This window comes from Oryzias latipes, chromosome 18 (genome assembly GCF_053564925.1).
Source record: "Oryzias latipes strain Hd-rR chromosome 18, Olatipes_Hd-rR_3.1".
NCBI lineage: Eukaryota > Metazoa > Chordata > Actinopteri > Beloniformes > Adrianichthyidae > Oryzias > Oryzias latipes.
Window position 1 is genome coordinate 20,396,738 of NC_136254.1, and position 563,611 is coordinate 20,960,348.

General features: G+C 40.9%; 32 protein-coding genes and 2 long non-coding RNA genes across 71 annotated transcripts; 15 read left to right on the forward strand and 19 right to left on the reverse strand.

Annotated features, from left to right (window-relative positions):
• Positions 1-451: 451 nt before the first annotated feature.
• On the reverse strand, positions 452-22,675 carry si:dkey-33c9.6 (active breakpoint cluster region-related protein). Of its 2 annotated transcripts, none has more exons than XM_011487528.4 (22): positions 22,502-22,675; positions 22,294-22,400; positions 21,073-21,174; positions 17,863-18,084; positions 16,083-16,190; positions 15,952-16,006; positions 15,820-15,872; positions 15,597-15,734; positions 15,354-15,475; positions 15,116-15,272; positions 14,915-15,034; positions 14,252-14,327; positions 12,326-12,421; positions 12,169-12,243; positions 11,996-12,093; positions 11,752-11,853; positions 7,510-7,673; positions 7,156-7,295; positions 6,014-6,148; positions 2,550-2,655; positions 2,299-2,434; positions 452-634 (listed from the first exon to the last, which is right to left on the reverse strand). In XM_011487528.4, the coding sequence occupies exons 1-22, from the start codon at positions 22,551-22,553 to the stop codon at positions 530-532; spliced, it is 2,469 nt and encodes an 822-aa protein (XP_011485830.1). In that variant the 5' UTR covers positions 22,554-22,675; the 3' UTR covers positions 452-529. The 2 variants fall into 2 exon arrangements, with proteins under 2 accessions (XP_011485830.1, XP_011485831.1); XM_011487529.4 differs by having other exon boundaries at positions 22,294-22,397; positions 22,502-22,674.
• A 13,443-nt stretch (positions 22,676-36,118) lies between these two features.
• ponzr1 (plac8 onzin related protein 1) lies at positions 36,119-42,229 on the reverse strand. Its single transcript, XM_023966198.2, has 4 exons — positions 42,086-42,229; positions 40,221-40,288; positions 38,380-38,525; positions 36,119-36,723 (listed from the first exon to the last, which is right to left on the reverse strand). Exons 1-4 carry the CDS (start codon positions 42,175-42,177, stop codon positions 36,580-36,582), a joined length of 450 nt encoding a protein of 149 aa, XP_023821966.1. The 5' UTR covers positions 42,178-42,229; the 3' UTR covers positions 36,119-36,579.
• A 6,145-nt stretch (positions 42,230-48,374) lies between these two features.
• Positions 48,375-54,275, forward strand: LOC101164007 (uncharacterized). Of its 2 annotated transcripts, XM_020711658.3 has the most exons (3): positions 48,375-49,449; positions 50,296-50,348; positions 52,269-52,434. In XM_020711658.3, exons 1-3 carry the CDS (start codon positions 48,518-48,520, stop codon positions 52,280-52,282), a joined length of 999 nt encoding a protein of 332 aa, XP_020567317.1. In that variant the 5' UTR covers positions 48,375-48,517; the 3' UTR covers positions 52,283-52,434. The 2 variants fall into 2 exon arrangements, with proteins under 2 accessions (XP_020567317.1, XP_004079934.1); XM_004079886.4 differs by lacking the exon at positions 50,296-50,348 and having other exon boundaries at positions 52,269-54,275.
• Positions 54,276-55,839: 1,564 nt separating this feature from the next.
• acadvl (acyl-CoA dehydrogenase very long chain) lies at positions 55,840-70,420 on the reverse strand. The gene is made up of 21 exons (XM_004079816.5): positions 70,283-70,420; positions 69,989-70,077; positions 69,796-69,859; positions 68,676-68,747; positions 67,534-67,606; positions 67,381-67,445; positions 67,155-67,289; positions 65,313-65,457; positions 65,060-65,189; positions 64,822-64,947; positions 64,539-64,737; positions 61,854-61,958; positions 60,733-60,819; positions 60,489-60,551; positions 58,651-58,752; positions 58,454-58,551; positions 58,071-58,143; positions 57,914-57,986; positions 57,737-57,809; positions 57,583-57,658; positions 55,840-56,799 (listed from the first exon to the last, which is right to left on the reverse strand). The coding sequence occupies exons 2-21, from the start codon at positions 70,060-70,062 to the stop codon at positions 56,662-56,664; spliced, it is 1,971 nt and encodes a 656-aa protein (XP_004079864.1). The 5' UTR covers positions 70,063-70,077; positions 70,283-70,420; the 3' UTR covers positions 55,840-56,661.
• Positions 70,421-71,089: 669 nt separating this feature from the next.
• Positions 71,090-103,838, reverse strand: dvl2 (dishevelled segment polarity protein 2). Its single transcript, XM_023966242.2, has 15 exons — positions 103,336-103,838; positions 93,854-93,923; positions 86,467-86,621; positions 80,389-80,498; positions 80,068-80,197; positions 79,411-79,501; positions 79,234-79,303; positions 78,991-79,130; positions 77,214-77,290; positions 77,067-77,134; positions 76,849-76,983; positions 76,352-76,483; positions 74,553-74,729; positions 74,118-74,342; positions 71,090-72,499 (listed from the first exon to the last, which is right to left on the reverse strand). The coding sequence occupies exons 1-15, from the start codon at positions 103,494-103,496 to the stop codon at positions 71,928-71,930; spliced, it is 2,313 nt and encodes a 770-aa protein (XP_023822010.1). The 5' UTR covers positions 103,497-103,838; the 3' UTR covers positions 71,090-71,927.
• Positions 103,839-105,208: 1,370 nt separating this feature from the next.
• On the reverse strand, positions 105,209-109,975 carry LOC105356442 (uncharacterized). The gene is made up of 2 exons (XM_023949034.2): positions 109,782-109,975; positions 105,209-107,198 (listed from the first exon to the last, which is right to left on the reverse strand). Exon 2 carries the CDS (start codon positions 107,133-107,135, stop codon positions 106,536-106,538), a length of 600 nt encoding a protein of 199 aa, XP_023804802.1. The 5' UTR covers positions 107,136-107,198; positions 109,782-109,975; the 3' UTR covers positions 105,209-106,535.
• LOC144987255 (uncharacterized) lies at positions 106,586-110,234 on the forward strand. Its single transcript, XR_013651129.1, has 3 exons — positions 106,586-106,722; positions 109,653-109,753; positions 109,867-110,234. It is a non-coding gene; the product is annotated as an uncharacterized LOC144987255 (long non-coding RNA).
• Positions 110,235-114,076: 3,842 nt separating this feature from the next.
• si:ch73-335l21.4 (uncharacterized) lies at positions 114,077-115,559 on the forward strand. Its single transcript, XM_004079884.5, has 2 exons — positions 114,077-115,041; positions 115,226-115,559. Exons 1-2 carry the CDS (start codon positions 114,612-114,614, stop codon positions 115,282-115,284), a joined length of 489 nt encoding a protein of 162 aa, XP_004079932.2. The 5' UTR covers positions 114,077-114,611; the 3' UTR covers positions 115,285-115,559.
• Positions 115,560-115,760: 201 nt separating this feature from the next.
• Positions 115,761-119,794, forward strand: LOC101163278 (uncharacterized). 2 transcript variants are annotated; one of them, XM_004079883.5, is made up of 3 exons: positions 115,761-115,963; positions 116,085-116,152; positions 117,231-119,794. In XM_004079883.5, the coding sequence occupies exons 1-3, from the start codon at positions 115,926-115,928 to the stop codon at positions 119,660-119,662; spliced, it is 2,538 nt and encodes an 845-aa protein (XP_004079931.1). In that variant the 5' UTR covers positions 115,761-115,925; the 3' UTR covers positions 119,663-119,794. The 2 variants fall into 2 exon arrangements, with proteins under 2 accessions (XP_004079931.1, XP_011485828.1); XM_011487526.4 differs by having other exon boundaries at positions 117,234-119,794.
• An 11,844-nt stretch (positions 119,795-131,638) lies between these two features.
• Positions 131,639-191,218, reverse strand: si:ch73-335l21.1 (insulin receptor substrate 1-B). Of its 2 annotated transcripts, XM_078936439.1 has the most exons (5): positions 190,354-191,218; positions 178,923-179,224; positions 178,190-178,736; positions 175,568-178,114; positions 131,639-134,028 (listed from the first exon to the last, which is right to left on the reverse strand). In XM_078936439.1, the coding sequence occupies exons 1-5, from the start codon at positions 190,700-190,702 to the stop codon at positions 134,021-134,023; spliced, it is 3,753 nt and encodes a 1,250-aa protein (XP_078792565.1). In that variant the 5' UTR covers positions 190,703-191,218; the 3' UTR covers positions 131,639-134,020. The 2 variants fall into 2 exon arrangements, with proteins under 2 accessions (XP_078792565.1, XP_023804704.1); XM_023948936.2 differs by having other exon boundaries at positions 175,568-178,736; positions 190,354-191,210.
• Positions 191,219-192,608: 1,390 nt separating this feature from the next.
• Positions 192,609-204,606, reverse strand: agfg2 (ArfGAP with FG repeats 2). 7 transcript variants are annotated; one of them, XM_078936443.1, is made up of 16 exons: positions 204,168-204,307; positions 203,928-203,976; positions 203,458-203,551; positions 202,699-202,902; positions 202,507-202,622; positions 201,171-201,315; positions 200,812-200,932; positions 200,632-200,730; positions 200,491-200,523; positions 197,955-198,185; positions 197,190-197,262; positions 197,026-197,069; positions 196,751-196,837; positions 195,043-195,126; positions 193,551-193,621; positions 192,609-193,433 (listed from the first exon to the last, which is right to left on the reverse strand). In XM_078936443.1, the coding sequence occupies exons 3-16, from the start codon at positions 203,509-203,511 to the stop codon at positions 193,386-193,388; spliced, it is 1,410 nt and encodes a 469-aa protein (XP_078792569.1). In that variant the 5' UTR covers positions 203,512-203,551; positions 203,928-203,976; positions 204,168-204,307; the 3' UTR covers positions 192,609-193,385. The 7 variants fall into 7 exon arrangements, with proteins under 7 accessions (XP_078792569.1, XP_078792567.1, XP_023822015.1 ...); XM_078936441.1 differs by lacking the exon at positions 203,928-203,976 and having other exon boundaries at positions 204,168-204,541; XM_023966247.2 differs by lacking the exon at positions 202,699-202,902.
• A 7,356-nt stretch (positions 204,607-211,962) lies between these two features.
• acap1 (ArfGAP with coiled-coil, ankyrin repeat and PH domains 1) lies at positions 211,963-236,481 on the forward strand. Its single transcript, XM_004079815.5, has 23 exons — positions 211,963-212,606; positions 216,355-216,412; positions 219,094-219,213; positions 220,058-220,111; positions 220,301-220,359; positions 221,263-221,446; positions 221,562-221,606; positions 221,683-221,778; positions 223,806-223,880; positions 224,968-225,080; positions 225,169-225,220; positions 225,306-225,406; positions 225,578-225,689; positions 225,791-226,002; positions 228,258-228,327; positions 228,494-228,588; positions 230,374-230,546; positions 230,766-230,813; positions 230,902-231,071; positions 231,305-231,414; positions 232,423-232,533; positions 232,604-232,665; positions 235,830-236,481. The coding sequence occupies exons 1-23, from the start codon at positions 212,554-212,556 to the stop codon at positions 235,925-235,927; spliced, it is 2,271 nt and encodes a 756-aa protein (XP_004079863.1). The 5' UTR covers positions 211,963-212,553; the 3' UTR covers positions 235,928-236,481.
• On the reverse strand, positions 236,475-247,640 carry slc16a13 (solute carrier family 16 member 13). Its single transcript, XM_004079814.5, has 7 exons — positions 247,502-247,640; positions 244,564-244,618; positions 244,249-244,490; positions 243,663-243,806; positions 241,834-242,090; positions 239,209-239,737; positions 236,475-237,655 (listed from the first exon to the last, which is right to left on the reverse strand). Exons 3-7 carry the CDS (start codon positions 244,475-244,477, stop codon positions 237,432-237,434), a joined length of 1,383 nt encoding a protein of 460 aa, XP_004079862.1. The 5' UTR covers positions 244,478-244,490; positions 244,564-244,618; positions 247,502-247,640; the 3' UTR covers positions 236,475-237,431.
• Positions 247,641-252,670: 5,030 nt separating this feature from the next.
• Positions 252,671-257,083, reverse strand: bcl6b (BCL6B transcription repressor). Of its 3 annotated transcripts, none has more exons than XM_011487517.4 (12): positions 256,952-257,083; positions 256,758-256,835; positions 256,455-256,663; positions 256,126-256,374; positions 255,923-256,051; positions 255,600-255,765; positions 255,281-255,489; positions 255,106-255,200; positions 254,873-255,016; positions 254,669-254,799; positions 253,657-253,794; positions 252,671-253,546 (listed from the first exon to the last, which is right to left on the reverse strand). In XM_011487517.4, the coding sequence occupies exons 3-12, from the start codon at positions 256,652-256,654 to the stop codon at positions 253,406-253,408; spliced, it is 1,602 nt and encodes a 533-aa protein (XP_011485819.1). In that variant the 5' UTR covers positions 256,655-256,663; positions 256,758-256,835; positions 256,952-257,083; the 3' UTR covers positions 252,671-253,405. The 3 variants fall into 3 exon arrangements, with proteins under 3 accessions (XP_011485819.1, XP_011485818.1, XP_023804629.1); XM_011487516.4 differs by having other exon boundaries at positions 255,576-255,765; XM_023948861.2 differs by having other exon boundaries at positions 255,576-255,765; positions 256,455-256,687.
• Positions 257,084-264,078: 6,995 nt separating this feature from the next.
• Positions 264,079-275,757, forward strand: trip6 (thyroid hormone receptor interactor 6). 4 transcript variants are annotated; one of them, XM_011487512.4, is made up of 11 exons: positions 264,079-264,310; positions 264,781-264,821; positions 268,479-268,696; positions 270,932-271,041; positions 271,140-271,253; positions 271,328-271,906; positions 272,036-272,132; positions 272,214-272,383; positions 272,475-272,653; positions 274,019-274,139; positions 274,339-275,757. In XM_011487512.4, exons 3-11 carry the CDS (start codon positions 268,495-268,497, stop codon positions 274,468-274,470), a joined length of 1,704 nt encoding a protein of 567 aa, XP_011485814.1. In that variant the 5' UTR covers positions 264,079-264,310; positions 264,781-264,821; positions 268,479-268,494; the 3' UTR covers positions 274,471-275,757. The 4 variants fall into 4 exon arrangements, with proteins under 4 accessions (XP_011485814.1, XP_011485816.1, XP_078792528.1 ...); XM_011487514.4 differs by having other exon boundaries at positions 264,081-264,310; positions 272,039-272,132; XM_078936402.1 differs by having other exon boundaries at positions 264,231-264,391; positions 272,039-272,132.
• Positions 275,758-277,147: 1,390 nt separating this feature from the next.
• sst5 (somatostatin 5) lies at positions 277,148-277,813 on the reverse strand. Its single transcript, XM_020711676.3, has 2 exons — positions 277,546-277,813; positions 277,148-277,473 (listed from the first exon to the last, which is right to left on the reverse strand). Exons 1-2 carry the CDS (start codon positions 277,672-277,674, stop codon positions 277,279-277,281), a joined length of 324 nt encoding a protein of 107 aa, XP_020567335.1. The 5' UTR covers positions 277,675-277,813; the 3' UTR covers positions 277,148-277,278.
• Positions 277,814-281,016: 3,203 nt separating this feature from the next.
• On the forward strand, positions 281,017-288,183 carry LOC101162077 (uncharacterized). 8 transcript variants are annotated; one of them, XR_013651028.1, is made up of 17 exons: positions 281,017-281,126; positions 281,213-281,271; positions 283,037-283,126; positions 283,242-283,366; positions 283,450-283,593; positions 283,869-283,913; positions 283,996-284,169; positions 284,262-284,358; positions 284,451-284,668; positions 284,750-284,903; positions 285,088-285,305; positions 285,380-285,497; positions 286,824-287,041; positions 287,365-287,482; positions 287,548-287,717; positions 287,787-287,887; positions 287,963-288,183. XR_013651028.1 is itself a non-coding variant. In XM_011487511.4 (17 exons), exons 1-17 carry the CDS (start codon positions 281,095-281,097, stop codon positions 288,072-288,074), a joined length of 2,190 nt encoding a protein of 729 aa, XP_011485813.1. In that variant the 5' UTR covers positions 281,017-281,094; the 3' UTR covers positions 288,075-288,183. The 8 variants fall into 8 exon arrangements, 4 of the variants coding, with proteins under 4 accessions (XP_011485813.1, XP_020567329.1, XP_004079926.1 ...); XR_013651030.1 differs by having other exon boundaries at positions 287,380-287,482; XR_013651029.1 differs by having other exon boundaries at positions 286,827-287,041.
• Positions 288,184-289,254: 1,071 nt separating this feature from the next.
• LOC101161837 (uncharacterized) lies at positions 289,255-293,341 on the forward strand. The gene is made up of 18 exons (XM_011487510.4): positions 289,255-289,631; positions 289,707-289,762; positions 289,833-289,922; positions 290,028-290,155; positions 290,245-290,379; positions 290,450-290,515; positions 290,578-290,748; positions 290,808-290,904; positions 291,137-291,342; positions 291,408-291,767; positions 291,834-291,948; positions 292,020-292,225; positions 292,299-292,416; positions 292,485-292,657; positions 292,723-292,805; positions 292,889-293,007; positions 293,076-293,189; positions 293,260-293,341. Exons 1-18 carry the CDS (start codon positions 289,609-289,611, stop codon positions 293,295-293,297), a joined length of 2,298 nt encoding a protein of 765 aa, XP_011485812.1. The 5' UTR covers positions 289,255-289,608; the 3' UTR covers positions 293,298-293,341.
• A 6,272-nt stretch (positions 293,342-299,613) lies between these two features.
• LOC101164099 (uncharacterized) lies at positions 299,614-303,690 on the forward strand. Of its 4 annotated transcripts, none has more exons than XM_004079812.4 (18): positions 299,614-299,800; positions 299,890-299,945; positions 300,008-300,106; positions 300,222-300,349; positions 300,425-300,559; positions 300,640-300,702; positions 300,782-300,955; positions 301,054-301,150; positions 301,253-301,458; positions 301,715-302,065; positions 302,132-302,246; positions 302,318-302,523; positions 302,597-302,714; positions 302,788-302,960; positions 303,032-303,105; positions 303,174-303,292; positions 303,360-303,515; positions 303,591-303,690. In XM_004079812.4, exons 1-18 carry the CDS (start codon positions 299,778-299,780, stop codon positions 303,632-303,634), a joined length of 2,337 nt encoding a protein of 778 aa, XP_004079860.2. In that variant the 5' UTR covers positions 299,614-299,777; the 3' UTR covers positions 303,635-303,690. The 4 variants fall into 4 exon arrangements, with proteins under 4 accessions (XP_004079860.2, XP_023804617.1, XP_078792330.1 ...); XM_023948849.2 differs by having other exon boundaries at positions 300,017-300,106; XM_078936204.1 differs by having other exon boundaries at positions 299,663-299,788.
• Positions 303,691-305,385: 1,695 nt separating this feature from the next.
• On the forward strand, positions 305,386-307,117 carry LOC105356412 (uncharacterized). The gene is made up of 3 exons (XM_023966276.2): positions 305,386-305,599; positions 305,851-305,939; positions 306,433-307,117. Exons 1-3 carry the CDS (start codon positions 305,530-305,532, stop codon positions 306,970-306,972), a joined length of 699 nt encoding a protein of 232 aa, XP_023822044.1. The 5' UTR covers positions 305,386-305,529; the 3' UTR covers positions 306,973-307,117.
• On the reverse strand, positions 307,090-329,322 carry arhgef15b (Rho guanine nucleotide exchange factor 15b). The gene is made up of 16 exons (XM_023966275.2): positions 329,020-329,322; positions 323,288-323,777; positions 318,839-319,654; positions 318,728-318,761; positions 318,538-318,605; positions 316,766-317,010; positions 316,436-316,596; positions 315,991-316,143; positions 312,693-312,822; positions 311,550-311,624; positions 311,359-311,451; positions 311,115-311,269; positions 309,824-309,991; positions 307,887-307,972; positions 307,694-307,798; positions 307,090-307,507 (listed from the first exon to the last, which is right to left on the reverse strand). The coding sequence occupies exons 2-16, from the start codon at positions 323,688-323,690 to the stop codon at positions 307,341-307,343; spliced, it is 2,859 nt and encodes a 952-aa protein (XP_023822043.1). The 5' UTR covers positions 323,691-323,777; positions 329,020-329,322; the 3' UTR covers positions 307,090-307,340.
• A 2,161-nt stretch (positions 329,323-331,483) lies between these two features.
• Positions 331,484-355,534, forward strand: hdlbpb (high density lipoprotein binding protein b). 2 transcript variants are annotated; one of them, XM_011487507.4, is made up of 28 exons: positions 331,484-331,620; positions 334,450-334,530; positions 336,553-336,654; positions 336,768-336,919; positions 337,193-337,408; positions 339,086-339,292; positions 342,201-342,416; positions 342,607-342,813; positions 343,060-343,167; positions 344,415-344,519; positions 344,707-344,785; positions 344,928-345,067; positions 345,158-345,262; positions 345,357-345,470; positions 345,548-345,634; positions 345,711-345,842; positions 348,173-348,391; positions 348,481-348,702; positions 348,780-348,998; positions 350,120-350,261; positions 351,441-351,568; positions 351,663-351,767; positions 351,938-352,072; positions 352,494-352,637; positions 352,769-352,948; positions 353,030-353,146; positions 353,217-353,372; positions 354,454-355,534. In XM_011487507.4, the coding sequence occupies exons 3-28, from the start codon at positions 336,579-336,581 to the stop codon at positions 354,544-354,546; spliced, it is 3,804 nt and encodes a 1,267-aa protein (XP_011485809.1). In that variant the 5' UTR covers positions 331,484-331,620; positions 334,450-334,530; positions 336,553-336,578; the 3' UTR covers positions 354,547-355,534. The 2 variants fall into 2 exon arrangements, with proteins under 2 accessions (XP_011485809.1, XP_011485808.1); XM_011487506.4 differs by having other exon boundaries at positions 336,556-336,654.
• Positions 355,535-357,407: 1,873 nt separating this feature from the next.
• On the reverse strand, positions 357,408-374,807 carry neurl4 (neuralized E3 ubiquitin protein ligase 4). 3 transcript variants are annotated; one of them, XM_020711649.3, is made up of 29 exons: positions 374,493-374,807; positions 371,432-371,945; positions 371,290-371,355; positions 370,754-371,217; positions 370,042-370,153; positions 369,875-369,963; positions 369,725-369,797; positions 368,591-368,864; positions 368,318-368,499; positions 368,158-368,243; positions 367,924-368,086; positions 367,644-367,851; positions 367,347-367,423; positions 367,167-367,245; positions 365,686-365,855; positions 365,464-365,592; positions 365,224-365,363; positions 363,401-363,619; positions 363,043-363,141; positions 362,821-362,973; positions 361,578-361,745; positions 361,329-361,487; positions 360,983-361,162; positions 360,797-360,890; positions 360,618-360,725; positions 360,390-360,534; positions 359,591-359,703; positions 359,349-359,508; positions 357,408-359,270 (listed from the first exon to the last, which is right to left on the reverse strand). In XM_020711649.3, exons 1-29 carry the CDS (start codon positions 374,655-374,657, stop codon positions 359,066-359,068), a joined length of 4,794 nt encoding a protein of 1,597 aa, XP_020567308.1. In that variant the 5' UTR covers positions 374,658-374,807; the 3' UTR covers positions 357,408-359,065. The 3 variants fall into 3 exon arrangements, with proteins under 3 accessions (XP_020567308.1, XP_011485806.1, XP_011485805.1); XM_011487504.4 differs by having other exon boundaries at positions 365,224-365,366; XM_011487503.4 differs by having other exon boundaries at positions 365,224-365,369.
• A 3,664-nt stretch (positions 374,808-378,471) lies between these two features.
• On the reverse strand, positions 378,472-385,322 carry shbg (sex hormone-binding globulin). Its single transcript, XM_004079810.4, has 8 exons — positions 385,000-385,322; positions 383,385-383,482; positions 383,047-383,236; positions 382,014-382,175; positions 381,666-381,822; positions 379,322-379,458; positions 379,017-379,206; positions 378,472-378,808 (listed from the first exon to the last, which is right to left on the reverse strand). Exons 1-8 carry the CDS (start codon positions 385,093-385,095, stop codon positions 378,681-378,683), a joined length of 1,158 nt encoding a protein of 385 aa, XP_004079858.3. The 5' UTR covers positions 385,096-385,322; the 3' UTR covers positions 378,472-378,680.
• A 2,147-nt stretch (positions 385,323-387,469) lies between these two features.
• On the reverse strand, positions 387,470-415,158 carry zbtb4 (zinc finger and BTB domain containing 4). 6 transcript variants are annotated; one of them, XM_078936212.1, is made up of 2 exons: positions 415,013-415,158; positions 387,470-395,652 (listed from the first exon to the last, which is right to left on the reverse strand). In XM_078936212.1, exon 2 carries the CDS (start codon positions 395,634-395,636, stop codon positions 390,276-390,278), a length of 5,361 nt encoding a protein of 1,786 aa, XP_078792338.1. In that variant the 5' UTR covers positions 395,637-395,652; positions 415,013-415,158; the 3' UTR covers positions 387,470-390,275. The 6 variants fall into 6 exon arrangements, with proteins under 6 accessions (XP_078792338.1, XP_078792339.1, XP_078792337.1 ...); XM_078936213.1 differs by lacking the exon at positions 415,013-415,158 and adding an exon at positions 414,654-414,797; XM_078936211.1 differs by lacking the exon at positions 415,013-415,158 and adding an exon at positions 411,516-411,902.
• A 7,738-nt stretch (positions 415,159-422,896) lies between these two features.
• Positions 422,897-437,193, forward strand: polr2a (RNA polymerase II subunit A). Its single transcript, XM_023965809.2, has 29 exons — positions 422,897-423,237; positions 423,870-424,002; positions 424,097-424,233; positions 424,357-424,530; positions 424,621-424,902; positions 424,991-425,152; positions 425,232-425,452; positions 425,529-425,661; positions 425,750-425,874; positions 426,506-426,716; positions 426,797-427,006; positions 427,095-427,263; positions 427,358-427,452; positions 428,052-428,255; positions 428,342-428,564; positions 428,642-428,825; positions 428,907-429,078; positions 429,971-430,076; positions 430,284-430,489; positions 430,565-430,828; positions 430,927-431,134; positions 431,205-431,305; positions 432,130-432,234; positions 432,324-432,506; positions 432,590-432,793; positions 432,877-433,063; positions 433,137-433,250; positions 433,335-433,484; positions 434,488-437,193. The coding sequence occupies exons 1-29, from the start codon at positions 423,151-423,153 to the stop codon at positions 435,636-435,638; spliced, it is 5,901 nt and encodes a 1,966-aa protein (XP_023821577.1). The 5' UTR covers positions 422,897-423,150; the 3' UTR covers positions 435,639-437,193.
• Positions 437,194-442,833: 5,640 nt separating this feature from the next.
• capgb (capping protein (actin filament), gelsolin-like b) lies at positions 442,834-455,811 on the forward strand. Its single transcript, XM_004079809.5, has 9 exons — positions 442,834-443,056; positions 448,346-448,539; positions 452,479-452,633; positions 453,090-453,248; positions 453,578-453,727; positions 453,812-453,898; positions 453,970-454,102; positions 455,329-455,420; positions 455,507-455,811. Exons 2-9 carry the CDS (start codon positions 448,347-448,349, stop codon positions 455,570-455,572), a joined length of 1,035 nt encoding a protein of 344 aa, XP_004079857.1. The 5' UTR covers positions 442,834-443,056; position 448,346; the 3' UTR covers positions 455,573-455,811.
• Positions 455,812-460,369: 4,558 nt separating this feature from the next.
• LOC101160595 (uncharacterized) lies at positions 460,370-467,209 on the forward strand. Its single transcript, XM_011487500.3, has 10 exons — positions 460,370-460,526; positions 460,826-460,879; positions 460,996-461,150; positions 461,236-461,319; positions 463,019-463,150; positions 463,252-463,377; positions 464,273-464,401; positions 465,279-465,357; positions 466,066-466,092; positions 466,173-467,209. The coding sequence occupies exons 1-10, from the start codon at positions 460,415-460,417 to the stop codon at positions 466,703-466,705; spliced, it is 1,431 nt and encodes a 476-aa protein (XP_011485802.2). The 5' UTR covers positions 460,370-460,414; the 3' UTR covers positions 466,706-467,209.
• Positions 467,210-475,911: 8,702 nt separating this feature from the next.
• Positions 475,912-477,606, reverse strand: LOC105356407 (uncharacterized). The gene is made up of 4 exons (XR_013651286.1): positions 477,357-477,606; positions 476,980-477,243; positions 476,538-476,635; positions 475,912-476,418 (listed from the first exon to the last, which is right to left on the reverse strand). It is a non-coding gene; the product is annotated as an uncharacterized LOC105356407 (long non-coding RNA).
• A 16,738-nt stretch (positions 477,607-494,344) lies between these two features.
• Positions 494,345-506,099, reverse strand: LOC105356441 (receptor-type tyrosine-protein phosphatase eta). Its single transcript, XM_023948952.2, has 11 exons — positions 505,921-506,099; positions 505,618-505,706; positions 501,586-502,078; positions 499,941-500,195; positions 498,461-498,709; positions 498,220-498,343; positions 497,564-497,703; positions 497,213-497,467; positions 496,820-497,083; positions 494,774-494,871; positions 494,345-494,692 (listed from the first exon to the last, which is right to left on the reverse strand). The coding sequence occupies exons 1-11, from the start codon at positions 505,964-505,966 to the stop codon at positions 494,624-494,626; spliced, it is 2,082 nt and encodes a 693-aa protein (XP_023804720.1). The 5' UTR covers positions 505,967-506,099; the 3' UTR covers positions 494,345-494,623.
• A 2,858-nt stretch (positions 506,100-508,957) lies between these two features.
• On the reverse strand, positions 508,958-528,933 carry LOC105356406 (receptor-type tyrosine-protein phosphatase eta-like). Of its 2 annotated transcripts, XM_011487488.4 has the most exons (11): positions 528,754-528,933; positions 525,136-525,224; positions 518,743-521,383; positions 516,704-516,952; positions 514,835-515,083; positions 513,796-513,919; positions 512,161-512,297; positions 511,820-512,071; positions 511,469-511,732; positions 509,768-509,859; positions 508,958-509,667 (listed from the first exon to the last, which is right to left on the reverse strand). In XM_011487488.4, exons 1-11 carry the CDS (start codon positions 528,797-528,799, stop codon positions 509,599-509,601), a joined length of 4,212 nt encoding a protein of 1,403 aa, XP_011485790.3. In that variant the 5' UTR covers positions 528,800-528,933; the 3' UTR covers positions 508,958-509,598. The 2 variants fall into 2 exon arrangements, with proteins under 2 accessions (XP_011485790.3, XP_023804682.1); XM_023948914.2 differs by lacking the exons at positions 513,796-513,919; positions 514,835-515,083; positions 516,704-516,952; ... (1 more) ...; positions 525,136-525,224; positions 528,754-528,933 and having other exon boundaries at positions 509,457-509,667; positions 512,161-512,313.
• A 686-nt stretch (positions 528,934-529,619) lies between these two features.
• tp53 (tumor protein p53) lies at positions 529,620-538,428 on the reverse strand. Of its 2 annotated transcripts, none has more exons than XM_023965765.2 (11): positions 538,259-538,428; positions 537,350-537,421; positions 537,182-537,266; positions 536,396-536,575; positions 535,348-535,522; positions 535,118-535,230; positions 534,943-535,049; positions 534,036-534,145; positions 533,872-533,960; positions 533,733-533,803; positions 529,620-530,187 (listed from the first exon to the last, which is right to left on the reverse strand). In XM_023965765.2, the coding sequence occupies exons 2-11, from the start codon at positions 537,409-537,411 to the stop codon at positions 530,124-530,126; spliced, it is 1,056 nt and encodes a 351-aa protein (XP_023821533.1). In that variant the 5' UTR covers positions 537,412-537,421; positions 538,259-538,428; the 3' UTR covers positions 529,620-530,123.
• Positions 535,947-557,024, forward strand: LOC101158976 (solute carrier family 2, facilitated glucose transporter member 1). 3 transcript variants are annotated; one of them, XM_078936216.1, is made up of 11 exons: positions 535,947-536,062; positions 544,724-544,819; positions 547,576-547,736; positions 550,973-551,097; positions 551,206-551,321; positions 551,494-551,656; positions 553,111-553,298; positions 553,405-553,509; positions 555,404-555,505; positions 555,585-555,788; positions 555,876-557,024. In XM_078936216.1, the coding sequence occupies exons 3-11, from the start codon at positions 547,690-547,692 to the stop codon at positions 556,086-556,088; spliced, it is 1,263 nt and encodes a 420-aa protein (XP_078792342.1). In that variant the 5' UTR covers positions 535,947-536,062; positions 544,724-544,819; positions 547,576-547,689; the 3' UTR covers positions 556,089-557,024. The 3 variants fall into 3 exon arrangements, with proteins under 3 accessions (XP_078792342.1, XP_078792343.1, XP_004079844.1); XM_004079796.5 differs by lacking the exon at positions 535,947-536,062 and adding an exon at positions 543,043-543,342; XM_078936217.1 differs by lacking the exon at positions 544,724-544,819 and having other exon boundaries at positions 535,955-536,062.
• An 80-nt stretch (positions 557,025-557,104) lies between these two features.
• On the reverse strand, positions 557,105-561,626 carry LOC100049372 (uncharacterized). The gene is given in 16 exon segments (XM_004079797.5): positions 557,105-557,595; positions 557,597-557,623; positions 557,625-557,673; positions 558,010-558,053; positions 558,055-558,073; positions 558,143-558,237; positions 558,239-558,274; positions 559,039-559,182; positions 559,185-559,249; positions 559,341-559,423; positions 560,309-560,337; positions 560,339-560,566; positions 560,637-560,726; positions 560,792-560,825; positions 560,907-560,970; positions 561,451-561,626. Coding segments are annotated over 16 exon segments (1,182 nt in total). The 5' UTR covers positions 561,530-561,626; the 3' UTR covers positions 557,105-557,499.
• Positions 561,627-563,611: the final 1,985 nt, after the last annotated feature.

Here is a 563,611-nt window from a genome sequence, read left to right on the forward strand (position 1 = left end):
AAAAGGCCGCTGGGTGAGGCCAGCAGTTCTCGTGCCTCATGTTAGGGGGCGCTGGTGAGCCCTGAGATTATGACGCTAAAAAACAAAAGAATAAGTGATAGCAAGCGGCAAGTCATTTTCTTCAGAAGGAGCGGCGTATGGACTTTACAAGTAAAGGTAAGATGATAATAAGGTTTGTGCTTTTTTCTGCTGCAGTTTGTATATGAAAAAAACATGTTGAAATGATATTTTAAACAAAACACGTTAACTGTTGTCAATTAAATGGTGAATAAGTTACTCAGTATGGTTCATATGTTTGTAAATCTGACTGATGACGTCAGTGCCTCACCAGCCATTAACCTCACCACACGTCACTGTGCCCTACAGTGAAGAAAACACTATTTTTGCCTAATCTTCTATAAATACAAAAACAGCATATTGTTTTGTACAAAAAAAAAAGAGTCAAAAAGCCTTCTACTGTTCTGAATAAATACTTTATTGTCCACACACTGCTTGGATCTCCTGTCCAGCCCCCACGCAGATGGTGGCCTCACATGTGGGTGGTCTCGTCTTCGTCGTCCGCGTCGTCGTGCGGCAGAGACGTCTGGGCCTCGGGGAGGTTGTTGCACTGAAGGTAGCAGAGAACCACCTGGACCTGAGCGCACACAAACACACAGAGCGTGCTCACGCGGGAAGCAGAGGACGCTTCTGGCAACTGTTCTTTCAACTTTTTTTTTATAGAAAACATTTCATTTCTGAGCTGCCTGTTGTGTAAAAAGCAAAGGTGGAACGATTTCTCTGAAACCAAAACCAAGACGTTCCACTTCCTGTTTGAAACAGCCAAAAAGGGAGTAGTTTTCTGGATGCATGAACATTAAAAAAGTAAGTGGTGTGTTCACATTAGCAACATCATCGCAACTGATCTAAAGCAAAGCCTTATCAAAGAGTAGTGTACTAAAAAAAGTGTGCTACAATTATTCTTACTCTACTCAAAAGTGAGGCGGTATACTTGAAGTTTAGTTTTTGAATGCTGCTATATATACATTTAAAATGTTTCAATTTAGTTTAATGAAGTAGTAAGTTAATATACTTCCTACACTACACATACACAGTCTGTAGTATACTTGCTTTACTTATACGGAAGTATACTCAATAAAATAAACTTCAAGTGTACTACTTTTACCAAAGGGGAAATCCAAAGTGGAATAAAGAAAAATCATTGAGCTTTATTATGAAAGGCTGAACAGTGTAAATCTAACACAAAATAAATCCTCACGTATTCATTATTTCTCTTTCATATTTTTTTTTGTTTTGTTTTTATTTAAAGATAAAAGCATTTTGTCATTTCTGTAACAATATCTATTGGTTTGTTTGTTTTTGTCACTGACAAAAACATGCAGAGCTGTTCTGGAAGCAAAATTTAGTTTTTTTATTTTTAAATAAAGTTATCTGATGATGTAGTATAATGACAGCAAATAAAATAAAAATTAAAAAAAGCAGTTTTTTTTTCATTTTAAAAAGTAAGCAGAACTAAAAAGACTTGTTTTTGTCCTATAGGTTTTATCTTAAAGGAATGAAAAACTACAAAAGAGAATTTGGGTCACCATTAAAAAATTAATATGTGTGCATATATGACAATCCATTTTCATAATTTTGCTATATAATTGTATGACTTTTAAAAAAATTACAACTTTATATTGTTAAAATTTCAATTTTTTCTCAATTTTACTGCTTCATTGTGGTTAAACTTTTGACTGTTTTCTCGCAATTTTATGACTTTATTCTGTTAAAATTAAAAAAATGTTCTCATAATTTTACTGCTTTATATTGGTAAAATATTTGAAGTTTTTCACATAATTTTACGACTTTATTCTGGTAAAATGTCAACTTTTATCTCATAATTTTATAACTTTATTATAGTAAGATTTCCTTTCTTTTCTCATAACCTTATCCTTTATTCTGGTCAAATTTAAACATAAGTTTACTACTTTATTCTATCAAATTTGTAACTTTTTTCTCATAAATCTACTACTTTATTCTGTTAAAATTTAAACTTTTTTACTCACAATTTTACTGCTTTATTCTTGTAAAATATTTGACGTTTTTCCCATCATTTTACAACCTTATTCTGGTAAAATATTCAACTTTTTTCCTAATATTTTTACTGGTTTATTCTGGTAAAATGTAAGCAGAACTACACGACTTTATTCTTGTAAAGGTGTAACTGTTATCTCATAATTTCATGCTATTTGCTTGTTTTATTTTTTGTTAACTGCTGTACCGTAAAGAACAGACTGGGTTTGGTGTGTTTTGGCTGACCTGGACGACCACCTCGTGGGAAATGTCCAGAGAGGCCCCGTTCAGTCCAGCCACTGGGGGGCGTAACAGACTTGGACCAAAAACTGTAGCCAAGTTCATCAAAGTCATTTTGTTGAAGTCTTGCATTTCTGCAACTCTGAGAAAAAAAAAGTGTTAAAAAAGATCAAGCAAGAGCTGTAGAGGAGTGGAACCAGTAACCACCATGACACTTGTTAACCAAACTAGTCAATGAAAGAAGAAGCGCAACAAACCGTTGCAAGTGATGCATGAGGTACAGGAAGGTGTGCTGGTTGGCGTGGGGACAGGACCGCAGCAGCGACAGCATGGAGGCCTGCCGAGAGTTCTCATCCTGGATCTCTTATGAAGGATCCACAAACACAAGGTGTCAAACTCTACATATACACAACTCAAACAGACAATTTGTGTTGCAGTCAGTGAAGCTTCACTGTTTCAGAAATACGTTTGGATCATTTCTGTTTTTCCAACTTTACCTTCAAGGACAAATCAGAGGTGAGAACCCAATAGGTTCTCTATGCTTTAAATTGGCTCTATGCTCTATTGGCTCTATGCTCTAATTTGTCTCTTTTCACCAAAAACCCACTTTTACTATCTGCAAGGCTGGATTCAGATGTCTAGAAACGTTTAAGTGAAGACAACGAGTGCCAGAACTTTCCCTTTTGTTCAAATGTGATCTCACCAACAATGACAAGGTTTTAGCCCAGAGAGGATTCTGCATCCCTTAACACTTCTAGAGTCCTTCAGGTCGATTTCTCACTGATCACAACCCAAAAGGAGCCACAAAAGTCTGACTTCAACCTTTAGAAAAATGAGACACTGATTTGTGTTATTGTAACTTTTAGAATACCTTTAAATGAACTACTCTTTTTGGTATAAATAACACGTGAATTTAAAGACAAAATATCCTTTTTTTATTTGAATTTTAAAAAGTTTACAGCTTTTGAAAGAGTTTTAGATGACTCCCTTTCAAAATTTTGATTTGATTTTGATTGTGTATATATAGACACGATCAAAATGTTTTAGCACAACTTGTGAGTTGTTTTGGGCTTAAGTTAGTTTACTCTTTTAAGATTACTACGTACTTACATTTTAAAATACAAATATTTTATTTGTTTTAAACCGCCACATGGAGGGGTCGAAGAGCCACATGTGGCCGCAGAGCTGCAGGTTGTAGACCTGCTGCTGCTGTTTCTACGGAGCCCGTGTCCTGACATTAAAAAACTAAAATTAATCTCAGTCCCACAAATTAATATCTTGTTCGCACGAAATAATATTCAGTTCCCACAAGATATTATTCCGTTCCCTCGGAATACTATTTCATTCCCACATAGTTAGCATGTAGCCGACTAGCCTTCAATTGTAAAGCGACTGCTAAAGAGTATGTTAATAAAAGACAAGTCCTGAATATTATTATTCCTATTCGACCCTAAACTACAATATCAGCTGGCTGTCTGTCTACCGGCCAGTCAGCTACCCGAATGCCGGCATGACAAGCAAAAGAGCTCCGCGGCGGAACTAGTAGGAGCTATGTCCGGGAAATTGTGTGGCAAAGCAGCAACCCTAGGTATCATAAATCTTATGATGTTTTTCTTATATTCATTGAGACAATAATAAATTGATCATTCTTGTTTTTCTTTTTCCTTTCTTGCACGACTGCGGGTCACAGAGACACGGAAGTTACTGCTGAAAGTGGTTTTTGCGGCCGGACGGAGAGCATATCCGGGTTTTTTGAATGACTTATGACGTGAATAATTTTTCTGTTCGCACAAATTCATTATTTCGAGGGAACGAAATAGTGTTTCGAGGGAACAGAATATTATCTTGTGGGAACGGAATATTATGTTGTGCGAACAAGATATTGATTTGTGGGAAGAAGATATTAATCTGTGGGAACGAGATATATTTTAGTTTTTTAATGTCTGGACACGGGCTCCGTAGTTGTCTGCTGCTTGTGGAGGAGCAGCCACGTCCTAAGGGGAGCGCAGGTGTGTCTATCAGTTAAAGGCTTGTAGAGCCACCTTCGTCTTGAAAATGGAACGTACCATTGTGCTTGTGGGAAAAAGTATTGTGAACTATTTGTGAGGTTAGAAGCCGGACTCATGACGTGCTGTCGTACGGTGTCCTTCACGCCACACACTAGTTGTTGGTAAGATTTCTCCTAACTGATCACGAGCAAATGCTGCATGATGTGAAGGTGAAATGTAAGTGCACATAGGACACCTGAAGGATGTCCACACAAGCGACACTCTGTCTAATTTCTTCATTTATAACAATCACTTATCAATTGAACAGCACCTGCGGGCCGCTTGCACACTGTGATGAAAAAAGGAAAGATCTGCGTCTCACCTACTTCACTCTTAATTGCGCTTTTGTGTTGTTTAAGTGTTCAGTGCGACTTGTCGCCTGGAGCATGCCCATAGAAAAAATGGACATTCACTATAGGCTAGTCACTATAGTCAACTCCACAGACCAACAAGTTATATGTTAAAGGTGTTTCCAAACCTTTTTAGACCTTTTGACAAGGGGTTTATTCAGACATACCTCTGGTATGAAGATTAATAACCCCTATTGTTAAAGTAAAATATGTCCAACACAAGAGGCTGTCAGCTCTCATCTGTCTGCCCAGCTGTTGGACAGGACAAGTTAAAAAAATAAAAAATAAAAAATAAAAAAAATAAAGGTCTTTCCAAACGTTTTTAGACCTTTTGACAGGTGTGTATGCGGCAAATCTGTCCTGATAAATCTTTTTCGTGGCCCATGGTGCACGTAAGTCCCAAAAAAAAAAATCTATTTCTGGTTGTTTGGCTCTGAGGTCAATAAAACCTTGTTTTCATTGAGAGGTCCGGTCCGGTATTTTGAGTGTTGCCATTATAAAATGGACCCATTAAGCCGTAGCAAACCGTACCGCTTTTGGGCCCCCGTTGATTAGAAAAATGGCTACGAAGTACCAAAAGCAAAGCGGGAAAACAATGAGCTGTTGGATGATCTCCTTGTTTGAACTTAGCTTTTGCTGTAGTTGCACTACTATGATGCAATCGGTCTAAACCGCACCGGACCAGACCGCTCAGTGGAAATAAGGCTTTAGAAGAGTCCCGTCAGTGCTGACCCCCATTCCTTATAGTACACTAAAGAGGCATTGATATTGGGCTGAGGTCAATTTACACTCCTCTCTAGCTCTCCTTGTGGAATACCACTATTGGATTGGATTAGAACAGGGCTCTCAGAATCCAGGCGTTGAGGGCCGGTGTCCAGCATGTTTTCCATCCAACCTGTCATTGAAGCTCCTTATTGGCTGAACACACTTGATCCAGCTAATTAACAGCATTTCGGGCAAGATATTTGGAAAAGCAGCAGGAGGCAGGCCCTCGAGGCCTGGTTTTGGACACTCCTGGGCTAGACTGATTAGAATTAGAATAGTTCAGTTTGCTTTTACCCTTCACTGTCTAAAATGGACCCGACCGCTTGGAAACATCTGCTTGTTTGAGCATGATTTAGATCTGACCATCATATAGATTTTCTTCCAAAAATTATCCAACTTTGAAATATGTTTTCTCCCTAAAATCCGCACCTCTCCCACCCACTCTGACTGGCTCCCGCTCTTTCATCTTTTTGATCCGTATGTGGTTCATTCGTTTAGGCGGTTCGTTTCACTGCTCCTGTGTGTGGACTGTTTTGTGGTGGGTTCTGTTGTTCTTACTCAGGCTTTCTGCCAGACTCTGAAACAGCTCTGCGGGGATGAGCGGCTCAGGCAGTTCTCTGAGGTACAACTTGAGGACCCCGGAGACGGAGTTCACTTCTGCATTTCTCAGTCTGCTAACGGCTTCCCGCAGATCTGCCCACAACCAACAGGGAAGTCGATTTTATTCAAAACCGACAAAAAAGACAATCTTTAAAATGTCAGCAAACAACAAGTCAATCGAAATTACTAGATGATTTACAAAAACAAAATGTAAAGACCCATTCTGATTTTGTGTTTGTATGTTCTTGTGGCCTTTTTCTGATGATCATTGTGAATCAGGAGCAGACAAAAAAATGCTGTTTGAAAAAAATTGTGTTTGTGACGTAAACAATGCACTGGGCGCGCCACAAGCTCACGACAAGACGACTAAATCCATGTACATCTTTGTTTTCCTCGTCCGGGCTGGTATCTTACTCAAAACTGTACGGCTGGATGCTTCCAACGTTGCTAGCGATTTTTGTTGCACCGGTAGCTTGGGGGTGTAAGGGAGAGGGAAGCAGAAAGGAAGGAAGGAGAGCGTGTAAACAGAGAGCTCTCAACGATGGGGAGGGAAAGGGGGGCGGGTTTGCTTCACGCCAACAGTCCCGCCCACAACTCAGAAGTAAATTTGTAATGAACTCCTGCCGCTCTGCAGAAACTATGTCCTAGAAAACGACACTTTGATTGTTGATTTTGGCCAAAAATAATTAAAACTGGGAACGCTTTAAAAATAGATCAAAGGATGATCGGGGTGGGAATTTAAAAGACGTGGGAAGCTCCCCAGATCTCCACCCCTTTTCAAGGCCGTCACACAGCCACTACATACATTTTGCGCATTTTCCACGTATGAATTTTTGTTTTTTTTGTGATACATGTGTGATATACAGTATGTATGTAATTTATACGTTTTTACGCTAAGTTGCATCATTGACGCACACATTTTGGCCACGATTTGCATTTTACGCTGATTTACGTGTTATTCTGTGGTTTTAACTTGGTTCATTCATGGGAAAGTTTCACTTTTTCTCTGTATATTCACACATCACCAATTTCCATATGTGCAATATGTACCAATTTGTCTGTGGGACACGGTCTCTAGATGACAGTGCGTGTTTCCTTACTGCTGTTGAAAGCTGCTTTGAGAAAGTTGACATCACTGCTGGTTCCCGAGATTCTGTAGATTCCCACCTCTTGCATGCCTCTCCTCTCCACTTCCTCCACGCAGCATCGCACCACATGAGGAACAAGCACTCCCTCCTGTCTGACAGAGGATCCAACCCGTTCAAAATACTCTCTCCACCCATTTGATCAAACAGTTTCCGATTTTCTCTGCTTCCTGTCACACCACTCTTCTGACCCCGGTTTTTAAAAAAAAAACCTTATAAACATCTTTTGGTTTCAGGGGTTTGGGGCTTTTCAGAAGAAAAATGCATGTTTTTTGAAGAATGTGAAAGAAAAACATGCTGGGGACTCACTGTGCGACTTTTTCAATGGGTACACCGAAAAGGGGCAGCTGTTGGACAGAGGAGCTGGGCGGTTCCAGCGGGTGGGGATTGTACTTCAAGGAAATGGTCAAATCCACCTGACCCAGTCGCAGCGTCTGCCTCCTCCATCGCTCGCTCAGGGTTTTAGACTCCAACTGATGTGGGAAAAAGGGGTCACAACCTGTTTGCATAATGCATATATTACATAACACATACTGTATATGGGAACTGGACAAAGTGACCCCTCCCCCCTGGCATTCCAAACAGAAAGTACCCACTGGTACCAGGAAGCCAAACTCCCATAGACTTTTATTGATAAATAAGCAGTTATTACTCATTATATTTGTAAGAAAAGCCATTCTTGCTATGATACTTTTTTTAAATATGGCCTTGGTAATCCTAATTTCTATTTCATTATATTTGTCTCTGGTGTGTAAATTAATCAAGATGTAAACTGACCAATCAGATGCCTCAATAACAGGATGGGGTCTCACGTTAAACGTTCATTGACAGATTCTCCTGCTTTCAAGTGGTAGGGGTGTGGCTTTCCAACAAGCTCACTCCTGACTGGCAAGAGTGGTTGCCATACAAACATTGACTTAGACTGTTCTAGACAAATCACTGCTTACGGATGACATCAGTCAAAACGGCGAATGAAAGTAATACCTTGGTCACAAGCAACCGTACAAGGGTTGACCCGCTATGACAATGGAACCTACGATTGTGTGGTAAATGTATTCCTGGGGATAATGTAAAGGCTGTGTCACACAGCCACTACGTACATTTTTCACGTGTGAAATTTTGGTCTTCGGTGATAATTGCGTGACACATAATTCATAGGTGTTTCTTGGATTCGTCATTCATCGATGTCCACAGATGTCCGTCGATGGTTTCAGCCGACGAGTCTTTACGTAAATTTGGTTTTGAGCCGTTCAAATTTTTTTTTCGGTTGAGAATTACGCAGTTTATGCAGTTTTATGTCGTTTATACGTAATAAATTACGTAAATCTTTCACAATTGTTTGTGGTTTTTTTGCTAGATGCCTTTGCAGATCTATAGCTTTTCATGACTATTCCACGTGTGTCTACCACACTTATCACACATTTATGACTGATGTATAACTTTTATATCGTGTATATAGCACACATATCAAGATCAAATGACCTAATTGACGCACAAATCACTAATGAATTGCATATTAACAGCCCAATAATCACGCACAGTTCATGCTCCATGTTGATCTACGTGTTTGTGGTGTGGTTTATTCGTGATACATATGTGCAAATTTCACGTAAAGACCACAACTTTTCTCACTTTTTTCTACCTATATTCATGTATGACCAATTTCTATCTGGGCAAAATGCATAAATTGTATGTAGTGGCTGTGTGACGCTGACTTTAGTTACACACAATGGTGATGTACAGGTGATATAGGGGTACAGTTCCCGTACATCACACTCTGGTCATTAGTAAGGTGCGCGTACTGGCTCCTTACGGAATCCTGCACCCACAGGGTATGACGCCCACACAGACTACACTCCACAGCCAGGCTGTGTGCAAGGGACAAACAAATAAACGCACCGCTATCGTTAGCCACACTAACAGGCTCATTGTGCAATGCATAAACTTCGGGGGTTTGAAAAACAATCAAACATTTGCACGACACACCTGCGTCTCACCTACTTCCCGCTTACCGGTACTCACCCTTGCGTGTTGTATAAGTGTTCACTACGACTTGTCGTGTACAGCATGCCCAAAGATATAAAATGCATGACTATTTTTGCTCTACAGGATCATTGAGTGGTCCACAACTTTGATCATTCTTGCAGCCCACCTGTGTGTTCTGTGCAGATTTGCCCATTTTTCGCCCGGAGACCACACATAGGCACAATCCATTTTCTATGGGTGACATCCCACTCACTCGGTCCAGTTCTCATATACAGTCAATGGTGTAATCCCTCATGTGCTTTTGATAATCAAATCATTGGATCTCAGAGTAAGCACTTTTTCCCCATTTATTCTGAGTTTCATCTCATGAAAACTTTATAGCTGTTGTTCTCAGTGCAGCACATTTGGACCACGCCGCTCTGCCTTGATCACGCTTTCAAATAAGCATTTTATAGAAAGTGTTATTAACGTTTTACAGCGGCTCCGTCGCGTCATTTCTAATTTAACTGCAAATGTCAGGGTTGATTCATAACTAAACCAGAGCACTCGTGGCTTCGGCTTTTTTTTTGTTTTGTTTGCAGCTTATATACAGAGCTGCTTGTTGTTCGTGGTAAACCATCTGAAAGCTCACGTTTCAGTCCCTACAAAGTGCACCAATTTTTGAGGATTTTGTTGCTTGTTTGAAGTGAAATTTTTCAATGACTTTTTCTTTGTGTTGGATGACAATTTGCATTTCTTTTTATGAACTGAGTATGAGCCCTATTTACTGCATGCTTCAATGCAAATCCTATGCAGAGCTGCATCCCATTTGCAAACCTGGAGAGATTTTAGCGTGAGATTGAACAGTGGCGTGCAAAGGTCCGTTTGATGAGCCCTTTTGCTGCTGTGGTTAAATGTGACAGGTGACAGCTTAAACAAGTACCTAGTAACACAATAGGGAAATGGTCTAAACAAGAGCCCTGGCACTCCGAAAGTATCACATCTTCAACCTAGCAGGGCCTTTGGTTCTCTTTTCACAAGCTATTTATAGAGGTTTAAGGTGGAACTTCCTCAAAAAAAAGTCCCCATTTTGGCTTAAACAACCATTGGAGAAGTTTTCTCTCCCCATAAACCCTACTGTGTTCTCTTCATAAAATTGCTGAGGGAGTTTTGAATTTGCAATCTTCTTTAGGTTTTTCTGTCAAACAATCGGGACCGCTTTCGGGTATGGCTGCTTGTCAGAAAGGATTCAGTTACAGTTACTGTCAATTGTTTTCTGTTAATCCTCTGGAGACTTTTTTCAGTTGAGAGCGCGGCTCACTGTATAAAACGTTTGGTATTACTGTCATACAAAAAGTGAAATATAGCTTTGATTGGATTTACTCATGTTAGTACTCAGTAGGACCCTTTGCACTCAGAAGTGCTTCTATTCTTCATTGCGTGAAGTATTGGCAGCATTCCTGGGGGGTTTTGGTCCAAATGTATTTGTTTACATCCTGCAGTTGTGCCAGATTTGATGTTTTTCTGGTGATTGTGGATCCCATTGAAATATAACAAGCACATACCCTCTGGAAACCGGTTTGTACTGGATGATATGGTGTGGAAGTGTCCATTAGAACATGGTTTCACTGTACATACAGGGAGTCAGTAACAGCATAAGGTAGAGTGTGATGTTTATATTTTGTTCAATTGGAACCAAATAGCCAACAAATTATATTATGATTATATGTCTCCCATACCACTATACTACCTCCACCAGCCTAAACTGTTAATTTAAGACCAGAAAGATAGATAGATCCAGGCGTTTTTAAGATCTACAGTATAATTTGCAGCTAAATCACAAACTCATCAGACTTCTGCTGTCTGCTTTTATTGAAGCTTTTTCATTTGAGTCTGTTTTTTACAAGTCTGGACTTTGTAAATCTGCATTTTGTTGGCAAGTATTTTATGAGTCTGGATTTTGTTAGGATGGGTGTTTTGGATGGGTGCAGTGGTAGGGCGGTTGTCGTAAGGCTGTGGGTTCGATGCCCGCCTTGCACGCCCATGTGTCAAAGTGTCCTTGGGCAAGACACTGAACCCCACCTTGCCTCTGGTGGAAGGTTGCCGCCAGTGTTTAAGGGCGCTTTGGGCCTTCGAGGAAGGTAGAAAAGCGCTATATAAGTATGCGCCATTTACGATATGATTTTGTAGTGTTTGATTTTTGGTTGCATGGTTTTTGTAAAACCAAATTTTGGCTTTTGTGGTATTTTAGTCTGGATTTTGTACGTTTTTTCGTCACTGTTAATCATTTAAAATTCTCTGTCTATTTCCTTCCAACATCCTAGAAGAAACTTCATTCACACAATTGGCACTGACCAGATATTTTGCTTTTTGGACTATCATGGTGAGACTTCATGGGTGAATATCCCACAAAATTGTATTAATTATTGATGCGTCTGCCTTGCACCCACATGTTCATTGTCTGTCTCTCCTTTTGATTGGTTGACTCACTAATTATGTTTGTCAGCAATAGTCAATTATTTCACACCATTAGTCTTATTTCTCAGGATTTTATGAAAAATAACGGTGCTTTAACCGCAGTTTTACCTCGACGGTAGTTTTTCCCAGAACAGTATCATCCTGTTCATTCATCTGACTCACGCACACCAGCCTCATGCTCTGTGCCCCATCCACCTGGAAGGACAACTCCTGTTTGAAATGAAGCAAAGTCACGTCATTAAAGCCCCCATCTCAACACTTCTCATCCGTTTCTATCCTTGGATTTTGTTGAATCCTAGACTCTTCATTGGAAGTGGCCTCTTGGGCAGCGTAAACGCAGCTTAACGCTCACCTGGTCCCAGTGTGGGTTGAGGCTGTGGACTGACGAGTGAGTCTGGGCTTGTCTGTCATAAAACTCAAAGCCGTCCACTTCCACGCATACATACACACCTGAGGTGGAGAAATATGCACAAGATTAGGTCTCTTTAGACAGTCATTTCAGGAGTAGACCTTTAGAGTAGATACCAGCAGGCTGCTGCAGGCCTGAAGCTGAATGAATGGCCACCGTTAAAGTCCCACATAACGAGTCCCTGTCGTGCCCTGAGGACGCACAGAGACAAAGGTTTGACTCCACTGGGAAGAGGAGAGCCCAGAGGAGGACAGACAGAGATGAAGGTTGTACCGCTTTTCAAGCTGTGGAACGGGGGCAGCTGGGTCATTCTCAGTTTGACACAGGCGCCGGTGAGAGTGAGGAGGTCTGGAGGGACGGTTTCGATGGCTGATGAACAACATGAAGCACCAACATGAATCCTCTGATCGAAAAGATGGTTTCATGGTTCAGTCATCAAAGTTGCTGCACACTGAAGAGCTGACATTGGCTTGTATGATTAAAAAAAAAACTGTTGCTAAGGCATCAAACGTAAACATAACTGATCTTTTTTTAGCTTACGCAGAAAGCACACCAAAAGTATTTACAGTTGCATCAACAGTCAACACACATTCATTTCAGCTCAGCGCTCTGTGTGTGCTTAAATAAGACATGCGTGGCGGTTTCTATCTTTGGTCAATCATATCATTTTGCTGTTTGAGAGCTCGTTTTGATAAAAAAATAAAGAAATAAGCAAACCGGTGCTGTTTTTAACTCCCTCTCCAGTCATCTCTTGAACTGTCTTAAAAGTGTTTTTTTAATTATGATTATGTCAGTTTTTGCCAAAATCCAAAATCTGTGAAATTCTTAAGGATATAGTTTCTGTAGAGCAGCAGGAGTTCATTCGAAATTCACCTCTGAGTTGTGGGCTGAGAGCTCTCTGTTTACATGCTCTCCCACGAGCTTACAGCACACCCATTGTATTTTCTCAGCACAAACACGGTCTTTAACCCACTGCATTTTTTCATCTGTTCCTGATTCACAACAATTACAAATGTAATTTTAAGCCAAATTTTCTATATACAGTATATTCTAGATACATTATTAAGACTCAGTTGCAGGTTTGAATGATTAGAAAAAAGAAAATGTTTCATGTTTTTAATCATGATGGGTTTACTTTCCTGCAAAAGTTTATTTTTTTTATTTCTGTTCTTTTTTATTTATTTCTGGGGGTAATAAATAAAAAAAACATATTTTACAAAAGTCAGAACACGATTTTATATAATTTATAAGGAATATCAAATAAACCAGTATATCAACAAAGAGCTCATTTACTCATTCGTCATCATCATCTAGTTCTCTATTTACATTTTTAAAAAAATTACAATTTTGAAAGTTTTTTTTCTCTCCAATTTTATTTTCCTAATATTCCTCCTGGTATTTTTGAATGAATTTCTTTTTTGTTAAAAGCAAGTCAGGTATTTAAGGTGATTCCAAACCAAAAACATCGATTTTTTTAGATGCAGCAAGAAAATAAAAAGATATTTGCACCTTTTTTTTGGTAATAATGCATATATTTTTTCTCTTTCTCACTTCCGTCCTCGCTCCTAGCACGGTTGTTGTAAACCCAAATGTTGGCTTTCGTGGTCTTCTGGTCTTGATTTTGTAAGTAATAATTCTCTGCATAACCTGGGTTATCTAATCATCTAAAACGATCTGTCTATTTCCTTGCAATATCTAAGAAGAAACTTCATTCACACAATTGGCACTGACCAGATATGTTGCAGATATTTTCCTTTTTGGACCATCATTGTGATATTTCATGGGTGAGTATCCCACAAAATAGTAGCATTCATAGATGTGTCTGCTTTGCACCCACAACCATGTCATGTTCAGTGTCTGTCTCTCCTTTTGTTGACTCACTAATTGTGTTTGTCAGCAATAGTCAATTATTTTACACCATTAGTCTCATTTTCATTAATTTATGAAAAATAATGGTGCTTTAACGACGCTGTCCTCTCTTCCTTTCTCGCCCCCAGCATTGACATTACAATTGACCACCAATTAAGGAGCCATAACTTAAAAATAAACATAGTTGCACGAGGCCTCTCACCAAGAAGATCAGTCAAAGGCTCAAATCTCTACACTGATTATGTTTAAGAAAACAAAATCACTTAATTTATTTTTCTTCATGAAAACACAGACTGGAGCAGAGCAGAGGCATACATTTGGAAGACTTACTTCCTGAGGTTAGTTTGTAGATGTTCTCTCTCCATTCTTCCAGCTCATACAGTGACGAAAAGAGGAGAGTGTGACTCTACAGGGAGACAAAACAAACTTTTCAGGACTTTGGACTTAAATCGCTAAAGAACAGCAACATGAAACTGAAAGCGTGAATGATCCGTGTACAGGCACACCACACATGATGCATGTTCAAGAACGTGCTAAATGCTGTATTTTTAGCCCATGATGTTCACACTGGACTAGCAGAGAGGGGCTTCTTCTTTTTTTCCTACTGTTTACCTGCGCTGGTTGGCCACCGACAGTTGGAAGAGGCTTGGTGAGAAATGTCAAAGTGGTGCAAATCTTGCAGATGTTGCTCCAGGCTTTTACTCTATGATTCCATCCGGGTACGAACCACAGTTATTAATTTCTCCTCTGTAGTCAATTTTTAAATGGTTGAGACCAAATAAAACGTAACAACCAGATCTGAACCCCTGATTGGTGATAGTTTGACCTGAATTGACTTTCAACGCACGCATGGTTTGGATAGACCAAAAACGGTCGTAGAAACTTGCTACATGTAAGCGCATTTTTAGACTTTTCGTTGGAAGTGGTCACTTGATTGGTTGGTTGGTTGCTGAGGGCGGCGTGAACATAGTTTTAGGTGCTGCAGATCGGTACCTTGCCACTTGAGCTGAACAGCTCCAATCTGTACAGAGGAGAGTATGTGAATAGCATGAGCTCCAATTCTTCCATTTTCTTCTTGTTGCGAGCCGTGAAAACCAGCCCCCTGGAAGCTCTCTGCACACACAAACCGTTGTAGTTACCTTTTTGATTGAAATGTTTGAAAAGACTGCTTCTCTGTGCTTGTGGAACACTCACTGAATGCTGTTTCAGCTGCTGCCGTAGGAGGTGCATCTTGGTTCTGATGCTGTGTAAGCGGACGTTCACGTCGGGCGCTCGCTCCTGCTCCGCGGCCCAACAGAGTTTGAGGCCAGCGAGGGGCAGGTACCACGAGAACCTGTACTGGTCCTGCTTCCTAAAAGAAACCTACACTTGAAGAGTTGATCAGAATCAAAGCAGATTTTGGACCGTATCTGATTGAGATCCAAAAGCATACCCTCTGGTTGCGTGTTTGAATCTGGTGCACAGCAGGAGGTCAGTGTAAAGGAAAAGGTGTCGCACGCTGCGGTGGCCTTCGCTGCCGTCCACCACAAAACCGTCGCGCATCAGTTGACGCCTCTGACAGAACAACCATGCAAACGGCGAACAGTCTTATCAAAGAATTCTAGGCCACCAAAGAAAAACAGAAGCTGCTATGCTTCTTCAAGCGTGTGATGGGTTTAACCAGCCCGGCCCTTACCATGTCGTGACTCAGCATGACGTCCCGTTTGCTTTGTGAACTCTCATTGACGCCAGAGAGGAAGCTGCGAGACAGTCTCAGGGCTTCCTGCAAGGCTGCATAGTCTCGGTGCTCCGCTGGCGTCGTCTTCAGCAGGTCCTATAAAACCACATCAAGCGTTACTCTGCTGCAGGTGTGAATCCAGAAGTATTTCATTACTTAGTAGATGAAGATTCTTCCTTACACCCAGGACTAATGTGGTCTTGGTTACCCTGTCCAAAGGCTTGTAGAGTAGAGCTGTGAGTCACGGAAAACAGTTCTATGAAATATAAGCAGCTAAAACCGTGAAAATGTGCATCTGAAATGCGGTACGTACCTTCAAACGTGTATTTGGTTCGAGCTTTGTCTGTGCCATTGGTAGACATCATGCTCTGGAATGGAAACATGTCAAAGAAGACTCAGATACAACAAAAACTTGTGGTTGCAAAAAGTAAGGCTTTGCAGTACCTCTGCAAGGGTTCGAAAGCGAGGATCTGAGTTTGTGCACTTTCTGACGACTTCCACGGCTTTCTCATAGTTTTCAATGAAGCCCCCATAAAGACAAATGTGGTTAACCTGCAAAAGAGACACAGGAACTTTGACACTTAAGCAACAGTTTGTCTTTTAGGTGTTTTAACAAGTTTTTGTAGCATTTTTATGATGATGTAGGACATATCTTATGAAAACGAAGCACCAAAATTACATTTCTGAGTGTTTCAGAAAAGAAACACACATTTCAAATCCATTCAAACACAAATGCGCTACGGTTGTTTTCCAGACCCTCAAAAAACGACATTCCGACCTTTGGTAATTTAGTAAACTTACAGCGTGTATTTTCTATAAATGTGTGTAACTGGACAAATAATGTGTTGTCACCCAGTGGATTCTTCACAGCTATAGTGAAGCCTGAAATGGGAGGGGTACAGTGACCAGAGATTGTTCCGCCCACTTCAATAGTAAACTGCAATTGTCCAGAACTAAGTAAAATCTGGAACTCCACCAATTGGTCCACCTACCAACCCATTTAACCCCCCTCCCCAGATTTGCACTAATTTGTCCTCTAAAAAATGTTAAGACAACGGATTTGCTTATCAAAGATGCAACGAAAAAAATATAGCATTAAATAACAAAGACATCATTACAGCCAGAATTCAAATTTGGTCCAAAGTCATAATTTTTTGGCAAATCTCTCCTTTTTGCAACCTGCCTCAAGTGGTCGTTGGTGGAACAGCATTATTTGTTACTCCTTGGTTTGAATCAAATTGGGAAACAGAAGGCGGGGCTTGGTTTGTACATACAATATTACGCTACATTCACACTGGGCATTGGAAACATACATTCAAGCATATGCTTCTAATGAAAAGCCTATACAAACGTGCATAAATTGGCATTTTAGGCTTCAACGTTCAAAAGTCTCACATGCACGCGTCACTACGCAACTTCTTAAAATCCATTTTTGGGCTCTAAGTACAAAACACGCAGCAATTGAACCAGAGGAACTTTGACCAATCAGGCACTCAGATTTAGTTGTGATGTATGGGTAGCGCTCTTTTCAAAACACTCAAGTGTCAACTGTTTGAAAATTAATTATGAAGGAGAAATAAGAAATCGCGTTTTGTGCCTGGTTCAAATTTTATGACCAAGTCTTTCACTTATCACAATAAAGCTGTGAAAGAAAAAGCCTGAAGCAAGATTCCTGAGATTTGCACCGCTTTGACATTTTTGCACCAATCCTCTTCCAACTGTGAAGACATGCGCTAGTATCGAATAGCGACAGACCTGGGTAAACACCGTATACATAAAAACCCACAATCAGCGCCTTCTTTTACCACACATGCCCAGTGTCAACGTAGTATTGGAAGCATCCATTCTTCTTCTATGGCCTTCTATGGCCAAAGTATTTTTGTAGTTACTGCCCCCTTTAGTTTGAGGTCGGAATTGTTTCCATTTGAGACTGATTCTCATTTAGATAAAAATGGTTGGAAGCAGGTATATTTTGTTATTTATCTATTAGGGTACTGGGGGAGCGGGGATCGAGCTGCTGACCCTTCGATCATTGGCGGACCTGCTCAATCTCCAGAGCCACTTCCGCCCAAAATATGTTGATTAAAGAAATTAATTTGTTCTACAGAAACTAACAAGTCCCTTGATCACTGAAAATGTCATGTTTTTACAAAGCTAATGTTTATTTATTCATAACTATTCAACAGTACAAACCTGAAACTGGATAAAACAACAGCTTACTTACCAGTTTCAGAAAAAGGTCCCCCACTTCCAACTCAAAGTTTCTCGTCCCTAATTCTTCGGCGAGCTTGTTCTGGCAGTGAGTGTCCACACGGGTCTTCAGATCTGAGTAAAAGCTTCTGTGAACATCTCTGAGCTCAGGTACCTGGTAGAAAACAGTCTGGATCTGTTGGTTTGACAACACTGGCTGAGAGGTTCCAGCTGAGGCCCGCAGAGCCTTCATGGGCTGAAGAGGAAGAGATCAGAAAAAACACCAGGATTAATCTGCTTGAAATGAGAAAAATCTCATTTTTAAAACATGACATGAGAATCGCTGTCAGTAGCTGCGCAAAACCTGATAACTCTCTGACCCGTGTTCACAAATAGATGCCGTGCAGCTTTGCAAATTCTCTCTCATTTAACCAAACATCCTGCAAACCATCACAGCCACAAGTGCTGTACACACTGAACATTACTTTCTTTACCTAACATCCCCACTGTATTTGCTTATGTCAGCATCTCCATTAGTTATCAATAGGACAAAGACTACTTTTTCAAGTAGTACTTTTTTTTTCTGTCTGAAAGAACAGGTGGAAGTAATAGAAAAAACATAAACCAATACCAGTGTTTGTTATGGCAGCACCATTTCCTATTCTGAAGGGGAAATTTCATACTTATTTAAGCGCTGTGCACTTTTCTTCTTCTCGAATTACCGGGAAGGGTTGCGTCAAGATCGAAGGACTCGAGTCAAATTTGAGGTTATCAATGGATGTTGGTTTTAAGTTCCCATCACAGCAATGACTATAGTAGTTTTCTATGATGATAGAGTCAACAAAATGAGCTCAAACGTAAACGTAGAACACTCAATAGCTGTGATTATTACAGATGGATAGCTTAACACTTCAGTTCAACAAACAATTTTGAATGTGAGTCAAAAGCAAAAAAAGCTTGACACTGGCAAAGGAAATTCTGCTGTTTACTTCTGTGTGTTCCTCAAATCTTTAACTTTTGAATTATTTGTAAACAAACAAACAAAAAAGAAGCTTGTATTGACGATTTCTTAATCTTTGTCAATAATGATACTAGTATTAACTGCTCCCCTGTGGCTCTGCCCCTGGATTAACCACAGGTTAATCACTTGCTGTAAAACCAAGTGGGAAGCAGCTTGCTTGTAAGATTTTCCCATTCTTTGTTTTGTCTACAGTCACTGTATCGTCTGCGAAAGGTCTAACACAAATAAAGGACAACAACAGGAAAACCTTTAGAAGCTAACAAATAAAACACCTGCTTCATTTTTCATGCTAACATGTAAATCTCTCTTTAGAATCTACTTTTAAAACGATAATAATATTATCAAATAACAAAATTTAAAGCAATATAAGTTCCAAAACTGTCGAGTTCCCTTTTTTGCTGGCTAAATTAAAGATGGGAAATTATGAGGCCCTAACTACCATTCTGTTTGTTGTTTCGCATGACTTTTTAGCTCACTTTTTAAGGAAGCCACTCTAAAGTTTAAGAGTGTCCCTTTTTCAAACACATAATCCCAAAATAAATAAGAAACGGAGAAACTAATGGTGGAAAAGTCAAGCATCCAATAAATCACAGGGTGATGCAACTCATTTCCACATAAATATATTCATTTATAAAAGCTTAGATTATTTATAACATTTTTTTTAAACCAACAGTTGTACTTTAAGAGGAATAACTTGAGTTTACAGCCAAAAGCCTTAGCTAAGCTAACTAGCGTTTAGTGAGTAGCTGTTTGGCGTTATCGTGAGTTATCGTTTTCTTCTTTATTTGCTAAAAGGCTAGAGAAGATTTTTCTTCTCCACCACCTTCTTTTTCATTTGAGTTTGTTTCTGTAGAAGCACAAGACGAACAGATGTAGTTTATCATGGAGTAGTTATGTAGGGTGTTGGTAAAAGGAGAAGCTTTTGTTATGTTTTTCAACCACCCATCGACCTCTTTATATGGCAAAAACTGAACAATGAAACAATAGTTAGCCATATGTAGACTCTTGGTTTAAAAAATGTTAGAAAAGAAAAGATTGTGAATCGCCATTTCTCTCCTATTTTTTCAAACTTATGTTTGTTTGAACAAATCTACACCTCACTTGCAAAGTATATTTGCTAATCAGACCCCACCATGTCTAATCAAATCTCTAACTTATTTTTTATTATTGTATGGAGTGGACACAATGGAGCTGCAGAAGATCATTGTCAACGGTCTGGTGGGAAAACAGGAAGCTCACTTGCAATTTGAATTTGTCCTCTGAGCTGATAAAAGAGCAAAAGCTGAAACACAAATGTGAACCCTGAATAAAATCAAATAGAAAAAAACAAAAATGCGTGTTCACAAGGAATCCTAAGTGTCCACTTAACAAGAGATGACTTCTGCTATGTTTCGTAAGTGTCTTTAAAAGGAAACTAAATTAAAGTAAGAACGTTTTTGGGAATGTGGACTGTTCAACAAGAAGAGGGAAGTTGCAGAGCAATAAAGGTTTTTTCTACTATTAAAAAGCAGTTTAGATTAGTAGAAAATGTTAACAAGGTCTTAACTCTTAGAAACTAAATGGGAAATGCTTACCAACTCAGTGCCCTTGTGGTAGAGTGTCCACCCTGAGATTGGAAGGTAATGAGTTCAATGCCAGGCCGAGTCATACCAAAGACCCTATCATTGAGACCCATTGCCTCCCTGCTTGACACTCAGCTGTAAGGGGTTAGATTGGGGGGTTAAACCACCAAATTGGTCTAGCGGATGGGTCAATTACCGGGAACAAATTTCACACATCCAGGCGTATGACAACTATGAGGACATTGACTCCGTTAAGTAGGGGTGTAACAAGTCATTTTAACTTCAATTCGTATCATAATTTGTGTCTGACTAACTTGTTCGTAGTCGATGTTGGTTCATTTAAACGATTGATCATTTTTTGCTGCCATCACATGTGTGGTGTCCACTGTGACGGCACTTGGTCGCTGTTGCATTATAATAAAATAAAACTACAGTGCGTCAATCCAAATGGTATTTTCCAACACTGATATAATCAATTTGTTTAATTTGAAAACAATTTCATAATGGTATAGGTTGATTCGATTGAAACTTGTCAGACAGATCGATCCGGTTGGATCATAGCAATGAATTAATCGGTTACGTCAATCAATCGTTACACCCTTTTATAGAGCGATTGAGTATAATAAATGAAATTAATTGAGGATTGCGTGTATATGTTTACCATAAGCAGCGTGTCCAGTTCGGCTAGATAAAGCTCCTCGCTCTCCAGGATTCCTTTGAGGACCACAAGCCTTTTCTCCAACATTTCCTCTGGACTGAACAACTGGATCAGAAAACATGCAGCGAAATCAGTCCATCTCTACTTCAGGCAGTTATTTTCCCACTGAATACTGTTAACAATAGGCCGCAGCCACCAAAAATATTAGATGCTCAGATAAACTAGAAAGCTTATTATGCTAACAGATCTCACTCCCGGCTTTTTCTTTCATGGATTTATTCCGATAGATCAAAGAATTGGTGTCTTATAATTCCAGCAGGACACAAACCACTATTATTACTTTCTGCTTCATGATCAATTTTCAAACGTCTGGCACTTCTGTGAATTAACAAGGAACGCCATCCATACATAACTACCGAATCAGAGTCCCTGAGACTTGCATAGCGACGCATGAGAATTTAAAATGATAAAGCACAAAATGTATGCGCATTTACATAGACATTGAGTTACATACAAACCGGTCGCGTAAACCTGGGTTCAAGCATCCACTTTCAATGAAAAGTCTATTCCAGGGCGCGATCAATGATCGCCCGATTTCTATGCAGAGCTCGCTACTGGACTTAAAAACATGCGTTGACGTGTGGACGCCACAGTTCTCAATACAGAAGCCCAAAACGCAGGTTTACACACGTTTACATAGACTTTTCATTGGAAGCGGTGGGTTAAATCGCAGGGTGAACGTAGCTTTACAGGTATCATTCACAATTCCTTTCCTACTTAATCTTTTTGTTTTTTCCGTGGTTAATAAGGTTTAACTTGTGCAAGAGTAGGCAAAACACAGCTTAAATTTAAATAAGCCAAACCCCTTTTTGGAATTAAGTGATTTAGTCTAGTATACAAAAGAGAAATGAGCTTTTTAAAAAAATACCTCAGCAGAATTCTGACGTAACCTAAAGCCCTCTGAGCTTGTTACACACTGTTGACATTAACTTTAAAGCATTGCTGTTAAAAATGTGCAGTGTTGAAGCAACTGGCTGAGCTGTTTTGGGGTTTTTGCGCGAGCTTTGACCTCGTTAGCTGTGGATCCTTCTCATTTCCCTCCTGGTGTTTGATGGAAATTAAACAACTGAAAGACTGAATTCCCGAAAGAGAAAATTGGGAAGTTTAGAGCTTGTGCTGAGTGATAAGAAACATTTGGGATGTGTTTAAATTGGGGGAACTCACTGGGGTGTCGGGAAGGTCTATGCTCTCAATGTTCATGGTTGAGAGAAAGCTGGAAACCACCTCCTCCTGAAAGACATCCTCCTCTGTGATGTCTGTTTCAGCCTCTGCTGCAACAAAGAACAGCAACAAGCAAACAGATTAGGAAGAACAAAAGGTAAACACACCATCTGCACCTAGAAAAGGTGTTAACCACAGGTTGTCTTCTCACCTGAAACATGTTGGGACTCCAGATAATCCACAGCTTCTCTGTAGACATCCATGACTGAGAAGACTCCACTCCTCTCAGATCAGGCAGAGAACTGGACATGCGGCGTTTGAGAGCGCTCATCAAGCAGACAGAAAATACTTCCTCTTTCCGTTCATGTTTAACACAAAAGAGGAAAATACAGCTTCCTCGTCTAAGTGAAACCTGGTAAAAGTTAATGAGAACTGGCAACTGATGGTTTATCCGCTCCTTCTGTTGCGTAAACTTCCTTTAATGTCAACGTTTTGGACCCCCAGTTAGCTGTCACATCAAAAACTGTAACTCTGTTACAATGCATGCTCCAAACTACCAGTTCATATTACCATATAATAGAATGTCTTCCACCAAAGCTGTAGTATTTCTCAAACCTAATTACAAACAAGAAACATTTATGCAAAAAGAAGACGAGGGACGAAGGGATTGCCATTTCTGGTCCGGATAAACTGAAGTTTTCTGTCTGAAAGTTGTGGAAAAAACAGACATGATGACAGTTGGAAAGCCTGCAGGGCTTGTGTTTCTGCGGAAGTGTCTGAAGAAAGTGATGGAGAAGTTTATGAAAACCTATGCTGCCCTCTGCTGGATTGCTTCCCATAAGACTTATGGAGCTGCTAGAACCATGACTGCAATGCTATTTACAGCTGTTCTTCGGTGATGAAGATCATAAGTTGTACATTTTGGAACATTTTATAGTCTTTGTTTCTAAATTACAGGTGTAGTAGTAACACTATAGTTATTTCCACCACGTTTCCCCTATTTGCTCCTGTGACCTAATTGAATGGGGCCGCATGGTGGAGTAGTGGTTAGCACTCTCACCTCACAGTGAAAAGGCAAGTTTATTTATATACAGTAGCACAGTTCATGTCCAAAGATAATTCAAAGCGCTTTAGATTAAACATTAAAAGAAACAAAATAAAGAGGGATCATTAAAATAAGACTTAAAGAAAGTCCAAAAGAACTGAATTTAAATTAAACATAAAGTGTCAGGAGCCGGAGCCAGGGCGGGTTTGGTGGGTGTTTTCTCACTTCCGGTTTTGGGCTTTTATTTTGTTACTTCCTTTCAGGGCTCATTGTTTCACTAGGTAACTTCACCAGTCATCACCGGCACCTGTCTGCTCACCTGTTTGTCATTCCCATTTGTGTATTTAAACCCTGGTCTGTTTGTTTCTTGTCACTGGGTCGTTTTGTAAGTTCGCTTCAGTCATTTCAAGTACAATTGTGATTAAACCTTGTTTGCTTTTGAAGCTCTTTTCGCTGTCCTGCATTTGTGTCCCGTCTCAACCCTGACATAAAGAGTGCAGATGTAAACTTTTGAACACAAACTACTCAAATGCAGCTGAGAACAGGTGTGTCTTCAACCTGGATTTAAATAAACGGAGTGTTTCAGCTGATTGAAGGCTTTCTGTTCCAGATCTGTGGAGCATAGAAGCTGAATGCAACTTCTCCATGTTTAGTTTGTTCTGTAGGACCCAACACTCGATCCAGATGTCTGGCTGGCCGGTTCATAGTGGGTCATTAGGTCAACCATGCATTTTTGTGCTAAACCATTCAAAGCTTTATAAACCAGGAGACAGCCAGTGGAAAAACGTTAGAACTGGAATGGTGAACTTTTTCTGTCCTTGTGAGAACCCGAGCGCATGAGTTCAAATAGCTTAAATGAAATTCTATGCCCATCAGTTGAAGCCAAAGTCATTATGAAAGTAGTGGGGGGTTAAATACTTAAATGCCTGTTCGGTTACTGAGGACGTTTTGTTGTCATACCAATTTACAGCTTTCATGCAAAAGATGCATGTATGTCATTTAAATGTGGTAAAACCCCACTCCAATGAAAATCTTGTTTTTAACTTGTACTTGTAGTATTTTTTCTGATGATGGAAGACATGTAGAAAGAAAATGAAGATTAAAATGGCATTTCTGAGTATGTCTTTTTTCAAATTATTATGAATCTGGGGCAAAGGAAAAAATGCTGTTTAAAAAAGATCGTGAAGTAGAAAATACACGGGGCGGGGCACAAGCTCCCTGCTCTTCTTCTTCTGACGCACTTGTAGACAACTAGATCCATGTACGTCTTCGTCTTTCTCATCCAAGCTGGCATCTGGCTTAAAACTGTACGGCTGGTTGACTTCAATGTTGCTCGCCATTTTTGTTGAAGTAATATTGTTAGCTTGGGGTGTGAGGGGGTGTTAGCTAGTGGGAGAGAGAGTAAACGGACAGCTCTCAGTTTAGAGTAATGGGAAGATACAACACAGGTTGTTTTATTTTGGCTAAAAATGGCATAATCATAATTAAACTACCACTGGGAACGCTTTTAGAATAGATCAAAAGATGATCGGTGTGGGACTTTGATGCTGGAAAGGCCTGACATGGAAATTGACTGTGGTTGTGAGTGATGATGGAGCTTGAGGGAGGAATCCAGATCCACATTCCAGAAGGTTTTGGAGATCCCTCCATCTGTTGGTTTCAAGGGGGGGGGGGGGGGGACATCTCGGTTCTGAATGGACTTAGGGGGGTCAATAATGTCAGGAAACTGAATTTATTCCCTGGTTTGCCTTGAGAACTGATTTGAAAAACCTGAAGTCTTTTGACACATTCACGTCTGACATGTCTGCTGTTGCTATGTCTAATAACTGTTTTTTCTAATGCACTAATCCATCTGCTGCCTTTCAGCGTTCATCATGGCATTGTCTGTGCTGGCATTAATACAGGTAACAGAGGTGGACAGAGGATCCTCTTACAAAAGAAGTTACAGGTCCAGAGCCAGAAATCTTGCTTGTTTGTAGGTGACCAAATTACTTATTTTCCACCATAATTCTTTAAAAAAAAAATCAGAAAATTGTATTTTCAGTTTTTGTTTTTTTCTAATTTTGTCTCTTAATTGATTGATTTGATTTTTTAATAGTTCTTAATAGTTGAGGTATACCTATGCTGAAAGTGACCGGCCTCTCTCATCTGTTTAAATGGGAGAACTTGCACAATTGGCGGCTGACTAAATACTTTTTGCCCCACTGTAGATATCTGATGGCGAGGAATTATCCACATCCTGAAACATACATACTTCACAGATTTTCAGGATTGAGTTTATTTTTCATCAGTTCATGAAATCGAAGTCATCCATTTTTCTATGGGCCTACAACCAACAGGAGCCCAAAGAGAGTAGGGTTTGGTTTAGTTTAATGGGTCTATTTTATAATAGAAACCCCCAGAGCACGTTTGTGACAATGGCGCCAAATCATAAACACCAGGAGCAATGTGGGGTTCGGTGTCTTGCCCAAAGGCACTTCAACAAATGGACAGGCAGGCCTGAGACCAACCTGTGATTCTCTGATCATAACTCCTTGGTCATCATCATCACACGTACAGAAGCAACCAGAGGGGAAAGAAAGCCTTGGGCCAGCCTTTTCCAAAAATGACCATAAAAAAACTCATTGTTACTGATGTGTTGTCACGTGTCAAATAAAACCTCCTCATTGTGTAATATCCATGGGCTGGGGGTGTCACATGCGGTTGCTTCACCTGACTGATTGCCCTTGTTGAGCATCTATATCTAGAAACGGTCCGTATTCAGTTTTGCAGTAGACAAAAAGGTTTTCTGACTGGAAGTGACTTATTTTTACAGGTAAAAGTTGTCCTCAAACATGACACACTAAATAATTAGTACACAGACAAACATAAATTCATCAGTGAGAAATTTGTCAGAGATTTAGTAAAGGCTTGACTCAAAAAAGAAAAAAAGAAACCTAAATACAGAAAGACAGCAAAGAGAAAGCAAACTTTTTCCCATGAAGCAGTTCCAGCTGCACCCATACGGTTATCGTGTGACAGTAATATCGGGAGCAATGTTTGGCCAACAAAAGAGGAAAACGGCTTTGCAGCAAGACATAGTGGTCAGTGACTCATTTAAGCTTTGCAGAGATTTGTAACTGTCACTGAACGTAAAAAGATGCCCAAAAAAAAACAAATTTGTTTAATCTGTTGACCTGATTATTTTATAGTATTTACTAATCCTGTCATGTTGTGTTTGATAGTGTACAGACCTTCTAAATATTAATCATCTTTTATCTCTGATTTTTCTGAGCTTCTTTCTTTATTATACATAGATTTTAGAAAAATAATGGCTCTAGGTGATTTTAACTTACACGTTGATGATCCTTCAGAAATGTATGTCCATGATTTTAGGGACACTTTAACAGCTATGGATTTTTTTCAGCATGTGAACGTGCCCACCCACAACAGAGGTCATACTCTGGATCTCATCAATACTCACTGCCTGAAGGCCTCAGTGACCTCTGTTGTGGATGTGGGCATTTCTGATCATTCCTGTGTGTTTTTTAAAGTTCATGACTGCACAATTGAGAAGTTCCCTGAGAGAACCATTAGAAGGCGCTGTCTACACTCTGAAGTGGCTGCAAACTTTATCTCACACTTGGAAAATCAGCAACTAACGACTTCACATCCATCTATGGACATATCAATTCAGCCTTTCAGTAATAAACTCACCACAATTCTGAACAAAGTTGCCTCATTAAAACTACAAACTGTTAAAGAGAAAGCTCCACCTTCTTGGAGAACGGAGGATATTAGGAAACTTAAAAGAATGACAAGAAGGGAAGAACAACATTGGCAGAAAACAAAACTCACAATACATCCCCAAATTTTTAGAAACACACTAAAACATTGCAATAACTCCATTAAAAAAGGCAAGACTATTTCTCTAAGTTCATTGCAGAAAAATCACTCAAAGCCAAAAATCCTCTTTGCCACAATTAACAAAATAATAAACCCAAACTGGCCCGCCCTCCACCTTTAGCAGTAAAACCTGTGAGGAGTTTGCAGTCCACTTTACCACTAAGATAGATGACATTAGATCATCTATCTTACAAGCGATGGATTAGCATCCCGCCGTTCACCTTTTCCACTGTACGTCCTCTTATCAGTAGGAGAACGCTCCATAGTTTTGTTTTGATTGATGCTGCAGCACTTCCACAAGTGATGTCCCAAATGAATACCAAAACTTGTTCTCTTGATCCCATCCCCACCTCACTTTTGAAGTCAGTTTTCACATCATGTGAGGAAGCGTTACTAAACCTCTTGAACTGCTCTCTTCAGACTGGAGTCTTCCCTGCATCCCTAAAGACTGCTATAGTGAGACCCAGTCTGAAGAAGAGTGGCTTAGATGTGTCCAATTAAAACGACTACCGACCAGAATCCAAACTGTCATTTTTGAAGTTAAGTTCAAAATCTTTTTATTTGACTTTTCTTGGATATAAAGACATACATAGTGCAAAGTCACAATGGCAGCAGCAGGACATGACAGAAATAAAAATAATAAAAATAAGAATAAAAAATTAAAATACAGCAAACAGCACAGCACCAAAAAAACAAACAAACATTGGAAACCGATCAGGGCCTGGAGATTTGCCAGACTGCATAGAAGATAGAGCTGACGTGATTTAAGAATTACATATGGGCTCCTCTAGTGCCTTTCTAAGATCTGGTGGCAGCGTTGGAAGGTCGAGTGTGTTTAGAAAGTTAGCAGATGTGTCATGATCAACCTGGGCCTCAAAAGTAAAGTTGGGAGTAAAAGTCCCTGAATGCTGTGTTTATTTAAATAATAGTAATAATACATTTTATTTATATGGCGCCTTTCTGGGCACTCAAGGTTGCCTCACAGTACAAAGTATGTAGAAACATAAACATACAACAATAAAATTCCAGAACACAAAATAAGTTAACAGTTAAAAACAGCAAGTAAAATATTATGAGCTAAAAGCATGACGGAAAAGGTGAGTTTTGAGGTGTTTGGAAAACTGAGAAAGTGAGTCCATTTCAGCCACCTACGTGGTCTTCCTATTCCTGCTCTTACAGATGCAGAACTGTTCCTCCTTATCGGTTCTGACCAGCCTCACCTCATCACCCTAATTGAGCCAGTCAGACTCGGCCCCCCCGGCAGCCCAGCAACAGTTCACACAAGACTAGGGTGGACCCTCCAAGGCCCAGTTCACCTGATGGGGCGGCCTACCAATGCAGTGCAGTGCCTGTTTACCTCATCCCCACCAAAGGTTGAAGAGCTTTACAAGCATGTGGAGAGACCTCAAGATCCCAGATCTGAGAGCCTGGACCTGTGGCTCACACAAGATAAGACACATCCACAAGAATCCACCCTTGGCCTCAGTTGGAACTGGGAGTCAGACACCCTGGGCTCCAAACATAGGTCCGTGACCAATGAGAAACCAACTCTCAGGAACATCTACGAAGTCCTAGCATCACAGTATGATCCCTTGGGTTATCTGTTGCCCTACTCCACCCGATCAAATTTCATCATTCGGCAGTTATGGGACAAGAAACATGGCTGGAACGACTCCAACCTGTCCTCAGAACTAATTCAAGCCTGGACCAGTTGTGAAGCGGAGCTTCAGTTTCTACCTCTGCTGTCTCTCCCACAGCCTTATATGCCTGTAAGTACCACCTCAGGAGATATCACGCACCAAGTCCACATTTTTTGCTGACGCATCTGAGCAAGCCTACTGAGCAGTGGCCTACCTGCAAACTCAAGACAGCAACGTGCAAGAATGAAGGACAGGTCTGTCCTTCATTCTTGCACGTTGACGAGTGGCTCCTAAGCGCGTCCAGTCGATTCCCCGTTTGGAACTCTGTGCTGGAGACTCTGTGCTCATGTCCTGGAGAAAGAACTAACCCTGACAGTGAGTCAGATGGTGTTATGGTCCGATTCCACAACAGTTTTAACCTGGCTGCAATCCCAATCCTGTCGCTACAAGGTCTTTGTCGGACGAAGAGTGGCCGAGATCCAAGAGCACACAAAGAATGGTACCTGGCGCTTTGTGGATTCAGTCAACAATCCGGCGGATGACCTGACCAGAGGGAAACCCCTGAGAGCCCTCACAGAGCCTAATAGGTGGTCACAAGGACCTCCTTTTCTTCTCCAAGACCCAGACACTTGGCCAGAGAGACCTAGCACAGAGCCACAGGAAGACTCTACAGAGCTTCGGAAAACAGCCTTCTGTGGTTTGGCAGTTACTTTGCCAAGCAGCCAAAGTGCTACTGTTTAAGACCCGGCAGGAGTGCATAGAGGCCAAGGTCGTTGCCCTCCATGCATGGAGCCCTTCAAATTCTCCTCAGATCGCCGAAGAGTATTGCCAAGCAGAGAAATTTGTCCTACAGCAGGCACAATAAGAGTCTTTCCCAGAGGACTGCAAACTGTTAGCAGCAGGAAAGTCAGTCTCATCTAGCAGCCGCTTACTCACCCTCTCTCCTGAACTGGACCAGTTGTCAGGCCTAATAAGAGTAGGTGGTCGGCTGCATCAGTTAGAGGGCCTTAGTGACTCAACGTTGCACCCCATCATCCTAGACCCGACACATTCAGTCACGCTGCTGCTGATTAAAAGGAATGACCAAGACCTCCAACATCCAGGTCCTTTGTTTGACATGCTTTTTTCATTTCATTTGTGCAGGCATTTTTCTCGGCCGCTAGGTGTCACTGTTGTCACCGTTTCTATGAGGTTTTAAAGCAGATTTGATTATATTTTACCTATTCTGGAGGTTGCCAATTTGCCTATCATTTGCCTATTTGGAGTTTATTATCATAATGAGATGTCAGTTTTTGTTGTTTTATGTAATTTTTTTTTTTCACACCAGGCTTATTTGTGTTATTTATGTAGTGATGAGAGGATTTTTGTTGTTTGCAGACTAAATTGGAATATTCAGCGAAGGAATAAATTCAGAACATCTGAGAAGTGGTGTCACCTCTATTTTTTCCTCCTCCCTGTGTTCTGACCGACACCCCAACATGTTTACGGTTAAACTCCTAACCCGAATCAGCAATACAGTCCTCCATCCTCACAGTCCTCCCTAACAGTTGCTTTACTTTAGTTTCTATTTGATGTTCCTTGCTTTCATTTGTTTGTGTATGTTAATTTAACAAAGGATGGACATTCATTTTGTTTGTTTGTTTTCAGTACCCTCTTGTGTGTCTAGTTCAGGGGGTCACCAACCCTGTGCCCGCGGGAGCACTGGCGCCCGCGAGCACCCCTTGTGGCGCCCACAGGGAATGCACCCAAAAAAAAAATCTTTTTTTTTTTTTTTTTTTAATTGAAGCAAATTTTCAACAAACAACCATGGCATGTCTATCAATGACAACAATATCAATTCTGAGATAAAGGTATAAAAAAAACAAATATGAAAACAAATATAACTTAAAAAATAATAAAGTAAGGGTCTATTACAAAAGTTTAAATAGATTAGGTTTCCCTAATTTCAGGGTTAACGCACTCAGATTTTACACTTAACCTCCTTTCTGAAACAGGCCCCTGGTGGGATCAGGAAGAAAGCACACAAACAGAAAAAATAAACAGAACCTGAATAATACATTTGATTAACAAAAAAACAATACAAAATAAATCAAAAGAGGTGCCAATCATTACAAAAATACAAAATTTTACATGGTTAAATCTATTTTTGAAAAACCACAGTAATACCAATTTAGCTAATATAATTCGAAACCGTCATAATAAAAATATTGGGCTAATCCATTTAAAAAGCTTTGACTTTCTAACAATAAACAACTATGGTTGATATAATTCTGCCTCTGACTTTTGAATTGAAGCTTGTTTGAAAGTGAAAGTACGTTGAGATGCTAGCAGTTCACCAAGTTACTCATGGAGATCTAGTCCCCGCTTTCCTTTCTGGTTTGGATGCAATCCCAAATGTACAAAATACTGCAGTTCCTCAAATCACAACTAAAGGCTACTGAAGGCTTAAAAGTAAAATGGCTTAACAACCTGGTTTCAAATACTTTTCAATGTTTTCTTGCGTTGATAATCTTTTTCTTTAACTAGTTAATTTGGTTAAATTAGAGCTTAATTTACGTCATTGTCGTGGTTATGTTTTTTATTTGGTACGTGGGTGGAACCATAGGTGGTAACACTTGCATGTAACTTTGCGCCACCCAATCAGCCATCTTTGCTCATTGTTGAGCACAGTGAACACAAAGATTAATTTTCCAGTGTAGAAATATATATGACGGAAACAAATAAGTCACATGACCAAAACTTGTCCATTTATGTAATAGACACTTGGATGTAGCCCAACTCAACACCATAACTCAGAAGTAAAACAAAAAAATGTGTATATCGTATTTTCACGACCATAAGGGGCACCTAAAAGTCGTAAATTTTCAATAAAACAAAGGGGGCGCCCTATGAGGCGGTCCGCCTAATGTATTGTGGGACTTTGGCAAAAGACGTAGAAGAAGTCAGCATGGGAACAGAAGAGAACACAGCATGAAAATGGGGGAAGGAAGTGTGGCTGAGTGAGGTTTACTTGAAGAGAACAGATGTTTTTTTTTAAATGTGTCACCGTCTCTGTTAATCTGTGACTCCATGCGTGCACATCTCACAGACGCTGTGAAAAAACAAGTGAAGCAAATGAAGTCAGAGCTTGCAGTCACTGTGGGAGTCTTGACGACGGAACTCCAACCGCTGGACATCGGTGTAAACAGGGTGTTCAAAGAAAGGTTGCGATGGATGACGGATGGCAAACACACTTTCACTAAGACTGGGAGGCAGCACAGGGCGAGTTGCCATACTTTGTGAATGGATTGGAGATACTTGGGCTATCGTGTCTGCTTACACTGTTCTTCGAGCTTTCCCAAAAGTCGGCATCGTTAATGAAGAGCTGCACAGCAACGAGACGGACAATGACAAAAGGGAACCTGGCGTGTTTGACAAAAAATTAGTCCAGCTGTTCATTTCAGATACAGATGATGAGGACTTTGATGGATTCCTGGATGCTGTTTTCTGACTGGAAAAATAACAAATAAATCACAACCAACTCAGTTTTGCTCCCGCTCACTTTTTTTAAATACACACTTGCATGCATGTTTTACCAGTATGTGTTAAAGTGCCCGTGTCAAATACTGAAAAATCACCCATAACTGAGACTGCGCCCTATAGCCCAGTGCCAGTGGTCGTGAAAATACGGTAACTATTTTTGCAAAGATATTATTATGATTTTTACATTGAGTTAGGCCTTCGTCACAACTGTCTTTATGGGTAGATAAGGGCAAAAAATGGACAAATCTGTGCAGGACACAGAGGTGCCCCAAACAATATATAATGGTCATTGGTGAAATGTATGAGATTTTTCTATGGGCATGCTGCGGGCAACAGGTCATAATGAACACCTAGACTGAATCAGAATACTTCCACTACCCCTACGGCTTCTCCCTACACCTACATTTAGTCCCCAAAGTTGTGTCTACAAGTTTAGACCTTACTGCCACTGGATGACGTCATCAATAATCTTGGGTCAGCTGCATTACCACTCAGCTGCTAGCACCCGGAAATGCAAAATAACAGAATTTTTTGAACTTTAAATAGGTCATGCTAAAAAAAAAAAATCCTTACTTACATTTACATGTAAACTTCTGTGCATCAGATCACACAGCAACCTTCAATGTGTAGGTCGACAGAGTTCAAAAAACAGTCTTAAAAACTGCAGTTAGAATGATAATTGAGAAAATAAAGTATACACATTCAACAGGTGTACAGAGAGGAACTGTGGTAAAGATTAGGACAAAAAAGCTGTTTATTGATAGTGTTAAAAAAGGTTTGGAAGCCCATTTGTTTGATTTACAATTTATTATTCTTTATTGATTAGTGGCTTGCAGGATCTCTGCAGCCTGTTGATGAAGCCATCGGTATCCGTGCAGCTGTCCACTTTTATCCTTTAGTCCTCCACCAAAGACAAGATCTCCTCCAAGTCTGTGTGATGCTTCCATCTAAAGAGGCACACTTTTTGGCATTTTCAACGTTCCTATCCAATTGTTACAGACTATTTTCTATTCCTCTGTGTCATTTTATGTTGAAACGAAACGTTTAATTTGGAGGAGGAGGTGTACGTAACACTGTTTTCCTTCTGCTCATGACAGGTTCATGACGTAATGACACAAATGAACTTCAGGGTGTGTGAATGAAAAGGAAAATAAAGTAGCGGTCCTCTTCACCCAAACTTGTCTCTGAGCTCCTTATTTTATATATGAAACTCCGCTTTACCGACACCAAACCCCGGAATAATTACTCAATTCTGGGGGTCCATTTTTAGGAAATATGATGTTTCCTTCCACTGCTATGCCGACGACATCCAGATCTATGTTCCCTTAAAGTCTGGAGGAGCTGAGGGTCTGGGCAATTTACAGAAGTGCTTGGCAGAAATCAAATCCTGGGTGGAGCTGAACTTCCTCTGTCTGAACAAAAACAAGACAGAGGTGTTCGTTTTTGGAAAGACTGACTTGCTGACAGGCTGCTGTAGTGCTGTTGGCCCCCTGGACCCCTCAGATGCTCCTTTTAGGAATCTTGGGGTAAATCTTGACAGGCATTTTAAATTTGACAGGCAGGTCAGTGCAGTAGTCCAGTCCAGTTTTTTTCACTTGAGGCTAATAAGCAAAGTTAAGCCATATCTCCCTCCTCATGCTCTGGAACAAGTGATTCATGCTTTAATCATCTCCAGACTGGACTACTGTAACTTTCTCTACAGTGGTATTGACCAGTCTCTGCTCCGCCGTCTCCAGCTGGTTCAGAATTCAGTGGTCCGCCTGTTAACGGGGACCAGACGGTGTGAGCATATATCTCCACTTTTACGCTCTCTTCACTGGCTGCCTGTGTCTTTTAGGATCACTTTTAGGATTTTACTTTTGGTTTTTAAACGTTTGAATGGTCTGGCACCTCTGTATCTCTCTGAGCTGTTATATGTTTATCGTCCATGTGGAGTCCTAAGATCTGAAGATCAAATGCTTTTAATGGTTCCCAGGACTCTGCTTGTGACTCGGGGAGACGGAGCCTTTTCAGTTAAAGGTCCTGAACTCTGGAGTGCTCTCCACTTCTCTGTGAGGTCTGCCAGAACTGTTAGTGATTTTAAGTCACTTTTAAAAACTCATCTTTTTAGCCAGGCTTTTAACTCCAGTGAGCGGATTTAGTGGGTCAGCTTGTCAATTTTATTCTTTTACTGTTTTATTGTTTTTATTGATTCTTTATTCATTGTATCATATTCTCTCCGATTTTATGTGATTTTATGTTAAACACTTTGGTTGCTTCTGCTTAAAAAGTGCTATAAAAATAATAAATTGATTGATTGATTGATTTTGAGTCATCAAAAGATTTTAGAATTTGTTTGTTATTGAAACCTATCCAGAAATATAGCTTCTCTTAATGCTCCACATCTTTCATCTTCAAGCACAGCTCTGACAAACAGACATTTTTGATGCTTTTTCTAATAAATTTATGAATTTTTTCTTGTATATTTACTACTGTTTCTTCCTAAATTTATCATTTTTTTATCTTGTACACATTTTAAAATCGTAAACTTAGTAGAAAAAGCTCATACGTTTAGCCAACAACTTTTGCAGTCGTAAATACACTACTTTTGTCTCGTAAATTTACAACTTTAAAGTCTCAATTTAAAAAAAAAAACATTTTTGTTTGTTAACTCTCACTAATTCTTTGTCATACTAAAGTGCTACAAGTCTGACATTAAATACGTCCTCAAACAGACACTATTTGAAAACAGTTGTTTCAGCAAGAAAAATCACTTGGACTAAAAGTTTCTCTATAAATTAAACAATTTCAGTACATTATAGTTGTATAAATTGTAAATTTAAAGCTTTTATTTCCATATCTTTATAAACAGATCTTTAGATTTCTTTAAGAAGTTGACGCATCTTTAACCCTTGTGCTATCCTAGATGACCCCCCCCTTCCATTGAGGTGTTCTCCCTACCATGACAAAGGTGGATAAAGGTAGAAAGATTTCATGTAATCCATGGACACCAGTGAAGATCACAAATCATTGAAGAAAAAAGGTTCAGAGCACTGTCTAGTGGGTCTAGATGACCCCACTCCCAATGGTAAAGTGCCTAGGATAGCACAAGGGTTAAAAAAAATGTGCTTTATATCTAAAAAGACTGAATTAATTCATATTTCAACCTTAAGAACCCGAGCCAATCACACACATACCTACAAACTTGTATAAAAGGATATGAAGATTCAAATAAAACAATGTTAATGTGCAGCAGGAACTTTTGACTCTAGAGTTAAAATGTCTGAAATGTCTGCTGTCTGGTCTGTTATTAATGACGTTCAGTCATTTTTTATTTATGTTTCGTGGTTGAAAAGTTGTCAATCATCGTTGACTTTCATTTGTGCTCCAACAAAAACGTTAGATAGAAAAAAAGAGAACAAACTGTTACCTTCACTTTCGTGGGAAGAATCTTCAAACTGTTTCTGCCGCCATCAACGCTAAAAGAGAGTGGTAACGGAAAAATTGATTGAAAGGGGCTGTTTGATGGGTCGACTTTAAGTTTGAGTCTCTGAACTCGGTTGGCAGAGACAGTTTGATGGGGGATCTTGTTTAAAACAAGAGCTTTTGGCCAAAGTCGCAGTGATTGGACACAAATTTTTCTGTCAATAAAAGTGTAGGATCGCAACCCTGCGAAATCCCAGAGCGTCTCTTTTATACATGAAACTACCTTTAAAAGCACTTTAATTCTTTGAACGTTTTGCATTTCGTTGGAAACTTGTTAGATTCATAACCTTTTATTTGAATAAAAAAGAAAATCTGAAAAGGGAAAATGCTTTTTCAAAGAGTTCTATGTTAGGAAATATTTTTCCAAAAGGTTTTCAATGTACATGAAAGTGTCAAAACAGACTCATTTTCAACGGTTTCCAGATACAATAAGAGCATATTTTTCTAACTAAACAGTAGCGTGCATGCTACATTGACAAAAAAAAATTTAAACATGTTTTCAAATGAAATTCTTCTTCTGTATGCAAGAAAAAACATTCATTAAGTCAAACCAAAGACTATTTTAATAACATTTTCCAGTATCAGAAATCTTTAACAAACCTGGAAGGAATAAAACAAAACAAAAACCTTTCATCTACTAACTAAAGCAGTAACCATTAAAATTAAAATTTAAAAAATTCCTTTAAGGTATTTCCTTAAACATGTGAAATAGCCTGCTAGCTCCTGACTAGCTTAACTCCTGATGACCTGAGTAGTGACCACAGTGTGGCAGACGGCGCTGCCAGCATTGGATCGCACCTTGACCTCTCGGTGCATCTGGCACCAGACGCACGGATAGCAGAACATGCACTTGCAGCAGTCGTCGATGCACGACCCCTGCAGACAGGAAGGAGGAGGAGGAAACCATGAACGCAGACGGAAATCGATGGGAGGGGGTTTTTTTTCACAAAACATTGCTTATTGTTATTTTAAGGCTCAAAAATCTGCAGGAACTATTTCTACAAGCTGAATCTTCCCAATTTTATCAACATACCAACATACAGATGACACTGTTTTCATGTTAAATAAATCAAATCAAATCAAATCAACCTTTATTTATGTAGCACTTTTTCAATAACATCTGTCACTCAAAGTGCTGTGCATAAAATGCAATAAAATTTAAAAACAAGATGACAAGACAAACAGTGCGACAACCCCCCCCCCCCCCCCCCACCCCCCGCAAAAACACACACATACGCACACCACGATAAAAAAAAAAAAGTGATAAAATAATAGAATATAAAAACCTGGCTTTGTCCTGAAGTGGGGAAACAATATAAATATAACCTGTTCTGTCATGAACTACTTTGCATGAATAAAAAAAATGCACGCATAACTGTATTTTGCATGCACAGCTGCAGCTAAACAGAAACTGAGGAAGTGCAACGCCTGAAACGGCTGCTGTCTGGCAAACGCTTGAGCAGTTCTCGACCATCACTGCTTCTTGCAGTTGATGGAAGAAAGAACAGTTTGTGGGGAAAAAAATGTTTTCTTTTAATGAATGATGAAAGATTGGGAAAATCTGGGAGTGAATTAATTAAACACCGGAGACGTTGCAGACGACTCCCCAATAACACACGCGCTCTGACATACCGTAAAGGCCCGTACACACCGGGACGAATATTTGCCAGGCGTTATTCGCCAGCGTTTTTCGACACGTTTTTTGTGTTCACACCCAGGCGATTTTCGCTGACGGTGAGCCGAGCGAACATGCAATTTCATTCCCTGACGTTAGATGGCGCTTAATGTAAACAGAAATACTCCTGTACACAAGGTGGCGCTGCGCAACTTTACGATTCTTAAAGTCGCTTTTCACTCAGAAGAAGAGAGCAAGTATTTACGCGCTTGTCAGAATAATACAAAGAAAACATGAATATTTCAAGCACCAGTAGCTCCAACTGGTGCTTGGTTCGGGGATATTTAAGAATGTCCGTCATTATTTCTTCGCGGCAGTGTAGACGCTACTTGACGTCTATCTTCTTCGCTGGTATGTGTGCTCAGCAAGGCAGTTTTGTGTTTGAGCGCCCCCAAGTTGTGTTTTACTGTAACTTCAGAAGCTCCAGGCACGTGTGCAAAAGCGCCATTCTCATTGGTCGAAGAGATTTCGACGCCACGCGTCGAAAAAAAAAACGAACCCGAGGCGTTTTTTTTTTTGGCGCGTGGCGTTTTTTCGCGTCGGTGTGCACACTCTCATTGGTGCCCTTTGTTTAGTCACGAGGCGTTAAACGTCGGCGAAAATCGCCGGCGAAATTCGTCCCGGTGTGTACGGGCCTTAACTCTACGACTGTTGACGCGATCATAGGAATTCCAGCAGATTCTCTGGCATTTGTATATCAGCGCAAAGCCACTTATCTCCAATTACAAATTCACTGGAATTACACTGATTGAATATTTATTTGGAGTTTTTCCAAAGTATTGGCTAAATTTGGATGCAAAAACTTGTGCAGAAATGTGCTTTTGCACACACACATCCCTCCTCCCCTCCCGACTTACAGGGATGTGGTGGCGCTCTCTGATAGAAGAACGGAGAAGGCAGGTCACCACGCCACAGATATCCAGGAGTGGCATAGCGCAGCACCAGCCGTGCTTCTGGGCCGTCTGACACTGCATGCAGGGGAAGCACCACATGGCACAGCAGCCTACAGATGGCGGAGGGGGGGGGGGGGGGGGGGTTAGTGCATTCAATGTTCTGCAAATGCAGCTCCACATTCTCAATGACTGTATCTGAGAACTGGGCCGAGCCAGTGTGATGTCACCAATGGAAAATGACTTCTGAGTCTAACCAAATGAAGTGAACTCAGTTGCCGTTGTCACCACTCCATCTGTATCGCACACCCCATCGATCCAAGCACACATGAAACTTTCACTTTCTCTTGTCGCCAACATTGCAACAGTTAAGGCATTTTAATTTGCTCCTGGTAACATTACCCAACAAGACTAAAATAATACATGTGCACTCTGAGACTCTCAGACAAGTTAGGCTTTGCAAATGCGCAGATCTGTATGGTCCTACTCTGCAAATGCGCAGATCTTTGCAAAATGAAAATGTGTTCCGGTACAATATCGCGATATGTATCGTATCGTGAGACGAGTATCAGGATATATTTTGTTTTGCCAGACTCTTGCCAATACACAACCCTATCAAGAACATGTTTAAAAATCAAAGCAAGAATGGTTATTTTGAGAAATAGAATGACTGAGGGCTAGCTGTTTTTCTGTAGAGGTCTACGGGATTTTGGCTTCTTGGATACAGGAACTACTTCCTGTTTGGAATGAGAGGGGGGAGGAGTCACTTAGTCCAATTCTTATATACAGTAAATGCGGTCAACTAATAATTAAACTGCAACATCTGAAAGGAGGGGGGTTTCCATCAAAACCAATGGAAACTAATCTGCAAGTTTGAACCCAACGGATGTTCTTAATGCTTATCGCTTTGGATTTCTCCCAGCTACTTCACACCAACTGACAGGCGTTGGCAGGGAACCGCGGGCTTACAGGAGAGTACCGTGAGCCAGGAGACGCCCTGGAATTCCACCAATCAGTAGAACGCCAGCAGACGCAGGTTTCAACCAGCCCACAGCCATCGTTGAGAATTCAAAGTTTTGTTTCTTTTTTGTAAATCAGAAATCTGGCCTGTGACAAAATTGGAAAATAATCCCAGCATGAAGCGTTTTAAGTCTGATAAAGAAACCTCCTGCATTCAAATGAACTGTTTTTTTTTTTTTTTACTCAAAGCTTGGAGGAAAAATTTTCCTATTTTTTTCTTTTTTTTTTGAGACAAAAAAGGAGACCAACAAATGCTAAAATATCTTGTCCCTTGAGTCCGAGGAGGAGCGGCTGGTTGTTCAGGACCTGAATTAGTTTTGTTTCTGTTCCTCTCACGGTTTACTTTGTTCCTTTTTCTCTGTGAAGTTTGACCTGAAGCTGAATCTGAGGCCGAATCAACAAAAGGAAAAACGAAAACTAAATGTTTCTCAGCATCAACTTCAAATCTATTTGTTCATGTTTAAGTCAAATATTTTTGGAGCGAAACCAAAAGAATCAAGTTCACAATTGTGTCACAAGGACTTTTTTCCCAATAGAGAGCAGATTTTGAATGAATGTCTGAGACTTATCCTTCATTTTAAACACACTTTGAATTCTTTTAGCAAAAGAAAAGCTGATTCCACTTCTTGTTCTGCTTTCACAAGTCCTCAATCATCAAGTAAGTTGTTTATTAAATTCAACAACAATGATGCAATTAAATGTTAGACCTTCTGGGGTTTTTTTGGCACACATTCTAAAAAGAAAAAAAGAAAAAAAAACCTTTATATTTCAGTGCTAAATGGACTTACACGTGCCAACATCAGCGCAACATTCGCACATCCCAGTGCTCCAGGTCCCCACGGCTGTCATGCTGGATCTGAAAGGGAAAAGATTCTTTCTAAGATTAGACAGTTTAAATTTATGTTTACCACAAACCCTTCCTGCACAAACGGCCAAAAATAATAATAATAATTCTGCGTGAATGTTTTATTTCTCAAAACAAGGATTGGTTCTAGAAGCCGGTTATGTCCTTTATGGTTTATTGGGTCTATTTCTTAAGTGAAGGAGAAGAAAATGTGGCAGCAAAGAGAAATGAACTAAAGGCAAAAGATTTTACTTTCTGATCATCTTTTGAGCAATTTTCAAAGCTTTTCCAGTGGCCTTTTTAATTAAGATCATGCCGTTTTTAGCCAAAATCTAAAAACCTGTGTCGTTTTTTTGGACATAATTTCTGCAGAGCAGCAGGAGTTCATTAGAAATGTTCATCTAAGTTGTGGGCGGGGCTTATGGAATGGAATTTTAAGCTTAGTTTTTCTTAACATAAGTCCTCCATTGTCAGAAAATGCCACAAGAACATGTTAAAAACGCCAAAAACACTGTTTTCATCAGAGTGGGTCTTTAACACCAAAAGCTGTGTCTATATTAATAAATACCGCAAGATCACAAGGTCAGAAGTCTGAATCCATTTCTTTTTTTTTAAATGCTCAAATATTCTGATAATCACTTTTATAAATAGCAAGAAGTAGGATTCAGGGGGCAGAGGATCACTTCTGATTGTTAAAGCACATGTGCAACCTTTAATGTACATAGAACTAAATCAGGTTTAAGGGATAAAACGTTTTTCAAAAGTTAAAAAGAGAAATGGGAATTTTTTGCATCCTTTCTAGAGACTATTTTTGTGACATTTCTCCTTTGTTTGATTCTTTATATTTACTTTAAAACCTCTGCGACTTTTCTTTACTAGATCTATAAGAAATGAAGAAAGGCCGAAGAGTCGCTTCACCTCTCTTTAATGCTCCAACCTGCTCTTCATCCTCAACTCCCCCATAACAACCTGTTATTTCGTGAGGATTTGTTTGTAAAAGAATTTCTGTTGTCCTCCTTTGACACCAGTCTCCAAATCTCATCCAGGTCGCAGTGTGGTGGTGGAAAACTGTTTGTTGCATAGATATGCCGATTTCTTTTATCTGTCTTTTACAAGGCAAAAGGAGTTTTTTTTTTAAATAAGTGCCCTCTACTGGTCACATTGTGCTATTGCACAATCAGGCCTTAAGTTTTTTTTTTTTTTTATTAAAGTTAAAAAAGTCAATTTTGTTTAAAAGGACGTCAACAAGGCCAGCAAATTTGCACAAATATAAAGACTTGGGGTTTTTATATATATAAAAACGACTTGCATTTTAGTTCAATAAAAATGTAATTATACAACACTTTCTCTTTTTTTAAATGCAAAACATGTTTTTTAAATACGGTTGCATTCACCGATTAATCAAATACAATTTTTAAGCTAGGAAATAGCATTTAAAAACTGCCTCCAAACTGTACAGAAGCACTAAAACTTATTTTTAAACAACACAATAACTAGTTAAATCAATAGCCGCGTGCCTGTTGTGAGAAATGCGCACGTGGCGGCTTCAGCAATTAAGCGACACGTGTGACATGGTGAAAAATGCATTAAAAAAATGTAGAATGATTTTTTAAAATCATTTTTGGTTGTTTTATTTTTTGGTTTTTATATTTGGACATAACACTGAGATATTGTGTCTTTTTTAATGTTTTCTTTTTTTTGGGGGGGGGGAGGGGGGTTTGAATAACAATAATAATGAAGAAAAATAAGAGCTTATTCATATATTTTTTTATATGTAATTACATTTGAAGACGGAAAAGTTTCTCTTACCTTGTTAATGCTGCAGAGCAGAACAGAGCAGAACAGAGCAGAACTGAGCGCGCGCTGGTATCTGATAGAGAATAAAGTTTCAGTTCTTTCATAAATGAAAGGACCCAACCGGAAGACTGGGTGGTGGCATTTTGTGTGTGTGTGTGTGTGTGTGTGTGTGGGTGGGTGGGTGTGTTTCTGAAAAATGTCCTTGCAAACCAAAGTAACCTGTATGTGTGTGCGTGGGTGTGTGTGTGTGTGTGTGTGTGTGTGTGAGAGAGAGAGAGAGAGAGAGAGAAAGAAAGACTTCAAAGACAAGATTTTACAGTTAAAAGTTTAATTTGTTTATAACCGAGCATTCATGCAGACAAATATTGAAATAAAAAGCTCTAAGGGATTCAGGAAAGTGTGGTTGCCTACTCTGCCACCTCATCAGAACACTAACCTCCTGCACCACCCCTATGTAAATTGTTCACTTTACATTTTTGATGGTTTCTTTCAAACATTACATAAACACACTTTTGTTTGGTTTAAATGAGAAATGTATTGACACATTTCGGTTTACTTTAGTTCGCTTTCATTAATTTAATGCTACGTTTTTGAGTTACCAAAAAGAAAGTTCTGCCTCACAGCAAGAAGGCCCCCGGTTCAAGTCCCGGCTGGGGGACCAGAAACAGAACATAGATGGGGGACCCTTCTGTGTGGAGTTTGCATGTTTTTCCCGTGCATGCCTGTGTTTTCTCCGGGGACTCCGGCTTCCTCCCGCCATCCACAAACATGCTTCATAGGTTCATTGGTTACTCTAAATTGTCCAGGTGTGAATGTGAGTGTGTGTGATTGTGGCCCTGCGACAGACTGGCGACCTGTCCAGGATGTCCCCTGTCTTCGTCCGCAAGTGGTTTAGTTTCTATTTGATGTTCCTTACTTTCATTTGTTTGTTTGTGTGTGTTAATTTAACAAAGGATGGACATTAGTTTAGTTTGTTTGTTGTACTGTTTCTTTGTCTTAGTCTTTTTCAGCTCCCCCTTGTGTGTCTAGTTGTCAGTTGTGATATGTTCTTTTGTGTGTTTTCAATTGGTTAGGTCAGTTTAAGTAAGGTGGGTTGTCCTCCTCCTACTCCTCTGTTAAATTTAAAGCTTCAGTTATTTTTGTTACTTTGACCTCTTTTTAGGTCCCAGTTTTATCCCATTTTGTTTCTAAAATAAATGTAAATACTTCTGACGTAATTTTTTGCCTCCTTGCTTTGTACTGCTCGGTCCATCACAATGATCCATAGGATAAAATACTGATAGGGAACGTGTCCATAATCAAATGTTAAATTCTCTTTCGATAATACAAAAAAAAATTTGGGGAAACAAAAAGTGGTCCCAGCTAAAAGCGGCACATTAGACACGTACAAACTAAACTTTCAAAAAGTAATTCAACTCTAGAACATTAAAGCTGCGGGCGGGTACCTGCCCCCACCCTCGTCTCCTCCTTTTGACCCGCCCTCGCTGGCTGTGGTGGCTACGCCCCTCTAACTCTCCCCTCTGCCCCTGCCAGTTTGATCTCCATAGCAACCTTTTTTTTTTTTTTTGTCGCCTGGGTTGACAAACCGGTCTTCATGATTTTTGGAAGAGTCTGCAAAAGTAGGATCTCCTTGGCAACTGAGATTATTGTGTTAACCACGCCCACATTCCTAATATGGTCATATCATGCATCATATCGTTTAGTTCAGCTTGAGCCAAGGATTCATGGATTGTATGTGTGGAAAAGAATGACATGGAATCGAATTATGGACGACAAAATAAGCTGGAAGCCACAAATAAAGCCAGTCAGAACTAAACTAAAAGCAAAGCAGTGTTGGGGAAAACACGTCATACACTCACTCACAAAGCACGTTTGTTAATATATTCATCGATAATACTGCCATATTTACAAGACATAGTAGTTGTTTGGGGAAATACTACAAATCTACAGTCTTTGTACATCTCATAAAAAAGCTATTTGAATAGGTCATGGTGAGGATTTTGGGAAAACACACACAGGGAGCCGCACACACTCCTAAAGGACTACTTCATCATCCAGGGAAACATGTTTTTGGACAGTGGGAGAAAAACCCAATCATGGAAGTTTCACACATAAAAAATAAAAGACCAACCGAGACTTTCAGCTGTGAGGTGACACCACACCGCTGTGCAGCCAGAGTTTTCGGTCAAAACCATCAACATAATCCAGGAAGTGTGAAGAGCTGCCTTGCATCATTGTGTGGTTGTGTCTGCGAGAGTTTTGTAATGATTATATTTCAATAAAAAAAAAAAAACACAAACCAGAAAGTGACTTGAGAAGTGAGGCAGGATGGATGTTTTTGTCTCCTCCTGTGGAGGACTCAGTACTGAAGCATCCACAGGAGGAGACAAGAACATCCACCCTGTCCTCACAGAGTCCAGCAGAGGGAGACAAACTGCTAAACATGGTTAACTTTTTCAGCAAACGTCCATCAGACCAAGAGAAGTGAGGAATATTAACATGAGGACAGTCCAACCTTAGCAGTGGGCTCTCGCTAAAACTCCCCATATTCTGGAAAAACATTTTTGATGCATTTTCTGCACACGTGGGACAAAACTATGAGACCCCAAACATTAAAAGTCTGTTGGATGTTATTGGATGTGGGGCTCTCAGGCAATTCAAATCATATTGTCTGCATGGAAATGAGGAAGACATTCATCAGGCAAGATTTGGACCGTCTAAGTGTCTGTGTGCATGCCCTCTCAGCTCAGTTTGGTGCTATTTTCTCTGAGTTTCCTCATTTTAAGGCTTCTTCTTCCTCGTCTTCTTCTTTTACAGCTTTCAAATCTGTTTGTTTCCGTTTCCTTCTCGTTTTCTGTCTCAGTCCAGCATGTGATTGATCATTTTAAGGTCGTCAGATTTTGCTGACTTGAGGTTCTGCTGTTCCGCTTTCTCTGTCCTTGTTTACGAGTGGGGTGTTAGGTGGGGGGGGGGGGGGGGGTACGAGGGGGATTATGTAGGGGGGGGGGGGGGGGGGGAATCATAAAGCATAATAAAGTAACAAATTGCTTTATGTTTATAATCACTACGGTCAGGTTCAGATAAATATTTTCTATGGAAATACTGCAAGCAATGTGTTGTAGCAAACACTTAAGCAACACGTAAGTGTGCTATAAGTGAGACACAAGCCTGTTATACAGATTTTTCTACTTTTTTACCACCCTAAACCCTGCATCTGTGTAAGGGGCCCATTAGTGTTGTTCAAGTGATAAGTGTACTTTCCTTGCATGCAGTCTGATTGTTACAAATGAGGAAATTACACAATCAGTTGTGTTACAGACAGTTGCGTATCACGTGCACGTCTCTTGTGTGCAGCATTTGCATTTGCCGCTCTGGAAAGGGTCGGTATTCACACCTTAGCGGCTGGGTGGCTCGGTTGGTAAGGTGAAAGGCTACCATGCAGGATCCAGGGTTGAATTCCCGGAGGTGAATGAACAATGATAATGGTGCAATTACCATATCAATGGCAAGGAATTAACATCACCCAGTGGGGGCCCTTGGGCAAGACCCTTAACGCTACTGCCTCCAGAGTGCGGTTCGGCTGCAGCTCACCGCTCCCCCAGCAGATGGGTCAAATGCGGAGAAGAATTTCCCCATTGTTGGGATCAATAAAGTATCAATTATTATTACTAAGGACTACAGTGTGGCGTAAGAGCAGCACACGACTGCATCACTCATACTTCATAAGTGTGCGTAACTTACTTTGTCCTTATAAATACTTCACGATCAAAGGCACGACAATGGTACGTTCCAATTTATGACGTCTCTAAAGGTGGCAACACAAGCCTCACTACAAAACACACCTGCTCTCCTCTTATAAGGCAGTCGCACCAATCAATGACCCTCCACACAATCCGAAGCACCCGTACAGCTCAACCCCCCATGTGGGTGCATGTGACTAAGGAAAGTGGTAAATGGCGTATACTTATATAACGCTTTTCTAGCTTCTTCAAAGGCCCAAAGCGCTTTACAGTCACAGACCCATTCACCCAGTCACAAACACATTCACACACTGATGGCGGCTCCGCTGCCAAACACTGGCGCCAGCCTTCCACCAGAGGCAAGGTGGGGTTCAGTGTCTTGCCCAAGGACACTTCGACGCAAGGCGGGAATCGAGCCGGCAATCTCACGATTGGAGGTCGATCCCCCCTTTACGTCTCAACTAAGGTTTTATGTCTCTCCCATTGACAGTGAATGAGAACTGGACTGAGCAAACCCTCCCCCTTCACGTTTCAAACAGGAAGTACCAGATGGTCCGAAATAGCTGAAATCCCATAGACTTGTGTGGAGAACTAAACAGCTGTTACTCAGATCATTATGTTCGTGGAATAGCCATTCTTCCTGTACTACCTTTTATTAATGTGTTCTTACTAATCCTGCTTTTTTTATGATGTTATTGCGCAAGTTAATCAAGTTATAAACTGACCAATCAGATGCCTCAATAACAGTAGGTGGCCTAAGGGCGAGCGTTCAAAGCGTTTTATTAACAGATTTTCCCAAGCCTACCTCCTTCTCACAAGCTCACTCCTGATTGGAGACAGTGGTTGCCATAGAAATGGAGACTCAGACCGACTCTGGGCCAGTTGGGGCTTACTGAGGTCATCTGATTTCAACATGGCGATGGACATATTGCAGAAAAATGACGACAGTATTGACTTAATTTGGTTGGAAACAGAAGCAAGACATTTTCTTTGGGTGACATCACTCTCACTCAGTCCAGTTATATTATACAGTCAATGGTCTCTCTGGACTCCATGTTGACACACAGTAGATTTTGTTTAACCCTTGTGCTATCCTAGGCACTTTAACGTTGGGAATTGGGTCATCTAGACCCACTAGACAGTGCTCTGAACCTTTTTTCTTCAATGATTTGTGATCTTCACTGGTGTCCATGGATTACATGAAATCTTTCCACCTTTATCCACCTTTGTCATGGTAGGGAGAACACGTCAATGTAAGGGTGGGGTCGTCTAAGATAGCACAAGGGTTAAGACTTTAAAAAGTGTCTTAAGTCAGAGAGAAATGGGTCTAAAAGGCTGTTTATGTTTATAAAGTTATTCAGCTGAATTTAAACATTTTCAATATTTTTCAAAATACAACAGATGTGGTTGGTAAATGTCAAACATGGAAGGGTCATTCTTACTTTTCTTTATAAGCAGTTTTTGGTAAAAAAAAATTATGTTGGAAGAAGTTGTCAGCAGTTTTCCTATCATTGTTTTTAATACAGCAGAAGGCTTTTCTTTTATTGTTTGCACAAACATCAGTTTAATATGTGTTTGTCAACCGAGCATTACCCTGCTGATTAGAACTATTCCCTCCAATGACTCAACATCACTTTCAGCCAATGTTGACATTTGATCACCTGGGGATCTTGTTTGTCAGTCACAAATGTTTTCCTCCTTCCTGGTGTTTTTTCCGTGCCGTAAAGTTCTCGTAATTTAAAATATATTTTTGCCCTGTTCATAGTAAAAAAAAAAACATTAGAATTATAGATTTCGCTGCTGAAAATATGAACAAAAACGTGTTTAGCTTGTAAATCCAAAATTCTTTTTTAAAACCCTTTGATGAATAGAAAAGTTATTATTAATTAAAAATATAAATTCTTTAAATTCAGCAGGTAGTCATTTAAAAAAATTAATAACAATAAATGAGTTATTCTTACCATAAATATTTTAAAAAAACCTAGTAACTCTTTTCCCACCAAAAGTGTTTTTTGAGATTTCAAATGATTTGAAATAAGCAAAATAAAAGCCCCTTTGCTGCCACAAGTGGGATGATGGTAGAAATAAGGGTAGAAAAAATGGATCAACGTTATATACAGCAAAATGTTTTTTTAAGGAAAGTTTTGATCATGCCAATGAGATTGGAGTCTCAGAAATTCGTATTTTAAAAATGATACCAAGGTTATAGGATTTACTCAGAGTTGTGCGGTGGTGAAGTGCTTTTATTTTAAACCTCACCTTCATCAATAAAGCTGTTTTGTGCCACATGTCTGATGTGAATAACATTAAATGGAAACATGTGTTTCTGTCTCAAACTTCCATCTTGTTTTCCTGTCTTCTCAGGCACAATAGAGGGATGGCGTTTTTTTCTCTTTAACTTTAGTTTTTTTGTCTTTAAATGAAGTGAATCAAACGATCTAATTAAATGTCAACGTTTTCACACTGAAAGAAGGAGCAGAGGGTTTGTTGGTTGTGGTGAGGCTATGAAAACATCAGCAGAAGTGAAAGAATGGTGAAGTTGTGGGGGTGTGCCACGAGGGAGACGCACAGCAGAGGATGTCTGAGTCAGTCTTCTGTCGGATCGCAGACGGAGAGGACCATGCTGCAGGCGGGCCTCCTTCCCCACCAGCTCCACAGCCTCCTCCATCCATCTCCGGACCCAACTGACCCCAGCTGAGGAACGATGACCTCCAATGGGACCACCAACTCAACAGAGGAATACTCCGTCGTGCGCTTTTACGTCTCCACCGTCTCATTCTCGCTGCTCCTCTTCTTCAACCTCATCATCAACTGGACCATCGTGCGCGCCGGGAGTTTGCGCGGCCAGGCGCGCTTCGTGCTGATCTTTCACCTGCTGGTGTCCGCGCTGGTCTACATGGGCACCAACAGCGTCTTCTACTACCAGATCCACGTGAGCGCGCGGCCCAGCCGCCCCGCGTGCCAGGCGATGATCACCCTGTTGATCAGCAGCGCCTCCAACATCTTGCTGACGCTCACTGTCATGGCTCTGGACCGCTTCTGCGCCGTGTGCCACCCACTGCGCTACACTGCCTCCTTCACGGCGGGCCGCTGGCCCTGGCTGCTGGGCCTGCTCACCTGGACTGTGGCGCTGCTGATCCCGCTCAGTCTGCCGGCGCAGCCAAGGGACGACGCCGTTGGCGGGACGTGCGGGAAGGAGCAGCTGACAGGGGGCAAACGCGAGAAGATGGTCTTCATAAGCGCGTGCACGCTGGTGATTCTGTACACGTACGTGCGGATTCTGCGGGAGGGGAGGCGACTGGGGGTGCTGAACCGACGCAACCGGGCTGGGTGCAGAACCATCGCGCTGCACGGCACCCAGCTGGCTCTGTGCATCCTCCCCAACTTTGTGAACTTCGTGCTGGGAACTCTGAGACAACACAGACTCATCCAACAGAACACCAAGGAGCTGTCCGCCGTGGTCGTCTTCGCTTTCTTCAGCTTGGCGCAGTGCATTGCGGCGGTTGTTTACGGCTTGCGCAAAGAGGAACTTCTAGAGCAGCTCGATCACAGGTTCCCCTGCTGTTCCCGCTATCTAAAGGCCGTCCTGGGATGGACCGTGCGCGCCAACTGGCCACAAACGCAACACAGAACAAGGTGGGTGCGTGTTCCCACCGTGCGTAATTACGCACGAGTGTCTCAAAAAATGCCAGGAAAATCTGAACCAAACAGGTGCATAAATTAGTTACTTATATTCTGATAATATTACTGTGATGTATTATAAAGTTTAGACTAAAAGTCTGAAATGGTATTGCAAGAAATCTGGAGATGGTCCGGAAAGAAAAAAAGGTTTTTCGTGATAGCTGTTGTTTTGTAAAATAAAAATACTTCCGGCTGTCTTGCAACAAGTTCACTTTATTTCTGAAATGATTCAAGGGAAACCCACACAGAAAATGTGTTAAAAATCAATTCTACGGACACACACACACACACACAAGAAAATGCATTGTTGAATTTATTAAATACTTTAAAACTTTGGGGGCAAAATGTGTCAAACGTTTTATAAGAAGCACAAACAAGTGATTTGCAAATTTCATCCATGTATTCAACTGAAAAACTATTGCAATTGTGTATATAAATCTATATAACTTTAAACATAGGGAGACTAACATTGTTAAACCCTTGTGCTATCCTAGGCACTTTACCGTTGGGAGTGGGGTCATCTAGACCCACTAGACAGTGCTCTGAACCTTTTTTCTTCAATGATTTGTGATCTTCACTGGTGTCCATGGATTACATGAAATCTTTCCACCTTTATCCACCTTTGTCATTGTAGGGAGAACACGTCAATGTAAGGGTGGGGTCGTCTAGGATAGCACAAGGGTTAAACATTTTACACTTTCGTCTGGTACTCTTTGTGTCTTCCACACATGAACACGTCCATTCTTTATGCGTTTTTATTCACAACTCTTCACATCTTCTATGATTACATGAAACATAAAGCAACTGGGACCAAAGCTGCCTTCCCTTACTGGCTGAGAGGCTACTACCCACCCGTAAGTCTCCCCCTCTGCATGGGACAAAATCATTTAAAAATAAAAACTGTTTCAAAATGGTGGCTTTTCTGTTGGTTTAACTCCATAGCTACCATTTTATTTTCTGGTCACCTGGGGATGACAAACAGGTCTACGTAATTCTTAGAAGAATTAGCAAAAGTAATCTTTTGGATTTCCTTAGCAACTGGAGTTTTCTGTTAACCACACCCACATTCCTGATATATTCATTTAGTATGTCATATCGTTTCGATCAGCTTGAGCCAGGGGTTAACATGTTAAAATTTGACAATATCCTGGGTTAAAATGTGCGAGCAACAGTGTGAGCTCACCACACTAAAGCCATTTAAAATCAACAAACTTTATTTCCAACATCTTTTTCCCCAAGTAGCTTCACAGTGATGCTCAGGGAGTTCAGAGGGAATAGATCGAAATCCCTAGGAGTTTAAATTTGGAGCTGGTACTGAAGATGATTTGCTCAAGGTGGCAGCCTCCCTGAGGTCAAAGATCAACAAACCTTTGGTTGTGGTTGTAGACTTAACCAGGTGGCGTGAATGTAAAATTATCTGAAGAACTGGAGACAAGTAACTGAAGAACTGAAGAACAAATGTTTGCTGTTCCCTTCTTGTTAGGCAATGTAAAAATCGACAAATTTCACACTTTGCCAAAGGTCGTGTTCCCGTAGATCATGTTGCAATCTCATAATGGTTTCAAAACTTCCTGTGGTTATCCCAGACACGTGTGTTTTGTTTTCATTAGTGGATTTTGACATGTTTTTGAAGCCCCAGAAGAGATTTTGGACCCCCTACATTTCTTAAATGGTTTCTCCCGCTGTGATGTCATCCTTTTTTATTAACTATGTTTAAAAAAATAACTTTCACCAGGTACTGGGTGTGTGCAATGTTTTTTTTTTTTTTGCACTTTGAGTTTGTGGGCGGTTTGTGGTGTGAGTTTGCTCAAAAAGAGAGAAAAATTGCGAAAACAATACGGTTCTTGAGGGCCAGGGCTGCTGCAGGCCGTCACTGTGAGCAACGACTGCTACCAAACAAATATTTGCAGGGGGGCTGTTAGTATTTTTGAGGGCACTGGGCAAAAATTCCCAAAAGGGCCCCCTTCAACCACCATTCATCAATCTTACAAAATGAATCTAACTGCATAACTTAAACACATATAAATATGATACATGTTACATCACAATGTAAGTTTAGTAAACCGACCTGTTTTTAATCACGTGTTTACATAAAAACCGCAATGGCTTACCGCTGTGATTGCAAAGCGTCCACATTGTGATGGGTGTGGCGGTGAAAAGTAGGTCAGCGTTTGCCTGCCAGGTAGTTCATCTGCACACAGTGATCTCCATCGGGATGATATCATAAAGGCAGAGCTTATAAACACATTTTCAGTCTTTTATTTTGAAATATTTAACGTCCAGATGTCTCTTCATGGTTTGATGTCCTGTCCTATTTCCAAACTAATTTATTTATTTTTTAACTATCAGCTATTCTGGATAATCAAATGAACACAAATAAAATAACAAAAAAGTCAACTTTTTTAGACAGGGGTTTCCAGGACCTTTGAATGCTTTTTGTGGCTTGGTGACAATCAAGCAGAAAACCTCAGATTGCTAAAAAAAAAAAATGAAACTGCTGCACTTTGTAAATTTGAAACCACCACATCAGTTGCTGCCAGGGTACAGAGAACCCCCAGCACCACCTTCACCGCACTCTTTGTTCCGTATAGATCATGCCTTCGACCTCTCATACAAGTTGAGTTTGATAATTACAGGTGTCACTGGTAATGTACTCCATAAAAATTGATAAAATGATGTAGGAGTGAGTCAAACATGACACTAAACCAAAGTGTGAAACCAGTTGATTTGCTGGTTGAATGTTTGATAGAACCTTTCTGTGTTTTTCCCCCCAGGGAGCGAACACTGACAACTCTGACCATCGTCTCCGAGGAGGTCACACAAGTTCCAGACAGAGACGAGGAAGAGGAGGAGCAGGAGGTGGAAACAGTGGTAGCCAGCCACCAGTCCCTCACATGACTCCCTTTTCATGCTGAGGAGCCTCATGGGAAAACATTGAAACCACAGCCGTCAGTGGAATATCTGGACGTGCTCCAGAGGTTTTTACTTTGGTGTTGAAAGGAACTAGAAGTTCAAAGCGAGAACAGTTTTCCTCCTTGGATTAAAGAGACTGGATTAAAAAGATTCCACTTCTCTAGTGCTATGTTCACGCGTGCTCTTGAACGCACGTTTAGTCCATGGTGTTCCGACTGGACTACCCAATACAGGTGCATGTCCGCCACTTACAGTTGGAGAAGGTGTGGTGCGAAATGACGAAGCGGTGCAAATCTCATGAATCTGTTTTTTAATAGCTTTATTTCCGATACATGAAAGACTTGGGCTGAATCTGAGTTGCTTCCTCACCCCTACAGCTTCTCCTCATCCCTACATTTATCCTTCCAAGTGGAGAGACATCGAAAACATTGTGTACTTCAAATTTGGGCATTACTACTGCTTGATGACACCGTGAATAGTGGGGGGTCATCTACGATAGTGTGTAGCTGCCAGCGCTCGGAAAATACACAACATCGGTTTTATAAATTAATCTATAATAACACAATACATGTAAATATAAGCTTCTGTGCTTCAGAGCCGTGTGCAGAAATGCTTTAATCCTCCACGTCAAAAGCGCAACACGGATTACCCTACCGGCAGCAGGACAGCCAGCCCAAGGTCGCTATGGCTCCTCCTTAAAAAAACACTACAGCTTCAAATTCCCCTACAATTGGACCAATAGGGAGGAGCCCAGAGGGGTTGGGAACCATTTGGATTTGGCCATGGAGTCGTAATTATGAATTTTTCCTCCGGGATCAATTCTCAAACAGTTGGCTCTTCTGTGAAGTAAAAAGGACGCCATCCATACGTCACTACCAAGTCGGAGTCCCTGATTGGTCAAAGTTCAACCCGGTCTAACTTTCAATGTGCGTTGAGAGGCTGCACGTTTAGTACGTAGAGCACAAAGACTGTTGTAGAAATTTGGGTAGCTACACGTGAACATGAGAGCTTTGAACGCGGAAGTTCAAACCGCACGTTTACCTCCGCTTCTCATTGGCAGAGGTTGCTGAGGGTGGTGTGAATGTAGCGTTACATAGCAGATACTGCAGTGTGAACAGGTCATGGAACCCTTGTGCTATCCTAGGCACTTTAACATTGGGAGTTGGGTCATCTAGACCCACTAGACAGTGCGCTGAACCTTTTTTCTTCAATAGATTTGTGATCTTCACTGGTGTCCATGGATTACATGAAATCTTTCCACCTTTATCCACCTTTGTCATGGTAGGGAGAACACATCAATGTAAGGGGGGGGGTCATCTAAGATAGCACAAGTGTTAAACACAATAACATGACACTCACACGGCCTTTTAAATGGGTTTTTGTAGGGACAGGGAGGGGTAGGGATTCAGCCCAAATGACCGAGAATGTTCTAAAAAAAAATTACTGTGAAGCTCGTTGAGCATTGAAGTCATTCAGGCAATGTTTTTATTTTGTTGTATTTTTTTTTTCATTTGCAAATATTTTTTCTTCTTTCAGACACACAGCAAAGAAAAGCACCAAAGTTTAGGCTTCTGTGTTTCTTGCAAAGTTCTGGAAACTCCAAAACCACGACTACCTAAATTCTAAGTTTCTATTTCTGCATTTCTTTTTTAGGCAGCTATACTTAACAGTGCATATTTAATTCAATCCTGCGTCTTTTGCAGACGGCTATTTAAGCTGCATGTAATATATAACCTGCTATAAAAATAAATTATTGCCTTTTGCATAAAGAAGACAAAACTTTAAAAAGTTTTCCAAGGAAGATTTTACAACAAACATGTTTGTCTCTAAAACCAGTAAAACATGAAATAAAACATTTTTATGTTGAATTTTTCTGCTTTCGTTTTATTGGTTGGGCTTACACTAAATAAATTTTTATGCATGCATATTTTTTTTCTTAGAACGGAACATTTTTATGTGGATTTCCCCACTGTGTGAGCAAATTTTAGTCCAAAAACTGCAAACCTGGTTTAGCGTACAAAAATCAAAGGAGGCTAAAAAGGAAACATGTAATCTAAATAAACGTTGTCCAAGTCAGTACAAATAAGAAATGTTCCGTTTGGCTCAAGTTTGAAAAATGTTCGTCTATGTACAAAAAAAATTAAAAAGCATAAACGACATTTACTGAATGTAAATGAAAGAGGATTATGAGTAAAAACTCAAAGGTTGCTCAGTCTCTATAGTCACGTCTTGATTTACTGTAGTAATACTCACTTTTACCCTTAATTAAAGTAGTCTATTTAAATGTACCATAAGTATACTTAGTTTATACCAGAAGAGAGGCGGTATGCTTGAAGTTTAGCTTCATATATTTATATATTTTAAACTTAAAACCGAGTCTGAAGATGTATTCAGTTATACTATACCTACATGGTCTTTAGTATAGTGTACCAATACACAAGTAAAGCTACTAAAATAAACTTTTAATGTACAACTTTTTGCTAAAGTTGTTCCAATTTTCCAACCACTCTTAAACATAATAATATACTGTTTTGGACTTAGTTTATTTAGACATTGCAGCTCCAAACAAATCATTAATTTGTTCAAACCTTTTGAGCTATTATTAAAATCTGTGAAATGTAAATGAGATTGCAACAGCTCAAATTATTATCCTCTTCCTTTTGCCAACTTTCTACTTGAGTCAGGATCGACATCGATACACTGAATCACATGAAGTGAGATGGACAAATGTACAATTAAGAGGTCATTTAAGCCCTAATCAGAATGAAAATGACAGTTTCGTCTGTTTGCTAAATCTTCTTTATTCTAAATGTGACACAGAATGACCCCCCCCCCTCGACAAAGACAGCAGGTTGAGGACAGCGGTTCTGAAAACGGCCGTTTCTGCTTTCGCCTGAGCAAATAACCGGTAACGGCCGCCTTACCCTCCAGTGTCAAAAAAACAAATGTTAAAGATCCTTAACCAGCTGTTTGGACCCCTCCCCTCCACATACGGCAGCTTTTTAGCTCTAAGCTCATCACTGTGGTTCATTTCTGGAATCAACCAGTTTTGTTTAGTCAAATGTCATTTTCCTGTTTGCTCAACATCCTCATCCAGATTCACTCTCTTTCTCACAGTCAGGTTGAGGTGAAAGGTTCTTTCACACGCAAAGGGGAAATTCTCAGCGTCTTCAGGGCCCCAGCACTCATCTCAGTCTCGCACCATTGAAGGCCTTCCTTCAGCTGTCGAACACGGCGAGGGCGAGAGAGAGAGAGAGAGTGCAAAAACCTTCACCACAATGCAGCAGCACATCCAGCAGCCCCGGACTGTTACCGCCATCTCTGCAGAGCGTTTTACTTTGGAAGAGTTCAAAAGAGCAGAAGTAGGAGCAAAACTTTAGGTAGCTGTAAAAACAGAAGCAGGAAGTGAGGTCACGCACACTCAACAGCAGCTTTCCCGATACCTCGATCAAGTTTATTGAATTATTGGATCGACTCCAAATACATGAACTTACAAACTGACAGACTCTGCTTTGTTTGACAGCAGAATTATCATGTGACCTCCTAAAAGCAACACGTTTTCAGCCATTTCAAATATATACACAGATGATGGTAAGTGCTTTATTTTCTTCAACTTACTAGATAAATGGTCATTTTGGAGATAGATTAGTGAGATTTGTGAAACGTTAGCACCTCACGTGTTATGGTTTCATTCGGCCCGGTGGCCAACTGCAATCACAGCAGCTTCACGCCGTTTTTACTGGTTACCGTGAGCTTAAAGGCATTTATGTACATACAGCAAACATACAATCCGTCCTCCTGCTTTTAATCCTCAACTGGCTTCTTGTTTCAGAGTTGCATTGATTGTGTTGTGCGAGTTAAATAAAAAAAAAGAATAAAGGCATCATAACAGGCTTTAAAATCCAGAATTATTACAGAAATTTGTAGCTACAGTCAGTAGAAGGCCCGTTTACGAGCTCACATTCGGCTCGGTTTCAGACGAAGGAAAATCCTTTTGAACCAGCGTCTAGTTTGGCAGATTTAAATAAACGAACGACAAAAAAAATGTGTTGACAGCTGAAACACAACAGGAAACAGGAGTTCATAGCTTCCGTGTTCGAAAACGGCATTATTTTCGTCGCTTCGCCTTGTTTCATGAAAGCTGAAGCAGCGGGGTGAGGAGCTCTGATGCTCCAGTCTGACCAGACGGAAGGGTTCTGAAGGGAGGCGGGACAAAGAAACACAACCTGGGTGTGATACACCAGAGAGGGGCATTTAAAAACCCAAAGGGTGAGGAGAGACCACACCCCCATTCTCCACCATGGCAGCAGAGATGGCCCGCATGTTCTTGAAGGTCTGCTTGGACTGACCGGACCGCAGGAACTTGATGTCGTGCAGGATTCTGTCGTAAGCCTGGAGGAGGTGGAAGAGGTGGAGGTTAGCAGCTGGACCCGAGAAGGGGTTTATACAAATATACACCTCCTGTGTCCAAAGATAAAGAGGGTTTATACAAATATACACCTCCTGTGTCCAAAGATAGAAGAGGGTTTATACAAATATACACCTCCTGTGTCCAAAGATAGAAGAGGGTTTATACAAATATACACCTCCTGTGTCCAAAGATTCATTAGCTGCTATTTTAACAGTAATATCTGTTCAAATCAAGAGGTCTTCAGTTCTTTTCTGTTCTCTCAGTTGCTGGACAGGTAAAAAAAAAAAAAAATAGTCTCAAAGATAGAAGAGGTTTATACAAGTATATACCCCCTCGTCAACAAAGATTCATAACCCCCTCATTGCAACGGTAAAATCTGTCCAACACAAGAGGCCTTCAACTGCTGGATTAAGGTTTTTAAAAAAAGAAGAAAAACGTTCACTTTAATTATCAAAGGGGGTTTATACAAATATACAGTTGAGTCCAAAGATTCATCAACCCCTTATTGTAATACAGTAAATCTGTCCAACACAAGAGGCCTTGGTTTTTTTGAATTGTGCTCTTTAGGAGGAGCAAACCTCCTCCACCCCCCCTGGTCTCAGTCAAAGGCATCATAGAGCACAGGTGGAGTCACGAGTCTGAAAGTCGGATGATGGAGCCGATTGTTTTGCGCGATGGCGTTCAAATGGCCGTCTTCCTCACTTCCATGACAACACCCCGTGAGAAACCGTAAGAGTGCACGGTTAGAAAGCAGCTTGTCTTACCTCCAGGCACCAGGTCTCACACAGCATCTTTTCGTGCTGCGCCGACGCCGCGCCCTGACTTAGAGAGCGGGAAGCCCTGTGGAGCAAAAACAAGCTGAGTTCAGCGCCGGCAGAACGGAGCAGACAGGTGGGAGTCTGTGCCGTCGTCCCATACCTGGACAGTACCACCACCATGGCGTACAGGTCTATGGCACAGTCTGCTACCCTCTTCAGAACGAACTGCTCATCTGCAAAAGGGAAGGGTTCAGATTTCATGTGAGATAACTTCTCTGCTCCTTTGAAGCGGGTTCTACAATAATAATTGTGGAAAAACTCCAAAGTCCAGAACTACCGATGATCTTCTTGCCGTGCTTCACCAGCAGCTCCTCGATGACCGCTCCGAACTCCTCGATGGCTTTGACCGTCTGAAAAAAAAGGCGAAATGGTGTTCTTGGTCTGCTCCTTCACCCCCCACCCCCAGATAATGAAAGAAAAAAGAAAAGTCCTACCAGATCGCCGCTCTGAGCCAGCTCCGGATGCACACTTCCCTGCAGCGTCAGCCCCGAGCTGAAACCCGCCTTTCTGAAACGCCACACAGAACCACCTTCAGTCATTTCCACACAGCAAAGCAGCTTTCAAACGGAAAACATTTAACGCCTCAAAGAACAGAAACGGGTTTGAAGTGAGGAACATCTGGCGCTGGAGGGAACCCTCAGTCTGAGGTAAAAAACGTGACAAGTGGAGGCACTGCAGAGCGTGACATTGAACACTACAGGAAGTGTTCTATGAGCAGATAGGAAGTAGTGAGGTTCACTTTGACACACTTGTGTGCGGAAGCTTTGTTTTGTCACCAGAGAGGCTTTTTCGTGAGGTTAAAGAGAAAAAAAAAAACCTTTTGGCTCTCTTTGTGATCTCTCCTGCAAGGAGGCCGGCGTTCCCGATGGGATTCTTCAGGGCTTTCTGCAAACTCTTTAAGTGGTTGCCAGCATTCTGAAAGGGGGCGGGGATAAAATAAATAAATAAAAAGAGTTTTTAATAAAACATATATGCCGTGAGGCCGAAAAGAAAACAAAAAACAAAAGATGTTACCTGGAAGCCGTTCAGAGCCACGAAAAGCCGGAGGATGTCGTTGGTGCCCTCGAAGATTCGGAAGATTCTCAGATCCCTCATCACCCGCTCCACGCCGGAGTCCTACAGGAGCACACAGACGAGCACCGCCCAATCCATCAGGTCTCTGCACATTTGAACAGAGTGAGGCGGATCGAGCTGTTTGGGGGCATTTCCATCTGCAGCAGCAGCGACCCGTTTTCAGGTGGGATCTGCTCTGCATTCAGGACACGGACGCCACCGCGGTGGAGTTTGTGGGTGTTGTTCCACCCGTGACCACAGATGCGTGCCGCCTGTTTTATTTTAAGTAGAGCATCCGTCGGAACAGAACTACACCTCCGTGTTTTCGCTCCTGTGAACTGAGCCCCAAACAAAACAAAGCTGATGTTTCTATGTTTCTCTGTGTGTGTGTGTGTGTGTGTGTGTGCATTCGTGGGAGTGTGTTGCACGCTGCAAGAGAGCAACCCCCTAACCACAGACGGCGCTCAGCTGCCTTGCTGGTCCTTCACCCTGACTTCTGCTCAGAAACCGAGCGGGCGGGTGCAAAGACGGCAGGAGAGGTGCCGCCGCTGCAGCAGGAAGCGCTCCCCTCCATCCTGTCGTTCGAGTCGAGTCGGCAGAAGTCCCCTTCTCCGTTTGACTTTCAGCCACGCCTCTTTTCGGGCAGCGGCGCCAATGTTTGCAGACGGCGGACGAGAAGGCAGCGGAGCTGTTCCGGGAAGACGAGCGGAGCGGGCCATCTGGTTGTTCGTCTGTTCTAGTCCGGTTCTTTCCCAGCACTTCTTTTCATGTTTTCATTTCCAGGAGCTAAAGGTTTGACTCTGATATCTAAAAGAGCAGGAAACCTCAGCAGGGGATCAGTTGGAGCGGAAATGCATTTTTAATCGATTTCACATTTCTGTGCGCTGGCCTCGCCCTCCCCCTCAGTGAAAATGGCGGTTTTTCTGTTAGTTGTATCTCCATAGCAACCATTTGAGTTTGTGGTCGCCTGGGGATGATGAACACGTCTATATCCTTTTTAGAAGCATCAGCAAGAATAAATTCTTGGGATTTTGTTTTGCCAACAAGGGTTTTTTGTTAACCCCGCCCACATTCCCAATATAGTCGTCGTGTCCCATCGTTCCGCTCAGCTCGAGCCAACGAGTCGGATTTAATTTTCACAATATTTTGGTTAAAAAAAAATGCATACACACGAGCGACAGGGGAACAGCGCCATTGTGTGTTCGTCACTCCAACGCCGTCAAAATCTACAAACTTTAAAATCAACATTTGTTCAGGAGTAGTTTTCCAGTGATGCTCTAGGAGGCGGGAGGCGATAGATGCAAATCTGTAGGAGGAGTTTAAACTTGTAGAAGCGCTAAAAGTATTACCGAGGTCAAAGGTCAACCAAACCTCATGAAGCTTCCCCCAACTAAAGTTTTTCTTCTCCCATATTGTGCGAAAATGCAAAAATTGCCTAACTTCACGCTTTGCCACAAAATGGTTTCCAAGCTGTTCTGTGGCCATCCCATAATAATTTCAAAACTTCCTGTGGACGCAACCTGTCCTTTGGTTTTGTTAGATGTTTATTTGGAGGCCCGCAAATTTAGGACCCATTTCTTTTTTGACGGTTTCACCAGCTATGATGTTCGTCTTTTTGTGTATCTTTGTGTGTGTCTTTGTGTGTGTTTCTTACATTAGGAATTAGTGACATACGGGTTTAAGGGAACAAATCCAAGAATTTCCCCCCAAAATCAAAAAAGTCGGTTTGTTTTGTGTTGGTTTTTAGCCTCTGCATGCGGTTACGCTGGTGAAAGTGTTTGCAGCAGCAACACACCTACCTTCATGAAACCCATGCCGCCCATAACCTGGATGCTCTCGTCTGTCACAGTCCACGCCGCTTCCTGTTGACACACAAGTGACAGGCGGTGAAGCCAAAACCACCCTCAGCACCAACCGCCCCCACTCCCTGCCCCTCCGCTCCGGGGGCGTTGGGAAAGAGCGGCGGAAATGACCACAGAAGGGAAATATTTCTACAGAGCTTTCAAAAAGACGAGCGTCAAGGGCGCAAACGCCGCTCCTTACAGAGGCGAAGATCTTGCTGATGGCCGCTTCGATCTGGAACTCTGCGGCGCCGCTGTCCATGTTCCCGCTGATCATGTAGGCCATGGACTGCAAACACAGAATCGTTTCATGATCAGAGACTCGGTGGGAGAACACGCCTGCCACAGATGAAGGCACGGAGGAATTATGACGGCAAACGCTAAAGGATTGGGTGTTAAACCACTCTGTGTTTCACACATAAACCTCCACATTTTCCCTCTGCTTCTTTGCCCCGCCCATCACATGATGACATCACAGCAGAAATGTCAATATTTTCAGATCTTTTTTTTGGTTGAAAATATTTTCCATACAGAACTTAATGGGGAAGCAGTTTCTCTCCAGAACAAACCGATTTTGCCTTAAAAAAAAGTTATTTCGATTTTAAAAGTTGAGGTTTGAAGGCAGGGGTTAGCCCAACCCCTCTTCCCATAATCCATCTGTTTACAATCTCTTGCTAGCTGACAGCCCTTCACACCTCAAACTTAACATTAGATTAGCGGTTCAACAAAAACAGTGAGGAGAATTGGAGCTTTCCAGCCGCACAGTCCTGATCCAGATTCCACCTCAGACGAGGAAAACAGAGAGGAACATTTGTCTGCAAGAGGAAGCATCAGAATGGAGCAGAGCAGGACGCCCACCGTCTTTACAACAGCTGCATTTTTATAGATTTCAAAAACAGATATTAAAATATAAAACAACACAAAGAGGTGCTTTGAACAGGTTCAACAAGATTAAAATCATTTAAAGAAAACTCAATACGGATCAGTCAAATCCACATTTGCCGAACTATTATGGTTAGTATGGAGAAATCCCCGTCACCATGGCAACTCTTCTGACCTAAAAGGCCATCCCGCTCTGGTTTATCACAGACCCGCTCTGTTGAAAATCCTATTTTTGGTGTTTTAACTTTAACTTTTTCTGATTATGCTTTCAGACAGTAGAGCTTTCACTGCCGCCTTCCCGTCAGATTTCCTCCAAACTCAAATAAAACTGAGCATCTGACAATATGAAAGGACCCCGAGTCAGAGGGCCGCTGCTGGTGCTGATTGGCATCACAGCCTCGGTTCAGATTAGATCCACATCAGCGGAGGAGCCGGCCTGACCTCAGTGACATAGTGCAGCATCGCCATGCGCGCCACCTTCTCCTGGATGGCGCCGTAGGTGTGGATCTTGTTGCCAAACTGGGTCCTGTTCGCCGCGTGATCCACCTGAGGAATAAAGCAGACCACAAAAATGAGACCACATAAACAAACCTGGGCTCTGCTGGCCTCCTAAATGACTCTGCTGTCTCGCTGATCGACAGAAAGCAGAAGTTTGGCCAGGCAACCGACAACCACCAACGCCGCCAAACCGTGCTGAGCAAGGAGCTTCACACGCACTGTGGTGAACAGCTGCAGGGATGAAAATGCCAAATTAAGATTCTCCTTATTAGAATGCGGTATTGCAAGTCATTGAATTGCTGATTGCAAAATGTAATAATGTATTCCAAGCTTTTATTTTGAAAAGCAGTTTGAAAAAGAAGGAGGATCGTCTCGATTTTGCTTCAGTATCTAAACCACAATCAGAGCTTCTCAGTCACAACAAGATGATTAATCATCTGTCTTTTTTGTTCAATAAATAATCAGGAAACAACAGATATAGCTGCTCACATTTAGTGATAAAGTTCCTGTTAGAGAAATTCTTTATTTTAAATCATCTAAATTAAAACTATTCAGTCAAATCACAGCTAAGATTTGCTTTGCATGGAACTTTTTAGTCCATGTTTGACTGAAATTTTTAAATAATAGTTTAAAAAAATAAATGATTGATACATTTGTGGACAAAAATCCTCTTTATTGTTTGGGAAATAAACTTCTTCCAGAGATTAATCTATAGGATTGATTAATAAGCCAGTTTTAACAGCAGCACTGATGCACAATCATTTGCATTTATGCAAAGTATTTGTCTGCAGGCAAAAACTTCAACCCTAAATTCAAGTTTACTTCAGTTCTCATCTCAAATTATCCCAACAAATCCCTTCAGATGCTGTTTAACACTGAACATATGATTATCGTCACTGCAGGAAAGATTCAACGTAAATGTTTGGTTTTCTCTCAATAAAAAAAGTTGCTCCCTTCTTATAACCAGAAGTTTGCAGCGGCGCCGACTTTAGACGGCAGTTTTTGCCGAGTCGTGAGCTGCAAACAGTCATGTTCACCGTGAACGAGAGACGCTCTGCTGCAGAGGAACAGAGGACAAACCAACGAGTGTGAACGCACTAAACCGGGTCAACCAGAGACCAGAGCATTTTAGGGATTGTATTTGTATGTGTGTGACCTTGTGTGTTTGAGTGTGCGTATGTATTTGTGTGTGTTTGAGTGTGCGTATGTATTTGTGTGTGTTTGAGTGTGCGTATGTATTTGTGTGTGTTTGTGTGCACATGATTGCGTGTGTTTGTGTGCACATGATTGCGTGTGGGTGCGTGCACATGAATGCGTGTGGGTGCGTGCACATGATTGTGCGTGCACATGATTGTGCGTGCACATGATTGTGCGTGCACATGATTGTGCGTGCACATGATTGTGCGTCTTTGTGCGTGCACATGATTGTGCGTCTTTGTGCGTGCACATGATTGTGCGTCTTTGTGCGTGCACATGATTGTGCGTGTTTGTATGCATATGATTTTGTGTTTGTGTGCATATGATTGCGTGTTTGGTGTGTTTGTGTGCATCTGATTTTGTGTGTTTGTGTGCATCTGATTTTGTGTGTTTGTGTGCATCTGATTTTGTGTGTTTGTGTGCATCTGATTTTGTGTGTTTGTGTGCATCTGATTTTGTGTGTTTGTGTGCATATGATTGTGTGTTTGTGTGCATATGATTGCGTGTTTGTGTAGGTGTGTCTTTGTGTGCATATGATTGCGTGTTTGTGTGCACATGATTGTGTGTGTTTGTGTACACATGATTGTGTGTGTTTGTGTGCACATGATTGTGCGTGTTTGTGTGCACATGATTGTGCGTGTTTGTGTGCACATGATTGTGCGTGTTTGTGTGCACATGATTGTGCGTGTTTGTGTGCACATGATTGTGCGTGTTTGTGTGCACATGATTGTGCGTGTTTGTGTGCACATGATTGTGCGTGTTTGTGTGCACATGATTGTGCGTGTTTGTGTGCACATGATTGTGCGTGTTTGTGTGCACATGATTGTGCGTGTTTGTGTGCACATGATTGTGCGTGTTTGGTGTGTTTGTGTGCATATGATTTTGTGTGTTTGTGTGCGCATGATTGGGTGTGTGTGTTTTCTGTATTTGTGTGGCCGGCGTGTACGTATCTATTGGTGTGTGCATATGATTGTGTGTTTGTGTGTGTAGTGCTGTACTTCTGCATTTCCTTGCATGGTTTCCTCTGTGACTCGAGCTTTGCTTTTAGCCGCAATGAGAAAAAACAGCTGAATGTGCAGCAGCTCGACATCATCATTTTAAACCTGAAGATCGGGTTTAAAATGATGAAACTTTTCCAGAATGCCAACTTAGAATGTAGAAAATGTAAATAATTCTTTAAAATGTTGTCAAACTTTGTAGATAAACTGCAAAACTGAGCTGCTTCATTGCATTTTGGTGTTTTTGATTTGGCAAAAGAACAAACACAAACATCATTCCTTTTGGTTTTGACCAGTAAACAACATAAACAACACAAATAGCGGCGTTTCTCTGACTTCCTGCTGAGAACTGAGCGGCTGCAGCCTCAGCAGAAAAACAGAAGCTTTCAAATGAAGGGACTTTCCCCCCGAGCGGACCCTCCCCCACACTCACAGCTTTGGAAATCACGCCTTTCATGGTGCCGGAGAGGGCGGCGGCCATGCCGAAGCGCCCGTTGTTCAGGATGTTCATGGCCACCTTGAAGCCCCCGCCCACTTCGCCCAGCACGCAGTCGGCCGGCACGCGGACGTTGTCGAAGTAGACTTCGGCGGTGTTGGACGCCTTAATGCCCATCTTCTTCTCTGGAGGACCACTGGGAGAAATTTTCAACGGATGTTTGAGTCAAAATAAGAGTTTGCAGTGTAGACATAGAAAGAAATGAAAGACAAAAACTCACTGTGACACTCCGCCAAAGCTCCTCTCCACAATAAAAGCAGTGATCTTGTCTTTCACCTCCCCCGTTTGCGGATCCTTCACCGGCGTCTTTGCAAACACCGTGAAGATTTCTGCCAAACCTCCGTTGCTAAAAAGACAAAACCATTTTATAGAGGTATTTGAACATTCTCAAAAAATTTATTAAAATGTGCTATGCTGCCCCCTTGTGGTCAACCCTGGTTTTGCACACAGGCCCTCACCTGATCCAGATCTTGCTCCCGGTCATGGTGTAGTACTGTCCACAGGGAGACAGAACGGCCGTGGTCTTGATGGAGGCGGCGTCCGAGCCGCTGGCTGGTTCCGTCAGGCAGAAGGCGGCGATATTCTCACCTGGAAGCACACAGAGAGACGCCATTCTGGAGCTTCTTCATGAACTCGTTCTGATTTATAGAGGTTTCTGGAGCAAAATTCAGAAGTTGTGTCCCCCACCCCTGCCATGTCTCCTCTTCTTACCTGTGGCGAGTTTGGGGAGGTACTTCTCCTTCTGGGCTTTGTTCCCGAAAAGCAGGATTCCCTTAAAGCCGATTGACTGGTGGGCCCCCAAAGTGATGCCGACGCCCAAATCATGGCTGCCAACGATCTCCACCAGCCTGGCGTACTGCAGGAGAAACAGACGAGAGGCATGAGGCCGGAAGCCGACGTCCACCAAAGGGCTACTGTGCCACAAAATGCACATGTTAAACAATGCATGTTAACAACTGTGCCATCAAAAACCATAACCACAACTCTAATACTAAGAAGTACAAAAACATTAGCATTTTGTCTGAGATGTTATTTCATTCAACACACACATTTGTGTTGAATGAAATAACATCTCATTTGTCATACCTACAGCAATAGGATTGGATACAACAGAACAAAATACCATCAGTATTTCTAAGAACGTCACAACCGGTAACATGAAATTAAAATAAGCGTATTTTGCACGTATAATTAAATGTTTTTACTATTTCCTCACTTTGCTAATTATAGTAGTACACATCTTCCACAATAGAACAGCATCGTTATTTATTGTTTTCACGCTCAGTAAATAAAGTGGCGATGAGCTGTAGTATTCATGTTACAATATGTTCACATTTCATTAATCATCACATTTCATCACCGCAGTAACGCCAAAATCATGACCAATAAAAAACAACAGCTGTGCGGTCATTAACGTGCAGCAGCTCGCTTTTCTGACGTACCCGCTAACGTTGCTCCGCCCCTCATCTCACCAGCAACAGTCCCAAAACACAGGGGCATTATTACAACGATTTGATGTCAGTATTTGTATAGGTGGGCGGGGTCATAGGAACAGCGCTGCGTGAATGGATTATTTGCTTATGGGGGAAAAAAAAGAGCTCATTGTGAGAAGAGATTGTCACTCAAACCAGATTTTAAGGGGGTCAACCAGGGGTCAGCCCCAGGTTGCTCACCCCTGGTTTAGGGTCGAGCATCTTCATACCGGACTTGACTCGTGCCTCAAATTTGGACGATGAGCATCAAATTTGCTGCTGGACGCTTGTCCAAAAAAACAAAAACACGTGTGCATAAACTTGACGCTCCAGACACGTGTGGGAGGAGCTACTTTCCAAAGTTCATAGCCTCGTTGCTACATGGAAGCATTGACGGCATGTCTCTGCGTCTTTCAGCGCCGCTTCTGTGTCTCTGTGACCCAATGTGACGACTTATACGAGGAAAGAAAAAAATTAAAATTAGAGGATCTTTTTATTATTGTCTTCATACAGATAATTGTCATTAAAGTCAGGAGTAGAACCATCAGCTTCTCCTCCATGTTGGTTTTGGACTCCACCTGCTGATTACATCACCAAAGTGGAGTCCCTGATTGGTTAATGGAACAGGAATTCTTCGCCAAAGTTACGTTTAAGTTCGGTGTTGTTTGACCGACGCTGCTGCCCTCTGGTCGCGCCTGTAAGGAAAATCCAGTGGTCCCTCTCTACATCACAGTTCCTAGATTTTTATCAGTACATTTTTGCACAATTGCACCCTTTTACAGCATATTGTGTTCTACGTCTTGATTGGCTGTTGGCCTCCCCTTTCATGTCATGTTATCTAAATGAGATTTTTCTTTTCATTTTATAAAACTGGAAGGTTTGAACTTTCAGAGTCTAAACGAGGGACAAAACTGGGAAAATGTTCATGTCTGTCTAAAAAGTGTGTAGTGAGGAGTTTTACAGCCTTAGAACATCTAATTGTTGTCATAGAGACAGACAATGTCACAGATTTCACCCATTGCTGGATATGTTTAACGTACGGACCGCCGGCTCGGCCTGAGGGGTCACGCCCGATTCGTACCTGAGTGTTTGACAGGCCGAGGCCGCCCAGGTCGCCCGGCACCTGCAGGCCAAAAGCCCCCATCTCCTTCAGGCCCTCCATGGTGTGGTCCTCCACTTTCTCCAGGGCGTCGTTCTTGGCAGGGTCGTTCACTTCCTGCAGATACCAAACCCCCCCGAAAGAAAAAAAGAACATTTGTATAAATGTGAATAGAGCGGAGCAGAACGGAGCGGGTGGTTCAAAGTACCTCAAAGAATTTGCAGACGGGCCCGACGAGCTCCCGCAGGAACTGCTCCTGCTCCTCGTTGAGAGCTGCCACACAAACGCATTTCCCATCAGACCTTTCTTCCATTTTGCTGGAGTCATGAATACCAGCTGCTGGCAACATTTCCAAACATACCTTTAGGGAAGGGAAAGACCTGCGACGTGGCGATCTGCCCCTTAAACATGTTGACGGCAAAGGATTTGGATTCCTGTGAGGAGAAAAACAAGAAAAAACGGTTTAATGTCCCCCAAAAAATCCATTTGTGTGACGCTAATGCTTTGCTGAACGGCTGTCCAATGAACTGTTCAGTGATGTGACGTTTCATCTCTGCTTAGCAAATACTTTTATACACTTTTCACTTTATTTGATGGTCTTTGTTGACAAGAAGCTCTACTTTTACGGTACGCCCAGCTGCAGTTCCTCTGACAGCAGACAGAGCAGCAGTCTGGTAAAATGATAAATGTGCCGCCAACATCTCTGCAGAGCGCGATGGCCTGATTTCCCGCCTCTGCACTGGAAGTTTCCGAGCAGCTGATGAGAACTCTTCTATGAATAGGACAGAGTTCTGCACGTGCAGACACGGAAACTATGTAGAGTGATTTACAGCGGCGGACCCCCCCCCCGACCCATTTTACGCCACGGACCTGCTCAATGTCAGACGATGTATTCACAGGCCGTACTTTAATGTCTGGTGGGAACAAAAATAAAGGCTTGAATGTTTTCTAAAGTGGTTTGCTCAAAATATAACAATCAAATCCACCATGAATAAACTTTATTAGCAGTGTTCTTGTAACATTGGAGCAGAGTGGGTTTGGTGTGTTGAATCAGAATAAATCCAAATTTGGAGTAAAGACACCAAACACAGATTTCTTTTATTTTGAAGTCGAAGGCTCTTCCTTCCCCTCAAATATCCAAAGAGCTTGGAGCTTTTAATTTGGAAGTCAGAGCAGCTGCTTTAAGAAGGTAATAAATGCATTTAAGACACGAGACCGAGGAGAACAACTTGACAAAGATGAATCCAAAATAAAGACAGGTGTGGAAAAAGGGGACATCACTGTTTCAAAATAAAACATTCAGAATCAGAAATGATGTAAGCTCTGTTTTCGTTCTGTGCCACCCTGTTCCAAGTGACCCACAGATCGGTGACGTGTTGTTGACCTCTGATTAACACAAACCCACGTTTTCTGCTGTAAACTACATGCCGACGAAAACTCTACAAGAGAGGTTTGCTGCTCTCTGAGCTCATTAGAAACGACTAGAAGAAGAGAAAAACGTACGGCAGTGACAGACTTCTTTTCCACTTTGGTGGCAGCATCACTGCTGACAGCAGAAGGCTTTTCCAGAACCGCCTGAGGAGAAGCACATTTAGAAAAAGGAATTAAAACACTTCAGAAGCGGAAATAACTGGAACTTTCTCATCTTCCTCGAGCAGGAAGTCCTTCGGACAATCTCCTCCAGGCCTTCATAACTTTTTGGTTCTCTTCTTTAGTGTCTTTATATTTGATTGCTTAAAAAAATGACCAAATCCCAGTTCCAATACCTCAGTAAAAAATACAGACAGCCGCTGAAAACAAAAATAAGCAGAAAGGCTATTGTTTGTTGAATCAAATCAAATAAAAAAAATGTAGAAATTGATTTCCATTTTACACTCATCCATTCAGATTGGTGATACTCCAGAGGCTGCATTTATGACACAAATGATGAAAAGTTTCAGCTAATTTATGAGTCATCTGCTAAACACAATTATGCACAAAATGCCACCGCTTTGTTATAATAAAATCCTCATCCCTTTCTATAACCCATTTATCCAGAATAAGGACAATAAAATTGCACTAGCATAGGGGCCAAAAAGAAAAGACTCCAATATGCCTAAACAAAAATATAAATTTATTTTTAAAAACAGCAAAAAATATTTTTTATATTATTGCAATGAATTATAAAAACAGGTAATAAAGCAGTATAATAAGAAACAAACAACAGGTAATCTAGCTAAGGAGCAGATTTGTCAATGATGCTGACAAATAAAGTTAAATATTTTTGAATGATTTGCCAACAAAAAAAAATGCTATTTAAATAGTCACTAGTTCCTGCGTTTGTTTGTATGCTGTTCTCGAATATGTGCATTTATTATAATAAATTAAGCTACATAAGATGAAGGTGAAGCTAAAGGAGACGGGTTTGATGTGAACTTTAGCCTAAAACAACTGCTACGTCACCTTTAATGACCGAGTCACGTGACCACTAAACTTTCCCCCACTTCCATCCGCGCACGCGCGCGAAAGGGGAGTGTGTTATGTCATCTGTATTTCACCGGCAAAACACGGCAAACTGAAACCAAATTACTAAACTAAACTAAATTAAAACGTCAAAAGATGAATTCGTTTGAAAATGTCGCACCTGAGCCGCCTGGCTGGCGTAAAGACGAGGGCTTGACACGGACACCACAGCTTGAGGCTGACCTCTGCGGGCCACACACACACAGCAGTTGATGTTAACAACAATATTTTCAGAATATCAATAAACAATAACAATTTTAAGGCGTTTAATAAGATCTAGGGCGAACATTTACTAAAACATTGGCGGTACTCACCGTGCTAGCACGGGTTGAATCCTGAGAATGTTGCCGCAAAGGGCGGAGGACTGGCTCACCTTACGAAGAAGCATTATTTTTGTTTTGTTCTGAGGCAAAACAACAACAAAAACACGTTATAAACAATAAATGATCGACGAAAAATTCCAACGTAAAGCACTGACGTGGCAAAAAAACAGATTCTAGCAAACGACTGACGACCGTCGTTTCGTAACTTCACTGAATGACTTTAGAGTTAAGAGCGTCAAACCCTGAATAAGAAAAAGAATACACCGGGGAATTATAGTAACACACCTGCACAGTGTGTGAAATTTGTTCAAGTAAAGGTAATAAGAGTTACGGGCGCCGCCGAAGCTCAGGTATGTCCTGTTGTCTGTGGTCAGTTATGCTACTATTCTTCTTCTCATGAACGTCCACGACTTTTAAACAAGGATTCCATTGCATTAGCGCCCTCTGCTGTCCACAAGATGTAACGCCTCTGCACGGTGCGCGGTGCTCATGGGATATGTGGTACAAACTTAAAAGCAAAAGAACTTAAGAAAAAAAGAAAAGCGGTAAAACGTATTAAAACCTCAAAAACGATTATATCACAATGCAAAATGAAAATTATATCTGTATGTATATGACAACCACAAAAGGCCTTTTTCTGATGATTGGGGACATACATGAAGACAACTAAGCTTAAAGTGGCAAGTGAAATAGACAAAAAACCTAAAGTGAATCAAGATGAGAAGGCAGAAATAAACAGATGAGTTTTGATTAGAAAGTTTGTAAAGAGTTTATGTTACGGAGGTCAGGTTCCCATGGGAACAAGTCGGGTGGGAGTGGCGAGTTTTCTTTATTCACATCATTGTGAATCAGGACGACAAAAAAACAAATAAACTACGAATTTGTGACGTAGAAGATATGCATGGCTAGCCACAAGCTCTCTGCGCTGCTACATTCTGATACAAGTTTTTAGATTTAGGCTAAAAACTCCATAATAATAGTTAAAAGGCCACTGGGAACGCTTTGAAAATGGATCAAAAGATGATCGGAGAGGGTTTTTAAAGGCTGGCGTCTCCTGGAGAAAAGGCTAGAATGATCAAGTCAGAGCAGAAATGTTTGTAACACATTTATTCTCAAATACACGAGCAAAGGTGTCAAAATGAAATCAAACAATGTGACATTTCCAAGGCTAATCTTTTATTCTGAAAAGCTGTCTCTTCATTTAGCACCTTAATAACTGGATTACACATGATGTATATAATCACTCATATAAAAAGTGAAACGTGGTGAATAATGTAAGTCAGTCACATAAAACAAGCATGGAGATCCGAGGACATATCCATCACAGTTAGGAAACAAACTACAGGTTATGAGAAAGTACCACTTTCAGTCAAGGTTTGTACTTTTTTTTTCTTCCTAAGTACCACAGGTACTATCAAAACCTTTCAGTCACATTTAAACAAAAACAAAAAAAAGAAAGAATGAGAGGTCGATTCATTACACGTTCCCCCTGAAATGTTTGGACCTTGTTTGCCTTCACAATGATGGAGCTTGGTCTTTACAATGGACTTGTGGGTAAAAAAAAGAGGTTCTCTGAAGCAGAGCTAATTTTTGATGTACCCCAAGAGTAAAAAACAAAACAAAAACGAGGAGTGTGAAAACTGTGCGGTCAAAAATTCATGCAGGATTGAATCCTTTTCAAGTTCAACGTGTACCTGGCGCCCTCTAGTTTTTACATGTGGTACCAGGGCGTTTTGAATAAAATAAACAGGTTTTCGTCAAAAGCTGCTCCGTCCTGGATTTTATATCAATAAAGTTTAAACTCTAGTGTCATTTTCTTTGCCGTTTGAAACCCTGTATCACCAAATTTGTACCAAGTGCCCCTCCCCCCAATCCAAGAGGTACACGTGAAATCAAGATTCCAGCAGGTCCTCGAGCAGGAACGCTAACTTCACATGACGTCCACGAAGAATTCGCTCGGGTTACCCATGGCCAGGTGGAAAGACTGGCGGGATGCAGTTAACTCAGGGGGGACTGAACCCAGGTCGCGCGTGGGTGGAGCTCCTGGAGGCCCCCCTGGCGTGGAGGAGGGAGGCGGTGGCAGCGCGGGGTGCATTGGGGCAGGCGGTAGCTGCTGCGTGTGCGGGAGGCCGTGGGCGGCCGCCAAGGCGGGGTGGTGTGGGTGCTGAGGCACCATCATCACCATCATGGGGTTGTACGGCAGGATCCCGGGAGGGTACGGGGACATGTGAGGCGGCTGGGGCAGGCGGTGGTGGTGGTGGTGGTGCGAGCGCGAGGAGGCGTGGCTGTGCTCGCTGGGCGCGGCCGAGCCGTGCCCGCGCCTCAGGCTGCTGCGGGTGGAGTATTCCGACTCGCTGCCACTGCCCGAGCGCGAGTCTCCCCCGCCGCCGTCCCCACCTCCGCCCGTGGGAGACTTCTCACCTCCTCCCACAACACTGCCAGGACCTTTACTGCCGCGGTGGCGCTCGCCCTCGCTTCTTGTTGAACCGCTGCTTCGGCTCCCTGAAGGCAGAGGAAAGGACAACGTTAAAAACGTTCACGTTGGCCTCTGCGACACGCCTTCAACGACCGATCAAGTCTATGTAAACACGACATAAACGTATGTTTCGGGCTTCCGCGTTCAAAACTCTCACACTCGTGCGTTTTTTTTTGCAAGATATTAAGTCTGTTTCTGGGCTCTACGCCATTGATTGGCCTTGACAGTTGAACCAGTTCAACTTTGACCAGTCCTGGAGCAAGATTCCTGAGATTGACTGCTGTGCTAGTTTTAGCTAGCGCCAGTCCAGTGTGAACACTGTGTGCTAATGAGCGTTCAAGAACCAGCGTTCAGCGCCATCTTGAATGCGCATGACATGCCTGTATGTAGTCTAAGATATGAAGTTTGGGTTTATTTAACGCTCTAAAGGTGCATTTAGACTCGGTGCTAGGATCCCTGGTAGTTGTCTGCTTGTTTGTGTGTGTATGTGCTCTTGCTCCTGTAGAAGTCTGCTCCTGCACAGCTGCTGACTCCGCCCCCTCTGCAGAGCTGATTGAGGCTGCTACCAATCGCCTGGCTTGGAGGGAAGCTTTAAAAGCTCCCAGGATCCTTTGCTCCAGTGGCGGCTGCATTCCTGGGTGGGAATTCGTTCTTCAGCTTGCCCCTGCTGTCTGCCTGGCCTTTGCCTTTGAAAGCCTCTAGTTTCCCTCTTAGTTTGAATCTGGTTTTGTCCTTCTGTTACATTTACTACTGTGGCCTTTTGTTTGCATTATGAGTCATTTGGAGTTTTGTATTTCTGTCTTTGGTGTCTTGCTATAAAGCCTGAGAATTTTATTTATACCATTATTTATCCCCCCTTTGGTGTTTTTTTGGTTATTTTCCTTTAGTTCCCTTTGATTTTTATGTGTCACCAAATAAACGGCTGTGTGGCCAACCTTGACCCCGCCCAGTTATCATAATTTTCTTTATGTTACCTATTTTCTCCCTCCTCCCTAAAGAGGGAGGAAAGAAATGTTGAATATTAGCACTTCTTTTGTTCCTACTTTTTTTTCCTTTTACCTCACTTACCGGTCATTTTTCCCCACAGTTGCCACAGCGCTCACGTCACCTCTTCTTTTTGCTTCCCGTCTGGAGTCTCATTCGTGTTCACACTGTAGTGAACTGCCCCGGGTTACACTTGCCTGCCGACCCGAACTCTGTTTTGCAGAGTTCAGAAGAGCTTTTGCGGAACGAAGCAAACAGTTCTGGTGTAAATTTGCTCAACAGACCTGCTCCTTACAATAAACCGCAAGTTTTAACCTGGCGGTCTCTGAACTTTTTCAGGTCACAGATCGGTTCCACGTCAGGCAAAATGGGGGTCTGATTTTTCTATTTTTAGTTTCCCGTAACTTTTATTTTGAGCAAAAGACTCCAGGTTTTTGTCTGTTAAATGCAGCTTTTATTTTGAAGTCTAAGGCTTTCAAAATACGTTTATTTGTTACCTTTTCCAGCTTGAGTCAGTGGCTTTAAGCGGATGGATTGTCAACCGAGCACCTTGACATGCGTCGAGAATGAGTTGGATGTGGCTTTCCAAAATAACTCTTTCAAATACTGAATCAGCAGGTATTTGAGCGCTGTGAGAAAATATGGCGAGTCTGCGCTCACCCTCGCTGTGCTGGCTGCCGGTGCTGCCGGGGGCGTAGCTGTAGCTGGTGAGTTCGTGGTACGGAGGAGGCTGGCTGGAGTAGGGGTGGGTGGGGTAGGCCTGGTAGGGAAAGGTGTGCATCATGGGCCACGGAGTGGCGCCCGGGAGGGGCAGGGGGGCCAGGGTGTCCTGGTCGGAGGCGCCGCTGGAGCCGTCGTTGTCGTTCAGGGACAGATTAGCCATGTCTGTGGAAGACAGGAACTGTAAACCACTTATGCTTCGTCTGCAATAGGGTTCATTCTGTGTGTCGCGTCATTTTTAAAAGGGCTTCATCGTGACGATGCTTTTCTACTCGTCATTAAAGAAACCCCTCCAAAATCTATTTAATTTAACCGTGTGGAGTCCACAAGAAAGCAGGTTGTTCCTTTGATGTGTCGAGTTCTCCGGCGACTCACAGTTCTCGCAGTCGCTCAGGTCTCCGAACACGTAGTAGCACTGCTCCGAGAAGGTGATCTTGTTGACGGTGTGGCGAATGAAGCCGGCCTTCAGGAGGTTGCTGGCGTACTTCCGGGCTTCCCGGCGGTCCTGAAATCCTTCAATGTGGTGGAAGAGCCACTCCACTACGTCAGAGCCTGAAGACACGGAGAGAAAAGGGAAAAAAAAGTTCCCTTTCATTACGTTCATTCATGCCAAACATCTTCTTTCTGGTCGAGATGCTTCAATGAGATGGATAGTTGCAGAAGTGACTGCTGGAAGAGGAACAAACACGTTCTGAACAGAAAGACTAATCTGATGACAGAGCCTGTCTGAAATAACCCTTACCAGGTTCCAGGAGACATCTAGAACCGTAGCCATGCACCCGTATGGGGGTTGGCGTGTGCGGGTGCTGCGGGGGTCTGGGCTCGTGAAGGGCCTTAGACCAGAGCGCATCTTAAGGGGGGCGCAAACCCAACTAGTGTGTCCAGTTTGAATGTTAAGTCACTGAACAGAAGCCAACAGACGTCTGACACACATTTTGAGCATCAGGCGCAAAGCAGCAATCTACCAGCAGCAGCAGCAGCGTGTTTCGAGTGTCGCCATGTTTCAAAATCTAAACATTGGTAAAGAATTTGTGTCCATCAACCAATCAGAGACTCAGCTGTGGCCCGTGACGCGTTATTGATTTGATCAGTGGGTCCAAAACCAGCATGGAGAATTTGACAATTCTACTCATGAAGTTTATTTTTCTCATTTGTATGGGACAGTAAATTTGTTTCTTATTTTTATTTTATTCTTAATTTAAAGTTTTTCCCCTCCTCTGACTAATGCGGGACAGATCAAACAGTAAGGGCAGTTGTGACTAAACCATAAACCAGCTTTATAGTAATGTTCTCTACATTATTATTCTATAATGTAATTAACTTTGTGTTTTTAAATTGTAAACGACCTGCATCAATCTTTCCGAATAACTTTTTGTTAAGACTTTAAATTGAATTTTTGGGGTTTTTACTACACAAACGTGTCATTTCATCTGTTTTTTGTCACCATTTGGCTTTCAGATATCCCAACAGTAATCCACAGGTGTTAATAGATCTGACAGTGATAAAGTAAATACGCCCGTGGAAGTCTAAAGTCTGCAGCCAAAACTGGCCCCCCCTCATCTTTCCGACCTACTGCAGATCAAAACGCCCTCTCGTTCTTTTCGGTTCTCCTCCTCTGTCCAGCTCTCTGTTCCTCCGGCTCGACTTGTTACCATGGGAACCTGAGCCTTCAGCTGCTCAGCTCCCTCCTGACCTCCCGACCTCCGTAACATAGACTCTTTACAAACTTTCTAATCAAAACTCATCTGTTTATTTCTGCCTTCTCATCTTGATTCACTTTAGATTTTTTGACTATTTCTATTTATTGTGCTTTTAATGATTATTTTAACCTTTGTTTTATACAGGTTGGGTTTCTTGAAAGGCGCTTCTAAATAAAATGGATTATTATTAAAACATTATTAAAGCTTTTAAATAAAACAACAAAAAGTAGAGCAGAAGTAAAAAAAAAAGAAAGAAAAAGAAAAACTTGGACAGACTTCTGAATACTGCTTGTGATTCAGATGCAGATGATCTCAATTAAACAGATGTTATCTGGACCACCCCCCCACCCCACCCCCAATCCCCCTGTCACACAAGTCACAGGGTTTTAATCCAGTGAGTATAATGGAAACCCTGTAAAGTCCTGGAAGCCCGGAGAGTTCACTGAACTGTGGTCTTTTTTTCCATCTTCTTACCGAGGAAGGCGTTGGGGATGGTGATTTTCAGCCACATGCGGTCCCTGACCTCCAAACCGGACTCCGGTGACGCCATGGCTTTGGCCACAGACGCCATATCGGAGTGCAGGGATAAGTTAAAGTCGTCGAAACCTGCAGGGAGTCGCAAAGTGACCAAGAGAGAAAGAGAAAAAAAAAAGTGGTTAGATCTCAGCAGGAATGCGAGCGGAGTGCCTTTTCTAGAGATCAAAGGCAGGAAAGCAGAGGGTCTCGCTTATCACGTCGCACAACAGCAGCAACAAAAGCAGGGGTGCAGATGGGAAATGCAAACCCTGGGATAATGTCTTCAGGAAAACAAAGATTGACGGGAGCTGCAGCGGGATAAGGAGCATCATTCGGGTCTTGAGTATCAACAGTCTGGACAGAAACTCAGACTGGAGGCGACTGTGAGGAAGACAGGAGTGAAGCTCGGTTACAGCTCGCTGTGAGGGGAGGCGGAGGCGGCGGAGAGGACGCACGTTCGGTTTCGGTCACAGAGGAGGAGGAGGTGATGGTGCTGAGTGAAGAGCTGCCTGGGAAGGGGGGGTAGCCGCCGCTCACCGCCACAGAGTGGCTGACCCACGCCGCAGGGTCGATGGGTCGGATTGGCTCATCTGTACAAACAGAGAAAAACGGTCCTTCAGATACACAAGAGCTGCAGACGGAGGAAGAGGAGGAGGAGGAGAGTTGGGCTCACTGCGAGGAAGGGTGAAGTATCCCTGAGGAGAAGGGTCCCAGCACTTTGCCACGGTGAGGATGATGGGCCTGCAGAGAGACAGTAATCATTTTACCAGGAACTAAACGCTCCAAATAAAAACGTTTAAAAAAAGAGGCATGAACTCACCCCGGCTTGTGCACGATCTCTCTGAGAACCCGAACGGCATCGTCGTTACTCATGTTCTCAAAGTTGATGTCGTTCACCTTTCATGTGTGAGGAAGCACAAAAAAAATAATAAAAACATGATGAATTTTGCTGGAGTAATTTATCCAAAAAAACCCCGCCCTTTCCAGGAAGAGTCTGCGCTGCCAGCACCGCCCCCAGGCTAACAAACACGCCCAACCTTTATGCATGGAGGTATATATAAGCACAATATGCACATCCATTTTTTCAAAAGTTGGACTTTTATTCGTTTTCGTGGGTGAAACGTTGACGGATCGACTCTAGGATGACGTCATGAATCGGCCGGACCCACAAGGAGCAAAAACCGGTGCCTCAGAGATTTGGTCGTCTTACTGCCGAGTATGACAAGAGTTCACAAAAATAACTTATTTTCCTTAAAAAAAAGTCATTCTTTATTGTGTTAAAGGTAATGCTCCCTGAAAATATAGTCTAACTTTAAACTGGTCTCTGATTACATGCAGTTGACACACAGAACAGCTGGTTAGCATAGCATGATAGCATAGCAGCATTTGTGTTAATGACGGCGTGTTTTATTAAACATACTGTTCCCGCTGTAAGTCTGACAGCTTTATCCTCCAGTTCTTTCGGGATGATCACCTAAAACTAAAGCTACAGGGAGGTAACTAGCAGAAGTTACGCTTTTCACGGCGCCTCCGCTGGTGTTTTTTTCTCTCAGCCGCGCAGAAGCAGCTCCTCTTTGCCTGCTGCTGGTTTCACATCTGCACTTTGCGAGAGACCGGCGAACTGACTTCACTCCAAACAACGGAATCACAAGAGCGCAGAGAGCTGGGAAAATAAATTCTGGATTTTCCCAAAATAATGCGTCTAAAGCGACAAATCAGCCATGGTCAAAGGTAATATAGTATTATATATATATGGATACAGTTTTTTTCTGAAAGGCTTAAGAAAAGCAGGATATAAGCTCCGTAATAAATGCAACTTTTTTACAGAGAACCAAAAAGTCCCTTTCTGTTCCTGTTTCATTTAAGTGCAACTTTGGAAAAATAAAAATATTAATCTTTGAAACTTCTAGTTTTAGTTTAGTTACAGACTGTAGTTTTAGAAATTTTACACAAAAAACAAACAAAAAATGAGCTGCAACACACTGTATTTGTGGACCATTCCGCTTACCAAAAGTCCTGCAATTTCCTCTACAACCACCAGTTCATCTTATGTATGAATTCTGGTCACGTTTACTGACCTTGAACCAATTTTCTGGTCAAGGTCAAAAGTTGTCCAAACATTTTAGTACGACTTTGATAAACTACAAAGATGCAGCGCCTGTTGGATTGTTGAAGCATTCTGGGTACTGTAGTCAGGAGCTTGGTACTGTGCTTCAACAGAATGACGCAGTTCACTAGAAAAACTTCCCATCAACCCCTCTGACTAATCACATGTCCCTTAGCCCCTCTAGGCATTCTGGGTAGTGTAGTCATATCATGTTATAGCACCGTTTTGTTTCACTTCAGATAAACTACTCAGAAGTGAATTTCTAATAAACTACTGCTGCTCTGCAGAAATTATGTTCTAGAAAATATGGATTTGATTGATTTTGGCTAAAAACGACATAATCATAGTTAAAAGACCATTGGGAATGCTTTAAAAATAGATTGAAAGATCATTGGAGTTGGACTTTAAGGTAAAAGAAAAGAAAGTAAATCTAAAGCGAAATGAGACTTGTAACATTAAAGCGATCACAGCGCGGCTGACGCCTCCACACCTGCAGCAGCATATCCCCAGGCTCAATGCGTCCGTCTGCAGCCACAGCTCCTCCCTTCATGATGGAGCCGATGTAGATGCCTCCGTCTCCTCGCTCATTGCTTTGGCCCACGATGCTGATGCCCAAGAAGTTGTACTTCTCTGTGACAAAAGTGGGTAAATTTTTAAAAATAAAAAGAGGAAATATCTGCATTTGCTAACTTTTCTGAAACAGAGTAAAGAGAAATCAATAAGACGTGCAGACCCATGTTGAGGGTGACGGTGATGATGTTTAGGGACATCGTAGAATCTGTGACGCTGCTGAAGGAGGAAGCCTGAGGTCACAAACAGTAAAAGGCCATACAGGCGAATTAGTACCGCACAAAAGAAAGAAATTAAAAGCCAAAAAAGAATAAAAGCTTTAAATGGCAACTGCTCATACCCTCTCCAACCGCGGGGGGCGCTGTTTCCTCCTCCTCCGATGCCGTTTCAGAAGCCTGGAGGCTGTGCTCTGTTCTGTTGCACTACTGAACCTACAGCAATAAACAAAAACATTAAAAGATGTTCTTTATGATGAAATGAGCACACGTTCTTCCCTTAAATAATATTTATAGTTTAATAAAATAATTTAAAAGCAGCTTTTGCCCCAAAACAGAAAAAAATGTTGGTTAAATGTAAAATAAACAGGAATCCTTTCCCAAAAAACAAATGCAGCAGGTTATTCTTTAATGAACCATGCAGACTAGTACAACAACCTTTAAAAATGATTCAATATTCTTATTATCAACCATATTTCTAATGCAATAAAAGATATGACATCTCATCTATTGTGACTATAATTAGATGCACTGAAAGTGATTGCAGTGAGTTGCTGTTCAAAAATGGATGAAATTGCTCACAAAATGCAGTCAAATCAGTTTTAGTTCCCTTTTTTGGAGCATTTACATTTAGTAACTGACTGGAAGAAAAGGTTTAAAGCCTTTCTTGAGGAAATTTTAGAACCTTTTTTTTGTAAATCAGTTTTTACAGAAGCCACATGTGGTTCTATAAAGATAAAGGGTTAATGGGTTAAAAGACTCCGCCCCCTTTAGTTTCCTACCTGCTCATGGTGTCGTCATCCTCAGAGTCGCAGAAACTGGTGGTTTCCAGCTCGCTGCTCATCACCGTGCTGGAGCTCTCGTACCCCGCCAGGTGGCGCTCCAACCGGCTCTGACCGTTCATGCGAGAACCTTAAACAGGAGATCAGAAGAAAAGAACCATCATGTTTGCTCCCTTTAGTCTTTACAGATATTTCGTCATGTCATTTAGGTTAAGTTTCTCATCCCAAACTGGATGAAACGCAAATAAACAAGCAGCGCAGCGTCAAATCTGGACAGGACAGCGGCGGGAAGGCCTGTTGGGATGCGGCGCCGGCGCTCACCGTGTGGATCCAGGCTCTCCCGGTGGCGAGGCCTCTCCCTCCTGAAGGAAACAACAGACTCCGTTTCCGTCTGCTCATCCAAAGTCTCTACGCTGCCCGTAGCATTGGGGCTGAAGAAGAAAGAAAAAGACAAAACGTATTTACCAACAGGAAAAAATATCCTTTGCATCTCAAAATAAAATGAATTAGTCCCAATTAGGCGATGAAATAGTCTTCCGCCTTTATTGTGTAACTTCTGCTCAGTTTTTGTCACAGGCAGAGATCCGGTTTCTTCTCACTTCAATGAAAAGTTTTTCAGTTAAAAACCCAAAGACTCGATATCCTTTTACTAAACGATCCTTCTTCCAGAAACCGCGTGAAAGCGAGACGTTCGGGAGTCTCTGGAGAGTGTCCAATAACTCCACTGGCGGCTGAATTTTAGGGAACGTTTCACACACGAGGTGACCAGGAAAACAAAAGCTGCAGGCAGTCTGAAACTCTGTTTGGCTTAAAATGATTGGATGCCTCCATAAACTGTAATGAATGAAACCTTTAAAACATGAGAGCTTCTCATCTATCAAACCCCGCAGCAGAAACACTCTAGATTTCAACTTCAAAAAAAAAGAATGATGTAAAAAACAAACCCAAAACCCATGACTTATCTGCCCTCAATTGAACTATGAGTTACTGCAAGAAACAAAATATTTTTTTCCAGTTTGCGTAAAATAAGCAACTTAGTGCGAAGCTTTTGGGAAAACAGAGATTGCTCCACGTTCATCGAGTCAGGAGTTTTTAAGGTGACTCGTGAGAGAAAAATACACAAAGCCTGAAGTCAAATAATGAAGCTGAAACGTTTCCAGATGAAGCGGGGGGGGGGGGGGGGGGGTGAGTCAGAGCACAGCCTCCAAAAGTTGCCTTAAGAAACTAAAACAGTTCTTTAAGATGGAGAAGAGAACAGGAATCATCCTGATGATGGAGCGTAAAAACACATTTTATTGTTCCTTACCCATTTTTTAGTGCTGTCTGAATCAACAATTCCAAAATCCAGTGCCCTAGAAACGTCCCAGAAGTCTCTGTGAAAAGCCAGTGTGCATTGATGCTCACTAGATTGGCAATTATAGACCACAATGCCTTTTTTGCAAAGAATAATGTATTTTAATGATTTTTTTAACCAAGTTTTTATCATCAAAACACTGTCATGTGATGTTTATGTCAAAGGGCCTATACCATGCTATTCTTAAGCCTTTTATAGTAAAACATATCCATATTTATAATCACCTTTGGCCCACAAAAGAACACATTTTTTCTTAAATATTAGTTATTTTCCTGAGTTCTGCTCCAACCCAGAACTAAAACGACTCAATCTCTGAGGCACCGCATTTCGCTCCTTGTGGGTGCCGCCCGTTTCATGGCATCACTGTAAAGTTGGCCCCTGCAGCGTGTCTGCGTCTCACCCACAAAAACAAACAACATCTGAACTTTTGCAAAGGTGGATGTGCATAATGATCTTATAAAAGGACAGTCTGTGCAGCTGTGCATCATGGCTTCCTAAGTCCGGTAACATTTCCCAGTGAAGGTTCAAATGCATGACACACAACAGAGGTATGCAATGCACAACAAGCCGCGTTTGCATCTACAGTGGTGGACAAAATTGTTGGGACCCCTCAGTTAAAGAAAGAAAGAAAGTCCACAATGCTCACTGACATGACTTGAAACGTTCAAAAGAAACAATAAATTAAAATTTATTGAAAATTAAATAATCACAATAAGCTTTTACTTTTAAGTTGTTGATTAACAGAATTATTTAAAAAAAATAGGGCTGCACAAAGATGATGGTATCTCCATAACTTAATATTTTGTTGCATAACCTTTTGAGGCAATCACTGCAATTAAACAGTTTCTGTAATTGCCAATGAGCCTTCTGCACCTGTCTACAGGGATTTTGGCCCACTCCTCATGAGCAAACTGCTCCAGTTGTCTCAGGTTTGACGGGTGTCTTCTCCAAATGGCATGTTTCAGCTCCTTCCACAAAGGTTCAATGGGATTTAGATCTGGGCTCATAGAAGGCCACTTCAGAATAGTCCAATGCTTTTCTCTTAGCCATTCTTGGGGGTTTTTGGCTGTGTGTTTTGGATCGTTGTCCTGTTGGAAGACCCATGACCTGTGACTGAGACCAAGCTTTCTGACACTAGGCAGCACATTTCTACCCAGAATGCCTTGATGATCTTGAGATTTCCTTTTACCTTGCACAACTCCAAGACACCCTGTGCAGATGCAGCAAAGCAGCCCCAAAACATAACTGAGCCTCCTCCATGTTTCTTAGTAGGGACAGTGTTCTTTTCGTTCTATGCTTCATTTTTGAGTTTACGAACATAGAACTGATGTGCCGTACCAAAAAGCTCCAGTTTTGTCTCATCTGTCCAACATTTTCCCAGAAGCTTTGTGGCTTGTCAACATGCATTTCTGCAAATTCCAGTCTCCCTTTTTTGATCTAGGAGATCCCCTTTAAAGTCTTTGGAGGTTTTCTGGGCTCTTTGGATCCAGTTCATACTATCCGTCTCCTCAATTTGTCATCAATTTTCCTCTTCCGGCCACGTCCAGGGAGGTTGGCTACTGTCCCGTGGGTCTTAAACTTCTGAATAATATGTGCCACTGTCGTCACAGGAACTTCAAGCTGCTTAGAGATGGTTTTCTGGCCTTCCCCTTTACAATGTTTGTCTATAATTTTGTTTCTAATGTCCTGGGACAATTCTCTCCTTGGCTTTCTGTTGTCCATGTTCAGTGTGGTTCACACCTTTTTACCAAACAGCAACGTGACTATTTGTCTCCCTTTGAATAGGCAGACTGACTGATTATGGGTTTGAAAACAGCTGTGATGTCAATTAAAGGACACACCTGAGTTCATCATGACCCCCTGGGCAATTAGTTCTCAGTCTTTTACGGAGGTACCATCATTTTTGTCCAGCCATATTTCATTAGTTTGTTTTTTTAAATACTTCTGTTAATCAATAACTCAAATGTAATGGCCGATTTTGATTATTTAATTTTCAATAAATTTTAATTTATTGTTACTTTTGAACGTTTCAAGTAATTTTAGTGAGCATTGTGGACTTTCTTTCTTTCTTTAACTGAGGGGTACCAACAATTTTGTCCACCACTGTGAGCCAAGTTCTTTAACCCTACAAAGACACGCTCCAATCATCTTTTGATCCATTTTTAAAATCTTTCCTGTGTTTTTTTAATTATGATCATGCATTTTCTAAGACAGTTTCTGAAGAGCGGCAGTAGTTCTTTAGGAATTTGCCTCTATCGGGGACCGTTAGCGGGGAGCATCCACGCCCCCTTTCCCCTCCCCATTGCGGAGACCTCGAGCAAGGAGATTGTGGCCCGCCCAACATATTTTCTGTGCAACAAAAAAAAGCTTTTTTTTTTTCAAACGGCACTTTTTTGCAATCTGGAGCTTAACTTTCCCAATATATGTCCTCCATCTTCAGGAAAATTCCACAAGAACATGTTAAAAACATGATTTTTATCAAAATGGCTCTTTACATTGACGTTGTCGCCGGCGAACACATGCTCTTTGATCTGCTGTTAATCTTGGACCATTTACACAATTAACATCATTCCAACGGATTCTGTGATGGAGAAAAGTGGCTTTTCATGTCAGCTTTGCACCAATATGATATAAAGTTCTGCATAATCACACAAAACCACTTTTCTCTGCAACAGAATCCAGGGGGATTTGAAGATTTATGGTCGTTGAAAAATGTCAACACTGGAGCAAAAGCTTTGGCATTAAGGGGTTAAACATGTCAACAAATCATAAAATGGCACCCTATTATAAACACATGCATCATGGCTTTTTCTTCTTTTAAGTTTCACGTGTATGGCTGACAATAAACACCCTAAAGAGGATCGGGTTTGAATCCAGAACTGTGTCAGTGCTGGGGTTCTTTAAAGTCAACATTACAAAAACGCATCGTCAAGTTGAGAGACAGTTGCTGGGTAGAAAATCCAGAAAAGTGTTTGGGTTCAAATGTAAAAAAAAAAAGATACATTGGAAAGTGCTAAATGATTTCTTCACATAGTTTTAGGTGGGTTTGGCAAGACCAACCCCACACCATAATCCTCCCACCACCAAAGTTCACACTTGGCCCAATGCAGTAAGATGGATTGGTGGATGGAAAAGTGTAGTTCCTCTCTCCAGAGGACATGTCTCCACTGCTACAGTCCAAATGACGATTTTCTTCCTAGCATTGCATCACACGGTCATGTTTAACTTAATAAATCCTAAAAGCTGTTTTATGACATTCTTGAGTTCATCTGAAGGCCACATGAAGCTTGGAGCTCCGTAGTGATGGACTGCAATAACTGACAAATCCAATGGTACAGTTTTACCAGGTTAGATGAATTACAACTTCATTGCTGAGTTGACTTTATTCCCACATTTGTCATCAATAAAATAGAAATGTCACAACTGGACTTGTTGGCGATCACAGAACCATTTCTTCATTCACAATTGTAGTAAAAGCCGATTCTTTCATACAACTGTGACATGGAAGAGACTCAAACACATGAAATCAGTTGTTTGGAAGGATGATTTCTGGCTTTTCAAATGCAGTATTTGAAGTTTCTGTTTAGGCGGTACTGATGATGTGGACGGGCTCCAACGCGATCGCTGTTTTGTTTGCAAACAGTCGTGATTTCTGACTTAACAGCCATTTTGTGCTGACATCAACAACCAAAGTGTTGTTGAATGAGTGGAAACTAGCACGCCGGTCATCAGAAAATAGTACGACGTTGCAACTTGCTTGTGCTTGCGGAGTAAATGCTGGAGATTAGGCGCTCCATTCACACACACATTGTCTCATTCTGATCTCTGGGGGGCTTGTTTACAAGGCGGCTGGCTCCAAAAAATATAAAGAAAACCCCCTAGGAAGTCCAGAGCTAAAGCTGCAGACATCTGCATTCCCACATGCACCACTGCTAGTCCATCTAAGCTGCAACGGCCAGGGTGGCAGCAAAAGTTAGTCAATTAATTCGGGAAACTGATAATTACTTCCATATTTAAGATGGAAAAGTATTACTAAACATGGTAAAGATCTAAAAGTCAGCCTTCTTTAAACCCCTTTATATCAATCTATAATGACTTTCAAATATGGCAGATTTTAGTGCATTATTCACTTTTGATAGTTTAACAAGAAGGTTAACTGCTGAGAGTGACAACACATTACAGGAAATAACAGCAGGAGATTGGTGAAAGATTGATGAGACGTATGGTCTCTTATCCCTGTTGATCAAGTCATGACATTATGATCAAGCATTTCATTTTTTAAGATATTGTTTTTGAGGGACTTATTCCAATTCTGAAGCAGCATTAAATCTGAAGCTCCTCCAGTTTATATTAAAGGACTTTCCTGGAGCGGTTGATAAAAAAGGGCGACCCAGAACAGATCATTTACAAAGACTCCTGCGTTTTGTTCTTCCTGCAGGAACTTGATACAGGCAGACAGTCGGGATATGATGCAACTTTCCATACAATTAGAAGCATTATTGTGTTTTAAAAACAACCAAAACAAGTTGGGTTTTTTTTTTTTTTCAAACAAGCTCAGGTGATGGTGCCATACGATGTCTTTACACCGCACTGTAGTCATACGTAAGGTGAGTACTGGCTCCCTACTGACCGCTCGCAAATACTGCAAGTACAGGGTGTGCAGGTGATACGCAAGTGCTCACAGAATGCCCAAAATACTCTGCTCTGATTGCCTAATTTCCTCAATTTTAACAGTTAGGCAGCGCACAATTATCATGTGAACATTACTAACGAACCTCTTGCACAGTCTGCAGGATTCAGGGAGGGGGGTTAAAAAACAACCCCCATGCGTCTCAACTACTTCCCCCCTACGAACCCCTCACACCTTGCTTAAGTGTTTGCTACAACCTGTCACCCACAGCATGACAAAACACGAGCATGAGAAGTTTCGCTCCACGTGCTAGGCGGGCCATCTACGACCCAATGTTTGGAGGTTTTCCGTGCAGGTTTGCCCATTTTCGCACGTATCTAGCCGTAAGGGCAGTTGTGACCAAGACATGACTTACTGGAAGGAGGGCGGTCTGGAGTCCCCGATGCCCCCAGTCCTCTCTGCAGGTGGGGGTGGTAAGGGTGGTGGGGGTGGCGAAGGTTGGGTGGCTGTTTCTACAGGGGGGACCACTGCCACTGGAGGCTCTGCAGCTGGAGTGTCTGAAGACACCAACTATGAAAATAATGAAAACAAAGTTTCAAAAAAAATTAAAAAAATACACATCACATAACGTTTACAGCAAATGAGAGAAGCAGAGAGAGGAAAAGAACAGAGCTGGCAGAGAAAGCTGAGGAAAAAGGAATACAAGGAGTGGGAAGGAATCAGGGGGTAGCATGTCAACTGCTTTGACACACAAACACTGTAGTGTTTTCAGACAGACGTCTCCAGGGCAAACGGAAACACTATCTCGCACTTAGCCGTCTCTCGTTATTATACAAGAGACCTGCACAAACACACACATACAATGCAACAATCGTGAGGAATACTATACTACAGTAACAAAAGCATAAAAATCAGTCAAAAGGAACGGGAAATAGTGAGTTTAAAGACCTGTTTTGATCATTTTTTGAGCTATTGTAAAAGCTTCGCCAGTGTTCTTTAAATTATGATTAAGCCATTTTTAGCCAAAAGCAAAAACCTGTTGTGTTTTGCAGGACAGTTTCTGCAGAACAGCAGTAATTCATTAAAAATTTACCCCACTTGGGTGTGGAGTAAGCCGCCGCCCCTACTTCCCGCCATCCATCTGTTTACAGCCCCTTACAACCCCAACCTAACGTTAGCAGTGCAACAATGGCGAGCGATGTTGGAGCTACCTAAACCTACAGTTTTAAACCAGATGCCAGCTCGGTCGATAAAAACAAAGACATACATGGATCTAGTCGTCTATAACTAGATGCATAGTAATGGGGCGTAAAGGGAGCTAGTGGCCTGCCCATTCTGGCTTCTTTAGTCACACCTACAAGCTTTTTCCAACTGCATTTTTTCATCTGCTCCCGATTCACAGTGGTTTGACTTAAGAAATACTCAGAAATGCAATTTCAATCTTGATTTTCTTGATCTTTATTCTCCATCATGAGAAAATGCCAAAAGAACATGTTAAAAAGACAAAAAACACTCTTACTATATGAGTGGGTCTTTAAGGCCTCTGAAAGAAAATCCTGTCTCACTGATATAAAGGCCAAGTGGATAAAAATATAGCTTTTTTTTTGGAAATGAGGTGTGTTCAACAAATCCACATCACTCCAATCTAACATCTGTCAAACTACTTATGAACAAAAGCTCTTTGAGCTTCAAACCTCAATGCGATGATGAAACATCTTCTGGGAGCCGTCCATCATCCTTGGTTTACAGCTCAGTTGCTTTGCCCCCCTTTCTTCCTTTCATTCATTCATTCTTTTTTTTAATGGACTCAACAGATGCTATGGTCCCACCTCCGCCGGATTATCAAGGCCAATGTTTGGTCTCTTTCTGCATGAAACCTGCTAACAGCTGGACCTTAAATCAAAGTATTAGAGCTGTATCTGGCAAACGACTGTTTCTCCAACTGATGACGGACTTTGACGAAGAGCTGAAGAATGAAAGACTTTTCGTCTCCACATACCCACTGAAAACAACCCTGCTGCTGTGTTTTGTCGGATAGTCAAATATGCTCAGAGTAATAGCTGGTCTACATTTAATGACTTGCTAAACACATGATCACGCGGTCCAGATGTGCCTGGGAGTGAAAACACAGAAACCCATGTTCCCTTTAATAAGGTACAGTAGTGGTAAAATACAACTGTTCTAATCTGCTTTAGGTCTCCTATAAAATTTTTTGGGGTTTAGCTTGTTTTAAACTGCATAAACAAGCAGACTGACAATCACAGTGCACAAAAGCTGCTGATGACTGTGCTGTTAAGTTGTTGCATCCTCCTTGACCTTTCAGTGGTATTTAAAGAGGTTGGGTTTAAGGTCTCCTCTCCTTTTAAAGATAGGGAAGTTGCATGGGAGAGCTTGATTTGAGGAAACCACTCATGCTGATGGAGTTAACGGCTTCTGTTCTTATTTTAGTGTTTATTCACAGAGAACAGCTTAAATTGAACATATGTTTTTCTTTTAATTTGAAGTTCATCCGTCGTCTTCCGTTTGTCCAGTGCTAAGTCTAAGCAGAGGCGCCTACACGTCTCTCCCCACAAAACTTCCTTCAGTTCTGCCAGGGGGAAGACCCCCCAAGGAGCTCCCAGGGCTAGCCCATTGACAGTAAATAGGAAATGGACAGACAAATGGGAAGTGAACAAGCTTACTTATGATTGCCGATAGTAGGTGCATAGAAACCTGACTCAGACCAATCACTGTCGACTGGCTCCAAATGGCGCTGGCTGTAATGCAGAAAAACGGAATTGGCTTTTATTTCCCTGGGGGTGGAGTTAAGGCATTTCTATGGGTGACGTCACACCCAGCTGTGTCTATCTCTACGTAAGGTCTATTGGTCAGGCAAGAGTCCCTTCAGCAGCTCCAGGATCTTTCCAGGGACCTCCTCTCAGTGGGGAAAGTTGTCCAGGGGCCAACCAAGAGGTCCCATGGGCTCTTTAACTGGATTTTCTAGATGTGGAGGAGCAGCAGCTCCACTCTGAGCTCCTCTACATCTATATCTAAGGGAGGAGAAAGCCACCTCGAAGAGAAAACTCCTCGTTTAACGCTACTCTAACAGCATTAACAGATCTACTATTTAATGTAAAATGTTACATAACGATACAAAGCCACTTTTCTCCATAACAGAACCAGCTGATTTACACTGATTGTGTAAACATAATCAGTGTTGTCAGCACAAGACTGCTTTTTTCTGCTTAATAATCCGCTGGAATGACGTTACACTTGAAGAGTTAACGTAGTCGAAACAAGAATGTGAACACTGGAGCTGAAGCTTCGTTGTTAAGTCTTGTCGTTTTGGTCATGACTCAAATCTCATGACCAATGGTAAGACATGGAACATGACTCAATGAAGAGTTTTGCCTCTTGGTTCAGCTTCTTCTTTACTGCAATGGATTGATGGAACAGCATCATTTGTGAACAAGACCTTAAAATACAACCAGAACCATGGCCTCCAACTCCAGAGTCCAGTAACCCTTGTGCTATCCTAGGTACTTGGAGTTGGGTCATCTAGACCCACTACTAGACAGTGCTCTGAACTTTTTTCTTCAATGATTTGTGATCTTCACTGGTGTCCATTGATTACATGAAATCTTTCCACCTTTATCCACCTTTGTCAATGTAAGGGTGGGGTCATCAAAGATAGCACAAGGGTTAAAGGTCCTGGTTTGATGAAGAAAACAGAAGAACGAAATATGCAAAAAGCAGAGATGAAATTCTCTGTTCCCTTAAATAGTCTCCCTCCAGCCCCCAGCTCTGTCTAGAAATTCTGTTCATACAAATGCGGAGCAGAGCTGGTGATAAAGGCCATTTCTGGCAGAGTCCAACTTGAACTGTAAAAAGATTCAATTGACTGCAAAGCAAAGAAACCAAACTCCTGCTCTGGTTTACAGAGACTAGAGGGAACTCAGACCTCAAATTCCCAGATCTTTTCTACAAACACTTTCTCCAAATCCACAACACACACATGTGGTTCTGGATGGACAAACTCCCATGAATCCTTAAGCTCTGTGTAAGGTATAAATCTGATCCTCTGACCCACAACAAAACCTTTGATGTTCCCTCTGAACCAGAGGTTCCACTATCTCAGAGTCTAAAAGAATTAAAAATAACTGTAAAAAAAAGAAAAAAAAAAAGATCTGAACTATAGCTTCAACTCAGTTATATAATTTAAAAGTTGAATTAAAAAAAATATTTGTAAACATATTCTTTGCTCGCTTTTTAGATAAAATGCAGTTTGGAAACGATAAGCTCAAGACCCACTTATTGCCACTTATGTCACCCACTTATTGCTTTGCAATAAGTGGGTGACATTTCTTTCCAAAATGAAAAGTTAAAGTTTAAAATTTGCCTTATAAGAAACTTTGTTCAAGATTTATCTCATTAGCATCACTCTGGCACCTCTTAATCAAGATTTTTAATCACAATAGAAAAAAACCGTTCTATCTTCTTCCTAACATTATACATATGTCAGAAATAGCGACATCTAAGCAAAAAACAAAACTAAATTCAAAACATTTACCCCCACCGTGGGCAATAAAAAAAACATTGCATTTATATATATACTATGTAGCCACAAGGGGTCTGCACAGAGTTGTGTCAGGAAGAGAATCCAGCCTGTGGGAATCAGTGGAAGCTGAACTGCAGTAGGTGCCCCCTGACAGGAAAGGTGGACAACACGTTGTTAGCTGATTTGACGACGATTTAAGCGCTTTCAAAATGGTGAAAATCTTATAATCTAAGTTTTTCCAGACAGCTTACTTCCTCGTTCACCAAAGTAACAGATGTGACCACTGTTAGACTGCAATGGTACATTAAAAAAATTAGATTTCACTTCATTTTGCACAGCTAGAGCTGTGAAGTGTGGGATTTTTGATTACCGCGGTGATGAACCAGCAGGGGGCGCGGTGTCGCGGTTAACCGCACGCCCCCACTGCCAACACAAAATCTCCCAGTGGCCGTGTCGCAAATGAACACAATTACAACGCAGTATTCTTTATTAAGAAATAACAGTAACAACTAACTATTTAACTAATGAGCTAATCATATAGCTGTTGTAGAATGACTATGTGTATTTGTGTCTGCGCGCTGCGTGTGTAGAAGGAAAGAGCTGATTCTGATTAAACCACTCTGGAGTAGAGCTGTGACGGTCTGGGATTTTGCTCACTCAAGAACCCACGCAGCTTGCAATGGAAATGAATACAACGGAAATCAATAATTAGAACACAGTAAATTTGTCGTATTTCCTCGGCAGACGGAAACTTTTGATGTAGAATGAGAATGTGTATGTGCTGCTGAAACCGCGCGTGTGTGTGTGTAAAAAGAGGGAGCGTGTGCAGCGCAAGAGGGTGCGAGAGCGCGTGCAGAGAGTGAAGGAGAACAGTAATAAAAGGTTTCCCCCAGAAACCCTTGGAGTCTGAACACAGGACTAGCAGAAAAAGGTCAGTCTAAGATTCATAATATTACGACCGGACACAAAAAGAATTATTAATGTCTCCTCGTTGATCAACTTTACGTAGGGACACGTGATGACGGGCGTTCTGGGTGCAAAATTCTGGTCTGTGCCATTGACTGTAGGCTGGGGAAGAGCCAGTGCACACCAGAGATGGCTGCAACACTTACATAGAGCATCTTTAACGTGTTTCTAAAAGGAATGAGACCTCTGTCAATGTTTGGAGAGGATGGATTTAAAGATTAGGATGCTGCACACTGGCTACCACCCAAGGCACTTTTGTAAACTAATGAAGAAAAAAATACTGTAGAATATTTTAATGTTCACTAATTGCAATACAGTAAAACTTATGTTCATAAAAATATGTTTTGCTTGCTAGAATTATGGGAGGTTTAGACAATGATTTAGTTCAGGGATCAGGAACCCTACAGCTTGTGAGACAATGATGTATTTTTTTGTACTAGCATATAGGTTACCTGGAACCTTAAACTTTTTATCTTTTATAAAGGAGAAATTGAAATTCATGAACTAAACATGTAAAATTTCCATTTTGTGAAAACGTGAACCTCCATTGACTGATTACCAGCATTATCACCTTTTGTTAAAAAAACAACAACTGCCCATCACTTTACGTAAACAATAATCCTTGACTAATCAACTACTGTATTAATCGTTATTGACAGCCTAATTCTAATGCATTGCAAAATCTCATTTTTGTATCGACTACTAGGTTATTTCAAGGTTTACAGGATAAGATAAGAAGTCTGAGATATAAAGAAAAACGAACCTGCCTGCCTACTAAACAGATGTTTGTATGGAAACATGTTGAAGTAGGGTTGGGCGACGTCCCTTAAATTGGCAGTTGACGATGTTTGGAGTAAACCATCGGGATGGACGATAATATCGTCGGAGGGTAATTTTTCGTTATTATAATTATTATATAATTATTATTCGTTATTTTACTTTATATATTTTATTTCCCAACTAATGACTCATCCGCGATGATACAGTATAAACTGAGGGAAGTGACTTTAACAAAAAAAAAAAAAAAAAAAATAGAAAAGAAGTAGTTTGCTCCCGTACTGAATTAGTCAAATGGACCGGTGGAGCGCGGACTTACAGCTTTGTGTTTGAGGGGAAGGGAGGACGCTTTGTTACGTGTGCGCTATGTGTGGGAAAGTTAGGACTGCGATCCGTCTCACAGCTCTAGGGGAACGAGCTAGGAGAACCGGGTCTAAAAGTGTGTGTCCGAGCAGAGCTTGGACCGCCAGCACACACAGCAGCTTTGGGGTGGTGTAAGCTTCAAAGCAGAAATGTATCTCAGTCCTTAGAAACCGTTCAAACAATCTCATGGATTTGTGTTTTCAGTCGTGTCCAGACAAAATGAAGGCTGATATTATTCCCACATATTTAAGTGCAGCCAAGTTGCAGATTGCAGAATTTCCCGCATGGATTTTATGTTCCTCCAAAGCTAATGTTGTTAGCCTGTGTTAGCATACTGCTAATCCTGGCTTCGTTTCCGGCTCCGTTCTTCAACAGAAAAAGCACTGGCCACACGGATTAAAATTAAAATGATGAGCCAACAGGCGCTTCATAATAACCGTCACATTAATGTGCGAATGATTTATTCCGACCAAAAGTGTGACCCCATGTGAACGTTTGTTAAATTCTGAAAACATTTTTCTGGGCCCATTTACACGGGTGAATTCTAATCCGACCATTGATCCGATCAAGATATTTTGCACATGTAATCGCGTGTTATGGTGTCGACTCGCAGCGTGGCGGGGGCGTGGCATCACGATGGTGTCTCTCCATCGTGAAGTCAGTCACCCATCACGATGGACGATGGTATCGGCACAACCCTATGCTGAAGTATGGGCGGCAGTGGCTCAGGCGGATGAGCGAGTCGTCCAATGATCGAAGGGTCGGCGGTTCGATCCCAACTCCCCCCCAGCCAACTGTCGTTGTGTCCATGGGCAAGACACTTCACCCTCCTTGCCTCCAGTGTGGCTCCAGTGGTGTGTGAATATGTTTGAATGTCCCGGTGATGGTCAGAGGGGCCGTAGGCGCGAACTGGCAGCCACGCCTCTGTCAGTCTACCCCAGGGCAGCTACATCAGTAGTTACCATCACCAAGTATGAATGAAGAGTGAATGAATAATGGACACATTGTAAAAGCTTTGAGTGACTTGAAAAGCGCAGATAAATCCAATCCATTATTATTATTATTATTATTATTAACAACTAAAAGATACAAGAGAAATTAACGCAGATTCTAGCACTGATTTCCAATTTTAAAAATGACTCGTTTTATTCTTACTTACCCACGACACCACTCTGCCGTTAAAACAAGGCAATTTGGCGCTATCGTCCGATATCTCCTCCTTCACCACTCTGGGAAAAAGAAAGAAAAAGTTCTCATGAGACGTTCAGTCTTAACAAAAATATTGTATTATTGTATTTGGTACGGTATTGTTGAATTGTTTAAGCTTTATTACTAAAACAAAAACAGAACAAGACACAGATGTAGATACTTAAACTGTTTTTAAAACGCAAATGGAATTTAAAACACAATGCAGCTTCAACCTTTTTCTCTGAACTCACAATAAAAGTCAGCATTAGTCATGTTTCCAAAGCTGATGTGACACAGATAAAGTGAATTCCTTTTTAGTTTCCTACATTGGAATGACTTTGCAAACAAAGTAAGTGATGCCTCTTGAGGAACTCCAACACCGCCAATCCTTGAGCACAGAGCTTTAAGGGTTCGTTCGTCTGCATTTCAGATCTGAAAATGCTTTGTTGTGGTTTCCGTTGAAGCTCTAGGATACCGGTGGAGAAGGGGGGGGGGCAGCTTTCTTTACCTCTGACAGTGTTCTGACATGATGGTGCCACTCCAAACAAAGTATGTAATTACAGCTCTGCAGCAGCAGCCTCAGAGCGTCCCATCAAGTGTATCAGCAGGCAGCTAAAAACCCATTCTTTTGAGCAGTGAAGTTACAGTCGCCTCAGGACCCCTGGGCCACAGACCAGTTCCAGCCTGTGAGTCTTTTGTTTCTTACTTTACCTTTATTTAACCAGGATAAAAACTCATTGAGATTTAAAATCTCTTTTGCAATAGCGTCCTGGCCAAGAGGCAGCAGTACAACAATAACACACATTTCTCATTTACACTCACTTCATAAACATAAAATATACAGTCTTAAATAAAGCATTTGCCTTTTGGTAGCTTTGTTTTTGACAGTCGTTTGATAGTTTGATAGTCTTTTGAAACCAGGACACAGAGAAAATCGTACAAAACTAAAATTATTGCCGTTTACTTATTTAATTTTAGAGAAAGCTTTATTTTAAAAAACTACCGGCTTGTCCTCTACATGCATCTATGACTCACTTGACGCATGGCGAGTTGTTCTTCTCCGTCACGTGTCATAAAAACATTTGCTACCTTTTTAAAGCGGCTGTTAAAGCCAGTACGGTAAATTGAAACTCCAAACTAGTGAGGTTCTGAAAACACAAAATGTCTTTAGAAAGTTTATTTGCACAGAAAAGAGTCGAGAAGAAACAGAATAGCCTGCAATGGATAAAAAAGGTAAATCTGCAATAAAAAGGCAAAAACCCTCTTTACTCAAAGTACTGATTTATCACAATGACACCAAGCCCACTCTGCATCATATGCAGCGACCAACTCTTTAATGTGATAAGGACGCTGCTTAAAAAGTTTCAAGCATGGTGGATTCATGTTCGTTATAACTTTAAGAAAATACCAGATTTTGTATAGTTACGTAAGCAATATTGCCCAACGAGGTGTCCATTATCAGCAATGTATGGATGACGTGGAAGAGTTAACCATCCAATGCTAAGTGGAGGACGGTAACTTCTACAAAGTCTATCGTTTTCTGATAATGTACACATCAAAGGGCATTATTCCGCTCATACCAAGGTCACTTACGAAAGAAAGAAATATTAAATCAAATATTAGTAATGCTGTTATTTTTACGTCTGAGTTGTTTTTCCACAAGAAGCAGGTCATTTGATACGCGGTGTGGCGTGATGCCATGGTAACAGCTACTGCGCTTGTAGCGATCCATCTCTGCCACAGCGGAGGCTAAACGTCACATTGAGTGATACAAAGCAGCATTTCAGAGGGACAGCGGTCCTCTTAACGCTTGTTTTTTTTCAGATGATGAAGCAAACATTTGTTTCAAAGCAACAAAGTCCACAGGCAGTTTCCTAAATTGCTTTTATTGTAAGAAATATTTAGTACTAACTCTGATCATGAAATATGTATCAACTAAAAATCAATGTCTTTCATCATTTTATAATAAAATTATTTATAAACACATCATCACTCTGTATCATGCAGCAAGACAGACAAAACACTCTTTAAAATTTATTGCAATGTTGCCATTGATAATAACCTTTGATAGATTTACCAGCATGTCCATCATAGAGCCATTTAAGCGACAGAGACCTTTGTTTCTGTTGTCCCGGTTACCAACTGGTGTTTAGGCCAGCTCAATAATATAGGACATTCAAGCTATGTGACAGAAGCTTCATTTTTAGGTGTCAACTACTTGCATTTTAAAGGACACCACCCTGCAGCCAATTGGAATTCAGCATTCACCCAGATCATTGCTGTTTATCCGCTGCACCTTAACTTTAAAGAGAAACCATGAGCAAAAAATGAATAAAGAAGTACAATTATAATTTTATTCTAAAACTGTTGCCACCGTTAGCTTTGTTCAGGCCGGTCTGTGAAAATATTCTCTGATATTAAACCGGTCTGTAGCCTGAAAAAGATTGGAGACTATCATTTACAGCATAATGTAATAAACTGCTTTTGTTCCTGGTTATTCATCAAGACGTTTTATAATTTCATTTGCTTGTAGAAAAAAAATATGAATCAAAGGAAGTTAATGTCAGAATCTTTTACTTCTCTCCTCTTAACTTGTGTTCCCTGCTTTTCCTCAGCTTTGCGTTGCATTTATGGACGGTGCGTCACGTGAATGTTAACAGATTTTCTTTCAAACGCTGGTTAGTTTTCCAGCCCTGTCAGCTTGTCTGGGTCCTTCTTGTGTGAGAGATTAGGCCCGGCTCCACTGGGCTTCTGTGAGCAGCTGTTGAGCGCTGGGTTTGTGGGCGAGTGTTAGCATGCAGATCGTTTAGCGCACTCGTGGGGATCTGAAGCAGGATGTCTGAGCTTTCTGGGAGTTTTCGTCTGTGTGGTCGCCGACTGTTGGTGAACAAACAAATAATCTAGTTGCGCTTCATTTATTCAGCGTTTTCCCTCCTCGCATAAACGACGTCTAGACAGCATGAGGAGCAGATGCATCAACAACCACCAGAGTTGTCTTCATTCCACAGCCCTCTAAACCAGTGCTTCTCAAATAGTGGGGCGCGCCCCCAGGGGGGGGCACGAAGCGATGCCAGGGGGGGCGCGCGGTGGTGGCGGTTTTAGGCACAGGTTTGTCCGGTGCGCAAATTTAACGTGGGGGCAGCGGTGACAGCGGCTCAGTGCTTGGAAAATAATCTGGTCCACTATTCGGTTCCTATTGTCTGTTCTGTCTGTCCGCGGCTGCGCGAGTGAGAACGAAAGGGGAGGGGTGGTGTGGGCCCTGTCTGCCAGGGGAATCGGGGCACGCGGACCACTGCTACCGCTGCCTGTTGCCCAAGATCACCGCTGCCCTTAGATTCCTAAGCTCATGCTAACAATGTCATTCTTTATGAACTATTGTAGACATTTTGATGACGTGTCTTTATTTTCCATCCATGTTTTCTTTGTCTGCCTGTGGTTTAGTTGGTTTCAGACAGACAGAAAGACAGCAGGTAATGCAGGAAAACAGCTGCACTTTTATGAGATCAGAAATAAACAATCCGTCATTTAGAAAAAAAAAAATCAGCACGTTTTTACCTATTTCTTCAGACTAAAAACGTTAAATATATTGGTGCTGCTGTGTTAATGTTTCAGATCAATTTAGATTTAATATTATTTATTGATTGAATTATTTTTTTCAGCATCAAATGGTTCAGTTGGTCAAAATGTTTCTAGTTTAAATAAGGAATGACAGATTTTTTTTTATTTCAGGTACTTTCAGCTTCTTTTCTGTTTTAGACTAGAACAGGGTTTCTGTGGCTAAATAAAGTTAATATTTGTTGAAAGTGGATTTATTTTGCTTTTTTCTTTTGTTAGTGTTAAAAGATACAATTTTAGGTATACAAATTTTATAGATACTGACCTGATGTATTGTCACCGCGCGAGTGTGTCTGTGTGTGTGTGTGTGTGGGGGGGGGGGGGTTATGGGGGGGGGGGGGTCAGGGGGGGCGCGAAACATTTTCTTTTCCTAGGGGGGGCCTGGCAAAAAATAATTGAGAAGCACTGCTCTAAACAAACTCCGGGGCAGTCAGCTCACACACGCTCCAAAATGCCAGCAAAAATGCACAAACAAGCCTGAAAATATGCTGAGCCCAGTTTGCAGTCAGTAAAACCTTAAGCTCCTCCCAACCCTCCTCCATTCTTCTATTCCCCTGTTACCACTAAATGCCCAGCATTCAACACGGCATTAGCTTCCCAATAATTAATCTCGCTGAAACAGGCCCCAAGCCTCTGAAAGCACATTCACATAGAGGAATATCCAGTAGCTCCAACCCAACACCGCCCTGTTCGGTCCCCGTCTTTCTGCTCTCTGCGGACACAACGAGACCCCCACCAAATGGCCTCCGTCCAGCCCCAGGTTCCCCACACAAACCCCGGCTCCGCCACACATGCAGCGTCAGTCAACAGCTGGCCTCGACCATGGCAAAGGAAAACACACAACGTTAGAGGACTCCCTTTTTAGGGCTGGAGTGGGGGGGGGGGGGGGGGGGGGGTACCGGCTATGACTGGACAGCTGACCCTTTGAAATTTGGTGAAATGATTTAGACATTCAAAGAGGGGGATGCTACCACATATTCTAAGAAAATGTTGCTGTTTTTGTTTATCTTGGGCATTCACAGTCCTAGAAATAAGAGTAGACATCAATTGATGACCCACTCTGATGGATTTTTGGTGTTTTTAATGCGTTCTTGTGGCATTTCTGAGTATTTCTTTATTCAAATCGTTGTGCATCAAGAGCAGATGACAAAAATGCAGTTCTGTAAAAAATAAGCTGGGCGGGTCATGAGCTCCCCGCTCTGAAGACAAACTATGTCCTAGAACACACCACAAGATTTTTTTTATTTTGGCTAAAAACAGTATCATCATAATTAAAAGTCCATCAAAATGATGATGATTGGAGTGGGACTTTGACATCTGAAAACACAGATGTTTGTGGAGTTGTTGCCTATTTACAATAAACAATAAATAGTTATTCTTTTGTTATGGTAAAACTCCCAAGCTTCTCGCATTAAAGCCTTTTGTGTTTGTTGTGACACTGAAGCCTGTTGAGCAGGTTTAGCTAAACTCTCCATTAGCATCTGATGCTAATCCTAGTAAACCGACCGGTTTGGTCTGGGAGAAGATATCTGACTTTTTGTGGTTCATTAATATTAATAATACCTGTGGAAATTTTAATAAACTTTTATGTTTATAAAGTCAATCCACAAAAAAAAAACCTAAACCGTTAGATAAACCCCTTTTTATTGTCAATTGTTCTAAATTCATTAATAATCACTCTCTTCATTAAACTCTGTTGGTTTGGAAAGAATTTGGTCGTTTTAAGAAGTCTGATCTTCGTGTTTTCCTGTTTGTTAAGACAGCATCACAGCTAATGTAATAAAAAAATTAAAGATCTTCGCGCTTAAGATGAACGCAAATCAAAATCTCTCATTTTAATTCAAATCATTATTGACTGTATACATTTAGATAATCACAAATTGAGTCAAAATGATTTCTAATTAAGATAAATACTTATCACTTTCACTCTAGTGATAATAAACATACGGTAATTTGCATGCTTGCTTTCTAATTTACTTCTCTTTAGCACACTCATTTATCAGCTGTACTTAAAGCAGGGCTTTATAAATAGTGGCCTACAGATCAAACGTGACCCAGAAGCAGCTTCTAAGGGATCAGGACCACATATACTAAAAAAAAAGAATTTAAAAAAATTTTGTTTATTCTACCAATGCAGCACATCGGGTAATCTAGCAGAAGTCATCTAGAACCCAGTGAGGTGTTTTTATGCCTGTGTTCTGCATGCCTGCAAAGGTTTGCATGCCTTAAGCAGGAGAACACGGTTCTGCAGAACCCACCACAAACAACAAGATTGAAATTAAAATGTATTAGTCTATAGTGAAAATATTCAGATGCAGTTTTTTTTAGTGCGCTAAACTAAGGCATCCAATATAACAATGTTGTTTAAAAAAAAGACAGTTGCATAGAACAAACAAAAATGCAATTTATATCTAAATTTTATTTTTGTTCAATTAGCTCCCAACGTTTACGAGAACAGATGGACATTGTTTTGTTTATTTATCCCTTGTGCTATCTTCTGGGGTCAAAATGACCCCACCCTTACATTGACGTGTTCTCCCTACCATGACAAAGGTGGATAAAGGTGGAGAGGATTTCATGTAATCCATGGACACCAGTGAAGATCACAAATCATGGTAGAAAAAACGGTTCATGGTCTTGTTGGGCCAAAATGATCAATAAAATCTGCCGTTCTTGCATTGTTTATCCACAAAACAAGTCAGCGTTGTAACTCCAGCTTGTTGGATTAGTGCCAAAAACTCTCAAGGAACCTGTTTTTTAAGGAAAATCCTACACCTGCGTCATATGTCAGGTTAGTTGCATGGGATGAAGCTGAAGTTGGGTTTCTGCGTAACTCTTGATCTATCTTAGATGACCCCACCTTACATTGACGTGTTCTCCCTGCCATGACAAAGGTGGATACAGGTGGAAAGATTTCATGTAATCCATGGACACCAGTGAAGATCACAAATCATTGAAGAAAAAAGGTTCAGGGCACTGTCTAGTGGGTCTAGATGACCCAACTCCCAATGTTAAAGTGCCTAGGGTAGCACAAGGGTCAATAATGGGCCTTGAGTCACCGAAACTTTGAAAGCTTCTTCCAAGATAACCATGTAGATGAGGATCTACAAATGACCATATTTCCATGGATTAATTTGTATATATCTGCTAATTCAGTTATTCTGCATTTGCAGGCATGTAGACAGCCTCAGTTTGTTTATTGTAACATTGACTGTAACAGTTTTGGTCAGAAAAAGAATAAAATTAACCAGGAATAACTGTCTTCCTTGGAAACATAGGGGCTATTTGTGAACTTCTGAGTTTTTTGCCCATTACAACATTGTATTGTCTGTAGCGTCTCATCTTTTAGAAAGCGTTGACATTTTTCAGTGTAAAGAGTGTTTGCACAAACGTGTCATTGCCAACATCCAAGATAAAAGGGTTAAAAAAACTTTAGCTCTGGGTTTGATTGATTCTTTATTCTTTAACCTACGTTTGTCAATACTTGACCATTCTGGTTTAATAAAGGTTTAATTTGAACAACGTCACACTGCATTCTGAGTAGGCCTGCACACAATATACCGCAAATTTATCGTTATCGCGATATCAAGCTGTGCAATATGCATATCGCAAAAGTCATCACAAATCGCAATAAATGGTTACCTTAAATATGCTAAAACAATCTTATGGCAGCTTGAAGCATTTAATGAATCAAATAAATCCCTTTATGCATTTGACCAATCGGATGGACCCTTTTATGTTAGATGTTTGCATCCTACCTCGCCGAGGTTCATTTGGACTATACATTTTAAACTGTTGCAGTGAAATGGGAATGATGCTTTTGGTTGTTTTGCTATTTGTTTATTTACCGCAAATGATATCGTTATCGCAATATTGATCACTCATATCGCATATCGCAAGTTTTCTTCATATCGTTCAGCCCCAATTCTGAGCCAATAAAAAATGAGAGCTACAACAAGTGCAGCATCATTTATGAGAATTTGGAAACAATAATTCTACTGAAAAGTGAGCATATATAAACGAGCCACTTGGATCAAAAATAACGTGTTAAACCAAAAAGGATATTCAATATGTTTGTCTGATTTTAGAAGGTGGAATCAAGAGCCCCTCTCCATGATGGGTTATTTTCTGGAGGGTCTAAAACCAAAAAGATTTGTTGGACCATAAGGCAGATTGAGCAATACAACAGTCATTTCATGTGATATAACTACAATAGCCAGAATGCACAAAGTTGGCCTAATGCATAGAATTGGTCAAGAGGGGGTTGATGGAACCTTTTTCTAGTGAACTGAGTTCTTCTCTCCTACCTGCAATAATCAGACTCTGCAGATAAGTCAAACTTTATTGACAGTAACTCTCAACGTTGTTCAGTTGTAACACAAAATACAGAACACTTTTTCAATCCATTATGTTGAAACACAATACGTATCACTTCACTAGGTAAAATGGACCCATTAACCGTACCATTTTTGGGCCCCTGTTGGTTGTAGGTCCATAGAAAAATGGAACAGATCGGTTTGGGCGGAGCTACTGTTGAAACCTGTCGATTGGCTAAAGGTCGTTACAACAAAAGAAAGCGGCTGTGTTCTGCTCTGCCGACCACAATCTTCTCTCAAACGTCCCACATGCGCCGGTCCAACTTTGAGTGGAAACGCTCACCTGAATCGCTTTCTAAACCGGACCGGATCGCTGAGTGGAAACAAGGCTTTAATGCTCCAGGTGCAGCTTTGTAGTTTACCAAAGTCTCTCTGAAGTATTTGGACAGATTTTTGAGCGCCATTTACCAAAGAAAATCGGTTCCACATCAATTAACACAACCAGAATTCATACATACAATGCACTGTTGATTTTAGGAGCGTCTTATGGTCCCAAAAAAAACAAAAGGTCCTTGTGACTAAAACCCAGGAGTGAAATTGGCTACTAGAAGCTATAGAGGAATGCATACTTCTCTACTACAGAAACATCTTTAATAAGAACTGCCTAACCTGTGATAAATCCATGTTGATTTCAATTCAAAATATCTTAATTAGAGTTTATAAGGCACAATACAATATAAAACAAATTATATATTTTTTTAAATCAAGGTTCTGGTTGAGAGAATAAATATCCTGATGGTCCAACCAAAAGACAAGTACACACATAATAATAATAGAAACCGACTTAAACTAACCATCGTCCATTCCTCTACTACAGACCATGACATGGAAGAGGAAAGACAGTTTTCCTGTCTTCTACCTGAAGGAGAAGCTACATAGAATAGGAGTTGGGGATTGAAAGGATGGAAAGCGGGCTGAAGTGTGAAGGAGAAAGGACAAAACTCTGGCTGCAGTCCCGCAAGAAAGAAAAGAGGAGTTCACTTGAAGGAGAGGGGGGAGAGGAAGAGGAGGAGGATTATTAGGGCTAAGAAAAGCTGCAGGGCCGAGGAATGCCTCTCATTGTAATGGGAGTCTTTTATTCTGAAAATATTCCACAGAATCCAAAGTATTTAAAGAACCGCTATGATCTTCATCACTGCGTGGTTTCTCGTTAGAGGAGAAAAAACAACTCAGTGAGTCGTTTATTCCAACAGTTTTGTAAGGAACAAACTAAATAGACAAAAAAATACACATTTAATGTCATTTAAAACGGTTTTTCCTGCTATTTTGGAGCGTTTTTTTCAGCTACTGACGCACTGAAAACTAGTAGGAAAAAATAAATGTGTATATTATTTTTGCCACACAATTTGAATTATATGAGCCTCTGAATGAACGTTTGGTCGCTTAAATTTTAGTTCCTTTACTTTTAGCGTAATCAATCCTTTCATGTTCAGCGCAGGAAGAAGAAATCTCAGCAGCTCACCCAAAGTCTTGGTCCATAGACTTGAAGAAGAACTTGTAGTTTGGCTTGTTCAACACTTGTTTAAAATCCAACAAAGTGATGTTTTCGGCAGCTATCGGTATCTTCACCAAGTACGGCGTCTCCTCCTCGTCGATGTGATAAATTATCTTGGTTTCCGCCATCTCTGCGGGTTTTTGTTAATTTTTTTTCCTTCCCCACAAACCCGCTAACTTCCGACGGGACACACAGCGGTGAGTGTGAGGCGAGGTAGCGTCAACTTTGGGAGCTAGCAAGGAAGCTAACGAGACGTTGGAGCCCGAAAAGGTTACGTTTTCACATAAAGATCTGGAAGGTTCTGCTCCTCGGCTCTTTCTCCGACTTGAAGGAACGAAACGGCGGGCATTCCCCTCTGCTAGTACCGAGGGCCGAAAAGCGGCGGAGGCGCTGCATTCACACGAGCAAAACTCCCAACAACTTTTCCCTCAACAAAAACATACAGGGGAGGAGGAGGGGTGGGAGGGGGCGGGGGGTCCAACAACTTTTTACCACTTGTTGCGTGTGACGTAAGGACGCACCCCCCTTTCTGCTTTACGTACGGGAGGCCCCTCTACTAAGTCCATTGCCCATTACTTTAATTAAAGACATTTAAATAAAAAAAAATCATAAACCCATTGCAACTAAAACCGAACATTGATTAAAAATTATATTAAAAATTAATAGCGTCATAAACCTTACACACATGTAATTATCTGTTTTAGTTTTGATGGTAAAAAAAGGAAAATATTGTTAAATTATTATTTTTTTCTACTAAATTTTATATACACAAATCCAAAGATGTCCCCAATTTTTGTTGAATTTTTTAAAATTGATTTGATTAACTTTCCAATACTAAATTAAAGTTTGTATCTATCTTAAAGCGTTCCGAGTGTCTTTTAATTGAGGCAGTTTTCACACAAAATCTGAAAACCCACTAGCTTCCAGCCCCTCACACCCTCAACCTAACATTACCGTGTAACAAAAATGCCGAGCACCATAGGTTGGGGGTTTCCATGAAAAACAAAAAAGAAAAACACATTTTTGAATGCAAAAGTAATTTCCAGAAATCAAAATGAAATGTTAGTAAAAAGAAACGATGATGAGACACTGGAAAAGGTTTTGGGACATCGCTGATGGACGATGACGTTTGTCCATCATTTCAGCTGAAAGTTATTTGACATGAAGCGATACTGGATATTATCATCCAGTCACCTTTTTCAATTTCTCATCGTGTTTCGTTTTTTAACATTCCATTTTGTTTTCCAAAAATGTAATATCGATTTTTATATATCCGTATTTTGCTTTTTAATTAACGTTGTGATCTCTAGTATGTTTTTGCATTGAGTGATAAGACGGCAGGACTGTACCAAGAGACAATTTAGAGACTCCAATTATCCTATGAAGCATGTTTATGAACTGGGGAGAACATGTAAACAGAAAAGTCCCAGCTGAGATTTGAACCAAGACCTTTTCACTGCAAGGCATGAGTGCTACCCACTACATCACAGTCCAACCGTATTTTTTCCTCTATTTTTCAGTGCTGACATTTGGACTTCGAGTCCATCATAAAATGTACTAAAAATATCAAAATAAACATTGTGGTCATCTGAGTTGTGATAAAAGGTTTCTACTGATGAGTTGTTTTGCTGAGATGTTTTGGGACTGATGGGATTAGGAAGTGAGAATGCTAAATGAAGCAGATAAACAGCATAAAAAGCAAAAAGGCAAATCCATTCACACACAATGTGATTTAAAGAAGGTTTCATAAAAAAAGAGTCCTAAAAATACACTATAATTGAGAAATTTACTGAAATAAACATTGATATCACAAATATACAGTGAACTTACACAAACAGTGTTTTGTCATGTTCCATTATTCATTTTTTAAATGGCATTTATTTGGGTTCTCCTGTTATAACATATTTCTCAAAAAAGATCACAAAGTTTTTTGTAAAGGAGTCAAGAACAGATTAGATCAACACAAAAAAAAGAACTAAACACACAACAAACATCATTACATCAGTGCAAACAATAATAAACTCAAAATACTCAAACCTCATTGTACGGGGGGTGGGGGGGATTAAAATGGTCATAAAATCATAATATGCTGATATCTGTGCCAATGTTATGGTTTTAAGTGAGACCTTTGGGCAGAAACTGAAAGACTTTAAGATTGGGTTGTGAAATTTCTAAACACGCACAGAAATAGTAGTGATGCATGAAAATTCAGTCTGAAAACAGTAAAAGAATTTGTTATTTTGGCTGTAATTGATCATGTGGAACTGGACTTTAAAAAAAATGGTGCATATTGTGGCACAAGCACCAAATACAGCATAATTACTTCAGGATAAATGTCGTTGCCACAAAAAAACACCAAGATTTTAAAATATATATAATACATATATCATATAGATATGTTGCTTTTTTTGCAATTTGTTTTTTGTATTTGCAAACAGGTACAAAATCTGGAAGAAAAAAACAGTTTTTATGGTGACAATAAACCACTATATGAGACAAATCTTAGACAAAAAGATTAAAGGCTACAACAAAAACAGCACAAGTCTATATAAAAATGCACAATACAACATGAACCAACAAAACAAAACAACCAATTAATAGAATAAAAATAGATATTTTTTGCAAAAACGGAGACCATGACTGACCGCCCCGCCCTCCTCCCCTTCACACAGATAAATTACTCTGTGACAGGCTTTGTGGAATTCTTCAAGTGAATCTTTTAGTGTAAGTATGGAGGACTTGAAAACTCCCATCTAAGCAAAATTAGGCAAAAGAAATAGGAGAGGACCTTGAGGAGGAAGACGGTACAGATGGCGGAGGTGCACCAAAGATAACTGTCAAAGGACTGGGTTCTATAATTTTTATAATTCATGATCTGGGATAATAATCTAAAAATGTCCTTCCAGAAAGAGTGTAGAGCTGGACAAGACCAGAACATGTGGGTGTGATTTGCTGGTAAATCTCTCTAGTTACAAGGGTTTTGTGTATTAACAGCCCATGTTGTTGAGACTGGGGCAAATAGGTGTTGAATGTGTTTGTGTCAATTGAGTGTGTGGCATTTGTGCATTTCTTCATTGGCCACTAGAGGGAGCTCATGATCTGCAATTGATGAAAAGAAACATTCATGAAGTGAGACAAAATAAAGAGATAACGATTCCTTTTTTCTTTTAAAATCTCCTCTGCACGACGCCAAACACGCAGGTGATCACAAACAGCACCCAGAAGACGACCGCCAGGACCTGCACACAACCCAGCGTTCTCTTGCTCTGCTGGATGACCCCTTCCTCACCCACCAGACCCGGCGCTGCCCCGCAGGGCCTTTCCGGATGCATCTGCTGCACTCGCAGGCTGACGGTGGGTACTATGATAAAACCAGGGTCCCTGCTGTCGCCCTCCAGGGAGAACACCACTCCCTGGGGGACACTGGACAGACGGTTGGTCTTTCTTTCAGACATGTGAGGGGCAGCTGGGGGCAGCCGGGAGAGGATGCGAGAGTTGCAGGGCAAAGAGAGGGCGCCTCCAGTGTCCAGCAAGGTCAAATGACGACACAGGGGGCAGGCAATCGATTTCGGGCTGTTGGCGTCGGAGGGATTGCTCGGTCTGATTTGGATCAGTTGGAGGCACTCTGCACAAAAAACATGGAGGCACTCCAGCATCTGAGGACATTTGTTGTATTGGTTGTATTCCTGGTAGCAGATGGGGCATTCCACATCCACAGGTTCCTCCAAGTTCCCCTGCTGGGGTGCTGGGACAGCCTCCCCCGTCATGATGTAAGGGCCCTGGGGCTCAACTGCACCTATGTAGGCAAGTCTTAAGCAGAACCTGGAAGACTTGGAAAGAGACAGAAGATTGAAGATAAGCTCAAGACTGGAATTAGGGATTACAGAGGTCTAACCCTATCAGATTTCCTCTAAAAATGTTTCGTAACATTCTTCATCTTTGAAATTATCCAGCCATTGCCTCATCATCACAGGACCATGCAGTGTGCCGGATTGCATGCAAAACGTGAGGAAAGGCAAAACAAAGGAGACGGACAGGAAACAAAAAAACCAAAAAAAAAACAGAAGAGCCATACAAAGGAAGTCATAAGTCACTGGAGCTCCTCTCCATTTACACGCGTGTGCGTGCAAGAGCACGTTCAGTGACTCATTGAGTTTGCAAAAAATGATTACGTCAGAGAGTCAACAGGCTTTGCTTGTAAGAAAATGTTTGTTTTACCAAATGGATGGCTCAGAGTTTGAAAGGTTATACTACGAATTTGTGTTTTGGGACACTACACACCTTACAGACACAACGTCCAAGAACTGATGGTTTTTTGACGTTTGTGTTTTTTTGTGTGTGTCTGGGCTTCGTATTATCAATTGGTTCAATAATAATAAAATATGTTGCTCACCTTTTGGTACATCCCTTCAGGGGTCGCCAAAGAGAATTGGCTTTCACTGATTTGCACATTTAGTAGGGCAGAGATTTTGACATTGGATGCCCTTCCTGACACCACCCATTATATGAGGACCGGTACAGGGGGACCCAGACTGGGGGCCCCTTGTGGCTACATAGTCAGCCAGTAGGGTGAAGGGTCTTGCCCAATGTCCCACACTAGATGAAGCTCATTGCATCCCTGGGAATCAAACCCTGACTTCCCGTGTACATGTGCGTCACCAACTGAGCCATCCAGCCACCCTGAATAATAATAAAGTATATTCTTCTGTTTTTTTCTATTTATATCCTAGATTGTCTGTTATTGGTTCTATTGTAGTTTTTTTTTCTTCACTTTTTGCATTTTACATATTTTTCAGTTGCTGCTCAATGTTAGCTTGGTTTTTAGCTAGTTCTTGTTTAATTAAATTAATCTTTAAGAAAGCCTTTCTTAAATATTTCTAAAAAAACACAATAGGCTGTTATTGTACTTAAGCTCATTAGTTGTAATGAATGGACAGTCTGTAACTTCCTGTTTGAAGCTCATTTACTAAAGACATTTCAGATCCATATATATTCACTCCAATTAACGTAAAAAAGACCAAATCAGAAATAAGCAGATTTTAGGTTTGGTTCTGAAACGTTTTGCCATCTTTTTGCATAGATTTAGCATTCATGATGCAAGGAGTGAACGTTGACAAACCAAAGTTTTGTATTTTACATTTGACATTGTAATAAAAGAATGGGGTGGGGTCTTTCGATTGACAAGCTCCATCCTAACTTTTAGAACTGCTTCATTGTTTTTTATCCAGTTTTCAGTCGTGTTTGCTCTTCACCATCAGTCAATTTGTAGAAAGTCTGGGGATCATTGATGACCAATCCTTGCATACTTTCATTTGATGCAGGACAGGAAGGATCAATTGTTGCACTTTCTCTAAAGACCACTGAAGGCTGGCTTCAAAAGGGAACCATTTCCAATTGATTTCCCCTAAAACAATATACTTGGTGGCAAGAAAGTTTTGAAGGTTTATTGCTTTGGTTTCATGGGAACTCTGAAGGTTTGTGTTTTTTTCTTGATTTGATTTTGAAATGCGCACATTTAGAGGTGAGGTTTTCCTTCACCTTCATTTGTTGCTTTGGCAGTAAAAAGATGGTGCCAGCAGAGTTTTAATGTTTACTTTGTCCTGTCCAATTTCTGTCTACACAAAATGGGTTGGGCGGAAGGTGGTGGAAGAGTGGTAAGCACTCACAGCAAGAAGGCCCAGGTTCAAATCCTGACTTGGTCCTTTCTATGTGCTTCATAGGTTATCTGGTGTATCTAAGTTATCCCTAGGTGTAAATGTGTGTGTGGTTATGCACCTGTCCAGGGTGCACTTGCCTCCACCCAACAGTGGTTAGGATAGGCTCCAGCAACCCTATGACCTTGAAGGGGATTCAGTGGAAAATGGATGTATGGAGTTCCATTTGCTGATCTGAAAGGCTGGCTTCACATGGGCCCACTGCAAACCCATCTATCTACCAGTGGTTGTAATAATCAATTAAAATAGATTAATTTAAAATTAACCAACTTGTGGCTCCTTATCACAGATTAAAGAAGATTTGAAAAGTCAATGGCACGTCTTAGCAGTGAATTAAAAGCATCAAACCAACAATAACTGACTTTTTTTGTTGTGTCTCTCCCCCTTTTTTCACATGAGACACTAACAAAACAAACTACACACATGGGGGTACTGTTGCTAAGCAGCCAATGTCTCTCAAGTATTGGTCCATACAAACACACAGCCCAACAGTATTTTACACTTTAAATCAGATTACAATGAGATTTTGTATGAGACATCGATTAACTACAATGAACCCATTCTTTACAGAGTCAGGCCTCACACAGATGTGCAAAAAACCTGCCCGGATGAGGAGCCGTAGCCGAGTTCACTGTAAATGCTGACAAGCGGGCGAGGCTCCGACCTGACAGGTTAAGACAGATAAGGAGTACTTTTTACCTTCTGCACACCTGTTGGATCAGGGCCCACTCTGGTTCAGCCGTGGTGGCTCCCCTCACCCACTTATCTTCTCATGTTGCTGCAGATCTGGCATTGGGTGTGTCCTCCGGCTGCTGCTGAAGTGTCTGCTTCGCTGCCGCCACACCTGATTCTCCTCTTCACCCTCTTGAATCCCCCTATGAATCGTCTCAGGTGTAATTATACCCCCGGAAAGGGTAAAGGTAACCAAGACACAGAGGGCAGAAAAATGACAGCCACCCTCTTGTTGGTGACTCACCTCCATCTGCTGGTGTATCGTGTCATTATGGTGGTTTACAACAGCCAATGTGAATCAAGTTTACAGACTTCCTCAGGTTCTTGGTTCAAAGAGATGTAAAGACATTAATATGAGAACATTTCAATGTCTTTGAAGTTTTTACAGCTTTTTTTTTAATAAAGGGTAATTAAATCAAATTCGAAAAGTCATATTTCAGGCTTCAAAAGTGCAACTTCACATCCTTATAATTGGAACTGGTTCAAACATGTTTAACTTGTTGAATTTTATTGCCAGAAGGCAGTTTCGTCTGTAGAAAAAAAAAAACACAAGTTACACATGGAAAGCTGTGCCCAGAAAACAATATTCTTCCCACAAAGTCACATGAAACTGCCAACCCAAAGCAGAAAAGCATCACTGGGATCTCCCCAACTCAACAGCGGAGGACAATAACAGAAGGCTGATTGCTTAAGCTTGGATATTGTAGTTAGTGAACAACATCCACACCAGAATATTCCAAGCTGGGATGCCAAGCATTGATAGAACCAGAAGATAAAATGACCTTCAGTGTATTTAAAGAAATAACATCTTAAATACAACAGAAAACACCTGCAACCTGCAAAGTATTTTTTTTACGGCAAGTAGATTCAATTTAAACAAAAGTAAATAAGTAAAAAAATACACACCAAAGAAACAACCGTTCAGGAGCAAAACCAACTGAGAACAACAACTGCAACAATAAGTAATATGAATAAATGAGTGAATGAAAAACACCCGTGGGTCCGTCGTGTGTCACTGTAACACGGTGTTGTACAGTCTGATGGCTGTGGGGAGGAAGGACCTGCGGTAGTCCTCCTTCTTGCACTGTGCGTTTGTTTGAAAGACCGTGCTGTGTGTACTTTATGTGTAAAGAAATGTTGTGTGCCGCACATCAAGTATCAGGAGGCATTTCGAGACTAGACACAGGAAGATATTTAAAGACAAAGCGGATAAGACCGAGTCAAGAAAACTTGCTGTGTCGAAGTATGTGAACCAGGCAAGTACCCCCAAACCTTTTACCACCTCTAAAAATAAGCAAGTTATGGCATTGCACATTGCATTGCAAAACATGGAAACCTTTTCACTGATAAAGAATTCATTAAGGGAGCTTAATGAATTGAGACATTGAATGTCCTTGTGACATTCAGGAAAAAAAATCAAGGATTTAATGGCGGGGCAAAGGTTTGTATGCGTACGTGACGATCAGACACGCGTTTTTGGACCCAACCAAAACACTTCATCATCCATTGGACGGTCTCTCCTTGTATGTGAAGGTGAAGTCAAGTGAGAATCCAGGAAAGCATGTCTTGTGCTTAGAAAAATTTCTCCATCAAGGATTAAACCCTTCACGTGAGTGGATGTAGCTTTAAATTAGGGTCGGGAAAATAAGTTACAGGACAAGAGGGGGGTGATGGGAGATTTTTGGCACGTTATGTTCTATTTATAGGTAATCTGGTCAGAGATGTGAAAACAACAGGCTCCATGCTCTGTTCTCTGAGCGATGAACGAAGCCTCATCAAATTCTTTATGCCTCGAGACACTTTGTGTGAGTAAACATGTCAGGAAAGCAATATTCACTTGGATTCATCCTCTCCAAACTTCACTGGATTCCTTAATGTTTGTCCCGTTCATCGTTTCCAGGATGTTCTACAAGCAAAACAAACATCCACAGTTCTTGGAATTTTGCTGGAAGCTAAAACAAGATTTGGAGACTCTTAGCCAGAGGCTTATTTCAAAAGTTTAAAAAAAGTTTTTATTCCTCTTCCTATTTCCTTAGGGAGCTTACTGCGTACAGGAAAGTGCTTTAGGAAGTCATTCTGCTGCCAGTAAATGGGCTGTAGCATCCTTTTACTGTAAGTGTTTGCACCATCAGACAGCATTCAAAAACTTACATAAACACTTTCAAAAATAAAGGTTTGCACAGACAGAAAGTCAGAAGAAAAGCATCCCGGCTTCCAGGTTTTCCTCCATGTCACAGTCTCTTCTGGTGTATCTCTATTAAATAGTAAGTCCTCAGTCTATTTGCAGCTACAGGCTTACAGTTATAGTATAGGTCATCTGTTATCAGACTTTTGTTTTTCCTTCTGTCATCATATCTACCTTTTAATTGACATTTAGTTCTAAAGTAAGTCCAATTTTCTGCGTGTTGGGTCCTGCATCGTTATCCACAACTCTTCTTTTTCCTTTGTAATTTAACCTAAAGTGTCATTCCACAAGTTCATAAATGCTTCTCCAATACAGTTTAGTGATTTTGATGACTTTAGACTTTCTTCTCTTATTGCTGATGTTTCTTATCTGTTTCCTGTAACCCTATTTTGTTTCCTTTCTCAAAAGGGCTTGTCTTTCACCAGGCCACAATTGAAAATAAGAATGTTGTTCTTAATCTGTCTTGCCTGGATAAATAAAGGTTAAATTGAAAAAAAATATATATAGAAAAGCTTTAAATCTTTATTTGTTTTTTATATGAAAAATCCTGCCCTTTGAATGCAAATGAGAGCTTCTCAGAGTAGAAAGTAGACCCATATTTATACCAGTCTGAGGAATAATAATCAACCAATACAGGATTACAAGAAATACACACGAACACACAACAAACACCCGTAATAGTGCAGCTTCAGAAGAACACACAACAAATAGTAATTATAAAACTACTTCTTGTCAAATCCCATCAGGCCGGCGCTTCAGAACTATGTGCGCCAAAGCCATTCGCCACAAGGTCAGCTTCTTCCCTCGAGACGTCCATCTGATAAACTAAAACATAGACATAAAACTGTTACATCGGAACAACTGTTGGATTTATCTTGATCTTTTTCTTCATGTTTTTTGTTTTGTTTTATTGGATGGATGGATGGATGGATGGATGGATGGATGGATGGATGGATGGATGGATGGATGGATGGATGGATGGATGGATGGATGGATGGATGGATGGATTTTATTTGATTGATGGAACATGAGACCATAAGACACCAAAGCCACCGGCAAATAAAGCTGATTCTGAAAACAAAACACAATATGTGTATCCAAGACGTTTTTTTGGACAAGCTTAAAATGTTTTATTTTAAACAATTAACTGATCGAATGACTTCCTGGGAGTATTTTTCTTTCACAAATAAATAAATTCCATTTTGTATTTCTTTACAAACTACTTACATGTGCAAGTCTCAGGAAAATCCACAAAAAATGCAGTTTTATCACTTCAAAGATATTATTTAGTAAGGAACAAATAAAAGGGGCTCCATGATAGAGCCCAGGGGTACACCCATGTTGAAACCAAGAAAGATAGAATTTTTTTATCTAAAAACTATCACTTTAGATTAAGATCTAGAACCAATTTTCTCTTAAAACTTGTGTGTGTGTGGGTGGGTGGGGGTGGGGGGGTTCTGCCTTAACCCTTGTGCTATCCTAGGCACTTTAACATTGGGAGTTGGGTCATCTAGACCCACTAGACAGTGCCCTGAACCTTTTTTCTTCAATGATTTGTGATCTTCACTGATGTCCATGGATTACATGAAATCTTTCCACCTTTATCCACCTTTGTCATGGTAGGGAGAACACGTCAATGTAAGGGTGGGGTCATATAAGATAGCACAAGGGTTACGCAGACAACCTAACTTCAGCTTTATCCCATGCAACTAACCTGACATATGACGCAGGTGTAGGATTTTCCTTAAAAAACAGGTTCCTTGAGAGTTTTTGGCACCAATCCAACAAGCTGGAGTTACAACGCTGACTTGTTTTGTGGATAAACAATGCAAGAACGGCAGATTTTATTGATCCAGGAAACTACAATACCTAAGCTCAACAACTTACAGCAGAGACATTTAAGACTTTATTGCCAACATAAAGTGTTATCACCATTTTCCTTTGTTAATTAAAGGTTCCTGCGATATATATGACACAAACTTAAGGGTAGAGAGTCACAATTTGCCCTTAAAGGCCTCAGTCTGTTTTAACATCTGACTTTTTTACTTCCTGGACCCTTTGCTTTGCGTCATTTCTTTCTTTTTCGTCACTCAAAACAGTTTTTCCTGGTATTCCCCTTGGTCTGTGAGTAATCAGACACACTTACAGTCAGTTCAAAGAGGGTGGTATCAACGGAAAGCCAAAAAAGGGGGGGAAACGATCCAAAAAAAACAACAACCAAACAATAGTTTGTGATTTTTGGCCCAATGACAACGGAAATCACCATGAAAGGAGTTTGTAGATGGGAGGAGGGATGTTTGGTTTAAGCCAATCATTCACACACTAGGAGAAGAAGAGAATTATAACTAAAAGACTAAATAAGCAATATATTGGTGAAAGTTTTGCACAGATTGCTGTATTTTTCAGGGCTTGTAATGGATAAAAGTTGGCGTAAATAATAAGCCTGTAGATCTCAACCTCTCCAGTTTCATTGCATCACCTGGGTGACTCATTTCAGTCGTGGGACTGGGAGCGCTGCTGGCAGCAGACCAGAGTCCCTCCCTTTCCCTGGGGTTTAAAGGGAGGACACGCGCCACGCAGCTCATTCTGGATTTGGAGCTGATCGAGGCGGGATGCTGTCAGAGATCGAGTGCGGGGTCTGTTACCGGAGCTTTAACGCGGCCCGCTGCTGTCCGCGGGAGCTGCACTGCAAGCACAGCTTCTGCGAGAGCTGCCTGCGGAGGCTGGGCCGGGGGCTGGCGGGGAGGACGGTCATCGACTGTCCGCTCTGCCGGCACCCCACCGTCCTGACCGGGGAGCCGGGGGAGGCCGCCGTCCGAGCCCAGCTGAGGGTGGACGAGTGCGCTCTGGAGCGGCTGGTGGCAGCGGGGGTCCTGGACCAGGACCAGGAGGAAGACGAGGAGGAGGAGACGGAGGAAGTGAAAGAAAGCGCAGTGGAGCAGAGTGACGTCACCAGCGGGGTTGAGCGTGGGATGCTGCGGCGGTCCTGGAAGAAAGTGTGGCGAGCCATAAGCGGCAAGAGGAGCGAGCAAAGAGTGGATGGTGAGCAGGAAGTCATTTAGATCTTCATTTTTAAAATTAAGCAAACAGAATACTAAAATGCTCCTTTTAAGAAAAGGGGGGCACCAAAATCGTTCCCTGAGGAACACCGTTTTAGTTTTCCTGCCATATTGTGTGCCTGTTTTCCATGTCAGTAATAACTGAAATGGTTGTTTTCTTTTTGCAGACTGCATGACTTCAGATGAGCTCAGGAACCTGGCTTTGATGTCCTGCTACATGTTCTGAGGAGCATCCCTTATCTTATTTTTTTCTCCCAGCAAAAATGTGACACTTGTTTGTTTGTTTATGATTATGAAACTTTGCCTACCTGTGAGCTATTAATATTTGTGACTGTTGCACTTAAAAGTACCAAAAACTGACAAATATGCACAATTTACCACTAATTATGCACCAGTATTTCCTATTTATTGTGTTTTTTATTATTATTATTGTTGTTGTAAATCAATGTGTTTTTTTTTAATTTTGTATTTAAAGATGAATAAATTAACGTTTTGACTAAACTTGTGAGTTTCTGAGTGTACTATAAAAACATTTCAAAATAAAATCCTTGAATGAACTTAGAATAAAATAGCAAAAATAAATTAAAAGCAGCAAATTTATTTTAATATTTACTCAAAAGTAAAAGAGTGAAAATAAAAAAAAAATGTAAATTTAATCTGAAAGGTTTGGCCTTAAAACTTGACAGAGGGTTTTCAGGAAGTAGGTGACCCTCTGCCAGGTGAACAGTATTGCCTCCAATCAGCAGCAGAGTAGCAGCAGAGCTAGAAAGTGGAGCTTCCAGGCAGCAGTGAGGAGTCAAGGCTGATGATTTTACTGCACCTAACTCCCAGCTCTGTTTGGAGGGTCATCAATAAAAAAGGTGCAGCATGTCCGTCATGTTAAGCAGTTCAGCTCTGCTTTCAAGGTAAATACTTTCCAGCCTTTTCAGATGCATAGTAGTACATTTTTAAACAAATTTTGAATATTGTACTTTGAAACATTCTCTAATTCCACATGGGTTGTTTGTTTGTTTCCCCCCACTGCAGACTCTTTGTCTCGGTGCTGATCCATGCAGCTGCCATGTCGTTTATCACAACCTCACAGGCTGCACGAGGTGAGCCCCAGCAGGTCATGTGAAACAACTTCATGCACTTTTCTGAGCAAATTCAGAAAGTTATATTAAAAAAAGTCTCAGTAACTGTTTGTAGAAAACTAGATTTTAGCTGCTTTTTTTTCCAATGCATCCATTGCCATAAAAAATTAAGAGCTTTTAGAATAAGGATTTAAATGGCGAGAGGACTTGTTGGTCATATACATAATTTTTGAAACCAGATTAGTGAGCACAATTTGGAAGCGAGCAGATGTTTCAAATGTTTCAGGTGGGAGGCCTGAACTGTAGGCGGCCATTTCCTTGTTTTGCATGATGAATCAGGCAAAGCAAGGAAAACTTTATCAATGATGTAGGAAAAATGTAGATGTGAGTCTTTGCTCTTTACAAGCATAATTTTAGTTTGTTGAACAGTAATATTGGTGAACAAGAGCAAAAATGTGAGATGATGCACAAAGCCTACAAGATGTAAGTCAACTTCTTTGCAGATGACATCCAGTTGCTCTTTCAAGAAGCTTAACTTGTTCTCCGAGACAGTTTATGTGCAAGATTTTCTATTCCATTCAGAGTTTGAATAGTTTATGCAATTTTTGTTTTTTAATTTGACCTAGAAAAGACACAATTTTGATTTATAGGTAGTGGTTGCTAATATCAGTGCATTTTGCTCATTTTAACATAAAATGTCAAATATTAGATCTATAATATCTGTATATTGTCAAGTTACAATGATCCAATTTAGTCTGAAGTAGTTTTCCTTTGGTATACTTTATACACTGCATGTACATGGTCTGTAGTACTTGCTGTACTTGAGCTCAAGTATTAATAAAATGATCTTTAGGTGTACTATTTATTACTTAAATTGCTCAGCAAAATACTTTTATTTTAACATTTTAGCCCATTTATTTTGTAGTTTAACTTGAATTCCTAAGATTTTCTGTCACTGCACTGTACATTTTTTTTCCCTTAAATCAGTTACACTTTGGGCTTCTATTCTGAAAATTCAGCATGATCTCATTTTTAACCAGAGTTCAAACATTAATTTTCTTGTCTTGTTGCTCCTTTTTTCTTTACGTCGTTTCACCAGCAGCTAGTTCCACTCAACTCTTAAGCCATGATGAAGTGGAGCACAGTGTGGCGAGGCATTTGAACCGCCCCAACGGCCTTTATCGTTTCCTGCCGACTGGTCTGCCGTCCCCAAAAAATGGAATTCAGGCTGGAAGTAGGAGTGAAACTGGCGCCGAAGGGACTCACGCAGACAAGCTGTTGACCTTCAAGCATCAGCCACATCTAGTCCAGTATGCTCAGTCCAGTGGCTACGGTCCTTACAGCAAAAATGTCAGGGATAAAGGACAGCAAGAAGTCAGGACGACCCAAACGAGGACAAGTGGAATGAGGTCCGCAAGCAGCGGTTTCACTAGTCGCTCTCTGCTCGGAGGACAAAGCTTTGAGAGGGCAAAAGAGGAGGATCAAATGCTTCCTCCTGCAAAAACCCACACTAGAAACCCCAACAGTTCATACTTTGTGGTCAAAAGAGTGTCCCTTCTCAACAAAACTCTAAGTTTTCCTCAAACTGGGAAATACAAACCAAGCAAAGACGGAGGCCTCAAAAGTGACACTTCAAATGTGAATGAGGGTCCTTCCTTTCACCCTCTTCTTTCCCCACCTCCCACTCATGAGGCCAGGAGGGCTCTGCCGTTACCCACTAGAATGCAATACAAAGGCTACAAGGACACCAATGAGCTTCCTATGGGTGAAGCGCCAGGCTTCCTTAATCCTGGCGCCCCTTTGCCCAGAAATCCCCTGGAGATTAGACAAAGGCCAAGCCCAGAAAAACCATCGTCCGTCCCAAATTTCTCAAAGACGCTTGACCCGATGGGTAGCAGACGGATAAAAGGACACAAGAAAATCATCTTGTATCCTTCTAAGGATTCCCGACTGAAAGAAGGAGAGGGTGGACAGATCAATGCGCCAAACCAAAGGTCTTTTGCTGCACCTTGGTACGGCAGGCTAAACCCCAACCTCGAACATCCAGACAGGATGGATCTGTCCAACCGACAAAGTTCTACAGAACATTACACCCCCTTCAATGTCCCTGCACAGTCTCCTTCCCAAACCTCTTGGGCGCAAAACTTTGTCCCTCTGCGCCACATAGGCACCCAAACTAATCATCCTACAGCGCCCCGGTTGAACTCAACAGAGTCAACCCAAGACTACAAACCAGGACCTAAACGCTTCCCACGCATCCAAGGATTTGGAAATCCTCTGAGGCAACCTGGGAAAGAGCCAGCGGGTCCCACAAGAAGAAACTCTCAGATGTTCAGCCTCCCTGCTTTCAAAACTAAACCCTTACTGCTGCAGAAGTACAGCTTTGGACCGCCCCCCATAACGCCATCAAAACCAGAGCAAGTGGCTGGCTCCTCGCTTTCACCAGGTGAGCTCAGTGTCACAAATCTCACTTCAGGGTCAATTGCAGCAGGCTTTAAGAACTGGCCCTCAAAAAGTAAAGCAAGTTTGGACAGAAATCCAAACCAAGTCAGACTCTACAAGGGGAAATTTGGTCTAGAAGGGTTTGGTACTCGGCCACTAGAGGGAGACAAAGCTCTGCTTAAATCACCAGAGATGATCGCTCCTTACAGATCAGGTTTGGAAGGTTTGAAACTCAGGAGTTTGGACTTCTGGCAGCCAAACATCATCAAAATAATTGGACGGTACAACCAAACAAGCAGCAGCAGCAAGAAGAACCAGAATAATAAAGTGAGGGGGGATGACTTCACTTGGTCTCATGAGACTGAAGGAAGCAACGGATCACTCATCAGTACAAACGATGGGAAGGACATCAGGCCTGCGAAAGCCTTCAACAGAACACACAAGAGGCTCGGGATTCCGTTCTCTCAAATCGCTTCCTCAGCCCACTTGAGGTCCGAGGAGCGCCTCAAAACACCAGGAGCGGATGACGGAAACAGGCCGCTTAGAACCTTCACCAGCAGCACAGCGAGGGGCAGACCTGTCCGGACGAGGCACAACAAAAAAATCAACGGCTCGACTTTTATAAAGATCCACAAGAACTCCCCCATTTACAGGCTGCCAAAACCTCCCCAGAAGGTCAAAGCTGTCACATACACTGACATTCCTGGGAGTGCTTCGTTCAGCAGCATCAGAGCGACCGGTGTGACCGTCCCAAGTCTGAACAACACGCAACTTAGCAACGCAACAGAGCAAACGGTGCTGACTGGCGAGAGCAGGGATGGACGCCTTGAAGCAAAAGCTGAAAACAAGACGAAGGATTTGCAAGTGGTCGCAGAAACAAACTTTGATGACGAAGCCGATGACCTAAAGATGCCAGAGTTATTTCTGCGCAGCGACGGAAACAAAGTGTTTAACGTGTCTGAGGTTTTGTCTGCTGTGGAACGACATCAGAACGCGCGGGAAAACTTGCTGGAATTAGATTACCTCCGGACATCCACTGGGAACATCTTCTTCAAATCCCTGAAACAACCCAGTCTGGGTAAGCAGTGAAGATACTGAGTGCAATAAAAGCTGGAAAAGTTGGAGCGTAGCGGTTTTTGCTTCTTGTCCTGAAAATTTCTTCAAAATAAGACACAGATCTAGATTTTTTTTTTTTAATTAAAAAAAGCCAAAATTTGTCGATACGTGCCTGTTTTTTAAAATAAATTGTTCAGAGATAAGAGTGTTGGGGCCTTTAACTTTTCTAAATGAGAGAACTTTGCTGATTTAGTGAAGTTTGAGCTTCTGGAAGGTTTTGAAATTTGTATTCTGCTAATTGGTGACCATTTACTGAACTAAAATGGTCAGTCATCTTGAATTATGAAATTATTATTCCAACATTGAATTAAATAATGGCCCAATAACAGATTTTTGATATCAAAAAATGTTGAGCAAAATTTTTGCATGATTTAAATTTCAAGAACTACTATTTCATAGGAATCCATTAGATGGTGCCATTTCATTCATAAGAATAAGAATCAGGTTTTATTTTAAGATGCTTTGGTTGTCAGAATGAAATATGTGAATTTTTGCAAACAGTCTTTGAAATATTTATGCTTCAAAAAGATTTTAAAGTAGATTAACATGTTGAAAAATACATGATTTGTTTCTGGTTTAAAGTTAATTTTAAAACTGCAAAGAAAATGATATACAAATATTTATACATAGATATATATATATATACAATTTGCATAAATATAGATGTTTTTCATGTTCATACAAATTCATTCTACAAGCGTGATGGAAGAATGGTTGAAGAACTTACAAGATGTGATGAGTGAGAAAAATGGCTTTAAAGTTTCCGACACGACTGTTACACAAGATCTTGGAGGACGCCTGAAGAATGGAGGAAAAGGGTTCTGGTTCCATTTTTGAACAGAAGGTAGAGGTGAGGAGTTGTGGAAATTCCAGAGTAATGAAGCTGATGAGTCACACAAGGAAGTTGTGGGAAAGGGTAGTGGATGCTCGGCTGAGGTCAGAAATGAACATTTGGGAACAACAATTTGGCTTTGCGCCAAGAAAGAAAACTACAGATGTAATATTTGCTTTGAGGATGCTTCTGGAGAAAAACAGGTCAGCAGGAGCTGTGCTGTCTCTTTGAAAATCTAGAGAAAGTCTAAAGTGAGTTGCAGTTTGTGTGAGGAAGTTTGAAGTGGTAGAGAAAAACAGAGTAACTCGGGACATGTATGAGAACTGGAAGACAGAGGTGAGATGTTCTGTAGGTGAAGCGGAGGAGGTGGAGGTGGAGGTGGGGCTGCACCAAGGATCACCTTTGACCTCCTAGTTGAGTTTAGTGATGGACAGACTGGCAGATGAGGTTAGACAGGAATCTCTGTGGACCATCATGTTTGCAGATGATGCTGTGATGTTTAGTGAGAGCAGGGAGCAGGTGGAGGAACATCTAGAGAGGTGGAGGTTTTTCAATTCAATTCAATTCAATTCAATTTTATTTTATTTGTATAGCCCAAAATCACAACAACAGTCGTCTCGATGGGCTTCGAAGTAAAACATGAAATCAAAAGGATCACGAATACAAAGAGTTCAATAGAAAAATACTAAAATGAACTAACAAACTGACTAAGCTATACTGGCATCCCTGCCCTTAGACCCCCCTTCGCGGTAAGGAAAAACTCCCAAAAAAAACGGATTCCGGAAAAAACGAAGAAACCTCAGGGGTGCCCAGATGAAGGAGGGATCCTCCCCCAGGACGGGCAGGCGATTTACCAGAAATCTTAGAGAAGAATTAACTTATCTAAATCTACAACTACATATATAAAAGTCCAGCAGACGAGCTTCATCCAGCCGTGGTTGTGGGGACAGATAAAAGGCGCGAGTCGAGCCGGAGACAGGAACCACAGCCAGGTGTAGGAGCAGGAGCAGAGACGAGGTACTCGGTCAGGTACAGAGCAAAGACGAGCCAGAGATGAGCCAGAGGCAGGATCCACAGCCAGGTGTAGGAGCAGGAGCAAAGGCGAGGTAAACGGTCAGGAACTGGAGCACGGATGAGCCAACTGGAGTCTGGAAGCACTCCCACTCCCCAGGAGGGGAGAGGAAAAGAGGGACAATACATGAATCGCACTGCACCAAACAGAGGCATGGAGAACTAAATAATAAATTATGATCAAGAATAGAGGAGAGGAAGGGTAGAAGTAAAAAAGGAGAGAGGACAGAACCCCAGTGCACCATAGTTACCCCAGCTTCAACTTCTAGCAGCCTTTTAAAAGAAATAGTTATTATTAAGTTTAATTTAAACAAACTAACATTAAGTTAAATAATCTCTGAATACTAGCCAGTCTGACAATAAGTCTGTCCAAAGAGGAACGTTTTCAGTCTAGCTTTGAATGTAGAAACTGTGTCGGCCTCTCTTACATGAGCTGGGAGTTTATTCCATAAGACAGGGGCTTGGTGGCTAAACGCTCTACCTCCAACCGTACTTTTACTAATTCTAGGAACCACAAGCAGTCCTGCATTTTGCGAGCGAAGTGTTCTGATTGGTTGGTAAGGGACTATGAGGTCCTTAATATAGGACGGGGCCATTCCATGTAAGGCCTTATAGGTTAACAGGAGGATCTTGAACTTAATTCTGGAATCAACTGGGAGCCAATGGAGCGAAACTAACACAGGAGTGATGTGATCTCTTCTGCTGGTTCCAGCTAACAATCTAGCAGCTGCGTTCTGAACAAGCTGGAGACTTCTTAAGGAACTCTTAGGACACGCTGCTAACAAGGAGTTACAGTAATCCAGCCTCGACGTAACAAATGCATGGATGAGTTTTTCAGCATCACTCTTAGAAAGTATATTTCTGATCTTAGCAATATTCCGCAGGTGAAAAAAGGCAGTTCTACATGCCTGAGATATGTGAGCCTTAAATGATAAATCCTGGTCAAGTAAAACCCCAAGGTTTCTAACTGTGGAATTGGGGGCTATACTTATACCATCCAGGGAGACTATCTGAGCAGACAGAGCATCTCTGAGGTTTTTAGGACCAAGTATAATGACCTCAGTTTTTTCTGGGTTCAAGTGGAGGTAATTAATTGTCATCCAGGTCTTGATGTCACTGATGCAGGCGTTCAGTTTCAGGTTTGACAAATAGAGAATCTGTGAGGAAATGAGAAGAACCCGAGTGGAAATGTTAAGTTACAGGGAGCAGAGGTGGAGAAAGGTGAAGCCCTTTTTAGGACTTTAGGTCAACAGAGAAAGAGGTGAAGCAGGTTGGAAGGGACGTTTAAAGTTGAGGTTCTCTTTAGAAGTGATGAGAATCAAGAATCCATCAGAGGAACAGATCATGTTAGATGTTGTGGAGATAAATACAGGGAAGCAGATTGAGATGATTTAGACATGTTGAGAGGAGGAACAGTGATGCTGAGGTTGGAGCCATCAGCAAAAAGGCCTAGAGGAAGACCGAAGAGGTTCATGGGTGTAGTCAAAGGGGACTTGAGGGTGGAGGGTGAGAAAAAGGAGAATGCAGAGGATATGGTTGGAAGGGAGCAGATCAGGTTGGAGAGGCAACCACTAGAGGGGGCAACCAAAAGGCACAGAAAGAGTTCTTGTTTACTAATGAACTCATCACAGGTCCTAACTGGGCAAGAATCTTTGTATTTCTGTAAAAAACAAAACAAAAGCCCAGTAAGGACAGCATTACTGATATTTTACAATAACATTTCAGGAAGAAGATATTTTAAAGATATGGCTCAATACAATTGGAAACAAATAGACCTTTGCAGCACCTATGGACCCCATGCAGTGACATCACATGTCAGGAAGGGTGACAGAGAATCCAGCAGACTCTGTAGTGAACATTTGGAGTGGTTACACACTTTTATTGTCTCAAACGTGACACATATTCAGGGGATGGGATACCGTTTGGGTTTTATTTGGAACTTTTGAAAGGTTTTATTTTCTGTTTTTAATGGTGATCGAAAAATGACAAAAAACAAACACCCAAACAGTAGCCAAAAACATGCAAAAAAAATATGAGGAAGCAGCATCACAGGCTCCTGCAGAGCCGAAATGTGCCAGACCTGTTTCTTTCTCTCTGTCAGTTTACATCTTTTGTCTTGGACCAAATAAATGGCCGCTGAATGCAGTTTAACATCAACAAAAGCATCACTTCAACTGTTTCCTTATATCAATAGAAACACACCAGAAAGTAGAGAAAAAGGTTTGCTTGTTGCTGGTAGATCCTCAGTCGTCCTGTAGTTGGAATATCAGTTAAAAATGGCCTCAAACAGTAGATTACTGGAAATCTGGCAATTATTTCAGAACAATAGGCTGTAAAATCCTGTCTGGAGGGGAATTGCTGTGATTTTACTGAACCTTTTTTACTGAAGAAAATGAGCTGATGAACTTCTGCTTCATGCAAACCATAAGTCTGGGGAATTTATTAGCATAAAAAAAATGCAGCATCCTGGAGGCTTTTTATAAATTGACTTTCTTCCGACCGACTATGTCCTCATTCCCGCTCCCTGTGGTGACGCAGAGTGCTGACACACTTTTCTCCTTTTAAGTCCTGCTAATCCTCTCAATACTTCATTTGTGCTCTTCTAAGTTGAGCTCTTTCTATTCAAAGAAAATTTGATCAAACTAACTTTTTCCTTTTCTTCTTTCAATAAAAAAAGACTCTACAGTCTGGATTTCGGCCTTGGCTGGATCCTATCCCGGCCTCACCTCTGTGCTGGAGAATAAAACAAAGGCTCCAGGAAACGCAAACAGGAAGATTTATCCACAGAAGCTGCTCTTCTGTAGAGTCCTTTAGTTTACCACAGATGAGAGTTTAGTGATTAAAAAAAAAAATCTAAAATGTATTTTTATAACACTGAAAACCCTTATTTTCTTATTTTTTTTAAAGTTGCTGTTAAAAAGTCAAAAGGGAAAACATGCCATGAAAACAATGAAGCAAAACTGTTGAACACGTTTTTTCTTTTCTTTTTGTGCTGAAAATGATCCTAAATAAACCAGTAAAAAACTCAAAATGAAACATTTTTTAGACCCATCCTAATGAGGAAAGCCATGTTCTTGTGGCATTTTTCTGATTACGGAGGACATGTATAGAGAAAATTAGGTCTAAAACGGCATTTCTGAGTATTTCTTTATTCAAATTGCTGTGAATCAGGAGCAGATGAAAATCAAATGTTTAGAAAAGAGTTTATTTGCTACGTAGAAAATGTGCTGAGCTGTCTCCTGACAAAGATTTGTGTACTCTTTATGTGTAGTTTTTTAGTACATGAATAAAGTATTTTAAACTCAAAATACGACATAAATTTTCAACTTTTGAATTATACATAAACGTAGTAGTCTTGACTAGACACAAATTACTGCATAATTCTGACTTTAATCTCAGAATTCTCATTTTTTTCCATCTAAATTCAGACTTTAATCTAAGAATTCGGACTTTAATCCCAGAATTTTGACTTTATTGTCAGAATTCTGACTGATCTCAGAATTCTGGATTTAATCTCAGAATTCTGATTTAAATCTCAGAAATATAAACTACGGAGGCCTGTGAGCTGCTTCCTTCAGTTAGCTTTAGCAGCACTGTGGAGTCACACAGGCTGAATGGAACCACCGAAAATGTTCTCTTTAAGTTTCCTGTTGCGTGCTTGAAGTTTGCCAGAAGAGGCCACTGTGTTAACAGAAAAACAGAAGGTGAGTAAAAAGATTTATCTACTTGGAGTTTGTCAATAAAAGGGCTACAGACTATTTTAGCATTTCATAACTGTTTCCAGACGGAAAACGTCTTTTAAAAATGTAAGTGTTGTGTGCCCAGTTTTGTTTGTATGCAGCCTGATTACATTGATCATCTCATTTCTGGAGATTTAAAGACGTCTTCTGAAAATATTACTGGACGTCTTTTCTAACTATGGGTGACTGTGAATAACTGCCGCCGATCTTAATTTAGACTTTATTACAATATTTAGCTCTCAGGCTTCTTGTCACGTCATACATTAATTCCTGTTGCCATCTTATTGGCAAACATACAGCATAGGACGGCGCCCCGTTAAAGAATGAACATTTAACACCAGACCACACAGATGTGCTTCCTTTACATTTGCGTGAAACTCAAATTGCGGAAGTCACATGACACGTCGGAGTAGTGTTGCGTATCCAAGGCAACCGCCATCTCTTCCTCGGACAATGTGTTGATTATCTTGAACACCTTCATCAGCGCTGCTACAATGTTTACAGAGAATATGCTTTTATGTTTTGACAGGTGTAGGTTTGAGAGATAGGGATCAAATGTTCATGATGTTAAAGGTTTGCACATGGAATCTCCATGTTGCCGAAAGTTCTCATTTATCCAAGGGTTATCTTGAAAATGAGTCTCGGCATCTGAATTTCGAATCTATCTTAAAGAAAGACAGAAGTCCAGATACCAAGACTCAACTTTAGGACAAAGAAGATACAGTTATTTTCTTATAGTTTTACTGTGACATCATATAAAACTAGTATATTTTAAATTTTGTGCAGATTGACAGTGATGTCATCGCTTTGGAGGAGGATGCAGCTCTGGGACAAAGACAAACAACACACACAGTCACCGTTCACATCAATTTAGATAAATTAACTGTACAACGACAGCTTTTTTCTGAGATTTAAGACAAAAAATTCTGAGAAAAAGTCTGTTTTTTTTCTTTCTCCATGACCCTAATCACACAGAAAGGACAGAAAATACTGTTTGTATTATTATTATAACAGAGGTACTAGTTCCTAATGCTTAAAGAAGCTCGTATTGATGACTTCATCTTTGTCAATAATGATTCAAATGCCCCCCCCCCCCCCCCCCCCCTGGTCCCCTGTAGCTCCGCCCCTGCTGGGTAGCCTCATGAAAGCATAAGCAGGTCATTTTGTTGCCCCAAAATCAAGTGCAAAGATGCTCCACTAGATGGCGCAGCTCCTGTATTTTTGGATCTGCATGCACACATTGCTATTCCAAAAGTGTGAGGTCTTGTTGACCTCCTTCAAGTCAGGATGGCAGGATCAAACGATATAAAAATCCCAGTTTTTTTCTTCCATTGTTTGCTACAAATGATGTCTTTTTTTCCAGGAAGTTGGATTTCTTAGGTCCCGGCGGGGTCACTCACTGACCCCCTCACCTCTCTACCACCTAAATTCCTCATTCCACAAACCAGAAGGGGCCCCAAGGCTACCAAGATGGGGGGGATGGGGGGGGGGGGTTGTCTACCATTCAAATTGTTCACCGGATTAAGACCCCCCCTCAAAAAAAAGAAAATACCCGTGGAAAGTAGGGCCTTCCACTTTCCCACTGATCTGCGAGGCGTTGAGGTGATTCCCGTGTGCAGGCATGTCGAGGCGCGGTCGGCCTGCCGACTCCATCAAAGCTCCTCTCCGTGTTGCTGAGCGTTTGGTCAGATTCACACAGTCCGTGTTCTGCCCGTGGGTGAGCAGTGATCTCTGTTTTTCAAAACCACCACCTCTCCCACTGCGAGGAGGAATTCTGTACCATGTGTCTGCGGTTTGTATGGAACTCTCAAGCAAAATAAAGGCCCGAACCCTCCCCATCCCTCCATCTTCCTCTCATTTTCCATCAAACGCTCTGTGTGGCAGGTTTTTTTTTTCTTTCTATAATCACGGCCAACTCTCTCACGAAGCTGCAGAGAGAGTGTGACGAGACGGTGGTGGGAAGGAGGAAGAGGAGGGAGGGACGCAGAAAGAAAAGCTTTTTGTTTGGCCAAGTACATTATGTGAAAGAGAGGGGGTGGCGAGGGGGAAAAAGGAAGCTGGAAGTAAAAATGGTTGCAGCGTTTGTGGCTCTATCAGATCTGCTCAATTTGACCAGGAGCGCCGTAACTCACTGCGGCAAGACGAAGGCCCTTCGTTCGACCGACATGATGGAGAGGAAGCAATTTAGGAGTAGCGCTGACATAATGTGACCACATTAGCTGCAAGAACAAAGGCTGCATCCATGTCCGACATCCAGAGAGCTTCCTCTGGCCTCCACCAAGGAGGAAGTCATAAAGACAGGAAGACTTCCTGAAGTGTTGCCAACAGTCTGCAGTACAGACTGTACACCATCGCCTGGTGTAAAACCATAAAAGTGTACTCTCCGCCCCTTCGTAGCAGCCGAGCACACATCTTTAATGACTTTTGGGTGTATTTGCAGCACTCAACAGAGGTGTACATGCTGCTTTTTTTTCTAGAAACGGTCTCGTCAGAACACATTTACCAGGATTTATCTGTACTGGACTTCATGAACCGTCCTGGTTCTCCTAGGATCCTCTTTCATGTTCATGACGCCTGTTTCCCTACACTCTTCAGGGATGCTTGAACGCATCAGCCTTCCATGCTAAAAAAACACTCCACTGTTCATCGGTTTGAGGGAAACATTTCCAAATGTATGAATCAAACTGCATTCAGTCCATTTCTAATTAGGTCTTTGGAATGTTCTAGACTTATGTTGTGCATTAAAAACAGGTAATCAAGCGAATTTGTAGGAAGAGACATTATAAACTGATATAGAATTAGAAATTTTAATTAAACGGAAACAAATTGAACTATAACTCTTGTGTTATCTTAGTTGACCACACCCTTACATTGACGTGTTCTCCCTACCATGACAAAGGTGGATAAAGGTGGAAAGATTTCATGTAATCCATGGACACCAGTGAAGATCACAAATCATTGAAGAAAAAGGGTTCAGCGCACTGTCTAGTGGGTCTAGATGACCCAACTCCCAATGTTAAAGTGCCTAGGATAGCACCAGGGTTAAGATAAAGCATTTTCAAAAATGTAACCAGGTCAGTTCACTAAATAACCACTAGGGGGTTTGTTGGATGAGTCAGTTCTCATTTTATTCGATGAGATAAGATAACCCTTCATCGATCTATCCATCTTCATAACCCGATGTTTCCCTTTCGGGGTTACGAGGCTGCTGGAGCCTAACCTGGCTAGTGTTGAGTGAAAGCGGGGTGAACTCCTGGACAGGTCGCCGGCCTGTTACAGGGCCAATAAAACCTCGTTTTCACTGAGCGGTACAGTCCAGTCCGGCCCACTATTTTGAGCGTTTCCATTATAAAATAGACCGTACCATTTTTGGTTAGTTGTAGGTCCATAGGAAAATGCAGTGGACCCGTTTGGGCGGAGCTACTATTGATACCAGTTGATGGGCCAAAGGTCATCACGACTAAAGGAACCTCCAAGAAAGCAGCTGCATTCCTCTTCACCGTCTGTAAAATGGGGAATTTTTTTACAGCCAAGAAAAAGGGGAACGTGTACACAACTGCATAATAAATTTGTTTAAAACAAAATGCTATACCAACAACTTTGATCTTTATTTTATATTTGGCAAACTATCAGTAACCTGTACCTGTTTGCAAAGTGACATTTGTTCAAAAAGTTTTAGGCGACAAGCACAAAAAAAACAAACCAAAACCTGTTGAATAAAAGCAGAACATTAGCCGGTTTTGTGAACAACCTGTTAATTCTCTCCATATGATGTAAAATGAAACACGTTAGTTGACCCCTGTGAACATAAGTGCTGAACTTTAGAGCTTCTCATCTCATCTTTTAAAGCCGACAGCTCTGGGAACGGCAGGATGAAGTGAAAATGATCAAACGCTGTAGAGGAGATCCCACGTATGTCTGCTGGTCATTATGGCGGATTAATCCATACAAGCTCTGAATATAGGCGAGTGTGCAGGTTTAACCAGTACATGTCTTTACAAAAGTGTCAGTTTTACAAAGCATCAGGTGATACTCTGCACATAACAGACGACGGGTCCACCTATTGGCTCCAGGCCAGCCTGCATCCCTGTGGCTGCACTTGGTGTCCCCTTGCCTTGGCTCCCACCCAGCAGCCCTTCAACGCTTCACTTCACTCGTCTTTCTAGACTGAAGATAAAAGCACATTCAAGGTCTTCACAACATCAGCACCTACACTTGTCCCACAGCAACTCCCTGTTATTTAGATCTAAAGAATTTGTGGGGAAATAGTTCTTTTTTTAGATGACAACACGGAGAGAGTTTCCTTTTTTTTTTCTTTTAAAATACACATCATTATTTGTTGAATCGGTTTTGAATTCTCCAAGGATCAGAGCAAGTGAAAAATGGAAGAAAACTAAACAGCTCAGATTAAATTTCCCTCCATGCCCAACAACGATGCAAGAATCCAAAACATGAAAACAAGAATCGAGAGGAGCACAGATTTTCCAGATCGAAAAAAAAAAAGAAAAAAAGTCAGATTTAATTAAACCAAGTGCTGAGAGAAGGTGGGGTGAAACGAGAGCATGAAGGAGCTCTTTGAGCTCACTTTACCAACAGCGTGTTGGTCAAATTCCCGGTAAGTTGAGCGGCAAGCGGCTGTGCTTGAGTGCAAGCGATCTTATCAATGGGAGGGGTAAAAGTGAGCAAAAGACTTCTGTGGACAGTCATCAGGCCATGGTCTTTTGCCCGACACAGGGTAACATTGTGGTGTGTGTACAAGCTTGAGGCCCCACATTGTTGTACTTGCCTCACATTAACTACACTGCAAAAACCCAATTTTAACCCTTGTGCGATCAAAGGCCCTTTTACGTTGGGAGTTGGGTCATCTAGACCCACTAGACAGTGGCTAAACCTTTTTCCTTCAATGATTTGTGATCTTCACTGATGTCCATGGATTACATGAAATCTTTCCACCTTTATCATGGTAGGAATAACACTTCAATGTAAGGGTGGGGTCATTTTGACCCCACAAGATAGCACAAGGGTTAAGAAAGTAAAAAGGCCCTTGTTTCAAGACAAATCGTCCCATTTTCTGTTTTTCAAGAAAAATAATCTTATCAAGAAAGTTGTACAAAAGCAAAATAATCTTAGATTAGAGAATACAAAACACGATTTTTGTGGGAAATTTGCGTTGGATGACTTTGACCCTTAAAACTATAGAAGGCATTGAGTAGACATCTCATTTACAATACATGGAAAACATGGATTATGTTGACAGATCATGTTGATTTCTTCTGAAGAGTTCCACAAAAGCTTCGGTGATCACGTCTCCATGTCTGGGTTCATGACATCATTCAGAGACTCTCCCAGAACGATAAAGTTCGCCATCAACTGCAGGAGCTGCGTCTAAATGATGGTCGCTTTCGGCGCAGCTTCCATCTCTCTGTGACCTAGTTCAACGACTTGCTGCCCCGCATCCGAGTAGGGAAAAAATAAAAATAAACAGTTTTTTTTATTATTATATTGTTGTTTCGATGGAAAAGAGAAAACTATTATGAGGTTCAGGAGGAGGACGTTCAGATTCTTCTCCATGTTGGTTTTGGAACTCCACCCACTGATCACATCATCAACACGTCACGGGCCAAAGCTAAGTCCCTGAATAGTTGACGCGTCTTTTTTGCTAAAGCTCAGATTTTTTGGCCATCAATTTGTCACCCAAATAGCAGTGCATGATCTCTGATCGCATCTGTACGATGACTTTAACATTGAAACTCGAAGGCTCCCTGATTCGGTGTGAACGCAACATTAATGAATAGAATTTTTTTTTCCTCAAAACATGAATTCTTGGTAAGATCATTTTTAGTTGTAAATATTTTTAAAAACCCAGGTTAATTCTGCTCGTGTTTACCGACATCGCAGCAAATTTGAGAGGAACATGGCGCTCTTTCAAAATGTCGGTAAGTTTTTTGTTGTTTTTTTTACGAGTTCCAAACAAGTTGGGCTGTCACTGTTAATATGCTAATGTGGCTAACATGCAGCCCGATTGGACTTTTTTTTTACCATGTGTTGCTAACAAGATTGGGAGTTACAGCACTGTAAAAATGCTAACGTGGCTAACATGTAGCGTGTTACAAACAAGTTCCAGAACGACTAGAACACAGTTAATAAAGTCTGACTGACAGATTTATCTCCGACTCTTTTGTTTGCCCTAATGTGCCTTATACTTCGGTGTGCCTTTTATACAGTATGATATAATTTAAAAAAAGGCAAATTTTACCAACTGCTTCCAATTCAGCAGCTTGTTTTAGAAAAAAAGAAACAAGTCTCTTTGTTGTTGTTGGTTTTTTTTGGACAAATTTGTTTTTCTAAAGCAACAGAAGTAAAACCCTCTACATCAATGACAAATCTCCAAAAAAAGAGAGGGTCCAATCCCTCAAAGGAATAGATAAATCAATAAAAAAAGAAAGAAAAGAAGAACAGCAGCAGTACCATTTTGCAACACGAGCATATTTAAATTAGCCAACAATGAATGAAAACATACAGACATCTGAATGGCTGAACTCAACTCTCCCCTCTGCTTCACCTTTCCCTGAGCTCTCCCATGATTTCTAGCACGAGGCTGTGACCATCGAGAGGCAGCCACGTACGAAATTTTCCGGGCTGCAGGCAATTTTAAAGTGTTCATAGAGAGCTCAGGGCATAGCGGGGGGCTCCACACGGCATAACCATTAAGTTTGCTCGTCACGAACAGATAGCCGGCTTTTGTTTGCTTCCTCTAGAGACTACAAGTACCTTTAAGCATTTGGCTGACATGAGAACATCTCCAAAATATATATATATATATATATATAAAAAAAACAATTGTAGGTGTTTATCTGCTGGTCACAAATCTTAAATTAATGTGTCTACGAATCACTTGACTGAAAGGTTTCTTCTGAACAAAGAAGCGCGATGAAGCTCTGAGAGTCAGAAGAGATAGAGAAACACAAGAGTACAGTATAAAGCTACACACAAGTCCACGTTGTTGTTTTTCATGATGGCTTTTCTCTTTCATCATGCACGATTAAGCCTCTGGCAAAAACTAGTTTAATGGTAAAGCATCTGCAAGTCTTTACACTTTCTTCCCAGAGAATCAGATATGTCACAGTTCGCGCTCCTCGCTGTCAAGAGTTCTTCAGGAGATTGCAACACACACACACACAAAAATTAAAATAATGCATTCTGATGTGAGAACCAATTGGTGTTTGGCTGCTACAAAAAAACAAAACACAAAAAAAAATATCCTTAGATTAGGACCATCGTGGCAAGTTAAACCCTAAAACACACAAAGATTTGATTCACGAGAACTGTACAGCCCAAAAATTAAACTTGATATAAGCTCTTAGAAAAACGGTATTACTTATGGCTAGTTGTTAAAACGGTCTAGACAGACAGGAAAAGACAGGCACTTAAGTGCTAATGCATAGCAAAGATTGACCTAAGCTACAGACAGAAAGCATAGGGTTTACATTTGATCAAATATAACACAAATCTTCTGAGTTGTGTAACATAACTGCAGCAAATTGTTGAGTTTGTTTGTTTCCAAGCGCTGAAACGTAGTGTGCTGACTGCGATAAAGCTAGCATTAGCATAGCTAATGATCGGTTGTCTGTCCTCAGCTGTTTGTACCTCATGTTATTTATTTAGCACCCTGAGATGAAACGGATTAAATGAGTGTCTGAAGGTAATATCACTAATAGGATTGCTTGGCTCTATATCAGGGGGCCTAACCCTGAGCTGGGGTCAGCAGGACAGTGAATTTACGTCCTGACACGATGCTAATATGTTAATCTGATCTTGCTGGCTTAGAGCTAGCAAGCAGACAGATGCATTCCCTGCTACGAGCGCCATTTTGTTTCAAGCCTGTCTTTAATTAATACTTTCATTTATGGCTCATTAAAAGGTCAAAAAGAAAGAGGCTTTTATGCAAACAATGCTAAGAAAGAATGCTAACAGCTACCATGCTAATATTTCTCATAGTAGAAAACTGCTAGCAAATTGCTGGTACCATTTTAATGTTAGATTTTGGCGCTCGCTTCTGCAAATTAAAATATGCATTCTTTTAAAGTTTGTCTAAAGATATTTTCTAGCTAGCATGAACGCGGTATCCGCTAACGGACATTTCTAAGCACTATTTGATTTTGAAATATATCAAATCAAACATGAAAAAATATAATTAAATGCTTTAGTCTGATTAATTTTGAAAATGATCATTACATGAAAAATTAGGCACTTTGACATATATTTCCATTTAGGATCTATTTTCACACAGAATTTAGACAGATTATTCTCTTTGCCATTCAAGGTTTTTTAATTAGGTAAAAACAAAAATAAAACGAAAAGCACTTTTGTCTGTTTTTGTACCCTCCTGTCATTGGCTTTTAGTACAAGAATGGGAGCAGCAAATACTTTTTTTTTTTTTTTGTAATTCTTTTCTTTTAAAGAATGTCATTTGGCACACATCCCTGTTGGTTTGCTCCACCAGACAGATGAAAGTGAAGAGATTAAAAAAAATAGTTTTTTTTTTTTTCATCGGCGTCTGTCAAAGTGCTTCAGGGTAACATCGGGTCCAGCTGTCCTCTCCGTGTGATTGGCTGTCACAAAAGAAACGGGAGTGTTGAAGCGCTTTGAGCGGTACCAGGTCGTGTCCTCAAAGGCGAGCCCCTGACATCAGCTCTCTGGAGGAACAAGAACATAGAAGAGGGCGCAGAAGTTAATAAACAATATCAAAGATATGAAGGAAAAAAATAAATATTATGACATGATTATATGATGCCTTCTTCCTTATCAACTTCATTTTAAAATATTGTGTAATGTATCAGCGTCTGCTTATCCGTTCTGGCTCACTGTAACCCTGAAACGGACAACAGCAACATAAAATAGTGTCCAGAAAAAGACTCCAATTCACACAGGAAGATAACAAATAAAGGGACCAGCAGGAAGGAGAAAAGTGAGGGTATCCACTGCTATAGGCTTACACACAAATATGGGTTTTAGAGTGTGTGCCAACATAGCACACGCTTAACGTGTGGTCACATGTCCAGCATTTGAACACACAGGTACGTTTAACAACAAACCGCTGCGGCAAATATTCCCTCTAAACGGTCTGTGCTGGCAATTCCTGCACAGTTGATGGGGATTAATGGGGATTGGGAGCCGATGATAATTCATCCTGCGCTGGTGTGGAGGCAGGAGTCCCAAATCACATGGTATCGTGCAGCCATCTGTCCTTCTGCAGCTGTGCACTTCTACTTAAATCACTGGTTGTCAGTGTGAAACGGTAAAATTATAGATGCAGACCTCTTTGTTACAAGTCCTAACAGGTTTTAAACACTCAATCTGTAGGTTTATTATTAACAAAAGGCTTAAAACCCTCTTAAAAAGGATTAAAGCCTCTACAAATTGCGCATTTCTGGGCAAAAACCTTTCTTCATTGATGGTTCTGATGTTTGAACTTTCGGTGTTTTTTTTTGTCAGTATCATTGCAAATGTTTGTTTTTATAACGTTTTCGATTTGATATAAAAAAATTGTTTTGACTGAAGTCTATGACACCCTGAGATGACCTCTTTTAGAGTCTATGAGATAACTGCCGCCCATAAACATATGTTTATATCGCTTTGGTCTTATCTTTATCCACACAAAAGACTTTATAATGTAACGAAAACACTACGTACCCAACAGGATCAAAGTAATGATTGTTTATGGATTTAACCTCAAATCTGTGCACTAGTCAGTGATGAAACTGTTAGATGGGTGCACACAATGACTGCTATTCAGATTTCAACATCACCAGCGCAACAAGAGTAGGCGGGACTTCCTGTTAAGTTTTGTTTTTCTTGACTGGGAGTAACAATGGACTACATATGACACCTGGACTGAGTGACCCCTTTACCCCTGGAGTTTCAAATAGGAAGTACTTGCTGTTTCCACAAAAAAACCCCAGAAATCCTATAGACTTGTATAGAGAAATAAACAGCCGTCACTCAGTCATTAAGTTCGTCAGAATAACCATTCTTGCTCTGCTACCTTTTCTTAACGTGTTCATGCAAACACGGGTTTTGCTGTAGTTCAAGTTATTCAAGTTATAAACGGACCAATCAAATGCCTCAGTAAAAGTAGATGGCCTTGCATCAAACGTTCAAAGCATTGATTGACAAATTCTCCAGAGCCCGCTTTTAAGTGGTAGGGGTGTGGCCTTCTAAAAAGCTCACTCCTGATTGGCGAGAGTGGTTGTCATAGAAATGTAGACACAGACCAACTCGGACCAATCGCTGTTTACTGATGTCGTCTAGCTCCAACATGTCCATATCACTATACAATGGCAACTAAATTGACTTTAGTTAGAGCCAGAAGTAAGCCATTTTCTGTGGATGACACTTACTCTCACTCAGTCCAGTTCTCACATACAGTCAACGGGAGAAACACAAATTGGTTGCGAGAGAAACAGTTGGAGAGAAATGCATTTTTATCAGTTTGTAGGAATCTGCTCAAGGCAAGGTAAACTTGCTTTTCCAATATCAATGTCAATCTTTAATGAGACCCATTAAACTACTTAAAAACTAGTCATTTAAACATTTTTTTTAAATACTTTTTTGTTGCTCCAGGATATTAAAGACTTTTATAAATTATTTCACTTTTAACCAAATCTGGATATCAGCAGGGCTGGAAATCACTGCCAAAATACTTATAACCTCTTCAACTTCATGAAACAACACCACGGTTGAATGTACTCTAAACATACATCATTGTTGTGCAGGTTGTGAGACACACAGATCAACTGTGTTCGCAGAGTCCTTATGTAGGGATGCAGCAACAACATTTCAACCAACACAACACCACAAACTGAAAAAAAAACCCAACAAACCTAACACACAACTCCAACAACTAAAACCTCAACAAACAGTCAAAACTGGAGCAAAACCACAGAAAATGTCATCTCCCATAATGCACCTGACTTGATGTTTTGGGGCTTGCCTTGCAGTGAGCAGAGGCATTACGATAATAAAAGTAAAAGTCAAATGTTTGCACTCACACATGCAGATCTCATCTACTGTATCTTCTTGTTTTAAGGTTGATTTTGGAAGCTACTGCAAACGGTTTTGATGCCAACAAACTGGGTTGAACAGAGCCACTGGATTTAGGACTAGTTACAATAAAAACAGGTTGGACAATAAAGCTATGCCAAATATATTCAAGGGTATTCCTCCAATGTAATACTTTTTAGCATTGACTATATAAGAACTGGACTGAGTCAATTTGACTTCACCCATAAAAAATGTTTTACTTCCGGCTCTAACTGAATGACGTCGATTTTAGTCGCCAAACTGAATAAAAGGAGAACCTTCACAAATGAAATTAGAAACATGTACATTAAAAAATAGTAAAGCCGTTTCTTTGCAAGAAAATAAACAAAAAAAATTAAAGAAAAAGTTAGCTTTATTTAACAGTTGTGTCACTGTAATTATGCTAAAACCCTTTTTGATGTATCATTAGGACTCTCAATTATTTTCTATTTACTAAACCCATCACATGTCTAGTTTTAGGTATTAATAAGTTATAAGCAGCTTTTTTAAAGGGAGAAACTTTAAAAGCAGCACTTTGTTTTTGTTTTTTGTATTAAAATTTGTTCAGTAAGTTTATAACTTTAACAGCAAAAACATTAAAAAAACTGATATATAAAAGTTTTTTAATACAGTGATTCAATATTCTCCAACTCTAATTCAAACCAACAATTACTTGTTTTTCTATAAAAATAAAGTTCAGTCCGTGCATACTAACATTAACCTGTTTCACCTTTTTCGAGGACATCTCTTGGTCTAATTGCTCTGACCGGAACTCATTTTAAACTTCCCTGCATGTTCCGCTTTCAATTAAAAGGGTTAAGGCTTAATGCTCCTGCCAGGTTTCCTATTGCACTGATGCTTAGGACAGAAGTGCCAACTTCCTAGTCGTAAACACTTCAGTCGCCTCGCGGCTTTTGCCTGCAGCCACCCTCAGACCTGAAATCGTGAACTGGAACTATTTGTTGTTTAGTAACATTTTATTGGATACAGAAGACAAGTTTAAGGACACATAAACAGCTAAATGAATGAAAAATAGAACTCTGGTGGACAAATTGACCAAAGCTTTTCTGTAATTTTGTAAATTAAAGTTTCTTTGAAGATGTTGACATCAAAGTTCACATATCTTGCATAGGCAGAACAGGCTGTAAGTGCTCATTGTGGTTTAACCTGTACAGAAACTGAGTGAAAACATTAGAATTAATATAAGAAAAATAGTCAATTGAAAAGAATTACAATCTTTACAAACCCCACTACCTAGGAGACCATGGAAGTCTGACCAAAAAATTACACAGGATCATTTTAAATCAATTTATGCTTTCTGTTCTCTCAGCAATGCATGATGGGAAAGGGGGCGGGGTTGCTCCGTGCCAACGTTTCTGTCCACAAAATTTCTAATGAACTCCTGCAGCTCTACAAAAACTAGGTCCTGGAAAACAACACAGGTTTTTGATTTTGACTAAAAACAACATCATGATAATTGAAGGACCGCTGGGAACGCTTTGAAAATGGATCAAAAAGATGATCGGAGTGGGACTTTAACAGTAACTCCAACAATTTGAGCTGAAAACAGGAGTTTAAAAGCTGTGAAACAAAAACTTGGTTGCCCTCTGTCAAAATTTGATGACTAACAACAAAGGATCTCTTCGTACTTCAAGCAAAACGAACACAAAACAACCCTTCTAAACAGAGCAGGCCTAGCATAAGTTCCCCGCCCCTGAGCATGAAATTTCCCAGCAAACGCTCAACTCTGTAATTGTGCGTGGGGTACTCTATATTTATGCGCCTCCCATTCTCTCTAGCTTGTCTTCGTCCTGGTGCAGGGAGCTATATTTAGTCCTCCCCGGGCACAGGCGATGGCCGCCAGCCGGCAGAAGGAAGCTCAGCTTCAGCCGCTCAAAAACATCAAGTCATCCAAGCGGAGCATCCAGAGGAGACGGTCAGGAGAACGTCGCCGTAGAAACACAAAGCAGCAGAAGGGAGAAATGCTTTAACCATGGCAATCCCCTCAAAACTGCTTTTTCCCCACTACAGACAGAGAAAATAACGCAGAAGCTATAATAGTGCTCCAATCTAATGTTCTGAGTTAGATGTTACGATTAAATCTTTCCACTTTTGGCTCGTCTAATCTGATTTTAGTTTCTTTCTTTCCCAAAGTGACTCAGACCATTGGGTCTGGACCCTCGCTGGGCGCCTGTCCTCCTTCTAGAACTCATTCATTTCCGCACATCGTTTCTCCATCTGTGAACAAATCGATGGAACAATGACCGGACAGGCGGCTGTCAGCGTGTGTTCCTTCTTTTCCCCGTTGGCGATCACACAGCCATTACAACCACGAAGGATCTGCTTCTGCTGCTTCCCGTCTATTCGCGTAGTGTTTCTCTGGAGTGTGTTCATGCGTGTCCTATGAGGAGAGTTCACACGGCATCTCAGTCGCAATGGGCCTAAAACTGAAAGCCACCCTGTTCTGCGCTCATAAATCGAGTGTGTCAGTCTGTCATTTTATACCGCCGAAGCTCCCACAAGACAGAGTCACTGAGTCCACCGGTCAGTTGGGTTTGGAGTTAAATAGTATTTCATAGGACAGATCTGGAGTAGATGCTCCATAAAAATGATACAAGAGAGGATAAAAACAAGCAGTGGAACAGTAGAAGATGATGGAAAATGTAAGACTTTTAATTTGAAATACAAGTCACAAGTTTTGGGTCATTTATTTAATTTAAAATTAATTATTTATTGGAACAATCCGAAAAAAAAAAAAGTTTAGACTTTAATTTGGCAAATAAATGTTTCTTAAGTTCAAGTTTGGCCAAATCTTGGATAATAAACAAAAGCATCCAATTGGTTAATGACTGCGTGGACCCTTATATTCCAGCATCAACAAGTTATTCAACCATAACGGATGTAGTGATCAGAATCACATTTCTGAAACAAACGGGATGAAAAACATCCTTTTCAGAAGGTCAAGTTTTGACGCATGATTTAAGCAAAGAAACATCTATGCGGATTGCTAAAATTGAATTAGGACTCGTCCAACACTTAATCCCAAATTCGATAAGTGATGCAGAATTATTATCTCCTAGAACAAAATGTGGTCTGAAAATAAATCTAGAGTGAAGATTGTGATCACTTACCATTTGGTAAAATCCAATCCCCAAGAAAAGGAAAAAACAAAATAGAAAGTAAGAACATTTTTCAAATGCATAATACAAAAAACCTGAAGGAAAAACAAAGAAAAAAAAAACTTAATTTATAGTGAGGCTGATCAATAAATGTTGATGCCAACAGCTATAGTAAAGCTGTATTTCAGGGAGCATAACCATTCACCAAAAAAAACCTACACCATTTCCTAATTGAGGAAAGTTTTGAGTGTCCTACAGAAAGTTTAGTGGTGCTTCCAACTCTATCAAACAAAGTGAAGGTGAAAAATAATGTAAATAAATGGGAAAGGACGCTTACGGCCCAAAGCGCTTTCCAGTCACAGTTCCATTCACACACACATTCATACTGATGGCGACTCTGCTGCCGAACACTGGCACCAACTTACTGTTTAACCACCAGGAGCACAAAATGTTGCAGAAACTCATTTATAAAAGAATGGACGGTTAAGCTTTTCTTTAGTCATCAAAGTCACTAGTTATATCACGATTCACCTTTTGTGGTCTTGCTGTTTTGTAGATTTTTTTCATTTCAAATTTTTATTTTTTAAACAACGCACTGTGTTCTGCATCCTGACTGGCCAATGACCTCGTCAATCTCCTTCTCCGTTCCATGTCTCCTGTACAGAATGCGTTGAGTTTGCCAAATCTATATACTGTAGATCTTCAGTCACAATCTGCTTTTTTGTTTACATTTTATATTAATAACTTTTTTTTCTATGGTTTGAACTTTGAGACTTTAAAAAAAAGAGAGAAAAGCAAAAATGTTATGTCTGTCTGTGAAAAGTTCATAAAGAGTGTAGTGAGGGGGTTTATTAGCAAAGTAAAAGTCCATAAAGCTAAATCATGATCAGGCAGGCAGGCAGGGGTCAATAACAACCATGACAGCATCAGAGAAACACTGAGAATAGTCAGGATCCAGATGAGAGTCGGGGCAGGCAGAGTCAGAGACCAAACAGGGTCAGGAAATCAGAAGCTCAGGTCCGGCTAGACCATAGTGGCACAAAAAATACTTCGCACTGAGTGAGGCTCAGTGCAGTGCTCAAGTATACTGTGAGTGATTGCAAATGAAAGTCGGGTGTTTGGCATCTAGAGCCTGTGTGCTGGGGTTGCTAGGAGATGAAGTGCAAACTCTGGAGACAGTTCCCACTGCTGACCAGAGGGGGAGACAGAGCTCTGACTTCTGACAAATCCTAAAATTGACCATAGTAGAGGAACTTAAAAAAAAAAAAAAAGAGGACGGAAAAAATTTACATGCTTCACCTGCAGTTTTGCAAATTTATCTTATAAATCAGCCTGTCAGGGTGTGAAAGGGATTTAGGAGACAATAAATTAGCAAAAGCCACATAGAAACATGATTAAAATACTGTCACAATTTGAAAACCTTAGAAGAAAAAGACAAAACTATATCAGAAATTTGCCAAAAAATATGAAATATCTTAATAGATTTTCAAAAACCAGAAAGGCAGTTTTCAAACCCTAATACAAAAGGCTAGAGAAGAAATTGGTTAAGATTGGTAATTTTTAGATATCCATTATTATATTGATCCTATACATAAATATTATGCCTACCAGTCAACCACAATTTTCCAGGGAGTAAAGAAAAAGTCATGAAGCTACAGGAAAATATTTTTATTATCTTTCCTAACAGCAAGTTTTCAGGCCAGTTTTTGAAATCCTCCAGCATTTTTACATGAGTTGAATCCACTAAATCATCTCTCTTGCAAGCAGGCATGTGGGTAAGAGGTACAACAGCGCAACATGAGCCGAGGTCCAGCAACAAGACAGCTGGAGAAAGAAAACTGGCTCCTGTGTCACCTCATTTAATTTCTTCCAGTGACGCCGGACAGTCTGTCAGTTATTAAGATATGTTTTCCCCTGGGAGCACAGACTCCACTTCACCGCACTAGTGAGGTCATTAAAACACCTCTTTAGATATGGTTAACACGACGCGCCTTTAAATGATCGGAGTGTCCAACACTTTAAAAGTGGGTGTAAAGATTTGGAAATGAACCCCTTAGCAGAGTTTCACAACGGCTGCAGTTCCTGGCAATGCCATTATCTGAATCCCCACAGCACATCATCTTTTAGTTTTGCTGACATTTATGCAGCCTTTATTTGTCTGTTTTGGTCTGTCTTATTTCGAAATCATAAATGATTGCATCAGGAGTAAACACTTGAACAAGCACAGGCCAAGCACTGAATTCTTAAGAAATTGGCATTTGTACCTTCTAAGTCAAAGCAAAGAATTAAAAAGAGGCAAAAAACAAACAAACAAACACGTTTCATACTATAAGGTGCATTTAAAGCCTTAAATAATTCTGATTGTGGTTACTGATGGCAAAATGATTTCGAGAGGTACACGGTGCTTTGAGAAAATGTCTGTCTGTCTGTATGTGGCCCTGTTAGCTGAAATGATTGTAAATGTCCAAATGGTGTCAGACTATAGGATGCACAATATCCTGTTTTCAAGCTAACTTGATGGGGTATCGCACATGCAAAATGATGCATACTGGACCAAAAAGTCCAGTGTGAAAGTGTCCTATTTGGTAGCAAAACAATTAAAAACACTGTGTTTAATTTGGGCGAATAACAAGTTTACAAAGACGAAACAGTGAAATGCCTTTTTTATGTGCGCAACTATCAATTTTTTGCATTTGAGCAAATATTTTTCCAAACACACAAAGTGAGAGCTGACAAAATGTATTCTGGTTCGTAGAATAAAAGTAAAACCAAAGTTCACTTTTATAGACGTTTTCTACTAAAGCCAGCAATAAATGTTATGGAAATTCCTTGATCAAAACTCAAATTATAAGACGAGTTCTTAAAATGATAAGAACGAGCACCCTTCAGTAGAGATGTGCGACTCTTTTCAGGACATGTGTGGTTCAGCCGAGAGTTCAAAGTTGTGTGAAATTGCCTACTTAGTTAGATAACAAATTCAGATAACCCAGTCAAATGAGTTGCAACAGTATGAGATAACAGACACTGGCGGAAAAAAACTGCAACTGTTTTTCTAAACAAACAAACCACTGGACATTGGTCTCATCACAACATATGGAAGGCGGTTTAAACCAATGACAGAGCTGGTTACATTTAGGGAGAATGTCCCTTTATTTCCCGGATTAAAGCTCCACGAACAAAAAGGTGGGCTTCGAAACTACAGGAGGGGGAGGGGGGACAAATGTATATCAAAAAATCGAGACACTGTTTTAGACCTATAAAGTAAAACTATTTCTTAAGTTTGAAAGTTTTTTTTTTAATTTTTTAACCCCGTAAAGACCACTACATCAAATAAATGATCTAATATTACAATTTTTAGGGGGAATTAAGATGTTTTTTTAAACTCTTTGATAAAATCCGCAAAAACTATATAAGATACAATTGGTATCAATTATGGTAACTTGGATGAGTTTTGCTCACAACAATGTTAGTTTAAAACATATATATGAGTGTTCAGGATAAAAACTACTTATTTACCCATATATATGGGTCTATGAACACTCATATAAATGTTTTAAACTAACACATATATATATATACATACAAAAGTTTTCACACATCTGTGGAAAGCAGTGTATAGCTGCTGTAAATATGCATAGACCTGAGTCTTTGCATAGGACATTGTTTGATGTTGGAAAAGGTGTCATATATACTTTTTTTCTTTTTTTCACACCCACAGTCAATCATGCTTTCGGCAGCTACAATAGCGTTGCGGCCAGGCATCTATTCAGGAAGGAATGTGCGATAGAAGTTCATATGTGGTATGAAGTCTGTAGGGTTTGAGCATCAAAAAGTACATGAAGAACTCGTAAAAAAAGAAAAAAAAGAAAGATTTAAGGGTCTGACTATTTCCACTGTTTCAATAACAGATGTAACTATGGAGTGGATGGTGTTTGAAGGTATAACATGGTTGTTGCCATGTGTGGACAGAGAAACGGGTGCCTGTCAGGGTGTGATACATTCACAGAGGAATGTGTGGGGACAGAAAGAGGCAGAGCAGCATTGTAAAGTCAGATGGAAAAGAACAAAATCAAAAGTTTTTTTAACGCCCTCAGATCAAAGAGCAGCTTCACATCAGAGTATTTTTAGATCAGCCAGTCTGCGAAAGCACATTCTTTAAATAAGAACATATTTTTCCTGATATGACAGGGAAATATTGTACTCCTCTGCATTTAAACCTTTGTCTTTTTGAGAAAACATTATTATCTACATTATTATTTCTCCTTAAAATATTCAGTTCTTGCATTTACAAATGTCCTAAATGTTTTCAAACTAATTACATGTTAAGTATTACCAAAAAAATAGTTAAAGGTAATATTACCATCATCTACATGCCAGAAAGCTTACAGTCAAACTATATTCTGAATTAGGAGCAATTTCCCGATAAAGCAATCTTCCTGATTACATCTTTAAATGATTTGCAGAAAACAAAATATTCTTGTTCCTCAGGTTTCCTAGAATGCCATATTTTTCGGACACTAAGTCGCAGCAGCCAAAAAAAGTATCATAAAGGGGAAATCAACATATACCGTAGCCTACTGTATTTTTGGGACAATAAATTGCAATGGAGCATATTTGGGAGAAATGAGTACTAGTACAGAGTCCTAAAATAAGAGTTCCGATAATGGAATATTCCAGAAAGAAATAGGCATAGCCCAAATCTGAACAATAGGCCACCTATGAGTTTATTCCAGTAATGCTAATCTAACATTTTTAGGTTGTTCACATGAAGGTGTTTTATATAGGGAGCCGGTTTAGCTCGTGCTGGTTTGCGGCGCCTTCCGTCCGTGAACCCAGGGTTCGACTCCGGGCTGCTCCCTGTTCCCTTCTCTACTTCTGTGCTGGTCCCAAGCCCGGTTGCTTTGAGAGGGTTGCGTCAGGAAGGGCATCCGGCGTAAAACATTGCCAAGTTTACCATGCGACTTGTTCGCTGTGGCGACCCCTGATGGGAAAAGCCGAAAGGGAAACTACAACAACATGAAGGTGTTTTATATAGGATTTAAGCTTCTTACACATAGAAGTTGGGCTTGATGCTTTAAAAATGTTTCGGACACAAATGTATTGTGTTTACATGAAGATTCATGTGAATTATACTTTTTTCCCCTCCTTTTTAAAAGTAACTATTTACTTTATCGGTCTACAATATGAATGATAAGGGAGTTTTGCAAACAAAGCCATCAGTTGTATCCTAAAGAAGATTTCTTTGTGAGCGTAATTTGTCTTTTAAAGTTAAACTTTCTGACTCACACAACGTCCAAGTGGAATGCAGCTTTACTTCTGAATAAAACTGGTAAAAAAACAAAACTACCTCTGATCTTCTGTCCACACAGCAAATGTTTCAAAATGCTTTTTCTTCAAGCAGGCTGAGGTTTAAAGAGCCAAATTCACATCCAGGAAGAATATATGTGTTAAGGTAGAGATAAGCTTCTTGCGGGCAACTTTGTGCAACACATGCAAGCAACTTTGATGAAAGCTGACATAGGACATCCTGTCCCAGAACAAAACACACACAAAGCTCGAGCCAACGAGACTCTATGGGTTTTTTTTGGGAACGTTATCTCATTCATGTCCCTCCCACACGCCCTCAGATGCTACCAATGTTTGCCAATTCAAATCCGTGATTTTTCTAGACTTCACGTGGTGTCGCATTTACCAGTTCGGCTGCTTCCCGCCAGCACAGCGCACACCAACACATGCACGGAGGTGGCATTTTGAGTGTGGTGATGTATGCGGTGATAAGATAAGCAGGTGGGGGGTATTGACTTCTGTGTAAATGGCTTTCCCAGAAGGCCAGTCTGCTCCAGCTTCAACGCTCCGACGGGTGAGGCGTAACACAAGAAGCCGTTTCCCCATCGGAAAAGGAGACAGCTGAGTGGCATAGCTGTTGTTGAAACATTTGCCTTTTTTTCTTTGCCTCACTGCAGCAGAATGACAACATTCAGCCAGAAGCAGAATTCCTTTGTTTTGCTAACTACTAGTGCCAGAGATCTTTTCAGGCTAGTAGAAACTTGTGATCCAAAGAGGAAAGTTCTGAAAAATGTTTACTTTTGTCAATAAACTTTTTGCACGAATTAATAAAAAAAACGTACATGATGATCGTGACGGATAATATGTTTTTATGGCAGTGGTCTCCAACCTTTTTCAGGCCACGGACCGGTTTTATGTAATAGTTTAACGACTAACCTGTACAAGAATTTGGTTTTTTTTAGCCTCTAGCTTTCCGTAACTTTTGAGGGTAAAGTTCATCATCATCCTCCTCTGTGGAATATCTGCAGCTGGTTCAAATGTGTTGCAGGTTTTACTGTAAACCATGACTGTCAAAGTAGAAGCTAAGTACATCAGCACCAACTTAAGCCTCGTCCGACTTTTAGGGTGCGACGGATAAATACAAAAAAAAGAAAAATTATAATTGGTATTTTCTAAATATAAATATGAATTCACCATTTAAGTAACTATGTTAGCAGCATCCTTGTAGCATTCGACAGTCGTCTGCAGAATGTTATGCATTATTACAATGGTCTGTGGTTCAAGTTCAAGTCTGGAGTAAAGATTTCTGGGTTTTTGTCTTAACTGCATCTTTATTTTATCTTAATGTCATAGGCTCTTCTGTTTCCTCACTGGTTCTGTGAAAAGAAACTTAAGAAAGCAGCAGATGGATTTTAACACGTGACTGAGCGACTTGACATGCGTCAAGAATGAGTCGGATGTGTTGGGGAGAATTCAGGAGTTTTCCAAAAAATAAAAATGTCCTTCGATATTTGATTAGAAGTTATAAATAATTGGAACGACGGAATGAGACGGGTCCACGGCCCAGGGGTTTGGGACCCATAGCTTATTGTCCATGGATGTAGTTTGGAAGCTGCTCTTTTTTTTTGCACTTCCTATATGTGTATATCTGTTTACACTCACACTGTAGTAAACAAACCATACCAGGGTTCTCTTGAAAGTAAAACGAAGACCCCTGCTTGATGTTAGGTGCATCAAAATTGACGTTTAAGTCTGCGCTAGAGTTTAAATTAGCTTGTTCATTCGGCCAAAAGAAGACTATTCACCAAAAAACAACAACAAAAAAACACTTTGAACTAAATAGGTGAAAGGTCATGTCAAATTAAAAGCACACAAAATACGAGAACTGTCAAATCACAACTAAGCATTTTTGACAAAAAAAAGACATTTCATTTTCGAAATTTGGTTTTACTCTCAAACTTTTTCTACCTATAAAAAACACATTAAATCCTTTCATGCTAATGCTAACTATAGCTGCATTTCATATAACTTTTTACCTTGTTTTTTTTTTAAAATCCAGCCAAGATTTTTTATTGCCTTTGCGAATATTGCTCGATAATTACGGTTAACAAAAATATGTACATTTGTTTTCAAAAGTTAGCATGTTGAATGTTTGCTCAAATGCGTTAGCCCTAAGCTAATTTTGGGTTTAGGTTGGAAATGCAGTCTTTTATTCATGTTAAATAGGCTTTTGATACAACTAAAGCCAAAGAGTGAGGCTATTTCATTGGAAAATAACAAATAAAGCAAATACAAATAAGCATTCCCCCATTTGCCCCTTTAAGGAGGCCAAACAGGCAACTTTTGGTTCTCCAAAATGTCAGGTGGGGCTGACGGTGGGGAATCTGGATAGCATTTACAGATCCTGTCACGTGTATTTAGAAAACCAAACCGATGTGTGTTTCACAGAGCCTCAGTGTGCATTCACATGACAGCGCCCGGGCTCTGCTCTGGTCTGATGATAAATTGTGCAATTATTAATAGAAATACTTCTCCCGCCCATTGCTGCTGTGGTTTCGACTGGTTTTGATGCAATTCAACTCTGTTTTATTTTTATAGCGTCAAATTATAGCACACGTTTTCAACACTGTTTACAACATCCAATTCTAACTGAAATATTCTAGAAAGAAAGCCAATAATTTACCCAAAAGCAGCACTTGGCTCCAGTCAGGGGGAAAACTCTTTGAACTTGTAGTTTTGTGAAGTGTGGAACCACTTCTTGTTCGAGAGGAATAACCTGGAGTGCGCTTGGACGTGGGTTTGTGCACAGACAGACAACCAGTGACAGTGTGGAGGGTCCGTTTGTGTGGGCAGGTCGTTTCGCGTCTGGCTGAGGCCAGACTGTACACTCTGCCCATGTGCACAGCAAATATTTATCCCAAATCTCTGTGCAGACCTGGCGCTGAATGTCTTCTCATATTTTTCCAGTAAACCTCCATGCAGAAGATTTCTTCTAGTCCTTCACACAAAATGATAGTTCGTCTCAAAGGTTTCTGACAATCCTAGACAAAGTCCAGATCACCATAAAAGCCCAGACCGTTGAATGTGAATGGAGAAGGACAAATAGAAAAGTCACATGACCTATTACTTTTTATTGACCTCAGGTAGAAGTTTTTACCTCAATAGTTGAACAAACAAGACAAAAGTTGAAACTTGCCTGGTTATATCATACCCACCTATTTTCTACTTCTACTTCTAACTTCTATTGAGAAATAAAGAGTTATTATTTTGTCATTCTATTTGTCAGAAGAACCATTCTTACTGGGATACCTTTTTTTTACATGTTCATTATAATCTTGTTTTTTTTCCTCCGAAATATTATTTCTGTAGCGCAAGTTATTCAAGTTGAAAACTGACCAATCGGATGCCTCAATAACAGGATGTGATCTCAAGTTGAACGGTTGATTGACAGTCTCTCCAGAGCCAACTTTCAAGTGGTAGGGGCGTGGCCTTCTAACGAGCTCACTCCTGTTTGTCAAGAGTGGTTGCCATAGAAATATTGACTCGAACAAATTACTGACGATTTCTGCTTCCAAACTGGCTGCTGCCGCATCGGGTTAAAACAAAAAAAACAAAAAAAACGTCTGAATTGACGTCATTTGGTTGGAACTGGAAGTAACTTTTTTTCTAAGGGAACTCGGTCCAGTTCTCATCTACAGTCAATGGTGTAACCCTTGTGCTATCCTAGGCACTTTAACGTTGGGAGTTGGGTCATCTAGACCCACTAAACAGTGCTCTGAACCTTTTTTCTTCAATGATTTATGATCTTCACTGGTGTCCATGGATAACATGAAATCTTTCCACCTTTATCCACCTTTGTCATGGTAGGGAGAACGCGTCAATGTAAGGGTGGGGTCATCTAAGATAGCACAAGGGTTAAGTGAGTGGGATTGAGCTGCTTTTACAACACGCCCCCTCTTGGTAGTTAAATGAAACTGCACCCGGCTCCATTACTGATTTAAACAAGAGCTTGAATCTAGAAGCTAATTCCACTTTTCGATTTACAAAAACAAAAAGGCAATCAAAACAAAACTTTTTTACTTTGAACTTTACTTTCCGCCTATCTGGTCTTTAAAATGGTTGTTGTAGAACAGAGCAAGCTTTTATTAACAACAGTTTTGTTTTTAAGCGTAAGAGGATATGTTCGAGCTGTAAAACACCAAAAATAAAAACATAGTTTTAAGTATTTCAGTTTCTCACATTTTATCAGCTCCTAATCTTCAGTTACCGACACTAGATGATTAAAATGATAAACATTAGTTCGAAAGAAGGTAAATCTGACCTTAATCCATTACTAATGTTGCTAGTAGACACATGCAACAAACAGAAAATAGGTTTGCCGACTCTACAGGCAATAAGAAAAAGCTTTATCAGGTCACACAGGATATCAAAACATGCTTTAAGTTTTTGTTTCTAAAAGAAAATGCTGCATAGATATGATCAAAACAGGCATTTACAGGGTATTTAAAGCTGGAACTAGAAGCGTCTGAGACTTAAAGACCCACTGTAATCACCTTTCGATTTATTTTAAAGCGTTTCCAGTGGCTTTTTAACTAATAGCATAATATCATAGGTGCAACAGAAAATGAGCAATATTATAGCCATGGTGCTGTGTCAGGCGTCGGGGTCGTCCCCGCACACCTGCGTGATGATCCGGTCTCGCACACCTGTTCAACATCCAATCAGGGACCCTATTTAGTCCATCTGGCCCTCCAGCCATTGTCGGTTCGTCTGCCCTAATGAAGGACTCGCCGATCCAAGCCAAAGCCAAACTAAAGCCTACGCCAAAGCCCTCGCCAAGGCCAAAGCCGAAGTCTACGCTAAAACCTACGCCGAAACCCAAGCCAAATCCAAAGCCAAGCCAAGTCAAGCCAAAGCTAACGCCCACAGTCCACACCAAGCCAAGCCGACGCCCAAGCCAACACCAAAGCCAACGTCCACTCCAAAGCCACCAGAACCGAAGCCACAAGAACCCAAGCCTCCAGATCAAAATTTCGCAAGAAACTCTGAATCCTCCTCCAAAGAACAAAAACCCAAAAGAACCAAGACCAACACCAAAAATCCAACGCCCAACATCATCTGTTTCATCCTACAATAAAACTCACTAAATCAAACCAAGTCCTCGTCTGCCTTTTTGGGTCCAGCAACTCCAAACCTAACATGCTGTACAGTTTTGATCCCGATACCTGCTCAGACGAGGAAAATAAAGACATACTCGTATTTTCTACGTCGCAAATACGCTTTTTTTCCCCAAACTGCATTTTTCCTCTGCCCCGATTCCCATTGATTTGAATAAAGAAATGCAATTTTAAGGTTGATTTTTTTTCAATACATGTCCATCATGAGAAAAAGCCACAAAAACCCGTAAAAAAAAACCAAAACATTTTCATCGGAGTTGGTTTATAAAGGCTGCTGGGTTTTGCCAATGAATAAACACTGACTTGGTGAAAGCATTATTTTAATGTACCTGTTATGCTTCATAGAAGTTTTCCTGCAACCATAACTTATTATTTTTGTCACGTGTCTCCATCTAACCACCTTTTCCCATCAGACACTGAGCCAGCGTTAAAGCCATGGCGTCACCTGCTACGTGTGTTGTTTTGTACTAAATGTGATGATCCATATTCAGATCCTGCAAACGGAGTCCCAAAGCAGCTCCAGCTCCGTCCACTTCTTCTCATTAAAGACAGCCTCACCAACAAGAAGAACTCGTCCCTCTTCCACCCCCAGAACAACAACCGCTCATGAATACGAACCGTTTTATTAGGAACAGAAACAGCAAACGTGCACACATGAACACACGTGCCTCCTTTGCTGAACCCCCTGCTTTCCTTCCTTTGCCCCCCCCTAAACCGTCTATTTCTTCAGTGTCCATCTCCACTTGTTTGTTCCCGAACCTGGAGGGACTAATGAGTAAACAAGAAAGTTAAGCGCATTTCATTTCCTCCCCACTGCCAATTTGAGGCTTTTAAAGCCCTGCTTGAGTGCCTGCTTGCATGCACTGCAGAAGAACATTGTGTTGACGGCTGTTGAGAGGTGTTTGCGTGCTGAGGGGGGATGCTTGTAGATTCTACAAATGGTTTAGCGCTTTAAGCAATGGAAAAAAAAAAAGGCTCAAACCCTAAAGTTGTGAAGAGGATACGATAAGAAGCTGTTAAATGCGTGCTAGTCGGCAGGTCTGTTGGGTTTTGGGTTTCTCCACATACCGACGTTTAGGTTTTCAGTGACATCTGTGCCCTACAAGGTTCAAGAATGCTGTTTTAAGCCTTTCTAGGTGGTAAACCCTGCTTTAAAAAGGATTCAGTGGCTCACTCAGCAGCTGTAAAACCATAACCATCTAACACAGGACGTCTTCGTCCTATAAGTGCTGACAGGGAGCTCACAAGGAACGTCTGCAGGTTCCGGGACATTAGCACAGGATGCTGTGGGCCCAGGAACGCTACAGGGTGGGGTTCTCCATAGAATGGGGTCACTTCCCATAGATGCCATCATATTCCATCAGCTTTGGAGAGTCTGGAGGGAGAGTGAACGCCCAAGACTCTTTGTTGTTATTTAGGCCCATGCTAAGTACTTTTGCAGAGTCCACTGTTTTCCTACTGTTGAATTCTTTTGAAGAAAGGCACTGAATCCACAATAAAACAAAGGTTTCCAAACAATATAAGCATTGATAAACACTTAACTCTTGCCAGATTTGAGGATGATCACTATTTTAAGTATTTGATAATTCAGAAATTGATCAAGTTTAGCAATACCACCAACCATGGTGCCGCTGTGGCTCTTTGAATGCAAGACGAAATTGTGTTTATGAGAAACGTCTTGCAACTTCTGCATTATATTACAAAAATTGTTCATTGGTTTGTCACTAATGCCTTAGACAAAACTGCCCTTACGGGTCGATACGGCCGTCTGTGGGTGAAAAATGGACAAGTCCGTACGGGGCATGCAGGAGGCCCGCATGAAATATCAAGGTTGGAGACGGCTTGGTAAAGCCTGTAGGGGGAAAATGTTGATGCGCGTTTTTCTACGGACATGCTGTGGGCGACAGGTGTTGGCCAACACTTAAACACTACATAAGGTTAGGTAAGGTAGACGCTGACTGTTAGAAATATGGAAATGTGTCCCAAGTGCACTTTTATATCAGGTGTACGAGTTAACGGGTGCATGTGACTAAGGCTCTAGCCGAGACGAGACAAGACTGCATATGAATCAGAACCTGAACACGTTTGTGTGAGATATTCAGTAAAAGAAAGCACAGTTTATCTTATCTTGACAAATGATTTCCCTTAATGGCTTTACAAAAACAGATTAACCAAACCTTGAGGCCAATAAAATGTAGTTTATTCAAAATAAATAATCACAAAGCAGAATTTAGAAGTATCTTAACATTTTGTAAGGTATGTGCCTTAAATTGTGCACAATTTTTTCAAAACATGTAAATATTTTTTTTTGTATCTATTCAATGCTTTTCTGATCAATACATTAGATTTTTTTCCTAAATACAAGCACGATAGTGAATTCTTGATGGAATGACCTGCAGGTAGGAATGTGTTTATGGTGGACATTTTATCCAGTCCTGTAAGTCATTTAAACTTCTCCAGCTTGCAGTGGATGAATGTGCTCAGCGTTTGGCTGTCAGGAGCATAGATGGAATCTGAAAAGTTCACGGCAGAGTCGCTGCATACTAACAACTCGGAGCTTGCAGGAATACAATAAGTTGTCTGAACACACCCAGCCGTGGCATCAGCTTAACATTCCCTGAAACTACAACCCTCAACAAAGCCTGTTTGTCATCTCAAAAACATCATTTTGACACAAATTAGCAATCTGCTCTTATTAGTACCAACTTTAGCTGAGTCAAAAATCCATTTAACAATCAGGACTGATTGAAAAGTGAAGAAATTCAAATGAGGCTTTGTTCAAAGCGGTGAGTAGAACCCCCACAGGCTTCTTCTCCCTACAATTTGATTTAGAATAAATAGGAAATAAATAGGTGACACAGTGCGGCCAAAAGCCGCCTGCGAACATGATGTGGTGCTGACGTAGAGGTGAGGCCGTGCTCTAAAGGTTAATGATGGTTCTTAAGCCAGTAATGGCAGCAATAAGCAAACATCTTTGCTTCTTCAGCCTGATGAGTTATATAAGGCTGCTGGAAGTACCTCTTGTTCCCCATCTCTGTTCCCTCAGCAAAACCTCAGGCAGACGAACAAATATAGATTTTTATTCATTTAGGCTAACGTATAGTGTTAGTTTTATTTGAGTCTCCTGACCTTTTTCCTCTCCTGATCACACAGAGAGCTGCAAAGCACTTTACCCTCCGATTATGCAATGGAAATGCAGACGTTTGCATTTCGCCTATAGTTTCCCTGCACAGGGTTGCAGTTGAGCAATCCGGATGAAGAGGAAAAGACGGCCCCAGCGCTCGTGTGATGTTCGAGTTTCCTTTCCCCGTAGAAAGTCTAAACCTTTGAGGCTGCATGCAGCTGCAGCACTCGCATTTTCATTTCCTAACCTCAATTTTTTGTGAAACGGTTAGGAGTTGTCATAAAAAATAAATATATAAAAAAGCGTCGAGTCTTTTTCCGAAATGACTCAATAAAAGAAGCTCCAGTGAGTTTATCAGCACCAAAGTCCACTTGGAGCTCATGTGATGCTTTTTCGTGTGTATTTTCTCTGTGTTACGGTGTCATCCTGCAGCTCACCTTTCTAGTGCAGGAAGAGGGTAGGGCCTCTGGAACTTAAAAAGAAGCGCACACATGGTTGTTCTAAGCATCGAAATGCTTTTTATACAAGAAACAGTACGTTATAAGTGGAAACGAATGCAAACATATACGTCGTATTGCAGCATCTATGGAGATTTGAAGCTTGATTTGGTCAAGACGACCATCTGATGGTTAAAGCAAGACGTAGAATAGAGAAGAAAGGTGATTTTGAATGTTACAGGTGGCAGGTGGAGACCTATGACAGCTGAATTTAAGGTTTATCAAAAACTACAAAGCTTTTATTACGCCAAAAAAAAAGGCATTTCCGAGTGTTTATTCAAGTCACTGTGAAACAGGATCAGACGAAAAAAAACGCTATATGATGTTAGGTTGGGGGTGTGAGGGGTGTGTAAACAGAGAGCTTTCAGCAATGAGGAGGGGGGCTGCTCCACGTCAACGGTCCCGCCCACAACTCACAGGTGCATTACTAATGAACTCCTGCCGCTCCGCAGATTCTATGTCCTTGAAAATGACGCAGGTTTTTTAAGATTTTGTCTAGAAACAGCATAATCATTAAAAGACTACCTATTGAAATAGATCAATAGATGATCGGAGTGGGTTTTTCAAAAGAATTTTAATTAAGTCCATCCATCCAGATCCAGTCTACAACTTTTTCTAGATGTGCGTTTGTTTAATTCCATCTTGGAGTCCAACTATTTTCAGTTATTTCCTATTCGGGCTGCACGGCGGCACAGTGGTTAGTGTCCTGCCTCACAGCGCTCTCGCCTCGTTCAAATCTCAGCTGGGAGTTTGGAGGCTTTTCTTGAACATTTCGATTACTTCCCACAGTTCAAAGAATTCTAAATTATGGGGTGTCGTCTGTTAAGCTGCAGAGTCGAATATTTTTGGTTTATTTAGCCAGTTCTAGGAGAAAATAAAACGCAAATGCAAATTTTCACCTTTTAATTAGTTAAATGTATTTATAAATGTTAAATTCACTACCTAAATATGTAGTTAGATAACTAAACATTTAGTTAATTATTTTTTGATAATTATAGATTTAAATTACAAACTAAAGTTTAGTTTGCAAATTAAGTATTTAGATCTGACCTAAATATTTAGTTTACAAACTGAACATTTAAGCTTCACAACTGAATATTTATTTGTTAAATAAATATTGAGCCCAAATAAATTAAACTAAATATTTAGTCTGTAAACTAAATATTTAGATCTAAATATTTAATTTGCAAACTAAATGTTTAGTTTTATAACATCAAATATTTAGTTTTATGAAATCAAATATTTAGTTTACAAACTAGGGCTGCACGATATGAGGAAAACTTGCGATATGCGATATTAGTGATCAATATTGCGATAACGATAAATTTGCGGTAAATAAACAAATAGAAAAATAAACAAAAACATCATTCCCATTTCATTGCAACAGTTTAAAAATTATACTCCAAATGACCCTCATCGACATGGGGGACAAACGTCAGGGTGGCTAACCCTGGTCCTCAAGAGCCTCAACCCTGTCTGTTTTCCAATTCTCCCTAGACTGCTCGATAATGATAACCAAAATCAGGTGTGTTCAGTCAATCAGGATGTGAAATCACTCGAGTCAGCCAATCAACAGCAAGCTGGTTAAGGAGAGCTGGAAAACAGGCAGGGTTGAGGCTCTTCAGGACCAGGGTTAACATAATAGGCCTCCATCTGATTGGTCAACAATGGGAAGGCGTCCATCTGATTGGTCAAAGCATAAAGGGATTTATTTGATTCGTTAAATGCTTCAAGCTGCTAGAAGATTGTTTTAACACATTTTGGGTTTGCGATTTATTGCGATATTCGCCGTCTTTTGCGATATGCATATTGCAGAGCTGGATATTGCGATAACGATAAATTTGCGGTATATTGTGCAGGCCTATTACAAACTAAAATTTAGTTTGTAAATTAAATATATAATTATAAAAAAGTATTTAACTTGAAATTAAATATTTAGCTTTCTAACTAAATTTTTAGCTAACGTGCAAATGAACCTGCCGATAAGTGGAAACAGACTACTAAAATAAAAGCTGGATTTTGCTCCGCCTCTGAACTAATTCTTGCCAGACTTGTCGTCCTTTTTATTAGAAATATTATAAGACAAGTTGTAGCTCGATGCGGATGATTATCCGCCAAAGATAAATGCATCCTAAGGACACAAAGAAAGGTCTAAAACACAAAGCATCTTCCTGTGGCTCTGGAAAAGTAGGTGGCGTGTCAACACAATGTCAAGGTACTAAAGAAACAGTTTGTGCAGCTCATGAATCCCTTCCAAAACAATATGGACATAAAAGCGTTTTACATTTAGAAAGATAAATCATTAGAAAAAGCATTGGGAACTGACAAACTTTCTTAGGAAAGGATTTAGAGACGGTGTCACCAGCAGGTAAACCTTTATCAAAAGTCAAGATGATGACATGCAACATGCAAGATGAAATACATCAGAATGGTTTCAAAGTAGAGTCCCAATGATCAATTGTCTAATGTTGACTTTTTTTCTTCCTGTTAGCAAGGATGTATTTGAATAGGCTCTCTACGTTTTGCCCTTTGTAAACTGTCTGTTTAAATAAAGTTGTACATTGCATGAAGTGACACAGACAATGAGGTGATTGACATGCGGACACACCTTTTAAAAAAACCAAACACGCGGTTATAAGTTGAGATGGTGGTAGGGCCTCTGAAAGTTAACAATAGGTGCACGTTAAAAAAAAGGACTTTAAGGAGAGTGTTCTTGTTCAAATAGGCGGCTAACAGCAAATTCAGCAACTGTTTCAGGTGTAAATGGAAACAAGTTAAGGAGCGCTGATAGCCTGTAGCGGTAGATTTTAAGTGTTGATAGTGGATACAATGTTGACAGAGCATTGTTGCCGTCAGTTGGTGGTCCATCCGTTTTCTGAACCAGTTTTATACCCGTTTGGGGTCACGGGGTTGCTAGAGGCTAGTTCACCAGTCCATCACAGAATGGCGAGCAGTATGGGAGCTATCAGCCGTACAGTTTTGAGCCAGATGTCAGCTCAGACAAAGAAAACAAAGAGGTTCATGGATCTATTTGTCAACAAGTGGATTTATCCAAACGCAGCGAAGTAAGGAGCTCGCAGCCCGCCGAAAGGATTTTCTATGACACGATTATGATCATTTTCCAACTGCATTTTTTTGTTTGCTTCTGATTTGAATGAAGAAATACTCAGAAATGCAATTAAAGGCTTTATTTTCTTTTATTTTCTCCATTATGAGAAACCACAAGAACATGTTATAAACACCAAAAACACCTTTCTCATTGGAGTAGGTCTTTACAGACTTTAACCTATGAAGCATGTTTTGGGACAGTGGGAGAAAACGCTCACATACATGAGGAGAACATGCAAACTCCACACAGAAAGGTCCAAGCTGGGATTTGAACCACCACATTTTTGTTTGGCTCTTGGTAATCAGCCTCCAAACGTTCGGCTGGAGGGTTTTATTGAAGTCTTAAGTGATGGTATTAAATAGATGAGCAGGAGTTTCCTCATCCATGTGAAAAGGGCTTAATTGGACTTCATTCAAACGGGGTTGGTTTTCCATGCAAAGCTCAAGCGTGTGTGGGGAGGAAATGAGGGATTTCGAGGCAGATCTCCGGAGAGATGCTCTTTTTTCTTCATGCTGTTTTCGTCGGCTCTTCAGTTAGCCCTATGATCACCTCTGACCTTCACTCATCACCCGAGCGTCACCCCCCCCTCTGATCTGCCCAGCCCCCAAGTGGCGAACGGGATACACGCAACCTCCCACAGGAACAGCGTTACGGCCAGACGAGTCTCTGCACCAGAACCCGGACTCCATGTGAGAGGTGGCTCGTTAGTCGACAGTAATCAGCTTAGTGCTCTCCGGTGGCCACAGGCACTAAGCTCTTTACAGACAAACTCGGTTAAAGAAGTGGCGGCTGAGCGATGCCACACAGATCACGGTGGAGACGCGGCGAGAAGCTGCCGTCAAGACCAGCACCTGAGGCGAACTACAGACGAGTGAGCGGGTTTGGAAAAAAAAAAAGAGATGGCAGATGGGGGGGAAAGAAAAGGGGGAAAGCCACACAAAGACTTGAAGCAAAGCTTTCCTGGGAGAGTGTACGAGAAAAGGGGGGAGACAAATAAGAATGAGAATGTGTAAGAGGAGAAAAGTTTGCCCTCCTCCTCCTCCTCCTTGTATGCACTCAGTAACCCCAGTTTGTTGGTGGGTGGCTACGTCGTTCTTTTAGGCAGCGCTAGACCACTCTGAGCCCAGCATACATCCCATACCACGACGCACAATAACCGCTCTGTAGCCAGGATCACCCTCGGACATGGCGCTGGCCCGCTGCCCAGCAAACGCATACAACCCCCCCCCCAAAAAAACCCTCACACACATGGCACAAGGCCCAACACTGCAGGGGGAGTTTTGTGGAAAGCAGTTCTTCTTGTTCAAAACATATCAATCCCATAAAAGTTGATGTTTTTTTCCTTAAACTGCTTTGTTTTGTCAAAAAAAAACTAAGATGTTTCAAGACCAATGGTGTTTTTGACATCTTTTAAGGCATTTTTCATGTAATGGAGGACATATTTAGAGAGAAAATTAATCTTAAAATTGTATTTCTTTATTCAAATTGTGAATCAGGAGCAGACGCAAAAATGCCGATGAAATAAAGCTTGTAAGTGTGACGTCCAAGTTACCACAGCACGCTACGAGCTCCCTGCAGTCTTCCTTTTCCTCCTCTGAGCTGGTATCTGACTCTAAACTGCACGGCTGGATAGCTCCAACATTGTTCGCCATTTTTGTTGGGCAGTTAATGTGAGGTTGGGGGTGTGAGGGGCTGTAAGCTAGCGGAAGATCACATAAACAGATGGGTGGCGGGAAGGGGGCGGGGTTACTCCGCGCCACAGCTCAGAGGCTAATTCCGAATGAACTCCTGGGTCTCTGCAGAAAACAACACAGGTTTTTTTAAATTGTGACTGATTATTTTCAAATGTAGAAAGTCTTTATTACACCTGAGAAGATTACGTGTTAAAAATCCACACAACTGTCATGTTTCGGACCTAAGCTAGTCAAACATTAGCCAACGATCAAATCCAAATCCCAAACGTGGAAAAGAAATGAATGAAAAGTGTTGACTGTAAATGAACTCCTCAATCTCTGCTGGATGACGTCAATACGCAGCCACTCAACATGTGCCGCTTTCACTCATTTCTTCAAAGGCGCCGCTCGCACGGCGGAAGGAGCGAAAGTCTGGTGGGGAATAAAAGAAGCGAGCAAACAAAAAGACCTCTGGGGAAAAAGTCAAGACAGGAAGAGACGGGGGAAAAGAAATTAAAAAAAAGTGGGAGGGGTGACAGAGGTGCTTCACTCAGAGCAGAATGTGCAAAAAGAGGATGGAAAAAGAGAATGTAGATTGAGTGGTGTAGTATGCTGCCACTTGGTGAAGGTTTCTCTGGCTGAGAGCTCAGCTATTTTTTTTTTCTAGAATAAATCCCTCTTTCTAAAAGGCGATTGGACTGTCTGGGCTTTTACTATAGGCAGTCAAGAGTCCTGTGAGCCCTTTGATTTATGTGGACAAAATGGTTTTTTTGGAAGAACTGAACAGCTTTGAAGTGTGTGCACAGGTGTGGTGACCTAAAACTGCTGTCAAGTCTAGTGACAAGTTCAGGAATGAAAGCTACACACACACACACACACACACAAACACAGACACACACAGTCTGTCCAATGGCGCCTCTTTGACTGACCAAGCTGCCAGTACAACTCACTCCCCTGCCTCTGTTTTGAATGCGAGCGGGCCAAATGCATGTGAATAGACAGCTAAGTCAAAACTAAACTAGGGTGCTGAACCATTACTTAAGGGTTTTTTTTAAACAAATATTCACCATTTACCTCACTGGACAATTAATGAGTGACACAAAAACAAAAGGACTGTGGCAGAAATCCCAACAAGTCAAGTGTTCTAACTTTTAGTCTGGTTATCTGTCCATGAACGACACATGAAGTCTATTTATATGGTGGCCCAGAAGGGTCACCACAAACAACAAAATTAACTTACAACACGAAAAAAACTGACTCACAACACAAAACAATTAGCTCACAACATGAAAAAATGAAATCGCAACACAATAAAATCAACTCACAACAACTCAAAGCAACTCACAGCACAACACTTTACCTCAAAACGGAAGTATACCTGCAACGGAAGTTGCACTGCTTTTATTCTGAAATTTCCACTGGATTAAGCGGCTAACAGAATTTTACGTCACAGTTAAAATCAGTAGTTAATAAACATTATTTTCCATTATTGTTGTACTTCTAAAGATTTTAACAACCCTCACTGCTGCTTGCTTCTCGTGTAGAAATGTGTTGCCGCCAAAGCTCATTAACTGTGACTATTAACTGTTTCGTGTTGTGAGTTAACTGTTTGGTGTGAGTTAACTGTTTTGCGTTGTGAGTTAACTGTTTCGTGTTGTGAGTTAATTGTTTCGTGTTGTGAGTTAATTTTTTCATGTTGTGAGTTAACTGTTTGGTGTGAGTTAACTGTTTTGCGTTGTGAGTTAACTGTTTGGTGTTGTGAGTTAACTGTTTGGTGTTGTGAGTTAACTGTTTCATGTTGTGAGTTAATTGTTTGGTGTTGTGAGTTAACTGTTTGGTGTTGTGAGTTAATAGTTACGTGTTGTGAGTTAACTGTTTTGTGTTGTGAGTTAATAGTTACGTGTTGTGAGTTAACTGTTTTGTGTTGTGAGTTAATAGTTACGTGTTGTGAGTTAACTGTTTTGTGTTGTGAGTTAATAGTTACGTGTTGTGAGTTAACTGTTTCGTGTTGTGAGTTAACCGTTTCGTGTTGTGAGTTAATAGTTACGTGTTGTGAGTTAATTGTTTCGTGCAGTAAGTTAATTTTTTTAGTGTTATGTTGAATTGTAGTGTGTTATTTTGCAAATATAAAGTGTTGTGTTGTGACCAGACAAAGCAGAGCAGGGCGCTTGTGGTTTGCCGTAGTGGTTTCTACGTCACTGCTACAAGCTTTTTCCACGGCGTCTGCTCCTACATAACAACGATTTGGATAAAGGGAAACTCAGGAATACAATTTTAGTCTCAGTTTTTTTTATATAGGTCCTCCATCATGAGAAAAATGCCACAAGAATACGTTAAAAACACCAAAAAACAAAATTTACACCAGAGTGCGTCTTTAAGCAAAACAAAACAGGTATGTTATGAGATAGAACTCCACTACTCAGAATCCCTAGACAGGCTAAAAAGCAAGGTGATTGGTAAGAGGTGTTGATGGAAAGTTTTTTCAAGCAAATATGTTGGTATTCACGTACGTCTCTTTTACCTGCTGCTGGTTTTAAAGATGTGACTACAGATAAGATAAGGATAGAAGTGTAGTCATGAGGAAGAGATGAAACCAGGAGGAAAACTACTAGAGAAATATTTAGAAACTATTTCAACTCATAATTTTTTATAAAATTAGTGACCAAGTCTTCACCCAATCAAACTCTACAAATAAAAAAAGTTCTACTAAGCTCTTATTTTTCCATTCATTATTCAATCACACTCAGCCCATCAAACCATTCTGGTTTGACGACGAGAAGTCTTTAAAAACAGAGGGAAGTTTAAGAAACAACAGCATTGGTTTGATCCCGCGGATTTAAAATACAAAGAAATAGCAGTGTGTTATCACTGTTTGGTCTGTGATGCGCACATAATGCTCGTCAGACACCGGAGATGGGAACTTGGACTTGAGTTGCTAGAGATTTGACCTTAAAAACTTGAGTTTTGGGACTTGTGAACAATAATTGTTCATGTTTTTTTTTTTTATGAAAAACCTTCAAAAACTTAAACTTATGAGAAGGAACTTGTGGCCATCTCGGCTTCTCACATCCTTTCCTCTCCAGAACCGTTTAGTTTTCTTCTCAAACAAGATTTTGTGGTTTGTTCTTCTTGTTTGTTTCCAATTGAGAGCTGACATGCAAGTATACGATTCTAGCAATTTAAAGCACATGCTAGCCTTTTTTGTTTTTCTGGCACGACAGACACCATGTTGGAGAGAGAAAGACAACCCCCTTTGGTAATTCACTAAGACCAAACACATCTGCCCCACATCAGTGTGTGCTTACATGCAGAGTCCCAAACCTAACCCAGTGATGACAACGGTATTACTGAAAAGTCCTGACTTGAACTTAGAGACAGGATTTAAAGGTTCATCGGTCCCAAACAAAAACTAAGACTCTCATTTTAAGGAAAATTTGAAATCTTGCTTGATAATAGCTCTAATTTACATTTTTCCATTCAAAGTCATGCTCCTGCCATGCCTCAGCTCTTGTTTCCCTGAAACTCTACTTAGTCAGCGGAATCAACCTCATCATCTTCACCCATGTCCCTCTGCATATAAAAAAGACTGCATATAAAAACTTCCCACAGATCCATCTGTGCCAGGTTTGCTACTTGTTCCAGTGCCAAGTTGCATCGTAAACTCTAGTTTGTCTCCTGAGTGTGAATCGTTCCGCCGGTATCCTGACCCTTCCCTGTTCTACGACAAATTGCCTTTCTTTCATAACGACAACAAGCCATGTCATCGTCCTGTTGGCATGTCGACCCCTGACAATCGTCTGTTCCCGACTTCAAGATGCACATCATGAATCCTCTACTTTCTGTCAAATGCTACTTAATATTATTTATACTTATGGATACACTAAATTATCGCCTTTTGGACTGATAATACATAAATAACTCTAAATAAGTTCCACATTATGGTAACTGTGTAAAACAGTTAAATACACATTATGGATGGGCTTATATAAGTTCACTTTTTCTCAAGGAACCAAACTATCAGTTATTATATTTAATGGATTCAATGCATCATGTACTATATGTATAGGTGCAAATATGTCCATTTATAATTCCTTTGTCTTCTTTTATTTTTCCATCAGTTTACAACTAAATACCTCAATTATGTTTGATATAGGCATATTTTTTTTTCCTTGATTGCAAGAAATGAACCAAACCACAAATATCCAGGTGCCCCTATCTGCTAATTCATATCCGGAGTACAAGTCCCTCCTCACCTTGGAAGTCATACGGGCTGAGCAGCGTCTCACATGCAAACAATTAACACAAGTCCTCCAACAGAACAGAATTGTATCAAACGTCCCATGAATCAAATCCTGTAGAACAGGGGTGTCAAACAAACGGCCCGCGGGCCGGGGTTTAATCTGGCCCAGTCATGAAGAGCAAAAATTGGTAACACTTTATAATAAGATTCCTTAACAAGCTTTGTTAACGCATTAATAAGCATTATAATAGAACGTGCCAAAAGCGAAACTTAACAGCTCTGTGTCTGAGTATGATGTAGTTTGGTTCCGCGCTAGCCCCACCACTGTTGCATAGCAAGAAGAATGATCAGTAGTGACACCCTAATGACCAAAATGTTGTGAAAATAAAAAAAGGTTGAAGTGGAGTGTAGAGCTTTCCAGGAAAAATGGAAGGAGTTTTATTTGTTCACGGAGCTGAATGCAAAACCTGCATGCTTGGTATGTCATTAACAGGTCCTCAAAGAATACAACATTCAGCACCACTATGAGACTGACCATAAAGAAAAGTTTAACCATTTGCAGTTAAGGAAAGACAAGATTTACCAACTATTAGCTGGACTGAAAAACAACCGTCTGCATTTTTTGCAGCCGTGACGTCAGTGATGGAGCAGTGATAGACACCTTATTGCAAACAAGTTGGAGCAAACATCCAAACCGTTTTCAGATGCTGAACTTATGAAAAAATGCTGAAGGCTGCAGAAGTCTTGTGCCCCAAAAAGCAGTCGACCTTTTCCAACATGAGTCTGTCAAAGATTACGATTGCAGATACAACATCTCTGAGGAGACTTGGGCGCCAAATGAAGGAATCCAGTCATTTATTGCATTTTTGGTCACTATTGATGAAAGCACAGATACAGATATTGCACAACTGTGTATATTTATTAGAGGTGTTAAAGAAACGTCACAGCGGAGTTGCTTGAGTTGATGGACACAACAAAAGCTTATGACATAGTCAGCTCTCTAGTTACTTTGTTGGACAATGTTGGAGGGAACTGGTCACGTGATGTCAGCTCCTCTGATGTTAAAGGTCAGGAAGAAGGCAGGTGTTGCCACAAAATTTAGGCAGCAAATCAGAAAAAGATTATTGAACATTTCATTGTGTTTTCCACACTTGAATGACAATAAATGTATTTCTGCACAGGATCTGAATCCTGATATTGATGGCTCGGTGAAGTTTCAGGAGAGAAAGGAGGTTAACTCCAAATTCTTATGTTCACAAATGTTTGCAAGTTTAATTTAGTTAAATTTTTCATTGATTTGCACATTTACATTTTAGGTAGGTGTTTCATTTTTTTCTGTAGCCACTCTAGAGTTTATTATCTGGATTGCTTCAGTGTCAGTTGTAAAATATTCAGTATGTGTAAAATGAATTAACCCAATTTTTTTCAAAGTGAAATGCATTTTATTGGAGATTCATTGGCCTCTGTGAATGAATGTGTAATAATAAGTGATTAAGCAACCATGTTGGTTGAGGCATTTTTTCCAACAGAGTAAAAAAACAAAAACAAAGCTGTTTTTTGCTTTTATGTTACTGGGCCGGCCCACTTGGGATCAGATGCCTTGATGTGGCCCCCGAACCTAAATGAGTTTGACACCCCTGCTGTAGAATCAATTTTCTCTGGTGGTCGTTCTGTCCAGTCCATCTGGTTCATTACATTTACACAATAGCATTTTAGGGAGAGAAAAAAAACATCTAGTATGTTTTAAGTTGCTGTATCCAATGAGCTCCCACATCACCACTAGTGTACGAGTGACACTTGAGACACTGGCTCTAATGTGATGTTTTGTCTGTCATCAGTGTGATAACATCAAGCAGGAAGGCTCAAGGAAGTAGTAAGCAGTGCATTGATAAGCAGCCATGTGATATGTGGGGATGTAAGAGACACCCCGTCAGTGCAGACACGGATGAGTGAGTCTCTACTGTCAAATTAGGGCCAGGAAATGTGATATCCCTCTGAGCACCAAAACAAAACTACACACCACTTCAAAACACTAAATTAGCAGCTCTGTCTTTCTTATCATTCATGAGACAAATGATGGAATGAGGCCTCAAAGGCTTTAAGTTATATACTTTTATAACCTACAAAATGACCAATGACAGCAGGATGTTTTGTATGTGTACTCTTAAAACTGGCTGTTAGGTTAACTTGTTTTGGAGGAAGTGAGGTCACGAGACATTCCCATCATAAATCTAAAGAAATGTATTAATTTTTTTATAAACTTCCTTCTTAAAAGCCCTTGCTTCTAAAAAAATCCTTGAAAGGAATCTATTCTCCATGCTTGCCTGGGTTTCAAGCTTCGAGTGTCACCATAGCTGAATGAAAAGGCTTTTGATGTGCCTCAAAATTGAGGCAAATACTAATCCACAGCAAATATTGCCCTGCACCATCTTCAAACCGAGAAAAGTTTCCACCCGAGGGGAGAAGACGGAAACATCTACCGTGGAGCTGGACCCATGAAACGGTTTATTTAGGAGACAGCCAAGCCCAGGTTCAACAAGTGCGTGAAGACCGCCCATGGCAACCTACAGCAAAACACAAAGTCTGACACACAGACACGGCGCTGAACTTAATCCTACAGCCTCCACCTGAGCCCCACACTCAGCTGAAGATGAACAACTCACACATGTTCACCACTAAAGCCATTCATTGAACACGGACATGCAGTATTCCAACCTGTAACTTGAATCCCTGCAAACGTTTTAGGTCAATTTTTGCAGAGTCCTCACTACTATAGCCACATGATCCAAAGGGTGTATTCTTTTAGGAAATGCAACTGCTGATCAAATGACTGGATCCTAGAAGGATATATTCAAACAGAGTATTGGGCAAGCCTCTCTTTGAAACATGCATACGCAGCAAAATCTGGACCTCATCTTTTCCTCAAAGCTGGTTGCAAAATACTCCCTGTGAATTAAGCTACCTACACACCAGGCATGTTTGGCACGTTCAAGAACGCGCTGAATGCGGGTTCTTGAACGTGCTTTTAGCATATTGTGTTCACACAGGTCTGTCGCTACCCCATACTAACGCATGTTGGAAGAGGCTTGGCGTGAAAAGTTGAAGTGGTGGAAATATTGCATATATTGCTCCAGGTTTTTTTCTTTCACAGCTCTATTCCAATATCTGAAAGTCTTGGTGTTGTATAATTCTGTTCAGGCAGAAACCCCAATTAGTCATTTCTCCCTCATGATCAATTTTCATATGGTTGGCACTTCTGTGTATTGAGGACGTCATCCATACGTCACTACCAAAGCCAAGTCCCTGACTGGACTGGTCAAAGGTAAACTTTCAGTGGGTGTTCAATTGCTGCAGGTTATGAATGTAGAACCAGCGAACAGACCTAAAAACTTGCCAACGCAAACATTTAGAATATGGAAGCCCGTTTTCAAGCCAGGTGTGAACATGGCATTACACTTATGCTGGTGAGGGGTCCTTAAAGTCAGAATTTTGAGATCCACCAGCCTGCCTGACTCACTGCTGATTATAAGAATCTAGAGGATTCACAGATTCCTGGATCTGATTGATTGAACACCACTAAAGTGGAGTATTGTGGACCACAGTTGGATAGCCAAGATATATAAATGGTTTGAGTCCAGTTTCTTCAGGGGATTTTTTTTAGAAAAAATAACAAAACTTTTATATCAGTGTCCTCGAGGACTGTTCAAGCCCATTACATCTATCTATTAGATCCATTTAGGAATTTTGATTAGTTTTAATAAATCAAAGTCACCAAACTGAGAAGGGAGATTTAATAAAGAAAATTTCATTTCCCCTTCTGCTATATGTGCGTACGATTTTAGCCACAAAACCACATTAATCGCTGATATCTTAGGGTCAACACGAGTCGGATGCACAACAGCATGTACTGCATCCTACCTGTGTAAAGAGATGGATAAAATGCGATCCTTTGTTTTGTATCCGGTTATTTGAAAGCCTTCTGCTTCTTAGTCCTCACCACCTTGGCTGGACAATGAGCTAACAAGTGAGATAAACTAATCTGATCCTTGTTGGTATATGGTCAGTAAGCTGTTGTCGAGCTAAATGGTCACCTGTCAAACAAAAGGCAGCGCCTTAGTTTGAGCAACACTTGGGTGTTAACTATAACATGTTAAATTCAAGGGGTTCCTCTGGATCTCTTTACGTATTGTGCATAGGGCTGTGACGATAACCGCATCACCGCACGGTTTTTTTTTTTAAGTTTTGCATATGGCGCGTGAATGGAGCTATAATAAACACACTAAACACATTCATCTTTCCTGATAATTGACTTTTTCGGTTAGTCCTATGTTCAGACTTTCCTTCTTTCTTTCAGACTGTTTTCTCCTTCTCTTCCACTGCTCTCTCTCATAGGCGCGTGCTCTCAGTGCTTCCGCGCTGCACGTGCCACGCGGCTCCCTTTACACACTGGAGCTCGCTTTCAGAAGCACACAAACTCATTCTACAACAGAAGTTTTCGTCTCGCGAGAAATTTATGACAAATTTACTGCGTTCTAATTGTTAATTTACATTGTATTCATTTCCGTTTCAAGCTGCGTGCGTTCTTAAGGGCACGCGACACGGCCGCCCGCCGGAGGATTTTGTGTGTGTAGGGAGGGGGGGGGTTATTAGGGTTCACCTTCACTCCAAACATGAACGCGCACTGTTAGATTTCCATGAATATCACTACATGTTTTGTTTGGGAACTATTTTTTGCAGCGTAACGTTACGTGTCTGTATAAACAAAGGCGGAGCCTCGTGCCCCGTGTTCTTCATGGCTACCGGAAAAGTGACAAAGTGTCTGCAGTCTGTTTATTACTGGGCAATATTTAATATTCTGAGAAAATGTGTGTGCCAAAGAGCACAGGTGAAGGCTCGCGTGCAGCTAGAGAACGGTCCGCTGCAGAGGGATCAACACGCACCCCCAACACACATGTGCGCACCTTCCTCCTACGTACATGCAGCGCTGACCCACACAGTCACAGTCAATCCACAACACCTATATGGGCTTTATATAAAGTTAGTTCATTAGTTAGGTAGTAGTTAGTTGTTACTGTTATTTTATAATAAAGAATACTACGTTGTAATTGTATTTATTTCTGATGCGGCCGCCGGGGGATTTTTTTTTGGGGGGGGGGGGGGGGGGGGGCTGCGGTTAACCCCCTGGTGGTTCATCACCGCGGTGATGAAAAATCCGACACCGTCACAGCTCTAATTGTGCATCTTGTAAGGTCTTTAAAAAATACTGAAAATCTTCCAGACCCAAAGAATGACTTCAAACATGTTTGATTTCATTGACAGTTTGGGTCAAATCTCTGATATTAAAGCAAAAAGGGTGAACGTCTCATGCGCTCCTTGCCGTTGGGGTGTAATCGCTTTGGGAGCAAAAGAACCTGTGATTCCTACTTATGTTCCTGCACTTCTGAGTCTGCAACAACGTCTGAAAAAGTTATTTAACCAGTGGCTGACAGACATTTTGCCAAACATTTAAAACTCCATAAACACAGCGACAGAGTTGACGTGGGCACGATCCGGTTGTGTGACCAGCTCTCCTACGCGCACGTGTGTGCTGGAACCCACAACCTTCAGCACACGACAAAAACCCAAACAGAGGAGAGTTATTGCTCTGCGCGGTGTGAGTGCGTCACCTCCCTGAACAGACCACCCAAACAAAACAAAGTGGACTTCAGAGAAGGCCACGTCCTTGAATCAACGACAACAAAATGCCCCCCTCTTCATCCTTGGTGAGTGGTTCTGTGGATTTACCCAAAGACGTCAATGAGCACACTGAGGTGAAACCAACCGACAGTTTATCTCAACTTTCTACAAGATACAAGCATATAACTGCCAGGAAATGCAGACTGTTATTCACACACAGCTTAACCTTTTACCTCCCACATGTTTAGTCCTGCCATTTCTGCTGCACATCTGCGTGCACTTATGCTCTTGCGTCTTGAAGAGCGTGGCAATGAGTCAGTGCGGCGAGGAACAAAACGAAGGGGCTCGGTCTCCCGTACGTCACAAAACATATAAGCAGATAAACAACGCGCCCCCCTCCCCACACTAACTGTACACAGTCTGTGCCCTGAGCCTAACCCACCTCGGGGGTCATTTTCATCTCACGTGGTCGCGCTTTACGTAACCCTACTAGAGCTGTCAGCCTGAACTAACGTTGCCTTGGATTACACACACACAGCCAGACAAGCTTGTGGCGTTCACGGAAGCCGCTTTGGTGGAGTTGAATGAATGCATTTGACAAAAATCAGCTTTATTTAATTGCAGGATGTGCAGAATTCTGTACTTCCTGTCAGAGTACTTGAAGAATTTAGCATGGTTTTTTTTCCATCTCTAATGTTTTATCATTAGTCTGTGGCTGTTGTGAGACCATACTATATTTGCAGACGTGGAAAACTCTGCTTTGAGTGCAATAATCACGTTGACGCTCTTATAAACAAAAATATGCGTATTATATAAGCAGCACAATTAAAGAAAAACAAAGATATGTCATATCATAGTTGATGTTAAGAGAATAGCAAACTGTAAAGTATTGACAAATGCTTGGCTGTATGAGGTCAAAACCCTTTTTTCCTTTTAATTTCTTTGTTGCAACTACATTTAATTTGTTTAGGACAAATCTGCATTTAAAAAAATGCAGTTTAGAGAGGGTTTTTAGTTGTTAGCGCATTAATGCTGCGTGGAAGCTGAACAATTTGGGAGAAAGGGTTCAAATCTATTTTGCTGCTAAACTCTTGGGATACTTTTCGTTTAAAGGCATGTCAAATGACCAAACTTGAATGAGACACTGCTTTGCTGCTTTCCTGAACACCCCCGAGTCAGACTAACCCTTTAGAATCGGAGCCTTTAGCTCCAGTGTTGGCATTCTTTCAACTACCATAACTCTTCAACCGTTTACGCAATTAACGGAATTCCAATTCTGAAGCGCAGAAAAGAAGCTTTATGCAGATGTGCAACATTTGACAGTAGTAACGTGCTTACACGATCAACGTAAACCAGATAACTATGTCACGAAGAAAAGCAGCTTTGCATTTTTACTAAAGTGTAATGCTGCTTTTCTTCATGTCAGAATCAGCTAATTAATTATTCAATTGCGTTAACAGTTGAAGAGTTACGGTAGGTCAGAGCGCGCGTTATTAGATGTCGCTATCTCCGGTGTTAAGGCCTGTGGTAGTATTCTAGAAAGCACGATGAGGTTTTAAGATTCTAGCATTTAAATTAGCACATTGGAGGAATTTCAATATCAATACTGTATTTTATGAGGATTTTATGCCACTTTTGAAAAAGTTTGCTGGAAAAAAAACGTTTGCGAAATTCCTGTTAGCGTTTGACCAATCGACCTGGACGTACATCTGCAGATCAAAAAATGTAAATATCTCAAAAGCGTTTTTTTTGTCATTTGTTCAAAAAATGAAACTAAAATTTAAATTGCCCATGTGCGCTTATTGATGCAAACATGCATCAAACCACTTTGGCCCCTAAATTATCCCAGTTAAGCATCTACATGAAAGCCAAACCATAAGTGAAGGGGTTGAAGGGTTAAGAATCATGACACACAAACAGATACCTCCCAACTTTCTGTTTTCATATTTTTGGACTTTCTGACCCAGAGACAAAAATGAAAATAATACTCTGGCTTAAATACTTTAGTCAAAATTTATCAAATTCGCCATCTTTTCCAGACATACTAGTGGAACACAGTTGCTGCGCCCTGCAATAGTAATAAAGTATTTTTTTGATTATTCATTAAAGGTTTCCAGCATCGGGTTCCATAAATGGTTGGTATATGTTGGTTGTACTGTTTTCCTGAACCAACTTGATGGGTTTCTAATCTCGAGACTCTGCTGATAAAGTCTTTACTTGAGACTTTATCTTGATGTAGGACAAACCCCTGAGCAACTTAGACACATGCCAGAAGGAAAGGCGTGGCTCTGCTGAATGCTATGGTGCCTCTTATGAAAGACAAGTCATTGACCCTGGTTCTGCAAATCAGTCCTCTACTTCCTCTTCCATGTTTGACTGTTTATTTCACAAACTGTGGAGCTATCCCTTAACTTTTGTTGACTGTGTAAGACAGGGATGTCCAAATTCCTACTGATTTTACAGAAATCCTGCCTTATCTGCTGCTGATTACCTTGATCAGGTGAGTTTAACCAATAAGGAGCTTCAATGGCCAGTTGATTGAAAAACATGTAGAACACCGGCCCTATTGTCCCTAATGCAAAAAGATTTAGTGTGACAAATGTGAGATTTTAGATTTTGATATGTTGGTTTCTAAACACCTTCTTCCAGTCTTCAGCCGTCCAGAGGAGTTTGCTAGCCCAAAAAGGCTCATTATCTTACTCTAACTTCCTAGTAATTGCTTTCTTGCTTGAGCTCTTCACAGTTTAAACTGAGAATTGCTTTTTTCAGCTTTTTTTTTAAAAAGTACTACTGGTGTACTGTCTTCTAAATTGAGTTATTGGGTCAGATCTCTTCTTTCTCAGTTCTAAAGGACCTTTTGATTGAGAGTCTTGGATGCACCCCTTCATTGACTTTCTTTGCACCTCCACTGAAACGGTTACGCTTTTTTATTTTATAGAAACCTTTCTCGTTTATAGTTATTTACACACTACTTACAGTAGCAAAATACAGTTTATCTGAAGCTACAGGTTTTGGTATCGTAGTATGTACCAGCACTGCTTTCATGTAGACAAACAAGGTTGAAAGAAGCCAAGTAAAGTTGTTACACCTCAAGGAATCAACCTCTACTGTACATAAATAGCTTTAGCCAGCTGATCTCATCACTCATGTCCTTAATTGTGTTTGCTTTTGTCTGGCCCAGACGACCCACCAACAAGGTCAAGAGACCAAAAATGTAACAGAACCAGAACGTTTGTTTTCTTTAGCCCTTTCCTTCTTTACATGGCTATAAACTACTAAAATCTCAAAACCGCAACCCTACACTGGCTGATGTAAACAAAAGTGTTTATTCTGTAATCCTCTCAATGTCGTAGAATAAGTTAGAAGCCCAAGATAAGATCAGACACAGTAAGAAGGTTAAACCCACAGCTCTTACTTCTCCAGACTGATTTCACTACACTAAAGTGGGACGGGTCACAGAGGACAAATGAAATAACATTGGCGCCACGTTCATTGATAAAAATCTGTAATTGACATGAACAAAATGTTTTATCGGCACACTGATCCAATTAGTCAGGGAGTCATACATTTTTCCCATTAATGCAAACCTGGTTCGGTTGATCTGAATAAATTCAAGATTATGTTCTTTTGAGGAACTATTGAGTATTTTGCAGCTGCATGAATCCTACAGAAAGTAAATAAATTCACATTTCGTTCTGTAAAAAAATCTTTTAAACCCCCCCACCCTTCCCCCAAGTTGACTTTATGTGAGGTGAAAAGCTCCATCGTGTGCTTTTCCTTATAATCCAAATCAGAAGGCTATTTCTGCACACCACCCATTACATAACCACTGTCCGACGGGATTGCTCCTGGCATGCGTCCCACTACTGATGCTCAGTTTTAGCCTTTGGCCGACAGTGCAAAAGAGCACACACTTGGGACGCACACACACACACTTTTTTCCTATACAAGATGGAGCCTGTTAAGAAGAAGACCAGAGAAAAGCCCTGTAATTACAGAGCATTATAAAAAAAAAACCACACACATGCAGACAACATTGTTTTCTGTAACCTGTATTTTGCTGTAGCAGATTAGTTGTTTTCATTTTGTTTCTGCTTGTGGTGCTACAGAAAAAGGGCGACGACTGGAATTTCGATGCAACTGTTGCTGTGGATCGTCACATGTGGGAGAACTGCTGAATGAAACGAGGGGGTTCTTCGTGTTTCCCTGACAAGACGGAAGAAAAGAAAATTTGAAAAAGGAGAAAACGGCAGAACGGATCCTGTCTGGATGACAGCCCTGTGCAGAACGAGTAAAAGGAAAATCTAGACGATGCAAATTATAGCCTGCTGGGGAGAAAAGTCTCAGGAGAGCAACACCAGTTTTGAGGTTTGTTCCTTCTGAGGCCTGCCAGCCCACGGCGGCAAACATGCTCAAACAAAAGGATCGTTTATTGAAAGAGGAAAAGTTGAGGGGGGCCGATGAAAGGAAGGGGAACACTGTACGGAGGCATTTGAGTGCTATGCGAGTGAAACACTGGCCCCATCTCAACATTCACAGCCAATGTGCAACATCCCACACATACACACGCACCCAAACACGCACACACACACACATTGTCCCGCTGATGTTCTAACAGCCCATATGGTCTCAGTGTGGAAGCCTGGGAGATTTCCTATTTTAAAATACAGCACCAGGAAGCCCACCAATCCAAGCAAAAAAACAACATGGCACGACACAAAAGCATGCGGCAGTTCACTACCAAATGTAAAAATCACAAAAAAGGCCCTCCAAAACTGTTATAAAGCCCTCACTGTAAGACGCCAGGACGTTTATATGCTGAAGCCTAAAAATTCTTCATTAAAATCCAACTCAACAATGAGGCGTTTGCCACAGAAACCCAGAGGGTTTAGCTCCAAAAAGAAATACACTACAAACCATGTGGAAGCAAGCAGGGTTAAGATAAACAACAAGGCTTGGCAGGAGGCATTCATCACAAAAGCTCCACTGTGCATGGTGATCAACTCTCAAACTGATGCATATAATAGACCCACTTCAGAGCTTAAATAATATTTTATCTTCAAAGACTGTGTGAGCCTCTGTTTCTTCAAGGGACAATCTCGGTTCACAGGTCATGTCTTTCTTAAAATCACACCAACTCAATGCAAAAACAGTTATTTTCATTTTTGTCTTTGGGTCAGAAAGTCCAAAAATATGAAAACTTAATAAGTTGGGAGGTATCTGTTTTTGTGTCATGATTCTTAACCCCTCAACCCCTTCACTTATGGTTTGGCTTTTATGTAGATGCTTAATTGGGATTATTTAGGGGCCAAAGTGGTTTGCTGCATGTTTGCATAGATCACAACGGCAATCAAAAAAGGGAAACATATAATTTTTAAAAAATACATTTCAGAAATCAAAACATTTAAAAAAAGTAATTAACAAAATAAAAATGAAACATTTCAATTAAAATTAAAAGTTGAAAAAAAGAAAACAATACAAAACCAGTGAAGGTAGCTACTATGAGGCATCGCCGATTGGATGATGATGTTTAATTTTTGGCATTTAGGTTTTTTCGAATGTCCGCAAACCTATAACAGTTTTATAATTAGTGTGGAGCATATTCAGTATCACTTAATGCCTTTAACTTTTGGTTAAAATGACAGACGCACTTCATCAATCTACCAGCGATGTCCCTTAGTACCTGCCTTTTTTGGTTTCCGTAAAGAAAGAAAGTAAACCTTTATGGAAACTTATTTTTCATTCATTTTTATTTAACCTAAATATTGGGGAATTTTGTTTTGATTTATGAAATTTTCTTTTGATTTTTAAAATGCAAAGTTTAATTTTCTTTAATATGTTTTTGGGTTGAGAGATTTGTTCCATCATCAGACTCACTCAATTCCACAAAAGGCACCATCCCAACAAGTTGTCAATGAAGAGTCACATGTACAAAACACACATTTTAGCTCCTAGCTGCTCACGTTCTTCTGACTTCTGGGAGTTCTCAGGCTAAAAACAACAAAACCTGAAATGCCAAGGGGTCATTAGGACAGGTTAGTGGCAACCAGGGTCAACAAAATTGAACTTGAAACACAACGCTTCAATTGCAAGACTGAATGCTTTCGTTTGTGACCACATACTCTTCAGTTGAACATGTGCGACAGCTCTCCTCTTTAAGGAACAATGGCTCCACCAGAGCAGAATGATACTGACCCTTGTCATACGTGTAGACAAACGGTCCTGATAAAACACACCCACATAAATGAGGTTATACACACCTCAAAGAATTTTAAGGCCATCTAGACTTTGGCACATGGGAAAAAACAGGTACTGTTTATGTCCCAGACACAAAAATCCATGTGTGTCTTTCTGCAGGAGCCAATCTTTAACTTAAATTGTCAAAGACAGCCACACAAATCAGACAGTCGTCTACGCCAGTGTTTTTCAACCAGTGTGCCGCGGCACACTGGTGTGCCGTGGGAGATGGTCAAGTGCGCCGTGGGAAATTGCCCTCATTCACTGATCTAAAAACATTTTCCATCTCCAAGAAATCAGCTCTCTGTGTATCCCAACAAGCCCTGATAAAACACTGAGTAGTAAGGAATATAAAAGATCTTAAAATTACTTTTTCTTTGTGTTTATTTAATTCTATTAAAGACATTTTGATAAGAATCACGGTGCCGCGATTTAGCTGCAGCTATAACTGTGTAAGGAAAAGTCCCGCCCCTTTAACTGTCTCCGCCAATCATTCTTGAAGGCTTAATCACATGTCATCAGTCAGACCAATCAGAAGTGGTGAAAGTCTTCACTTCCTTGTTCTTAATTCTGCTGATAAAGTCGCTCAGTTCTAACAAAAATACCAGCTAAAGCTCGTCATTAGCTGGTGGTTCATCTCTTAGAAAAAACAGCGGCAATTTCCTGCTTTTTCTGCCACATTTATCACAAAAATCCACGTGAGATTGCGGGGGGGGGGGGGGGGGGGGTTGCTGTCGATCAATACAGACCATGAATATCTGCTTTTTTTTTTTTTTTGGGATGCTGGTGTGCCGCGGGATTTTTGTCAGGGTTAAAGTGTGCCGTGGCTAAAAAAGGTTGAAAAACACTGGTCTACGCCAACTAAGGTGCCAATTAAGGCATATTGGTTAAATATGGAACATTTTAAACATCAGTTTCAAGAGCTGAAAGGTAGACTGTGAAATTAGAGATGACAGATAGGGTTAATAGGTTTGGCAGGTATAAGACTTAAAATGTAAAAAATGTAAAAATGCACCTGTTCCCTCCTTGTTTCCGTTTTGATGTGTCCGAAGCTCTTCTGATTTGTAGAAGTCAATGCTGGCATACGTGTTGAGGCTGGAGTTGTTGTTTCCACCAACCGCTGAACCCACTCCTCCGACCACAGATCCCCCGCCCACAACAGAGAAGAGCCGAGATGAGGGCTGACTTCCTGAAGCCCCGTCCAGGTCTGTGTGCGGACTCTCTTTATTGACCAAGTCCAAGTCTATGTAGTTGAGGCCGCGTTCAGGGGGCGTAGCCGGATTGTTTGCAGGAAGTGACTGCTGTCCTGGGAGGGGGCATGGCATGGGGGCATCAGTCATGGCACCATTTCCCCAGAGCATGCTCTCAAAACCCAGGCGGCGGGCCACCGCTTGTGCATGTTCTGGAAATAGTGATGCGGTTGACGAGGAAGTTGAGGTAGAGGGAAGGGATGGTGAGGCCACGAAAGTTTCAGAGCAGTGCCGCCTGCGCCCTTGGGGGTCAGCGCGGATCACTTTAGCCCCTTGGTCTGGGTTGGTTCCTGATTTCCCCAGTGAAAAGTCTAGACCCCTTGAGAGCACTGAAACCGAAGAATCGATTAGGGTGGGGGACGTGACTTTAGGGGAGACGCTCGATGATGACAGAGGGACGGTGTTGTTATTCAAGCTGAAGGCCATCTCAGTGTAGTCTGCGCAGGATGTAGGAGACTCAGAGTCAGTTGCTGAAAGGACACCGACTCTGCTTTTCCTAAGGGGTGCTTCAGCCAATTGAGCTCCCTTGTCACGTGGATTAATAGCACCTTCATTACAAATTTTAGGAACATGAACAAGAGTTGGGGGTGTGGGAGGGGTGTGGAAAGATGGGAAAACTAATGGAGTAGCAGACAAAGGTGAGGGGGATGGAGAAGGGCCCAGGTCCATGTTAACATACTCGGACGCAGTTGGAGGAGAAATGGGAGTAGTTGGACTACGAGAATCCGGGTTGATGTTTCCTACAGAAGAAGTTGGCCTGCTTCGAGAATGTTGACTACTTGAGCCATGGGGTGATGACGATCCATATCTGAGACCTCTGCCTCGTCCTGCTGTCCCCCCTGGGTAGTTGCACTTCTCTCCTTTGAATTCAATGCTGACATACTCCCCAGGGCTTTTAGGTTCTGGAGGTAATGGGTTCTCACGAACCCGGGGGAGAGTGTTAGCCTTAGACACATCAACGAAAAGACTCACCGGTCTGCTTCTAGCATGGCTACCCTGCTTGGACAAACCACCACAACCCCTTTTTTCTGTGAGCTTGCTCCTATCCTTTAACTGGGATCCACTCAGCAGATTACTCAGTGCCTGACTAGTCCGATCATCGGTTTCCCCAAGGCTTTCACTGCTGGCTGAGCTGGAGGAATAGGAGGAGGAGGACAGTGACAAGTGGCGTCCAACCCCTGAACCACTAGCTGCTGGCTGTTCTTGGCACCTTCCATTAGTTCTACCATCACCTGTTCCCTTACTGCAACTGCCGTTAGATTTTCGACCTCGTCCAGGGCCGCTGTCAAAATGTACAGATGAGGGGTTATGTTTGTATGACCGTGGAAGGGAATAGTAGGAATACACCATTTTAGGGGCTTGTTGCAAACTTGCTTCCAAGTGGCTGGTGTTGTCAGGAGGTGGGGAGCTACCGTTAACCGAGCGTGTACTAATTGGAGACATGTTCATATAATCACTGCCAGCTCTGCTGTCTGCACTACCGCTGCCTTGCCAAGTCCCTCCAGAGAGACCTCCGCGCTGGTCTGGGGAGCAGCTACTATTGGGGGACATTATCATGTAGCCATCAGAAGCTGGTGGAGGATGAATCTGCTGTGGGGGAGACACGCTGTTGTTGGGGGTCATGGCCATGTAGTCATCAGTAGGTTTGAAGTCTGTGTCAGGGAAAGAGACGGCCAGTGACTGGGACAGGGATACAGGCGGATGTGTGACCCCAGGTAGCATGGACATGTACCCATTGTCTATGCCCAAATCTGCACCACTGCGTGCCCCAGCACCTCCATCACTTTTGAGCTCTCCCGCCACCTCCAAGTACCCACCTCCACCTGTGCCAGCACCACCTGCCTGTTCCCCTTGAGTCGAAGAACAGGAAGAGGCAAAGAGTTCTCGGCTTGTGCTTCTTGACATAATGGCATAATCTGCTGAATCTTCATCTCCAGGCTGCTCAGCTCTGCGCTGACGTGGAGCCAGTCTTTCCAGAGCCATGGGCGGCAGGGAGGCGCGTTTGCTCAGCAGTCTACGTTCTGCTTCACATTCACGGCTAGAGGAGCGGCGCAGCACTCTTCTCGTCACAGCCTGGGAGCCAAAGGCTAATGTTCCCGGTGGAGGTTGGGAGCTGGACATCAAGTTTCTTTGATTATTGTTGCCATCACCACCACTGTGACCCATCAGAATATAGTTAGTACCATCATCCCCAAGAGACTGGCTGCTGATGCTACCAGCAGAGTCTCCAGTGAGAGTCGGAGAGGGAAGATGAGCATGATCTCCAGGACTGGAACCATATTCATCTGAAGAGCCATAGTCACTGGGAGAACCTGAAACAGAGGTCTGATGAGAGAGGACACGACTGTAAGCACTGGTTCCTTGAACAGTGGCTGTAGGAGCTACACCTCCAAATTCAGAGCCATGACCCGAGCTTGATGATAAACTCGGGGCTGGTGAGGGTGCCGGGGTAGAGATAGAGCGCATCAACCCAAGGGGAGTTTTAGCACCCGAGTTGGGGGCTGAGCGAGCCGACTTGGACCTGAGGATCGGGGTGGTTGAGCAGGACCCATTTGCTGATGCTCTGGAATTCCCAATCTGAAGAGGAGTTGACCCTGCCACTCCATCCTCGCTTTTGCCTCCATCGCTCGCTGTGCGAGACCTAGGGAAGTTGGGCCTTGGGGTTGGAGAAGCACTGCCACTGTTGACCGCCGATCCACAGTTGGCTCCCCCTGGCGGCTCGGTTCGCGGCCTTCGGAGGAAGCCAACCTGACTGGGAGGAGGGTTTGGATGGTGGCGGCGTGAGGGAACACTGATGGGGTTCGAAGCAGTAGCACCGCCTCCTGGACCAGAGTTTGATTGGGACTTGCTGCGTTGGCGAAACTCCTCACTTAAGGCTTTCATCGCCTCTAACAGGGTTTCATGCATATTCTGGGCCACCACCGAATCATCCACCTAGAACACAACAGAAAAAGTTGAAATAAATCACATTTCTAGAAAGGTTTTTCTGAGAAACAACTTATAATAGTAAATTTTTGTAAATATAGAATAATAATCAATCACTCTCTATTTGAAACCTAGCATTTGATTATTAACTTTTTAGCCAATTTGTTGGAATGCAAGGTGAAAGAAACAGCTTACCTGCATCCAGAACTCGCCTGGGCCTGTCACAGCAGATCGTCCCACCTCAATGAAAAAGAAGTTTTCCGAATGGCCGCAGCGCCTCACATTCATCAGCTGTAGCACCACAGCAGCAGCGTCAGAGTTTAACTTCACAAAGTTGACAGTCTTGTCGGTGAGGCAAAGGCGAAATATGCCGACCAGGTTCTTGGCCTGACCCAGGCCTTTGGGCCACACCTTCACCTGCCAAACCTCTTTGAACGCAGGCCCGGGATTAGGGACCCCGTAGTCGCCCGTAGCTCCACTGTCGCTGGGGTTTTTACCTGCAAATACAAAACCGAAACATTATTCATTCATTGATTCATAAAACACCTTCCACCACGGGCAAGGAGGCCGAAATGGCTGTACACAGGATGAGCAAATACAGAACATTATGCAATCATAAAACATAAAAGAATAAAAAGCATAAAACCAATTTAAAACAGAGACTAAAACTAGCATAATATCAGGACCTGATGCTAAAGCGCTGAAATGGAGGAACAATTCTCTTTTTATAAAACTCTCTAAGAGCGTGACCTCTCTAATTGCCAGAGGCAGCTGATTCCATAGTTTAAATGCCAACGCACGGTCCCCCCAAAACTTACGTTTGATTCTGAGAACCACTAACACAAAGTGGTCGGCGGAGCGTAAGGACTTTGGGGGGGAATATTTTAAAAGCAGACTGCAGAGGTAAGAAGGTGCAGTAGCTGCCAAGGACTTAAATGTAAGGACCAGAATTTGAATAAAAACCAAGTATTGCAATATCAGCCAAGAGACCAAGATTGGTATTATGTGGTCAAACTTCTTTGCCCTACACATAAATCTGGCTGCTGCAGCCTGGCTATTGAAGCCTTGGGTGACCCAGCGTACAAAGAGCTGCAATAATTTAGTCTGGCATGGGGGACAATTTCAACGTTCGTTTTTGGTCCCTAAAAGACTTTATCCTAGATAAACATTGCATCTGTAAAAAGCAGGAGCTGGTCACAGTGTTTATTTGGAGGTCTAGCTTCAGAGCTACATTAAGTTTAAAACCCAGGTTTGTGACCACAGAATGTTCAAAAGGGGCGAGGGACAGGAAAACAAGACAATGATCTTTTCCACCACTAGGGGTAAACACAATTTCCTCAGTTTTCCTTTTGTTCAGGCCAAGAAAGTTTGCCAACATCCACGACCTAACTTCAGTAAGGCAGTCTACTATTGTATTAATCGTGCAGTACCTCGCATATAGGGACATAAATTTGGCAGTCGTGGGCATAAAGGTGGAAGTTCACCTTATGCTTCCAAACAGCATTCCCAGTGCCAGCAAGTAAATAGAAAATAACAATTGGCCCAGAACCAAGCCCTGAGGGATCCCCCTTTTCAGGGAGTAACACTTCGATTAGTGAGGGCCCGTTCTAACACAGAAAAGACCTGTCTGTAAGGTAAGACTGCATCTACTGTACGACTTCCCCCAAAAGCCCTGCCTTTTGTTCCAGCCGAGGACTCAAGATCTTGTGATCAACTGTGTCAAAAGCTGCCGATAGATCCAATAATAAAAGAATGACCAGTTCACCAGCAACAGTTGCCATCAGAACATCATTCAAAAAGTTCCGTCTCTGTAAAGGTTCCTAGAAGGTTCAAATTTTTTTTTTTTCTTTTCTTTTAAAGTAAATTTTACGTTGATTATTTCTATGATGTATTGTGATTTTAATGCATTTTTCTGTTTTGTGAAGCACCTTGAATTACTTTGTGTACGAATTGTGCTATACAAATAAACTTGCCTTGCCTTGCCTTGCCTAGACTAGTGTTAAAAATAGTTCAAGCGCTGGTCCTAACACTGCATAACTTTCTGAAAAAACATCACTAGAGGACCCAGCTGGCTTTAGCCTTGAAAACACATTTTTCTAACAGGAGATTAACAAAGTTTTATGCGCCAAGATAGTAAAAAAAAAAAAAGAAAAACGGCTGCAGGGGTGAACAAATTTGTCCTTCATGCACTTGTGAGGCAGCAGCAGGTGAAGCCACCACTATTTACCTGTTAGTAATAGACAAGGTGCCTTTATTGTGCTTTATATGTACAAGTGCTGAGCTCTACAATGATTTTCCAGATATATGTATAGTTTTATCTCAAACCAGCCGGTGAGGATGCCAGGCTGATCTTTCAGGCTGCACATCTGACGTCTCTCACAACACTTAGACTCGACCGCACACGCAAAAACACAGACACTAGCAAGACAAGTGTGGAAAACTCAAGCTGCTGACAAATGAAGTGCTACTCAAGAACGATGACTATGAGAGGAAAGTGGCAGCTATAGAAACCAACTAGGAAAAATCTTCTAAAGGGTTTTTGTTTTCCCAAAACAAAGGACAGAAAGAAATGAAACGCTGCAAAAAAAAAAAAAGCCCAGCAATTTCTCTACAGTCGTATGACAACGGTTGAACAATTTGATTTTTGTTCCCACATTCACAATTGGATTCAAAATACCTGCAAGTAATCATATGTTTTTTAAATACATCTTCAACCATTTGCGCCATTAACCTGAATCAGCTGATTTACGTAGATTGATAAGTGCCTCAATACTGTAAAATGTTGCATATCAGCACAAGGCTGCTCTTCTCTGCTTTAGTTGGGTCAAATGGTTGAAGAGTTATGATGGTCACAAGAATGTAAACATTGGAGATACAGTTCTGGTGTTAAAAGGTAAATTGGTACAATGGATGTAACAATGTTATTTTTGATAGGGATACATAATGGTACTAATAGATCCCTGGCAATGGGGAGCTTAGGGTTTACAGTTATCTCCAATATTCAATAAATGGTCTGAAGGCTTACAGACATATTTACATGAAAGTTTGAAGTGATACTTGTTCCTATGAGATCTTTTGCTGTATGTTAAAAAGGTCAAGTACAACGTAATTGTATCGGTATCTGCAAATATCGGCCATCGGCCACAGTTGCAGGGGAAATATCGGTTATAATATCGGTCTGAAAAAAAATCCCTAAGCCATACCATGTTATATGACCGTTTCAAGTGCTTATTGTGCTCTATAATCCAGAATTGCCAAAAACAACGACACAGTAATCTTTGCAAGTTGGAAGTTTTAACCTCTCTGCTGCAACCAAGCTCCACTGCCACCACGTGATGATGACGAAGTAGAGAAAAAAAAGGATTCTCTCTGCCTGCTTGCTTTATGTTTTGCCACAAAGTTGTTCAAACGCAAGTCCAGACGTGTTGACGATCGTCCAATCTCTGACACCACGAAACCCCTTCACAGCACCAGGTGATGCAGTCCCCTTCAAAACAACGATCTTTTACTTTCAAGTTTTACGTCTTACCTTTTCAAAAGACCAGAGACCTTTTGAATGGAGATGATTCGAGAAAAGCCATTAAGTGACTCATGCTTGGTGGTTTTTCCCGTTCTTCATGAAAAAACGCATCACGACGTTCTTCTTTTAACTTGACCCCCATCCTCCTGTTTCTGTCGGGCTTAGATATGTCTGAGCATGATATCTATCTGCAACACCGGATAAATTAATGTCCGGACTGCAGAAAGACGCCCCCACAAAAGGCGTCCCTGCGTCTTTCATGGGAACAGGATGTTCTTTGTGCCCTAATGCTGAACTTGAGCACCTGCTTTATTACTTGACAACATCTGGCATATTGGGGGGAAAAAAGTGTTTTTTATGACAGTGAGTTGAGTGAAGAACCATATTTATAAATAAATTGATAAGTATATGCCTTTTGTATCTGCCTGCATTCATCATCTGTGCCAAAATCCCACTGTGACCCACCAACCCGTCCATCCAAGACGACCAGACACTTCAACATTTTCCCTCCTCGATTCCATCAAAACGCAAAGTTTGAATGAATTGTGCAACTGGAACAACTTGAAAAGCACCCAGAATGGATGTTTTGTTGAAAGCTGGCGGTGCTGTGGCTTAGCGGCTGTGTGCCGAGCCCCCCCCCCCCCCCCTCACACACACACACACACACACTAAATGACTCACCGCAAGCTGTGCGTGGCTGTCTGACGTTCCCCTCTGTTCAAGCAAGAAGCTCCGCTCGCTTCCTAGATTTAGATTTACAACAGGAAGATGTGGTTTGGGGACTTTACAGTGGGGACCGAAGGAATGAGGGCGGGTTGCTACAGATTGTAGAGATGGGAAATTGGCTTCCAAAAGTAAAACAGTCCAAATTAACAATTCGTTTTTTCATTAAATATATTTTTGGGAGTGTTTTTAACACGTTCTTGTAGCATTTTTCTGATAATGGACGAGATATATGAAGAAAATTCAGATTAAAATTGCATTTCTAAACATTTCTTGTTTCAAATCCTTGTGAATCAGCAGCATGTCATTTGAAAAAGATCGTATTTGTGACGTAGAAAACACACCGGGGGGGGGGGCTTCCTACTCCAATCCATGTACGTCTTTGTTTTCCTCGTCCAATTTGCCATCCGGCTCAAAATTGTATGGCAGGATAACTCTAATATTGCTCGCCGGTTTTGTTGTACTGGTTCTGTTAGGTTAGGGTAGGGAGGGGTTGTCACTACTGGGAGTGTAAACAGAGAGCTCTCAGCAACAATGAGGGGAAGGGGGGGGGCAGGGTGATCAAAAGATAATCGCAGGAATGGCTTAATGAGCATCTTTTTCCTGTTCCAGAGTCCTTTTCTTGCATCTGCACAGCCTCTTTTTTTCTGTTTTGCAGCCAAAGACCTCAGCAGCACTTTCACACACAGAAGCCCTTGATGTGAAGGCCGCCTGCACGCTGCTTAAATCCCAGAAACAATCTCAAAGTGATGGAGGAGAGCAACACCACAGAAACAACCTTGGTTACATAAGGCACAGGTTTCTGGATTCCTCCTGGTTGTCCTCCTTTGGGGCAGTATGCTGGGTGAGTACAGAAAGAGTTTAAAAAAAAAACATGCAGCGATGACCTGAAAGATTGAATCTGCACGTGTGTGCAAACTAAACATGCTGGTTGCATAAGGGTGGATTTTTGGACTCGCTTCTCCTTTTCTTCTACACACCTGGAGCCGTGAATAGATCTCCTCGGGTGGCTCCAGAAAAGCATCCCACCCAGGCGACACTGGCGTCTATTCATGCAGATTTTGCCCCCCACCCCAGAGATCGCAGGCTGCATATAAAGAGGCCGCCATGCCTGCCCGCCTGGCTTTTTATAAATGAGAAGTTACTGTTTGTTTGTCCGGGAAGATGGAAAATCTTCATGAGCAGATGTGGAGAGCGGGGAATTGGTGCAGATCTGGATCACTGAGAAGTAGGGCATCGGCCTCGGAGCAGGACGGGCTCTTTCTGCCACCTTGGAAGGTGGGTGTGTGTAATGTGGCGGGGGGTAACAGGGGGGTGCCATATTTTCCCCCTGAGGCTGTCAGATGCCTACTGAGATACTAACATCCTCCTGAGTGACGGGCTAATTACAGTTCTCACGCAAATCCAGAAGAAGTGGGTCTCTGCGGTGGCACGGTTCCAGTTGCAACATTACATGCCATATTTCAAAATGTCTCCAGACTACCTTGAGGCTGTACTTATGTAACGACGTTTAGTTAGTCCACAAGAAAGGATCTCTTAGGCAAATCAATCAGCTTTATAGTCAGACTGGTTCTTAGTTAAGTCTGTAAATCAGGAAAAACGACTCTGGCAATGAACCGGCTGACTCTCTCCGGGCTCCGTTTCATGTTTCTGACCTCACTGCCCTATCATGCAGCGCCGCGCCACAAGGCCGCTAAAGACCATGCCGAAAAAGCTACGAGCCAACCACCACCCCCAACCCAGCTACTGTGCCCTCTGTAACCCACTCTGCGGCCAGATCCCCACCAAATAAAACACAAGCGAAAAGTCAGCCAATCAGCAGGGATAACAGCTGGCTCCCATCTCTGGCAGACATGTGCGCCCGTTTTCCTCTTAGTCAGCTCCGCCACTTTAAGGCTCGTCATCCACCTCTGGGGTCTGTAATGCCCCCCAGATCAGACGCACAAGCAGTTGAAATGATTGGTGACGCAACTGAGGTTTGGAAGTCTGAAAGACCACAACAAACTGCAGAGTAACCACGGAGAACACAGCTTTGCCCCAAAATGAGTTTAGTGACTAAATCTGAGTGTTAGGCAGACTTCTTATCTGCACTTTAGTGGAACAGCATCAAACTGTTGTCAGGAACAACATCCTGACAAAAGTGAGCGCTTTGTTCCTGCGCCACCTCTGCAGACGGTACAAGGGCCTGGCCTTCCAAACAAAGCGCAAACTTTCATGAGAAAGTGCAGCGATGACCTACATGGGGGGGGGGTTCCAGCGGCCCGGCGGGGCCTAAAAAGAGGTCAAGAGCCAACGGTGCCTTGTAAACAGCAGCCAGGGGTAACAGTAAATCAACTAATCGCTCGGCAGATTATACGCCAATTTAAGCATTAATTTAGCAGCAGCTCAGGATTTAAAGCCGAGCTGGGGAGCGCTTGCAAAACGGAAATACAGTATGGCTATTGTAATAGAAGCAGAACAATCAAGGCTGTTTTGTGGACAATAGTTTTTAGCAAAACAGTTAGATCTCATTTATGTCTTTATACATGTTCACCAACAGACCCATAAACAGGCAAATTTGCAGATTAAAAATCCTTAAAATCGCAGAACTTTCTTATAAACATCCCAAAAGAATGTCTAATAAGAACGGTAAATATAATAAATATTTTAAATTTTCAAGACAATTAATAATTAATTAACTAATCACGATTAAAACAATAGTATGAAACTGGATTATTATAAACATTCACTGAGATTTTTTAAAACATGAAGATATTTTATGTTTGAAAGGATTTTTATTTTCCATCTATTTTGAAAGAAGCGCAGCGCCACATTTTTATTAGCAAATGCATCAAAAATATTGAAAACATTAAAGTTCCGATGTTGTTTGTCCTCGTCGGACACATGCAGACACACCGCCGAGGCCGGCTCTACGGTGATGTCATAAAATGGGCGGCACCCACAAGGAGAGAAAGGCGGAGCCTCAGAGATTGAGCGGTCTTACTTCTGGTGCAAAAACAAAAAAATCATTCTTTAGGTGTGTCAAAATACATCATCATCTATATGCATGTAGTTTACTCAGAAAGGCTTAAGAATAGCATGATAGGGGCCCTTTATAGGAAAAACAAACACTCCAAACCAAAATAAACAAACTTCTTCTTTAAAAGCTTTAACGCACACCTTAAAAAGTACCAGAAGAAACCAAAAAAAAATCTATCACGATTGCAGAATTCTGCCCTGCAACAGACAGCCGACCCCGATTCAGGATGTACCTGTCGTCACCCATCGGTGGCTGGGATAGGCTCCAGCAACCCTGTGACAACAAATGGGATAAGTCGGGTTTAGAAGATGGATAGATGTAGAATAGTGTTGGTTTGTGTTCATTTCGAAACCCGTCTTTACAAAATGCACAGCAAGTCTACACCGGCAGATCCTTCCTAGTCTGGATGGAAACAGATGTTTGCATACAGAAGATCTGCACTGCCAGGATAATCATGACTCATCAGAAAATAATCATGACCCCCTGACCCTTTTTTCTTACAGACCGCAAAACTTTCTGCCCTTTGGAGTCAAACGCTTGTTTTTATTTCTTCTGATCAAATGTAAGCAGTGGCTGCTAAGAAACAATGTGGAGAACTTCAACATTTATGGGCCGGTGGGATCTGACAGCGATCGATTCAAACGCTGTAAAGGTTACAACGCACCCAGAGCCCCTCGCCACTTAGCTGCTCAGCACATTGCCACTTCCTCACTTAATGGATTATACTGCCACAGGCTCTGTTTTGGCGTCGATCAAACCAGAGCGCTTCGTCGGCTGGCTCGGACGCCACAGGCTGCTGCCTCCCAACCGTCCCGCCGAAGGTGCGGTCGGTTCTTCATCTCCCCGCTGCAGCACATGACACACTTCCACTTTCTGACCTCGTTAGCCTGCACCGCATCGCCAAACGTCGACCCTCGAGACAATAATTAAAGCCCAATTAGAAGGATGAGCGCTCCTTAAGCACGGCTCAATGTTTAATCTGCCGGCTCAGGGAGATCCACGGCTCACGGGGAGAGCAATGAGAGATGTCAGGTAAAAAACTAAACCTAAAAACTAAACCGCAGCACACATCATTGAGTGAAAGTCATCGGGGTTGTTTTCTGCCCTATTGGAGTTGTTAAAAACACAGTTTTCATAAGATTAAGCCTTTCCAGAAGGCAGATTTAAAAAAATGGACTCTTCTCGAGTTTCCTTAAAAACTTTTTCTTTAAGTCTAGAAACCCCAAGATTCTTTGTGGACGAATACAGAAACAAACGATTGACCAGAAACTAAAATGATCTTTATTTCCCCCCTAAAACAGGAATCAGCACCAGTGAGTAGAGGAGGGGGCTTCCGAATAATACTCTGGTCTGTGCAGGGGTTGTCATGGTGAATTAGCAATCCCCTCATCTTCTCTGGATTCTGTCCGTTCACACCGACTCACTTCAAGTCCGGTCTGACCTCATTTCTTTTCATTTAACCTTTATTTAACCAGGAATGTCCTATTGAGATTAAAAACCTCTTTTCCTAGGGAGTCCTGGAAAAGAGGACTCATCCTCCTTTCATGGATGCACTTACCATCCCGCCTTTATTTTTGCCCTAAATGGGTTATCACACATCGGCAAGTGGTCTGAAGAAACCCAAAGGATGCCTGATAAAAGGGAAATGTGTTGACGTTTCTTTACCTAAATAACAGAATAATTATCTAAAATGTTTGCAGATTCTCAGAAGTCGTCTCTAATGTATCTGTTGTTGCTGGGGGGGGGGGGTTTGGAGATACGGCTTCGTTATAGTTTACAGCCGCTGGCTCCAAAGTGGGACTGTATCGCATTCTTTCAGTGAGGTTGTGGCCTGAGCTGGGCGAGGACGGCCAACGTGTGCAACGGACAACCGTTTCGCCGAGGTTAAACCTCACCTGCGCTCTAACAGGCGGGGAGATCACCGCCGAAATCTACCCCAGCGACTGCATTAAGGTGATCTGAGACGCTCAGCAGGTTGTCCGATTGAGGGAGGGGGTGATCCTCTAAAAGACCCTGTGACACAATTTGGCGTGGAGGTGGGGGGGGGGGGGGGGGCTGATCGATATGAGGAAAGCTGATCGATATGAGGAAAACCCACGGTATTAGTGATCATTATTGCAATGATAATATAGCTTGAATACATGAAAAAAAGCAAAACAACTAAATAAATCATTTCCATTTCATTGAATGAAAACTTTATTAATCCCAACAAGGGGAAACTCAGTTCCAGTACATCTCGATGAATCTCGAGAGGTTACTGAGGTCAATGCAGCCGAGCGCCTTAGATGACCTGCGCCGCCGCACCTTTGCAACATTTTATTTTCAATAACAGTCAACATAACTTAAATTACACTCCAAATGACCCTCGTCTGCATAGGAGGGGCTCCATCTGATTGGTCAAATACATAAAGGGATTTATTTGACTAATTAAACACTTCAAGCTGCCATTAGATTGTTTTAGCACGTTTAAGGTTTTGCAATTTTTGCTCAACTTTTACCATATGCATATTGCACAGCTCGATATCGCGATGACGATAAATTTGGGATTGTGCCGGTCTAGTGTGTGTGCGTGTGTGTGTGTGTGGGGGGGGGGTATCTTTTTGGCGGCTCAGCTTCACCTAAGCACTAAATTCCTCTGTCTAACCAACGGCAGACAGATTCAGCAATGTCCGTGCAAGAAAAAAGGATTTGGCGCATTGGTTACTGCACGCAAAAACAGCATTCTTCTTCATTGCCCCCCCCCCCATTTTGGGTGGTTTCCTGTTTGCAAGCTAACACTTCAGCACCAATGATTGACTGTATATAAGAACTGGACTAGGTGACTCCTCCCCCCTGGTTTTGATGAAAAGTCTATGCCAGAGGTGGGCACTGAGGGCCGCAGTCCTGCATGTTTTCCAGCATACCCTGCTCTGGCATTTTCTGATTGGCTGGACACACCTGAACCAGGTAATCAGCCATGAGTAGGGCAAGAGTATCTGGAAATCATGCAGACACACCGGCCCTCGAGGCCTGGAATTGCCCACCCCTGGTCTATGCGCATTTTGGACTTCCACCTGACCTGACTTGCACCAACCCTCTTCCACCTGTAGGCGGCAGACACGCGCTGGTAAACAGTGGCCCCTCCCTGCTTGTCAGGTGTGAACACTTACATTTTGATTTGATTTGATTAGAAATGGTTTACTTCAAGCAATCAAATAGGAATAATACACAACAACAATGCAATCGTCAGTTATCCATTCATACAATGAAGCATCAAATGTAGGATAATTAGACATATTAATAAATATTGCTTGAAAAGGAGTGGAAGGAAGCAAATTTATATAATCCCACCCCGTTATAACGTAACCATTTTAGTACATGATTTATCAATATCCGGTTCCTAGATTTTATCAGACAGAATTAAGAATCCTGAAATATCAATAAGATGAATTACTGAAATTATGTGAAAAAAATTTACTTTTAGAAATCAACATGGCAAATGCAGATCATTTATCCAAAATATATGCAGATTATGTTACTTCTAAAAGTCATTTATATGATTAAGAAAAATACTGCTATATCAGTAAAATGCGTCATGTGTGTACGTAACTTTAGAAAGTCAACAGGGGAGAAGCCATTGCAGCAATGCACCCTGGGAAGTTCCCAGCGGTGCACGCTCCCTGCAGCGCTGCAGTTTTTTACACACTCGCTTTCTTTTCCCTTTTTTTTTTTGGTACAGACGTCTCCAAAAAAAATCAATAAAATCCAATGTATGCTTGTGGTCCCCCCCCCCCCCCCACCCCAACTTTGATTCAGAGGAGGAAAAACACCCCCCCCCCCCTTCAACCATCCTCTACAAACAGGCGTTATCTGTGTCTTTATGTAACAGAGCAGCAGGTCATGTGAACTGCAAGCACCTTGAACTCCTATCTTGAATTGCGTCATGTGTCCCCTTGCAGCCCATCTGGTCTTTGGCATGGAGGTGTGTGTGCGCGCGCGCTTTTTTTTTTGGGGGGGGGGGGGGGGGGGGGCAGGTGATGTGATGTGCTGAATGCAACTGCTGCAACAGCTGTGTTTACATTGGGCTGACAGACAACGTTTCAGACAGATCCCGACTTTATGAGAGGAATCGTGGAGCAGTGAGGTGTGTGTCTGGAGGGGGAGGGGGTCCACTGCACGTGGGGTGGGGGTTAATACCAAAATTATGCAAATTAGTAAACAAGCTGCAAACATCTGCAGCCACAATGATAAGAGTCCCCCCACCACCACCACCACCTTAAGAGAAGATTACTTCAAGTGGTAAACAAGAGTTTTTGCAGCAGCTCTGCCACGTCCCCCCCCCCCACCCCACGTCCCTCCGCGAGCGCACATGTTCGATTCCTTACTTCTGCACTGCAGCTCCACCATGGCCTGGTACCACTCGTCCTGGTCCGCCTCGCTCTCCGCGGCCACGGCGAAGCTCTCCGCGCGCGTGTACAGCACGATCATGTGCTTGTTCTTGGCGTCGGCGCGCTTGTTGATGTTGAAGCAGGTCTCCAGCGCGAGCGCCTTCTTCGGGACGGGGGCCTTGCCGCGGAACTTCTTCTCGCTCTCGTAGTACTCCAGGCGGGCCGGGCCGCGCTCCGAGGCGGCGCGGAGCACGAAGTACCGCCGGTGCATAGACTTCTGCTTGCGGAGGTAGCCGCTCCTCCGCACGTCCTCGCCGCTGCCCTGCTCCCCGGTTTGGTTCTCCATTTTTTTTTTTTTGTAATGTAAAAATAAAGCAAAAACTTCTATTTAAGTTGAGTTTTAGCAAGTTTGGAGAATCAAACACTCCTTAAGTCCACTCCCCCCCCTTCTCTCCCACATCAACATCAACCCCTCCGCCGGTTTGCAGCTACTTCACCCCCAAAGGGGAAGCCTGAACGCGGGCTCCCTGGAGCTGCAGCTACCGTTGGTCTCTTGTCAGTTTTTCGGGGGTGCTAGTTCCTCCTCCGCCGCGGACGGAGCGGGCACGCGGGAGCACATGCGCCGCAGTGCTGTTGGGTCGGGCTCTCCCTCCTCTCTACTATCACTACTCCTGCCGCCTGAGCGCTTTAATCCCATTTATAGCACCGGCCCCCTCCCCACCCTGACACGCTGCCTGTCAGGCTGCCCCCCACCCCCCTGGAGAAAAAAAACCCTGTCCCGTTCGGCTCTTTCGCGGCTTTGGAGCGGAGCGGAGCAGCTACCGTGGAGCCGGACCGTCACCCGCCGCTGGACTAGTACCCCGGAGCGCGGTGCGTTCACGGAACCTCAAAGTTACTCCGACAGTGAAGTTTCCTCTCTTGTACACGTTTCTTATTCAAATCACAGTTAAAAAATAAAAATGAATTTTCTAAGGTAGAAAATAAAAACTTTTACAAAAATAGTACATTCAAACACCAAAAACAAATCCTGGAATAGTAGAAAAATTAGAAGTGACTTTTTAAACTCTGCATGACCTTAAAACACAATTATATTTATAATTACTTGATTTTTTTTTTATTTGTGTATTTTTTGTGTAGCAAACCAGCTTTTATAAATAAAATAAAAATAAATGACACAATTAAAATTTGTGCTTTAGAACTTCTATAACTAGCTAATTTGAATATTATTATTTACTTAATTATTTACTTGGATTTCACTTTGAAGTAACAATTATTAGATTTGGGGAAAATTATAGAATACTAGGTCTACAATTAAGTCACTGGAATAATATTTATGTTTGTAAAGTGTCACTAATATACACATTTTCTTCTTAAAGTACTACAATAGTTGTTTTAAAATAATATTTGTTTGTTGTTTAATTGAAATTAGTTTTAGTCTTCTGTTTACGTTTTGCACCAATTAATATAAAGATATTTGGGGGTTAAAAGATATTCAAGCCACTGTATGTTTCAATAAACTTTGTGGCCATTTTTCCCCAACAAAATGATTAGTTTAGTCTTTTTTGGCGCATTGGTTTTAGGAGAAACTGTTCAAAAACTGTCACAGTAACATTTCCTCTTTTATACGACGTTACAAACTTTAGAATTCCATTCCACGTTTAGCAAGATGACCCGATCAATAGCATTTCCCACGGCACGTGAAGGCAACTCTTCCAGTGAGTGGAGCATGATTTCACTCTTGGCGCGTCCGCGGGTCCATCCTGTTCCATTTATCGTAGAAATCCCCCTCTGCTGTGTTGTAATGCTGATATTATGACACATTTGCTGCAGTTTGCAGATTCTACAGCTCTTTCGAAGAAACCTTGATCAGCAAACACTTAAAAAAAATAAAATAAAAGGATCACTTTAAGTCAAATCTGGATTTTTGCTTTTTGAATAAACAGCAGATTAAGGCTCTTTTTAGAGAAATTAGGATTTTTTTGGATGTCTACTTTGTACTTCCTGTAATTAACAGAAAAATGCCTCCATCACTGCAATAAATATTTAAAAAAGAAGAAGCATGAAAGCCTGCGTCCTGTCTCTAAAAGGTCTCCATCTTCGTGCTTTAGCCTTATGCAGTATGCATGTTGTTATGCAATATGCATCCCAAAGCAGCACGCGCTTCAAAGTGACAGCTGATAGCCACGCGCCCTCTGCTGTCTAAAAGGGAAACTGCATGGACTTCTTTTTTAAAGAAAACGGAAGAGTCATAAGAAGAAGCAATAAACTGATTTTATGAACATGAATACTTATTGTTACAAAGGTGTTAATAAATGAACGTCTGCTCTTTTGAGAATAATAGAAATAAACTTCACCTCTATGTCAACAGAAAACAAACATTTTGGTCTTGTGCATGAATCCATAAACATTTTTTGTGCATGTTTTTTTGTTTTTCTAATAAATTTGCATTTACATTCAGTAGCATCTTCTTTAGCCCTCTAAGCACATGCAGCCTGAGAGTGGAAAGCTCCCCCTTTTAGAGGAAACCTGACCCAAAATATTAAATAAAATAAAAAAAACATAAAACAAAAAGAGTGACAGAGACCAACATGCATCATTTAAGGCTGTTAAAACCAAATGTTAAACATTTCCAGAGACTCGATGGTTTTAAAGCACGTCTTCACCGTTGGGCTGCTGTTGGGCAGCACGCCACAACAGGTGTGTCATAGAACGTGTGGCGGGCGGACGACGGAGGTGTTTACATGTGACTCCCACTGAGCCCTGAGGTGGAGAATACTTGCACACAAACACCCTATGGACAAAACAAAAACACCACAGTTTCACAGCCTAACTCGCAGCTTCTTCTGAACATTCATACTGTTTTTGTTCTTTTCTTTCTCCTCCTGCACAAACACGTAAACACAGAAACACAGAGGACCCTCCTCACTGACGGGGTGGAAATAGTCCAGAGGATTTGAAATGGCAACAGCTCCTCAAGTTCACTTGTCCCTGTGAGGAGGAGGAGGAGGAGGAGGAAGGGGGCAGTGGGGTCAGATGAAAGGATTTCTGGACGTCCCCCGACTGGAGTAAACATTCCCCTGTGAGAAAAAGGGAGGCGACGTGAGAAACGGCAGCTAACTGCACCTCCGAAAGTAAATCAAAAAAAGGGCTTGCTGTTATTATTTATTCCCGCTGGGCTCAGGGCGGGAACTCACCGTGAACGGGTTCACGGACACGTGCCGAGGGACTTCCGGCTGAGAGTTGGGTGCGGGGAAGGAGGCGAAGCCTGCAAACACAAACCGGGACAGTTTGGTACGCTGGCTCGCATTTGCTTCCGAGCTGCTGTTGCTAAAAACCAAAACAGTTCCTCAAATGTCCACTAGAGGCCGATGTCAAACGGAGGCCGTTTCCTTTGACTTCTATGCTAAAAAGTCAGATTTTACAAAAATACTTTTGCTGGAGTTCAAATGTTAGCCTTTTTAGAGGCTTTTTTTTAAATGACACATGGGTGGAACTGGACTAAGTGGCCCCTCCCTCCCCACGATCCAGCAGGATCGCGAGGGGAGATCATGTTTGGAACCAACCAACTGTTGTTTCCAATAAGCCAAAATCCCACAAACTTCAATAGAGAAATACAAAGCTGTCACTCAGTTATTCTATTTGTAGGAATAATCATTTATGCTCTGATACCTTCTTTTTAACATGTTGCTAATTGTTTTCATATTTTTTCTGTAGCGCACGTTATTCAAGCTACATGCTTCACTGAAAGTACAGATTCTCCAGAGCCTGCTGTCAAGTGTCGGGGTGTAGACGACGAGCTCCCTACTGATTGGAGAGAGTGGTTGCCATAGAAATGTTGACCGGTTTAGACCAATCACTGCCTACTGACAATGTCTGGCTGCAAATGCATCACAAAAAAATGGACTTCATTTGGTGGGAGCCAAAAAAAAAAAAAATCCCTTTACTATGGGTGACGTCACACTCGCTCCGTCCAGTTCTCTTATACAGAACAGAACCTTTAAACTTTACAGATGCCTTTTTTGGCACATTTATTGGAGTAAACTCCAAAGAATGTGCCCCTCCCACTTTTAGTTTCATTTCACCTGGAGTCCTCTGGTCACTCTGTGATGCTTCCACAGCCCTAAAACATGTTTTATTGGCTAATTATAGACTCTATATTGCCCTGTGTGTGTGTGTGTGTGTGTGTGTGTGTGTGTGTGTGTGTGGGTGTGGGTGTGTGTGTGTGTGTGTGTGTGTTCCTGCCTCTTACAGCAGACCTTGTCCTGACCCTTCATCAGGAACGAGACGGGTATCAATAACAGATCATTTAACCATAACTGTATGATTGTAACACTGTCATCCTGATAACAGTTTTATTCTGAATGGAACTTGAACAGTAATTACTGATGTTTTTATTGATATTTATTGACTTTTTTTGGACTGATTTATTGATTTATTAATATATGTATACTGTTGAATCTGTGAAACTGAAAAAGAATCCTAAAAAATTTCATCATCTGCCATCAGTAATAAAAATAAATAAATAAATAGCGCATTTAAAGAAAAACTTCTTTTGTTTGACATTTTAAATGTACACAACATGAATTCAAGTTCATTATCTTTGTTTTTATTATTGTGACTTTTTCATTCAAATCTTTTTTTTTTTTTTTAATTCTAACTTCACCAAACGAGGAAATAAAATCTCACCGTTGGCTTCTTGGTTGGAGGTTGAGTCGTGGGGAGATGCATTGTGGGTAGTGGCTGCTGGGAAGGCAGCCGTCGGAGAAAACACTGAGATAGGAAACAAGGGAACGGAGTCACGGATCACAAAGGCAGAAACCCACAGATTACTGACATTTCAACATTTTTTTCCTCTTTTCTATTTTGTATCGACCTGCTGGAGCAGCCGTCACATTCTTTATCGGCTTTATTGCAAAGTTTAAGGATTTTCTTTTCCTTCTTGGTCTATTTGTTTTTCCGATATCTGCTGCTTGTTCAGGTCAAAGAGCATGAGGTCAGGGTAAGGACACCTCATCCTGCTCTTCCTATCAAAGGTTCACATCTCTTAAGCGTGTCCAGGTCTGCTGCAGCGCCTCCTCCTGGCTGGACACGTCTGTAGCGCTTCACTATGAAGGCATCCGTGTGCATTTTTTAGCCACATGTCCAGACCTTCCTCTGGACATGGAGGAAGAAACCCTTAGTGGAAAAAGTTCCTGTCTGCTTCCTATTATCTTAACACTTTATTTATAATCCCTTTCTTTAGATTTGGAAATCCAGATGAATTAAGAGCGCCGTGTTTTGACTCCATTTTCTCGTCACTCTGACGCTTTCCCTCCCTTCTGAACAGAGCGCCATCACGCCAGGAAGCCCTTCCTAACGTTCTTCCATCTGAGACGGTGATCCTCAAAGCAGCTGCTTCCAAGCTACAAACCGCTCCAGTGAGGGCAGACGTTCATGGCCTGAGGAAGCCAAAAGGATAATCCGCGAAGAAAAAGAAAAACAGACAGGATTCTGAAGCTCCCAAAACAAAATCTCTCCATGGTTTGGCTGCAGGGAGAAATTTTCTCCATCAATTATGAGCAGAGAAACTTTAGCAGTTTAATGTCTTTCATAAACCTTTTTGGTTTCTCTGCATAATCTTATTTGGGTCGGGTGTTTAGCCAGACTACATTATGTCAAAATCACAAATGTTTTCAATGTTGTATGTTCCAAAATCACAAAATTTACCTCCTTTTTCCCGCCAAAATAAGAGAACCTAAAAAAAATCCGAATGTGCAAGCGAGGTCTAGTTTTGATGTCCTAAAGTGTAAAAATGAAACAAGATAGAATCATAAATGAATCTCACTACATATGCCAATAATTAAAATGAAATCAACATATTAACCTTTACTTTGAAACAAACCCTTTTTGGACATTTCTTTAGATTTAAATGATGCATTTTTTAGATAAATAAAAAAAGTTAAAAAAAACAACCCTTTTTGTTCTTAATATATCACAGTATCACCTGCATACTAAAGAAAACATAAAAAACTTTTTATATGCCAAAAACCAGAAGTCCAAGTAAAGAGCCCTGTGGGATCCCAGAAAGTAAACGCTTAGCATAGGCAGCTAAATGCTTACTTTGATAAGTTGCATTTGGTAAATTAGATTGGAAGAACTTTGCTAGACAAGTTTGATAAAAACGTTTTCTCAGGTTACAAACAGCCTGAAAAGTTAAGAAGTTTGAATTTTTCATAATATGCATTTCTGTAAAAACCAAACTGCATTGGATTTAAAAAAAAATAAATGAAATCAAGTCATTTAATGAAGAAATATTCAAAATCCAGTATCCAGTATGAAAAAGTACTACTGATCCACAGGAACACTTGAATCAGCAGCGGGAAGAAATCCAAAGTGTGAAATTCCCTGAACTCACCTCCTGAAGCGCTGCTGAAGGGGTTACTGGGGGAGAGGGCAACCGGCGGCTGGGAGGCCGAGCTGGAGCTGAACGGGTTCGGGAAATCTGTCAGACACAAGAGGAGAGACACACAAAAAAAAAAAAAACGAAAAGAGAAATATTTCAGGCTGGAAGGGGAAGAGAGCACATTCCTGTTGGTTTGGACCCAAACAGCTTTGAGGCTCGGACTCAAGTAGAACAGCTATTAGGAAACTAAATCAAAGCTGTTTAGCTCAGGAGTCAGAGCAACTTACTTGAAAAAGACTGGGAGCTGGACACGGCGTCGACACCGGGGGAGCTGAGGATCACAACAACAACCACATCAGCAAGACTTTGACCTTTCGGCATTCAAGACTTCTAAAAAAAAGACAAACAAAAGCAATAAGTTGCTCCAAAATGACAGTTTTTCTTCTCTTACCTGGCAGGAGTGGAGCTGGATGACAGCCTACTGCCAAACACAGCGCTATACTGTGGAGGGCCAGCAGGGGGAGCTGCAACCAACAGACAGAAACATGGAACACCAGGCTTTTAATACTAAGCTTGAATTTTCAAATTAAGTGCTAATTGAACTAAAAAAAAAAGTTTAATAAATTTATTTGAAGATAAAATATAAAACAAAATAAAAACTGCTAACCAAATAAAGCATCATTTTTGAGGAATTAAGGTGAAATGGATTTTAAAAAACAGCTGCCGCTCCTAATTCTAGGGCTGTTTTTGAACTTTGAACTTTGTGCTTCATGTAGAGAAAAAAGCCGTCTTGGTATTTTAACAGAGTTAATCACTTTAAAAGGAGTCAACAGGGTCCTTGGAATGAGACTTTGCAAGCACAATGCGCAGAATTCAGCTGCTACAAACCTTGGCATTAGCAGAGAGCGGGTTATGCAAGCCGCCTGAGCTGGATCACAGCAGAGTCTTTATTTAAACCGAAGGAAACACGAAAATACTGAGAGACGTCACAGCCAGATGCACTCCATCGAAGTTTGTATGGTTTCTTTCTGATCAGATATTAGATGAGGACCAAGAAACTGAAAGTTGATTCAATTTTGTGGTGTCAGTTCAGGGTTAAGATCTTTGCGCACAAAAGATCAGGAATCCTTCAGCTGAATAAACAGCAGTGTTTTGGGGGCTTTTTTCTCTGCAGCTGTTATAAAAAATAATAAGAGAGTGCGTTGGGTTTTCGCACCAGCAGTTAAGGGGGTCTCTGAGAAAGCGGTGTCCAGCTGCAACACAGCGGCGTACTTGTCCTGGCCGCTGGAGCTGCTGACCGGCGTGGTGGTCTGGCAGGCGGGCTGCTGAGGCTGGGACAGGGACTGGGTCAAGGACTTGGGGTGGGTCAGGCCTCCGAAGTCCACGCTGAGGGACTTGGGGAAGGCTCTAAAGGGCCCCGGGCCCCCTGAAGCAGACACCGAACGACCTGTAGAAGACCAAACAAAAAAACAGCCTCGAACCTCTTTCTTTCTGTACTACAGTCCCACTCTGATCCTCTTTTGATCTATTTTCAAAGCGTTTCCAGTGGTCTTTTCGTTAGGATTGAGCCGTTTTTAGTCAAAATTGTGTGTACTGACAAGAGTCTGGCGATACGTATGGCGATCCATCTCAAGTATCACTCGTTCTTATCTGGAGCCCGCTACAAAGCAGCTCAATCCGCTTCTTTCAATGGTACTGGCGGCAACGTGGCACAGAGTTTCGGTGCGATACCCATCCTAAGCAAAAACTAAGTAGTTCATGTCTCATAATAACAAAAAAACTGTGAGGCTGACTGAACATTTAGCATTTAACCCTTGTGCTATCTTAGATGACCCCACCATTACATTGACGTGTTCTCCCTACCATGACAAAGGTGGGAAAAGGTGGAAAGATTTCATGTAATCCATGGACACCAGTGAAGATCACAAATCATTGAAGAAAAAAGGTTCAGAGTACTGTCTAGTGGGTCTAGATGACCCAACTCCCAACGTTAAAGTGCCTAGGATAGCACAAGGGTTACCACAAGCTGATTCTCACGAGATCTTGTTGTTTGGTGCGGTGTGGAGCTGCTCAAAGAGGATCTGCGGTCGGAGGTTGAAGTGGAAACAAGAGTCAGACGCTGGAGGACGTTCAGAAATAATTAAACAAATCTTGTCTCGACAGCATCTTGAATCGATACAACGATCCGCTAATGAAATATTGCATCGTATCACTGAAGCATTTTTTCCCAACACCCCTAGTTTCTGCAGAGCGGCAGGAGTTCATTGGAATCCCAACCCCCCCTTTACCCTCCCCGTTGCTGAGACTTCTCTGTTTACAGGCTCTCCCGCTAGCTTACAGCCCCTCACAACCACAACCCAACATTACCAGTGCGACAAACGCTCAGCTCAAACGAGGAAAACGAAGACGAACGTGGATCTGTTTTTCACAACAATTTGAATTTTAAAAAAAACAGAAATGCGATTTTAAGCTTATTTGTCTTTCTACATGAGCTCCATTGTCAGAGAAATGCCACAAGAACGTGTTAAAAACACAAAAAACACCATTTTCATCGGAGTGGGACTTTAAAGAATTGCTTCATATTTGCTCTGCTAACTTCATAAGTTTTGGTATGAAAGAATATTTCTATATAACTGCAAATAATTAGAGGAATGTTTCAGCCAACACTTTCATACACATCTTCATGCTGAAAAGCTCGTCGGCGTGGACAAACGTCACACTTTTGTTGCCTTTAAGCACAAAAATCTATGTATTATGCAGTAGCTTCAGCAACACTGCTTTGTTCGGACCATTGACTGTATGTGAGACCTGGACCGAGTGAGAGTGACATCACCCACAGTAAACAGCTTACCCCCGGCTACAATGAAATAACTTATTCAGTCACCTTTGGTTTGCGATAAGGACGCTGCCATGTTGGAGCTAGATGACGTCAGTAAGCAGGGATTGGTCCAAATTGATCTGAGTAAAGACTTCCATGGCAACCACTCTCGCCAATCAGGAGTCAGCTTTTTGGAAAGACACACCCCTACAACTTGAAAGCGGGCTGGGAAGAATCTGTCAGTTCAACGTTTTGAAGATTTGGCGTGAGACCACCTACTTTTACTGAGGCATCTGATCAGTCAGTTTATAACTTGAATAACTTGCGCTAAAGAAAAAAAAACATGAAAAAACAAGGATTAGCAAGAACTTGTTAAAAAGCTAGGGGTTATTCTGACAAACGGCTACTTCCTGTTTGGAACGCTAGGGGTGACAGGGGATGACTCAGTCCAGTTCAGTTTACAGTCAGCGGCTCAGACAAATGCAACAACTAACATGTAGCGAGCAAGCAGTAGCCACAGTCAAGCTGGTGTCAGTCAGCCGGCTTTCAGTCGGGTTCTCTGTCCATCTTCCTAAAGGAAAGGCTAAAGGAAAGACTCCAGACTTGACCTCATTTTGGAAATCTGCAGACGTAATGCGAGCTGCACTACGTCTGCGCAGCCACATCATCCATCTGTGTCTGGGATGTTAACCTGGGATTTAACCGATTTTTAACTGCAGCGAGGGCAGCGTTAGCTAAAACAACTGCCCCCTCTTCCAGAAACATCAGATGGATACTTTGATGAAGAAAAATACGGAGCTGCAGGAAGCAACTCGACCAGGTGGGCATGCATGTGAGGCTCGGCCAGCAGCTCCAGCCATCCATTATAGATCACAGAGCGCAGAGCTTATTGATTTCAGCCATTCGGCGCACACTCAGCGGCGTCAGGTCTTACCTAACGTGAAGTGGTTTTTGAACGAGCTACTGGCTACAGAGATGAGAAGAGACAGAAGAGAGCGTCACTTATGTCCCTGTCCAAACTCTGGGTCAAACACAGGATTCCTCACTCCCACCGCTGTAAATAACAAAAAGACACCTGAGGGACGAGGAAGGGCCGGGAACGAGGGGGCGTGGCCTCCCAGCGTGGACGACAGGGAGCCTGGTCGCTGCCTCTCTATTCCACACAGGCTGGGGTCTAAGAGAGGGAGGAGCAGGAGAGTTTAAAGGTGAAGGTGTGCCGTAGCCAGACGCCTCCTGTCCAGATCAACCGCCCCACCTTTCAGGGGGGGGTCTCTGAAGCTCTGCGAGCGCGACGGCCGGGCGGTGAAGACATCCGTTCTCATGTCAGCGGGCGAGATGGCGGGAGCTCGATCCCACGACGGCAACTGAGACTGGGACTGAAGCACAGGGAGTGGAGGGAAAAAGAGAAAAAGAATCTTTGAATATTTCACAGCAGAGGCTTTAATGTTGAGGTTCTCCGACCCCGACCAGACTAGAACACACTTTTTATTATTTTTATACTTTTTCAGCCCATTTTTCTTTTGCTACAGATTTCTCTGACTTCTCCTTTCACTTTTACTTCCAGACTCGCACGTCTTCCTCCACGCTTTACCCACAACACACTGCGTTCCTCACCAGCGGCCTTGAAGTTCTGGCATTGGAGGCCGTGTTATGGGACACGTTCTGGCTTCCTAAGGGACCATGGGACAGGGGTACAGCCTGGATCCCTGGACTCCAAGGACCCTCCATGTCTCTCCGATTTTTACTTTTGGAAAAATGCCTGAAAAGAAAAAAGTTAAAAAGAAACTGGAGGAAATTTGGCATCAAATACAAGAAAATGCACAGAATTGACATTATGATACGGAGGTCCAATGGTGACAGAAAGAGAAAATCGATAGTATAATATTTTTATTCCATTCTGACAAGACATTTCATTATTATAAATATGTAACTATATTGTAATAAAGGTTAGAAAAACAAAGACAGATTGGAACCAACAGGACTGCTAAGCAAACATTTCTCTTCTGCTTTATTTTGTCTTTAGAGTTCTTAATTATTATTTTTTTTAATTATTTTTAGTTTGTTTTCCTTTTGGGTCCTCCCTGAGGGCATGTTTACACAAATGTAACATAGTTTTATCAAAAGAAAAACAAAAAACAACACACGAAAACAAAAAAATTTATTAACAAATTCAAACAATGTTTACAAGGAGTTACGTCGTGAATAAAACCAATTTTAAAAAAAAAACAAGAAAAACTAACTCACTAAAAAGATTTTGACCTTAATGGCTTACCATACATTATGTGCATTTTTAGAGGAACTTTGCTGAAACAAACTTAAGCAAAAAGAACAAAATTTTTAATGTTTTTCAGAAGAATATTTGACTTGCCGGTTCGTCCACAACATCGTCAACAGTTAATGTTAGAAGAACCAAATAAATATTGACATTTGCAAACAGAAACGCTGCCTGTCCAAAGTCTCAAAAAAGCCACATCAGAAAGGGTGACGAGATCGCTTTAAAACCAGATTACAGCAGGAAAAACCTTTTAGATTCAAGATCGTCAAAATCAAATACATCACAGCATCGCTGCACAGCAGACGCTTGACATTGAAACACGGCGGCGGTACTATCATAGATTTAAGTTTTTTGGCTGCATCTGGGCTAAGATAACAGAATTTTAAATTTACCTGAAAAAAAAAAAATCTAAAACATCTTCCTGAGAACTGGTCATTCAGACAACAAGCAGACTGTTCAATAAATCGCAAATGTTTCTATTTTATTCTGTTTAATATGACGTCTTTATTCAATTAAAAGAGCTTTGCTAAAAACTTTTAAACACCTTTTAAAATAGAATAAATAAATAAAAAAGAGTTTTTTTTTAAAAAATGATTAGATGATTGAATTTCAAAGACACATACTCTTCCTGAATGAGAAAATAATACAAACATTGTTGAAAGCACTATCACTCACCACTTCTTCTTCTCATATTTATCCTGTAGAAACTCTTTGAACTTCTGAGGATCCTTCATGTCGGGCAGCCGGTTGGTTTTGGGGTCGAACACGCACAGCCAAGTTCTCCTCCCGACCTGAACACAGATCCAGCAGCTGCAGCCTGACTGAACACACGTTTCCCATGAGCGCGTGCAGTCCGAGCTGCGCCACCTGCGAGTCATGATGACCGGCGGCATCGCTCCGGACGCCATGGCGAAAGGCGGAAACCTCCATGCAGAACGCACATCTGCCCCCACTGCACATGACACCGGGTCCATCAACGAGCTCATTAAAAGCCGCAGAGCACTCAGTGTGATGGGCCGAAGCGTTTGAACAGATTATTTGTGCGCCGGAAGCTTCTGGAATGACAGGATGCTGCTAATCTATATTATACGGCGTACAAAACAGCAGTTTCCAGAATAAAAAATATTAAAAATAGAGGAACCAATTTGCTACTAACTGATGTAAAATTAAAGAAAAGGAACCTCCCTCTAAATATTGAAGACAGCAGGCGGGTTTCTGGTTGCCATAGCAACGTTCCTCCGAAGTTGGATGGATTTGACAGTTTTCATAATGTGAGGATGCATGGCCCACTCTGATGAAAATGGCGTTTTTAACACGTAACATTTTACTCATGATGGGGGACACGTACGAATTTCCTGCTCTGAAATATAATGACTGTACATCATACAATGGGCTAAGAATCTGTTTTCTTTTATCTAAAACATGAACAGGTGGTCTGCAAAAGTGCTGTGGTTTTAGCAGGACAGGAAGAACTGCACCTTAACTTTTCACAATAAGATTTCACCAGCTTCTCCACCTTCAAAATAAACCACAAAGGACGGTTTCAGTTCAGCTTTCACAACTAAAATAAAACACACACAAAATAACGTTTCCTGAAGGAACCACACCTTCAATGATGCGCCTCACCTCGTTACCATGGTTTTGAAGAAATTCCACTTCCTGTTGGGAGAAAGTTGTCATGGAGATAGACTTGACTCTGTGGGGAGGGTTGAGGCCTCTCCTGAGACACACAGGGAGGAAGGGGTGAGAGTGGGTTTTAGTGCTGTGAAGAAGATGTGCACACATGTTCAGGACAGACGGGGTGGAGGTGGTGGTGGTGATGGAGAAGAAGAAGGTGGTAACACGTGACGGTAGATCAAGAGGGCAGATCTGTTGTGGTGAGGGAAAAGGTGTGTCACGCATGTGTCTGCAGGAACCAAAACCTCCTACTTTCTCCATGCTAGGAGGTGTGTGTGGGGGGGGGGCGTACAAAGTGGGGCACTGCTGTGCGAGATTGCGCAACACCTAGGGACCCGTCTTCCTGGGGAGGGTTAGGCTGAACATGCAGAACAATTTGTGACAACACGCCCCCACCGTGCAAAGAGAGGGTTTCAAACCTGCACCATGACGAAACGAAACGCAACTAGCGGTCTGTCGCCTCTGAAGCTGCACGTGAGAGACAGACAGAGAGGCAGACGCTGCGTAAATGAGCGCGCGCGCACTTAACAGCGGGAAATAACAAGAGAAATAAGGCCTCGCGCTCCCGCTTCCCGTCACGCGTCAGCCTCACGGATGCTACAGTCAATAAATAACCCCCCTCCCCGCCCACCCTGCGGGAGTAACGGGTTTGTACTCACAGCATTCCGGAGCACGACGTGCAGACGAAGCTGCCCACCGTGATGTCTGTGTACGTCACCCCGGGCTGGTTGCACTCGAAGCAGTGTTTGTTTACGCCGGACTGGGCCAGCTCGCGAACCTTACGGGCGCAAATCTCCTGGTTGTCCCGGTGCTTTCGGTTCGACATATTTTTTTTCTACTCTCCCCCCTCTTCTGTCGTGGGCGCCGGACGGACAGGCTTTGGAGACGAGCCCGAGAAGACCTCCACTGTCCTCCCACCGGATCCACGCTGCTTACTACGCGGAGCTCTTCACGCCCACATTGTAAAGGGGACGGTTTTATGCGGCTTCACCCCAACAAGGCTACGCAGAGGAGGCGCGTGTCAATTCAGACCGAAACGGGCGCGAGCGCACCGGAAACATGACAAGTTTACTTCAAAGTAAAAGCAAAATAAGCTGCAAAAATTTCAACTGGTGAAACTTTTGAGCAGCAAAACCTTTTAGTGCACATTATATATGAGATAGAATAGAAAAGAATACAATCTTCCAAGTGAGAACAGTACTAAAAACCCCAGTGGAATTAAAAATACAAGTAAAACAAATTAAAAAAATATGGGGTTTCTTTTAAGGATTATTTTTGAAAATTTGTGCTTTAGGAGTAGTTTCACGTGCATTTATTTCACTCAAAAAGAGTAATGGTTAAAAAACACAATGCTCTGAGATATTGGGTCATATTCTTTCAATTAATTGCAAAAATATATGTAAAATGTATTCTAATCACCAATAAAATGCCTCATTGTTAAAAAAATTTTTACATTTTAGAAAAATAAAACGTAGTTCTATTTCAACATTAAAATGTTTATTATTGTGTCAGACAGATTTGAAATATTTATGAGCTAGGTAGAACAGTAACAATCTGGAATATTTTTATTTCTCCCTTGGTTTGATGTTTTTTTTAAATGAGAGTTTTTCATTTGTCTATTAGAGTTTTATAACTTAACTACATCCATTTAAATACATTTAGACAGTACATTTAATTCAAATTTGTCTTTATTTCAGCAGCTGCTTTAGTTTAAAAAAAGATGATTTTTTTATTCCTATTTAACAATATTAATTTGAATCAAAAATACTTATGCTACAATTTTCTTTTTTGCCATAACATATGGTACGCTGTCTGAATTCTACATACTTTACTTTCTGTTTTTTTTACTAAATATATTGAGATTATGACCCAACTTTTTATTTTGAGGTCTTTCATTTTGAGAGCTCACTTTAACAAATTCTCCAAGGAAAAATGACAGTACACACAAATATCCTTATTAATGTTACAAAGTAAAGATTTTTTTATTTAAGCCGTAAACCATAAGTGGCTGATTTACCACAGTCAAAACACATATGTAGGCCCTTAAGGTTTAAAAACATAATATTTCCTCAACTACAAGCTGTTATTACAGTGCTGCTATTCATTGTTTGTAGTGCCTTTATTGTGAAAATCTACCAGCTGTCAGACATAACACTGCGGCTTGCTTGGAACGTGAACAGGCGCGCGCAGGGATCTCCTGTCAAGAGACACACAAGAACCTGTCGAGTAGCCAAGTTTAACTTCTCGGAGTAAACTCTTTATCTGTGGTCAAGCAGACCCTGTGTCTGCGCTGAGCGACTGAACTGTGCTATCATCTGTTTGCGACTTTTGCGCATGCGTCCGATTGGCGCCCACAGCTGTGCACTTCTGACAGTCCCGCGTGCGCACTCTTGGAAGGTGGAGAGCTGACATCTCAGCAGCCCGTGGGGAAATGAAACAACCCGAAAAGAATTCATTGTTGGGTTGAGCAGAAAGTTGTGACACACTCAAACTTTTGTTTTTACCTCAGGCAAACGTGACAGCCGTTAGTTGAGGCATTCCTGCACTGCAAACTTGCAATTATCCCACAAACACAGCGGGATGACGGCACTGCGTGCTGCGCTCACAGGTGGGTCTAAAAACAAAACCCAAGGCTGTCATTTTTGTCACATGAGATAATCAGGCTCCGCAAGTCTGCAGTAACCGCCCTTCGCCAGCAGAGGGAGCCCTGCTGCTCGAGATGAAACGGGTGCTATTTAAGTAAAGTTACAGAAAATAAAGTAAAACAAAAACTGTATTTGTGACATCCAGTATTGTAGAGTCAATTTTATTTAGATCTGAATTTCTACCATATTTTTGTTGTTGTTTTTGTTGCTCAACAGCATTCTGAGTGTTAACCGCAGCAGTTGCATGCAACTTCCTCCAGCTCACTCAGTCACTAAATGAGTCCTCTGAGACTTAGAGCATTATTTCATGTCTTGGTTATAAGGCTTTCTGAACTCCATTATCTTTAACTTGAGCTAGTTTTGGTGTACTGCCTTGTCTTTTGAGTAGCTGTTTCAAATGTATTTTTTCATATTTTCATATTTTCCTTTAAAAAAAAACTTAGATGAGAAACTTTAGTGACTTAATTTTGCTTACTAAAAGTCGTCAAACCCTTTTCTTATGAAAATATGAAAGATTGGAGATGGTGACAAAAGTTTGTGGTCATTTTTGCCACTTCTTGAGTATTTGATACTTTTGCACTTTCCTGCACACCTTGGAACAATTACTATTAGCATATTAGTATAGTACCAATTAAATGTCACATTGTTTTGTTTACTAAGGTTCTTCATGGATTAAAATATAATATTGAGCACTGAGACATCATAGACCACAAGAGACTTGGACTCAGTTAACCCTTAAACACCGAAGACATCGCCGACGACACTTAAATTAAACTCACTTTCTGACATAAGGTAAATCTTCAACCATTTATGCGATCGATGTGAATCAACGTGTTTCTGATATAGAGAAACGTGTCTTTTTCTATTGGCTTTGCACCAATATGCAACATTTTATGTTAGTAAAGAGTAACAGAGCAAATCTGCTTTTTGTCGCAAAAAAATCAGCTGATTTATGTTGATTGCATAAGCACTTAACTGATTTGTAATTATGCCGCCAAACACTAGGTGTCAGTATTGAGTATTTTGCTGTAGCTAGAGCTTATGTAGCATTAAAGAGGTAAATGTAACACTAGAGCGAATACAGGATTCCCCTTTTGGTCTTATTGTCTGCCATCTTGCCAAGGGAAGTATTACTTCTGAACTTTGAGTATTTTGAATTGTTCCAGTAAGTTTACAAAATTAAGCTACTAACATTTTGAATTTTGAGCAAATATGAACATTTGGAATGTCTGAGCCAATACTATAAAACGTTTGCAGCTTAAAAATGCTCATATGACAAATATTAACATAGCCAAAATGTTTCTTTATTGATCATGATGTCTTTAGCTGAAGACATTTGGCTGTGTGGCTTTTCTAAAATCTAGTTAGCAATTCTTTTAAAACACATATAAAAAATGATTCAAATAAAATGACTGTGATGAAGATTTGTGAAACTTCTGTCTTTTATGTATTGGTGTGAAAATAAAGTGGATTGTTTGTACAATATTTGTAGTGCTAAGTAAGGCTAAATGGTTAGCATGCTGGATTTAGGGTTGAGTGGCTCATGCTTTCTTTTTAAAGCTGTCTAATAACTGAACAAGGTATCTAACATTTATGAAATATGCTATGTAAATGAATTTATTGTAACTCTTTAACTCAGTGAACAACAACTTGCCTTATAAGTTGCAATAGTAGTAATACTGAAACCAGTAAATGAGGCCTTCAACACAGAACAACAGCAATGTTTTTAGTTACAGCTATGACGTTAAAGCTATTTGTTTTAAGGTGATGTACAAGTCAGACTTAAGGTTATTGTAGACATAAAAGGAATGCATTCATAGCTTTGACTCACTGAAAGTAGCTGCTAAAAACAAAAGTGCATGACAAATACTTCTACATGAAGTCAGAACGACTGACCTTATATCATGACTTTACAAATTGAGTGAAAACATTAAAACGCAAGAATTCTGTTTTTGAACCAATCAAGTGTTTTTTTTCTCCTTTCTGAAGATGTAATAAATTAATAAACTAAACTTTTGAACCTTTAAATGAGCATAATTAATTGCACACAGTAAGGATTGAGTGTTTTATTGTCCAGTTGTAATTCACATAATGTAAATCTTGGGCTCTGTCAGAATCCCTTCCCTAATCCCTAACTACTAAAAACAATATAGTGCAGGACTATCCAGTATCCTGGGTTTTAAAAGAAATTTGGAAAACATTTTTAACGGCAAATATGACATCACAGATGTGACAAAGTAAAAACCTGATAAATACAAACATTTTATAACAATTATTAATGAATCCACTGTGTTTTGATGATGAAAACATTGATGGTTTATTAAAAAGACACATTTAAACACTTTTTTTTAATCAAAAGTTGTTTCAACGCAATGCATTGTGGTCTATATTTGCCAATCTTGTGAGCATCAATGCATACAAGTTTTTCGTAGAAGCTTCTGGGAAATTTCTAGGGCGTTGAATTTTGGAATTGTAGATTTGGACAGTACTACAAAATGGCGAGCGTACTATAGGGGGGATATATCGGTGCCAGTGTTGGACGATGTTTCATAATTTGAGTTCAATTATTATCGGTATCGGTCAGATATTAAAAATCTGTATCCTTCTGACTGTTTTGAAATCTATACTTGTTCCTAATAGATTGGGCAGCTTCTGTTTACAGTCATAGTCAGTAATGGACTGTTTTCCGATAAATATTTATTTTTGATAGGGATACATGTTGTTCCTAATAGATACCTGGCAATGGGGACCTTTTAGAATACAGTTATGTCTAATATTCATTAAATGGTCTGAATACTTTCAGACATATTTGCATGAAAGTTTTAAAGTGATACTTGTTCCAATGAGATCCTTTGCTGTATGTTAAAAAGGTCAAGTAGAATGTAATTGTCCAGGAAAAGAAAAGTTGTACATTTCTAATATAGAAACAAAAAGGAAATCTAAAGTTTGTGTTACTGTAGACACTTATGTATTGGTATTTGCAAAAATCGTCTATCGGCCACAGTTGCAGGAGAGATTTCAGTTATCTGTATTTGCCAGGAAAGATTATACTACTATATAGTGCACCAGTGAGTACTGAAGGAACTTGGACACAGTCTTATTGCCTTGTGTTAAGATGAAATCTTTTGCTTGAATACAAAGTTCAGAAACTGATCAGCACCCACTGATGTTGATTCTTCAAGGATGCCACTCAGATAAAAAGCTTTCTGTCCAACACGTTTCTCTCACGCTCTAACGTGATCAAGTTGCAGATGAAAGCCAAGACAATAGTTCTGGTTTAATCTTAAAAGATGACCTTTGCTTCAACGTAAAAAGACAAAAGGCAGCAATTGGGATATCTCCATCAGTGACTCTGTCACACTCAAGAGGCCACAATCTGTTTTTGGTTGGTTTTAAAGAGCAGCATCATGTATTCTACCTCAGGCCTTGAGCTGTGGATCACAACCATTTTGTAACAATGTGAAATATTAGTCTCATCATCTAAACCCACACAAAGCAACTTCTTTTGTAAGAGACCTTCAATACCCAAAGATACTTCAAAGTACAAAGAGAAAAAATGTTGTGCATCATTAAAACAACAATAACAAAGTAAAAATGTGTTTAATATTCCAAAAACTTAAATAAAATAAAAGCACAAAGATTGTGAAAAAACTTGAATAGGACTGTGTTGTTTTCCATGTTGACCTCTTCATATCTTCCACAATAATAAAAAAATGTTGGAATATCTCCTTATGGGAGGTGTGGGTGAAGGTGTAGTTTGACTTTTTAGAAAGAAAATACTGTATGTATAAAATAATGAAACTTAATTAGGTTTCAGTTTAAACATCAGTTATTTAACAGCAGGCACATCCTTAGGAGAATCAATATCAAGTCATCAAATCATTTAAAATTAATTTTAGGGCAAAAAATGATTAGAGTTTGTTTTTAATGTAAAAAAAAAAAAATCAAAATTTATCAATAAAAATTGAATCTTTTTTTTATTTCAATTGCAAATTATGCTCAAACTGTGTTTCTAAATCATACATTTTGGGTTTAAACAGAACTAGAAAAATAAAAATTTAAATTGTGAATTTATTTATGGCCATAGTGTTTTTTTATTACCTTTTTGTCTCTGTTTTAATAAAATGTTTATGTAATTTTTATCTGTTTATTTTTTGTTTTTGTATATTCATTCTTATTCTTGTGGGGGGAAAAGCCAATCTAAGGAACAAATGCTGCAACTTCTGCTGCTTCTCCTAAAAGCCTTGTTATATAGGATTGGGGCTGCTGTTTTGTATGGCTATGTTTTTGTATCTGTCCCTGTTCAATTATTAAATTAATTTCTGTATGTGGCCAACCTCTCCTGGGTGTATACCCCACCTTTGCTCAACATTTGCTAGGATTGGCTCCAGCAACCTAATAGGGGATTCAGTGGATTCAAGAAAAGAATGAAATTGATGAAAGTGGATGGATGGATGGATGGATGGATGGATGGATGGATGGATGGATTCCATACGTTGGCCATGAGACACAAACAGATGTATAAAAGAGCCTATATCATGCAAAGATCAACTTTTTGAGCTCTTAAGTGTATTATAATGGTCATCATAATGTTCATTATAATACACTCACTTTGTGATGTAGATAAGTGAGGAACAGCCTCTTCCAGGAAGAGTCTGCCCTGCCAGCTCCGCCCCCAGGCTAACACACCCTTTCCTTTTATAAGCACAATATGCACATCCATCTTTGCAAAAGATTGGATGTTGTTTGTTTTTGTGGGCAAAACGCAGACACGCTGACGAGGCAGACGCCAGGATGACATCATGAAATGGGCGGCACCCACAAGGAGAGAAAGACGGAGCCTCAGAGATTGAGTCGTCTTACTCCCGGCAAGAAAATGAGCTGCGAAAATAACTTATATTTCAATAACCATTCATTCTTTAGTGCATCAAGTTATCATATATATGGTTATACTTTACTCTGAAAGGCTATAGAAAAGCATGATGTAGGCCCTTTAACAAACGGTAATTGTGTCTTTTGCAACAAAAATTACAGAAATTCTAACTTTTGATTGAAGGATAACCCTCAGATATTTAAAAAAAAATGTAAAATTTCTACATGTAAAATTAAACTCATTTAAATAAAAATAACAATAATAAAAAATAACAATAATTACAATTATTATGATACATATTTTATTCTAAATTCGTTTTGTCCCTTTTGGGGTCGTGAGGCTGCTGGAGCCTATCCCGGCCACTCATGGACGAAGGAAGGGACATCGTGGAGAGGTCGCCAGTCTGTCGCAGGGCAACAAATCACACACTTGGACGGTGGGGGGAAGCTGGAGTCCCCGGGGAAAACCCCAAAAACCCACACATGCACGGGAAGAACATGCAAGCTCCACGCAGAAAGGTCCCCCGTTGATGTCCTGTTTCAGGTCCCCCAGCCAGGACTTGAACCAGGGCCTTTGAGGCAAGGGCGCTGACCACTGCGCCACAGTGCAGCCCAATATATATGTTGTAAAAAGAAATAGATGAATAAACAAAACGTACCTGAAAACTCGTGTTAGGAAAAAATAAAGAAAATTAATAAATGATGTTTTAAATTTACTTTTTGAATTTTGTGCTAAATAGTTTCTAAAAGTCTTGGTTTTTTTTTTTTCTTAGCATGAGTTTCAGGTACTTTTACGGGTGGCTCACCCCTACAGACAATATTTGGCAGCAACAAACCTTCCGGCAGACTTCTCAACAAAAACACAACAGACCAGTTTGTCAAGTGATCACACTCACACCCAGTCAGCCAGTTTCCTTCCAGCAGAGTCCTGAAAAGCAAACAGGAAGAGTCATGGAGTAACTGAAGGGTCAAACATATATGTCCTCCTGAGTGAATTTAGGACGTCAGAAAAGTAGTGATGCTTCACAGAGAAGCAGAGTCTGTGAACACTGCTGTCTAGCTGTGCGCATTTTCATGACTCAAAACTGTTTTTGTGTGGCTGGAAACCCGGAAATGAAGTGAAGTCTGAAGGCAAGGGGGGGGGGCAAGCTCACAGAGAGGCAGAGAGACTCGAACCACTGACAGTCCGCTACACACACACGCTGGTCTGAGCTCAGCAGACAACGCAGGAACTTTTTTCCCTTTCCACTCCGGACTACAACCTTTCGGATACGATGCTAGCAACGCTCCGATCCGCCTCCGCGCGCGTCCATCATCAGTGCTGACACACAGGACACGCGGACCGAGCCGAGGGCGCGCGGAAGGAGCCGAACTTTTGGAGAGAATTCGACAGCGACGATGCGCCAACCTGCGAGAATGAAGTGCTAAAAAAGCAAGACAAGGGGTTTTGCTCGAAGAGTTCCTTGCCAGACCGCAGCTCACCTCCGGAGGAGCGAGACGCACCGTTTTTACGCAAAGACACGCCAGGATGACCGTGAAGCTGGACTTTGAGGAGTGTTTGAAAGACTCTCCACGTTTCAGGTTGTCGTTTTTTTCCTCATCCCTGTTGTATTTCTTCGACAACAACAAAAAGTCCTTAGAAAATAAATCAAATGGTGTGACCAGTAAGAATTTGGGTAGAAAATGCGCAATAACGCATTATTTGGGTGAACCCTTAAGGTCAAAGGATGTGCTGAGAGGGTTAGGGGTCAAGACTCAGTGCAGGAAGATCTGAGACATGATTCCTGGCGCCTTCCTGGTATTCTGCAGAAAGATAACCCATAAGGAATTCATGCAATCCTCCCAACACTTTTCATAGAACGTTTTCAAGATCTTCAAAAAAAATTTTTTTTTATCAACGTTGTTTCTCCTTCTGCAGGAAGACTTCTTTTTCCGAGCAAACAATCTAATTGCTTTTCCTCCTACATCATTTGGTGTAATCAAAGGGGAAGTGTCACTAAGCAGGTTTAGCAAGTGGTTTAAGGGAGAGCAGGGGTGTGCTCTCTCAGTTCTCTGGCTGGAGGCCTGCTCCACGCCAGCTGATTGAAGTCAGCCCCCTGTTGCCAGGTTTGAAGTAAGTCATGAGGCTCGCACCGTGGTGGAAACTCTGAGCTGGCGAGGGCTCGTGTCAGCCAGAGAGGCGAGGAAGGAAAGGGGAAAGGGAAGGGAAGGATCACGCCACATGTCAGGTTGATAGGTCATGGGGAAAAGTGAGATGGAGCAGAAGGCAGAAAAATGTGCAGATGACACTTTGGGCAAGCATGTAAGACTTGCTACCTCTTGTTGCTAGGTAACGGTGAGGTGGGAGGGCAGCAGGAAGTGGGGTGAGATGTGCTAAGATGATCAACAGGAGACAGGAAGTGTTTTTTTTTTCTTCTGCGGGGAGAACCAGAAACTCAACTTTAGCTCTTAATTTGCTTTCCTGCTCTGTGCCTCACTTGCAGAGAGAAGCAAAAAAAAAAAAGAAAGGCATTAATCGGGGTCGCCCATCCTTCTCTGTGGCCTCCACTTTTACCCCCCTCTCCTACTATGTTTACATATTAATTGGTCTCATTTTTTACGGAGGACGTGAGCACCAACTCCTCGAACAAACAAACAATCAAGCTAGTGTCTGCCGAGGCCTCTTCTCGTCGCTCAGACTCATCTCTTTTTTTCCTGTCCCTCGGTGGAAGGCAGCGGAAACCACATGGTTGAACTGCTGGTATGAGTAGAGGCGGCAGCAGAAAGCGATCAGGTCAAAAGTGTGAGCCACGCACAGGACCTTTTTGAAAGCTCTCTCCTGCAGATGTGCCTGTTTGAGTAAACACAAAACGTCTGTCAACACGTTTCCATAAGCAGGGAGCTCCATTCTCTCTGTTTGATGGCTCAAATGTCGTACCGTCATTGCATTGCATGACAACGGTCATCACTGTGGATTGTCGAGAACAGCAAAAAATTTGACACTCTCGTCAGTAGGAAATGCATGACCTGACAGGTTTCCAATATAGGTGGGACGACATTTAAAAATATGGCAAAGGTGTTTAAAGTGTGAGTTCTGGGGAAGAACGTCAAACATGATGGTGGTTTGAAGAAAAGTAACACAACCCAGAAGTGAAGCACACATATGAACAAGCAAACAAGCTGAATTTTCTTTTAAATCTGATATTTCAAAGACCCAATATGATGAAAATGGTGTTTTTAACATGTTCTTGTGGCATTTTTCTCACAATGGAGGACATATTTTAAGAAAAATAAGCTTAAAACTGCAGATCTGAGGATTTCTTTATTTAAATCGTTGAAGCTGGCAGGATAAAGTGTAAACAGAGGGATGACGGGAAGCGGCGAAGGGCTTACACCACACCAACAGACCTGCCTACAACTCAGAGCTGCTGCCGCTCTGCAGAAACTATGTCCTAGAATATGACACAGGTGTTTTTTTTTTTTTTGGCTAAAACCGGCATGTTCATAATTAAACGACAACTGGGAACGCTTTGAAAATAGATCAGAAGATGATCAGAGTGGGACTTTAAGAAAAACTGGAACCTTTTCTGAACCAAGGCAGCAGGTCTGCCCAGAAGTAACTGCAGCCACAATAATTGTAATATGTAATATGTCTAGTGTGGAAACCAGGGATTTAAAGGAAAGGAATGCGTATTGGAAAAATTAATCGGGCACTCGACATAACAGCTGTATCGGTTGAAAACCACAGATATGAACAGCATTTTGGCTAGATTATGCTAATTATGTTGGCTGGATTCACTGTATGCAAATGATTGAGACGCATGCTCCTCTGTCCCCCTCCCCCTGCTTGGACGCTCTGATCACAGCCTGGTGCGTGAAGACCCAATTATTAATAATACTATCATTTTTTAATCTATTTACTTTTATTTTGTTTGGTCTAATATAAAGTTAATTTCAAATCAATTCAAAAGGTATAAAAGCAATCAGGAAGTTCATTTCTGTCAGTTGGCCTTCCTGTTGAGTCTCTACATGTCTGTGTAGATGTGATGCAAAGAAAAAGACGTCCAATCAGAAGCTTGCTCCTACCAAGTCGGGTTAATTCCAGTTGGATGAACCACAGTGAAGAATGTGTGTTGTGTGCACAAACTACCCCTGAATAAATTATTATGAAACACTTTTATTGAGCCACAACGAGCAAAACAGTCTAAAAGACACAAAATGGAGGGTATTAATGTCAAAGACATTTTGTGTTTGTTGCTTAAAATAAAATAAAAATATATATATAGTTTATCTGTTAAAAGACATTTTCATTTATAGTTTTAAACCTTAAATAAATATTAAATATCTAGAGTACATTCATTTAGGTAAGATAACTGGACTGCATCCTATTGCCGAAAAGTCAGTTGAATCTTTTATTCATCGATTCGTGGAGCATGTATGGAGATGCGTTTGGAATTATGTGATAGGGATCCACATCTCCAGTGAAAAACGTTTGATGTGTCTCTGGATCCAAGTCTAGATTTTTGTGTGAGCGAGCTGAAGTTATCTGTAATCCTCGTCCATTTCTTCCATCTTTCTTTTACCTTGCGCATTTAAAAAAAAGAAAGAAAAAAGGATGGTAATAAAAGTGCCAACAACGCAGCAAAAAGATGTACCTTTATTTTGAAAAAAAAAAAGAACAAAATAAAAGGCGTGCTTTGGATTTATTCTTGATTTAAAAAAAAACAAAATAGTATACAAAAAGAGATAATTTGAGGGTTTTGCCAACTAAATTAAACCTTATTTAAATAAATGATACAATGATGATGCTACACTGAAAAAACATGCCATGTCTTGAACTTTTTTAAACTTTAAAACTTTGATTTGAAAATCTTTTAATTTGAAATACTTTTTAAGCAACCCATTACTCTTTTACTTGAATTAATTTGTGTAATTCAAGTAAATTAATTGCTGGTTGACTTTTATATTCATGTTTTAAATTTGACCTTCTTCATTAGTATTTGTAACTGCCATAAGATTGTTTTAACACATTTAAGGTAATCTTTTATCACAACTTTTGCCGTCTTTTTGCGATATGCATATATCGCGATAACGATATCGATTTATTGTGCAGGCCTAAATGACAGTAATAAAAGTTTTTCCTTTTTCAAAGATAAAGAAAAACTATTGGTTGTTTTATTTGTACCATATGCTACTTCAGATCAGTAAAAATGGATCATGTTAGACTAAATACTTGTGAAAATATGTTTTAACTTTAAATTCTTGAAGTATTTTTTTACGCAGCCACCCATTGGTAAGTTCAGAGCAGCCTTTGTGTGTGTGTGACTGTGAGTTTGTGTTTCCCCTTCAGAGCTGCCATCGAAGACGTCCAAACCGACGTGAGTGAACTCGAGACTCGACTAGACAAGGTAAGACGCAAAAGCGCACACCTACGCACCGCTCTGCTCCACACAGACGCACAAACGTACAGCAACACAAACTGCTGGGGCTCGTGTGCAGCAGGAGGTGGGAGTCAAAATTCACATGAAAGAAGCAGAGGGAAGCACCCGCAGGTCCTGCTTCCCCATCGTATTACTGCAGACAGAACTACGCTTTGTTCCACTTTGGTCAGATAACCCATATTGCTTTTTATACGGGTAACAGTTTCAGCTTCAACACACAGACGTCAGTCACATGCTGGTTTCTGTTCCCCACAATAACGAATGAGAAGAATTTCAGTCACCTGTGTCAGAAAAACTTGGCCTGAGTGGATTAAAAGAAAATGCTTCCTTTAACAGCTGCAGCTGTTTTCTCACTTTCTGCACAGCCGTGATTTCACCAAGAAAGACAAGAAACACAAGTAGAGACACCAAATTGTATGAGAGAAGATGGGATTAAAATATGGCTATCGCTGTGTTCATGGTATTGCATTCTGTATGGAAGTTTTTTTTCCCCACTAGAACTAGAAACGGTCTTCATTGCAGTAAAACTGTCATTCAAATATGACAGCTGATGGGATAAGTACTACAAAACATAAACTCATGATTTTGTGTTTAATCTAGAAAAATATATATATATATATATATATTAGAAATCTGTATGAGTATTGCTTTCTGCTGTATGTGAAGGACAGAGAGAATTTCACTCTTTGATTTCAAACATTATTGCATGTATTTAGTTGCATTCCTTTGCTGGCCTTATAAAGAACGATCCTGTCAGGTTGTCAGTACCTTGAGTCTGTGGAGTTAGTGCTGCTTATTTCCCGTGCCATGCAGGCTATTGTAGAAGCATCAGCAGTGGTTTTCTGCACAAATGCAGTGAGAAGTACAAACCAAAGTGGGAGTAAAGTGTTAAAAAAAAGGGATGCTGAAGACAACCACATAAGTTCTTGACAGAAGATGTTGCTGCAGCATGAGTGAATTTCACTTACCGTATTTCTCAGACTTTAAGTTGTGTGTTTTTATTGCATAGTTTGGCTGGGGGGATGCAACTTATATGTGATTTAAAACAAAAAAAGAACAGCAACAATAATATCTAGAATGCACTGTAGGTGTTTGTATCAGTATTTGCCACTGACAGCAACGCAGAAAAAGAAACGTCGCTCAGTCTTACGCCAGGCTTGACAGATCTGGTAGACCTTAATATAATTTTACTGTAAGTATAAAGTTTTTTTCTATCGAATGTTGCAGAAATCTTCATAGTATGAGTTAAATTGTTTTGGTTATTGCCCATTCTGCTGCACAATTTCTATGAAGACCAGCATTCTTAATTGTGGAATACCTCAGGGTTCCATGTTGAGACCTAATTTCTTCCTTTTGAGCATCTCTTGTATTTTCTAATTAAAATGTCCCATATTTGGGTGTCATGACAACCAAATATATCTGTGTGTGCATTTTATTTAAGCTTGTTGAAGCTTGAAAGTGCAAAATTTAAAATATTCAACGTCCAGACAGGATTTTTCTGGAGTGTATCATTCATTTTCCCTGCAGCTGTTTTGACTTTTCACAGCAGGAAAAGCTAATTTGTGAAAATGTCCCTCTGAACCACTGGTGCCAGCGTAAATCCTGCCAGAATTCTAATGGAGCTCCAAGTCTTCTGCCATCAGTTATTTAGGCTTGTGATCTACCAACTGCATCATGTCTTTTTGAATCAATTTGTCTTCTGAATACTCAAATACATGTTACCAAACCAAAGGTTTGAGCTATGTGTTGCATTTTTTTTCCCACATTTTTGTTAAATATTTTCACAAGAAGGTTCTCCCCTGCGTGATCATGGAAATTGAGGAAAAAGTTCAACAAAAAGCGCAAATTTGAGCTCTATTTACATTTTCTGAAAGGGGTTGTGTGGGTAAAAAAGATTTCCAAAATCACACAAAAGTATTTACACCATAAACACAAAACACATTACATGTAATGCGTAATACAGAATGGAAAGGATGCCACCTTTATTATAGGTCAATATTTCATCACGCAGGAGTTGGCAGATATTTCTTTGGAAATAGTTTGTGGTCAGGTAAATAATGATCCTAATGTGAGAAACAGGTGAAGAGGACAAAACATGTCTGTGGTCAACATTCAAGTCATCAGTGATGTTTAGTCTGTGTCGCAATGTGAATCTGATCGGGTGTATTATACACCTTTGCTGTGAGTGATTCCCCATGAGCTGATGGTAGACTTTACTTTGTTAGTAGGTTGTTAGTCTATCCAGCTATCTATCCAACCGTTTGACATTTTTTCCTTTTAATGGGGGGATTCTCACCGTTTTTCTTTAGTTACGTTGATGATTCTTTCGAATGTTTGTCCTTCAATGTATTATCAACACATGGTTACTGCAGTACAAGAGTATCTGTGTGCAAATTTGAAAAGTGTTTATTTCAACAAGTCCTTTCTTAATTACTGTACATGAGTTATAATAATTGGTAAAAAAAATACTTGTAATTAAAGTATTTTTGCGGTTTGGGTAGAACTCATTACACTAGAGCAGCTTCTCTGAATGTAGCATGTATGAAGTCCAGGGATGACTTTTAGCTTACTTGAATTATTCAAACTGATAACATTTGCTGCCGCAGGTAACTTTTGTTGTTCTAACTTTCCGTCTTTGTGGTTTCTAGCTTGTGAAACAATGCCAGGCAATGTTGGATGCGGGCCGGGCTTATTGTCAGCACAGCAAGAGCTTTTTCAATGGCCTGCGGGAACTGGGACACCAGTGTTCCAGGGACAAGATGATGGAGGTGAGATGTACTCGTTCAAACAGTCGTCCGCAGTTATGTATGTAAATGTGGAAATGTGAGGATAATGTGTGTTATACTGCTAGCCTGGGAGTCAATTTATGGAATTTCTTTGAGGAGACTAAAGCGAGGTTCAGACCACCCTTGGCAGCGTGCATTCAGCGACCACTTACAATGAAAAGTCAGTGTAAACACCCGTGAAAGCAGGTTTTGGGCTTCCATGTTCAAAACTCACATGTCGCTACACAAGTCTTTAGACGTTTAACTCACAGAAGTGCCAATAATTGAAACAATTGATTATATAATGCAAAGTTTTTCATACATTGAAATAGAGTTCAACATTTACAAGATTTGCCCCACATCGACATTTTGGACCAATCCTCTTCCAACTGGAGGGGGTAGACATGTACTAGGACAGTGTTTCCCAACCCTGGTCCTCTGGGAACACTGTCCTGCACGTTTCCATCTTTCACTGCTTATGCACACCTTATTCAGCTCATCATCAGGCTTTTCAGAAGCCTGACACTGACAATTATCAAAGGCAGGTGTGTTTGAGAAGGGTAGGATCGAAAAAAGCAGGAAAGTGTTCCCCGAGGACCAGGGTTGGGAAACACTGTACTAGGAAACAATCAATCAAAAAGAAGAAGAAGAAGAAGAAGTCCCTCCATGCTAAACCGGGCTTTTGCCCGATGTGAACGTAGCTTTATACTTTATTCTATCAATTTAACAGACACAGTGGACCATTAGCATGAGACATAGTGTAAAGGTCTCAGAAGGCGTAAGGAATTGCATGAACCAAAAATGTGTAATTTAGTGCAAAGTCTAAACTGAGACGTCTGCCCCACAGGAATGCCTGGGCACATTTTCCACAAAGTTGTCAGTCATCCTGGAGGCTCAGGGGGTGAGTCTGTCTGCCTGTCTGCTTCAGTTGGTGTAACTTCTTCATTCCAGTCATGACAATTATCAGCTGCACTAGTTGATCAAGCAAAGCCTCTGGCAATTCGAAGCTAGCTGCTTTTGAGTAAACTGGATTTAATGCAAACTGTGTTCTATTCATTTTTTCCATTTATCTTGGGTTCTTTTCATTTAGGAAATGATCGAGACCACCCAGAAGTCGGTGAAGACAAAGCTGCAGAACTTTGTGAAGGAGTAAGTTTGCTGCTTTGGCAACCCTCTTTGTTTGTTTGTTTTAATCCTTCTGGGTTTGGTGCATGTTGCCCAACAAATGTGGTTTAGATTCATTTACTTACAGATGGAATCACCCTCTTGAGCCTTGCTATATTTTGCTTCAATCACTTGGCATATTTAGACGTCATAGTTTAAAGTTAGTTATAGTTATCTTTGGTAGTTTAACAGATTCCTTTTTAATGGAAAACAAAGAAAGCTAGTTTATTAAAGCAAACAGTTCAAAAGAAAGTCAAAAGGGAAGATTTAACATAATTTTCTCAGTGCTGTAACCATTAAATGTATATTAAAATTTGACTGAACAACCCCTCCCCCCTCACATTTCTAACAGGAAGTACCTGCTGGCTCCAAGAAGCCAAAATCCTATTGACTTCTATTGAGAAATTAACAGCCATTACTCCGCCATGCTACATTTTTTGCTAATCCTAAATTTTTTTCATGATAAATTTTCTGTAGTGCAAGGTATTCAAGTTATAAACTGACCAAGCAGATACCTAAATAAAACATGTGGTCTGCCATCAAACATTCAAAAAGTTTGATTGGTAGGGGTGTGGCCTTCCAACAAGCTCACTCCTGATTGAAGACAGGGTGGGTGCCATGAAAATGTTAACTCTGTCCGACTCGTAACAATCACTGCTTATTGATGTTGTCTCGCTATAACTTGACAGCATCTGTAACTCAAAGAAATGTCAACTGAATTGACTTAATTTAGTCAGAGCTGGAGGTAAACCATGGGCCAAGGGCGACGGCACTCTTGCTCAGTCCATTTCTCAAATATAGTCATTAACTTATTGTCAACAAAGGAAGTTTGTTGTCCACTTTGTTGACATTTGTCCATTTGTCACCTTCCTAAATGTGTGTCCTCAGAGATGTTCGTCGTTTCACGGACGTGCGCAAAAAGTTTGAGCGCAGCAGTGAGATCCTGGAGGGGGCGCTGGCGAGGAACGCTCAGGCTCCACGGGGGAAGCAGCACGAGGTGGAGGAGGCGAGTAACGCTCTGTTAAATGCCCGGAGGAGCTTCCGATGCGAGGCTTTGGACTACGTTCTCCAGGTGAGATGAGGATAGGTCTAAATCTGGGATTTTCTACACTCTTGTCTTAGCTTTTCAACCACTGGGATTTTGGCTAAAAGACAGACTTATTACGCCTGCTTTCTCTTTCTCTTAGATAAACGTCATTGAAGCCAAGAAGAAAACCGACATTGTGATGGCTGTAAGTTTTCACGTTACGTGCTTTCCTCACTGTGGATGTTTCTCCAGACTAAATGTAGTCCTGTGTTTCTGGTCAGATGCTGGTGCTGATGGACGCCCAAGCCCAGTTTTTCCAACAAAGCCACGAGTCTCTTTCCGAGCTCGATGAATATCGACAGAAACTGTCTGAAGAGGTAAACTATCTTGGCCTATCAACATGGCGACTCCCACCGATTTGTTCAGATTCAAGACCCAAACAGAAGCAAAGCATTAACAGAGATCTAAACTAAACCAGATATGGACACACATTCTAATAAAGACTAAACCAAACCAAGAAAAACAAAAAATCCCAGATTCATGGAACAAAGTTCCAGGAGGGTCAAACTCCTTCACGATGACCGTGCTCCTTGTTTTTTTTTTTTTTAGCTATCTCCCTCCTACTCGGTCCAGTACTTTCATTCTCAGTCAACTACAGTACGTGGTGTTCACCAGAGCTCTGTCCTGGGTCCCTTACCATTTATTTTCTTCCACGAGGCACTATGTCTTTGTAACAAAAAGTTTCACTCCACTTCTTCACAAATGACAACCAGTTTTATCTGGCAACCGATCGCAACTAAACAAATTTCGATCCATCTCTATCTACTCTCCCATACTTTGAAATCACTCTAAAGTTCTCTCCTCCCCACTCCACCTGCCTCTGGAGCTCTATCACATGTCCTCCCCACCTCCATATGTGTCTAAAACAGTTAAGATTAAACAAAAATGTATTTTAATTACTTCTTGTTAGAAGTGTTCTGCCAATAAGAAGCCAAGGCACAAGTGGTTTGGAAGAGACAGGACAGTGGCCCTTGATGGCTAGGATTGACATCTCTGGGCTATAATATTAACAATTGAGCAGTGGCATTTCCATTTAATCTATTTAATTCTTTGTACATCTTTTTGAAATGTGTATTTCATCTTTGATTATAGGAGAAGAAAACTGTAAAACATTTTTTACTTAACTGCTTAGTCAAATAGTGCAGATTGGATCTGTCAGTTCTTTACAGACTGAAAAACCTCTTATTGCTTTTCATATGCAAACCAGGAAGCTGTGGGCATAGCCTGATGCTAATGTGCACAGATTTGAACTATTATGGTTCTACCCTAAGCTATCTGGCCTATTTTTCTAAATCAATAACCTTTCTAAAGAGCTTCTCTGAACATTATCTTGGTCTTCTACAAGACTTAAGAGCAAGAGATTTGGTAATTTATTTGGCATTTGGCATCAACAGCAACAGGAAACGTGTCATATGTCTGAACGGGTTCAAGTCATTTCCAGATCTTCATCTCAGAAAGCAGGAAAACAAAAAAAGAACTATTAAATTTCATGTACTTGTTCGCTGTGTCCGCTGCACCGTTTGCCTTGAATAAAAAGACCTTGACATTATGAGAAAATTAAAAAAAAGAGAAACAAAACTGAAAATTGTTACTGTCCTTATGAACCCACAGCAAAGCTCTTCCTGTTTCATCAGGAAATGATAACATAAAGAAAAGTGGAAATGAAGAAACACAAAGTACCTTCACGTGTTGTGTCTAAATTTGGTGCCAGAAAAATGAAAAATGTAATTTGCATTTTTTGGAAAAGTATCATTTTTGATTTATTAAAAAAAGAAACTGATAAAAAGATAAATAAAAAGAATGTTTTTGTCCTTGCAGCTGAAAGAAAGTAATCAAATGGAACATTAAAATGCTAAAAAGCATATTGTAAAAGAAACTATTAAGCAGGATCTATTAAAAACTATTAATCTTCAATTAAAGGCATTTATGCAAGGAATCATGGAAAACATGCAAATTGGTGAATCCTGAGGACTGGGGTTGAAAAAAGGTTTTGACACATTCACTCGTTCATTTAAATGTAGAAGCATGACCAAACTTTTTACTGGATGTGTATTTTACTAGGAAAGTAGAAAAAGTGTTTAATTCAATCTTTACTGAATGTTTATAACATTGAATTGACATTTCCCACCTGTTTTTTATGCTACTTCTCTGCATAAAAGTATGCTAATAAATCAGATTTTAGCAGTTTGATATTATAGCTCAGCAAAAGCAAAATAAATTAAACTAAATTCTTAATAAACTCTTAGACAAATAAAATCTGTTGATTCTGTAGCTTTGTGAAAAATGTGATCAAAAAAGATTTGTTTCTGAAAAAAAAATGCTGTTTTTTTTGTTTTGTTTCCAGCACACCCAGTTTGTCCTAGACTCTGCCAGGGAAAAGAGAGACATGGAGCAAAAACATGCAGCAGTCAAGACGAAAGTAAGGAGACTACATGCTACCAAAAATTCATTCATTTTTGTCATATGAGGCTGCTTGGACTGTTGTAAAACAAACGTCGTGAGAGCACTCAGGACAGAGGGAGAACCTTTTCAGGCCCGATCTCTATAGAATCATTCAGAGGGAGGTCTGGGACGCCACTGAGAAACGCTAAATGTGGGTTCTTGAATGCACCTTTAGCCCGCGGTACGGTAGCCCTGAAGTGCCAATCACATCAAGAAATCACACCACGCAAAAACATTTTAAAGATCACAACGACATTTTTAAAAAGCAAAACAAATATTTAAAAAAACATTACATTTTAAAATGACTTCTATTGACCTGAAACTGTAAGGCATATGGTAAGGCATAGACGTCTGATTAAAGGTTATGAACTGGATAATTCAAATTAATTTTATTTATATAGCACCTTTCATGACGATAAGACAGCTCAAGGTGCTGTACATAAAAACAAAAACAAATGCAATAAAATACAATAAAATACATTCAATTAGCCCCGCGCAATAAAATACACAAAGACAAACACCCGTGGAAAATAAATAAATAAATAAATAAAATAAAGAGAAACCAGAATAAAGAAACAGAGGATAATGATAAATCATGTAATAATGGTTACAGTAGAACAGGGTTTGGCCTTCAAGCAATCTTTAATTTAATGTCTAATTATTCTAAGTTTGATATGTCTTTGTATAAATGTATAACTGCTGATTGTATTGTTTTGTGCATTATTCTTGCCTTGATTGCTTGACATAAACCATTTCAAATCAAGTCAAATCAAAAACAAAACAAAGTTTAAGAAATAAAAACGTAAAAACAAAAAAACATTGCAGAAAACAAAAGTAATTTACAGAAAACATATTGAAACCCAAACTGAAATTTTGTTTTCTAAAATATAATTTTTTTATGTAATTATTTTGCTTTTTTAAATCTTCGTTGTGATCTTTAAAATAATGATTGCAGCAACAGCAATTTCATGACAACATTTAAATAAACTCTAAAACCAACCATAGAATTCAGCTTTTAACTTTACAAATGAAACTTTTTTTTTAAATATATTCATCATTTTAAGGATGTGTCCTATGATGACTCCATAATGGACTTTAATGCTGACTCAGCTAATGGGATTGCAATGGAGGGCTACTTGTACAAGAGAGCCAGCAATGCCTTTAAGACCTGGAGCAGGTAAAGTTTGGTCAGCACTTTTACTATACTTGAGTAAATGAAAAACTTGATGATTCCAGGTTGTATTTTTTTTCTTGTGTATTTCCAGACGTTGGTTTTCGATTCAGAAAAACCAGCTGGTGTATCAGAAGAAATTTAAGGTACAGTTTAGAAAGGTGTGAAAGCCCGTTTTGGGAAGTGTGTCAACGCGTCGCTTAAGCAGAACAATGTCCATGTGTCTTGCAGGAACAGCCCACGGTTGTGGTGGAGGACCTGCGTCTTTGCACAGTCAAGACCAGCTCTGAAAACGAGCGACGGTTCTGCTTTGAAGTGGTGTCCCCTTCAAAGTGAGTTTTGCATGCATGCACCATTTCTTGTCTTTGCGCGCAAACGCTCGAGCTGTGGTGATGCAGCTTTGTGCACATCGGCAGGTGCCGCAAAACAAGCATATGGTGGGATGGTTTAATGTTCTAACTTGCATGGTCACTTTGCGTGTCTGCGTGCTCGATGGTGCAAAGATGCTGCTTGCTGCAGGCGGACTCAGAAAGGCAGCAGCAAGGATGGATCAGCGCCGTCCAGAACAGCATCGCCTCAGCTTTCCAAGAGCGGCGGGAGGATACACAAAGCCCGGTGAGGGTCCCACGCACATTTATCTGAACGCTTTCCGAATCCTATGAGTAAATGTGAGTCTGCTGAGTTTGTGTTGGTGATTTCTGCATTTGTTTTATCAGAGACAGCGCTGCAGCTCCATGTCGCAGAGCATAATGCGCTCCGGAGGAAGCGGAGGATGCGTGGATCAGGAGAACAACGACTGCCAGGCGCTGGAGGACATCCAGGCGATCCCGGGGAACAGGCAGTGCTGTGACTGCGGGGAGCCCAGCCCTGATTGGGCCTCCATCAACCTGGGCATCACGCTGTGCATTGTTTGCTCTGGAATACACAGGTAGATCATTTGTGTGCTTTGAGAAGACTGACAGGCTTTCCTTATTCTGTAATCCCAACCAATCAGTGTATAGGAGGTGGACACAGGTGAGGTCAGGACACCTGTTTCTTTATATTGGGTAAATAAGAGTTCAGTTTTAGGCCTCGGGGTTTACGCTGTTTCCAGGTGAACAATTACACGGAGCCCTCTTCTGCGGTTGTATTAATCCTTCATTCAAAAAAATCTAAAGCCCTAAGAAGAGGTTTAATCTGAGGGACGCAGGTGTGTCTTGAGACTTGTACGGCCACCTAAAAGGACGTCATGAGAATGGAATGTACCATTGTCATGCCTGTGGCTAGTGTATTAGGAAGTATTTGTAAGAGTAATGGAAGTTGCATGCACTTCTGGCATACAGGTCATGCTGTCATATGGTGTCCTTATGCAACTCTAGTCTGTAGCAATGCTGCACGCAGAGGGTGTGAGGTAATGCAGAAGTGCATTTAGGACGCCTGTAGGATGTTCACACACACTACACTCTGTCTAATTTCTATGTTTCTTAAAGTCCGGCTGTGTGCAAGGAGCACACGCTTTTCACTTGATCAGCATTAACAGCCCTTAGAATAGTGTTCAGGGTTTGGGAGGGGTTAAAAAAAAAGAAAAATCTTTTTGAGGTACCTGCAGCCCACCTACTTACCCTTATGTGCTGCATAAGCGTTCACTGCAACCCATTGCTCGCAGCATGCCCGTAGAAAAAACGTGCATGAACATTTTCAGTCCACAGGACTTGATATTTCTGATGGGCCCACCTGCAGGCCTGGACAGGTTTGCCCATTTTTTGCCCGCAGACATCCCATATCCACCGTGAGGGTGGTTGTGACGTCAAGAATCCAAATATTTTGATAAGCATCTAAAAACTGAAATCACATTTAACTACTAAAGAAATGTATTATTAATACATACATTATTTTTACTTGGAAAAAACCTTGAAATTACTAATTAGTAGTTACCCACTCACTTTCTAGGAACAAAAAAAAATTACAATCTTCTTAAGTTTGTAAGGTTTTACTAAAGAATGCAAAAATAAGAGAAGTATTTAAATGATGGAATAAAACAGTACACTCTGAAATGGCTTCAATTGAAAAACAAATAAAAAATATTCTCAAAAATACCTTTTTTTTTGCACCTCCCTTTGCCTCTCCTCTCCTTTCTCTCCCTTTTACAGTCTTGACTTTCTTTATCTTTGTATTTCAGATCCTGGGAATGTAGATACACATTTCTGGCTTTCTGTTCGGCTTTTTTCATAGCCGCCCTGATAACTAGGCTTTATTTACTGATTTAAAAAAAAAAAAAAACTTTTTGAAGAGTCTGTTAATTAACTTGCTGTTGCTGCTGCTGGAATAGTCCATTGCTGCAGGATGATGGGGGAGGACAAAACACTTTGGGATGAGCAGTCTAATGTCATTTCTGTAGCTTCCTATGCAATTGTCTACCTTTACCCTAATAGTAACTCTGTTCCTTGTGTGTTTGCTGGATAATTATGTAGCAGTTAATTTATTTATTAATCTTTTGTGGTTATGAAATGATTTTCAAATATCTAACTACATTTTGTGGAAACAAAGTTTGGGAAATAGGAAGAAAAAAAAACGCATAATATTATTTAACTTTTTTGTGCAACACCAATCTGTCCTTACAGGAAAAAGTTTTTCCATTGTTAAGGAAATGTGAGTGTGGGCAAAATTGGTTTGCAGCTTTTATCTGCTTTTCAGGTGGATTTTTATGCCTGATGCCCTTCCTGACACAACCCTGTATTTTAGCCGGGCAAGGGACCGGCACAGGAACTGTAGTGATGTTATAGTAATTATAAAAATTACATTTATCTGATCATTTGAAAAAAGCTTATGTCAGGATATAAACACACTTTGCTATCCATGTTCACCAAATGCCTGTGGAGTTAATAAAAACCGACTTGCTTTTTAACTTCTTTACAGTGAATGCACCGTGAACTGACGTGACCTGATTAGGCTACAGCTACCTTTATTTTTTTTAGGCTGACGTTCAGAGGGTTACTCTTTGGTTGCAACCTCAATTATTAATTTTTACCAAAGATTTATCTTACACTATTTAGTCAGAAATTCCTCATTGTCATAAAGTTCCTGTTTTGTAGTTTAGAAACATAAAGCAGTCCCCACCGGGATAGATAAACGTGTACACGCGTCCACACAGAGACTTGGCTTGAATCATTAGCTTCAACCTCTAATGGTTTCTTTTACTAACAGGAGCCTGGGAGTTCATTTTTCCAAAGTGCGCTCACTCACACTTGACTCCTGGGAGCCAGAGCTCATTAAGGTAATTTAACCACTTATCATTGCAAGCAGCTCCACAAATGTTCCTACAGACCAAACAAAATGGCTCTGTTTCTGATTCAAAAAGTTGTACAGAAGTTTTTTTTCTTCAATAACCGCTAAAAGAAATTCACTTTGCCTAATTTTTCTAACTATATTTATTCCTGAAGTTAATGTGCGAGTTGGGAAACAACGTGATCAACCGAATCTATGAGGCACGGATTGACGAGATCACCATCAAGAAGCCCAACCCCGCAAGTCCAAGGTACTGAAATGTTTTTATCTGTTGACGTTCAAAGAAAATCTATCGGGGAGTCTACGCTCTCAAATGCTTCCCAACAGCTGAGATTTGCAGCTGAACACACAAACGAGAAATTACCACAAGTGTGTGGCTTGAAATAATTCGTACTGCACCTAACCTAACCTTTTTTTTTTTTTGGTTAGTGTTCAGCTTTTGAAGGTGTATTTCTGAGTCATCATACTCCAAAGTCTCTACTTCAGTAAAAAAAAATGTGCAAAGAACCATCATTTTATTACATGATGTGCAGCAGAAAAACAAAAAGCCGCACAACCAGGGACCTTGAATATTTTTGAAATCTTTGGCAGGCGCTTGATCAGTGCAAACATTCTGCGTCCGTGCAGTTCAGAATTGACCCACACTGTGTTGGGCAGAATTAGGTATTGCAAAGATGGAGAAATGCAGTAATTTAGGAAAGCAAACAGAAACACAATGACATACAGAGTGTGTGGGTGTGGCAAAAGCGTAGAAAATGTTTTTATTCTGGAGTGCTCACTGTCAGGTATGAGGCTGGAACCCAGAAAACAACACAATTATTAGAAAATAAGTCATCTGGAGTCTGCTTTGGATGGCTGATTAGACATTTGCAAAAAAAAAAAAAACAACACTTTTTTTGAAATTAAGGAATATTATTGCAAACATATTTGATTTGGGGGTTTGAATGATTCTGGTTTAGCTTACAGTCCCAGTCCGATCATCTTTTGATCTATTTTAAAAGAATTCCCAGTTGTCTTTTAATTATGGTGTTGATTTGTAGGTCGCTAAACATTAGAAATGTGCCTCTGAGTTGTTGGTGTGAAGCAAGCCCGCCCCCCCTTCCCCTCCTCACTGTTGCTGAGAGCTCGGAGGAGGGAGCTTGTGGCCCGCCCAGCATTTTTTTTTATGTTACAAACAGGATTTTTTTAGTCTGATCCTGATTCACTTGAATAAAAAAACAACACAAGAACATTAAAAATTTTTTTTTTTTTTTTTTAATATTTTTATTATAGTTGGTCTTTAATAACTCTGCTAAGATTTATGTAAATGTAGGTTATGTAATAAAACAGTAAAATGTCCTTTAGAAAAAGATTAAACAAACATTTTTTTTATTATAATGTATTTGGAAATTTTATAAATTGCTGGAACTGAAAAACTTATGTAGTTCAAACAGGAAGTAGATACTGTTAAAAATGAACCACAAGCGTCAGGACGCTCTGATGGTTTGCTTGATACCTGCAGAAGTAAAAAGAATGGACCACAACCTGATTTAGAAAACCCAGTTAAGACAGAGCAGGACTAACTGCTGGGCAGAATTTAGCCAACATGTTTGAATTCAGTTTTTTGCGCTTCGTCTCCTGAAAAGCCTGTGAAGAGATCGCGTCTTCTTTTCTCTCCGACTTCCTCGTCTTTGTTCGGCGATGTCATGCAGCAGACAGGAAATGCCGCTCGTACGTGATACAGATGCTCAATGCTGTTGTGCCTGGAAACTTTTTTGCATGGCGGCGTGTTTTGTGGCCCCCACATTTTTAGGCCACAAACTGATAAGTCAGTGTTTGACAACGTCAGATTTTCTGCACTAGACGTGCTTGCACACATCAAGAACGTGACTCTGACTCCCAAGTAGATATGGTACTAGTTTTACATCTTCATAAGACAACTTTGTAACCAAATTTGTTGCTTCCTATCTAATATTTTACTAAAGAGTGCAGGGTTTTAGAAGATGCAGTTTGTGGTAAATCTGTCATATATTTGTTTTGTTTTTCTGCAACTTAGGGGGGACAAGGAGTCATGGATTCGATCAAAATATGTTGAAAAGAAGTTTATTCAAAAACTGCCGGAGACTGGCAGGAACCCTCAGCTGACCCGGTCAAACAGAGCGGCCACGCTGACGCAAAAACCGCCTCTCAAGCCCAAACCGAGCCGAACACTCCTGCCTCGCAAATCAGGTACGTCCCAGGACATAAAACGCCAGTCCAGGTCTTAAAACCTTAAATAGCTTCAGGGTGGACAGTCCTTCGACTACTGTAACTCTTAGGCTGTTGACACAATTAACGTAATTCTATCACGTCAACAACATGAATCAAAAGCAGTCACAGGTCTTGTTGATCCAGAAAAAGTAGATAATACCCATAGCAGTTATCATAATCCCATTCCTCCGTTTGTAGGAGGGAGCCCCAGTGATAACCAAAAGAGCAGTTCAGACTTCAACAAAGGTACGATTAAACTCACGTCTAAACACCCAAAAACATCCGAAAGATTGTCTTAAGTGAAATTAAATGAAATGCCGTCCTCCCATTACAGAAGAGGAAGAGGAGGACCTCAGCGGGCTTCATCCCGGAGCGTTGCTGTACCGCTCGGCCGCTCTGCAGAACTTCCCCCTCATGGCCGACGCCCTGGCCCACGGAGCTGACGTCAACTGGGTCAATCCGTCCGAGGAGTCCAGCACGCCGATGATACAAGCCGTGTTGGTGGTGAGTTCAGCCGTTTTCCTCTCCAACACTGCCCTCTGGTTCAAAACCAGGGGTTGTGTCAGGGAGGACCTCCCAAGAAGAACAAACACTTCAGGGACATGCAGAGTTTTTTTGCCCAGACTGAACTCTGTTTTACACACAAAACAACCAAGAGTCCCCATTTCCAAATGTTTGTTATTTTTTTAAAACCAGTCTGGTAAATTTAACACAGCAATGCCATCTGTTTGGATCAGAACGCCCTTGCAGCCTGCGAGTTCCTGCTGCAGAACGGAGCCAACGTCAATCAGGCTGACAGCAATGGGAGGGGCCCACTGCACCACGCCACCATCCTGGGTCACACAGGGTACTGCGCACACACACACTATCACCATAGTAATGAAAGCTATAATCATCTGATCAGGGGCATGATGGAGTTTCAAGTGATAATATCATCATTCTGTTGCAGCTGCACAATCAGAACAGTATAAACTCTGTTTTGTTGCTAAGGAAACCTGCAAGCCTTCGTGTGTTTTCATGTTGTTTTAGTGGAGTTATAGCTGAAGCAACAGGCCTTCCAAAACCAGTTAGTCCTTTTTCAAACAGATATTGCAAGATCAAAACTGAAACTGCAGAAAGATGTGTCATAGTGTCTGTTTCATTTGTTCACTTCAAATTCCAAATTATTTTTAGACTTTACAGATGCTGGAAAAATGAAATATGGTTCAGCATAAGGGCGGAACGAGATGCCGGTTGTGATTGAGGAAGAATAGATGGTAAAAAAGTGTAAAAACACAGCAGGACTGTTTCACACATAAGATATGGCAAGAATCAGGAATTACACAGAATGAAGTGATCTGATCTGGTTGATTGGCAGTGCTTCCCATCGGGTTCTTTTGGTAGTCTTCCATGGTCTTAAGTCATGTGATCAGGTTCTTTTAGATGTGTTCCCCATTAGGCTTTTTGGGAATGTCCCCCTGCTCCTGACTCATGTCATCAGGTTGTTTTGGAAGTATACCTCCTTCCTAAATCTTGTGATCAGGTTTTTCTAAGTTTGTTCCCCCTCTTTAGTGATCTGATCCAGTTGTATTGGGAGTGTTCCATCAGGTGTAAGACTTTCCCTCACCAGGTTCTCTAGGTAGTGTCCCCTTCTTTTAAGACATGTGATCAGGTTTTTTTTTTGTTCTAGAGTCTAAAAGGCTGCAGAGACATTTAGATTCAGAAACATTTTATAGAAGATCCTTCAAAAACCTTTAGAGTAGACGGTGTTTCATTTAGTGCTTTTCTAAAAACCTTAGTAAACCACATTTTGGACCAGGTTGCTGTAATTCTCCATTTCACACTGTTACGCCATCTGGTTTGTTTCCTTTCCCAGGCTGGTTTGTCTCTTCTTGAAGCGCGGCGCCGACTACAACGCCCGGGATAAGAACCAAAAAGACCCCTTAAGCATCGCCGTGGACAACGCAAACGCCGACATCGTCACTCTGTAAGTGTTGGCGTGCAGGAAATCCTTTTGGAAAGCGCCGACTCTTCTGACCCGGTCTCCTCTCCCTCAGGCTGCGGATCACCAAAATGAACAAGGAGATGCGGGAGATGGACGGAGCGTTCGGCCAATCAGGTCATTGCGAGGGGCAGGGATCGGGGGACACACTGGGCAGGAGGGGGCGTTCACTGATTCACACCCAAAACGGCTTCCAGGCTTTAAAGAAGCAAATAAGTAGCTGGAAACTGGGAGGGTCACAGGACTAAAAGGGCTAAAGTGACTGGCTAAAACGCAAACAAACACAAGGAAAGACGTAAATCTCATGACTGTAAATACAGAAAATGGTAGGAAACAAGGTACTACAACAAGGAAGCAAATTGGAGCTTAATTTATTCAACTTTAAGCACTTTGCATTATATATATATATATATATATATATATATATATATATATATATATATATATATATATATATATATATACATACATACAAGGTACTACAACAAGGAAGCAAATTGGAGCTTAATTTATTCAACTTTAAGCACTTTGCATTATATATATATATATATTCATCCTCCAGCACTTTGAAAACCAAAAAGCATGTAAAGATAATCAATGTGCTGTCATTGCATTGCTGCTGTCTGATATAAAGCAGGCCTATCTCTACTAATGTTTTGGATATTTTATATCCAGTATGTCTCGACACTCAGATGGACTGGACTGGACCTTCATCCAGTCCTGCAAGTCAAACTCAGCTTTGATTTTTGTTTTGTTCCTAAGAACAATTTCCTGCCTCTATTCTGTGAATAGTGACTCACTTTGAGCTGTTTATGCAGATCGATGTGACTCCCACTAAGGAGAATTTGATGCTGTCTGTCAGCTGGAGCCCTTCGGTCTGTGCTGTCTTGGTCTTATTACAGCAGGGTTTTTTTTTCTTTTCTTTACATTTAGTTGTTTATGGAGAGAAAATAACCTCACTGGTTTTGTGTGAGTGCGTAATTCTTGATTTGGAAATTGTCTGCCTGTTTGTGTGTAACTTTAGATTTGCGTATGCATAGTTCCTTATTTGTAACTCATTTAACATATTTTGTGTGTACCTTTGTGTACTTGCAATTGTCTATTCACATGCACACTCAAATATCAAGAATTTACACATTTACAATTTACGCAACTTGAAATTACAGCTTAAAACTAACAACCAATTCAAAACGACTCATACGCACACAAATCTGTAAAAAGTTCACACCGATCGCCTGATATACACACTCACACAATCACATTAACGCACAGATCAGATTCACATCTACAGAAATGTGTGCAAATGATGCGTTTAAATGCTGCTAGAATGCTGGGTCATCAGCCGCTTTGAACTTATGTTGTGAATAATGTCTAGTAAGATTGTGACTTTTTGTCCTACTTTCTTAAACAGATATTTCCCTGATAGTTTAGATTTTTTTAAACGTGTCTTTAGAGGTTTTTATTATTTTTATATCGGGGCAGATTTGTTTTAGAAAAAAGGTCAAGTTTTTACTAAATATTATTCCCAATCCAAGTTAAAACCGGCTGATATGAAAACTCAGATGACCCAGCATTCTAGCAGCATTGAAACGCATCATCTACACACAAATGTGACAACGTGAAGAGTCTCACAACTCCTCGTGCACCTGTAACTCTGATCTGTGCGTAAAGGCGGTTTTGTGTATGTGTGTATTAGGCGATTGGTGTGTACTTTGTACAGGTTTGTGTGTGCACGAGCCGTTTTGAATTCGTAGTTAGTTGTTAGCTGCTGTAATTTCAAGTTGTGCGTGCGGAAACTGTAGATCGGATTTGTAAGTTCTTGATATTTGAGTGTACGTGTGAATAGACAATTGCAAGTACACACAGTTACGCACAAAAAGCTACAAATCTAGAATTTCGCACATACACACACACACATCTGGTGAGACTACTTTCTCTCCACGTCATTCGGCTCTTTTTGGAGCTTGAAAGTGCGCTCTCGGTGCTGGACGATGGGGGTTTCAGTTGTGAAGGAAGACAAATGTGTGACGTGTTTGTCTGCTTGAATTGGCCCCCGGTCAGTACTTCCCATGACGTGCGTTTTCGTTGTGTGTCTTTTTTTTGTTTGTTTTTTTTCTTTGTTGGCTCTCATGTGTCTTTGCCATCTGCCCGCTGAGATGTCCATCTGGTCTCAAATGCTTGTGCAGTGTGCCACCTGCAGCAAATTAAGAGGTAAAATGCATGTGCATGCTGTTATGTGTTTGTTTGTTTGTTTGTTTGTTTGCATGCTTCGTCCTGTACGGCTACAACTCTTTTGGTGCATCACCTCCAGTGACGTGCGGTGAGGTTTCTGGCTGGTGAGGCTTGGACTCTTTCAGAGTCAGTTTTCCAAATCTGTACCTCCATTATGTTTGCCAACTGCGGATTATGCCTTTTATCTCAATCCGCTGTATTTTCATGCACACAGCAGAGACATATTGGGCAAAAGAAGAATGTGAAATGCATGGAGGCTACACACCATGGCCGATGCTTTATCGCTATAACACACACACAGAAAGGACACACTGTTCTTATTTTTACTGTAAATTAAGCCCATACACCTCTTTTTTATTTTTTTAACAAAAATCTTTGGGACTTTGCCGTTAAGGTTCTTCTCCTTTGAGCAACAATTCTTAGGATTCTCCAAGCATTCTTAAACTTTTTAAAAAAAATTTAACTTTGGAGCCCTTAAGGGTCAGCTTTGGTCATCACGTTTCATCAGAAAGCAAGGTGTCCGAATTGTTTTTAAAATCCAGGGCTCTACATAGTCCCGCACTATATCGTTTTTTAGTAGTTAGGGGTAAGGGGTGGAACTCAGACATAACCTTAATCTGCTCCCGATTTCCAACAATTTAAATAAAGAAATGCTCAGAAATGCAGTTTTGAGCTTCATCATCAGAAGAATGTCACAAGAACATGTTAAAAACCCAATTTTCATCGGAGTGGGTCTTTAAATGTTGTCAGTGCTGCTTCATGTGTCCGATCCTAACATTGAATAAGTCATATACATATGAAATTCATTAACTGTTTAATAGAATGTGAGAACATGCAATAAAAATTGCATTTACAGTTCAGATTAGTGGATAAAAATGTCTGTATTTATCATTGGTATACTGCCTCACATGCCTCCCCTGCCTCACCTGCCTGCACGTCCCCGATTCACTCAAAAGGTTTAGTAGCTTAAATGGAGACGATGTGTCAGCCCTCAGCCTTTCCAGAAAGCTCCGAAGCTTCATGGCTTTTTCTCTGATCTTTTTATCCAGGTGATGAAACCTATCAGGACATTTTCAGAGACTTTTCACACATGGCCTCAAACAATCCCGAGAAGCTCAGGCGCCGCAGCATGGACCCCAAATCCTAACCAGCAAAAAAAAAGGCCTTCCTCTCGCCCCACCCTGCCTGTCGCATCTCGACTCCACATGTTTTTACGCTGGAACAGAAGCGTTTCAGCTCTCAGGCATGCAGACACGCGCTCCTTCTGGCTCCCTGCCATTCGTTCGGTCACAGCTCAGCTGGTGCTGGCTTGAGAGGGTCCGAGTGCCCCCACACAGGGAATTCTTTGTGTGAGCGTTGTGTCAAATGGAACCAGCTTCACGAGGCCAGTGTGAGGTGTGCTTACGTTGCCGCTCAGACGGCAACACTGCTGTGCCAAAAGTTGCAAATAAAACCTGTAAATCTTTTTTTTTTTATTCAAAAAGAGATATTTTTATGACATTTTGCTTTCTAAACTGATTTTATAAAGACATTTTCTGATCAAAATCCACACAGTAAAAGTTGTCAAAACTAAAAATGTTTTCCTTTACCGTGAATTGTTTGAAAACATTCCAGCCAATGTTTGTCAGTTCTGTTCACATTTATGTAAGGTACTTAAAATCTGTGTTGTGAACAAATAAACCACAGTAGAAAAATTTCTAATCATTGTGTTCAATTCTTTGTTTTTTCTGTGGATTGAAGCTGTTTCAGAGGATTTGTTCAATTTCTTACAATGTCCAGCAGAGGGCGACACAGCTGTTTGGTTGGTCTCTGGTTTTTACACTAGTTTTGTGAAAAGAGAGGTAAAGTAGGGGTAAAAACAACATAGTTTGGTTGGCTGGTACAAAGAGGTAACAATTTTGTATAATGAAAACTAAAAAGGGTTTTTCTTTTAGGTAGTTGCCTAGCAACACTTAATTATTGACTTCCATTAATGGAGCAACTCTGGGTGAGTGTGCCTTTAACCAGCAGTTCACTGTGACCCCATTTTAACCATTAAAAACCTTCATTCATTGTCCTCAAAGACAGAATTTTCCTGTTTGAAAGGGTTTATGGTTTACTAAAGTTCAGGGTGCAAATGCAAAAGGCACGTATTGAACAGACGGAAAGCACGGTTCCTGCAGGACAACTTTTCCAACACTGTCAAAGTTTTGCAGCTGGTAACGATGTCTGTGATAACAAAGGGAGGAGCTGAAAGAAATCAGCCAGAGAAGACTTTTGTAGCACTTTGTCAATAAAAAGCTGTGGCTTCAGGTGAAAGTCCAGGTCTACAAAACCTAAACTACAGGAAATGCACCTTAATAACAAGGTAATGTTGACATATGCTGATAAAATGTTGAAAGATAATGTGCAAATCAAATTTATACCTGAAGAAAATAATACATTTGAGTACAGAGGTAATTAGTATCTGTTTACAGTCCCTTCAAAGACATAGAGGGAAAGTTAGTTATTTCAGCTGAAGTAGCTGAAAGTGCAAACCTGACATCAAAAGTGTTTTGAGCCTCGTCTTCACTTTTGGATTTGAGCGTCCGCGACAGCGTGAGGATGCTCCATCCACCTTCGCAGCAGCGTTCCCGTCTTCAGAAAGGAGCCGTACTCTGTCAGGAGTATTTTTACCTCTCTGGTTCGTCTGTCTGATTGTTAGCGTCTGTAGACAAGCTGCTCATCTGCTGCAGCTCTGGGGGCAAACTGTCGCTCTTGTCAGTGACAGGAAGTGGAGGATCCGTGCAGGAGAAGAAGTGAGGCAGCGTGGCCAGGGTGAAGGAACCCAGGAGGAGGAAGGAACCGGCAACCAAGAAGGAGGCGACATAGTTTCCGGTGATGTCCTTGAGGAACCCTTCAAACAGAGAAAGTGATTTACTAAAAAAAAAAAAAAGATTCATGACCACATGATGCTGGTAAGAAACCATCGCTGCAGACTCAACACAGCACTCTAAATCTAAATTATGTGGTTTGTGTGTTAGAGTATGTTAATAATGAAGATTAAGATTACTGTGATAAAAATGGTGGTTTAACAAGTTTTTGTGGCATGTTTCTGATGATGGAAGACATATATTAAGAATATTTAGCTCAAAATTGAATTTCTGAGTATTTCTTTATTCAAATCAGAATGAAACAGGTGCAGATGAAAAAATGCTGATTAAAAACTATCATGATTACGATGTAAAAAAAATACGCAGGCTGTCCACACACCCCCTGCTCTGCAGAAACTGTCCTAGAAAACGACAAGTTTCGTCGGTATCATCATAATTAAAAGACCACCGGGAAGGCTTTGAAAATAGATCAAAAGATCTACTGAATGGGTAAAAATTTACAGGCTGCTTCAGAAATATTAACATCCACAGTTCAACTTGCATTTATATATATATCTTGGATGTTGAATGTCTCAAGCAATGGAGAGCAGAGGATACAGTGCTGGAGGAAAGATCCTCATGGGAGGACAAACCCCAGAATGGGATGTACCACCGGACCATAACTGATGTGGCTGATATCAAGAAGTCCTACCAATGGCTAGAAAGGGCTGGCTTACAGGACAGCACCAGAGCAATAGAGGCTCAGATCTACCACACCAGACAAGACCCAAGGTATAGGCTGTGCAAAGAGGTGCCTGAAACAATCCAGCACATAACTGCAGGGTGTAAGATGCTGGCAGGTAAGGCATACATGGAGCGCCACAATCAAGTGGCTGGAATAATATACAGGAACATGTGTGCAGAATATGAACTGGAAACCCCAAGGTAAAAATGGGAAACACCTCTGAAGGTGGTAGAGAATGAGAGGGCAAAGATCCTGTGGGACTTCCAGATCCAGACTGATAGGATGGTAATGGAGAACCAACCAGACATTGTAGTGGATAAAGAACAGAGGAAAGCCGTTGTGGTGGACATGTGACTATAGTCAAAATGAGCTGATCAGATGTAGATGTTTTCTCATTCTTTCCATCAAAGTCCTGTAGGAGGCTGGTGATTCTTCTGTCGTAACATTCTTGGTTCTTCACAGTTTTGGTCAAACGGGAAAACTGAAACACACTGACAGCCGAGTGCACGGCAACAATTGACCATTTATCTTTAAAGCTGAGTTCTGGAGTCGTCGTCGAGCGTTAATGTTTTGATATCACCAACATGGCCAACTCCTGGAATGATGACATCACGTTTAACCCTTTGACACTGCAGATGTTACGTTAATTGTGTTGCAGAGTTATGGTAGTCAAAAGAAAATCAACACTGGAGCTAATGTTGAAAGGTTGAAGCTGAGTTCTGGAGGCGTTGTCAAGCAATCCAATTTTTTAATGTCGCCAACATGTCCGACTTCCGGAATAGTGACATGACATATAAACACCCTTAAAACAAGCCTCTAGGACTCCAGTGGGCCTCTTTGTCGTGCTCCTACCTGACAGAGGGGTTCCCAGCAGTCCTGCACTGCTCTCGATGAGCTGCAGCAGCCCAAGGGCGCCCATCGTCCTCTGCACCCCGACGATCTTTGGCACCACCGCAAACACCAGCGAGGTCAACGCTCCCGAGCAGAACCCGTACAGGAGGCTGATCACCACCAAAGCGGCGTAAGAGCCGGTCAGGGAGCTCACGGGCAGTAGCATGATGAACAGTCCCACCAGCAGTGTCCAAAAGCTCAGCAAGTGGATGAGCCGGAAGTGGCCCAGGTCGGAGAACCACCCCGACACCACTCGGCCGCAAATGTCCGTGGCTCCCGCGGCTGACACCACGAAAGCCGCCTGGTACTGGGAGAAGCCGGCCTGGCGGCTGTGGGCCACCAGGTGGAAATACGGAACAAAATAGCCGACGTTGAAAAGACTGACGCCCAAGGTGTAGGTGATGTAAGGCCTCTCTAGGAGCAGAGACAGCTCCAGGTATGAGGAGAATCGACGCAGAACATCAGAACAAGACAGCGTACTCTTTGATTCCTGCAGAGAAAAGACAACAAGCCTAATTTAGTGGAGAGCTGAAGTTTGTGACTGATATATGTGGTTGATATTTCAGACAAATCATGTATTTTATGGTGTGACCGCTAAATTTGATGTACCTGATACTGAAAACGTTGTACCTTAGGATCCCTTCTTCCAGAAAAACGCCCATTAGCCATGAGAAAATCTAATATTTTAAAATATATAATGAACATATGTATTCTGTAGGTACCCCACATGTTTAAAGACTGCATTTTGTGCTTGAACAGTGCCATTTTGTAGAGACTTGGGCAAATAGACATTGAATATTTTTGCAGCATTTATGTCAATGGCCGGCAGTGGCGGTTCTACACTGACTTACTCCCTGGGCGAGTAACCCCACCAGCGCCCCCCCCCCCCCCCCCCCGCACATATACAAAATTTGACAACAACATCCTGTTGTGTTCCCTATCTTCTATTTAACCATTTTACACAAAAAATGCATGACTTTTTTAGACTCCTATTACAGCGGGGGTCAAACTCAGTCACACAGGGGGCCTAAGTTAAAAACACGCTTAAGGTTTTGGGCCGAAGAAGATAAACATTTAATGAACACACTAAAGCTAAACTTTTAAACCTTTTAAACTGAACTTTTTGAACATAAATATGAATAAAAACAGGAACACAAGTTAAACCTTAAATAACTTGTAATATTTTGCTCTCCATAGAAATTTATTCTGTCAAAATTATACAAATATGAACATGCTGCAGGACAAAACAAAGAAAGCCTGGAAATATTAACAAGAAATTACAAATCAAATAATTCCGTTTTTTTTGTGCTGTTTTATCATTTTTTAGAGCATTTTTTTTAGAGCTAGACTCCTGCTTCACTTTTAGCAATAATTTCTTAATGCGTGACGTCCTGTGTGTGTCTTTGTGAAACATATCAGAGGGATTAGGTCTAAAAAAAAAACTTATTGTGATTAATGTTTAGGTCTTATAAAACATTAAAGACAAAATCATAGAACTCATCAGTGGGATTACTCCAAAAATATTTGGCATTTCCCTAAATTTGTGCAACACCAACTCAATCCATAAAAAATGGTCTGCCCCCACCACCCCTCCCCTTCCCTCTGACACACGCGGCTCCGTCTCTCTGACGGGAGGCGCAGCTGCGGCCCAGATTTGATTGTCAGATAGAAAAAGACTCCCAATCACCTGTTAGTGTGATTCAGCCAGCCACCGGCGAGTTGCGCCTCCCTCTCGAGTTTTTTGACTTATGTTCCAAAGACTACCGCAAAGAGGTGTGGCCGCAAGCGTCTTGCAGCAGAGGGCGGTGGTCACGTGCGTGTCGGGTCTGCCGTGTCAGAGCAAGGAATTGTGGGAAATAATCCCCATTGCCTGCTTTTGTCGAAATTGGGTTGAGCACGGGTGATTGTTCTGCCCAATTCCTTTTCATGTGCCTGTTTAACGTTGTTTCACTCTGAGTTATTTCATCTTTTTTTTTTTTTTTTGCACCATAAGTGTGAAGAGCAAATAGGATGAAGACATTCTTAAGAGTCTGATGTATCAAAATAAAAGTGATAAGTGTCAGCAGCTGAAGCAATTTCAAATTAAAAGCTACAAGCTTCCTCTGTGAATATCGTAGATATCTATCGTCGTAATATCGTCGTAGTACCACAGCATAATATGTGCGTAACGCACGCATCGGCCACGGCAAATGCCGCCCCCTATGAAGTGCCGCCCTGGGTGACCGCCCACATCGCCCATATCAAAAACCGCCACTGATGGCCGCCATCTTTACAAATGGCCGCCGTTTTGGATTTTTCTCGTGGCCAACATACTTTTCTCAGGTTTTGTGTCTTTCTAAACATTTAAGGGATACAATTAACTACTCATTTTAATTGAAACTGAACAAGAATATAAAAACTCAATGTAAACCACAGAAATGCTGAAGTATAAGTATAGCATAAAAGCAAAAACCGGAGAATAAGAGACATACAAGTACATTTCTAATGAGAAAATGAATTACTGAGGTGAACTGAGGGCATACGTCACAAGTTTAAAGTTCTAATCCAACAGGTTCCACTGTTGAGATGTTCTCCATCGGCCTCTACCTTTTGGAGAGCTTTGGGGCGGGGCTGTGGGCGAATCAGAGCTCCACAGGGTACTATGTTGAGGCTTAGGCCACCCAAAATGAGAAGGGCACCTCTCCAGGCGTACGTCTCCACCAGCAGTTGGAAAAGGGGGTTAAAGGCAAAAGAAGAGAGGCCAATGCTGGAAAAGCCCAGTCCTAAAGCCAGGGTCCGCCGGTGAGAGAAGTTAGCGATGACTGTAGCTACCATGGGAGTAAAGATCAACCCCCACCCCAAACCTGGAGGAACAGCAAAGGAAACATACATCAGTCTATGCGGCTGCAGGTCACTACTGCAAGCAGTGGATGACATTTATACTAGAGTTTGAATTTAGAAGTGTGTTTTTTGAGGTACACATCTTGCCATATTGTGATATATTCTAAGAAACCCTCTAAACATGTTTCTTTCCGAAGATCTTCTGTATCTTTGATGGCCAGGAAGCCAGAAAGATCACAAGCTGCGTTTTTCTAACAGAAGAAAATCTAAAGTGTCTCCACTACACTGCGTAGAGGAAGTTACTCACTTGGATTTGTCATGCTCCATAGGTGTGCCTTTTTACCATTACAGATGGTAACGGTTTTTCTCGTTCTTTACAATGGTTACAATAAGCAGCAGTGGATGCAGTTTATTATTATTGTTTTGCAAAAATGTAGTTGTGGAAACACAACCATGAAATCAATATTCTGAAAGAGTCATTTTTACAAAGGTAGGGAGTTGATCCTGACTCAGAAAGTGTTTTACTCAACCAGGAGTCTGCTAAAACATGTTATAAGTTTGTAACAAACGGTGTTAGCATAGTTTGTGCACTGTCAGACATTAGTGTGTTTACTTTCTGAGCTGTTCCCTGTTTACTTTAGTCTAGAGATAAGCACGAATCACTGTGTAGGGACGTGTAGCTGGAGCCAGAGCTAAACAGTAAAGGCCATGTCTCAAATTTTTGGTCTTTCATGATACATGCGTGATATACATATTTCATAAGTGTTTCTTGCATTCGTCGATGTACGCAGATGTCCGCTGAAAGTTTCGTCTGATGGGTCTTTACGTGAATTTGGTTTTGAGCTGTTCCAAATGTTTTGGTCGGTTGAGAATTACAGAGTTTTTGAGAATTTTATGTAGCTTATACGCAATTATTACATAAATCTTGAGCAATTCTATGTGATTTTTGCAGAATCAATACGCAAATTTGTGGCCTTCTACGATTATTCCACATGCAAACTTTTCACATATAAATGGCCCAATAATGACGTACAGGTTAGGTTATGTTTTACTTTGATTTATGTTTTTCTTGGCGTGGTTTATTCGTATTTCTTCCGTGGTTTTAAGGTGGTTCATTCGTGATGCATCTGTGAGAATGTCAGAATACAAACGATAACTTTTCTTACTTTTTCCACTTAAATTCTACGTTGTGGCTGTAAGACACGGTCTTTACCGCCTCATTCTTTTTGTTTACAAATCAACCACCTGTCATCCTGTGCATGAAATGGTGAGCAGATCAGAACAGGACATTGAAAAGCTTTTGTTGCTAGTAATACTGTCAGTTACTAAACATAGGGAAACACTAGAGGAGCAAACCGGATCAATGAACAACAAATGTAAAAATTGTATATCATTGAAGTGAAGTGAAGTGCAGTGAATCAAATCAAATCGCTACCTCAGTGATCTACAGCCCTAATCTCTAGTGTTAAATGAATAAAAAGCCTTGACAGCAGAATGTCCGGTCTCCTCAAACAAAGGGAAATGTCTCAATAAAGCATTTTTACAATTGTTTGTGAGATGTTTTTCCACTGAAAGACAAAGCAACCTTTTTGTACCTGAAATTAGGCCCATAGTGAGGTAAAGGTGAACAAGGCAGGTGGCCTGAGAAGCAAGTATCAGGCCAAGTCCAGCCAAGAAGCCTCCAGTCATGACCACCGCCCTGGCGTTGAACGCGTTACACAGCGCAGCACTCAATGGACCTGAAACGACAAGTTTGGAAACTCTTTGTTTTAAATGCATGTCAAACTTTGCATAAATTTACTAATTCATTTAAGGAAAAGAATAAAACGATTTTCCAGAAACGAATGGATTTGTTCCGTATTTGATTACTTGATCTGTTTACCTTTTAAAGACCTTAAGCAACAACAAAAAGTTCTCATTGAACCCTTTAACACCAGAGTTTTAGCTCCAGTTTATACCTTCTTTAGACTACCGAAACTCTTCAAGCGTTTACGCAATTGACAAAATTCCAGCGGATTCTGAAGTGAAGAAAAGAGGCTTCAACACTTTACTAAGTTCGATGAGTTACAGCATGTCAAAGGGCGTGCGTTATTTAGGCGTCACCGGCGATATATCCGGTGTTAAAGGGTTAAAATTAGAACAAAAAGGTCAACATGTTTTTTATATGCTGGCGCGACTCACTGAAGAACTGCTGCGCTGCCAGACCAATGGATGAGATCCAGGAGATGGCCTGAGCACTTTCCTCAAAGTACTGAACGAACTCCATAAAGAAGATCCCCAAGCTGCGCATCAGGCCGAACACCAGGCTCATGCTGACGAACATGGCAACAACCAGCACCCAGCCCCATCCTCCGTCCGGGCTGTCCTCCCCGTCGCTCTTGCCCTCTGCTTTCTGCTTTAAATTACTCATCTCTGGGAAAGACCTTTAGAGAAAAAGTCACTTATTGACACTAAGCAGAAAGCAAAAAGAAAGGAATTTTCTTTTTGTGGACATACCAGGAGTCAGTAAAACAGAAGTGCAGGACAAGTCTCACATCCTCTTCTAGGATCTCTAAAAATTTAAGGAAGTTAAATTTACAAAAGAAATTCCCATCATGTTCAGGGGACACACACTCAAAAAATGTACGAACGACAAAAGGATAATCATTCAGAGTGTCCCGCTCCGATCATCTTCTGATCTATTTTCAAATCGTTCCCAGTGGTCTTTTTATTAGGATTCTGCCATTTTTAGCCTAAATTTTAAAAAAAAACGTGGCATGTTCTAGGACAGGGGTCGGGAACCTATGGCTCGCGAGCCATATATGGCTCTTTTGATGGTCACATGTGGCTCGCAGACAAATCTTTAATTATACTTTTTTTTTTTTTTTTCATTAGACCAGACCTTGTCTGGCGCGATGCGATGCCAGAGGCGCACAGTAGTAGCGGTGCTTGGAGAACAAAATCTACACCAGCATTATCACTTTACTATTATCTATTATTTCACAGAGTTTGTACCAGCCGGAAACCTGTGAATTGCCGTGCCTAAAACTGCGCGCTCCCGTCTCTGAGAAAGAGCGCACAGTTGCGGGGACGGGATGTTAGAGGATGAAAGCAGAGGGGGTGGGGGGCTCGGTCAGTAAGGTGAACCGCGCAGGGATTGTAATAACGTAAAACCCGCTGCCCGTCACTCACTGCAGCGTGTGAGAGTGTGTTTGTCTCCATGTCTGTCTCACATCTACAGAACATTCAGACCTACGATCACGTTTAAAGTCTCAACGCCTGCATGAAGCAGAAACTCACCACGTATCAACCAGACTAGACAATCAGCAAAACTACCACGAGAAATACTCATCATTTATTAGCAACAGCATAACAATGTTATTAAAAAGAATCCACAGACTTATTGTACTTTAAAAGTGTTGAATTTACATCAAATACACACATTCATTTGTATATTTAGTTTTAAACATATTGTCGCGTACTGAGTTTAACTTGGCTGTTGGGCCGCGTTAAAAGTTCTGGAGTTCCTTAAACGCATCAAGCAGAGATCTGATTGGCTCTCAGTTCTGTCGCTCAGCCTGTTGTTAGGTAGTTTGGACCAATGGGGTTCAGCTATGGGCCGAATAAGGGAAATGGGAGGGCTGGAGCGGCAGGAGCGAATATAAAGTTGGGAGAAGCGCTCTCTCTCGTCTCTGTGGGAGAGATTGAGGAGTTGCTGAATTAATTGTATGGCGTTTGTTGTGGTCTGCAGTAACCAGAATAGAGAACCCTAAAAGAGGTTAAGTCTCCGTGCCTCAGTGTGGGAAAGGGACACTACATTATTGTATGGCTCTTTTGAAATTACATTTAAAAATATGTGGCGTTTATGGCTCTCTTGGCCAAAAAGGTTCCCGACCCCTGTTCTAGGACATCGTTTCTGCAGAGCGGTAGGAGTTTATTAGAAATTCACTTCTGAGTTGTGACCAAGACTGTTACCGTGGACCATGCCCTTCACCCATTTGTTTATATGCTCTTCCGCTAGCTTACAGCCCCTCACAACCCCAACCTACCATTATGGAGGCAATTAAAATGGTGAGCAATATTTAAGCCATTCAGTCGTACTGTTTGGAGCCAGATGCAGCTCAGAAAGGGAAAAAAAAAGCTGACATGGATTTAGTTGTCTACAAGCTGGTCCATCAGAATGAAGCAGAGCAGGAAGCTTTTGGCTTGGCCATCTAGTTTCTACGCCCCAAAAAAGTTCTTCCATCTGCATTTTTTCGTCTGCTCCTGATTCAGAAAGATTTGAATAAAGAAATGTTCAATTTTTAACTTAATTTTCTTTCTATATGTAGTCCATCATCAAAAAAAATGCAACAAGAACATGTTAAAAATACCAAAAACATGATTTTCATTCCTTCGTTCATCTTCTAAACCCATTTTGTCCCTTTCGGGGTCACAGGGCTGCTGAAGCCTATCCCAGCCACTCCAGGGCGAAGGCAGGGGACACCCTGGACAGGTCGCCAGTCTGTCGCAGGGCCACAAATCACACACCCATGCATACTCACATTCACACATTTACTTTAGAATAACCAATGAACCTATGAAGCATGTTTTTGGACGGTGGGAGAATGAAAACCCTACAAACATTCATTACTTCAGATATGCACACAAGCCAGCAGTTGAGAAATGATTTACGACGAGTTCGTGACATTACGAATTCAGGTTTGTTGTTTGTTTGGTGTCAAAATGATTACAGTTCTATAAAATACAAATCCTCACAATTCAATATAATATGACACATTTTACGGCAAGATTTTTTTCCAATAAACTTTTCCAGGATTTTTGACCTTCCCTGCTTTCTGTACATGTCAAAAAACGATAATGATTAACTTCAACATAAGTCTCCTGTATGTGTCTGGACCTTAAGTGGGTGAAAGGTGAGTCCCAGTAGTGGGTCGTGTGACAAGCATTTATTGATTACTTTCTATTTAGACGCACAACAGAGTTTTAGAATTAGATAAAAGCACCCAGACACTTTGACAGGGACCCCCCACCTGGGCTGAACATCTGTAACCTTTGGTGACTGAGCAGGTTTCGTGTCTAAATAGAACATATGTCCCACATTTATTACACCTCACTACCGGCATGATAATATGAAACGGAGGGCATATCAGTCACAAACAGATGCACCATCTCCAACACGGAGATTTCGAGCTTTACTCCTACCAAACTAACGCTATCGTACTTTCTTTTTAAAGCTAACAGGTTGAATAATGTGGGTTATTGTTTTTATTTATTACATTGTCCCTTTTCCGACTTTTAAGAACAATTACACTCGTTTCATAACTTGTAAAAATAAAATTCTGCTCCTGGCTGAATGAATAAGCGCGTGCTCCGGACGCTTCCTTAAACCGTATTTTGTGTCTCGTAAGTCGATTTTTATTTATATATATTTATATATTTATGCTGAACTCACCCGTTGGTTTATCATGTCTCTTCAGATCGGCTCATGGTCCAAACTCTATTGCTTTAGTGCAGGGGTTTAAAAGAACCTCCCGGCTTCTGGTCTATCAACGTGAACAACTAGGCTAAACTCATCTATGGCAAGCCATTGAAGCCAAAAATATCTCCACACACGCAGACTCAGAGCTGCCTCAATAATAGAACGGAAATTAAAATGAGCCTTTTTTTTTACACTACCTAGTTTACCAATAGACTTAACTAAAAACTTTTAGGCTGAGTGTGAATTGCTTCCCTACCCCTCTAGCGACTCCCTATTGCTCCAAGTGTGGTGGCAATTAAAGCTGTAGTGGTGTCCGAAAGTTGTTTTTTTTTTAAGGAGGAGCTGTAGAGACTTAGGGCCTGCCATCTCCAGCCACACTTGATGGAAAAACACATTTATTCACATGGGTGTGCTCTGAAGCACAGACGTTTACACTTAAATGTAAATACAGATTTTTTTTGTTCCTGCATGTCTTTTTAAAGTTATAAAACCTATGTTGTTGTATATTTTCCGAGTGCTGGCAGCTATGCACTAATGTAGATGACCGGTGACTATAAATGGTGTCATCGAGCGATACAAACATCTGACTTTGAAGAGAGTAGTTTTTCCTAATTTCTCTAGTTATCCCTCCATACGGAAGGGTAGGGAAGCAATTAAGATTTGTCTTTATGCATTAGTTATTATGGCAAACCACAAGAACCAGTAGTTGCTCCATAAATAAAAAGGTAATAAATTGCTCACTGTTGTTGTACCTTTGACAAAGACAATACAACATTGGTTTGTTCGCCCATCTCTTTGTCCGTCCAGCGCATTGACTGTATATGAGCACTGGACCAAGTGGGTGTGAGATCATCCATAAAAAATGACTTGCTTCCAGTCCCAAATTAAATGAAGTCAATTCAGTTGCCTTTTTTTTCCAATACGGATGCTGCCATTTTGGAACCAGACAACGTCAGTAAGTAGTGGTTGGTCCAAGTTGATCTGAGTCAACATTTCTCTGGCAACCACTCTCCCCAATCAGAAGTGAGCTTGCTGGAAATCCACACCCCTTTCCACTGAAAGCTGGCTCGGGAGAATCTGTCAATCAAACGTTTCGAATGCTCGACGTCAGACCACCTACCTTTATTGAAACAACTGATTGATACGTTTTAAACTTGAAGGACTTGCACTACAGAAAAAATAGTTTGAAGAAATTTTTTTTTAACAAGAATATTAAAAAAGGTACTAGAGCAAGAATGGTTATTCTGACAAATAAAATAGTAGAGTAATAACAGTTTGATTTTTAATCAAAGTCTATGGGATTTCAGATTCTTGGAGCCGGTGGGTACCGGTGTATTTGGAACGCCAGGAGGAGGAGTCACTCAGCCCAGTTCTGTAGTCAGTGGTCTAATAGGCTGTATTTTGCATGACTAGACTTCCCAAGTGTTTAAAAGGCTTTTGAGCTCATTAGGGGCAACCTCTCTGGAAAGAATATTAGTTCCATGTATACAGCACAGAGCTACTTTTAGCTTGGACTGGCATTACAGTGGATATTTGTCGCAGAACAGGCGCATGAAAAAGCTTGTAAATATCAACTGTTTGTGAGAACTGGACTGAATGACCCTTACCCCCTCATGTTCCAAACAAGATGTACCCGCTGGTTCCAGGAGGCCAAAATCTCATTGACTTCTATAGAAACAAAAAAAAAGCTATTACTCATTATTAACGCTAGTCATTCTATTTGTCTGAATAACCATTCTTGCTCTTCTACATTTTTAACATGTTCTTGCTAATCCTATTTTTATTTTTTGCGATTTTTTTCCTTATTTGAAGTTATCCAAGTTAGAAACTGGCCAATTAAATGCCTCAATAAAGTCTGTTGTCTCATGTTCAAGAAAACGTTTGATTGACAGATTTTGTGTAGCCCCTTTCAAGTGGCAGGGGTGTGGCCTTCCAAAGAGCTTCCTCCCGATTGGCGAGAGTTGTTACCATAAAAATGACGACCAACTTGAACCAATCACACCTTACTGACAAAATTTGGTTCGAACATGGTGATGTCCATATCATGCAAAACATGGCAACTGAATTGATTTTTGTTCCTTGGAGCCAGGAGCAAGTCATTTTCTAAGGGTGACGTCTCACACACACTCAGTCCAGTTACTATATACAGTCAATGTTGATAAGTAAAACACTGGAATGGTAATATGGGTTGATCCAATAGCAAGATTCAACCTCGTCAGTCAAAGCCTCAAACACAACTTTAACAAGTCCAGGTTAAAAAAAATCAACGTTATTGACAAGAGAAGTTGAACAATACAAGACCACACGTTGAGGAGCCCGCAGGAAAGCAGAACCTTGTTAAAAACACATTACAAAGCACACGAACTGGTGTGCTTTAAGGAAACACGCCTGTCAGAGGAACCACAAACATGGTGCAAACAACCCAGAAAAGGACTAAATCAAAACTCAGCTGACTGCTACGCACTTAAAGTAAAACAGAATAGTCTTTATAAAAGTCTTTCCTCACTTGCTCCATCAGTGAAATCCCCCCCCCCTACACATGGCTCTGAGCTTATGGCACCATCCAACTCTCTGGCATTTAGCTATGCCAGACAACAGAGATAGCATGGAATTCCACCATTAAAGTCACAAAGGGTACCCCCCAGAGAAACAGTGACCAGCTTACTCGCTAGTCCATCCCTGAACTATCTACAACAGGCAGCTGACCTTTTGCAGGTTCATTGCTCTCTTGAAGGATCACAAGCTTCAACCTTCAAAGAAATTAAATCTACAGAGCCCGTTTCGTGGGAACAAATACATTATTTCGTGGGAACGAATTCACTTTTTTTTGTACCTGTGTCACGTCACGGGCTCCCTGGAAATCAGGTCCAACAAGTAGCACGTGTGTCTGATCGACACAGCTGCTCAGTCTGCTCTTATTGCATGCTTATAGGACAATCCATCAGGTAGAAAAATGATCTAGTGAAAACAACTCATATTTTCATTAAAAAATGCATTCTTTAGTGTGCCAAAGGTAATTTATATGGATGCAGTTTACTCTGAAAGGTTTAAGAAAAGCATGAAATATAGGCTTTTGAAGTTCGATGAATCAAATATAACGTTGGACACACAAAGTTGAGTTCAGAGAACAGACACTAGATGGAGACATCTGCAAAGTTCCACTAACAGAATTAGTTTTTTGCTCGAGCTTAACCCTTGTGCTATCCTAAGCACTTTAACATTGGGAGTTGGGTCATCTAGACCCACTAGACAGTGCGCTGAACCTTTTTTCTTCAATGATTTTTGAACCTCACTGGTGTCCATGGATTACGTGAATTCTTTTCACCTTTTTCCACCTTTGTCATGGTAGGGAGAACACATCAATGTAAGGGTGGGGTCATCTAAGATAGCACAAGGGATAAAGTGACTTTCAAGTGCATTTGCTTTAGCAAGCCCCTTTCAGATAATGTCAAAAAAGTCCACTTTCAATGTTTGTTTTCAGAGTATGATGAACATTAGTTACATATTCATCCAGTTTTCTAAGCAAAGTTCTCACTTGATCCTGAGCTGCATGAAAAGTTCATCAGCAAGATGCTGAAGAAGGAAAAACCGTGCATGGACATTTGCAAATTATGTAAGGACATTATACAAGGCAAACACTAAAAGCCAACATATTTTCTGTGTTGCCCGAGAGAAATGTGTGTAATCTATTCTGGCTTCTCAACTTTCATTATCCCCTAAACTAACCTGTTTTTCCCCACACAAATGTCCGTTTTGTTTTCAAAGACTGACAACATACAGTTATCCTTCATCTCACTTATTGAAGAAATCTGTCCTAAAACTTGTTTTTTTTTTCAGACAATTTAACCAGGTAGGAAGTGGTCGATAAAATCAATCAACTGGACTTTTATCTTATCTCGTTTATCTTTTATTATTGAAAAGACCTTTTCTACAAGAGGTCTTTTCATTTCCGAAAATGGTTGGGGTGACTACAAGATAACAAAGGTAAAAACTTCAACTCATGAGCACTATTTATTTATTTATTCTAAAGCAGAATCTTGGAAAGTCCCGTCAAACTTCCAGCGTTTGTTGGCCGAGGGCAGACAATAAGTTAAACAAGCCAAAACTCATCAGGGATCAGGAAGCGGGAATGACAGAGGGTGAGAGAGTTCAGTGGCAGTCTGCAGCCCCCACAGTGACACCTCTCGCATTCAGGAAGCACCCGCGGGCCCTCACACGTGTTGTCGGCTGGTGGTGTGACTGTAAAGGACGAGGACCCTGGAGGAAACAGGTGTCCTTGCCCTCATTGTCTCAACTCCAAGAAAAAACACATCATAACCCCCTCTTGAAAAAAACGGTGGAACGAGTTCGACGTAAGAGAAAATCTGATTCATTTACTTTAACTAAAAGAAAAAGGAAGGAAATCCAAGGAGGAGAGAAGCTGAAGGGTTTGAGTGTTTCATTCTGACATATCAGAAAGTTGAAACTGATTAAAGATAAACTCTTTTGAGATTTGTGTTTTTATTGTCTTTAACATGTTCTTGTGGAATTTTTCTGATGATGAAGGGCATACATAGAGGATATTAGGCTTAAAACTGCATTTCTGTGTTTTTCTTTATTCAAATCGTTGTGAATGAGGAGCAGATGAAAAAAAATTTGTTTGAAAAAGTTGTGACGTAGAAAATACACTGGGTGGGGCACAAGCTCCCTGCTCTGCTTCACTCTGATGCATCCACTTGTAGACGACTAGATCCATGGATGTCTTGGTTTCCCTCAAAACCATGCCGCGTGATAGTTCCGATATTGCTCAGCATTTTCGTTGCATCGGAAATGTTAGGTTTGGGAGTATGAGGGGCTGTAAACTATCGGGAAAGAGTGTAAACACAGAACACTCATCAACGCAATAATCATAATCATTGTAATTAGGATTAACCTCTTAAGAACCGAGCTCTTGTTTGATATTTTGTAGTCGCGGGGCCATATGTAATCAGAATTTACTACAGTGGTAATAGGACCCACAATGTGATGTTCCCACAATGTGACGTGGGCACCAGGTCTCAAGAGGTTAAAAGACTACTGGGAACTTTTCTACAGTACATTGAAGGATGATTGGAGTAGGTTTCTAAATTCTGTCAGCTGTAGAAACTCTTCAAAAAAACACGGTTTCAAATGGTATCAAACTCCTTTAATTCAAATTTGCCCTGCAAATAAACTTACTAAGTACAAATTTAAAATTATTATTAACTATTCAATCACTTTCAATTTATTTTGATGTTATGAATACTTTTCTACACAATGAATTCAAAACAAGTGAACTAAGTCCCTGACCTGCCTGGACTGTGTCCATAGATGACATGGATGCAAAAATATCTCATAATAAACAGTTAAAGGGCCCCAGGCCGCACATTTTACATAATTATGCGTTAAATATATATTTTTTAAAAAGTAAAAACTTTTGAAGTGCTTTGTACGATATAAAACAACTCACATTAAATCCTTAATTTACTCTAAATATAAAGAGTTACAAAACCTTCACTTAACTTGCTTTATCTTTCTTATCTACTACACACACATTCTCCTCATTCCCTAGCTTATCTTTTAATGGACTCTTCCCTTCTTTTCAACTCTTCACAGACCCTAAAAAAAAGACGTACACAAATCCGTCTCTAAAATGTCTGGCAAAATGTACCCAACATTTCAAACTAGCAGTCAGTAATCAAGACTTTCTTCCTTTCCTCTCTATACACATTATCCAACATTTTCCAAGAATAGGAAGACCTGTCATTTTACCATTTCCAGTCTAAGACTGAAAATGTTTTTGTTGTCAAATTTCCTGGTATAAATCATTTGATGTAAGGTTTGGTGTGGTAGGCTTCTTCTTTGACTGAGGGTTGATCTTCAGCAGGCTTGCAGAAGCGACTGGAATGGTTCGGTCAGCACCTTGTAGCGGATCTTGGTGTTGGTGATGGCCCCGTGTTTCTGACGCAGGTGCAGACGCAGCTGGCTCTTGTGTCGGAAGTGGAGGTCACATTTCTCACACTGGAAAACAAACAAGCACCTGCAGGTTAGACCTCAGAAGCCCGACCGAATGGAGACAGACGTGCTGTTTGCTGCCTGTGCTTGGCAGGTTGTGTTTGCTCCTGACTCACGGAGTAGGGCTTTTCTCCAGTGTGGATGCGCAGGTGGCTCTTTAGCGTCTGCAGATGGCGGAAGCGTGTACCGCAGGTGTGGCATGGGTAGGGCTTTTCCCCCGTGTGAATCAAAACATGAGCCCTGAGGTGGGCAACCTAAATTAAAATAGAGAGAACCTTCAAAAATAAAACACTCAAAACAAATATTCAAACAAAGGATAATAAGGAAATACTTACCGTTTATTCCGCACTAAAAGACGTTCTTAAAATATTTTATTTTCTTCAAAAAAACAACAGTGCTTCAGATAAACCTTGTAAACCGCTCTGTCAAAATGTCAGTACATTTTTTTTGTCTAGACACAAGGTAGGGAGTTATTGTAAATTAGCTCATGTGTAGCAGTGTTACTAACAGGTTGCATGTTAGTGTAGTCATAGTAACATTTGTTTTAGCAGTATCAGTCTGTTTTTTTACATGTGGAAAAGGAGGGTGGGAGTTACAGGTGTAGTCAATACGCTAAAGCGGCTAACGTGTTGCATGTCGAACTGTGTTCTTTTCATGTGTTACTAACAAGGTTGGGAGTTAGCATAGGCACAGTAACGTTTGTTTAAGCAGGTTCAGTCTGTTTTTTATGTGTTGCAAAAAAGGTCAGGAGTCACGGGAATTGTGAATATGCTAACGCTTCTAACATGGTTAACGTGTTGTAGCGTGTCACAAATAGGTTCTAGAATTATTATGAATGCAGTTAAAAAAGTCCGACTTATAGTTTGGTGCGCCTTATATATGACATAAGTTCGAAAATAGACCAATCATTGACTATGCGCCGGTGTGCCCTATTGTGCAAAAAATACAGTAATAGTAAATTGTTTATTTAACTGTCAATCACTGATAATATCTTTTAAGTTTATGTTTAACCAAATATTTGGCATTTTTTGTCATCCCTTGTCGATATTTAAAAAAAGTTGTATAATGTCCCATTTTTTCCCTCACTGTAAAAGAAGGGATGGTCAGATTGATTGGCGTGACCCTCACCTGAACAAACCGAGCGCCACAGGTGTCGCAGCGATACGGCTTCTCTCCTGAATGGATGCGGGAGTGAGTTTTCAGGTTAGCTGGTCGGTTGAACTGAGCTCCACACACGTTACAGTGGTACGGCTTTTCTCCTGTCAAGGAAAAATGTCACTCTTGCATCTGCAAATATTTGTCTGATAGGAGAGTAACTGGCCAAAGCTTTACCTGATGAGATGGATCTGGTTCCTGGGGTGGTGCTAGAATAGAAATAGGGCACACGGTTGCTTTTGTGTTCCATGGCAAGTTGGTTCTTTTCTGGATCAGATGGAGGCAATTTGGGGAAAAGGCTGCCAGGTGAGACTGGAGAAACTACGACAACAAGAAAAACCTTTATTTTAAAGAAAACAGGTTTTTGGTTTTTAGCTTTGGCTCTGAGCACAATGGATCCTTGTGTGTACCTAGTTCATGTTTATGAGTTGACTGATTCTCAGAGGGAGGTGGCCCGAGGGGAGGGGCTCGGCCAGAACCCTCGTAGCAGGAGGCCTGCCCCTGTCTGACAAATAAAAATGTCAACATTTTACAAAATCTTTCTGTTTTTTAATGTGTTATTGTTTTGGGTCCTTTTTTGCTTACCTATCAATCTGGCTAGGCACTTCTCCAGGGCACGCCTCTGTTGGTGTTTTTGGTGTCCAATTCATCCTGTTGGCATCCGATGAAGCTTGACATTGAAGCTCCTCCGTCTCCTCTTTCACCTTAGTGGGTGAGCAGAGACGATTCAGGACTATGTACTTGTACTTTTTCCAGTTGCAAGCCTTTGGGTCTGGAGTGGGTGTGGAATCACTCTGAAACAAAATGAACAAAATCTACTACTATCCCAGAATGCACAAAGATCTAGATCTTACAGTTTAGCTTAAATCGGCACCAGTACTTGGTCTGATTTGGCAGGACACACCACAAGGTTCTTGCTGCAGGTGCTGGACTCGGCAGGAGAGTTCGGATGGCAGCTGGAGCAAGCAGGGCTCTTTGGAGATGACTCATGGTCTTCTTTCAGCTCTTCTGAGTTGGGCTGGCAGGTCAGGAAAGCCCCTGGCTGGAAAGAGCTCTGGACAACAGGGAGCCTATAGACAAAAACACAGGAAGTGGTGTAATGGTCTAAATTGGCAGACGGACAAAACCATGCAGCAGCATCCCTTTCAGCTACCTTGAAAGAATTGCAATAAAACAATGAAATGTAATTCATTGGAAAAAAGTTTCATTGCAAACGCTTTTACTTACCTGAAGTTCTCAACTACTGAACGCTGGAGTCCTAGACTGGGCAGATCCCCTCTTTTGGGTGTTACTGAGGGAAAACACACCCTGGAGTCCAGCTCCAATTGAAGGGATTTAGCAGTCGTAGTCTCTGTGCTGTAAAATAATCATTTGATTTAAAGCCAAATGTGTCCTATCTGACTCCTATCAGATGTGTAGTGGAGGCTCACCAGTGAAGCTGCATGAACTCCCTGCAGGTGTCGGCCACGTGGTCCATCTGCAGGTAGGCAGCCACGGCCAGCACTCCAGAGACCATGCTTGGTGTCAGAGGGAGACGTGAAGTGTACATGAAGTCAAGCAGCAGGGAGACACAAGATGGATCCAAGGTGTTTGGGAGAGACACGGTGATGAGCTGCTCCACACTGCCACCACGCCCCTGACGCAGCAAATACCGCGAGTACAGGGAGTAGAAGAACCCGCTGCAAAGAAAAAGATGAATTTAAAAAAAAAAAAATAACAAAAGATTTCAAGAGTCCAAAAGCTGGATCTGTCCACCAACCTGCAAGCTACCAGCACAGCGCAGTGAGCACGCAGCTGGACGCTGCCAACCACCAGGGTGGTGTCAGTCAGGATGCTTCTGTGGCGGAGCTCATTGAGGTTCAGCAGCACGTCGTTGGAATGCCGCGTGAACTCCTTCACATACCCATCAGCCCTCACCATGTGGTCTCCATCCCCCCGGTACCCCTGCCCTGCGTCCATTTGACCTGTCTGTGCAGAAACCACAAACACGACCTGTGTGTGACCATTAGTATGACCAGTGAAACTAATAATAAATTAAATAATTTATCACAGATTTACCAACCTGTACGGAATTTAAATAATAAATATACTGAAGTGTACCAGACACATGTGTTAGGTGAGACCAGCTCCCTACTCGTACCTGCATGGGAAAAACGTGTTACTTGCTTTTTTGATAGTAAATAACTAAAAGTATATATCAATTAACTAATGAAGTTACTTTTAGCCCGGATTCTCATAAAACAAAAGGTTTCTTACCCCGACCAGCAGGGACGAGAACCAACGTCTACCTCGTGGCTGACAAACCCTTGACTCACTGTTGAGTCAGCAATCAGAGACGAGGAGCACCCACTGTGTCAGAACAAAACTGTGAGGGGAGGCGGATTCCTGAGACCCCTTTATAACCATTTGCAGGAAACTCCCTTACAACCAGAGCCGCTTGTTTCCTTTTTCCTCAATGGCCCACGCGCCCAGTGGAAGCGGCACAGGAAAAGGCCAGACTCCAGGCTCCAGGTATTTTTAGTGGGCTATTAGTTTTTCTAAACCCCCATGGATCTGAAAGAACTAATAGCAGGAAAGCTTGGAGTGTTTTTGAGCCATGTTGAAAAAATATATACCGGGACCCCTGGGGGAGATGTGGTACGTGCCTGGCCTGTCAAGGGGTGAGCCGGGGAACATCCCCCTCCCTGACCACCCGAAAGCTCTCCTGCCCTTCAGGCCTCTCCAGGACAGAGGAAGCTGCTCAACAGGAAGCTGGAACTCTGACTTATTGTTGGGCAAAGTTCTCGTTGTTACAATTTGATTCTGTTAGCTACACTTTGATTGCGTGTGACCTCCTACTGTTTTGTGATCAATCCAAACTATCATAAATTTGATTAGGACACCAAATTATAAAGAAATGTATTATTTTTGGAATAAAAATGTAAAGATATGGCCCATATTTGAAGTAATCATGTTTAAATATTCTGAAAACCCCCCAAAAAAAGAACAAAACAAAGTCATTGTCCTCTTGCGGAGGTAATAAGTGCTCCAAACACTATCCGGAAGCTTCTGGCTTGTTGCCTCGGAGCAGAGGCGACGTGCCATGAGGACCAAGAGGAAGGAAGCTGGACAAAACTTGATCTTTGTAGATGGAGACACCTTCTCCTGACGCTGAAAAACAACCTTTACTCCACCACGAGTGAGAGAAATGCGGCCGACAGATGTGCAGGAACTTCCCCACACGCCCACCTCACAAACATTCACACACACACACACACACACACACACACACACGGGGACATGTGAACACATCCTGCGAAGGTGCTCAGAGACATGGATGAAAACGCTGGAGCAGGACATCCGTCAATAAAGTGGGGAGGAGAAAAGGTAGGAGTAACACGGGCTGTGAAGGGGGGGGGGGGGTAATGCAGTTAGAGCACACAGGTCATGAAAGAAAAATATGGTTAAGTCAAATCAAACAATCTAAATCACTTTTAAAAAAATCAACACAGTGTTATTAATGTGCAACAAACAGTGTAGGAAATTGTGCAGAGTCAGAACGTGTTTGTTAATTTAGTTGAACTGTTTTATTTTGAAAGAGTTAGCTATTTTAGATCCTTTTTTGCAAAAAGAAAAAGAAAATTCTCTTTTTTTTTATCCCAAAGAGTATTAAAAATGACCCAAAAAAGTGTAGATGATCTGCACTTTTCTTATTTTGGCGAATGAATTTCACTAATTATGGATACCTCATGATAAATCCACTGTTTGCGTTTTTTAATTGTGTATTCTTTTGGTAAACTGAAGACACACAGACATGAATATTTAACGTGAGCACAGTGGCCCAACCAATTTACAATCTTCTTTCTCTTTCGGCTTTTCCCATCAGGGGTCGCCACAGCGAATCATCCTTTTCCACCTCACTCTATCATGAACATCTTCTACCCTAACGTTAGCCAACTTCATGTCCTCTGTCAAGACATCCATATATCTCCTCTTTGGCCGTCCTCTTGTCCTCCTGCCAGGCAGCTCCATCTCCAACATCCTTCTACCAATATATCCACTATCCCTCCTCTGAACATGTCCAAACCATCTCAGTCTGGCTTCTCTGACTTTGTCGCTAACACAGGCAACATGAGCCGTCCCTCTGATGTACTCGTTCCTTATCCTGTCTAACCTGGTCACTCCTAAGGAGAACCTCAACATCTTCATCTCCGCTACCTCCATCTCAGCCTCTTGTCTCTGTCTCACTGCTACCGTCTCTAACCCATAGAGAAGAGCTGGTCTCACCACTGTCTTGTACACCTTTCCTTTGAGTCTTGCTGACACTCTTCTGTCACACAACACTCCTGACACTTTCCTCCACCCGCTCCAACCTGCCTGCACTCGCCTCTTCACCTCTTTTCCACACTCCCCATCACACTGAACTGTTGACCCCAAGTACTTAAACTCCTGCACCTTCTTCACCTCAGCCCCCTGTAACCTAACGCTTCTACCTTGATCCCTCTCGTTCAGACACATGTATTCTGTCTTACTATGACTGACCTTCATACCTCTTCTTTCCAGAGCAAACCTCCACCTCTCTAGCTGTTCCTCCACCTGCTCTCTACTCTCACTGCAGATTACAATGTCATCCGCAAACATCATTGTCCAGGGAGATTCCTGTCTTACCTCGTCTGTCAGCCTGTCCATCAGCATAGCAAACAAAAAAGGACTCAAAGCTGATCCTTGGTGTAGTCCCACCTCCACCTTGAACTCCTCTGTCTGACCTACAGCACATCTCACCACCGTCATACTTCTCTCATACATGTCCTGAACTACTCTGACATACTTCTCTGCCACTCCAGACGACCTCATACAGTTTACAATTACAATTTACAATCTAAAATATAAAAAGCATACGTTTCAAGTTAAAGCTATAATGCATCCATATCAGTACTTTTTGTAAATTTCAGGCCGTTTTCTGACTGATTAATAAAAAAGGTAACGGTTTATTTTACTGTATGGTACTTACAGGGTAATAAAATTGTAATTGCATGGTACTTTTGTAGTACCTACTGTGGCACATATGTGGTACTCACTGTGTATTTATGTGGTACTATTTGGTTTACACCTACGTGGTACCTACTGTGTTGTGTCCACATTCCAAAAAAAATGGAACCTACTGTGTATTTACATGTGTTTCTTGTGGTACTCACCATATGTAAGTACCACATAGAGTAAGCTCATATGAAGAACCTTGAATTTAATTGTTCACTTATAGAATGTTTCATGGTGTAACAAGAAAATTGGTAAACAGAAAATACCAGAAATACTGTGAAGAAATCAGAATTTATTTACTCTGAATGTTTATGTGTATTTCATTGCACTCAGCATAAGAGGATATGTATATAAATAGTACTTATGTGGTCATTTGTTTTTGTTTTTTTATTGTATTTAGTATTAATGAGATGAGAGTGAGTACACAGAAAGTACCACTATTGTACATGACATTTTTATGTAAAGTTATGCAGTGATGGGCAACTCCAGGCATCAAGGGCCCGATGTGTCTGCAGGATTTCCAGATATCCAAGCCCCATTCATGACTGATTACCTGGTTCAGGTGTGTCCAGCCAATTAGAACATGCCAAAGCATGGCATGTTGGAAAACATGCAGGAACACAGCCCTTAAGACCTGGAGTTTATCATACTGCAAAACAAAGCCAAAATCTTGTTGAACCTTTTAAATACTTGCTGTACCCTCAGAAAAAAATGTAAAAAAATAAAAAAAAACTTTAAAACTTTTTCATAATTTTTTATCTTGTTATTACAATGTCTGCATGGGACCTTAAAGTAAATGCATTAAATACAAACTGCTTTATGAAACTCAGAGGTAAAATGTGAGCATAAGGATTGCATATAAATGTGTTTATGTGTTTTGACAGATACTAAATCGCTTGTCTCCTTTGTGAAAAAAAAAAGAAAGAAAAGAACAACAACAGAAAAACAAAGGAAAAAGAGGGGGGAAATCATAAAGGGAAATAAAATGAAGAAAACAGAGTGGGAGATGTAGGTCTCAGCTACTTCCAGGCATTGTGAGAAGAACGGAAGAAGAGGGGGGCGGCTGAGGAAAAGTGAGAACATTACCGTATGGGTTCACCAATGGCCGGAAGCCATTGAGTTGGCCTCCTTGGCAAATGTGGGCAACCCTCACAGTGACTTCCTGCGACTTACCCCATCTGTCATTGCCCATCGGTGACCCGGTGGCCTTATTTGTGATTAAACGCCACAACGCAGACTTGTTATCATCAAACAGAAAACCTTGTCTGATCCTACTCCCTTCACCTTGTGGTTTCCTGGTTGCCTGGACAGAGCTCCGTCGTTCATTTGATGGCCTACAGACCGAGGCTATGTTTTGAATTCAAAACATCTAACTGGTGCCAAAGTGTTGATGGCCCCTGCAACAATAACAGAGATCTGAGTAAAACTGCCTCTTCCTGTCACTGCAAAGCACTCTGGACATATAAGGGCAAAGACTGGAGGAGGAAGTGTAGGGAGATCCCAAAGAGCTGTTTTGCTGTGTGTCCATGCTTTGGCAGAGGTGCATCAGGCATGAGAAATGATTGGTTATTATGACACCAATTCCTGAAGGAAGTCCCCCAAGGAAAGCCTGAGGCCCACAAAATTATTTTTTAGCAGGAAGGGGAAAAAATGGGAAGAAGGCAGTGTGAGAAAGCGCAAACCGGATCTCATGAAGCACAAAATCATGAAGGAAGCACTTGATTTCCCAAATGAAGTTCCGTGTGTGTGGGGGTGGCAACCAACTGGTGCACACAGACAGGTCAGGAGCCACACCCTTGTCGTTACAGAGTTAAGGTTTAAGGGGTTTGTTGCCATTTGAACATGTAAGACAAGTACATTGGAATTTTTCTTCGGCAGCTCTCAGGTCAGGGTAATTACAGAGGGACAACAAAATAAAATAAATGTATGTAATGTATGTAAATGTAAAATAAATGTTCATAAATGTATTTTTATTTTATAAAAAATATAAAATAAAAAAATAAAATAAAAAAAACAGAAGTATAAAAAATATAAAATATTGCAGCGTCCCAACCTTTTCTATTATTGCGCTTTTGTCATGTGTTTGACATATTGTGGTAGTTAATTGTTCTTTGCACTTAGTGTGTCCCAGATTGTTGTGTGGTTCAGGTCAGTTTAGTTCAGTCCAGTCTTCCCTCTCTTCTGTCCTGTGCTAGCATTCTGATTGCAGCTGGAAAGAAGCTGTTGTGGAAGCGTGTGGTGTTTGCGTGGACGCTTACAGGCCTGCGGCGTCTGAGATTGTGGCCCGAGTGCAAACACTAGATCAGTGCGTGGGGGGGGGGGGTCTGTCCCGATGACGGTCTCGATGGATGGAAGGTTGCAGCCAATGAGCTGTGTTGATGACCCTTTGCAGCATCTTCTTCTCTTTCATGGAGGTGTTTCCAAACCAAGCTGTTAGTCCGCTGGTGAGGATGCTTTCTACAAGCCCCCTGAAGGCTTGGGCGAGGCTCCAACATTCTTCAGCAGCCTGATGAAGTACAGCCTCCGCTGGGCTTTCTTAGCACAAATTGGTACAAATATGTACATGTTTATATCATAAAAAACACAGATATCCAACATTCCTATGTAATTGAGCAAAGGCTGGACGATATCAATGATATTTACTCACCTCTAAACCTGACTGATATAGTTTGGTTTTGAGGAATTCTGCAACAGACTTGCTAGGAATTATTTATGAGGTAGCATTGATGCATGATGGGTAAATTGATAATATATGTGTCAAGAATTAAAATGTAACTCTAAAAAAAGGACAAGGTATGATGTTTTATTTCTAATATTGGAAAACAAATGTAAAAGACCCACTCAGATGAAAAATGTGTTTTGGGTGTTTTTTAAAAATGTTCTTGAGGGATTTTTCAGATGGTGGAGGACATTTATGAAGAAAATTGTGCTGACATTTGCATCTCTAAGTATTTCTTTATTCATATTATTGTGGATCAGGAGCAGAAAAACAAAACTGTCATTTGAAAAAGATCACATTTGTGATGTAGACAATACGCTGGGCAGATCATAAGCTCCCTGCTCCACTCCAGTCCGACACATCAACTTTTAGACAACTAGATCCATGTAAGTCAGGCATGTCCAAAGTCTGGCCCATGGGCCAAATGTGGCACGCGTCCAAATTACCAACAGCCGGTAGGCGCCTGTCATAAAATCAATAATCTGCAGCCCATAGCACTTCCTAAACAATTTGTGTATGATTTCTTGGTTGCAATTGGCTAAATTATGTTTTCATATTCACTATGAAGAAGCACTACCAGACAAGACATGCTATCTATGACAAGCTAACTGGGAATGAACAGTGTTAAAAATGGACAAATTGACTGTGATTTTGGTAAAAGTTTGTTTAGATGTATTTGTTCTAAAAAAAGAAATGAAAAAGATGCCATTGCAATAAAAAGGTTCCTGAAGTAGTTCTTTCAAAAATTGTATTAAAATAGTGTCAGGTGGAATGTTGTCCTTAAAAACGAAAATGTTTTTTTCTTTGCCTAAATACAGAATAAAATAATAATTTGTACTCAATTCATTGTAATTGTACTTATTTAAATCTGAAAAGAAAACAGAATTACAGTTGGTCAATTTCTGGTGGTTTTTTTTTTTGATTAATTAAATATGTTTCACTGTTTTATGTTTTACTAATTAATAGTGTTTTACTGGCGGCTGGGTAGCTCGGTTGGTAAGGTGAGAGGCTACCACGCAGGAATCCATGGTTCGGAGGGTAATGAATAATGGTAATAATGGAATTATTACATTATTACAATGGAATAATAACCATATCAATGGCAAGCAATTAACATCCCCAGTGAGGGCCCTTCGGCAAGTCCCTTAACGCCACTGAGCGCCGTTCGGCTGTAGCTCACCACTCCCCCAGGGGATGGGATGAAGAGAAGAATTTCCCCATTGTGGGATAAATAAAGTATCAATTATTATTATTAATTATTATTGTGTTACTACATACCGGTAATTTTTTTTTTTTACTCTAGAGTACTTAGGTTATTGTTTTGGTGGTATTGAAAAAGATTAAGGGCAGGAAGAAAAAAATGTGGTAAGAACATTTACATTTATTGAATTAAGAATTAATTTAAGAACTCTGAAATAAAACTCAGAATGTATTTTTTTCTCAGAATTCTTTTTCCATCATTTACAATTCTCAGTAATCTCAGTAAACATTCTGATTTCATTCTCAGGAAAAAAAAGTCAGAAATGGAGTTTATTCTCATGGTTCCATGATGTCAACTTTAATCTCACAACTCTGTTTTCTCTTTCTTTAGATTCTGGTTTATTTATTTTTTTTAAAAAAAATTATTTTTGAATTCTGAGTTTACGTCAGAATTCGAAGGGAAAACGACTGAATTATATGGAGAAAAGCTATTTTCGCCGGGTTTTTTTCCCTATTCTCGTTCCTTATCCTTTTCCGTAGAATTGCCACTTTGCCTTCAGTTCAATTATTTTGAAAGCAGGCACGCGCCATTGCGGGCACGCGCATGCAGTAACGTGACGTCACACGTTGGGAATGTAGCGAGGAGCTGCTAAACTAAAGGCCTGTGGATCCGCGACAAAGTGGGTTTTATGCGCTTCCGCAGAAATAAACTTTTTGGAGATGCTTTTCACACACCTCGGAACGCCTAAACTCAGCTGCAGGTCGTCTGTTTTTACGACGTTTCGGTTTATAGGCGACATTTTTTGCGTTGTTCCCTGTTGGGTCGGGCTGGAAAGTTAGCCAGGAGCCTACCTAGCGAAATGTCGAGTTCATAACGGTTCTTTTTTTTTCTTTTTCTAAGCAAAGCTAGTCGTTTTTCTATCGAAGATAGGCAGTTAATTTTTGCTCTTATTGTTTTTTAATTTGTTTTTACTTTTTATTTTTTGCGTGTTTGTTATGGTAGTGTGTGACGCACTGACACTGACAGATTTAGACAGCTGCAGATTTCTTAGCAGCACCTAAAAACATCGCTGTAAAATTTGTTTTATTTTTAAAGTAGTTCGTGTATTGCTTCCATGTCGTTTTACTAATTTATTTGATGTTTTCGTAGATGAGACCGAAGAAAAGAAGACAATAGCTTCACCGTAACAGGTAAGAAATCTCGAATATTTTTTATTTTTTATAAATATGTGTGTTTACCCCCCCCCTTTTTTTTATTTAATGTAATATATTTACGGCGGTTACATATTTTAATGCTTTATTTTTAATGCGACTGACTCAAAAACCCACAAATCAAAATTGTGTCTGACCACTTTTCAGTGCTTTCAAAATAAAAGCCTCCATTTCTACTTCTACCGAACATATTCCAGATAGTTTTTTTTCCTTAAGAATATCTTAGAACATTATGAATAGGTTTTTCTATTCTTTTATTAGTTCTAACGTGCCAACGTTTAGGCTATTTTAGGTGTTTGGTTTTTCTTTTATTTGAATTACCGGAAGTTCATTTTTATTTATAAAGCCCCATATTACAACACGGTTGTCTCAACGGATTTTACTAGTTGTACAAATCAGTTATAAAAATACATCAGTAGATTTCTTGTTGTTGCCTGTGTTCTCCTTTCATTCATTTTTGAGAGTTTCTGTGCCTCTTTAAATAAAATAATGAATGAGTCCGACCTCATCAGATGATTTGTTATGCAAGTCTCAGAGACAGAACAACTGGCTTTAATCCGCAGACTGATGAAACTCCTGGGATTAATTTTCCAGCCTGGGATTTGAGTGTGTGTTCATACAGAGTCAGACAGACTTAAATCAGGTTCTTCAAGGCTGGTTGTTATCTGGCACATGTGCAAGGATGGAGCAGACGGTCAATATGGCTGTGGTGTGACCATCAGAATACTAAAAGAAATAAAAATAATCATCATAATAACGATAAACAAAAGGCTGAACGATTTTCTGTGGAGCATTGTGTTAAAGTGTGGCTTCATCATCCCCTCATCTGTCATTATAATCCTCTTAGCTGCAAAGATGGACCCACAGCCTATTTACAATCACTCTGAGAGCTTTATTTATTTTTCCACATCAACAATACTTTGGCTTGATGTGAGGGTCCTGATTGCAGCGGTACCAACATTACAAAATAAGTGACGGCATGTTTTGAGAGCATATTGGGCAACCCGCATGAAGTAAGATAAAGATTTATTAAGAAATATATTCAATTTGAAGGATTTGTGTTCAGGTCATCTTGAAAGTAGATGTAATACTTGCTTAGTACCTGTAATAGTAAAAAAAAAGACTTTTTAAAGGTTAAAGAGGCTATATTATGCTCTTTTTAATGTCCTACAATGTGATTTACTTTCGCACCAGCATTAGTTTTCAGGTTAGTTATTAGACAAACTTTTTAAAATAAACTTTATTAACAAATATTGCACATACAGAATATCAAATATTGACACTCCACACTGTGTGCAAATGACAAAATGTTCACATTTGCCAGTAAAATAAACCAAAAAAAAATGTCAAAAAGCCATAATAATAACCAGATAAAACAGGTAAAAAAACATAAATAATAAAGGTAAAGGATTCTGCTAAAGTCTTAAATGTGACCATGTTTCAACTGTGTTAACAGCTTTTTTGTTAGTGCAGGATTCAATACAATTTACATACAGAATTATTTCTTTTTGAAAAATATAATATACTGTTTTTTTTGTGAGCATATTTAAACTTGTGAATTAAATATTTAGCCAAAATTATAAGTAAGTATAAGACAGACATTTTGAATGTAACCCAATTCCTTTGTCCTTTAGTTTCTTCCTCTGTCTGTTCCAAGCTGTTTGGCCCTTTTCCACTGTTAAACTGGGTCTTTTCTGATTGGTTACCTCCTTTGTGTCACATGGTTGCGTACTAATGTGACCCATTTACACGCATATCGGTGCTTTATTTAGAAAGAAACCGTAAAACTGTTTATTTGCTTACAAAAATTGGATACATAGAAGTGAAGTGATCCTCAGAAAATCCTGTTCTACATATTTTAGTCCAAAACTTTATTTATTTCAGTGAACACATGTAAATAATGACATCATTTTTGCCAATTTTATGTTGCTTTGATACATTTTTCCAGTTTTTTTCTGTTGTTATAATAAACAGCTCATAAGAAAGCTAATATTTGTGTAAAATAGAGAATCTGATGCTTCTGTCTGTTCTACTCAACGAGGAGGAAACAGGAGTCCATCTTTGGTCCAACATCCTAATTAAACGACTTTAGTTTCCAGTGTTTTTTTAAACGCGGACACAGATGTAAAACTATGAATTTGGTCAAACATGCAGCGAAACATCTGCTTTTTGGAAGAAAAATACATTTATTTTTTACTGCCATCACCTGCTCTGTAAACTGTTCATAAAAAAAAAGTTTGTTTATATTTACATTTAATGTAAAGCTAAGACAGTATTTAAATGAGGGACACAATCTTCCCATATTATCTTTTTTAAGAACTACACTTAAACCGTCTCCTGAAAACTGTTTATGTTTTAGTTTTATATTTAATTAAAAAAAATTTCTAGGTTTTTATAGCTGTCCATGATTTAAGGATCTGGCTTTATAGAGTTCATATAGAAGACATCCAACACAGTAGTTTAAACAATCCTTCTGTTGCTATATTTCTGTTTGTACAAAAAAATAATAAAATAAACTGCATCCACTGCTGCCTGATATGAAACACTCCAGGAAGAAAACGGTCAGCCTTTGTAACTTTGGAACATCTTGATGAATTCAGTCATGATGTAACTTTTGCAAAGCAGTGAAATGGAAACAGGTTTATTTTTCTTATTGTGTGATTGCTGAGAAATCTGTGGCCTTCTTTGCTTATCACAAAGATTTCCTGCCGTAAGAGTTTGAGATGTGCGAGCTTTGAAACGAGGTCTTTTAAAGGGAGGGAATCAACAAAACTGGTGTGAGGAATGTGGCAAAGTCAGATTTTAACTTTTAAAATCCATTTAATATAAACACAAGACATTAAGGTTACTTTATAGTTGTATAAAGTAATACTATAGCAAGTTCTTTGGATCAAAACACAACTTTTAAAAAAATATAATTTAAATTAAACTTTGATAAAACAATTTTGTAATCCTAAATAGATTATGTTGTGGTGCGATTCTCTGCTTAAGAAAAACGTCTTTTTTCTTTGTTCCGATATTCCTAACATTTTAAATCGATGCTCTGAAATGGAGCGCGTTTTAAAGACTTTGTACCGTCGGTGTCCTGAAAACCATCAGGTGTTAGTCGGGGCTTTTGACAGCCCAGCTTTGAGGCTCTGACGCCTTTATCCCACCAAAAGTACCGGTAAATGACACATTGTTGTGATGCAGGTGTTCGCAAATGAATATTATTACACAACATTTCCTGACTCCGGTTTTGTCTCGGTTTCGAATGGAAATTCATGATAGTGGAGTGTAAATAGCCAAACACAATAACTATTGTGATGGATAACACAGATTTGCACCTGCTGGTGTGCTTGTGTGTGTATGTGTGTGTGTGTGTGTGAGTGAGCTGGAGATTGTTTGTGTCTCTGCGTTGAGTAAGGCCTGCTGGAAACCTCTGAGCGTTAAATTTACCCATCAACATAAACTGCATTGTTTGCTCCGTCTCCCGTTGCCATAGGAAACAAAGGCGGAAGCTTCCTGCGGTTTCCATTGGTTACCTGATATTTACAAACACATCTCAGCCAGAGCTGCATCTAAGTATAGTGGATTAAAGCTGAAAATTCTTAGCAAAGGGACTCATTCATTACTTCGCACTTCCTGTGTTGTCAGAGCACTGAGGTCTGCCATGTCTGGTCCCACCTGGCTGCCCCCAAGGAACCTGGACAGCCCCGAACGTGCCATCCCCCAGATGTCCCACTCCTCCGGGGCAGCGATCTACCGCGCCCCAAACAAAAAGGCCATGTCAGACTTCAGAGCAAAATATGGTCCGTATGACCAGAATGGAGTGGGCGGGGTCACCAACAGGTACATGGCGACAGGAGCCACAGGTAGGAAACCCTCAACATCTGGAGTCAAATCTGGGTATAGGCTACGTTCACACTGCAGGGCTTCATGCTCAATTCCAATTTTTTGAAAAAAATTGTTTTTTTTGCAAGGCCATTCACATTTCCAATTAAATGCGAACTTTTGTGATGTCCTATGTGACCGTGAAATGACCCAGAAGTGACCCGCATGCGCAGAAGAGTACTCAACGGTGACCGACGTCACTCGTTGTTTGCAGAAGTAGCTAACGTTAACAATGGATGTCAACAACAGTGTTGTCAACAGCTAAGCTCCTTTTGCATTATTGAATTCATTTTCACAAAGGAGCCAGCGCAATAACAATCTTCTCATTTTAATAAGGCATTTGAGCTAGGATCGTCTGTACCCACTGTTGTGGAATGGAGATGTGAATGTGCTGGGGCCGCGAGGGCGTGTGTAAGAGAAGTAAGAGAGCGCGTGCAGCGCAAGAGTAGGTGAGGGGGGGTGCAGTGGGGGCGTGTATTCGTATTGTGTCTTACGGAGGAAAGAGAACGATAATAAAAGAAGGTTTTCCCAGAATAAATGCTAATGAGTCTTTATTAACCCGCTCTGGAGAATCTGAGGGTCCAAACGGGGAAGTGAACCCCGAAGGAGGATCCTTCGGCCGTGGAGAAGGTCTCCCTCGCGCTTCTGTCCACGGACGGAAAGGATAAAAAGTCTTTGCGGGAAAGGTTCAACACCACGCTCCGCCATTTCGCTGGAAAATCTTTCAATAACCGGCTGGTTGCGATAAGAGCCCTTGAGTTTGGCCTGAATAGAGCTGTCACCCCAAATATGAATCCAACCGGTGACCTCGCTTCCCTTCCACTGACTGGTCTCAGCAGCATCGTACGCCATGGTTGATGTTTATGTTCTCGTTCCCGCCTACTTCAACGCAGAATTATGACTTTTGTAGCATATCGATGACGTACGGATCGGATTCATGTGGCCTGGCCGTTCAGACGGAAGTCGCATTTGAAAAGATCGGATCTGTGTCGTTCAGACTGTCATGAAAGATCAGATACAGGTCGCATAGGGACAAAAAAATCGGAATTGGGTCGTTTCAGCCTGCAGTGTAAACGTTGCCTTAGATCCACTGGAAACATTTTTGTGTTTTAGTTTGTAACTTCAAACTTGCTTAGTTGTGTTTTTGAAACATTTTGAAAGAGGAAATGATAAAGTAGTTCTGTTTACCCAGAACGGGAAGTCTTCCAAGATTCCTGAAACTCTTTTCTTATAAACATCCATCAAAACAAAAACAAAAAAAAGTTTATCATTTGCTGATTTAGTGTAAAACCTTTTCTTAGCTTTTTATTTTTTTTATTTTTACGTTTTAGCTGCACATCAATATTTCAATTTTATTCTGAAAGAGCTCATCTTAAATTAGACAACACCATGTAAATGAGCAGTTTTGATCAGACTTGTAGAAAAAAAGGTCTGGCTGCTAAGAGACAAAAAGTGCAAATAATAATAATTAATCACTGAAAAACAACCATAAATCATAAATTGTTCTATTGATATGAGCGAGTCGTAAATACGCATCATTATATTTATTTTACAACAACTTTAGAAGAAAGTCATCATTGGTTTTCAAAAAAAAAATTCCTTATGGAGATCTGAATCACATCTGTTTAAAAAGGTTCAATAGTTGTGAAAATGCTAAAGTTAAGTCACCAAACTATCTCACATGACTATCAATCATCCATTTGTACTAGTTGATAGTTTACTATTTTTACTTGACTGTTCAAGCTCCTGCTCTGTTCAGGGGGCTAAATGATAACAGAAGCTAATAGAGTCAAAACAGGGACCAACCTGGGTCTGTTTACTACATTCATTTTATTTGAATGGTTCAGATTGGTACTCTGTATCAGCAGATGGTCAAAATTAAATGAATTGGATTGAGGAAAAAAAAAACTGATGAGGACATTCCTGGTTTTTTAAACTCGTCTATTCAAACTGTTCTGTGGATTTAAACAAACGTCAAAAGCCAACAAGTGTCTTTTATTTTCTTTTTCTTTCAGATGAATTCAATAGTCTCACTGCTTGACTTCCCAAAAAACTAAAAGAATATTTTAACAAAATAAAAGCATGCTGTAGTCCTCCATTTAAACTACAAAGCTTTAAAGGTTGAAGTAATATTAGACATTCAAAGGCGTCTTTTACTTTTAAAAGGACCGTTGTCATGCAAGTCTTGTTGACAGCAGCTGTTCTTCAAATCAAAGGTGCTCCGAGTCATCATCCAGCAAACGATCGCTACTATTCTCCTCCGCCTCCTCCTGGTCCCAAAGAGGACCGCAGCTGGAGTCCTCGTGTGGACAGCTACGATCTGATGGTGGGGGGACATTAAAACATCAAATGCTGATTTGAAAAGCTGTTGTCGATATTTTTGTTTATTTAATTTGACGACTAAAAAGCTGTTGTCGGTTTTAGCAACTTCCTCCTGAAAAGCCGGGCAGCTATCACTCCAAGATCGATGCGGACATTGACTCCCTGACGGGGATGCTGGCGGATCTGGACAGCCACCCGCAGGACTCCAGCTCCCAGGTTGGCATGGAAACGCAGAATGGAGCAGACGATTGATCGTCAGGGTGAAAGTCTAACACTCCGCCTGTCCACAGCTCTACGACAATGTGCCTTACAACAAGTATGTATCAGGGGAACACTACAAGCCTCAACACCAGAGACCAGCCCCTCCTCAGGGTCAGCCGTCCATGGGCTACGCCTCCCACCCTCAGAACCAGTACCACTCGGCTCCCCCGTATCCCAGCAAGCACCAGGCCCCTCCGTATTCCCACCAGCAGGACTACTACCCGTCCTCCTCCCCTAAGCCCTACCCTCAGCCTGTTCCGGCCTCCTACACCACCGCCTCCACCCCCACCGGGCCCAGGTTCAGCGTGCAGGTGAAAACGGCGCAGCCCGTCACCTACTCCCAAACGGGGAGGCAGGCCGAGCAGGCCTACACCCCGCCGCCCCCTCGCCAGCACCCGTCACGGCCTCCCGCCCAGATCCAGACAGTGCCGCAGGGCTGGTACCCGCCTCACTCCAACTCACCAGTACAGGAGCCCGACGGCGCTTATAAGGGCGGAGTCCCAGGTTCTGTTGGAAGAGTCGGCCAGATCCAGATGTCCAAGAGGGGGATGGAAAACAATCAGGCAGGACAAGGACCGGCTCAGAGTCCTGCTTATCAGTCCACCAAGGTAGGCACTGCAGTTTTCTTCATTTTTAGAGACGACATTTTAATTTAAGTCAAGCTTGATTATTTATGCTTTTTTTGTCAGATCAATTAGGAAGAATTTATGGCAAAAGTTTTCCTTTTTTTTGGCCAGCAGGGGGCAGCAACGATGAGGCCAGAGGAGGAGCTGGATCGGCTCACCAAGAAGCTGGTTTATGACATGAACCACCCTCCTGCAGAGGACTATTTCGGTAGGAAATTGCAATTAATAAGACGATTATTGATTGAAGGAAATGAAATGAACCCTGTGGACTTGTGCTGCACACGAACAGGTCGCTGCGCCCGCTGTGGGGACAACGTGGTGGGTGACGGCAGCGGGTGCATCGCCATGGAGCAGGTGTTCCACGTGGAGTGTTTCACCTGCATCACCTGTCACACGCGGCTTCGGGGGAAGCCGTTCTACGCGCTCGAGAAGAAGAGCTATTGCGAGAACTGTTACATTGTGGGTGAAATACTCCCACCGGCTCCTGTTTTGCGCCACTACGACTGCGTGATTTTGACCATTTTCTGTCTTTTCACTGTGTTTTTTTCAGAGTACGTTGGAGCGCTGTTCCAAATGTTCGAAGCCCATTCTGGACCGCATCTTGCGGGCGATGGGAAAAGCGTACCACCCGCGATGCTTCACCTGTGTGGTCTGTAACTGCTGCCTGGACGGCGTCCCCTTCACTGTGGACGCCACATCTCAGATACACTGCATAGACGACTTCCATCGGTGCGTTCACAACCGTTCGTTTACTGCCTGAATCTATCAAATATGATTCTATCAAGCAAATAAAAAAACAGAAAACTTTATTATGTTTCTACTAAGAATCTTATCAACTTTAGCACCACAGAGATTTTAGATCTAGGATTTTTCTGTTTGCATCTATTTAGACAAAGACATTCAGGTTTGAGGTGCAAAGTCGATACTATTTTTCAAAATAAAAGTCTGTACACATTAGTTACTGGTGCATGACGAAGTATTAAAAGTAAAGAAATCAATATATATGAAAAAAGTCAACATTTTACCAGAAGAAACTCATATTTACCACAGATTTATGAATAAAAATCAAACTTTTACAGTAATAAAGTTATCATTTCATAAGTGAGAATGTATGTGATTAAATTTCATAAATTTATGAGGCAAATGTCAGTTTACTAAAAGAAAATAGAAACAACAACAAAAAGAACCAATATGGTGTTTTATTTCGACGTAGAGCACATTGGAAGCTGTTCCTTCATCATTGGTTAGACGAATCAGGCGGACGCTGTTGACTCTGTTGGCAGTAAAGCTGCAGAGGTCCAAATGCATTATGGGACATAGATTCCTATGATAGACTAAAGCCTTATGATATCACCATAAATGGTGCATTGATGGATTTGGTCGATGGGTAATGTGGATGGAGGCCATAACCATTTTTCTTTTCAAAAATTGTAACATTACAAACTCTTTCTCTTAATTATATGACATTATCCTTGTTAATCTCCTCAACCGCTCCAACATGATTCAGCTGATTCTGACATGGAGAAAAGCAGCGTTCCATATCGGCTTTGCACCAATGTCCAACACGTTACTAACAAAGTGTTCCATGGCGGCCCGACGCCACTTTTTTGCCACGAAAAAAATCAACAAAATGTATGTTGATTGTATAAACACTTCACCACTGTAAAGTGGTGGACATCAGCTCAAGGCTGCTTTTCTCCGCTTCAGAATTACGTTAATTGCTTAAAAATGTGAAGAGTTCCGGGAGTGGAAAGCTACGAGGTTAAAGGGTTTAACTCTGTACAACCCGTGCTAGCCGTGTTCTCGGCCTATCACCAACCACGCTTTTGTTTTTTAAACTTGTCCAACAGCTGAGCAAACAGATAAGATCTGAAGGCCTCTTGTGTTGGACATATTTTACTGTCACAACATGGGGTTATGAATTTTCTAACACACAAGGTGTATGTTTAAATGAATTTAGACTAAACTTTATTTAGCCCAGCATTTATGACATCCCATAAGCCCAGCTTACCACATCAGAGGAGAGCTGCAGCGAAGTTGGACTCTTTATGAACGTGTAATTTCATTCTGTTATTGCATTCATATATTTTGTAGGAAATACGCCCCTCGCTGCTCAGTGTGTGGTGAACCCATCATGCCTGAACCCGGACAGGAGGAGACTGTCAGGATTGTAGCTCTGGACCGCAGCTTCCACGTCGACTGCTACGTCTGTGAGGTATCGCCGCCAGAACACTGAATCCACTCCATTCATTTATTAGATCAAAGTCCTGTTGAAGCCCTGGTAGATTAGAAATCAAAACAACAGCTTTAGGTAGAAAATAATAAAGATTTCTGGCCAAAAAAAACCCTGGCTTCAGCATTGAGCTGGATTCATTTACAAGCTTAGAAGTGACTGAAACCTCCCTGTCTGTCAGGAATGTGGTCTCCTGCTGTCGTCTGAGGGCGAAGGTCGCGGCTGCTACCCGCTGGACGGCCACATCCTGTGCAAGAGCTGCAGCGCTCGCCGCATCCAGGACCTGTCAGCCAAAATCTCCACCGACTGCTAACCGAGACGCGTTCGGGTTTTCCTTTTCGGTTACTGCAATCACAAGTGTCAATTTTGGCAGCTCTAAATGAACGTTACCTATGAAATGAGGAGATTTAAAATGCAATAAGGGTTTGTTTGTTTTAGCCTCCTATGGTACACGGTCTATAATGTTCGGCTCAGTATTAGTGGCCTGACCTGCAGGCAGCTTGGGCTCCAGCTTCCCCACACCCACAGCGGTACCGCTGACCTCTCAGCTTGCACATCACTATTAATGGATGAAGAGTGGAGGGAAATGTGTGTTTGAATTTGTCTAGAAATAATCCAAAATGTGTATATTTCTAGATACTTTTTGTTGTCACATAATGAATCAAAAAGCTCAAAACTGCCTCTTAAAAGCATTTCTCAAAAGCACAGAAAACAAGAAACTGTGATTGTACAGAAAACATGAATTACAGGGTTTAATCAGCTCCCCTGGGCTTTTACTTTGAAAGGATTTCTCCTTCAGAGCAGCATAGCGGAGCAGCAAATGAGGATAACAGGAAGGTGTTAAAGGATATTTTCTTTTCGACTTGATTCAAGCGCTAGAGCAAAGTGTTCTCTGTCGCAGACGTTTCCCATCCGCTTTAGTTTTCCTTCAGCGTTTGATGATTTGATGCTTGACTGTTACGTTTCTGACGGTGCAATGAAAAGAAAGCTTCTGTCTAAAGGAAACTAATGATCCCTTTGTGCCATTTAGATTAAAAAACCCATTCATTGAAACCTTTTTTTTTTAGTTTAATATGAAAAGTTCCCCCAATTTAAAAGGGATGATGTTTTTTTTATTCTTTGTTTTCCTGAATTGTTTACTAATCGGGTGGATTGTGTTCGTTCTTGCACTCCTGGAGTGACGGTATTCGTTTTTTCCGTCCGCGTTTAGTTAAACGGCGACAGCCTTATCAACAGGATGTCCTTGGGTGTCAGTTTTGAACTGGATTTACTGTGAATTCACCCCTTTTTTTCCTTTTTTGGTCACCCAAAAACGATCCCAACATCCTCCTTCCTGGTAGTTCATCTGACATTTGTTTGCTTAAATCTGCTGTAATCTGAAACTCCTGATAACAGACCATGTTTGTGTTCATTAATTTATCTTGAATGTTAATTTTTAGACTTTAGGTTTTTAGGGGGGAAAAACTTCACATCTACTTTAATCCTGGATTTCATGTCATTTTCAAGAGATGAATGTCAGCATATGTGTCCTGCAGAAGGGAGTTTGCACCTAATCCAGATTGTAGAACTGTACTTCATTATTAAAGAATAAGCAAGTTGATGGGTGTCGCATTTGTTCTTAATATATTTTGTCAAATAAAACCTGATTTTTAGATAATTATTCGGCAGGATAATCCCAGATTATGTGTGGGATTGAGTTAACTACAGTTATTCTATCATAGAAATTGCTTTGAAACAGTCATAACCAGAAATGCTTGGATCAATAATTAGTTATGTTGGTATTTTAACCCTTATGAAGGCAGAGTGGTACACTGTTCTTTGTTCTAAATAAATATAATAAAAAGTTTAAGAAATATAAAACTTACAAGTTTAACAAGAAGATCTGCAACCTGATGCCACATGCTGCTCCTTTATTCTTCCATTATGGCTCTGGTTGTTTTTTGTAGATTTGATTAAAAAGTTTTAGTTAATTACGTTTTTTCCATATACTTCTAGATTTTTAACATTAGATTAGAGTAAAATGAGTGGAATATTATTAGAATTCTGCTCACCGCACAACAGTGTGTGTTTGCTGTTCAGAGGAGAGAGACTCTAAAAGTCTATAACTGCATTGGCATGAATCGGCTCACAAAATATTCTACAGCATTTTACATTCAATGGAAAAAGAGTGAAGGAGCATTGGAGTCTCAATGATGAAAATGTCATTTCTGACTTTCTTGTATTTTTTTATTGAAGTCAAACGGCTGCAGCAGGGGGGTCTCTTTTGACACTGTGTGTATTTTATTTTGAAAGGACTTGCATGCGATGATGTCAACATTTTTTTAAATTATTCGAAAGTAATGTGCAATTCTCACTGTACAACTTAACAGACTAACTGCAGATGCAAATAACCTATTCATTTCCAACATTCACTGCACTACTGCTTTTCTGATTCTGATGTTTGTTTTTCAGACTATTTTATTTTTATTTTCTTCTCTTCACCTTGATTTTTTTGCACATTTCCATTTCTCCACTTACTTTCTTCTTTGACGCCTGATCCCCTGAGGTGTTGTAACAATCTTCCCACGGCGCGATCAGCTGATCTCATCTGATCTTCAAATCATAATAAAAAGTATTATTCCTGGATTAGAATGCACCAGGAAAACTACATGGGAGGAAAGTTCTGCTTTTAATTATGAAACGGCGCCATCTATTGGGCATCTAGAAAGACTAGTGAGTGAACTTCAGTTCTCCAAAACTATTTTAGTTTAGGATAAGATCAAATTTTTTTTCTTGCTTGCATCAAGTGAGTTTTTTTTTTTTTTCAAAGCCATGGCCAAAAATAGTTTCTGTTATGACAATTTGAGTTTTTTTTATGGATTTTCTTCTGAATTGTAATTAAAAAAAAGATAAAAATGAAACCATCAAAGGTTTCTAAAATCCCTGCTAGGGTTTTTAAAAAAACAGTTTTATATCTGTATACAGACAGATAAAAGTTCCAATAACAGACGTTTCACTTTGGGAATTTATTTTGGAAACTGCTCTCACCCCTACGAGACAAGCAACCTCTGCTACTGTTTACAGCTTCTTACTCTTGCACTAAAATGGCCCGTGTCGTCTTCTCCATGACGGCAAAAGAGTCTCAGCAGGAGGTGAAGGTCTTCCAGAAGAAGTTTCGACAGCCCGCCTTGCGCTCTCTTTGCGTGAAGCGGATGTGCCTCTTCATCAGCCTCTCGCGTCCTCCCAGCTCCTCTTCCTCCAGCTCCTGGAGCATCTCCTGTCTTCTCAAGGCCACCAGCTCCAGCACCAACTTCATCAAGAGCAAGCGGGTGGGATCCTGAAAGACCAACAGTTTGTTTTGGGTTTTTTTCTGTCATGGGGGAAAGGAGCTGCTGTGACTGCGACTCACCTCGCTTTTGAGGAGCTGGAGTTGTTTGGTGTGTGTGAGCGGGTTCCTCTGTGGAGCCCCGCTGACGCACGCCATCAGCAAGGACAAACCCAACGCTGCGAGGAGCATCTGCACCTGAGAGCCAAGCATCTCCACTAGAGACGGCGAACTGATGCGTGCCGGACGACGGCGAAGACTTTTGAAGTAAGGTGAGTGATAAAACAGCCTCCTCCTCCTGATTGGCGGAGCTCTGAGGGGAGGTGGCGGCCTGCGGCGAGCATCCTTAACCTTTGTGTTATCTTAGATGACCCCACCCTTACATTGACGTGTTATTCCTACCATGACAAAGGGGGATAAAGGTGGAAATTTTTCATGTAATCCATGGACACCAGTGAAGATCACAAATCATTGAAGAAAAAAGGTTCAGCACACTGTCTAGTGGGTCTAGATGACCCAACTCCCAATGTTAAAGTGCCTAGGATAGCACAAGGGTTAAGGTCATCATTACCAGTGACCTCACAGATTAACCAAAGAGACTCAAGAAACTTGAAATCTTTCTCCTCTGGCACGTTTTAAAAAAAAATGTTTTAAACATCAGCAAAAGTCAAAAACTTGATGCTTTTGCAGCATCATGGCGGGTGTCCAATCACAGCTGCATGCCGCTGTTAATGACTGGATCTGACTCAAATGTTAATGAGGTCATCGGTGGACAGTCTCCGCTCCCGTCACGCCATCACTTCCCATCAGCGAGAAGAAGGAGAAACTTAGCTTTTAAATGTCAGCCTGGGAGGAGGCGGCTTCTTCAGAAGAAACTCGTCTGAAAGATGAAGAGGCGGCCCCGAAATAAACATGGATATTTGTCTGAGATGGTGGGTGTGATGTCCAACACTGCTCAAACACTGAAGGATATGAACACAAACTACATACTGCAGGATGTTCAAGTCCATCAACCTCCTGCAGTTCTCCACATTTAAACCATCCAGTTGGGGGTCAGAATGAACTTGCGGCCCTGATGCGGACCCATAGTCTGCATCAGGGCATCTGGCTGCACTGAAAACACCGGCAACCCCGACCGAAGCCTCTATTTGCAGAAACGCGGCCTCACACTCCACCAGGCTTCTGTGGTACAAAACCCATTCAATGAGAATTTCAATTCAGGATGAGAACGTTTGTTTGCGGCCATGTCACCTTTGTATCTTCAGGAGTATGTAACTTATTCACCATAAAAATGTTATTTGTAAAAAATAAACAGACTAATGAAAATTCATGGTGTGCATGGGAAAATAACATTTTTTAGTTAGTCTTTTTATGAAGAAAAAAAATTGTTTTTTATTGACTTCATTTTTTTTCATCTTAGATTTTGATTTTTTGATTTTATTTAGTAAGACGTGTCCCTTTTTTTTTTAGTTCCTGACTTCATCCTGGGTTGTCATCTTTTCCATTTTTATTTTTCTCTGCAATATTTTGTTGTTGTTGTTGTTAATTATTGTAAAAAAAGGCATTCAAACAAACAGGGAAAATAAGAATTTTGAACCCTCTCAATGCTGCACTTCCCTTTGCCTCAAACACTGACATACAAAGTTATAGTTTTTTTCCAAACAAAATATTCCTAAAAAAATGGTTTTCAGCTAATTTTTATCAATAAACACTGGTAATGGTTGCATAATGAATTATCTTCCCCTTTTTTCTCCAGTTATGTCTTACTTTTACCCACAGACTTGAATTCCTTTCTGAATTTTCTCTTCTTTTTTCAGCAATTTGCTGCCTGATACTTTTTGCAAAACTCCAATCATTGTATAGTCTGGGTTGCTCAATTCTACATATTAATTTTGTGTTTGTGACATTTATCCCAAATAAAACAGCATTGCATTTTTCCTTCTTTACTCACTTTTTCCCCCCTAAAAAAACCCGTCTTTAATTTAAACTGGTGCCACATTACCCTTAAAGTGAGATTTACCTCCTTAATTCTTACGCCTAGGACGACCTTTTCCATCCTAATTATCCACAGGCGTTAATTGTGACGTGGTTTGACTCAAAGTAGGTTTTTCTGAGGAGCGGAAGATGTGGAGGAAGCAGGAGTCCTGCTGTGCTGCAGTGGACTAAAGGACAGGACTTGAACGCTGATGTGATCGCAACTCTGCTGCACAAATGTCGCCTCCACCATGACAGGAAATGTTGTGTTTCTCACATACTGCTGATAAATGATCCTATCAGGGAAACAGGAGTTCTTTTTATTGTCATTTTCTGTGTTTTGATATGTGAAGCTACAGATAAAACATCTGTTTACTCTTGAAATAAACATGTTTTCTTTCATTTACATTCTTGTTTTCAGACAAAAACTTTTTATAACTGATCTGGAAATTGAAAGAATATCTAAAATAATAGGTTTAATAATAGATAACATGCGGGAAAGAGCCTTTAAGGTGTATTTAGAAACAGAAGTATCCAAATTGCAGTGTTTTACTAGATCCTTTTATTTATTGATTGATTTTGTATTGGCATGTGTATTTAAAATAGTAAATATGTATTTATAAAAATGTGTGATGTGTTTATGTCATAACAGCAACATGCGACTGTATTTCAGAAATAAGGAATGCCATCATTAGATCTTTTGTTTTGGACTAGATGTTCCATCATTTATTCTACACCCCCCTCTTAAGAGTTAAAGATTTAAAATAAACAATCAATTAATTTGATCACTTTCTAACTTAAATAGACAAAGTTTGCCAGTCTTTAGGTTTTTAGGCCAATTAGAATTTTTATAGGAAACACTTTACCAACCAGGGTTCAACTCCGGGCTGCTCCCTGTTCCCTTCTCTACTTCTGTGCCGGTACCAAGCCCAGTTGCTTTGAGAGGGTTGCGTCAGGAAGGGCATCCGGCGTAAAACATTGCCAAGTTTACCATGCGACTCGTTCGCTGTGGCAACCCCTGATGGGGAAAAGCCGAAAGACAAACAACAAACAACATAGGAAACACTTTACCAATCTCTTATAGTCTCTAATGCTTTTTTCTAAATTATGTGAATGTTTCTTTTACTTTTTGCTTGATTAATGTGATCTTCTGTCTCCTTTTGTTTACCTGATAGTTTGATGTGCTGAAAAAAGTCATGTCATAACATAGCCTGACCGCTTGATGTCGCTACGGTGCGTCAGAGTTGTTTCACATTTCAACCATTGATTTCTCACATTTTGACGTATTCTATGTTTTGCTTTACAATTTTTTAACAAAAGAATGTACTTATATGATAGGTAGTATTATATATATTATTATATGTATTAATACATTTAATTGAAAAGAATGTAGGGGGCTAATTGGCAGTGGCGCTAATTTAGCATTTTACTTTTACATATTTTTAATTTAAATATATAGATGTTTTCCCCGCAAATTCTTTTTATTTATTTCTAACTTTCAAAAACAACCTTTTAATATTAATAAAAGCTCTTAAAAAATAATGACAATAAATAAATAAATAAAAAAAGCTAATTAGCCAACAGGTCTGACGTCATGGCATTAGGAGAAAGTAAACACACCTTTCAGGTCGACTTGGTTTGAATAATTTTGCCACGAAGATGACAAAAAAAATCGAACAAACACTGAATAGGTGAGTTTAGTTATTTCTATGATTATTTAAAAAATAATTGGCTCCAGTTAAGTTCCTTTTAGTTAATTATATTTTGCATTTTTCAGTGTCTTACTGCTCCTGGCCTTTTCGTTTTGTGCTGCTAGCAGTCGTTTGTCGACGACAGGTGAGCAGAGCAGCTAACCGGTAAAAACAACCAAAAATGCACATAAACCACCAGAAATGCTCACTGTCTGAAAAGGCTGGCTCAAAATACATTAATATTATTTGATGAACTCAAAAATAGTTAGTTAATGATAGAAATCACAAGGCCGCGTGCATTCATCAATCATTCGGTTTATCCTATAAATTAAAGGATTTGCTCAGCAAGCAGTTACCAAAATAAAAGTTACGCGGTGAAAACGGAAATGAATTGAAAATGACCTAAAAGTTGATTCAAATATATTTTTGAAAACATGTTTTAAATTTCATTTCTGCTGTGAAATATAAACATATATTTGATCAATCTGTTGAAAAGAAAAACACAATAAAGCTGCAATGACTGAATAATCACGTTTGAAAATCTGGTTTGTTTTTTCTTCTTCAAGTCATTTATAGTACAGTAGGGTGGTTTATGTGTATTTTTTGGCTGTTTTAAAGTATGACGTAATACCAGGGTTTGTCTTATTTGCTGTGACATATTATGTAACCATCTTTACTTTGAAAAAAAATGTTACCAAAAAAAAAAAAAAAGTTTAACCAAAAAAAAAAATCCACAGATTTGCTTGTTTGGTAAAACTTCAATATGATTCTTTACATGTTTGTTTCTGAATCTAATTTCAGGTTAGACAATTTTATAAAGTTTTAAAATAATTTCTACAAAACTCACAACGAACCATTTAATCCAGAATTGAACTTAATTTAGCGTCACCCAGAACGAAAAAAATCAAAGAAAAATAAATATTAAAAAAAAATTGGAAATAAATTCAGCACTGAAGAGGTTAAACAAAGTAAAACTGTGAAAAGTGTTTGTTGTCTACACTCATCCTTTGGAATTTCTCATAAAATTGTCTTGGCAGCTCAATACATGATTTTTAAAAAGGACATCAATACTAACTGCAGTTTCTATGGAGATTGTTCTAAAACTATTCCTCATCTTATTTGGTTCTGCTTGTCCACACAGACAATTCATTATTATTCATATCTTAAAAGATTTCTCTCTTAGACGGGAAAATGTGATACTTTTCTTTTAAATAAGAGGCTGTTTATAGTAAATTAATTAATTTTTCTGGCTAGATTCTGTATTTATAAATGTAGATTTGTACATAAATCAACAAAAAATCTCCAAAACCAATGCATATTTTGTAATCTTTGCATGACTGTTCATTCTCTACAACAGTTGATGCTTTGCTGTGTACTTGCACTCCGTTCAATAAAGTTGGAACAAAACGACAATCCCCGCTCTCTAAAGTGTTTTTAGTTTTCCTTTTACCCTCAGTCCCGCCCCCCAGGCTGTCATCATCACGAAACTCCTCCTTGTCCCCACATCGACCCCATCCTGAACTAACTTTTCCGGATTCCTATTCAATTCAGTTCAAAATACTTTCTAGATGCGTTCAAAGCCAATCAGCATGTTGTTATCTGTAATTGTCTGATCTACATTTACCCATCTCCACCTGCTCTCGCAGATTTTTTGTTCCTTATCCTCCTCAGCTCCATGGAAAAAGAGCTTTGCTCCTCAACTCTATATGCCATCCATACATTTAAATCTACTCAGAACTCTTCTGTTTACAACAACCTTTTCCTTAACACTGTCCCATCATTTTGTTCCTACATCCCCCTTTTTCTTTAAATTTTAACACTTTATTTCTATTAAATTGCAAGGTTTTAAAAAAGTGTTTAAAATTATTTTATTATTTACCAGTAAGTAAAACCTCTAACTGTATTTTTAGGAGCATTTCAGACCAGATGTCTTGAGCGTCACTTCTGGCTTTCTGTCAAGTCCAGCTTTTTTGGCCAGATGAGCCACTTTTATTTTGAAGGTATTGAACATCCTTTTTTTCCTAATTTGATTTTTCCTGCATGATATACATATATTTTAGCAGCTAGAGTTGTTAAACATCTGAATACAGTTTTTGTTTCTTTGCTTGTTTTCAGACCAGCGTGGACTCCACTTCCTGTCGCTCCAGGAGGCGTCGCTCTGTGGTTACACGGTTCTGTTCAGTGATGTTGGAGACCTGGAGTTTCGTGCCTCTTTTCTGGCCTGCCATGTCACTAGTCAGGTAGATGCATCTGTATTTAATCATTTTTTTTCTGGTCCCTTTCTTGGATCTAAAACCCTTCCTGGTTTGTCTGTTGTCCACAGACAGGCTCAGATTATCATCTGGGTCTTTGGCTTGTACACGTTCAGGAGGGTGGAGAGGTGGTGGCGTACCCCTTCCAGCTGCACTGCTCACTGGAGGAGACCTGGAGCAGCAGGGAGATTACCTGTGAGGAAAACTACATGGAGGTATTTCTTTAAACTGTAAACTCTTTGAACTACTCTAACTTTTTATTATAAAGAGTTATAAAGTTATGCATATCAGTGCAAAGCTGCTTTTCTTCAACATTGGAGCTAAAGCTCCAGTGTTGAAGGATTAAGATGGGAGTCCCTGGCAATTTGCTAAAACCAACCCCTAGTGGTCATTTGAGGAACTGCAGCATTTGGTATTTCATGGTTGGGACTAAATTAATGAATAACGGGGGCTTTGTAGCAATCCAAATAGCACGTTTTTCTTTCTATAGGTGTCGATTCATCAGTCTCTTCTGCCACTAGTGTCCAAAAGCGATGTAAGTGGCACCTTTAATTCACTTTTTTTTCTGTTGTCTTATCAATAAATCTTCATGATGATGACCTCTTGTGTTCAAACAGGGGTTTGATGAGACGGAGGTGACTGTCAAGTTTCACAGAGCCGGTCAGCTGTCGGGAGAAGCTTTGGAAGTATCGCTCAAAGAGGCCACTGCTTTGGGTTACCAAGTCTCTACTGACAAGTCCCGACTTGTACTGCGCTGCACCTATTCTTCCCCAATGTCATACCACGTTAAGGTTCTGAACAACTCTCTCAAAATCTTCCCACCGTTCATTTCCTCATTGTTTGACTTGATGGTAATTTCTTTTTGTGTGTGTGTTTGTTTTAGGACAACAAAGTTGACTTGCAGATGGTGAACGCCTCCATCCTCTACAGATTCCAAGACGACCTCTTGACATTTGACGCATCAATCGCCTGTCCTCTCAGTTAGTACAGTGCATGTTTGGATCGTCTTGTGTTTTGTCATGGGAATAGTGCAGTAAAACCTCTCCAACCTTTTCCAACCCCCCTGAATCAGATGAGGCTTCAGCAGAGGACTCCTACCTGCTGTGGATTGTCCCTTACGTTCCCTCTCCACTCGCTCACGGCCAGTTTGGGTACAGAGGCATGAGGACAGGAGTGAACGGCCGGGCTCTGAGTGAATTTGAACTGAAAGAGAGAGGATTTAAGATTGATCTACAGGAAGGGCAAGTTGAAGTCAGGATCCCTAAAGGAGCCCAGGGTGTCCAAGTGAAGGTCTGTAAGAAAGAGAAGCAACGGGACAGGAAATCTTCACCTTCACCACCTGTCTTTAGCTTTCATGGTGTGTTCTTCCAGAGCAGTGTTGTGAGGGGGCAGTACAGTCAGGCCATGGCCGTGGATCTGTTCTTCATGAGTCAGTGGCAGGACCAACGGTGGCCTCTTACGCAGCATCGCTCCTTCAGGCGACTCAAGACTCCTTTTCTTCCACAAACTCCAGTCCTGACCAACAGTGAGACTTTCTAGGTCCATCTTATTATGTGTATTTATGGTATAAATGCTGCTTGGCCAAGCAGTTTTTTCATCTATGGGTTACATTGCTGTCATTTCACATGATATCTGTGGTCTTTGTCTTACTTTATGTATAGTAATCATTGTCATACCAAGTTAAAGCTAAAACAAATCTATTTTTGTAGATGAAATTTCAAATAAGGAGCTGTTTTCAGCCACCTTGAGCCTCTTTGCGCCCAATGTCCAACTTCAGAAGGTGACTGTGTATGGGGGCGGTGACATCTTAATCTGGACTCAAACCCAAACTGAAACAGATCTCGAGGTGTCAAAGTTCTCCTACCCCAATGGCAGTAACTACTACCAACTCCTTTTGTCTTTGTCACATCCAAAAATAATCCCACTGGTGAGACGGGGTAACTAGGGGCAAATTAAAGATGAGTATTAGCCTGTCTGGTGACATATGTGGTCTAATTTCAGCATATAGGTGGTGGCTACAAGACGTACAGCTTCAGTTTCATCTTTACTTTTCATATCATGCCTGGTGGAGATGTGTTTTATCACCACGCCACAGTAAAACACAATGCTGATTACACAGGTGAGTTTTTTTCCCCTTTTGTTTTTTTGTGTTGTTTTTAATGTCCCGCTCTAATCATTTCTGATCTAATGTAAAAGTCTTCCCAGTGGTCTTTTAATTATGATTATGCCATTTTTAGCCACAAAAAAAAAACCTGTAATTTTCTCGGAGATGGACAGGAGTTCATTAGAAATTCATCTCTGAGTTGTGAGAGACTGTTGGGATGGAGAAATACTTTTGAGCACTTTTTCTATATATCTTTAACATCTATGGCTACAGATGGAGTGCCACAAAGCTCTATCCTGGGGCTTCTTCTTTTCTGACTTCTCTTGCCTCTTTTCCATTCAATCCCATTCAGTATCTTTTCCCCCCGCATATATAGCTATACATATTTTGGATCAGAACATATTGTTAACCTTATGTTCTGCATTAGATTTAACATATAGTCTGGTAAAATGGGTACCTCCTTCCCTATAAGGCAGGGGTTTTCAAAGTGCGGCGTGCGGGAAGATTTTTTGTGGCCCTCAATAAAAGAGAGCCAGAGCAGGTTCCTTTGAGGAAAAACGTTGTGTTGGTGAGGAGAATAGGCACTTTCAAGCTAAATGGACAAATGCTTACTTTGTCGTAACTCAAGGACTAGATAAAGTCCTGTGCCTTATTTGCAAGCAGGTAAGTGCAATGCACAAAGAATTCAATATAAACCGTCACTATGTTACAAATCATAAAAACTATGACAAGTTTACCGGTGAGGAGCGCAAGAATAAACTCCAACAACTACAATGAGGCTATGCTGCACAGCAGATGATGTTTACAAAAATGGCTTAATCCAGTGAACCTAAGACGGAAGCTAGCTACGTTGTGGATTTGGAAATGGCCCAGCAAAGCAAGCCCTTAGGTGACTGGGAGTTTGTAAAAAGAATGTACGCTGAAAGTAGCTGACATTGTTTGTCCAGAGCAAAAGAAAAGGTTTGAAGAAATAAGTGTCAAATGATACAATTACTAGACGAGTAGAAGATCTGGACAGCAACCTCCGACCGCAACTGGGAAAACATCTGGAGGGCCGGGTTAAGTCTACAAATGACACTTGGTCGTTAAAGTTATTAAATAAAACAACTTTTTCTGTTTATCCATTTTTTTCCCCAAAAATTGGCCTCCAGTCTAGTTCCTAATTTGGCCTTCAGCTACAAAAACTTTGACAATCCCTGCTATAAGGGAATATAACCATAGAAATGCACATACATGTTTCTGTTGCAGAAATAAAAGTAAAAATGCGAGTAGATTTAACAAATTGTTAGTTTTCTTCCATGGAAATCTAACTAAAGAGACCCTTCTTGTTGTGGGACGTAGCAGATCCAGGTACCCCACGGCTGGAGGGTAAGTGCACAGAGAGCAGCCTCCTGATCCTGCTGCACCACGGGGCCCCCTCTGAGTTGCAGTGGGAGCTCTTCCTCGGAGCCCACAAACTAGACTGGGACTTGGTGGATATGGGGGGTTACAAGGTGGAAGCAGCAGAGGACTATTTGACTGTAAGGATCCCCTTAACCGGCCCAGGATTATTTTATGAGGTAATAAAAAAGATCTTGTTAGGGTTATTTATTTAAGTTTTTTTTTTTTTTTACTTTCTTCCATTACAGTATAAATTTTAAAGTAATTCAAAATTCTTTTGAATTCAAAATTCTTTTGAATTACCCAAATTTTTATAATTTACTTTTATTTTAAGTTTTTGTAGAATGTTTTGACTTTTCAAACTTAGTGAGGACATCTTCAGAAGTGTTTTCCTCAAATTGTCTGAATGCCAATAGATTCACTCGATACAGCTAAATGTTACCCATACAATTCAGTCACTGTTTCGTGTCCTATAACTGCTCTCCTCTTCTTCATTGTCTAGAAATTCTCCTTGCAGGAACTTGTTGTTGGAGTCAATGCTTCAGTAGTGGATGCAGAGTCCTTCCAAGAACACCATAGTCTAGTCCACAGATGCAGATTTCCAGCTCAGGAACTTCTAGGTACAAAGTGCCAGCTAAATCCAGATTGTTTACTTCACAAAGCTGTGATGCTCGGTTTGTCTCAGTTTGTTTGCCAGAGGGAAAGATGGTAGTCATTGTGGACACCACGCACACCGTCCCGCCTGTCCATCCTAACCGAACCACACTGCTGGATCCTGACTGCGTTCCCGTGGAGACCGACAGCACCAGAGCACTTTTCAGCTTCGGCCTCAACTCCTGTGGCACGGCAGTCATGGTGAGAAGGTCGATTGACTCAAACTACAGATGCAAAGGGTGCTTTTGTTCATCATAACTTGTATTCCAGTAGATTCAGGGAAGTCACCTGGTTTATGAAAATGAAATCAGTTATTCCCAAGACTTTCTGCCTCTTCATGATCCTCTGATACACAGAGATGTCCCTTTCAGGTGAGAATCGCTGACAGAGCTACCCGTTTTATCTGAGGTGGGAAAGGGCTGTATAACAAGTTTTCTCTGTTTCAGGGTGCTGGTCCAGTGTCTTTACCCAGTGAATGCTACAAGTACCTCTGTCCAACATCGCATTCTTGATCCTGATTCGGAAAATTTCACCTTCAGGAGTCAAGAAAACACATAGTGTTGTGTTGTGGATTCTAAAGATCTCTGCGAACGATTGTTTGAACAATATAAAGAAATGTGATGCATCTGGATGTAAATAAACGGTTTCTATTCTGGGTTAATAAAAATTTGTGCAGACTTATTGTCAAACAAAAAAACAAAATGTTCTTGTGAATTATGAACTTTTGTTCTCATTATACGTTGGTGTTTTCAAATGATTTGTTGTTATAAACCTCAAAAATCAACAACTGTTGTCAAAAAACATGTCGTATAAAACTCTTCAGCTATGTTTACATCGCCCTCCGCAACAGGGAACACGCGACCACTTCCAAGAACAAGACTATGTTAACGTGCGCACATGCACATTTTGTTTTCAAAAGTCTTGCAATGATGCCTGGCTAAGCAGGTTTCTGTGACCATTTTCAGGCTCTGCGCACAAAATACACATCCATTGATCAAGCGTTGATAGTTAAACTTTGACCGATTAGGGACTCAGTAGTGATGTTTGGATGGCGTCCCTTTGAAGTCATAGAAGTTCCAATCTTTAAAAATTGATCAGGAAAGAGAAATGAATAATTGTGGTTTAGTAACCGCATAGACTTATTTGACACAAAGTCTTTCATATATCGGAATGGAGCTGTGGGGAAAGAAAAAGCCTGGAGCAAGATTCTCAAGATGCACAGCTCTGACATCTTGCACCAAGCCAACTGTTTTTGCCGGACATGCGCTAGTATTGAATAGTTGCAGTCCAGTATGAGCACCTTATGCTAAACTTGCGTTCAAGAAAATGTGTGGAGTGAAAGCAGCTCTACTTTTCACACATTTCTAGAAAGTATGGAATCTAAATTGTGCTAGCACACAACTCTTCAACTGCCATCTTTGTTGCACACATGGTCATTTGTATGACTTCAAAGTGATGTGGTGAAAGTTTTCAATACTTCTTAACATCCTTTGTGGTTCGAGTTAAAACAAATAGGAAACAATAAGTGAGTAAGAGTAGACGGCACAATGACGGAAGAGCTAAATGTGGAGAAAGATGCTATATCACAACACAATGTTATACTGTTGCACACCACACAAATAACACTTTAGCTATCCAGTGGATATTTTTATCCAAAACAGATTAGACCAAAGACATAATAATCCAGAAAAAGTAGACTTGTTAGAAATTCTTCTATAAGAATTTAATATAAAGCACAGAAGTCCTAAGATTGCGAAGATGGCTGGTAATGGAGTTTTGCCTCTGGGATCTTCTTGAATCAAAGCGTGGGGATGTAATCTTTTAATATTTCATGGTCATGTCCAAATGAGTCAAAAAAGCAAAAAGTCACATCTTTGACATGCTTGCACCAGCTGCACTGTCACAGTCTAACTTGATTAATAATTGGCTGCACATGTGTGTTTGACAGTTGGTTGTTGAAGCTGTGGATTCATAAAATCTGGTGTTGGAGAAAGTCTCTAAACAACTGGTTGAGTTAAGCTTGTGTGTGGTAGAAGGTGTAGTTTGCTAGCAGTTTTGGCTAGCTATAGACACTGCTAACACATCAGCAGCCATGCCTTTCATGCTGTGCTTTAGGTATGCTGCTTTATTTGAATGTTTTACACAAACAAAAAAACAATAGAAATTTTTTTATTGTTCCTGTCCTTGCAGAGTGGCCTTTATTCTGTCTCTGTGGACAACAATGTGGTGTGATATCCTGAAGCAAGGTATGATCATCTTCAACTTGAATCTTGTAACAATTGTTAAATGGGTCACTTAAAGACTGCTTTTGAATAGGTGTTCTTCAAATGGAGTGTCGTGAACATTACTTCATGGTAGCTATTGATCTTGCTGTCACTGGACCGAATCCTCAGTTTGAAGCTGTTGGTGAGTCCCTTTTGTGGGCCCCTGTGATCTTGTGGGACTTGATCAATGTGATATTTGTCACAAGGGGTATTTGGGGTATTCAACTGTAAATTTGTAATTTTTCAGATATGACAGGTGGGTATCCCCTGACACAGCAGTATGCGGCAGAGTGCGGCTACAGCATCAATGTCCTCTCCTTTCTGGGTGTTGTAGAACTCAGATCGTCTTACTTCAGCTGTCACACTGAAAAAAATGTACAGTAGACTGTTTAGTTTTTGCATAGCCTAAAATAGGCTTTGACCATGTTTACATAAATTTGCAATGGGGCTTTCTACTTTTTCAGGGTGCAAAGTTTCTGTTCTATTTTAAACTGAACACAAACCTTGATGGAAATGTGACAAACACTCTGAATGCAACCTGTTCTCCTCCTGTCCCTTGGGCTCCCAGAGAGGTTTCCTGTGAGACAAACTACATGGAAGTAGGTCTGCATAAGTTAAGGGAGTGGTTACTGCAGCAGCTTCAGTAATTAGAATATGTATCTTCTGCAGGTATCCATAGAGTACGAGTCTACTTGTCCTCATCAGTTGAGTGAGGACTGGAGCTCTCTCAGACCTGTATGTATCAACGAGCAAGTTTTCAGACTTGTTGGGCAACCTAAATGTTAATTTCTCTTTAGGCCTACAGCACTTCACCATCAGAATGGCAGGTGTCATTTCAAAAACCAGGTGTTGTTCTGGCTCCCATGAACTTCACGGAGGCCCGAAAGCAGGGTTATGTTTTTGAGCTGAAAAACGGACGATTTGTGTTTCGGACACCTTATGGACAACCCAACTCGTACATCACTAAGGTAATTGACAGCAGGCAAAAGTCAGTCTTTTGTTGTTTTACACACACTATTCTTTGCAGGACAATGGTGTTCAAGTAGAAGTGGTGCAAGCAAGCATATTTTCCAGACGAGGCTGGTTTGTCATCATAGTCGACCTGGTTGCTGCTTGTTCCATGGGTTAGTATTTGTCAATTTATTACTTGAGGCCAGTATCTCTACATGCCTTACAGATATTAACACTAAGTTGTTGCCTAGTTAAAGTGATGTTTTGCAACTTTAGCTCACTTCATACAAGTTGTGAATGGTCAACCCAGTAGATGAAGGTTTGGTTCCAACAAGCATGGAGATGGCCATTCTTCACTCCTGCCTGAGATGTATTTATCACCTCTGCTGTCTTCTTTACATGCAGATCAAGGAATGTTGTCTGATGGCTATATGATGTGGGATACTCCTGAAGCTTTGTACTCCAGTCTTGGCAGCACACAGATCAGCATTGGCCTAAATGGTGACCTCGTAGGACAAGTAAATGCAAAGCAGAAGGGTTTCATTATGGAGAAGCGCAACAACACTGTCCATATAGGCATCCCATACAATGCTGTAGGAGGGTACAGGAAGGTAAGGCATTCAGATTACTTTAGAATTGTACAGCTTTGCCTAAAACTGATAAATGTCTACCTCAGACTTTAGTGAGCGGTGGCATTTTTGAGTTTCGCATCTTCCAAATGTACTTGAAGCAAGTCTTGGTGGATGAGTACCAAAGAGAGACAGTTGTCAAATTTCATAGAACTTTGGTCACTCCCCTCACACCTTACCCACTGGTCACAGAAGACAAGACTGTCGTGCAAGAAGGAATGTTCACCGTATATCTTGGCAATGTCCCGGACGATGTGGACTTGACATCTATCCAGCTGAATGGGGAGCAGTTTATGCTGCCCTTACCTAGTGAGAGCACATTCATGATTACAGCAGAAGCCCAACCTGACAACACCTTTAGCTACACCCTGAAGATGCTCTTCAGTGACCCACTGGTTGTCCAGGAGGTAAGGATTCATTGTCAAATCTGGTAGTTTATCATCATGATGTGGTTAATACATTTCCTCTTTTAGTTCTCCAAGGAACATGCAGCCATGTTGCACCAACTGAATATCAACTACACTCTGACAGTGTCAGGGAGTGAGCCTTACCACTACACAACTTCAGTCACAGCACTTCTGGATGTCTGTAAGTCTTGACCCAGAATATCCTTGGCCTGTCCTGGTGATGCATTGAGGTCTTGATGCTGTACTTGACAGCACCCCCAGTGTTTGAAGCCAACTGCACAGCAGCAGGTATCAACTTCATGCTGGTCCATCAGCCCTCTGACTACCTGTGGGAGTTCAGCATCGGCGCAGATCTACTGACCATGGAGCTGGTAACGAGACGTGGCTACATCATGAACAACAGCAGTCAGACTCTGCAGCTCAACGCTCCACTCTTTACTCCTGGCTATGATTACAGGGTAAGATGACAATGAACTGCTCTCCTGCAGGTTTAGCCTCTTTGTCCTTCACTATGCACTTTGTCTTTTGCAGGATGTTTCTTTGAGAGGCTTCTATGGCACATTTGAGATCCTGGTGAGAGATCGTGACACGTTAAGGGTCCGGGCTTCTACCGTCAAGACGTGCTACTTTGAATCCAGAGAGTTCATCAGTAAGGATGTCCTGCTTTTCCTGACTCTGGGATTAGAGCAGGCTTTGACCGGCATGTTTCCTCTGCAGTGTGTTCTACTGATGGGATGATGACTGTGGCTGCTGACTTGTCTGAGGTCATTCCAAGTGGCCAGATGCCAGTCAACTTCCACCTCTACAACAAACTTTGTGTACCCAATGAAGTCAATGGCAGCAGGGTGCTCTTCTCTTTTCCAGTCAACAGCTGTGGCTCTGTCATTAAGGTATTCTTTCAAACAAACTTGGACGGAACTTCTTGATGTTGAAATAACCTTTACCCTTTCCTTAGCTCAGAGGAAATGTGACCTACGGAAACAAGATCTTGTACACCCCCAATAAAAACAAATTTATTTCTCGTGACCACAAAGAATGGTATCTAATCTCACTTTCTAACTTGGTCTTTAAACTGCTCAGATTTCATTTTTTTTGGGGTTCATTTTTCTATTCCTTTTCAGGGTGACTGTGCAGTGTACTTATTCTTTTGAAGGCCTCAGTCGCCTTTTCTCGGTGTACAAATTTGAATCTGACGCAGAGGGTGTTGGTAACATCATCCACCGTGTGCAGACCACTCCAGGTAGAGTATGTGCACCTTTTGGTTTTGTGTTTTATTGGGTTAACTTTTTAAAATTGTGTTTCTACCAGTGCCAACAACAGCATCTCCGCTGCAGATCAGAATGCCCATCTATTTACCATCTTACCAAGAAAATCCTCACTACATCGGTGGCATTTATGATCTAGCTGGTAGTTTCAGAAAAGGTGAGGGCTTAAAATTTATTTTTATTTTTTTAAAGGCTGTCTCTAATTTTCTGTCTCTCCTTGTCTGCAGGTAAAGGATCCATGCAAGGAAAGAAAAATATTCTTTAGAAGAAACTTGTCTTTTAAGTTGACTAATAAAGCTCTTAAATGAATTGGGACATCTGTTCTGAGTCATTGACAATTGATGTTTACAAGAAACCTGCACAAAATAAACAGCTTTGAGTTGCTCATATTTAATGACTGAGCACTAAAACTTAAATTGTAAAGAACACATTTGTGTAATGAAGCGAACTAGGTTGCATCATCTAAAGGAAAATGATGGGATTAAAAGTTAAAGAACTATTCTGAGACACCAGATCAGGGGTGTCAAACTCATTTTCACCGAGGGCCACATCAGCGTGCCTGATAAAGGGCCAGATACAACTTATACATGTAATAAACACAACTATAATGTTAAACAACTCATTCATTATTAACTATAGCTTTTTAAAGTGATAGAGTTGCATTGGAAATGTATGTTTGCTCGTTACTCTAGCATAAATCTTTTAAATTTGATTCTGTCAGGTTAGGTTATATTGACAGTGTTTAAGTCCTAATGTATAGTTGCCCAATTGGATATTTCAAGTGTGATTTCCCCCCCCCCCCCCCCCCCCCCAAGATATGAATAAATACACTCCAATTGTTCTAAGAAATTAAACTTTTATTCCAACTTTTTTTATTGAGTTTTTCAGAACATATTAACATACAGAGCATGTTTTCAAAAGGTAAACGTGTTTAGACGACAATACAGCTCTGTTTCCCCATTCCCCTCCCACCCCGAACACAGAACATTCCCATATCCAGGTCATGCGTATACACACTCGCACACATACACATACAGACAGGACATAATAGAGATCCAGTCTCTACTTATGTGCACATATACAAGAAGACACACACACACATACAAAAAAATAAAATAAAATAAGAAGGGGGGGGGGTAGTAAAAATTGTGAGGGGGGGTCAGTCAGTTTCTGCCTCTGGGAGCAATGTAAGTGTATCTACCAGTGATAAAAATGGATGCCATGTCTCTTTAAACTTACTTGGAGATCCTTTTAGTGAGAACCTCAGCTTTTCAAGTTTCAGGTTATACAGCACCTCCTTTACCCAATAGTCATGTGAGGGGGGTCAGGGAGCTTCCACCTAAGCAAAATCAATCGTCTGGCCAACAAGGTAGTGAATGCTAAAGCACGTGTGCAAGGTCCAGAGAGATTCATATCAACCGCAAAACCAAAGATAGCGGACACTGGGTTAGGAAGTAGCCTTGTTCCATATGCCTGGCTGAGAGTGTTAAAAACATGTCCAGAAACGTCTTAATTTAGAACAGGCCCAAAACATATGGGTATGGTTTGCTGGCGAGTGTCCACAACGGTTGCACTTATCAGAGATGGATGTGTAGATTTTGGATAGTTTTGCATTTGTGTAATGTATCCTGTAAAATACTTTGCACTGGATCAAGGCATGTCGGGCACATATAGAGAACGAGTGTATTAATTTTAAGGCTGTATCCCATTGTTCTTCAGATAGTGTCATACGTAATTCCGCTTTCCAGGTGGTTTTCATGAAGGAAATTGACCTACTGACTATTGTGTCAATCATTCCAGTTAGAACTGAAATACAGTGCTTTTGCTGTGGGTCCACCTTCAATAAGGTATCTAAAAAAGTTTCAGGGGGGCGGTTAGGATAATGAGGGAATTTTTTCTTCACAAAATCTCTTGCCTGGAGGAAACGGAAAAAATGTGAGTTGGGTAAGTTATATCTGGCTGAGAGATTAGCAAAGGTTGAGAAGATATTGTTGGTATATAGGTCCTTGACTTTTTTAAGTCCTTTACTATGCCATATTTTAAAAACCGTATCAGTGGTGGAGGGAGCAAAATTACAACTATTTAGTAGGGGAGATAGTATTGAAGGGCCATGCAGACCGAAATATTTTCTGAATTGTCTCCAGATGGCAACTGTTTCCTTTACAATGATATTGCCTCCAGAAAGAGGTAATGTCAATGGAAATTGCGAGCAAAGAACTGAGGACAGTGAGTAGGGACCAGATCCCTTCTCCATTTGTACCCAGACAGGCAGGGAAGTATCATCATCATACATCCAGTATAGGAGCTTCTGTATATTTGCTGCCCAGTAATATTGTCTAAAGTTGGGGAGGCTAAGACCTCCTATGTTCTTAGGTGACTGTAATACAGATTTACGGACTCTAGGTGTTTTCCCGCTCCATAGGAAGTGAGAAATTCGTTTTTCCAGTTTGTCGAAAAAAGCTTTATTAATAAGTAAGGAATGTGCTGGAAGAGAAACAGGAATTTAGGAAGGACGGTCATTTTGATAAGATTCACTCGCCCAAGCAGTGACAGAGGCAAAACTGACCAACGATCAAAGTCTTCTCCAATGCTCTCCAGGAGGGATTCAAAGTTGCATTTTTTCATTTCGGAAGTAGAGGAAGATATGAATATACCTAAATATTTAAAGCCAGTTTCCACTTGCTTAAAGGGGGCTATTGAATGAGACATCTCTCTGGCTGGGGGGTTTAAAGGAAATTGTTCACTTTTCTGGTAATTAACCTTATAACCTGAGAATGATCCGAATTTATCCAAAATGTCCAATAGTATGGGCAGGGACTTAAGTGGGTCAGAAATATAAAGGAGAACATCGTCTGCATAGAGCGACACCTTGTGGGTAATGCCAGATCTAACAATACCTTTAAATCTTTCTTCTGCACGCAACCAAATAGCAAGCGGCTCTATCGCGATGGCAAATAGCGCAGGCGAAAGAGGACACCCCTGTCTTGTACCCCTCCTGAGAGGGAAGGGAGGTGATAGGGTGTTATTTGTCCGAACTGATGCCATTGGAGACGAATAAAGCAGCTTGACCCACTCAATAAAGTCATTGCCCAGGCCAAACCTGGACATTGTTTCATATAGAAAGGTCCACTCAACGCGATCAAAAGCCTTCTCGGCGTCGAGTGACACTATGACTTCTGGTGCTAAGCAGCAAGGTGAATGAATAATGTTCAAGAGCCGTCTGGTGTTATGGTAAGAGTGGCGCCCAGCCATGAAACCTGTCTGGTCCAGAGAAATTATTTTGGGCAAGACATGTTGAAGACGGGAGGCAAGAACTTTGGAAAGAATTTTAAAATCTACATTGAGCAGTGAGATGGGCCTGTAGCTGCTGCACAGGAGGGGATCTTTATCTTTTTTTAGAATCAAGGATATGGTTGCTTCAGACAGAGTATTTGGAAGTGATGATTTCAAAAAGGCCTCATTGTACATCTCTTTTAAGACTGGAGCCAAAAGGTCTGAATTGGCTTTATAATACTCAACAGAGAAGCCATCTGGGCCGGGTGATTTACCTGTATTTGAAGAATTGATGGCTAGTTGAATTTCAGCTATTGTGATTGGTTCACCCAAGCTCTTTGCCTCCTCCTCGTCTATCTGTGGAAATTCCGCCCTTTGAAGAAATTAAAAACTTTTATGCTCTCGCAGGCCACCTAAAATGCCATGGCGGGCCACATTCGGCCCGTGGGCCTTGAGTTTGACACATCTGCACTAGATTAAGGCTCTATAAGCATTTGTAACTGCAACAATTGAGGTCATGTGGGCTTAAAAACTGATGGCTCAACTTCATTTGGACTTTCCTTTTCAGCTCCACGGACTTTGTGGTCTAAAGGCCCACCCCAAAGAAAAATGAACATTTCTAGTATTTTTTTTTTCTTCTCATGGACATGGAAATTGAGAGTAAAAGTGCTTGAGTTCCTTTATTCAAATTGTGGTGAATCAACCGAAAAAAAGCCATTTTTTAAAAGAGCTTTGTACAAACTGCAGGGCCACGCGCTGCTCCATTCTGATGCTTACACTTGTAGACAACTGCATCCATTAATGTCCGTTTTTCTCGTCTGAGCTAGTATCTGGCTCTAAACTGTACAGCTAGATGGCTCCGATATTGCTCACCCCTTTTTGTATTATTTATTTTGGCACTGCTGATGTTGGGTTGGGGTTGTAAGGGGCAGGAAAAAGAATAAACAAAGGGATCGTGGGAATTAAGTGCAGGCTTGCTCCTTGCTAACATTCCTGCCCACAACTCTGAGGCTAATTTCTAATGAACTACTGCTGCTCTGCAGAAACTGTCCTAGAAAGTGACAGGTTTTTGTGATTTTTGGCTAAAAATTGCATAAACATAATTTTGAGACCACTGGGGGCGCTTTACAATAGATCAAGTTGATCAAAGTGGGCTTTTACGTTCGACTAGTGATGTGAATAAACCATGATGTCTGAGGATCCCCCAGTAACCAGCTGAACCTTTGGCTTTGAAGTGGCTAGGACAGAAGTCCACATCTCTTGAGAACTGGATGAGATCTTTGCAGCTAAAACAGATTGTTGCTGGGCAAGCATGACACATTTCAGATGAACTTGCATGTGTTAATTTGATCTATCAGAAAAATCAGCTTAAGAAGTTTGAAAAAGATGTCCAAGAAATAAAGAGGAAATTAAGAGTTTTGTTTTGGTTCAAACATTGCAGAGAGCATCAAAGCTGGTTGCTTATAACAGTGTTTTTCAACCTTTTTTAAACCACGGCACACTTTAACCCTGTCAGAAATCCCGCGGCACACCAGCATCCAAAAATAAAATAAAAATAAAGGACAAACTGATAGTCTGTATTGATCTACAGCCCCTCTGCAATCTCACGTGCATTTTTGTGATAATTGTGGCAGAAAAAGCTGTAAGCAGCAGCTGTTTTTTTCTAAAAGATGTAATAAAAGTTAAGTTAGATTTTTAAAACTGTGTGTTCGTTGTGGTTTCAAGATGTCAAAGGAAGACTCATTTTGCGCTGAGATGCTGTCACTTTAACCCAATGCATCATGGGAGATGTAGTGAAAACAGCTGCCGAACACAAACAGACTCACGTCTCTGAGCTTCATTGTTTTTTTCACTTGTTCCACGGTCTGATACCAGATTCTGTGGAAAGCTACACCGCTTAAGATGAGCTTTAGCTGGTATTTTTTTTTTTTGATCTAAGCGACTTTATGAGCAGAATAGGAACAAGGAAGTGAGGAAAATACACTTCTGATTGGTCAAACTGATGACGTGTGATTAAGCCTACAAGAATGATTGGTGGAGACAGTTAATGGGGCAGGACTTTTCCAAAAATATTTGAAGCTGCGGCCGCGGTACTGCCATTCTTATCAAAGTGTCTTTAATAGAATCAAATAAACAAAAAGAAAAAAGTATTTTATGATCTTTCATATTCCTAACTACTCAGTGTTTTATCAGGGCCTGTTTGGATGAACAAAGAGCTGATATCCTGGAGATGGTGAATACTTTTAGATCAGTTGATGCGGGCAATTTCCCACGACACACCTCACCATCTCCCACGGCACACTAGTGTGCCGCGGCACACTGGTTGAAAAACACTGGCTTATAAGTCTTTTTGTGTGTGTGTTAAACTGAATATTAGGTAGACCTTAAAATATTACGTTAAGTAAATTGGTTGGAGTACCTTTTTATGTTTTATATTCATTAATTCATTTTTTAGAATACTTTTCAGTGATCAAGGCAAACAAAGTTGATTTATAAAGATCTTTTTTTTTTTTACTGAAAAGTCACAGATTGCTCAACATTGCAGGTCACAAGTACACAAAACAGAATAAATCATAAGTCAAAGTATGTTTTTAACCCTTGCGCTATCTTAGATGACCCCACCCTTACATTGACGTGTTCTCCCTACCATGACAAAGGTGGACAAAGGTGGAAAGATTTCATGTAATCCATGGACACCAGTGAAGATCACAAATCATTGAAGAAAAAAGGTTCAGAGCACTGTCTAGTGGGTCTAGATGACCCAACTCCCAATGGTTAAGTGCCTAGGATAGCACAAGGGATAGCGAATGTCATTTAAACATTTTGCCAACTCAAAAAAACACAGTTTTAGCTAAAAACCTGCTGAAATTAAAAATTCACCAATTGTGTTTAGTAAGTGTAGAAAACAGAGACAACTTGTTCCTCCAAAGTTAATCAAGTTGACCAGTTTAAAAAACTCGATTTAATACAATATTCTTCATTTATTTTTATTTAATTGGTTAAGTTTTAAAGTAATACAGAGCAAAGGAAATGTTTTACAGAGTTACTTTTTTCTTCAAATTTGCTTTTTAGGGATAAGCAAGGTTATATGAAGACATAAAAAGGTTTTGGGGATTATACTTTGACTAACTTTTTATTTTTTTAGCAACAACTTATAACATATATTTGAAAAAGAAAACTTCAAAAAGGAAACACCTTTATTTCTTAAGAAATCCTAAGCAAAAAGGAACTTTTAACAGTTTGGCTTGTGCTAGCTTTGCTGTCACTGTCTAAGTTGATTAATAATGAGCTGCACATGTGTGTCTAATGGCCGGTTGGTGAAAAATGGGTTTATAAAAGCTGGTGTTTGAGAAAGTAACTTATAGTTCCTGAGGAATCTGGTCTAGCTGATTCAGTTGAGCTTGTGTTTGCAGTTAGGTGTAGTTTGCTAGCATCCAAGCTAGCTTTAGACACTGGCAACACATCAGCAACTATGACTTTTCAGTTTAGCGTTTGGTAACTTAATACCCAAAAAATACACATTTTATAATATTATTTTGTCCAAGTGTGTGGTTTTTATCTTATCCTGTATGTTTCTGTTGTAGCTGGGTTGTGTTCCTGTCTGTGTGGGCAGTTGCAGGATGTGATCCCCTTGTGGAAGGTTTGTAGCGCTCAGTTTGGGACATGTGGAGTAAGACTGTTAACTCAATCGGCTTGTGTTAGTTCAAACAGGAGTTCTTCAAATGGAGTGTCATGACCGCTACTTCATGATAGCTATTGATCTACCTGTCACTGAGCAGGACTTCCACTTTGAGGCTGTTGGTGAGTTCTCTCCATGAGGAATGGTGTCTTACTAAAGCCCATTGTTGCAGTGGTTCTGACTGATGCCCATGTTTATAACTGCCTGATGTGATTAAATGTTTCTTGTGACTGTTAGACGGTACAGGTGTGTACCCCCTGACTGAGGAGTATGCAGCAGAGTGTGGCTACAGTATCAGCGTCCTCCCTTTCTTGGGCCACGTGGAGCTCAGAGCATCTTACTTGAGCTGTCACACTGAGAAAACGGTAGAAATTTGTGCTTTTCATGGATATTTGAATGACTCTTTAAATACTTAAACCTGTTCTTCTGATTTACTGTAGGGTCACCTGTTTGAGTTCAAAATTAACCTAATCAGAAACCTGGAGGGGAAAGTGGTGGTCCATGCATTGAACAGAACCTGTTCTCCTCCTCCCTGGTCTCCTAGAGACATTTTCTGTGAAGTCAACTACATGGAAGTAAGGCTAAATCAATTTTAGTTGGGAGAAGATTGAGGCACAACCTGAATTTAATCTTTTTCTGTATTTTTTACCCACAGGTATCTGTGCAACATGAGCCCACCTGTCAACCTGGAACAAGTGACTGGAATACATTGAGGCCTGTAGGTGTTCAAATTTACTCCTGACTAGATGTTTCAAGAAAGTTTAAATGCTCAAATATGTCTTAAATCTTGTTTCCAGGTGTATGCCTCACCTGTTTCAGACTGGCAGGTTGCGTTTCACAAACCAGATCAGCAGCAGCTGCAACCCATGAACTTCACTGAGGCTCGTAAGCAGGGTTACGTGTTCGAACTGATGTATGGACGTATCCTGTTCCGCACACCATATGGACAGCCTGACTCATACCGTACAGATGTACTTGGACATTTTACTCCTTCTGGTGGTTCTCTAAGGCTACCACTTGACACAATGGCTCAAAATTGAGGCTGGGTTTAATGAACTTCACCCCACAGGTTAATGGCGTTCCAGTTGAGGTGGTTCATGCAAGCATTTTCTCCAGACAAAGCTGGTTTGTTGTCATGGTTGACTTGTTTGCTGCTTGCTCCATGTGTGAGTAATCCTTAGTCTTATAAACGGGTGCATACTGCCCCCTGAAAAGGTTTATTGTTGCTAGTTTGGGGCAGTGTCTCAATGCTAAAATTGTCTCAACAGCTCAAGGGTCTTTTGCTGGCGGTTATGTGACATGGAAGACTCCAGTAACCTTGTATCCCAGTCAATTCGGCATGCAGGTTAGCCTTGGCCTCAATGGGGACCTTGTGGCACAAGAAGTTGCAAAGCAGAGGGGCTTCATTGTAGATGAGGACAATTCTACTCTTGCAATCGGCATCCCTTATAAAGCTAAAGGAGGGTACAGGAAGGTAAGTACTACTTTTAAAGACTGACTTGGTTCCCCCTAGGGCAGGGGTGTCAGACCCACCACCCTGTGGTCTGGCATCCTGCTTTTTTCAGAAACTCTGCCCTGCTTTGATTACTGAGGTCAGGTGCAAAAAGAAGCTGTAATCGTTGGCAGGAATCTCATGGGATGCTGGCCCTAAAGGCCTGGAATTAGACACCTATGCTCGAAAAGGCCACTTTATTCAATTAATGCAAGATATCATGGATTGTCTGTTTCAGAGCTATGTCAGTGGTGGCATTTTTGTGTTCTACATCTTCAATCTCTACGTGAAACAAGTCTCAATGGATGGTGAGACTGTGGTCAGGTCTTACAGAACTTTGGACACCCCACTCTTGCCTCATCCACTGGTTGTAGAGGACAAGACTGTCCTGCAAGAAGGAATGTTCACCGTATTTCTTGGCAATGTCCCTGACGATGTGGACTTGACATCTATCCAGCTGAATGGGGAGCAGTTTATGCTGCCCTTACCTAGTGAGAGCACATTCATGATTACAGCAGAAGCCCAACCTGACAACACCTTTAGCTACACCCTGAAGATGCTCTTCAGTGACCCACTGGTTGTCCAGGAGGTAAGGATTCATTGTCAAATCTGGTAGTTTATCATCATGATGTGGTTAATACATTTCCTCTTTTAGTTCTCCAAGGAACATGCAGCCATGTTGCACCAACTGAATATCAACTACACTCTGACAGTGTCAGGGAGTGAGCCTTACCACTACACAACTTCAGTCACAGCACTTCTGGATGTCTGTAAGTCTTGACCCAGAATATCCTTGGCCTGTCCTGGTGATGCATTGAGGTCTTGATGCTGTACTTGACAGCGCCCCCAGTGTTTGAAGCCAACTGCACAGCAGCAGGTATCAACTTCATGCTGGTCCATCAGCCCTCTGACTACCTGTGGGAGTTCAGCATCGGCGCAGATCTACTGACCATGGAGCTGGTAACGAGACGTGGCTACATCATGAACAACAGCAGTAAGACTCTGCAGCTCAACGCTCCACTCTTTACTCCTGGCTATGATTACAGGGTAAGATGACAATGAACTGCTCTCCTGCAGGTTTAGCCTCTTTGTCCTTCACTATGCACTTTGTCTTTTGCAGGATGTTTCTTTGAGAGGCTTCTATGGCACATTTGAGATCCTGGTGAGAGATCGTGACACGTTAAGGGTCCGGGCTTCTACCGTCAAGACGTGCTACTTTGAATCCAGAGAGTTCATCAGTAAGGATGTCCTGCTTTTCCTGACTCTGTTGGGATTAGAAAACAGGCTTTGACCAGCATGTTTCCTCTGCAGTGTGTTCTACTGATGGGATGATGACTGTGGCTGCTGACTTGTCTGAGGTCATTCCAAGTGGCCAGATGCCAGTCAACTTCCACCTCTACAACAAACTTTGTGTACCCAATGAAGTCAATGGCACCAGGGTGCTCTTCTCTTTTCCAGTCAACAGCTGTGGCTCTGTCATTAAGGTATTCTTCCTTCAAACAAACTTGGCTTGGAGTTCTTGAACGTCGACATAAATTTGAGCTTCTTTCCTTAGCTCAGAGGAAATGTGACCTACAGAAACAAGATCTTCCACACCCTCAACAATGTTCCTTCTGGTGATGATAAAGGGTAAGTAGTCTCTTCAACTCTGTGGGTGCTCCATGTTTGGTTAATCATTTTTACCTGTTTTGTCTCAGGGTAACAGTTCAGTGTTCGTATCCTCTGAACGGCCTCAGTCGCCTCTTCTCAGTGTACAGATTTGAGTCTGACACAGAGGGTAAAGGAACAATCATCCATGATGTGCAAGCCACTCCAGGTATCATGTTCTATATTGCTTTGGCAAGTGGTGCTGTGTGTATACCTAAAAGACAATTTCTTGGCAGGTGAAGTTGTACCAACTCCCGCCAAACCAACCCCAAAGCCTGAAACGACAGCTGCTCCAAAGATCATCATTCCCAACTACCTGCCAGCCTACCATCCACCTGCTCACTATATCAGAGTGACCAGAGTTCATAGCCTACCAAATGTCTTCTACAGGGGTGAGTATCTTTAGTCAGTAAGGGTGGGGCTGTTTCAAATTGTGTTAACTTTATTTTTATTTTATATTTTTGCAGGTTCTAATGGCTACTTTCATACCAAGCGAAATCCAATCCCCTGAAAAGATGTCAACTGTTTTAAATTTTTGTGACGTTTATAATAAATTTTTTCTTTAAACATTGTCTACTGATAATTGGGTTTGCCTGGGAATTGTATTGAGGGTATTCTGTTTGGGGAATTTTGTGTAGTCCCCCAACTTGACTAATTTTTTTTTTTTGGGTGGACATTAGGTGAAAGTAAGACCAATGCACCGGAAACCTGGGTTTCATTCCTCGGACACAATTGCTGTCTGAATTCCCACCCTGACCCCTAACTACTAAACTATAGTGTGGTGCAGTGGAATTTGTTTTTTAAAGCAATTCGGACTTTTTTTTATTTTTTTTTTATATAACCTTCATCAAATCGTTCAATAAATCCACACAAATTGATAAACCCTTTTTGAGTGCGTATGCACTGCTTTTTGAAATTCAGTTTTCTTAGAATCTGACTCCAGTCTCTGTCCATGGACATTTGCTGTAAGTTTATTGGAAGTAAGTTGTATTTGGCTTTATAAATGAGAGCAGTCTTCAGTTTCACTAGATCCCATAGTTTCAATAAACCCGACTTTAAAAATGGAGCATTTGTACGTGTTCCATAATCCACTCCATGAATAATTTTTGAACAGCTTTTTAAGATGTACACTGTAGATTTGTAATTTCCCCAAACTTCTAGACTGTACTGTAAATATAGTATTATGGATGAATTAAACGTGCTTTGTGTGTATGGCAGTGTTCTCCACAACACTGCTATGCTTTTAGCCAGTTTGGCTCTGACCTGCTTTGTGGCATTTCATCTGTGCCATAAAATGAAACGGCGTAAAGACAACTGAGCAGGCGTCTTCAGGAACTGAGTGAGCGAACCTTACAACTGCAAAGGCGCAATTCTAACCGAGCTACCCCATATTTTACAACTGCACGCCTGTGATCCTGCTCAGTCAGTTCCTCTTTGCGCCCTCAGCAGGATTTACGCTCAGTGTTAAGAGGGCTTTTTTGACACTTGGGGGGGGGGGGGGGGGTATTCAGGGGTGTGTTTGACACTTGGGGGCAGGAACCTTTCTGGTTGATCTGATTGGCTGCAATTTGCATGTCAAGTCCAGTGAAGCAGTGGGCGGGACTTTCTTTTAGAGGCTTTAATAGAAAAGAAACGGTGGCTGTAACGTGGATTAAAAGGATTAAAACTAACAAATGCAGTGATTTTTCATATGAGAAAAATTTACAGCTCAAAAAAACCAGCTGCACTTTTTTCCTCAATCCACGTTACATCTGCGTTTTTTTTCTATTAAAGTCTCTAACACAAACAGGGGTGGCGAACAAGTTCGACACAAAGAGCCGACATTTCTAACTGATGGTCAAAGAGCCACACCACGCAGACCTGCCAGACAAATTGCGCCTGTGCGGTTGTAAGGTTCACTCACTCAGTTCCTGAATACGCCCGCTCAGTTGTCTTTACGCCTTTCACTTAATGGCAGAGATGAAACGCCATATACCTGGGCATGACCACTTGTCCTGCCCATCATGTAGCCATAGTTTTATCTTAAGTCCAGATAAAATGCAGGTTTGTAAGGAAGGACATCTGGTGTAAAGATCTTTGCCAAATGACCTGTGGAAAGCTGGTTCACTCTTGCTACCCCAAAGGTGAACATTGGAAGCTGTGTTTAAAGCAAGACAAATGTAAGGAAAATTCTAAATCTCCTGGATTTTGTTTTTCAAACGCGTAGTTCCTTCGTCAGCCAACAGGTGTCACTATTTCACAGCCTTGCATTGTAAGCACGTGACAAAGTGTGAAAGTTAGGGGTACATGAGCGCCAGTAGGCTGTTTTCATAGGGACGTTTTCCATGACATTTTAAAGTCACAGTTCGAGCTCCTGAGCTCATCCAGTTTCTTCTGTAGCAGAGAAGCGGTTTGCTCGTGTCGACCATGTCCAGCAGAACCATACTGCACCCCTCCTTCCTGCCGCTGTCCGCGCGCCACCATGGAGGAGCCGAACGTGAGTTGAACAAACATATGCGCGATTAAGTTTATTTCCATTTCAGTGTATATTCAAATATACACCCTGAAATAATAATCTGTTTTATAAACTGTCTGAAGATCCATAAATCCCTAATGAAACAGTAAAATCTTTCCTAGTACACCAGAGGCTTCCAGCTCTGATCTGTTTGCTCAGCTGTTGGACAGGACAAGTTATAAAAAAAATAAAAGTAGATTATTATTTTTGAAATAAATGTGTTTTCTCCACAGTTCATCCGATTTTCCCTGAAGAGGTTTTCTATATTGACCCCAGCATGAGATGCAGGAAGAGGATCCCCAATTTACTGACCCGGATGAGGGTGAGATAAGCACCCCAAAAAAATTACAGGAAACAAAATAGTACTAAAATGTCAAATATTAATTATAAAAGTAAGCGACTGGTCTGAATTTAAGTCTATATAATACATCAAAATCTTAAAACATTAATAGTTAAAATCATTTTTATTATTATTTTTTTGAAACCTTAAAAATGTGAGAAATGATTAAAAACAATGTGTTGGAACATTCTGAAACGAGTCCAGATGTGAATTTGATGGAACCCCGCAAAAAAAAAAAAAAAAAAAAGGTATGTTACAGGTTTGGATGTTTAGGGACTTTGTAAAGACCCGCTACGATGAAAATGATACTTTTTAACAGGTTCTTGTGGCATTTCTTTTAACATATAATAAGAAAAATACACGTAAGTCCTAATTGTTGTAGAAATAATTCATGATTGTAAAAGAACCTTAAAATAATTATTTCAACTTTTACTACAGATGGATCCCATAACTAATCTATTGTTTCTTTTGTAAGGTTTTTGATTTCTCAAAGCTCAACACTCCACAGCCCATCATGTCGTCCCGTATGGCTCCACCGAACAACCCCGACCCGTTTAGATTTGGACCCCATCCGACCAGAGACCTGGGCAGCCTCACGTGGAGAGGTTGTTCTTTGGACACCCACTTGCAGCCTCCTCGGGCGGTCATCCAGCTATCACAAGAGGAGGACCAAGCCATTACCAACCTGCTGACACTGCACCACCAAGGGGCCACAGGAAGCAACTGCACTGAGCAAACAGGAAGTCTTTTAAACCCTGAGAGGAGCTGCTGCGAGGCAGCGCCGATGAGCCCCGGAGCTCTGCAGAATCCAAGGGGGGAGAGAGGCTGGTCAGAAGAGCTGAGATGGTCTGAAAGTCGTGACCACGATCGCAGCAGATTTAGCTGCGTCACGGAACTCGGAGATGAGGATGGAAGGGCGTGTGGACCAGGGTCAGAGGTCAGCAGAGCCAAGGAACTGACTGAGTTGGAAGTGGATGCCGTGCATGTGCTCCTCAATCTCAGCAATCTTAAGTAACACATCAGGGAAATCTTTTTAAATAATAGTGGATTTCCTCGCATACAAAAACATTTGTCTTAAAATGTATGTAGATGCTTCCTTGAAGAATTCTAATGCAAAGTTTCTGACATAAACTTTAACAAAACAAGAGTTTTTTATTTAATCCAGTGAGTTGAAGGAGCTTCATTTACATTTTGTACATGTGCAGTAATACCACACCACGACCTGCAGGGGGAGCTGCAGGAAAGTTCATTGCCAGCACAGTGGCTCCGCCCACATTTTGCATGTTAGGGAAAAACTAATGCTTCAACGCAGAAATGTGCCACTTTGTTTGTCCATCAGAGGAAATAAGTGTTCAGGACTTGATTTTTTTGGCAGTTTTGGTTCTACTGAACGGGGCGGGGCTTGTTGGTGACTATCCTGGCGGCCTGGATCACCCTATAGCGCTCGCGGAGGTTTCTCCTCCTCACGTGCTCGTTTGTGATCTCGATGACGTTGGCGATGGGGAACCAGCCCTTCTGCCCGTCGCACAGGCGCTTGCCCTCGTACCAGCCTGCAAACAAAAGACGGGGAGGGGGACAGGAAAAGGGGGGGGGGGGGGGGGGGGTTTCTATGGTTCATGCAACAACATTGAAATCTAAATCTGTATATGAGAGTTGAGGTGTGAAACAAGATCAAAAATTACAACCAGAAAGAATAAAAAGATCCCTAAAGGATTGACGTGTTTTTTTCCCCGTACCCTCGTTGGCTTTGCGGATGACGTTAATGATCTCGGCGGGCTCCAGGGAGAGCTCGTCCGCCTGCTGGGCGACGTACTGCTCCACACACTGAACCTGAGGACAATCTAACGCACACAAAAGCAACGCGGGAAGATCAGATGACGGCGAGATGACGGACGGACGGGAAGCGTGCGCCTTGCCAGCTCCTCTTACCCCAGTCCTCGTAAACCACCTCGTCTTCATCGCCGTCGGCGGTGGTGGAGCTGGGGAAAGCTGCCAGCCACCTGTGCATGTCCGACCTGTAGAAGGAGAGCCGCGGTCAGTCAGGGCTTCTGCAGTGGGAGGATCTTATCTCTGCTTAGTCCCCGCCCACAACGCAGAGGGGAATCTCTAATCAACTGCTGCTCTGCAGAGACTATGTCCTAGAAATCAATACAGGATTTTGGCTAAAAACGGCAGGGTTTACTGCAGTCAATAAAAATAAATAAAAAGCACGTTCTATTTTTTTTTTTTTTGCAATTTTCATTCTAATATTTTTCGAGAGTCGGGACAAAAAACCTTTGGAAAAACGGATTTTTTGTTAAAAAAAGATTTAGATTTTCATGATAGTTATTGTTTTATACATTATTAGCACTCATCTTCATTCTGACAGAAATGTTTTCACGATTATAAAGATGTTTTTTTTAATGCTGGTGACTTTTGTGACTTCATGCAGAGGACAAGAGAAATAACCATTAGTCATCTTAAAAAAAGTCATTATCTCGGCTAAAACATAACACCAGTATTCACAACACAGTGAGTCAATCAACTCTAAATTTATGATTTTTATCCATAAAACTACTTTTTTTTTTAAATGTGGGAGATGTTTTGTCCTGACACTCAACAATCAGTGAACTACAAAAACAAAGAACTAAAAACTATCTGCTCATGAAAACTATGAGATGAGCTGCAATTAAAAGTAGAAAGCCACAAAGTGTCTCAGACATGATGGGTTTTATTCTTCCCGCTGACTTTATCCACCAACACCACAGAGAAAAACCTTGGATTTGGTTCCATTGACCAGAACTGAAAACGAGCTCCAGCCGCAGTTTGTCTGAAACTCGCCATAAATGATCACAAAACATTCCAAGTTGTCATTATTGTTGAAATAATCTCCACAGAAACACAGAATATGGTTCTTCTGAAGTTCCAGGAATGACATCACTTATCTCCTCGCTAAAAAAACAATTCAAGTGAGAAAAAATGACCTCAAAGTTGACCACACCCACAATGTGAGCGTCCAGCAGGTCACACACAGACTTTGCTGCTTTGTGCCCGATATTGTCGTCAGGATCGACTCACAACACCACAGAAATAAACAAACACTTCATGTTGGTCAATATTTAACCCTTCCAAGGTTTTTCTCTGTGGTGTTGGTGGATAAAGTCAGCAGGAAGAACAGAAAACATCATGTCTGAGACACGGAGCCACACTTTGTGGCTTTGCAGCTTCTTCATCTTGTAGTTTTCATGAACAGATGACGTCATCGCCCAGCCTGTTTGGACTTTGGACTACTTCTGTCTTTGGACTATTTGAACCACTTTATTTTTTAAATTGAATGCAATAAGCTTTCACAGTTACGCCATCATGACTTCTGCAGCTTTCAGCAGTCATTGCTGCTTCCTCCCTCTCATGAAGCTCACCAGAACCGCTTCTCTCATGCTGCTGATGTGGAAGGACTTGGAGTAAAGACTGCATTTGTCACGCTTTAGTGTTTTTCAGTAGCCACAGTTGAAACCTCTCCTTGGAAAGCCACTCGATGGTAATTAAAGCTACATTTCCCGGCCTTTTGAAGCATTTCACGATAGCAAGCTGAAAACGCCACGTGCTGAACTGATGACCCGCTCTGCGGCGACGTAAACTCCCATCATCCATAGCGTGAGGTCGAACTTTTGCCACAATTTAAAGTCTCGTGTCATTTTTTTAAATGTTTTTTGCATCCAAAATATTAACATTTCATGACTTTTCCAAAACTTTACAGCAGATTTAAATTTCACAAACTTTTCAAGGACCTAGAAATGGCATGTTCAATTTCCCCAAAGTTTCCCCTGCAGCAGTGTTTGCTTTGTGTTGCTAAAAAATGTTGCAGGTGGTCCTGTGAGGATACTGACTGGGAGGGGGCTTTGATGAGGCGCTCATTCATGCGTCCCTGGTGGTTTTCCAGCAGCGTCAGGACGAAGCAGTTCTCAAAGGGAAGCCCGCTGCTGCCCCCTTCCTCCATGATCTGCGCCTGCACCAGGGAGCGGTGCGCGTGGTCGATGACCACGAAGCGCTCCGAGCTACAAAACACAAAAATATCAAGCGTTTGCACAAAAAAAAAAAGACAAATAAAACGTTTGCTTTAGTGTATTTTATTCTGAGGGGCTTATTTGATTATTTTCTGGCATGTGGGGATTGTTGTTTGTTTGTTTTTATTTACAGCACCATGAGCTGTTCTTTTCACATGAAAGGTGCTCTAGAAATGAAGTTAATTTGAATTTGAAAGTACATAAAGAGATTCTAGCATTTCCCTTAAAACACACACACTTCTCGTTGCGTTTGAGGAAGTTTGAGCCGTTTGGTTCTCAGTTTTAAGGCCTATTCTTTCCTCTCAAAGGGAGCTCAGAGGATTTTATAAAATCCATTCACTGCAACAGGAGTTCCCTAAAACTTATTACTATTATTTTTCTACCTATGTAGAATGAAACCTCAAAGCAGCAAGGACAGCTTTCCGTGTGTGCGTTCACGGCGTTCGTTTCTCTGTGAGGGGAGGAGCTAAAGGGGCTTCAACATCATTTATTTGTGGACAAACTGTTTATAAAAGAAAAAAGAAGCTGACTTTTTTTTTCCATTTTTAGATTTATTTATCATTACTTTTGTCAGTTTTTGGGTGATCTTAGGCTGAAGGGGGGGGCGGGCTGACAGCCGTCCGGACCCGCTGATGATGATGATGATGCCAAGCGACTCTTCTGCGGCTCGAAAGCAAATCGGGTAATAATGAGCCGGTGCTGCTCTTCAGTACTGAAAACAGGAAGTGGTGCTGCAACGGCAAACCGGCCTCTGCCAGAAATATTCTGAAGAGATTGTAACCCCTGTGCTATCCTAGGCACTTTACCATTGGGAGTTGGGTCATCTAGACCCACTAGACAGTGCTCTGAACCTTTTTTCTTCAATGATTTGTGATCTTCACTGGTGTCCATGGATTACATGAAATCCTCTCCACCTTTATCCACCTTTGTCATGGTAGGGAGAACACGTCAATGTAAGGGTGGGGTCATTTTGACCCCACAAGATAGCACAAGGGCAAACTAACTAACTAACTAACTAACTAACTAACTAACTAACTAACTAAATAACCTATTATTTATTGAAAGTATCAGCATTTCTTAAAGTCAAAGAAAGGCGTTTTTGGCGGCGTCTCACCCTTTCTTGACGGCGATCACCAGCAGATCGTTGAAGAGGAAGAAATGGACGGGGCTGAACTTTCCCCGCACGTTGAAGAGCGTTGCTCCTTTGGACATTTCCTGGAGATCTCCTCTCTTCTCCAGATATCGGTTCTGGGAGATGATCGGGACCGCCTGGCGACAGAGTTCACATCTTTAAAGTAAATAAATAAATAGATGTGATGTAGTCATCTATTTATTTTTTATTTTTTTAAAAGGCAGACCTTTAGCTTATCGAACTCAAGTGTTTTGGAAACTTCAATCAGCTCCTCCATCTGCCTCATTTTTCCCACCTCGGTGTTGCACTCGCTGATGATCTGCGTGACAAAAAAATGTGTCGTTTTAGGGGATTTACATGTATGTCGAGCTGCTGGAGTGGCGTGAAGAGATGCGAGGAAAAGGGAGGCGCGTTTACCTTGGAGACAGACTCCAGAGCCTTGGAGGCCGACTGCTCCTCCTTTGTCCCCTCTTTCGTCCTCTTCAGGATGTTCTACGGCAAAAGAACATCACATTTGTCCTTCAGCAACACATTTTTTTAAATCCAATTCTTGAAAAGGTCAGAAGGTTAAGGGCTGACGTGTTTGCTAGCAGATAGGAATGCAAAGCATTTCAGAAAAGCTGCATCTCAGTCATTCAGGTTGTTTATTGAGGATATTTCAAAGCAGCCTTATGTGTTTAACTTAAAAAATGTATTTCAAATTGTAAAAATGTAGATTTAAACTGCAAAAAAGGAATCTTCACCCATAAGAACCCAGGCCCATTTTTTTCTTCAAAATAAAATGTGTATTTTACCACAAACTAAGTGGACCACGGAATCCATTTCTGATATTTTTCTGTTACACTGATGTCATCATGGCTTCTTATGGGTTAAGAAAGTAAAAAAGACCCTTATTTTAGGAAGAATTGTCTTATTTTTTATTCAAAATACTCTTATTTTGAAAGTTTTTCAAACTTTTAAAAAACTCTTAGTTTAAGAAAACGTGTCGTAAGTGAGCAGAATGTTTTGAATTCTTGGTAAAACCACTGTTCCTCACTCCATTGGCAATTTTTTTTATTTTTGAAGACATTTTTCAAAGTTTGAGAATATTTGAGTTATTTTGAGAAGACCTGTTTTTGCAGTGAACGTATGATTATGTACATTCAGTGATTATGGACATGCAGTTATTATATACATCCTGTAACGCTGTAAAACAAGACAATATATTTTTTTCTTAATTTGGAGAATAAAATAATTTTCAATCAATGATGGGTTTGCTTATGTTTGATAATCTGAACTTTAAAAGTAGGAAGCTGGAGCTCTGACAGCTTCCCAGTTTTTTTGGAAAGAAGCCACTGTTCTCTGCTCTGACACATTTAAATGTGGAAACAAGGAGCGGCAGAACGGGTTCCTCAGGTTCATGTTAGAGAACAAAAGAAAGGAGAGGAGCAGTGATGAGCTGCTGTTTTGGTTCAGATTGGAAAAAGAAACTCATTTCACAGGATTATTTCTATGAATTAGGATAAAGTCAAGATGTCTTTGAGATTTTCCTTATTTTATTTGAAGAGTAAACCAGGTCACCTCGATGAGCATTTTGATGCGGGTTATTCGCTGGAAAGGCAGCAGCAAGAAGGACACGAAGGGCAGGCGCTGGCACTGCGGCGATTCCTGCAGGCGAGCTATGACCGCTGCAAACTGAGCGTTGGTCTTCCTGCAGAGATCACAACACACAGAGATCACAACACACACAGAGATCACAACACACAGAGATCACAGCACACAGAGATCACAGCACACAGAGATCACAACACACAGAGATCACAACACACAGAGATCACAACACACAGAGATCACAACACACAGAGATCACAACACACACAGAGATCACAACACACACAGAGATCAAAACACACAGAGATCACAACACACAGAGATCACAACACACAGAGATCACAACACGCAGAGATCACAGCACGCAGAGATCACAACACACAGAGATCACAACACACAGAGATCACAACACACAGAGATGACAACACACAGAGATGACAACACACAGAGATCACAACACACAGAGATCACAACACAAAGAGATCACAACACACAGAGATCAAAACACACAGAGATCACAACACACAGAGATCAAAACACACACAGAGATCACAACACACACCAAGATCACAACACACACAGAGATCAAAACACACAGAGATCAAAACACACACAGAGATCACAACACACAGAAATCACAATACACAGAGATCACAACACATACAGATCACAACACACATAGATCACAACACACAGAGATCACAACACACACAGATCACAACACACAGAGATCACAACACACAGAGATCACAACACAGAGATCACAACACAGAACACACAGAGATCACAACACACAGAGATCACAGCACGCAGAGATCACAACACACAGAGATGACAACACACAGAGATCACAACACACAGAGATCACAACACACAGAGATCACAACACACAGAGATGACAACACACAGAGATCACAACACACAGAGATGACAACACACAAAGATCACAACACACAGAGATCACAACACACAGAGATGACAACACACAGAGATCACAACACACAGAGATGACAACACACAAAGATCACAATACACAGAGATCACAACACATACAGATCACAACACACATAGATCACAACACACAGAGATCACAACACACACAGATCACAACACACAGAGATCACAACACACAGAGATCACAACACAGAGATCACAACACAGAACACACAGAGATCACAACACACAGAGATCACAGCACGCAGAGATCACAACACACAGAGATGACAACACACAGAGATCACAACACACAGAGATCACAACACAGAGATCACAACACAGAACACACAGAGATCACAACACACAGAGATCACAGCACGCAGAGATCACAACACACAGAGATGACAACACACAGAGATCACAACACACAGAGATCACAACACACAGATATCACAACACACAGAGATCACAACACACAGAGATCACAACACACAGAGATCACAACACACAGAGATCACAGCACGCAGAGATCACAGCACGCAGAGATCACAACACACAGAGATCACAACACACAGAGATCACAACACACAGAGATCACAACACACAGAGATGACAACACACAGAGATCACAACACACAGAGATGACAACACACAAAGATCACAGCACGCAGAGATCACAACACACAGAGATCACAACACACAGAGATCACAACACACAGAGATCACAACACACAGAGATCACAACACACAGAGATCACAACACACAGAGATCACAACACACAGAGATCACAACACACAGAGATCACAACACACACAGAGATCTCAACACACAGAGATCACAACACACAGAGATCACAACACACACAGAGATCACAACACACACAGAGATCACAACACACACAGAGATCAAAACACACAGAGATCACAACACACAGAGATCACAACACACAGAGATCACAACACACAGAGATCACAGCACGCAGAGATCACAACACACAGAGATCACAACACACAGAGATGACAACACACAGAGATCACAGCACGCAGAGATCACAACACACAGAGATGACAACACACAGAGATCACAACACACAGAGATCACAACACACAGAGATCACAACACACAGAGATCACAACACACAGAGATCACAACACACACAGAGATCTCAACACACAGAGATCACAACACACAGAGATCACAACACACACAGAGATCACAACACACACAGAGATCACAACACACACAGAGATCAAAACACACAGAGATCACAACACACAGAGATCACAACACACAGAGATCACAGCACGCAGAGATCACAACACACAGAGATGACAACACACAGAGATCACAACACACAGAGATGACAACGCACAGAGATCACAACACACAGAGATGACAACACACAGAGATGACAACACACAGAGATCACAACACATAGAGATCACAACACACAGAGATCACAACACACAGAGATCACAACACACACAGAGATCACAACACACAGAGATCACAACACACAGAGATCACAACACACACAGAGATCACAACACACAGAGATGACAACACACAGAGATCACAACACACAGAGATCACAACACACAGAGATCACAACACACAGAGATCACAACACACACAGAGATCTCAACACACAGAGATCACAACACACACAGAGATCTCAACACACAGAGATCACAACACACAGAGATCACAACACACACAGAGATCACAACACACACAGAGATCACAACACACACAGAGATCAAAACACACAGAGATCACAACACACAGAGATCACAACACACAGAGATCACAACACACAGAGATCACAGCACGCAGAGATCACAACACACAGAGATCACAACACACAGAGATCACAACACACAACACACAGAGATCACAACACACAACACACAGAGATCACAACACACAGAGATGACAACACACAGAGATGACAACACGTAGAGATCACAGCACGCAGAGATCACAACACACAGAGATCACAACACACAGAGATCACAACACACAACACACAGAGATCACAAAACACAGAGATCACAGAACGCAGAGATCACAACACACAGAGATGACAACACACAGAGATGACAACACACAGAGATCACAACACACAGAGATGACAACACACAGAGATGACAACACACAGAGATCACAACACACAGAGATCACAACACACAGAGATGACAACACACAGAGATCACAACACACAGAGATCACAACACACAGAGATCTCAGTCGGCCGGCTGGTGGGAAGCTGCTGCCTTCCTTGCAGTCTGACCTGCTTCCAGTGGTTTCTGCATGGGAGGCGTTGCTTACATGAGCACGGCGTACGTCTTCTCCTGATAAATCTGGTTGCGCACGTAGTCGATGTAGGCAGGGAAGTTGTGCTGAGAGTGGTAGTGGATGATGTCACAAATGTCAGGGAAGACGATGTCCTGAAACACGCGGTCCTCCAGGTCCTTTAGGAACCTGCAGCATCGAGCAGAGAGAGTCTCCAGAAGCAGCAAGACGCCGTAATGTTGCCATTAAAGGCCCACTTTGATGAAAATTGTGTTTTTGGGTGCTTTCAACGTGTTCTTGTAGCATTTTTCTGATTATGGAGGACTTGTATACAGAAAAGTAAGCCTAGAATTGAATTTCTGAGTATTTCCAGAAACAGGTTTTTTTTATATAGTCACAATTTGAATGAAAAGACTGCTGGAAACGCTTTTACAATAGATCAAAATATGATGGGAGTAGGACTTTAAAGTGAATTCCTCACCTCTCGCTGACCTCGCGCACCCGCAGGATGTTGGAGAAGAGCGTTTTGGTGTCCCTGATGATCAGCGCCTCCCCCAGCTCTCGGTTCTCCAGGAAGTGCTCAGTCAGAACGTGCAGGGATCGCAGGTAGGAGGTCTCTGAGGTCAGGACTTCAAACATGCTCTGTGAAGGAGAAAACGTTCAGGAGGAGCCACTTCCCTTCCTTGAAAAAGGCTGACTGATGCGGAGAGCTCAGCTGGATAAACTCCACATGAATTCCAGCCGTAGTCTAAGAGCCAGAATGGACATCTATGTTCTATAACCCTTGTGCTATCTGGTTCCTCCTCCTCACCTCCTGGTACTTGCACTGTTCAGGCGTGAGCGTCTCCAGCACGCCGCTCTCCCGAACCTGGGGGAGATCCTGCCACAGCGTGCTCTTGTCTGCGGGGATGGGGCTGCTTCGGGGTCCCCCTCCGTTGGAGCTGGGGCGGGCGGCCCAGTCGTAGTCGGCGCTGGTTTTGCTGATGTTCCGGCACACGGTCTGCCGACGGATCTCCTTAGTGATGACGGAGGCGCGGTACGTCTGGTACAGAGGCTCTGAAGGGAAAGGTGACAGAAAAACCCGCATTTTACTCCAAAATTGGAGGAATTCAGGTAATCTAGTAAAGTGCTAATTCCAGTTTCTCCCCTATAAAAGATAAAAATCAGGTCTGCAGCTTTCAGCCTGTAGGAATGTCCGTCTGAGTTTTCTCCGTTTGTTTACTGCATTTGTTTTCAACAAGTATCTATTAGCTTTTGCTTCAGTTTTTCTCCTGATCCCACCGGGTCTGGGTTAGCTAGTCCTCGGGTTTGCTAGTGCACTGCAAAAACTGAATCTTCAGAAAGAACAAAAGACTCTTTTTTTCTGGCTAGAAAACCAATCTAATCAAGATGAAGCAAAATAATCTTGAGGAAGTTTGAGGAAACATGTCTTAGCGACTACAAGTTATTTCTTACAAGAGGAGTTCTTGGTAATAAAGACCATTTTTCTTACAGTGTTGGCAGTTTCTTTGTGTGTGTGTCTATGAGGCCTGTTTTTACAGCAGCATCACATCTTTGGTTCTCCTGTGGTTCTCTAGTTTTCATGTTTGGACCTTTTGGTTTTGTAAATCGTGTTTCCATTTAGGTGAGAAATGATTTGGGTGTTCGTCTAACTTGCAGCTCCGTCTGGATTCACACACCAGGCTGCAGAGCATTCCCAGAATGCATTTCTCTGCCAGGCTAACATTAAGACGCTGATGCGTGCTTAGACTAACGACTATAGAAACATAAGTAAATATTGAGTAATTTACGTTAAAATACGAAAAAGGAAGCAGATTTGAAAAGTGGGCCTTCCGTCTGCTCCTTCTAATCTTATTGTAGTATGAAATTTGGGTCAAATAATAAAATAATAATAACTGCTGACTGATATAAGGTCCAAAATAACATATAGATTCCATATGTTTAACCCTTGTGCTATCTTAGATGACCCCACCCTTACATTGATATGTTCTCCCTACCATGACAAAGGTGGATAAAGGTGGAAAGATTTCATTTAATCCATGGACACCAGTGAAGATCACAAATCATTGAAGAAAAAAGGTTCAGAGCACTGTCTAGTGGGTCTAGATGACCCAACTCCCAATGTTAAAGTGCCTAGGATAGCACAAGGGTTAAGTCCCACTCCAATCATCTTTTGATCTATTCTAAAAGCATTGCCAGTGGTCTTTTTATTACGTTTATGCCATTTTTAGCCCAATATAAAAAGCTGTATGGTTTTCTTTGACATAGTTTCTGCAGATTAGCAGGAGTATTTCATCAGAAATTTACCTTTGAGTTGGAGCAGAGCAACTCTACCAATTTTTTACGTCACAAATATTTTTTCAAACTGCATTTTTTTCGTCTGCTCCTGATTCAAGACGATATGAGATAAGAAAAACTCAGACATGCAATTTTAAGATCAGTTTTCTTTCTAAGAACACGATAAAAACACCCAAAAAAACATTTTCATTTGAGCTTTTACATGAGATCAAAAGATGATTGAAGTGGGACTTTAAATTAATGATTGACTGTAAATGTCCAGATGGAGACGTTGTTTGTCCTCACCGTGTTGGAGGCGGGACTCCCAGAGGGAGGAAATCTTCTTTTTGATGGAGTCTCTTCTGGTCACAGGCCTAAACCAGGAAGGATGGATCAATATGTCAATAATTCAGAGTGTTTATAATGAGGCACACAGTGAGGGATTTACTGATTCTTGGTAAAATAAAAACTGAAGAAGAAGTTAGTGAGAACTCACAGCTCTGCTTCCTCGTTCCCTTTGTTCTCCTCTTCTGTCGATGACAATAAAGAATCGTGAGATTTTTTGATCAAGTAACCTCAACTAGTGGATTTTAAAAAAAGGACTAACCTTTGTTCAGTGAGTGGGGGGGTAGTGAGGCGGAGCTGTGCCGCCTGTCGTCTGTCCTGGGAGGCGGAGGGGCTGCTCTGACGGGCTGCAGGGTGTTACTCCCAGCCAGGGCGGCGCCCCGCTGTGGGCTCAGCCCTGTGGCGCCAGGGATGTTGGTGAGGGAGTTACATCTGTCGATTGCCACGGCGGGGATGGGTGGCAATGGGATGGGGATCCTGGGGGGGATGTCAGGCGGAACGTCCGGGTTCTCGGCGTCGGCTGCGTCCCTCAAGGTGCTGCAAGGCAGTCTGTTCTGGCGAACCGCCGTGCGCACTTTTATGTCCGGGACGATGAGTTTCTCTGGCTTTTTGGGGGCGGGGTGGAACACGGGGAGCGTGAACTCATAAATATCATCTTCTTCCACTTCGGCGGGCTCCGGTGGAGGAGGATCCGGATGAACTGCGGGGGAACCCGAGTCTGACTGCCTTCTGGGGGCCTCGGCGAGCAAAGCGTTTAAAGAGCGCTGGAATTGAGCTTTCTCCTGCTTCACACCCCCGTCGACCTCAGAAGTCCTGCACTCCACCTCCCTGTCCGTCTGCTTTTCTTCCCTGACCCCACCCGCCTGCTTCTCCTTGGCGTCCTTCACTCTGCAGCCTTCATCCTCCTCCTCCTCCTCCCCAACCACAGGCACCCACATCAGCATCATGCCGGGCCTCTGCAGGTGGCAAATGCAGCTGCAGTCCGCCTCGCAGCGGGTACGGGGGGTGGAGCGCTGACCCTGCTCCGCCTCCACTTCATCTCCTCCAGTCAGGGCCTCCACCTCCTTTCCATCGGGCGCTGCATCCAAAGAGAAAGAGACCCAACGAGCCGTGATCAATTCCTGACGCTTTTCTGTCATCGTTCAAGAAAAACTCCTTCGGGTCGTCACGGCGACATCATTTTAACTCTGACTCCTCAACACTACCAAAGACTCAACAGCAGCCTGAAGACAAGATGCTTCTTCAACTGTGCATAAGAAGGTGGAGCAGGAAAACTGATGATCGTGGGGAAAAGAATGAATACAAGAAGAACCGTGAAAAAGAATGAAGTCAAACCGCTCTGCGCCGCCACGTGAACGTGTCCTCCTTCTGTAAAACATTCTGACATGCTAGCGTGAACAAAAAGTCCTGAAATCTGTAGTTCTGCTGCTCTCTGTTCACTGCTAAGCTCTGACAAAGTCATCAGAAGAGACACTCCAGAAAATAAACCCAAAGTTAAAGAAGAATCCACCCACAATGTTGTTTTTAGGAGTCTATTTGCATCTAATTCACAAAAACCTTTTAATTCTTTTAGATTCACAAACTTCCAATTCAATATTTGATTTAATTAATAACTTTACACATTTCCATCCAGGAAAAAATATTTGATATAAGTAGTGATATAAACTGATCAAATGTGGATCTTTTAGTATTAAAATTACATAAAAAATGAACAGAAAAGGCTAAAAATCAGACATTTAAATCAAAAACTGGTGAAAGGATTTGACAAAAGTATGTGACATCTTCTAAATCAAGATTGAGTTTGGTATTCAAGTTTTTTAATTAGTAAAAAGTTTTAAAAAAATTAAAAAAAGATGAAGTGCCAGGGTGAACAGTAATAAACCAAAAACTGTTCCCACATTTGGGCTGATCTGTGACTTCCTGTTCATGGATGCTGCTGATGACTGACAGCCTCTGGTTGAATTTAAATCGACTGAACCTGTAGGAGGGATGACGCTCCCACAAAAACAAAGACACCTTTGGAAAAGGTGTGGATTTTCTATTTCCAGTTGAGGTTGCATCAAAAGTTCAACCATTTAAAACTACTGGAGCTTTTAGAAAGCAACATTTTCTTTTTGATTTTTCAGCTTCTTTTGTTCCAGATCAAACAAAAATGCAGAAAAGCATCAAAACAAACCATTTGACCTTCAGTTATAGTGACTATAAGCCGTTAAAAATGTGATGTTTTATGTATTAAGTTAAAAAGAAAAGGTTTTAATTTCCTTTATGGATGTTTGTGCTCAGATGTTTTTAACTTCATGGTCTCACCTTTGAGGATGAAGTAAAAACTCTAAAAACTCTTGATGCTTTAACGTCGGACAAAGCATTACAGCCACCATGAAAGAAAAAATAAATAAATTCATATATGAGAATAAAGTGGTATAAGTATTATAATTTAATTTAAAAGAATAGACGTATAATGATGAGAAAAAAGTGTAATTCTACAAGAACAAAGCCACGAGTAACTCCATGAATGCATCAATTTATGGTGATGTCATAAAGCTTTAGTTTATCAGAGGAATCCATGTCCCATGATGCATTGGACCTCTTTGCTAAACAGTATCATGTTTATGATAAAACAATATTGACTCATCAAAAAAACACAAGTATTTCCTTATTGGTGGAACCAAAGCTGAAGGAACCGCTTACAATGCGTTCTGCGTCTCTCATACTGACACTATTGTTCTTTTTCTTGTTTTGCCTCATAAATTTATGACTTTAATCTCATAAATTCTTAATTCATAACTTGTAAAATTATAACTTCCTTAGCTCATAATTCTATGAGTTTATTGTTGTAAATGTTTGACTTTTTTCCTTATAGTTTTACAACTTTGAATTGATTTTAAAGTGGCTGTATTACTTTAAGAAAACAAAAAGATGGTTCAAAAAGTTTGGAATTTAAATTTTTTTCTACTGGTTTTAGAAGAAAAAAGCTAATAATTAAATCTGGAAAGACTTAGAAAGATCTGTATCTTTTTGTGCAAAGTGAAAAAAACATAAGCCAGATACTTTTTTGTGAATATTTTAATGGTTTGATTTGGTTATATATTAGATACATTTTTTCATGTGTGATTTCTTTTAGCTCCATTTATAACTTTTCCCGCTTTTTTCCTTTTTTGGTTCATTTTTTTCTCTTTCTCACAAATCCTAAATCGCATGACCTTATTATGGAACCATTACATTTTTTTTTTGAGTTGATCTAAATAATTCAGCTTATATGTGGACTTTTTTTCTCTTTTCTTTTTTTCTAATAACAAAGGAAATATTTGGAGACGACCTGATGCTGATTATTACCTAAAGAATTCCCAACTGGGTTGTAAATCCTGCAAATGTGCACGTTGAAGTAAAAATAAGGTAGATTTAGATCGATAATAACACTAAAAAATAAAATCTTAAGTGTTTTAACACAAAAAAAGTGTTTGATTAAAAATGTTTTTGAGATTTTTTAATGTTTAGCCAAGCTAACTTTAAAAAGGAGCAGCTGCTAACAAATGCAGCAGTTTAGGAAAAGACAAATGATCAATACTGTCAAATAACTAGAAAATGAACACTTCATGCTGAGTCAAAAGGTGACGGGAAATTGCTACATTTGAATTGGTGAACTAAAAATGGACATATGACATTTAAAACAAAAACCCAGCAGATATTCAGCTGAATTCAAAAGACGAAACAGCTGGGAACAAACAAGCTCCAGTCCAAGGAATGCCAGGAATGCTCTGCTTTCATTCATAAACTGATTAGTCGCTAAAACACAAATGTGTCTGACTCTGTCAGACTCTGACAGCTTTACGCTCAAACCGACTGATGATTTGAACCTGAACCTGTCAAAAACGCCTCCTAATTCTGCTGCTGCCTCTAAAACACTATAAAACTCTGATTTTCAAAATGATTCAAAAAGAAAAAGTTAAGTCATTTGGTAAGAAAATTGAAAGAATAAAATCAAACTGAAATGTCATACATAGACATGTTTAAAGTTAGTTTAGATTTTTCTACTTAATAAATAATGTGGTGTAAATTACTGTTTATGGGGTTTCAAAAGGAGAACCTCTGCTGTCAACAGCTGGGTTCCTACACTCGCATGTAAACACTCGAGGGATCAGCTGACCGACCTGTTCCTGATAGCTGCAGATCAGCACCACGATCAGCCTCGGTTCACACTCCCCTGCTCAAAAAAACTTCAGTTTCGTTCATAAATATCCGTCTGATAAACCCGACCGTGAGACTGTCTGAACAAAGGAAGTGAAAGTCACATGAGAAGAATCTAGGAAGAAGAAAAAACAGTTTGACATCAGGTCTTACTGTAGCTGTATGGAACGAACAGATGATGGGATGTCTTAGTAGTTTGGCGGCTCTAAATGTCTTCCTTTGAGGTCCTATCTTCACTTCAAGTGCCATTGAGGACAGTAATCTTAATCTGATCACCCGCTGCATTTTCTGTGTTTTTGAGAGATTCTGTCACTTTCAACAGCCATCCTTTGAGGTAAACTCTTAGTGCTATCATGGTGGAGGACTAGGATCCAAATCACTTTCTTTAAAATGTGCTCAAAAATGGTGGGAATTTAACCGCGGATGAAAGTCTGACTCACCAGTGAGTCATCCTTTTGTCTTAAATCTAATTTCATTAGCTGAACTGCAGCCATCTGACACATGTGAAAATAAGAACCCTGAGTACCTGGTCGACCTCCATCTGTGTCGTCCGCCTCCTCTCCTTCCTGGTTCTCCTTCTGCTTCCTGGCGAAGACGCTCCTCTTCAGGGGCAGCGGTGGCGTCTGCTCTACGCTCGCCAGGAGCTGGATGCTGCTCCGTTCTGGTTTGGGCTTTGTCCTTGGAGGTCTCTTAGTTTCTTTATCCGGTGTGATGTCCGCAGATCCATTAACCAGCTGCCCACAGAGTCCATTGAGCTCTTGCTTACTCAGTCTATTTACAATATTCTTCACCTTTCCTCCAGAAAAGTCAGAGATGGAGCTGCTGTCTGCGGGAGAAGACGTGGATGGAGGCTTTGGTGGGATCTCGGGTTTGGACTTGGTCTCACGCTTGAGGGGTGAAGGAGACCCCGAGCGTTCCTGATCAGACATGGCAGCTGCTTTTAAAAATGTTTTTTTTCCCCTCTTAGTCCCCAATAATCAGAGGACAGCTCTGAAGTGTCAGCCTTCCATCCTTTTCTAAAGAGAAAACAAAAAGGAAAACGACTTTTAAGGTGGAATATATTCTTAGTGGTTCCATATAACCATTAGACTGTAATCCTTAGACAAACTTTGAACCCTGTAAATGATCCACAAAAGTGAACTTTGACCTATAAAGAGCCCACACCTTTGTGCTGATTCTATTCAGTGGCTAGGAAATAGAATCATTTGCATTTGACGAGTGAAAAACCAAACTTCTCTCTGCAGAAGTTTGATAAATTGTTCTTGTAAAGCTTCACACTCAGAAAAGATAATCATTTTTCACTCAAACTGACAAACAGGAAATGAGGCCTTGTAACTTCAGAATTGGGACCTGCATGCTGATGCTGTTTTATTTATACCTAAAGCATGTTAGTATCAAACATCGAAATGGATCTAAAATCAAAACGTCAGGAGTTCCTCTTGAAACTTTACCTCAGATGTAAGACAGATCTGCACAGATCTGCACTTTTAGCCAAAGAACTGAGACTTGACTTGAGACCAAACATCGGACACCCAATTTGGACTTATTAGCCAATCTTTAAGGTTTGACTTGTACTTGTGACCAGAGATTTGGGACACTTAGTACTTGAGTTGGATCAAATACTTCAACTTGTGAACAAATATCAGTTCTTGTGACCAAGTACCAAATTGTACTTGTTATAAAGGACCTAAATTTGTTAGCAAATAGTTTTACTTATCACCAAAGACTAGGATTTTGGACCAAAAACTTTGACTAGTGAACCAAGATCTGTGATTGTTACCAAGGACTTGAACTTAGTATTATCGACCTGTACTTACGATCAAAGACCTGTACTTGTGACCAAATACTTTAACTTGTGAACAAAGATCAGTTCTTGTGACCAAATACTTGTACTTGTTATAAAGGACTCAAATTTGTTAGCAAATACTTATGACCAAAGACTAGGATTTTGGTGAAGACTTCAACTTGTAAACTAAGATCTGTGCATGTTACCAGAGACACGAGCTTGTTACCAAAGACTTGTATCTATGACCAAAGACTCAGACTTGGGATCAGATCCTGGATTAATTAACTTGTGACCAGACCTATACCTATTACCACGGACTTGAACTTGTTACCAAAGGCCTAAAGGTCTGTACCCATGACCAAAGACTTGGATTTGTGATCAAAGACCTGCACTACTTATTACTAAAAACTCAAACTTGTGGCCATCCATAGCCCATCTGTATATTCTGTTTTTTTACTTTATTTATTTAATTTTTTTATTACGCATAACATACGTTATGTCGTAATAGTGTACATAAGTTATTACTTCCCTTTTACTTTTTCTATTTTTGCACATTTTGTATTTTTGCACATTTTGAACACCCCTCAGTCTTTTGCACATTGCTGTAATTCTTTTCTGCTTTTTGAACTGCTGTAACAATTGAATTTCCCCAATGTGGGATCAGTAAAGAATATCTCTCTATCTCTCTCTCTCTCTCTCAAAGACCTGTACCTGTTATCAAGATCTTGTATTTGTTACCAAAGGTCTGTACCTATGAGCAAAGACTTGGGCATGAGGCCAAAGACCTGTGCTGAGGACAAAAGACTTTGACTTGTCACCAAAGACCTGTATTTGTTACCAAGGACTTGGACTTGTAAAACCCTCTAGAATAACAAATAACAGATCTGTTCAAAGAAGGGAACTTGTGAAAAAATCTTTTTACTCGTGAGCTAAGACTTGAGACAGGATCTGTACTCCTGACCACCAACTTGAGACCGGACTTGAACTTGCAATAAGTGACTTGTGAGCATTTCTGGTTCAGCTATAGGGCAACATATCAGTGGCAGCAGGAGTCAGCGGAGGGTCATGACATGAAAATGAGCAGCCGAAAATATATTTACATTTATCTAAATAAAAACTCAGCTTGAATGTCTGCAATCAGCAACTCAAATGGACTCGTGTGAGACATGAGTCATCAGTGAACTACTGTTTTGTCACAACCATGTGACCTCCTACTGTTGACTCGACAGGCTTCGGTTGTGCTCTGACATTCAGAGCTAGTCACCCAAGTTAATAACCCTGTTGTATGAAATGTGTGAAAATGGAAGCATGATGCAAGCCAAAATGCAATGTCAGTCTGCTCTCTGGGTGACCCGATGTCCTCACTGAATGTCCTCCGCAGCATATGTTTTTTTGATGAGTGAGCCACAACTAACACAACCATAACCCAGGGATAGTCATCCTCTGAGTCATAGCGAGTAAAAAACAGTGAGACTACACAAGGAGTGGCGTCAGCATTTCTGATTACACACAGATCACTGCAGAGTATTTTTAACTAAGATTAAAACCTGTTGTCTGCTGTTGGACTAGACTATCTGTATAACAGTATACCTAAGAAGGTTTGATGATCGGCACCAAACTATGATGACACAAGTTAAATTAAAAAAAACCTTATAGGTGGTGTTTATTTATTAATTTATTGACAAAAATCCAATTTTGCTGAACGATTTAAACGATTCTAATCATTTTTAAATTGGCATGTCAGGAGCAATTTTTTTGGTATTTTAAAATAAAAAAGGGTGGAATGGTAAGAAATAAAATAGATGCACAAATATAATATTTAGTAGGATTGAAACATTAGGGTACTGATTTAAAAAGACAAAAGAGGCGGGTTTTTGGTGCCTAAAAAACAAACAAAAAGTGGCCTTGTTATAGTGTTCACCCTGAGATTGTGAGTTCAAATCCAAAGTCGAGTCGTACCAAAAAGTGCGACCCAATGCATTCCTGGTTTACACTCAGAGTTAAGGGGTTGGATGGGGGGGGGGGGGTTAAATAGCGTTAGAAATAAGGGGGAAGAAATGGTTGTCCTGGCAAGTAATATTTGGTTGTCCTCCCCAATTTCTGGTTGTCCTTCGATACCAATATTCAACAGCAACGAAACCTACTCAGATGTCAGTACTTACATCTTTTTTTCTTCTATACATCTAGTATCAACTGCCTCTTATGATGGACATTTAAAAAACTTTTAAAACGTTCAAAACAAACATTTTACTAAATACTGAAGCATCTGGTGACACAAAGTATTGCCATGTAAATCAAATACTGTTACGGTCAAATGAAAATACTTTATCTTACACTATAATATATCAGAAAATTGATCACATTAACCAACACTGTAACCTAATGAGTATTTTTAAAATTTGGAACACTTTTATGGACTGGGACTAGTACAGCATTCCAAATATAAAGTAATATTTGATGTGATGAAAAGTTATAATATGATATAACATCTATTTCAAATAAACACATGTGTAAATGATACCATGTTTACATTTTGAAGACTAGATTAGTAAAGACTAATATCCCTGATCTTTTAAACAAGACATGCAGATGCGATGTTGTCATTTTGCAAAGTCTTTGGGCGTACTCGGTTTGTTCGGAAGTCACCTGACATCGTTCGTGTACGCTCGGTTTTATCTTAAAAAGTTGGATATCGGTTTCCCAAAAAATTTGAAAAATAGTCGAAAAATACCAAAATGTTGAATAAAAGACCAGGTTGTCACAGGGACAACTATCAGGTTCATTTTTGGTTGTCCTACGTGAAATCTGGTTGTCTCAGGCAAAAAGGTTAACCGCGTATTTCGAACGCTGGTTAAACCCCCAAATGATTCCTGAACGCGGCTGTGTCTGCAGCTCACCGCTCCTCCAGAGGATGGGTTAAATACAGAGGACAAACTTCAAACACCAAGGTGGGAGCTTTAAGTAAACAGGAATGTATTACTACAGATTAGAAATAGAGTTAAAGGTTTTGTCATTCTTTTCCTGTTTATAATAAATCAAGGAACGCCTGTAACTAACCAGCCAAGAACATTTCAAGAACAGACCGTTCACTTGAATGCAGAGTGAGATGCAAATAAAAGGTTAAAAGAAAAGAAAAAAAGAAGTACACCAGCAAGTCAAACCAGTTTGGTTGGGACGGGCAAAGCAGAAAAAAAGGTTGATACCTGATCCTAATGAGACTATTTGCCAGCAGACTGTTGTGTAATACTGATATTATTACATATTTTGAGAAAAACATAACGTTTCTCTGAAACACTAGAGACAGTAGCAACACTACACTAGGGTGTTCATGGTCAAGTTTTAGTCCCCCCCCCCACCGGCTATAATCCCTGTTCAAAGAATGACAGCCGCCCTTTAAAAGAAGAGTGTCTATCCTCAAAAAGAAACCGTCTATCCAGTCGAAATAATTTATTCGGATTGTGTCAATGCACTCGAAGACGCACCTAAACAATCTGCTCTGCTGACCTGGTTAGTTCAATGGCTGCCTCTTCCACTTTCTCACAAGTCTGAGCTCTTCAAGTCTGGGTCATGGGGACACTTATTCATCATGTGCAAAACTAATAGAGTCAACAACAGACGTGGCGTCGATATGCCCCATTCAGACTAATGCGTAAGTGCTTTAAGGAGTTGCAATCGATGCAGCTCCTTCTGTCTAAAAGGGTATCATCTGCCTTAAAGAATAACAAAAGCAATGGACCCCATATAATTGATTTTTGTCAAATACCCCTTAACAAACACATGGTAGGTTTATATACACCTATAGAGTGGGACAAAAAGGAAAAAACAAATGCAAATACACATTTTCAGGCAGAAAAAACCCACATATTTTTGTAGATATTTAAACTTTTTTCAAATACATGGATCCATTGTGAAATGAATACGTAGGGACACTAAATTGAATTTCTAAACCTGTTTAGCGGGAAAATGGGTCATAACATGTTTGTAAGGGATGCTATGATGATGATGAGATGGTCAGCTCCACGCTGGCCAGGAAGAAGACGGGAAGAGGGGGTGGGAACACTGGAAAAGGTGAACCAACTGAAGGCTGGGCTTTTTCTACACTATGCATTCATGTCGCTTTTGTTACACAGAAGACTACACACTTGTAGTAGAAAAAAAAGAAGTTGTTTCAGGAGGATAGTACATTTTTTATCAAAGAAAGAGGGGCATAAAAAGTATCGAAATCTTAAGCTAGCAGGGAGCTTTTTTTTACTGTACACCAACCTGCTCTGTAGCGTATGACGTTCGATAGCTAAAAATATTAATCCATGTTTTCGTATTTAACATTTTGAAGCCAGAATGTCATCTAAAAGTGCCATATGTAAAGTATATTACAATATATTAACACCAAACAGGTGCTTAAATTAATTTAGCTGCAAAAAATGAACTACTTTGGTTAGTACAAAATTAAAAAGGAGTTAGCTAAAACTTACCGGTGTTGTGCGGACTATGTATATATTTTTAGATGTGGTCCGGCTCTCATTTACGTTCCGCTTTATACTTTCCACGTATGTTCTCCCGAGGAAAAAAATAATAATAAGGGTTTTATAAGAAGGAGGAAAGTTTTTTTTTCTTCTTTTTTTAAAGAGGGCAAAATAGGAAAAATGTCTTCAGTTCATGAGTGCTGCCCTGTCAGGGTCGTTGTCTAAGCTCCCATCACCCCACTGCTGTTGTCCTGCCTTTGTTATGAGCAGCGTCGGTCTGCGTGAGAAGAGCGGACAGGGAAGAAGGAGGAGAGCTGCCGAACCCCCCGCGAGGCGCCCTCATCCAGCGCTAACGCAACCTGCTTCCGGGTTTGCTTTTCAAAATAAAGCTGAAATACCAGCATGTTTTAAAAACAGGAATATAAATACATTAAAACTAATAGATAAACATACAAGAGGTTATCAGCTTTTTTTTTCTTGTAGGCTTTTAAGATAGTTTGAACTTGTACTGAAACATCTAAATTTGTATGATTTCTAGGGGTTTAACGATTCATTTTAACACTGATTCAAGCATATCATGGTTTGTTGTAGCCAAAACGATTAATAATCGATTTTGGTTCACTTTAAAAATCTAATTCGATCCGATTCACCTTCCTAAAATTGATCCAGGACATCTTTAGCCAAAACTTACAGTACATGGGTACTGAACAGTGCAGGTGCAGATTCCTTGTATGTCTTGCAAGATAATCTAATATATAAAATAAAATGGTGTAAAAACACAGAAGTAAACAAGATTTTTTGACAAATCCATTTACATTTTGGTTTCATAAAGTTCCACCCACTGTTGTTTTCCACAACAAATAATATAAACATTATTAAACAGAACATTATTAAAACATTGTACCATCCTGTATGGTCACACGTCTTTGCAAAATTCTGTTTCCACACACTGGATTGGTAATAATTCCAAACTTTAATATGGATGAAAAAATCTTTTTACTTGTCTTCACAATGAATACACAATGAATAAACCAGTTTTTATTGACTCAACTTGTAATTTAGGACAAACCTTAAAGAAGAAAAAAACAGCTGATGGGGAACTGGGGTTATTTATAACATGACAATTTTAGATGTGTGGCGGGAAAAAGTCTAAGATTTCATTTACAGTAAATGAATGCAAATGTGAATAATAAATAGAAAGATTTATTGTTGATCTGTGGCAAATGTTCACTTCTGACAACAGCCTGGATGACTGAGAATCTTTACAGTCAAATAAAAAATATTGTAAAAAAATTAATAGTAAAAATAAAATGTATTTAATATGTGTTCAATATTTATAATAACTTCAACTGAACTCCTAAAATAGTGATAAAGCTAGAGAGGGAAAAAAAGAACTTCAACTCAGATTATTTTGGGGGATTTTATTTTGAAGGCCTTCCTACTTCCGTTGTAGTGTCAATGAAAATTTCCTAACTATTTAAGTATTTAGCTCAATAAAAGAAACTATGATAAGCCTCTTGAGGTTTGAGCTTGTTTTTAACAAAAGGTGGCACAAAAGGAGGTGCCAGACTGTTTTGTCACTTCCCACATTTGAATATTTGATTGGCCTCTACTCCCACCTAGTGCTTCATGTTGGGACAAGTTGATTTGATATTTTCCAGTCAGAAAAAAAACCCTAAAAAGTATTATTCGGAAATTAGGGTTTTGTATTTATTGATGTGTAACTCATTAATCTGTGATTCTTTTTGTCTAGGTTGGGCTTCTAGATTTACACAAAGAACACTTTTAGTCTTAGCAAGTTAATTTACTTTCTGCATTTTATTGTTTAGGTTATAGCATTTCTTACCAAACCTTGGTTTTTTTTTTAACATTCATTCTTATTTTTTATGTTTGAAAGGTGACATATATGTTGTCTGATATATTTCTCAAATAAAACACATTTTGCCGTTTTCTAAAGTATATTTTAACTATTTTTTGATTATAGCAGATTATTACTTGGTAATAACTATTAAACTGTTTTAGAAATAACTGATTTATTAATATTTTTGCTCTATTATCACCAGTGTGCCCATTTAACTTAACTGATTTTAGTATCAGAGGGTTCAACTGTATTACATTTTTATTGATTTATAAAAAATATCATAACATAGTTTTATTTATTCATGTATTTTAGGATTTTTATTTTTATATTTTTGCTTTTAATTGTAAACCTGTTACTTATTACTTTATTATTCCGGCAGATGGGGTATTATGAATGAGAAGTAGACCCGGTTAATTTGACAAACGTGAGACACTACTACAGCTGACAGACATGCCATCTAAATAAAATGGTTTGAAATATACATTCATTGCTAGAAAACAAAATGCGCATTTTCCCCATATGTTTGGAAGTTCTCATTATTTAAAATAAGGTCAATAAAAGGTGGATCTATTTCCCCTGGATGCCCTTATTGCGCAAAGATACTGCGGCATTTGATTTTATACAGTCGGCAGCCGCAGCTCACGGGTGTATCACTCCGCCAGCAAAGGAAATGCTCCTGGACCAATCACATTTGTGTTTACACCGTCACCTGTCAAACACACACCCTCTGCTACATTTCTCTCTGAAAGGTATGGTTCTTCTATTTATTGCAATATTTTAATTTTAATACATAAAATGTTTTTTGTCAGAGTGGAGTTCCGAAAAGCGTATCAGCAGGTTCGCATATTAAAGGGGAAGAGGGCAGGGACAGAAAGGTTAGCGCCCCAAAAGCTAGCGAGTTCGAGCAGGGTTATCCATCCCCGCTAAGGCTTGCTTTTTAGCCGATTATCTGGACGTACTTGCGCCTAATCATCTCTAGCTGAGGTCGGGGCACAACAATGCGGTTAGCCCCACGGGAGCAGGCCAACGAATGTTGTAGAGCGCGTGCTCGCCGTCGTTAGCACAGAGGTTAAATAGAAGAAAAAAAAGCTAACGGGATCCATGCAGAGCATCATTATCATCAAGCTAGCAGCGAAGAAAGAGCGCACGTTCGCCGAGACAGAGGCGCTCCTCGAAGCGGAGCCGCGCGGTAGCGCTGAGCTCAGAGCCTCCCAGGATTAAGAGCCTGTGGGTCTGCAGAGAATTAACATGGAAGGATGGAGAGGAGCATGCTGGCATTCAATGGCTTCACCTTAAGCACAGTTACATTAGTGAGGGATGAAATATAAGGCTTAAAGTTACCCCTAAAACCACTGCAGCTGGATTGTATCGAAAACTGTATTTCATAAATAAATAAAGGTTCTAAAAGTATGACTAATAAGCTAAACACAACTAGTTTACATGAAGATGAGGAGCTATGATAAATACGTTTTGTTGTACACAGATAAACCACATGAAAAATGATGATTTTGTGTTTTTGACGTGTTCTTGTAACATTTTTCTGATAATGGAGGACATATATAAAGAAAATTAAGCTAAAATGTGCATTATTCAAATCGTCCTGAATTAGGAGCAGATGAAAAGATTCAGTTTGAATATTTGTTATTTAGAAAGTGTACTGGGTGGGCCACAAGCTCCCTGCTCTGCTCCATTCTGATGCATCCACTTGCAGACAAATAAATCCATGAACGTCTTTGTTTTCCTCGTTTGAGCTGGAATCTGGATCAGAACTGCATGGCTGGATAGCTCCAATATTGTAATGTTAAGGTTGGAGGTGTGAGGGGCTGTAAGCTGGAAGCAGACTATGTAAACAGATGGGTGACAGGAAGTGGGGGTGGGCTTACTCTGCCTACAACTCAGAGGTGAATTTCTAATAAACTGCTGCTGCTCTGCAGAAACTATGTCAAATATACCAACACTATTTTTTTATTATAAAAAAATCATAATTTATAGACCACTGGGAACGCTTTGAAAATATATGAAATGATGATCAGAATGTGTGTTTAAGGACTATTGGGTTTCTTCAGAGCTCGATGAATCAGGCTTCCTTAAGTAGAGCAACAACTAAAACATTTGGCTGCTTATTACTGACAAAATACTTAATCAATTCAATTACAATTCCTGAGTTAAAAGTTCAGGTTTCACTTTGACTCAGCTGTAGGGAATATAGATAGATTTGCTTAATTTTGATCCAAAATCAAATTTCTTTGGGTATAAAAATAAGTATCCTCAAAAATAGTGATCAGGAGAGGAAAATAATTGAACTTGTATTAATAAAATTATAAATTCTTCCCATAAATACTAACAGAAATTGTGTTTTTTTTTGCCGCCTAAAAATAAACTGAAAAGTTTTAAGGGAGGGCAGAGGCTTTAAATCATTTTTGGGTGTGTGGCAATGCCAGCCACTGCAATTCAATTTATAATTTTAGATATTATTTAAGACAGTATTTTATTTTGTACCTTGTTTCCTTGTTGTTTATTTTGAGACTCTTTTTATGGTCTTGCTAGAAATAATTTAATTTGAATTGAATTTTTAAGCACGTCCTGTTCCAGGAAAAAAAAAAAGACTGTTAAAATGGTTTAAGGATAAACCAAAAGGTGTTGCGTAGTTCATTAAAAACCAGTGTGTCGGTGTTTCAGTCCCAGTTTGGCAGCTAAAAGATCTGCTGTCTGGCTGAAGAAAGCCCCACGTGGCAACATGCCGGTCAAATGATCGACTGCTAACCGGATCAGATGTCTCACTGGATCTTAGAATCAGTGAGTTTGTCCAGGAAAAAGGGAGGGGTTGAATACTTTATTATGTCTTTGACAATTAGTTTGTGGATAAATGATCATGTTGGTCAAATAATGTAGGAAATGTCTTCATATATTCTCAGCTGCTGATGCGTCCGTCGACTTCCTCTCATTTCCTAATTAGCTTTAATGACTGCTGCTTCTGTTTCTTCAGTAAGAGGCGAGCGTTCAACCTTCTTCTTGCAGCACAACAAGATTTGAACTCAAAAAAAGTCCTTTAACATGAAATGTGGGATCTCCTAGATGGAGGAATGGGCGTGTCTGTTTGGCAAAACGTGTCCCACCCTGTCAGAGTTGGGCATTGAGGATGAAGCCTGTGGCTGTCTTTGGGTTAGTTGACAAACACACTGATGCAGGAGTGGAGCCGTTTAGGAACAGCAAAGCATCTCTAATGCAGATGAGACACATGGAGATGCTCCGGCTGGGAAATTAGAGCCGAGAGTCCTCGGAGTTACAAACGTTCCATCAATAATTAGTTTGAGAGTAAAGTTTTTTTTTGAAAAAGGAAAACATCACATCAATTACAATGTTGTTTTTGTGTGTAAAGAATAAATGTAGTTATTGCTGCATTTGGGTATTTTCCAGAAAATCTGATATTTATTTTTTTATTTATTATTAACAGAGAGGAGAAACTTGAATCACATCGCATTAGTGAAAGCTCCACTGATCTCTGCGTGTTCACGGTCTTCACACGGAACATGTGGCTTTCAGCTTCACCTTCATCCCCCTTTGTCTTCCTCCTCCAGGAGCTGAAACACACACTCACACTGAAGCGTCTTAGGTAGCGGATAACTGGACGGACTCTCTGGCAATCGACCCTTTTGCAGGTAAGCTGAAGCGACCCATGTGGCTCTGTGTTTCCATCTTCCACTCATGACTTCTTCCATGCGTATTTCTTGAGTGAAGATCCATTTGACAGGTGTGTTACCGCTTGTTCACTTTGTTTTCAGAAGTGTATTAACGATACCTGTCAGAGGAATATGGAAGCATCTTGTATTTAATAAAAAAGAAAACAGTGTTTTTCATTCCAAATTTTTGAATCTTTTCGTTCTAACTTTAAGAACAAATTATATATGAATTATATTGACCAGTATGAATTGTTTGTTTTTGTCTGTGAGTCAATGGCGACATCAACGTTAAGCACTAAGCAGCGATGTTGTGGCTGTGGTCAACTTTGTGGCACCTAGACTGTTTTTCAATACATTTGTTCAATGATTTTCCAGAAGTTTTTTAACTTTTCAATATATTTTGGTGTTTTTTGAGATTTTTTTTTTTTTCAATGTAATGTTTTTTTGGTTTTTGATAACTTTATATGTGATTTTTGAGATCGTTCTTTATTTTTTTTTATTATTTTTTTTGAAAGCTTTTCAATATAATTTTTACTTTGTTTTTTATTAAACCTTTTTTTGTTTGTTTTTTGAAGATTTTTTTCCTGTAGTTTTAACAAATTTCTTTGTTTTTGTTTTTTTCTCTCTTAATTTTTTTGAGTTTAATTTTTTTAGTGCTGCAACAGTTGTAATAAAGCGAAAAGATAAGGACATGTCTACAACTTGCATTACTTGAATACGCTAGTTCACTCTAAGGGGAAAAAGTAATGTTATAAGGGATTTCTGGGGAGTTTTTTTTTAAACAACAATGAGATCTTTGGGAGGTTTTTGAGATTATTTATGGTGAGTTACTGAGAAACTGATATTGTTTGTCTGGGATGTTTTTGTGTACTTTATTGACGGTCCCTGCCTGCCTCAGCAACTTCAAATGGTTGTTTTTCCTGTTTGCAACCACAAATTAATGATATGATATGACTATGCAGTCACAAGACTTTTGTGTTCACAAAATCAGCTCTTTCTCATTCAGTACTTAGATAGATAGATAGATAGATAGATAGATAGATAGATAGATAGATAGATAGATAGATAGATAGATAGATAGATAGATAGATAGATAGATAGATAGATAGATAGATAGATAGATAGATAGATAGATAGATAGATAGATAGATAGATAGATAGATAGATAGATAGATAGAATTTATTCCAGACTCATGGTCCAATCAATAAAAAGCAGTACACAGACCCACTACATTAAAAAGGCACAGTCTCAAGAATACACAAGTTTAGGTACAGAATATGAAAAAATTACAACAGTTAATAAAAAATTAATTAATTAAAAAGGATAAGAATAAAATAACAAGATAAAAAATTACTTACTATACAAACCACACCATTAAAACATTAGTTACAATGACAAATAAAAAGACAGTCCCTCCAGTGTTTCCATAAGTTTGACTGGAAGCGTATGGCACTAAATCTAATGTTACTTATGGCCAAGATGAGAGAATTCTCTGAAGCATTTAGTCTGCAGATCGACTTGAGTGAGCGCATGAAGCCCAGAGAGTGTTAATTCTTAGAGAAAGGAACAGCTCACTAGCAGTTGTCCTCCTTGGCTTATTTAAAAGCACTTTTAGCGCATCGTTGTACGCCACCTGCAGCTTCCTCACACTGGCACTTTTATAGTTTGCCCAAAGGTGAGCTGTATACATCTGCAGTTTCTGCAATTTCCATCTTTCAACTCCTGGACGCGCTCTTGATGTGCGATTTGCCGTCTCTGAGGTTTTCAGGAGTAGCGTGTTTGTTAGAGACTTTAATTGGGGGGTCTCAGGTGTAACTCCCAGCACCCATGCGGCTTCGCAAAGCTACAGAGGCAGCGGGGGCCCTCAGGGGCGTGTAGAGAGCAATCTAAGAAAGTGCACTTAGTGTTCAGTTAAAGGAAGGAACATGACTTGCATTGTTTTGTTGTCTGCTGCTAATCGGGCTTCGTTGGGTTTTGCTTCACTCATGTGTCTGTATCAGTAGATAAGTGGAATAAGTCTTGAACCATGAGCTCAGTGGCTGTGTTGACCCCAGAGAGCTTTGCAGAGCACCGCAGTGGTCTTAAGGACCAGGACTTAACAGGTAACCTCCAATCAATTTGCTACCAGACGCTACTGTCTTTTTGTTAAAACATCTAAGTGGTTCATGTTAAAGCTGTTATTTTATTTATATATTTTTTGTCTTCACTGGGCTAGGCTGCGTCCCTGAGGATGAGGCCTACATCCCCACCTACCTGGAGGCCTTCCCCCCGCTGCCGGAGAAAGGTACACCGGGGGAGAAGACCGGGGAGCCGGCTTCAGCCTGGGGAAGCAAGATCCGGCCCATCAAAGCCTCCGTTATCACACAGGTCAGATACCCTATACACATTTAAAGACCCACTCTGAGGAAAATCGTGGTTTTAACAGGTTCTTGTGGCATTTTTCTGATGATGGAGCACATTTATTAAGAAAACTGAGCTCAAAATAGAATTTCTGATTACTAAAAACGGCATAATCATGATTAAAAGACCACTGGGAACACTTTCATAATGGATCGAATGATGATTAGAGTGATTCTTCAAAATAACAAGATAAATCATATGCCCTTCACTGTCTTGAAAATCCGACCCAAACCCCTCCAGGTGTTTCATGTGCCGCTGGAGGAGCGCCGCTACAAGGACAACAGCCAGTTCGGGGAAGGAGAGGAGGCTAAGGTGTGTCTGGACATCATGCAACGAACAGGAGCGCACATCGAGCTGTCGCTGGCGAAGGACCAAGGCTTGTCCATCATGGTTACCGGAAAACTGGATTCTGTCATGAAGGCTCGCAAGGAGATCGTGGCTCGTCTGCAGACTCAGGTAAACTCCCACCGCCAATGCTTACAATGGTTTGGTAGACGTCAATGATTGGGTAACTCATTTTTAACATTATTCAAAAAACAAACAGGGTGAAAATCACTTATTATTGCGTTTGGGTTAGATTTAGACATGAACACATCTTATTGCTTCTGTTTCCCCTTAAGTTTAATCATGTCAGCCTTTGATTAACAATGCGTCTCTGCTTTTTTTTCCAAAAAACTTTCTTACTATGGTATATTTAAGAAATAAAGGAATTTTTAAGAGATATTACAGAGAAGATCTAAAGTGTATGTTTTGGGTTTTCATCATGCAGACTTCATGCTATGACATAAATAAAGTGCTGCAAACAAAGGAAACAAAAAAATTGACTTTTAGTGCAGAGAGCTCTATTTTGTATCGTCATAGAAACATTGTTTTTGGAAAGATCTGTTTAAATAATTCCCTTGAGTTTTAACCTGTGGGTCAGATGTGTCTTCACAAACACGTCAGAGTTGATCTTTTTGGGGTTATTCCGTTCCTGTTAGGATGAAGTTTGGAAAACATCTTTTAACTACAGTAAAATTTGGCCTGCAGACCGTTTGCTTTCTGTCTTTTCAAGAATTTAGCTGCAAATTTGCTGATTTTCCTGTCAGCTGATGTATTTTTATTTTGTTCATCAAGTTGTTGTCATTGATGTTACCCAGAAAATAAAAGACAGGATACAGAGAGAGGAAGTCTGGAGTGACAGAGAAGAGCGTTGGAGTTGTTCAGGACATAAACGAGAGCTGGAAGGCAGGGGTGAGATGTTCTGTAGATGTGACGGAGGAGTTAAAGGTAAAGGTGGGGCTGCACCAAGGATCAGCTTTAAGCTCCTTCTTTTTGGTTGTGGTGATGGACAGAATGACTGATAAGGTTAGACAGGAATCTCTGTAGACCATCATGTTTGCAGATGACACTGTGATGTGTAGTGAGAACAGGGAGCAGGTGGAGGAAAATCTAGAGTGGTGGAGGTTTGCCCTGGAAAGGAGAGGAATGAAGGTCAGCTGCAGTAAGACAGAGAATCTGTGTGTAAATGAAAGGAACTCAAGTGGAACGGTGAGGTTACAAAGAGCAGAGGTGAAGAGCTCTGTGTGCGAGCAGGTTTGAACGGGTGGAGGAACGTTTTAGGCATGATTTGGGACAAAAGAATATCATGAAGAATGAAGGGAAAGGTAAAGAAGACTGTGATGAGAGCAACCATGTTGTGGGTTTAGAGACTCTGAGAGTCAGGAGGCAGAGCTGGAGGTAGCAGAGATGAAGATGTTGAGGTTCTCTTTGGGAGTGATGAGGAAAGAAACGATCAATAATTAATATATCAGAGTAACAGATCATGTTAGATGTTTTGTAGATAAATGGAGGGACACAGATGGAGATTGTTTGGATACTTTGAGAGAAGGAACAGTGATGATTTTGTAAAAAGATGCTGAGGTTCAAGCTATCAGGAAAGAGGCCTAGAAGAAGATCAAAGATGAGGTTCATGGGTGTAGTCTAATGCATAGGGTTAGATGTAGGTGGGTGATTCACCGTGGCAACCCCTAAAAGGATCAGCCAAAAGGTAAAGATGAAGAAATGCCCATTTTTCTGTACAATTATTATGGCGTGATACAATTCCAACATTTTGTTATTGTTTTTACTTAAAGCGTTCCTCTTTTCTTTCAGGCATCGGCTACGGTCGCCATTCCTAAGGAGCACCATCGATTTGTCATCGGTAAGAACGGTGAGAAGCTGCAGGAGCTGGAGCTGAAGACCGCCACCAAGATTGCTATTCCACGCCCCGAGGACCCAAGCACCAGCATCCGCATCACAGGCACCAAGGAGGGCATCGAGAAGGCTCGCCATGAAATCCTGCTGATCTCTGCTGAGCAGGTCAGTCAGGGCAGATTCAATCGACTCTTTTGTTGGTCTTAGAGGGTAATCCTCAAATACACCAATAAAGGAAAAGTTACCAACAGTAAGGTGTCATCAGCATATCATTGATTGGTAGAATTGTCCAATGCTGTTGCCAGGTAAATGTGGACCTTACAGTGGTTGCCCGGACGATAAACGGAGCAGCCAACGAGCTGCTTTGAAAGACTATTGGATGTAAATTAAGCAGGTTATACATTTTTAGAATAAAAACAGGTTTTATCTCTAAAGGTTTTATGCCTGTTGTTAAGATACAGAAGAAGATAAGAAAGATAAAAGAAAGATATTTTACCCTGATCTTGCATCCATGCTTTTCTGAAACCTTAATCAGCGCTAATGTATGTTACTAAAGCTAACTGACTATAAACATGCGCAAATTGGATTTGCGATAATAAATTCACTTAATGGAAACACGTCAATTTAGAAAAATCTCGCATTTATTGAAAATGCGAGATAAAAGTTTTTGTGCTTTGAGGAAGGGATTTTTGAGGCGATCACCATGTGATCAACTCTGCACAAGAAACCAGTTTGCGTCCATTTTCTTAACCCGCTGGGTTGCCAGAGACTCTCCCGGCTACTTTTGGGTAAAGAAGGGGATAAAGCAGGGGTCGGGAACCTTTTTGGCCAAGAGAGCCATAAACGCCACATATTTTTAAATGTAATTTCGAAAGAGCCATACAATAATGTAGTGTCCTTTTCCCACACTGAGACTTAACCTCTTTTAAGGTTCTTTATTCTGGTTAATGCAGGCTGTAACAAATGCCGTAAATTAATTCAGCAGCTCCTGAATCTCTCCCGCCGAGACGAGAGCGCTTCTCCCAACTTTATATTCCCCTGCTCCCGCTGCCCTCCCATTTCCCTTATTCGGCCCATAGCTGAACCCCATTGGTCCAAATTAACTAACAACAGGCTGAGCGACAGAACTGAGGGCCAATCAGATCTCTGCTTGATGCGTTCAAGGAACTCCAGAACTTTTAACGCGGCCCAACAGCCAAGTTAAACTCAGTCCGCGACAATATGTTTAAAACTAAATATTCAAGTGAATGTGTGCATTTGATATAATTTCAACATTTTTAAAGGACAATAAGTCTGTGGATTATTTTTAATAACATTGTTATGCTGTTGTTAATAAATGATGAGTATTTCTCGTGGTAGTTTTGCTGATGGTCTAGTCTGGTTGATACGTGGTGAGTTTCTGCTTCATGCAGGCGTTGAGACTTTAAACGTGATCGTAGGTCTGACTGTTCTGTAGATGTGAGACAGACTGCTCACATGCAGACGGGGAGCCAAACACACACTCACTCGCTGTAGTGAGTGACGGGCAGCAGGTTTTACGTTTTTACAATCCCTGCGCGATTCACCTTACTGACCGAGCCCACAACTCCACCCTCACCCTCTGCTTTCTCCCTCTCACATCCCGTCCCCGCTACTGCGCGCTCTTTCTCAGAGACGGGAGCGCGCAGTTTTAGGCACGGCAATTCACAGGTTTCCGGGTGGTACAAACTCTGTGAAATAATAGATAATAGTAAAGTGATAATGCTGGCGCAGATCCTTCTCTCCAAGCACTGCTACTACTGTGCGCCTCTGGCATCGCATCGCGCCCGAGAAGGACTGGTCTAATGAAAAATAAAAAAATAAAAATGTGTCTGCGAGCCACATGTGACCATCAAAAGAGCCATATATGGCTCGCGAGCCATAGGTTCCCGACCCCTGGGATAAAGCCTTGACAGGGCGCCGGCCTGTAACCAGGGCCCATGAGGCTGGAGCGACCCCGATCGCTTCGCCGGGTGGCTCCTGGGGGGCTGGCTAGCTGGCAGAAAGAGAGCTGGTGCAGGATGGGGAGGCAGCCAGCTCAGGCTTCCTTATGATTATGATCATTGATTATGATCTGATGATTTTACCGATTTTTTTGGTCTTATTTTCACATAGACAATTTAAAAAAGATCCTCTAGTTTGGTTCTTGTCTTAATTTTTCCCCTCTCAAACTAACGTGGGTCACAGAGACACGGAAGTAGCGGTGGATAGCGGCTTAATTTGCAGCAGGAGGGAAGCTCACAACACCAGAAAGATCTCATGAACATGAAGATGGGGTTACCGATGCTTTTGTGGAGCTTTTAAAATAAATAAATCCAATCTCTAAACATCCTCAGAGTCTTCCATGCATTGTCATGAAATGTGGATGCTGTAAATCAAGCTATGTTCACATCCATGGTTTGTTTTTATATGCATAATTATGATTAAATGAAAACAGTTTAATTGCGAAACTGGTTTTTTTTCCAACATTTGTAGAATTTCAATAAAGTTTTGCACAAACGTGCAATGGAAGCACAGCCATTGTAGCTACGTTTGTGGTTAAACTTCAGCTTAGCTAGATATTTATTTCCATGATGTCTGAGTCCGAACCAAACAAAGGGTGTAAGGAGGGGCCCAATGAAACACTAAAGTCCCCGACAAGAAGTGGAAGTGATGAAACAAATCACTCAGCAGAAAGTGGCTCTCAACGTTGAGCTTAGTAAGATTTATCAAAGCACTGTAAAGGGCCATTTTTAGCATTAAAGACACACTGTCAGAATTATGATGCTATGTTTACACTGCCCTGAAAAATGCACTTTCAGGCGACTACTTTCTTTCATTTTGTTGAAACAAAAACATTTCCTTTGTGAAGAATTTAAATAAAATGCTATAGCTCAATGCAAGGTTTGTTACAATAATAATAAATAATACATTTTATTTATAAGGCGCCTTTCTTTTTTTAGAACAGCTTTATTCCAAAGAACTAAAAAATCTGCTTGATTTCCTCTCATCTTGTGCTCTGTGGAGTGACATCATTGTTTGTGGAAACGGATGCTCTTTCACTCCTTGTGGACAGGACAAGCGCGCCGTAGAGCGTCTGTCTTTGGAGAAGGCATTCCACCCCTTCATTGCAGGCGCCCACAACCGGCTGGTGCAGGAGCTGAGCCAGGAGACGGGCGCTCGCATCAGCATCCCGCCGCCGAGCTTGCCAAAGGACGAGATCGTCATCACAGGAGAGAAGGAGGCTGTCGCCCTGGCGGTCAACCGCATCCGAGCCATCTATGAGGACAAGGTGTCCGTTTAATCTGTTTTTTTATTATTTAGAATTGAAAGATTTAAATATTGGTTGAAAAATAAAGATATCAACTGTAAATAAAAACTACAAATCTTCTTTCTCTTTCCTTCCTCCACTTCTTTGCCCTCCGCTACCGTTTCCTTCACTGAGTAATTCCAGTCTTTGTCTCATGTTTTCTGTGTGGCAGAAGAGGAAGACCACGACTATCTCTGTGGAAGTGAAGAAGTCTCAGCATAAATACATCATTGGTCCAAAAGGCAACACCCTGCAGGAGATCCTGGAAGCCACTGGAGTGTCTGTGGAAATGCCCCCGCTGGATTCCAGCTCAGAAACCATCATCCTAAGAGGGGAGCCCGACAAACTGGGACCTGCACTCACCCAGGTCTATGCTAAGGTCAGCTGAGAAAAAAAAACAAACACCTAAAAACGAATGAAATGAATAAAAGTCAAAGTTTAGCCTCGTGCATTCTACCATCGTGCAGTTCACTTTAATGTTAATTTGACCAAATCTGCTTCAGCATAAGTGACCAAACTTTTACTCCTAAGTTTCTGTCATGACAAGCTTCATATTAAATGGTGTAATCTGACTGGCAGTTTATGGATGAAGACCTTGTGACTGGGAGCATTTTCATCCGTGTAGGCAAAGAGTGTGATGGTGGTGGAGGTGAGCGCCCCGGCGTGGCTACATCGCTTCATCATCGGCAAAAAAGGCCAGAATATCGGACGGATCACGCAGCAGCTGCCACGAGTAAGGGAGACTGTGATGATGGCCTGAAGGAGAGAAGTCCCATCCTTCCTCTCAAATGAAAACACCTTTAAGGGGCATGAAAACAGTTTTTTAAGTATTTCCAGTGGTCTTTTATTTTATTATTATGCTGTTTTTAGCCAAAATAAAAAAGACTGATGTCATTTTCTAGAAAATGGCTCCTACAAAAGGGGCAGTAGTTCGTTAGAAATTCACCTCTAACTTGTGGGCGGGACCGTTGGCGTGGAGCAACCCCGCCCGCCCTTCTCCTCCCCAGTGCTTAGACTAAGAGCATGGAGCATAGTTTCTACGTCACAAAGATTTGAATGGGAAAATGCTTAGAAATGCATTTCCAGGCTTAATTTTCTGACTATATGTTCTCCATCATGAGAAAAATAGCACAAGAACATGTTAAAAACACCAAAAACACATATTTCATCAGAGTGGGTTTTTAATGAAAGAACTAAAAGCCGAAGTTATATTTAAAGGGCCTATATCATGCAAAATTGTTTTTTTTTTAGCTTTTGAGTGTATTATAATTTTCATTCCTCTCGGGGGGAAAAATAAAAAATCAAAGCGTTTTTTTGATCCGTTCACGCATTTCTCTAAAAACCTGCGCTCTGAGCATCAGCCCCTCCTAATCCACGAAAACAAGCTCGCATTGTAACCATTGACTGTAAAATCAATGGACAGCTCAACCCCCCCCCCCCACTCATGGTGAGGTATTTTTTCTCATTTCGCGAGAGCCGGAGGTAAGGCGTTTTCTACAGGTGACGTCACGCCTCGATACGTCCGTTGTTTTTACATTCTATGATTGTGACATAGATAAGTGAAGAAGGAGGAAAGCTGGAGCTACAGCTAGCAGGGATCGGGAACGCTTTCCTTTAGGGAACGCTTTCCTTTTATAAGCACAATATGCACATTCATCTTCGCAATAGTTCGGATTTTGTTTGTTTTTGTGGGTGAAACTCAGACACGCTGCCGGGGGGGGGCTGACTCTAGGATGACATCATGAAATGGGCGGAGTGAATCCTCAGAGATTATGTTGTTTTACATCCGGGTTGGAAAAGAATTCAGGACAATAACTCACATTTTTAAAAAAAAGAAATGTGTTCTGCAGTGTGCTCAAGGTAAAATATCCTCATATACATGGATATAGAAGGCTATAAATGGCCTAAGAATTGCATGGTATAGGTCCTTTAATATTTTTCTTGCCTGGAAATGTCCTAAAAGTCTTTGTTGACATTCAGGTTCACATTGAGTTCACGGATGGCGAGGAGCGCATCAGTCTGGAGGGGCCGACAGAGGAGGTGGAGCAGGCTCAGATCCAGATCCAGGAGATCATCAAGGACCTGGTCAGTCTACACACAAACACACATCTGATTCTTTAACTCTGTAGGAATCCTTTACATACGATTTATTCGCTTTTTAACATCCACAATGATTTCTGACATTTTTAAACACGTCTTCATATGTTACATATGTGCATTGTTTGAACTTTCAATGGGAAGTCTCTTCTGATCCTGTGTTTCATGGATGCAGCTGGTGAGGATGGACTATTCTGAAATCATCATAGACCAGCGCTTTCACAGACACCTGATTGGTAAAAACGGAGCCAACAGTGAGTAGTTTTGTTGATGTTTACAGGGAATGAAACCAGCTGTGTGTTACGTCCATGTGACCTCCATTGTAAGTGCTCACTACAGGAAGAGGGTGTGGCTGAGAGACCTTCTTGTTCTTCATCTTATTCCAACACCCTGCAGTTAATCGGATCAAGGAGCAGTACAAGGTTTCTGTGAGGATCCCTCAGGACTCGGAGAGAAGCAACCTGATCCGCATCGAAGGGGACCCCAAAGGGGTGCAGTTGGCTCGCAGAGAACTCATTGAGATGGTCCAGAGGATGGTGAGAAGTTCATTTGTTTAGCAGATCTGATGTTTAAACCACTGAAAGTCCCTTTAAAAATAAAAACAATGTCGGTTTGTTGATTCTTAGGAAAATGAGCGCACCAAAGACCTGATTGTGGAGCAGAAATTCCATCGAACAATCATCGGGCAGAAGGGAGAGAAGATTAAGGAAGTTCGGGACAAGTTTCCTGAAGTTGGACACTTTATTTTAACTAATTAGTTACAATAAAGTTTTTATTTTGATGGATTTTTTACTGAATTTATATCGTTTCTACTGTTTTTTTTAGGTCATTATCAATTTCCCCGACCCGTCACAGAAGAGCGACATCGTCCAGCTGCGTGGGCCGAAGAACGAGGTGGAGAAATGTGCCAAGTTCCTGCAGAAAATCATTGCAGAGCTGGTACGTCCGCCCGCTTTCTTTCTGCCTCGGCTTCGTCTCTGTCTGTGCGGACTCACCGCTGCTCCGTCTTCACACAGATCGAGAACAGCTACTCGCTGTCGGTTCCCATCTTCAAGCAGTTTCATAAGAACATCATTGGAAAGGGCGGTGCAAACATAAAGAAGGTGAAGCTTTCTACACTTAATTATAAGAACGCAAAAAGTTCAAAACTTAATGCGACGGCGCGTTTTGTATCATTAGATCCGGGAGGAGACCAACACCAAGATCGACCTGCCAACAGAGAACAGCAACTCTGAGATGATCGTCATCACAGGAAAGAAGGTCAACTGTGAGGTGGCCCGAGATCGAATCCTTGCCATCCAGAGAGAGCTAGTAAGACAGTAAACGCTTTTCACTCTTCCTCTGCTCGTCCTTTATCAATGGTTCCCAACGCCTTGAAAAGAGCCAGCGAGGAAACAGACTTCAAAATAAAAGACAGGTGCATATAACAGACAATAACCAGGAGTCCTTACTTGAAATATGGATTTATTGTGACAGTTGTTCCCACAGATCAGAAAATAATGCATATTAATTATCCATTCAATTCCGCAACCGGCTGTCTAAGGTTACAAAGATGCTAATAAAGTTGCTCAAATGGTGGATTCACCTTTAATATTAATTTCAAAAAATACCACTTTTAGTGACTTGTTTTTTTGTATTTATTCGTCGCACCTTAAAAGTCGGATTTCTTTGCTTCCTCTCTGACAGTTATGGGTTCAGAGAAAATCTAGATCACATTTTAATGGTTCCTATAGTGTACAAATAAAGTTTAAAGCACCTGCAGATAATTTACGGAGGATGAAGATAAAGTTAACCTTTAAAAGTTAAAGAAAACTGGATGCCAAAATTTTTTTATATCATTTTTTAAAAGAAATATTATAAAATAATAGGGCCTATATCGTTTCTTTTTAATATATACAGGCCTATATATAAACCAATATAGGCCTATATTGGCCTATATTGTTTTTTTTTTAGCTTTGAAGTTTGTCTTAATGTTAATTCCTCACGCAAGGAAACCTCAAAGCAGTATGTGATCCATTTACAGTAAACCCTTGTTTATCGCGGGGGTTACGTTCCAAAAAGAACCCGTGATAGGCAAAATCCGTGAAGTAGAAACCCCTATTTTTTTTAACAATTATTATACAATTAAATACTCTGTTATACATTGAAAAGAAGAACAAACCATTTTACAGGCTCAAACATTTGTTTCACAAATCAAAGTACTTTAAAAACGTTTTTTTTTCAACAAATAACTTCTGTACAGTACTGTCAAATAATAATTTTAATCATCAATGTGAACAGAAGGCTTCAAATCGCGGAGATTAGCCCCGCCCACCGCGACCCGAGAGTAATTGAATTAAACCGGAGAAAATTTAAAATGATCATGAAAAAAATACAAAGTACAAACGGACAAATAGTGGCTCAGGTGTATTTCAATGCTCTTCAGTCTGAGAAGCTGCAGTGTTTTCTCCTTCTCAAGCCCGCGGTGCAGCTGTGTGTGTTTGTTCGGGAGAAGAACATAGTGATTGACAGTTGTTGTCGCTCTTTTTCTATGGGTTTTAGAGAAACAGGAAATTGCAAGATGATTTGCATGTACGTAATTTGGAAAGCTGATTTACGTACGTGTACATATTAAACTGCAACATTATTGACGCGCAGGTAGAGAAGAAGCGGAGTGACTTTTTTAGCCAATCAGAATGCAGAACACAATGCACGATGCAAATCCGTGAAGTAGCGAAACCGTGAAAAGTAAACCGTGATATAGCAAGGGATCACTGTACTCATCTTTGAGCATTCCTCTGTAAAACCTGCTCTCTGAGCACCAGCTACTCAGATTGATGTCACAATGTGAGGAACAGCCCCTTCCAGGAAGAGTCTGCGCTGTCAGCACCGCCCCCATGCCAACACAGGGCTAAGTCGCTTTCTCTTTATGAGCACAATGTGCACATCCATCTTTGGAAAAGTTCGGATGTTGCAGACACACTGCCGAGGCCGACTCTAGGATGATGTCATGAAATGGGCGGCACCCACAAGAAACAAAAGGCGGAGCTTCAGAGATCGAGTCGTCTGACTCCTGAGTTAAAAAAGAACTCTGGAAAATATCTCATATTTCATTAAAATTTGTGCTTTTGTGTGCCAAAGGGACTATACTGTACATGGATATTGGGTTCTCTCTTCTTTAGCTTTTTTTTTTTTAGTCATTTCTCTTTTACTTACGTTTTTTTTGTCTATTTTATTGTGCAGGGCTTATTAAATTATTTAATTGTATACATTGGGTTTTCTGCATTCTTGTTTTGTTTTTATGTACAGCACCTTGAGCTGTTTTGTACATGAAAGGTGCTATATAAATAATATATAATATTATATAATAAATAATATAAAAAAAATACATTTTAATTCGAATTGTTTACTATACTAGTAAATAAAAGTCTGAATAATTGAAACTTTGGTAAATATGATTCAATAGTCTTGCTGAAGGACATAAACTCAGCCCTAGATGTCTGAGGTTGGGTGGCGCACAGGGGTCCTTTCGCTGCATTATGGGTGGAGCCGCTGGACAGCAGCCCCAGCATCCTCATCTGCTGGAAGGGCGCCCATTTTTTAATTTTTTTTTCAAGCATTCTCCAACTGTGAGCCTCAAATTTTCTCCTTTGTGGATCCAGGCCAACCTCAAAGAGACAGAGGTCACCATCCCCGCCAAGCTCCACAACTCCCTGATTGGCTCCAAAGGCTGCCTGGTGCGCTCCATCATGGAAGACTGCGGCGGCGTCCACATCCACTTCCCCTCTGAGGGCTCCGGCTCAGACAAGGTCACCATCAGAGGCCCCGTTGGTGAAGTGGAGAAAGCCAAGAAACAGCTGCTGCAGCTGGCGGAGGAGAAGGTCAGCCTTTAAGAGATGCTTCAAAAGATTTTGTAGTGGCAAGAAAAGGTAACATGGATTCACGTCCGCTTCCCGTCTGCCCGTTTCAGCAAGTCAACAACTTCACAGCGGAGCTGCAGGCCAAACCGGAATACCATAAGTTTCTGATTGGGCGAGGCGGAGCCAACATTCGCCGCGTGCGAGACCGGACAGGAGCACGCATCATTTTCCCGTCGCCCGACGACACGGAGCAGGAGCTGATCACCATCGTAGGAAAAGAAGAGGCTGTGCGTCAGGCCCAGAGGGAGCTGGAGACGCTGGTCAAAAACCTGGTAGCTGTCCACAGGAAAAATCTCAAACATGGTTTTCTCCACTGCCACTCCCAATAGAACCGCCTTTTCTTGCCCAGGATGACGTGGTGGAGGACAGCATGGAAGTGGACGTTCGCCACCATCGCCACTTTGTGTGTCGGAGAGGTCAGGTGCTGCGGGAGCTGGCCGAGGAGTACGGCGGCGTGGCTGTCAGCTTCCCTCGTACGGGAGCCAGCAGCCAGAAGGTCACCCTGAAGGGAGCCAAGGACTGCGTGGAGGCGGCCAAGAAACGCATTCAGGAGATCATAGAGGACCTGGTAAGTACGGTGGCCCTGAAGGACAAATCATACCAGCAAATCACTCAAAGCAAAACGATATTAAAGATGACGACAATTAAAAAAGCAAAAAAGAATAATAAAAAACATTAAATTTAAGGAATCAGAACAAAACTCCACAAAACACAATTAAAAAAAATGAAACGAAATAAAAAGTAAAAATTGCGGAAAACAAAACTAGAAGGTCCTGTGAGTCATCGCTGATTTTTGACGTAAGAATGTTTTCAAATGCGTCTTCAGTGTCCACATACTAATAAAAATAGTTTGACTAGTACGGAGCAGATCCATACGGAGCCAAATACGGAGCCTGTGTCCTGACATTAAAAAACTGAAATATATCTTGTTCCCACAAATTAATATCTCGTTCCCACAAGATAATTCATCCTAAATCTTGTGATATTTTTCTTATATTCATTGAGAAAATAATAAATTGATCATTCTTGTTTTTCTTTTTCCTTTCTTGAACGGCTGCGGGTCACAGAGACACGGAAGTTACCGCTGAAAGCGGCATTTGCGGCCGGATGGAGAGCATATCCGTGTTTATGAATGACTTATGACGTGAATAATTATTGCGTACGCACAAATTAATTATTTGGAGGGAACAGAATATTATCTTGTGGGAACAAGATATTAATTTGTGGGAACGAAATATATTTTAGTTTTTTAATGCCAGGACACGGGCTCCGTATATCCAGTCTCACTTGATGCTAAATAACATTCAGTTGTCATGATGGACAAACATTGTCATCCAATCAGCAGCGTCCCATGATAACGACCGTTTCTGGTTTTCGTAAAAAGGAAAACAAAAGTAATTTCAAAACAAAATGTTACACAACGAAGCAAAACTGATGGAAGATTTATCTAGATTTGGCAAAATGAATGCACTCTGTATAGGAGACACGGCACAGAGGAGATTGATTGAAAAGCAAGCAAACATCAGCAGGGTTTAGAAGGGTATACACTTTTATTTTCAGGTTTTATTCACCTGTTTTTCGACAAATTTCTCAAATGTTTGTAGTCTCTGACTGCAAACAAACTCCAATTTATCCCCTGAAACGATGTATGTTGTCTCTTTCTTTCTTTCTTTCCTTCTTCTGGATCAGGAGTCCCAGGTGAGTGTGGAGTTGGCCATCCCTCAGCGCTACCACCGCGCCGTCATGGGGCCTAAGGGCTGCCGCATCCAGCACATCACCAGAGAACACGAAGTCCAGATCAAGTTCCCCGAGAGAGACGACAGCGCTGCAGGTTAGAAACACAACATGTCAGAACAATGCCCTGGGGGAACAGCAGAGCAGCAGGCGGTCGAACGAAGCCGAGTCTTTATTGATGGTCTGACGTGGTTTTTAACCACCATAAACTAACATAAAGCTTAAATATCATCTTTTGACCTATTTTCCAAGCGTTCCCAGTGGGGTTTTTATTATAATTCTGCACTTTTTTGCCAAAATCAATAAATCAATGTTTATTTCTAGGACATAGTTTCTGTAGAGCGGCAGGAATTCATCAGAAATTCGCTTGGGTCCCACCGATTGTAGCACCTACAACACCATTGCAAGTTTTTTCCAACGGCATTTTTCTGTCGGCTCTTCATCCACAGTGATATAAACAAAGACAAACTCAGAAATGCAATTTAAAGTGTAACTTCCTTTCTACATGTCGACCATCATTAGAAAAATGCTACAAGAACATTTCCAAAACACTAAAAACTCTTTTCAATAGAGTTGGGTTTAACATAAGAAAAACACCATCAACTCAAAATTACAGTAAAAATACATTAAGTCAAATCAACTAGTTTGTTTACCTTGTGACTCATGCTAAAGTCCATAACTTTATTTTACAAAACCTATTATCTTCATAACTTTCTTTGCAAAGCGTCTGTTTTACAAAACAAAATATCTCACGTTCAAAAATGTTGTCAATGTCAAATTAAAAGGTGTTGTGTTTTTCTAATATTTAGATTAACCCTTTTTTTTTCAAAAAAAACAACCTAAGAATTTGAATGCAATTCAGCTCAGTTTTTTTAATCAGCAAATATGACGTCACCCATTTGGCAAAGTAATAATCTAATCAATACGAACGTCTTAAAAAAGCCCCCCATGAATCCACTGAGTTCTGGATCGTTTACAAAAAATAATTTTGAATACCTTTTTCTCAAAAGAGAGATCTATTTTTACCACTCAAGTGAGCATAGTGGCATGCTAGTTTTTTGCAGAGACTTCTGGGAAATTTCAAGACCACTAGATTTTGGAATTGTAGATTCGGCCAACCCCAAAAACAAAAAAGGGCTGTATGGTGCACTAACCGGGGATTTGTGAGTAAATTCTGACACAACCAATGTCTCAATCTAACAGGTTTTTGGATTTTTAGTCTTTTTTTTAAGGAATAAAAAGCTTCTTTCTTTAACCAGCTGACCTAAACTCACAGGTCAGGAAGCTTTAGTGCAGGAGAACGGAGACGTCAGTCTGGAGACCGAGTTTGTTCCCCGCAAGTGTGACATCATCACCATCTCTGGACGGGCGGAGAAGTGCGACTTGGCTAAAGCAGCTCTGCTGGTACGGAAGCCTCACTTCATTACAAACAGGATACGGGCGGGCGGCTGGAAAACCGTCTTCCGCACCGTGTTTTCCTAACTCCTCCTCTTTTTAGGCGCTGGTGCCCATAACGGAGGACGTGGAAGTGTCTTACGAGCTTCACCGCTACATTATCGGCCAGAAAGGCAGCGGAATCAGGAAGATGATGGAGGAGTATGAGGTTTGTTCGTATCGTATCACACAAAATCCACTAAAGTTCTGCTACAAATATGAGGTTTGGGAATGAGACACAAAACACCCAGGATTCATGTCTGCGGACGTCCAATTTTAGGCAGGATATGACATCACCCAACCTCCACTTTTCTAAATAATAAAGGCTTGGATGTGCAGGTGAACATCTGGGTGCCGCAGCCTGAGAAGCAGCTGGACGTCATCAAGGTCACGGGCCTCGCAGCCAACGTGGAGCGGGCCAAACAGGGTCTGCTGGAGAGGGTGAAGGATCTGCAGGCTGAGCAGGAGGACCGGGTAAAACCAGCACAACCGTACCCACCAATGTTTAGGTTTTAGGTTTTTAAAACGGAATTTTATGCTAAAAAAATTCTTGTCTCTAATAGGAATCCAGATGTAGCATTTTGTTTTATTGATTTATTTTTTCATTATTTGTTTTGGAAGTATTTGTAATACGAGCACTGTTTTTTTTTGACAAACACAAGCAGCTTTTTTTCTGTCTGCTCCTGAGTCACAGCGATTTAAATAAAAAATCAAAAACAATCTCAGAAATGCAATTTGAAGTTTGAATTTTCTTCATGAATGTCCTCCGCCAATCAGAAAATGTTAGAAGCACGATTTTCTTCGTAGTGGATCTATAAGGATGATTCTCAGAAGCCTGAAGGTTTATTGTGTGAAACGTGGAAAAGCCATTTTGGATTTTTCTGTTTTATCTCAGGCTCTGCGGAGCTTTAAGGTCACCATGTCCGTAGATCCCAAGTTTCATCCTAAGATCATCGGTCGCAAAGGAGCCGTCATCTCCCAGATCAGAAAGGACCACGACGTCAGCATCCAGTTCCCTGATAAAGGAGACGAGCAGCAGGTGGCCGACTTTGCAGATTTTCTTAAGGGAAAAGCAGAATTATGTTTTATTTTGAAAGGAACTTATGTGTTGTTTTGTTTGGTTTTTCTGCTCGGATCCTTTTTGTTTTCTGGTCACAATCTGCTAACCAGGATCTGATCGTCATCTCGGGGTACGAGCGGAACGTGGAGGAGGCGCGTCAGGCCATCCAGCAGCTGGTGGCCGAGCTGCAGGAGATGGTGAGCCAGGACATCCATCTGGACCCGAGGACCCACGCTCGCATCATTGGCGCCCGGGGAAAGGCCATCCGCAAGCTGATGGAGGAGTTCAAGGTGAGGCGCTGCGACGTATCCCGCGAGAAAGAGCGAACGAGGAGGTCAGAACCGCCACTGATGGTCACTCTGTTTGTCCAGGTTGACATTCGGTTCCCCCAGCCGGGTTCCGACCAGCCCGACAGAGTGACGGTAACGGGTCTCCCGGAGACCATCAGCTCTGCCGTCGACCACCTGCTCAACCTGGAGGAGGAATACGTGAGTTCAGCTTTGTCTTCCTCCGATCTTCTCTCCGTGTGCAAAGTGTGACGACCCGTTTGGTCCTCAGATGCTCAGCGTGACGGAGACGGAGACCTTAGCGGCTTACATGAAGCCTCCGTCTCGCTACGGAGGGGGCGGGGGCATAGGGATGGACGACAGCAGCGGAGGTCCGGCTAAGGGCTTCGTGGTGCGGGACGCTCCCTGGAACGCTGCTGGGAACAAGGTGGGAGACGGTTTCAGCAAAGTGAAAAAGGAAATGACCCAAAGCTGCGTCTGAATTCCCTCACCACGCACTATTTAAGCAGGGCGTTCGCCATTTTGCCTGGGAGTCCGAATCTACAATTCTGGTACAGATCAGTGGGAGGTTCTGTACTGAGATGCAGAGAAAAACAAACACGACCTACAACTCTTCAGTTTTTCTCCCTATCTGATTCTGAAGGAAGTTTTATTTTGGAAAACCATGACTCATTGTTGACGCATGTCAAGTCACTCGGTAACGTCTTAAAATTCCATCCGCTACTTTCTTGAACTGGATTCACCAAGCTAGCAAGGTTAACAAAAAAAAAACAAACATATTTGGAACATTTCTTTTCGCAGAAAAGAGCCAACGAGGAAACAGAAGAAGAACCTTCAACTTCAAAATAAAAGAGAGCTGCATCTAACAGACAAAAACCTGGAGTCTGTGCTCCAACTATGGATTTATTGTGACCATAATAATAATGCATAATATTCAACCTCCAGCTGTCTAATGTTACGAGAATGCTGTTAATAAAGTTATTCAAAATCATATTTTATAAGGCCAAAGTTGGGCTCAGATTATTTAGCTTCCACTTTGACAGTTAAGGGAAAATCAATAGATCACACTTGAATGGTTCCTTTATGAAATTTACTAATAAACTTAAAGCAGCTGCAGAAATTTTACTGAGGATAAAGATAAACTTTCCCCTGAAAAGTTAAGAGAAAATGGGGACACAAAAAATAAATAAATGAAAAAGTTCCAAGAACACTGCCATAGAAATTACCCAGCAGTCCCTGCAAAAGTCTGCATTGATGCTCACTTTTGCATTGCATTTGAAGGATCTTCCATTTAAAATATATATTTACATTTGTTTTTTATAAATCATCCAAATTTTCATCGTCAGAACACAAATATTTTCATTAAATGCTCGTATTTATCAGGTTTTTACATTAAGAAATGGGAAACGTCAATTGTTAAAGTAATAATCTTGTTTTCCCAAAAACTGCTGGACGGTCCTGCACTTTTTATTCCTGCATAAAGACAGTGATTGCTTTTGTGTCTGCAGGCTCCTGATGTGAGCAGTGCAGAGGATTTCCCCACATTCGGGACAAGTGTAGCTCCAAAGCAGACGTCCGCCTGGGGTCCAAAGAAGTTCTGAAGCTTTTCATCGAAAGACAAATCCACAAAAAAAACTCTTGTAAATGGGACAAAAATCTTGAATCAAATTGCTGCTCACCCCCCCCCCCCCCCTCCCCGTCTCTTTAGCGTCCTTTTTTTTCTTCTTTTCTGCTCTCCGACAACCAGCCGCAGTGAATTCTGGGAGATCTCCCTCTGGTCCTTTTCTTATCTGTCTTCTCTTGCTATCGTCATGGTTCTGCTCTGCCTCGTGGTCGCTCCGCCCCCTGCCGACGCTTCTGCCCCCTGAAAGTCCGTCTCTGCTGATGATGAGGCGGGAAGTGGAGCGGCGGGAAGTGAAACGGCGGGAAGTGAAACGGCGGGAAGTGAAACGGCGGGAAGTGAAACGGCGGGAAGTGGAGCGGCTACGTTTTCAGGAAAGTGACGGGTGTTAAACCTTTAAAAAAAAAAAAAAAAGCTGTATGTTTTAGAGTCTGACGAGGCTTTTTTTCCAACAGCAGATGAAGCAGAAAACAGAGGTTTGCTTTGTCACGACCCTCATTTTTAAAGCAGCTGCTGTTTAAAGAAGAAAAAAACAACTTCTTTAATGACTTTTATTTATTAATTTATAGTAAGGATTTCTTTGATTTGACCTCAGATCTGCTGGCGTTTCCTTTGTTTTTGACTCAAAACGTTCAGTGATGGAAGTTGTCTGGTTTATTTATTGACCAAAAGGAGATGTTTCCTTTCTTTTTTTTAAAAAAAAACAACAAAAAACACAACCTACTGTGATCATCTGTTTTTATAAAAGCACTCACTGTAGCTTGCAACTTTATGTACGAGCGTGAACGGTGCGCTTCGGGCTTTTGGGGAACGTGTTCCATCCACTGTACAAACTATTTTTTTAAACTGTGTGGGACTTTCTTGTGTTGTTGGTTTCTGAACTGTTATGCGAGTTAAGAATGTGTGTGTGTGTGTGTGCTTGTTGAAGTTTAAGGTGTATATTTGAATGAAGCTCAACCAAACTTTGACCTCTTTTTTCCGTCTGTGTCTCGTCCGTCAGTCGCTCTCCTTTCAGGCTAACGTTCAAACGTGCTGCTAACCTTCATTCCACCTTAAAAAACGCTTGCAGTCATCCTTTAATTTCTATGGGGTCAAACCAGGATCAGCTTATAAATAAATGGAAGACCAGATTGTACATTTAAATTTGAAAGTAGGTGTTGTGAACAGGAAGGAAAAATGGAAAAAGAAATCTATAAACCCAAAACTATAACCAAATGAAAAATGTTTATTTGTGATTTTAGCAACAATTTTTTGTTTTTTTTTCCCCCCATTTTTTTATTTCTCTCATTCTTCACTTTAAGACCTCAATTTACACATTTAAATTTTTAAACGGAACGACATTTTTTGCACAGGGGGCGGGGCTTTGAGGCTATCGTCTACCGGGACGTGATTGACAGGTGATAGAGGTTATGATGACATCATTTCTGCTCCCAAACAGGGGATGACAGAGGCAGCAAAAACAAACGCTGTTCTGGAGCAAAAGTGACATCACCATCACCGCCGTCACCTGGTCATGGCCCCGCCCCCACGTGAAATTAGCCAATTTTCTGAATTGAAGCTGATTCGAGAACTGAAAGCAAAGAGGAAGAAAAATTAAAAATGAAAACAGTAGCGGTTACAAATGAACATCATTTTTCACTTGGTAACAGTTTCTGCTTTAAAGTTTTTTAAAATTCTAGTTTCAACTTTACTTTTTTTTTTCATCAATATTTATTTCAAGTTTAAGATTTTTTTTGTTTTTAATTTCCTATTTTATTTTTCTCTTTTTTAACATTTACTTTGAAATGTAAGGCACTTTCAATTTTTTTATTTTAAAATGAACATTTTCAATGTTCCCTTCGAGTTTACTTTTATCTTCAGTCATTTTAAAATTTCTTTTTTTTCAAATCTTCAATATTCTGTTCAAGTTTATAATGTGAACTTTTACATTTAAATGTGTTTTCAAATTAAATATTGTTTTCAAAGTTACAATTTTATTGTTCACATTTTCACAGGTCAGACTTTTTAAAAAGTTTTTTATTTTTTATCTTCAATATCTCTGATATGGAGCTCTGGCTCCATACCTTTAAGTTTACAATGTGTACTTTCCGATTTAAAGCTATTTTCTAATTTCCTTTTTTTTTTAAATAATGTTTTATCTTTCAAATATTCTACATTTCTTTTAAGTTTTTAATGTGTACGCCAGAGTTTAAATGTTTTTTTTTTTTTTTCAAGATTTACAATCTGGTTTTACAATCACTTTAAAATGATTCTGACACATCATAGATTTCTTCCCAGTTTTCTCACTTCGTTTTGTAGCAAAAAAAACTTGAATTTATTGTTCTTCAAATAAACTCCTGAACATTTTTTAAACGTCTACAAATGACTCAAATCTTAGTTTCTTAGGGTCTACTTTGTGCCTGAAGCAACAAAGGAAAAGCTGAAAAATGTTCCTGTCAGAGTTGCTTATATAAAAAAAGCCATTAAAAAATCTAAGTTGGGGTTGTAACCCTTGTACTATCCTAGGCACTTTAACGTTGGGAGTTGGGTCATCTAGACCCACTAGACAGTGCTCTGAACCTTTTTTCTTCAATGATTTGTGATCTTCACTGGTGTCCTTGGATTACATGAAATCTTTCCACCGCCTAGCACTGTCTAGTGGGTCTAGATGACCCAACTCCCAATGGTAAAGTGCCTAGGATAGTACAAGGGTTACAAAAAAAAAAAAAAAAAAGCTGCAAATATGTTTCCACTCTTACCTTTTTATTTTCATTTTAGCAAGTGGAACCCATATTTTTTTCCTACAATAAATACAATAATTAAAAGAAAAGTTTTTGGTCTCTTTGATGTAAATACACAAACTTTACTTTTGTTTTATAATGTCACTTTATTTTTTATTATAAACCAGGAAGATATGATTTGTTATGTAACAGCCTATACAACAAAACATACTGAAAAAAAAGTGTACAAAGCAGCGCAGAGCTGTAAATAAGCAATGTAATAACATAATTCACATTTTCTGACTGGACGTTTTAACTTTTTTTTTTTTTTGCCTTTGCTAAAATTCAATGATCCCCCATCAGTCAAATCAGCTGCTCCGAGAAGGTCAATCATCCTCCGAACGTATCGGAAATGTGCGTGAAACGCCTTGAATTGGCAGATTTCGCTCATCAACCAAACTGATAGCTTTTCGCTTACAATCGTTGCAGATGACGAGGAAAACTCGCTGACATCTGGAGAGAAAAAAAAGATTTTTTTTTGGGGGGGGGGGGGGGGGTAAGTAATATCTATATTTTTTTTTATAAAGGGTCTGTATAGTCAAATCTGGAAGGAAAGATGCATCGTTCTATATTTTCAGTTATTACGAGAAATAAATGAAAAATTGGGGTCATTTAAGTACGCTTCTTTTTTTTTTAAATCGCTGTAGCTGACTCTTACGTCAGTTGCTAGGCAACCTGCTTACATCTAAATGGGTGTTGATTAAAAAAAAAAAGCAAAATTGTTTGTTGTATTTAGTCACTTTAAAGTGAAACAATTTAATACGTAAACTACAAACTTATTAGAACTTTTTTGCTTTAAGTTTTCCTTAAAAATATTTTTTGTGTCTGTGTGTTAAAGGAGAGTCAAATTCTATTTAAAGGGAATTTATGTAAACTATTGCAAACATTATTTTAGATTGATAATCATTTAACTTTTTGGAAGAGTAGTTGGAACTTGGAAAAAAATGCATAAAAATCTTTAACTAACGGCCTGGTCGAAGCAAAAAAAAAAAAAAAGTCAGTTAAAATAACTTACCAAGAAATTCGTTGTGATGTTTATAAAAAAAAAACAACATTTCCTCCAGTTGAGCCTGTATTAAAGCTCAAAGAAGGGTTTCTGTTTGCCAGGTGAGGCTGCTGTTCATGTGGAGGCGTGACAACAGCAACATACAGTGCTATGCGTGTAAACATCTCTTTTCCACTCCAGTTTTCAAAGATCCCCTCTAAAAGTCACAATCAGAACACTGTAAGGTTCATGGTAAGATTTGTCATCATCATAACCCCCCCCCCCTCCTCCCCCCATTTAAGTCACATTTGAGTCGTTTCAAGTGTTCGTTTGGTGACGTGCAGACGGGTGTGGTAACTTATCTGACCATGAAACAAACACTGACCGAAGCAGAGGTGGCGAAACATAAAAATGCTAAACATAAAAATAAAAATACAGACACTGATGAAGGTGAGAAGAGGGCTGGAGGGGGGGGGGGGGGGGGGGACTCCCATGAATGTCCAAAACATAAAGTGCAGGCAGTGTGTGTGTGTGTGTTTGTTCTTTGAAGCCGCTGTAGCTCCCGGCAACAGCAAGAACCCGAGAACAACCAAAAGAAACAAAACAACCCCAAATTGTCAACAATCCTTAAATGGGACCAGCTGGATTCCAGGTGAGTCTGTCCCTCAGGGTGTGGGTTGGATTTGGTTTTCCGTTTATCAAAAGTTCCTGGAGGTGCTGAGCGGGCCGGGCCGCTCCACCCAAGCGCCGGCGGTTCACTCGATCCTGATGAGCAGCCCGTAGAGGAGTGTGCCGCCCTGCTCCTTCGTGATCCACTCTATCTCTGAGTTACTGAAGCGAGGATCCAGCGGCTCGCCGTTGCTGAGCGAATGAGGTCCCACCTTGTAGGAGCCCGGACGCACGCACACCTGGAATCCCACTTGGGCCTGGTGACAGCGGTGAGAACGGGGGTCCCGAAATCTGCCGGAGGAGAACCCATCTCAGTTTCCAATAGTAACGCCCCGTTTTTGTTTGTTTTTAACCGCACAACAAACTTACTGCACTTTAGGAGCAAAGGTCTCCAAACCCGAGTAGCGCATGGTGGGGGAAAGCCGCACTCTGGGTACCTCCCTGCCCGGGGCGCTGTTCTCCTCCGGTTCGCCGTAGTCGATGGGCCCCTCCGCCTTCGCCGGAGACACCGAGAACACGGACGACGACCCTGAGACCGATAGGTGAGGAAGCCGTACAGTGAGGACAGGAAGACGCCACAGGGGCAGTTAAGTCAGGAAGGACGGCTGTACCGGGCAGCAGCTGGCTGTGGTCCAGTGTGCGGCGCAGGGCTCCGACGCTGGTGCCGTGATATGCGATGTGCCACTTCTTGAGTGCATTAGAAACGTCACAGTGGGACTTTATCCTGCACAGAGGAGAGAGTTGCCGTACAAAACACAAATGAAGAAGAAGATTACATAGGAATTGCTGTAAAAAGCAAAAGTGAGTACGGTATTTTTCAGAGTATAAGTCCCATTGTTCTTGCGTAGTTTGGTTGGGGGTTGGGACTTTTATTCAGGTGTGACTGATTTGTGATTTTTTAAAAATTAATCTGCTTGTATTTTCTATATTTTTCCGCTAACAACCACTAGAGGGCGCTGTGGGTGTGTGCATCAGTATTTGCTACTAACAGCAAATCTTTGGCAATTTGTCTATGAAAGTCTGAACTTTGAGAGTTTAAATGAGAAAAAAAAGTGTAGAAAGTGTGTAGCGAGGAGTTCTACAGCCTTAAAAGATCTGTACTATTTCACCTGTTGTAGGTTATTTTTAGAAAGTGACTCCCACAATAAATAACCGTGAATGTCCTCCGCCATCCAAAAAATGCCACAAAGATCTGTTTAAAGCACCATTTTCATTGGAGTGGGTCTTTAAAGTCATATTTTATACTTTTGAAATGTGTTTTGTGTTTAAAAAAAAAGCTAAAAGAAGGCAATTCTTTAAATAAATTAGTTGGAATTTACTGAGAAGACATTTTTTATATATATATATAAACAAAAACTAGCTTCTTTGTTGTGCCGGCTTTTTTTCAGATTCCAAACACCAGCCTCTTACCTGAGAGCAAAGCGGCACCATCCGAACGGCAGGGCGTAGTCCCGGGGCGGCTCTCCTCTTTTGTAATACGCCTCGTCGCCCCGGAGCTTGTGGCAGGACTCGCAGTAGCACAGGTTGTACTTTCCGTCTTCGCTGAAGTAACTGTCTGAAGAAGAGAGGCAGTCAGTTCCGCCTGCTGGGGTGAAAAAATGCTCTTAAAAAAAAAACAGAAAAGGCCAGAGGATTTACCTGGTAACGTCAGCAGGTCCTTGAAGCGGGAACACAGCGCCTGGTACTCGCAGGTCTTGTTGGGGTTGACCTCTGGAGGGGGTGTCCAGCACACGCTCTCTTTGATTCCTAAAAATGACCGGCAAACTCAGGACTCCCGGGGGGCCTCGGAATAGAATCAAACAGAATCCGCTTCCTACCGTCAACCATGTCTGCCTTTTCCATATCGCCCTGACACCTAGTCTCCCCGCTTTCAGCGCCCACAGCTGACACACTGTTCGTTACTATGGTAACCTGCAACACAGACATCAATCGATGCCAAAAGATAAGACACGTCCAGAGTATAAAACTCAGAAAGCCTTTTCTCCTGGGCTATCTGCACCGACCTGCTCACACTGGCCGTAGAGGTCGATGAAGGGGTAGCAGGGGGAGGGGATGTCCTGTGCGGCCACGCCCTGGTCCATGCCGTTGACGTAGAGGTGGAGGCAGCTGTTGGCATCCACCAGCAGACCCAACACCGTCCCCTCCGGACAAGTATCAAGGTTTGGACCGTAGTTCTCACATATCTAGAGGAGGAAATGGAGGCACAGAAGGGATCAGCGGGATAATGGTTGAAGGGGAATCAGTGGCTCCACACGCTCCGTCAGCGACAGCACCGTCCTGTCCGTCAAAGACGGCAAGAATCGATAAGCCCCCGGCTCGCATGACGGACTTGTGACTCGGGGCGGGTACCTTCAGCGAGTTGTGGAAGACGGAGTCCCGCTGCAGCAGCCAGGCGGAGCGTTTTAGACAGCACGCCGTGGAGGGGAAGTTCAGCCTGTCGGGGGAGTGGCCGATCACCCCTAACGACAGCGATGACGTCCACGAGGGATTCAGACGGTCGATCTGAAACTGTCAACGACAACAAAAAAAGGATGAACAATTACTCGTTGACGACTGAAAGGAAACCTTTCGTGTCTTTTTTATGGAAACTGCACAGACCTGGAACAGCAGCTGACGGGCCAGCGGCTGGGCGGTGACAAGCAGCCCCTGGTTGTAGCTGGATACTCTGGCTGCTGTCAGGTTCTGATTAGAAAGCTGGATGTTTTTGCCGTGGTTTTCCAGGAAGGCCATGCTTGTGGGCGCCGGAGCGCACGACTCTCTCTCCACCTGGACGGCATAAAACAATCACGTTGTAAACAAACACACAAAAAATAAAAAATAAAACCCACAAGCAGCTTTGTAAGGCTCGCGGGAGCGACCTGCCCCCGCAGCCTCCTTTTGATCTGCACTATCTGGCTACACTCCCCCTCCCCCTTCAGCCCTGCCACCCTGGGCAAAGCTGTATGTCACTATTCCATTAAAAAAAACTTTTTTTTTTTTTCCAAAAAGGCAGCTTTTCTGTTGGTTGAGCTCCATAGCAACCATATTGTTTTTTGATCACCTGGGGGTGACAAACAGGTCTATGTCATTTTTATAAAAATGGACAAAAGTACATTTTTGGTTTTCCTTGGCAACAGAGGTTTTTTGTCAACCACACCCACATTCCTAATATTTTCACATTGCATGTCATGTCATTTGTTTCGACATGAGCCGATAAATCAAGTATTACATTTTTACTATACTCTGGTAAAGAAAATGCGAGCAACAAGAAAACAGTTTTTGTCTTAGTTTGACCCGCTAACACCGTTCAAACTCTACAAACTTTAAAACTAAATATTGTCCCACGTATCCTCCCAATGATGAACCCTAGGAGTTTGTTGCTATCATCACTAAGGAAAATTCAAGATGCGACCTCTTGCCAAGGTCAAAAATACTTTAGCTGTGGTTGTAGACTTAAGCTAACAGTAAATGTGTGAAAAAAGGTTTTTTCCCCATTTTGTGAAAAAATTTGAAAATTCGCTAATTTCACACTTTGCTACAAAAGCCGTAGGTCCTGTGGACATCCCATAATAATTGTAAAACATGTGTTTTCGTATGCTGTTTTTTTATGTCCCTTGAGATATATGGTCCCCATTCATTTTGTTGAGGTTTTTCCCCGCTGTGATGTCATCATTTTTTGGGAGGGGAGGGGGAGGTGGGGTTATCATTGACCAATTTTGGTGAGTTTTTCAGTACATGGCGGAGGACAAATTTTCCCCCCGAATGTAAAAAAGAAAAATTGCAAAAACAATATATATATATAAAACCATCAAATAAAAACCAAATATATAAAGACAAAAGCCTTTGTGTCGTCTCTCCTTACCTCTCTCACAGGAGTACCGTCTTCCTCGCCTTCGCTGCAGCTGTCCGAAGAAAGCGAGGGCGCCTTGACGCTTTCCGTGTCCTCCGCCAGCGAAGAACTGACGATGGAAACCGCCGTTATCCGCCCGTACAAGTCCAACACAGCGTACACGTTCTGCAGACATGGAGACGCCGTTACATGGTTTTTTTTTCCGAAGAGGTGAACATGAGAAAGAGGGTCAACCTTGGCCACTGCAGTAGCAGCAGGACCCATGTCCTCCCCGTTGATGAAGATGTGCATGGTGTCGTCGTTGCATCTCTTCACGCCCACACGGTTCCCGACCTGGAAACACAGCCAGATGTCGTCTCTTCAGGGAATGTCGGAAAATTGGAAATTTTGCTAAGTAATAAGTCTGTAGACCTTCAATAGATATCTAGAAACAAAAGAATCTTGTTCCCCTTTTACCACAGAATTATTTTGGGGAGTAAAGCCAACAACAGGACAAATTTATGATGTGAAAATTTGTCAAAGTGAGACGTCGGCTTCTTTATGGGCTAAGAGGTCAATCTAGTAGAAAACTGAGGAGGGGATTGCGGCTCACCATCAACCGGTCCAGCGAATAGCAGTAGTTCTGGCGCTGCAGGACGCCGTTGCGACGGACCTCGGATCCGTAAAGCAGCCAGGTAACCTTGGTGCGGAGCTGGGGGAGGGAAGGGGAGAGACCCGACAGCGGGCAGGACGGCAGCTCCGGGGGGGCCAGCGTGGTCAGACCGATGTGCAGCGAACCGCACCACTGCTCGTCCACCTCATCGATCCTGACCTGAGGAGAGGATGAGGAGGGACGATGAAGGCAGATGGAACTGTCAGTGTAAAAATGTATTATAAAAGCTTTAAGTGTATAGAAAACAAAATGATATCAACTCAAGACTACCGTAGCTCAGTTTGGGGTTTTTTCAGACAATATTTCTTTTTTTAAATCACTTTTTGCTGTTTGTAGATGGTCGTCTCTCCGTTTAATCCCAATTACAAATAATTTTCCCTTTGAAGGTCATTGTTTGCATTACGATACACCAATAGAGACATTTCCTGTCAGTTTAAAGCATTTATTAAAAGAGTTATTGACCCTAAAAGTCTGAATCTGTGAGAATCTCGCTAACTTTACCAAATTGTTTCCGTACGATTCTATCGTATTCTGCGGCGCTTTCTGCAATAAAATGTCGTGATACGTTCATGAAATGCAGACTTCTAGTCTGGCATTTTTTTTATTAAATTAAAAGCTTGAAATACGTAACACAGATCAAAATAACAATAATAAAATAGATATCTGGTCCCTGATCAGGACACAACATCTGATTCCCACCAAGTCTGAAACTATGCGATTGGGCCCGATCCCTAGTAAAAAAGAAAGCTGGTTAAATCCCAATAACAGCCGCCAGATCAAATACAAAACCTCCAATCTGAGGAAAAAATGTTTTAAACATTCCAGACAATGACGATAAAAGGTTTTTGTCTTGTGACCTTAAAGTCATAAAGAGGGGCAGGATGTTCTTGCAGATTCAACAAAAAAGGGTTAGCTTTTTTTTTTTATCCTTACTTTAAACCCAAAACCATGAAAACTTTCATTGGTTTAAAAGTGCTGTTTTATCACAAATAAACTCTTCACTTTGGTCAAGTGGGGGAAAAAATGGACTCGACCCCCAATTTGATCTGGCTTTCAAACTCAGAATTGTTAAATCATGGAGATCTGCATCTTTGGATACAGAAGCAAAACGTTCGCTTTTCCTCTGATGGCAGTTTACAGAAACATCCTATTTTTTTTAAAGGCACATAGATTAGATAGTCATCTGCATACCATGAAAGCCATGTCCTTCTAGAAAGATCCTAAGGGAAACAGATAGAAGAGTGCAGAGGCCTAAGTTTGAACCCTGTGGGATTCCAGAACAAAGAGGAGCCAAATAAGACTTCAATGCTCACATATAGGATCTCACACTTAAAGTATGATCAGAATCAACCCAGATTTGCCCCACTCTGATGAAAATGGTGTTTTTAACATTTTCTTTTTGATGATAGAGGACATTTATATTTTTAAAAAATTGCATTTCTGAGTATTTCTTTATCCAAATCATTGTGAATCAGGATCAGACAAAAAAAATGCTGTTGGAAAAACATCATATTTGTGACGTAGAAAATACACTCCAACATTCCCGCCCACAGCTTAAGAGCAAACTACTGCCACCCTACAGAAACTATGTCATAAAGAAACGATGCAGGGTTATGATTTTGGCTATGAATGGCACATTCATAATTTAAAGACCACTGGGAACACTTGGATAGATCAAAGGATGATCATTGTGGGACCAAAACTTTGCTCCAGACCCGAGTTAAAACTGTCCACTGTATCAAACGCAGCAGTGTTTCTTTTACCTCAAATAACTCGTCGGCTTTGAGCTCCTTCCCGCTGAACACGATGCCGTGAGAGTACCCGCCCACTCTGACGGCCTGGCAGCCCTCGCCGAGCAGCACCACGTTTTTACCGTGTTTACTGTGCAGCCGATGGGCGACGCCTGCTACTGCCCACGCAGCAGAGACGCACACACACGGACACAACAGCACAGTCATTGGAAGGTCACTCGAAGCTTTCGGTCGTCATTTTGATGTTTGTACCTGGAGAGTGGATAGGGAAGCTCTTTTCTGTGATGTTGCTGGTACACAGGCTGTTGTCCAGCGGGCCGGAGGAGTTGGTGATGGCCACCTGAACACACTGACCGTATAGGTCGATCACGGCGTACACCTCTGAGACAGAAAGACACCCATCCGTGGTTCAGCCGGACCGCCTGAGGCTTGCAACGGATCAGGGAGTGCATGCAGTCCACCGGGGGACTTTACCTGGAGGTAGACCCGAGCAGGCGACTCCTTGATCCACGCCGTTTATGTAATAATGGAGGTTGCCACTGGACGAGCGCATCATGCCTATCCTAGAGCCCGTAGTTAGGGAGTCCAAATCACATCCATAGTTGTTGCGCATTGTGTTCCCATCCTGCATGATGGCTGTTCCACTGGGAGAAATAAAAGAAACAAAGAAGAACTACGTTAAAAAAAAAAAAAAGTCTCAAATGTTGCAGTATTTCTATCTCTGGTCCGTCTGTAGTTCTTTCTCTAGTTTTGTTTGTCTCTTTCCTGTCCTCTTAGAACGGGTCATAACAGACGGAACGTGGCTACAGAGTCTCTTTCTGATGGAGCTTTCTTCCACTTTGTCCTGAAGAGTAACTTTTCTTCCCAAATGATGACTTGTTCAGTCACTCAGCACCCTTAAATGTAATGGCACAGTCACTTATAAAGGTATCATTATATCAGAGTTAAAGACCTGCTCTGGTGAAAATGGTGTTTTTAACATGTTCATGTAGCGTTTTTCTGATGATGAAAGACAAATATAAAGAAAATTCAGCTTAAACTGCATTTCTGTATTGAAATCATTATGAATCAGAAGCAGACATAAAAACGTCTCAAAAGGAGCGCGTTTGTTACATAGAAAATACACTGGGCGGGCCAATAACTCTTAGTAACAGGGAGGGGAAGGGGGGCGGGGCTGCTCCCACAACTTAAAATTGAATTTCTGATGAACTGCTGCCGGTCTACAGAAACTATGTCCTGAAAACGACACAGGTTTTGTTGATTTTGGCTAAAACGGTATAATTATAATTAAAAAACCACTGGGAACGCTTTACAATAGACTTAAAGACAATCATCTAGTAGAAAAGAATGATAAATATATATATATTTTTTTTCTCGCTTGATTTAATGTATCTTGTTTTTTTTACAACTTTTAGTGTGAAATGTTTCATAAATAAATAAATTTCCAAAAAAGCTTTCAAATTCAAAGTTTTTTACTTTGGTTCTTAACCAAAAAACAAGGCATAATGGCTGACGATCATCATCAGACATTTCTCCTAATGCACATTTCGAAGGTCTTTAACCCGCTTATACCATGGTAAGTTACAAAAGAAATAAATATTCAACTAGTTTATAGTACTTTATTCTGGTTATTTGTTCGGTTTAGATCGCTCTTTTATTTTTTTTTACAAAAAGCGGACTATTTGTTATGTGGTGCGGCGCGTAACACGCTTAGCCAGCACTGAACTGGCAGGGGCAAAGGAAAGCGATATATATGCTGATGATCACGATGTGTTAAAATTAGCATCAGTTCAGAGAGAAAGTTCACCTCTTAATAATGAAGCAAAAGTTCGTTTTAAAGAATCCAACGCAGTGATATAAAACATTTAAGCTTCTTTTTATTACTTATTACTTTTTAATCCACACCCAGCAGCCAATCAGAATCGAGTATTCACCCGGACAATTCAATTGATTACCTCAACATCCAAGTATCGTAATCGATATCAGTCATAGTGTTTGGAAACTCCAGCTCCTCTGGCCTTATGGCCGTTACTCCTAAACGCACAGAAAATCCAGAGAGAGACGTAAGAAAGTTCATGTAAGTTTCAAATGTCGTGGATGTGAACTCAATGGATCGATTAGAGACGCCAACAAACCTGCTTCTATTGAACCTGACCAGCGGTCCACCATCTTCTGGATGACGATTTCAAACAGCTCTCCATCTCGAAGGCACCTGCAACGAGTAAAGTTCATGCCAGGTCAGATAAACGTGTGAGCATTTGAGTAAGTAATCAACTAAGAAACATAACCTTTTTTCAACCTGAATAAATTAACAGAACTTCCTGTTGTGTTCTATTTACCGGTGAGCTAAAGAGTGATGGTCTTTGTTTGATCTCCTCTTTAAAGGGTTTTCTCAAAGTCTCTCAAAGTGATTTTTATGTTATTTGTCTGACCTGTTGGAAATAACAATCGCGTCGTTGAACTCGCTGCGGCAGTTCTGACGCAGCGCGGTGCGCCCGCCGTTGGTGATGACGGCGTTGGTGCCGTGGAGGTGGTGGAAGCGCAGGTCGTTGGTTGCTGTGGCTCCAGCTACTGAGCAGGGACTGCCAGGGGACATGGCTGTGGGGCCCTCGGAGCTGTCCTCCGGCAGAGGGGGGAGGTCTGCCAACAGAGGCACAAACATGAACCACTGTGGAACCACCACCACCCCCCCCAAAAAGTCCTTTGACTCACCCATGTCGTCCATGATGGTGGCCTGCGCCGCCTGACCGTAGAGGTCAACCACAGCGTAGACGCTGGGTGGCACGTTCCAGGCAGCGGGGCCCTGCGCCACGCCATTCACGAAAAAATGGAGGCTGCCGTCTTCTTTCCGAACGACGCCGACTGTGTCGCCTGCCTGCACGGGCAAGAAAAATGTCAAAACAATAAATACCCCAAAGACCAACACTGATATCTACTAACACCTACTTTGAGTCGATCCAGGTTGTGCCCATATTCGTCTAAAATGGTCGTCCCGTTGTGCATCACGCCGTTCCCCGTCATCATCCACGTCCCTGAAAACATCAAAAGATTAGCCTCCGACTAGCCGAACCGACCTGCTTTAAAAAAAGGCACCGCGGTCGTTCACCTGAGCGTAGATTGGTCATGGTGGAGGGCAGTTGCAGGTAGGCGGGGTTGTGCGTTGTGACTCCAATTTCAATGGAGCCCGCCCACTTGTCGACCATTTTGTCAATCCGCACCTGGAACACTTCGTTGGAGCGCAGCGGCCGACTGCTCAGAACCACGCCGTGGTTAAAATCGTCGGTCGCACTGAAACAATCAGCGGCGTTAACCTGGATCACCGATTCAACCCTATTGAAATATTTAACAAAGTTCTGCAAAAAGAACAAATAAAGCTCACTGCGGCCGTAACGCGGTCCGGCCCTCGCAGATGATGGCGGCCTTCTGGCCACAGTTGGAGTGAAAGAGGAGACGGTCGGGCGCCTCGGCGTCCGGAGTGAGCGACAAGCCGGGCCGGGATCGCCCCACGTCTGGCGACAGAGCCCGCATGATGGCGTTGTTGCGCCTGAGGCGGTCGCTGTGGTTGTGGTTGTGGACTATAGTGACTTTGACAGCCATGCCGTAGAGGTCCACCACTCCATAAACCACCGCCGGAGTCTGAGCTGCAGCCACACCTGGTGACAAGAACAAAATCCATTACAGCGCATTAAAAAGGCTTCGACTGATGCCAGAAGTTTGTCACTGGTCCTTGAGAGCCTCAACCCCGCCTGGTTTCCAACTCGATGCTGACAACCTAAACCAGGTGTTTTCAGTCAATCAGGATGTGGAATTACTCGAGTTAGCCGAGAGCTGGTCAGGCAGGACTGGAAGACAGGCAGGGTTTAGGCTTTGAGGACCAGGGTTGGCCAGCCCTGGCTTAGAGCAACAACCTTCAGCACAGAAGGAGGACACTCGGAGTGGGTTTTTAGGACGAATTCATGAAAGTTTAAGGGTTTCTGAAGGAAGGCTGCTCCAGCCATGCACCAAAATCTATTAGCTCCTCCCCCTTAGACTGAGCCACCAGAACAGAAAATGTGTTTGTCTGTTTTTTTACTTCTCATTAAAAAAGCTTAATCTGTTACTATTGTCAATTGATTACGTCAATGACAACAATACATGACAGCAATGTTCTAAAAATAGATTATCAGTTTTCAAAATAAGAGGACATCAAAACTAGGGAAAAATATGAACATAAATAATTTTATGAGGCAAAACTTTAGATCACATCAAAATACTCGCAGATTTGTTTTCTTACAGCACTAACAACAAACTACTACATCATTGCCTTAGAAATAGAGTTTTATTGTTTTTTGTTGTTTTTTTGCCTTTGGAATTTAGGTTGAGAGAATATTTTTACGCACTTTGAGTTACACAAGTGTAAAAAGCGTTTTATAAATAAAGTTTGATTTGATCGCACCAAATGCTGAAAGTTTCTGTTCACAGTGTACCAACGAAACAAAGGTGCGTAAATACCGCAGGTTTTCTGAAGCCTCACCTTGATCGATGCCGTTTATGTAGAAATGCAGCGCGCCGCTGGCTTTACGCATCAATCCTATGTGATCGCCCTCCTACGAGCAAAGTATGTTAAAAGCAGAGCGGAGAGCAGGTGACGTTCAAAGGCACGTTTGTTCCCGTCGGGCCAAACCTGGAGTTCGTCTAGGCTGAATTCACAGTATTCTCTGCGGGTTCCTTTCCCGTTGGTCAGAATCCCACAGCCACTCATCATGATTGTACCTGATGGGGAAGCCAAAGCCACGCTGTCACACGACTGGGTTTGGAGCCTTTCGTTCCTGTCAGCGTCTGGGCGCCTACCTGAGCGCAGATTGGTCATAGTTGCGGGATAGTCCAGGTTGTTGGGGTTGTGCGTGGTCACACCGATCTCGATCGACCCCGACCATTTGTCCACCAGCTTATCGATGCGGATCTGATGGTGAGCAAGAGATGGGCGTCCCATCAGCAACAAATGCAACCAGTGGAACCAACTGAAGAAAGAGGTCGGATTGTGCCGTTGACTGTATAAGAGAACTGGACTGAGCGAGAGTGACGTCACCCATAGAAAATGGTTCCCTTTTGGTTCCAACCAAATGACTTCAGTCGCCATTATTGTCTATACAAATGTCGCCATGTTGGAACCAGAAATCATCAGTAAGCAGCGATTGGTCGAAGTCGGTTTAAGTCGACATTTCTATGGCAACCACGCTTGCCATTTAGGAGTGAGCTGGCTGAGAGTGCACACCACCACCACTTGGGAGCGGACTCGGGAGAATCTGCCAAACGCTCTGAATGTTTTGGTGAGACCACAAACTTTTACCGAGGCATCTGATTGGTCAGTTTAAATGGAATACCTTAGCAAGAACATTGGTTATTCTGACTAAAAGAACGACTGAATAATAGCCGTTTGTTTTTTACTAGAAGTCTATGGGACTTGTCTTCTTGGAGCCAGCAGGTACTTCCTGTTCGGATCGCCAGGGGGAGGGGTCACTCAATCCAGCTATCATATACAGTCAATAGGTTGTGTACACGCCTCGAACATCTCGTTGTGTCGCAGCGGCCGGTTGGTCATCACCACGCCGTTGTTGAACTCGTCCAGCGGTCTCCGCCTCTCCGCCGTTTTGTTGTTGTTGCTCAGTTTGATCAGGGTGCCGCACTTCTCGTGGAACAGCAACGCATCATTGGTGGTCATCCCTGTCACGGCTCCAAGCCCCGCCCCTCCATTGCCGACGGGGCTGTTTGAGCTCCCGTCTCCTCCTCCTGCTGCTGCAGCTCCCCCACTGTCACTGTGTGTCGTGCCTCCTCCACCGCTGCTCCCTCTGTCGCCTCTGGAAGAGGAATCGGATCCTGCGTTTCCTCCTCCTCCCCCCTCGACACCTCCTCCTCCTCCTCCTGTCCCACCTCCTCCCCCATCTACCCCTCCGCCCTCATCTTCAGAGCGATAAAACGATACTATTGCATTGTTGAAGACGTCGAAGAGCTGGTGCTCTGTGAGAACTGAGGACAGAGTGGCGCTCGTCAGACCTGCAGTGCTCCTCCTGATGGGAGATCTCAGGTGGATCTTCTTACCTGTGTCGGGCTCCAGGTTGTTGGGGAACTTGTCTGGTCTGTTGTGGTTACAGGTCAGCTCAGGCACTGGCAGAGTGAGAGTCACTCCAGATCAAACAATCGAAGATAGAATCAAATGATTTAAAAAAACAAGTCTCCTTACCTTCATCTCCGTTCATCACTTCATTCAATGCTGCCACATTCATCAGTGCTGCGATCCCCCCATTCTCCCGAGCACCACACACCACCAACTCCTCCTCCGCCTCCTCCTCCTCCTCTTCTTTCTCCTCCTCATCTCGCTCTATTGTTTCTCTCTCCATCTCTGCAGGAGGCGGCTCGCAGCTCACCACCGTCACCTGGGTGCACTTCCCGTACAGGTCCACCACCGCCCAGAGTCTAGGCGGCAGGCCGCTGGCGGCCGCGCCGCAGTCCTGCCCGTTCACCCAGAGGTGGAGCTCTCCCCGGGAGTTGCGCTGAATGCCCACGCGGTCGCCCTCCGCCAGCTGGTCGAGGTCGCGGCCGTACTCCTCCAGGACGGAGCGGCCGTCACGGAGCACAGAGCAGCCCGACACGATCCAGGAGCCACCCTTCAGGCCCGTGGCGCTGCTGGGGAAGTCCAGCGCGGCGGGGTCCAGAGCTGTCACCCCGATCTCAATGGAACCGCTCCATGAGTTCACCTGCAGGGAGACGGAGAAAAGATGGAGGCTTCCACTAAAAAAGAAAATCCAACTTCATGCAGTTTTTGGTTTAAGTAGCATCGCACAAGATGCAGACATTTAATGGCTTTTAAAGCAGTTTTTAATTAAAGTGGTGGGGGTAACAAAGAGTGAAGCCAAGGTTTTGGCAGCTTTTTTACTTTATTTTGGCCTGAACTGCTGATATTCTTTCAGACGAGGCTGATGTTGAGAACAACAACAAGGACATTTTCTGTTTTTTTAAAAATAAAAATATAGCAGATCTGCATCTTAACGAGCTCCAGATTGTTTTGTAAATGAAGAATTTTACAAAATAATGACAGGAAATGTTTTTTTTTATCTTTCAAATGTTCACATCAACACAATGTCTGTAAAAAAAGAAAAAAAAAAATAAAGTTTGCCACAATGACAGACGCCTTTCTCTCATTTTTTGTTTTTGCACGCTTCACCGAAGCTGCTTCTGTTCCCCCCCCAAAAATGAAGAAAGTAATACTTACTGACATTGCAAAACATTTGCGCTTTAAATAAATTATAAAATATCCATCAGTAGTAAGAAGGCATGCAAACATTACGCGTTTTAGGTTTAATTGCTGACATTTTAAATGCTTTCTTTAGCAAGGGAGGAGGTGTGTGATGAAGCTCCAACAGTATAGAGACATAATATTTAAAAATGATGGGGCTGCAATCGGTGATAAAGCTTGTGTAAAACTGCAGCGGGATGAAAGCAAGTTCTAATTCTTTTTTTAAAAGAGCTTTGCTGTTATTTTTAGTCTGCAGTGCATCTTCATACTCAGGAGGAGCATCTTTGAAGACAAAACACTGAAATAAATGACAGAAAATGACACGCAGTAAAGCACATTAAGTCCTTGCAGTTCTGTACTTCTATATAAAAAAAGGAGCTAGTCACAAAAGCTGAAACATCAAATATTGAAGGTGACTGATCGTGACGTTACTCTGATTGTAAGGTCTCCTGACGCTTAGTAAGAAAAAGGACTGGATTTCACACGAGTGAATCACGTTTTCCCCGTAACTGTGCTCTTCTATTTGAGCAGAGTCAGCCAAGCTGCAGCAAACGGAGACAGATAAAAAGCCAAGCAGAAAACAACACACACATTTTTAGAAAATGACAATAAACAACGGAGAAAAATCATCTTTACCCCTTACCATCACCCCAACTGAGAGCTCCACGTTTACACTCTGTCCCACTAGCTTACAGCCTTTCACACACCCCCACAACAAAAATGATGAAGCAATAATCCAGATGTACAGTTTGGAGTCAGAGACCAGCCGAGACGAGATAAAACAAAGACGTTTATGGATCTAGACGTCTGCAAAAAGATGCATCGGAATGGAGCGGCCCCACCCTTAATTTCTACATCACAAATACGAGCTTTTCAAACCATGTTTCTTTTTGTCTGCTCCCGATTCACAACGATCTGAATAAAGAGAGACTAGACTAAGCTTCATTTTCTTTATCTATGTCCTCCAGCATCAGAAAAACGCCACAAGAACATGTTAAAAACTCAAAAAAACAACATGATTTGCATGATCAGAGTGGGTCTGTGGAGCCCCGTAAGCGTATGCAGAGGGAACTCCTGGCAGCCTGCAGATAAAGCAGCCAAACCAGGAGCTTCTAGCAGGCAGCATTCAGGGGGGAGGGACAAAGTTAAAATTAATAAAACCCCTGTCTGTTCTTTACTTTTCACTCCAGCTGATCAATTTTACATAAAAATAAGATTTCAACTCGTCAACGTCGGTTTAAAACCCAGATTGATGCATTTAATAACCAGATCATTGAATCCATTAGGTCAATTTGCACACAAGAGTTACACACCAATAACAACATGTCTGTCTTTATTTAATTTCAGCCTTTAAGCCCCAACTGTGACACCAAGCAGATCTTGTTTACAAATGGATGGAAGCTTTTTGGTGCTAAAAAGGTAAATGGCTGGGGGGTGAAAAGGCTCGACCCACCCTGTCAGTCACAAAATGAGACAACAACAACAATGATCAGTTCAGTAACATCCTCTGAGCCCCTTCAGCTGGGCGGTGCTGCTAGCATCCCTCTGGAAACCTGGGCAGCACCGACTTCTTTCAAAATTGCAAAACTAATTTTTATTATTATTATTATTATTATTATTTGTATTTATTTTTTAACCATTGTGCTACTGTTGTGTTTGAATAGAAGCGACAGTTTTCATTTTTTTAGAAGCGACACCCGTTCTAGAAAGTCAACAACAGCTAGCATCTCATTAGCTAGCTAACTAACCTACGGTTATCGCGAGCCCGGCGACCAGTTTACCGTACATCCGAGCCGAGGGTGCGGTTGTCGAGTCACCGCGCCGCCGCTGCGGCCCCAACAGTCCCCCGCCACAACAGGTAGGCGGCCTGTAGAGACGCGAAGAGCGGCAGGGGGTGGCAAGATGAAACAGAGCCGGGTTTATCCACTTACAGCCCCCACTGCTGCTCTGAGTGACCACCGGCGCTCGGGGTGGCAGAATGCAAAGCATCGGGCCCGCGCTTGTTTACCTTCTTGTCGATCCGGACGGTGAAGACATCCCGGTCCCTCAGCGGCTCCTTGCTGAGCACGAGCCCGTGGTTGAACTCTTGGACTGGCTGGTTTCGCCGGGCGGTTCGGTTCGAGTTGGAGAGGCCGATCAGCTTTCCGCTCCGCGGGTGCAGCTCCGCCGCCATGTTCAAGGGGGGCGGCCAGAAATCACGACACTCTGGTTTTGCGACAGTAACGTTACGTTAGCCCGATGTGCTAGCTGCCGAAAGTCGCGCTGGATACTTAGCGCGGGAAAGAGGTCACTTTACTTCAGCAAATTCAATGAACAAAAGTTATTTAAGAATGTATCATATTTATAAGGAATTTTCTTTGAAATTCTTTAGAAATACAGTAAAAGAAGATTCTTGTTTCGAAATAAATGGCAAAATATCACATTTACAAATAAGTGGAAAGCTGACTTTGTTTTATAATTACATTTTTTATATTAACCATAAGTGACTCAACTAACAAAAAGGTGTTAAAAACAAATTTTAGAAAGTGACTTAATTTAAAATCCTATAAGCCTTGCATTATTATATTGTGTTTATTTTGTTTTATCGTCTGTTGTTCTGTATTTGCATCTTTTGAGTGAAGTTACTATTTATTTTTTGTCAATTTGCTGAATGTTAAGCCATGTTCTGTCATGTTCAATCGTTCAGTAAATTATTAAAAATGGAAAAGAATTCAGCAAATTCAGATTTTTTTGGAAGATTAATGATAAGACAGACACTGTCCACTGTGGATTTATATTCAACTATTGAATGAAAACACTTAAAATAAACTTGAACTGTCCTTTTGTTAGTTATATAATGGAAAAAACATCAGAAACGCAGTGCTACCAGGGGCGGAGCTTTGGGGGGGCAACTGCACCCAACAAAAAATTTGGCCCCACCCCACTTGCCCCCATATTAGTCAATATTAGTATAATTACTGACAAAGATTAGGTAATCATCAATACAAGCCTTCTTTAAGCGTTAGTAATAGCACCTCAGCTATTACTCAGTTTTTGATCTTTTAATTTGCAATTCAATTCTATAATAAAATTATTAGAGCATAATTTTAATTACATATACAAAAATATAATCTGCTCTCTTTGTGGATCCCCTCAGCAAAGTAGTGTATTTACGTTTATATACCATCTATAATATAGACAGTATATAAACTTAAATACACTACTAACACGGAACATTTTAGGTTTACAATATATATATTGTAAACCTAAAATATTCCATGTTAGTCTAAGTAAGTATTCAGTTACTTTCTACACTATAAGTACATGGTGTACAATAGGCCTGCACAATATATCGCTAATTTATCATTATCACAATATCAAGCTGTGCAATACGCAGATCGCAAAAGATAAAAAATAAATAAATAATTGCACTAAATGGTAACCTTAAATATCCTTAAACAATCTTATGGCAGCTTGAATTATTTAATGAATTAAATAAATCCCTTTATGCATTTGACCAATCAGATGGAGCCCTTTCATGTTAGATGTGCACCTCCTATTTAAACAAAGATCATTTGAAGTGTAATTTAAGTTATGTTGACTCTTATTTAATGAAAACTCTTGCAATAACATGGAAATGATATATTTAGTTGTTTTGCTATTTGTTTATGTAATGCAAGATATATCCTCATCACAATATTAAGCACTAATATCCCAAATTGCAAGTTTTCCTCATATTTTCCAGGAATTTTTTGCTTTAAATGTTTTAGTTTAGACATTGTTTTAGTGAAGGGTACATTTTTTGTTGTTATTTCAAATGCTTTAAAAACGCAACGTTGTTGATCCTAAAGACCTTCAAATCCTCTCCCGCCTCCATATCACACCCTCCACGAAGGAGGTTGTAAGGGCAGGGATGCCCAGTTTAGTTAGTCTGTTTAGTTAAAGTTTTAGTATTATCCTATTGAATTCTATGCATTCATGATCCTTTTTTGATTGTATTTTTACCTTACAATTACCGATATGAAGCCCATTGAGATGACTGTTGTTGTGAATTTGGGCTATACAAATAAAATTGAATGGAATTGAATTGAATTGATATCTGTGACGAATGACATCACCGTTCTTCTACATACAGACACATTCTCTGTTTGGGAGTGGACTTTCATTCCTCTCCTTTTTCAGGACAAACCATCAATTCTTATTTTCTTTCTCCTGAGGTTCTCATTAAAACTTAAACCATATGGAAAAATATTTTGATTTGGATTAATAAAATGTAGTTTCAATGGAAGGTCTGCAATAAATGTATACATTCTCAGAATCCAGCATAAACTAGTCTAAACCAGGGAACCAGTCCAGCTAATAATCTGTAGTTTATAGGTTAATATAAAGTTATGACGTTAAATTCTTAGGGTGAAAAAATGAAACAATTTGTGGGAAGTGGCTAAGAAAATACCCAATAATAATAATAATAATTACAATTATGTTGATAATTATAACCACCAGAATGGATTTATGATCGAAGTTTGGTCTGTTGTCTTCATCTTTATTCAATTTAAATATTTTAGAAGATGTGTTATGGACATTTTCAGTGCAGAAACGACTGAATATGTAAATGTTTAATAACTTGAAGATTTTTTTCCAACATAATAAAAAGAGTTAAAGCTGACTTGTTTTCAGTTCACCACTAGAGGGCGCAGTTGAATTGCTAAATCCCTCACTCTTTTGGTTTGAAAGCTTCTACCTCCTTTTCCCACATGCAGAAAAAATGTTTTAAGAAACTTTTCTCATTTATCCCCAACTTTCAGACATTCATTTTAAAATAATCCGGAATCACTGGAATCACCCCTGCTCCCTTCCAGGGGAGTAAGAAAGAGGAATAATACATGAATTGCACCGCACCAAACAGAGGCATGGAGAATTAAATGATAAATAATTGATCACTATATATGGGGTAAAGAGAACTAGAAGAGAAGATTCCAGTTGGCTCGCCCGTGCTCCTGTACTTGGCCGTTGACCTCGCCACTGGCTTGTCTTGCGCTCCCTGCTGTTTTTCAGTTCCATATGGAGTTTTAGGAGGTTTTCTTTACCAAGAAGGGATGCCCAGTTCAGTTTAGTCTGTTTAGTTTAGTTGAGCAATTACCTATTTTTTCACGACCGATTTCATGTTCTTATAGAATTACCGGTATGAAGCCCATTGAGACGACTATTGTGAAATTGGGCTACATAAATTAAATAAAATTGAATTGAATTCTAAAATAAAATAAAAATTAATGCAAAGAGTTTCTAAGAATTAGATTTAATAATGAGGGTAATTTATGCCCTTTGTCTCAAAACAATATTGAAACCCAGGAACATTTTTATGGTTGTAATTTGGTTCATTATTTTGGCAGGATTTACATGATTGGCTTTTAACAAAAAGATATTCCTTTGTTTATATGTAATATCATTCAATTTGGTTTTATGCACAAAAACATATTCAATTCTTAGCTAACCGCTTGACGCCTGAATTTATTTCCAGCTTTAAAAACTAATCACTTATGTTTTTTCTTTCAATTAGATGCTAAATTCAGGTGAATTTGGAGTAATTTTGCATATGTGGATCAACAGGCATAGAAGGGGTTAATTATTTGATCTTTTTAGGAACATTTTTTTAATTATGAATGTCATTTGATGAAACTGAGCACCGATGTTTTCTTTTAAAAACAACTACAATCACAATCTGTTCTGTAGATCCCTTCAAAAATCATGAAGTAATAAAAAAATATAAAACTCTCAGATTATTTATCTGTTGACGTAAACAATTGCATTTTTCCATTTTTAGTCGTTTTTTTTATTGCTTTCACTTAATACAATCTACTTTGGTCTTTTTTTATGCATTTAGATTCTGATGGCTGCTACTTGGTCTTTGTTCAAGTGTTGAATTTTTGGTAGGTAATAGTTTCCATGTACAGTAGTTTGAGTGATTAAATGTTTGGAAATGTAAACCAAAGGAAAAAAAGCAACAAAACTTCTCTCTTCTAGCCGTTCTCCATCTGTTTATTCACATCTTTCATTAGGATTTTATAGAGTTTCCAGACCAGCTTTAAGGTCTTCATTTTTATTTTGTGTCTGGACTTTATAACAGATTATTTTTCAGTCTGATGGTGGGTCTATCGTTCTGTTTAGACAGAATAAAGGCATCAGCTGCTGCTGACATGCAGCGCATGCTTTTGTTGTTTTATGCAGGGCAGCTGTGAGAGGAGATGGACATGTGCTTGACAGCTAAATCCAGATCCAAATCCCTTCCCTGGACTTGGATCTTTTCCAGACAGCCTGTCAAGAAGTGGGAGCCGTCCTCACCTTCACCTGATGAATGAAAAAGAGGAAGAGGAGAGAACGTTAGAGGGGACTGCACAGCCCGAGACTATCAACTCAATGGATTTTCTTTTAAAAAAAAGAGAATCCTAATTTTTTCCATCTCACTTGTAAACACTTTTTTAAGTTTGTGCTCTCAATAAATCAGTTAGAAATGTGACATTTTAAAAATCCATGCATTACAAATGTTTGATCTCACCTAAAAGACCCCCAATTGCGAGAAGACCCTCTCTCCAAGTTGTCAACTCTGGATTGACGGATAATGTTGTGCTTTGTGATTCATCTCCGTCTTGAAGCACTTTCAGTTCACTTTTCGAGAACGTAATGAGTAGTTTCTTGAAAGTGCTTTTCAAAATAAACTTCTCCTCCCTGAAACTGACTGTGAGCTCCTGAGAATCAGAGGAAAAGAGACAAACGTGGTTATCCCATCTTCTCGTTTCATCTATTTGCAAAACTTTGGTTTTACACAAAGTTTTAGGACTTAAGGTGAACTTTCAGATGTACCTCTGTGTTCTTACTGGCTTCCACCCTAAACTCCAGTTCTTTTTGTAAAGGCTTTATGCTCAGAATGGTTCCATTCATCTGACGGAAATCCGCCCAAAGCTCAACCCTGAGCGCAGCATATTCATCAGTCTGAAAAACTTTAAATGAACAAAAGTAGGTCACAACAGTAAAAGAAATGCAGTTTACCATATTTTTCAGAGTTTAAGTTGTGTTTTTTGCAATAGTTTGGCCAGGGGTGAGACTTATACTCAGGATTGACGTATATGTGATTTAAAAAAAAAGTATTGGTTCGTATGGATTACTGGTTGCCCTCTAGCGGTTGTTTCCCACTAACAACCACTAGAGGGCATCGTCAGTATTTGCTACTGACAGCAACGCAGAAGAAGAAGTGCCGTCCAAAACAAACATAGAGGAGAATATGATCGTTCTCCTCCTGAACTTTACAATATTTTTTCTGATTTGGATCGAGACATTGTTGCTCTTGATTTTATTGTTTAATGTGGGACAACAAGTCATCAAACTGGCTTACAGGGAGACAGAAGTACAGCTGAAAAAAAAAAAAAGACTGAATGATCTCATAAACCAGTCATGATGACTTGTTTACTGATGTTTTTGTTGAACTCTTCCAAATAAATAGACCTAAACTCTTAACATTATTTAACATTATCCGTGTCTTCCATCCATGTAAATAAGATATTCAGCTTCCATGAAGCGATAAAGCTAAAAACGTGACGACGCACATGAAAAGAGGCAGTGGACGTAAATTTAATGCGCGTTGAAAAAGAGGCAGAAGATGCAAATTTTATGTGCATCAAAAGAGGTGGCAGATGTTTATTTGATGCACGTCAAAAACAGGCAGGGGATGTTAATTTGACACGTGTTGAAAAAAGGCAGCAAACGCTACTTTAATGTGCATCGAAATAGGCAAAGGACGCTAACTTGATGCGCGTGAAAATAAAAGGCAGCGGATGGGAATATAACACGCGTCCAAAGAGGCACCAGGTATGGCAAGAAAAAACCTGTTCGCAAAGTGAAAGCTAATTTGACGCGTGAATCGCATCTGGTGTGATTGCTGCCTTACACCAGGCTTGGCGGATTTGTTCAGACACATTACACTTTTCTGCCAAAAGAGCATATTTGTTTTTTCTTCTTTATTGTCCTTTTTTTTGGCTACTGTGATTTATACTCCAGAAAATTGGTCACTCACATGATTAACAACAAAAAAGGAAAATCATTCAGGTGTTAGGGCTGCACAATATGAGGAAAACTTGCGATTTGCGATATCAGTGATCAATATTGCGATGACGATGTAACTTGCGATACATGAAAAAATAACAAAACAACCAAAAATGCAATGTGCATATCACTGCAACAGATGAACTCAAAGAAAAGTCAACATCATTTAAATCATACTCCAAAAGACCCTAGTCTACATGGGAGGGGAACATCTATCATAATAGGAGTCCATTTGATTGGTCAAATGCATAAAGGGATTTATTTGATTTGTTAATTCAAGCTGCCATAAGATGGTTTTAGCACATTTAAGGTTACCATTTATCGCAATTTTCGCCATCTTCTGCGTTATGCATATTGTACAGCTTGATATTGTGATAACGTTAAATTAGAGATTTTATTGTGCAGGCCTATCAAATGTTAACTTTATTCATACCATGGTCCGGGTGAATACTCGATTCTGATTGGCTGCTGGGTGTGCATTAAAAAGTGTTATACCACAGGATAACTGCACGGTGAAAAAAGAAGTTCCGGTCACCTTGTCAGAAACAGGCAGGGGATGCTAATTTGACACGTGTTGAAAGTTCCGGCTTAAATGTTTTGTATCACACCGCCGGCTTCTTTAAAACAACCTTTTGCTTCATCATTTGGACAAAAACAAGTAGTAAGAGGTGAACTTTCTCTCTGAACTGATGCTTTATTCAACCCATTAGAAAGATCCGCATATATATAACGCTTTATATCGCCAAATTTTGACTGCAGCGGTGATGCGGCGCGATGCAGACTATTTGTTACGAAACAAATAGTCAGCTTTTTGTGAGAAAAGCGATCCAAATAGGAAAAAAAACAAGAATTAAGGACTAAAAACTAGTTAATATTTATTGCTTTTGTAAGTGACCATGGTATAAGCTGGTGAATGGCTGACGAAGTGTGCATTATCACTTTTTAACGCACTTCGCGGAAGCAACTGTCCTCTGTTTCGCGTCGGACGGTTCAAGCTTCCACGGTGTGCGTTAAAAAGTGATAATGCACACCTCGTCAGCCATTAACTCTTACACAAACTACTTTAGCCGGGGAACACGTGGTAAGGAGACACTTATCTAGATCTCACCTGAAGTGCTAAAAACAGCGAATCCTGTGCCCGAGAAGTAGCTTCCAGGTCGAATGTTTTGGTAGCAATGCCGCAGCTCCTCCACCTCCGACTCCCATGGAATACTGATGTTCAGCCAGCTGCCGTGCCGCACACAGGCGTCCATCTGCGGCTTAAACTGCAGCAAAAAAGAAATGAAAAATGAAATCAAACACCAGCACCATCGTTTGTGACTGGGAATGTACATTTAGGCCTTAAACATTTAAACCAATACAGATAATTTAACTTATTTTAATAATGTTAAAGTGTCAATAAAAGTGGAAAACTGGGAGAATGCAAGTGGTTTAAAGTGATATTAAAGGGCGAAACCTGAACAATCATTTTTTCCTTCTCGATCAGGATCCCACCGAGGGCCAGTCGAAGTCCGCCTGAAATGACCTCCTCCGTCTGCTGAGACTGCATGCCCACCTTTAGTCCGGTTGAGCCGTCGACCTCCAGAATGACAAACTTTCCCTGGTTGCTTACTTCCAGCTTGGAGACACCAAGGAAGCAACATCAGGTTTGTTTCACAAAAATGTGTGCTTCCAGCTGAAGGGTGTTTTTCACACTGAGACCGTCCAGCTGACTTTGTTGTATTGTTCACGTCGAAAATGACTCCTCTAAAAAATCTCACACCTTGATTTGATCTGGCTTGCTTTGACATTGCACTCCAAAGGGTGGACTGGACCATCTGTAAATGGGTGCAGTAACAAATATTGCTCATTTGCGGACAGAGTTACTTAAAACAATTACATTAAAAACTTAAATATACTGCAACGTCTCTGAGGATTGTGGCCCTTTATCCTTTTTGCTGCATCACTGAAAAAATAAACAATCACTGTCATCAGTTTAGTGTATTTTTCCTCATTGCAATAATAAAAAAATATGAATTTGTTCTTCTAAACGTAAGCATCTCTTTGGTATTTTTTACTTTACTATAATGTAAATGATAGCAGGGCATCAGAGTGTCAGGTTATGCTAAACTATGTATTTAGATTGAATAAATGCAAATACATTAGGTGTGAGATTACTTCAATTTATTTATTTAGTGTTTTATTTTTTCAGTTTTTTCCTGAATTGAGCTTCATTGAATTAGTGCAACTCTTCCCAAAATGCACTGGGGTAATGTCACTTTTTTTTGTTTTATTCCAATCTCAGGTCTGCTTTTTCGGTAGACAACACTTCACTTGAGTTGCGCTTTGTAATGAAAAGACCTCTGAAAAACGCTCTTAAAATAAGACTAAAGGTTTGGAGTGGGACTTTAAGCAGACTATCCAAGGAATGAAAGTCAGGTGTGGACCAAACAGCCCAGTGTGAAAGCGACCTCAAAGAGCTGCCTGAAATCCTCCTGGTTGAGACTGACCGTGTGCCACTTCCCATCGTTGAGCTTCAGCCCACCTTCCACACTGACCAGCATGCCTTCTTTGCTGATCTGCATCAGGGGGATGCCGTTCATCAAAGACAGGACGAACCAATCCTCTCCGTTTTTGGTGTCTCCGTAGAAGATCAGACCTTCTGGATCATAGGTCCGAAACTGGAAGGAGGACTTGATGCTGCTCGAACAAAGAGATGAATCAAGTGATAGGTAATGTCTGAACTTGTCATGTTATTGAACATAAAAGAATAAACAGTTCCACCTTTTCCTGCTACGTTCCTGTGCTCAGATTTCCTTCATCCAACCCTACTGTTCTCCTACTTTACCTGTTGATTTCTGAGAGGTTGACTGCTGTGTGGATCAGCGGCCTCCAGAGGTCTCTGGCCTGACTCAGGTAGAAGACGGAATCGCCCGATACTTGTTTCTGGAAAATGTCAACAAAAAAGCAGGAGCTCTTCCTTCTGCATCGTGCACATTAACTGCCTGTGATTGGATGAGAGTCCATTGATTCAACATGAAGCACAGCAAAGTGTGCAACAGAGGAAGCACAGTTAGATTTTTAGGCCGTAATGAAGCGCTCAATCGCTGCTGACACCAGTATGGTATGGTAATAACTAGGGATGCTACAATTCTCAGTTTGTATGTTATACCGTATGTTACACTGTGGAACAGAATTGTGGATGACTGAATCGTTGCATCCCTACTGGATACCAGTATGTTTACATTAAAGGGTTAATGTTGCGTTAAGTGCTGTGCTTTTTTAAGTATAAGTCGCCTTTTTTTTTTTTTTGCATAGTGTGGCCATGGGTGCAACTTATACTCGGGTGCGACTTATATGTGATTTTGTAAAATAAATAGCAACAATCACTAGAGGGCACTGTAGGTATGTGTATCTGTATTTGCTACAGACAGCTACGCAGAAGCAGAGGCACCACTCGGTCCCATGCTACGTTTGCACCGCCCTCAGCTACTTGAACACGTGTATATGCGCTTCCGCGCTCAAAACTCAAAACATGTGTCCAACGTGTGCATCACACACTCGCTGTGAACGTAGCATCACATCGGGCTTGGCCGAATTGTTCCAAATGTAGAAGATGAAGAATTCATCAGATTTGGTGTTTTTAAATGATTTAGTTAAGTTTACCTGTTAGCATCTTCTTTACGCTATGGTTATGTTATGGCGCTGATACACCGGACTCCAATGTTTCATGAAGCTAAAGTGTGAATATATTCATTATCTATTTCGTTTTTAAGGTTTGCCTTTCGAGATAAAATTCCTGTTCTGGTTCTCGTATTTTGATATTCCTTTTCTTCCAAAAGTGCGACTCATATTCATTTCTTCCTTATTGTGCATTTTTTTGCTGCTGTGACTATTACTCTGTAGTGACTTAAAGTCCACAAAATACTGAAAGGTTTACCTTTACTGTTGCTTGCTTTAAAGCAAATTTAAAAAGGGATTTTTCCCTTTTTTGTTGTTGTTTTATAATACAAAAAATTATATTTTACATCGTGACCCAAAAAAATGGAAGGTCTGAACTGAATGACTGCATTCCTTGTAATTACCTACTCATTGGATGGGTTAGATGGAGAGGAATGAAAAAAATCTTTGAGTGGGGCAAAAGTGGCTGTTGGATTTGTCCACAAACTGAGCAAAGTCCTAAGTCTATTGATGCTTTTGTAGTGTGTAAAGTCTGAGTCGTCTTTTTGCTTTAACTATTGAAAATGTGCAGAGGATTTTTCAAAAACAGATATGAACAAATAAACACAATCTTGATGGTTAAAAGTCGAATATGAGCGTTTTAATTTTGTATTATTTAAATCATATAGTCCTTTAAATGTCTAAAATGATCTTAAATTGGTCAGATGCAAATATGCATCCCTTGTGTTTTTTTAAATGAGATTTTCAGTCAAGCTCATTCAAAAGGGGTCACATCTACCTACCTTACCCCGTAAGCTCCCCTGGCCCGCAGTTGGCCCCCCCAGCAGGCTCACAGTGAGGAGCAGTCCACCTGCTACTGCTTTCCAAAAGACTGCCATCTTTCAGAGCGTTCACCCACCCCAGGCCTCCCAGGGTGCACTCTCCAGAGCCTTTGGGTGGTCCAAGCGTTCCACAGGTGGCGGCGGCGGCGGCGGGATGAGGTGCAGAGGCTTTCTGCCACAGTGTTTGTGTGGAGCGTAGGTGGGATTTGGCCTGCCGTCCTGGGGTCCAGAGGGCAAACGGAGGATGGTCAGTCAGTGCAGGGTATTGATCTCTGCGAGGAAGTGCTTCAAGGCTGTGACTAATGGGATGTTTGTGAAAATGTAGGTGGGTGGGAGGGCTATGGTGGTCAATGACAACTCAGAGAAAAGACAAAAGCAAGTTGTTAGCTGTTGTCAAATTGTTTAAAAAACTCTCACGAAAGATATTAAAACGCGAGAAACTTCAGTTCAGCCCTTTTAGGTTAGTAAATCATTAAAAATAACAGCTCAAGGCGGTGACAGAAGTGAAATCTCTTCTGCCGCTGTCTTCATGATGATTCATGCAGCGGCGACTTGTCTGCAGGCCGGGTCAGTTTCCTGAGCCGGACCACTTCTGTGTGTTTATCCGTCACACAGGAACCTTCTTGATTCACCGCCGTCGGCTGTTAACCGGCGCATGCACGTGTCGGTTTGTGTGCTGCAGGGGGAAAAAAAGAGGAGGAGGAGGAGGGAGCGAGGAGAGCTCTGTTTTCTCTTTCGGCTCGCTGGGTTCCCCTGACACAACCTTCTTCCAGGAAGGCTGTCATAACTTGGAAGTACTGGGAAAAGAGCAAAACACGTAACTGGAGCAAAATCGGATCAGTAGAGGTTAAGGATTAGGAATAGAAATTCCTTATTCATTCATTTGACTTAGAATTATTCAATTTTAGATTACTATAAGGATTTCATATCATATTATTTTATATTCATTTGATTTGCCAGGAATGTTGGTGTGGAGTAAGCCCTACTTCCTATCATCCATGTTTACACACCTCCAACCTAACATTACTCGTGCAACAAAAACTGCAAGCAGTATTATAGCTATCCAGCCCTACAGTTTTGATCCAGATTCCAGCTCAGACGCACATGGATCTGTTTGTCTGCAAGTGGATGCATCAGAGTTGTCTACGTCACAGATACAATCTTTTTCAAACTGCATCGGATCGCCCAATATTTAGTCGCCATTTTAGCTGCACTGCTAATGTTAGATTGGGGATGACTGTAAAGTGGCCTTCCTGAGCGACGTTGGCCGGGTCCTTCGTTGAGTGGGAAGGCCGGATGTGAACGGCTGGGAAGTTGGACACGTCTAGCCTTTGCATAATTCCAGTCGTTACATCGGTTAATGTCCTGTAGCCGATTAAAATAAAATAAAAAAACATAAAAAAGAACGCAGCCCTTCAATTCAGACACAGCCTACTACATCCCAGAAAACGACTGTTGTTTTTTTTAAACTTTGGCTAAAATGTCATAATCATAGGAAAAACCACTGGGAACTGTGGGACTTTAGTTTTTGATTGAGAGCTATAAACTTCCATCTTTTTCTTTAAACAGAAGTTTTTGGTAATGAAAAGAATTCCATCAAAAGAATGATCAGAACAACTGTGAAAATACATGAAAAAATAAATACTTGATACACAAAATTGAAATGTAACCTTGAGGTAATTTAACATATTCAACAGAGATAAAACAACAACAGAGTATTTGGGCCACCATAAAAGAAAAATGGATATATCTATATCTATACATATAAGAGTAAAGTTGTAAAACAATAAGAAAAAAATCCAAATGTCACAAAATTAAATTATACGGCAGAAAGTCAACATTTTACGAGGCTAAAAATTATGAGATAAAAGTCCAAATTTCAAGAGAATAAAGTTGTGCATTTGTGAGAAATAAAACCTCAAAATATTAAATGAATAAAATAAAAAGTTTTTTTCTTTTTTTAAAAATAAAATTGTAATTTCAGGTAAAATAAAGTTGCATCATTTGTCATTGTTGGAACATTTTTAAAGCGAAATGTAAAAAGTACCATTTTTTTTTTGTAAAATTACGCTTTTTTAGGTCATAATTGTTTGAATGAATTCTTGTAAAATTCTTACCTTTTTTTCTCATGATTTTACAACTTTATTCCTTGAAAATTGGGGCTTTTTTCTCACAGTTTATGCAATGGTGGCACTAATACTTTTTTTTTTTTTTGCTAAGAGCGCTTAATCTTTGGGATAGATGTGAGAAATCACCAGAATCACTTCTTTCACATCAATCTTTTAGCTTAAAAGGGTTAAGCAAAGTATTGCAGGTAATTAAACTACACTAAAATTAAAAACATATTCCACCAATTTAAAGACATTTTATATCAAAACAAGTTCTAAAAATTAGACATGATTAAAAAAAATAAGATCAGACAACAGCTGAGTTCATTGGGTCATCAGGTTAATACTTTATTTTGTTTGATTGCAGCAAAGAGAAAGAAGGGGAGACATAAACGTGTGTGTGTGTGTAGAGGAGGGGGGGGGGGGGGCGACAAGAAAAATGCTGAAAAGGACACTACAGACTTTGGGAGAGCTGTGGCTACAAGCCTTTGTATCAAATCTAAAGACAAAGTCATCAGGCAACATTAAAACATCTCTGAAAAATAACATTAACATATTCTGTGGGTTCTATATGGCACAGTATTATCCTAGACATGTACACAATACCAAAAAACAGTTTAGCCACACTCCTATATCTATTAACAGCTTCATAGCAAACAAAGCCATGGACTCTAACTCCAAGTCATTTTTCCAAGGAAAAAATAAAAACAAAACAAAAATCGCATTTGATTTTCAAATTTCTTATGCCAAAACAAGGCACCTTAACAGCTGAAATCTGGTTTTCCCCCCCATTTGAATAGACAATTATTTAAATATCAAAGCAGAGGCACATTCATTTTTGAACTAAAACGTACAGTAAATAGTTGGATGTTACCACCAGATTCCAGTCCCAGTCACCACAATATGTTCATTTGCATGCTTTTTTGGTTTTTATGACAACCATGATGGCGACATATGGCATAAGAAATGGTCCAAAATATATGACGGGAGTCGCTTGAGTTACTGTGACACAGCAAGGCTTTCTTACATTGAAGGTTAAGGGTGAAAATAATCATGAAAAAAGAAAGAAAGAAAGAAAGCAAGTAACCCCCCAAAACACATACGTGGCTCATGTACTGTCAAGGGATGCTCTGCTGAAATTATTTTGGTTTTTCTTACAGTCACTCACATGCACTCAAGCACGCAAAAGGCTTGTAACCACACACAAAGGGGGGCCTCTAAGGTCAGGCACACCACGTCTCAACGGCGACCAAGCCCCCTGACCATGATACGCACGCCGCCTCACGTGTTCTTAGGAGGAGCTAAAGGGGAAAATATACCAGCTCCTAATTTTTCTCTACAAAAGAGTAGCCTGTGGTGATTAAAGCAGATCCTAATGGAGATATGGAAGATTTAAAAATAAAAAAATGAAGACAGAAAACAATAGCTGTGCCAGATTCGCTGAAGTAAAAATAAATGGTTAGGAAGCAAGTGTTTCTCATGCTTTTGTGGATACAGAACCCAAGTTTACTGACATATTCCTAGGACTACTGTATATATGCATACCAGACGTTATACTGTTCTTTAACAAGTTATTTGAGTCAAAAGAAATGAAAAGAAGAAAAAAAAAAGCAGGAACTGAAACCAACTCTACCATTAATGCAACTGTACTTCATTAAACCTCGCAACTAAATTTACATTCATATTCTTGAAGTTCCCCCCTCCCCCCCGCTGAAATCACTTCCATCCGGTAAGAGGGCTAAACGACATAAACAACAACATCGTTTAAGTAAAAACAAACGTGAAAAGATAACGTTACATGTAACAGAAACAAAAAAAAAGGCCCCTGCATGAGGGGGGCGGGGTCTGAGCAGTTTCAGTCCGCCACTTTGGCTGCTAAGCTCAGCCGCTTCCTATGTTTGTATGTTTATTTTTCTCTCTTAAATATGACACAAGGAAGAGAAAAGAGATCAGACTTTTTCGTCATTGCTCATCTCTTTAAGCTGTGATTTCATTTCTTCCCCCCAAAGTGCCTTTTCTGTTTGTTGATTGAACGGTTTTGTGCCCATAAAGTCCTCGTCTGGGGTCAGGATTAGGTCAAAACCCTGAATCCGTGTTTTATTTTGCGCCTTTGATGCGGCCTCGTCTTCCTGGCTTGAGGAGACGGGCTCTTGTTCTCTTCTAAACAAAGAGGGAAACAGCTAAACAAATGAAGGCTGACTGGTCTTTCTTCCTTTTTTTTGTAATTTTTATTTTTTTTATTTTAAGGAAATGAGATGAAAAATGGAAGTGCAACGGTCTACCAGCCTTAAACCTCATACCCAGTGGCCAGCTACATATCCACAGCAGCTACATATGTCCCCTTTGAGCTAGCGTTTTGCACACAGAAAGTACAAACTATTGGGAATGCAGATCCGACAGGTCTGACGACATAAACAAACCAAAACAAAAAACGGGAGTGGATCTGTCACTGTTACACACTTTACGTCCGGCCTCGACTTCCACGGATGGTAGCTGAAGCGCTAGTCTCCGTGTGTGGACCTACGCTAGCCTCGGAATGATCACACGGAATGATCCGGACGTTCGCGCTCCACGCCCGCCCCAGCGCGCACACATCCCTGCACGTGTGCACGCTCATATTAGCACTATCACAGACAGTATAACAGCAGGATGCACCTGCATTCGCTCTGGCCCATACAAAAATACGCTAATTTGGAGTCATTGGATGTTCCTTTATCCCACACCCCAAACCGCGCCCGTCCTCGTTTACGCGGTGACTATAAAGGGAAGGAGACTGAACTAATTGGTCACAAAACACAAACCCTGTTAGCAGTTGTTATTCTTATATTACAGATAATATAATGAGTCGGAGAGGAAGGTTACTCAAGCTCTAGAACTGCAACACACTACAGGAAGACAGGAAAGATGTGGAGAAAGAAAGCTGGAGTAAAGATAAGAGGGTATTCTCCACGCCATTTCTTTGCTCCTTCTCCTCCCTTCACATTTACTCCTGTAATGCCTGGGTCCGTAGGATAGAAAGGGAGGGGCGGAGCTAACTGTGCAAGCGAAGTGAGCATGCACCCCTTCCATTCCCAGGCAAAAAGCTTTCATCTTTTCTCCTTTTTTTTTTTTTTTAGTGCATACGATGTCCTACTGTTTGCTGCCGGCGCCGTCTTGTTGCTTTTTGCTGCTGCCGCTGCTGCCGCTGTAGAGGCTGGGGTTTGCCATAAGAGGGTGGGGGGCTGCGCCCATGTAGGTCCCACCGGTGGCGGCGTAGTTGAAGATGGCAGGGAGGAAGGGCAGAGGCTCCACCTTGTCGCCCCGAGGCCCCATCATGTTCAGAGCAACAGGAAGCGCTGCCAGGTTGTACGGGTAGGCCAGGAGGTGGGGCGCATAGAGCAGCTGGTAGGGGTCGGGATAGAATGGCAGCTTGGCCAAGTCGCCGCCATTAGGCCCTATCACTTTTCCCAGGGGGCCAAAGGGAAGTGCCCCCGGTGGATAGGAAGACATGAGGAGGTTTTCCTCGTGCTTCTTCCCAGGGTGGTAATTGTCCGGCACTATCAGGGGCAGAGGGTAGTCCTGGGAAGTATATCCAACCGGCGTGGCATCCCTTTGCTGGGGGTCTCTCAGAGAAACAGTGTCCTGGTTGTCTGGCTGGGGAAGCTGGGGAGCTCTGGGGAGAAGCAGAGCGTGGGCAGAGGGGCGGTCCCCGCCGCCAGCTGCTCCGATGGGTTGTGTGAGCCTGTCGAGTCCTTGTGAACCGGTGTGAACCTGGCGACTCGCTCGCGCCAACAGTCCAGCAGTCGAAGGGGACCGGCAGGGGGACTTGGGAGTGTGCCTGTGTGAAGAGGGTCCATTCATAGTGGTTTGAGTGGGGATGTGTTGGGGAGATGGAATGGGGCTAAGGGGCTCCTCTTTGGGGACCAAGAGCGCACTTTGGTTCTGTGGGGTGTGAGCAACTCTAGCAATTTGTTGAGACCTCTCTACCTCTTTCTCTCGTTCTTTCTCAATGACTTTCTCTCGTTCCCTCTGTCTCTCCAGCTCCTTCTCCGCCTCCCTTTGCCTCTCTAGATCCCTCTCTCGAGCTAGCATAGAGGACATAGTAAGGTCTTGTGCTTCAGTGGGAGATGGACTCCTGGACAAAGCTTGCGCTCTGAAATCTGGAACCAGAGGGGATTCTGTGTAAGTTGCGTGCAGTAATGCACCACTCCTGCTCTGCTTCTCACTCTCCATAATGACCCCATCCCGTCTCATGAATCCCCCTTTAGAGATGAGAGGGGTTGTCATGGAAACTGGAGGAGCAGCAGTGGTTATTCTGGTTTGTGATGTCACAGGCACATTCGGGGAGATGCTGGAGGGTGTCAGCTGCACAGGGCTGGGCGCTCTGTGGGCCTGGCTGTCGAGGGTCTTTTTGCTGGGGGTGCGGTAGTCGAGACAGTCTGGGCCGTTCATGACCAGCACACTCTGGAGGGTGGCAGGGGTGACCTCAGGTTTGGAGGGGGAGAGGTTAACTGGGATTTCAGTCGCCGGGTCTGAGGTGTTTGGTCTCAGCTCTCTCTCTGGAGTTGATGGTTCTGTTGTTTTGAGTTCTGTTGTTTTGTTTTTTTCACAGGGATCTGACTTTAGGTGATCTGAAAGCTGATTTTCACGTTTCTGGGATGTCAAAGCATCGCTATGCTGCTCTTGTGCAGAATAGCTGATAACTGAAACAGAGAGCGCGCTGGGAATCTGTCCTTTATCTGAATCTTTACAGAGAGAGTTGGAAAACGTCTGAGATGTCTTTGGCTCGGACTCATCATTTTCTCTCTCTGGAGAGCTGCTCAGCTCATGGCGGCGGATATGCCGAGTTAGAGCCGAAGACGTCTTGCACACCTTGTAGCACTGAGGACAGGTGTGTCGAGACAAGGCTCTTCTGCTCAGGCGACTCGGACTCCCCGCCAAGCGAACGTTCCCCCCTCTGTCTTCATCATATTTTGCAGTCTCGGTTGCCGATTTGACCCCGCCCCCAAGAAAGTGTTCCCCTTTCGGAGGCCCGGAGGACGGATCGGTCGGCTTCGGATGCTGGGCTCTCTGGTGGTCCTCCAATTTGTCCCTTGAGGGAAAAGTGGCTCGACAGAAGAGGCAAACGAACTCCAGCAGGTGGTTGAGTTCGTGCTTGTCCCTTTTACGAGGGCTGGAAAACCAGCGGCCACACGTGCTGCACTCGGCCGCGTTCCCGTTAGACCAAGGTCGCCTTTTGATTCCTGCAGGTGGCGCTGAGGTAGACAGAGAAGGCTTTGGAGGGTGCAGCTGGGGAGGGTCCTCTTTGACCGGCTTTTCTGCATCTTTACTGTTCTCCTTCAGAGGAGCTTCTTTCTGCTTTTCTTCCTTCTCGTCTCTGCTAGCTGTTGACGATCTCTCAGCCTCTTCGGTCGGCCGGTCCTCTTCCTCGTCCTGTAACTTCTTGGTTTGTTTACTCAGAAGGCTCTTAAGTCTCTCTGCTCTCTTCTTCAGTCGGATGGAACGCTTGTACTTGAGTTTCCGTTGCCAGCTCTTTACTCTCTGTAGATGTGCTTGGGCCTTCCTCTTAGGCTTGTAGGAGTAGTAGGGTCGCCATAAATTATCCTCGGTGTCATTGTCGCTGTCCTGCTCACGCACCTCTTTACGGAAGAAGTACTCCCTCACCCGGTCAGGAGGTTTGGGGCTCTTTTGTCTGCCCTCCTCCTCCTCTTCCTCCTCGTCCTCTTCACAGTCTCCTGCATTTTTATTCCTCTCTTGGTCCAGGCTGGCTTTGCTCTGAAGGCGGTGTTTGTTGTGGTGGTGGTGCGAGTGAGCCGGGCGTGGCTCCTTGGCTCCAGAAGCCGTTTCGCTCCGTTTGGTTTTCGGAGGGGAGAGGCCCTTGTCTCTCCTCAGGTCTGTCTCGGAGATGCTGCGCTTCACGATGGCCTCCTCCCCGATGCGCACAGTGATCTGACACAGCGACCCTGCCTCTCTGACCTGTGACCCCGCAGATGCCGACAGCTGCTTTGAGATGGAAATGCTACTCTTGCTGTGGGACTTGCGTGTTTTGTGAACTAATCGGCCTGTCTCTGCCTCCCGCCTGTCTCTTGAAGAACCCTCGTCTCGTGTGTCTGAACCCTCTCTTGACCTCTTCCTATGATTATCTGCGCTGTGCCTTTGCTTTTTGTTTGACCGAGGACCTGCTTTAAGTGCAGCCTGGCTGCTTTCTGTTTCGGGGGACGGGCTGCTCACAGGACTTTTTTCACTCCCTGAGGTCACCTGGTTGCTATGCACAATAACAGAGGATGACACTGCGGTGCCGTGAACTATGACGGAGGGTTTCGTGTGGCCGTACGTGATCACAGAGGGCATGCTCGCTTCTGTAACTCTGCTACTTTTGACGCTTTTGGTTTTGGTGCTGTTCGACGGTCTGTAGCTGCTAACGCCTTTCCCTTGCTCTGACTCTGACTCTAGTACCTCGCATTCCTCTCTTCTAACTTGGGGCACGTTCGCTTGGGGGAGGGACGTTAGCGGGGAGTGGTCAGCAGCGATGGAAACATGGAAACCGTCAGGAAAAGCATCTGGATCAGGCTTTAGGGTCTGATGCGAGGCCCCGGCGATGAGGCTCTGTAGTTCTCCTGGGCTTAAAGGACAACCCAGGCCGGGCAGAGAGAGGGCAGAGGCTTCAGCTGAGGGCAGTAGAAGCCCGTTGTGTAAGCTGTCACTGTAGGTCTTGTAGGGTCTCTTCTGAGAGCGCATGGGAAGAAGGCGGTAAAGCTTGAGGGCGTTGGCTTTCTGCTTATAGCCCCCGTTGGCTGTTTTTTCACTGGAGATGAGGCTGGGATTGATCCCGTGAATCGTCTTCTGGTGTGTTTTCAGGTTGTAGTAGGTGGCGAAAGCATCCCAGCAGAAGATGCACTGGTACCGCCTCTCCCCCGTGTGCCACACCTCGTGCTTTGTGCGGTACTCGGCCAAGGCGAAGACCTTGTCGCAGTAGTGGCACGGGTATTTGCGGCGCCACGAGTGCACGTTGGAATGACGCTTCAGGCTGGATAAAGTCATGTAGGAGCGCTCGCACACGGAGCAGAAGTAAATGACGGTGCCATCCACCACCTTCACAAAATGGCTCTCGTCGCCAGCCAGCCGCTCCGCGCCTGCTGCATCATCACCTTGGATACGAGCCAGGAGGCTCCTCACTTTCTTCCCGGGCCGTGCCTCACTGCTGCCTCCCTGTTCCACGATCACTCCCCCCTCCACTCTCACCTCGCCCTCCTCCAGAGGTTCTTCTTTTGGCTTTACGGTAAGAGGAGGGCGCAGGCTGCCGGAGGACAGGCCGGGCAGCCTGCAGGAGGCCTCGTGGGAATGCAGTCTCTTGCTGTGGATGAAAACTTTCCCACAGTATTGGCAGCTGAGGCCACGGCTGCCGCGATGCAGCCTCATGTGGACCGTGAGGGAGGACGCCGAGCTGAACAGCCGGTGGCAGACTCCGCAAATCAACTCCGGCTTCAGGCTGTTGGTAGGAGAATAGGAGGAAGAGTGTGGCGGCGCGGTCAAACCCTCGGATGGTGGGGGAGGCGGAGGGGGTAAGGGAGGAGGGAGTTGGAGGGTGGGCGGATGGAGGCTGGGCCCATGGGGACTTCCCGCTTTCCCAGCTGGCCTCCCAGTCAGCTTCTCTTTCCTCTCTGCCTCCCCCCTCGGATAGGCTGGCGTGCCCAGGCTGAAGAGAATCTGAGCGGTCTGGGAGGGCGAGACGGTCCCGTTGGTCACTCTCTGCCTCTCATCCCATCCATCTCCAGGAAAACAACCCCCTAACAGCCCACTGGAGGACCGCGGGGGTGACCTGTGAATCTGTGTCTCTGAATTGATTTTGGAGCACTTAAGGGGAGGGGGTGATTTTATGTCCTTTCTGGTAAACGCCGGAACAGTCATGGGGGACGAGGAGGAGGAGGGAGAGGAGGACGGAGAGCTGTCGTGTCTCGGGGGCTTAAAGGGTCTGTGCTTTACGTCCATGGTGGCATCCAGTTTCCACAGCACCCCCTTGTCTGAGCTCTTGGAGGATGGTCGCCGCCGGTGAGGGGAAGAGGAAGACGAGGAAGAGCCGTGACAGTGGTTTGGTGAGGTCAGAGATGTCGGGAGGGGGGCTGCACTAAGCGGGAAGCTTAGAGTGATTTTTGCATTTTTGGGTCCATCGCCCACGTCCTCCAGCTTGTCTTCCATGGTGGCCTCTCCGCGGAGTCTTTTCCCCTTCATGTCCAGCTGCTCTTCTTCCTCTTGGGCACAGTGGAGGGGCCCGTGTCGTCCTCGTTCCGCCTTGTAGACTTGAGCAGAATGAGCGCCACTGAAAGCCACCGAAGGCGGCGACAGGGAAGACGCAGGGGACGGCCAGCGACGCTGGTGGATCGTGGCGCCCTTAGGTGCAATAAGTGCGGGGTTGGAGGGGGGAGAAGGGCTAGGAGCCAGGTGCCGTTCACTTAGATGTGATGGAATATGGCCCGCATGATGGGGGTCCCACACCTTTTCACTGGACACCATGACCTGCTCCCACAATCTGCAACAAAACGGCAGAAGAGAAACTTTCAGTTTAGCTAGAAACAACAAACTCATTGTTTTCTAAGAACTTTGCACAAGCAACAAAATATCAAAATATATATTTGATCACTTGATTTAGCTTTGCCCATCTGAAGAGAAACTGACATCCTAATAGTTCATTTGAACAATGAGAAATAGCAAATTACAACCTAAATTAAAAAAAAGAATTTATATAAATTTATTTGCATTTCATCGAGGGCAATACGTACTTGATCCCCTAGTAACCAATAAGAGTTCTAGTTTACACAGACCAGTTGTGTCCGTCTCCACTCACACAAAAAATGAGGACGTTAATTGATCAATCGGAGTGTTTACGTCGCCTCCATTATGTCTGACGCCCGTCCCTCTGCAACACAATGCAAGCTTTACGCAGGACTTCTATTTCAGTCCGTTGACGCGTCAATTTTGTGGCCAAAAGTTGGAAAAACAGTCCCGGGTTTCAAAATAAAAACCTTTGTCATACTTGCAAAATCAAAATGTATAAAATTTTATTTTATATTTAATGCACATATGATATTGAATGTAAACACTTCACATTTTCTTCAGGGACGATGAAAGTTGAATTTTTGAAGTACAAAAAAACATAATATATGACACAAAACAGGTGTTTTACATGGACTCAGTGAGGAAAAAGAGGGCATGGGGCCTGATTGGCAAAGTTTTGGATGAACTGCTTGACATAGGGGTGGCAGGACAAACCCTTCCTCTGGGAAGCCAGGAGAGGAGGGGGGACAGACTGGACACGCAATAGAGGTGATGTAAACTAACTGACGGTCCTAGGCGGACTCTCCACGCGACAAAAGGAAGATGTACCGCAGACGGACTATCCAGGGTTACACTCTTCTTATCAACCTGTGGCCTGAATAGAAGAAACCTGCCTGAACTATTCACCCGTAGAAAAGGCACCTGTCCACAGACTCCAAACTCTCCAACACAAGAGACTAAAGAGCTTTTAGTTGATTGAAGGGAAAAATTGTAGACCTGAACAAGACCAGAAAGGACTACAAAAAAAGGAAGCAAGAAGCTGGAGGTTAAGGTGACAACTGTTGGTGCCACTGTGCCAACATGACCATCAATGGACCTATAGGTCTGGGGCTCCGGACACGATCTCACCTGGTGGGGTTTCCGTGATCATGAGAACAGTGACAAACCACATAAGCAAACGGGAGAGAGCGTAAACAAAGGGATGATGGGATATGGGGACAGGCTCACGCTCCCCTTACAGTCCTGACCACAGCTCAGAGGTGAAATTCTCATCTCCAGTGAAGGGGGCCTAAAACAGACAGGATGGATGATCTAAAAGCAGCTGGAACCAGAGTCACCATGACAACCATTGGGAATACTTTATGCCACAGTGGCTAAATGTCTTGCAGTCCTTGTAAAGTCCCCCCTGCTTAGGAAAGGCTCATGTGGAGATCCACCTTAAGTTTGCCAATGAGCGCTTTCATGATTTAGAGCAGGCATGTCCAAAGCCAGGCCCGTAGGGCTAATGTAGCCCGCATTCAAATTGCTTCTGCAGGTTCCTGTCATTAAAATCAATAAAATGTAGACCCCTGCACTTTCTAAGAGCCAGTACTTCTTTAATGGGGATTGGCTGAATTACAGTTATAAGGCATAGTAAACCAGAGGCAACAACGTATGCTATTTGACCTTCAGACCCTAAAGGGCAGAACAACAAGAACAGATTTGTTTCTTTGCTTCTGCTCTCATAATTTAAATTTAGATGTTTACAGTCAGCATTTAATTGTGAATAATATGGAACTTATTTAACTAAATAGTTTATTTGCATTTAATGTTATTATAAGCTTTCAAAGAATGCAGGCCGAGTCTTTGGCCCTCCTTAAATATGGCCTTCTGCGCAAAAATGTGCACACCTCTGATTTAGAGTGTTTGGGAGACGGTGCTGTGGTCAGATGAGACTGAGCTTTATTGCATCAACTGCTGTCAAGCATGGAGGTGGAAACATTATGCTTTGGGAGTGTTTCTCTGCACAGGGCTAGTGGATGGGAGGATGGACGGAGCTCACCAAGAGGTTCAAAATGGGTCGTGGATGGGTTAACGACCCAAAAGGCGACCAAGGAATGGATGAAGAAGAAGCATATCAAGGTCACGGAGTGGACATCAATCCTATAGAAAACCTATGCTAAGAGTTGAAGCTCAGAGTTGCTAAGCAGCAGCCACCAAATCTTAATGATTTAGAAGTCATTAGCAAAGGAGAGTGGACCAAAAAATATGTGCAAGAACCTGATAACCAACTAACTATAAGACACACCTCACCTCTGTGCTGCTAATAAGTACTAAGTCTTTCCAGCAAAGGTGTTCAAATACTTTTTTCCCCTCAATGGAATGCAAATAAATGTCTATTAATTCTTGTGATTTTCTATCTTTTACTGTTCAAATGAACCTCCCATTAAGATTACAGATGGTGGGCAAACCTACAACACCCCCAAGGGTTCAAATACTTATTTTCTCCACTGTAATTTCCCATCATCAGGACTGGTGAGCAAAAGGGCAGGGGGAAGGAACGACTCTGCGGCGGTGCTGGTTTCGATTTCAGCGTGCCGAAGCCGAGCTTTCAGGAACGCATTCCACGGATCCATCTCACTCGACGATGACACAACAATCCCTGCGCCTGATTGGAAGATGCTCAGATTTAATCAAGATTCCCTCCGAGTTCGGCCCTAAAACACGCTTAAGAGAAGCAGTTCTGAGCGAGACCGCTGTCGGTCTAAGATGCACCAGGCGTGATTGTCTGAGAAGGTGGAGGGAAGAAGGGAGGGAGAGTGTTCGCATGTGCCCAGAGAAGGGGTGTTTTTCATCTCCTTGCATCTGGTGTGATCTCGGCTAAGCTGCAGGAGATGAGTGACAGACTCTTCTCATTTACATTCTAATTTGACTGGTATGTCGGTGCATGAAGCGCTGCGGCGGGATCCCATGAGGAGGCGGCGCGTGCAGCTGTTTGCTTCTCAAACCGGGTCTGTGTGTTGAAGCCGGGGCGGCTAATGACGAGAGCGGAGGGGGGCACAGAATGATGCGACTGGACGAGAAACAAACAAACCGAAAAAAAGAAGAAGAAAAAAATACTCAGTCATGCTTTTCTGCCGTCATTTTCCAGCTGCAAAGCGGCCAGGAAGGCAGGCCGCTGTAAAATTCCACAGGCGGCCCTGAACAGGCAGAAACTAGGTCAGCACTGTTATTGCAGAGGAAAGAGGAGGGAGAGAAGTGGTGGTGGGGGGAATGAAAGGGTGACGGAGGGAGAGAAAAAGAGTGAGGGTTTGTGAGTGAGGAGAGCACAGGAACAGGAACAGTCGAGCACCAACTGCACCTCCATGCACAGACGTGTGCTCACAGAAGCAAAGTGGTTCAATATGAGCTTGCCCTTTTTGTGAAAGATATTCAGAAGTGAAAGGTGAACCGGAGTGCAGCGCGGCCCGCCGCGGCCGGACTCCAGCTGGCGGGATGGTGCAGCCAACAAAGGGTGAACACAAGCGTCTTTGAGGCGCCGCTCAGACGAGCCGTTTGAAATCCACGCAGGGACGGAGCGAAGATTCCCGTCTCACCGGGCTTTTAGTGTTTGGCTGTGACTTCATGAGGGCTTTTATTGTCCCTCGCTTCTGCTGTGCAATAGACGTTGGTAGGAAATCCCTCACGGCAGGAGCCAGCCTGCCACAAGTAGGCGGGAAACAGCGAGACGGCGCTAAAAATTTCTCATCTGATGCCTGTTCCGCGGACAGGAAGATGCGTACGACGCCCACTCGCTCTTAGTCTTCATCTCCCTGTGACGCACGCAGACGCTGCACAGTCAGAGGCAGCACGACACGCCGTCCGACTGTGACAGGCGGCTTTCTAACGCGCATTTAGATTTGCCAAGTTCGTGTGCAGGCACACACGACGACGGGGCGACGCGTGGAGGAAGCGCTCCCCGCCTCGTCTGCGCAAACTAGCGGATCCGGGCGTTAAGCTGTCGGTGCAACTCGACACATGTGACCACGAGGCCCTTTGGGCGAGATCACAATTCTGCGGGCGCATCCACAACAGGATGCTCTGCAACAAATAAATGTGGTGGCTGGTCTGCAAAAGGGTGCATCTATTTCAGCTTGCTGCTCTGCAAAATAAAAAAAATAAAAAAAAGAATGCAATGTGAGCAGGTGCTCAGCTGGTGCAGGACAGATTACAAGCTGGATGCATGTAAATAAAACGCCAAGCACTTTCATTTTGCAGACTCTTCGGCGAGAGCTGATTGAATTTGTGCTCCAAATCTGATGACAAATAGAAGGGAGCCGTTGTCAGATTTCTGCAAAAAAAAAAACCTGTCAAAACAGTTCAAATAGGAAAAGGAGTCTCCTTTTCTTCCTCACACCCCATTGTACACATGATAGCTTTTGTTTTGGTTTGGTTTGGTTGGAACAACGGTTTTGCGATGGTCACTTCTAACCAGTCGGGGAGAAAAAGCCAGGCTCCTCCAGTCGACTTTCACAACAGAAGGCAGGACAGCAGAAGAGTTTGTGCTCAAGGCCTTGAACCAGACGTTGAGCAATCTGTTTATGCCTCTTGAAACTGACAGACAAATTGCTGTTAGGACTCCATAACCCTTTTTTTTTGGTCTTCTCGCCTCTCAAAGGAAGCGACGCTGGAGCCAAACATATTTTGATTCAGGGCTTTCCAAACAGAAGCCTGAGCTGAGACGTACAGCTGAACAGTTTTACATCCTATAAGTAACAATTAATGACAGGATTACAGCAAATTTGATTTTAATTGTGCTTTAAATTGACTAAATGTGAAGCATTATGAAAGAAATAAGACTGGAAAGTTTCAAACTCCCACTCAGACCACCTTTTTAGCCAAAATTATAAAACCTGTGTCGTTTTCTAGGACATAGTTGCTCCAGAGCGGCAGTAAATCATTAGAAATTCACCTCTGAGTTGTGGGCGGGACTGTTGGCAGAGAGTAAGCCTGCCCCCATACCCCATCATCCCTTTGTTTACACTTTCTCCCGCTAGCCTACAGCTCCTAACAACCCCAACCTAATATTTTCGGTGCAACAAAAATGGCGAGCAATGTCTGCAGTTCTGAGCCAGACGCCATATCAGACATGGAAAACAAAACATACATGATCACAAATTCCCTCTTGTTTAAATAGCATTACTTTCGTCTGCTCCTGATTCACAGCAACTTGAATATATAAATGCATAGAAATGCAAGTTTAAGCTTAATCTTCTTCATACATGTCCTCCATTGTCATAAAAATGCTACAAGAACATGTTAAAAAAAACAAGACAATTTTCATCGGAGTGGATCTTTAAACAGGCGACTGCTCCAGTAATTCAGCTGCTGATTATTGTGATTTGCATTTTCTAAGAGGTACGGAAATGCAATTATTCTCCAGAAATACATTCGATTTTAAGCATTTTTATTTTTACATTTATTGTAAAGATAGAAAGGAAGTGCTTTATGGATATAAACTGCAGCACCTTATAGAGTTTGATGAATTATAAAACCCAAAAACTCCTCCAAACTGGATGCTGGATCCAATTTCACAGTAACAGCTCCGGCAAGGAAAAGTCTTTAATGTCAAGTTGAGCTCGTGTGAGACGAGAGCCGACAACCGCCTGGAATTCGAGGCGAGCATCATGTCCTGCTTCCAGAACGCTCTGACAAGGCACCACCCTCGCCTAAACCAAACAGAGGCGTTCCAGCCGTGAGAACATGTCTGACACGCACAATCACCTGCTGTGTGCTGCATGCGTGTGAAAAACCTTCAGCTGGCGTCTGGACCTGAGCTTCCTTCCATGCCTCCTGTCCGTCACAGACAGTGAACAAGCATGAAGGTATCCCTCACGGAGCTGCAGTGAGCTAGCAGGCTAAGCTGCAGGTCAAACGGGGGGAGGACAGATGCTTTTTTTTTTCTTTTTCTTTACATAAAAGACAAACAAACTTGTGTTAAAGGGCTGCAATAACTGTGAGATAGGAATCAGGAAGAAAAACACACACGAGGAGCTAGCAAGTAGCATTTGAGAAGAAGGAGGTGTTAGCTTAGCTTTCTCTCTACTGAGGGCCAACGAGAAGGGCCCAGCTATGTAGGCAGCAGTTTGCATGTGTGTGTGTGTGTACATATGAGATTGTGGGTGTGTAAATGGGTGTGGGCGTGTGTGTGTGGGGGGGGGTCATTGTTGAGCAGCCGCTACTGAACTCTCCACAACCCTCAGGCCAGGAGAGCATGCTGGAGCCAGCCAGATGGGATAGAGGGGGAAGGAGGGGAAGGAGGGGGGGGGGCGAGGCTGGTATCGGTCAGGGAGTGGTTGTGGTGGCTGAGGTGGCACGGGAAGAGAGTGTGTGCGTAGAGAGGGGGGGGGGTGTCTATATTGTGTTCAGTTTTTATGGTCTTCCTCGTCTTTCTGATCTCCCTCAGTGTGACTGACCGCCTGCTCTGGCCTCACATATAAACGGCCCTGTTGCGGTGCGTTCGAATGTAAGGCCACACACCAACATGTCGAAAAACCGCCGCCTCTCCACGCTCCGTTAGCTCTCAGCACAGCACCAAATTCCCATAATTCCCCTCCAGGCAAGAGACAGCTAAACGTTTTTGTTTATTTGTTTGGCATTGCCATCCCAAATCAAAGTTTACACTCAGCCAAAGCAGCATAGAAGCATTCAGCAACATTGTGGATGAAAACATCTGCAAGCCTTCCTGAATTATTATTACCGTATTTTCCACGCTACAAGGCGCACTTAAGTCTCACCAAACGACTGCGCATTATCATCTGGAGCACCTAATATATGGATTAAATCCTGGTTGAGCTTACTGGGGTCGCAGGGATTTTGAGAGGAACCAAGCACTCTGTCAATGTGTTTTTCCTTTACGTGTTGTAAACAAGGTTGGATGTGTTTGCAAATTGCAAATATGCTAATGCTCCTAATGCATAGCGGTACCAGACTGTATTTTTGTTAGGTTAGTAACAAGGCTGAGAGTTAGCGCAGTCACGGTAACATTTGTTTTAGCTGTATTAGTTTGATTTTTTATGAGTAGCAAACAAGGTTGGATGCTATTGTAATTACGCTTATGTGGCTAACATGTAGCTTTGACAAACTTCGTTTTTTTTACGTGTTACTAACAGCTTTGGGAGCTAATGTAGTCACAGTAATGCTTTTTTTCTGGGTTCAATCTGAATTTTGTTTGTGTTGCAAAAATTGTCGGGAGTTAAAAGTATTTTTAAAAGAAAATACTCTAACGCTGTTAGCGCTTGCTTCTAACGTGTAGGTGTGTCAGACTGTTTTTTTGCACTTTAGCGTAGTCATGCTAACTTTTCATTTAGCGGTATCAGTCTGGTTTTTTAAATGCTGTAGATAGTGCTGTTATGCACATATTTTTTTGTTCTATTAATTGATCGTGACCTGTAATTAATCTAATTAATCTATTGTTATGGCAGATATTTTTAACTTAATATTTGCTGCAAAACTCTGTTTCTGAGGTGTTTTTGTTACATTTTGTGACAATAAGTCGCAGTAAAAAATCAAATTACAACTAAAAACTGGCTTTATGATGTTTTCTTACTATAACAGACTTCCAATCTTTATTCTTATACCAACAATGATTTTTTTAAAATCTTGAACAATAAAGAAAAAGAAAAACACAAGATCAAAACATCAGGTCTAGACTGCTCTAATTTAACATATAAAGTATGAGCAATCCAAACAATATTGACCACAAACCGCCTATTAATACTATAATACATATGTTAACATACATTATTCCACAGTATACCATCTGATGCAATCAGTCCTCCGCATACCCCGTTAATTTATGATAACACCTTGTAGGGCCTTTATACCTTACATAATAGAGTAATAGTTGAGGCGTTGTGGGGTTGTTTGCGTTAGTTTTGTATGGAACTACAAAGTGGCACATTGCCAACATCACAGCAGTAATGCGTAAACGGACATCAAGACCTGCAACGGGAGCAATGTAAAATGCGTTTTCAGCCGAGTTCAGATAAAACATTCATGCAAGTTGGACCTTTGTTTTATGTCAGAACACGACAATAGTTAGATTAAAAATAAGATTAACGCAATAAAAAAAATAACATGCTAATTTGTGAGTAATTAATTAATCGAGATTAACGCAACTATTTGACATTCCTAGTATTAACAGGATTGGGAGCTACAGTTATTTTGAATATGCTAGCACCTTTAGACATGTCTAAACTGTAGCATTATATCAGTCTGTTTATTTCCGTATTACAAACAACAATGCAAGTTAGCATAGTTCCAATGAAGTTTAGTTTAGCAGTGTCAGTCTGTTTTTTTACATGATGCAAACTAGGTTAGGAGTTACAGGTGTTGTGAAAATGCTAACGTGGCTAACATGTAGCAGTATCAGGCTATGTCCGAAGTCCCACCCTGACCCCTACCTACTAAAAAAATATATAGTGTGGCAGTATTAAGTGCCCTGAATTTTAAAACAATTTGGACACCATGCTCACTACTTTTGTTTTTTAAACAGCAGATATGACGTCATCGATTTCACAAAGTTAAAATCGAATTGATGTGAGCGTTTTGCGACAATCATTTATGAGTCCACTGTCTTTTGAAGATGAAAACGTTGATGGTTTATTAAAAAAATACATTCAAACAAATTAATTTGGTAAAAATTGTTCCGACGCAATGCATTGTGGTCTATATTCGCCGATCTAGTGAGCATCGATGCACACTGGTTTTTGGCAGAGACTTCTGGGAAATTTCTAGGCCACTCAATTTTGGAATTGTAGATTTGGACAGCACTACAAAACGGCGAACGCACTACATAGTGCTCTATATAGCGAGTAGTGAAGGAAATCGGAAACGACCTCTGTCTGTTTTTTTACGTGTTACTTGCAAGGTTGGGAGTTAGCGGCGTCACAGTAATGTTTGTTTTAGCTGTATAAGTTTGTTTACGAGTTGCAAACAAGGTTCGGTGGCTAAAGAGGGTAATGTGGTTAACATGTAGTGGTGTTAGATGTTTTTTTTAAATTACATGTTACTAGCAAGGTGCGTAGCGTAGCATAGTGGTCTGTTTTTTTACGTGTTACTTACAAGGTTGGGAGTTAGCATGGTCACAGTTTGTTTTGGCAGCATCACTTTATTTTTATTTATTTTTTTACATGTTACAAGGTTGAGAGTCACAGGTATTGGGATTACCCAAACCCGGCTAACGTGTCGCGTGTCACAAACAAGTTCTAGAATTACTGTGAACGCAGATAATAGACCTACTGATGGACTTTTTGTGACTATTTTGTCTCTCTCAATGCACCTTATAGCTTGGTGCGCCTTATATATGACATAAGTTCAAAAATAGACCAATCACTGACGGTGCACCCTATAGTGCGGAAAATAAAGTACACATTCATTTCACTCGAATAAGGCAACAAGTGTGTTCTACAAGAAAAACAAGGCCTAAGAAGTGTTTTTTTTTAAATATTTTTTTTATTCTAGTATCCTGTTTGTCACAGACAGAAGCGGGAAGCTACACCTTCTCTTGCTTGACCTATGACCCTGACCCTCAGGCGTAGGCTCTATACGTCAAAGCTCAGGAGCTTGGCATTCTTAAAAATGAGGAATGTGAAGTAGCTGGCAGCAGAGCCTCAGCTGTTTTGGAAAAATAATCAGGCTTAAGGCAACAGGGTTAGGGACATCACAAACTGCAGCCTGCTGCTGAAACTACAAGGCTGGTAAAATGGAGGACGAGCGGGGCAGTCCACAACTGACAGAAAAAAAAACAAAAACAACAAAAAGACACAGAACCAGCCGGCAGATATAATTTACCAGTCTACAGAGCAACTTTTTATATATTTTTTTAGCTCACACTTCCTCTGTTGTTATTGGTAAGTTCTCAGGTAAGGGAGTCATGCCCACCACAGAAATAAAAATAAAAATTAAAAAAACAAAAACCCCGTTAACGCCTGTTTTTAGCGCGCGCCCCAACACAACATCACCTGCGGTGAATCACGCAGACGCAGACGGCTTTAATAAATTAAAAGTTTCATCCCTATCTCAGAGCGAGTCATCGCTCTTGAAAAAGAACTGCGTGGTGCGTCAGAGGGGAGGATGAGGGAGACAAGGCCTCTTACTGGCACACGCAGACCGAAATGCACGCACTCCTGAAACGCTCTTCCACGAACGCACAACACACAGACACAAGCACGCAGCAACCTTCACACCCCCGACACACGCAGAGTGAAATAAAAACCTTTTTTTCCCCCTCTCCCTCCTCTTCACGCCCGGAGCGACCGCGCGGCAGCGGAGGGAAGCAGAACAACAACACGCAGGAAAAAAGCGCAGAATTCCGCCTCGGATTCTCCGGCTCTCATGGAAGGAAGGGCGAGCAGACAAGAGAACGTACCTCGGAAAACCTCCCGCTGCATCTCTGCTGCGATGTGTCCTCTCCCCTCACACTCCCCTATCTCCCCCTTTCGGTCGTTGTGTGCGCGCGCGGCGGCGTGTGTGTGAGGGCGAGCGCAGGGAGAGGCGGTGCGCACGCACACACATCCACAGGCGGCAGTGTGTGAAGACAGAGGGCAGGAGCGATTCTCACACTCCAACTTGCTTGCTCTCCTTCACTCTCTCCTCCTTTCTTGCTTTTCTCTTCACTTACACCAGTTTTTTTGCCCCTGAAACACGATTCTTGGTGTTTTCTGCCTAATTTTTTTCCAGGCAAAAGACCCCCCCCCTCCTTCTTTCTCTTGCACTGCAATCCCTAAACTGACACCCCCACTGAATCCAATCTTCTTTTTATTTGGAAGTGTTGTTCCCCTCTCTGTAACACACACAGACACACGCAGACACTACTTTATATACACAAAGCCCAGTGATAGGGAGAGGGAGGGGGAGGCAGAGGGAGACAGAGTGGGAGAGCAAGCAAGCAAGCAAGCAAGAGGACGCCATTTAAGCAGTTTGTTACGAGCACTGCAAGTCCCCAAAATGGCTGAAAACAAACAGGAACCGTGCCAACTACAAAAAACCTGGGCACAACGACAGACCCACGGACAGACACCGAGGGGGCGAGACAGGGCGCAAGCCGGAGAGGAGGCCGGAAAGTGAGACCAAACTGGCGGAAGTCAAACGGCCGGCCCGAGGAAAGCGTTGAAACCAGTCCAGTTACTGAAAAATTAGATGAGTGACAGTGGCACTGCAGCTAGTCCACACTCGGCTTTGGTTGGTTTGAGAAGTTGACCACAAACACTATGAAACTCGAAGTGGTGGAGGCCGAAACATCCCAACTTTAAGTCCTTGTGGGTCATCCTCTGCACTTTTATACCTTCCTCGAAGGCCCAAAGCGCTTTACAGTCACAGCCCAAATCACCCATTAATACACACATTCACACCAGAGGCAAAGTGGGGTTTGGTGTCTCCTCCAAGGACACGATACAGCCGCGGGCAAGGTGAGAATCACACCTGCAATCTTCCCATCAGAGGTCGACCACCCTACCTCTGCGCCACGGCTGCCCCTGTGACCTATGTTCAAGAAATCGCCATACGGGCATACTTGAAAACGGTTTCAGCATACGGTGTTGCTACCCGATACTGGTGCATGTACTCACAGTTGGAAGAGGCTTGGTGCGAAATTTTAAAGCGGTGCAAATCTTCGCTTTTTTTTTGCACAGCTCTGTTCCGATACATCAAAGACTTGATGTTGTATAATTCCACTCAGGCACAGACCGCAATTATTAAGTTCTCCTTCATGATCAATTTTCAAATGGTTGGCACTTCCATGAAGTGAAATGGACACTACCATGGGTCACCACCAAATCAGTGTCCCTGATTGGTCAAAGTTCAAATGGTTTAACTTTCAAAGTGCGTTCATTGGCCGTGCATTTTTTATGTAGAGACCAAAAACAGACTCAAATACGTGCATAGCGACACCTGAACGTGAAAATTTTGAATGGGTCAGCATTTATGCACGTTTACATAAGCTTTTCATTGGAAGTGTCCCCTTGAATGTGTATCTCTAAGCTAGTTGCGAACATAGCAACAAAGTTCTTGAAACTGACAGGATCCAGAACTGCACACTTTCAGGTTACCTACAGCAGGGTTGGGCAACTCCAGGCTTGCCTGTTTTCCAGATTTCCTTGCCTCACTCATAGCTGGTTACCCGGACCAGGTGTGTCCAGCTATTCAGGACATGCCAGATCAGGGTGTGTTGGAAAAATAGCAGGAATGCTGCCCTAAGTGGCTCTAAGCACATCCCTGTCCTAGAGACAGTGAATCAATGTCACCCTGAACCTAAACTTTTAATTGGAAAGTTTCAGTGACCAAAGGATCCAGATTGGTTGGCATAAGAGTTTGTTTGCCCAGATGGTTTCTCATGTTTCTGAGAGCTGTGCTGTGGTTCAAGCAAGTTGATTCTGTTCTGTCCGATAATCAGGGTCTTGCAAGTGAACCCTGGTGCGGTGCACAACAGTGTGAATAAAACTGGACAACCCAGCCAACCATCAAAAACCATCCATCTATCTTCAGAACCTGCTGAATCCCTTTTTGGGTCATGGGGTAGTTGTAGCCAACCTGGCTACTGCTGGGCAAAGTACACCCTGAACAGGTTGCCAGTCCGTTGCAGGGCCACACACACACACACGCACGCACGCACGCACGCACGCACGCACGCACGCACGCACGCACGCACGCACGCACGCACGCACACACGCACGCACGCTCACACACACACACACACACACACACACACACACACACACACACACACACATTCATACCCAGCGGACAATTTAGAATCACCAATCAACCAATAAAGCATGTTTTTGAACTGCAGGAGGAACCCGGTGGTCCCAGAGAAAACCCGCGCATGCATGGGGGAGGAAAAGCAAACTCCAGACAGAAAGGACCCAGCTCTCTGTGAGGCAAGAGCACTAGCAACTGCGCCACCGTGCAGCCCGCAACAAAACCAAACGATACCAAATAAAGAAAGTGATGTACACTCTGTGCATTTAAAGTATAGAAATAAATAAAATATTTGAAGCACAAATCCCAAAAACGGCAAAATGTCAGAAGACACGGTATAGTGGGGAAATGAAGGCCCTCAACAATATACAATGGTCAGAGGAAAAGCTGGCATTCCAAGAAGTACTGGCCCTAAATAAGCTACTGCTCTAACTGCAAGATGTTACATAATTCCAATCTAATTTAACCCTTTAACGTCTGAGCTGTAGCTTCAGTGTTTACATACTTTGACTACCGTAACTTCTCAACCGTTTTCGCCATTGTTCTGATTTGGAGAAAAGCGGCCTTGTGCCCTTATGAAACACATTACTAATGTAAAGTGTTGCATATCGGTGCAAAGCCGGTATGATTTGCCGTTTTTATTCCCATGTCAGAGTGGCTGATTCCCGTTAATCCCGTTAGATGTCGGCGGCGACATCTCTGGTGTTAAAGGGGTAACTATTTAGGTCTGCCGGACTTTCATAATTAGTTTGATCCAAAGGAGGCTGTGACCCACAGTCGTCAAAGCTGTCAGGGACTGCTTTGACGATTTAACCTCCCCTAGAGTTAGCCCCTGATATACTGTGCGAGCATCAAATTTCATATTTAAAGTCTTTGGCATGATCATGGCAGACACTCTTTCACTGTGCCACTAAAACAGTCTACCAGAGAAGCATATACATTTTTCTTTCCCCTGCTTTAACTTCTAAAACCTTGCTAATATGGGGACGTTGCCATGGTAGCATAAGTGGAAACTTAAAATGATATGACAGAGATACGTGTACAGAGACCGAGTAAGCTTAGCGGAAACCTCTGAGCTGTGGAAGCTGGTCAAAGTGGAGGCAAATGCCAAAAAAGTGACACATTGCTGAATGGGAACTCTGGAAAATGCAAAGGAATTTGCGGGAAATCTATAATTTTCCACTGTTTCAGTATGGTTACGCATTTTACAGGACTTTCTCTGCCATTTGATCACAGCTGGAGATACACTGGAGGCGTTTTTCATGTATTTTCTGCATACACAGAACACACGCTAACTAGCCATTGCAGCTGGGGGTTATGAACACACTGACCGCCGTTCAGCTCACAGCATCAGAGAACATACTGGCTATTTATGTTCTGACATGCCGCTCGTCTGGAACATGCCATGAACCATGCCATGAACCATGCCAACAAATGCCAGCAGAGTGTGTTGGTGATGATGCAAACTGGTGATACTTTTAGTGACAATCCCAGCTTTAAACACTTTTTTTTCTCCTTTTTAATGTCTGAAAGACCTCCGTTTCTAACCACAAGGAGTCTTTACAATTAAAGTTGGACCACATACAAACATGAAAAAGATTATTAAAATGTTCTAGAGACTAAGACTAAGAATTCTTTTTTGCGTGAGCAGTCGTCACAGCAACAAAAATGGCGTTCGAGGTTTCAAAGTGCTGCTGCACTCGGCTGGCTCGCTGTGAGACGACATTGCTGCCGGTTGCAGGAAAAGTTGGAGATGGCGTCAGATTACACTGACGCCTGCTGACTGCTGCTTTGCTCAATAGGGCACCTGCAGGCATTCATTGGAGTACACAGTACAGAGTTGGAATTGGACAGGGGTTCCATTTTTTCCATTTTGATCCGATGCATTTTAGTGATTTAAATTCAGACATAAATATTGATGCTTCTCTTTTTGCTCCTGTGAACAAAAAATGTTTGTCATTTGGTCTCTGTATCTTTATAAGGTATTTTTTTGTTCCTTTAATGCTTAGGTCCCACTTTGATCATCTTTTGATATATATTCCCAGTTGTCTGTTAATTATATTTATGCCAACATAAAACAAAAAAGACTGTTGTTTCTAGGACATTGTTTCTGCAGAGCGGCAATAGTTCATTAGAAATTCCCCCTTTGAGTTGTGGACTTCACTGATGAAGAGCCACTCCACCCCCACTTCCCGTCACCTATCTGTTTATAGGTAAACTGCTACTAGTGCATGCTAAAAACAACAAAAAGGTAATTTTCATCAGGGGGAGTCTTTAAAGGTTTGATTCCTACCTTGCCTGCCCACGTGTCAAAGTGTGTTTGGGCAAGGCACCGAACCCCCATTTTGCCTCTGGTGTGAATGTGTGTGTTTGAATGGGTGAATGGGGCTGTGACTGTAAATTTTCTGTATTTTTGGGGTTTGCTCAACACTCAGATTCTTGTGGGTTTAGCTGTGTTACCATAGCATCACAGTTATCAACTGTCGAAATAATGGTTTTCCCTTTTACCTGAGGTCTCACGTCCCAGAGTTACTTGCACAATAAAAAAAAAAAACTGCAAGCTCAGAGGTAAGTTAAAAACACATAGCTGATAACTTTATTTGGTACAGGCTCAAAAGAAAACTCATAAAACTAAAAAGAAAAGCTTTATATTCCTTTATTTATTAGGTTTAGAGTTATGCTTTTATTAAAAATCATGTATTTGTGTTAGGCCAGTGACAGACTTAGAAGATTTTATATGTTTGGGCAGAAAACTTTGGAAGGAAGACAAATGAGAACAGAAGAATGGAAGGCCATTACAAATGAGGGATCAGAAATATGAATTTCGAAGTGTTGTTTATATAATGCTTCTTTTAAATATTTGCAATGCCTAAAGAAGCTTTTATTGATGTTTTTTTTATCTTCATCAATAACAACACAAGTTTTGACTCAAAAATGGGGGGGGCGGGCAAAGCTTTTTGCTCAGGGGGCAGCTGTCCCCCTGTAGCTCTGGCCTTGAAAGAGGCTTTGGAAAAGCATCGGGTTGACTCACAGACATGACAGCGATGTTTTCTTTTTCCTGACATAACAGGAAAGTTGAAGTAGCAAGAAACATTGCCAGAATGCGGTCTCACCTACCGTCCATGACCTCCACCCGAAAGCTCAAGTGCAACCAGCTACGATGCTGGTGATGTCAGTGACCTTCGTTCAGGTCGACAGCTTGATCGTCTCCAATGCCTTTCCTTCTGTTTGTTCTGATTGCTCCACTCCAGTTATTGTAAGTGGAAATGCCATTTTTTGGTCCTTCCACAACTCGCTCTGCATCGCCAGATCCTTAGCTGTAACGGGGGGGGGGGGGGGGGGGGGGGGGGCAGGGCAGAAAAGTGGTGGAGGTGGAGAACCGTTCCAGTCCTGTCAAGCCATACGGCACCACCACCACTGCTATTTTAAGTGGGAACCACTCTGTAATGTCCCCCAAGCCCACCCAAACACACACAGCAACTCTCCCACAAGTACACGGCAACTGAACCTTGACGCCAACAACCTGCAGCCCCCCCCCCGCCATTTTCCCCTCTCCCTTTCTTTCATCACTCTCTCACCCTCATTGTACGTTGCAACTCTGGTCTCCATGGGAACCGCTCTGGGATTGGGTGTTGTTCCTGTGACCTCTTTGGCTCCCGGAGTTGGACCAACTTTTTTTTTGTTTTTTTTTCTCAAACCCCTCTACCACCACCACCACAACCACCATTGCCCCAACCGCACTGCCCCTCCATCCTCAATCTGGTCTCATGCATGCTGGGGTTGCGCGCGAAGGAGAAAACCAAAATTGGAAATAAAATTAAGTCGGCTTGAGGAGACAAAGGCTAAAGGGGGAACTTTCTGTGTGAGAGACAAGACCTGCCCACTGGAGAAGACAATAATGTGTGTGTGTGTGTTTCAGCCGCCCTGCCGTCACATGTGTGCCGGCATTGTTCTGCGGCTGCAGCCAGTCACCAGCTCTGTGTTCTGAGGCGCCCAGTTGTCCATCTACTCCTATTCAACGCTGTTTGGCTGAACGTGATGGCAGCTTTTCACGCTGTGCTATCAAGCGATGCAGCGGTTCCACATGGACTAAGAAATCCACCACCTTTGTATATCAGAGCATCGAACATTAGCATGTGTTTGAACTCTTTTCAGTGTAAAAAGATAAATACATAAATAAACTTTTCTGGGATCTGAAACGAGATTCACCAGAAATAAAAGTTAATTAAAGTGTGTTCATCCTATTCATTTTTTCAATACACTATAATCTTAAAGACCCATTCTGATGAAAATTGTGTTTTATGTTCTTTTAGCATTTTTTCTGATAGTGGAGGACATATGTAAAGAAAATTACATTTCAAAGTATTTCTTTATTCACATTAGTGTGAATCAGGAGCAGATGAAAAAATGCCGTTGGAAAAAGTTTGTATTTGTGACACAGAAATGATGCTGGGTGGGTCATAAGCTCCCTGCTGATGCATCCACTTGCAGACAATTAGATCTTCGTATATCTTTGTTCTCCTCGTCTGAGCTGGAATCTGGATCAAAACTGTACGGCTGGATAGCTCCAATACTCCTCACTGTTTTTGTTGCATCAGTAATGTTAGGTTAGGAGGTGTGAAGGGCTGTAAGCTAGCGAGAGAGCGTGTAAACAAAAGGGGTGATGGGAAATGGAAGCTGGGTTGCCCCACCCCACCCGCAACTTGGAGGAAAATTTCTAATGAACTCCTGCTGCTCTGCAGAAACTATGTCGTAGAAAATGACACAGTTTGTTTTCATATTAAAACTGCACCGTCATAATTAAAAGACGACTGATAACGATTTAAAAATTGATTAAGCAATGATCAGAGTGCGTCTTTAAATCAACAACAAACACAAAAAACATGATTGGGCTCACACAGACCTGCCGTGACGTCATTTTGTTCACATATTGGTGCATCAGACATGGAAACATGACTGAAAACTGCAGCTCTCACACAATGCTTGGGTCTAGGACTAGGTGTGTGTATTTTATACAATCTATGAACATACCACAAGTAAGCAAATGTTTATTTCTATAGCGCCTTTCTCAGATAAAAATCACAAAGGCTTTGCAATGGTAAAAACACATGAACTAGAAACAATCATCGCACATGTATTACGGACTAAACAAAGTAAAAGACAATAAAAACAAAGAAAAACACAGTAAAAGGCAAAATTAGATCAATTAAACTACTAAAACGTCTTCACCTGGCTTTTAAAACACTCGATCTGTCCCAGTGGCAAAATTAAGTAATTAGTTTTCCAAGATAAATCATTTATAAAATGAACAAAATAGGGCCCAGAATTGAACCCTGGGAAATGCCACAAGATCATAAATAAGAAAGAAAAAAACATTAATTTAGATTATTAAATCTAAATAATGCTAGGATAGAGCAAACATTTTGATAATTAAGGTAAAATAAAATAAAGTTTTTTCTAAAGAGAGATCTAATACTGAAAAAATGTGAGTTATAAAATTGAAAGAACAAACTTTGAAAGCTTGAAATTTAAAGACAGAATTTAAGTGAAAACAATTGAATTTTAGAGATTAAATTTAATCTTGGCATTAAACATAATTTAACACAATTAAAAAAGTGAACCCTAACATTAAATTAGAAATAGAAATGTAAAATCGCAAAATTTAAATGGAAAAAATTCCAATCAAAAATCTGATTTAGAGCAAAAATTATAAAATAATAGGTAAAATTTTAGGAAAAAAAAACTTTTGGTGAAAAACAACAAAGGCAGGCAAAACAGTAAACATAAAGAAGAGAAACAAAATTCCAAATTAAACGGATATTCTCACAGGAAAAGGCAGAATCTGGAAATTATAGAAAAATTAAAGACAAAATAAAAAAATTATAGACAAAGTTCTAAACAAAACGGGAAAAATATTAAATTAAAAATTCTGGGGGGGGGGGTCTAAATTGGGAATTGGTTCTGGGCATTAGATAAAAAGTCAAAATTCTGTTTTCAAATTTAAATTTCCAATTTATATACCTAATTTTTGAGAGGTCCTATGAATAAGAGCAACTTTTTGAGAAAAGTTGTGGGGGGAAAAAAATCTGAATTATCATCCTGGTTTTTATGTGGAAAATGAGCATAATTCTTTGATTTATTGATTCAACTTTTCTATCGTAGATCCGATCATCTTCTGTAGTTTTCTAACATAAGAGGTTTATTTTCATGTCTTACAGTGGAAAACAGGAACCTTTCATTAGTGAACCTGCTGACCTGCACTCTGCGCTCCGTGGTTCCGGTTCGGCAGCTGCATGACGCAGCCGTCCAGACTGTGAGGAGGAGGAGGAGGAGGAAGGAAAAGTTCTTCATGCTGTCAGTTCCCGCAAAGCCCAGTCACGCCTGCAGTCAGCCGGTTCCTCTTAGCGGATGTGATTCTCCACCCCCCACCCCCCCTCTCGCCGCTCCCGCCCCGAGCATGGCCTTGCACGTTCCCTGTCACATGTCTATCTCTCCACCCAAACGCAGCCACCAGCACCACCCCTCCTCCACCTCCTTCGCTGCGATACTCGTGGGAATCTCGTTCAAGTGTTGGTAAACATCCTCCGTCCTGTCAGGAAAAGTGGATGACTCACCTGCCGACTTGGACTCGGATCAAAGAGTCTGCAGAGGAGTTCAAATGTCAGCGGCGTCTTCAAGAGGAAGCGGCGGCCGCGCAAGGTCAAAGCCAGCCATGCGTCTGCAGGTCCGCGGCGCGCGCGCGAGCCCTGGCAGGAGCAGATGTTGACGATTGATGTCACACATGAATGCAGGATGAAAGGAAAGGCCGGATATTCCCTCGGCGCTGTCTTGCAGGCACACGAGGAGCGTAGGGGCGAGCGTGCCGGGGCACGCCATGCGCTCACACTCCTCTGCTGTTCACAGAAACGTGTGCTGGGTGTCTGCAGACATGGGAATTTTCTAGCAAAACCTCAATTCCTCGAGCTAATTAGAACTAAAAAGCGGGAAACATGCTTAAATTATCACACAATTATATCACAAAGTCAGCAATAAGATTTGGATAACATTTTACACTGAAATTGATGATTACACTTAAGCATGTTTACATGGTTTATCCATTGACTGCATTTGAGAACTGGACTGAGCGACTCCTCCCCTCTGGCGTTCCTAAGAGTAACTGGCTCCAAGAAGCCAAAAATCCTACAGACCTCTTTTGTCAGAGTAATATTTATTGCTCTACTACTATTTTTAAACATGTTCTTGCTTGTCCTAATTTTTTTAAATCACATTTTGTCTGTAGTGAAAGTTATTCAAGTTATAAACTGACCAATTAGAAGACTCAATAAAAGTATTTGGTGCCTCTTGACAGTATGTGAGAACTGGAACAAGTGAGAGTGACATCATCCAAAAAAAATGGCTAACTTTCAGCTCCAACCAAATGAGGTTGATGCAGTCGCTACATTTTCGCCATACTGGAGCCAGACGATGTCAGTGAGCAGTGATGGGTCTGAGTCAGTCTGAGTCAACATTTTGATGGCACCCAGTCTCACCAATCAGGAGTGAGATTGTTGGAAGCCCACACCCCTACCACTTGAAAATGGGCTCTGTAGAATCTGTCAGTCAAACGTATGACGTTAAATCACGTATTTTTATTGAGTCATGTCATTGGCCAGTTTATAACTTCGAATAACTATCACTTGAGAAATAAATATATAATGAAGAAAAATTAGGATTGGCAAGAAAACATTTAAAAAAAAGGTAGTGGAGGAAGAATGGTGGTGCAGCGGTCGACCTGTGATCAGAAGATTACAAATTTGTTTCTTGCCTTGGGATAGGATACAAGGATACACCTTTTACCATTCTGACAAACAGAATGATTGAATAATGGCTGTTTATTTCTCCATGGGATTTTGGCTTCTTGGACCCACCGGGTACTTACTATTTGGAAAGTGAGGGAGGGGGAGTCGCTCAGTCCACTACTCATATACAGTCAACAGCTCGCCCGTCATGTTCAACGTTCGAAACATTTGATTGACAGATTCTCCTGGGCCCGCTTTCAAGTGGTGAGGTTGTTGATTTCCACGAAGCTCACTCCTGATCGGCGAGAGTGTTTGCCATGAAACGGTGACTTAGGCTGAATCCAAGTTCTTTCCCTAACCCTCTAGCTACTCCCTATTGCTCCAATTGTAGGGACATTTGGAGCTGTAGCGGTGTCCGAACTTTTTTACGGAGGAGCCTTAGGGACGAAGGACTGGACATTCCTCCGCTAGTAGGGTGATCCCAAGAGAAATGCATTTCTTCGCGTGGGTGGGCTCTGAGGCACAGAAGTTAACACTTTAATGTAAGTAGTGATGTATTGTTTTAGCATGAGTTTTTGAAGTTATAAAACTGTTGTTATGTATTTTTCGAGCACTGGCAACTATCTATTGATGCTATCATCAAGTGGTAGTAACGTCAGAATTTGAAGACACTATTTTTCCATCACTCTCAGCTTGGAGGGCTACATGTAGCAGTAAAGAGAAGCTGAGGGGGTAGGGGAAGAAATCAGATTTGGCTTTACACAGACTCGGACCAATTGCAGCTCACTGACGGCGCCTGGCTCCAACATGGCGGTGACCGTACAATGAAAAAACAGCGACTAAATTTACTTCATTTAGTTTGGAGCCAGAAGTAATTCATTTTCTATGGACATCACTTGCTCCAGTTCTCTTATGCAGTCAATGGTTTTATCATAATCCTGAAGCCATGAAGCTTACATAACTGCATCGAAGGTTAAAACAGTGAATAGGTTAGGACAAAAGGTAGCTTCTGGTCAGAAATGGACATTTTCAAGAACTAGCATAAATGAGGGGTTCAGCCAGAAAGTTGACTCCCTTTTCAGTAATAAACCTGCAGAAAAAAGGGGAAAGTTTAGAGGGTAGAAAGGCTTAGGAGGAACTCTGGAGGCCTGAAACGCCATCACATGGCATCACATTAGCGTCTCCACACTCGCGTACATCCAAACAGAAGCTCTTCTGTGGAACTACGAGGCTTAAATCTGACTTTGACATCTCAACCGAGAGTTTGGGGTTGTTGCTTCAATTTAAATTGAGTTTGATTTGCAGGCAGATGATCGCCGTCAGAGATGTTTGGACGGGAACAAAAAGGAGAGCTGAGAAGATAGATGGAAAATCCTCTGGGAGGGGGTTGGTGGCAGGATTGGCGTGGAGGAGATGAGAAGGTGGCGTGGACGGCTGCTTTTTCCACTGTCTAAAAGGGAGATGGGGGGGCTAAATCAAATTAATTAGCTCCTCCATCTCCAGGCAGCAAACCTAGGCATGCTGTGCTGGCAGGGAGAAGGACGTTTGGACTGGGGGGGGGGGGGGGGTCTGTGGGCACCAGAGAATGGGAGAAGGCGAGATAGGGCCGGCTGAAAGGCCTGCTGCGTATGTGCGCCATTCAGGCGGACGGCAGCAGAGGGGAGGGGTGTATAATTCTCTGATAAGCATGAGGGCTGTTTTCTTTTTTTCTGCTGCTGCTGCTGAGCCGTGAGGAAGAGGAGGAAGTGGCTGCATGTTGGCTGAGGACTGCTGCGCTTCAGGGCAATGGTGCTTCCGGTTTCTAGACAGCCTGCATTTTTGAGGGCGCAGTAAACATCCCTGTTTTGCTGCACGCCCATATACACGGGGCACCAAGATGAGAACCTCCCAGAAGAAAAAATATGAGATCTAAAGACCAATAAATAACAGTGATAATGTGAATGATATAAGCTGAGTGTGGCTGATGAAAATGCTGAAGCTAAGAGCTAAAAATGTTTAAGCTAATAACTAAAAACACTGGAAATAAAGAACACTAAAGCAATTTTGTTGACTCCAAAGTAATTCAAGAAGTTGATGTTTGCTTAATGTTTGTTTAATAGCTGCAAATAATTTTTCAAAATGCTAAAGCAATCTAACTGAAAAAAGTCTAAATGCTAGGATAGCTTAAAACTAGTCCTAAATTGGCAAAAGAGCTAGCATAAGAAAAAGACAATAGTTAAATACCAAATTAGCGTGAAAATTGAAGAATGTCTAAATTTGCCTTAAAACGATATTGTGAAAATTTTACCTAAATCCCAAATGATCTTAAAATATTTTTAAACAAAAACAAAATTAGCTCAACAAGCTACGATATTGTAAATATAACTAAGGGTTAAACGTTAAAAGAGTTGAATAGGTGAAGGGGTTAAGGAGTCATGGATGTCCAGCAAGTGTACGGATGAAGAAAAAAAGAACAGGAAGTCAAACAGAGGAAGAGGTGGCAGGAGAAACCTGATTTTAGCAGGGATTGGCATCATGACAGAGGAAACAGAGGACCATTTCCTCGCACCGAGAAACGGGAGACATCGCGTGTCCACTTAGGTTTAGAGGAGGTAAGACGGAGACAGGAAAGGGCACCAAAGTTTGATTTGCGAGATTTAAAAAGAATGGAGGTAAATGTGAGTGAAAAGCAGCGTCAGGGGTTAAATTCTTGGAAGGAGAGGACGGCTCGGAGCGGCGGCGTTGCCTAGACGGGCTGGCTGCTCTGTGAGAACCCGAGATTACCACTAAGCCGATTGCAGCACAAGTTGGGATAAGGAGCAATTAATTTAGCACCCAGATAATTCCAGGAAAAGGAGCTGAAAGGACCTTAACAAAACACAGATCTTCCAGAAAATTCTTGTGTCTCCCACGTGTCAAATCACTTCACATTCCTGCCCCCCCCCCCCTCCTTTTTTCTTCTTCTTCTACTTCTGCAAATGAGCTGCTTGAATAGTAAATCTGGAATAAAAGACAGAAGCTGAGAACACATCAAAGGCTGTTTGGGAAGGATGAATGAAAAATGAAGATGCTTGGCGGAGGCTGACGTGGGCCAAAACAAACACCCCAAAGAACAGGACATTCTCTGGTGGAAAGACGCGATCCGGCCCGTTCCAAAGGACTCTTAGGATCCTCTTTTAATTGCAAAACAGTCTTGGTGTGTAGTTTATTAAAAAAAGAAAACATTATTCTTTTTACTTCCTGTCACAGACTTCAGGTTGCCTAAAATGTACCCAAATATTTGAGGAAATTATGGAGTTTTTGACCACATTTGTCATATACTTGGGTTTTATTTATAGTTTTCATAAGGATTTTCTGCTTCTACACCCTCAGAAGCTAAGTTAAATTAGCCAACAACATAAACATTTGCTCCTCCTACCTCACCCCGGCCTTGTTCCTCCTCTTTCCACTTGTTTGCCGACCTCCCTGCGCTCCTCCTCCTCTTGACTGCGCTCCAACCCATGAAAGCAAACACTCACTGTCAAGGCTGCCATCCCCAGACAACAGCTCCCCCTATATATGCACATCTTCACCTCCTCTGATCGGTCCTTTCACTAGGAATCAACTCCAAACAAAAATATCTATAATAAAACAAAAACAAAAAACATTTTTGTATAAAATCCCTACAGATTTCCTATTCTTTCTTGGAAAATCCATTTGAGGTCACACATTGCTTTCATTATTTTAAGTCCCTTTTAAGTAAACCAGACGATTAATAAAGAAATTAGCATTAATATAAGTAGTAGTATAAAAAAAGTGTTAGTGCTGAAATCTGACACAAAGCTTAAGCCCTCTAAAAAAAAAAACTATGGTCCAAAAAAATGCTACAAGAATGTAGTAAAAAGAAAAACAGCACATAATCACTTTGTTATTTTTTTGTGACATAAGACTTACACTCCAGCTTTGATTTGGTTATATTTATCTCAGAAATGTTACTTAAAAAAACGAGTGTATTACCTTTGTGGACCTTTGGGAATTAATAAAACAACTTTGACTTGTTATATCATCAAATTCAGCCCAAACCTGTTCATAACAGACATGATATCCTACAAAAAGTATTCCAAAGGCCTTCCTGGATTGGCATTTAAAGCATAGTTGTGCAATATTTCAGTATATCCCCTTTTACACCACCAGAGGGCGCCAACTAGCCAATCGGGAACCGTGTACTGATGGCACATGGTGAACAAAGTGATGTACTGTCACTAGTTTCCATGCGGCTTTTCTATAATAATGCTAAACAGAGGCTTCTTTAAGTACCTGTAGAACCTACAGATGACACATTTATCCAATTTCTGAGCCTCGGTTTTTTTTAATGAATCTGTTTAGAGAGAAAACAAAAAGATTATTTACAGATTATAACAGTAAAGTGTGGTTCTCACTGTCAAACCTTTATCTAGTGTAATCCCCGGAGGATGAAACACATGAACCACCATCATTGTTTAGTGTCTTTATTGTCACAAAAGACTGTAGAACAATACAATGTTCTGACATTCATACAGACACCATTTATTTTATGTAATTACATAAAATACACAATTCAATAAGAAAGGATTAAGTAAAAATGGCTTCAGATTATTCTTTTATTAATTCATATTTGAGAATCTCAATGAAATGTAATAAAAACATTATAACTCTATGTCAATAACTCACCTTGATAGTCATAGTTTGGGTGGTGGAAAGTGAATAGACATGAATTGTCATTAATAAGTAGCCTGGTTCATTTTATGAGATATATTTTAAAAAAATAACAGCAAAAAAGCTGCTTCTTTTGACAAGATTTATATCCATTTATTAAGACTAACTTTACGAACGCCCTAAAGATGTCCAACGGGGAAATATGGAGAAGATTGCCAGCTGTTTTTGTAGATGTCAAACGTAAACAATAGCCCTTATTTTGTGGATAACAGCCCCGAAATGAACGTAGCTAACAAAATGGCCCCAAGTTTCGACACCGAGAGAAACGAAACAAATGAACTAATCGCTCGTACATTTAAACTTTCCGTTGACGCTATGAAAAACGTCAGAAAACGTTTTAATAAATTTAAATGTTCTCAAGTTAATGTGGGTTTAATAGGCCTAATGTGACGGGTTTTTTGAGTCGAGGTGATAGGGCCAAAGCCGAAAAATGCCAGGCTCCATCTTTCTTCGTTCACAACAAGAAGCCTACCGCTTAACGCCGCCATGTTGAGTGCTAAAGGAGAAGATGCTAATAGCAGCAGCCTTCGCAACGATCCTTAAAAAATAGACATTTTCAAACGAATTTGACCATTGCGTCGATGTAAACAACAAAAGATTGTTATATTTGAAGCATATTAATGTTTTTTTTTTTTTTTACAAATAAAGACAAAAGTAAATAAACACGATAAAAATGTCGGCTAACGACGTGGCTAGCTAAGCTGTCAGGCCTCGACAGTACGAGATATAGTGTAGGCCTTATTTATTGTTAATAAATAAAACAACTCGAATACATTAAACAATTAAGCTAATTTACAATCAAAGGCATAATAGTCAATGTTTAAAATAATATATTTATCGACATTGTTAAGACTCCAAGCTATTTAAATTAATTGCTAGCGCAAATAAAGTATAATATATCTGCAAAAAGAAGAGTAGACTTAAAAATAGAAGCTGAATATTTGTTTTAAAGATAACATGTTTAGTTATAAGTTATGTCGCTGTGTAATGACAAAAGTACTACTAAGTATTACTCGACCGCCAAAACCTTAGCATTTCTGCCTGCTTTCGCAACATGGCCTAACACTATCCAAACGATTTTAAACAAAAAAAGACGTAATAAATACAACAAGTCAATCATTCTTAACAGAGAAAAAACTATTCCAGACATCTGAAATTCGTAATAGTCCAACCTCCGAAAAAATATTCGTCTTCAACGAAGAGCTGAGGCTTCTCCCGGACTTTCCTGTGAGGCGAGCTGCCAATCTTGTCCACCAGCTGGTGAGGGGTTGCACTCGAGTCCGGTGCTTTAAGCTGAGTCCCAGTGATCATAAAAACGCATCAAAAGCCGAAACAAAAAAAATCGCCCGCTGTAAAAATTTCATTAAAAATAATCCAGTGTGCCATGTTTTGAGAATAAAATGTTATGTTTTAGGCTATTTCCTGGTTTCCTATAAGCCCTTAACAGGCCTCAACTCTGAGCCTCTTTTCATAGAGCCCAGGCTGATCCAGAGCGAGACGAAGGAAGGGACAGAGATTTTTTTATTTTTGCTCTGAGGGTAGAAAGGAACATCGGCCATGCTCGGGCAACATCGGAAAAAGGGTGGACTTTCTATAAATTATACAAATGAGGTAGCGTTCATCGTAGCTATTGGGTATCTCATTGTCAGCACTGAATATTAACAACAGGAGGGACCAATCCAAAAAGGCCGAGCTGAATATTTTAACTCTCCATGCAAAATACACTGAGCACCGCCCAAATTGAGTCAGTAGAGCCAATAGGAATCCGGTAAAATAAAGTGAATGCCCGCCCACACTTCTGATTCGTTGAGGACAGAACCGTGCTCTTTAATTGGCTGTGCGCACGACAGTATTAATTATTTATATAGCTGTCTGGAGTGGCCAATGAGCGTTATACTACTATGTTTCATGTCCCACCTTCCGAAGAGAAAGTCCCTGCTGTTTTGGGTATGTAACCCCGTGCAACGCTCTCGGTCTATATAAACGGGAGCTGGGCACCTCAACGCTCAGAAGCGCTATAAGCGCTCCGGAGTGTAGATCGGAAAAGGGGAAGGGAGTAGTTCAGGTTCAGCTCAAGTGGGACCAAAGTGTAAAAAATCCCGCATTTTAAGTATCCGACAGCAGGGGTCCCGGAACATCGCCTTCGGATACTTTGCGGTCGCCGTTGGCGCCCAGAGCGGAGTCGTGGTGGCATTTTTTAAGGCTGTTCCTGTTCTCAAAGCAGCGTGCCGAGGAAGGACGCGTCTCTTTGAATAGACAGGATGCACGGACCGCCCTCCGGCGACAGCGCATGCCCACTGCGCACGATCAAGAGAGTACAATTCGGCATCATCAGTCCCGATGAGCTTGTAGGTTATCTTTTTGAAGGGGTTGGGTTTTTTATGAATTAATTAACTCACGGTTAACACATGGCCTATAGCTAACTGATGTATTGAGTAGTGTAACCGTAACAACCAATAAATGTATCTTTTGACAACTGGCAAATCTTGTTAGCCTAGCCTAGCCTAGCCTAGCTAGTCGTGTCAGGCTAGAGCTAACTGTCATGTTGCAGGAAGTTCGGGGGAAAAACCTTTAAGCACAACATATTCTTAAATGATTTATGCTATCACATGAATTAAACCCCTTGTATATCAATGTAATGCAACATATTTGCCCACCATGAGGTCGTGATTTCGATTATTTTGTGCAGTTTTGTTGTTTATGTATACGTGTTGGGTCTCTAAACGAATAAAATCTATTGCTTTTTTAACAATTCGAAAATACATGTCTTTTGATTGACCAAAATTTGAAGTGCTGAAGTTACTTGTTTTTTGTAAGTCATGTAACATATTTTAGATTTAGCAGCTTTATTTCTACCTTTGGGTTACAGATTAATGCATTGATATCTCAAAAAAAGTTCAGATAAATATATAATTATTGCAATTATTCCCATTTGTGTTATTTATTAAGAAATGTATCAAAATGTTATGTATTTCTTCAGAAACGGATGTCAGTCACCACTGAGGGGATCAAATACCCCGAGACAACAGAAGGAGGACGTCCTAAACTCTGTGGCCTTATGGACCCAAGACAAGGGGTGATCGAGCGCTCCGGGAGATGTCAGACATGTGCAGGTACGGTTTTAGAATGCATCCCATCACCTGTTGGGTTAGGGATCTTTTCCTTACCTGATTTTAGGGGCGACTATAATATATTTGTTGTTTTTAGGGAACATGACAGAATGTCCTGGCCATTTTGGGCACATAGAATTGGCAAAGCCCGTTTTCCACGTCGGGTTCATATCAAAGATCATGAAGGTTCTCCGGTGTGTCTGCTTCTTCTGCTCCAAGCTGTTGGTGGACTCGGTAGGTGCTTTTTACAGTAAATAAAGTATAATTTTATTTAAATTTTGCAAGAGTTTAGCCTCTGACTTTTAAATATGGCTTTTTTGTTTTTGCTTCTAATATAATCTTTGCATTTGGTTGCAGAATAATCCCAAGATCAAAGACATTTTGACAAAATCCAAAGGCCAGCCGAGGAAGCGATTAACCCATGTTTATGAGCTGTGCAAAGGCAAAAACATCTGTGAAGGAGGGGAGGAAATGGACAACAAGTTTGGGGTGGAGCAGCAGGACACCGAGGAGGACATTACCAAGGAGAAGGTACCTCTTTGTCACTACTAGCTCATATGAAACTCCAAATGTTCCTGTGAAATCTAATCCATTCTTTGTTGGTACTTATCTGTATCACAGGGTCACGGTGGCTGTGGACGCTACCAGCCTCGCATTCGCCGCTCCGGCTTGGAGCTCTTTGCCGAGTGGAAACACGTCAACGAGGATTCGCAGGAAAAGAAAATCCTGCTGAGTCCAGAGCGCGTCCACGAGATCTTTAAACGCATCTCGGATGAAGAAGACCTCATCTTGGGCATGGATCCCAAGTTCGCTCGGCCAGAGTGGATGATTGTGACCGTGCTGCCTGTGCCGCCACTGGCTGTGAGGCCTGCCGTGGTCATGCAGGGGTCTGCTCGCAACCAGGTACTGAGACATGAACCCATGTGGAATCTTTCTTTTGTTGTTCCTTTGTGTGGGGTGACGTTTGAGATTCTTAACTTATTTTCTAAAGGACGACTTGACCCACAAACTGGCTGACATCGTCAAGATCAACAACCAGCTGAGACGAAACGAACAGAGCGGCGCTGCTGCGCACGTCATTGCTGAAGACGTGAAGCTGCTTCAGTTCCACGTCGCCACCATGGTTGACAACGAGTTGCCAGGCTTACCAAGGGTACTTTAACATTGGGAGAATACGGTGTACCGCCTCTGTTCCACTTGGCTGCTTAGTTTCAACCTGTTTTCTCTCCCAGGCGATGCAAAAGTCTGGCCGGCCTCTGAAATCTATAAAGCAGCGCCTAAAGGGAAAGGAAGGCCGCGTGAGAGGAAACCTGATGGGCAAACGTGTGGACTTCTCAGCTCGAACTGTCATCACCCCAGACCCTAACCTGCAAATCGACCAAGTGGGCGTGCCGCGATCCATCGCAGCCAACATGACCTTCCCCGAAATAGTCACGCCCTTTAATATTGACAGGCAAGGAAGTCTGACAAATTAAAGAGGCGGTTTAAGGAGCAAATGAGGTGAAACTAATGGGTTTTCTTGTTTTTAGATTGCAAGAACTGGTACGGAGAGGCAACAGTCAGTATCCGGGCGCCAAATACATCATTCGGGACAACGGAGACAGAATCGACCTGCGATTCCATCCCAAACCAAGTGACCTTCATTTGCAAATTGGCTACAAGGTCAGATTTATTTCTTCTTTTCACAAGAAACTTTTTTTTATTGGATTAAAAAGACATTGTTCTGATAAAAAACTGTTGTTTTTTTTAGGTGGAAAGGCACATGTGTGACGGAGACATCGTTATTTTCAACCGACAACCTACACTACATAAAATGTCCATGATGGGGCACAGAGTGCGGATTCTGCCCTGGTCCACATTTCGACTCAACCTCAGGTACCAAAGTTAGACCCGACCATCCAACAAAAAACAATAGAGATTTTTTAATAAAAATAAATTCTTTAAAAATTAAACACGATATCCTGGATTACTTTACATTTTATGTCCCACAGTTAAAGGGATATACATTGAAAATTAAACTTTTCTCATCTTTTTAAGTTGGAAAAAATTAAGAGTCTGAGACTTTCTGCTGTATTATTTTAGCCATTTGCTGGTTTTGTGAAAAAATAGAAGTTTTTTTTTTTTTTTTTTTTAAAGGTTTGTTTTTCTTTATATCCTCAAAAAAGAAAAAAAAACCTTAAACTTCCCCTTTTAATTAAACAAATACACAATACAGGATGAAAAACAAAAACAACTTTGTTTGTCAAAAAGAACTACTAGAAAGTAAATGGACTCCCCAACAAAGATTTTTTCCCTGATATTTACGCCGATATGATCTGATATTGCGCTTCTTAAGAACAAATGGCACAAATGTTAGGGGGAAAAAGAAGTTCACAAATAAAACCCTTTTCTGAAATCGATCCAGGAAATCTGTGGACCATGATAATGATTGTGTTTGTTGGTTTAAAGAGTAAAACCAAAGTTGCACACATGGTCTCAAATGTCACACCACCTTCTCTTCATCCAGTGTCACCACCCCGTACAACGCCGACTTTGACGGCGATGAGATGAACCTCCACCTGCCTCAGTCGTTGGAGACCAGAGCAGAGATCCAGGAGCTCGCCATGGTGCCTCGCATGATCGTCACTCCGCAGTCAAACAGGCCGGTCATGGGTATCGTGCAGGACACGCTCACAGCCGTGCGCAAATTCACAAAGAGGGACGTCTTCTTGGAGAGGGTAAGGCGTTGTCGCCGCGGGAACAGCAGGTGGCGAGTCGTCTTCACTTCCGTTGACCCCTGCGTTGTTCCGCCTGGCAGGGGGAAGTGATGAACCTCCTCATGTTCCTCTCCACTTGGGACGGGAAGATGCCCCAGCCCGCCATCCTCAAGCCGCGGCCTCTGTGGACGGGGAAGCAGATCTTCAGCCTCATCATTCCAGGACACATCAACGTGATCCGCACGCACAGCACCCACCCCGACGACGAGGACAGCGGGCCTTACAAACACATTTCACCCGGAGACACCAAGGTACACGACGTGGACCATTTCACACATGGGCCGAAGACGGTAACAACGACAACAACAGCCCTAATCTGAGAACGGCCTTTTTCTGAAGGTTATCGTGGAGAACGGGGAGCTGATCATGGGGATCCTCTGTAAGAAGTCTTTAGGAACTTCAGCCGGCTCCCTGGTCCACATTTCCTACCTGGAGATGGGCCACGACATCACCAGACTCTTCTACTCCAACATCCAGACTGTGGTCAACAACTGGCTGCTCATTGAGGGTAAGGAATCAGGAAAAAAAATGGCTTCTTAACTCAAGAAATGTCAGGCGGTGGATCGGCTCTGATCCTACGAATCGATGTCTTCCATTTATAGGCCACTCTATCGGTATTGGAGACTCCATCGCTGATGCAAAGACGTACCTGGACATCCAGAACACAATCAAGAAAGCCAAGCAGGATGTGATAGAAGTGAGAATACTGACGGTCTGCAGCCGTCCTGGATCACGAGGACCAGATAGTTTTGCAGTTCTTCTTTCTTACGGCGCCTTTCAGCCAAACTTTAGCTCCTGCCACATTATCAAAAACTCACCAAAATGTGCCCCAGTACCTGGGGAAAATGAAATTTTGATGACATCACAGAGGGCGTAAGCGTCAAAAAATGAACAGGATTTATGAACAGTATGTGGCAAAGTGTGAGATTTGCTGATTTTTCTCATTTTCCTAGAACACAGAGAAAGAAAACGTTTGTTTTAGTGAAATTTCACACACGCCACCAGGTTAAGTCTACAACCACAAGTGCAGTTTAGACATTCAGGGATTTCCATCTATCGCCTCCTAGCTCCTCGAGCATTATTGGCAAGCCACAAAGGGGGGGGGGGGGGGGGAATTTGAAGTTGTAGATTTATTACATAAATCACTGACAAAACAATAGACATTCAAGATGGACATATTAGGAATGTGGGCGTGGTTAACCAAAACGTCCGTTGCTAAGGAAATCTGAAAGGTTACTTTTCCAGATTCTTCCAAAGATTAAATCTTACTTTATTTTTCTGTTTTTACCCTTCTAGGTCATTGAGAAGGCGCACAACAACGAGCTGGAGCCAACCCCTGGAAACACTCTGAGGCAGACCTTTGAGAACCAGGTGAACCGCATCCTCAACGACGCCCGTGACAAAACCGGGTCCTCGGCCCAGAAGTCGCTGTCTGAATACAACAACTTCAAGTCCATGGTGGTAGCCGGCTCCAAAGGATCAAAGATCAACATCTCGCAGGTTCGATTTCTGCCTGAATGTCTTCAAACCCAACTGGTGGAGTCTGGGTAGCGGTGGCCTGATGGCGTTCCTCCCTCCTCGTGCAGGTCATCGCCGTGGTGGGGCAGCAGAACGTGGAGGGTAAGCGGATCCCCTTCGGCTTCAAGCACCGCACGCTGCCTCACTTCATCAAGGACGACTACGGTCCCGAGAGCAGAGGCTTTGTGGAGAACTCCTACCTGGCAGGACTCACGCCCACAGAGTTCTTCTTCCACGCCATGGGAGGCAGAGAGGGTCTGATCGACACAGCTGTCAAGACGGCTGAGACCGGTGAGTCTGGAGCTGCAGCAGCTTGTCGTTTTCGTTCTCTGAGATGCCTAAAGCAATTTCTATGCTCTTAATTCCAGGTTATATCCAGCGCCGTCTGATCAAATCCATGGAGTCTGTCATGGTGAAATATGATGCCACCGTGCGGAACTCCATCAACCAGGTGGTGCAGCTGCGTTACGGCGAGGACGGCCTGGCAGGAGAGAACGTGGAGTTCCAAAACCTGGCGTCTCTGAAACCCTCCAACAAGGCTTTCGAAAAGAAGTAGGTCCCGTCACGGACCCGGGAACCCTCAGCGGTTTTTCATGGTTGAAACCCATCCCCCTCCTCTCGTCTTCTGCTTAGGTTCAAGTTTGATTGCACCAATGACCGCGCGCTGAGGAGGGTCCTGCAGGAGGACGTGGTCAAAGACGTGATGACAAACGCTCACGTTCAAAGCGTGCTGGAGAAGGAGTTTGACAAGATGAAGGAGGACAGAGAGATCCTCAGAGCCATCTTTCCCACCGGAGACAGCAAGGTGAGTCGACCTGAGTTCAGAGGACTTCGTCTCAGCAGAATCTTCATCATAAAGACTCAAAAGATTCAACAAGAAACGCTCCAAAGGACGGCCTCTCTCATCATATTCTATTTGTCTATTGTCAAAGTGTTCACATTGGTATTTAAGCTTTGAACTGTTTTTATACAAAATCTAAAAACCTGTGCCATTTTCTAGGACATAGTTTCTGCAGAGCAGCAGCAGTTTATCAGAAATTCACCTTGGAGTTGTGGGCGGAGCAACCCCTCCCTATTGCTGAGAGTTCTCTGTTTACACGCCACCTTGTAGTGAAGTAGGCCGTTTTCTGCGTCAAAAATATAATTTTATTCAAAAAAGATTATTTTCATCTGCTCCGGATTCACAACAATTCGAATAAATAAATACTTAGAAATGCAATTTTAATCCTAGTTTTCTATCTAAATATATATATCTATATCTATCTATCAATCTATCGATAGATACATAGATATGTAGATATAGATAGAAAATATGCCACAAAAATACAATTTGCATTTATTTGACAAAATGAAAAACCCACATAAAATGCTTTTATCTTAAAACAAAAAAGGGATTTTAAAAATGCAAAAAAGAGGATATAATATGAAATATATTTTCATTCCAATTCCAGGAGCAGCATATTTGCTATATAACAAGTATATTTTTTCAATGATTTGAATTAAAGAAATGCAGTTTTAATCTCAATTTTCTTTACATTTGTCATCCATCATGAGAAAAATCCCACAAAAGTGTATCCAGTGTTAAAAACACAATTTTCATCAGTGGGTCTTCTAAAGGATTCTGTTTAATTGGATCTGCTGTGTTAGGAAAATGACCAGATTTCAGCACCTCGTGTGATGCCTCTTCTGTCCTGCAGGTGGTGCTGCCGTGCAATCTGGCCAGAATGATCTGGAACGCCCAGAAGATTTTTCGAATTAACCCTCGTACCCCGACGGACCTGAACCCGTTGAGAGTGGTCGAGGGTACGCTGATATTTATTTTCTTGGGTTTCCTTTTTGGTTTTGGAGGCGGAGCTTGGAGGTGACCTCACACGCCGAGTAAAACCACCAGATTAAATCCTCAGCTGTTGCGTAACACACACAGCAAATCTGTCTGCGGAAGCTTATTAAACACCCCGGACATAAAAAGTGGTTCCACGCCTCACGCGTTTCTCCGTCTTCTGCTCTCAGGGGTTCAGGAGCTGAGCAAGAAGCTGATTATTGTGAACGGCGATGACCCTCTGAGTCGACAGGCTCAGGAGAACGCCACCCTGCTCTTCAACATCCACCTGCGCTCAACGCTCTGCTCCAAGCGCATGACGGAGGAGTTCCGCCTCTCCACGGAAGCTTTCGATTGGCTGTTAGGAGAGATCGAGACCAAGTTCAACCAGTCCATCGTACGTCTGTTTCCGTAAAGTCACTACATCAGAGCGCAGGCGGGAAAATGATGAGAAACTGTGGCTCCCCTTTAGGCCCATCCAGGCGAAATGGTCGGCGCGCTCGCCGCCCAGTCTTTAGGAGAGCCGGCCACACAGATGACCCTGAACACCTTCCACTACGCCGGCGTGTCGGCCAAGAACGTGACTCTGGGTGTGCCCCGTCTGAAGGAGTTGATCAACATCTCCAAGAGGCCCAAGACGCCTTCGCTCACCGTCTTCCTGCTGGGTCAGGCGGCACGCGACGCCGAGAGAGCCAAGGACATCCTGTGCCGACTGGAACACACCACGCTGCGCAAAGTAAGAGAAGACGCCGCCGCCGTGGTTTCAGTCCTGCACATCAACTCTTTCTGTTTTTTGCGTTTGAAGTTGATCATCTAACACTTTCTCTGTTGTAGGTGACGGCCAACACCGCCATCTACTACGACCCGAACCCGCAGAACACGGTGGTGGCCGAGGACCAGGAGTGGGTGAACGTCTACTACGAGATGCCCGACTTCGACGTGACTCGGATTTCCCCGTGGCTGCTGCGCATCGAGCTCGACAGGAAGCACATGACTGACCGCAAGCTGACCATGGAGCAAATCGCCGAGAAGATCAACGCAGGTAGATCATCCGACTCGGCTCTGTTTTTACGAAAAAAGGAGCCCCAATAACGCCGTTTTCTCATTTTAAGGTTTTGGGGATGACCTGAACTGTATTTTTAATGACGACAACGCGGAGAAGCTGGTGCTGCGAATCCGAATCATGAACAGCGATGAAAACAAGTTCCAGGAGGTGAATAAAGATGATTTCAAGTCCCATTCCGATTGATCTATTGTCAAAACATTTCCAGTGGTCTCTTAACTATGAAGATTCAGCTTTTAGCTAAATCAAAACAAAAGGCTCTGTTGTTTTCTCAGACATAGTTTCTGCAGAATTTCATCAGAAAGTTGCCTCCGAGTTGTGGGCAGGACTGCTGCCCGCCGCCCCCCTTTCCTCTCCCCATTGCTGAGAGCTCTCTGTTTACACCTTCTCTTGCTTAGCGGAGACGGTTTGGTTAATAGTTTAGACAAATCGTGCGTTTTTATGGCACAAGCACTAAATTTGACAAGCATGTACCTTACGATCCCGTCTTTCAGAAGAGCGTGTTCGCCACAAGGAAAACCCAAAATGGCGGCTAGTTCAGTGTCTATTTACCTGAAGTTTCAACAATCTGGGCTGTTTATAAGCAAAATAGACGATTATTTTAAAAACCGGCGCCACTCTAGCTTACAGCCCCTCACACCCCCAACCTAACGTTAGCAGTGCAACAAAAATGGCGAGCAACGTCGGAGCTATCCAGCCGGGGAAAACGCACACCTGTGTTTGCGTGGGATGGGGGAGGAGCTTGTGACTCGCCCAGCGTATTTTCCTCATCACAAATCTGTTTTTCAAACTGCCGTTTGTGTCACGATTTGAATAAAGACAGACTCAGAAATGTAATTTTAAGCTGAATTTTCTTTCCATAAGTCCCCCATCATCATTAAAAATGCTACAAGAACACGTTCAAAACACCAAAAGCAACTTTTTCTTTGATCTTTACGCTAATTAAAGCTTGTACTTGGGGTGTTCTCGTCCAGGATGAGGAGGTGGTGGACAAAATGGACGACGACGTGTTTCTGCGGTGCATCGAGTCCAACATGCTGACGGACATGACTCTGCAGGGCATCGAGCAGATCAGCAAGGTACCAGGATGGACATTTCCTCCGCAGCGTCTCCCACTGAGTCAGGAGCAGCTAAGAAAACTGGAGTTCTGCCCCCTTTTCCCCTTCAGGTCTACATGCACTTACCCCAGACGGACAATAAGAAGAAGATCATCATCACCGAGGACGGAGAGTTCAAGGCCCTGCAGGAGTGGATCCTGGAGACGGACGGCGTGAGCCTCATGAGGGTGCTGAGCGAGAAGGACGTGGATCCCGTCAGGACCACGTCCAACGACATCGTGGAGATCTTTACGGTACTATTGGCGTCGCTGCATCGTGGCGTTCTGAAGGCATCCCCTCCACGCGGCTGTAACCCGAAGGCGTTCTTCACCGGCAGGTTTTGGGGATCGAGGCCGTGCGGAAGGCGCTGGAGAGGGAGTTGTACCACGTCATCTCCTTTGACGGTTCCTACGTCAACTACCGCCACTTGGCTCTGCTCTGCGACACCATGACCTGCCGCGGCCACCTGATGGCCATCACGCGTCACGGCATCAACCGGCAGGACACGGGACCGCTCATGAAGTGTTCCTTTGAGGAAACGGTAAAAAAAAGATTTGCTTCAAGTTTGAAGGAAGTCTTCAATTTGGAAACATTTTCTACACCTTTCTCCGTGTTTGTCTTTAGGTGGATGTGCTGATGGAGGCGGCGTCCCACGGCGAGTGTGACCCCATGAAGGGCGTATCGGAGAACATCATGCTGGGCCAGTTGGCCCCAGCGGGGACGGGCTGCTTCGACTTGCTGCTGGATGCAGAGAAGTGCAAGTACGGCATGGAGATCCCAACAAACATTCCTGGCATCAGCGTAGCCGGACGTAAGTGAAGAAAAGGACGGAAACGACACCGCGGTCATGAAAGAAAAAAACTCACCTTTATTCAAATCCACAGCCACTGGAATGTTCTTCGGCTCCGTGCCGAGCCCCATGAGCGGGATGTCTCCTGCCATGACGCCTTGGAACACAGGAGCCACTCCAGCCTACGGCGCCTGGTCCCCCAGTGTCGGTGCGTGACCCCCCCTCCTGCTTTTTGTCATCATCACTATTCTTTTTTTACGTTTCCGCTCATGTTTTGATTTATGCCCAACAGGAAGCGGCATGACTCCCGGAGCTGCTGGTTTCTCCCCCAGCGCGGCGTCGGACGCCAGTGGATTCTCTCCTGGTTACTCCCCCGCCTGGTCTCCCACTCCTGGTTCCCCAGGATCCCCGGGGCCGCTCAGTCCGTACATCCCATCTCCAGGTAAAAGCCCCTTTTATCACCACACCCATCACCTGAGTAACCCCAGATGACCACGATCCACATTTGACCCGTTTTCTTTAACCAAAAATGTAGCGTTTCATTTGCTGCTTTTGAGTCTTGGCAACGATTCTTTTAAAAATGTAAACAATTAAAATATATAAAGTATAAAGCAGATATAAAATATTTTGAGAATAATCTTAATTTTTTTGTCTTTATTTATTTGACCTTTTTTTGTTATTTCTGTAATTGTTAAAGATTACTGCCGCATTGAGTAGAGCTGGATTTAGTGAATCCTGTCCTTTGAAGTCTCCAATCACCTTTTGATCTGTTTTCTAAGCGCCCCAGTCGTCTTCGACTTATGCTTATGCTGTTTTTAGACAAAAAACAAAAAACCGTCACTTTTTCCTGAACGTAGTTTCTGAAGTTCATTAGAAATGTTTGAGTTGTGGGAGTAACCCCGCCCCCCTCCCCGTTGCTGATAGCCCAGAGGAAGGACAAATATGCCCTTACCAACGACATTCACACGATTTACATAAAGAAATACTCAGAAATGTAATTTCTAATTTTTTTTCTGTCCATCATGAGGAAAACGCTACAAGAACACGTGAAAACACCATTTTGATTGAAGTGAAATTCAATTCAATTTTCTTTTTTTAATGCAAAATAACAGATTTTCTTTTAGTTTTTAATTTGAGAATTTTTAATTTGGTAAGAAAGTTTCACCTTTGTTCGGCTTGAAACCCAAAACAGCCGTTGTAAACTACAGCAAAAGGCTTTGGAGATGGAAATTTTAACGAAAATCAGTGCTTCCAGTTGTGATCGAGGTTCTGCTGGAACATTTTTGGTGGTGTTTTTACAAAACTGGGGGCTGCAGAGACAATAAAACATTTTCTGATCCGTTTGTCATAAAAGCTGACTAACTCTTGGAATCATGACTCAGCGTTTTAGCAGAAATCTGTTCTTTTTTCTTTTTTTCTCACAAAAGTCTGTTTTTTGTCTTCAGGCGGAGCGATGTCACCAAACTACTCGCCCACCTCACCCGCTTACGAGCCTCGTTCCCCAGGAGGCTACACCCCTCAGAGCCCCGGCTACTCCCCGACCTCCCCATCCTACTCCCCGACCTCCCCCTCCTACTCCCCCACCAGCCCCAACTACAGCCCAACCTCTCCTTCTTACTCACCCACGTCTCCCAGCTACTCCCCGACGTCTCCTTCCTACTCGCCCACGTCCCCCTCCTACTCCCCTACATCCCCCTCCTACTCCCCTACGTCCCCCTCCTACTCTCCAACGTCTCCCTCGTACTCTCCCACCTCCCCGAGCTACAGCCCAACGTCGCCGAGCTACAGCCCCACATCCCCCAGCTACTCGCCCACATCCCCTTCTTATTCCCCCACCTCACCCTCTTACTCCCCCACATCTCCGTCCTACTCCCCTACCTCCCCATCCTACTCCCCCACCTCTCCTTCGTACTCACCCACCAGCCCAAGCTACAGCCCCACGTCCCCGAACTACACCCCTACGTCGCCCAGCTACTCCCCAACGTCTCCTTCCTACTCGCCCACGTCTCCCTCTTACTCCCCAACGTCTCCTAACTACACCCCAACCAGTCCCAACTACTCCCCTACCTCTCCATCCTATTCCCCCACTTCTCCATCCTACTCCCCCTCCAGTCCGCGCTACACCCCGCAGTCGCCCACCTACACGCCCAGCTCCCCCTCATACAGCCCCAGTTCTCCCTCATACTCGCCCACCTCGCCCAAATACACCCCCACTTCACCGTCGTACAGCCCGAGCTCTCCCGAGTACACCCCCACCTCGCCCAAATACTCCCCCACTTCACCGAAGTACTCCCCAACGTCACCCAAATACTCGCCGACCTCTCCCACCTACTCCCCGACGACTCCAAAGTACAGCCCCACGTCTCCCACCTACTCCCCCACATCCCCCACGTACACCCCCACCAGCCCCAAGTATTCCCCAACCTCCCCCACCTACTCCCCAACCTCCCCCAAGTACTCCCCCACATCCCCGACATACTCGCCAACTAGTCCCAAAGGCTCCACCTACAGCCCCACCTCCCCCGGCTACAGCCCCACCTCCCCCACCTACAGCCCGGCCATCAGCCCCGACGACAGCGACGAGGAGAACAACTGATGTGCCCCGGAGGAGGAGGAGGGAGGGCAGCTGAGGAGCAGACATGAAGGACGGCACACTGGTGGCACCGCAGAGGTCTCATCTGACATCATTCACCCCGTGCAAGAAGGGGGGGGGGGGGACTCTGCTTTCCAACTTGACCCCCTCCTGAAATGTTAGAACTGAAAGACTAAAACTGAAGAGGAAAAAAAAAAGGTTGCCTTTTGAGAAAATCTTTTCTTAACACGAGATGTTTAAACAAACTGGGAACCCTGAGTGGAGGAAAAAAGATGTGGACAATGCGGGTCGGATACATGGATTCCCGCTTCCCGTCTTTCTCTCGTTCTCTGACGCCGGTTGCTTCTGTCTCTCCTTGAAAAGGTCCTACTTGTTCCCAGCAGCTTTTCTGAGAAAGTAGATTGTATTTATTGAACATTAACACCCAAGATCTTGAGGCAATACGAGTGAAAACCGTGTCTATCGAGGAGTCTCTAGTTCCACCTTTTGGCTGCTTTCGTCACTTCCTGTTTCCTTTATTTTAAAGAATAAAAGTTCTTGGAGAAAGAAAGTGGTTTGCAGGAAGAAGGCCTGAGTTGGAGTAGACTTCATAGATGAGCCGCCTCTCCCTTCAGTGAGCTGAAAGACGACGACACCCACCAGCATCGTCTGCTGGTCCAATAGCAGTTTTCAGACTTATTCATAAAAAGATAATAAAAAAAGAAAAATCTTTTTCATGTTTAAAAACATAAGAAGTAGTTTGAATTATCATTCTCTTTTTGAAAAAAATGTTTTTTTTGTTTTTTTGAGCAAGCCGCTTTCGTTTGATCATTTTTGTCCCATTTCTAAGAGAAACATTTCATCCTCCTGTTGGCCTTTTATTCACAACATAGAGGCTGGATTTTTTTTTGTGTTTTTTTGGGCCTCAAACTTTACCCACTACATTAGTGTGAACATGATTTTCCAAGCAGCATTTTTTTTTAATCCAAACAGTGGGACTGTCAGGTAGCCGTCTGTGCACCTGGAAGAGAAAGCATCTTTCTTTCTTTTTTCCCCATCACAACATTCAACACGGTTGGAGTTTGCTGAACTTTCTGATCCCCTCCCTTTACTTCCACAAGTGATCCTCATTTCTTTAAAAAAAAATATAAAAAAATCAGTGTTTTCCTTGTATTTTTCTACTCGTCTGTACCTGTGATGAGGGGAACCGTTGTGTGTTGTGAGACTGGGAGTCCTGCAGAAGTGAAACACATCCTGACGTTCTTTAGTTCTGAAAAGCCTTGAACTTCTTCAGATTTATTTGTTTCTACCTGCTCAGACTGGAGTTGAACGAGCTCCTCTCTTTCTGTGCTGGCGCTGTCTTCACCTCAGCTCAGGCCATCCGGACTCCCAGAAGATGCTTGTTTGTTTTTTTTGTTTTTTTTTTTTGGTCTGATGGCGATTCAGGGTTTCAAGCTGAGGAAGAAGTTGATGTTAAGCAAAATAATTAACTTAAAAGTTGCCACTGTATAGCAATGGAATCATTATCTCATTCTCTTTATCTGTTTGTTTTTGAAAACAAAATAAAAATTTTAATACACCTGTCTGATTTGTCATTGAAGGTTGAGTAGTTCTTTATTTACAGTCTTAAGACATTACCTTATAAACTGCTTAGTCAGTGATTGATTTCTAATCTACCTAAAAATCTACTTTGTGGCTTTTTTCTAATTATGACTTCTGCAAATCAGATCATGTCATTGGTTTATAGTCCAGGAGAAAAAGTAAAACATTTATATGCAAATATTTAAACTTTACTGAGGATTTTTTGTGCAACCAAAGAGGATGTGCTTTACTCTAGTAACAGAATTTTAAATGTTTTAACCAAAATGTTGCTCACCGTTTCAAATTTTCGCACTCTGTAAATCACACTAAACCTCTTGATCTAGTGTACAAACACGTTACAGGAACGCCTTTGGCATAAATACATAAATCCAATATTCATGCTATATGATTGTCATTTATTGGAAGTCTGTAAATGAAATGAACTTTTAAAAGTAATTTTTACAAAAATAAAAGCTCTATGCTTTATTTTTTCTAGATTATTTTAAAAAGTCTGTCTTGGGATGAAAACGTTTTTTCCCCCTCAATATTTATACAACAACTGTAGTTTAAACATTTGTGAATTTATTGTTTTCAAAGGAAAGTATGCCAAAAACAAACGCTTTTGTGTCATATTTCTGAAAACATGTTCAAAAATGCTATTACTGACTAAAAAGGTTTTTTAGAAACACTTAAATTAGAGAAATGATAATTGGATAAAACAATAGAATGTGTCTAACATCTAACCAAATTCTGTTTAAAAAATAAAACTTAAACTAAGTGACATGCAAGTTTTTTAAAAACCATAGTTCAAGCAGATGTTCAAATATCAATTGACAGTTTTATCACGGAATCAGAAAAAAACGCAAGTTTAGGATTTATTATTAAAATGCCTATTCAAACGTACATATTTTGTGTTAAAGCTATGACTCTTGTGCTATCCTAGGTACTTTAACGTTGGAAGTTGGGTCATCTAGACCCACTAGACAGTGCTCTGAACCTTTTTTTTTCAATGATTTGTGATCTTCACTGGTGTCCATGGATTACATGAAATCTTTCCACCTTTATCCACCTTTGTCATGGTAGGGAGAACACGTCAATGTAAGGGTGGGGTCATCCAAGATAGCACAAGGGTTAAATAAAGAAATGAAGTTTTTTTTTTTTTAATAATCTTATTTCAAATTATTTAAATCTTATTGTAAAACATTTTTCATGTTTAATTCTAAATTGCACAATGCATTTTCAAGTTTCAAGCTTTACTTGAATTGTTTCTGGAGGTTGTAATAGCAGACATTCAACTCCTGGGGGCGCTCTTTCAACACTACCAACCTGCTCCCAGACAGGAAGTTGTTCATCGAATAATGTGAACAAGTTTAATTTAAAGAAAGGCTCTTTACATAAAATAAAATCAAATAAAATAAAAATCATCCTTTCTCTATGTTTGCATTATAAAAATATTCCTAATAAAGAAAAAAATAAGTTATCTTTAGTATGATTTCAAAACTAACCACATTAAAACATTATCCCAGTCGGGCATTAAAATAAATAAATAAATAAATAAAAATAAATATTTCTAACTAAAATTAATGGTAAGAATAAACAAAAATAAAGAACTTTGTTACATTTAAATCTAATTTATGATTTAAAAATAATTCCATAAAGAAGGTTTCATCAATTGTGTGATATCCTCACAGGCTCACAGAGATGCTTGGGTCAGTACTAAACATGGAATGTTTTCAAAAATCTTATACAATGATTCCATAGAAGTTTGAATTCATTTTCTTTCTTTTTTACAATATGTCAGTCTTTCCAGGTTTAGACCTGTCATCGGTTCATTTGTCCACATTTAAATAGATTTGCTTTTCCACAGCAATGCAAACAAAATTTGTGGTGGAACTCAATCTTCTTTGCTTCCTTTTGGCTTCCCCCTTCAGGGATTGCCACAGCGAACGAGCTTCCTCCATCTAACCCTGTTTTCTGCATCCTCTACTCTAACATCAGCTACATTTATCTCTTCGTTCATTGCATCCATTAACCTCCTCTTTGGTCTTCCACTAGACCTCTGTTCTGGCAGCTCTAGACTCAGCATCCTTCTACCAATACATTCTCTGTCTCTCTTCTGGACATGTCTGAATCATCTCAGCCTGGCCTCTCTGACTTTATCTCCTAAACCTTTAAAATATACAGTACTGTCCATCTTATGCACTTATTCTGGTCACTCCCAAAGAGAACCTCAGCATCTTCATCTCTGCTATCTCAAGCTCTCCTTCCTGTCTTTTCCTCAGTACCGCTGTCTTTTGGAACCAACATACCCAGAGTAAGCAAGTTCAGGCGGATTTCAGCCAGACTTCAGGGTTAAAGTCAGGGTAGTGTAAACATGCTTTCTGGAACACCCCCCTGTGTTCCTCTCATGCACACACATGTACTCTATCTTGCTCCGGATAACTTTCATTCCGCTCCACTTCTTTAGCTTCTCCTCCACCTGTTCTCTGCTCTCACTACAAATCACAATGTCATCTGCAAACATTATAGTCCTTGGCGATTCCTGTCTGACCTCATCTGTCAGCCTATCCATCACCATTGCAAACAGGAAGGGCCTCAGAGCTGATCCCTGATCTAATCCCACCTCCTCACCACTGTCTTACAGCCCTTCAACATGTCCTGCACTGCTCCAACGTACTTCTCTGTCACTCCAACCCCACAGTTCCTCTCTGGCCATCACTTCACAAGCTTTCTCCAGATCTACAAACACTTGTTGAGGAACTCCAACACAAGACTTTAAATATATAAAAGTACAGAAGAGGTTACTTCTACGTTTCAGGAAGACTGGTATAGTTCCAGAAAGTGGTTTTAACCTGATGACACCCCAACCGGGAGTTAGTGTCCTTCGTGAAAACTTTATTTATTTAAAGTGAAAGATTTAATTTGGTTGAACTCGTTAAGCAACAGGAGGACGTTTCTGAGAACTAATACTGATAAAGTTCTGGAAATTTTTATAGACGAATTGTGGATAAGTTCAAGCATCTCATTAGATTAGATTAGTTGATTTGAATCAGGGCAGCTCAGGTTAACAGAATACACTACTCTAAATTAAAAAAGAAATCCTTGCAGCCAAAAGATTACTTGATCTAGGAACCTGACCTGGATCAGTTAAACATTAAAATACTATAAATGTAATGTGGAAAATGAGGACCGTTAGTGAAGAAATTACAAATCAAACTACACAAAAACATCACAATGAGTAAGGCTAATTTTGTACTTCAAAATGTAAAATATCTCATATAATACACCAGAACAAGTATCTTGTTACGTCCGTTTAACCCTTGTGCTATCCTAGGCACTTTAACATTGGGAGCTGGGTCATCTAGACCCACTAGACAGTGCTCTGAACCTTTTTTCTTCATTGATTTGTGATCTTCACTGGTGTCCATGGATTACATGAAATCTTTCCACCTTTATCCACCTTTGTCATGGTAGGGAGAACACGTCAATGTAAGGGTAGGGTCATAGGATAGCACAAGGGTTAAATGCTTTTCATGAAATTTTAGACGATTTGATCTAAATCGAGTGTTTTTAGTTTAAATTTGTGGATTTTAAGATTTAATTGGCTGCTAATAATTGGACACAAGCCTGCAGATAGATGGAACATTAAGTTGGTTACATAAGTAAAGAGGTCCAAACGAATAAAACTCCAAAACCCATCAAGTGTTTTGGCAGCAGATCAGGATCAGATGAAAGACAAAGGTCTTAATGTCATAAAGCTAATCTCAAACTTTCGCAACTGTCTCTGGTTCTGGGTCAGCGCTCTTCACTTGGACCAGCAGATGGAGGGAAATCCCGCCATGATGGTGTGCCATGCAGGTCTCCACAGCAATCTCCACTCACTGACGCAGCCATCTGTGGATTTAAATACACCTTTTTGCGTTGTTTAATTTTTAGTTTGAATATTTGTTATATAGAAACCTTTTTCCATTTCTCTTTACACACATACCTGCCATCGAAAGGGTGGACTGATGTTTTATAAAGGTTTTGGTAAAAGAGGACTAATGCAATTGTTAACATTTAACATAGAATTATTTGGGAGATTCAGGCTTTCTAGGAAACATTAGAAGTTATTGCCATTCCTCAGAAGTTTGGTTCTGTCTCCAGATTGCTCTCACATTGTTCGTTTGGTGGCTGCTCGCCCTCTTTTGACGTCATTTGCATATGTGTTGTCCTGTGGAGCGTGTTGGTTGTCGTTTAAGGGTCGGCGTGACTCTTCCTTCACTTTCCCGTAAAGCCAACTCTGCACAAAGGTTACCTACACCGACTCATCAGCAGATGGGAGGACAGAGCAAAGGGCTGAGAAAGCCCAACCACAGAACGCAACAAGAAGCTTCCATGGAGCTATAAATGTGTCCGGCCCACATTTTCCTTTCATTTTAAGTGACTGAAGCAGAAGTGTCACACTCCAGAACTCGAGGGCCGGCTTCCTTCTGATTTTCTAGAAATCCTGCCTTATCTGCTGCTGTTCACCTGGATCAGGTGTGTTTAGCCAATGAGGAGCTTCGATGGCAGGATGGTTGGAAACCATGTTGGCCCTCAAAGCCTGGATTCTCACATCCCAGCTCTAAAGCTTCAAAAGTGTGTTATATAAAACAGTGACGTGCGGCAATGCCCTGCGACCGACTGGCGACTTATCCAGAGTGTACCCCACCTTTTATCAACAGTAGCCGGCCCGTGGACAGGCCCTGGTGACCCCATGACCCTGAAAGGGGTTGAGTAAATGGTTGGAGGAATGGATGTCTGGAGAAGGTTGTCAGTGGTGAGGCCTGGACTATTTCACAGAAACAAACCCAATAAATTCACCAAAAACTGATTATGTTTCATATCTCAAATCAGCCTTTTTTTAGTAGGTTCATATTGGGCCAGTGAAGAAAGTACAAGGGTAAACTCTCTACCAAACCGCCTGTGTGGATCGGTGAACGCTGATTTGCACCTAGTGTCATATTTTAAAAATTATTTCAATGGATTTTGTTATTTTCCTGCTCAATGTGCTTTTTCCACCCCCATTTGTCTATAATCCTTATACCTAAAAAAAACGTACTTTTGAAACGCTTATGTTTATTTTATTCACGTTGCCTTTACCTAAGCCACACAATCAATCCAGTTTGCATGGGATTGCACAATCTGCCTTCACCTCTCAGCCTAATTAAACCCCAAAAAACAGCGATGATGATCACAGAAATGAAAACCGCTTCTGTCACTCCTTGCTTCAGCCATGAAAACAGGATGAGTCACAGTCTTCAGGTTGAGAAAGTGCAGGAGGGCAAGTTTTGACACATGCGCGGCAGCCTCACCCCTGACGGGTGTGTCTTATCTGGAGGTGGGAGAATCCCATCATGACTAAAGCAGCGTTTTTGTCCCCGTTGCTATGGTGATGGAAGCCAAGTTTTTAATGTAAAACACAGAACAAAGCAATCCTTTGATGATTATATTTCTGCAAGAATACTCACATACACTGTTACTTTTTTTTGAAGTTTTTGCACAGATCTCCACTTTCCACGAAAGGCTTGAATGTAAATCTGTGAAATGAGAGATGAGCATGTGGTTCCTGTTTCATCATTTCCTTCACTTGAAGAGCTGATTCAATCAAGTTTCCGTTTTGTTTTTTTCTTTTTTCTTTTTCTGTGGTGAAGTCAAGGGGCTGGGCGTCAGCAGCCACAGGCCAAGTCAGGAAATCTGTTTTTTTTTGTGTGAGACTGCTCCCTTGTGTGAAAGAATTTGCCCTTGTGTGTTTAGGGACGAGTTTCTCTTCTCTCCACTGCATTCCTGCTCATTCACAGCTCAAGCGTGTTCCTTTACCCAACCAACTAACCTTCCAGGTAAGTCTGATCTAAACTCCCTAACTATACTGCTGTATGGGTTCCTCCTGGTTTGTTCTTCTTTGCTTACTTTTTCTTTGCAACAGCTAGAAATAAGAAAAGAAGTTAAAACAAAAGCTTCTTTTTCCTCACATTCTTTCTCACTAGGGCTGCAGAGGAAACTCTCAACCAGACTCTTTAGTTTCCTTTTGTGTGTCTGGTACCTCGTCCATCTTTTCCTATCAAGCCTGCATATTGATATTTTGGTGGGGTGTGGTTTTTATGAAGCTGTTTGTGCCTCAAGTCTCAGCCTAAACTCTGGTTTCTTCCTGCCTCTTTCCCCCTTTTGGAGACCAGCTCAAACAGTTTGACTAAGTTTTTCCGATTCATCTCAAAAGGACATCATTACGGCTCAACTATCAGACACATTGACTGCATATAAATGACTGAGTGGCCCCTCCCTCCTCGTGTTCCTAACAGGAAGTAGCTTCAAGAAGCCAAAATCCCATAGACCTCTATGGAGAAATAAACAACTGTTACTCAGTCATTCTATTTGTCAGAAGAGCCATTCTTGCTCTACTACCCTTTTTAAACATGTTCTCGCTAATCCTCATTTACTTTCATGATATTTTTTATTTATTGCAAGTTATTTGAGTTATAAACTGACCAATCAGATGCCTCAGTAAAAGTATGTTGTCTCACGTTGAACATTTAAAACATTTTAAATGCTCACTGACATCTTCTGGCTCCAACATGTCAGTGTCTGTATCCCAAAATAATGGTCACTGAAGTGACTTAATCTGGTCGGAACTTGCAATAAATCCTTTTCTATGGATGATGCCACACTCACTCGGTTCAGTTCTCATTTACAGTCAATGATCAACGTTTCCTCACAGGAAATGACTTGATTGAACTGCATTAAGTAAAGTAGGACTACTAAGCTCTATTTATGTCTTTTTTAATCCAGTGGCTCTAACAGTTTGACCCGTAAATGAAAAGAAAATACAATCTTAGTACAAGTTGGGCAACCTCCTCATAAAGTTTAAAACAAGCACTTACTGTATTCTTACAACAAAAATCCATATTTTGTTCTCCTAAATACTGACACTGAATGCCAGTCTAACTTGTGAACATTTATTAAATTTTGAAGTAAAACATCTTTAAAACTGAACCAAAAAATACAGTGACATGTGAGTTTTTTAAAGCAAGTTTTTTTTTTTATTAATAATGTCCTTATTTCTAGATTCTAGCTTGTAATGAGTCAAAATATTCTCAGGTGGGGATAGAGCAACGATAAGTTAAAACAACGTAAAAACATCCTAAAAATATCCGTCAAATATGGTAAAATATCCTAAACGTCTAAAAAACTAGGGGTTTAAATCTTTGCAAATGGGAAATAGGCATGCCTCTGTGTAAGACTAGACGGCATATTTCACAAATGTTGAAATGATCCTTTTGTTCACTATCCAGTAATCTAAGAACTAGTCCAGACTGGAGAAGTGCTGATGCATCGACGGTTTCAGCATCATGTATCATGTAAAAGTCCCACTTGATTGCTTTGCTGCATTAATGTTAACAATGACTCACAACAATACAGCAAAGGTGGCAAATCATTAACAGAAATTTTAGATTTAAAATCTCCAAAACTAAATGAATACATAAATAACACTGCAGGCCAATCTGTTCCTATGAATACATTTCTTTTCTTCTAACATAAAATATTAGAAACTGAAAACAAGACCAGTTACAGGACAGTAAAACTATGATAAAAAAATAAGAGGATATTTTATAAAAAGTATTCCTGTTAATGGAATTATCTAGTTGTTGAAAAAAATATTGTAAGAAGTTCTTGGAAGCTACATATATTTATGTTTTATTATCATATTTCCTCAGCTTTTACTTAAAAATGTTCTCCAAAGTGTTTTTTTAATATAGTTAAACAAATCCTCTCCATATTTGGTCATTCTCGATCAATCAAAGAAAACAAGGTGTGTGACGGACTACTCCTTTTTTCTCAGACAAAACAACATGTTTTTCTTTTCGATCCCTGCTCCTGCGCTGTCCTGATGGTCAGAGGGACCGTAGGCGTGACTGACAGCCACACCTCTGTCATCACCAAATATGAATGAGGACACATTGTAAGCGCTTTGAGTGTCTAGAAAAGCACAGATCAATCTAATCCCCTATTATTAATATTATTTCCCAGAATCCCCTGCAAAAAACTAGCATGTATCAATGCTCACCAGATTGCTGGAGCACGTTTGAAAGATTTATCATTTATGTATTTAACAATTGTCGCAACTTAATTTGGATTTGGATGCATCAGAATGGAACTGAGCTTGTGGCCTGAGGTTGTGGGTTCTACATCCCACCTACAAGCCTTTTCAAACTGCACTTTTTCGTCTGCTCCTGATTCACATTTCAACAAAGAAATACTCAGAAATGCATTTTTAAGCTTAATTTTCTTCATTTATGTCCTTCATTATCAAAAAACACCAAAAGCACAAAATTCATTGGAGTGGGTCTTTAAAAGTATCTTAACTTTACATACTAGTAATAATAAGTTGAATCTAAAAATAACTTCCACAGTCTTTAGTTTAAGCCCACTACCAGTGGGAATCAAACTCTCCCTTCCTCCGTGAGAAGCTGGATCCACAGGCCGCAGGTAAGATTTCATCCATGCGGCTCCAGTTTCCTCCCATATATAAGCTTACCGGGCCAGGTAAGCTCAGACGCTGGTCCACACCCGGTCTCTCCATACCTCACCACTTCAGCACACACAGCACAGGACCCACAGAATGGAGCCGGAGGCAGACAGCATGCCTGAGGTTCCGGAGGAGATCTTACAGTTAAGTGGGCTCTTCTTTGTGTTCTCTCTGAGGAGCTGACGGCTGTGTAACCCTAACCAGGTGGCCTCTGCACATGCAGCTTCAGGCCCTCGCTTGTTTACTTCACTGCAACCTGCAGTATGGGGGGGGGGGGGGGGGGTGTGTTTAGTTGAAGAGCTAAGGGTGGACGGGGCTATGATAACTTTTTGTTTTCATGGCTCAATGCTGATAAAATACAATCAACACTTATAGAGTTCTCTGCCGATGAGTCACTTTTACACAACAAGTTTTAGGTTCATCTGTTTTCTTTAACATTTTCATTTTTGTCTTTTAATTTAAAAAAAAGAAGGATTTTTTTGTAGAGATGAGAAACCTGCACATTTGCAGGTAGCTGCAAAGTCTTCATAAGGAGGTCTTTAAATGTTTATTAAGCCGTCAACTGTAAGGCTTTCTTAGTTTATCTGACAAAAAACAGCAGCTATCACTCTATCATCACGTAAAGACACCATGAGCACAAAATGCTGAAGTGAATCAAGTCTCTTTGCTGTTGTGTGACGAGTCCGTATTGACAGAAAACCCTATTTAAAGACCCACTCCAATGTTAACTGTGTTTTGGGTGTTTTTAACATGATCTTGTGGCATTTTCCTCATGATGGAGGACATATATCAAGTTTAAAAATTACGTTTAAAATTGCGTTTCTGAGTATTTCTTTATTCAAATCATTGTGAATCAGGAGCAAACAAAAGAATTGCCGTTTGAATAAGCTTATATTAGCTAAATCTACAATCTAAAGTTGTGGGTCACAAGCTCCCAGCTCCGCTCCATTCTGATGTATCCACTTGCAGACAAATAGATCCACGTGCGTCTCTGTTTTCCTTGTCTGAGGTGGAATCTGGATCTAAAGTGTACGGCTGGATGGCTTCATTATTACTAGCCTTTTTTTTGCACCATTAATGTTAGTTTGGGGTTGTGATGTCCTGGAAGACGGCTGATTTTTTTGTCTTGTACAAAAAGGCATAATCAAAAGGCCAATGGGAAAGATCAAAAGATCATGGGATTTTAAGATTAAAGTTCATAAAAAGGACAAACCCAAAAGAGAAAAAGTATGGTTCATGACTACAAATAAAACTTTTCTAAATTCAAAGAGAAGTTTGTGATGCCAAGGGAAATCTGTGACTGTTTTAAGTCCCTCCAGGAGCTCATATTGAAATATTTTACAACATGGTTTAGTGAAACATAAATAACAGTAGCTAAAAATCCAGCAAAATGGTGTTGTTTTTTTGCTAAAATATCTCTGGTTTTCTTATTTACAAGAAACGCAGGTTTCAAATACAGACAGTTTGGAAAGGGTCATGCTTTTAGGCCCATTGACATTAATTTGCAGAACCCGGACAGTATGTACAAATAAAATTGCATCAGTTACATCTGCATTTCCTTTGCCGTTTCCTTTCAGAATCATTGTTTGTAAAGTTGTCTGCGAATTTGCAGACAAACCCTGCAGAAGCAGCTTTTTTGAGATTTTCAATTTGTCTTACAGATAACAAAAATATCTATGCATATAAATTAGCTTATTCTGGATTCTTTTAAACATAAACTAAATAAACGTGTTTTTATTTTTCAAGACGCCCCTAAACATAGTGTATTCTCCTTCCTCTGCTGCAAAGTAGGAATGTGGAAATTTGAAGACACAAAGACCACCTTTTTCCTGTTTTCCTAACATTTTACAAAAGCTGGATTTTAATCAATACTCGGATTTGTCTTTTTACCAAAAACCTATGATTGTAAAAATGTTTAAAGATTGCAGCTATTTTGCAATTGTAGACTAACTTGATCACCAATTCATGAGATTGTAAAAAGAATAATTTAGATTGAAAGCAGAATGAAAGCTGTGTACCGGAACTGTGGTGGCTTGACCCACTTTTGTTGCTACCGTCTGCAGGCGCTGCTGGGTCGGCATTTTTTTTTTTGTGCGTGGACACATGTTCAGAAAGAGAAAATGAGGATCTACCTGAGTAGTTCTGACCTTTGACACCATGAGGCTCACATTCACTCAAAGACAAATACTCACATTTACGCCTTAGAGACCATTTAGCGTCTCAAATCAACCTAAGAAGCATGCTCTTGGACTGTGAGAGGAAGCTGGAGAAAACCAATGCATGTACGAGGAGAACATGCAAAGTCCACACAGGAAAGACCCAGCTGGGATTTGAACCAGGGCCTTCTCCCCCCCACCTGTTTGAGTTGAAACGTGTGACTGTGAATGTTTGAATCATGGTCATGCTTCCTTGCACAGATTTTGTGTTTCACTTCCCCTTCGTTAAATCATCAACCAGACATCTATGCGTGCAGATCCGTGTTTCCCACTTCCTGTTTCAGCCATGTTTTTAGGGACATGTGTATGTGACTCACGTCACACGACTGTTTGTCATAAATTCATTTTTTCTTGTGCCCTTACCAGTTGGTTTTCCTCTTTCCATGCAGCATGCTCCACTTCCAGCCAGCACCTGGTCAGTTCGGCCCTGAAGTCCGTGATCCGGGTTTGTGGGTGTGGAGGGTGGAGAAGATGAAGGCGGTGCTGCTGGATCCCTCCGAGGTGGGGTCTTTCTATAACGGGGACTCGTATTTGGTGCTCAAAAACGACGGCGAGCAGGGAGCAGACCTCCACATGTGGATAGGTGAGACTGGAGCGTCCAGTTCATTAAATGTGTATCTGAACTCTGAAGAATAAAACTTCCCTTTAGCAAAAAGAAGTACTCTTGAAGTCTATGTATACTTGAATATAGCAAGTACAATAACTCCCTTTTATAGCTGAAATCTCGCAGATGGTCATAATTGTGCATCTAAGTTTGTTCTTAGAACAAAACAATATTTGTGATGTTTTCCAAATCCGGTTTTAGAGAAAAAAAGTTCTCCTCTGAAACAACACCAACTTTTCAATGATGTGCTTAAAGCTGCAGATTCAGAAAATTATGAACAAATGTAGTATTTCTTTATTCAAACCGTGGAGAAGCAGGAGGAGACAAAAAAATGTTTGAAAAAGCTAGTAGTTTTTACGGACGAACTACAATCGGGAAGCCAGCTTATGTTAGCTTTGGGTTGTGAGGGGCTGTAAGCTAGCAAGAGAGAGTACAACCAAAGGGTTGATGGGATATCAGTGCAGGCTAACTCCTCACCAACAGTCCCGCCCAAAACTCAGAGGCTAGTTTCTGATGAACTCCTGAAGCTCTGCAGAATCTGTGTCCTAGAAAACGATACCGGTTTGTAGACTTTGGCTAAAAATTGGCATAATCATAATTAAAAGACCACTGGAAATGCTTTCACAATAGATTAAAAGATGATCAGAGTGGGACTTTAACGTCGCTTTTGACTCTTTATTGCCCACAACAAAAATCCTGTCTTGTGGTGTTCCCCAAGGCTCTGTTCTGGGCCCTATTTTATTTTATCTCTATGATCCCTTTTGGAAAACTTCTCAGCTAATTCAGACACATTTTGTATCACTTACCGGTATATGCGGATGACATTTAACTTTTTTGTTGCTTAAGTGAAAACGACTACAATAATCTGTCTTACCTATTTGATTGTTTGGCCAGCAGTGCAAGTGTGCTTACATGACAATCACTTACTTTTAAACTCTCAAAAGAGAGAAACATAAATGTTTGCCTTAGACTCTAAAATACCCACCATCATAAGATTCACAGAGCTTTTCCGCCCAGCCTCGTCTCAGTAACCTCAGTGTCTCTTGATTCCTGTTCAGAACTCCTGGTAAAAAACTGTTTTTATTACCTGAAGAGTGGGACTAAACTAAAAGCAAAGTTTATCCGATCTGACCTCAAGCGTTTAGACTACTGTAATTTTCTTTTTACTTATTTTAACAAATAATCTCTTTGATGGCTCCAAATTGTCCAAAATTCTGCAGCAATGCTTGTTTCATGTCACCCGTCTGCTTTATGGCCACAATGGGTTCCTCTTAAATATAAACTAGATTTTAATTTGAGTTTTCAGAGCCTAAACTCCTAAATATGTTTCTGACCTTTTAATTCTCTACACTTCTGTACGATTCTTGAGGTCCACACAGAAGCTTTCCAAACTCTCATTTCCAGGTTTCCACTTTGGTTTCTATTTCTATCTATACCCCTTGTGCTATCTTAGATGACCCCACCCTCACATTGACGTGTTCTTCCTACCATGACAAAGGTGGATAAAGGTGGAAAGATTCCATGTAATCCATGGACACCAGTGAAGATCACAAATCATTGAAGAAAAAAGGTTCAGTGCACTGTCTAGTGGGTCTAGATGACCCAACTCCCAATGTTAAAGTGCCTAGGATAGCACAAGGGTTACAAATAGGGGAGATCTTGCCTGTCATGCCGCCGCTCCCTGACTCTGGAACGCCCTCCCAGTGTCTCTGCATCAGAGACAAATTTTTAAATCTCAAGTTTAGATGTTTTTATTTAGGAGAGCATTTAGCTGACATGCCTTATCGTTTACTTGTGTTTCTTATCTTGTTAGACCATGTTTTATTGTGTTAACTTATGTGCAGCTACTATTATCACTTGTTTTAACTTTGTGAAGCACAAATATACTAACTTCTGAATTAAATGGAACATTTTCAGTTTACAATATTTAGATAGTATATAAAAAATCAACTTCAAGCATACTGCCTAATTAGGGTTTGGGTGTGATGGTTAAACAAATGGGGGAATAAAAATCAACAACAAAAATGAATAATCAAAATTAAAGACAATGCAAAGTTGAGGGTTAAAAACTCGTGAACCTGAGCCTTCTTTTATTACTTTTTCTCTCTGTCCAACAAAAGCTGTGGCTGTTGTGCAGTGCTTAACCCTGCAGCAGATGAATAACTCCGCCTGTAATGCAGATGACACAGGAGTCGCAGCGCTAACCTGCTGCACCGTTGATGTGAGCGAAGAGGCTGCAGTCACAGAGATGATGGGGTGATGAAAAGGGTGGAGGTGGGGGGTCCCGTAGGGAAAACAAGGAAGAATTTTGAGCAGATTGCATTAAAAATGCATGAAGTGCTGTTACACCGATCAATTGTGTCTGTTGTTTCCAGTACTTGGGTAACACTAAGCTGTGGTGGCTTGGAGAGCGCTCTTTCTGCTGGAGCATGAATCGCTCAGGTCACTGATCGTCACTGTTCGTGAACAGATGATGAACTGAAAGGTACTTAGCTAATTAGCTAATTCATCACATAATGCTTCTCGGATGCTGAGAGCTGCAGACTCCCTTCAGGAACTGCAAGTCAACAACGGAAAAGATGACGGCCCAGTGAGGTCTCTGATGATGATGATTGGAGGCAGATCACTTGCTGCAAAGCTAGACCAGATCAAACGGCTGTCACCACTCTTGTTGATGTGTTAAGATGCTGAAAGGAGGAAGTGATTGGCCTGTGCCATTTTTAGTTTTGACCACTGATTCTGTTCAGAGACAAAGCGTCTGCTTGAAGTAGATGTTTTTGCTGGGCTAATTTGAAACCAGCTTTTATTAGTTTCATGGTCGTTTCCTCATAGTTGTCTAACCACAGAAATAAAAAAAAGTATATGAAACCGAAAGGGTGTTTGTTTCTGTTGTAAGTTAAGGATCAGACACACTTCCTGCAGTTGTGTTTAAGTCTCACTCTGCTCATCTTTTGAAATATTGTCAAGAGCGTTCCCAGCGTGGTGTTTTAATTATATTAGCCAAAATCTAAAAACCTGTGTCCTTGGACATAGTTTCTGCAGAGCAGCAGTTGGTTACTAGAAATTCATCTCTGAGTTGTGGGCGAAACAGTAGGTGCAGAGTAAGCCCGCCCCCATTTCCTGTCATCCATCTGTTTACACGCTCTCTCCAAGTGGTGAGACAAAAAAGGCGAGCACTATTGGAGCCATCAAGCCGTACAGTTTTGAGCCAGATACCAGTTCAGACGAGGAAAACAAAGACGTTGATGGAATTAGTCGTCTACAAGTGTATGCATCGAGATGTAGCGGAGCAGGGAGCTTGTGGCCTGCCCGGCGTATTTTCCATGCCACAAATAAGCTGCTTCTGATTCACAATTTAAATAAAACTATACTCAATAAAAGCAATTTTACGTTCAATTTACTTAATATTTGTTCTCCTTCATCAGAAAAATGCCATAAGAGCATTTTAAAAACAACAAAACATGTTATATGTAGATGACACAGTTCTTTATCTTCAAGCACAAACAAAGGATGAAGCTGCTGCAATTCTATCTAAAGTCAAAAGTCAGGGCTCCACCTCAGTACAAAATTTTTTTCACGTTTTGTGGTCCTTTCTACTCTTTGTTGTATAAGCTCTGTGCCTCTCTCTTTGTTTGTTTACAATGACTGAATGTTTCTTTTTTTTTTACCTGCGGAAGTACAACAGATTTAGTTTAGCTTTTATGCCAATTCTGACCTATTTATGTTGTATCTAAGCTTAAACTTTGATTAAAATACATTGGCATAATTACGTTTTTTTTTTTTTTTTAAATCAGAGTGGGTCTTAAAAAGGAAATTAGGCGTTCCTACGAAATAAGATTTTGCTTCATTGTCTCCCGCTGTTACCTCATTGTGTAATATGTAAATGCAAAGACATCATTAGGTTTTGCTATTTTCCAGGAGAGAAGTCGTCTCGGGATGAGCAGGTTGCATGTGCCATGCTGGCCACCCAGCTAGACAACTTTCTGGGCGGTGACCCCGTTCAGCATCGACAGGTTCAGGGCTTTGAGACGCCAGAGTTCATGGCGCTCTTCCCTAGAGGAATCAGCTACAAGGTAAGCAGGATTGACAACCCTGCTCTCGCAAAGTGGTTTATATAACTCTCCCTATAAAGTACAGATGCCGCTTTCCTGCTAAGAGGCCCGAACATTCACTATAAAACTGTATGAAGCTTTAAAAAAAACTAACAGACCTTTTATTTTAAGTTTGCATCTAAACTAGATTTCTGTTTACATGGAGTAATCATGGGTTTATCTTTAGGTTTTCTGTAAGGCTTGCTCAAGATAAGGCACAATTTACATTAGATAAACATCTAACAGGAAATTTTAAAGCCTGCGTGATAACGCTGCAGAGTTTATCTTAAATCTTTTATAGCTGAATTCCATCTTATCAGCTGTGACAAAGTTCACGTTAGTGTAATCTAATGGTTGATTACTTTGGCCTGCTGTTAAATGAAACAGCAAGTCTCTGTTGGAACCCCCCTTTTGCTGAGCGCCCCTTTCCCATTGCAGGATGGCGGAGTGGAGTCGGGCTTTAGGAGGACTCAGGGGTCCGGACCGGTGCACAGGTTGTACCAGATCAAAGGGAAACGCAACATCCGTGCCAAGGAGGTGGAGCTGAGCTGGAGCAGCTTCAACAAGGGCGACTGCTTCATCCTTGATCTTGGAGAGGTGATTTATTTCACCACACAGTGATATATTTGAAACAGGGGCGGAGCCACAAGGGGAAAAGGAAAACAGAAAAACAGTTTGCCCCCCCCCCCCCTTCCCATTTTGGAGTCAATACTAGTTTAATAATTGACAAACATTAAGAAATCAACACAACCTTCTCAAAGCACTGCAAAAATAACAAAAGCAACATTTTTATTTTTGATCCTGTCATTTGTAATGGCCGTCCACTCTGCTGTTCTCTTTTGCTACCCTTCTGGAGTCTTGTGCCCCCCCCCACATAAAATGTTCCTTCCACGGCTTAGGAAGATGATCAATCATCTGTTCTCCAGATTATCGTGTCGTGGATTGGATCGCAGGCCAACATCTTCGAGAAACAGAAAGTGCGTGAAATTGCTTCGTTGATCCGTGACACCGACCGACATGGCAAAGCTCGAATTGTGGACATCACTGAGGGGGAGGAGCCGGAGGAGATGCTTAAGGTACAACCCAAAAAACGTTTGAATCTTTTGAAAACAGGACAGTTTAAATTCCCAAGATAATTTTGGAAGTTTCTTCGTTTTTAGGTGCTGGGACAGAAGCCGGAGCTCGCAGAGAGCACGCCAGAGGAAGACAGCAAAGCGGACGCTTCCAATTCTGCTGCTCTTTACAAGGTAACTTCCCTGTCCAAAAACGTGAAGTATTAGCAAAACTAAAACAAAACTAAAACAAAACTGTCCCTAAGGTGTCTGATGCAACCGGTTCCATGACGATGACCAAAATCTCAGAGAAGAGCCCGTTTGCCCAGGAGCTGCTTGTCCGTGATGACTGCTTCATCCTAGACAACGGAGCCAACGGAAAAATCTTCGTCTGGAAAGGTGATAAAGAACCGCCCACCTCAGATCCACAGAACACACTGCTAAAATGCCAAAGGGGATCAGCCCTTGAGTCCGTACCCAAGCACGCCAAATGTTACCGGAGATGAAATTCACATGAAAATCTGGGCAGTGATGCGTATCCATAGCAACTGCCCTTTCTTGCTTCTGGAATGGAGATGGGAGATGTGTTAGTTCCCACGTTAGCAAAGTTAATGCTACAATGGTTTAAAAAATAACCAGAAGTTGGAATGTCATGTCGTTCCATATGCACTGACGTTCTATAAGATAAATCAGATCATTTAGATCAGGATTTTCCTTCCTATTGTACATGTTTCTGTGTCTTCAGTTATAAGATTTTAGTGGGCATGTGATCAGGCTCATCACTACAGCCCACAGATACTGGACAATGAGTCTTGCAATTATCATCTTGGAGTGTGATAATGGAAAAACCATATGCCAGGGTGTACTCTGCCTTTACCCCACAGCAGCTAGGATAGGCTCCAGCAACCCTTTGATAGGTGTAACCCTTGTGCTATCCTAGGCCTTTTAACGTTGGGAGTTGGGTCATCTAGACCCACTAGACAGTGCTCTGAACCTTTTTTCTTCAATGATTTGTGAACCTCACTGGTGTCCATAGATTACATGAAATCTTTCCACATTTATCCACCTTTGTCATGGTAGGGAGAACACGTCAATGTAAGGGTGGGGTCATAGGATAGCACAAAGGTTAAGCAGGTTTAAAAAATGGATGGAACAACCTGGATTTCCACATTTTCAGGTCATCAACTGAGCTCCTCCTTGTGTCATAACACTACCTCCCTCCACAGGCCTTATATGCTTTTCCTTTTGACCTGATGCACTCATCAGTGTGGAACAGTGTAGAATGTGGACTCAGCAGACCAAATGAGCTCCTTCCACTCCTCCAGACTCCTGTATTTATGTTTTACATAGAAATGTAAGTCTGTTTGCAAAAAGGCTAAACAGAAAGCAAGTTTTTTAGGCCGTGGAGTTGATTAGCCCCAACTTTTTGAGTTTCTGTTGCATTTTGTGTTTCTCTTTCAAACATTCAGATTATACAATCATACATGGAGTTAATGTTTAACCGGCAGCTTTTGGTTGTTTTTTTCAATTAGTGTTTTCATCTCATCAGTAAGCTAATTTCATAAATGAAAGCTCCTTTACAGCTTCAGAGCTGCACTGACTGCGTGTATATGTGACGATTTCAGGTAACGGAGCGAACGCCGAGGAGAAGAGGGTGGCCCTGCAGATGGCCGACAGCTTCATCCAGCAAATGAAGTACCCCATAATGAAGACGCAGGTGCTGCTTGCAAACATGAGCGTGAAGATTTTCTGTGCCGTGGAGGCAAACGCTGCTTCAGTGTGTCTTTATGTGTCACTCTGCAGGTGGAAATTCTGCCACAAGGGAAGGAGACCATCATCTTCAAGCAGTTCTTCAAGAACTGGAATTGAACCTTCGACAAAGAAGCTGAAGAATCTCCCTCTGATTTTTTTATACACATTTCTCTCTGGATTTCAGCTGAATCAGAGACATGATGCCACTTTTGTAAAAATTCCAAAAATTGTTTCATGTGGGGAAAATTTCAAGCATCATCAGAGTTATTTGTTAATATACAACATAAAAACTTTACAGAAGAGCAAGATATTAAACATGGGTGCGGATCCACTGAAATAATAAATCCTGAAAGTTATTGTTCCGCTTGTTTTTCTTTCTGTTAAACATCACTTGGAGGGCAAAGGTTCACACACACGCATCCACCTCCTACAACGAGTTTTTACGTAATCAGGTAAACCATGCCCTCCTTGTTGCCACGGCTGCATTAATATTAGAAGCAGCAAATGAAAACTCATTGATTAGCATTAGAGCTTTTATCAGTGGTTTTACATCGTTTGGCATTCATGCCAAAAGGCTATAACCTCTCTGCGTCTGTCGGTATCGAGTATTGTCACGCAACACCAAAGTAAATGTGATTGTGGTCTCGGAGAGTAGGAGGTCACCAAATTACATTATTTTTTTCTGATCGAAAAATCTCACCTTATTATTTCTTTTCTGATCGTAAAATCTATTAAATCAAATCACTTTAAGTAAAATCAAATCAAATCAAGACAAGTCAAATTAAATACTTTACAAGCACTTTTACAACTTAGGCGACTCAAAGTGCTTCACATAAAACTATAATCGAATTTAAAAAAAAAGGGGAAGGGAAACAAAAGTTTTGTTTAAAACCTGTGCAATGCCGACCCCCCCCCGCACACACACACACACACACACACGCACACGCACACACACACACCATAAAATAAAGAGTGACAAAATGATGCAGTGTACAAACCTGGCTTTGTACTGAAATGGGGGATTGTTTTGTCCACATCAGTGACCCCCCCACTCTATTTCACAGAATACACTACTAGAACCCCCCAGAATACAGAACCCCCCCATCCCTAGGCAAAAGAGCCAGACCTGGGAGATCCCATTGCAGCATTCACCATTCACTGAGAAGAGTCAGTCATTGATGTGCAGGATCCCTCTGAGGAAAACACTTTTAGTTACAACTAAAATTTAAAAGGAATAAAATAAATGAATGAATCATTAAAATAGATAAATTACCATATAAGTACATAAATAAACCTTAATAGATAGATATAAAATAGTAAATGTGAATAAAAATAAATGTATATTCATACACATATATCAAACGGGTAAAAAGAAAACATAAAAATATCAAATAAGTTCCTAAATTTCAACTAAAAGTTAGATTACCCTTGTGCTATCTTAGATGACCCCATCCTTACTTTGACGTGTTCTTCCTACCATGACAAAGGTGGATAAAGGTGGAAAGATTTCATGTAATCCATGGACACCAGTGAAGATCACAAATCATTGAAGAAAAAAGGTTCAGACCACTGTCTAGTGGGTCTAGATGACCCCACTCTTAATGTCAAAGTGCCTAGGATAGCAAAAGGGTTAACAAGGTACTGTAGGTCTTAAGCCTTCTTTCAAAACATGAACAGTCTCTGCGGCTCTGAGGCTCTCTGGGAGGCAAGTATAGATAGAAATAGAAACCAAAGTGAAAAACTGTCTTGATGCTGATGTGAAGAAATTATATTTTAAGGATCTGTCCACACCAACGACCGGACCGGTCATGATGACAAAGAACGTCACCATGGGATACGTTTGAAACGTTTGTAACAAATTCTTTCATTGACTGTTTAAAACACACCAAGATCATTTTATTGATATAAAAATTTGATATTTGAATAAAAGCATTCTCACATTCTTACACAACCTACATTTTTTGCTTTGATGATATAACAAAATAAATGTAATTAGAGTACATATGTACTGAATTACACATTAATGGATGCCTGTTTTGTTTAGAAATGCTGTTTTTGTGGTTGAATGGTTTGTTGTTCCACATTATTTTTAATTGTTCTGCAGTAGAAAACAGTAGAAAGTATTCCTGCATTACACAACTTCACATTTAGAAAACATAATATCCTTTTTCTTGTTAATTTGGAGAAGAAGAAAAAACTTCAAAATAAATGTATAATTTATTATTTGTCCGTTTTTGGTTTTTAATATGTTTGGTAATCCATATTTTAACAGTCAGAATATTTTTTGTAACAGTGAAGTTTGTCTCTCCCTCATTCTCTCCTTCCTGGTTAATTCAATGATTTTTTTTTAACTCAGTTGTAGACATTCAAGTCTTTTCTTTCCCCTTTTCTTTTCTTTTGAATTAACAAATTATTGCTGCTATGGAAGATGGTTAAAATAGCAGTCAGGTGGACTTGGTATGTTCTTTATTACTGAGGACCAGGGGCGGCGCTAAAAGATTTTATTTGGAGGGCGCGAGAGGGGGCAGAAGACTTTAGAAGGTGGGCAAATGAAAATAACAGTGTGTAAAGCCATTACAAATGAAAAGATCAAGATACATATTTCAACAGTTTTATTATTATGAAGATTAAAACAGCAATTATTGTTGCAGAGGTGCCATTAATAATGTAAAGCTGTAGCAAAAAAATTGAAAAATGGAAAATAGAAAAATGAAAGCCCAGATGGGCTGGCAATCACAGTACAGGGGTGTAGCAAATATTTTGAGGGTTTTTAAGATTTCATTTAAAAATGTTGTTTTGGTTATTTTTGCAACGATTAAAGAAGCTTGTATTGTTGATTGAAAAATAAATCTTTTTGCTGGAGGAGCAGCTGCCACCCTTGTCCCCATGTAGCTCCGCCCCTGTTGAAGAGGTTTCTGCCTTTATTTCTAAATATTCTCTCAATCCTGAAATACAGACGTACAAGAGCTGGTTCATAATGGAAGAAGGTCCTTTGGTCATGACCCCTCATTTGACCTCATCCTGACCTTCTGTCCTCAGATGAGGGTTTTAGTCCGTCAGGTGCAGGTGTACTGTGGTAGTGTGCTGGTTTTACTGGTGTACTGTGGATGGAATAGGCCCACACCACATCACTCTGTTTCAACAATGACAGACAAACCAGTTGATTGTTTTTATCGTCCACTTTGCTGGAATCAGCCTGGGTGAAGGAGACATGAATCGCTGATAACAGATTTAGACAGAGTTCATCAGGCTCTGATTTCACATGCAGCTGAGGAAAGAGGTCAATGACTGCAGGTGATAGGAAGCTAAAGAAGGGGGGGGGGGGGCACAGCATGATTAATTGAGGTTAATGTCAGCTGTTTTCTGAGTTTCTGTTTTAAATTATTATTTTTTTTAATCAAGGAAAAATTTGAAAATGTAATTTTAGAACATTAATAGCAAGAAAGCTAAAACTATACTAACTAAAGGATCGTTTAATGTTTAAAAAGGTAAATTTTAAGTTCATTTGTTTAACAATTTTTTTCTTATCACCTGCTCAACGTACATAAAGGGCAAATAATAATTTTCTTTAACTTGTCCTGTCCAGCTGAGCAAACGGAAACCTCAGATTTAATTATTGTAACAGACATTTGTGCACACACATATGTTTAAAACCCACTTTGTATACCAGATTAAACAGGTTCATTTTCATTTATTTATCCTTATTTGGGAAACTTTAAATTAAAACTGAAAATGAATCCTGATGGTTTTTAAAATAAATCAATAAAAGTCAAAAATACTTTTTTTTTCTACATCATTTGCTCCACGTTTGGATGTAGTTCCATTATTACAACAAAAAATGAATCAACATTTATTCTTCAGAGTGGTATTTGTGGATGGATTTTTCACAAACACACTGCCAAACTTCAATTCTGCACATATTTTAATGACGTGATGAATCAGCCGGCATCACTATGGGGGTGCACAGAATATCAATGGGGGGGACAAATTTTGGTATGCTGAGACTTTGGTGGTCAGGCACCTCCAAGCCCTTAAAATGTTTAGAAAACCATCATATCAGTTCTACTATCTACATATCTGTCTTCTGATTTGACATGTCTTTTATATTGAATGCTCTTTCTGACACTATTCTCTGCATTTACCGGTCGGGGACAAGCTGGACACTGGTTTGTGGCCTGTTGAGGCTGTCTGTCTTTCCCTTCATCCTTTCATGTTTTTGTCCTCTATTTCATTTTACTGTTAATTTTTTGGGGTTTATTTATTTATTTCTTTATTGGGGGGGGGGGGGGGGGGGTAATTATTTCAGCCAAATGTGGACTTTTTCGAGCCCTTCTCTGTTTGTGTCTCTGTCCGAACTGTTTTAACAGAACTTTTAAGGCTTTTTAAAAGCATAGAATAGAATAAGACAACAACAGGTACATGTTTAATCTATAAATGTTTTAATTGTGCAACAAATTCTTATTTAAAAACAAGAATTTTAATAGTGTGAGGTATTTTTCTGATTTGACACCATGAATTGGCAGGGGCGGAGCTATGTAGGGGCATGACACACACTTACCCGCCCAAGTTTTTGAGTCAGTACTAGTTTTATTATTGACAAAGTAAAAAAAGTGCCTATATATATATATATATATATATATATATATATATATATATATATATATATATATATATATATATATATATATATATATATATATATATATATATATATATATATATATATATATACACACACACACACATATATATATAAATAGTCACTCCTCTGGAGTTTACAGACTCACCTCAGGACAATAAGCGTAATTTATCTTTATAAGCAGGATTGTCTCTTCAGTCCAAAGTCACCGCTCCCCGCCCTCCTCCCGGTAACTGCAGAGGCGACTGCCAGGAAGCGGACAGTTTTTATGAAGGAGCGCTCATGCAGGGAGAGGATGGGTTTGTCATCTGAGGCCATAAATGGTCCAAAGATCAGGGAGGAACAGAAGGAGACAAAAAGACTGGACAAGCAGGGCTGCCCCTCCACTTCTCCTCAGCTGCAGAGCTGCAACGAAGCTCCGCCGGGCTCCAGGTAATCAGCTCCTGCTTAATGGACCTTAAATAAATACATAATTGTTCTGATTTTTATTGTTGTTTTTGTAATTTGTTTGGGATTTTGGTCCTTTAGATTGTTTCTGTGCCTTATTTTAAAGGAAACCATTTGATAGTTTATTTCTTTCTGTATCATTTAGATTGTACATGTGTATTACACTAAAGATGAACATTCTGTTTGAGAACTAAAAGCACTGGATTTTGAAAATCTTTAAAATATTCTTGGTATTTGTATTACTATAAACGTTTTGTTTTACTCATTGTCATTTTGTTTCACAGCAATGGGTGAGGAAAAAGCCATAGAAATGAAAACCATGTCAAGACGGGAAAGAAGTAGGTTATTTTAATTGCTGATTGTTTTTGTGTGTTCATTTGTTTTAAAATAAAATACTTAAAAAAACACATTGATTTTAACCCTGACTGGCTTCTGTATCTTCCTACCTTCACAGAGGTGAAAATTCTGCTGAACTCAGAGAGCGGCAGCACCACACAGAACAGCTCCATTGGTGTGGTTCGGTGGAATCTGCCTGATGAGGACATCCAGACTCACAGCTCGGCCCCCAGCATCCCGGCCAACTCCAACAACCTCCCACATCGCTCGCAGGTGAACGGAACAACCAGCGATTCAGTTTGTGTCACAGTTTGGTAATGGATTCACGAGCCAAAGGCTTTGCTCTCTGCTTGGACAGACCAGCCTGAGGAACCTGCGCAGCCTGCAGGAGTGCATAGAGTTCATCAAACACTGGAAAGAACAAGTGGACCAAGTGTGCAAGGTAAACCCTGAGAAAAAAAAACTTTATTTAAAACATTGGAAAGTAACAATATATAAAGGCATCCTACAAAAACAGAAATACGTCAAAACTTCTTCTCCTATTGGCAGATTTTCTTTAAATAGATGAAAAAAATCTGCCAATAGGGTAAGAAAAAAATTCAAGGCTATGTCAGAATTCCTTCACTACTCACCACATAGTGCACTGTAGTCCACTATATAGTGCGTTCGCCATTTTGTAGTACTGTCCGAATCAACAACTAAAAAATTGAGTGCGCTAGAAATTTCCCAGAAGTCTCTGTAAAATCCAATGTGTATTGATGCTCACTAGATTAGCGAATATAAACCACAACGCATTGCATTTGAACATTTTTTGTGAAAAAAATATATTTAAATTATATATTTTTTTGTGCAAAACTATCAAGGTTTTCATCATCAGAACACAGGGGATTCTTAAAAAGTCGTTGTAAAACGCTCATATGGATTAGATTTTCACTTTGTAAATTTAGTGATGTAATATTCGCCATTTGAGAAATGAAAAAGTAGCGAGCATGGAGACTGAATTGTTTTTAAAATCCAGGACTCTACATACTATATAATTTTTTAGTAGTTAGGGCTTAGGGTGGGAATTCGGACACAGTCCAAGTCATTAAAACAAGTTTTTCTCAAACTAAGGCTATTTTGCTTTTGAAAAACATTATTGATAAGATTATTTGTCTAGCAGAAAAAACTTTAATTTTATTTAAATAAGGCTATTTTTACTTTTCTCTAGATTAATTTGGTGCAGGTTTTTAGCCTGACTTGAGAAACTCATCGAACTTACGTCACAAATTTGGCAAAAAGTCCCGGGTCTGAGGAGATCAAAGGTTGTGAACTGAAGATATCTTATCATTTATATCATAGATATTTATCCAAGTTAAACTCTAACAAACTTATCACACTTGAATGAAAATGACCTATTGTAGACATTATATCTTAAATTCACATTTGTTCTATTGACTTCATAATTGTACCAAAAACAAGTCACTCTATCCAAATGAAATGTCTCAGATACAGGGGATTTCAAAGAAAAAAAAATAACTCAGTAGGATTCATGCTTTTTGTTAAAGATTTGATTTTTTTTCAGTATCTCTTCAATTTTATGGGTTTTTGGAAAAATAACTTGAAAAGTATAATTTAGCACTTTCTCTTTTTTATTTAAAGTGTGGTTAACTCTGAAAACCAAAGTCAAAGACACACAAATGTTGATAAAAGTCACACTAAATAATTAAAGCTTTGTTTTCAAATAAAAAAAAACTCCAAAATGATGATTAGAACTAGGATGGAATTGTCTACGGAGTTCAAAGAGGGCTTGTCAGCTTCTTTTAGAAGGATAAGTACGGAACAGCATGTCGTCTCATATGGTTAATCATTTTACTCATATATGGAGTCACCGCTGACGTGTGCTGCACTTTTTTCTCATTTTTTTCTTCCAAAGACGCAGTCTTGTACGTATAGAAATCATGAGTCAAGCTTTATGGCTGTACTGATTCTGAAGGCGTTGAAAACACCTGGATGTTGTGTAAAAAGTGCATGACTTATCAGGGAGGAGCAGGTTGATGACCCCTATGCATCAAGAGACAGTGACATAATCTGCAGCAGCTGGTGTCCTTCGTTTTTTTTTCCGGGGCGAGCTCTTCATCCGTTTGTGTGGTGTTTGACAGGGGTCTTCAGATCCAGGGGAGGGGAGCAGCAGAAGAGGGTCTCCCAGCTCCGACCGGCGCGCTGAACGCAGCCTGGAGGAGAGCAGGAAACTGATCCTGGAGTGGGCCGACGAGCTCCGCCACGTTGACAAGGTCAGAGGTCAAACTGACACGCATGGAAATGGAGGAAAGGATTTGAGCATCAGATTCTTACATTTTTATTTCTTATTTCTCCTCCAACCTGCTGCGTTTAGCTTTTACAGGCGTCACCTTGGACATCAGAGAACGAAGAGAAGGAAAACCAAAAAGCTGGATTTGGCAGAGAAGAGGGACAGCTGAAGATCATGGAGTGGGCAAAAGAGCTTCAGACCGCGTCTGAGGTGAGGAGACTGGACAAGCCTTAGCAAAAAGTTGAACCCTGAAGTTGACTGTATTAAGTATACTAGAGTAATCGCACATATGTGTAGTACTTATACTCACTAAAAAGTCTTAAATTGAAACAATGTAAATAATTTTTAATAAACTGCCAACTATTTGATTTAAAATCTAATTTTTAGACATTGGAGAAATTAAATTAGGTTTAAAGTTTTAAGTCTTATCAGCACAGTCAACAATTTTTTTTTTCTTATTAAGAGCTAGGATCTAGTAACAAGGTAATTATTAATCAAATGAGTCCAAATCCTTTTAATTTAAGCTCTCGACAATAGAAAAAGTAGATTTAAGACCCCAAAAAACTCAAATTTCACTGTATTTCTGGTTAAATTCTAATTTGAAATTCAATTTATGTTGACAGGTTTTAGATTTTATCAGGATTTTTTTAAGGCGGGGCAATTTATACTGAGATCACATTCTCCTTTTGTTCTGGAATTAGTCATTCCCACTTACTAGAGTAGTTTTTCGTCACTGTAATAAAAATAAACTGCCATTAGATACTCAAAAAATGCAAACTATTTGCGTAGAAGTAGCAAAAAACATGTATTGGACTATCTAACATTCAATCTGAAGTGATTATATTTAACATTTTGCTTTTTATGCTCATTTTTTCCTTGCTGAATGCTTGTGTGGAACTTTTTCATTCTAGATTTTGATACATTTTTTATTAAATTTCTTGTTAAGTGTTCTTTTGCCAATAGACAACCGTAATAAACTAGTATTCTTACATAGACCGCTTTTTGTCACGGGGAAAACCCAGAACTGCTGGATTTGAAGGAGTCTATTTGTGCAGTGAAATCCATCGTTTGCAGAAGTCTCTTCAGCCGAAGTTTTTGTCTGCAGAGCTTCGGAGTGGAAAGTGATGAGCTCGGCAAAATGCTCCGTCTGCTGGGACTGAAGAAGAAGCGCTTGGTCAGGCTGCTGCCCCTGCTGGAGTTCATCACCTGGTCACTTCTCAAGGAGGAAAGCACGGTGAGCACTAAACTCTCAAGGAACTGGGACATTCATGATGGGAAACTCAAATGATGGGAAAATCATAAACAGAACATCTAAAGACATAAAACAGAGCGGGATCAGATTTTATTTTCAGCTCTGAACAACACTGAGAGTGAACCCTGCTCTCTGCCTGCGTGGTAGGGTTCAATAAATTAAGCACAGATTCCGGTTACATGACCCTGAACGGGCGCAATGCTGATAAAAAGGCCGTCTGATAAAAAAGGACTGTTGTGTTGATTCACCACCACAACTTTGCTGATGATACTGTGATGTAAAATTACAGAAACATTGCAGAAAATTAAAAGTGTAAACAAAAAACGTTAAAAAATTTGAATTTTTTTTTTTTAGTAAAGGCCTTTAAATAAAAAGATCTCACACAATTTTTTTCTAATGAGCAGTCCAAGAGTTTTGTAAAATTTAGACAAGTTGTTTTCTTTGCCTCAAAAAAAGAAGTGACTTATGGTTTACCCTTTCATGTTGTTAATTCAGCATTTAGCCCAGGACTCTGCTTAATTTAGGAATCCCCTTAAACGGAAAAAACATTCATAATTGTACCAGAAACAAATAACAAATAAATTCAGGCAAGAAAGGGTTAAAGCCTTGCCTCAATGCAGCGTGGTTGCTCAGAAGTTTCGTTTTTATTGTGCCAAAAGTTTAACGAGACTTAGATGTGACAGTAAATGTAGTTTATATCCTGGTAGAAGTGAGCCAAGACAATCACTTTCAGGTAGAAGTAGTTCCTTCAAAGGTTGATGCACTGTCAGTTTTTTAGATTTTGCTTTTTCCTGGAATTGATGCCAGCATTATGTCATATGAGAGTGTGATTTTTATTTGATTTTATTTTTGCCATCAGGCAACAATTTCACAGCTGTGGCTTCTGGCAAAGCAAAGGACCTGGAAAGCTGGAATTTCAAGATACATCCCCAACTCAGGTACAGACGTTTAAACACGTATGATAACTTTATGTACATTTTTGCATTATTGGAGATATTTGAAAGAAGATAAAAAAAATGTCTAAAGACCCTCTTTGACCATCATTTGAACTACTGTAAAATCGTTCCCTGTGGTCTTTTTAATTCTGAATAATCCATTTTTAGTGTCACTCACTAAGACAGTGGCAGGAGTTTATTAGAAATTCACCTCTGAGTTGTAGGTGGAACTGTTGATGCAGAGTGAGTTTTCCTCCTTTTCCCAACATCCTCTGTTTACAAGATCTGCTGCTATCTTACAGCAACAACCCAAATCTAACATTAGAGGTGCAACAAAAATGGCGAGCAATATTGGAGCACAGTTTTGAGACAGATACCAGCTCAGATGAGAAAAACAAAGACATTCGTGGATCTAGTCGTCCATAAGTGGATTAATCGGAATGGAATGGAGCAGGGAGCTTGTGGCTCACTGACTAGATTTTGCATCACAACTACAAACTTTTTCAAACTGCATTTTTTTTGTGATTCACAACAATTTGAATAAAGAAATGCTCAGAAATTGAATTTTGAGCTTGCATTTCTTCATATATGTCATTTATTATGATAAAAATGCCACAAGAACATGTTAAAAACAGCCTTTTCATTGGTGTGGACCTTTAAAAAAGCTTTTTCTTAGCTGCTGCTAACTAAACTCTCTGCATCTCTTTTCAGTGTGGAGTTGGATTTGCTCTGCAGCAGGTAACGCTGTTTTCCATTACAATCAAGGACATCATTATCTGCAGTTACATGTAGCTGATTTTCCCGTTTTTTCCTGCTAGCTGATGTAATCCTGGACCCCAACACCAACCATCCCTGGCTGCAGCTGTCAGATGACCAGCGTAAAGTCCAAGAGGGCCTGTCGGAGTCCGACCTGCCTCACACCCCACAGCGCTTTGACAGCTGGCCCTGTGTGCTGGGCTGGGAAGGCTACAGCAGCGGACGCCATTACTGGGAGGTGGACATAGCAAACAACGGCTACTGGCGCATTGGAATGACGGCCATTGACTCCAAACGGCAAGGCCGCTTCTCCATGTCCCCAAAGGAGGGCTACTGGGTCTTGTGGCGCAGCACGCACCACTTCTACGCCTGCACCCAGCCGGAGACGCAGCTGCCACTCGGGCTGGTGCCCCGCCGCGTGGGCGTCTATTTAGACCACGAGGAAGGCCAGATCTCCTTCTACAACGCAGAAACCAAATCTCACATCTTCACCTTCACCGGTTACTTTAAAGACAAACTGTACCCTCTGTTTGCTCCGATGGACGGCCGCACACTCATGACAGTCATCGAGCCACAGAAAATCCCCCAAAACTGACACAAACAATCCAAACTGGACGCTCAGGATAATCCAACCAAAAAATGAAGTTTAAAGGTCTGGCTTCACCAGAAATGAGATGAAGAGGAGAAAACCAGATATTTAGCTTTTAAAGCGTTACTTGGGTCTGACTTGTATATATATATAATGTATATAGACTGTCAAAGTTCTAATCCACTGTGTTCTAGCTGATAGACTCATCCAATGGTAGCACTTTAAATGTAATGTGTTTGGAAAAATGTTATGTGACCTTAAGTACAGAAACTGTGTGACTCAGCTTTAAGTTAAATTTGATGCAAATGTAGCTTAAAATGTAAAAATTAAGCTGTTTTTTAAAGGCTAAAGCTAACAGCTAGAATACTTGATGTGGGTGATCGAGCATCTTTTTTGTATTTCTAAGTGGAGTTTCTGATTTGCACAGTAAAAAGGATGAGTGCATTAAGCTGAAAGTCTTTATTCTATAGAAACGTATTGTATTCAATAAAAAAATTGTTCTCGTCCTAACTCTTGCGTTTTTTGTGCAAGTTGTTTTAATGAACTACAAACAGGATGGGCTCTAACCTCATCTGCTCATGAAAACTAGAAGAGCTGCAATGAAAAGCTGAGAAGCTACAATGTGTCATCAATCTGTCATACGTTTTGTTTATCACCAAAATATCACCAGTCTGTTTTTTTTTTCTGCTTACTTTTTATCCGTATACATTGCGGCTGAGTAGCTCGGTTGGTAAGGTAAGGGCTGCCACGCAGGAATCCAGGGTTCTATTCCTGGAGGGGAATAAACAATAGCTATATTGTATATCAATGACGAGCAATTCACATCACTCAGTGAGGGTCCTTGGATAAGACCCCTAAATGCTACTGACTCCCGGGCGTGGCTCGTCTGCAGCTCACTGCTCCCCCAGGGGATGGGTCAAATGCGGAGAACAAATTTTGCACACTTAGGTGTGTGACAGAAAGTAACTATTTCTTTCTCGTAGAGCAAAACACTTGGGAAGTATGGGGTGGCCGTAGTGCAGTGGGCACTTGGGCAAGACACTGAACCTGAACCCCACCTTGCCTCTGGTGGAAGGTTGGCGCCAGTGTTCGGCAGCGGAGCCGCCACCAGTGGGTGAATGGGTCTGTGACTGTAAAGCCCTTTGAGCCTTCGAAGAAGGTAGAAAAACGCTATATAAATATACGCCATTTAACACCAACTCAAGTCTTAAATATAGACCAGTAGTTAGGATCCTGGTCTCCTCCAACACCTACCAGGAGATGATCTTCGCATCTGCTACCAATCAGCCATCAGCCTGCAGCCTTTATCTGGATTCCTCACCCTTTAGCCGACGTCAGTCCGTATGCTTTCTGTGGTAGAGTACTGACTCATGCTAAGCTCTCAAGCCAAGCTTTATGCCGAGTGCCATGTTTTACCTGCATGCTTACCCACTCTGTGTTTTGCCTCTTCAGGAGTGAGCTGCTACCAGCTTCCTCTCCACCACTGGCCACCAATTGTCATCCAACGGGACACCAATCGAGGCTCCACTCTTCAGTCTTCACAGTTCCACCAGACCAGCACCTCATCCATTTTATCATCCATCCAAGGCAGAACCATCTACCACCACTGGGACTATTAAGACTTTAAAGACTGTTATTTCATCCAACTACAAATGAGTTTATAGCAGTTGATGTCTTAGTAGTTATTTATTTTGACAGCAGAGGGCGCTCTGCCGCAGTGCTACCTAAAACGTTTTTAATTATTTTTCTTTAATTTGTAGATTTAAATATTTGTATTTTCTACATTTTATATCACACCTATGAAGCTTTAGGAGCAGTAAGATTTAATTTTGAAGAGTTTTTAATGTTTAGTTTACCTGAGTTCAGTTACAGGTTGTAATAGGCACTTCCTGTTTCCTATAAGAGCAGCACATGCAAAGTCAGCACGACAGACGGCAATAAGAGAACAATTAAGAAGAATTTTTGTGTTTTAGTTCACCGGTTGGTTCATTAGCAGGCCAAAGTGTTCTACGGATGTTGATGCGGTGTAAAGTTTAAAGAAAGGAACACCACATTAAACAGCAGTACAAGGAACTCGAACGCCTCTCGTCTGTGTGAAAAAATGACCAAGCCGGCACAGTAGAACACTTCACTGCCCCGGAGAAGGCAAAGCACTGTCGGGACTGAAGCAAGCTGCAAGCAAGAAGCTGCAAATAAAAGGGAAGGATCACATGCTCAAACGAAGCACTGCAAAATCTAAGGTAAAGTGATCAAGTGAGAGTTAGACAAACAAGAACCAAAGTGCATTTTTTTGGAGCAGCACAAAACTAGACAGCTGCATGTGAAAGCTAAAGATAGAGAGCTGAGGCATCAAAAAGTGAATGCATATCAAGCTTAAGACAACTACAAGCTACAATTTACACTCAAAATGGCAGATGAGGAGAAGGATACAGAAGGGCGCACTAAGGAAGACGGTGCAGAATGTAAAACACAAGATGATGATAATGAGCAGTCAGATGGAGAAGAAACTCTGCAAACATCAGTATCAGCTGAAAGTAAACAAACAGCAGTTCGCAAAAGTCAGCGCAAACGCACACTAACTGAAAAGGGAAAATCTCTGCAAGAAGCTCACCTGACTGATTTAACAAAAGAATTTGAGTGTCTATACAAAAAGTGGAAGTATCACATAAACTGTTTCAGGAGATTTATGAGAGGTAAAGACATAGAAATAATCGCTGAAGCTGTGGACACAATAGACACGTTTCAAAAAGACATCTGCAATATCTATGATTCAATAAGACAAATTAGAAGTCCAGACATTGAAATAAGAAGAATTTCAATGTCTGGCCATACGATCAGTCACACAGCCAAAGCTAAAGCACAGTGTTTACTCGAACAAGATGGCAATCCAGAAGATATTCCTTGGCCAGATTCTGAATCAGTGTTTCACAGTAGTTCAAGTAGTACTTCTTCAAGCATGTCTTACAAATCAAAGGTCATGTCTGATATGTCCAAGCGGTCATCTTCTGACACAGTACAAAGACAACTAGCAGCAGCTGAAGTAGCCGCCTCAGAAGAAGTCATCAAAATAATGAAAACCCAACATCAACGTGAAGAAGAAATCAGAGAACTAGAAGTTGAAGATGCGAAAAAACGAGCACAGTTTCTAATAGAAAGTGCAACAATAAAAAATAGGTTGGAGGAGAAAAGAAAAGAAGTGGAACTATTAAAAGAGATGCAAAAGCATAACGCAGCACAAGCAAGGTTAAGAGTTTACGCTGAAAGTATTAAAGATGAGGATGAAGAAAAGCCTCTTATGCACACACAAGTAAAAGAGGACAGTTCTCTCCTACTACCAAGTTTCCTTAATGTGCATTCACGACCTTTCATCCCATCTAAACCCATGATTCCTTCAAGCTGCCATGCTCCTCCTCAAGCATCTGTAACACAAATTGCAGCTTCTTCTTCTGAACAAGTGGCTTCCATCGAACTTGTAAAGACACTCGCTGAAGCTATCACGGCTAACAGAATTCCAATTCCTGAACCAGCAGTGTTTACAGGCGATCCGCTGCAGTATAATGATTGGAAGCTGTCCTTTCAAACATTAGTGGACCGTAAAAACCTGCCCATACATGAAAAGCTCTTTTTCTTAAGAAAGTATGTTGGAGGTTCAGCAAAAAAGGCTATTGAAGGTCACTTTTTAGTTGGAACAGACACAGCATATCTTGCAGCCTGGGACACACTTGAAGATCGATTTGGAAATCCCTTTGTAATAGGCAAGGCATATCGAGACAAGATTCAAATGTGGCCAAAAATAACTAAAGACAGCAAAGATCTACGTGAGTTTGCAGACTTTTTGAGCAGTGTCGAGTCCGCAATTCCGTACGTACAAGGCTTACAAATGCTGAATGACTGTGTTGAAAACATGAGAATCGCAGCAAAATTACCAGATTGGCTGAGTGCACGTTGGAATAGAACAGTGACAAAATTCCTGGACGAACATAAAGTGTTCCCTGATTTCAGTTATTTTGTCAAGTTTCTGAACAAAGAAGCAAGAATCGCATGCAATCCTATAACCTCACTGCAAGCACTAAAGCCATCTGACATAGAACAACACCACTTCCTTAGAGACAAGCCAAAAAGAAGTCACGCTTTGAATACTAAAACTCTGAGTACAAGTACCAGTGAAAAGCCAAATAAGACGTGTCTTTTCTGTAAGAAACCAGGTCATTCACTCCACAAATGTCGGAAATTAATGGAAAACCCAGTCGAAGAGAGAATCAAGTTTGTGCAGTCTGAGAAGTTGTGTTTTGGCTGTCTCAAGTCAGGCCATAACTCCAAAAGCTGTTATTCCAGAAGCGTGTGTGATAAATGCCAAAAGCCACACCCAACATGTTTACACCAAGAAAGAGAGAAAAGAGATAAAGAACAAAATCCAAAGACAAATCAAGAAGCTCTAAAGACTAATCAAGTGAAAGAAAATGTGCCTAATCCACGGGAACAAGAAACCAAGCAAGAGTCTAAGGAAGTCACATCGAACAGAGTGGTGCAACAACAGTTACAAGGTTGCACTTCCTCAGTCATTCCAGTTTATATCTCTACCAAAGACAACCCACAAGAGGAGAGGTTGGTGTATGCATTGCTTGACACTCAAAGCGATACAACCTTCATTCTAAAGGACACAGCAGAGTCACTCAATACAACATCAGAGCCAGTCAAGCTCAAGATCTCCACAATAACATCTAAAACTAAGGTTGTGTCCAGTCACAAGCTGAATGACCTACAAGTACGAGGCATGAACTCAGAATTGAGAGTCAAGTTACCAACGACCTACACCAGAGACTATATTCCTGCCAACAGATCTCATATTCCCACAAACAAGACAGCAGAGAATTGGCCCCATCTAAAGCATTTGTCGAAGGAAATGGCTCCCAAGCTTGATTGTGAAGTTGGCTTGCTCATAGGATATAATTGTCCTCAAGCGTTACTTCCCATAGAAGTAATCAGCGGGGAGAGAGACCAGCCTTTCGCACAAAAGTCTCTGCTTGGTTGGAGCATTATTGGTTACAGCTGTTCTGCAAGCGACTATGAAGATGAGATCGGAGTCAGTCATCGTGTTATTGTAAAACAAGTCTTACCAGTAATTGAGTCATCTCCAGAAATTAAAACTCAAGTCCACTTTGTAAAGAGAAGCAAAGTAAGGGAAATGATTGTTCCAGCTGAGATAATCCAAGCATTGGAAAAGGACTTTGTTGAAAACATGGCTGAAGAAGAATCAATGTCACAAGAAGACATGATGTTCTTGGCTAAAGTAAAGGAAGGCATAAGGCAAAAGGCAGACGGTCATTTTGAAATGCCGTTACCCTTTAAAGAAGAAAGACCTGACCTACCCAACAACAAGGCTTGTGCAGAACACAGACTGAAGTGCTTAGAAAGACGTTTGAGAAAGGATCAACATTATTACAACGACTATGTGGCGTTTATGCAAGACATAATAGTCAGAGGAGATGCTGAGAAAGTTCCGGAAGATGAAATAAACAACCTACCAGCTTGGTATATCCCTCACCATGGCATCTATCATCCCCAGAAGCCGAATAAGATCAGAGTTGTTTTTTGACGCATCAGCCAAGTACCAAAACACATCACTGAACGAGCAGCTCTTGACAGGACCAGATCTAACTAACACTTTAGTGGGAGTTTTGTGTCGTTTTAGGAAAGGACGGGTGGCCATCATGTGTGACGTCGAACGCATGTTCCACCAATTTCATGTTGCTCCACAAGACCAAGATTACTTTCGTTTCCTATGGTGGGAAAACGGCAACATGGAACATCCAGCATCTGTGTTTCGCATGAAAGTCCACTTGTTTGGTGCAGCCTCCTCACCTGGATGTGCAAACTTCGGGCTCAAGCATCTAGCCACACAGGGAGCAAGCAAGTTTAGTCAAGCTGTTGTGAAGTTCATACAACGTAACTTCTATGTAGATGATGGTTTGGCTGCTGTAGACTCAGAGCAAGAAGCGATTCACCTTGTGAAAGAAGCCAGAGAACTTTGTGACACAGGAAAGTTGCACCTGCACAAGTTCATCAGTAACAGCAAAGAAGTGATCGCCACAATCCCCAAAGAAGAACGTGCAGCAGGAGATACTGATCTGGACCTGGCTTTGGGAGAACCAAAGATGGAACGGGCCTTAGGAGTCCAGTGGTGCGTAACGTCTGACACATTTAGCTTCAAAGTTGATGTAAAGAACAATCCCTTCACTAGAAGAGGCATCTATATTTGATCCACTTGGATTTGTCGCCCCATTCATTCTGGTCGGCAAAAGAATTTTACAAAGGATGTGTCAAGAAAAGCTGGGTTGGGATGAGCCGCTCCCTCTAGACCTCAAACCACAATGGGAAGCCTGGCTCAAAGACCTCAAGAACTTGCCAACCATAAACATACCTCGATGCTACATCACCTCAACATTCAAACACGTTCAGCAGTGTGAGCTACACAGTTTTTCTGATGCCAGTGTATCCGGTTACGGCGTGTGCTCATACCTCAGGACTGTAACTAAGACAGGAGAAATACAATGCAACTTCATAATGGGAAAGGCCAGAGTAGCTCCCACAAAGGTGACAACCATCCCAAGATTGGAGCTCACAGCTGCAGTAGTAGCTGTCAGAACTGCGAGTTTCCTAAAAAAGGAGTTGGACATTCAAGGTTTAAAAGAATACTACTGGACCGATTCCAAGGTTGTCCTTGGTTACATTAACAATGACGCCAGACGGTTCCATGTATTTGTTGCCAACAGAATACAGAGAATCAGGTCAACTACAGAACCAAGTCAATGGCGATATGTTGCCTCTGAACAAAACCCTGCTGATAGGGCATCTCGAGGAGAAATGACAAAACAATTAGCGGAGTCTAATTGGTTCACAGGACCAAGTTTTTTATGGCAAAAAGAACTGCCTCAAGAAGAAGTTGAAATGAAAGAGATCAACTCAGAAGATCCGGAATTCAAGGTCACGCAAGTCTTCACAGTTGAAGCAAGAGAAGAAAAGTCAGTTGTTGACAGACTACAAAGAATTTCTGACTGGAAAAGAGTTGTGAAAGCAATAGCAAGATTGAAGCGACAAGCCAAATATGCAACAAACCACAAGGCAATGTCCAATGAAAGTAGCACGCTGGAAGAAAGGAAAGAAGCGGAGGAGTTCATAATACGCTCTGTGCAGAAGGAAGCATTTGACGAGGAAATCAAGTCTTTAAAGCAAAATAAAGAAGTGGAGGGTTCTCACTCACTCTCACAAGCTTCATCAATTAAGCCCATTCCTCGACGAGCACAATGTCTTGAGGGTGGGAGGAAGACTCTCGCAAGCATCACTCCATCCACACGTCAAACACCCAGCCATACTTCCAAAGGGACATCATGTGTCACGTCTACTTATAAAGCACTTCCATGAAAAGATTCATCATCAGGGAAGGGGTATGACGGTCAATGAAATACGTGCTAATGGCATTTGGATCATTAGCTGCAGTAGTGAAGTTGCATCATTTATACGCAAGTGTGTCAAGTGCAGAAAATATCGACAAAACAGTCAGGAGCAGAAGATGTCCGACCTCCCATCAGAAAGAACGGAAGCTATGTCTCCATTCACATACAGCGGAATGGATTGCTTTGGACCATTCTATGTGAAGGAAGGAAAGAAGGAGATGAAGAGGTATGGACTTTTGTTTACATGCATGTGCTCCAGAGCTATTCATATTGAAGTTCTGGACGATCTCAGCACAGATTGTTTCCTCAATGCACTACGTTGTTTCATTTCGATAAGGGGCAATGTCAGTCAACTCCATTGTGATCAAGGAAATAACTTCGTTGGTGCCAAGAATGAGTTCCTGAGCTTAACACAAGCTTCTAAAGAGAAGGCGAAAGAGTTGGGTATAAGTTTCATCTTTAACCCACCTGCTTCCAGCCACATGGGAGGTGTCTGGGAGAGGCAAATTCGGACAATAAGAAATGTTTTGAGTTCTATTCTTGATGAGTCTGCCTCAAGATTAGATACTTCATCACTGAGAACATTCTTGTATGAGAATATGTCTGTGGTGAATAGTCGACCACTAACTGTGGAGTTCCTCAACGATCCTGTTGGACCTGAGGCGCTGACCCCGAATCACATCTTGACGATGAAATCAACAGTAATCTCACCACCACCTGGAGAATTCGTTAAAGAGGATCTCTACTTGCAGAGAAGATGGAAAAGAGTGCAGTATTTGACAAATGTGTTCTGGACTAGATGGAGAAAGGAATATTTGTTAAATCTGCAACAGAGAAGTAAGTGGAACAAGACCAGGAGAAATGCAAAGGTGGACGACATCGTTTTGTTACAAGATGAGTGTGTTCCAAGAAACCAGTGGAAGCTCGCCAGAGTCATAGAAGTCATTCCAGGAGCCGACGGCAAGGTCAGAAGGGTTAAACTTCTTCTTGGTGACTCTACTGAAGATAAAGGAGGAACACGCACCAACAAGACTGTTCTGGAAAGACCAGTCCACAAGACTGTTCTCTTACTTGAAGCAGAGTAGTATTTGTTAATGCTTATTTATAGTATTAGCTTCTATTCAGAATCACATACTGTTAGTATTGTGATGGTGGGAGTATAGCAGTTGATGTCTTAGTAGTTATTTATTTTGACAGCAGAGGGCGCTCTGCCGCAGTGCTACCTAAAACGTTTTTAATTATTTTTCTTTAATTTGTAGATTTAAATATTTGTATTTTCTACATTTTATATCACACCTATGAAGCTTTAGGAGCAGTAAGATTTAATTTTGAAGAGTTTTTAATGTTTAGTTTACCTGAGTTCAGTTACAGGTTGTAATAGGCACTTCCTGTTTCCTATAAGAGCAGCACATGCAAAGTCAGCACGACAGACGGCAATAAGAGAACAATTAAGAAGAATTTTTGTGTTTTAGTTCACCGGTTGGTTCATTAGCAGGCCAAAGTGTTCTACGGATGTTGATGCGGTGTAAAGTTTAAAGAAAGGAACACCACATTAAACAGCAGTACAAGGAACTCGAACGCCTCTCGTCTGTGTGAAAAAATGACCAAGCCGGCACAGAGTTTGAATGGGCTTGGAAAATGGATGGATTGAAATTACATAAAGACCTTCTCAGAAGGGATGTTTCATCTAAACTAAAAGATTATAGACAACATTCAAAATAGTATTTCCTTTATTAGTTACATTTTATGGACAAAGTTTACATAATTTTGAAGATTTGAAAAAAAAAACAGCATTCACATCTTTTTTTTATCTTTACATGTCACATTTGGGCGTAACGTAATGCAAACCCTCACCAAATATATAGCATAACTACATATATGTCAAAATGCATAGAAACAATTGATGAAAATTAAATTTTCACAACATTAAAGGAAAAAAAAAGACCAAACACTTTCGAAATAGTGAAAATGTCTCAAAACAATGAAATATGGAAAAGCTACATAGTATTGATTTTTAAAAGAAATGATGAAATAAAGGTAAAAAAACACGTACAGGTACATACAAATGTATGTAGAGTTAAAGAGAAATAGTTGCTCTATGTTGTGTTGCACTGATTCCCAATAGATTTTTAAAATAATATTGGCTTAAAAATTACTTTGAGTAATTAAATCATACCGAAAACATTAAAAGTTTGGGCTAATCATATCCTCTGGCAGAGTCCAAAAGATGTCATCTTTATATTTGTCTTTGAGCATACTTTTAATCTGCAATGTAAAACCAGAAAATCCCATCATTAACAAGTCAATCAAAAGTTTATTTCAAATAACGTCTGTAAAGAAACAGTTGATTTTGCCAAACGTTAATATTTGAGTGTATGTCCAACCTGTTCAAGCACAGATTTTCTTTGTGTGTTTTTTGCACAGTAGAGAGGTTGGATTGAGTTGCACAGCATTGACAGGGTGATGTCAATCTTCTCTGGTTCTGTGGAAAAAATAGCAAGAAATAACTAATTTAAAAAGGGAGGAAAAGAACAGCCATGACACGTCTGAAATGCCAGAAGAAGCTTGTTTGCCAGCACAATTAGCTTGAAACAACAGTTGCACAAACAAACAAAGCAGCACATAGTTCATCTGTTTTACCAAAAAGCCAAGTTGACAGAAAGAAGCTGAACAAACACAGATTATTCAAATGAGGCCAAAGGATGTGTTCTAAATCATAACTATTGGTTTATATTAGTGAGCAACAGCATCTAAAAAAGACTTTTTAGTGTGTAAAAACTAAAATGCGTTTCTGCCAATCCAAACATGGAACTGTGGGGTCCCTACCTGTTTGGATGCTGTAATTGACCGATCCACTTGTGACGTTCCCAGCCTCGGCATGGACTGTAAAATCGTACCTGGTTCCTGATACCAAGTTTTCAAAGGTATAACTGGTTTTTCTTTCAACTCTTTCTGTATAAGTCTTATTCCAGTGACTGGAAACATTAAATATAAATGTAGCGCTTGTTATTTCTTCAGGGACCTTCCATGTCAGGGTGATGGTATTTTTTGTGATGATGGTTGCTTTGAGATCAGTGGGAGCTGTAGGCACTTGAAAATGAGAAAAAAAGTGACTTAAACTCAGGACTTAGCATGCTAATACACAATACCGCACGCACGTGAATATTAAATCCATTTATTTAACTTTGTTATTTTAAACTTACGTGTAAAGATGGAGCGTGTCTCTTTTGGGCTTGAAACATTTCCTTTGACAACGGTGACTTCAACAGTGTAGTTGGTTGCAGTCTTTAGATTGGAAAATTCAATTGCAGTATTGTTTAATGTTTCGTTTTTAATCTCTGTATTGCTTAGGTAAAGTTTAGCAATGAACTTTGTATCACTGCCTATTACTGTATAATTCCATGTAGCAGTGATGGTGGTTTGCCCTGCTGTCAACTCCAGGTTTCTAACCCGCCCAGGAACTGTTCAAGAGTGAAAAACAAATCACGTTGGTTGCGTTACAGCAAAAGCACGACAGGTTAACGGTGAACAACGTGTAACCGGAGCTGGAGTTACCAGTGTATGTAGAGATTTCTGTGACGTCTCCCATCAGGTTGTGAATGGACAGCACTACCACCTGAATGGTTGTTTTAGTTCCCTCCTGCAGATCCGTTAATGTCAGCTTGGTTTCGCTCACAATATAGGTTTGTCTGTCAGAGACATACAGATATGAACTCATAATCATTGTTTGCTGAAACATTGCTCCACTTTGGGAGAATTAAAAGCTCGAGTCTGTGCGCTGTCACTGAGAGTTTATTGGCTAAAACATTGAAGATTCTTTCAAATTAGCCAGTAAAATCCTCCTTAAACAGGACAGCAGTAAAAAATCACTTACTCTTTGTCACTGAATTTTACAGTCACGTTGAAACCTATGAACTTTCCCTCTGGATTTTCCCAACTGACAGTGAGTGAAGTGTCTTCAATTTTAGTCGCATTCAGATTAGACACTTTGCCTGGTTCTGAAAAAAAACAAAACAAAGAAAAAATATAACATTTTTCCGTCTCAACTCCAGAATCCTTCATGTAAAAAGCTTTTGAAAATAAAAGTTTCAGGGTGCCTTTACACTGGGCCATTTGGTCTGAACCAGAGTTTGAGTACACTAACCATAACTTTGAGATGCATATTTTTTCTGAAGCTACAAACCAAATTTAGCCCATGGTGTTCACACTGAGCAAGCAGGGAGGGGCTTCTTTTTCTTTTTCTATTCATTACTGAAAGCTTCCGCATAGATGATGGAGTTTGCTCAACAGTCCTGCTGAGCATTTATTATACAGGAGACGGTATGTAGACTTACTGCTCCATCCAGCAGTCAAGACTAAACAGTACTGTTACACTCAGCACAGTTCCTAAAAGTCACTTTCAAAATAAAAACACTTCTGTTTTTTTACAATAAAGTTATTCTCTGCATTTTTAAAAATACATTTCACTGTACAAGTTAAATCCAACCAAATCTTACATTGTTATTTAAACTAGCACAACCCTACTGTTTACTAGTGAATATCCGCCACTTGCAAGCTCACTCCAGATTGGCATCCAGTCACCATTTTTTTCGCAATACGAAAACCGCAATATTGGAACTTGAATTTGAATACTTGAACTGTCAATCAAACGTTCACATTTTTGACGTGCAACCACCTGCTTTTATTGAGACGGTTTATGGCATGTCCCGGGAAAGACACAGGACATGCTGGAGAGAATACGTCTCTCGGCTGGCCTGGGAACATCTCCCCAGAAGAGCTGGAGGAAGAGGCCAGTTGGCGAAAGAAATTTGGACATCTTTGCTTAGACTGCTGCCCCCGCGACCCGGTCCCAGATAAGTGGAATAAGATGGATGGATGGTTAATGTTGGTCAGTTTATAACCTAAATAACTTGATGGAAAATAAATAAATAAGCAAGACAATGTTTGAAAAAAAAGGTCAAAGTAATAGAGCAATAATGGTTACTCCGACCAATACAGTAGAATGACTGACAGCTGTCTCTTCCTCTATAGAAGTCTATGGGATTTTGGCATCTTGGAGCCAGCTGCTACTTCCTTTTGGAATGCCTGGAGGGAGGGGATCACTCAGTCCAGTTCTCATTTGCAGTCACAGGTCAACACTGTTTTTGAGCTATACAGCCCCCTGAGGAGCAGCTTGAGATACTGCATACTGTTTGATGTGCTTTTTACAGTGAAAGCAAACCGAACCAAATGAAGGTGGGAAACTTTGTAATGTTTTTTTTAAATTAATGAATCCTGGTGAGACATTACTTTTAGTTAACATTTACTTACTGGTGCAGCTTGAAATGTTAGCTTCCTTGCTCCACTGGGTCGGGACTCCAGATTTGACGGTGAATGTGTAGCAGTTCCCAGGCATCAATCCATCAAACGTTAGATCTGTCGTGTTCACTTGTTTTTTCAGATTTTCCGTCTCTACAAGGTAAAAATCCGCCTTTCCGTCCAGCTTGCTCCACATCAGAAAGACAGATTTTTCTGTGACGTTGTCGACTCTTAGATCAATAACTTTATAAGGAACTGAAAAAGTGAGAAAACTGCATTAGCTTTGCACTGTGGCTTAAAACAAAAAAAAAGAAAAACATTATGGCATGTAGGATATGTTTGAATTTCTTTGGACCTCTTTGTAGCGCAAAAAGCAGTCGTGTGTTTTTTTACACAGTTTCTAAATGTTTAGGAATAGACATAGAAATTAAAAGTTGAGCTGCTCGAAAACGTGACTTGACAAAACCACAACGGCTACAGTCAAATTTACATCAAATTGATGCAAAATTCCAATATTTCAAATTATGAACCAACAAAATAAAAATGAAGGAAATTAAATAATTTTAATGTTTAGATAAATAAATAAAATGTAAAAGAACACTGGTTGAAATGTGTCAAACTCTGGGCCTTGAGAGCCATTGACCTACACTTTTTTTAAATATTCTTTGTTTTTATGTGTTCTTATTGGTGCAACACACTTTGTCCAGGTTGTGAGTCATATAGAAGGTATAACTAAAGAAAATCAAAAAGTATGGTGACCCTGGAAGACTGAACACACTAATAGGTTTAAAAACAAATACAAAGATTTCTAATTGCCTGTTTGAACAAGTTTTGTCAGTGCATACTTTTCAAAATGAACAAAGATGTGTGTGTGTAAGTAATTTCAAACTGTTGTAATCTTAATTTTTGCATACGTAAATTGCATTTTCTTTTTTTTCATTTTATATTTTTTTAACTTATACACAAAACGTACTATGTGAGTAACAAATCACGCACAAATCCAAATTTATGCACAAATCCTAATTTACAAATGCATAAAGCAAGAATATGCATACACAAATCCTAATTTTTGCACAAATCAAGAACTACGCACGCACAAATCCGACTGAGTCTAATTTCTCTCCATATATACGGCACACATGTTACATTCAAATTGTGTAATTGATCCACAAATTTCAGTTTAGATTAGGCTTTTACGTTGATTTACATGTTCTTTGCGTGGTTTATTCGTACTTATTCCATGATTTTAATGTGGTTCATTCGTGATAAATCTGTGAAAATTTCATGTAAAAGACCCCAGCTTCTCGCACTTTTTCCATGTATACATTCTTCACTTATAACCATTTTTCATTCGTGCACAATGCACAAAATGTACGTAATGGCTGTGTGACACGGCCTTAAAGTGCGATTAGTTTGGTCACTCTGTTCTTCTTTGGTTCTCATTGCACTTCTCGAAGTGGGTTGAGTGCAGAAAGCTTGACCTGCTTGCAGAAGAGTAAAACATCACTGCTGCGACATTAGACAGTGAACATTTCACTGCTGACAAAAGGATTAAACACCAACTGTTCTGTTCTTGTTTAAACAGTACCTGTGCACTGGCACAAATCCACTCCTCCTTTCTGGCTTTTCAAAATTAAACGTGCAGCTGAAAACTAAACTAAAGATTCTTTTGTCCAAATACACTGTCCAGGGTTGAAAGTATTGAGATTGAAACACAGTCAAGTTGCGCATGAAAAGAACTTTACATTACAAAAATTCTAATTGAATGAATTTAAAGTGAAAATATTAAACGTGTTCAACTTACTGGTGTAGAAGGAGGCATTCTGAGGGTTGAGGCGTCGGTCACACTTAACAGGAAACACCTGAACTTTGTAGTGGCCGCCTGCCGTGAGGTTAAAAAGGTCAAGGGTCAAATCTGTCATATTTTCGTTCAGTTCGATGTCACCTGTGACCTCAACATCATAATGACTGATGCCACCGGGTCCAGGCAGCCAGGTCAGAGTGGCACTCTCTGACGTTACGTTCGTCACATTGACTTGGCCCAAAAATCTGTCTGTTTATAAAGAAAAAGTACATTAACAGATGCAAAGAAAATACAGTTCAACAAGAAGTTATCAAGGAAATAAACTGTATTTCTCTGTCAAACTAAGAGCTGAGCAGACATATTTATGGTCTAAAAATATTCTAGTGAGATTTTGTTAAAGAAAATGAATAAATACATGAAATGATGGCTTCATGAACAATCCAAACATTGTTTTATTATATATGTACAAATATTATAATAAAGTCAAATGTGTATGCAGCTTTTAGTATGTAGATACCTTCATAACAAATAAAAGGAAGAATCTCTGAGCATCTCCTTTCAACCCAAAGCCCAAAACGGAGAATGACCACGCAGGAGTCCTCAATGTAGTTTTCGTTGATCTCAGAGAGAACTGGAATCTCCATAGGAGATTGTTCACATGTTGATTCTATTGATGGCTGTGCGGATGTCCATTGTGACCCAGTAGAAGACTTGTGAACATCAAAAGTTGTTGTGCTTATTGTTGAGGTTTCCGTTGGTCCCCGTTGAGTTGTTGTCTTTACAGTTGTTGGGCTGTCAGTTGTTTTGTCAGTGGTCATAGAAGGGCCCTCCATTTTTGTTGTGTAATCTTTTGTTGAGGTAAATTCAGATTGGTTGGTAGACTTAATTAGGTCGTGTGTGTTTGTTATCGTACTTGATGTAGTGTTCACTGTACTTTGGTCTGGGGTGTTTAAGAAGCTTTTTGTGTTGCTTGTTGTGCTTGTTGTTGTGGTAACTGTTGTTGGAGTTGTGGTACTAAGAAAGTTGTGCATGTTGGTTGTACTTTCTTGAGTTGAGTTAACTGTTGTTTGGTCTGTGGTGTGTAGAAAACTTTCCATGTGCGTTGCGTTCCCTGCAGTTGTGCTAACTGTTGTGGGAGTTGTGGTACTAAGAAAGTTGTGCATGTTGGTTGTACTTTCTTGAGTTGTGTTAACTGTAGTTTGGTCTGTGGTGTGTAGAAAACTTTCCATGTGCGTTGCGTTCCCTGCAGTTGTGCTAACTGTTGTGGGAGTTGTGGTACTAAGAAAGTTGTGCATGTTGGTTGTACTTTCTTGAGTTGTGTTAACTGTAGTTTGGTCTGTGGTGTGTAGAAAACTTTCCATGTGGGTTGCGTTCCCTACAGTTGTCCTAACTGTAGTGGGAGTTGTGGTACTAAGAAAGTTGTGCATGTTGGTTGTACTTTCTTGAGTTGTGTTAACTGTAGTTTGGTCTGTGGTGTGTAGAAAACTTTCCATGTGGGTTGTGTTCCCTGCAGTTGTGGTAACTGTTGTGGGAGTTGCAGTGCTAAGAGGCTGTCCTGTGATGGTTGTGCTGAGTTGGATTTCGGTCGTGGTTTTTCCAGTTGTCTCAAATCTTGATGTGGTTGTGGTTGTTAAATCTGTGAAGGGGGCAAAGCTTGTCATGATGCTGGTGGGTTTTGCTGGGCATGTGCAGGAGCAACTGCAACAGGTAATGTTTGGGATGGCGGATTTAAAGTTTGGCATGCCAGGATACCAGTTTTGGTAGATAACAGGGTCCCCATTGGCCCATCTGGACCAGGCGTCATAGAGGGTCTCGGTAGAATTGCTGGTGATATTACTGTTACTGATGTCACTGTTGTTACTGATGATGCTAAAGATGCTGTTGTCAGTTTGGATTAAACTCTTGCTGGTTTTGGTTAAACTGGTGCTGGAGCTGGATAAACTGTTGTTGTTAGTTAAAATGCTGTTGTTGTTGGTTAAACTGTCAACAGGTTTGATTAAATTATTGCTGGTGTTAAATAAATTGTCGTTGATGTTGGTCACGTTGTTGTCAGTGATGTTGCTGGGAAAGTGCTTGCGAAGGCCAATCCAGTGAGCAGTGTCAAGCCTTTGGACGATGATCTGGCTATTTTCTGGGGTCAGAGTCACCAGATCCTTAAAGCAGACCTAAGGAAACACAAGAGCACAAATACTTTACAATTTTTTTTTTCTAATGATAAACACAAATACCGTACTCAACCTGGTAAATTATGTAAATTACAACACAACAATGCCTTAAAAATCTAAAGAAGAACGTCAATGTTTCTTATTGTAACCTTGCTATATATTACCACCTCATGTCCTCACTGTCTGATTTGGAGAAAAAACCCATTACCTATTAATTAAATTTTCCTTTTGAAATCAATGTATAAAGAATTATGACATCCAAAACTATTTTTCAAGCTCATTGTCTCAATGTAACAGTAATTTTGGCTATTCAAAAGGTATTTTCTTGATGGCATTAATGGACTGGGATCATGTGGGGTCACAGTAACTTACATCTAAGCATCATCTGCATAACTATGAAATAAAATGTTGTATCTGATCAGATCCAAATGAAGGCAGGGCAAAAAGCAGAGGTCCAGGAATCCAACCATGAGGGACCCCGAAAGCCACGGTAAATCTACGTATTCAAGATAACAATTATTGTTGACAAATAATATTGATAAAATAGGCTTTGTAACTTTGCTCATGGTCTGGTTATGATCTGACCTTTACCACTTTGATCTCATCCCCTTATCCAGCCTGACTAGAATTTTAAGACAGTTTTTACCTTTAAAAATTAAAATAAAGCAAAACTACCAACCAGGTGGTGTAAAAGAGTTCTAAATTAAAAATAAATGTCAATAGAAAAATCGATAACACAGGTATAATTCAGTAAAACGTGCTTTAATAGGCTGCCTCTACAGATATGTTGAGTACGGTACATTTTAAGTAATTTTTCCAACTTGAAACAAAATATCGAGCTTTTAAGCAAAAAAACAATTGCACAATCATGTCATGAGTGAGTTGTTGTTTTGCATGGGCACCAACAGATGCATTATGAAAATAAAGGAGTTTCTATGAACAAGGTTTTGTCATGAAAGGTGGAGCAGAGCTGAGGCGGGAAGCAGGGTACAATCATTAAATGAGGATAGGCTGCAACCAAGAGAGTCAGAAAACATAAAACTGAACAAAAAACACCTGAACCAGGCGGCCAACCGGGCAAGCCCCCACCTCAACTGTTTCACACAGGAGATGTCACAGACGACACCTAAATGACCCATACTCTTTGATATACTCTAACTCCTCGACTATTTCCGCAATCAATGTGAATCCGCTGATTCTGACGCGGAAAAAAGCAACTTAGTTACTAGCAATGGGCTGGTGCATCATCTTGGAGAACAAACAGGGATGGTCTCATCGGCAGACCTCTTGCTTTTGTCTTTCTACTTGGTGCCCAAAGCAGCAATGCAACTTATAAGGGAGCACAATCCGGCGCTATTGTGTGCTGGTCCCAAGTCTGAGCAAGGGAGTGCAACCGAAAACTGGACAGAAAAATAACAGGACAGAAAAATAACTACAGTTGGACAATGCAGCAGTTGTCTGATGCAGCAATTTGCTAGTTAAAGCAGCAGTGTAAGCATAATCCCACGCTACTACTTTGAATAAGTCTGACTCCTGCAGGAAAAAGTAAACTGTCAATGATCCAATTGGTTTCTGAATACGTGCGACCAGTGCTGAACTTTTTAGCTGGCCGCAATGACCCGGAGGAAGGGTTACGGTTAGGATTACGGTACGGATAATGGTTCCTGAGTGAAGCTGTGTCTGCAGTTCACTGCTCGCCCATGAGATGGATCAAATGCACAGAACACATTTCACACACCTAGGAGCGTGACAGCTAGTAGGACTTTAACTTTAAGTTTAACTTTAAATATGTGTGGCCAACAACAACATTTAGCATGGGACACACTTAAAATACATGTGGGCAATGCAGCAATGTGCACCTTGGCTGCAGGTATTACATGTGGTCAACATGTAATACCTGCAACCAAGGCTGGATTGCCCCACGGGCAGATTCCCTCGATCTGCTGTACCGTGCTGGTGTTGGGGGGGGGGCGCTGTGGTTTTGACAGGGGCCTTGGGGTGGGGACAGCCGAGCTCTCTCCCTCTTGTTACAATCCATCATTCACCTCAGCAGAATTATAAACACCCACCTGAGCACAGGTGTCAGCTCACCTTTGCACAAACAGTATGTGTGACAGATTGAAAGGCTTTACATGTGTTGGTTTGTATGCATGTGTGTGTGTGTGTGTATGTGTGTGTGAACTGTAGTTGTGTTGAGTACATGGCGAAATGCCTGTATGTGAAGATTTTTGTAGTCAACAGGTGTGTTGTAGCACTTAAGTATTTGTGTGGACAGGCCCCGCCCCTTTTGACTTACATTTACACCAGACAATAATAATGATAATCCTCCCGTATCTTGTTGTTTTATGATTGTACCCCACCACCACTTCTGTAATCATCCTGCAGATATCCTTAACTCCCCCTTTCTTCTGTGCCCTTACCCCCTGTCTCAAACATCCCTCCGTTCTTTCCTCTTCTTTTTCCTGGTTTAAGATTTACAAGATTTGCACCGCTTTGACATTTTGCACCAAGCCTCTTCCAACTGTGAGTACGTGTGCCAGTATTGGGTAGCGACAGGGCAGAGTGACCACCACATGCTAAAAGCGCTTTCAAGAGTGCCTGAATAAGTGCGCTCTTGAATGTGCATCATGTGCACGGTGCGCACGTAGCACAACACTGTGAGTAAAGCATGAAATAGTTGGTAAAGTGAAATGGACGTTGTGGACATCCAAAAATACCTGGCAGTGGCTCCTGGCCTCATCCCAGGTGAGAGGCTTGGGCAAGACAAAGTACTCCCTCTCTGCCGCGGTGAAGATCAGTAGCAGAGCTAAAGAAGCAAGACACAGGTCAGGCTGCAAATGTACAATGGTGTGAAAAACAGTTTGTTTTCATGTTGACATGCATGTTTTTGAATACAGCAATTACAGCCCCTAAACAAATATCTCTATCAGACGAAGACAGACTGAGCAAAGTGGATGCTGTTTCAGAATGATGCGTTAGGCACCTGGGAGAAGACAGTTCTAAAACCTACTTGAGTTTCCGTTCAATTTAAGTTTAGCTTAAGTGTAAGAAAATAAAACAATACCAAGTTTAGGACTTTTATTTAGAAATAAAATAAAAATAAAACTGGATGAAAAAATTGGCTAAATATTTTCCATCATAGGTGTACCTGAACAATGAGACAAAATGGGGGGGAAAATCCAGAAGAATACATTGTCTGATTTTTAAGAATTTATTTGTAAAGTATGGTGGAAAATAAGTATTTGGTCACTTACAAACAAGCAAGATTTCTGGCTTTCACAGAACTTTTTCCGTAAGAAGATATTCTTTCCTCCACTGTTACCTGTATGAATGGCACCTGTTTGAACTCGTTATCTGTTAAAAAGCCACATCCTCAAACAGTGACTACGGCCATGACCAAAGAGCTGTCTAAGGACACCAGATACACAATTGTTGACCTGAATCTGCAATAGGTAAAGTTTGGTGTGAAGAAATCAACTATGGGAGCAATTAGTAGGAAATGGAAAACATATAAGACCACTGATAATCTCCCTCCATCTGGTGCTCCCCGCAAGATCTCACCCCGTGGGGTCAAAATGATCACAAGAACAGCGAGCAAAAATCCCAGAATCACATGGGGGACCTTGTGAATGACCTGCAGAGAGCTGGGACCAAACTAACAAAGGCTACCATCAGTAATACATTATGCCGCCAGAGACTCAAGTCCTGCAGGGCTGGATAGTTCTGATATTGTTCACCATTTTTGTTGCACTGGTAATGTTAGTTGGGGGTGTGAGGGGCTGTGAGCTAGCGGGAGAGTGTGTAAGCATTAAGCTCAGTTATGGGTGACGGGAAAGGGTGGGTGGCCTTATTCCATGCCACCTCAGAACAACAAGTCCTAGAATACGACAATTTAAAAAAAAAATTCTAGCTAAATACAGCATAATAATAATTAAAAGACCACAGGGAATGCTTTTAAGATAGATCAAAAGATTATCGGAGTGGGAATTTAAAGCTAAATATGTTTCTAGACTGTTGAATTGTCACGTTTTGTGATTGTTTGCTCCACAGACTGCCAAACTCTCATACATTTAACCCAATTTCTAAAAATATGATTAAAAAACAAAAAAACAAAAGAATAGAACCAAGAAAATTGAGCCAAAGACTCAGATCCTCTCAATGTGACTGACAGTTCCTGTTGAGGTTTAGACTTATGTCCTTAATAAACAAATAAAAAACTATGTCAAAAACAAAGACTTACCGCAACAGATGAAAAGACTTGCTTTGTCCAAAGGTGACATTTCAAAAATCTTTGCAGAAACAGGTAGAAAAAGTCAACTTATCCTATGACTGAGAATAGCATCCCTCGGCGGATTGACTCACTCTTCTGAGTTTAGAAGACTTGAGCTCAAATGAGGCGTTGCCTCCTCAATTAAAACACATCTGATTTGAATAAGGTCAATAGGCTTCATTTGGAAAAAACTGATCCGTCTGTCGGATGTGTCTGAGCTCTCTGATGTGCAGACAGCCACATGCAAAACCCATATTTGGTTCAGTCAGCCGTACACAATGAGCTTTACTGATACCTATTAGGGAGGAAAAAAGCTTTATTTAAATATGCTGTTGGGTTTGTTTCACTGGAACTGAAAAGCAACCCCGCACCATGATACCCCCTCTACCAAACTTTTTTGGGGTCGTCTGACTCCTCATTGCAGAGAAAGCCTGCTTGAGGCTCTATAGTCCAGGCGGCCTTTTTGCATCCCTGCCTATAGATGTTTTGCATTGCACTTCACGATGCACGGCTGTTGTGCAACTGCTCATCCATGAAAATCCCATCCGGCTCTTAAGCTAATCTGAATGCCACGTGAAGCTTTGTGCTTTGTGTCGTGACTAGCGGCACAAAGGTGGAGGACATTTGTTGTTTTGTTCTGTGGTTTGGAATCCGCAGGCTGTCAGTTGACCCACTCCTCCATTTCTTGACTGAGTTGATGTTCGCAATCAACCCCTCTTTGTCTGACAGTTGACAGTGGAATATTTGGGAACTTTATGATTGCACTTTGTACACGGCGAGGGCTGCACGGTGGCGCAGTGGTTAGCGCTCTTGCCTCAGAGCAAGAAGGCCCCCGGTTCAAGTTCCAGCCGGGGGACCTGAATTAGAACATCAATGGGAGACATTTCTGTGGGGAGTTTGTATGTGTGGGTTCTCTCCGGGGTCTCCGGCTTCCTCCCACCATCCAAAAACATGCTACATAGGTCAATTGGCAACTCTAAATTGTCCCTAGGTGTGAATGTGAGAGTGAATGGATGTGTGATTGAGGCCCTGCGACACTGGCGACCTGTACAGGGCATCCCCTGCCTTCACCCACAAGTGGCCGGGATACTTTCAGGCAGCCCTATGACACCGAAAGGGGACAAACGGAAGAAGATAAATGAATGACTTTGTGCACAGGGGACATCCAATCGAAGCTACTCATCTTTTTACAAATGTTTTTGAAAGTTTTCCGCCTCTTTTTTGTTCTTTTACTTGGCTAACCTTGACTCAAAGGATTCTAGTGATGATGTAATGAAGCCATTATAACTGTGTGCGTCGCAGCAGGTCATAGGTTCACTCAAGTACTGGTTCTGTTAAAAAGACCGTCCTTGTAATGTCAAAACCATGACAGTACGGCCCACTGCCACTTAATTCTGTTCTGATGCATCTGCTTGTAGACGTCAAGATCCACGTACGTCTTTGTTTTCCTCGTCCGTGATGGCATCTGGCTAAAACTGTGTGGCTGGATTGATTCAATATTGCTTAACATTTTTCTTACACCAGTAATGTTGGGTTGGGAGTGTGAGGTGCTGTAAGGTAGCTAGAGATCGTGTAAACAGACAGCTCTCATCAACAGGGAAGGGATGGGGATGCGGGGCCGCTCCCAACATCTGAAGTGATTATTCATTATGTGGAACACCAAACTTCTTCTTGTATAGTTTTTTTTCCTAAAAGGAGTGAACACTCCTTGCTAATAGTCCATCTTTGTCACTAGCAATGGCCGGCTGCCTTTTCCCGGAGAAGACACAGGTATGGACTCATCTCCAGACCTCTAATAGTCCGATTAGAGAAATTCTTTCACTTTAACAGCTCCTTCGGTGCCCAAAGCAGTAATGCAACCTCGACGGAGCACAATCCAGCCTATTGTGTGCTCGTCCCAAGTCTGGATAAGAAGCTGCAACCCAAGCTAAACTAGACAGGAAAATGGAAAAAAACTGTCTGCCAATACAGCAGCAATCTGGTGTAGTAATTTGCAAGATAAACCAGGAGTTGGGATGCTTTAATATCAGTTCAGAAGATGATCAAAGTGTAGTGGTGCAATGATTAATCAACTTCATTGATAAATCAATTTGTATTCCAACAACCCAACCAGATCGATCCGTCTGAGGCAAGTTATTATTTGAAGCAATACCATTATACAATCTTATCTAACTGAAACAAATTGATTGTAACCAATGTTGGAAAAAAACAATTGGATTGAGGCAAAGTAGGTTAATTTTACTATAATGTAAAAATGATCAAGTGCATTACAGTCCAAAGTGTGGAAACACTGAATCCAGCAAAGACGTGTGACCACACAGTGTGCTAGAATGTTCTAATAAAGTTCTCTTTGGATTATTTTGATGTGGAAAGACAACAGTGGGCTGAACTTTATGAAACTAGAATGTGAATGGATTTTTGTTTGTTTGTTTGATGTACATATATTTATTTTACACTTGATTATCTTGCAAGAAATACAAGGACTCTGGAACACTTCACCTGTTCAGCACCAGGTTTTTATCTCTGAGACACACTGATTGAATTTTTGGCTAAAGATGTCCTGGATCAATTTTAGGTCAGTGAATCAGATCGTTCAATATGAACCAATATCGACTATGACCCGTATTGTCAATCACATATTATGAAATGAGTTGAATTTTTGTTTAAAGCAATAGCTAAACCCACAATGATCAGATTGTGACTTAAAGACGATTTCCTTATTTTTTATTTTTTCAAAGACAAAAATAAGTCAAATTTGTATTAGTTTTTGTAAAATACAATTTAATAATCAATTGTGCAAAGAGACACAACCTGCAAAGGTTTGGAAAAAGTCGACAAACCCTCATTTTCCTCTATCTTGTTTTTTTTTCTTTTAGCATGCATCTATCGTGCCTAAAAAGTCTGTGATGCATGTTAAGGTCTCAAATTATAATGTAAGCAAACTCACCTCTGATAAATTTCCATTTCCGGATCCAATATTCATTTAAGTTTCTATTACAGAATTTTACATCACACCTTCATTAGAACTCAATTTGTTAAAGCGGCCTCTAACGTTTTTATTTTGACGTGTTCCTATTCCCGATACCCCACATTCCACTGGCTTCCTGCTTGTTGAATTTGCAAAATGTTCCTGTCAGGCTCTCAAACTAGGCACTAACAAAGAGTTTTGTCTTTTTATTCTGAACATATAGTTAAATTTGACCTTCTATCTGTCTGACAAGAAGAAAAAACTCTGTGTGGTAGAAAGACCAAAAAACTTGAATTTATAGGTAGCATCTTGTCTGTACTCATGTAGGTTTTTGGGACATTTTTGACAAGTTTGATGGATAATATGCTGATTATTTCAAATTTAGAGCAATTTATGATTGGAGACCAAAAAAAGTCATAAATTCAGGTTTGTTTTGGTTTATTTTAATCCCACTCCAACAAAGTGTTCCCAGTGGTCTTTTAATAATGATTATAGAGTTTTTAGCAAAAAACAACAACACCAAAAGGCGCAGAAGTAACCCTCCCCTGATATCCCAGAATGCCTTTGTTTACTCTCTGTCCCACTAGCTTACAGCCCCCTTGCAACCCCAACCCAAACATTTATTTATTTATTTATTTATTTATTTATTTATTGTTTTTTTTTTTTTTTTACAGGAACATTGCATATTAAAAAGCATTGCTGCCTCTGCACTATAGTTGAAGTAAACCTATGATGGAAATTACAGGCTTCTCTAATCTTTTTAAGTGGGAGAACTTGCACAATTAGTTCCTGACTGAATACTTTTTTGGCCCCTTGTGTATGTTGACATGTCAGCCAGTTCTTAATGTTTTTTTTAAAAACAATCTGTTTGAGTCCAGTTCTCTGATGTTCTGACTGAATACTTCTTCTAAATTCATGCATTTAGGTTTGCAAAAAAGACAGAGTATATAAAGAGTAAACTTTGAGTAAACTACTTCATTTTACTGTTTCATTACTGTTATTTATCTATTTGATTGTAATTTATTTTATTATTTTATAAGCTGATTACACTGTGGGGCGAGAGGAAAGTAACTTCATCTGTGCTGTATATCTTGTGTATGCAGCATATTTGACAATAAACCTAACTTTGACTTATAGGATATTCTAAGAAGTATACTTGTAGTACACTTATATCAGGGGTCCCCAAACCCCAAACACTTTTTTTGGGTATTATCATTATTATTTTTTTAGGCTGGTCACGTAATCAAGACTCATGGAAGCATGGAAAATCGAATCCCTGGTAAGATGTTTCACCTCTTATCCAAAAGGCTTTGTCAATTCTGAAATAGCTGGTAAAAGAGCTGGTTTACAGGTGCTCATGGGGGAGAAGTCAGACCTGAAACTGGATAGTATTGTTTCCGTAGACTACATGGTTTCGGATCGTTAGGAGTCCTTTGTTATCAGGTGGAGTTGGGGAGACAGTGACTCCCTCCCCAACCTGGTCATCTCTTTCAGCTGTTAATGACCCAGGTGGACCTGGTTTGGTTTGTTTGGGTATCAGAACATTGCTGTAAATGCAGTTTCAGGTCTGACACCTCCCCCATGAGCACATGTAAACCAGCTCTTTTACCAGCTATTTCAGAACTGACAAAGCCTTTTGGATAAGAGGTGAAACCTTTAAACCTACTAATATGATGGAATCAACCTGGATGAATGAGAGTCTTTAAAAAGCTTGTTTGAATTGAAATGTGAGCCAAGCTAAAAATGTTGCTACTGCAACCTCACTTTGCCCCAGTCATAGAACCCATCAGAACGGAAAAATGACAAAAAGGTTAGGTCAGGTTAGGTATTTAACCTTGATCAGAGAGAACAAACAGTGGTGTCTCTTAGGGTAGCCTCCTGGAACCTCCAAAACTGGATTATAAGGAAAGAACACAAAAAGCTTTAGACGGCTCATTTGAGTCATTTTAGAGATTCTGCACCTACAACTGAAGTTGAACATTTACCTGAGATTGTACAACAGAAGCTTTATTTGTGTGAGCAACCCACACAGATTCATTTGGTCATTATTGATTTTCTAAAATCTAAAATACTGTTTCTATATATTTCCTGACTTTTCATTTTAAGAACCCAGAGAGGGTGATATGTTTTTTACTGATTTCATAAAATAGTCTTATTACACTCGCTGATTATCATTTTATTTTTTTGGTGAAGAACCCAGAGAGGGTTATTTAATGTCATATTTGGTTATTAATATTTGTTTAAGTGTGGCTTTCAGTTTACACTTAGGCACCCCTGCTATCGTCAAACTTTTTCTGTTTCGAACTGACCCCGGTACCCGATCAGAGAATGGAAACGTCAAGTGGCCCTTGGAGGGAAAAGTTTGGGGACCCCTATATGCTTATATAAGTTACTTTTTGCTGAGGGACACACACATGTATGTTAAACAGCAAAGGATGACAGAGCTAATATGATCAAAACGTTTTAATGTTGTTAAGAGTAGAAAAAAATTGTTCAAAGTAAGGTGGTTGAAAAAAACAAATTTCAATTCTCATCACTTAAAAAAAATGGATTTTGATCATTTTTATTTAAAATCTGTTCTCAACAGGTCAAGAAAAGGAAAAAACATTCATTAAAGGTAAAGTTTGCTTTAAATTGAATTCGTTTTAATTGAGTGTTATCTAAATCTTCTACAAAGTATAAAACTATTTTATTCCTGCCTGAACTTGCACATATAGGGTTTCTTCCTCTTATTAAAAGCCTTGGATCCTTAACTCATTTTCATGTTTTTGTTCAAAAGTATTTCAGACTCATGAGGTGAACACCAAAGAAGAAAGATTTCCCAAATCTGTTTTATTTAGATTTTATCACAATAATAATAATCATAATAATAATTATGACTATTATTAATGATATGTAATAATAATTAGTATTACATATCATTCATTATACTTTCAATAATTATTATTTAAGCTAATCCATTGGCAGAAAAGCACATCTTGCCTCACAAGTGCCCTCTAAAGGTGTAGAGTACTGTCACACCTTAATTTAATAATTTTCTTTGCCTTCAGATGATAATTAAGGTATTTGTGACAGACACATTAAAAAACAGGATTAAACAGGTTGAAGAAAGCTGTCATGGCGCACAAAAATCTGCCAAACATGGAAACATGCTGTGAAGAAGGAGGGTGGATGAACTGTGAGAGTTTGTCTAATTGAGGGAAGGCAGTTGCCTCATTTTAGGTATTAGGTATTTTATGTCCTCAACAAATCAGGAAATCAGTTAAAAAAAATCAAAACAAAAAAAGCTTGTTTTCTGTAGTAAAATGTTGTCATTCTTTTTATTCTTACAATTATGGAGAAAAAACAACTCTAACAGATCAACAGACATACTTTAGTTCCATCAAACCAAAGAGGATGAGATGATAAATACAGAATAAGAGAACCTTAATATGTAAAGTAACAAACCAACAAAATATTGAAGCAAAAAAAAAAAAAAACAATAAAAACTGAACACATTAATGTTACCCATGTCGGACAGAAATATTAATGTTGAATAGATTTAAGCTGATTATGTCATTCTTTACAGTCATAAAAGGGTAATTCAGGTTTTTATAACTTTTAGTTTGAAATGTCACATTCGTACAAAAGCCTGACAACAGTCATACTCGGTTTTTACTGTTTTATTATTTCTATATATTTTATTATATATTATATTATATAAAAAGAACTAATAAGCAAAAGAAAGAAAAAAACGGATAATATTCATTATTCATATGAATAATTCTACAGATTACACTAAGAAATCACTTTTCATGAATACCTGTTTGTACATTTAGATCCCAAAATATGCATATTAAGTACCTTTTTGTAAGGAGAAAGGAAAAACTCAAACTCTTTTACGTAATATATTGCAGAGATAATGTTCACATCACAAAAATAGTGTACTGTTCACAGAGGGTAAAACAAAACATGTTTGTGCCATTTTAAATATCCAGTTTGTCGAACTCCCAGAATATGTTAGAACCCAGTGTACTGTTGAAATGGTCACGTAGCTGCAACACAAAAGCAGAAAAAGTCAAATTTAAACCATGTTTTCTTGTTGTTATTTGTCATAAAATAACATGGGATGTTACCTGCTTAAGCACCATTTTCTTTTGGGTGACATCTGCACAGAAGAGCGATTGTGGCGAGGAGCACAGCATGGACAGAGTGATTTCCATTTTGACTGGATCTGTGGAGAAACCAGACACCATGATGGAAAGTTTAGTTTATTTTTATTTTATTTTATTTTTCCACAATGTGTCAAAAGCAAACAAATCCCCTCACAATACAGAATGTGGAAAAAATGGACGTCCCCGAAGCAGCTGCTTATTATTAGGGGTCCAGCATATTAAACAAGCATAAAAGTAAAGAAGGTGAGTGGCGGAAGAAAAAAGAAAAGAAAAGGAAAAGAAAATAATTACATAAATAAAATACAATAATAGTATGAGAAAATGATGGTAATATAGTGGAAAGCGTTGGACAATGGAACAATGAATTCGAACAACATAAACTCAGGCGTGTGGCCATATAAGTGTCAACAGAGAGAAATCACGAACATATTAATAGGTGGTTATAGGTGGTAATAGGTGGTGATAGCAATTTCAGTTTCCTTTTAAACATATATATTGTAGCAGATTGTTTAACGTCACTGTCTAAAGTATTCCGAGTTTGTGGACCTCTGGTACAGACAGAGAAGCTTGTGCATTGTAACTTTCTGTTTTTGCCTTTTAGCATATGCTTTTCCTGGTGTCATGGTGATAAGAGGGCGAATAAAGTGGTATGAGGTCACACAAACGACTATTTAATTTATTAACAACACTGTACATTGTGCATGCATTATGAAACGTGTTGTGTTCCGGTAACTTAAGGTAAAGTCTAAGCAGGAAGCTCATCTGTTTGGTTTGCAAGAGGATGGCATTGCATTTTTATGTGCTGTTTCCCACGGTCGTGAAAGCTGTATAACCTTATGCATCGATGTTGCACCGATTGTAAAATTGCAAATGTTAGGGACATACTTTGGCATTATAGGGCACACCGGACCGACTATAAGGAGCACTGTCAATGAATGGTCTATTATTAAAACTATGATACAAGGGGCATCGAACTATACAGCCTTGTTTACACCACTTTCAATAAAAAGTCACATATACGCTCATTCTAGGCTTCTGCATTAACATTTTTGTGTTCACGTTTCGGCACACAAGTTTCTACAACTGTTTTTGGGCTCTACATACAAAACGCGTGGCCATTGAATGTCCGGTGAAAGTTAACCCAGTTTGACCAATCAGGGACTCGGTTTTGGTATTGACGTATGGATGGGATCCCTTTAGATTACAGTTTGTGTACGGCTGAATTTCTGTCACACCAAGTCTTTCATATTTCAGAATAGAGCTGTGAAAAAGAAACGTCTGGAGCAAGATATGTGAGATTTGCACCACTTCCACATTTTACACCAAGCCTCTGACAACTGTAGGTGCCGGAAATGTGCTAGTATAAGGTAGCAACGGTCCAAAACGGGCGGACCAGAACGGGCTTTTTGTGCTTTTCTAAACGTACATCACACACCCAGTAGCATAAGGCACATTAAGCGAAACAAAAGAGTCAAACATGAGTCTGTCATTCAGTCAGACTTCATTAATTTAGTCACAGTAAATCGCTTTTAACACGTTAGTGTGTTCACCTGTAAATACCAGCTTTGTTTGCAACACGGAAAAAAAACAGACGGATTCCGCTAAAACGAATGTCACTGTGACTACGCTAACTACCAACCTTGTTGGTAACACATAAAAAATACACAGTCCGTCACTGCTATATTTGGCCATGTAGCATATTCACAACCGTGTTTGCAACTCGTCTTTAACAGAGCGCCGTTAATCGCTTTGACACCGGTAAACACAACCAGAGTTTATCCATAAAAGGCAGTCCAGATTATAGAAGGCACTGTTGTTTTTTTGAAAAAAAAATTAAGGCTTTTAATTGCGCCTTATAGTGCGGAAAATATGGAATACTTCTCTTTATTGATCTTAATTGAAAAAAATGCTTAAAAAGTTGTACTTCAAGGTAAAAAAACAACATTTTTCTTAGCTTCAGAAAATAGTAAAACTCAGAGCTTAAGACTTCAGTCATGAAGTTCTCACCTGTAGAAACATTGTAGATTGCCGGTAAACTTAGGAAGCTTCCAGCCTTGTTGTAGACTTTATAAAAGTACCTGGTTCCTGATTTTAAGTTTGTAAATTCGTATTTGGTGTTGTCTACGACTTCTACTGTTACTTTATCTCCCCAGAAATTGGTGAAATTAACGATGTATGTGGCTTTTGTTATGCCGTCAGGGGCGTCCCACTCCAATGTGATGTTGTTTGTTGACATGTTTGTTGCTCTGATGTTTAAGGGAGTCCCAGGCACTGGTAGATGAAAAAAGAAACATAATTTTCCTCATTTGATTTCTAAGTTGGACACAATTGGCTTGTAAGTCATCATAAAGCAGTTTTTTAGATTACATCAATCCATATTTAAAGGCTTTATAAACTTACAGGTAAACTCTGAGGCTGACTCATGTATTCCTGGATGTGTGCCACTAACAGCATAGACTTGCACAGTGTAATTGGTTGCAGACTTCAGGTCCTGAAACTTAATCTGCTTTTCCGTGGTGGTGGCATTTTTCATGAATTTATCATCCTTCCACAGCTCAGCAGTGAATGTCACATCGGCACTGTCTGAGTAGCTCCATGTGACTGTGAGCTCTTTGTTCCCAGGCTGCAACTTCAGGTTCAAGACTGGTTCAGGAACTGTTCAAAGGATCCAAAACGGTCACATCAAGAGCCAGCAGGCCAACTGAACAGCATCAAAGCAGGAAAACAAATGGATTTTTTTTTTTGACTTGCCAGTGTAAGCAAGGATGACGGTGGCGTCTCCCATCACGTCGCTGTTGGCTTTCACTCTCACTTCGATGGTTATATAGGAGCCACTTGGCAAAGCAGTAACTATCTTTTCGGTCTCAGATTGGTTTGCATCAAGAAGTTGGCTGTAAGAAGAGCAATAAAGCGTTACCTTTAAATAAAAAAGTGCTTTCAAAGTCTTCAAGAAAAAACAAACTTGTGCGTCAGCATCAACAGCTTAGCATTAAACTAAGCCTACAAAGGGCTGAATCCGAATTCTACCCCTACCCCTCCGGCTTCTACCTGCCCCTCCAATTGTAGGGGCATTTGGAGCTGTAGTGGTGTCTGAACTTGGTTTTTAAGGGGTAGCCATAGTGACTTAGGGCTGAATATCCCTCCGCTGGGAGGGGGATCCGTATGCCGTATTGCTGTGCCGTTTTGAACTTTTGTTTTAGTACTTTTAAAATTATTAATAATTCTGTTATGTATTTTTCCATAACTCTTTGAGGGATAAATGTGGGGGTAGGGGGAAAATTTTGATTTGGCAAAAGAGACAAGCAAGGTCAACAAATGGCTGTTAAAGTATTTATAATAAATATTTAGTGACTAAAAGCAACAAATCTTTAGTTTTCTAAAGAAACAAACTAGTAAATATTACTCACGTTGTGTTCCTGCTGCTAACTTTTATAAAGAAGCCTGCAAAATTTCCATCAGGTTTATTCCACCTTAGTGTGAGCTGGTTGTTTGTTACATCATAAACGTTCAGGTTGGACACTTTGCCGGGCCCTGCAGGAGACGACCACCCGTCAAACACAAAACGCAATCTCAGCGTCACACAAGACACTTGGCGGCTCACGTTTCTGCAGATTTAAGGACCAGAAAAACGTGAAACCTTAAACTCACTTGTACAGTTGCTGACTACAGATCCTTCACTCCACTTGGACCTGTCCTGGACTCCAGACTGCACAGTGAATGTGAAACAGCTCCCGGGGATCAATCCATTAAAGTCTAACTCTGTTGCGTTCACTTCCCTCTGCTGAGTTCCCGTCTTCACCAAGTACATACTGACATTTCCATCTGGCACATCCCATCTCAGAAAGATGGACGTGTCTGTTGTGTAGTCCACTCTGAGATCCTTGACTTTGTTAGGCACTAAAAAAGAGAAATGCTTCCTTGTTATTTTTAGTCTTAGTCTTAGTAGAGTAGTATTTAGCATAAATCATGAAATTGGAATTCTCTGCAACAAAATCCAAATCAAATCAGCAGATCCACCTTAAATTTGTTGTGTGTAGAAAAACTGCAAATCTGTTTTTTTTTCACTGTAAAACTTAATTTTATCAATACTTATTAATTTATTTCTAATCAGATAATAATAATCATCAATTCTGCTTTTCATCATCTGAACCTCATTTCATAGGCAACTAAAACAGGCTCATAGTTATGAGGAGAAAGTCGGCTTTTTCAGTTACATGCATTTCACTTTGCTCGAAAAGTTTCCTCAAAAATGGAGGCTAAATTAAATCCTATTAGTACAGGTTTGTAATTAAAATTCAAGCTTTGCCCCAATTCCCTCACGTCTCACTACTTAGTGCACCTCAGGGTCGTCATCATTTCCTAAGTGTTAGATGTTACAACTGTTATTCTGTTGGCAACCACAAGGGGGCGCCTGTGTGTTTGAAGGAACTGTCCAGCAAGATGAGTAAAAGTGTGTTGAGGCTGTGGAGCATGAATAAAACGTACTGAGCTTCCAAGTGCGCCTGATGATTCATTTGTGCAGCACCAAAGGCCACACACACAATACTAAGGGCGTCTGAATCAACAATTCCTAAATCTACCAGGAGGCTGCAGACATCATTGTCTAGAACCGAAAGTTGTAGAAGTCGACCAGAACCGGTAGTACCCTCATATCACTTGAAAACAAACCTGTGACCCTAACAGTTAAGGTTTTTCACATTTCAAGCATTTAATAAAAGCTTTACAATTCTGAACCCGTTTTGGGTTATGGTAAGAGTTGTGGTTAGGGTTACAGTTGAGGCTAGGGTAAGCTGTATAAGTTATTGTCTATAATGTTAAGTTTTCTCAGAAGCTTACAAAAAAAACAGTGTGCATCGATGCTCACTGGATTGATTAATGTAGACCACAATGTACTCACTGTGTTTGAACTACTTGACACTTAAAAAATATATATATATACGTGAATGTTTTTTTTTATATCATCAACATTTTTATCAGCAGAGCACAGTGGATTCCAAAGATCAAAAGTGTTCATATTTACTGGGTTTTTACTTCTGCAAATGGGTTATGTCACATTTTTTGTTTCAAAAAATGAAAACGTGAGCACGAAAAAAGTTAGAATTTAAACACCTTCTTGGATGTTCCTCACCTGTGTAGAAAGAAGCGAGCTGGGGGTTGAGGAATCGTTGGCATTTTACAGCAGAGACATTGACTTCATAGTAGTTGCCTCCAGTAAGACCATTAAGAGAGAGGCTTAGGCCGAAAACAGGTTGGGGTTGTTGTGACAAGGGCACTCCTTTAATCTCTACTTGGTAATACTCGACATTACCAGGCCCAGGTTGCCACTTCAGGAAGGCGCTCTGAGACGTGTTGCACGCAATATCCACACGCCCGATGAATTTGTCTGTTTGGATTAAAAAAAGACCAGAAAATAAAAAAACACAACATTTGCTCTCAGTAACACGATGTTACATAAATATTACAACAAGAACAAAATGACACTTTTGCTGGAATCTTCAGAAGCCGAAATCTAAAAACATGCCCTCATTTCCCATGTTTACACTCTCTCCCACTAGTTTGCAGCCCTTCACAACCCCAACCTGACATCATCGCTGCAACCAAAATGGCGAGCAAAGCTGGAGTAATCCAGGTGTACAGTTTAGAGCCAGATGTGGCTCAGACGAGGAAAACGAAGACGAACATGGATCTGTTTGTCTGCAAGTGGATGCATCAGGAGGGAGCTTGTTGCTCATCCAGTTCTACATCACAAATAAGCTCTTTTTCATATTTTAGTTGGTTGTCTTCTCCTGGTTTGCAATAATCTGAATAAGGAAATACTCAATTTTGAGCTTAGTATTCTTTTAGGGCCTACATCATTCTTTTATTAAACCTTTCAGAGTACCTTTGGCACACTAAAGAACGATTTTTTTTTAAATTTGTTTTCTTTCCCTGAGCTCTTTTCCAATCTGGAAGTAAGACGACTCAATCTCTGAGGCTCCACCTTTCACGCCATGTGGGTGCCGCCCATTTCATGACGTCAACCTAGAATCGGCCTCAGCAGCGTGTCTGCGTTTTGCCCACAACCGTGAACAACATCTGAACTTTTGCAAAGATGGATGTGCATATTGTGCTTAAGAAGGACGGCATTTTTACCAATCACCGCTAGCACCACGGAGAAAGTGTGTTTGTGTGTTTGCTTGGGGGCGATGCTGACAGTGCAGACTCTTCCTGGAAGGGGCTGTTCCTCACTTATGGACGTCACCTAGTGAGAACCCACTCGTTTCCGTGGATTGGGAGGGGCTGGTGCAGGTTTTTAGTGGGATTCTCAGAAATACCACTTTGGGTTGTTTTTTGTGAGGAATTAACACTTAAAAGCTAAAAAAGTTTATATTTGTTTGTTAAAAACACCCAAAACACACTTTTCATCTGTGTTTTGGTCTTTAAGTACACTTACATTTTACTAGTGAACCAGGTCACAATTATTATTTTGTATATAAAGAATCTGGGAAGGGTGTTAGAGAAATCAAGTCTTCTAAGAAAACAATCTTTAAGATTAAATTTGCTCTTTTGCCTTTAAATAATAAAGTGTGAAATTTCGTACGTTTCTTGAGGTGAAAGAAACCAGAATCCTTTTTGTGTGTGTGGCAGTTTTTTTAAAAATTGAATTAGCTGAAGCCAGATCAGTTCATCTATTTACCACTAGGGGGCTCATTACACAAACACACCCCACTGTAAAGTAAACATGTGTTGTCTCTGTGAGTTTAATGAATGTCTAAAACTGAGCACTGAGGTACCTTCATAACAAATGAAGGGGAGTTTGTCTGTGCAGTTCCTCTCAGCCCAAAGCCCAAAGCGAAGCATGACGACGCAGGAGTCCTCAATGTACAACTTATTTGTCTCTGGGATCACTGGGGGAAATATAGGAGCTCGCTCGCACGTTGCATTCAGCGGCGGCGACTTTGTCACCCCAGATCCCACAGAGGTAAAGTTTGTCACCGGCTCTGTGGTTAAAATGGTTGAAAAGATGCCGGCGGTGGTAGCTGGGCAAGTGCAGGAGCAGCTGCAGCAGTCTATCTTTGGGAGGGGAAATTTAGAGACTGGCATGTCGGGATGCCAGTTCTGGAAGACGACCGGATCCCCGTTTGCCCACTGGATCCAAGTGGAGCCGTCGGTGTTACTGATGTTGGGGAAGTACTTGCGAAGACCAATCCAGTGCTCGGATTTCAGCATGTGGACAATGATCTGGATGTTTTCTGGAGTCAGACTCACTAGATCCTTATAGCAGGCCTGAACATGAATAAAAAACAAATGTCACATCTTTGTATTAAAAAAATAAATACATAAAGAAGAAAAAAGCCATATTTTTTCAATTTACATTCTCATACAAATGACTGATGCAAAGCAGCTGTAAACATTTCTTTTAGTGCATAAATATCATACAACTCATTTGCAAAAACATTTTTATGGCCAGCAGCTGCAGCAGCAACCGTGTTTGTGTTGTGTTTTCACAAAGAAGGAAAAAAATTTGTCAAAAGGTCCAAAATGTTTTCAAAAGAAAGGAAATTGCCCCAACAGGCAATTATAATTATAACTCTTTCCCGCAGCAGTCCTGTCCTGCAACAACCATATTGTTTTAAATTTCCTCCGCCACACACACACAAAAAAATCACCAAAGTTTGCATGTGCCCAACACCCCTAGTAACCAGTAAAAATGAATTTTGGGCATAGTGAATGACCCCCCCCCCAAAAAAAAACAAAAAAACAACAACAAAAAACAACGATGACATCACAGCAGAAGAAAACCATCAAAAAAGAAAAAAGGAACCGCCACCCTGGCCCTGGCCTGGGTGGCGGTCTTGGTCTTGTTCCCTGCCTGTTCCCGTGTGGCGTTGGGGGAATTCTGGCTGCCGCTGCTGCTGCGGCGGGGGTCTGGGTGTGGGGGTGGCTGGGCGCTCCTCCTCCTTCTTTTCACATTCCACCATCCATTTTAGAAGAACATAAACACTCACCTGAGCACAGGTGTTAGCTCACCTTTGCACTAATAGTTTGCATGATTGAATGAATGAAAGATTTCACACTAGTTGGTTTAAAGGCATAGGTATGCGTTCGTGAACACTATCTGTTTTGTGTACATGTTGACATGTGAACATTTTTTTGCAGCTAGCAGGTGTGTTGATAATATTTGAGTGTGTGTGAACAGGCCCCGCCCTTTTTGTACTACATTTGAACTGTACCGTAATGATAAACAACCAGTAAACCTGTCTGCTCTATGCTGCTTCATGGTCTTACCCCCCTTCCCCTCCTATTATCACCCTCCTACCCCCCCCTCTCTCTAACGTCCCTCTCTCTTCTTCCCCTCTTTCCTTTTCCGTCCGGTCCAACACCAAAGGTTTTCAAACATGGTTGAAATTAATAAAGTTTGGCCTCAATTACAAAAGGGGTTTATTCAGACATACCTTTGGTTTGTCTGAAGATGAATAACCCCTATTGTTAAAATAAAATATGTCCAACACAAGAGGCCCTCAGCTCTCATCTGTTTGCCTAGCTGTTGGACAGGACAAGTTAAAAAAAAAAGAAAAAAAAAAAAAAAAAAAAAAGAAAAAAGGAATGGGGCCAAAAATATCTTTTGGAGGTCTAAAACAATTTTAAGATCAAGTCTGGGGAAAAAATGTTACAAATAAAGTTTGTTGATTTTGAACGGCATTTGCTAGCAAGCTTGCAAAAGTGGCGTTTTCCTGTTAGTTGCACATATCTTATTTCTGTATCGAAGGGATTAATGTAGAAATTGTCTCGTCCTACAAGTTCCTGGGAGTCCGTCTGGACAATAAACTGGAGTGGTCCACTGACACTGAGGGGGTTTACAAGAAGGACATGAGTCTACTTTACTTCCTGAGGAGACTCAGGTCCTTCAACGTTTGCAGCAGGATGCGCCACATGTTTTACCAGTCTGTCGCGGCGAGGACCATCTTCTTTGCTGTAGTGTGCTGAGGTGCTGGCATTAAAGCAAAGGACGCCAACAGACTGGACAAACTCGTCCAAAAAACAGGGTCTGTTATTGGCTTCAAGATGGCCAATCTGGAGGAGGTGGTGGGGGACAGACTGCTGGCTAAACTGGGGACCATCATGGACAACCCCTCCCATCCTCTCTACAATGTGGTGGACAACCTGAGAAGTAGCGTTAGCAGCAGACTTATACACCCCCGCTGTACAAAGGAACAGTACTGTAAGGATTCAGTGGTTTGGTTTTCTTTGTCATGTTTTTAGTTTCCTTGTCAGTCACACCAGTTTCTGGTTCATGATCCACAGCTGTCTTCAGTTCAGTTATGACCCTCAGCCTATTTAAGTGTCTTGGTTTCTGTTCATCCTTGTCAGGTCATCTGCTCTGTTTTGTCACTGGTTTGTTTCTCCCCATAGTTTTGTCATGTTTCAGTTTGTTTATTAAATGTTTTATTTCCTGTCACAAAGCTTGGTCTCCTGCATTTTGGGTCCTCCACCACCAATTCCTGACAGGTACAGGAAGTCATTCCTGCCATTAGCCATTGGAATAAACAATTCATTCATGAATGGACGTGTAAATATGAGTCTTGAGAGCTTTTAGAGTTTCTGTCTGTATATTTTTCTTCCCAGCATATTTTGTGTATATTTTGTTTTATGTCATGGAGCTGCCAACTACAACTGAATTTCCCTACGGGGGTTAATAAAGTTAATCTAATCTAATCTAATGAGGGTTAGGAAAATCCCTCTGTAGCCAAGGAAATCCCAATGATAACTTTTGCAAATTCTTCAAAATAATTACACACTTTAAGGCGATCAAAACATAAAATGGTTGCTATGGAGAGGAAACCATAAGAAAAGCCACCATTGTGGATAAATTTTTTTTATTTTGGAATAAATTGTTCACATGCTGGACTGACAAGGTTGGCAGATTCAGAGGGGGGAGGCAGGGAGCTTTGTGTGGGCGGTGGGGACGGGGGCGTGTAGCGGCTGCTCAGCAGGTGAGGCAGGGCAGGTAATGAATGGGAACCAAACAACGCTGCACGCAGCTTTAATTTAGATTTATTTTATCATACTTGAATGTTTTACAGTCAAATGTTTTTTTGCTAGTTCTTAGCAAATGGTTTGCTTAGAACCATTGGCCAATTATAATAAATCCTTATAAAATCTAAAAATAGCACTTTTTCTTACAACATTAAATTAAATTTTTTTGGGTTCAAAATACTGAGAATGAATTCCAGTCTAAGATTGTATATATTTGTTGAACTTTAAAATAACCTATTTGAAACTGAACCAAAAATTACAATGAAATATGTATTTTTTTCAGTCTTAAATCAAGTTTTTTTTAATGTCAAGAGTTTGGAGCAAAATAATTTTGGTTCATTTTAATAATAATCTCCTTATTTCTAGATTGTAGCTCTTAAAAGAAAATTCTGCACTACATTGATTTTGAAAAAAAGTTTGGAAAAGGTGTAGAAAAAACATTATAACAACTTTAAACCTGTTCAAAAATCATGAATGTCTAAAGACAAGGTTTTACATTTTTGCAAGTCTCGAATAGTTTGCAGTTTGCTTGCATCACACGGAAACTTTTTGTGACTTGAAGGGTTTTAAGGATGAAAATACTTTTAATAAACTATTTCTATTATGTTTTACTGTGTATTTCAGCAGGACAGTTGACTTGATGGTATAACCATCAGTGGAATCTACAAGGAAACATAAACAGTGACTTCTACAATGCCACAGCCTTCTCTAGTGCAGCTTATTCCACTGAACCTGTGACAGGTAGGACTGTTTGGGTTTTTAAAGACAGGATAAATGTGTGTGGGCACCTGGCAATGGTCCCTGGCTTCCACCCAGCTGAGATTTTGGGATGGGATGAAATACTCCCTCTGTGTAGCAGCACAGATCAGCAGCAAAGCTAATAAGAAGGAGAAGAAGAAAAAAAGGCAAACTTGATTCCCATTTTCAGAAAAGCAGCAGCTAGTTCCACTCTCCTAAACCTTTACATTATGTCATTTTATTACACATTTGTTTTATTTATTTTTTCTTTTAAACTGAATTTGCAATAGTTAAAAGTATCTGTGGAAATTTAATAAAATTTAATTTAACAAAATGCACAAAAAAAGACTCACCCCAGCTAATCAAAAACAAGGCATTTTCCAGAAACATCACTGCCATCTTGGTATTTCTTCACCAGAGTCCAATAAACCTTAGAAAAAATAAAGAGCATGAGAAAACTTTATCACTGATTGGATTCAAGCCTGGAGAACTAGTGGCCACTCGCACACAGTAAAGCCTCAACTGTTTCTGACCTCGGTTTTAACGACTATACCTGGCTGTTCAACGATGAGGAACCCCCCCCCCCCCCCCCCCCTTTCAAAAGGGTCCATTCAACCAGAGACAGCTGATCACATTTACGGGCAGGGAATTTACATCAATTTGCATTTATTTACTGTATATGTAAAGCACTCAAATAGCAACATGGCAACATGATGTATAAACATTGGAAGCAAAATTTTAAAGCTCATTATTCCCAAATGTAACTATAAAAAGCAATATTTCCATTGAAATAAAAACATGTATCAATGAAAAAAAGTCTTGAAAAACCAAAAATGTAATTTTAATTCACAAGGAAAAGCCGTGAATGTGAAATAATACAAGGCCCATTTCTCAAGTTACCCCGACCAAAACAAAATCAATTTAAAAACACACACAGATATATATATATATATATATATATATATATATATATATATATATATATACACATATGCTTAGTACCTAGGAAAGATATACACATAATCAATGTTTTTCAAAATGGGTTTTCTAAACGTGTTCAACTGTTTGGTTGAGTAGGCAGTTACAGGCTCGACACTTTTTTTCTCTTTAGTTTCCATAGTTAAAGTTTAAAAAAACTTGTTACAGGGCACTGATACGCCAAATGTCTTTTTATACTATGATAAATGATTCTGTAAAAAAAACAAAAAACAAATCAATAGTCTAAAGAATTGCCTCTGTCCACATTGCGTGCCAACTAAACCATCAATGCAGCCATTTATGGTGATGTCATAAGGCTTCAGTTTATCATAAGAATCTATGATAACTATGATAATTTTACAACTTTATTGTAATAAAACTTTTTCTAATAATTTTAATATTTTATACTTGTAATTTTCTGACTTTTTTTTTACTTCTCGTAAAATTATGAAATTCTTCACATAATTTCAGACTTTATTGTATTTTTATTTTTATCGCTTGGTGACCGAAATACTTGCAGTAAAATATATATTTTCATAGATAGAAGAAATATCATATTACCTTCTTTGTGTTTCATATGGTAGAAAGAAATGGTATCGCTTCTTGGTACCGGTTTTGCATTTGATTACATTCCTAGAACTGTGCTGACTTTGGTCAACATTTAAAAGATAACATGAAAATTTTCCGTGCCGGAAAACTGCCCGAGAAGTGATTGCAACCAAGAGATATCGTTAGCAAACTTTTCTCCTCATTGCGAGCGGATTTACCCCAAAGAGAGTACTTTTTATTTCTGTATACTGGGATATAATTAATAATTAATTTTAGACCGGTAAAAATAGAATAATGAGTTCCATATAAGAACTAATGCACACAAAGCTCACCAGAACAGTGGCATTTTGTCAGCATGGCTGAAACACACAAAGGAAAAATGTTAATATTTAGCAATCTCGATGGACAGAAAGTTGAGACTTGAATTATTTATTCTACTGATTTTTTCCCCCTAAATTATGGCAGTTTAATTTGCAGACAGCATGTCCCACTTTCAGTTAAGACTGGGATGAAATTAGTGCTTAAATGAAATGGAAAAATTAGCACATGCAATGTTTTCTTCATCCAATGCCTTAGTCACATGCATCCGAACGAGCGCTGCAGGTTTTGAGTTGTCTGGGCCTGTGGAGGGTCGTAGATAGGTATGGCCCCATCTAAAATGGAGAACAGGTGTGTCTTGCAGTCCCATTGCGGCCCTTACAGCCACCTTTAGGGACTTTCTAAAAATGGAACGTACCATTGTCGTGCATGTAGTAAGTGTACCATGAACTTTTTTGTGAGGGTCATTCAAGTTACCGGTACGTGAACCTATGACTTCATGACATCCGGGTGATGCTGTTATACGGCGTTCATCAGTTCAGCTGTGACAGAATTTCTAGGGAAACCAGTGACTAGATTGTAGACCTGAACAAGACTGGGATTAACCAATCTACAAAAAACAAGAAGCTTTATGAGAAGAGAGAAAATATTGGAGCAATTATTAAAAGATAAAAGAAATACAAGATCTTTGATGATTTCCCTCCACCAGGGGCTTCACGCAAAACCTCACCTGGTGGGGTACAAACAATTTAGATAATGGTGAGGAAACAGCTACATGGGAGGAAACTGGTCAATGGTCTGAAGAAAGCTGGGACCACAGTGACTAAAACTACTGTAGTAACACACAACATCCTTGTGAAATCAAAGCCTGCAGAGCTCTAAAGGCCCCTCTGCTTAAGCCAGAACATGACCCGTCAAAAGTTCTCCAAAGACCATCTGGATGATCCAAAGGAGGTTTGGGAGAATGTCATCAGATGAGACCAAAACTGAACTGTTTGGTATAAATGCCACTTTCCATGTTTGGAGGAGAAAGAATGGTGAATTGCCACTGTCAAGCATGGAGGTGGAAACATCATGTTTGGGGCTGCTTTTCTGCAAAGGATGACTGATTGTTACTAAGGAAAGGATGAATGGAGTTATATATGGTGAGATTTCGGGCAGAAACCTCCTTCCATCAATGACAGCTTTGTGGATGAAACAAGGCTGGATCTTCCAATAGGACAATGATCCCAAGGAAGGGTTGGTGGTTTGATCACACTGGTATGTGAATGTGTATGAATGTCCCAACAATGTGATTTCCTAGATTTCTTTATTTTACATTCTGTCTCTCACAGGTGAATCTGTGAGAGACACATTCAGTATATCTATGAGGAAAATTCCAGACATGTTTTTTAAGTGGGATAACTTGTTGTATTTTTCCCTAAGAAATACTTATTGCTGGGCTGTAGATCCACATGATCTAAAAGGAAGGATTTGTTTAATTAATGTGTTTTCAGAGTAAAATGTATGCACAAAACACAAAAAAACACAGACACATTACAACACTTTTAAAGCACACTTGCAATCTTTTATTAAATATATACAACCACCCGGGGAAGCAAACATTTAAAAAATAATGTTACCCCAGATCTTAACAGCCAGTCTATCAGAGTTGGACTAAGTAACAAAAGGCAAAAAATAAAAACTAAAGAGTGCCATTCAGGAGCTAAATCTAAAAAAACAAAAGCACAAAACGGACTGATTTCTCTTGCTAATGATGAAGTGTTTTTATGTGAGAAACGCTACATAGTTGGAAATGCGCAAAAAGGAGCAAATGACATGCTTTTCCACAGAATTACAGTCACCATGTGCTGATCATAACACAAAGACAGCTTGCAGACTGAAAGATTTTTTTTGTGTCTGTTTGTTTTTTCAATTTGGTAATAATATTTACACAAAAGGCAGAATCATTAGCAATATACAGTGGTTATAAACAATTTTTCCAAAGCAGTGAATAATATTTTGGAATTAATTAATTTCAAGCAATCAAAAAAAAAAAGAAGATATTAAAACTTAAACTTAAAAGGAAAATAAAAATAAAGAAAAAGCATTTTTGAAATACAGACATTTATCATAAACATTTAGACTAGAAACAGAAAACTTTTATTCATACAAAAGCTGATCAAATCGTCTGTTATTTGACGGTGTCAATTATTTGGTTCCAAAAATTCCCAAAAGACTTTTTTTCCTATTTCTTTTTGAAGAAAGTCTCTCAACTGCAAAAAAGCATAAAAACAAAAGATCAAAGGGTGTCATATTTGCTTCAGAATAGCTTCTGCACATGCTCAGTAAACGGATGTGCTGGTTTTGTCTCACCTCCTTCACAAGACTTAGGTGTAAATTAGCACAGTCGGCCATCTCAGCAGAAGAACACAGCATGGACAGACTGATTTCCGTCTTTTCTGGAACTGTGGAAAAACAGAAGTCATAAAGCAGGAAGCTCAAACGCGGAAACTTTTCCGATCAATTTGCATGAAGGGTCTAAAAATGGCAACGCGAGCGTGGAGCAAAAGAGCTTTTTGTCCATCAGCTCTGTCACAAGGACAGCAGTAATACTAGGCTTCAAAAGACATTCAGCCAATAATTCTGTGTACATAAAGTACATAAAAATGAGTTGAAAATGTCCCTAAATTGTTTAGTGTAGTTACTGTCAGTAGAAAATACTGATAAATAATCCTACCTGGCCCTCTGGTGGTTGTTGCTATTATTTATTTTTTAAATCACATGAAAGTACACAGCACTGTCTTTGCTCTGACATCTGATTATACACTCTGCATGTCTGTTAATATATAGAATGTTCAAAATGCAAAGTAAAAAAAAAAAAAAATCTGTCGGAATTCAAGTTAATGGAGACCTCACAGTGACGATAACCTTAGAGAGAGGAACCAGCCATGGATGTAACATGTCTGCTCTTTTATTTTGGTTATGTATTGAACCTCTTAGCCAGTAGTTCAGGCAGAGAGTAGAAAAAAGAGGAGTAAAAGTTGCAGGAGAACAAAAACTTGCATTATTTGCAGATGATCTACTACTAACCATATCTCAACCTACATAAACCTTACTTGTAATTGTGGAATCCCTCAAAGAATTTGGCACTTCCCCCGTATATGAAATGAATGTAACCAATACCCAGGTCTGAACTTTAAACTACAGCCCCCCTCAAAATATTAAAAATGATTACAAATGGGAAGGGCAAGCAGACGCAATTAAATACACACAAACTGCATAATTCTCAACTGACCAAAAATTTTGAACAGCTCAAAACTGAATTCACAAACATAGGAATCACTTCTGAATCACATATATCACGCATGTATCACTGAAGATTGAAATATCATATGTGAAAAATGTGCAAAATGTACATTGTGGCTGTGTGACACGGCTTTTAACAAGCCAAAACTCTAAGAGGGGAATTCCCTATGTGTCTTTCTGCGTGTGTGCTCCGGCCATGAATATACAGTAAATGTTCATTTAAATGTGAAAATTTAAACGTTCTTGGCTAAAACTACGTTTCAAAATGTATTTTTAAATAATCAAATGTTGAACTTTTATTCAGTGGCAAACTAGATGGCAAAATTATGTCAATTCATTTTACAAATCAAAATATTACCTTTTAATGTACATTTTAAATTGAAAAAAGTAGCTGTTTTTTGTAACTGTATATATAAACACTAAATCCAAAACATAATTAAAACCTAAATCTAGACAAAAGCTAAATTCAAATATAAATTTAAATGTAAATATACAGAAATGTTGAGCTGTCACTGACTTTAGCTTCAGATGAAATGTTTTTAACCAAAACTCCCAAATTATTTGTTTTTTTTAGACTTGTGAAGCAAGCATAAAAAAAGTTGTTTTTTTATTTAAAGAAAGCAAACATTAATATGACTTTCATGTTAAGACTAAATGAATTCATAAACAAAGGTTTCCTATGGGGAAATGTAGAAACTGGACCAGTCATATTAAAAGTGTAGCTGATGAAAAATTTGAATGAAAAACTTTTTAAATTCAAACTCTCACCTGTAAACCCGTAGCAGACTGCTGGTGAGCTTCTGATGTCTCCAGCAACCGTGTAGACCTCAAAAGTATAGTTGGTTCCTGATATTAGGCCTGTAAAGTTCTTGGTGGTGGTATCTTTCACTTCTTCTTCATAGCTGCTATTCCAGATACTGGTAACATTAATTATGTATGTAGCTTTTGTTATCTTGTCAGGAGCGTCCCACTGTAAGGTGAGGCTGTCGTTTGAGTCAAACGTAATTCTGACATTGGAGGGGGGTGTAGGCACTGGAAAATTAAAAAAACAGTGTCATGTATCAGTAAGCGTGTGACTGGAAAAGACAATTTCATAAACTCTAAGCCCTTCAAACCCACGTGTAAAACTGGACTTTGACCGTGTTGGGCCTGGAATGTTTCCACTGACAGCATGTACAAATACTGTGTAATTGGTTGATGAGTTTAACTTGGTGATGTTTACTTCCAATAATGTAGTATTCATTTCAAAGAGTTTGACTTCATGCCAAACTTCAATGACAAATGTTACACCACTGCCTCCTGCATGCTTCCATGTAGTTTTGATTGAGTCGTTTCCTGCTGTCAAAATAACATCTGTGACCTCTAGAGGGGCTGTTTAAAAGTAAAAAAAAAGTCACATTGGTTACATTCGGGAAGAAGCATGACAACAGTGTGTTCATATAAAGTGGGGTTGGTGTTACCTGTGTAATTGGTGATGTTTGTAACATCTCCCATCAGGCTGTGATTGGACAGAGCTCTCACACTGATGTCTATTTTAGTTCCACTCGGCAGATTTGTTAATGTCAGTTCGGTTTCAGGTGTACTTACGTTATAGGTTCTGTATGAAAAGACATATAACGTACTATCACAGGCCAATTTCAAAGCTTCCAGAAAGCAGGTCGATCCAGCCGAACAACTCTTTAAATACCACCTTAAGAAATATTCCGTCAGGCTTTAGACAACACCACAACAGAGGGACAACACTTGCTAAAGTGCTAAATTTAATTTGTGACTCCAGAAAACCATCAGTTTTGGTGCAGCCCTCAGTACCCATTAATTCTGTTATGACAGGCTGGAAATGTGGGTGGGATTAGCGGGTGCACTTCACAGATGACTCAGATCTGATCTTGCAGGTAAGCATTATGGTGTTTCAGTCTGTAATAGTACATCTGTGAGAGTCACCACGTCATGCTGAGGAGGGACGCAACTACCCAATACAACCCCCCCACACACAGACACACAAACACACATTAAAAAAGCCCCATCTACCCTACCTCAAGCTAACTACACACCCACACAACACTTCTTTTGTGTTGTGTTCTGCTGGTTTTCCAGAAGCCCTGCCTCATCTGCTGCTGATTACCTGGATCAGGTGTGTTTAGCCAATAAGGAGCTTCAATGGCAGGTTGGTTGGAAAACATGTAGGACACCGCACCTCAAGGCCCCAGCCTCTCTCCTCTGCACCTCTCTGTTCTACTCCCTCGTCATCATCAGCTGATCGTCTCTCTTTCTCTCTATCATCATCATCATCATCATCATCATCTGAACCTCTCTCCTCATTATTCTCTGTTGTGACTGACTTGTCATGTATGCCTGCACTTATTTTCCCAAAATAAGTGAACAGGTGGTCAGCTAAAAGTTGAACCAGAATGAGCATCCATGTTTTTGTGTCTTCAATAGTTTAATTATTCCAACATGAAGTCATCACTAACCTCATGTGTGTCTCCATCACCTTTTGCCTGGTTTATTCTCCACCAAATCACGTGACCAATTTCAAGAATTATTTAATATTTTTTTTAAATAATCATCTTTCTAATACACTTTTTTAAAATTAAGAATACTATTTAAAAATGACAGACTTGGTATTAACTGGCTTTGCCCTGAATGTCCACCATAAGACCAACCTGTTTCTTTCCTCCATCTGTCCTGATTCTTTCTCTCTCTTTGTTTTTCTCTCCCTCCTCACAGCTTTATGATTGTTGAAATTGTTCAAATGCAATCCATTGTGGTCTATATTCACTAATCAAGTGGACTTTCAATTCAAACTAGTTTTTTGTAGTGACTTTTGGGACATTTTTAAGAAATTTGGTATTGTGGATTTGGGCATCCAAAAAAAAACACCATGTTTAAAATACGGTGGATGGAGTGAATTTGGAAAAAGCCCAAGTTTACATGAAAAGTAATTCTATTCACTTCAGAGGCCTCTTGGTTGGCTTCAAATCCGGACATAAAATAGGAGGAACCTTTAAATGACTGGACAGTAAAGTCATCCTCAGTGACGGAACATAGAACAGCAGTTCCAAAACGTCTATTGTTGCCAGTAAAGCATTACTTACTTATTTGTAGTGGTGGAAACGGTCACATTGAAACCTATGAAAAATCCATCTGGCTTTTCCCAGCTAACAGTAAGTGAGGAGACTGTTATGTTAGTCACCTTCAGATTAGACACTTTGGCTGGTTCTGAAACAAACATAAACAAAGGATCATCGGGCAATCAGGCAGCAGAAGATGACAAACCAACCTTGGACAATGAACAGGATATGGAACCTTTTTTATTTCACAGCGTTAGCTTATAATAATAAAATAAATTGCATGATCAATTATTGAAGATGGTTAAAGTGATTGATCTCTAATTCTATCACTTCACTCGCCCAAAAAATTGATTAATGAGTTTTTCTAATGAAAAATAATTGCACCTATTTTTTACTTCTGATACTTGATCTGCACATGTTATGATTACATCGGAAATAGTGTTATGTCTAATTATACTCATGATTGTTCTAATAAAAAAATAGCCTGCATATATTTTTGATGCTTGATCTGCATATGCTATGAAGATTTCTGAAACAGTATTATGTCTATTTTTTCTGAAATAGTGTTATTTTTATCATAGTCAGGATTTTTCTGATGAAAAAAAAGAAAATCTGCACAAATTCTCGATAACTGATCAATAAGTGCTATGCTGATTTCAAAAATAGAGTTATGTCTATTTTTGCATAATAACTAAGTAATTCATCTGTGTCGTGTAATTCATTGACAAATTCTGTATGATAAAAGTTATGAATTGGATAGTGATTAAACATTTTATAAAAATGGTTAGGGTAGAACAGGGGTGGGATTATATAAGTTTGCTTCCTTCCACTCCCTTTCAAGCAATTTTTGATTTAATGTCTAATTATCCTAAGTTTGACACATCTTTGTATGGATGTAAAACTGCTGATTGTATTGTTTTGTGCAATATTCTTGCTTTGACTGCTTCAAATAAACCATTTCAAACCAAACTAGACATTCAGTTCTTACTGCCTTTTTCAGTTGATGTCAGCGTTGTTTCCTCTTAGATTTGGGAACCAGTATGCTTTGATGGAATATACTTACTGGTGCAGCCTATAATGCTGGATTCTTCGCTCTCTTCAGATTCGTCCTGAACTGCAGTATTGACGGCAAATGTGTAACAGATCCCAGGTGTCAATTCTTTAACTTCTACATTTGTTGTCTTCACTTTCTCGGACCGATTCTTTGTCTCTACAATGTACAAATCCGCCTTTCCATGTGGCTCCCTCCAACTCAGAAAGACGGATCTCTCTGTTATGTTTTCGACCTTGAGATCATTAATTCTGAAAGGCTCTGAAAAAGTGAGAAGACTGTATTAATTTGGCAGTGATGACATTTTGTTGGACCACAAAAAACAGCAGTTGTACATTTTTGTAAGTTTTTAAAAAGAATAGATATGGAATTTAAAAGTTGATGAATTATAAAACCGTCACTTGACTAAACCGTAACTTCTGTAGTAAAGAAACACTTTCAAAGTTTACTTCAGAATAATGCAAATTTCTTACAGCTTTATTTAATTATTTACTCTATTACAATAAAAAGTTATGTCAGTTAGATTCCCAACTAAAATGCATCATTAGTCTGGCCAACCAAACGTATTGTGATTTTAACATTCCCACTGCCTTGTGACATTGATGCCAATAAAATTAAAGCTAAAGATCAACAATTTGTAAATATTCCTCATGAAAGTGGAGGTAACAGTTTTCTTTTCCATGCAACATTTGTGTTGGTTCCCAAATAAAAGCCAATGACTGCAGACAAAAAATCTATTTCAAATGAAAATAAGTAAAATATCATTTTCTGTTGACGTGAAATTTTTTAATTAATGCTAATCTTCATATCTGCTTTTTAAACAAAGTTTGTGAGCATCTGTCGATTTTTTAGAATCTATTGTTCAAGTTCTTTATATCTGATTCAGTGTTATCAGATATAAAGTCCAGTTTTTTTTTATTGCTACTTATCTTTTTAGAAGGCCTAATGAGTCCTTGATGAAAACACTGCATATAAACAAAAGCTCTAAGTGTAAAATTTATACAATTAAAAGGATTTAATTAACACATGTTCAGTCAAGTGATCTTTCCAACTGCCACAACTGTTTTCCAATATTGGTGTGTTAAATGACTAACTACATTTTAGACTTTTAGCACTTTAAATGGTAAGATGCTTTAGATTAAAATTTTATGTTATTAATAAAAAATAAAACTACATTTAAGGATAAGAGGCCAACAGCCAAATTTAACTAAAAACTAAACATAATTAAATAAATTTGCTTTAAAAAAGTGACCTTTTTATTGAAAACTTATGGAAACCTAATAAATCGTTGGCTTTCAAATTTTTGGGTGTTAAAACATAAATGCTAACATGAATAATGTTGGTTGTCTTGTGAATAATTCATTAATAGAATTGTTCAAGTTTTAAAGTTGTTCTTGCACAAATAAAAAAAATGTTGGTTTTATTTGGAAAGAAATTACTGTTCTATAAGGAATTTTATCGATGTTGTGCATTTCTTATAGGGTCACATAAAATTTAATTAAAACTTAATTTACAAAAAAACTTTAAAGTATGTACATCTTCCTACAGCCTATAGTTGAAAACTCTTTAAATACATTTTTTTTAAAATGGTTGCAACTGCAGGCTTTTTGTGCATCAATGCACAAAACCATGTCCATGGTAGAATATATCAAATTGTTCTAATTTTGCTTTATTGATGGATTGATGCAAAAATGGCTGCTGTCCTTTTTGTTGATGTAACTGGAGAAATCCCCACACATGCATGAGGAGAACATGTAATTTCCACACACAAGGTTCGATCCTGTGAGGTGAGAGTGCTAACCACTACCCCCACCGTGCAGCTCTGAAATAAATCCATAATTATTGAATTCGATGTGAAAATAAGAATTGGATTTAGCTTACTGGTGTAGAAGGAGGCATTCTGAGGGTTGAGGCGTCGGTCACACTTAACAGGAAACACCTGAACTTTGTAGTGGCTGCCAGCCGTGAGGTTAAAAAGGTCAAGGGTCAAATCTGTCACATTTTCGTACAGTTCGATGTCACCTGTGACCTCAACATCATAATGACTGATGCCACCGGGTCCAGGCAGCCAGGTCAGAGTGGCACTCCCTGACGTTACGTTCGTCACATTGACTTGGCCGAAAAATCTGTCTGTTTATAAAGAAAAAGTACATTAACAGATGCAAAGAAAATACAGTACAATAAGAAGTTATCAAGGAAATAAACTGTTTTTCTCTGTCAAGCTAACAGCTGAGCAGAAGTCAGGCTTGTCTGTGTTATGCAGTGGGAGAAAAGAGTATTTAATCAACCACCAAAAGAATTTATTTGTAAATTAGGCTGAAAAATAAATATATGGTCAATAACAAAAGATCGACTTAATATATCCTTTTTGGCAATGACAGCAGTCAAACATTTTCTGTAAGTCTTCACAAGCTTTTCACAAACTGTTGCTGGTATTTGGCACATTCCTCCATGCATATCTCCTCTAGAGCAGTGATGTTTTGGGGCTATTGCTGGGCAAAACAGACTTTCAACTCCCTACTAAATTATTTAAAAATCAGAGAATGTGATTTTCTGGACTTTTTTCCAAAATATACCTATGATGAAATCGACAGGCCTCTCTCATCTTTTTAAGTGGGAGAACTTGCACTAATGGTGGCCGACTAAATACTTTTTTTTGCCCCACTACATGTAAAACAAAAATAAATAAATAAATAAATAAATAAAAACTTAACAGACACTTGAGGGAGTCCTGTCTGTGTGTAGTAGATATGTAACATTGGCTGTATACGAGAAATGGACTTAGTGACCCCTTCCCCTCAAGTTCTGAATAGGAAGTACCCATCAAAATCCCATGAAATTCTATAGAAAAATAAACAGCTATCACTCAGTCATTCTGCTTGGCAGAATAGCCATTCTGACTCTAATACCTTTTGTATTTTACACGTTGTTGCAAATAAATCCTATGTCCTTCATGATACGTCTTCTATAGCGCAAGTTATTCATGTTTCTAAAGGTGAGAACGAGACACTCCATCCACCCAAGGGTTGTGAGCACACTCAGGCAGCAGTGTCCACAAGCATGCACTTCTCGAGCCCTGCCCACGGAGCAAGGGCCGCCGTTTGCTCAGCCATGGTTGAGCCAGCTGTGCTTTAGAAATGTCATGCCCCCCACGCACACGTGCATGGTTTACAGCAAGCATGAAACGCGATTGTTGCTGCATCTGTTTTCATGCCTTATCTGCTCTAATTATGTAGTAATACAAAAAGAAAATGAATACACATAACAAAGCTATCTCCTCACAAAGAGTTGTGTATCATGACTGTGTAGTTTTTGAGTAACTAGCACATAAACTCAGTATTTTGAATGAAGATATAGTAGAAGTTGCCTTTAAAATTGAACAGGGACTCCAGTCCATAATTCCAGGCCATCACTTGACAAAAAAAAGGGGCATGAAATCTAGTTATAAACTGACAAATCAAATGCCCTGATAAAAGTGTGTTATCAAACGCTGATCGTTTCACTGACAGATTCTCCTGACCCTGCTTTTAAGTGGTTAGGGTGGGGACTTCCAACAAGCTCACTTCTGGTGGAAGTGTTTGCCACAGAAATGTTGACTTGACTGACTTGGAAAAATCACTGATCGAATTGACTTTGTTTCGTTGGAGCTTGAGGTAAGCTGTTTTTTAGGGTGACATCACACATGCTTGGTTCAGTTCTCATATCCAGTCAATGGTATGTAGACACCTTCAGCTCAATTTCAAAGAGCACTAAAATGCCATTACTGAACTGCACAAAGATGCTGGTAAAATTTTCAGGCATGGATAAACTTTTTTCAAGTCAATTTTTTTTAAATGATGCATTGATGAACAGTCCAAACAATGTTTAACATATGTTATTATATATTCATACAATGTGTGCAGGCTTTGGTTTGTAGATACCTTCATAACAAATAAAAGGAAGAATCTCTGAGCAACTCATTTCAATCCAAGGTCCAAAACTAGTTATGACCACGCAGGAGTCCTCAATGTAGTTTTCATTAATTTCAGCGAGAAGTGGAATCTCCACAGGAGATTGTTCACATGTTGCTTCTGATGATGGCAGAGTGGTTGTCCAAAGGGAGCCTGTGGAGGACTCGAAAACATCAAAAGTTGTTGTGCTTTTTGTAGATGTCACTGGCGTCTGTTGATCTGTTGTCTTTCCAGTTGTATCTTGAGATACTGGGCTGTGAGTTATTTTGTCAGTGGTAAAAGAGATGTTTGTTTGGAAAGGGCTTTTTTGTTCTTGGTCTGTGGTAAAGGAATTTTCTGTAACAGTGGTACTATCTGAAACTGTGCTAATGTCCTCCCCTGGGGTGGTGGTTTTGAAACAATTTCCAGTGTCGGGAGTGCTTTCAACTACTTTGCAAGTAAGGAACGTTTCTTGGTTAGTAGTCTCACAACTTTTCCAGTGAGTTGTACTTTCTCCTGCAGTGCTAAACCCCTCTTGGGTTGTAGTTACTGAGAGATCTCCTATTTTAGCTGTACCTTCTCCTGCAGTGCCAATTCCTTCTTGGGTTGTAGTTACTGAGAGATCTCCTAAATTAGTCACACTTTCTTTTGAAGCGCTAATTCCCTCTTGGGTTGTAGTTACTGAGAGATCTCCTACTTTAGTCAAACTTGCTCTTGAAGCGCTAATTCCCTCTTGGGTTGTAGTTACTGAGAGATCTCCTACTTTAGTCACACTTTCTCTTGAAGCACTAATTACTACTTGGGTTGTAGTTACTGAGAGATCTGTTATGTTAGTCACACTTTCTCTTGAAGCGCTAATTCCCTCTTGGGTTGTAGTTACTGAGGGATCTACTTTAGTCACACTTTCTCTTGAAGCGCTAATTCCCTCTTGGGTTGTAGTTACTGAGAGATCTCCTACTTTAGTTGTACTTTCTCCTGCAGTTCTTAATCCCTCTTGGGTTGTAGTTACTGAGAGATCTCCTACTTTAGTCACACTTTCTCTTGAAGCGCTAATTCCCTCTTGGGTTGTAGTTACTGAGAGATCTCCTAGTTTTGTCACACTTTCTCTTGAAGCGCCAACTCCTTCTTGGGTTGTGGTTACTGAGAGATCTCCTACTTTAGTCACACTTTTTCTTGAAGCACTAATTCTTACTTGGGTTGTAGTTACTGAGAGATCTGTTATGTTAGTCACACTTTCTCTTGAAGCGCTAATTCCCTCTTGGGTTGTAGTTACTGAGGGATCTACTTTAGTCACACTTTCTCTTGAAGCGCTAATTCCCTCTTGGGTTGTAGTTACTGAGAGGTCTCCTACTTTAGTCACACTTTGTCCTGCAGTGCTAATTCCCTCTTGGGTTGTAGTTACTGAGAGATCTCCTACTTTAGTTGTACTTTCTCCTGCAGTTCTTAATCCCTCTTGGGTTGTAGTTACTGAGAGATCTCCTACTTTAGTCACACTTTCTCTTGAAGCGCTAATTCCCTCTTGGGTTGTAGTTACTGAGAGATCTCCTACTTTAGTAACACTTTCTCTTGAAGCACTAATTCTTACTTGGGTTGTAGTTACTGAGAGATCTGTTATGTTAGTCACACTTTCTCTTGAAGCGCTAATTCCCTCTTGGGTTGTAGTTACTGAGGGATCTACTTTAGTCACACTTTCTCTTGAAGCGCTAATTCCCTCTTGGGTTGTAGTTACTGAGAGGTCTCCTACTTTAGTCACACTTTCTCCTGCAGTGCTAATTCCCTCTTGGCTTGATGTTTGTCTTGAATATTTTGTGTCCATCGTACTTTCTCTTGCAGTGCTAATTCCTTCTTGGTCGGTAGTTTGTCTGAAATGTTTTGTGTCCGTCGTACTCTCTCTTGCAGTGCTAAGTCCCTCCTGGTTTGTGGTAAGTCCCTCTTGGTTCGTTCTTTCTTTCATTGTGCAACTTAGGAATATATTTTGGTTGGTGGGCTTAGTTGTTTTTTCTTCTTTTGTAGTAATTTCCTCTTGATTGGTGGTTATAGTACTGCTCATTTGAGTTGTTCTGGCTTCTGTTTTCCCAGATGCTGCAGATGGGGTGGATGGCACATGGTATGTTTCGCCTGTTGTTCCTTCACTAGCCTTGGTTATTTCACTTTGCCCTGTACTTTCAGGAGGAGAATACATAACACTGGTCTGTACAGTGGGTGATTCTGTAAACGGGGCAAGTCTCGTTGTAACCCTGGTTGTTGATCCTGGGCATGTGCAAGAGCAACTGCAGCATTTTATTTCTGGGAGGCGAGATTTAAACACTGGCATACCAGGATGCCAGTTCTGGAAGACGAGGGGATCCCCATTGGACCATTTGCACCAAGTCTTGCAGGGAGGCCTACCAGTGATGTTGGTGTTGTTAAATATGTTGATGATGCTGTCTATGTTGCTGAAATTGCTTTTGCTGCCCTTGTCATAGGTGAAGTTGTCATTGCTGGTGAAGTTGCTGTCACTGGTGAAATTGTTTTTGTCTGTCACGTTTTTGGGGAAATGCTTGCGAAGGCCAATCCAGTGGTCTGTGTCAATCATCTTGATTATTACCTGGACATTGTCTGAGGTCAGAGCCACTAGATCCTTATAGCAGACCTGAGCAAAAATAAAGGTTCAATGTCATTTCTTTCCAATATAAACAGAAAAGTCAGACATACACTTGGGTTTTTTTCCTCTTCCTGATTTTCATGCATTTTTTTAAAACCTTTTTTTCCAATGCTTCTGGATATTAAAGTCCCACTCCGATTATTTTTTTATTTTTTGTAAAAGCATTTCGAGTAGTCTTTTAAGTGTCATTATTCCGTTTTAGAGAAAACAAAAAACCTGTTTTGCTTTATTTCTGCAAAGCGGCAGAAGTTCATTGGTGATTTGTCTGTAAGTTGCGGGTGTGGAGTAAGCCTGCTCCCATTTTTCATCATCCATCTGTTACACTCTCCCGCTAGCATACAGCCCCTCATAGCCACAAGCTAAAATCAGCAGTGAACCAAAAATGGCGAGCAATATTGGACCTTCCCAGCCATACAGTTTTGACCCAGATGCCAGCTCAGATGAGGAAAGTTAAGACATACACGGATCTATTTTTTGGCAAGTGAATAGACTGGAATGGAGCGGAGCAGCAAGATTGTGGCCTGCTGATTGTAGCACGTGTCACAGCTACAAGTTTTTTTTAAACTGCAGTTTTTCGTGTGCGCCTGATTCAGTAGATTTGAATGAAGAAAATACTCAGAAATGCAATTTTGAGCTTAATTTTGTTAAACATATGTCTGCCATCATCAGAAAAATGCTATAAAAATGGCAGAGGCATTGTCCCAAAAAATTTAAGACATATAACAAAAACAAGACATACAAGAATATGTTAAAAACATCAAAAACAAGATTTTGATTGTATTGGGTCTTTCTAGATCCTCCAAGAAACAGTAGGATTTAATGGTGAAATCTGTCAGTGGTTATGCTCAACATGTAGAATAAAAGTAATAGCAGAATGTGAAATTCATGAAAAGGGCATGAGATAATGCAAAATATTTCCAGAAGTAAAAAAATTGGTGATCATGTTTACATTAGACATATACATACTGGATTTTAACCCTGTAAAGCCCACTACTCAAAACATTGACAGAAAATTAGTCTTTTGAATTAAGATGATTTTTTTTATAGATATTTAAATTCTCGAACAAGTTCAAGCTCTAAGTTTCGATTACAGGGCAGAAAACATGAAACAAGTTAAATACAATGTTTTGATCACGCTATTGAGATGGGGACCTCATACATGTGTGCGTTAAATATGAAAAAGATGGTTATGTAGGGTTAAATAGGTCAATAATTCCTAGGTTAAGATTCTAAAACCAGGCTGTATGTGATTCTCTTCGGTTTCAAAACCTTGTGACTTTTGAACACAGAAGTGAATGGTGCTTTTCAGTCTAAAGACTGAAAGCAGTCTCCCTCTGGTGGTCATTTGAAAAACTGCAAGATTTTGTATTCCCTGGTTGCCATCAAATTTGGGATTGGAATGTGGAGACATGTTTGTGAGGGAAACAGAGATGGAGATAAAGTGATTTATTATTTTGGTTTTCAGGAGAGTATTGCATAATAATTGACAATGCCGGATTTAGGTTGGACAAGACACAAGAGCATAGAAGGATTTAGAACAAAAGTTTTGTGTGGTTTTTGTCGTCTAGGAGATCAGTGAGTCCAAAGTGGGGTCAGGGGAGAGTGTGACCACACAACATACAGGCTGTGAAGAATATATTTATTTGGTCTTTCAGGAAAGAGTTGAAAAAAGATAGTAGATAAAAGATAGATAGTGGAGAGGTGCTTGTAGACTAATAGAATAGACACCAACATGTTGGAGAATACTTTGTGTGTCATATGCAAAGACGAAAAAGGAACAAGGAAGTTAAAAAGCCTATTTAAAAAGAAAAAGGTTAGGCACAGAATAATGAGTAAAAAGGCCTGGTTGGAAACAGAATGAAGTTTATAAAAAGGGAGAATTTTCTGAGTCGATTATTTCACGATAGGTTGAACATTGAAGAAGGAAAGATGAATTTGCACAGGTTGCTGAGGCAGAGACAACGATGGAGGGGTGTGTAACAGGTGAGGTAGGATACAGCTGAAAATCTGTTGACTTGTTCCACAAGTGCATCACAAATCATGGGGAGTAGATGACAGAGAGAAATGTTAGAGAGCAAAGAGGTGACGCTTGTGGAGCAGGAAACGTTGACTATCAATAAGGAAGAATTGCAGAGTGTTGAAGAGGAAGAGGCTTGGAAAGGCGGTTAGTGCGGAGGATTTGCTTTTGGACATATGGAAATGTTCGGGAGAGGTGGCAGCAGATTTGGCGATATTTTGGAGAAAATAGGTGGACTGGTGCCCATCTTTATTAAGGACAAGGGAGAGTTATGGAAACTCCAGAGGAAAAAAGCTGATGAGTCACACTATTAAGTTAAGGGAAAGAGTCGAGGAACCTCGGCTGAGGTCAGAAATGAGCATTTGTTGAGCAACAGTACAGTTTGATCCAAAGAAAAGGAACCACAGCTGCAATATTTGCTTTGAGGATCCTTCTAGAGAAGAACAAAGAAGGTCGGGAGGAGCTGTGGTGTCAAATATCAAGCAGAAGGTTTGGAAAGGAGTTGCTTAAGTGAAAACAACACAATGGAAAGGAGAGGTTCACCTGGAACAGCTGGTGAGGAAGGTGGAGGACTTTCCTCAATTAGAACCACCTGTCCAAAGCTGCTATGACAAATAACCGATTCGGTCAGGTTGAAACAGGTGGAAATGAGCGTTAGTAAGACTGAAAGAAAAGGTATGCAAGACGGTGATTAGACCGCCGATGATGTGTTTGTTGCTGATGGACGGTCTGGAGAAAAATACACTGCTTCTTTCTGAGTGTAATAATTTGGGTAAGATTAACAAATAGGACCAATAGACTTAAAGATTTAAATTAGGTTTTTTAACATGTTCTTGTGGCCTTTTTCTGAAGATGGAGGTCATATATAAACAAAACTATGCATAAAATTGCAATCCTGAGTATTTATTAAAAACAGACGAAAAAATGCAGTTTGAGAAAGCCAGTTGCTGTGATGTAGGTGCTGCAGTCAGTGGGCCACAAGCTGCCTGCTCCGCTCCACTCGGTAGCAGACAAATAGATCCCTGAACGTCTTTGTTTCAAAATAAAAGCAGCAATGTGGGCTTCAAGTTCCGGTTCAGGAATTCTGGTTCTGGACGTTAATGTTTGAAGCCAGGTACTCTTGAAACTAGCAGGATAGCGTGTGAACAGAGAGCTCTCAACAATGGAGGGGAGGGGGGAGGGGGCTAACTCCATACCGACAGTCCCGCCCACAACTTGCTCTGCAGAAACTATGTCCTGCAAAATAACAGGTTTTTTTTTTATTTTGGCTAAAAACTGCATAATAATAATAAAAACACCTCTGGGAACACTACAACAGACCATGAGGTGATCGGAGTGGGACTTTAAAAGAAGCGAGGAAAGTGGAACTGAAAGGAAGAGACGTGTTCAGGAGGGTAAAAAGATGCTCAGGTCGAGGCTTCTGGAGAAGAAACATAAAGATGACAAGAGATGAAATCTGTAGGTTTAGTGAAAGTGATGATGAACTTAATCAATGTGAGAGAGGACAATAAAGAGTTTGAGATTTAACGGAGGCAGATAAATTGCTTTAACAGGGCGGAGCCACAAGTAACAGAAGAACCAGCAAGAAACATGAACATAATTACAATCATGTTACAGCTTTGCTTTATTGTATAATAACCAAATCTGTTGTAGCAAAAGTACTCATAAGAAATGTAAAATTGTGAGTAAAGTTCTCATGAAAGTGAGTTAAACATAAAAGTACCTGGCAGTAGCTCCTGGCCTCATCCCAGGTAAGCTGTTGGGACTCGTTGAAGTACTGTCTTTCAGCACTTGTGAATGTGAGAATCAAAGCTAAAAAAAAAAGAAAGAAACAAGTACGTTTGTAAATGAACATGTTTCAGATTTTTTAAAACACCCTTTTCCGGTTTTTATCTCTTTTTTGAATTTGTCTGGTTGAAATTCTTTTGACCTTTTGCAAAAGTCTAAAAAAAAAGAGGGAAAGTAGATGTTCAGTATTCAGACTTCAACCACCACAACATTCATTTCTAATTTGTTCATTTCTTCCATATGATTGTGGTTGACTGTTTATGAGAACTGGACTGAGTGGCTCCTCCCTATAGAGAAATAAACAGTTATTACTCAGTCAGTCATTCTATTGATCAAAATGACATTCTTAGTTTTTTTAAACACGTTCTTGATGCTAATTTTTTTTAATTATTTTTGTCTTTATTGCAAGTTATTTAAGTTATAAACTGCTTAATCAGATGCTTCAATAAAACAATGTGATCTTACGTGAAGAGTTAAAATCTTTGATTGACAGATTCCTTGTAGCCCACTTTCAAGTGGTAAAGGTGTGGACTTCAAACAAGATCATCAGTGATTGGGAAGAGTGGTTTCCATAGAAACAATGACTCACACCGACTTGGATCAATCCCTAACGACATTGTCTGTCTCCAACATGGTGGAGTCTGTATCTTAACAAATGGCGACTGAATTGACGACATTTTGTTGGAGTCGGAGGTAAACCATTTTCCATGGGTGACGTCACACGCGCTCAGTCCAGTTCTTATATACAGTCAAAGTGTGTCACACGACAGCTAAATGTAAAGTTAGCAAATTGGAAAGTGAGTTTAAAAACACGACGAGAGAGACATACTATGAAAACAGAAAAAGCATTTTCCGTTTTATCTGTAAAGTGAACACAGTTTTCTAATCAAATCTAAGATTTGCATGATTTCAGTATGGGGTGCTGTTGTAAAGTTGCACAGTCAAATTTTTAAACAGCAATATTTTTTGGGGTTTTTGCATGTTTTTGTAGGAAAAACAGGTTTCCTTTTACAAATTTGCATCTTTTGATTCATGTATTTATGAATGTCGAATTTACTTACTAAATATTTAGTTAGTAAGCTTATTTTTTATTTAAAGTTTAATATTTTTTATAATTATATTTTATTAGATTCCAAACTAAATGTTTAGTTTAGTTGTTCAGTTTGTAAATTAAACATTTATTTTGCTAATTAAATATTTAGATCTGACCTAAATATTTATTTTCTAAACAAAACATTAAAGTTTCATGACTTAATATTTATCTGTTGATTAAATATTTCAGTTCAAATTAAATATTTAGCTTTAAAGTACATTTTTTGTTTTGTAGATGAATATTTAGGTCCAAACTTTATTTAGCTAACATGCAAATGCACTTGCCAATTAGCGGAAGTGGACTATCAAAATAAAAGCTGGATTTTGCTCTGTCTCTGAACTGATTCCTGCCAGAGTTGTCTGTGTACGTCCTCATGCTTTCCTGATTCAACAGCCACCTCTGCTGGATAAACAGTCAGTCCCCCGTCCTCTGCTACCCTCACCTCTTTTTAACGTTTCCTTTATCATGTGTTTGTTTGATAAATACGAAGGAGTTTTAGGGCCAGTTTACTTTTTTTTTTTAATTATGACTTTAAAGTCATACATTTACAAGAAAAAAAGGAATTACTGTTAAATCACGAGAATAAAGTTGTAAATTTACAAGAACAAAGTTGTAAATTTACAACTTTAAAGTCATAAATATACGACTTAAGTCATAAATATATGATTTTAAAGTCATAAATCTATGACTTAAGTCATAAATATACGACTTTACGACTTTAAAGTCATAAATATACGACTTAAGTCGTAAATATACGACTTTACGACTTTAAAGTCATAAATATACGACTTAAGCCATAAATACACGACTTTAAAGTGATAAATATATGACTTAAGTCATAAATATACGACTTTAATCTTGAATTTACTAGAAAAAGTTGTACATTTAGGAGAAAAAAGTCATTAATTTACAAGAAAAACACCAAAGTTGTCTGTATATTGAAGCCGTGCTTAAAGATAAAAGATGTGGAGCATTTTGTGAAGTTTTATTTCCGGGTAGGTTTCAAAAACAAAAACAAATCTGACCCTTTTGGCAACTCAAAATCAGATTCTTGTTAGTGTAGCTGCCTTTCCGGGGTTTGTGTCAGTAAAGCGGAGTGTCTTATGTAAAATAAGGAGCTCAGAGGTGTAGAGGACCACAACTTTATTTTCCTTTTCACTCACATACCCAGAAGTCCTTTTGTCACCTTACATCATCAACCTGTCATGCGCACAAGAAACACCAAAGGAAAACACCAAATGAAAACAGTGTTAGATACGCCCCCCTCCTCCAGATGAAACGTCTCGTTTCATCATAAAACAACAAAGACGAATGAAATTAGTCTATGTTAGCATCAGAACGTTAAAAATGCCAAAAAACTGTGCCTCCTTAGACGAAAAGGTCACACAGACGTAGAGAATTTCATAATTCATAATTTAGTTTTCTTTCAAAAACTAGATTTATGAAAATTAATTAGCTTGCTGATTCAACAGCATTTTCAAATCATTATATTAAGAAACCAAGTTTAATTAATTTTCTTTAAAAGTGCAATTTACAATGTGGAATTACTAAAGCCTTAACACAATTTACTTTAATTGGAAATGAATTATTGAGTTTATATTGCATGTATATTTCTTTATATTTAATTCCCAATTCATTGGTGATCATCAAAAAGCTGGTTTACTTTCTAAAAGAAAACGCTCATAGCATCATAGGACAGGATGGGGGAAGAAAAGGGGGTTTCTGAAACGGGTCCTAGAACCGCACTTTGCTCAGATCTCAATACACGCCAACAGATAAACCTGATAATGAACTGGACTTACTTTAGACCCTATTGACATGACTGATGACTGACTCATTTAAAAAACAGTTTACCAAAACATTTGAATAGTTTTTGCCTCCAGGGATAAAAAACAAACCAACATTAAATTAAGTTTCCACAAATAATTACAAAGATTCAAATGTGTTCTTTCCATTAATAAATATTAGTAAGAATAATACAGTTTTGCATTCATTTGTTATCTTTATCTAAAATGAACATATTTGTTTACATGGAACATTTCAGATAGATATGGAAACTAAAGGAGCTCATTTTTTTTAAACATTTGTACACAACACTGACCTCATTAACGTTGCAAAAACAGGCTTAGCAGTTATTATATACGAGCTCCACAGCATGTGTTTGGCATGAAAATATCCCAAAGTATTATTCTTTTACTTTCCAGAAAATATATCCTGACCTATATGTCCTGTAGTATAAATTAAAGAAAAATGTAAAATGTGTAGAAAATTTCATGTAAATGAATATAAAGTCAAGAGGGACAAGTCTTTAATCGTCTGATTTACAAATTTATTCTTGGTAAAAATCATTTTAAACACTTAATCATTTATTAAACAACCTAATATTGCCTGAAGCCAATTAACACATGAGTTTAACCAGACTGGAAGATTTAGAAATGAATAAATTAATTAAAAACTCACCCAAACAAATGAAAATACAGGCTTTGTCCAAAAGTAGCGTTCCCATTTTGGGCAGCAAGTATTCCCACAAGCATACAGGAAAGCTATGATAGAACTACAGAGACAAAAATCTGTAGTAACTCACAAACGACACCTGCAGTCTCCAGGCTAAATAAATGCAGACTCATCAGTCGCTTGGTTTTTCAATCCTCCAAGATCCTGGATCGTGCTGACGGACGGGGGAGGAATTACAAACCACGACCATAATGACAGCAAATTTGCCTAAAGCTAAAGAGCTCCTTTCAATTTGAAAAAAAACGTACAAATGCAGGCATTTTTAAACCCACAAAACCGGACATGCAAAACACATTGCTCTGAGCCGACGCACGCACAATAATCCACAGACTCACTAGAATGGGGGATTGTTCTTTTGGTTTCTTTTTTTCCAAATTCACAAAAGGTCCAGTTTAACACAGTTAGCCACTGTGTCTGGTTTATTAAAAGAAATAGTCAATTTTGACGAAAAACTTTTCAGTCCGGTCCAACAATAAAAGTTACAAATATAATCTAAAGTTTAGCCTAAATTACAAAAAGGGTTTATTCAAATATACAGCTTGTCAGAAGATTCATAACGCCATGTTGAAACAGTAAAATATGTCCAACACAAGAGGCTTTCAGCTCTTATTTGCTCAGCTGTTGGACAAGTTAAAAAAAAGGAATACTCAAACTTTTTGATAATTTCCAAAGTTATCAATTTGAATATGATGCCTTTTTAATATATATATATATTTTAAACGTTGCTAAAATTCCCACCTAGTTTATGTTGTTCCAGTTTTGTATTTTTTGTTTTCTTGTAATGTTTAAAATGTTTACAAAGACATGGAAACTCTGGAGCAGAAAAACTTTATTTAACAAGGAATTTGGTACAAAAAAAAAGTAAATCATTACAAATGACAAAAAATATACACATATATATATATATATATATATAAGTGTGAAACTCATACAGAACTAAGATTATAATAAAATATAAGCATACTGGAAGACAAAAATGCCTCTAAATGTGTGGTCAGTGTCGAACTAAAACATTGGTCCATTAAACCAAAGTGCTGCACTATTATTTCTCAAAACAGAACAAACTGAAGTTTTATCCCCTACTCATTATTTGTTATACTGAGGACAAATTACCTTTATCCCAATAAATCTTGTACAAAAACAAAAAACGCCGTTTTGGGGGGGTGATCCAGCCGACCCCCCCCTACAAATATCCTGATCATGCCAATTAACTATAGGTTACAAAGAAGAGTACAAATTTTAAAAAATGTAAAAAAGTAATTTATGAAACCAAGAAGTAGAAGAAGAAAAATCAAATTGTTCCATGCATGAGTTCTTTAATTGCTCTTCAGCTTCTTCCCACTGGAGGGGACCATCCCAGAATCTTTGTTTTTACTTTTGCTGGGGGGGGGGGATACAATAAAGAAAACATGTTACTGAGCTGATGAAATTTCCTGCTACACACAGAGCATCACATAATAAGCAGAGCAACAACTCCCGCATGTGTCAACGTTACGCCGTGGGTGGATGAACGTATATTCAAATGACTTCCGTGTCACAAAAAACCCACAACATGCCACTCCAACATGACTGGTTTACAAACGTCTAGCTTTTTTCTGATGACAATTGTCTGAATGTTTTTCTGCACACGAAAAGTACCGTTGATAGACAGTGTATTGGAATTTTCATGGAAATGCATAAACATCGTAGGCTAATGTTTGGAGCTAGTCCAAGAGAAAAAAAACATTTGCTAACAGAACTACAGATTCTTAAACATGAGAAACTCTGGGCTGTTGAAGGGCGGTTTCTCCATCCATCTTCTTGACTCTATATCCCTTTCGGGGTTGGCGGTAGGGTTGTGCTGATGGACGATATCATTATTCGTCGTAATGGCTGACTGGCATCACGATGGACAGACCCCATCGTGATGCCACGCCCCCGCCACGCTGAGAATCAACACCATAAGCCGCGGTTACATGTGCAAAATATATTGATGGGATCAATGGTCGGATTAGAATTCAACCGTGTACATGGGCCCAGAAAAATGTTTTCCGATTATAGCAAACGTTCACATGGGTCTCACTTTCGGGGTTCATTCGCACATGTGCTGTAGTGTTTGAAATACCAGAAGAGGAACTGAGTTCCGCTGTATAAGCCAAGCTGCCACATACATAGATATCTGGCAGCTCGGTAATATACCAGATGATCTTCTAAACGTGCTTTTATTATTGTTGTGGTTATTATGAAGCGCCCTGTTCTTTGTTTTTGTTTTTAATCCGTGTGGTCAGTGCTTTTTTTGTGGAACAAAGGAGCGAGAAGTTATGGAGTCCTAAACTGGTCATAATTAAATAAATAAATATGACCTTGTGCAATCTCACAATCAACCAATAAATCTCTCATAAATAAATAAATAAATCATGAAATTGTGAAAAACATGCACACAGATTTTAAATTAGCCATTTTATTATAAAATATGTTTCATTTTGCTTAAAAAAACTGTTCACTATTTTAAAACAGCCTTTTTAAAATATTAATTTTAATCATGTTGAGTATTATTATAATTCTATGAATTTTTTTTCAGAACTTCAGATTTCAAAATCAATATTTTCCAAAGTAGCTTTGTTTTTATTTCATGTTACTGTTTTTCAGAATGACATTTATTTCATGAAGAGCTTTTCCAGCAGAAAACTGTCAAACAGACAAGGCGGAGACGCTTTTGTGAATGGCTACTCCTGTACTCAGACATAAGCAGCAGCACCCTAACTAACTACATCGATCAAAGCTGCTTCAGCAAACGTGACGGCGTAATGCACACCCTCAACACTAGAGGGAGTATGCACCTCAACACAGTGTTGCCAGGTCTGGCGGTTTTGGTTCTACATTTGCAGGTAAAAATGGCTTTGGGTGGTTTTAGGGTCTGCATTTACTTCTTTCTCATGAAAATATAATAGTGGTCTAAGTTAGGCTGGGAGGCTGTTGGAGTTCAGCGAAGCTTCTATGTACTGGAGCTCAGTGAACGCACCAGGCCGCCTGTTGGAGGAGCTACCAGCTAATGTTTTTAGCCTGGTCGCTACATGGTGTTTGTCTCGTTTACAATGCATGGTAGACACGGAGAATGTTGAGACTTCTACGTGGTAATCCTGTTTCCACGTTTCAGTTCATGAGATCATCCCAGCTTCAGTTCCCTTCATGACGGCCACTTCAGCGGTTTTTCCTCCATCTCTCTCTGACCGAGTTTGAAAGTTTGCCGTCCTGCGTTAACCCGAGAGGGAAAAATAAAACCAGGGGACCTGATTTATAAATATTGTCTACATGAAAATAAAAAGATATCATAAGGTTCAGGAGTCCCGAGCGGGCTGGCTCGCCTCCCGGGAGCCGCAAGGGTGATGGCGTGTCAGGCGAACAGATGTGACGACAGACTGGATCTGTGAGCACGGACGCCGGCGGAGCAGTGTCAGCTACAGAGAAAAGCTCTGAGAGAATAGTGTGAGGATTTTAGGATAAACCCCTTGCATTTTCCAATGCAAAAAAGACATTTTGCATTTTCATTTATGACCCCCATGGTCCACGGCCATAAGGATCGGGCGTTTTTTTGTTGGGTCTGGCGGTTTTCAGATGACTTTTGGGGTGGAAAACTGGGACACAGAGTCGGGAGTATTTCAACGGGAACTTCAAGAAGTGGATGAATGGCACTTAAAGAAAGCTCCTCTGTGGTCCCCACGAACCCTCAAACTAGAAAAACAGAGTCGTTGATGTTCGCATCTTCTGCAGCAGACAGATCGTCTCCATTTGATCAGTCAATGTCAGCAAAGCCGTGCGGATGTCGCAGAAATATGTCTCTGAGTGGCACACCACAGAGCGGGATTCCAGGAATACGAGTAGATTTCCAGAGATCAGCCAATGGGCGTTTAGATCCCACCCACTTTCACTGATTGACAGACAGACTCATTATGCTGGAAAAGCTCTTCATGAAATAAATGTCATTCTGAAAAACAGCAATGTGAAATAAAAACAAAGCTACTTTGGAAAATATTGATTTTGAAATCCGAAGTTCTGAAAAAAAGCCATAGAATAACAATAATATTCAACATGATTAAAATTAATATTTTAAAAATGCTGTTTTAAAAGCAAAATGAAAATAATTGTATAATATAATGGCTATTTTAAAATCTGTGTGCATGTTTTTCACAATTTCACGATCTTTTTATTTATTTATGAGTGATTTATTGGTTTATTGTGTATTTGCACACGGTCGTATTTATTTATTTAATTATGAACAGTTTGAGCCTCCATAGAAGAAGCCAGGGTTGGAAGGCTAACACGCGCTAACAACAACATTTAGCCTTTGATGAACATAAAATCAGTGCGGGAAATGCTGCAATCTGCATCTTGGCTGAACGTAAATATGTGAGACTAACATCAGCCTTTATTTTGTCAGGACACAAATTCACGTGATTGTTTGAACGGTTTCTAAGGACTGAGCGGAATTTCTGCTTTGAACAGCTCAAACACTGTCCCAAAGCCGCCGTGTGAGCTGACGGTCCGAGCTCTGCCCGGAGACAGGAGACATGGTTCTCCTGAATTTGGCTGCTCGTTCACCTAGAGCTGCGGGACAGATCGCAGTCTGAAGTCTCCCGCACACGGAACAAAGCATCCTCCCTTCCCCTCAAACACAAAACTATAAGTCCGACTGCTCTGCTCAGAGACACGGTCGCTCGGTTCACTTGACTAATCAAGTGCAGGAGCGGACTGCTTCTTTTCTATTTTTGTTTGTTGTTTATATATTAAGTCACTTCCCTCAGTTTATACTGGACATTATTTTTTCATCGCGGATGAGTCATTAGTTGGGAAATAAAATAATTAAAGTAAAATAATGAATAATAATTATACAATTACGAATATTTTAAAATAAAAACTCTCCTTTAATTTGCCCCCAGACTCCTTACCTCTCCTTTTCCAGCAGTTCAAGGCCATCGTTTATCTTCTTAAGGAACTCGTAGCGCTCCCTCCCATAAACCTACATCAGAAATCTGTCATTAAATCAGAAATCATTTCTACGCAGCCGCATTTTCCTTTTTCATTTACCTCAAAATGAAAGACTTCTCTGTTGTCCTCCTCCTCTCCACTTGAGTGGGACTTCTTCCTCTTAGAGGAGGAGGTGTTGGGTGTCACCTCTGTGAAGAAAACAACTTAGCAAAGAAAAACCTCACACAACGGCATTTACAAACTAAAAAGGACACACAACATACTCCTTTTTTTGGGCTGCGTTTTCTGCCGGCTTTCCTCCTCCGTTTTGCGGTCCCGCCCCGGGCAAGCACAGATTCTGACCTCAAAACACCTCCGGCCAAGAACCAGACCCCTGCAAGAGATTGATAAGAGCAGAGGTGGAGACTTTTCAAGGTTGATCTGGGAAAAGAAGAACCAAAAATTAACACGACTTCTGAACAGGCAAAAACATGAACACCTGAAACCACAGAATTCATTTAGGAATATGTATCTTTACTAAACTGCAGCCTGCTCTACTTTAGAGACCCACTCGGATAAAAATAGTGTTAACATGTTCCTGTGGCATTTCTTTTCTTGCGATGGAGGATGCATATAGAGAAAATTAAACTCAAAAATGCATTTCTGAGAATCTCTTTTTTTCAAATTGTGAATCGGCAGATGAAGAAATACAGATGGAAAATGTTCATTAGTAAAAGAAAATATACTCCCTGCTCCCAGGATAAGGGAGCAGACAAGGGGGCGGGGTTTCTCCGCGCCAACGGAAATCCTGCTGCTCTGCAGCAAGGGGCCAAGAAGATGAAAGTTTTTTTTCTTTAGGGTGTATTCAGACTGGACACATCTGGTTCACTTTAAATGAACCAGAGTTTGTTTCCCCTGATAATCCAGAACAAATTTTCAGTCTGAATACACTCGAGCGGACCCTGATCCAGTACCAGGAACCGCTCTCGGACCCAACTTTGGAGGAGGTCTTGGTTCGTTTCCAATGGGACTGAGCATCACTTCGCTCTGAGGTTCCTCAGTCTAAATGCAGAGGTTTTCCCAGTCTGAATACATCTTTATTTTGGCTGAAAACAGCACAACCATAGTTAAAAAACACTTTAAACGCTTTTAAAATGGATCAAAGGATGAGCAAAGTGGGACTAAACTTACTCGGTTTCCAGAGTGAGGATGGTGAGGATGGGTCTGCGGTTCATCCCCCCCATGCACGAGCTGTTACACATGTAGCTAAGCAAGATGGTGGTCATCTCAGAGCCCGGCTGAGGTGAAAAATCAGGCCATTCGTTAGCTTAAGAGCAAAGACAATTCCAGACTGGGGCAGCTTTACCTGCGGGGGCTCATAAGGAACTGTAACACTCTGCCTTTTGGTATAAGGGTCTTCAAAATACTGGGCCAGCTGGCTGCCCTCCACCCGAATCAGATGGCTTCGGTGCTCCACAGCTATAAAATGTAACAGTCGATGGAGAAAAGGGAAAGAAAGAACAAACTAAGACTTCCAGTCTGTTTATCAGATAAATATCAAATCCTCTCTTTGCAGAATTTGTCTGTTTTCCTTACAGTCCTCGTTTTGGTGGTGGGGACACCTCCTCACCACGTCCGCCACGTGCTCCGTCTTCTTGTAGACCGCAGTGGCCCTGAGAATGGCGCCCTTTGGAGGCTCCTTGCTTACCCGGACTTCTATGGGGCTGGTTTTTGCAAGCTGGCAGTACAGCTTATTTAAAGTTTCAGAGTACTGGGAATAAGAAAACACAGAAAACCAAAAAAAAAAATGAACTTACCGCAGCTGTGATTGACATATTCACCTCAGAGTGAAAACATAAAAACAAAAGCAACCAATAAAAATAAGACTACAAACTTAAAATCACTTAAACTTTCTATTAAGTCCACTTTAAAATCTTTGTCCTCCTTATATTTTCTATAACAAGTTATAAATTAAAGTTGTAACCTTCTCCTTTTCATCAACCTCTTCTCGCCCAAAGGAAGTGAGTGTAGGAACATGTCCCGTCATGTCAGAGCTGTGCTTCACCAGAAGGCCGTTCCTCTCCCCACGCAGACAAGCACCAGGCGCAGGAGGCGGGCCGTTTCAGCACAGTCCACCCTAACCTTAACTTATACGGCCAACCATATGACTCAGAGCGTCGAGTCACTGTGGAAACGGTAATACCATTGGCTATTTGAGCGTGGGCAGAGCTAGAAATTCAGCGTTCAATCATCTGAATGACCCTAAGAAGAATGCTACGAGAGAATGAATGAATGAGAACGCTGCCGCGAGGTAAGACTTCATTTAATATATTTAGAAACAACGGAATAAATCACTAGTCTGTATAAATGACCAAATAATAAAATAAAGACTTAAAGGGTTTTAATGCAGTGAGTCTAACGTACGATGAACCAGTTTGATCATTTTCCTCTCACAAAGGTCTTTATCATGTCAGGTTGCAAAACAGTCATTTTATATCAGCAAACAATATAGACTGGATGCAAATTTCCAAGGAAAGAAATGTTTCAGCATTAGTAATATTAAATAACACGAAGATGGATATACAAGAAAACTAATTTTGGGGGAAAGCTACAAATGGGAAAAAAAGTGATTTTCACAACTTACTGTGGACGTCACAGACTTTGCAGTGCCAGATTTTTGAAAACGAAGTTCCAGTTCGTAGCTTCCCGGGTAGTCGGTGGTCACCGGGACGGTGGTAGGTGGCGGGTTTACTTCGTTGGTGGGAACTGGCTCAATCGGTATGTCGAAGATCTTGTCATCGAAGGTTCCACTGAGGTCTTGATCCTGTCAGCATTTTACAAAAACAGGGTGAGAAAACTAAAAATGTTTGGAGATGAATCAAAAGCCACATACTGGCAATTATTTTTTTCCTCCTGCAATTCCCATTGCTACAAATCAGTGAAACTACAGTCACACCATGCGTTCAAGTTACCACTACCAATGAGAAGTCCATGTGAACGGGAGTCTAGGCACATTTTGGGCACGTGTGCTCAAAACATTGCTACGGAAGTTTCTCTAACCGTTTTGGGGCTCTACGTACTAAAATGCGCATCCATTAAATGGGAGATTAAGTGAAACAAGGTCAAACTTTGACCAATCAGGGACTTTTGCTTTGTCCAGTGCCGTCTGGTTTCTTTTTTAATTCATTGAAGTGCCAAACATTTGAAACAGATTAGGAATTAATAATTACAATTTGTGCCCCGCCGGAATTCTATGACACCAAATCTTTCAAATGTGGGAATACTGGAAAAAAGATTCAAGAGATTTGCACCAGTTGGACGTTTTGCACCAAGGCTCTTCCAACCGTGAGTACATGCACAATGTATTGGGTAGCGAAAGTCCAATGACAAAAATAAAAATGTAGTTTATGGCTTGAACTTTCCTACTTACCAAGAGAAACATATCCCCCGTTGCGACCCATGACCCGGTGGGCTCATTTACAGTTGGAAGTGATAAAGTTTCCAACGGAGGATAACTACTAAAATACGATTAGTTAATATACACCCTTATGCATTTTTGTGCCCAAAATATGTGGGGGAAGTCTTAAAAGTAACTTACACAGTCTCCCAGAGTTCTTGAAAAGAACCTTGGCTCTCGGGCAGGTCGGGTACAGGATCCATGCTTTCCCAACTCAGAAAAGGAGAGGCAGAATCAAATGAGGGGGGAGAAAGCAGAAGCTTTAGGAATGAAATCAATGTAAGGCAAAAGCAAGATTTAAATGCAATTTGAAGCATAGGGAAACTACTACTATGCTTAAAATACCCTTTTTAAATGCAATATAATATAAAACAACAGTTATCTGCACGGGCCCTTTACCCCCTCATTTGTAATGGTTTCGTCCAAATTTACTCAGCTCCAGCCCACCAATTATGCGCTGGTTTCACTTTCTTCCCTGTGCTCAAAAACACACCTGACTTTAATAAAAAGTAATCGAGTTTCTCTGAAGCAAATCAGTGTTTTGATAAATCCCAGAAGCTTAACGCAAATACCTTACAGATCCAAGTTAAAGCTTTCGACACAAAATATTTTTAAATAGTTCCATTTTATATTTATTCAAATATGCGCATCATTCTTGCAATAGCATGTTAAAAGCCCTCTATTAATGCCCCCAATAATGCCCTGTACAAAATCAAAACAAACATCTTCCGCTCAAGAGGCCTAACTTCCTGTAAGAATTAAGAAGTTAGCGTGATTTTTTTCTGTCATCCTAACGTGTAAAATAAATAAACATTTACCAAACTAGTTTTGATTCAAATGTTTACAAGAACGAAATTCGATACAAAGCTAATAAACAAACAAATAAACCGTGGTTTATCGTTAGCAGGAAAACTTGGAATTAGCTTACTGCTAGCTAGCTAACGACGTTCCAACGACGTTTTTACTAACGGTAGCTAGCTAAACTTTGTTCGCTGTAAATATGCTGTTCTTCAAAGTTCTCGACATGTTTTATAAGATAATAGTTTGTACCTTTGATGGTCGGGAATCGCACCGACAACAATACGCTATTTATTATCCAAGAGGCTGGAAAGACGTTTTCAAAAAAGCCAAAAGCCAAAATATTTTGAATCGGCGACTGCAGCGTCGAACACGTTGTTTGGGGATTTCCAAGCGAAGGGGGAAGGGCCTTTTCGTCCTGTGTCGTCCAATCAGAGATCGGTTGTGGTGCGTTCGAAAACAATCGGAAATTACTGCTACTCAATTGGTGGCGAAGTTGTCAAGTTGTAACTTTTGTTTGAAAACACTAAAAATAATGGACTCCAACTTACTGATTTAGAATAACTTTTCAGACGGTGAAAAAAATGACAAATATTTGTCGAGAGGTGATGCTAAGTTGTCGCAGCAACTCTCATTTTCTTTTAAAAAATGTTTAAGAGTTGACTGGGATGTCTCTACAAATGTTTGATGTCATTACTTTTACTCATGTTTTACTCATGTATGACTGTGTTTTAACAAATATAAGATTAAAAAAAGAAGAGTATTTTCAACTCAACATGTCTACTTATTTTAACAGGGTGATTAACTTGGGTTGTCTCAAGCACCTTCATGTCAGGATCTGTCCAGAAAATCTGTGGCTGCATTTTAAGTATTTTGTCAACAGCTTTCAGTCTCATTTTCTTCATATGATGAACCTTGTTAGCAATTATTGGGGTCATTTTAGGGATAGGTGGCTCTTTAACCTTTAAATGAATGTGCTGAATTGCCAAAATGGCAATGATGATATAGGAAAAAGTATGAGAATATGGGAATTAGGAATTATATCTTTTTGGAAAAATTATTTTTTCCATGCTTTGAGTAATCTAGAAACTACTTGAGCTGGTCAATAAATCCCATCACACTTTTTGTGATTCTCTAGTTATTTGCATTGTATCGGGAATTGCGTTGACCTATGACTATACTTTTAAATGCGAAATATGATTTGTGCTTGTCAATCGGCATATATAAAACAATCAGATCATTAAAATAAACAAAATTATTATTTGATAAATATGATTAAACCTTTGTTCTCTGTTTTTATTTTTCTTGTTTTATGTTGGCTATCTTTGCTATACAAGAAAAAAAAGCACTTAATGAAAGTACAAAATTCCAGCCATCCCATGTTGCAGTTAACCAAAACTCAGTATTTGCAGCTATTGCAATGCTTAAAATTATTTTTTTAAAGATGCAAGAACACTGAAGGAGGTATAAAAACAACTATTAGATTGTTTAATTTAATGATAATTTTTTAAGCACAGCTCATTTACCCTGAAAATAATATTTATTCCTTTTTAAACAAAATTTATTTAAACAATTATTTGATTATTTTAGATATGAGATAATCAGCTCGACTTTAACTGTAAAAAAAAGTGTTTCATCAAATCAAGACAACCCCTATTTGTTTTAACCTCCACAGTTTAAAACATAGAGGTCAGTGATGCTCTAGGACTCTTCACTCCATAATGAAGCGTCTGTATTCATAGAATCTATGGTGACATGCCACATTTCTTAAAAAACACTCAAATACTTTTAATTATCAATGCTTGTTCGTTTACAACTTACATTAGCTGTTTCTTTAATTGTAAACTGGTAATAATAAAGCAAAATGTTCCTTTCTTTTTGCTTTAAAAAAAAAACTTGTTTGGTTGAGGTTTCAGAAATACAGTATGTCAAAGGTAATATTACCAAGCTTAGAGTGGGATTTAAATGACTATTATGCATATTTTGATGGACAAACAATAACTCTCTAGACAGACTTTCCATTATTTTAAAGACTCTCATTCATACAGGATGGTTCCATTGGAGAAAAGGTTTTCAAAAGGGTCGCCCCGACTCTGTTTTTATTAAGTTGAAGAGGTTTTTTATTCAAGAGTTTGTTTTAATGCCTTTTTGCTAACAGCACAAAAGTTTTGAGTTTCAATTTTAAAAAGGCCAAACATTTCTATTTTTAATCTGGGTCTGTAAAAGCTAAAACTTGAATCTAATAGAACTCAGCATTCTATTCTTTTTTTAAGTATTCTAAGAAAAAGGATTTCTCAAGACTTATTGAGAAATTTGAAATCCAGCAATAGAAAATAGATTCCAAATATTCAAATTCTGTGCTGTTTTCCTTTTTGCAAAAAGTCTATTTCTTATTATGGGTATATCCACCGTCAACAAGATTAAATATTTTCTTTCAATTTTCATCAATTTTTCTTTGTATTCAATGTAATCAATGTAATAACTGAAATGTGAAATTTGTTGAAGTATTTGAGTTTTCTAATTTTTTGTTTATTTCAGTATTCAATTATTTTTTAGTAATCAAATCAAATTAAAATAAATTAACTAAATAAAATCAAAGGACTGATGTGACATACATTTTCTGTCAAGTTAGAGTCTAAACCTATATTTTTTACAAACCTTCAAACTTAACTTTATTTGTTTGTGTGGCGCCTTTCATTCAGGTTGAAAACCCAAGGCGCTTTACATAAAAGCAAACAAAATAGTCATAAAAGATGAAAATTATTTAAAACAGAAAACACAGGACAATCACACACAGTTGGCCCCCCTCCCTCACCAGATTCTTCCCTCCACCCACCCAGTTACCCCTATATGACCCTTACATCAAAACTGAACAAAAACATAAAAACTGCAGCGTAAAGAAACAGTCTGGCTCTGTACTGCTGTGCAGAAACGATACAGTGGGGATCCACTTATTCCAAGGCGACCACGGGGCCCATTGCCACAGCGCCCGGCCAACACAGCAGCTCAGGGCCCACTCTACGGCTATCAGAGCACAGAGCGGGACTCCAGCCGGCCTAATGAGGACGAGGACTGCAGCTACAGTACCCCCCAATGGCGAAGCCAGTAGTGCCCCACAACAACTTCCAGGAGTAATAACAAACATCATAATAATTATATATTTAAAAAAGTGTGAAAAATAATCAAAACACAACCTTAATTATGATAAATATAATAATAAAAAGGGTAGTATATTGAAAAATAATTGTCCATATATAAATACTATGATTTAACCCTAATTTGGCATGAGGATACAGTGGTATATTTTGAAACTTACTGGCTCTGTTGTTGTTTTTTACCCATAATACATTGGGACAAACAGTACATGTTGGTGTAAATGTCTGATCGGTACACTTTCAACACCTGCCCTTCATCACGCGACTGTGCTGTAGCATGATTTCGAACCAGATGACCCCAAAGAACACACCTAAACACACACCAAAACACTTGTTAAATATAGGTCGCGACAAGGTGGAATATTATTTACACAGGCTGTTTCTCTGCATCACCACAGAGCGATCACATGATGTGTGTGGGTGTGTGTGACGCCTTTGGCTCGGAAACTTCACGACTGACATTTTGTCCTCTGAAACGTCGCCTGCCAGGAACATTCAAAATGCTATTTAAGTCTGCATTCATCCCTCCTTTCCCTGTCCCCCCCTTGAATTTCACGATATCCTCTTGGAGCTCATCTTTCTTTTCTTGGTTGTGCGCATAAACTCTCAAACTATGTTGGCAGGGGCTCCACACCACTGTTCTGGGGGTGTAAAGTTTCTCTGCATTTAGTTGGAGTCACACATGACTCTGCTGGGGGGCCCTGGCTTCAGTTGAGGGGGTGTCATGTTTTCCCACAAAAAAAGATGGACAGGCAATGAGCTCCAAGAAAAGAGTGGCGTGAGGTGAGGGGGTGTGTCCGCTTTGGGGCAGGCCAGAGTTATGTTACCAAAGGGTGTTGAGGAGACATTGTCCCACAGGACTCTTTTTGGCTGATCTCATTAAACACCCCCACCCCAACCCATCAGATCCACAGACAGTTTGGTCTCTAACTCCCCCCCCGGACCACACCCCCGCCACTCAATTTAGAGATCACCTGTTAAGGGGGGTTAAAGTCCCACTCCGATCATCTTTTGATCTATTGTAAAAGCGTTCTAAGTGGTCTTTTAATTATGCTGTTTTCAGCCAAAATGTTAAAAAACCTGTGTCGTTTTCTAGGACATAGTTTCTGCAGAGCGGCAGCTTTTACAAACTGCATTTTTTCATCTGCTCCTGATTCTCAACGATTTGAATAAAGAAATCCTCATAAACGCAATTTTAGGCTTAATTTTCTTGATACGTGTCCATCAGAAAAATGCTTAACGAACATGTTAAAAACAGCAAAAGCCTGATTTTCATTGGAGTGGGTCTTTCAGCGTTGTTGAACGCGACAGAAGAGGAGGAGCTGCAAAGGTTTGCAGACAGGCTGGGCAGAGGTGTACGACCTCTTTGGCATGCGGTCTGAAATAGAAAGGGATTTCAGACCTTTGGGAGGACAGACAATGGCCGCCAGCACGGCTGACGAGCCCACCTCTTTGCTGCACAGAAATGTTGACTCATGAAATCGGATTCCGATTCTCCAAAAGTCAATTAACTGAATATAATGACAAACCTGCAGCCAGTTTCCATCCAGTTTCAATGTCGTGATCTCAATGAGATGCAAGATTGAGATCTTGCATTTTAAAGAGTTATGCATTCAGCCACAGCCTACCTTCATACAATTTATGAAACATTAAGCTTGCATTTTGACATTGAGCTCAGAAAAGTAACTTCTGTCATTGCAAAATCCATGTTACAGTCTTATCACCCTCCTTGTCATCTATCTCCAAAGTTCTCCTTTCTGTGTTCTTCCACTTTCTTGTCTCTGAACATTTGCTCTCCCCATCAGCCAATCCTAGCTAAGGTCAAGACAGCTTCCTCCTTGGTCCCACCACCCACCATCTTAACCCCCTCCCTCCGTCTGTCCTCAACTCTCCTGCGTGCACCGAAGGCGTGCACGTGGGTGTCACTCGAGCTCAGCTTTACGCACAACACAAACTTCAAACTTCAAAGGCAAGCAGAAGTACAGCACACACCAGAGCTTCTGTCTTTGGGCTTCTCGTTTGGATTTAATCAGCCTGCCCGGGTTTTTGGTGGCAAAGTGCTCAAAGGTTACAAGAGTTTTTTTACTCCATCTGGCAGCAGAGACATTTGTCACCAACTGCCACTGGGTGCCAGGAGCTGCCAGAGTCATGCCGGCAGGGTTTCAGCAGCTTGGAGGGGAGGTATGCTTTAAGTCTTTGCCTTGTTGCGAAATGGATGGGCCCATTTGGGCAGGAAGACCTGACTCACAAAGGTGCCTCTGAAAGGTCATGCGTTTTTGGCGTGCTGATTCATGGCTTTTTTTGCATAGGAGTCTCCAAATGAAAAGAAATAATGTCTTACTATAAGATTCACAGCTCTGGTTTTCTGCAGTAGCTTTAAATTAATTTTTTAAGGAAAAATACCAAAAAAGGAATGATCCATCCTAAATAAGGAGAAGAATCTCACCTTGACCTGTCAAATTTCTCAGTGTACATATCAAACTCCAGTGTTGCAGCACAGCCTGTTTGGCCAAGTTTTACCACCTTTGGCTGTTGTGAAGAAATCGCCTAAATAGTGATCAATAAGGGTCACTTTAAATAATCAGACTCCTCCTCGTCTCTGATGATGAAATATCTAATCTTCAATTCTATCTGTATTGGCGTCCTGCTAAATGTCTCATTAACTGCTTTCTGCTCCAATAAACCAAAGATGCAGAGAACAAAAAAAAGGAAATTTTTATGACATTTGGTTACCTGACCGCGACACATAGCCCGAGGCAGATAAAGGTGACTTCCTGTTCATAAATGAATGACCACGCAGTCGTTGAGGTGAAATGCTGTTGTGACAGCTCAACCGGCTGCTTCTGACACTTAACCCAAACCACAACAGACACATGTCTGTTTCGGGTCTTGAAGACTAAACTACCATGGAGTCAAAACATTGAGGGCAAGACACTCAAGGCTGGGGGTTGGTCAGAATCTGTTCAATCATTTACAAAATTTAAGTGGCTCAGCTGTAAAAAGCTTGAAAACTCAACAAGCAGAGATCACAACCATTCCCATAATTGGATCAAAACATCTTCAACGTAATTCCAGAAAAATTCCAGTGTTTTGATCAGGTCCATGACATGTTAACTGTATGTTGCTATGACACCTTCTCTGTTAGCCAGCAGATCTCATCAGGGAACAATCACATCAAGTCAAGCCTCTGTTTTCTATTTTTTTGCTAACTTGTACAACAGTAACTTATTAGTCTTATAAAATGCTGCTCCTTATGGAAAATTAAAGCCATTGCTCGACGGGAGGAACCAGTTTCCCCAAGGTCATCTCATCTGTCACTGTGAGGGCAGGTGTCTGAGGCCTGATGGGAAACTAGAGGGGAAGCTAAAGTTCAGGCGAGTAGCCAGTGAAGTCATGAAGGGATTGTCTCTCGTCGGGATCATAGTTATATATAGTTGACGCTTGTAGAGCAGGGAAACTCATTTGAATGAGCCTTAATTCCAATTAGAGAGTTTCAGCTTTGGCTCTGAAAATGAGGGCGTCTTGACTTTGTTCAAATCCTGTCTTTGTTGTGCTTCCCCAGACGGTGACTGGAACCCTTGCACTCTCAGTCTTCACTGCTGTTCTGGGATCTCTAACGTTTGGGTACAACATTGGAGTCATCAATGCACCTCAGAAGGTAGAAAAAAATAAATATACTGAAACAACTAAATATGTGGCAAGAAAATTAACCCAATATAACCATTCCCATCATCTTTGATAGATGCAGTTCTGAGACCCCTATCTCATTTGCATAATCAAAACTTTTACATAAGAACCCATTGTATATAACTTGGGTTGTGTCTGAATTCCTTCCCCACTCATTATATATTGCACTATATAGTGGGTTCGCCATTTTGTAGCGCTGTCTGAATCTGCAATTCCAAAATCGAGTGTCCTAAAACATTTCCCAGGAGTCTCTGCGAAAAACCAATGTGCATCGATGTTCATTAGATCGTTGAATACAGACCACAATGCATTGCGTCTGGACAGTTTTTGCAAATAATAAGCCATCAATATTTTTGTCTTCAGAAGACAGCGGATTCATAAATGATCATTGCAAAACGCTCATATCAATTCAATTTTACCTTTGTGAAATTGATGTCATATTCGCGTTTAAAAAAGAAAAAAAAAGTAGTGAGCATGGTGTCCGAATTGCTTTTAAAATCCAGGGCACAACATAGTCCCGCACTATATAGTTTTTTAGTTGTTAGGGGTTAGGGTGGGAATTCGGACACAGCCTTAGTCCATGTTTTCTGCCCTGTAGTTCATTATCGTTCCACTAGGGGCAGTAGAAGGGCTTTTTCTGCTCATCTCCAAATGGCTGCTTCCGTGAAATCTCAAAAAAAAACTTTGGCTGTTCCTGTTTTGCTGATTTTTTAAAACTTTATAGTGAGAATAACTCATCTATTGTTTTTTATTTCTTCAAATGACTACTTGCTGTATTGAAAGAATGCCAAGTTTAATTCTTTAATCACACCAAGCTAAACGTGTGGATCAAATTTAAGATGTTGATTAAATGAGATGCTTTTAACTAGGCCTGCACAATATACCGCAAATTTATCGTTATCGCAATTTCAAGCTGTGCAATATGCATATCGCAAAAGACAGCAAATTTGCAATAAATGGTTAGATGTGGCCAAACAATCTTATAGCAGCTTGAAGTGTTTAACGGATTGAAAGAATCCCTTTCTGCATTTGACCAATCAGATGGACCCCTTCACGTTGTTAACTTATCGGATGGCGCCCTATTATGTTGTATGTTCGCCTCCTACGTCAACAAGGGTCATTTGTAGTATAATTTTCAAGCTGTTGTAATGGAATGGGAATAATATTTTTGGTTGTTTTGCTAATTGTTTATATACCACCATGATGCCTTCAATTTTGGAAAAAGGACAAAGCATGGAAGTTCAGACTGACTCAAAGCTGAAGCAAAAATGAAGGGGAATCGCAGAAACCATGTGAAAGAAGCACACAAAACAGGCAAAACCTGTGTGCTTCCACGCACATGGTTGCTCACTAGGAAAAAGCGGGATGTGTGAGCATAATGGGGGTTCTGTTAATGCGCCTACCTTTCACATACAAACGGGTTCATATGCACACACAGGATTATACAACGCAAATGAAGTGAAAAGAAATGAATTTGTGTGATGTTGCAGTTCAACCTTACAGACCAAGGCTGTTAAAAAATTGTTTTTTAACATGTTTTTGTGGTATTTTTCTCATAATGATGTATATACATAATGAGATATAAAACATATATATATATATATATATATATATATATATATATATATATATATATATATATATATATATATATATATATATATATATATGTGTGTGTGTGTGTGTGTGTGTGTGTGTGTGTGTGTGTGTGTGCGTGTGTGTGTAAAATTAAGTTCAAAATTGCATTTCTGAGTATTTTTTTTGTTCAAGTCGCTGTGAATCAGGAGCAGATGAGAAAATGTAGTTTGAAAAAGATCGTAATTGTGATGTAGAAAGATTTGCTCTGAGCTATCGGCAACACCAAGGGGAAAGGGAGGTGGGTCGCGCAATGCCAATAGTCCCGCCTAAAACTCAGAGGCAAATTTCTAATGAACTCCTGCCGCTCTGCAGTGACTATGTCCAAGTAAAATGCAGTTTTCTTTGGAGGGGGTTAAAAACACCAAAATCATAAAAGAAAAGAAAAAACAGAAACATTAGGAACACTTTTACAATAAATCAAAAGATAATCAAAGTGGGACATTAAAGACTGGGGGGGGGGGGGGGGGGGGCATCTGAAAACTGTCAAACATTGATACTCAGGTAATCTAGCAAAAATGGCAATTTGGTTTTGCTTCTCATGACAATATGTGCGCGTGCACACAGGAGCGGCAGACTGGCTCCTCGTGGCTGCTGGTATTCAGGGATCTGCTCAGAAACCTAGTTTACTACAAACAGACGAACACCAAAATAAAAACTGGGCTGCTGAGACTTTTATCATTTGCTTTCTTAGCCCTTTCTGTTGGAATATGTAGTTTTTAGCCTAGTTTGGGATGCATGGTATTCACTAACCATGAAAAAAGACCAGTACAATTAAATAACCAGTACATTTAAAAAAAATTGTTTTAGTTTAAACTTCAAGCGTTAACCCTTCTGAACTCATTGTACAACCTTTAAATCATATTTAAGGTGCATTTTTTATATCAGTATAGTGCTTCTTAACTCTCTGTTGCTCAAAATTATTATTTATCTAACTTTAAGCTTGAAGCTCTAATTGCAAAAACAATTTTGAAAAAGTTGTGGTATGACCCATAACTTTGTGACTGGAAAATAATTTAATGATCAAATTCAGGTGTTAGACTAAAACAACCTTTGAATAAATTCTCTCTGACCAGTAATGTTGCTCTGTAGATCATCGAGGAGGACTACAACGCGACATGGGTGCATCGGTATGGAGAGCCCATCCCCACAGCGACCCTCACCTCCCTCTGGTCTCTGTCTGTTGCCATCTTCTCCATTGGAGGCATGTTCTCCTCCTTCTGCGTTGGTTTCATCTCTGAATGGTTGGGCAGGTAGGAAAAAGTTTTTCCTGGAATGTACCAATTAACCTTGAAGTAAAGTGGGAAAATGTAAATTCAAGTATCTTTAGGCTCCACTTCTATTACTTGTGAGTAAAACTAAATTTGATTTCCCTATAAGTGGGTAAAGACCAGGAAGAGATTTGGATGAAATAAAGCTAACTAGTCAGGTGGGGGGGAAATAGAAAAATAGAGAAAGTCCCTGATGGAAAATGCTTTCCTCCATTACAATCCAAAGCCATTCCTCACTCCCATCCTGGTCACACAGAGGGAAGCGACCCAGTTTCCCGCTGTAACCTGAGCTGGGACTCAAACAGGACTGTGGCCCACCGCCTCCAACGAGACTGAAAGGAGATCTTAGCAGAGTTGGCAGTGGAGAGGTGCGAGTGGAAATGTTCATCATGGACACAGTCAGAGACAGAACTTTCTAATTGAAAGCAGCTGTCGCTGGGGTTGAAACTGCAGTGACCTTTGAGGTCAAAATGTCCTGAGCCTTAGCACATGATATGGTCATTGACAGCAGCTCTCATTGTTTGGGGGATAAAACATAGAGAGAGGTTTAAAATTTTATCGTAACAACAACACAACCATTGTTGTCACAACAACAATGGTTGTTGTGACAAAAAGAATGACTTCTTAGTATTTCTCTTTAGAAGTCTTTGGGATTTTGGCTTCTTGGAATCAGCGGCTACTTCCTGTTTTGGACACCAGGGAGGAGGAGTTACTCAGTACAGTTCTCATATACAGTCAATGGATGGATGGATGGTTTGTCAGATAGATAGATAGATAGATAGATAGATAGATAGATAGATAGATAGATAGATAGATAGATAGATAGATAGATAGATAGATAGATAGATAGATAGATAGATAGATAGATAGATAGATAGATAGATAGATAGATAGATAGATAGATAGATGGATGGATGGATGGATGGATGGATGGATGGATGGATGGATGGATGGATGGATGGATGGATGGATGGATGGATGGATGGATGGATGGATGGATGGATGGATGGATGGATGGATGGATGGATGGATGGATGGATGGATGGATGGATGGATGGATGGATGGATGGATGGATGGATGGATGGATGGATGGATGGATGGATGGATGGATGGATGGATAGATAGATAGATAGATAGATAGATAGATAGATAGATAGATAGATAGATAGATAGATAGATAGATAGATAGATAGATAGATAGATAGATAGATAGATAGATAGATAGATAGATAGATAGATAGATAGATAGATAGATAGATAGATAGATAGATAGATAGATAGATAGATAGATAGATAGATAGATAGATAGATAGATAGATAGATAGATAGATAGATAGATAGATAGAGTTATAATTGCTCTCAAGGGCCTCTCATCAATTCCATCATCTGTTATAATTATTTTTATTCAAATTTTTTTCCATTTAGCTTAGTTGTTTAAAATGTACAGTTTATTTCTGCTTTAGTTAAACAATACCACTTGTGTGGTAAAAACAAGTTAGGGATGGTTTGATTCCACTTTTTAAATTTTGATATAGATATATTTTTCTTGCATATTTAGCCTACAGATCTTCTAAAAATTGCTTAATTAATTTATGTATAACTTAGATAACAGTACCCTTTTTGTTTTACAAATTTTGGCCAAAGAAGAACTTTTTCATAATGCAGATTAGCTGCAATCCATTGTTTAAGAAATATTACATTAGATAAAATGAACCAATAGATTCCAGTATTCAATCCTTGAACTTTTTTCCAAAACCAAACAATGTAAATGTTTAAGGCCAGATTGGTGCAGTCCTCATCTGAACCTGGCCCACCTTAAAATGAGGCTTCACTTGTTGGTTCACTTGTAAGTGAACTCTGGTGCAGTTTACCACAGTGCGGATGCAGGCGGAATTAGCAGTAACAAGGGAAAAGTAAAAAGATTATGACACCACTTTACAATAGTTAAGTGTTAACGCAATCAGTGCAAATCAGATGATTCTGTCCTGGAGAAAAGTGGCTTTGAGCCGTGATGCATATTGGGATAAGTCGACTTAAAAAACAGTTACTGTGTGTCAAAATCAGCAGAATCCCGGTGCGTAAACGGTCAAAGATTTACAGTATGTCAAAGAGGGTGTGTTATTTAGGTGTCGCCAACGACATCTCTCCAGTGGGTTAAGGAGGAGGTGAAGCTTTTAGGGAAGCTTTCTGGTTTGACTGTGAGAAGCGTTAAGGAAGTTTGGTACCGTATAGAAATTGCATCATAAAAGTCATGTTTTTCAAGCATTCTTTGCCAAATTAATGTACCACATGTTAGACTTGAGTTAAATAAAAGGGTCTATGTGCGAAAAATGTACTCCAATCTGTTCAAATGAGAGAAGTCCAGAGGCTTTTTTTCAAGATTTTTTCTCAGGTGGTGGGAAGCAGGTTTGAACAGAAAGCCACGAAAGGGTGGCCAAATATTACACACTAAAGGAATTATGATTAAAAAGAAAAAAAAAACCTTTTTGTTTTTTACAAATTGACTATTAAATCAACAAAAGATGACAAATTATACGTATTTAAAGCTATTTGTGTGGGGTTTTTATAGGAAAAGTGCAGTATAAAATAAAGCTTGATTTTATTTTATTTAAAAAATATAATCAAAAGCTTGAACACAGCAAAACAAGCTGAAGTTGCTCTTTTTCAGTGAGGAATTACAAGTTTTGGTGAGGCTCAAGTAGAACTGTAAACTGCAGTTGTAAAAAAAAACTAATAGTTTGAATGCACCTTTTGACTCTTACAGTCATTCATTCATCTTATACCTTTTTACGGAGTCTTGGGGCTGCCAATCCCGGCCACTTACGGGCGAAGGCAGGGGACACCCTGGACAGGTCGCCAGTCTGTCACAGGGCCAGGGCCACATATCAATCACCCATTCACTCTCACACTCACGGACAATTTAGAGTTGCCAATTGAGCATGTTTATGGACAGTTTAATAAGATGTTTAGGCTAGAAACCAGACAAAAATACTTGGTGAGATTTTGTGTTCTTGCAGTGTAGACCCATGACAAAAACCTTCCAGACCCCTTAAACATCCAATCACAACACTACAACAGTCAGTAAGACAGCGCCCTCTAAAGGATCAAACCTCTCACACGATGAGGAGGCTCAAACTGCTTGTCAGCAGTTTCAAATGACTGAATGTATACTTTTAAATTAACATATAGAAAAGATGTGCCTATTTCTTTCTTCCAGGAGAAAAGCAATGCTTATAAACAACTTGTTTGCCTTCATTGGTGGGAGCATGATGGGAATGTCCAAGCTCTGTCGTTCCTTTGAAATGATGATTCTTGGACGTTTCATTATTGGTGCCTATTGTGGTAAGAGATACAGTAAAATGGTGCAATTTGTTTTTAAAATTTTCCATATTTTACAGAATATGATCTTTTTTTTTTTTTGCAAATGGTTTCATCTGTTTCTCTTTTTAGGGCTGGCGTGTTCCCTGACACCAATGTATGTTGGAGAAATTGCACCAACAAGTCTTCGGGGGGCTCTGGGTACCCTGCATCAACTGGGAATAGTCACAGGCATTCTGATAGCACAGGTACAATGTGGCTACTCTGTTTCCTAAAAACAACTTTATTATTATCTCTTAATGTAAGATAAATGGCTGTATTTGATCAAATAAAAATCTCTTTGCATCCTTTGCTGCAGAGATAAATCTTTTTCAGAACTTCTCAAACGCTGCGTGTTTTAAATACTTATCTTCGAAACAGATCCTGGGTCTGGAGTCTTTACTCGGCAGTGAGGACCTTTGGCCGGTTCTGCTGGGTTTAACAGTGATGCCAACTGTACTTCAGATGGGTCTGCTGCCTTTCTGCCCCGAAAGCCCTCGATTCCTTTACATCATCCGCTCTCAGGAGCATCTTGCCAAACGTGGTCAGTAGGACTGAAGGGTATTAGACGGCCTATCACTTTTTTTTAAGATTCAAGATTTCTTTACCCAAGATTCCCCTTACCAGCTGCAGCCTAAATCTGTTTGGTGACTTTCATACATGCAGCCAATTAATACATTTATGAAGAAATGGAAATAGAATGGATAGCATTAAAATAAAAAGTAAAAAAAATATGAAAATAGAAAGAAATTTTGTTTCACTTTGTATATATTATGACACTAAAATAAAATAAATAGCAAAGGATTTTTCTGTCAGAGGAAAAAAACCCAAAGCAAATCAACTAAGACCATCTCAAGTGAAAAACATATTTATGGTGTTTTGATCATGTTCTTGTGGCATATTTCTGATACTGGAGGACATATATAAGAAAAATGTATCCTTTTCCATTCACCTCCAAAACCCATTTTGTCCCTTTCGGGGTCCCGGGGCTGCTGGAGCCTAACCCGGCCACTCATGGGTAAAGGCAGGGGACACCCTGGACAGGTTGCCAGTCTGTCTCAGGGCCACAAATCACACTCACATTTACACCTAGGGACAATTTAGGCTAACCAATTAACCCATGAAGCATGTTTTTGGATGGTGGGAGGAAGTCGGAGTCCCCGGAGAATAGCCACGCATGCACGGGGAGAACATGCAAATATGCAAACAGAACACCCCCATCGGTGTTCTGTTTCAGGTCCCCCAGCCGGGACTTTATTCAAATCTGTGCATCAGGAACAGATGAAAAATGCAGTGCAAAAAAGATCGTATTTGTGACGTCAAAAATACAAGGGGCGGGCCCCGGGCAGGGATTGTGCCATGCCAGCAGTAGATTAAACACAGATGCTTTAAAGACCCACTATGGTGATCTTTTTTTTCAAAACTTTTCCAGTGGGGTTTTAATTATGATTATGAGGTAAAATCCAAAAACCTGCGTCTTTTCCTAGGACATAGTTTCTGCAGTGTGGCAGGAGTTCATTAGACGAACATGAATCTTTTGGTCTGCAAGTGGATGTATCAGAAGAGAGCTGTTGGCCCACCCAGCGTAATTTCTGAGTCACAAATAAGCTGTTTTTTTTCATCTGCTCCTGATTTTCAAGGATTTGACTAAAGAAATACTCAGAAATCCAAATTTATGCTACATTTTCTTCATACATGTCCTCCATCATTAGAAAAATCCCACAAAAACATGTTAAAAACACCAAAAGCATGTTGGAGCGTGTCTTTAAAATATTTGACCTGGTTAAATTTAGATGGCAATACTAGTGTTGAAATGTAAATTTATGTTTTATAATCTATTATCCTAATTTATAGATATGCCAATAAAAAATATGTATTGCAGAAAAAGAGAGCAATTAAGAATAACTGCTGCATGTTACTAAAATGTATGAACTTCAAGGTCCCCCACTGTCGCCAAAAAGTCATCTAAAAGTCTGTTTTGATCCGTGCACCTTCCAGGCTTGAGGAGGTTAACTGGTCGGGATGAAGTGGCTGACATGCTCGCAGAAATGAAGGAAGAAAAGAGGAGGATGGACATGGAAAAGAAGGTGTCCATCCTTGAGCTCTTTAGATCTCCATTCTACCGCCAGCCCATCATCATCTCTATTCTGCTGCAGCTCTCCCAGCAGCTCTCTGGCGTCAATGCAGTGAGTCTGTTAAAATCAAGACTACACAATTATGCGATCCTCTGTATTTTGGATTAGGCCACTGGGTAGCCAATCTTGAATCAGTAAAGGTTGATCTGTTCTGCAGATTTTCTACTACTCCACTAATATCTTCATCAAAGCCGGGGTCCAGAGTCCAGTCTATGCCACCATAGGAGTTGGAGTTGTGAACTGCGCATTCACAGTGGTCTCGGTAAGAAATACAGATAGCGTGATTGATTTTCTCCCCTCGATTTTTACATTATTCATGAATTAGGCACAGGAAGAGGCTAGGTCTGAATTTCCTCACTCCTCAACAACTACTAAAAAATTATGTAGTGACGGACAATTCAGTGCTCTGGATTTTAACGCAGGTCAGACACCGTGCTCACCACTTCATATTTCAAGCTTCATATTTATAAGCTTTTTACTGAAGTAAAAAGCTTATAAATATGAACATTTTTACGAAGACTTTTCTGAATCCACTGTGTTCTGAAGATGAAAATTGGATGATTTATTTCAAATATATTAAACTACTTTGTAGATTTAGACATCCCTACAAAATGTTGAAAGCCCTGTACAGTGCACTAAGTAGTAAGAGAACTCAGACTGAACCGAGGTCCACTGCCCTTCTGTGCCTGACAGTAGTACAATCTGAGCTCCTTGTTTACTGATTAACACTGTTATCAAATAGTAAAACCAGATAAGACAAGCCCAGTGAGGCTTTTTTAAGGTCTGCCAGTGAAATCAAAATCAAAGCGGGCCAAGTTTAGTTTGCCACGTCAAAAGGATCTAATGTCAATAAACGGGGCAAAATCCGGTTTTTAGCTGTAACAACAGAGACTCTTTCCAGGCATTCGCTCACAAAGTGATATTAATAGAAACTTCTTTATTTTCTTTGTTATTGAAAGGCCAATCTAGAGATTTGGGAGGAAAATATTCGAATTTTAAGCATTATCTAACATTGTCAAATATTTGTGATCTGTTGATTTAAAAAAATATAACATTGTTCCCATTATTCCCAGCAACAGGCTTTCCCAGCTCTATTACTGGACCCCGTAAAAACCATAACATTACAGAATTGAAATGTTACATTTTTTGGGAATTAAGATCGTTTTAAAATCCTTTGATGAAATTCACAAAAACATGTTGCAATGTATTTTTTTGTAAGATGTAGATGCTATCAGATATAATAATTTGAGTGATTTGGTCAGTTTTTGCTCAAAACAATGTTAGTTTAAGATACAAAATTATAGATTTAAGTTTTCAAAAAAAAGAACCTTATTTACCCATTGTCGCGAATTTGATCCATACATTTTTTGCACGGTGTAAGTATATTAAAAACTAATAGTTATCAACAGTTTTTGGCATTCTGGCAATACACCAAGTAGTTTTTTTTTTAGAAATAAACAATAGATAAGTTGTTTCCACCATAAATTTTGGAAAATTGGCCAACGTTTTCCACCATAAGCGTTTTTGAGATTTCGTGGAGGCAGCCATTTTAAAATAAGCAGGAAAAGCCCTTCTAGTGCCCCTAGTGGGCTGATGATGAACTACAGGGCAGAAAACAATAAATACAATGGGTTTTAAAGGGTAACAAAAAGGGGGGGGGGGGGGGGGGGGGCTAAGCAGGTTAGCTTGAGTTAGCGTAGAATCCCACTGCGTCAGTGATGGAGAGTGATATAGAGCAAAGTGATGCCAGTTTCACCTCAGACCTTTCTGTGGAGGTTGAGGATTTTCTCCTCCACCTTCTCCTGAGGCAGGTGCTCGGGGTCCAGGACCTTATTGAGCTGCAGAGCATGACGTGAAAATTCAATAATTACCAGTTTATTTAAAATTGTCAAAAAATTGGCCAGGACCAACAGTTAGCACTTTTAAAGCCCCATTTGTACAGGTAAACAGCCGAAGTTTGGATCATGCTAATGAGATTTCGGTCTCAGAAATGCCTGTATCAAATGACATTAATTGTAATGGGTTAAAAGTAAATCAGGCAAACATGTAAAACTACATCTTTGTTGATGCTTTGACTTTAAAACTAAACTCACCACATAGGCTTGAGTAGGAACTGCCCATTGGTCTTCCGAGGTAACATTTCCTTTCTCAAACAGCTTTTCCTTGTGGAGAGAATGGGTCGACGAACACTCCACATGTTGGGACTAGCAGGAATGTGCATCTGTGCCGTCCTCATGACCATGGCTCTGGCTTTATTGGTAAATTACTGAAAAAGATTAAGTTATCTGTCACTGTGTTTTATCTACCAGTGGGGTCCTGCTTTCTCTTGCCTTACAGGAAAGCATTCCCTGGATGAGCTACATTAGCATGCTCGCTATCTTTGGCTTTGTGGCTTTCTTTGAAATTGGGCCAGGTCCGATCCCTTGGTTCTTTGTGGCTGAGCTGTTCTCTCAAGGTCCAAGGCCAGCTGCCATGGCGGTAGCTGGGTGCTCCAACTGGACGGCTAATTTCATCATTGCCATGTGCTTCCAGTACATTGCTGTGAGTTCTTTTACTGCACAACACGAAAGAAACCTCCATCTATCCCCCACCCCCATCCTATTTGACGTTCAACGCGTCTCTTTTCAGGAAATATGTGGGCCATACGTCTTCCTGATCTTTGCGACACTCCTTGTGTTCTTCCTCGTCTACACATTCTTCCGGGTGCCAGAGACCCGGGGCAAGACCTTTGACCAGATCGCAGCCAATTTCAACCAGTACTCAGCGGGAGGGATGATGGATATGGACTTGAACAAAAACAGCACAGAGCTGGAATACTTGGGGGATGAAAACATGAACTGAAGATTGTCGTTCAAAAACAGGAGGAAGCGAGTAAGCCTAGAAGATAGCACAATGAAGGACCTACTCCTAAGTAGGTCTTTTCAACATGTACTTTCAGATCTACCAGTGTTTTTGTAACGGCTGTAATAGCAGTGTTAGGAGTGCGTGATGAAAAGTTCAGACGTTTTGAAATAGTTGGTCGGTATCACTGCAGTGAACCGTTAATGCTTTCATATTTTGACTTTGCAAAGAGCTGATAACTCATTGATTAGAAACTGCTGTATTGACTAGGAACAAGACAGTCCTGCTGGGGTACTGATTTGCCGGAGCGGCAGGATTTTATTCCATGCTGATGCAATCACTTGCAGTATTGACAGACTTTGGAATTCCAGCACTTTATTAACAATGACGTCCAAAGTTTTCCAAGTTTGGAGGTTGAAGGCTTTTTTAGTCAGCCAATTTTCACTTGAAATGGGAACTTATCCAACAGCACATATCTGGGACTAAGGGATAATGGCAAATAGTTTGAGGAAAAAAAGCATTTATATTGAAAAATTCCAATAATTTGTTTAGAAAATTTAAAGTTTTGGGTATTTTCCAATTAACTCAGGAAATAAACACCAATTCTTTATTTTTTAAAAAGTAGATATTTCAGATACTTCAAGTACTGAGATCTTTAGCAAAGCGGTTCCCAGGTGATGTGCTTTTCTGATCTTTTTTGAAGCCACATTGGCATTTCACTTGTACATAGTGTTTGAGTTTGAGGTATGAGGGTCTAACATTGTGATTCTTTATGCACTCCAGTAGTTTTGTAAAAAAAGCCCAGTCAAATGGGAGGGGGTGTTAAAGAAATCAGATTGGTTGTATATTAATTTTGTAATTATATCTATAGCAAGTTTGTGTATTTTCTTTGACTATGCTGTGTAATGTTTGCTCTACATTAAAGAATAAACTGAACTTCTTGTTATTTTATCCAAACAAGCGTTTGACAGTGGGTAAATCAAGTTGTCAAAGAAGACACTGCCCACAAGAGCAAATGAGACTTGCAAACATGATTTATTAATTGGCATGTAAGTACCAACATTGCACATAATCCCCCTCAAAGAAAAACACAAAACATGTGAAAATAAGTTTGTCATCAACCCATCTCCAGCTGAGCAGAGATGAGAACTGACCATTTCAACAATTTTAGGAGGTAACAACTAAACTGGCTCCCATTATGCAACATCAAATGCACACCTGCTGGATTCTTTTTTTTCTTTTATTTTTCTTTTTAAATTAAAACAGCGAAATAAAATGCTAGGCAGGTTCCTTTAAACTACTTGATGTAACCCATCCGTTCAATTAAAGAAAAGTTCTTTCAACGGGGCTCAGAATTACTTTTTTAGGAGACTGATCCGTTTCTTTTTGAAGACCTGTTTAAGCTTCTAAACTACCCACCAGCACTGCCTGCCATCTTCCCCACCCTGGCATATCTGTATAAAAACATACAAGAGACGAGGAGAGGGGGCAAAAACAGAATGAGGTGGGTTGGAGGATGGGGAGTGCAGGGAGGGGAGAAGAGTGCAATCTGCTCTGAAATGGTTCAGTCCTCCAACCCAAGGACCTACAAGAAACAAAGAAAAATAAAAGCCAAGGAGGTTTAAAGATTGGAAAATAAAGAGGTGACAATGTTATCCTGAAACAGATTAGTTTAAAGACTAAAAAAAAAAAAAATAAGGTCTAGAACTATCAAGAGGCCCAGTCCAAACAGAAGCCACATTTTTTCAAGACTAAAAATCCTTTTGTTCTCCTTAGCGCCATCACTGCGTCTTAAACACATAGTGGACTCTGCGGTCCATCGATGTCCATGAGGCCCTTCAAACAATGGCTAACATGGTATACAGAACAACCCAAACCCCCCCATGACCCAGGGCCGCTCAGCTGTAAAGAGAGCTCCCACCTCTTGCCCAGGGTCATGTGACTGCGTGTCACTCTGCTGGCGTGGGGACTGTTGGGGCAGCTGGCTGTTAAAAGTAAAGCAGAGGAAATCAGCACAGCAACACAACTACCCAACCAAACTAAAGCAGGTTTACCTCTGGTAGCTGCAGGGCTTCAGGGGGAGTTTCTGGAGATGGCTGTGGGGATTGTGATGGGGGCGTCTGGTCCGTTTGAGTTGAGGTCTGAGGTGGGGTTCCAGGCTCTGAGGCAGACTTCTCTGCATCATTCTTCATTGCACATGGAGATAAGGTTTAAGTCATAAGCAACCATTAAAAAAAACTAAACTACATTCCTAAGATTAAACTGGATTTATATTAGTCCACCTGCACGTGAAACTTTCATTTGCCTTAAAAATTTGTTTGAACGTTCATCAATCTGACGTCTGTGCCCTGCAACACAAGCTTTACACTAAAGTTCCATCTCAGTCGGTTGATGCCTTGATTTCATGGCAAAAAGCCAGGGAAATTGGAAATGGGTCCAGGTTTCAAAATAAATATTTTGGTTATACTTTGAAGGTAAAAATTAATAAATTCAATTTTATATTTAAAAGAGATATGTCTACGTGATGATGCACGTCAACACTGCAGATAACAGTCCATTTTCACTGTGGATGACCAAAGTTTTTTGGACGTACAAAACACATGCAACACAAAAACATGAATTTTACAAGGACTCTGTAAAGAAGCAGAAAGCATGGGACCTGACTGCAAAAGTTTTGGATGAACGCCTTGACATGGGGTGGCAGGACAAACCCCCTCCTCTAGAAGCCAAAGTGAGGGGTGCGCACCAGAGATGCAGAAACTACGTAAACTGACAAGTCATGAGCCAGACTGCCATCAAACTCAATGAAGACGTACCGCAGACGGACCAGAGTAAATCCAGCATTAGACTGGCTCAAAGACATTACAATGCCAACTAATCTGTACTGTCCGTCACACAGTCACCATAACTGTTTAAGAACTGTCCATGAAGTTTATTTAACTTCACTTACTTTTGAGGTAGAGGACTCAGAGTTTCTTTGCCTGCGTCGTCTAGACGGTCGGCGGCGTTTCTGGCCTTGATCGTCTGTTGCCTCGCCGTTGGTCTGGGGGCCCTCAGTGGGCTCTACCGGCTTCACCTCCCCATCATCTTTGGTCTCCTCCGGAGCAGACGCGCTCTGGTCTTCAGCAGGTTGATTAGGTGGCTGGCGAGGGCGGAACGGTCTGAACAAGAGGATTTATTTAAGAAAAAATAAAAAGGAGACTCTGGGAAGCATAGATTGGCATTTTTCCAGCATTCTGCTTGCTAAACTACCTGCGGTATGGACGCCAGAATCTCCGCCGCTGTGGTGGTTGCAGAGTTTGACCACCTTCTTCAACTTGCTCTTCAACTTGACCCTGAACAGGCAAATCCATGAAGATTAAAAAGGCATGAAAGCTGCTCCCTACTCAATCATGTCAGTGTCAAAACTCAGTTTTCACAAAGACAAAGGATTCTGGCTGAAGGTTACTTTTTAGAACTAGTTGCAAGTTTGCAACAAATATTTCCCGCTCATCCTCCATTGAAACAGCATCCCATTGGGCTTTTAAAACCCCACTGATAAATTATGTTTCTAACATGTTCTTGTGGCATTTTTCTGATTGTGGACATGAAGAAAATTAAGCTTAAAATAACACTTGATTTTTATTTATTATTCAAATCATTGTGAATCAGGAGGAGACGAAAATGCCATTTGAAAAAGCTTGTAGCAGTGATGTAGGCGCTGCAATCAGCCGGCCACAAGCTCCCTGCTGCATTCTGATTCAAGAGGTTTTTATTGCCATATTCTGTGTAGCTACACAGAGTAGGAATTTGTTTCGATGCATCTGCTTGCAGACAAATGGATGCATGTATGTCTTGTTTTCCTCGTCTGAGCTGGAATCTGGATCAAAACTGTACAGCTCATAGCTCAATATTGCTCGCCATCACTAATGTTAGGTTGGGTTGGGGTGTGATGGGCTGTCAGCTAGCAGGAGAGAGAGCTCTGAGCCAAATTTCTAATGAACTCCTGCTGCTGTGCAGAAACGGTCACAGAAAGACATTTCTTAGATTTTGGCTAAAAACAGGATAATCATTAAAAGACCATTGGGAAAACTTTTACAATAGACAAAGAGATGATAATATTCTGCTATGATTTACTTTTGTTAGACACGTTTCTCCTCATCGACCATTATACAATTATTCAAGTCAAATACAGATAATTTTTTCCCTTGTCGTGCGACTCGTGCGTTTTTCCTGCTTACGTTTCGCTCACTAAGAGGTGGTCTTCGTGGTCTACGACGACGTTGCTGCTGTGGCTTGAGAGGGCCCGCCTCCTCTGACCCGTCTCCGTCGGCAACTGGATGACCATCAGCGACTTGTCCTTCAGCCGGCTTGTTCTGGTCAGCAGGTCGAGGTCCTTGGGGGAAGAACCGTCTGCGAAAACGCCGTTTGTTGGGGGCGTAGCGACTGCCTTTTACAGGAATACCACCTGGACCCGTCACGTTCGCTGCTTCTGAGCCCTACATGCAATACAAGTTAGACTCCTCCTGAAAGTTGAGGAAATGCTAACAACTCCAGCACAAAACTCACCTTGGCCGCCTCAATTACGTCGAATTCCACAACTTCTCCGTCTCCAACGCTCCGGAGGAACTTCCTGGGATTGTTCTTCTTGATCGCAGTCTAATTTGACAACTTTATTAAGAGTCCATTCCAATCAAACCATTAAAGCTTTATTGAGATCTTACCTGATGAACAAATACATCTTCTTTTGTGTCATTCCTGCAATTAACAAGATCAAATTATTACTTCTCCTCGTTAAGTCAGAAAGGAGCCAAAAGAATCAGGAAAAAAAAGGAGTACCTGTTTATAAAGCCATAGCCATTACGCACATTGAACCATTTCACTGTGCCTTGAACAGCTGTGGCTGCAACAACACATTTAAAGAGTCATCAGAGAGCATGCTTATCTGGCTGGAAGCATTAATCATTAACAGTAAGACTTTGAAACAGGCTCGACCCCTGGGTCACAAGGGAGACGCGTTCCTCAACTGTTCGACATCTTTCTTAAAGAGTTAAGAGTTACTTCTTAGCTGTTTAGGATGAAGCCGTTAGGCAAGAAAATGTGTCAAGCTAGTCCAAGTAGTGATTTGGTCATTAATTAAACGATTTGCAGCTGTGAGACAGAGCGCGCGCGCCACAAGTAAGATATACTCACAACGGGTGGCATTATTTAATGGGAAAATACAGGTAACAGTTTACAGTAAATATAAGTTTCATGACATTTCGTTAGTAATTAATGTCGTGTCGAATATTTGTATAATAATACGTTCTACGCCTTAAAAAAAAGTTGTTTCACTGCTCTTTCACCTAAAAATCTTTTTTTTTCTTTTTAATTCTGCACCCACCGATAACTTTCCTCTCGGATTGTTTCTCTTCCGCCGCCGGTAACAATGGTGGGGGGCTCTGCGCCTCGGTGTCGGTCATGCTTGCGGTTGGACTCCTGATCACTCCTCTATAGCCCCTCCCTCCAGCTCCTCTCGAAAGCTGTTCACTCACCACTTGTAAGTTTTTATCCCGGCATTCCTTGAGGCGCTGGAGCCGAAGCCGCGTTCTCATTGGCTGCCGAGGCACCTTTGCTCGGATCTGATTGGCTGCGGAGGAGTGGCAAATTGGGAGGGCAATTTTGACAGGTGCAGGGCAGGAATGCCTCACAGGAGCCTGATTTCTCATACTGGAAATGCAGGTTGTCACATAAGAGGTCTTGCCTGTTTTTAGAATCTAATTTGTATATATATTTTAAATATTGTCAAATATTAACAAAAAGATATTGCACAAAAAAGTCAGTCTATTGAGGATGAATTGACAAATTATTGTCATTAGGAATGACAACAGCCCCCTTTAAAGAGTCTAATTAATTTTCTTTCTATGGAAATATCTATCACTACTTAAAAGAAAGCTATTTTTATGGGTTTTAGAGCAGCCTTAGGATGACTTCTGTTCAGAGGACTTGGCACAATAACATCATATTTTAAAGAAAGTTTTAAAGAAAAAAAATATGTCCTTCATAAAGGCTTATTTCTAAAAATTAATAATGAAGAAAATTCTGTATGACTGTCTGTGGAGTTGCTGTCTAAAACAGAACCACTTGTAGAATTGAATCTACTTTTATTATTAAATTGAGAAAAACTTGAGTCCCTATTTAAAATGGGTGAAATTGTTCTTAAATTTTAAGGTTAAAATTAATCTAAAACAATTGTATTCACTAAAATAACTTTTTTTGTGCTTAAAAACTGTGCAATTTAAAGAAATTTCATTTCCATGTAAAACCAAAAGATTTCAGTTTAAACACATCTGATGATTTTTTTTTTCTCTTGTAAATGTTTTTTGAGGGAATTCAAATAAGTTTCCATTAAATAAATACGATATCTTAAAAACAGAGACCTCACAAAAATCATTTTCTAAATTTTTTTAATCAAACATTTTCCTTCATCAAAATGATTGGCACTTGTTTAATCAATACCAATTTTCACCACTAGGGGGAAGCAGGGTTTTTTTTAACCTTAAATTTCTGAATTAATCGAATTCAATTTGCAAATACTTTATTCATATATTTAAATGGAAATTTTTGATTTTGTTTAACATTTTTTTAAATTACTAACAATTATTTTTAGTCTCTTAAACTTATTTCAAAGCTTATCAAGAAAACAAAAATAAGTGATCAAAGTATTGCAAAATTGTTATTTTGAGTATCTTCCAATATTTTATTTTATTTTCCCCTCCGCCATTTTTGTTACTCTATGCTCACTTCTGATTATTGTTTTACCTTAAAAAAACTCCCAATTTCAATAAAACGTCTGTGTTGCGTGATTTTATGAATCTTTGTTTTGTTTTAGATGAGTAATGCATCCTAAATACTTCTATATATTTGCATTGAAATTAGTAATCCTTATCAAGACTGTGCCGTTACATCTCTTCTGCTCCCAGCTGGGAGGATTCTTGAGATTTTGAAGGGTTGACCCCGTGATGTCTTGCCTGTTTTTGTTTTTTTAGTAAAGTTATTTTCTGATAACAATAGCTTCAGCTACATTTAGGTGTAGCAGTGCCCACAGATCACAAGAATCCCATTTCATACTATTTTAAACTGTGGAGCCTGAAACAGCCAGGTTGTGTGTTACTGTTATCATACATAAAGCATTGGAAACATATCTAATATTATATTATAAACTTGTGGTTTGGTTGAAATTTGATTTTTTTTAATGCAAAATTGAAAATAATTATCTAAATCTGTAATATATGTGACTATTTTATCTTATATGGTGGTATTTAGGTCTCCACGAGTTCATTTAAACAGTTCTTTTGTCCAACAAAGATGTGTTGGAATTAAAAGCCAAACATGTGCACAACATTCCTTTTCCCTGTTTCTTACTCAGCTGTTCATATGACAGTAGCGCCAAGTTAAGTTTACAGTGACAACATTTTCAATATTTAAGTTGAAATTGAGAAGGGTTTTTCTTTAAAAAGAAAAAATCATCTGCCCATCACTACTACTTTTGGCAGCAGTGGAGC

Bases quoted from the DNA above. Each gene is read 5' to 3' on its own strand.
- sst5 (XM_020711676.3), bottom strand. From the start codon at position 277,674: ATGCTTGGCTCTCAGGTGCAGATGCTCCTCGCAGCGTTGGGTTTGTCC. The intron at 277,474-277,545 runs GTGAGTCGCAGT...TTGGTCTTTCAG, and splicing joins TCCAGCTCCTCAAAAGCGAG to GATCCCACCCGCTTGCTCTT.
- si:ch73-335l21.4 (XM_004079884.5), top strand. From the start codon at position 114,612: ATGCTGTCAGAGATCGAGTGCGGGGTCTGTTACCGGAGCTTTAACGCG. The intron at 115,042-115,225 runs GTGAGCAGGAAG...TTCTTTTTGCAG, and splicing joins GAGCGAGCAAAGAGTGGATG to ACTGCATGACTTCAGATGAG.
- LOC101163278 (XM_004079883.5), top strand. From the start codon at position 115,926: ATGTCCGTCATGTTAAGCAGTTCAGCTCTGCTTTCAAG. The intron at 115,964-116,084 runs GTAAATACTTTC...CCCCCACTGCAG, and splicing joins AGTTCAGCTCTGCTTTCAAG to ACTCTTTGTCTCGGTGCTGA. The intron at 116,153-117,230 runs GTGAGCCCCAGC...TCGTTTCACCAG, and splicing joins AACCTCACAGGCTGCACGAG to CAGCTAGTTCCACTCAACTC.
- si:dkey-33c9.6 (XM_011487528.4), bottom strand. From the start codon at position 22,553: ATGGATGTCTACAGAGAAGCTGTGGATTATCTGGAGTCCCAACATGTT. The intron at 12,094-12,168 runs GTATCTACTCTA...TCTCCACCTCAG, and splicing joins AGGCCTGCAGCAGCCTGCTG to GTGTGTATGTATGCGTGGAA. The intron at 11,854-11,995 runs GTGAGCGTTAAG...CATTTCAAACAG, and splicing joins TCAACCCACACTGGGACCAG to GAGTTGTCCTTCCAGGTGGA.
- acadvl (XM_004079816.5), bottom strand. From the start codon at position 70,062: ATGCTTCTTCGTAAGGTGAGCCAGTCCTCCGCCCTTTGCGGCAACATT. The intron at 67,446-67,533 runs GTATGTTTGGAA...TTTGTGTGGCAG, and splicing joins GGTCTTTCCCTTCCCTAAAG to CTCTCAACGAGGAGCAGGAG. The intron at 64,948-65,059 runs GTGAGGGCCTGT...TTGTCTTTTTAG, and splicing joins GGGAGCAAGATCTGGATCAG to CAACGGAGGTTTGGCAGAAA.
- hdlbpb (XM_011487507.4), top strand. From the start codon at position 336,579: ATGAGCTCAGTGGCTGTGTTGACCCCAGAGAGCTTTGCAGAGCACCGC. The intron at 342,814-343,059 runs GTCAGCTGAGAA...TCATCCGTGTAG, and splicing joins TCACCCAGGTCTATGCTAAG to GCAAAGAGTGTGATGGTGGT. The intron at 344,520-344,706 runs GTCAGTCTACAC...TCATGGATGCAG, and splicing joins AGGAGATCATCAAGGACCTG to CTGGTGAGGATGGACTATTC.
- LOC101161837 (XM_011487510.4), top strand. From the start codon at position 289,609: ATGCCTTTCATGCTGTGCTTTAG. The intron at 292,226-292,298 runs GTAAGATGACAA...TGTCTTTTGCAG, and splicing joins CTCCTGGCTATGATTACAGG to GATGTTTCTTTGAGAGGCTT. The intron at 292,806-292,888 runs GTATCTAATCTC...ATTCCTTTTCAG, and splicing joins TCTCGTGACCACAAAGAATG to GGTGACTGTGCAGTGTACTT.
- ponzr1 (XM_023966198.2), bottom strand. From the start codon at position 42,177: ATGAAAGAACTGAAACTTTATTCTCTATCAGATACCAGCGCGCGCTCA. The intron at 38,526-40,220 runs GTAAGTCCATTT...CGCCATCTGTAG, and splicing joins TTGCGCTGATGTTGGCACGT to GCTGCTGTGCCATGTGGTGC. The intron at 36,724-38,379 runs GTAAGTCGGGAG...TCCTGTCTGCAG, and splicing joins GAGAGCGCCACCACATCCCT to GGGTCGTGCATCGACGACTG.
- LOC105356412 (XM_023966276.2), top strand. From the start codon at position 305,530: ATGTCCAGCAGAACCATACTGCACCCCTCCTTCCTGCCGCTGTCCGCG. The intron at 305,600-305,850 runs GTGAGTTGAACA...TTTTCTCCACAG, and splicing joins CCACCATGGAGGAGCCGAAC to TTCATCCGATTTTCCCTGAA. The intron at 305,940-306,432 runs GTGAGATAAGCA...TTCTTTTGTAAG, and splicing joins ATTTACTGACCCGGATGAGG to GTTTTTGATTTCTCAAAGCT.
- LOC101164007 (XM_004079886.4), top strand. From the start codon at position 48,518: ATGACCTCCAATGGGACCACCAACTCAACAGAGGAATACTCCGTCGTG. The intron at 49,450-52,268 runs GTGGGTGCGTGT...TTTTCCCCCCAG, and splicing joins CAAACGCAACACAGAACAAG to GGAGCGAACACTGACAACTC.
- arhgef15b (XM_023966275.2), bottom strand. From the start codon at position 323,690: ATGTCTGATCAGGAACGCTCGGGGTCTCCTTCACCCCTCAAGCGTGAG. The intron at 307,973-309,823 runs GTCAGTATCCTC...CTCCTTCTACAG, and splicing joins CTCATCAAAGCCCCCTCCCA to GTCGGACATGCACAGGTGGC. The intron at 307,508-307,693 runs GTACGGGGAAAA...TTTTGTTTGCAG, and splicing joins CATCCGCAAAGCCAACGAGG to GCTGGTACGAGGGCAAGCGC.
- capgb (XM_004079809.5), top strand. From the start codon at position 448,347: ATGCTCCACTTCCAGCCAGCACCTGGTCAGTTCGGCCCTGAAGTCCGT. The intron at 454,103-455,328 runs GTGATAAAGAAC...TGACGATTTCAG, and splicing joins AAAAATCTTCGTCTGGAAAG to GTAACGGAGCGAACGCCGAG. The intron at 455,421-455,506 runs GTGCTGCTTGCA...GTCACTCTGCAG, and splicing joins ACCCCATAATGAAGACGCAG to GTGGAAATTCTGCCACAAGG.
- LOC101162077 (XM_011487511.4), top strand. From the start codon at position 281,095: ATGACAAAAAAAATCGAACAAACACTGAATAG. The intron at 285,306-285,379 runs GTGAGACGGGGT...GTCTAATTTCAG, and splicing joins ATCCAAAAATAATCCCACTG to CATATAGGTGGTGGCTACAA. The intron at 287,483-287,547 runs GTACAAAGTGCC...GGTTTGTCTCAG, and splicing joins TCCAGCTCAGGAACTTCTAG to TTTGTTTGCCAGAGGGAAAG.
- LOC101160595 (XM_011487500.3), top strand. From the start codon at position 460,415: ATGGTCCAAAGATCAGGGAGGAACAGAAGGAGACAAAAAGACTGGACA. The intron at 461,151-461,235 runs GTGAACGGAACA...CTGCTTGGACAG, and splicing joins ACCTCCCACATCGCTCGCAG to ACCAGCCTGAGGAACCTGCG. The intron at 463,151-463,251 runs GTCAGAGGTCAA...TGCTGCGTTTAG, and splicing joins AGCTCCGCCACGTTGACAAG to CTTTTACAGGCGTCACCTTG.
- dvl2 (XM_023966242.2), bottom strand. From the start codon at position 103,496: ATGGCGGAAACCAAGATAATTTATCACATCGACGAGGAGGAGACGCCG. The intron at 79,131-79,233 runs GTCTGCACGTCT...CTTTTGTCACAG, and splicing joins CACCGTCACCCTCAACATGG to AGAAGTACAACTTCTTGGGC. The intron at 77,291-78,990 runs GTGTGGAGGCGT...CACACATGAAAG, and splicing joins CTGGGGATATGCTGCTGCAG to GTGAACGACATCAACTTTGA.
- polr2a (XM_023965809.2), top strand. From the start codon at position 423,151: ATGCACGGACCGCCCTCCGGCGACAGCGCATGCCCACTGCGCACGATC. The intron at 424,903-424,990 runs GTACTGAGACAT...TATTTTCTAAAG, and splicing joins AGGGGTCTGCTCGCAACCAG to GACGACTTGACCCACAAACT. The intron at 427,007-427,094 runs GTACACGACGTG...CTTTTTCTGAAG, and splicing joins TTTCACCCGGAGACACCAAG to GTTATCGTGGAGAACGGGGA.
- LOC105356442 (XM_023949034.2), bottom strand. From the start codon at position 107,135: ATGACGGGGGAGGCTGTCCCAGCACCCCAGCAGGGGAACTTGGAGGAA.
- acap1 (XM_004079815.5), top strand. From the start codon at position 212,554: ATGACCGTGAAGCTGGACTTTGAGGAGTGTTTGAAAGACTCTCCACGT. The intron at 226,003-228,257 runs GTAGATCATTTG...TTTTACTAACAG, and splicing joins GTTTGCTCTGGAATACACAG to GAGCCTGGGAGTTCATTTTT. The intron at 231,072-231,304 runs GTGAGTTCAGCC...TGTTTGGATCAG, and splicing joins TGATACAAGCCGTGTTGGTG to AACGCCCTTGCAGCCTGCGA.
- neurl4 (XM_011487503.4), bottom strand. From the start codon at position 374,657: ATGGCGGCGGAGCTGCACCCGCGGAGCGGAAAGCTGATCGGCCTCTCC. The intron at 371,356-371,431 runs GTAAGGAGACTT...TCACTCTGCCAG, and splicing joins AGTGATGAACGGAGATGAAG to TGCCTGAGCTGACCTGTAAC. The intron at 360,726-360,796 runs GTAGGAAGCGGA...GGTCATTTTTAG, and splicing joins AAAGGCAGACATGGTTGACG to GAATCAAAGAGAGCGTGTGC.
- LOC105356441 (XM_023948952.2), bottom strand. From the start codon at position 505,966: ATGGCAGTGATGTTTCTGGAAAATGCCTTGTTTTTGATTAGCTGGG. The intron at 497,704-498,219 runs GTGAGTAATATT...CTCTTCTTACAG, and splicing joins GTTAGCAGCAGGAACACAAC to CCAACTTCTTGATGCAAACC. The intron at 497,084-497,212 runs GTAAGTTTATAA...TTCATCTACCAG, and splicing joins GTCAGCCTCAGAGTTTACCT to TGCCTGGGACTCCCTTAAAC.
- agfg2 (XM_078936441.1), bottom strand. From the start codon at position 204,334: ATGTCGAACCGAAAGCACCGGGACAACCAGGAGATTTGCGCCCGTAAG. The intron at 195,127-196,750 runs GTGAGTTCAGGG...TTCCTATCTCAG, and splicing joins CTTCAGCAGCGCTTCAGGAG to TGTTTTCTCCGACGGCTGCC. The intron at 193,622-195,042 runs GTGAGATTTTAT...TTGTGTTTGCAG, and splicing joins CTCCAACCAAGAAGCCAACG to GCTTCGCCTCCTTCCCCGCA.
- LOC105356406 (XM_011487488.4), bottom strand. From the start codon at position 528,799: ATGGGAACGCTACTTTTGGACAAAGCCTGTATTTTCATTTGTTTGG. The intron at 521,384-525,135 runs GTACTTTTATGT...ATTTTTGCTCAG, and splicing joins AGGCCAGGAGCTACTGCCAG to GTCTGCTATAAGGATCTAGT. The intron at 515,084-516,703 runs GTAAGCTAAATC...TCACTTTTTCAG, and splicing joins GAATGCCTCCTTCTACACCA to AGCCTTTCAGAATTAATGAT.
- LOC101158976 (XM_004079796.5), top strand. From the start codon at position 543,310: ATGCCGGCAGGGTTTCAGCAGCTTGGAGGGGAG. The intron at 551,657-553,110 runs GTCAGTAGGACT...TGCACCTTCCAG, and splicing joins GGAGCATCTTGCCAAACGTG to GCTTGAGGAGGTTAACTGGT. The intron at 553,510-555,403 runs GTAAGAAATACA...TTTCTCAAACAG, and splicing joins GCGCATTCACAGTGGTCTCG to CTTTTCCTTGTGGAGAGAAT.
- trip6 (XM_011487512.4), top strand. From the start codon at position 268,495: ATGTCTGGTCCCACCTGGCTGCCCCCAAGGAACCTGGACAGCCCCGAA. The intron at 271,907-272,035 runs GTAGGCACTGCA...TTTTTTGGCCAG, and splicing joins CTGCTTATCAGTCCACCAAG to CAGGGGGCAGCAACGATGAG. The intron at 272,133-272,213 runs GTAGGAAATTGC...GCACACGAACAG, and splicing joins TCCTGCAGAGGACTATTTCG to GTCGCTGCGCCCGCTGTGGG.
- slc16a13 (XM_004079814.5), bottom strand. From the start codon at position 244,477: ATGAGTAATTTAAAGCAGAAAGCAGAGGGCAAGAGCGACGGGGAGGAC. The intron at 243,807-244,248 runs GTGAGTCGCGCC...TTGTCGTTTCAG, and splicing joins GGCAGCGCAGCAGTTCTTCA to GTCCATTGAGTGCTGCGCTG. The intron at 237,656-239,208 runs GTAGGAGCACGA...CTCTGTTTGAAG, and splicing joins GCTGGGAACCCCTCTGTCAG to GGTTCCTCAAGGACATCACC.
- shbg (XM_004079810.4), bottom strand. From the start codon at position 385,095: ATGGCAGTCTTTTGGAAAGCAGTAGCAGGTGGACTGCTCCTCACTGTG. The intron at 383,483-384,999 runs GTAGGTAGATGT...GACATTTTCCAG, and splicing joins AGGGGAGCTTACGGGGTAAG to AAACAAGTATCGGGCGATTC. The intron at 379,459-381,665 runs GTGAGATCTAGA...GTTCATTTAAAG, and splicing joins CGCTGTTTTTAGCACTTCAG to TTTTTCAGACTGATGAATAT.
- tp53 (XM_023965765.2), bottom strand. From the start codon at position 537,411: ATGGATCCTGTACCCGACCTGCCCGAGAGCCAAGGTTCTTTTCAAGAA. The intron at 535,231-535,347 runs GTAAGGAAAACA...TACATTTTATAG, and splicing joins CCACCACCAAAACGAGGACT to CTGTGGAGCACCGAAGCCAT. The intron at 533,961-534,035 runs GTATGTTGTGTG...TTTTCTTCACAG, and splicing joins AACGCAGCCCAAAAAAAGGA to AGGTGACACCCAACACCTCC.
- si:ch73-335l21.1 (XM_023948936.2), bottom strand. From the start codon at position 190,702: ATGGAGAACCAAACCGGGGAGCAGGGCAGCGGCGAGGACGTGCGGAGG. The intron at 179,225-190,353 runs GTAAGGAATCGA...TTGTATTTGCAG, and splicing joins GGTGGAGCTGCAGTGCAGAA to GTAAAAACCCCAGCGACAGT. The intron at 178,737-178,922 runs GTAAGCTGTTTC...GTTGTGTTCTAG, and splicing joins CAGGCGAGTTCTGGATGCAG to GTGGATGATTCGGTGGTGGC.
- LOC101164099 (XM_004079812.4), top strand. From the start codon at position 299,778: ATGACTTTTCAGTTTAGCGTTTG. The intron at 302,066-302,131 runs GTAAGGATTCAT...TTCCTCTTTTAG, and splicing joins ACCCACTGGTTGTCCAGGAG to TTCTCCAAGGAACATGCAGC. The intron at 302,247-302,317 runs GTAAGTCTTGAC...TGTACTTGACAG, and splicing joins CACAGCACTTCTGGATGTCT to CGCCCCCAGTGTTTGAAGCC.
- bcl6b (XM_011487516.4), bottom strand. From the start codon at position 256,654: ATGGACGCAGGGCAGGGGTACCGGGGGGATGGAGACCACATGGTGAGG. The intron at 256,375-256,454 runs GTTGGTGGACAG...TTTTCTTTGCAG, and splicing joins GCTGTGCTGGTAGCTTGCAG to CGGGTTCTTCTACTCCCTGT. The intron at 253,795-254,668 runs GTGAGGGTCACG...ATTTTAATTTAG, and splicing joins GTGGCGCTCGGTTTGTTCAG to GTTGCCCACCTCAGGGCTCA.